This window comes from Anser cygnoides, chromosome 2, assembly GCF_040182565.1.
Source record: "Anser cygnoides isolate HZ-2024a breed goose chromosome 2, Taihu_goose_T2T_genome, whole genome shotgun sequence".
NCBI lineage: Eukaryota > Metazoa > Chordata > Aves > Anseriformes > Anatidae > Anser > Anser cygnoides.
This window is the reverse complement of record NC_089874.1, coordinates 67,242,228-67,752,585: the sequence shown is the minus strand read 5'-3', so window position 1 is coordinate 67,752,585 and position 510,358 is coordinate 67,242,228. Positions and strand designations below refer to the sequence as shown.

Genomic DNA, 510,358 nt, shown 5'->3' with positions numbered 1-510,358 from the left:
GATGCAGATCAGCCCCTGTCTCACAGGGCATCCTCTCTATGTAATTCAATTGCCCTGTACTTCCCTTTCTTACATGTCATAGTGGACTAGCTCCTTCATTTCAGGTTTTGATACCCATGGAAGATTTCTACCTCTGTTGGTAATGGTTGGTAAGTGAACTCACAGCTGCTCAGGATATTTCCAATGGTTATAAGAACTGAGAAGACCATCTGCAAGGTTGTTTGCTACCTACTGGGTTGCTGGGTCATCATCACGGTCTTCCCCTGCTAGATCAGCTGCATCTCAAGGAGGTGAGCTTCATACTGCTGTTGCCTAGGCAGGTGATCCTGCAGCTGTCTGTCATAAAGGTGATGGTGCTTCTGGCTTTTCTTCTGTTCCTTTCTGTACAGCACATTCCTCTCATAATTGCTTTCTCTTTCTTCTCCTGGTTGTTGGGGTGCCTCTACTCTTTTGAACAGATCTGCCAAAACTTCTATAACACACAGGATGAGCTGTAACCAACCCAAAAGAAAAATGTCACCTATTTCTTTAATGGCTTCATTGCCACCTTCTTTCTCTTCTGCTTTGGACTGCAAATGTTGACCAAAAGGGATTTTTAATTTAGGTTTCTGTATCCTATCACCCTCTAAAATACATTTCTCTATAAAGTTAAAATATGCCAGTGAAAATCTCTGCTTCTGTGTTCAAATCCTCATTGTTTATGACCAACAGCACTGAACTTCATTTTTTGTTCTTTCTCAGACAGTGAATAGCAGAGCGCATGTGCCATTCTGCATGGAGGATTGGGATTAGTACAAACAAAGCAGAAAAAACATTATTTCATTTTGAAAAATTAGGAATCAGAATGTCTATTCAAAACGTTAATTGCTTTTTTTTTTTTTTTAAGCAGCGGCAGTGTCTCAGCACTGTGCCCACAATGCACTTACAATGTCCCTCTGCCTCTCAACAGTTGATCCACTCAAAGCCAAACACCTCCTGCTCTACAGATTTTTCTTTCAACTGTAACAGGGAGCAGCAAGGTGAGCACGGCACCAGGGCCAGGGGGTCAGGGCCTGGCCGATGGACAAGAGACACAGTCTCGCAGCCCCAAGCAGCGAGAGTAGGGCCATAACTAGGGGCAGCCCAGAGTCCAGATCTCCAGGCAAGCCCACAGTGGCCAGGCAGGTCCAAGCTCAAGCCAAGTCATTAGCCCATGGGTCAGGGTCTGGATCACTGTGGTCAGTGGCCAGGCAGGAGCACAGCTATGACCAGTGCAGATGGGGCTATGCACCAGAGCCTCAGCTGAAGATCACTGATCAAGGTAGGCACCTACATATGTACCTGGTGTGCCAGGCTCATCTATCAAAACCATCACATATAGCCTAAATGGTTGCTGTCTCCTTCAAAAGGCTCTTTTCAGTTCCCTGGGGTTTCTCACAGTAAACCCAAATAGTAGGAAACTGAAAAGAAAGAAGATTTTAGCAACAAAATAGTAACCTGGCTAAGGAAGAGTAGAGGGAAGTAAAGGACATCTGTTGATAGTTTGGAAAACCAAGCTTTTATCAGAAGTCTTTAGAAAAGCCTAAATGAGGGTGGGTTTTTTGTGGTTTTTTAGTTGTTGTTGTTGTTTGTTTGTGGTTTTTTTTTTTTCTTCTTCTTCCCAGGAGGTGCTTAAGAGGAGACTTGCTCACTCTGCAAATAAATTAGATGAATGTTTCTAAGCGGAAAGGGCCCTTTCATCTGGCAAAGAGCAAAGAAGCAAAATGAAGAAGTTGGAAGCTTGTTGGACATGTGTGTTGCTACAAAGATAGAAGGCAAATGAAGGTATGTAGCTGATATGAGAACAGTTTAATATGGGATGTTCCGCGTTCCTCTTAGTCTTATGTCAGTATTTGGATATCTTCATGGCTCAGTCAGAACTTCTGAGCTTGGTGCAGAATTTGTTGAGGGAGATGCTTTGGTCTGTACTAAACAAAAGACAGAGGAGACAGTCATAGTTGTCCCCATGGCTATAAAATTGATGACCTTATGGGAATCAAGCTTACTTTAAAGATCATGGTCTCTGCCAGTCCTGGGGAGAAGGATGGGTACCACCTGAGGTGGATATGTTGGACACCAACCTGCTAATGCTCTTGTGGTACTCCATTTGTCACCAATATTCCTAGCTGAGTATTTTCAACACATTTTCAAGGAGCTAGTTTCTATCCCAAGCCTGAAGCCTGCAATGATTTATGTCCTTGACACACTACAAGGGATGCCACCAAGAGATTGGGGGGACGATCACCAAGTCAACTACAGGCCATACGATCAGGTGTATGTCAAGCCAAAGGGACAACTCACTGCTGTTAAGACCAAAACTCAGCAATGTGCATGAGTCTTTGAAGCTTCAGGGTCTAGAAGGATCAGAAAATTTACAGGAAAGAAAATACTATTGAGCCCTGTTTTGCAGTCACAGGCACTGTGGTCTCTTAACAAGAGTTAAAAACCTAGATTATTCCTTGATACTGGAGGCGTAAGGGAAGATCCGTTGCAAATATATTATAACTGCTGGAGGGATTCCTCTTTGCTCGTGGTGGGTTGCATCTCCCAGGCTTTGCACGAGCCCTGGCCAAGCTCAACCAGGCAGCAACACAAGGCTGGGGCATGGGAACAGGCCTGCAAGGACAGGACCACCAGTGGGAGGCAGAGGCCTGAAATGCCGGCCTTGTTGTGCCTGGGTCATCAGAGCCAGGAGTGGGGCCTGGGGGTAGGAGGGAAGGTGGGACTGTGTGGGACAAGATCTCAGGGGCTGGCTGGCCTGGGTATTCCAGAGGGAAGGAAATGAAGTCCTTGCATATTCAGGGAAGTGGGACTTTATGACCCCTCTCTCTGTAAACAAGGTCACACTGGAGCTACATGTATGTTTATGTGTATGGGTTTCTGTTTCAGCTGTCTCCCTCTAAGGAGAAAGAAGGCCAGACAGGCCCTCAGGTTACTAAGTGCTTTGGCAGCCCAGCCTCTGCAAGAAATATAAAGCTGCGGGTCCAAAAATTAAGTCTTCGTCAGGACCATGAGACCATCCCTAAATAGGATTTACCCCCCTCCCCATCTTCTTACACTTGCCAGTCTTAAATTTGCTTAAGCTATAACAGTCTCTTTGCTCCTGATATTTTCTCATGTCTTCCCTAAGTAAGCCTATGTTTATGACATTAAATACATTCACTGTATATTAGTATCAAGCAATTGCTTTTAAAAGATCATCTTCCCTTGTTATTACCCTTTTATTTCCTCTGCTATTTTTCTTGGTGAGTTATGTGGGTAAGAAATTACTGCTATTTTGTCTGGAGGTTTCCCTGAGGAACCTTGTCAAAATGAACAGTCCTTTTACTAAGCTTTCCCATACAGAAAGAGCAAAAATAAAACAAAATAATTAAATAGCTTCTGAAAGAATTCAGTGTCTAAAACCTTGGGGAAAAATAACGGCTCCATCTATGCTGTTTTGAAAGCCTTTTTAGTAGCTCAGCATTTGTGTTCTGCATAGGGTCTTCCAGTGTCATCATCACCACCATCAGATCTGAGTACTTTCCAGGTGTGCAATTAAGTGACGGGACTAACAAGTGTTGTGTGTTTGTTCTCGCATCCTCTTCCCAATGGGTAAGACTGGTGTGGCTGGGAGCCTTGTTTTGGAAGTATATTGCTTTTGTTTGAGGCATATTTTTTTTTTTGTATTTAGTATACTTGTTATCATCTGTTTCCATCAAAGAAGTTTAGTAGCACTTGGGGAACAAGCGTGACTCCTAGCTGCCCATTCTCCCGAGTGCTTTGTTCTTCAATATGAGATTGGGGAACAAAAAACTAAATGAACATTTGGAAAGTTTTTCTCAGGTTAGAAATAAGAGGCTGAATTTCACACCAGTGATGCACATAATCTGTGCCTGCAGACCAGTGTGATGAATAATGTCTTGTCTCTCTCTGGCATGCAAAAATATCCTGCATCCATACAAAGTTATCGTTACCACAGCCCAAAGCACAGCTGTAGCGCATGCTCTCTCTCTCTCTCTCTCTCTCTCTCTCTCGCTCTTTTTCCTTTTTTTACAAAGTGCATGAGGGTTCCTCTGCTTTGGAATTTGCCCTTCTCATTGGATCAAACAATCTGCAGCTGTTTAGTTTTCTGGCTCATCTGTTCCCCCATACTTCTCCAAGAGCAAGAATTAATGTGCCCAGTCCTACAAGACATCGATCTTGCTGGCACTGGTTCAGCAAACCACTTACACAAGTGTTTAAATTTTAACCAGGCATAGGAACTGAGCCACGGAGGTTAACAGGGCTGTAGCGGGGACCGTGGTGGGATCAACTTCCCTGACCTGCAGCCTGACCCAATGACATTCCACTGATTCCTATGCTGCCACAACTTGGGGGTGACCTCAGTGTGTTTGTTTATCCTGGAGTCAAACGGTATGTTGGGACTTTGCCTTAGCCTGCCTGGCCCAAAAGTTCACATCTCCACAGAGAAATCACTGGGAAAAGTAGATGGATTGGATCAACTCCATGATATCGTCCAATGGCAGCTGGCTATGAATCCTTTGAGGGACCTATGTCACGGATACCCTCCTGTGACAGCAGCACCCTCTTCCTTGCTGACCCACTGAGGGCTTTCTGCCTCCTGAAGGGGTTGTGTGATGCAGAGAGGAGAGGCTGGCACCGTGGTTTGAGTATTCAGGTTTCTGAACACCTGGACATGCACAATTCCCTCCAGTCCCATATTGTAGTGGTGAAAGGAGAGGCCACCACCCTGCCAATGCCTGCAATGGACAAGGGCTCTCACAGGTTCTTTGTTCTGTATAGAAGCAACAACAAAATTCGTCTTAGGCATGATCACTAACAAGCCTTCTGAGGCAGCCAAAATTGACCCATCCATTTTTGAGAGAGAGGGTGGGGGGAAACAATCTCCAGTGTTCCCAATTACTCTGTTCAATAGAAAAAATACTTCCGTGTAATGACCTCAGTAGGGAGTGAGCAGCTCCTTTTGTGTATTAAATTAAAATCTCTGGGGGAACATTAGGCCCTGTAATTTGTATTTCTCAGATGCAATTTAAGTCTTTCATAAAAAAAAAAAAAAAAAAAAAAAAACATAATAACTGAACTCTGTGATACCCAGAAGATTCATTTTCATGTGAAGGATGAAAATAGCCAGCAACATGTTAACAAATTCCACAAGGAGAACAATGTAATGATAAAAATAATCTGATGTGGGCATGAATTCGAAAATGCAAACACAGTGCTTTATGGATCACCAAAAAGGAAAAGGTTGTCATAAACATTTTCTCTATATTAAGATAGAGGTGGGGAAAAACTCCCTAGCCTGTTCATTAAGGATGAAGTACATGAGTAGTTTCCAAAGAACAGAGGCCCAAAATGATGCATCTCCATATCTTGTTTAGAAAAAAAATCCCATGTACTAGGAAGACTACTTGCATAAGTTGTCATCACTTATGCTGTATTATATTGACTGAGGAAAAGAGAGGTCTGCCCAAGCAACAACTTTCACGTACTGGCAGCTGTGGAGAAGGATGTAGATTCCTGCACTGACAACTGGTGCTGGATCAGATCTCATGCTTTGATGAGCATGTGTCATTCCCAAAGTTACGAAGCTTTTCCAAGAATTGCCTGTGAGTGTAGGAGAGCAGCAAACTCCAAGGTGTTTCCTCTACCTCTCCCTGGGAGAGCACTGGGTTGTAAGACAGCATCAGCAGAAATGGACCTTGGACAGAGCGTGTTTCTGGTGGGAAGAGCAGCATTCCTCCCACTCCAGCTGGAAACCTTATCTAACCTCTTTGTTTATTAACACACAGTCATGCATGCTTCTGCAATGGTTCATCTCCTAGGAAGAAGTAGAGCCTTTGGTAGGATGCTCAGTGGGTGACTGTGGGCAGCCACGATCTGAGTACAAGCCACAAGCTGCTTGCCCAGTTCAAGAAGCTGCTGGAAGTAAAGAGGGAGAGAGAGGAAGATGAGAAAATGCAGGAAAATACATCAAATTATTTACAAGCACCAATCAAAATAATAGATACAGTCTTTGTACTGTATTGTAATTCAAGTGACCATAAGCACCTGGCAGTCTCAGAGAAGGATAGAGGGCCAGTATATTTGTGACTTTGCCTATACTAATTTCTATGATGATTTTAAACACAAACACTGCTTTATCATGATTCATCATCTGCACTTGAAACATTTGCTACTGGGACTCTCAGTTTTTGTACTTCCTATGTACTTACTGCGATTAAATTAAATGAAAAGATGCCTATCGATCCCATGAAAAACATATTTTGTTGCATACAAATGATGTTTTTGTCTATTTTTTATTTAATCACCTATAAATAAGCAAACTAGGACCAAGTCGATGGTACACTTGCAGTCCATGTAGTACTCATTTTCAGCACGCAGTCAAAAAAGACTGAGCTAAGTTTCCTAAGCCCTGTTAGTAAGAAACACTGCTGAGGGACTGAGGCAGAGTGCAGTCATAGTGGTCTATGAAAAGCAGAACAGAAGATCAGGCCTCTGTTACGTATTTTTTCCTGATGGAGAATCAGGAGGACAGAGATTACAAGGAGATAATGCTGGTGAATGATGCAGCTGTACTAGAAAAATTTCATGGAGAAAAACATGGGCTACAGCCTGCAGATACAGATTATTCTGTTGAGATAAGTTAAAGCAGAAAACAACAACAAATACTGGGAAGACCTAGCTAAAAAACATGGCTCAAGTTATGTGGTTAATCCTTTAAAGAGAGAGCATGAATCACCATCATCTGTTCCTAAAGTCCTCGTGTCACAAAGTGAGTGAAATTATTTTTCTCACCAACATCTGCCAAACCACTTTTTTTTTTTTTTTCCCAGAAAGCAGTCTGGAAAACCCCAGAGGAGATGTTACAGACGTACCCATAGGCAGGAGAGAAGCCAGCTCCCATTTGCTCAGGACAGACCAGCTGAAGCCAGCAGAGGAAGAAGGGGCAGATTGTTGTCATGCTGGTAATTAATTTTTATTTTCATTGCAAGGGATATTTGCCATTTCCTTCTGTTTTCTTCTTTCTGTTTTCTAACCGTGGATACCTTAATGCTGAGTTTCTACAAGGCATGAATGCAGGGCTGGTAAGCAGACTGTTCCTGCTGCAATTCTCTCTGCAAGCTTGAAAGAGCCAGGGGGAGAGCACCAAGCCCCAAAACCAAGGAGGAGATGAATCAGCAGAGAAAAAGGCCAGTGTGTTATATAGGAATTTCTTTGTGAGCAAGAATATTAAAAGAATGAAAATCAATTCACAATGAATTCAGGAGGCTCTCTGTACATATTTTAACTGCTTGGTATTATCCCATTGAAGAGGCACTCCAGCCTCACTAATGTACGTTGTTACACAAGCAAAGCACTCCAGCATTGATTTTTCTTTTACAAAGGATTATGAATCAACGTGATTTAAGCAACTGAGAATAATGACCAGCCTGTAAGTTGAGCCAAGCACAGGAACTTTCTGGAGTGAAGCAGTTTGTATCAGCTCTTTTAATTACATTTGAAGACATATACTGTCCATTAATATTTGACCTCTAATTATGTTTTTAAGAGGTGGCTCTATTGAAAACCAGTTATATCATGAAGATGTGTGCAGAAGCTTAAACCAAAGCAATTTTTTTTCTTCTTATGCAGCCTTTTTAGGACCAATGGTCTAAATTAAAAAGCAAGAAACCCTTGCCCTGGCTTGCATTTGGAGGTACTGAAAGGATGTGATTGCCAAGTGGTGGCTGTGAGGTGTGGCAACCACAGCAGGCTCCACTCTGCCTGCATCCTGGAGTATCCCAGAGCATCCTGAAGCTGGCAGCCCCCTAAAGGCACTGCTTTCTTGTCAGCGGGACTGAGCAAAAGCTGTTTCAAGGCATCCAGCACCTGCGTGTTGTGCAATACTTCTTAGGCAAGAGGCAGGGAGGAAACCTCCTTCTGCAGATCCCCAAGAGCATAAATACAATCCATAGCTATGGTGTAAGCATTTAGGGCTGGAAACATGAAAGAAATTGCTTGGCCTTGCACTTCCCACTGCGGCAATCAGTAGTTATTTGCTGTCTGTGATGGGTGCCAAATGCAGTGACCTTCTGGAGAGCAGAGCCAGGCAGGGCCCTCCTGGGGGTCGCGGCGGCTGCAGTTCTCTCTCCAGGGCTCCCCTACCTGCCCCAAGCTGAGAAAAAACAGAATTTCTTCTCTGTTTGTCACCCCTTCCCTTGAAGCTCCCTGGTCTCCAAGCTGTCCAGATGTGCTGATATCATCCAGCAAGCCTTGCATAACTTCCCCCTTGAAAAAAAAAAAAAAAAAAAAGTCCTGCAGTAGCAGTTCCTATGGAATTTTATTATTTTAAAAAGAACCTCTGAAGCACTCAAAACCAAACTAACAGTTGTTCAGAGACCAATTGTTTCCCCTGAATTCATTGAGTTTCTGTGTGAGCATGGACGTTCGGGATATAAATATGAACACTTCTAAAACCGATGCTCAGAAAATATCCATGCCAGAAACAATATTCTGATGAAGCTGAAAACTGAATTTAGCTTTTAGGTCCCTGTTATCCCTCTGGACAGGAGAGAAAAGATCACTGGTTTATTGCTCTGCTACTAATGGCACTAAATAGCTTTAGATGTAACATAAGGAAATCTTGTGTGTTAGATTTAGGGCCACATTATGGGCCCTAAAGCCAGAGCTTGCATTAAGGAACCACAGTGCCATATTCTCTCCTGTGCTTCCTGCCTGGCCTCTGTAGAGTTCACTGTGTTACTGCTGGCTTACACCAATGCAGAAAAAAGGGAAAACACTGCCACTATGAGAGGGACAACTGCAGGGCTTTGGCAGGAGTCTATACAGTGCAGAAGGACCTTCCATGACAGAAACTAAGGATCATAATGAAATTATCATGCAGCAGATTTGAAATGAGCTAAATGATATTTCTTTAACACCAAATACACGTTAACCATAGAAACTTGCCATGAGATGCTGTGAACGCTAAAGGCTCATCTGTATTCAAAGAACTAGATAATTTCTAAGAATAGGAATGTGTGGAGGGCCACTCCATGACACCCTTCCTGAAACAAGGAATATGGGTGAGAACAGGATGCACAAGGGATTTGAATGGATGCACACAGGGTTGCAGTGTAGACCTGGAACCTGGGAGAGGGTGAGCAAGGTGAGCCAACCTTCTTGGGCAGGAATGGGCCCCAAATTCCATGTCTCTTCTGGCTCTTGGATTTCCCAACTGCTGGTTGACACAAACCCTTTGGGATGCCCCTGGGCTACCTCCATGGCAGCTCAGCTCTTACTGTTTTGTTTTGTTTTGTTTTTGTTTGTTTGTTATTTAACTTCAGTGGATAACCTTCAAAGATTTGCCAGACTTTCTCTTTTGGTTTGGTTTGGTTTTAATACAAACTGCTCAGGATGGCAGGATTTACCTTGCTTAATTTAACTGTATTACAAGAGACTATATTACAATTTTTCATACACAGACATCCTCAAGAATTATTCATTCAGGCTATTTCACCTCCTGCCTGGAAGCAGAAGAAAGCATCTTACCTTAGGACCTCCTGGTGCATATTTTTCCATCTTTTATTTGGTCTTATTTTCCTATTAGACAAATCACTGGACAGCATGACAAGTGTGGAGAGGCTGTTTCCCTCACACTGTACATCTGGATGCAAATCCTTTCCTTATATATCACATGTGATATTTCATTAAGCCTGAACCTTGGTCTTACAGCAGATCTGCAGTATAATTGCCATGGATCTGTACCTTCTTTCTTCACAGGTTTGCAACGGAGTGTGAGAACTGGCTATTGCCTCTGCTCACGTAGAAAGCGACTGTGTGAGAGCTTAATCTGTTCAGAAACTGTGACCCTGGCAGCAATTTATTTCTAGAAAGAAACTGCACAAACTTTCTGGGCTGTGCAGGGAAATATCTGTGCCTTTTCAAGTCTGGCAGGGATGTCCTTGTAGAGGGGTGTGGGATGAGCTATGGAGATAACACCGCTCCTCACTCATTTTTTCATACAGCAATTGTGAGAGAGGGACAGAAAGGACTTCTGCAATTTAATTATGCTTAAGCCATCTTGCCTGAGACAAAAACTTAAGTATATCCTTAACTTTAAAGGCGGTGTTAATGCCCAAGAACCTCAGGTAACCATAAGCCTTGTAATAATTTAAGCAAGATGTTGCACAATTTTCAGAGTAGTCCTTGCTTTTCCTCCAGACATGGGTTTGAAGATGAACTGCAGGAGGAAGTGTATCGATCTGTCTGTGTAAAGACCTAAGCCCAAAAGGATAAGTATGGACTAATTGTTCCTCGCCTGCAGCAGTGTAAAATGGTTTTAAAGAGCCCCCTTTTTTCAGGCACTGATGAGAGAGGAAGCCCGGCAGACAGCAGGATCTGGCTGGAGACAGGCTGTGTTACCCGTCTTTGGGAGGGTACACTGGCTAAAGCCGACTGACCCTCCCTATGGACATGCAATTACGTGGGTTGCTTCCTTCAGGGCCTCAAAATGGCGAGAGCTGAAACAGGGCCTGTTACAAGCATGCTTGCACAGCATTTAGTGGCCATTCTGTGGTGGGTTCTTTAGGAGGTTCTGCTTCTCCCTCACACCCTGTGTCCTTCAGGTATTTTATCTTAGTTGTGTGACCATCTCCACAGCCATCTCCTCCCCAGGGCCCTCTCCAGTTCTGTCCTTTTCCTTCTCGTCCCATCCACACCCCCGCTATATCTGATTTCAGTTAATAGCTGTGTTTTTTGTTTGTTTGTTTGTTTTATTTTCTTCTCCTTTTAGAATTGTATAATGCTTTGGGTCTGCAGGCTGTGGTGAGGGATGAAGTAGTTAAAACAAGGGCAAAGAAGCCAGAGATGCTCCTCATTATTTATGATAAAAGAGCAAGTTTGGGTTTAGTCCTGAAAATCTTCCAAATCTCAAGCCTAGAACCTGCATCAAGCAGAAACTTGCTTCTTGTCTGCTCTGACTGAAGCTATGTGTAGTGCTAGGTACAGCCCAGTGGGAGGAAGGAGCCAGGCCAGCCAACGAGTTACTCATCCCACCACAAAAGCTGCTGGAGAAAAAACAACAAAAGGCAATTTGATGAGACTGGGAGTCAGGGGGAGGAGAAGGAATAGGTTATTTCAGAAGGATTAAAAGGTCAAAGGCCTCAACATGGAGAAGTCAGCCCCAAACCACCTCAAGCTGTTAGCATGGGATCAGCTGAAAAACAAATCCAAGGGCTAATTCTTTAGCCTGCTGAGGAGAGCAGTGTGTGTCAGGGAAGATGTTCACCCACTGGGCATGTCCTCCTTTAGGGATGAACTGGTGTGATGACCCCATGCTGATGTCCCTCCGGCTGCGACACAGCCTCCTCCTTAGTCCCAGGTCTGGCCCCCCCCCCCCCCCCCCCCCCCCCCCCCCCCCGCATGTAAATACACAGAAACAGGTAGGGGCAAGGAGGAAGCCCAAGGGCAAATTCTTCCTTCCCCTGACCAAATACAGGGAACTGTCATTTCTCTCAGGAGGAGGGGATAGCGGCGAAGAAAATAGCACATCATCCACAACAGCATCTGTCTTCCCAGGCAGGAGCCAGGGAGCTATGTTATTCCATCATGAGGGGGATGTATATGAACATACCGTGAGTGGTAGGTGGGGAATCTCAGCTGTGTCAGGGCTGATTTTGACTTTGCATGATTATGAGTATCTAATAGTTTGCTTCAAAATACAGGATATGTTCTGCTTCCTAGTCGCATGGTGGAAAAGGAAGAGAAATGATGAAGGGTTCTGCTGTGACCATCCCAGGGCTGTGATTCTCCCTGGCTGTTATCCCTCACCTCAAAGATGTAAAGAGAAATAGCCTAAGCAGCTTTCTCCACACCCAGCAAACTCAGTGTACCCTTCCATTTCCAATCCCTTACATTGCCCTTCCTCATAGTCAAGGATAGGGAACAGTTCTACACCATCTGCAGGCTTCCTGTGCTCAACAGCTGTTTCCAGAAGTTGCTCCTGTGCCCCCCCAGATAACCAAAATAAGCTGCAGAGCAGGAAAGAAAAAGGCACCCACTCCCACCCACGAGGCTGCCCGTTTCATTTTTCTCTTCTCCAGCCTGAAGTGTATAATCTTAGTTACCTCTCCTTACAGACTCCAGCTCTCTAGTTGACAGGGCTTTTCAGCAACCCCAAATCAAAGTAGCTGATGTCCGTCTTTGTGATTAGGGGCCTGACCCACAGCTGGCTTTAAAGGAAGGGGTCTCAGTGAGCTCTGGATGAAGTCCTGAACTGCAGACTCTAGTGTCTGATGCTGTGTGGCATCTCTCTGATCCTTGCTGTACTTCCTTTGCCTAAAGCACGTATTATGTTCTGGCAGACCCCTGGTGAAGAGGGTGAAGAACTGCTCTGCTAGCCTGGGACAGGTAGGGTGGTGATGGGGCTGCAGGCACCACCTTGCTGGTCAAAAACCAGCCTCCTGAGGCTGCTTCTCCCTGGACCGTGGTACTAAACCTGAGAGCAAGGCACCACCTAGAGGCATGCCGTCTGTAGTAAGGCTGGAAGAGAGAAGTGCAGGCAGGCTCCAGCTCTCTTCTGTGAGAAAAACAGTGTAGTGTGGTGTCCATCAGAAACTAAAAGCATCAGAGTTCTCGTTTTCTTGCTCCTTATTTTGTTAAAACAAGTTGATTGGTTCAAACAGTAAGCGCAAACCTGGAAGCACTCTGAGAGACTGAGCTGTGGTCAGATAGACTGGGAGGGAAAACTCAGCCAACAGCAAAAACAGTCCTGTGGGAGTCTTTAATTGGGATATAACCCAGACAAGATGCTCTTGATTTACTAGTAACTTGGTTTAGGCATTTTTTGAGGAAGTCCCCGCCTCAATGTTTATGAATTAAACAAAAGCAGTTTTTGCAATTGCTGGTTTTCATCACCCAGTATATCACAGCCTTTTAATCTTAAGTAGCTGGAGCAGTCTCTCCAGGCCAGAAAGGACTAGGATCAGAGCACTCCTGAGGCCAGCAGGTATTTCTCTCTTCTCTTCATGCAAGTCATTTCCTTTGGCACTTGGACACTGAGCTGAGGTATCTATTCCCTGCTCTGAACCACCTGGGTTCCTGTCCTTGTGTTCAGATCCGCTTCCCAGAACCTGGGGAGCAAGTTCCTTCAGAAAATAAATCCATCTCCCTTAGCTTTCTACCTCCTTCTCATTTTCTTCTTTACAGGTTATCCTTCTCCTTTTTGCAACATCTCCTTCCACTATAAACCTATTACTGGCCTCTCCTATAAGTGGCAATTTAAAAAATATAGCTAAGCTTTCGAAAGCAGAGTTGCATTTGTTTTGTGCCACAGAGTATGCATCATGAAGTTTATTGAGTCTCTGAAAACTGTTACTAGTATAAAGTAGATCTCCATAACTGTAATTATCACAACTGGAGACTAGCCCTGGATCTATTTGCACTGAGATTTGGCATTTTCCTACATTAAGTCTCCTTGTTCAGTCACGTACTTGGAAGAAGCTTGTTTTGAAAACCACTTCAGCATGTGCTTAAAGATGTTCAAGTCAGTGGAATTGGCCATGCACTGCTGAGCACACGTTAGGAGTTCAAATGAGCCCAGCAGTGGGGACCTTGCAATTTTGGGAGCTGCATAGATTTTCTGCAGAAACTGTCTCTCCTGTATGGACCGCAAAACACATTTTTCTCGTGTACCATTTTAGGCTTGATCCCCTGAGATTTTCAGTTTACCTGTCTCTTTCCTGGTTCATGTTGCTCTGGGACTAAGCCAAATGCCGGTGTTACACTGCAAAAAGGATGAAGCACCCTGCAGTTTATTCATTGTTTGTATGCATTTCCCATGCAGTGGGCCTACACGTCTGCTTCAGGACTCTTACAGGACAGCAGTTTAGGCTGCATGCAACTAATCAGTGCCTATTTTTTTTTTTTATTTTATTATTTTTAGCTGCAGCCTGCTTTGTGTGCTGTGGGTCACCGTAAATCCTGCTCGGGAGCCCAGCCGGCTCCGCTGGCACCACTGCCCTCTTTAGGAGAGGCTCTGCTCTACTCCCTTTGCTGCAGCTGCAGGTTTTGGAAATGGGCAGTGCTACCGTGTTTGCTCATTTCTGAGAATTTCCCGTTTGACAAGTGCAAGGTCCTGGATGCCAGCTGATTTATTCCAACTGCATTTCTACCGGTTTCATTTCCATACGGTACTCGTGTGTACAGTGGCACAGGCAGAGCAAACTTTCTTGTGGCTGAAGCTTGCTTCCAGTAAAAACCTCTCTACTGCTGGTGTTGGAAATCCCACCTTCTCCTTTCAAGGGATATCTTACGCAACCCTGTACAAGCTGCAGGGAAAACTTTTATGATGTTACTTTCATGAAAGATATGAGTGATGTTTATGGAGAGAGAAGCGACAGAAGGAAAAACTATGAATAGTGACTACACCAGAAGAGTCCTTCGGTGCCCTGCCTTGTCCTTTTCTTGTAATGAGGGCAAAAGAAGAAAACGAAACACATCTGCTAATTAACACAGTGTAATTTCCCTAGAAAAAGGAAGTAGAGGTTTCTGCTTTGCCTAATCCTGAACAAGTTTCCTGTGAAGATAAGTGGGTTTTTGACTGGGGTCACTTTGTCTTGCTGCTTTTGACTTCTATTTTGCCAGTGAAACAAGCAAGCTGGAAACAAATACACAATGCTTTAAGCTGTGTCATTTAGCCTAGTTCAAAGAGTAAGTATCAGAAAAGGAAGCAAGGAATTTTATTTCTTTTTTGTTGTTGTTATGCAAAACAGTACATCTTCAAATTTAGTGCCAGCTCATCTTCTGAGAAAAGTTACAGCTCTGCTCACTGGTGGCTGGAGAATTTTTAAAAATTTGATGCCAAGAGAAAATCTTCTTGAAAAATGAGGTCTTTGAATCATGCCTCTGCTGTTCCTTATGCCTGGCTTGAACATTCTCTAGATTCTCTAGATTTCATTGTTCTAGGGAATAATGTGATTTTTTTAAGGCATTTTACAAGCTAGAAACACAACTATATGGTCAAGTCACAACAGATATGTACTGAAAATAAAATTCTAACTTTTGCTCCAGTTAGATTTGGGCCTTCCTTATTACTTTTTCCTCCTAAACTAAAATTAAACTGCTTCCGCTTCATTTCAGCTGGTTTGAAAAACAAACAAACAAAAACCAGCTTTTTCAGAAAGAGTATTTTCACGGGGGGGGGGGGTAGAAAAGAAATATATTTGCAAAAATTTGAGCAAAGCTGCTCTGCTGTGCCAGCTGCTGGCTAGAACTCTGTGATTTATACATGTCTCATTTTCACAAGACTCATCCTAAACCTGTGTAGGATACAGTTGTTCCTGTCTGTGTCTATTGAAATCAAAAACAGTATTAGTTTTACAGCATAATTCTGCTAGGAAAGGTGGAATATGTTTGTCTTTAAGAAGATGTCAGTAAAAACTGTAAAGGGGTGATAAATGTTGGGAAGATGACACAAGGGAGCAATTTTTAAGGCAATAGCTGAACACCTATAGGAAACAGGAATTTGCATGCTGCCTTTTGCGAAGGCAAATAAATCTGCTTGGAGCATATTCTGCAACAGCGGAAAGGTCTGGCTGCAGTCATGAAGCCTGCAGAGGCATTCCCAGTGCTATCAATTCAGGTTCTGCTGGTGAAAAGCTCCTAATAGAGATGTGCCTCAAGGATGCTGACCAAAAGCAGCCAGAAAAGCTGGCCTCATCCTTGTATACCGTATGTCATATGGGGCAAATGTTGTTACAGGAAATGAGAGTTGTATATTGCTGCTTCCCTGCCAGTGATTTCTTACCTTTCACATTTCCCAGGGACTTTGTTGTGTGCTGGTGACCATGCCAATGTTTCTGGCTGCATGCAAACATGAGAACTGGCTCGTTCTTGCAACCTGGAATATATAAGCAAAGAAAAGCAAAGCTATACCTTTGGCTAAGGCTGGATCTAAACTCACAGTGTTTCCTAATATGTGCTTGTTTGCCTCACAAAGCAGGCAGAATAATTGGCAAGGCTGCTCACCTAACCCCGGGCTTAAAACAGAGGTGTCAAAGCAGCCACAGAGGAGCTACATGCTGTAGCAAAAGGGCTGCACTGCAAAGAAAGTTCAACATCATTCTTGGAACAATGCATTTGCTAATTACCTTAATTTCAGCAAAGCTTTTATGCACAAAGGAAAGGGTAGAGCCAGCTAGATCTCAAAAATCTACTAAATTGAGCCTTTGGAGACAATCCCATGTGAAGGTGGAGAAAAGCTACATAATAGGTGGGGAAAAAACAGCAAACACATGTGAAAAGAAACATAAAAAGCCAATTAAATTAATGAATTCAAAGAATTACCTTCAAGTGAGCTGCATGAAACAAAGATCTCATAAATGCTTTCTGAGCAAAGCAACCCCAAATCCAAGAGATCGACTAATCAAAACAGTGAAAAACTGTGTTTTGACAAGCAAACCTCTGCATACTGGAGGGGGCAGAATACAGGTTTGTGGAACTCGGTTCATTTCTCCATCCCTCCAGGCTCTCAAGGGAGCCTGGATAGGTCACTGATTTGGACTTATCCCCAGCTACCTCTAAATGTTAAGCAGAGTGTGATGCCTATATTTAGGGCTGTCAGCATCTGAGGCCCCTTTGCACAATCAAAGGAAAGCCAGTGGTTTTCTAGAGGGCAACTCAGACACCAGGTGAGCTAAGATGCCCATCTAATTCAGAAACTGGAGCAGAGTACCTACTGTTAGATAGGATGAGTACTGGTCTCCTTGCTTCAACTCCAAACTCAGAGAGTGGGGATGACATCATCAATTCTTTGCTGAGAAGATGGGAAACTTGCATTTGTTAAAGATGGTGAAACTCTGAAATGCTCTGAGGATTATCCATCAGATAGTTGTGCACTGCTGTTAGTTATTTGCTTAGAAAGATTTTCCAATTTGATGCTTTGGTTTCGACTTCCTCATAAGACAGACTTGCCAAGAGAGAAGTAAACAAACTTGATAAAGCACATTTCCAACTAACCGTTATTTGCAAATAAGTATTCTGTCATATGTCATTGCATTCATAGAAGAAGTTGTATATGGAACAAAATCTGGTTTTGCACAAGTGACAATTTCCGTTCTGTATTTTCCTTTTCTCCACTAAAGTCCTTCTGTTATATTCTTTGAACAAACCTCTTGTATTTACTGATGATAATCCTTATTACAGTTAAACTCTTGCTTGTGTGCTCCATTCTTAAGAGGCTGATTATTGAAACATATAACCTTCTAGCATCTTTTCACAATTCTAGAAGACAAGATTCATGCTGCTTGTATTTTGACTTGGAATGGACCTGCAGACCATGCAGAAATGCTTTCTTAAGAAACAAACAAACAACAAACAGATACAGAATCCAAGCATAGCTATGAGAATATATAACCATCCTACTGGATCAGGCTATCCAGCTCACCATTTTGTGTCTGACATGGCCAGTGGGGATGTGTCTGCAAGAGCAAAACATGTTAAACGTCAGAGCGGGGGGGGGGGGGAGGAAGTCAAGCACCACAGTAGATCCAGTTTATAATGAAAAAGGGCGTGGGCCTCAAGTCCTTCGGGGGACTCTGCATGTAATCACACCTGAGGCCTGGCTGAGAGGGCTTTGGTTGCCGGCCCTGTCTTACGCCCACAGAGCTTAACCTTTTGCCTTGTTCCTGCCATTCTACTCGCTACTCCTGCCTGAGAGCAAATGGGGAATAAAGGATTGAAACAAAAGGAGCTCCTACAGCTTGCTGAAACACAGGACAGCCAAACACCTTCAATACCCCTGTGACTTGCTTCAGTGAGAAGTGGACACTTTCTTTCACAACATCCAGAGGCAGGTTGTGAAAGTAGGGGGGAAGCTCCTGTTAACTCTCGCCTAAAAGTTCCACAGATCCTTTATTCCAAGATTATTTAAAACTTTTTCCCACCTGATGTTTCCCCTCTTCTAAAAATTGGCTTGGCTTCCAGCAAAACATTTCCCTGACGCTTCCAGGTCTTTGTTGTGGAAAGTACAGGCAGGAGGAAGGTTTCACAACAGTCTCTCTGAAACCTGAATCCTTGCAGACCATGTTTTTTGCATTTCTGGTAACAACAGTTTAAGCCCTGGGAGAAACTGTGCCCTTTGCTCAGTAAAGTTGATTTTCTCCTCTGTTTGAGCTCTATGCTGATTGGATTTCTGATACAACCAAGTTTTAGCTGCTTGCTTTCCTTTCCTCACCAATCCTTCACCCACCTTTACCACAGAGACAGTACCAGTGGTAACCAAAAGGAGTAGAGAACAGAGAAAAACCTGCCACAGAAACATTTTCCTCTTCCTTAGAAGCCAGGGCTCTAACAGCACATAGTTGAAATGGTTTCTAGTCACCGACACCTAGAGCCAGGACATGTACGGTCAGGAAGAGCTTTATTTTCTTATCTGTGGACAGGCCTTTTGTACCAAGCGTCATATAGCTGCCACCCTCCTCACCAGTTTAAATAGGATTTAGTATGCAGAATGAGTTTTGGAAGGAAAATGACCATTGGTGGGATCAGGGAGGGGAGAGGATTCTGGTACATGTTTCAAACAGGTGGGACTATGGTTTCTGGGTTAGTGGCTAACTCTCTACCTCTCCTCAGCGCTTTACAGGGTCCACAAGCGTAATGTGAGGTGGGCATCTATGTCCTTTGAGAAACCTCACTAGTTGCAGATGGGGAGAAATGAGGAAAGTTAGTTCACCAGAAATTATGCTTCTGCCCAAGAACCCCAATAGCAGAAGTATCTGTGAAGGGAATTAGATACTTTGTAGGCTGGGTAGTCACAAAGGAGAATAAGGTCATTTCCAAGAAACCCAAATTAGTTAGCTCTTAGTTGCATGTTATGTAAGGAAAGGGAAGAGTCCCCTTCCCCCTCCTCTTGTGTAAGAAGGGGCGGAAGAGGACTGGATGGCCCGTAAGGGGAGAGAAAGGTGCAAGAGAAGCAGTCAGCGAAGGGACAAGTTATGCAACTTTCACTTAATTGAGAATTGTCTTTCAAATCTGCAGAAAACAGCACATTGCTCCCCTTGTTCCCTGGACAGAAAGGCACAGTTTTACAATCTCCTTTTATTGTTTTCCTGATAAGCAGGCATTTCACTTGCCTGATACTATACAAAATGTCCTTTAGTAAATTCAGTCAGTGCCATGGCCTTTTCCAGCTGGAACGTTAAACCAGATCCTGGCTGGCCAGCTAAGTTTTTACCCCATAACAGAATGTTGTAGCTGTGGCTGGCCAAGGTACCTGAGCTAGAAAGGGAAAAAGTCAGCTTCAACTCCTGCTTCTACCCTTGCCCAAAAGGGGAGCAGTGCAATTATAGTGCAAGCTTCGAGACCTTTTCTTATTTTGTAAGAACCCTCTATGACCTATACAGACTCCTACTGTAAACAGCTATAAAGTTAGCAAATCTTCCTTCTTTGGCAAAACTCCCAAAGAGTACTTCTGCCTGGTACCTCTCTGTGTCCAAGGAATGGTCAGAGGTTACCTCTTCCAGGGGAAACCCAACTCCTGGCATGGTAATCTCTGCTGCCTGAAATGACCCATCTGGGCCACTGGCAATTGAACACAAATTTGTTTTTGCATTACTCTGACAAGCAACAGGATTGTTTGATTCCAGTTCAGCTCAAGACCTGAAAGCAGAGCTATCAGAAATCACTGAATTAGGGGACATGGATCTCTGACAACAATAATACTTGTGAATCTTAAAAAAAAAAAAAAATGAAAAAAAGAACAGCACCTTCTGAGGTCCCTATGATTACCATGTTTATTCTTTGTTACTCAATGAAAACGTGCCATTTTTGCCACCTAACAAAATACTAACAAGACATTATCACAAAGATGAAAATACCTTACATTGGTATGAGTCATTTTGGCTTTATGTGAACATCTTACAGAAAGGAACCTCAGAAAAAATTTAAGTGCTGGCATGTTCTTAAGTGATAGGCCTTCTGTATTTTATACAGAAATGATAGCTATCTTTCAACCCACACAAATGCATTTCTTTTTCTTTTTTTAAGCATCAAGCAACCAAAAAACCTCCATCTGATTACTATCCAAACTTTTGGATACCAATAAAGTTTATTATTTCAGTGGGCTATGATTAGTTTTTATTTGTATCTAGGTGACCTCTGCTGGTAGATTCTTATCATTACTGTAATCGTATCATTCTTATCATAACTGTAATAATACTGTAATAATAATTATTATTAGGAAAAAAATCTTCACTAGAAGAGTTGCGAAGTATTGGAACAGGCTGCCCAGGGAAGTGGTTGTAGAGTCACCATCCCTGGAGGTCTTCAAAAAACGTGTAGATGTAGAGCTTAGTGACAGTTTAATGGCAGTGCTAGGTTAAAGGTTGGACTAGATGACCTTAGAGCTCTTTTCCAACCTGAATGATTCTATGATTCTAATTCACAGGTAAGGGTATAAATGCATTGATATTCTGGTAAGTACTGCCCTACATTCACAAGAAAACATACAATCCCTGCTCTGAAAAATAGACTCCCATGCTGGAAAGGTGTAAAAAAAACCACAACAACCCCAACCACAAAACAAACAGAAACAAAAATAAAACAAAACAAAACAGAAGGCAGTTTTTAGAGAACCATTTACAAATATCTAAGAACATCTCAGGATAGGGTCACTGGCGTTTATTCAACATAATTGCCTAAATGCCAGCTATTGCTCAGAAAGCCCCTGAATTTCATCCTGCTAAAAGCAAGAAGGTTATACCAAGGAAAGGGTTAGTCTCCATTTGCATTCTTTCCTTGTACGCTTTCTCATCCCAACTGCTAACAGCTATTGTATACCAGCTAAATGGACCTTTATTCTGACTCAGCATGGCTGCTGACAGTCTGTCCCGTATGCTACAGCAGCACAGGATAATATGATACTTAATAAAAATGGCCATTCACCTGAGGTATCACAATGCAACTCGCAGCTAACAGCCTTGGTCTTTGTGATACCCAAGGTCATTTCTATTATTACAGCACAGTGCAAGGAAATGCCACAAATACCGAGAGGGCCTTATCTGTTTATCATAGGTGAAATTGGCACGCTTTGCAGTAGCACGGCTCCACGTTGGAGCACAGGCTTTGAGTTCATACGAGTTTATAATGAGGGGCTGGCTCTGGCAGCCCAGACAGAGCTCAGCGTGTGGTGCACGTGTGTGTATTTACGATGACATTGCTGCGCCCGTTCCTCGAACACTCAGCTGCCACACTGACAACAATGGTGCCTCAAGACAAGGCATCGGATGCAGATGCGCTGGAAAAAACTTGTCTTGGCCATGTCCTGCACATGGCGGGAGCCAGGGGTGCAGGCCTGGCATGGGGCTCACCTCTTCCTCGCCCCACATCCTTCGTGTAACGTGCCCGGTCCCCTACACGGGCTTGGCTTTGCCTGTCACGATAGAAACGATAAGTTAGACAACAGTCTGCGTCACGGCTGCCGCCAACCCGACCCCGCACACCCCAATGGGGCCTGAGGGGGCCGGGGCCGGGCCAAGCCCCGGGATCCGCCGCGACACCTCCGCCATGCCGCGGCCGCCCATTACGGCCCAGTACAGCCCAGTATGGCCCAATACAGCCCACTACTGCCCGGCCCAGCCCAGCCCAGCCCAGCCCGGCGCCCCCCGCCCCGCTCTGCCGCCCCCCCGACCTCACGCTCTGAAGTTTGCAGGCGATTTCCTCCCCGGGCCGGGCCTTATCTCGGGCCGCACGTTGCCGCGCGGTGACTAATAGCGGCACAACATTGTCTCGGGATAAAATAGAGCCGGGGCTGTTTACCCGCTCCATGGGGGTTCGCTATAAAAGGGCGCCGGGGACCGCCGCGCCAGCCAGACGCGCCGGGCAGCCCCAAGCCGCCGCCTGCCCCCGCCGCCAGCGGGAGCCAGCGCCCTCTGTCCTGCGGCGGCTACAGCCTTCTCCCTCCGTCTCCTTCCCTCTTCTTTAACTTTTTTTTTTTTTAAAAAAAAAAAAAGGGTTTAGCTTGAGTTTTGCTCCCGCTATGGATTACTCGCACGTCGTCCTCCCGCTGCTCTTCGTGCTATGCCCGGGGCTGCTGCTAGCAGGTAGGTGCCGCCTCGGGGCGCACCGGGTGGGAGAGGGTCATGGGGCTGGGCACTAAACCGGGCTGAACCGAACCGCGCTGAGCCTCTGCCTCTGCTTCCTTAGCCCCCGGAGCTGAGGTGGGTTCCGCTCGACCGCCCCCCGCCGCCCTGCACCGCCGCGCCCGGCGCTGCTCCTGCTCGTCGCTGCTGGACGAGGAGTGCGTCTACTTCTGCCACCTGGACATCATCTGGATCAACACCCCCGAGTGAGTGGGCCGCCGGGGCTCTGCTGCCTGGGGGGCGGGGGGGGGGGAGAAAAGATAAAGGGGGTGGGGGTGTTCATGGGGGACTGAGGAACCTCAAGATCCCCCGCGGAAAGAAGGGAGCGAAAGGAGCATTTCTTTGCATGGGGTCTCCTACTGCTTCCCCCCTACACCCCGTTTTTCTGCTGCGTTTAGTAGCAAGACTGTTCACTTGGAGAAAGTATTTGAGCACCTAGAGTGAGGAGAGAGCACCTCATAGCCCTAATGCATCTGTACTCTCAAAATCTAGGTGTTTCCTTTGGGTGCTGCCCTGCAAGGGCTGCAGGTTGCTTTTCACAGTGAATCAGAAACAGACAAAACGCCAAAAGTATGTTTTACAACTCTGATTTTACATGGCCATTTTTCTGAGATGTTACGAGGCTGAAAGGTTTACTTTGACACAGGGTGTCTTCTCACCAGCTCTCGCTGCACTCTGCTGCAGACTAATGCATCTCGCATGTTAATAGCAATAGGTGCAGAGTCCGTTTCTGCAGACTCCTTCCCAAAAGGTAGCAAGCTAGAGCCTCACCTAACACTGCAAACACTGACTTTGGCGATCTGTTCTACTACTGGAATTCCTCTGAGGATATGTGCCTCACTTTTATTGCTTCTCTCAGTATTGGCAGTTACCAAAGTTCAAAGAGATGAGGCTCTATTGGTTTCTATTGCACAGAGAGGCATAGCAGCTTTATGAAATCACAATTAAAAGGTCATTAGCCTTGCCAGTAGCCATGTTAATAACTATGTTGCAGGTTCATCAGAAGCATTTGCATGGAAATTATGACCAGCAAGGCATTCCCAATCCCACAACCTTTACTCACACAATCAATCCCATCGATAAGATTGCCCAAAATACCCTGCTGTTCTGAAACCACAAAATTATTTGAATGACTTTCATGTTGTCTCTTTGATCGTAGGAAGACCGTTCCTTATGGTCTTGGAGGCCCTTCTCGATCCAGAAGATCTCTCAAGGACATGGTGCCTGAGATGCTCACTGAAGCCAGCAGCAGATGCCAATGTGCCAACCAGAAAGACAAGAAATGTCTGAACTTCTGCCAGACAGGAAAAGATCTCTGGTGCGTTTATTGTTGCTACTCTTTAAAAGGCAGCACATGTGAAAGGGCTGGATTGTGGTAGACTTACTCATTTTGGCACTTGCTGAGTGAATAATCTTCCCAAAGCCTTGCCTCCTACCTGGGTGCTCATGCTGCTATGATACATACTATGGTTTGGCCCAGATAGATCACTTATTACATGCCTTGAGAAGTGGTTGATGAGGTGCCTCACCTTGTGGACTGCAGACTTGTTTTTTTTAACAGCTGCACCTTTTCACTTTTAACAGGGCTCAGTCCACAGTGGAGAAAACCTTGCGTCATCGCAACAAAGGTGGCAATTGCATTGGACCCAAATGCATGAACCAACAGTTTGTTGACAGCAGGAAGATTAAGAGGTGAGTTTCTTCTCATCCAGCTGTAGTTCCCTAGAATAGCAATAGAGAGCACTATTCACCTCCCTTTGGGTCAACGCAGGCTTGGCTGCTGATTTCAACTTGAGAGCTTTGAGGGAATCAGTGAGGATATTTTCAGGGCTTTTGTTCATGCTGTGGAACCTTAGCTTGTGAAGACAAGGGTACTGAGCTCTGCCTAGCCTCATCCATTTGCTTGTGGGGAGCAGATTTGGTTGTAGGTTTAAAGATACCCCAGTTTTCAGAAGAGTATAAAATTGTATTCTGGTAGAAATAGCAGAACCTGATACATTAGTGTGTACAGGCATTATCGCAATTACTTAAAAATAATACATCCCAACTATTCTAAAACTAAGTTGAGTCTGAATACCTTTTATTAGATTCTTTGCCTCATCTCACTGGGGGAAAATCCAGATTTGAATATATAGTTTCTTCTGACTGGTGTGGCTGCTTATCCCTTATGTTGTCTGATTAAAACTATGTATGATGAGTACAGGATGCTAGCAATAGAAATGACTGTAGAGAGGCTGAGAAAAGGGAAAATAAATATTAAATGAATATTTGAGCCCAATTTGACTTCTGAAACTGAGAGTAAATTCTAGGACTGCACTTTGAAATTCATACAGAAAAAGTTGAGTGGCAATAGGCAGCAGTATCCCTTTCCAAGCAGTTCAAAGAGGACTTGCAAAGAGGACCTTGGACTTGCTGCACCCATGAACCCCACAGATGCCAGAAATCAGCTTTGGCATTGAGCATCAGTACAGCTACAACACCTCTGGCGTTCAGTCTTCATCTATATGCCCATGTGAATGTGCAGCATACAGAAGTTCACCCATGCAAACGTAGGCTCTCAAGTGCTGTTTTCAAAAGCAAAACAGGGTCTGTGGGAGCAGGTAGCCTGATGATTTTGAGTGAGACTTTGGCCCTGGAGTTGTTAAATCATTTCTGAAGATGGGACTTACTTCTTACTTCTGGTATGGGTCCCATTCATTGAGTCCAGATCTATTGTACCTAGAAGAAAAGAAACAGTCAAAAAGAGTAACGCTGAAGACCTCTTGGTTGGATATATGCTATTTAAGGAAGTCAAGGGCATGTAAAGTTGAGTGAATATTTCAACGTATTTTAATGTTTGGATTGAAATTCTGAATGACATATTTTGAGTGGCTTAGGTTAGCATAATTCTGGCAGTTGTATAGCAGTCACTGGTTTCTGAGGATCCTGTGGCAGAAATTGAGGCTGAGGTTTAGTTAATCAAACCACTGAATGTCTGCACACTGGAGATGCATCTTCATTATTCATGTAATAATAAGGGTATATTTCTTATTTTTTGCAGGCTGGAGGCCATTGGTAACAGTATCAAAGCTTCCTTCAGTATTGCAAAGCTGAAGGCTGAGCTCCAGAAAGGGTGGAAGCTGAAACATAACAGGGCAAACAAAAGGCAAAGCATCTGGGAAAGCCTGAAAACATCCTAGTGGGAAGATCACCCCAATCTTTCTCCATCACATTTGCTGCCAAGGCATCATCAAAACTCTCCTTTGACTTTTAACATTCCACTACGGCAAAGGGCCTCTCTGTCCAAGTGTTTGTGCAGCAGAGCAAAACACTGAGGAAATCCCATATATGGAGGTATAAAAGCAAAAGATTTCATCCTTCTGGAATTCAGGCGGATGGGTAGAGGGGGAGAGAGGAAATCCACATGTAACATGTTAAAAGCTGTCTCTATGAAGAAATAGTTGAATATTACTTCTGGAATGTTACTCGTCAATTGAGCAGCTTTCAGGGTCTACATCAAATGCATTTTGCAAGGAAGACCTTGCAGATGTGCTTAAAAAGGACAGAAAGCAAGATCCAAATGGACAACTTCAAAGCAAAAACTCTATTTCTTGACTAAAATGCAAAAATGAAAGCCACAGTGCTCCTTTAACCAGGACTTACTGCATATATACAAGTCTACCTCGCATGCTGTTTGTTGCACACCTGCTAGAGTATTTTTACACCTTCTTATTGCCTTTAGTAATCAGTAGCAACCCTTTGCCTTTTTTTCAGAAGTCTAGTTTACTTGTACAACTAGAGTTATCTGAATGTGGGTTAGACGCCGTGCTTGTTTGCATAGTTAGAGTTCTTTGGTTTTGGATACCAAAGGACTGTTCAACAGAAAATAAGCATTAGAGGACACTACTAGGTTTCCCATAACAATGATATCTGGATAACAAGTTCTAATACTAGAGGTTGTTGCGTCTTACACGCCACCAAAACAGCACTGGAGCAGAGCTGTAACAGATACTGTTGTTGGGTTCATTCAGTGCCTTGTTTAGTATAAATGCGTAGAGACAAAGGGTTGTCTTAAATTATGTCAAAAGGCTAATATTGGGTGAATGTTTATATCAGTGAATTTGTTCACATTGATGAATTTGCTGACAGGTTTTATTGAATTTTACGTGCTTAATTTTTAGGTGTTATGTATTTATATTCACACAAGTTCTTCATTATATTTACCATGGTGAATACACATTGAAGTAGGCCATATTGGTCTATGCATGTTTTATGTATTTCTGTGTGAAATTGGGAAATGCTTTATGCCTATCGAGGTAAATATCTTCAGAAATAAATATTTTTAATTACTGTCTTGGCTTGTTTTTCGTGTGCCCTGCTTTTTCCCTAGGCCCATGGTGATGGAGGCAGACTGCCACACATACAAGGCTGACCTAAATGAGGGGTATGCCCGTGATTGCTTTTCTGACAAATTATCAAGATTCCAGCACTGACAGTTTAGACCAGGGCTGTGCCAGATGTGAGACGACAGACGTTACTTGTTCTAGCTTAATGCTTCCACACTGAAATTTCTTGACAAAATTTGAAATTGGCCAAATGAGATTAGACTAGAGGAACACTCTGTCATATGGCTAATGTTGTTTTTCATCCAATATTACAAATTCCAGTGTTGGATATATTGTATAATTAAAATATGGCCAATAAGGGTTGGATATTGATGAACTAGAGGAGAAAGATGAGCACACTGGATACTTTGTGGGCTATATTGGGCTCAGCAGGTTTATGCTAGTTATTACCATGCTATCCCAGAAGTCTCGGCCATTAAAGATGGAGACCTTAGTGAGACCTGGCCCCAACCCAGGAAAGAGCCAAAGCAGTAGTAAAACATTGCATATCTCCACATGTTTTGGGTTATATGGGAAAACAAAACAAAAGAGTTAGTTCATACTTGCTGGATAAAAATGAGGGTTTTGTGCATGTGTGTGGAGGGGTGTTTTGTTTTTAAACATTTACAAGCAGATGAAAGGTGTGAGACACAAAAGCTGGTTATAGCAGCAGTTAAAAACTGCTGAAATAGTTCTGTATTTCTTGTTGATGTTCACTTGCTTGTAGAGTGCTTCATACCACAACACCAGAAGGCTAAATGCAGCCGTTATACTGTTTCCTCCATGCCATTCTGCTGCATTTTGGGCAGCAATTGAGTCGAGAGGTGGCAGTGTTGGCAGCCCAGCTCTGTATTAACTGTGCCTTACCCTGGTTTGCATTAGTAAGCTGGACCAAAAACCAGAATTTAATAGTCTGTTTGTCTCAAAGAATAAGCAAAAGGGAGCATGAAGTATTTTATCTGAAGGCTTGCTCACATACAAGTAACAGGATCTGTCCCAAAGGTTTGATCCTTCTCAACCTGAGCTGCATGGCAGAAAGAGCCTCAATAACAGGGCCTCAACCCGCAGTTAAAAGAAAGAAAAAAAGAGGCATGGTATGTGCTGGGATTTATGGCACGGAATATGGAGCAGTGTAAAAGTACATTATGATTCATAATAAACTGCACAAAAAAATGTTCTACCTGAAGCCAATGGAAACATTGTGCTGACTGCGAAGGCAAGGCTGCAAAATCGGGGCTCTCATTATTTTAACTAGAACTATTCTCAATTTTTCTCTCACAAAGTAAACCTTTCATGGACACTGTCTATTTTCAAGTAAGTGATAGATTTCTCTAATTCAGGATGAAATCTGAGAAGGACAAATGACAACATACAGAGAAGAGGGCTTTCCACAGTGGCCATACCATAACAGTCCCAAAATACACCTGAAATTATAGCTCAGATTAAGAGCAAGGAATGGCCCAGTTCCCAAACTGTTACCAAGTTGTATCTCCCTCTTCTCATTTTTCCTGGGTTCAGCATGATCGTTTCTGAAACTGCAAAAAGCTTCACGGCAAAAGACTATTTCTCTCCTTCCAAATTTAAGCTTGCTGTACTTATTTTCATTCAATGCTATGTGTAATCTTACTTGCTCAGCCAGTTTATTTTCATTTTCTCTGGATAAAGGTTGTTTTGACTGCATACCAAAACAAGGTATACAATAAAACAAAGCTTCGACATGTGAGTCAGGCTTGAAGTCAGGAAAATAATACAATGCCACTGAAATTCTTTCCATCTTATCTACATAATTCTGACCTAATTTTTCCAGAAATGGCAACTCTAATCTGTACCATGTTATCATGAACTGCCTCAAAATAATTCACACAGGATGCCCTAATGTTGCCTATAGAAGTTAGCAAATACCAGCTTCTTTGTTCATTTCCTTACATTAGGATAAATTTAGCCACTACAACACATTTCTATATTTACAAACAGAATGAGCTGGACAAACCACTGTCTGAATGCTATCTGATGTTTACTTGCTTCACACTTAACTGTTTGCCTCTATGTATAAAAACTATATCAATTTCAACTTCATCTGCATTGTGGTGTTATTATTAGGTTCCTTGGGTAGAAATCCAGCTTTCATTCTCGACTGGTAACTTTATTTAATTTAGTGTTTTTCCTTTGTGACCTAGGAAACAAAAGGACAGAGTTTTTGATTAATTAGATGAGAATGCTTGGAAGCTGCGATGAGTGTAAGTATGTGAAAAGACAGAATGCCTCAGATAAAGTACAAAGATACTGGCTGGATCATTTTTCCTGAAGTAAACATCATGCAAACGAGATTTTGGAAGCCTAGCCAGAATTGGTATTCATGTTTTATTTTAGTTTACATCTCTGATCAAATCTGAACTAGGTGAAAAATGATAGGGGAGCCTATTTTTCTATTTCTCAATATGGTTAAACTATCAGCTGTTGTGTCTTCATAGCATGCCTGGGACAAGCTCCTATACTCTGATCAGGTCAAGGAGACCTGATTCTATCTGAAGTCCACCAGGTCAGTCAGTCAGCCAACAGTTCTCTCAGTTTGGAGGCATCATTTATTCCAGTGAAAATGAGGGCAGAACTTGACCCAGAAGGGCTTTCTTCTTTCTGATATCACCACGATGGGGCCAAATGGACACTGATTTGTTGATGCTAGTACAGCACTCCAGTGACTCTTGTTGTAGCTGTTGTTCTGCCCTACTTTTTATTTTTTTTTTTCCACAAGCATTTGCTAGCAACAAATTTGATAAATATCACTTTGGGGCAGTTTGTCTTTGGCTCAAGAAAGCCGTGTGTAGGAACAGAAGAGCTCCATGGAGGTTGTGGTTTCATCAACTTCTCCAGCTATTCTGGGGGCTGCAGAACTGATCTGAGTTCACCAACTGTAATTCAAGCTCACACTGTTGTTGTGTTTTTCCCCCCATGGAAATAAAAATAACAAAAACAAACAAACAAAAAACACCAACAAACACAACCAACGTACAACTAACTTTTTTTCTAGCTGAAGGAAAAATGTAATGTTATATGCCCGTCATTAGAAACAAATCCAGCCTCTACTCTGGCAAGAAGAAAGCAGCACTGCATTTTGGCCATGTATACTGGATTTACATTTTCCGCTGCTTTCTCCATCTGTTTTCACAGACATGATTCAATCAAGTATAAGGTAAAGTGTCCATCATGAAAAATAAGGCAATGACTGCAGGACGTGCTTGTGAAGGCAGCCACATGCATTAAATATTCTGATAACTAGAGCTGCTCCTCTGGTCATCTTTCTCATATTCATATCAGTCCTGTTGGTTGTTTAAAGATACCTGTTTTTCTTCTGTTTCTTATTCTCATCTTCTCTTATTTCTAACAGAGACATAAAGCAGTGATAAAAAATATACAGCAAACTAAACTGGACAGAAAAATTGGGCAAATGGTTCCTGTTGTATTCTTAGCAGAAATGCACAGGCCTTCACATTGTGTATTTGCATGCAGAAGGGGTTTTTAAGTAGCTGAGACCTATGACAAGTGATTTAATCCACAACCAGGCTCAGACAAAGAGTTAAACTTTGTGACCACCAGCTTCAGCAACCCTAGTCATGTAAATGTGCACAGAGGTGTCAGGTGCTTTGCAGGACCAAACTCCCTCCTTGAGGAAGTAGGGACTTCTCCTTTACTTTCTCATGTCCTGAACTTGCTCACCCACTTTGGTGAGCCTCCCTTGAACAGTATAAGCAACTACAAAACAGGAACCATGATATCATGTGCAGGAGAGGCACCTTGAGGGTGCCCTCTGGGTACCTGATGTTTGATGAGACTGTATGTCTCATCTCACTGCTAGAGAGACATCTCTTTCCTCTTACATGGGCTACCCAGCACATCCGTCAGGCTGCTGACTTCATTATGTGGCAAGGCAAGCAGGGATCAAAGAGTCCATGCTGCTGAAAAGTGATTATCCCTTGGCTGGAGGGAGGGATGTGGGCTGCATGGGGCAAACTGTGCACAATGCACAATACCAGTGCATGCAAACTTTTCAGTGGATGGGACAGCAGGTAGCTGCAAATCACATCAGCAGCCTTGCTTGGTCCCCTGGAAATGTAAACCACCCCTTCCAGGTAGCCATGAATTCACCCTGTATAATGCCAGTTGCGCTTCTTTGCCATGGCAGCTTCTCGTTAGATATGTATGGTCTCAAAATGGTCCCACTGGCTTTGTCAGTATCTTATGGCAGATATTTCTGAGAAAACATCTCAGCTGGGATGGTTTTCCTCTGGCTGCAGTTTCCCTACAGATGAACTGAGCTTGGAGGAACTCCACTGACTTCACCAGCCCAGTGGTTTTCTGGGTTAAAAGTCATGAAGATACAGCATATGACCATAAAATACACAGATGCTTCTTCAGACGCTCCTTTGTCCATGTTTCTCCCATGTTTTCACAAGAAGAATCTTTTCATCCTTTTTCCAAAAAATTATACTCCTGTGTCTTTCTAAAATCTTATGGCATTTGTTGAGGACTTGGCCTGCTGTTTTTCCTCCCAAGTGTCTGCTAACCGTTATGTCATTCTCAGTACACATCCAGCAGGACACTTTGCAGCTATGTTCTTTACAGCAGTTTCCAAACAATGTGCACTAGAGCTAGTAATGTAACTGTACTTGACCCCAAGTCTGCTTCGTCATAAGCACAAGAATATCTTTTACCTGGCTGAAACATGAGGTGCCTGCAAATGCACCTGAGGTGCCTGCAAATGCCCTGAATTGGCAATGGATTATGAATTGGCAATGGATTATGGATTGCAGGTTCCAGTGTTGACCCTTTAGGCAAGTCACAAAGTTGGCTAGATATCACCATACAGTAAAATATCACCATACAGTAAAAATTTGTTCTTTGAACAAATTTTTCTGCTGAGTAATTATTTTGCTCCACAAATATTTCTAAAAATGTCTATACATGCACAGGGGTCAACTTTCTAAGCAAACTGCAACCCTTCCTTCTCCACCCCTTTATTTTTCTTCTCTCAAGCATTTCTGTGTTATTCCTGTGACCAAACACAGCTTTTGTGAGCTTTTTGTGAACTGTTTCTGGATGAAGCTCTGATCATGGTTGTTTGTCCAGCCTGTGATCCATGAACATCTGAAGAGCCATGCAATGTGATTAAGGGATGCAAATTCATACATGCTTTACAGCAACCTGCATATGTGAAATTCCTGGAACAGTTTGTACTTCCACTGGGAATTTTTTAGTGGTCCATATTAAATAAAAAGTAAACCTCTGTGTCATACATGGAAAGCAGGTTTGAAAAAAGGTTGCAAAACCAAGCTGTCAGCATAGGCAAGCGTACAATTGAATCCAGACACATAGCAAATAAGAAAGATATCATTCTGATAAAAAAAAAATGTGATTGTATAGCTGTATTATCAGGTATTGCAAAGTGTGTTTGTGACAGGATGGGTAAATATATCGGGGAAAACTTGAAGTGCTTACTGGTACTATGTATCTTGTACTTGTAATCATGGATGTGAGCACATAGTGAAAGTCTTTCTGATGTTGTACAACACAATTTGGATCTGCTTCCTGTTGTCAGAAAAGTCCAGGCTCAGGGGCTCTCTGCCTTGATCTTCGTCTTTTCTTGTCCCCTTTTAATCTAGTAGACTCTGGTCAGTACAAGCAAATTCTCTGGGTGCCCTCACAAAGGATGCTTTAGCTGTTGTTCACAACACCCTGCCCAGCCACTGTTGAGCAGAGTGGTTGCTTTTACATAGACTTCTGGTCTGTTCAAATAAACTCTTATTTTTTATTTATTTATTTGTTTGTTTATTTATTTATTTATTATGAGGTCTACAAGGAGAGAATATGTTTGCCCCCAGTTTCTCTCTCTGGACAGCACAGTTGCAGGGCTCTGAATGGTTTATAGGCTAATTAAAAACAGCCCACAGGTTTGTGTTTTTCTGTGTGTTTTGTTTTGTTTTGTTTTTGTCTTTTAGCTGCATTCCAGTTTGTTTAGCTGCTCTGTGGGGATTTGACAGGGGCTTTGTTAAGGAGATAGACAAGCTATGGCCTGGGTGACTTTAGCATGCTAAGAAATGCCTCATTTTCACCTGAAAGCCTCACAAAATTAGATCAGGTATCAGAAAGACTGGCAAAACATCTGAGGACATGAAATATGCTGCAGATAACTGACCGGTACATCCTCTCCGGGTTTAGCTACAGTAGCTTTGGAGGGGAGCTGATGCAGAACTGCCCTTCTCTCTCCACCTGACGAGCTCAAACAGCTGATAAATTACCAGAACTAATTGTTGCCCTGACAGGTCTTTGATGCCTGAAAGAGTCAATTTGTAAATGATGAGCTCCTTTTAAATACCACAGCTGATGGAGCTGTTGAGAAAGTTACAAAATCAATAATCCCTGTGTTCTGGGGATCCTTTAGTTTTCTACCATTTATTCAGGAGACAGCTCAAAGTGTCTGCAAGTGCTCATTTCTATTTCTTCCCAGTGCCCTGCACAGAAGAAGTCAGGCATTTCCACAGGAGTGAGGAGTGAGTACAAGGAGAGAGTGAGCATCTGAAAAGCTGTTAAGTCCAGGTGGATAGGGCAATCTCTAGACCATACCACTTGTGATAGTCTCTCCAGAAAGAGGATGTTCTTACAACTAAGAGCAGAAAGGCAAGGTGGGTTTTGTGGTTTCACAAATATGAAGGAACAAGCCAATATTTAGCCATATGGAGTCCCTGTAAGCAAGAGCTCTCTTTTTTTTTTTTTTTTTTTTAAATTTATTTGCAGAAAAATTATACCTTATTATAGAAAGATACTGAAGTTCAGAGGAGAGCTGTGCACTCAGCTCTCACAAAGCTCAATAATCAGAGCTTACTGGGCTTCTAGCAAGGGGCAGCACCTACACAGAAATGGTCCTCCCCTTCAGCAGGCCTTTCCCGAGCAAGGCCTGCAGGTCCTAGAGGGTGATGGCCGTCTCCAGTGGTGTCAATGCGGAGAGAGGCTGACTTCCAACAGCCCTGCTCGCAAAGAGTGTTAGCACCATGCTGCAGGGTCACCTGGGACCCCATTTTCCTTGGGCCATTGGAAGCAAAGAACAATTTAGAAAAATAATAGTAGTTGGATTTGAAGGAAAGTCCTTGGCCTATGCTTGCTGATGTTTGCTCATTCTCCTTTTGTGATAACAAAGCAAGAACACTCCAGCAGGGCCTGGCTGACTGCTGGGAACAAGGTTTGCAGGCCTGGACCCATCGTCATTACCACTGACAAATTTTTGAAAACACAGACTCATTGCCATGAGTCTATCTTGTAACTGGGAATTTTATTTGCATGCAATCCTGTCTTTCAATACAATCACTTTTCCTGTGTCTGATTATTCTGATGAGAGAGCCCTCATTAGAAATAGGGGACAAAACAACCCAAGTGCAGGCATGAACAATAGGAGGTGCTGACTGATGCTTCACTTTTCATTCTGCCCTGAAATCTTGTACACAAATGTGAGGTTTTTGTAATGTGGCTCAATGTGGTTACTCCAAAGTCATCTGGGGCCTGGCCACCAAGGCTTGGCCTCACCACAGACAAAGAGATGCTTTCTGAGGGAGATTCCCCTCTGATGTCCCACAGACAGAGGAACACTTGGGCTGAATCAGGGCACCCCTTACAGAAAGAAGTAACTGAGATGAGCTGAATCCTTTGCCTTATGCATTTCCAATCACACTGATAGGGGCCAAGGGTCACTTTCCCTGTGCAAGCCAAACTTTATTGAATGTATTATGAATTAAGAAAGAGCTGCCTATACAAAGTTTCTGCAAAGACAGGGGACTTATATAAAAGTGACAGAAATGGCATAAGCACATGCTTATATAGTGAGATCCAGCACTCACCTCTAGCTTAGTTCTTCAGCGACTTACAACTTTGGAAGTTCTCTGAATCATCAGCCTGGGTAATGTGCAGATGATCCATAGGGAAATCTTTCTTCAGGCCATAAGATGGCCTTAGGAGTGGAAAATAAATGTGAAAAAGTTATTTAATTAATATTGATTGGAGTTAGATGTATTGGGAAGTCTTGCATTAGAGGGAGAAATTAAGCTTTTTGTAATGAAAAAGCACTTGGGGACTCCTCTTCATCACCAGCTTATGTAGCAAACAGACAGAAAGCTTGTGTAAGTTGACAGCACCAGTGGGGAAGAGGTAGTTTCCTAACCAAAACTAAACAAAATATGGTTTCTGAAGCTAGGTCTGCAGGACAGCTTTAATCGCTGTTCTCTCTAGAAAACTAGATCTTAAAGATGCAACAAGACAGAGGCAGGAACAATGCTAGAGTGAAACAGGACTTGTTGCAAGTTATTTTCTGACCCTAAGGGTCCCAAGAAACTCTTAACAAGGAACTACATTTGAAAATGGAATTAGGGCAACAGGAATGCACCAAATGAGCAGAGCAGGGTGAACAGCTGAAAGTCCTTTACATGGTATTTATTTAGTGGCAATTCAATACCAAGCAATTTATTCTCAAGCTGCTATTCACCCTGAAGAACAAATATGTTTCTCAGCTGGTTAAAACAGCTGACACAATTTCAAGTCAGTTTGTATCCACTTAATAACCAATAAAGGAGGAGCAAAGGAGAACTACAATCAGACTAATTTAAAGAGAAATGGTTAAGTGCAAAGTGTCTGAGGGATCTTCTCCAAGGAAATGGAATTACTCTTAAGACATGTATTTATGATAAGAGAGGTAGGTATAGGCCAGGAGGACAGGCTAGAAAATAGGATAGCAGGGTAAATATGGGGAAGTTTTCTACTGACAATGTGGTGGGACAGCAGGAAAAAACTTTGTGCCTAGATTGAGCCTATCTAATTTACATAGCTGGCAGATGTACCTGAGTTGAGAAGAATGACTTTCTGGCGGCATGTGGCATTTCCACTGACCTGGTAAAGTTGCCTAGGAGAATATATCCCTTTATCGCAATGAAGTAACGTTTGAGGAATGCAATTGTATTAAGCAGGTGGAAATGTATTTGGGCCCATTTTATTCAATATCTAACTTTCTTATGTGAATTCTGAATTTCCCACAGAGGGAAAAAAAAAAAAGGCAGGGCAGCTATTTTTTTCAGTTGTTTTCCCATAGAAAAATTATAATCTTCCAATATGTTCTAAGCAAGAACTAAGAGTTATATGCACTGTATAACTACTATGCAATAAACTGAAGGTAGAGTGAAGCAAATAGTATAAACAAAACTCTTGGCAAGAGAAACTCATCCTCTTAAGCTGTGTTTCTAGGACAGGCTTAATTACAGTGAATTACTTCTAGAACATTACATCCTGAAGAGGCAACAAGACAGAGGAAAGAAAAAAATGAGAAGCCAGTCTAATGAGAATTTGATTCCAATGTAATTCTGAATAAGGCTAGCTCCTGCAGCCTGGCCCATAACCTTCACATAGCTGGGCTGACTCAAGGGGATGAAATGGCTGGCTTTGATTACTGTAATGAGGGAGAGAGGAAAAAAAAAAATATCTTTCTCTTTCCTAGCTTTGTCAGATTTTTGCAGAGCCTGCCACATCCGGGAGATGTTATTTTCAACTGTACGTTTCTAGGACAATCTTTAGTTGGGAAATCTTCCACCCTGTAGAAAAGGGGAAGGGTAAAATAACAAAAGGAATCAGTTCAAAACTAAGATAACTGCAAAATGGTACTTTCAGTGTGGTTAGAAAAGATGAAGAAACAGCTTTAAAGCTGTTGCTCTCAATAGCATTGGAGTACATGCCAGGATCTCAGTGAAGATCAGTTCTCACAGTACTCACTCCCAGTTTGAAGAAACCTTATGAATTCACGCTACACATGGCAGCAATCAGAAAATCAGATCATTTAGGCAGCACCAACATTCCTTGAGAGAACTACTTTAAGCCGAACTTGTCAATGTGAGTTTGGTTGGTGAGAAAGTTGAAGTCAGGATGGGTCAGCTGAAGTTTCCAGAGTGGTGTCAAACATGAGGACTGAGCAGGTCCAGGCCCACCATGCTCTGCCCTGAAATATCTAGGTGATGTCACTGGAAAGTTATGCTAGTGTTGAGCCAGGTGAGTACTCAGTGAAATCTGATGAAGTGACTATGTGCTGATGATAGAGAACAAAGTTGTGAGATGGGGCCACCTTGATTTGAATTGATTTCTCATTAATGTTTGATAACAGAGGGTACTGATAACAGCTGCAAAAAATATTGCAATGGCAAAGAAATGTTCTCATCGTGTCTCTAATATTCTCAGATATTAAAACCTGTGATGCATGTCTACTATTATTTTAGATAAGCTGAAATGTGTTTCTCTTCACTGGTTGCGACAGTCAAGATACAGATAACATACATTGATATTGACCTTTCACTGCAGGTGAAAACAAGGGAAAGGACCATACTCTTTTCTTGCGCTCTTATAAACAAGTGCACGTAAACAGAAGTGATAACATTTTTTGACTTGTCTCCTAATCCAGAGACCTGCATACAACTGCAAAGACAGAGCTTGCTTAGCTTATCTCCTGTTTGTTTACTGAATGGTTTACCTGGTAGAGGTGGTACTCTCAAGTTCACAGGGACCCATGTTTGAGTTTTTCCGGATTGTGGTGATACAAAGAGCTCTGATGAGGCACAGCGAAATGTGGTGCACATTTTTGATGACTATTATTGAAAAGACTGGGGAAATGCCTGTAAAACTGAATGAAAAATAATTGTAAGGGTGATACTTTCCTGAAGTGAGTTTTCTGGTTAGGCATCGTCCTCTACCAACTCCCAGATTTGCAATGGCACCACCTATCTTTGCTAAAGGAAACAGAGGGCTAAAATCATGGTCAGTCTTCATGTCTGACCTATGCAATTTCCAAAATGTTTATGTAAAAGAGCAAAAGGGAAATGTGGACAAGGAGGGCATGGGACTTGCATACTAAGATACCAGAAGTGTTATAAGAAGTCCAGGGTACCAGATATGCTGGCTGTAAATTATGGGACTAAAGAACTACATTTCACAGAAAATATATCATTCTGGAAATTTTTCAGAAAATTGATTTCTTTTGAGATTCTCAGTGATTCCTACTTCCAACCCCCTGTATTTATTTATACAATAAAAGAATAGCTGAGAGCCAGAGGTGCAAATTTTGCCCTGTCTTACACAAGCCCTGCATTTGTTGTACTCTTCAAGTCACATTGACCTAAGTGGAACTTTGGCCAGTGCCAGGAAGTGTTAGAGATGACTTCACAAATGTGCTCAAAGAATTCATTGACCCAAGGTGAAAACAAAGTCTTGGGGAGATCTAGATAGACCCAACCCCACTGTTTGTATCTCGTGGTGAAGTGCACAATTGCAAAGAATTTATGTCACTTTTTTCTAGCTTCTGATAGCAACCCTTCAATTTGTCTGAGTGACAACATCATTTTTTCAGTGCTGATAATTTTCTGCTTCCCACTTTACTCATTTATCTTTCAAGAGCTGAATTTGCTGATATATTCATAATAGTTTGTCATTCAGTTCCAGATACGAAGTGATGACAGGAACAGTTAGTTAAATTGAAAGGCAGACTTGAGTCTGCAACAGCGGACATTAAATGCTTGCAGTGACACCTTGGAAATTATAAGCCAAAAAAAATAATTGTTAAATATATCTATTTTAAAATCTGATTCAGACCAATTTGTGTGGGAAATTTGGTTTCAAACTTTCATTCTATTCCTCCAGGGTTTCACTGGCTTGCATCAAAGAAGATGTATTTCCTTATGTAAATTTGCGTTCAAACGCAGATGAAAACTGATGTGAAAAGCTGAGTGAACTGAAATGCTGCTGTGTTGCATCTCCAGCACAAGATGCTATTATGGGAAACAGAACTGGTGAGAAAAGAATGCTATCATAAAAGAAAGATTTCAGTACCACAGCCCTTAATTCTGAAAAAAGTAATGCTGACATAAGACTTAAAAATATTTTCCATTGTGAATCAGGTGCCCTGGCCAAGTCTGGAAAGATCTGAATTCTTTTTATATTTTAAAATGAAAAAATGTATTGTTATCAGGACTGAACATAAAAATAGATGCATTTTATTTAATGTGTCAGCACCCACTTCTTTTATAACTATGCAGTATTCTGTGGTTTTTTTCTGACTTGTTAACTAAGTTTCCAGTGCAAATGAGTTACAACTCAAGAACTTGATATTCAAGGTTGCTAAAATTTTGCAATTTCATAGTATATGAATGCACCATCTGTTCTTCCTAATAAGTAGCTATTTTAAAATTATATTTCGTATGGTTTTTACCACTCTTTGACGAAGAGCCTAGGAAACAGTTTAGTAAACTCTGACACACTAGACAGAAATAACTTCAAAAGTATTTTGATTGTTTCCTTCCAAATAAAGGAGTATTCAGTCACATTTTGTTATTCATTCATAAGATGTGTTATTTAGCAGATACTTACATATTTCCAAACTATTGAACTTATTTCCAATAGTTTGTTTAACAGAACTGGTTCATGATTTTCAAGTTAAATCCTTTTTATTAGGTACTGAATTCTTTCAGAACTAAAAATGATGTCTCAAAGTTTAGTTGTCAATGCATTTTTTTTTTCTGAAGTGGATGAAACAGGCCTTTTTCTTTCAGGAACTTCCCCTCTGTCATTTCTTTTCTCTGCGTTCTTTTGCTTCTACTTTCCTCCATTTTCAGTAATGAAATTATTAAATATGGGGAGAGGGAAGCAAAAGAGAAATAATGGTTTAACACAGAAAAGGGAGAACAGTTTTCATCCTGGCTTGCTGTTAAAAATAGACCAGTCTGTTACAATGATCCTCTCTCTGTTGTTGCAATTACTAATGTAGCAACAAAAAGCTTTTTAAGAATAAATGGGAAAAAGCCACTTAATTGTTACTGTGCTTCAAGGGCTCTACTCCTATTTTAGGTGGTCTTGATAATTTTGCTTAAGTAGACTGTGAAGTTCGATTTGGAATAGCTATGCAAAATTAAGCTTTCCACCCAACAGAAAAAATCTCAGGTTTGTGAGAACTGAGAAATATTAAGGGTTCAGTCTTGCTTCCCGCATTTCTCAGCTGGCTGCATCTCTTGTAACCTCTGGGAGGATATCGTCTCTGCTCTGCTGAAGTCTTTGTACTGTGCCCTGCACATCTGATTTGGACTGAGACAGTGAACACATGAAAGCTGTATCCCACTCTGCAAATGCTCTTGCCCGCAGGCCCTCGGGAATGCCCACATCTGACAAAAGCTGCAGGCAGTCCGCCACACCAGCAGTGGGATCTGCTGAGATTGCCATTCAGGGACATCAGAGGACTGAGATCTGTGTGGAGAAATAAATCAAAAGAGCTCAGAGAACTGGAGAACTGAAGCAGGGATGCAGTGTACCCATCTGCTGATTGAGTTGCATTACTACTGGGACCTGGAAATGAAACACTTAGGAAAATTGGGGCATGGAGCATTTATCACTCTTTCTCCAGCTTGTCTGGAATATGTCATTTCCTACTTAGCCTCCCATTTCACAGCTGTGACTTTTTCATCATGCTCTTTTCAAAAGGAAAAAGACTTAACCACCCTCCAGCCCCAAGTGGCCCCCTCTAGCTGGTCTCTCTCTCTCTTCCAGCTGCCCATCTCTTGGTTTTAATGAACTGAAGCCATAACAAAGTCTGAACAACACAAGGGTAATTCAGTACTGAATTTCTTTCAGCAGTACTAATTCTTTTGGCCTTTACAGAGGCATTGAACCAGAAACACACCTCAAATGGGCAGAGGGTAAAAAATGCAAACAAACAAGCTGGGGAAACAAACTGTAAGGTTAAGAAAAGATAACCTAAGCATGTTCTTGGGAAAGTAGAGTGTTTTCTTCCAGCTCAATGCACTCATGGCCAGACAGGTCAGGACTGCTGGTACCGGGTAGCTCACCTATAAAAACAAATATTCCCCTACTATTGAGTGCTACGCTGTTAGCACACAATGCCTTTTCATTTTTTAAGGCTCTTTCCACAACAAGTAAAAATCAGCCTGGTTAATTAACATGTGCATGTCTTTTGTCCTGATTTGTGTTTTGTGTGCCAACATACCCATAAGAAAGCAGGACCTCCAAGAGTGTGTAAGAGCATGTAAGAGAGGGAGAGAGGAGATGAGCGTGTAAAAATGTGTAACAGACAACTCAGTGTGTGTATGTGTGAGACAAAGAGCAAGAAGTTTTTTCTCATCATCAATGTTATGTTAGAAGATTTCTTATTTTTTAAAGAACAGCCAGAATGACACATAATGAAGAAATGAGGGTAACAAGGCATTTCTTTTGTATAACTGATTTCACTGATCTTTTTAAGTCATACTGCTTGTGCATGAGTTAGTCTGAAAATGAAGAGAAATAATAGATAAGACCACAACTCAGAAGCTTCTGGAAAGTGATACACAGGGTGGTCAATTTCCCTACCTTCTGGAAGTTAGACAAGGCAAGCCTGACATGTGTGTGCATCTTATCTGCAGAAAAGATGCCACCAAACACAGAACAAGCTGAGACTTTGCTGCAATGCACTGCCCCGTGAGTGTGCGGCAGCTCTTGGCTCCCAGCAAAGCCAAACACAAGGGGGAAGCTAAAAACTGCCATCTCTTACAGATACTAGTCATAAACTGCAGTGACTTTCAGCTGATTGCTGGCCCAGCACTGTGTTGTTCAAACCAGACCATCTTTTGGCAGTCCTGTTGCAAGCTGATGGTTTCTAGGATAGGGTCTGGACTCAGATTTCTAAAGGTGAATGTATGTCACAAATGTATGTATGTCATAAATTTAGGTTGATTTCACTGCTGTCCAAAAGAGCAAGCAATGCAATGAACAGCTTTAACATAGACCCACAACACACACAGCTTATGGCTATGGGGTGGTATCTGTGACTTTCCTGATCCAATAGGAAGCTGGGCTGAGAAACCACATTGGATGCTGAGCCTTTATTTGCTGCTGTTACTGCAGGGTATTATCTTTAATCTGCTCACAAGTTTTTGGAGAGAAAGTGTCTCGTTGCCAAGAGAAGCCTCTGTAATCTGCAGAAAATAAAGTGTGAGATGTTCTTGCCTGGGATCATCAACCCAGTCTACTTAATCTGACGAAGAACTATTGGGTTAACAGTTTAATTCATTCTCAGTTCAGCCTGGATCTGACATGGCACCCTGTAAGGAAATTATTTCTAATACCACTGTTTTGTTTCCATTGCACTCCTTACTGCCAAAAGAGGACTTTTCTGGATGTACAGACACAAATTATTGTACGTACATCAGCAGTTTTTTTGGAAAACACCACAACTCTTCACTGGCGATAAAAATCTATGAACTCTCCCACAGGTTTTTTAGGTGAGTCACAAAACCTAGGGAGCTTGAGAGCCAGTCTACATGCAAAATTGGAGGAATAAAATCTTTTTATAACAGTGCAAGTCTACAGCTGAAAAAGGACTCTAGGTTTAGATGCAAGAGGGCTCATTTACACTACATACAGCATGTCTAAAAGGCACACACTGACCAAGAGAAAACAAGCAACACTGTACAATAGGATAGAAGCTGTTATTGCAAAATGAAATGTAGGATTTTGGTGCACTTGACATTGGTATAAAAAAGTCAAACAGAATGTGGATAATCACTGATGCAAAACAGCCTCTATGGACATACTAAGCAAACTAAACTGTCAGTTAAAATAGCTTTTTTTCTTGCAGTGAATGTTTTTTTTTGTTGATAAAGGTGCATATGCTGGAACTGTGACCCCTGCAACATTCCAGTTTTACATGTTGTGTGCTGACTTAGGCCTGCCCAAGCAGGATGAAAAATACAGTTTCTCATATCCAGCCTCAGTTTTCTGCACGGTTGGTTCAGGCAGATGACACCACAAAACTGGTAAGGGTCATAGCAGGGGGAAACTCAGGCACATTTCTCTTCACTGTTTCTCCAGGGTGCATTTGATGTGTATGTCCCAAGCGAGTACAGACTGAAACACAAGGCCTGGTTGAAAGCCCAGCTCTTTCCTCACCTCTTGCTGTCTGAAGCAAGGCTGATGAAATTACTCAGCCGTGCCAATCAGTTGAGCCAGGAGCCTGCTTACCATAAGGACAGCCAAACACAGATATGAGATCTGTCTGGAAGACAACTCCTTACAGCTTCCTCCAGTCAGAAGGCTCAAACCTTAAAATCTTCTTGCTAGGGGAAGTGAGGAGGAGTACTTTTTGATTTTATTTCCCCTCCTATACAACAGTGACCTGATTCTCCATAACAAAATAATTATACTTTGTTGAAATGCTGCCCTGCAGTGAAAGGCAACACCATCAGGAAGATGTGCAGAGCACATACCTAAACACAAGGTCATGCAGAAATACATTTTGTATTTATACATAGTTACATGTGTATATATATGCATTTGTATGCAAAAACTGTTTGTATTGGACCTGGCATTGGTTCACTGAAGGAAAAAGTTCTGTGTCTCAGAACGTTTCTTGCAGTTCTTCTTTAGATTACACCTGGATCAGGACTCAGAGTTTCCCAGCTGTAGCACAAACCTACTAGTGACCAGAGGGCTTTTAAAATATTTAAGGCAGTGTAGCTGAAGTACAGAAATACATCTAGGATCCATATTATTTGCTTTGTTTTTGAAAAGAAAATTAAGGCTTGTTCATCAGAAATGTATTTTGCTCTTTCTGTCAGTCAGCCCAAAAGCAACAATAAGGTTATTTAAAATTTTCCTTGTTTGGGCGTCATCTGTTTGCCAAGGATTCAACCATGTCTCCCTGGCTTGTACATAGTAACAGAGGGGATTCACATGGAAGCACTTAAACTAACTTCATATTTGTTTAGCTTCTGCAACCAGACAATATCACAAGCCCTAAGTATTTATTAGGAACACTGATATGAATATGGTCATTATCCCTCTTGAAGGCACTATTCTTAGTTATTCTTAGTTATTCAGTTACTTTTGCTCTGTAGAAAACTCAGCATAATTTGAACATCAGCTAAGCACATACCTAGCCCACACCGTAAGATGTCACTTGTGCCCTGCAACACAGACACAGTAAGAATGCATATACCTTCTGTTCCAGGCTGGGTTTGTCCTAGCAGAAAATAAGGGCATGAGAAAAAAGGTAGAGGAGAAAAAGAAAGGAGCTGGAACAAGGTGCTGAATAGGAGAACAGAGTTTTGCATAGTTTACACCCTTCCAGGGCCTCCTGACTGCTTTTTTAACTTGCTACTTTTTTTCTCTGAATTGTTGCTATTTCAGCATGAAAGCTCAGCCTGGGCCCTATTAACGTCATTGAGAAATCTTGGCTCTGCTTAAACTTCAAATTCTTCACCAGAGGAATTCCATTCATCTGCAGAAATGACAAAATGTCATCCCCAATCAAGGATACATGTTTCAACAAATGTTAGCAGGAGCATTATCCAATGTAAGAAAGAGAGCCTTGCACACCTTTCTTGTTACTTCATTCTGTTGTGCTGTTTCTAAGAAAACTGTTAACTTTCAATATTGAGCTCAGGTAGTTTGTTGCATGCAGCTGAAAAAATTGCTGCATGTGGTCTTCTAAAAGAAAGCAGCAAATACGTTGCTGGTTTTCCTGCTTTGCCAGAAATTGAGACTTTTCACCACCTAACAGTCAATTCCAATAAATATCATGACAATTTCCTTTCTGCATATATCTAAGACATCAGGGACCTATTCAAAGCTTTCCAGTACTGTTTCATCCCCAGACTACCCTCAGTCTTCTTCTGAATCATACCAGCTATCAAACCCCTCTGTTAATCTCTTTCCAGGTAGTTTGACACTTCCTCCAGTAATTCCCTTCTTCCCCATAGTACCTCAAGACTTACAACAAAGAAATTTCTTCTATTTCCCTTGGGGATGCCTCCCTTCCAGGAAGTTCCCCCAGAAATGCTTTCTTAGCTGGTACAAAACAAACAAACAAACTAAACTAAACACAACCTAGTGGTACAAAAAGAGGGAAGCAGAGGTGTTATTCTTCTGTTTCTGACTTGCAGTGCAAGATGTAGTTGTGGTCAAGTGACTCAGGCATAATTTTGTAAAATCTTCTTTTAGCTAACTTCTGCCTTACAATAATAAAAAAATGAAATAAATTTATTTGTAAAGCACACAACAGCCTTCCAGACAATTTAGTGACCTGGGAAATATTTGTGACTGTCATGTATGACCTCAGCAAAATGCCTTGGGGAAAGCTACCCAAAGCTATTATGCCAGGGCTTGTATAGGTAAAGAGCCATCTCTTTTCTCTGTGTGAGGTCTGAAATGTGTTGACTCAAATGCAGTGATGCAACAGCCTTGAGGAGGAGCAGAAAGCATCCTGCCTGCCTGTGCCTCCCCATTCTCAAAGGGATCACATTCCACTTGGAGATCTGAATCCAGAAAGGCACATAGATACCCTCAGAGTAATGGGGGGGGGGGGGGGGGGGGGGAGGGGGAGCTGGTGGAGGTTGGGGGAGGGCATAGTATAGTAGGTAGGACAGCCTGAAGTTTTATCTTAGCCTTTTGGCATACACCCATCATAATAACTGTTTTGTTTGTTTTTTGTTTGTTTGTTTTTGTTTGTTTGTTTTCCATCTGTGCTGGTTCCAAACTAACACAGATTAGATATATATATAGCTGATTATCTGTCATTGCAATTCATGGCTTATTCTGAATGGGACTTGGTAGCTTATCTGCTGCAGTAAGATCTGCTTAACAGAGTGCTGTAAAGCAATTTTTTCCAGTTCATCTTTTTAGGAGAAACTTGGTATATATTGATAAAACATGATTACATGAGTTGGCATTTAGCTTAGACCCTAACACAGCCAGAGGGCTTCCCTGTAAACCACTGCAGTTTTGTTGGCTCTATGCACAGATCATTCTCAAGGCAAGTAATGAAATATCGGTAATAACAAGAAGCTGGTAACTCAGTCTGAGTTATATTTTATCTGAAAGATTACTGTAAAAGAAGAACATAAACTGTCTCGTATAGTTAGTCCAATCACTCATGTGGTCAGCAGCAAATGTTCATGTAAAGAGATTAAAACAGGCCAGCATACAGATATCTGCCTTGCAAGATACTTCTACCCTCAATGAATTCAGTTTATGGCTAAAGAGCAGGATGTATCTTCCAAGGATTTGGCTTTAGTGAACTACTTTATACTTTTGGCTGTCACAAATTCACAAATTCTGGCATGGCAAGGAGTGCTAGAACTTGGTTATGCTTCTGTGGGAAAAACAAACAAACAAACAAACCAAAACAAACAAACAAACAACAACAACAACAAAAAAACTTTCTGTTTGTCATAAAACTTCTGTTGGGTAAATTGATGTAATATCTGATAGTGTGTCAGGTACAAGCACACCAAGAAGCCTCATTATGGTAATTTAAACATAATTGACCATTTTCCCATATTCTACACACACATCTCCAGTTTAGTTGTCAATTTTTTTTGCAATTTACTGAGTGCATGGTGGGTGCTATAAGTCAATTCATTAGTGTGTACACATGCAGCCGTGTGTGCTACAGTGACTCACAGGTGGAATAACAATCAAACCCAATCATATGGCAAATGGGGTGTAAAACAGAGATGAACAACAGCTGTTCATTTGTACAAAGCCTTTACCTACATGAACCCCCCTATGCCAAGCTGCTATGTCACTGTGCTTGGAGCCTGGTTGCAATGGATGACTCTTGTTTCCTGGGAATGGGAGGCAACAGGGTAGAGTTTACACCTGGGAGATTCTGGAAAAGAGATTGAAGGCGAGCTTGCTGAGGTGAGTGCTCTGCTCTGAAAAAGTATAATTTCTTGTCCTTAGATAACGCTACCCTCAAATGCTCTGGTAGATAACTTATCAAGTATGATAGATATGCCCAGCTAATCATAGCTAGTACAAAGTTTTGTACCAATCATAGTTGGTACAAAGTACAAATATTATATGCTGCTGAGCCATCTCCATTAATTATTATTCACTAACAACTTAGGAGAGGTAGGGTAGGGAGTTGAATGAGAGCCTAGTACAGTGGAAAATACACACTGATGAGCCCTATCCTGACAGACTTAAGTCTGAACATCTAGATGTACATCTTTTTGTTTGTGCAATGCTCTTCTCCCCATTGAGAGGGAAGGAGTGCCAACCTTCCTTAGGTGCTGTTTCTAGGGCCTGTGAAGATGAGACACACACTCAGTAGACCTTTCACTGGTATTATCAGGATATTTCACAGCGGAGCTCATGAAAGAGTTTTGTGTTGGAACAAAGTGAGCACTGCTCTGAGACTGTGTGCTCTCAGGCTAAGTTCTTCCTTGCTGCAGACAAGGAGTGGTGCTGACAAGGTTGTTTTCTGGGCTGCTGAAATGCAGAGTTCTGCCAGTTTGCATAAGAGAAGACCAGCCAGGTCCCTGTCATCACAAACAAGCCAAGCAGTAAATGTTTAATCTCAACAGGGCCCTACAGCATCCACATGCAACGGACAGTTAGAGGCTTCAAAATACTTTCCTAATGTCCTCTGACAAATTAAGACCTATGGTAAAGACTGTGAGCCAGAACAAATAATGTGGCATGTAAAGGGAGAAGAAGAGACCCACAGGATGCCCATGTCCAGGAACAATGATGCAGTAGGAAAATCGTTACTTAAAAGTAACAACAGCCCAAGGAAGCAGCTTGTATCTCACACGTGAGAGACGAAGGCAATCTTCCTTTCCCCAAAGGATCAAGTCAAGAGGATCTTGGCCCTGGATCAAGTGTTTGGCTTAACCCAGACTTCATGAACAAGACATGCTACAAGATTTAACGCTACTTACGTCTACAATACATGCTGCCATGTCAGTATCACACTGAGGACCTCAACACATCTTTTCCCAGTACTTATTTTCAGCATTTCTCTAGTATCCTGCTGAAAGCACTTTTGATTTGAGTACTGGAGATGTAGCAAACCTGGCAGGGCTCAGACTGCCTGGACAATAGGTGAGCAAACAAACCAGCCCTCACAAAGCCACTTCTGTTGGCATTGCATAATCCTAGGAAGCTAATCCAGAGCTAAGCTGACCAATGTGCTGGATCTCTGTCTTCACAGCAGTGCTGTAGGTCTTTGCAGGGCAGTATTTAGTGTCCAACATGGTTTAGCTATATGGCAGCTATACATTCCCAGTCTGTCCCCCTCCCTTTGAACAGGAAAGCTGCCCATGGATTTAGCATTTGGTGGTCATGGCTAATCTTTTCTGCAGTGGATGATCAATACACAGTGCCTAGGAGGCTGTGAAGGGGAAAACTCAAAAGTGCCCCATGAAGGTGTCCCCACCTCACTAGTAGCCCTAGATGATCTACCCTTTTGTTTCCCTTTCAGAAGGGTGATTCTGGAAATGAAGCTTTGCCATGTGCTTATCCCAGGAGGACCTTGCAGCAAGATGCTGACATCCACAATGACCTCCTTTCCACGGTCTTTCCACGTTTTGAGCTTTATCTTCATTGTAATCTGTAAGTGTTCCCTATTTTATTTTCCTTTTTCTGACTTCAGGGATACCTACCATCACACTCCGTGTCTTTACACACAGGAAAAACTAGCTCTGAGAGGAATGAGATTTGTAACTATGCCTCTTCTATTTTCAATAGCTTTTTTTTTTTTTTTTTGACCAAAATCAACAAGGACAAAAAATCTGCTGACATCTGGAGAAGTTTGACTGCAGAGTTGGATCTTCATCTCCTACTGGATTGTTTCACTGAGCCCAATGTTTCCATGAGGCTGAAGTTAGGGCAGCTCTACTAGCTCACACCCTCTGTATATCAGATTTACACAATAATAGCTTACAAGCTGGCAAGTGATGATCTTCATTGCAACTGAATTAAATCTGGAGTTTATTAGCATTCTAAATAATTTTATAGGCAATTTCACCTATTTGCCTTTTAAGACGGGTTTTCTTTGCTGTCCATGTACATATCTATTTGAGAACACCTTTATTTCTTAAATGCAGAATCAAAGGCTAGATTTTAAGTTTAAGTGAGCCTTAATGTGGCTGCAAACTCTTCTGACTAAATTTCTCTCTTCAGACAGTGTTTAAATGAACAAGAAAATTAAATCCTTTCAGTCTGGCATCTTCTGCAGTTAAATGCCTCTTCGAAAATTGTACTCTTCCTAATCACAAGACATTTCTATTGCACATGTCAGGAAATAGCCCAGTGGAAGACATCTCATTTTACTTTGTACAGATTTAGCCCTATGCTTACATCTGGATGTTTTGATGACAGAGACAGAATATACAGGCAAAATGTACTACTGTGTCATCTATATGTTGCTGCTTATGACAGTGAAGGATTGTGGATTCAGTATACTTATATAAATATTAAAGAAAAAGTTCAGAGGCTGTTCTAACTTACCATGAAGTCATGCATAGTTACAGCTGCTTCAGAGCATGGGGCTCACTGTGTTGAACCACAGCTACTCTTGCTCTGTCCTGAACTGAGAGGAGGACAGAATATACCATGCTCAGGCGGAGTGAAAGCAAAGCAGAGGGAGATATGGCAGAATCAAAATTCCCCATTGTTTTGCCTTGTTCTGTCCCAGCATGTCCTCATTAACAGCTGATGTTATTTTGTACAGGGCAAGTACAATAAAATGAACCAAGGCTTTCCAAAGTAAGGGAGAATCTGAGTACCATGAAAGGATGTTTCACTGAATCAGCTGCAGACTTCTTCATGCTAAATGCTAAAGCTGCTAAATACCTCTGCATGCCAGGGCTGAAAAAAAAATGTTATTTCATTCAAAGGTCTATCCAGCAATTGGTACTTGCAGCAAACAGTACTTGTCCAACAACATTTCTTGGGACATGGTTTGGCATCCCTTCACATGCTTCATATCTCAGCTGCAGAGAAGCTGAGGATCCACAGACTGCACATCAGGAGGCATTTCTCCAATAAGCTGATTCCAGCTTGTAAGGCAGCTCTCTCCTGAGGAGAGAGATGGCATTTTAAAAGAGTGGGGCTTCAGATAACTCATTAGGAGTCTGCATTGTTAATTCTCATTATTATATTTCTGGGAGCCTGATTTGGGATTAGAACATCATTAAGGTAGGTGCTATATAACAATATATATTCAGGAATACCTATTTACAGCTAGATGCATGAGACAGAATAAAAGGAAGGGAAGAACAGGTCCATGGCCCCCAGACTTGAACCCCAACCTACCTCTCCTACACCTAAGCTCACAGCACTGCCTCTCCAATGTCAGCTAAAACAACATTCCCGTGAGGCACCCCACATCTACAGGGGCAATTTTGTGTTGGAAATAGCTAAGTGTGGCGATGGTTTTCCCAGGACTCATGTGCCATCTGTTGTATAGCCCTGCTCCCGCTGTGTCTCAGCCAGCCAGTTCTGATGAGTAAGTTAACCTGGGGAATGGTATGTACTGTATGCCTAACCACAGTCCTCTTCTGCATCAACACCTTTGACTGATACAATATCCATGAAGAGGAGAGATGCAGTCATAGTTGATACATGTCTTTGTAAAGATACTCAACAAGGATAGTTGGAGGAAAGTCACTATCCTTAAAGGATATCCTTAGGATATCCTTTGTAAAGACACTCAACAAGGAAGCTGGAGGAAATTCACAAGTATTACTCTCTGGTTTTGAGTATGAAGAGAGAAAACAAGTAACCCCTTCTGTGCTGCATTCATGGTCCATCTAGCTTATCGTGGAGTCCCTGCCCATTAACTTCAGCCTTGGCTACAGCACTCCCAGATGACAGTGATGGGCCTGCAAGAGGCTCAAGGACAGAAAGTAAGGGATGGACAACAAACATCAACATTCCACATCTGGCATCAAACCCATGCCTAATTCAACTCCTACTGAGGCCTCTCTGCCTGCTCTTTGGAAGATATCTGTCCGTGACTACTCCACTACAGACTGTTTGAAGGTAAATAGTCAGTAATGTGCAGCTCACTATGTTGACATCTCTCCAGAAGTCTCAAAAAGCAAGGCAGTTTTAACCACATGATATTTCTGGGGAGTATGTACCTTTATTGACATTGAACACAGAGAGAAACCACGGCACAGTGAAAACAGTCACACAATATGTATTTTAAAGGAAGACTGTTTGCCATGATGCTGACTGAAACACACCTTAATTTGCCTGCGATTGACCCAGACCTGTGTAAAATTCTCATAATGATATATTTTTCAAATTATTCTGGAACCAAAAGGTCAGAAGGAGAAGCTGACCACTCAAAAAGCCTGAATGAAAGCTGGAAACCTTTGAAGACAAAAACTGTCTTTCAAAGTCTCTTCACTTTGAAGTGAAAAGGACCTCCTGATCAAGAAATCTTTCTCTGGCCATTTCTAAAAATCTGGCTCCTATTACTTTATAGAAGGGACATTCGCACCTTAGCTGTAAAAGAAGAGTGACATCCTCAGACCACTGGATCCTCCAGGATGTCTCTTCAAGGTGCATGGACTGAGAATAAGTAACGCTTCACTCCATATACATATGGACCCAAGGCTACATTAAATCACAAGTATGACCTTTTTTTATCTTGGCTGCCTGCTTTTTCACATTTTACAGTGACTTTTATTAAAAAAAAAAGTCACAAAACCTGACACATGATCAGTTGTAAATAACTGAGAATTGTTCTGCATAATTACTTTAGAAATATTACTCCTAATAAAAAAAAAAGGGCCCCAGAGAGTCTACAAAATTGATGATATGCTTTCACAGATTCTCTGTAACATATTTAGTATTACACATTCTCTCAAATGCCTTTTTAGTGTACTTTATCCTGACCTGTCAGTTTTGATAATTTACTGGTTCATCCCAAGATCTTTCTTCCACATTTAAATACATATGTGAATTTCCTGGATAAAGACAAATCACTATTAGATCATCATCTATCTCCACATCATGAAAGTAAATTCCGTGACAATGCTAAGCCAGCATTACACGTCCACAAGCCATTAATTCAAAAAGCTTTGAAAAGGTCATTTTTTTAAGCTAATAGTGTAAAACTCACATACTAAAACACTCAGACAGAAAGTTTAGGAAGTGTCTTTTGCAACTTAATTTAAATCCCCTGTAGACTGAAATGTCTGGATAAAGCTCACAAAAGATTAAAGACACTAGAGGACCTGACTTTCTAACCCATTGCATTTTCTATCCTAGTGCAAATCCACACAAATCTTTACCTCTTTGAAGTCACTAGCAAATCTCTTGGTCTTTTCAATGGGACTTACAACTTCAGTTCTGGTAATTACATCAGCCTGCCACTATGGAACCTCACTCCTGGGAAATGTTAATAATATAAAGCTGGCCACTGTCAGATCCTCTTTGTGCTAAAGCTATTGAATTTAAGTAGGTTTTTCTCTGCTTTGTTGAAGACACAAAGATGTTACTGGCTTCACAGATGCACAAATTGTCTCAGAAAGGGACAGTTTGATCTTTTTAACAACAGTTTGAACCCTGATGATACGTTTCAGAGAGCTGGTCATGGCTAGGCAGCCAGGTCTCCCCAGCTTTCAGAGGTGGTTGCTTCAATGGATCTTCCTTCTCCGAGGCAAGGCTATCTTCCACCTGTACTCTCTCTCAGCACATGCCTGTCGTAATCCTCTTCTGAAAATTGCTCTTACCGGCTCCATAGCTTTCCTCTCTCTTCCCCAGGACCTGTGCTGGTGCATGGCAGCTCATTGAACATGTCAGCCTGTGCCCTTCCTTTGCCCTTCACAGACTGCCTCCTCCTGCCACAGTCATGGGAATGCTTCTCCTCTTGCTGTTGACTCTGATGGATCAGAAATACATGAAATAAAAATATGGCTGGATAAGAAAGTAGGTCACCTTTTATCAGAAGCCTTGGCATGCTGATAAATCTTTCTTCTGTGAACCTCCTCAAGTTAATATGTTGCAGGGGCAGGTTGTACTGGCTTAGGAGCTAATGTCTGTCCAGGGTTACTTTCCATCTTACTGCTCTGTGTCCACATCTTGAAAGACATCTTCTCATGGCAGCTTGAAGGGCAAAGAAAAGGAAGTAGAAGATGCAAACTGAGCTGCAAGGAACACACACTGTTGAGTCTGCTTGTTTTGCTGGTTAAGCTTCCAGTCAAAACACTCCATTAATGTGCAAAGCATTGTGCTTTATTTATTTTTTGTTTGTTTATTTGTCTGTTATACTTTTCCATCAATTCAGATATAGACAAAAATGTGCAAAAAAAATATCAAATAACATGAAACAAAATGGTTGACTAAAGATCTGGGTTTTATGGTGGATCACAAGAAAGATCAATTGCAAATACTGAACTCCACAGCATCTATATCACCAAATGCTTGTCTGAGGTGGAGTTCACTCTAATCCCATTGCTGAAAATTGCCCAAAGGCTCTCTTTTTCAGTAGCAATGTGTTTTCCTAATCAAAACTGCAAGATTTTATGGCCTGGCAGGTTGCTAAAGCAAAAAGCTTCTTGTGCGCTGCAGGCTGCTGTTCCTATTGCTGTTGTCATTTCTTTTCTCTATGGGATGGGGCGGGGGGGTGGAACTGTTGACAGAACAGATGATAAGTAAAAACCTAGATGATGATCTGGGTGTTGACAGATAAGATCAATGCATTTGTTGTCTCAGCCCAGGCGCTGTTTATCCATTACAATGGTGGGCTAATTTCACTGGCAGTCTATGTTAATGCCCTTCCATAAACGAAGACTTAGAAGTTATTACAACTCCACCTGAAAGCCAGTACTGCTCCTCCCTTCCCTTCTTTCTCCCACCAGACCTCCCTCTCCCCACCAGGTGAATGTCAGCTGAAATACCAGAGGCAGCGACTGCATGCTCAAATGTTTGTTTTGACCTAGGTGGATTTGCTCAGAGTATTAATATAGTACAAGTTGAATTAGATCCTCTGTTTGTGAGATTTAATGCATATCACTCCCTAGGCATCAGGAAAAGCATACAGTGATAAACCAGTATAATTTGAGTCTGGAATTAACTCTCAGTTACATATTAGATCCTGTGTTACTCCAACACCTTTGATGACATTACAGTGGATGTAGACTTGTGCTGTTGAAGGTAAAATCTGGCCTGTTTTCTTCTCTCTAATCACAAATGCAGTCTTTTGGGAGCAGCAAATCATTTGCATGTCCGCATGACAAAGAATTATTGCAAAAAAGAGATAATTAAAAGCATAACTTCATAGATCTTGAGTAACTTATTTAGTTTTGTACCCAGGTGATGAATGAGGGCTTTGCAAAGAGGGAACCAGTGTTTTCTTACTTGTGACCAGAAAGGATTTGCTGAATTCTGTCAGATCTCTTTTCCCTCTTACCGCTATCTTCTTTGACAAATGCTTGTAATTTCTTTACTTTTCCAAAGATATCCCCCTGAAATCGTCAGAGATAAAGCCTGTTCCTCAGGTGCCTCCCTCACACCTCTGTATCCATCAAATGGCTCTGAGATTTATGCCCTTGACAATAATCCCAGAAAGACACTCACTTCTTAGTCTCAGCATCAGAAATACATCTGAAGCAACTTCCAGTCCCATCAGTGGTGACATTGATTAAGAAACTGCTGCTGGAAAGTGATGAATATTTAGAGGTATTTTTTGTAACCATTGCAAATCATAATTAGGGCTGAATGGAAAATATAAGTAGCTTGCTGAGAAGATGAATTTGCATTTGTTTAATGAATTCCATGCTTCTTTCTAATGTTTTTGTGTTGCACAAACACCTAAGTGATAAGGATTTTCTTACCCACACAAGTCTAGGCTTGGTAAATCATACTCAGCATTGCTCCTGGTGTCCAAAGTGGCTGAGGGGGAGTCAGGAAATGCGTTTTTCCCCCTGGTGCTCAATCCTGCTAGAGGGAACTGAGTTTCCAGAGCACAGACTTGCTCAGGGCACACTGTGGTGCCAAACGCCAGAAAAAATACAGCAGTGAGTTATGTGTACTATAGCAGCCCTTTGGGCTCCCCTAAACTGTGTTTCTGGGTGATCACCCTAACAGGGAAGATGCAGCTCTCCTCCATTAGCTCCAGTATCACTTCTTGAGAACATCTCTCTAAGCAGAGCGCCCTAATGTTACAGTCATATGGGAATTATGTCCTTTAACTTGTGCTGTCCTGTTTTAGAGCCGATGAGGCATAGTTGCTGCTTGTAAAATATTTTAAGCTCCTAGGATAAGAGATAATGAATGTTTGTTACTGCACGATTATCATTAATACTTTCTTTTTTATTTGGAGAATGATTTTGCTGTAACTTCTAGTAAACCATTTCTCTTCCGTTTTTGAAAAAAAAAATTATGATCGAGTCTGTCTATGCTAAACATTGTAACAGCTGTTTTTTTGTTTGTTTGTTTGTATTTTTGGTTAATAAACATTGTTAACCGGAAATTTAAACTTTTATTTGTTGGAATGAGTCAGAACTTTAAAGCAGAAACTAGCTTTGAAGTGGGGCCCAAAGTAAGGAAAAAAAAAAACACACAACAAAACCTTTAATGTTTTATCTGCAGGTTTGCTGACCAAACCCATCTGCTTTATTTGACGAATGATAAAGACTGGCAGGTGCTCTAATAAGCTGGCTTTGGCTGCACTTGCAGATCATCCTTCTGAAACTTGCAGCAGTGCTGTCCTCCAAATAGCTGAAAGACATGATTGACCCCAATGTCAAATGTCTCAGTGGATGTGTGCATGACCATTCTTGCAAGCATGTGTAACCTCCCATCCCCTACAGCTTCCTGACCCCTGCTCTTCTTTGCCCTACATGTGCACACACCTTGCCACCACATTTTGTGTCCAGACTTTCCTGCAACAACATTGATTCCTACTGGGAAGCAGAGTCCAGTTCCACCTGTGGCACTGGTTCCTACTTATGGCTGACCCCATCAGATACAGAAAACTTCATGAGTCTAACGGATATCATCCAGAAAAGCAACTCACAAAAAGCAGAGGCTTTTGGCAAAGCCAAAAGAGGACAGGAAATCATCTGTAATAGTACACGTCTGAGAGAAAACTTACAAAATAGCCCATGTCACTCTCAGGCTTGTAGAAACGGGGAAAAAGGAACTGGCCAACGCCCTTGTCCATGTGTGCTGTTACGATTTACGTGACAGAGCTTTTTCACTGAAAAGACAAGATTTATGGGAAGAGGTAAAATAAAATTGTGGATCCCCAAGAACAACTGAGATTGGAAGAGACCTCCAAAGGTCCTCTGCTCTGCTCAAAGTAGGCCCAATTTCAACTTTAGTGTAGTTACTATCAATACCTTCCTGTGAGACAGATATAAAGATGCACGATCTGGTGTTCTGCAGGCACCAGCTGGGAATATCTTTTCTCTCTTGTAGTCTAAGGGGACAGCATAATCAGATTAAAATTAGAGCAATTTTTCCCAACTTGCATGTAGCTTTTCAGTGTCTGTTTTTGACTCAAAGAAGGACGTCTGTACCCAGATAATTGTTTGTTTTTCCAACTGTGTCAGCCAGTCTGATAAAAAATATTACATCCTCCTGTAAACCTTTCTTGTATTCTTAGACTCTCCCAGAAAGAACATTATCTTCAGTGACAGTTTTGACTCAGCAGTGACCAGAGAATTTTTGTCCCTGAGACTCTGTGCATTTTATCTTGGAGAAGCTACTGAAGTTATTGGAATAAGCAGACTAATCCAAGATTCAGTAATGTTATCTAAAGTTTAAAATGGTGCATAAATTAAAAGAGAATTTGAAGTAAAATGGCCTGTGCAAAAGATTTTTTGGTTGGATGTAGCTGAAATTTATTTGTGCCATTTATCCACAGCTTTTTCTGTTGGGGTAGTAAAATTTCACACTGTTTGTTGCTGAAGTTGACAACATGTTTGGTTTGCCATTCCAAGTGAAAGGGGAAAATATTAGGAGAGCAGACTAAAAGAAACAGGGTTGGACAGAGATGTAAATGGTAAGATGTGCTGTGCCCAAATTCACTTATCTTAATTATGGTAAATTATTAAAGGACATTACCTCATTCTAATCCCTACACTAACATCCTTCTCTTGAAAGTAACAGCTAAGCTGCTGACAAAAGAGCAATGCAATTATCTTTAAATTAGGCTTTACAACCAAAAATAAAAATAGGAAAACTTTGTCAGTTTTTCATTTTTACTGGTAATATTATGGGAAGCCCAGAGCAGACTTTTCTTTATGTAGTTCTGCCATTCCTGACATGGCTAGGCACACACACCAGATTTTTCACAGGAGTGTAATCTTGCTGTATTGAATCAAGTCAGAAACTTAAAAAAAACTTCATCTGTATCACCCTGACCCTCACTACGTTTTCAAATTCTTAGGGAAAGAAAAAAAAAAAAAAGGTGAGCTGTTCAGACTGCCCTGTAAGGAATGCAGATTCCATCAGTATTCATTTGCATCTGTCAGTGGAAATGACCCCTAAAAAATGTTCTCTAATTGCTGGAGCTTCACTTGTTGCACTGACTATATTTCTTCCTGGTGGCGTATTATTGTTGGTTATGATTTACAACAGGAGATCCCTTCAATGTGAGCACAGTCTAACCTTGAAGGAGTTCACAGTTTGACCACAGACAAATGAAGGACAGAAGATAGGACTTGTTACCACCAATTACAGATGGTTACCTGAGGCACAGAGGGACATTAATATCTTGAGGAGCAGCTTGTGGCTGATTGGAAAAATGGCACCATTAAATGGGCTTCTGTCATGGAAGGAGAATATGCTAGCCCAGAAATCCCAAACTCTCAAGCTCTGACCTGCTCTTCAAGCTTGGAGTAGACACAGGAGCATCCTTGCTCCTGGAGAGAATTTGATGTGTAGGCCAAAGTTACCCCTCAGCCACAGACCTTCCCTCAGGACAATAACTCTTGAAATATCCCATCACAAAAGCATGAACACCATCAAGAAAAGGGTTTTAGGGGCTACAGCAGGCCTATAGAGCAGGCAACCTGCAAGTTTGTGAGAGGATTGTTATATAGGGCATTACTGATCACGCCACTGTGTACCCCCCTGCTTCACAGCAATAGCTCCTTGTAGCCTCTCTTCCTTCATCTCCTTTTGCCCTACCTCCTCCCATATTTTGCTGACAGGGAGGTCTGGACTGAAGAAGTAGGAAATAAAGTGTTGTTTGCCAGAGTAATGCTGGAGAACTTAGTGACTTACCCCTTGGACATTAGAGCTCACAATTTTAAATGCTAAGGGACAAGTAAAAATAAGCAAGGGGATGGAATTTCTTCCCTTGTTTTTTCCTCCCAAATATTAAATTTAAGTATGCCAAACAAGTGGAAAACTGTAATGCAAGCACACACAGGGTCCTGAAGGACAAAGGAAAACAAAACACGTTGCTGTTCCTGGAAAACTTATGTCTGAGGTCTGGCCAGATCACCCTAACAACTTCCACCAAGGCTTTTGAACAGTCACACTCGATGTCTAGAAAATTCATCAGCTGAAAAGAGAAGACAAGTCCTATGCAGGAAAAATAATAACCCTCAGGCAAACAAGGCAAGTAATGCAGAAATGACTGGCTGAAATCCCACTGCAATGCAAGCCTGATTATAATGTTATGGCTTTAAAATCCATGAGTTTGATCATAGACTGCATTTGCTCCAACAGTGTTCGTGTTCTTACCTTCAGGTTTTGACTTAAAAATCTACCACAGACTGTTGCTCTTTCCTGGTGAAAAAGCTACAGCAGCAATGGCTTGCTGTGAGCAGGAGGTGTAGGCACAATGCACAGCCACTGTCCATTTGCAGCATTTATTTGAGCTAATCCAGCATGGGCTGCAGGGTGTATCTTGCTGACAGTCCTGACATAGGAATAAAAAGAAAGTGCTGTCAGTGGTGAGCTGAGCATTGCATGTTCCTCAGCCAGGCATAGAGTACCATAAAAAGGGTTACTACTGGAGTCATGTAAGGTTAGTATGTCACATGTATGTGGAAACAGCTATATGCTCATGTCCAAAGTATTCCTGTAACAGTATTTCCTACAGGCTTACTGATACAGAGACATACTCACACCTCTAACCTAGGGCATATGGGATGTCCCACTGAATTCAGGGGGATGGTTTATAAGCCTCATGTGTTGATAAGGTCAGAGACAAACCAGCCTAGAAGATCCTACCACAGGCTTTAACTGAGTTTCATTACATAGTTGGGCACTTTTATCCTGACAGGCAAAATGGTCTTGAAGGAAGGAAACAATGACTAAGCACAGACTTCCACAGGAAGAGATGCCCAGACCTCTATGTACGAGCTGCAGTTCTATTTTTTTCTTTCCTTAAAGTACCTTTAAGTCAGAACAACAAAGTTGTTCCATATATGGATTCAAACTTTAAACTCTCTCCTGGTGGTGGCTGCATTTCCATAACTGACCTGCTAAACAAAGGAATTTTAATATGTTCCTCAATAGGTTCTGAGTTGTGTTTTCAAACTGCAGAACTGTGTTACCAGCCTTTTGTGAGCTGGACTCATCTTTCATCTCACAATGGGAGTGCAATAAACTTTGTATCTGTTGAGTTGGTGAGATACTGTTCTACGTTATATAAAACTTGTGTTTTACGAGAATAAAGTTGGATAATACAGCTGCAGCTCACAAGAAGAAGGTGATGTATTATGTAAACTTTGATCCAAACAAATAGACAAAGCAAATAAACCTATTTCTCTTTTATTTAGAAGGCAAACTGCAGAACGAAGGTAGCAGTGACAATAGGATAAAGGTAGCAGAGATCAGGTGCCTGCTAAATCATACCTTGTCAACCAAAAAGGCCTGTGAGAGACTACATTTGAGTTACAAGAATTGGATGTACATTTGCACTCATATATAGAGGAGTAATATGAAAGGTGGTGAGGTCCATGTACTTTGATGTCTAATGGAACCCTGATTAAAAAAAAAAAAAAAAGAGAGAGAGAGAGAGAGAGAGAGATGCAAATCTGAAATGTTATACTCCAAAGTAACCTCTTACTATTGGATTTGAGACTCCTGTTGTGTAATTCTGGCTGTAATTACATAGGAACAGTATTTGTGGTAGCGTCAGGACATCTATTACCTGCATCAAGTCTTGAACAAACATGTAGGTGTTCTCTAACTTACTCTATCCACATAATACCAGTTATTTGATTTTATTGGGTGCTATGGGCACCCAACAATTTTGAAAAACTGTGTTTTGAATGCCCTCTAGTGGCTATTGCCACTGCACCTTGCATTGCTCCAAAAATCTTAGTGGTCCCTGAGGCCTTTGGAGTTGGACTGGACAGCTGTAGTGGGCTGGCAAGGGTCAGCGACAAGTCAGCCATGTAACTAAAAGGACTGAGAGGTTCTCAGGCTTGACTTTGCTTAAAGAAGCTGTAGCTTGCTTATAACAATGTTTAGTAATTCGTTTAATATTTGCAGTCATTAACAGCTTTCTTTGAATGTAATTTGTCACAGGGGAGCATAAACTCTCCCACTGTCTCCCGGAGGAGGAGAGAGGAAAATACTATCTACTGTGTTTGAATACATCCAGTCACGGTATTTACCCCTACACCCCCTTATGTTATTTGCCTTGCAGCAATTCTCTTTGGATTTTGTACAGCTCCAATTTAAAGCTTATGCCAGCAAATTAGCATTTTTGGTGCAAGAAACATTCTCAGCAAAAATTGCTTCTCTGGGCTATACTTGTGTGCAAAGTCAGACCCAGCCTGGCATTGTGCTACAAGCTGGGTGTCTTTACTGAGAAACCAAACTCTCTGGGGGAAATGCAGTCAAAAACAATACACTGGCAGGGTCCTTGAAGCTCTTCGGAGGTGGCCTTATCAACTCCTTCCAGCAGCAGATGGAAAATTAGTCTATATATTTTAATCATTAACAACAGTGATAAAAGTTTACAAGATATCTTTAAGTTAATGTAAGACTTTTCTTCCTTAATAAAGTTTATAAACTATACTTCTGTTTTTCCACATGCTTTTTGATCTAAAGTCTATCTTAATTCAGTAATCAACAACAAGCAAAAGGGTGTGTTAACATATTCCACTTGCTAGCATTGCTACAGGCTAGAAAACACTCGAACTTTGAGAAAAGAAGCAAAACCAAAACAGTATAGTAAGATCAAAGCAAAATCTCTGATGATTTTTCTTTCACAGAGAGTTTCCTTCATTTCCTCCTCATATTTTCAGAGATGGTTCTGCTCTTGAGGTCACCCTCAGCAATTGTAGGAGAAGGATGACATGGAAACATTGATATGAGTATTAAAGTGATCCCAACAATGGATCAGATCTGAGGACAAAATTTCTGCTTCAATCAACTTTAACTGTTCCACTGCACTTGTTTTACATGTGGAAACTTCAGATGTGAAGCCAGAGCAGCAGAAGTAGCTCTGCAAGTAAGGCATCTACGATACGCATTGAAGAGGAGGACTTTGTTATGGTTTTGGCTTTTTCTTCTTTCAGCTACCACATGGCAATTGAAATAAGCCAGAGATGGAAGGACAGACACCTTCCCAGCTGTGACTGTCACTTAGCAAAGTGGTGACTCATCCTGCAAAGGAGTGATTTCCATCCAAACCAGTTGTTTATATGCATCTGCACTGTGTGTAACCTTTCTGAAACTAAAAGTCCACAGGCAGAAGTAGTTATCAAGCCAGGGGATCCTAAGTGAGTGAGTATCATGCATTAGTCACAAACAGTCCATTCTGATTTTGTTGGAAAATAGGAAACAGTAAAGTAAATGTTATAAATATAGACAGAATTTTTAAAGTAGAAGCAATTGATGCTACTTTTATCTGGGATGTTGTATTGGAGATAGGAAATCAGAGGAGTTCTTGTAGCTCTGCTATCAGGCTGGCACAAAGGCAAGTCATTGTACTTTTGTGCATCAGACAGGGAGCACTGTTCTAAAAATGTTTATAATGAAATTGTCTCCTTTTGGAAAAGACATGGAAATCCTCTGAGGGGAAGGGTAGTATCTAAATATTAAAGCTTATTATGATTATAGAGTAATCTGAAGGAAGGACTTGGGCTGCTGTCCTAGAAAACACAAAACATGCCATTGGTCCCAGGTTTCTGATTTAAATGCTTTTTGTTTAAATGTCAAACACTTAAAGTACATATGAGTTGTTTTGAATAAGCCCCAAATTCAAAGAAGAAACACACTGCAGAATCCAGCACTTTGTTCAAACTATTCTAGAAGAGAGTCAGTTAAAATTCATTAGGTAGGCTGCTAATTACCAAGTGCCCATTTAACTCCAGCTGCAAAACAATGACTACTGAGTAGCAAATGTAGCCCACGTGTGGGTCTTCAGCAGCACCCAGCACAGGTGACTCACATCATGCTACACTACATTAAAGTCTTTATATAAGTGTGGATGCTGCTGGGTGTTTCTAGTAGTGTTTTGTTTTGTTTTGTTTTTAATTTATTTATTTATTAAAAAAAGAAAAAAGCTCTGCCTGGAAATGTAGGGTTGGCCAGCTGCAATGGTGGGATGTGTTGGAAGCAACTGATGCCTCTCAGAGTTGTGTTGTTGTTTTTTGTTTGCTTGGTTTGTTTTTAAAATAAATTCTTCACTGTAAGGGTAGTGAGGTACTGGAAGAAGTTGCCCAGGGAAGAGTTGTGGATGCCCCATTCCTGGAGGTGTTCAAGATCAGGTTGGATGGGGCCTTGGCCAACCTGATCTATTGCAGGGGTTGTGTGTGTGTGTGCCTAAAAAACTAGGTGATCTCTAAGGTCCCTTCTAACTCAAGCCGTTCTATTTTTCCTGAGAGGCTGTGTGTTATGCCTTTCAGGTGTGTGCAAGCCTCCCTCCCTATGGTCCCTGAAGGGTCAGAAAGGTTGCTGGCGCATCTCTGACTAAGGTGTGTTAGTTGGCATAGGCTGGGGTGGAGACTGGAGATAGTGGAGTTACTATTTTCGTGCTGTGAATGGGAAACTGAGGTGATATGCCCTAGCATGGGATTTGCACAGGGTTCTGGTGCTCCAGTAATGGAAGAGACTGCTGGGATCCCTGTACTAACATGTTGCGTGGTCCTCATGATTTCACTTGCAGGTCCACAGGCCTGTGTCTGCAAGCTGAAGCTGGTGGTCAATTCTGTTTTATAAAGATCTGATATGGTTATTTGGGTCCTGCAAAGCTGAAAATGCAGGTTTTTTCTAAACAAAGCTTTGAGCCTTGTGTGCTTTGGGGACCACAAGAGACCTATGAGATACAGAGAAAGTGTAACTTAAATCTATATCCTTTCCTACTTTTGTTAGGTGTTTCCTGTGTTATTTAGATTAATGAAAATGGTATTTTCATCTTCGTTTTGTTTTCTATTCCTATCACTTGTATCTTTGATTCATGTATATTGCAAGGCAATGTTGTTTCAGTCAATTATAAATTTAAAAAAAAAAAAATCCCACGTATATTCTACCACACAATTCATCCCAAAGGTCTTTTCTAGAATCTCATTGTCTTCCTGCATATTGTGGTGAGATTTTGATTTCCTTATTAAAACTTAGTTTGTTGGTAACTACCGTCTATCTTTAACTTTTAAAATTTCTTGCTCAGTTATGCTTTATTTCAGTGTTCATTTTAACTGCAGACTGAGGTTACCTGACAGTCATTGCTTGACTTGTCTTGGCACCTACACAAAGGCCCCGCCTATGGCTGAGGCATGAGGGAAAAGACAGTACAGCCTGATTCCACTGCGATTGACTCGTGAAAATGGTACTGCCATTGTTTTGCAGGATTTGACAAAACATGAGCTACATGAAGGGGAAAGAGACATGAGATATAAAATCAGGATTTTTTTCTGCTTTTTTTATGTCTGGTAACAGTATGGGGAGAAGAAAATGGGACATAAGGAAATGGGGGAAGTATTATGCTGCATTGCAGAGTCTGTTTCCTCCTATGTCTCAAATGCTTATATTCTCATTTTCAGGTACCTACAGTAATTTCAAAATAAAGAATTGTGGTAAAATACACTCACAATCAAAATACTACGTCAGTCAAGTCCATTCTGTGACAGATGCATCCTAGAGGCTATTTGTGGGCTCTTTTCCTTTTGTTCTAGCAAGTATTTCATTCTATGACCAGTTCTTCCCTTGTCTGGGTTCAGTATCTGTTGGTATTAGCTGTTGACTGCCACCAAACTGAGTTAACTTCAGATTAACCTATCCTACAAGGCCTTACTCTACTTTTTGGAGACTCAGTAAAGATGTCTCCTCACTTTTGGAACCTCTAGTATTTCTGTTCTCTCATACAGAGTTCTTTTAAAGAAAAAGTAGTAGGTGTACTGAAAGCATTAGATGCTGCAAAGTATTTTATAATTCTTAAGGCAGCTTGAGGCACTCTTTTCTTAGTCTCTCAGCCCTTAAAATATCTCTTGTTTATGTTTTAAGCTTTACCTCCCTGTGACGGCAAGGCATCCATTTTTTTTTTTTAGTCTTGAAGTGCAGTTAGCGCTCTAAAAATAATGCTAATTTTCAATTTTTCTAATGAAAAATAAGTCTATAAACATTGTGTGACCTGGTAGGATCGTGACAGTCGGTGAGACTGGTCATTTGTTACTTAGCCAAAATATCTCCAAGTGCATATGGATCTTTCAAATCTACACAGCCCTTGTCTATGAGTATTTTTCATGTTTTTTGCACTGTGTGATGGGTGAAAGAGAAAGTTTAGGAAAAGTTATTGCTTCATGCAATATCTTAATATACATCTACCACCCACTGTGCGTATCTAATGCACTATCTACCACCTAGTAGAGACTGATATTGCACCATAACAAAATTCAGCAGCAGTTTAGAAGAAAATAACTTCACCTTGTGAATAGGCCTAAATCTCCATGTCTCCGTGTTTGGCAAATCCACTGAAGTCCTACTTCCCCTGCCAGCTCTGAGATGTTCAGTGTTAAATTTATACTTACGATTACTGGACTGATTCATTCAGATCATCTTTCCAGGGGTGATGCAAGGCATAATTTTTTTTCCTCAAGTCAATTCCATTTCCTAGGCCTTAACTGAGTTCCACACGATAGTGTCTGTATGACTGAAAAGATGCTGCATGCAACTGGCAAAAATGAAATTAGTCTATGCAAACCAATCCATGCTATTAGACTTACTGTTTATGCTTACAGCTGCCCTTATAATCCATAGGTGTCAGTTGTTCTAAAATTAAGTATAACACTTTGCTCCAGGTAGCAACTTGATGTAAAAGGCTTGGCAGATGATTAGTTAATAATATTGCTTAATCTGTTTCGGTAATTTAAATATTGTCAGCAGCTGAAAGTGCCTATTGCAAAATAGCTGCTCTAAGGATGCTTAATCTCTTTGTAAAGTGCTTTTGAAATCTACTGATGAAAGTTAGGTGGTATTACCATTATTGTTGTTGTCATAAATCTGGGTGTATACTACAAAATATTTTCTATGAGTACTCATTTGAATTTGGATTTTAAATAGCCTGCTCTAGCCAACTTGTATTTCTTTCAAGCTTGTCTTCATGAATTTTGCTGGCAGGAAAGTGTACAGGGTATATGCATTAAGCTTGAATTCTGCTGGAATGCCTCTCCTATTCAGAAAGGCTGAGTGTTGGTGGTGTTCAGTCTAGAGAAGTCTCCAGGAGGCGTTATAGAATCCTTTCAATGTATAGAGAGGGCTTATAAGATACTTTATACCAGAGCCTGAGGTGACAGGATAAGTGGCAATAACTTTAAACTGAAAGAGGGTAGATTTAGATTGCATCTAAGTGTAAGGCCACTCCTGCTGTGCAGGGGAGACTGCCCAAGCTGGATGTTTGGGAGACCTGGAGTGCACATGTGCCAGGCACGCTCCCTGCAGACCTGTACCTTGGCCTGGTTTAATCTCTCTTCTGGGAAGCAATGCACTCCCTCCAAGATGAATGTGCATGCTGAGCTCATGCTAGCAGTGGGCGTGCAGACCTGTTGGTCTCTTCAGTATTCAGAGTTCGCAGCAGGTGTAGTGGCTTGCTGTTACTGCTACTGACTGGGTTTCAGGATTGACTGTGGCTCACGTTCAGGAGAATGGTGGTCTCTGAAAGTCTCTTTTGTTCAGAAAATTAACAGAATTATCCTTTTGTTCTGGTGCTGACTTCTGCCTGCCAGACCTTAAGTGCTTCTGATGCTTTCTGGGGGGCTTTCTCCCTTCTATTGCCAGTTCTGTTAAATATCACAACTCTGTTCCAAGGTGCTGGTCAATGCAGGGACATAGATAAGAAAAAAATGAGGAAAGCAGCTGACCTTGAATTTGGGTTTGGTTGTTTGTGTAGCTATAACAGTCCTGTCTTGCAAATTTCATCACCTGATTTGTTTTTCCTTGTGCCTAATCCTCCTGCTCCAAGCCTGATTCTTTCCCCTTTCATGGTAGACCCCTGTATTTCAGTATACCAGCACCCATACCATCAAAGGTTGGAGAATGAAATCAGAGGAAGCAGCAGTCATTCCTGGTATACTTTTTTTTTAAGTCACTGTTCCTAGAAGCTGAGGGTGCGGTCAGACAGTGGAGTGAGGCCAGCGTTGTGCCTTGCTGTCAGCGCGGGAGCTGTCTGCCCCCATCCCTCCCAGCCCCAGCAATGTTGCGCCAGCTTTGGTGCGTCTGTTTGCACAGACTTGTTCAGCCTTCTAGTCTGTATATGGGTTGTTTTCCCCCCTTCCTGGGTTAGCTTCCTACTGGGTTGCTGGCTTGAATTGGTTTATCAATGTAAGCTGTGTGCCAGTGGGAGAGAGGGATCAGGGAGGGGAGATGGGTTGGGGCGGACCTGCTCTCCTGCAGCATCTGTGAGCCTCTATCAACCCTGCCGAGCATCGCACCACACCCTCAGACAGAAAAGCAAGGGACACTTCAGCTATTCCCAAGATAGATGCCTAGATAGTAACAATAGACAATAAGAGCTGTGTACTGCTTGCAAGCATTTTTTCGCAGATAGCTGCAATTCGGATATCATTCTGAAGAGCAATGCTAGTTCTAGCTGTTACTGACACAGACGTATCTAAGTGCTTTTTCTTTTTTTTTGTATTTCACCTCGATCGATAGAGTTTATCTGTATTAACTGCATCTTATCATAAGCACAGTGGCCATTTTGTAACTGCTGGTAATTACACTTCAGAAATATGATACTAGGATTGGCACATCTGTTAAAATTACTGCTTCTCCCAACATTGCATTTCAAAAATGTGTATTTTTCTGTTTTTGAAATCAGATTAATCTGTTCTTGAGTCTTGACATTAAACTCAGATGCACATGGTCTCAGATGTATTTTGAAGAAATAAGCCTTTCTATTAAAAGCTCAGGTTATCCTTTTGCCATCTTCCTTTCTAAGTTGGATCAAATCTACAGTTTCAAAGGTATGGGTCTAAGTTAGCTTAAACTGAACTTCTATAAGTGATCACAGCAATAATTGGGAATATGGTTGTATCACAGTCTAAGTCTGCCTAGGTTTTGAGATGTTAAATCCACAGATGTGACTAGTTCCTATTAAAATGTGTGAGCTGCAGCAACTCAGTCAATAAAAATGGGAGCCTCTCTAGTATCTGCACTGGCATTTTGAAGGCTAGACATGCTTTCTTGCTCAGCCTTTATTCAGGAAGCATTTAAATAAGTAATCCTATTCAGCAGAGCATTTAATTTGAGTGCCAAGTGAAAAAGGTCCACTAGAGTTGAGTATGAAAGATTTCAAAGTGCAGATCAAAATGTTCTCCAGCTCTCAGCCACATTAAGGCCACTTGTAGGGTAAAACCTAAGGCCAGATTTGTTTATCTAGTTCAATCTTAATAACTAAAGCTGAGGTCTTAAGACCGAAGCATTTATAGAATTTTCTTCCCATTTTCACAGATGGTCTAGTTTTCACAGGTGCTGAGTACTTCTGTTCCTGGTAGAACTGAGTGGCACAGACATCCTGCAGCAGAACAAAAAAAGGCTTTATAGCATATTCCTGGCAGTCAGCTACCATTGTGTATGGGCAGTTAGCCACCTCTTTTACAGTGTTTCCAGAGGGCTATGGGACAATATGATGAAGCTTGTTAATGAAGGGCTAAAGTCATGCTCTGGTCTTTTTGAAAGCATGCCTGAATTGTCCATAATCTTCTGTTTATCAGCTATTGCTGAAGTTCATTTATTTATAACCATGACAAATAACCCTTATGTACATTCCTCCAGTGATTTATTGTGCAATTGTTTTGCATTCCTCAAATGTAAAATAAACCATTGGAGTAAGACATGATGCAAGATATTTGTTTGTAAGAAACAAATGGACAATTCCTTGAAATGAACAATGTAAAACATAAACCAGCTGCTCATACACTACTGATAAGATTCTAGCTGAAAAGTTATGGTACTGATGAGTTTACCCTGAGATGTAAGTTTTATTGCGGGAGAGATGATGACAATGCCGCTTGGTCACATTGTCACTTAGCTTTCCAATAATTCATAGTCCTGCCTTAAAAATTGGGCTGTTGCTGGGCAGCCTTGTTCTAGGGCCTGCCTCTCTCTTTGACTTTTAGCTGTAGAAAGTGGTTTGTGCAACCTGATCTGGTTTCCATTATGGAAAAAGGGGGCTGGCTCAGGCATTCTGTGTGGTGTCAATGGTCGTGTTTGTCTGATCTCTACTTCTCCATCCCCCAGTCTTATAACAGCTCACACACCAAGAAGGTGAGCTACAATTGAGATACCATAGGAAAGACACGGAAGTCATGCATGTCCTGAAACCTTTGGAGGAGACGAGAAGACTGGGACTGCATAAAGAGTCCCTGTTATGCAGGGAGGTGGTGTTTCTCTATTGGCTTCACTGACATCATCTGTCCCAATTAAACTCATGAGGCAAGAAAACACCCTAAAGTTTCTTGTTTATTTTTTATATGAATAAGCACATTGCATTCCCCCATAAATTAATAGATGCCCAGTGTGCTACTCAAAGGGATTAATCTAAGACAAAGTTGGGACTTTCACAAATATTAGTTTTGAAGATCCTTGAGGTAACATGACTCCCTTAGCTAAATGTATGTCAATTAATATGTTGTAGGAACTTTTACAAAATATTATATGGCTTGTACTGTTATATGCTCTACTGGATAATCCAAGTCCTGACCATCAGAATAAGCACATGAGTGAGCATGTGATGCTGGTTGCATTACTGTTGATTTTTACCACTGTTTTATTCAGCTCCAGCTGGATCCTGCTATCACCCTGCAGCAGAAAACAGGCATGCTAGGAAACCTGCTGAGGTTGTTGGGATCTTCCAATGATCCAGGGTGGGCCTTGAATTAAGCTTTACTTGCTTGGTTACATGTGCTCTATGGGGAGCTCACCCTGCATTCTTTTCCCTTGAGTGGGCTATTTTCGGAGGTATTTCTTCTACTTGTTTGCAGGACCTTAATCCTTGTAACCTATGCCTCTGACAGATCAGGCTGGCTGAGATTGACCAGTAGATTCAAGAGCTACTAGAGAAGGACATACCTACATCTCTGCAGGTAAATACAGATACACACCTATGTGAAAATACATGTGAACAAGCACATTATGATCACACCTGTTTTTTGTAGAAGCCAGTTGAAAGGATCTGTTTTCCTGAATGCTGAGAGCCCACCCTTGCTATTGAGAGTAGGCTCATTCTTTCAAGATCCAGAAACTTTCAAGATCCAGAAAGTCTGTAGTGAAAGTGTCTCTTAGATAAGCTTAATATTGATTAACATTAATGTAATCAATCTTCATCTCAGCCAGTGCTGAAACAATGTACAGCTCTAACATTACTGGAAATTTGTGAAATAAGCATGCTGTTTCTCAGTTGTTTTGTTCTTTTTAATATCAATTGTTTAGAAAAGAAAACTTTTCTGAAAAAGGAAATAAAGAGCATTTCTCCATCCCTACCATTGCTGCAATAACAGGAAAGAAAATTCACATATACAGAGCTCAGCAGATAAGAGCTGAATTGTAGGATTTTTGTTGTTGTTTGTTTTTTAAATAGCTGGTGGGCAAGTGATCCAAAAGAAAACCAAATTGCTTGCCTTTCTAATTCACAGTGAACTGAGCCCTGAGTCTCCTGGGATCTACACAGGCACTGGGATGGAGAGCCCCATGGACAGGAGCTTTAGGAGACCCCTCTCCTGAACCAGCAAAATGACTTCAAGCCGAGCAGCTCACAGCCATGGGTAGGCAGCTGTAGGACCATCAGCATAAGGTGACCCAGCCACTCAGGGAATGCAAGGGTGGCTGTCTATGCCTCTTTCAGGAGCTTCTGTAGCAGGGTCTATGGCTTTTCAAATAAAATGTCACACTATCAGATGAAGGAAGTAATCCAGGTAGTCTGTATGCTCTTTGCCTTGACAGTAAGGTCAGCTGGTGGTAGTCTTTGCGCATGTGGCAAAATTCAGCAGCATTTCAAACTCTGGAACTGGAGCTGCAGGAGCTGCCTTGCAAAGCCTGTGGGATGGAGGTTAGTGCAGTGGGAAGCTGAGGGCACTGCTACAGCATTTGAGGGTTTGGGTCAAACACAGTGGCTAAATAGTTCCCCGAATGTTATAAGCAGTGAAATAATCAGTAGGCTTGGCTATTTAAATGTCTTTTTGGGGTGGTGGTAGTGCTCAGAGTGGGTTTTCACTATCTGTAGACTCACATTTCTCAGATGGTTTCAGGCTACTTGCAGAGTTGGGTGCTCTTTTGATGTGTGCTGTGTTCACATTTTCCAGATTGTTTATAAATTTTGGATGAGAAAAATGAGGGTTTAAGGTGCTGCAGCCATGTTTCTATGGCACACCAAGGATGATGCTCCACAGCTCACCTTGTCAGGAGGTCTACAGTACTTCGCTGTTCCCCTTCAGTTTTCTGCATTGTGTTGCTTCTCTAACACTTTCCATGTAGTTTCTTAGGTTAGTATGTAATGTTTTGTTCCACATTCATGTTTGCAGATCTTGTAATAATATCAGTGGATTTAATTTAATCCCTCCTTTTCACCTAGTTTGAGAGCTAATCCCACTTTCTGGCAGCCTGTTATTGCATGCTAAAGCTGGCGCTGCAATGCATATGTTTTCTTAGTTGGCGCTTGCTCTATGGCTGGTGTGATTTGGTATATGTGTATGATACTGTGTCAGTAAAAGAACTGGAAGAATCCATCTCCAGTAGTAAAAACTGAAGTGTTTTAAACAACAGAAATACATGCTGACTACTATGTCTTTTCTCAGGTTTGGGCTCAAGACACAAGCGCTCATTTCTGGGTTTGTAATGGCGGGGGGAGGATGTGGACTACGCTTCTGTAAATAAGGGCCTGTGGGAACTCAGGATTCCTGCTCTGAAGAATTTACTATTTAAGAAATAATGTGCTTCCATAGTGCATATGTCTCACCCAAAAGTCCAATCACGCAACTCTTGTTAAGGACAGAAATTAAGCTTGTTAAGGTAGCCTTATTAAACCATTTACACATTGTTGCCTTTAGGCTGGGCTGCATTGCAGACATGTTTGCAGGCTTAAATGCTTTGAATCAGTTTGCCTGTCTTGACATAGCAGAAAAAGCATACTGTTGGTTTGATTTTTTTTTTCTAATGGGGTGGTGGTCAAATACTTTCAATAGCATCAAGTCAGGCCGGGATTCCCATATGAGTTTTTCTATTGCTTAAAATGCTAAAGTAGAAAATTTGTCCATATTAGTGACGGACATTATTATTATATTAGTGATGGCTTGCTGTCACTGGCCCTGATGCTTGCTTCTCTCCACTTGCCCACTGTGCTCCCAATTCCCTCCACAACATCCTCTATCTGTTGTACTTCCTACTTGGGAATGTACCTCTTACCTATCTTCGTTTACATAAATTATTTCAGAGAGGAAAAGTGTTTTATAAAAATAAACAAGAGCTACTTAAATATGAATATAAAGCAACAAACAGTTTTATCACTAATGACAATGATGCAGTAAATTTTTGTCTGCTTGTGAAATCATGGATGATGTTATGCTTAATACCTGTGATGTCTGAATTTCCATTCATTGGGGTGTAGCTTACAGAGCTGCTTGCTGCTGTGACACGTGGCTGAGAAATTTTTGTCACATCTTATCAGGGAAATACCTACAGCCCAGCCATTTTAGTGTTGTTGCTTTAACTTAACTGGGAAATGTCATCTTTAAATAACCTGGAGGAAGTAAGTGAGCTGGCAGTGTTGTTTGTGGAAGGCAACTTCTGCAAATGTTTGGCATCTCCAGCACTTGTGTTGATTGTTTGCAAATGGGTGGCAAGATGTAAGAGTGAATATCAACTGCTAATGGTAGCACACAGGTTCATGCGGTTGAGTTTCTAGATGTTCACTGCAAGTTCCTCAGAAAGCCCAAATCCTCACCGTGGTCCTTGGCACACAGCTTCAGAGCAATGCCTCTTTACTAGTGTATCTTCTAGAATAATTGATTTATACTCATAATCAGGGACAATGGATGCTCCCTGCTGTCTAGGGGCTAACTGTAAGCTTCAAATGACACCTTCACAGGGACGAGTGCAATTAAATTTTCCACTGTAGGTCTGGGTGGCTAAAATTCATTGGAACTTAGTCAGCACTTCTGTGGTGATGCACAAAATGGGCAAGACCCATTCTCACTTACCACAGTAGTGAGAAGCCTTAGCCAAAAATTCCAGGTGTCAGCAAGGCTGGAGAATGCTGGCTGCAAGTAACAAGCAGCTCCATGAAAACAATTCTTGATTAATAAATCATTGGAAGCTTTTGTAATGCCCAGTTTAATAGAATTTAAAGATGAGAGAGGATTAACTGAATAACAGGAAGCATCCTGTAAGAATTTTCCCCAAAGCACTGAAGGTGAGTGAGAGAAGGGAGAGACAGCATACACAAGTTTGCAGTTGTGTTATGCATGCCTCTGAGGGGTGGTGCACGCTCCCTGCCAGGGCAAACCCCACTTGCTGCATCCCACACAAGCTCTGCTGGGAGAAACCCAGGCTCGCCAGGGAGCAGGTGGGCAAACCCTTCCTTTGTGTTCATCTCATGAGTCAATGAGGCGCGTTTCATCTCGCACCGTTCTCCTTTTCCCCAGCCCTGCAGTGAATCTCTCTCTGTGTCTCTGAAAGTAAGGCGCCTTTTGCTAGACAGCCCCAGCAAGGGGCAGGATTTTTGGAGCAATGCTCAGAAACAACATAACCCAGCATCAAATGTATTTTATGAAACAAAACATTACCTGACCTCCTTGAAAGCAGTTTAGTGACAGCATGGCTACCCATAGGAAAGATAATAATAAAAAAACTGTCTTTCTGCATGAGTATTTTTATTTGAACTATAAAACATTGATGAGAAACAACAGCTGTAGACATAAAAGGTAGTTAACCAGAGAAAAGAAGAGTACTGCTTAAATAGGGGAGCTTGACAGAGAATAAGTTATCAAAGGCATGATGATGCTTGGAAAGTGCCATGAGAATGACAATGATTTTCTACCACAGAAGTGGAAGTATGGTTCTCTTGAGCCACAGAATGTAATAATTTGGAATAAATCATTCCCTCCCTTCTCACGCAAGCAGTTCTTACTGCCAAAATACAACTGTACTGTGGACAGGGGAAAAAAATATTCCATGAAACTCTGAATAGCATTTTTTCTCTAGATATCAACTTAAAATTGCCATATCAAAGAAGAGTCCTGCTAACATCTCTTTAATTAATGTCCATAAATCTTGTGACTCTACTGATAGTGCCAAAACAAACTAAAAATGTGCATTTTTCTCATTCCCAAGGTGAGATTGTTGTTACATGAGCGAGGCAGCAGCTATGTGAAAGGTCCCAGAGGAGCAGGAATGAGCAGAATTGCCCTGCTGACTGTAGGCTGTAACTGGCATGGCAGAGGGAAAAGGAAGGGGAAAGTGTTTAAATTCTCTTCCTAGCCTCTAAAATGCTGCAAAACAATGCCAGTTCTCTATGTAGTATGATGCAAATGTGGAAGAAGCTCAGCTTACAAAAGCAGTAGCAAAGTCCTTTTCTTTGTCTGACTCCTGTTAGTGTATCAAATTGATCACTTTTTTTTCTTAACGTATAGTCTTGAAATGCTCCTTAAGAGAGTGTTAGCCTCCAGAGTTAACAGGAAAACTAGAGTATACAGAGTCATCTGAGGGGGAGGACTGGGCGGGTTGTGATGGAGCAGGTAGATGAACCCATACCTACCTCATCTCCAGCTACTGTCTTAGCCCTGAATCTTGTCCTCCTGCTTCCTCCACTTCTTCCTTTGGGCCAGCTTTCCTTTCTCTGTAGATGTAGGAACTGAGACCTAGCAACATTTCTGGTTTCAGCAGGCTCTGGGGAGAAAGCAGTGATAATACAGCTTGGGGTCTGTGCCCAGTTTCTGCATCTGTACCCCCCCTACACAGCCCGGCTCACATCCCTTAGCAGAGGATGGAACCGGACCGTTCACTGTGGGAATGTCAGTGAAGGAAAGGGGGTAATTTATCAAACTCCTTTCCCCCCCCCAGCAATAACTTCTATACTTACACAAATTTTAATATCCACAGTTTAATTTTCCATCGGTAGAAAAAAAATGTTATGTTCATTGATATGTGAGAAAGGAGTAAAATGATAAATAATTGAAAAATCTGAGGTATCATAGTGGAAAAGCAAAATATCCCTCCACCAGCATGATTCAGTTCTGCAAAACGCAGCATGTTTCACACTCCCAGCCCTTTCTACATCTCTACCATGACATACCATACTTCACTAGCAGTCATCTGGCGTCCTGGGGAATGAAGGACAGCAAAGGGGAAGGAAATCTGAGACATCTAAGTTAAAATACTGGCATGGACTTAAAAGCATAGTACTTCATTAGGGAGATCCCATTTTTCCAAGCAGGAGGAGAAGGAGGTGAAATATTCTGTTTTTTAACCAAAGCTCCTTTGCCCGGTTTCAGGTGTAGAGATTTTCAGTGAAAAAGAACAATTTGCTATGGAAGATGGATGACTTTTGTGGGGAAAAAAAAGAAACACACAACACTGTATTTTTTGACCAAAACTTTAGTTTTTCTCCATCAGACAATGTTTGTTATCAGTTGAAATGGAACTTCCTGTGAGCAATGCTCCAACTCAAAGGCGAGTTGATATCAATGTGAGGTTTTGTTTATTCAGAGATGTCAGGATCAGGCTTTAAGTCTGTAGAAGCAAGAGACCCTGTTACTCTTTTACTTGTAGATGTACAACTGATGGGTGTTCAGCCTCCAGGATTTAAGATTATCAAGATAAGGTTTCAGATAAACATCCAAATGTTTAGATCTTTATCTAACCCAAAGCTCTGAACCTTGAAGGGATTACCCATCTCCAGGGATAATGCTGTAGTGATTCCAACACCTGTACTTAGTCAAAGTGAGTTCATAGTCTCCTGGCCACAAGAAATGATTCAAGCCCACCCTATCATTTGTTCTGGATAGCTTGAACAATACATGTCAGTTCTGAACACAATTAGCTGGGCATTCTTTTTTTAAATGACTCTGTCTGGGGATAACTCCAGTCATCAATAGGGCCACTTATTACTGCAAAAAAAATAACTTGTGACATTATGCTTCTGTGGCCTACAGAGCAGATATGCCCTGGATGTTTTTGTGGTGAATCAGAAGCAATAAATATCCCACAGTTTTACAGATAATTGAATGAACTGCTTTTCTGTCAGCATTTTGCTTTGGAAGCAGACTTTGCTGCCCTCTTTTGCAGTTATCATGAAAGCATGTTCACAATGGCACACAGAAAAGCTCTGCGGTGGGTTAGGGCATCGATCATAAAAAATACCATCCCCAGATACAGAGCATGATAAATCTGTTGAGTGGCCATTTCCATCTGTTATTGCAAATATATTTGACATACTGAGGAAACTCTTTTTTGGTCCTGTTCCAGCATATGCACAGTGCCAAGCCCATGGCAGGTTAGGTTGTACACTCTTCTCTTTCCAACTCAGCAGCAACTTCTCCAGGTGCCCTGAGGAGTAACTGGACTTTGGGCTTCTATCAAGCTTCTCCCAAACAAAGCAGTAACTCTTATTGGGGTTACTACAAGTCTTCCAACAAATCTGATATGATTCTGGGTTAAGTTTCATTCTGAGATGCTATGCTCATGCCTCATAAGCAACCAGGAATTGGAAAGAAATTAACAATTTATTATACATATGTATGTACATGAAAGTATGTAGATACACATTATTTTACCATGGATCCGAAAGAGCTTTACTTGTGTTAACTAACCATGCTACAAAAATCTCCTTTCCTTATTAAAAAAAAAAAATTAATTAATTAAATTAAAAAAAATCCAATAGGTATTATTTTGACAACAAAATTATAGACGGTACACAATCTTCCCTGGAGCCTTTAGGCAAATTCTTTAGCCTTCTTTGGGCTGAGTCAGCTTTTAGTCTGAAAGGAAGGCAGAGTTGTTTTTTTTAATTGAAAGATTGCCCAGTAGACTCAACTGAGTTTTTCAACCTGAGCAAGAAAAAAAAAAAAAAAAAACTTACTATTCCTTATTTGAGAAGTTCATCTGCTGTAAGTAAGTAGATCTCTGGAAGCAACAACTGGCTTTGATCACTCTCCTGACGTACAACAGTATTTAAGGAAAAGTTGATCTTTTAATAACTGGTTCTTTAGCTCACCTTTGTAATTAGAAGGAAAGCTTGCCTCAACAGTACTCAGGTGGAATGCATTGGAAACATATGATTAAATGGCAAGCCTAAGTTAGCTTTTCACCTCCAGAAACCAAAACAAGTATTGGGTGCAAAAGACATTTGAAAGACCAAGTTAATTAACAATGGCCTATATAGTAAACAAAGACAAAGGATGAAATCACAGTGAATTAAAGTCACTTGGGCTCTTGCTGTTGCATTCAATGGGGCTAGACTTTTGACCTTCCATTTGAGAACTGAGTCTCCTCTACAGATTTAGTTTTACGTTTATGGTGAGGTAATTTGCAGAGAAGTTTATCAATAAGGAAAAGAAATGGGGTGTGTTGTCTTATGCCAGCCCTGCCTGATCAGTCTGAACTAGAAGCTCCTCCCTGCCCTGTTGTGCATCCCACTGCTTGGTAACTTCAGACAAATGTTTTTAACAGTGTTCTGGTGATTACATTCTTCTTTATGTGTTGTAAATCCCTGGAAGTGGAGGAGGATGTTTTCCTGGAGAGAATAAACTTGTTTTTCCCTTTTAAATAAAGCTGTTCTGTAGTAACTATGTTGATCTGGCTACTGTCAAGCAGACCTCAGCAAATGTATGTGTTAGTAATATATGGACTTGGGAAAACTAAGATATGTTGTACCATAAAGTCTACATGTTGTGGTTTAACCTGGCCAGCAGCTAAGCATCACGCAGCCATTCGTTCACCCTCCCCCCTCCCTCTCTGGGATGGGGGGAGAGAATCAGAAAGAAATGAAAGCCTGTGGGTTGAGATAAAGACAGTTTATTAGGACAGAAAAGAAAGGAAAATGATAATGATACTACTACCGCTACTACTAATGTGTACAAACAAGTGATGCACAATGCAACTGCTTACCACCTGCTGACCAATGTGTCGTCTATACCCAAGCAGCTGGTCCCTACACCCTGGCCAGCCCGCCCATATTAATTTTTCAGCACGACATCAGATGGTATGGAATACCCCTCTGGCCAGTTCAGGTCAGCTATCCTGGGTCTGTCCCCTCCCAGCTCCTGCTGCATCCCCAGCCTGCCCGCTGGCAGGACAGAGTGAGAAGCTGAAAAGTCCTTGGCTTACTGTAAGCACTGCTCTGCAGCAATTAAAACATCAGTGTGCTATCAATATTATTCTCATCCTACATCCCAAACACAGCACCATACCGGCTACTAGGAGGAAATTTAACTCTATCCTAGCCAAAATCAGGACACTACATCTAACTTAAGTGAAGGTGATGGTCCAGGGAGTATTTTCATGCACACTACTGGTATTGTCATGTATGGGATACCTGCTGTTTGTATCTCTAATTCATTGCTTATTTCCCCACTATCCCCCAAAAAGGTTTATCTCTTGTAGGGATGTAGCAATAGAAATAGAAGTTACTGTGTGAACAGGTAAGGCTGCCTTCATTATATGGTGTACTAGGAAGCCAAAATAAAGCTAAGGGTTTCCAGGAGTTCCTCCAGCTTCTTTAGCCAGTGCTTTCTGTACTTCTGTGATATTCTCACCACCCTTGAATTTTATACCAGGTTAAGTAAAATCTGTACCATTTAAAAAGTGCAAATTCTCAATCCTAATTTTTAGAAATTACATTGCTTCATGCTTGCTTGTGTTTCTAACACTAGCTCAGAGGATCATCAGAAAAAAGGCCATTTCCTAAATAGGGTTTTAGAATATATACACTACAAAATATGATACACTTTTTTTTTTTTTGAATCTGACACATATTTGAGTTTGAAATAGTTTCTTTCCCGACTAAAAGGAATAAAACATGCAGTCTCAGTTCTTACCTGTAGAAAATGATGGCTGGACCATGATAGTGATCTCCAATGGCAAACCATTGGTAGGAAATCAAAATAGTAGATTTTTTCCACCTCTTTTCAAAACCAGTTCACAGTAGAAAGTATTATTAACAGCAAATCTCCTGAACAATTAATTTAGGCATTTGTCAGATCACTTGAAGCCTCCAAAGAGATTAAAAGAAAGTTTTAAAAGTTTCTTTAACTCTGAAAGATATTCAGGACTAGAGGCAGAAGCTACTTTATTTGAGGGGAGAAATGAAGTAGGTAGGAGACAGACCAGATGTCTGGGGTTTAAACTGTAATGTAGATTAAGTTCAACTTGTCAAAATATTTCTCCTGTTTGTTTTCTTGATTTCAAACTTTGATGTTGATCTGGTAATTTCTTTTGAGTACAAGTATCGTGACAAAAAGCCACTTAATTCTTTCTATTTCCATTTGCAGAAAAGCCAAGTGGAGCACAAAATGTTCCAGGAGTGCCCAACTCCTAGAAAAAGGCAGCCAGTCTTTGCTAAGAGCAGCAGGCATGAGACTATGGCCTGGAAACTGAGGAAGAAAGAAATTGAAAGAGATATGGCCCACAGAAGGGACAGAAACAACTTCCCTCCTACCACCCCCACTGAGTCTTAAGAAGGGATTCTTCATTTTATTGTGTTCATACAGCATCACTGTGACTCTCATGAAATCACAAATTTAGATCAGCCAGCTGCCTAAGTGAAAGAAATGGAGTTACGGGGCTGCTTTGCAAGGTAACTTAGTGTGTATGTACTTGAAAATACCATGAAACAACACAGAGAATACACATGTTGTAGACCCTGTACAACCAAGCATCAGAGCGCATAGTGAATAATTTTGGATGATAAAGTATCCTATTGTTCTTACATGGGTATTTATTATCTGTTGAAACCTCTGTAGCTATTAATTGTATAGGAAAACACAGCAAACTTGCTGATTGGCAGGGACCAATTACCCCAACCTTCCCTTTGGTTGGTATTGCTGCAAGATATTCTTCAAATGATATTTAATTGCTTTTTGCAATTGATGCCTTCAGTCCTTGGCAGTTTTCACTAAAACACTTCAATATCTAGAACATCATATTTTATTGATGAGTAAAAAGAGTCTCATAGAGCCCAGATCATGGCAAAAGCCATGGTCTTGATTCTTCATTGTCCAAAGTTGAACAGCCAAAACAAATCCAAATGCCATGTTTTTCCGAATGGGTGTTTGCAGAGCTCACCTTGTTGAAACCTTTCCTGAATCATTTGAATGTAATATAGCAGCTTACACCTGACCAATCACATATTTTTAGGGTACATATCAGACACCAATAAGCAAATAAAATTTTGAAAATGGGGGAGCACCTGTGAGTCTCTTTTACCTGACTGTTGAAGCCAGCAGCCCAGCCATCTCTGCTCCAGTATAACAATACTCCCTCTTACAGCTTCTCAGATTATGAATGGAATCTAAAATGTGTCTGCCTGACAGGGGAAAGTAAGAGAGGAAGACGAGGAAATGGACAGGAAAGGGAGGAAAAGAAGAATAACAATGCAGTGCTTTGAAAAGGTAGGCTTGACTCCAGCTTAATTTCAAAAAACCGCCGAGCTGCATGGTAGCTCAGCAGCTGGAAGGTTTTCGTAATGATATTGTGCATTGTGCTGTAGTGGCTTTTACCACTGCGACTGAGCCACTCTGCAGAAGACTCTGGGGAATTACCTTGGTATTTAATTTGTTGTTATGAAAACAGTGAGTTTGACTGCAGTAAGAATAGTTTCTTCCCAAACAGTTACCAGAATCCTATTGTTGTCCTCCTTCTTGTTGACCTTTTTGCTGTTTTTGTGATTATAATAATGATTTTCCCGGCCTTGCTATCTTGAATTTGTTTGATTTATATTATGCCAGGAATTCAGAAGGGGAAAAAGCGGCCCATCTCAGGCAGAAGTTCTGCTGGTTGAAGGATTTAAAAAATATTTTTTTTTCAATGGAATTGTGATGGGAAGAGCAAAATTTTCCTTTCTTTAAGCATTTTAATTGCATATGGCCATTACAAACAAACATGGGACCCATTTTCAGACCCTGCTTCTACCAAACAAGCTGTTTTTTTTTTTTTGTATTAAATTAAAAGCAAATATTAACTCTTTTAGAGTATATACATAAAAAAAAAAACTCATAATGTTATTTGCATCTATAAATTTTCTGAGTTCAGTTACTTCCTTACTTAGTTTTGTTCTTTTCTGAGGGTGCATACTGGGCTTTCTGCTCTAACTACCCCTCACATAAAATTCCTAAATGAAGAGAAAAGCCCTGAAAGAGCAGTTCACAATTCTTCTTTGGATAGCTATAATTATGCTTTCCTCAGAATCCTGTTTGCAGTATCTCCGTGTACAACCTCTTGTTGACCTCCCATGAAGGTAAGGATAAGCTAAGTCCAGTTTAGGTCATGCTTTACCAGTGTGTGTCAAGGGGGACAACAGCATGACAAAATTACTTCCAGTTCAATTCTCCTGCCTCTTCAGAAGCACAGGGTTTAATTTCTCAAAGTGCCTAAGATGGTGGCAATATTAGGAATGTGTTGTGTTGCCTGCCACAGAAACTGCTTTCTTGTAAAATTATCTGGCTGTGAAATACATTGGAAGAGCAGCTGGATGAACTCCCCTTTGCCCTCTGCTAATGGCCCAAGACACTAGCACTAGGGAGTGTGTAACTGTGCCTCTGTCTCTGTTCAGTCCATGTTCCCCTTTGTATTTTAACAGATTGTGTATGATATCCAATATAAAGCAGCAAACTAAAAGCTAGTGATAGCAAGTGTCTGTTAACTTAGACACAGATATGTGTAAATTTATGATGCTGTTTTGAAATTCAGTTGTAGTAACTAAATAATATAAAATGCTTTTTACATTTCCTGCCCTAAATACTCTTTATTGTAGATATCATTGACTATATTTGAGGTAACATTTGCATACAAAACTATGTACCACTATGATAAGATAACAGTCATTATGTTATTTACTGTGCTTATACAGCATGCTGATTCAATGCTGCACATTACTTTTCATTTACTACTTGTGGCTGTGTTTAAAAAACACAACACAACAAAACAGAAAACTTTTTTTTTTTTTGTGGAATTTGTGTATGAAACTTATCTGTGCTCTGCAAAGCTTGCATTTTAATTGACATTTCTTATCTGCCAGGACAAACTTTTCTACAATCAGGGCAATGTGTCATAAGCTACTTATGAAGGTCCTATTGGGAGACAATTATTATAATTATTATATATATCAACATTAGAGTAATGTTAAAAGAATTCTATCCACTTAAGGAACACAAAATAGACTTTTCCATCCTACACCCAGCTCTCACCAAGATAGCTTGCAATCTACAGACACAAAGCTAGCAAGGAACAACCAACAAAGTATGCAGGAGGTGGGAGAGCAAAGTGGTTTTTGTGGACTTTCTTAAAAAGAAAAAACACAAGCAGATTGAATACATTTTATTAGGGCCTAGATGAACAAACTATAGAACTATGCTGTGTACTGTATATATTTTGTTCTTAAATGACAGTAATACAAATGAAAGAAGGCAAACATGAGTTACTGGTTTGCCACCAACTTTTCCAGCAATGGTGTAATTTTGACAACTTTCTTTTATTTCCAGAGCTTTTTTTTTTTTTTTTTTTAAGATTATTTCTTTCATTTTCAATGGAGTAGTCATATGTTAAGAGAGTTCAAGAGTTTTTAAGCCTTGTCCCCACAGAATATATGAAGACAGATACTATTTGTCCTATTGGACTTTTTTGGACTTTTTTTTTTTTTTAAGCAAAGATACCACCAGATCACATTAGACTTGTTTTGTTTTCCAGTTTTGCACATAGTTATTTGCATGGATATGTGCAGTAGTAGATTTTAACACAAGGGAGAGAAATAGTTCAAGAAGAGCAAAGTGCTGCTGTTAAATGAAAGAAACTTGGTATAAATAGCCTGCTGAACTTCGCTCTCCCTCACTTGTTATTTCGCTCCATTTTTCCTCATCAGCACCAGCGAATATTTGTACTCATGGAGCAGAAGGAAAAGACTCAATAAATCTCTACCTGGGGAGTATCAAAACCTAGACAGAGTTGAAATATTGCTGAAACAGAGAGAGAGAGACAGACTTAACATAAAATCAGGAGAATGAGTCTGGTGCTGGAATACAGTTAGCATACCGGTCTTCCTCCCTGTCCCTTAGCCTCCCCTGGGCTGCATTAAGCCCACATAGAACATGGATGTTCACATACTTCAGACTCTTGGAATTTAAGTTAGTGTACTGGAAAGTGGGAACTAGTTTATGGAGCAATGACTCATCCCAAGGCACATAAGAAAATACTTTTACCAGCATTCTGGCCTAGCTCAAAGTCCATTTCTCAAGGGCAGTCTTGCAATCAACGGCTTTGGGAAAACATTTGGATCCCTGCTGCCAGATCCAGACAGGTGGACACTGACCTAACCAGACCTCTTCTGGCAAATAAATCCATCCTGCAAAACCACTGAGGCCTCAGACCTTGACATGGTAAATGGTGAAACTAAACCAAGCAGCACCCTTGCTAATGGACTTTTGGATGCTGTCCTCAAGCAGTAAGAAAGGGCCCAAAATATTGTGGGAGCAGATGGCTGCTCTGCATCTGTTGACAAGTAAAAATGTTTTCAGGACTCTGGTAAGATTTCTGGGAAAGGATTTTCTTCTTCACAGAAAGCTCTTAATGCTTTGCAGAGCGACCATCAGGCAGGTGACTGTTTGGATTTTAGTGTTTGTCAACATTATTTCTCTGTCTGCCCACTGGCACATGAAGAAAGCCACAGCTACTCAGATACAGATGATATGCTTAAATCCCAGGTACCAGAAGAAGAATCAATTAGGAGATGCAATGCTCTGCTGTTCAGCTGGGTTTTCTGCACAGTGGTGCTCAAGTTAAATGAGAGAGGAGAAAGCCATTTGTTTGAGACTGTGCACAGGTAAGGAAGGGAGGCCAGCTCCTAGACTGTAGCCCAGCCTCCAGTTGATGTTTTCCTCCTCATGTGCCAGCTCTTAATTCAGTTACACATTTCAAGGCAAGAGTTATCTTTCAGTTCTGTGTTTGTACAGCACCTAACACAGAGAAGCCCTTCTCCTTAACTGCAGCTTAGAGACATTATCACAACACATGTAGTAAATAATAATCAGGTCAAAGATAGCACTGAATTAAACCAGAGCAAAATGTCTACCGGGGGCCAAATGGTACACAGTGCCAGCTCAGACAACTGGCTCTCAAAACTGAAAGAGAACATTCCTCTGCAGTAAAATAAACACTTTACTTTTTTTCTCAAGCTAGATAAAGTGTTGTGTGTTTCTGATAAATCCATATGGTTTGCTTGCTTGCAGAGGAAAGCATGAAGAACAACAATTCTCCAGATTTCTTCCTCAGAAGTTGCATTATCAATAAATGCCTGTGATATCAGTTGGGTTCTTTAACCCACACATCCGGCCAGTATCTTAATTGCAATAACTTCACGTCCCAAGAAGCCAATGCAGTGATATACAATGGACCTAATTCCAACCCCTAACCTCCCAGAGCCTGGAAAGTCTTTCGGCATTCCTGCAAACTTACATAAGACAGAAGGAGCAGATAACATTGTATGCTTGCAGTTAAAAATGTAGAATGCTTGTGTTCCCCTGCAGAAAGGAGTGAAAGAATAGGCTTTTAGGAAGCGCTTCTGAATTAGAAAATGGTTTTACAACTGAAGAATTTGGAGTGCAAAACCAACGACCTTTGGGATTGCTCAGATTGATTTTTTAACTCTCCAGAATGACTTAATTACACTATTTTTTAATCTAAAACAACCCAAAACCTACTGAATAAACAGACAAAATACTATATGTGTTCTTTATACATATTGAACTAGGCCTCACCAGTAACATCATATGAAGTGGATGGAGGAGAGGACATATTCTTAAGTGCAGAAGGAAATTTTCTTTATTTAAAATACTTTCTTTATCTAATTTACTTTTAGAATTATGAACTACAGATCAGTACTGGGAAGTCAGACCAGTCTGACTTCCATCCATGGGAAGGCGATAGATGGCTCCACATATCTCTTCGGAAAGAATCAGCTTCTGAGAAGGGAATGGCTGTCTTTGGTCTCTAAGGGTGTGCCAATAGCTCTCAAGTGAAAGGAATCGAATCAGAACGATGCATCTGAATTTTCAAAAGCCTTTTAAAAGGTTCCACACCAAAGGCCGTTGAAGAAACCAAATGGCCAGAGGATTACAGTCAGCAGCAAAGATTCCCATGGGGATTGTTGCTATTTCTTTATTCATAATGAAGAGGAGAGAAGAAATTGAATGGTAAAATCTCCAAGTCTACAGATAACACTAGGTAGTTTTGCATAGGCAAATGATGTGCCAAGTTCAGAAGGACCACACGAGTGAAAAAAGTTGGCATATGAGGTCCAAATAGGCAAACGAAAGGTAATGTATTTTTGAAAAAATAATCCAGACTGTGCCTTCATGATGCTGAGCTCAGGCAGCTACAGCTCAGGAAAGAGACCTCAGTATCATCAGTGATAGTTCTCTGAGGTTATGTGCTTAGTATGTAGTGGATGTCAAAAGAGTCAGCAAGACACTGGCCATCACAAGGAAATGAATGGATAAAGAGACAGTACCATTTTCCTGCTACAGAAAACTGTTGCAGTAATAATACAGAATCACAGAATCGTCTATATTGGAAGAGATCTCCAAGATCACCTAGTCCAACCTCTGACCTAATACTAACAAGTCCTCCACTAAACCATATCACTAAGCTCAACATCTAAACGTCTCTTAAAGACCTCCAGGGATGGTGACTCAACCACTTCCCTGGGCAGCTCATTCCAATGCCTCACAACCCTTTCGGTAAAGAAGTTCTTCCTAATATCCAACCTAAACCTCCCCTGGCACAACTTTAGCCCATTCCCCCTCATCCTGTCACCAGGCATGTGGGAGAATAGACCAACCCCCACCTCTCTACAGCCTCCTTTAAGGTACCTATAGAGAGCGATAAGGTTGCCCCTGAGCCTCCTCTTCTCCAGGCTGAACAACCCCAGCTCCCTCAGCTGCTCCTCATAAGACTTGTTCTCCAGACCCCTCACCAGCTTCATTGCCCTTCTCTGGACTCACTGGAGCACCTCCATATCATTCTTGTAGTGAGGGGCCCAAAACTGAACACAGTACTCGAGGTGCGGCCTCACCAGAGCCGAGTACAGGGGGACAATCACTTCCCTAGTCCTGCTGGCCACACTGCTTCTTATACAAGCCAGGATGCTGTTGGCCTTCTTGGCCACCTGAGCACACTGCTGGCTCATATTCAGCCGACTATCAACCAATACTCCCAGGTCCTTCTCTGCCAGGCAGCTTTCTAACCACTCATCTCCCAGCCTGTAGCTCTCCTTGGGGTTGTTGGGGTGCACTCGATCCCCTCTGTGCACTGAGGGTGCACTCGATCCCCTCATCCAGATCATCAATGAAGATATTAAAGAGAACTGGCCCCAGTACTGAGCCGTGGGGGATGCCACTAGTGACCGGTCTCCAACTGGAGTTGACTCCATTCGCCACAACTCTTTGGGCCCGGCTACCCAGCCAGTTTCCAACCCAATGAAGCGTACGCCAGTCCAAGCCATGAGCACCCAGTTTCTTGAGGAGAATGTTGTGGGAAACAGTGTAAAAAGCCTTACTGAAATCAAGGTAGACCACATCCACAGCCTTTCCCTCATCCACTAAGCGTGTCACTTTGTCATAGGAGGAGATCAGGTTCGTCAAGCAGGACCTGCCTTTCATAAACCCATGCCGACTAGGCCTGATCGCCTGGTTGTCCTGCAAGTGCTGCGTGATGACACTCAAGATAATCTGCTCCATGAGCTTCCCTGGCACTGAGGTCAAACTAACAGGCCCATAGTTCCCTGGGTCTACCCTCCGACCCTTCTTGTAGATGTGCGTCACGTTTGCTAGCCGCCAGTCGACTGGGAGTATGGGATTAATTTTGATCATTATATGCTTATTGTTAGTAAATGGAAGTATTACCAGTTCTACAAGGCTGTGATTCATTTTGTGAAATCTCATTTCAACACAAGGTGGTTGCAGTGCAGTCAGATCACATCCTGTAGTCAGTATTTTTTACTCTGTTTCCAAACAAAAGTGATTTACTTCTTTGTTGTTTAGATGACATAGTTTTTACAGTAATGAAATATTGTTACAGAAGAAGGAAGCAAGTTCTTGAATTTAAACATGCCAGAACTTTCCTACAATTTTGGTTTGATCTAGAGTTAGTGTCAAGAGCTAGTTAGCTCTAGTTAGAATGAGTTGAGATGTATTAAAAATCTCTCTCTTTATGTGATTTATTACCGTTATGAGTTGGACCCTGTTACCATTGAGTACTATGCAAGCTGTTAAAAAAATATAAATACTTGCCCAAAATAGTTCAAACTCTTGTTTAAAGACATATGAGTAAGGTATCTAGGCCACATCTATGGACATCAGACAAAACATAAGATGCCTGGTCCATTCCAAGTGTTTGCACAGAGTACAGGAAAGCAAACTTGGGGGTTGCACTAAGTTTTAATTTGCACATTTCTGAAAATTTAAGCAATACTTCAGTTGTTAAGAAAGAATCTGCTTCTTCCTGGCACCTATTCTGATGTATCAGGTGTGTGTGGTCTCTTTCCATTCTGAAATTGCCCTTTTGTTCTGACTTTAGCTTTAGAAGAAAAAAAAAAAAAGGCAACTGGACAGCTTTAGTCAGTTAAATAGTCCACATTACTTCCACAGCTACTCTCTTCACTGACCCTTAACAGTTTAGTAGCCATGAGAATTAAGAGGCTCAGTCTTAATCTTCTGTCTTCAAAGGAGTGGGAGCTGCTGCAGAATGTGTCCTTTTGGTTGTGTCTTTACCTGAATTTTAGAAAGCCACCTTTGTCAGCTGGCCATTTCCATGCTTATATCTGGATGCTGACAAAGGTAAAATTAACGTAATTTATACCGACTTGTCTAATGGCTTTCATTGTTCCTTGATGCTTTGTTCTCTTTCTGGAATGAGCTCGTGCTAAATAGCAAACTGTTACCTAAGGAACAAAATCTTCAGAATTGTTGGATGAGCAGCCCAGAGGATATAATGTTTACCAAATATTCTCTGGCTCATGAGTAAAGCTTTCATATCGTTACTCTAAACTCAAGAAAGGTGGCACACAAATGATGTGATGAATTGATGATAAAACTGTCTCCACATGTGGTTTCAGAGACTGCCTTTCTGTAATCTGCACAGATGTCAAGTCCGGGCCCAAGGAAGCTTGTTACTTACGAAAAAGTCATTTTCAGCAAGATGGGGGTCTGGGTTGGTGTTCTCAGCAGATTTTTTTCTGGTGATAGTAGTGTTCTCCCATAGTTTCACACAGTTACTGTTTGCCATTTCTTACTCTCCTTGATCTCTTTGGGGCACTGTGCTCTGGGCAGTAAGTATAGAGAGCAACTGTGGACATGGTCGTGAACCTTGGCTGTTTTAAAGGACATGTTAAAAATTGGCATTTAAGGCATTGGAATTAGATCCTTTCCTACTGCTCCAAGATGCACGTGGGTTCCCATGCAGCAGGCAGAGACTTGTGTGCCTGCTGTGTGTAAGAGCTTAGTACCACAGAGAAAATATATTTCTGTGGGGATAGATGCATCTAAAGAAAGCAAAAATTGAAAGAAGGAGAGCCAGAAGGGAGAAAGGATCCCATTGTACAATGAGTTTCCTAGCAGTATCTAACTCATGATCGGTAGAATTGTAGACCAAGGTGCTAACTATTGGCAACTGCACTGCAACCACATATAGACACTGCAGCGCTCCTGCTTGCACCAGCAATGCATGTGGACCTGCTGGCTTCCCAGGCACAAACACCGATGGCTGATGTTGGGGAAGGCTCGATTAAGATGCAAGGGCCTGTGTAGGATTTCTGTACGTTCAAAAGCCTTGCCTTCATTGTGCAACATTCCTTCATATCCTGTCCTCTCTTGGTGACCTTTCTTCCTTGTCTTCCATGTGACTGACGGCCCTGTAAAGCACAAAGCAACAGGATAGTGTCAGATGGTGGGAGGAAACATTGTCATCGGTTTGGGATATCATTATTGAAACAGCTTCAAGTTATCAACAGCTTCAAGGGGGAAAAATGCTGATACTTGTTTTTGCCTTGCATACTATTCCCCATTCATTAGTTGGTTTCTTGACTTTCTGACCCACTTTCCTGCAATAATATTTCTATGGAAAATCTAATATTTCTTATCCCAATGCCTGTATCCCTAGGCTGAATATTTTCAGTTCTGCTTGCTGGCAAACCCTTCTAAGACAATTCTGACTGTAACTCTAGAAAAGACCTTTCTTTCCTACCATTCTGGAAATCATGTCCTAATTGCCCCTTCTTACTGGCTTTTTTTCAATGTAGCTGCTGGAGGAATTACTTGAATTTTATTTTTATTTTGCAGAGGTCTTATGGACCATCAGGATGAGTGAGAGTACAAGAACTCTCTCCTCCAGGTCCATCACACTAATTACCTGTGTTGTACATTACCAAAAGAAGTTTGATTGTAGTGATTAGAGTCCTGAAGCCTGCCATTTCTCATAATCACAGAGTTTTGCAAACATTTGTTAATTACTTTCTCAGCATCCTGGTCTCTTTTATTTCACTATTCTAACTTGGTGCCACAAGAACTGCTGCTTTTAGTAATATAATTACTAGCCTTACTTTAGCATTGTATAAACTGATATGCAAAGAGATAGCATTTAGTTGGGCAGCAACCTAATGTAATGTATGTGGTAGGGAGAGAAAACAGTCTGCATCTGACTCCTTCAATTCTATTTTGACAACTAGGGTAATTTTGCTTTTTGATTCTGTAAGTTCATCTAGGGTCTTCCCCAGCACTTCCCTACGGCAACAGGGCAGAAATTAATGAAAGCTGTGGAGAAGCAGTGGTTGGTCAAATAGAAACTTCCTTTCTTTTTCATTGTTTCCCCTCTTCCCAAGAGCTAAGGCAGAATGTTAACTAATGACAAATTTCTCATGAAAAAGGTTAGGAGTTGAGCTGCAATGGGAATTAAGCAAGCTTTAAAAGTTGCCAAGATTATAGGGAGTAAGTAGTTGTGAACAGTCCTGATGCTAAGGAAAAACTAGCTTTAGGGGCATAGAGCAGTGGAGAGAGCAGCTAACCCAGGACCTTCACTGTGTAACAAATGGTGTGGTAAATGTGTTGTAATTGCCATAGTTAGAGTCATAGTCTGCTAGAGAGTTACACAGGTGAGCTATTTATAATTAATAAGCTTGGTCTACTTTGAAGATCAGAGAATCCACTCAATGTAACCTCTGATAGATGATACAGGCCATGGATAGTTCTGCCTTGAGGCCAGTAACCAGTGGTGTCGTTTCGCATTTGCTGTTGCCAGTATGAGGCCACTATGTTCCTGATTGCTCTCTCCTTCCAGTAAATCCCCACCCTTGTTCTCATGCTCTATCCCTTGTACCAGCTGTAGCAGTCATGAGGCTAACTTAAAACTACTGAAAGAAGTGTTGTTTTCAGCTAGATCTGTAATTGCAAAGTATTTGAAACTATACAAACAGTGGGTGGGATGACACAGCCAGAGGCTGTGAAGGCTGCCCTTGGCTTGAGTGTGTGAAAGCACCAGGCTATAATCAGGATTGTCTAAAGCATTCCTTACTCTTCCTATCTGGTCCTGAAGCAGAAATGTAGACATTAGGAAACTCTCATCATTGACTTTTATTTTGTATCTTGGATGAATTAGAATATTCAGGAATGCAGAACAACCTTCAGCTATGTCACAACATCCTGTACTTTGTCAGAAATGAGATTTATTTTTTTTTTATTTGTTATTACTTCTATTGGTCATATTGGAGGCTGAAAACCTTGAAGAAATCTACAGGACACCCACAAGGTTCCAGTGGCATGACACGAGGACAGGAGTGAGGGCTTCAAAGAAAAAATGGCAGAACACCTTAACCTCCTGCAATATTCAGTAAAAGTCATGGGTCTAGCTAGAACTTATTATGGAAAAGCTTTATCATGGGGCCTCAGAAGTGACAGCAACCTCAGTGTTTGAATAACAGAAGCATGCAATAAGTTAAAAATAATACTCAAATTCCAATCGCTAATGGGTGCTGCTCAAGTGGTGAGGGTAAGGAAGGGAGTTATTTGCTAAGGTGTGATTTGTATATAGGAAGATTATAAAAAGGAAATAATGTGGAAGTAACACTTTAAAGACAAACAAACGAACAAATAAAAACGCACAGAAGTCCTGTCTTTTACTGAATGAAAACTTTCTGGATGTTGACTTTTTTTTAGTATGATTCTGGCTTGTGCCTATTTTCTGCTACTACTCCCAGCTGTTTTTTGGACTCTCACTCCATCTCTGATGTGGTGACACAGACTGTGGACCACACCAGATGTTATTAATACTGAGGAGCCTACAGTTCTCCCATCAGCTTTGCACAAAAAACAGTTCTGTGCCTATTTCTGTTTTGTTTTATACAACCCTGTGGTGGAATGAGATAGAAAGATACAAAAAATGAAAGGAATGAGAGGCATGAATTTGCCATGCTGCTTTTTGTTTTATATATGATGTCAGGGTTTGGGAATTACTTTTTTTTTTTTTTCTTTTTTTCCCGGAATGTGTGTTAATGCAGCCTCAGTCTGCTTTTGAAGAAGGTTGTCAAAGGAAACCATCCATTAGAGTATCTTTTGGCCCTTTCTTTTTGTTCTGTGTGGGATTTTCTTTTTGTTTAATTTTGTAATGATAGGCGCATACTAAGTGAAAAATGAACCTTTAAAGGAAGCAAGCCTAAATGTGCCTTAAGGTCTATTCTCTCAGACCAGACAGGAGCAGAAGAGAGAGCTTGAAAATCTCCTTCTTGATAAGAGAAGGGGTCTGCGTTTCTAACCTAACAAGTCATTTTCCCCATACTTGGCGTTCAGTAAGTTCCTAAGAGAGTTACAGTTATGTGCCAGAGAGCTACCAAAAGGGAAGAAGCAAGATTTTGAAGTACTGCCAAATACTGTACATTGTTTCGCACCAGCATGCTCTCTGCACACCCTTTAGGTGGTGGTTATTGGTATGCAAATATTCAGGTAACAATCATTTTAAATTTACATCACACTCTATGTGAACAATATTGATCCTGCCCTCCCCCCTCACCCCCCATACCTTAGGGCAGTAGGGTTTCTGCTGGTGATTTGCTACTCAGAACAGACGCTGCAGGTTTAGAGGAACTTTTCAGGAGATGAAAGAAAACTGAAGTCTGCTTCTGTAATCTGAGGAGGAAAGAGGCTGGGAAGGTGGCAACCATTTCCTTAAAGTCAGAAAGTAAAAAGATTGAATGTACTGACACTGGGTCAAAAGCGGCTATTCCTGAGTGGCAAGAGAGGGAGGAAATGCTCCAGGCTTGAATGAGGGAGGGCAAAATCTGTCTTCCAAGTTTCCTGCAAAAGGGGATTTCCACACACGCACAAAAAAATCGAAACAGAAACATGTTCAGGAAAACTTTAAATCTCATTTTGGGGGGTGATTTAAGCTTCAAGACCTCAGGAGAAGCCAGGGCTCCTGGGGCCTTTGGTTTCCTACCTGTGATCATCCCAGGGATGTCCTGCCCTGGAGAAGGGATGCCAGCAGCTCTCCATTCCCCAGTGTCAGGTCAGATAACCCAGCAGAAAACCACTTTGGGACCCAGTCTTACATGTGCTTTATCAGAAGATTGTCAAACAAACATTTCCTAAAGACACTGTCATTCTAAATTGCCCTTTTCCAATTTATTGGAAATTAGGAATGCCTACAGGAATAGGTAATTCCTATTGTAATAGGTAATACCTACTTCACTGTTAATTCCTGACATACCCTAGCAGCTGTCCAAGGATTCTGGAAGAAACTGAAAGGTAGCAAGCTGAGAAAATGAACTATTTTTTCCCTGTGCTAAATAATTCAACTATGCAACCCATTAAGGCAGTCTGTCTCTGAGGCCAGGAATGTAGCAAGATTCAGAAATGACTGGGAATGTATGTTGATGGTGAGCATATTTGCAATTTTGTTAAGTAATGCTGTAAAAGTAGGTTTGGAAATGGCTGTAAGAACTATTAAGTTAGGGCATAAGCTTGTGCCCAGCTATAGTTTATGATGAGACCTTTATTGATCTCATATTTTAATGTGCTGAAGTGTAACCCTATTACGTATAGACATATATTGCAGAGGGAGTTTCTTGTGGTTCTCCTGTACATACAACCAATGAGTCTTGATGCTGATCATTACCAGAGTGACTGAACTCACTTATTGGTATCTCATCCAGTTTTGATGGGAGAGGCTTAAATGCAAGATTTTGTATTAAATATTAAACCTTATTTTTGATGTATTAAAGATGTAAAATCTGAGGGACTTTTTGCTTGATGTTCAGAGTTGCTATAACTCCCATTGGAGACAGAGGAAAAGAAGCTATTTCTCTTCAAAGGGGGTTGGGGCCCTGTTGTTGTGACAAAGGAGGGTTGGAAATGGGGAATGGACAGCAAAGACTTGTGGGGTGTCAAATCTGCACGCAGCCATTGGGGGTAAAATAGGTCCCAGAATAGGAGGGGAGATTGAAAGAGGAACTGAATTTTTGGCAGCTGTCACTACAGATTCCTGAACAGCAAAGACAGGGACCAGATTTATACTGAGACATTGCTGCCTCACAGATTTTGCCAGGAGGGTAATGTCAGCATTTCTATCATAGAAAATCACTTTTGAACATGATTCACCTCACTTAGTTTTAGCCGTTTAAGACGAAGTCTAGTCATCTAGAGTCCCTGTATCCTCAGCAGAGAGAAGCCTGTCTGTAGGATGATTCATCCTTCTTGCCTTGGATATCTGTAACAAAATGGGTTGAATCATCCTCCAAAGAGCTCATCTCTTTCCTCTGACTTTAAAGGGATCCTAGATGCACCAGTTTATGCTAGACACCTAATGTTTTGGGTGCATATGTAATAGTCCTTACCATCTGGGAGATTTCTCCCACAGTCATGCTTCAGCAGCCGCTCATTGCCCTTCTAGGGCAATGTACAGTAAGTTGTGCAAATAGGGGCCATGAGGAGACTTTTGCCTCCCTCTGAAGAGGAATGAGGGTGTGGATAGTGCCCAGCCACTCTGGGGCACTGCCCTTACGTGGCCCAGAGTACAATATCCACAGGGAAGTGTTAAGAGACCATGAAGGGGGGGGTGGGAGGGAAGAAAAATCCTGGTGTTGACTTTAACGTGCATTGCACAGTGCTATTTCTGGGGATAAATTATGTGTGCATGTGTTGACGTGCTGTCTTTGTACACCTGTCTGGGATGCTAGCAGAAGTGGATGGCTGATGTTACAGCATGGATGGTGAAGGTGGCCTGGGTGTCTCCCGAAGGTGACTTGCACTTGGATGGGCTGTGCCAGCTCCCCTCTCACTAGGTGAGACCTCTCCCAGCTGCTGGAGAGGAACATCCTGCAAGTGCTGCCCCTTAGGATGCACGTGGTGGAGAGACTGAGGTATTGGTAGTGGCAGAAGCCCAATAACATCCCAAAATAACTAGTTTTGTGTTTACCACCATCTGTTTTGCTAGCCCACTTTCTTGGACTTCAACTGTAACACAGCGACTAAGTGCTGCAGCTCATTTTTGTGTTGTGTGGGGCTGGCGTGCATGTATCCCACCCACGTCGAGGAGAGCACATATTCCCCAGGGAGTGGTTTGGAGCAAGTGGCTCCTGCTAAATCTTCCTGCATAACACCACCTCCTTGCTGGCAATGTCTACATCCAGACCAGGTGCTTTCTCAAAACACATCTTTAAAAATCAGTGCTGGGAAGCCCTTGTAGAGGGACCACTGTAATAACCCATCCTTTGGCACCTGCAACATGTGAGCCATGTTGTACTTCTGGCACAGCCACCGGGCATGGACAGCCTTCTCAGATGACCATGCCACTAGCAGAGGCTGTGACTACTCATCACAGTTACTGCAACAAAAACACCAACTGGTTTGGTCAGGGGGATCTTATCTCCGGCAGTAACAAAAGAGACATAGGTAGCCAGAAGGGATCCGTGGGTGCGAAGGTTAAGTGATGTTGCTAATCAGTAGCATTAAGAGCAGGTTGCCTGCCCTGTTCCTTACAGACCTGCTTGGTAACTGATGCCAGTAGCAGGTTTAATATTTTCAGATGTTAGCTGCTGCTGACTGCAGCAGCTGATGTTGTAACCTCTGAAAAATCCGGACAGTTGTTCAGCTGTTGTTATCTGGAGGATAATAGTTGCCTGTAGGCACCCATGTTTGAAAGTATCTGACTTTTGACAAAAGTCCCTCAGCTGCTGCTACTACAAAAAAAAAAATTTTTTTTTTTTTATTTTTTAACTCAACATTCCCCAAAACCAAATGCAGTGGAAGCAAGCAAACTGTGATCGCCTTTAGCTCTGGTTCTGTACCTCTTCCCCCAACAAACTCAGTATGAATAAAGCCAATAGCCAGGGTAAATTTTCTGAACTACCAAACCTTTGTGATCCACAGCAAGCTGTGTCTCAAGTATGATTTTTGTAGGTTTCTTGTTAATGTCCGCTGTATTTAAAAATGTGTAATGCAGAGGCTTGCCGTAGACAGTCTGAAAAATTACATTTAAAGAAAAAAATATTGGAAGAGGATGGGCTACAGAGAGCTGATGATAATTGATTTAATATAGTTGTTTTAAACCTGTAAATGCAGGGTAAGGAGTGACAGTTCACAGCATTATCTTCTTGCATGCTAAACCTCTGTTTGGTTGGTTAACTTGGAAGGGGAGAATTATTGGCTATGCCCAAGATCAGTCTGTTTCACCCATCAAATTTAATAAGTATTACTGAACATAGAAATAAATAGAGAACACTGCTCTTGGAGCATTGGCTTGAGTTACAAAGTTTAGGAAAGCATGTGGGAGGGATTTCCAGAGCACAGCTTAGGTTTCAGTGTGTGCTTCTCATACCTGGGACTGTCCGAGCCTCCCTGGCAGAAGGAGAACTTGGCTGCATGTTTTTCCCCAGCTAGAGGCTGGATTACATGCTCAAAGCCATCTTCATGGGGAAAAAGAGACAAGATGGACAGGTCAAAAAGTGTGAGGATATAGCATTCAGAATTTCACATTTTTAGAAGGAAAGTGATACATTTCTGCCAGCTCCAATTAGGAATTAGATTTTGCATTCCTGGTTTCAGTTCCTGGTTTCACCTTGGATATGGAGGAGGTGGGAGCAGGGGCTTGGAAGAGTGTCTCATCTCCCCTGAGGAGGGTGTCTGTCCTGAGGTCGGCATGGCTACATCACCAGGGTTCTGTGGCATGGATGCACACTCCCAAATCATGCTCTTCCCCACCCCCACCCCCACCCCCCCAGGGACTGCACCCTTCCTTCCTTCATTTCCCAGGCTCTTTGGGATTCAGTGTTTTGTCTTAGTCTGCTGGCTTTACCCAGCATCTTTGCCTTGGACTCCCTTGATCCTGTTTTCTTTTCCCAAGCTCAACTGCAGTGAGAGTTCTGAGAGAGAGAGTCAGGCAACAAAACATTGCCCCTGGACCTGCATATTTATTTAAAGCTTGCTTTTTCAGGTATGCAACCTGCTGACACCCTTCAAAGCGAGTGACTGCATTTCTCCAGCACTGGCAGCCTGTAATGAACATCTTGCCTCAGGGAATGCCTGTGGCTCTGAGTAACAGGCGTCAGTGTGGCAATTAATCTGCCAGCGGCTTGGGTGGCTGCACTGGAATTCAGGGCAAATACATTAACACCCGCTGTCAGTGGGGAAAGGGGGTCTTGTGGGACATGGTGGTCCTTTATTTCTGCTTGTGGTGTTTGCAAGGGGCACAGGATGAGACCTTAGTTCCAAGGAGATGGGGCCTGGCTTGGTCAAGGGAGATCCAAGTAGCAAGCAGCCAACAGAAGGGCTTCCTTTCTCATAATATATTCAAAATCCATGGGATCATCATTGATGGCTAGAGCTTAGCATAGGCATGAAAAGGTAGCCTCAGGCCAAATGAAATCACAGCTCAGATGTTGTTACGCAGCCAGCACTGCTAGACTTTGCCAATTAAGTCAGGCCATTCTCTTATTTGTTTGTGTGTTTGCGTGCTTGCTTGTTTGTTTGTTTCCAAAATGTTGTTGTATTCTGGAGCTGTAATTTGATTTGTCCTGGGTTTTCATGTGCTGTTGAGACAAGCTGAGTGGAAATTCCAGTTAGAAATTTTCATTTGTTCCCTATGCAGGTTACGGGAACAGAGCAGTGGGCCCATTGGCCTACATGGCATTAATCATCTGGGAACAATGAAAATAGAGCATTTGAATGTGTCTTGTGTTTTCCGGCAGGCTCTGTCTGAAGGACTTTTCATTTGTGTGGTGAGAAGAACAGTAAGAGGAATCCTTGAGAGGAGAGTATGTGTGTCCATCAGCTGTCCATCAGCACTAGATGAGGGCCGCATCCAAATACCAGGAATGAAAGCAAGGGAGGAATAGGGTTCCCATTCGGAGGTTCAGAACCCAAAATTTTGAGTAGATACAGCTTTTGACAAAGAGCTGTGGATGTAGACAACCATGCCTCTCCCCTAAAAGTTTCCTGAAGGCAAAGCAGATGGCTGGTATCTGCAAACAAACAGGTTGACCTCTCTGTGGCTCTTGCTGAAGAGTGACTGTTGACACTGCATTTGGCACTTTTTTGGTTATTCTGGAATATTCTGATGTTTTTTGTCACCTGTATTCCTTATTCACTGTCCTCACTGCTGCTCACTTGTCACACTTACCCAGTTGCCCCTCTCATAGGCTCTGGGGTGTGGAGCTGTTGTTTATTTAAATAAAGAGCTACCATACTAAATGTATCCCCATACTCCAACCAGGAGTTTCAAAGCAGTACGTGCCAACGTCTGACTGCAGGTATGTATATTTTAGTTCATTGTTTGGTCTAAGGACTCCCAGACTTGCTGGTAATATGGATGTCTGAGAAAGCCTCAGCATTTTGATTATAGGGCTGGGCAGGCAACAAGAATTCCATTTTGCAAAATATTTCAAGGTGTTGACACTTATGTCAAAGTGGAATGAAACCAAGACTCTCCCAAATGTTTTTTCCAAAAAAAAAAAAAAAAAGTGGGGAGGTAGGGAGCGGGTTGGAATTTACATGACATGGTAGCCAACAGCTCACACATGCCAATATTCACTTGAGAAGTGGACTGTAATCTGGAAGAGGAAGAGCAGTCTTACCACCAGGCTACTCACTGCACAGGGGTGTGCCTCCCTAGGCTAGGGATCCTTCTCTGCAACCAAGCAAAAAATGTTTCCTGTATTCCTCATTGAAAAATAAGTAAAAACAATAGGTCTCCAAGGACAGTTTCAGTTTTAAGCTGCTGCCCTTTCCAAGGAAACACCCCCTCCTTTTTTTTTTTTTTTAATCTCCCCTGCCATCTCCAATTATAGCTTTCCTTTTGTGTGTTCTCCACTCTGGAAAGGGTCATGGTAGATCCAATGCTATTAGAATTGCTTATCTTTTTCCTATAGAAACAAAAATAATCAGAATTTCAGAGTATACTAAGAATATTATTTTGTTCAGATTCCCCGTAAGACATATTTTACCTTAGAATGTTAAATTTCTGCTAATCCTGCAGTGGATTAGTAATGAACTGCAATCCAATATCCTTGCCTTTCTGGAAAACTTGGGGGGGGGGGGCGGAGGCGCAAACAAAAAAAAACAACACCCTAATGACAGGTGGATAAACTCTAAGGCAAAAAAGAGCAAGTTTGCTCTCCCTTTGGGAGAAAGCCCCAGGTGTTGCCAGGAACTCTCTTCAATGCCCTTACCAAGCTTTTTGGTTTTGAAAGCCAAGAAAAGAATGGGCATTTTCTACCCCTTCGCAGCAAGGAGAGGGAATGTTTATCAGGGTGATAACCTTATAGACTTTTAACCAAGATTTTGGTGAGGCTTTCTTGGAGAAGAAGTTTGGAAATGGTCTGGAAGACAACATCCAACGAGCTCATGTATTGCAGTCTGGGTGTTCTGGCACTGTATTTACTCTAGAATAAAATAGTTAATGTTACTGATAAGGAAATAACTAATACTTGGCAGAGATTTAATTGTTATTGGAATTTTCAGCAGTGAAACAATTAAAGAATCATGCCTTACAAACTGAAGCTGCCTGTCTGAATGGTATGTGAGAATTCATGTTTAGAAGAGACCTGATGGGGAAAAAAAAATTGTGTGCCAGTAGAAAAGCTGGAAAACATGAGTGCCTTTAAAATAAAAAAATGAATGGCTTGACAGAAATGGGTATTTTAAGAAAACAATAATTTATATGATCTGCAGTTTTAATGATAAATGATAGGATTTTCACTTTATCAGAATTAAAACTTTGCAGCATCACAAAGAGAAATCCCATTTGTGGAACAGCAGATGTGAGAGTTCAGAGTGAAAGGGTAACTGGCTGGAAAAAAATCTTTTATTTCAACATATCCATAGGAAGCTAAAAAAACCTAAGTGTTTCTTAAATTCAGTTTGAATTTTTACAGAAAGTGATCTCAAAAGTGTTGCTGTTAAAAGCATTCTCAAGAAAACTGGTAATTTTTGGTTGTATCAAGAAACAAAAACAAAGAATCACCCAATCATTGATATCAACTCCTGCACAGGAGACAGTTTGTGGTTGGAAAAGGAAGCCTCTTTACCACGAATATTTCCCTCCCCTTTCACCATTTCCCAGTGAAAGAAGGAGATCTCAGAACAGGGACCAGCCCAGAGGATGGGCTGGTGGCATCCACCATCAACAGGGGACATGCAGGGCTGTCTTCCCCAGTGGAGACCTTGAAAGGCAGAAGCCACTGATAGATCTAGGTCTGGGAGAAGCTTAGCAGCAAAAAGTGTGGCTGACCTGAACAATTCCTGGGCCTCAAGCTGCAATCTCCACTCTGTATGTTGTTTCTTTTTTATTTTTATTTATTTCCTTCTGGGATGTTTAAAAAATCATCCAGACTCACCTCAACCTTATGTTCTGTTGTAGCTCCAGGTTCAAGACCTTTCACTGTCAGCTCTTCAAGTTAAGAGTTTGGAGCACGGCCTGTTGCTGGCAACATGAGCACCCAGTGCTTAGTTTTCTGGGCACAGGAGCTTCCCTCAGAACTCTCTCTCCTCTACTCCCCACATCTGAAGGCATAGATAACCACTTCTCATCCCATTTCACAAGCAGCTTCTTAAAAGCTAAAATTCATCTCTAAGCAGCAGCATTTCTCAGATAACAGGGCAACCTGATTCACTGTTTCCTTTTGTTCCTCCCTGCTTGTGGTATCCATCTGTGGTATTTCATCTTGCACTCAGTTCGGAAAGATTTATGCAGACCTCCTTTGTTTGTTGGATGTTTGCAGGCATAGCATGGAGTGGGAAGACCTGAGTCATGACTGATACTCCTAAGGAAAGATACTCCTAAGGAAAAAAACACTACGCACGCACAAAAAGCAGCAGATGAGGCTTTGTCAGTACTTGAGCTATCCTCAGCATCCCTGTGCAGTCATCAGCCACATGCTAATAGATTTCAGTCTTGTGGGGCAAGGGAGGAGATCTACCTTTGGAGAAGTCCATTAGAGCTCGGTATGTCTCAGCTCCTAGAAGGTGTCCTTTTCCTCCCTTGTGAACTCTTTTGCTGGATGATGGAGATCACCATATGTTAGCTGATACAGGGTCAAGGTGCAGTTAACTCAGAGATGTACCAGAAACTAAATGTAACGGTCCTGCTGATGTAAGACAAGGTAAACCAGCCATTCAAGTCTTAGAGGAATATATCAGCTCGTGGTATGTGTGTATTATACACTGTTTTGAATGAATTATGAAGATGTGCGTATATATACTTTATTGATGTGATTTTTCTCTTTCACTGACCTTGTGTTTTTCTTGTATTTACAATGCATGAGGAAATCATTCCATTCTGTAAAGCAACTTTCTAATACAGGCTTTTATTTCCTTAGTATTATCACAGGAAGGCAGGATGGTCTGAAAGAAATGCAGCAGCTTGGAAAAAAAAGAATAATGCTTTTATTTTTCACAGGTGTCAGTGTTCATAGGGGAATAGTTACTAGCAAGAATCTTTGGAATAAATTAACACCTACCAGAAATACCTTGGGCCTCAGACCAACAAAGCAATTAAGCATGTGCTCAACTTGGAACTCTGCCTATTTTTCAAGTCACTTATGTGGATAATGTTAAGCAGAGGCTTAATTACTCTGCAAGATCATAAAAAAGCAGGGTTGGAGGGGACCTCAAGGGATGACCTAGAGCAACCCTGGCTGCTGTTTCTCTAAACTTCTCCATTGGTAAGATTTGTACAGCCTCTTCTGGAGGATTGTTCCAACCACTGAGCTATCCCTCAAATGAGAAAGATATATTACTTCCCCTCCACCCCCCCCACCCCCCAAACAGCTAGGTTAAATCTTTGTGTAAAATGAACCAAATTCTCTCTTGACACAGAGAACAAGAACATTTTTGATATTCTGGTAACGTCTCTTTTTCATGCTAGAAGACTAATAGCATCTATCCTCTTTTGTTCTCCCCCTGCTCCTGTTTCTCTACTGAACAATTTCCCCAGCCTTTGCTTGTTTAACATTTCTTACATCACATGCCAATCCCCATTTCTCTCTTCTGAAATCCCACTTGTGCACTGATCTCACTTCAAGAGGGAACCAAACTGATGCCCCACCAGCATCACACAGAGCAAGCTGATTGCCTTGTGTCTCACATCCAGCTTTCCTATTGATACACCTTGAAAAAAGGCTCAGCTTTTCTTCTCTATGCACATTGAGCTTTCGGTCCTCTGTAACCCCAAGATCACTTCTTGGTGTGCTGCCACTTCTCTGCTCGTTCAATCTATTTTACTTGTGTGGTCAAAAATGCGCTATTTCATTGGGTTTATTTCTGCTGATTTGAAACCCCCACTTTGTATCATTCACTAGTATAAGTGCTCTCCTCACTGTCAGTCCATGTCTCTAATAAATAAGGTAAGTGGAGCAGACTAGGATAAATGCATGAAGGACTTCCTTAAATGTCATGCTTCTCAGACAGTAAATGACTGATTACTAAACTCTCACTGCATTTTTTTTTTCTCTCTCAGTGGTACACTGAAGTGAATGCAACTTCACCAAGGCCATGTTTTCTGATTTTTTTCTTCTCAGAATTTAGTGTAGGAAAATGACATCCTGCCTCTTTCTTAGTTACTGGGCTACTTACTCTTCAAAACAATTTGTCTGACATGTCTTGTTTTAAAAAATAAATAAAAATCCACACTGGCTGATATTTGTCAACATATTGTTCTCTTGGGGATTATAACTTGGTTATTTAATTATTTGTTCTATTATCTTTCCATTTATCAAAGTTAGGCAGATTAGTTTTGAATTCCCTGGCTCCTCCTTTTTCCTCTCTGTAAATTTAGGTCCTCTCTCTGCCATTTTCCAGCCCTCTGGGACATCTCCTTTAATCCCTGAATTCTTGCAGATAATGGCTAATAGCTCAGACTGCTTTGATTAGTTCCTTACATCTGGGAAGCCATTTACACCCCTTACTAGTTGCTATTCATTTTTGTACTTATATGCTTGTGTTATTCCTGTGTGTTCATTCATCAATGTAAGTCTGCACTTCCATTTTTAGGGATTTCTTTGATACAGCAGATTTTCACAAGCTGCCAGTGCTGTCCTATTGATTTTCAACATTACTTCCTTTTTTCCTCTGCAACTCAGACTGCTCTGAGGCTGTCCAAATACAGTTGTGTATAGTCACTTTTCTGTACTTTTCTCCTCTGCAATTTATTCCTATGAGACCTGGCTTACCACTTCCATGATGCTGCTGAAGTTTGCTTTCCAGAAAGAGGAATTTGTTTCATATATTTTACTCTTTTCATGTACGTGACTGTTTTGTTACCACTGTCATCCTCCTTGCTTTCCATTTTAAAATTTAAAGTTCATGCCTATTCAGTAGCACCACAACTAAAGTATGCACTCCTTCCCCAGACAAACACCATTCTTTCTTGGAAACCATTTTTTTTTTTTTGGGCATAGTATTCTAAGAACATGATGAAATATGTCCTACTCTTTTTAGTTAGTTATCTAAAATTTCACCATCACCAATTCTTTATTTGTGAAATTTGCAGAATTTCAGCCTAATTCACACTCTGCAGGTGCTGCCTTGTATGCTGAGGTCAGGCCCAGTGCTTTTGGTTTCATTACAAGGTGCAGGAGTCAGTGAGTCACTCCTGCTATGGAGTGATATCACCTATGACATCTTATTGACCCAGCTACCTTTCTGTGTTAAACAGGGTATTGCTGATGCTTCAGCTCACAAATCCACTGAAGGCTGCAAAACATTCAGGTATCTGGTAACAGCCAAGTGCCTGGTGGTCACCCCACTATATATGCATTGTTCTTTAAATATGTAATTGCATGCACTTACCTAGACTTCTCTGTAAAAATTTAATATTGAAAAGGTTTGGGCAGGTGCTGCCTTTGCATTGTCTGAAAACCTCATACCCCTAGGGAAACTTCATTTAAAAACAAACAAACAAACAAACAGAACAATTAGGGAGTCCATAGTAATTTCATCCATAGTATAAACTGGTCATACTGATGAGGATCCACCTTCAATTGCACTGTTGATCTGAAGTAGCATCTCTGTATAAAGTTTCTTATTTTTCTGTCTGCAATGAAGGATGGAGGGGCACCTGGAGCAGAGATGGACAGAGGCAGAGGTGTGATGCTCCCCTGGTTTCTGCACCTCCCTCTGACCTGCTCTCGCATCATGCAGATGCTGCAGTGAGTTCGTCTTGCACACAGGGTTTGTGCCTGGTGCCTCCAGGCTCTCACAAATGTGTAGACCCCCAGACATGGGTAAAGGCTTTCCCAAAGGACTGCTGAAGGATGGGGGGGTGGGGAGGGGTGCTCACTGTGGTCCTACCATCTTTCCTGTCTTAAATGTGTCTGACTACTCCTTTACTAAGTGGCTATTCTCAAGGTACTTCTTGTAATGCTTATTGCTTCAGCTTCTGAAGCAGCAGCTGGCACCCCTTGCCTTACCCTGCCCAGTCAAGGCTGCTGGCCCTGTGCAAATCCTTGGAGTCCTAGACGGCTTTATCAGAAGTCTCCCTGCTCCTGTTTAACGAGTGCCATGGTTACGAGCACCACTAGACTGATGATATTCACATGCAGGAAACAATGCAGGGAAAACAGGATTTGCACGGCTCCGGCTGCACTGCCCCAAGAATTGCAGGAAACGATTGTACTTTATGAAACCGCCTGTGCTCCACTAGATTGTCTATAGCTTTTAAGGTCAAGCCATAGCACACTGCGTTTGAAATGCCCTTTGTAATAATGAAGACTGTTTATGAACCAGAGTACAGGCTGTATTGTTTACCCTAGGCTTTGGTTAAAAGGTGCTATATTTCAGTCTGTTTTGCAGGATGGCACAGGGAATCTATCATGGGCCTTTCTGGCACCGGTCAGGGCTCAGTTCAAAGGGGGAATGTCCATCATGTCAAGCCAAGTATCCCCCCGCATGCAGAAAGTCACGCAGCCAGCGCTGCCACTGCACAGAGTGAACAAAAGAGCTGGGAGAGGAGGAAATGGCGTGGCCCCATCAGGGTGCCAGGGAGAGGTTCTGCAGCAGCCGAGCTGCCCCCCTGGGGATGTGCACAACCCCAGGAGGAACGATCCCTGCCACAGCCCCTGCCAGCCGTCCAAGGGATTCCTGGGAAGCAGCCATAAATTCCAGGTCCTTCCCCAACTAATTCCCCACTTGTTTGCATCACGCGAGCACTGGCTGGTGTCAACACAGGTCCATGCAACAGGGTGCGAGCAATGGGTTTCTAACCCAGTCACGCTCTGCAGAAGTGCTTAGGCTTCCTGGTGAGGATTTAACAACTTGTTGATTAACAAGCATAGTGCTCAAAGCTCCAGCAACAAATTCTGTGTGGCTGCAGCTTGCCCCAAGAGGGGGGGGAGTTGTCCTGCAGATCTCCTGCTTTATATTGTATTGAAGGCACCAAACCAAAAACATCACTTCTAAGCCCCCTTGGGGCCACAAGCATTGCTTTTTGAAAGCGGGCTGCTTCTGCAGCTTGCCAGTTCTGCAGAAAAGCTGGTTTTAAAATGAACTGGTGCATCTTCTTGCATCTCAGCAGCAAAGGTGACACTTGCAATCTTGGTGTGAGGAGAGTGACAGGCTCAGAGCCTTTCGATGTGGCCAGCAGTGACCACATGGATGGGTCAGGGATATCATGGACTGCCTGAAAGGTATCCTAAGCTAGGTAGTCTGCTCTTGGTCCTGTTCAGTTTGCTGTCTCCGCACCACAGAGGAAAATCTCCTGGCCTCAGAACAAGGTAGGTACTTTGTCTAGGTAGGCAAAATCTCCTCCTTGACCAGGACCAAACCAAGGCCAAAATTGTTTTCTAACAAATAGCATATAAGAAGAGGAGTTAAGGGAAGATATAATTAATGTTTGCTGCAGATGCTGAAGGGTGAAACACTTGCATTTGATAGATCTCTGCTCAAAGGAGCAATGGGATGAGAGACTTATTTTTCTGTTTTATCCACCTGTTGAATCTTGACATGAATTAGAAACTTAGGGAGCCCAGAGCAGAAAGTCAGCTTGGATTGCATACTTAAGCAGAAGTATGATTACTGAGCTGTAGCTGGGCCTCCCTGTGGTCCTTCCAACAACCCTTCTGGCTCCTGCTATGAGGAAGACAGGCAGGGGAAGGCACCTGTCCCAGGCACCACCAGCTCAGAACCACCAGCTCAGATACTAGTTTGGCAAAATCTTTTGGTGTAGGGAATATTCCACAGCAGAGAGAGCAGTTGGCCTCAGCTGCACCCTTTGCACATCTCCTCCCACCCATCCTCTCCATGTCTTTCAGTACCAGCCTCGGTGTCCAAAAAAAAAAAAAACAACAACAACAAAAAAACCAACCTCTGTCTAAATTCTAGTATCTCATGGCACCAAAACTGTTGAGGAGCCTCACCAGCAGGCCATATAGATTGAGAAGAAGGGGCAATAGAACTGAATACCAGCAGATATGATAACACCCAGGTGGTGGCATGTGGGAACTCCAAGGGACCTAGGGACAGACAGCATGAGGTCTGAGAGAGGAGAGGTGTCTCAGGTTAACAAAAAGTAGAAAACAGAAGTTTCTCAAAGCATTATTCACTGTCAAAAAATCTTGGCACAGTTATATCTCATATGAACAAGCACAAGGATCTGAGCTTATTTTAATTACTAAGTGGCTAATTGTGGTTAAAACATTAGACTCTGTTCAGACACACTGTGCCATACCCTCTAGGGTATCTAAAAGCAGAAAAGTGAAGAGGTGGTCAAAGCAAACCTTAAAAACAACATTGACTTGACTAAGTCCACTCATACATCTAAGATTAGTCATGAATGAGCTTCAGCGGACGAAGGACAAATGCTCAGCTCTGGGAAGAGCCCTGTTTCTATTAACACACTGGTCTTCTCTTGGTGTGTTTTGAGAAGCTGTGACACCACCGTATTGTTCCTTACAGCAGGTCTCGTATGGTTATTCACAGTTTATCCAATACAATTACTTGCTCCGTTTCTTCTGGGTTTTCTTCCTGGAAAACAGGAAGCGTGTACCCAGGAAGATGATGACTGCATTCCTAGAGCAACTACCTGAAACTTCTGAGGTTGAGAAATATTTCCTTGCGTGCTACATATGTGAGTAATGAGGAGAATGACCTCATGAAAGCAGCAAAGCAACTTTATTTCAGATTTGGTTCTCAGACCTTCTCTTTCTTCATTTGGTCACTTTTGTGTGTCTGGTAGGCCAGACAGGCACATAGGATACGGACATATGAAAATACTACACACTCCCACCATAAGGGCAGAGTTTTTTTGTTTGTTTGTTTGTTTGTTTGTTTTCCTGGGAAAAGACTGCAGTGCTGGACTAGGAGAACTGATGCAAAGCATAGATACACAGCCCAATAAACTAGGAATTTGCAGCTTAAGGGGGAAATATATCAGAAGACATTTGAAGACTTAGAATGAGTAAATGAGAAAACAATGAAAAAGAATAAAGAGCTAGAAAACACTTGTTGGAGGAGCACTTGGAAAAAAATTGAACTTCCTAATTTAGGGCTAAATTAAACCCCTTTGCAGGGAGAAATATTTTTATCTGTTAGGAGATAGAGGTGATAAAGCTGCCAGGGAATAACAAGGCTGTAGGACAATGCCTGTACACAACACGAAGAAGTACAGAGCAGGCATCAGGGCCTTTCTGGAGCACCCACAGAAAAGGAGCAGAAAGCATATGGAAGCTGTAGATGCTATTCTCAAGATGAAGAGAAAACTTTTTAAAGTGCGTGACAAACTTCTGTCCCAGCATTCTGCAGCTAGGGTTTAAAAAATGAGAGTCTTACACAGGTGTTTGCAGCCTTTGTGACAAAGGTAGGTGTAGCCAGTATTTTTATAATAACTCTCAAGTCTCAAATTTAGGGGCATAGTCACAAACTAGGAGCACGCAAGCATCACCATGATTACCTGTCTGGTTGTCTACCTGCAGGCTGCTCTGACCTTTTGCTCTGTTTCTCCCCTTGTCCTGTACATAAGGTGAGAAAATTGCTGGGCATCCCTTTCACCATCCTTCCCTGTGACCATCCCGGCTGCTCAGTGTGGGGACATCTGAAGCTGATGAGTAGGTCCCACAGGATGACCTGTAGTTCCCACCCACCACCAGGACACAGCTCTCTGGATAACATAAAAATAAACTTTTTTAAAAAAAAAAAAAAGACAAAAATTACACAGGAAACTCTTGACCAATTTGGCTCCCTGCTTGTAACAACAGCTTTTATAAGAGCTCTGCTTTACTTGTGATCAGGAGTAATTCCAAGGTCAGCAGATCATAACCCTTTATCAAATGATAAATATTTGTCTTTATAACCTCAGCACAGCCCATGCAACTGGGGCAGGAAATTAACTTCCACCAAAATATTTTTTGTTTTTTTGTTTATAACAAGTGTCCAACATTGGCACCAGACTCAGTACTGAGATACCTAACTGCATGGCTTGGTTTTCCAATGTAATGCACTTTGCTGGAAGAAGAACTGGTTGCCTCTGAACATCAGCCTATCCTTGTAAATCACTTACCTAATTCAAGAGCTTCATTCTATATTACAGTATTTTTTAAATCTTCCTTGTTATTATTATTATTATCTTACAGTATTCTAAGTAATTTGAACAGTTCTAAAGTACAAAATTCAAAGAAAATCAGTGTGTTTATAACTTCAGTCTGTTGCCAAGTATTTATTTTCTATTGCTTTTAATTTTTATTATTGTTTCTTGTTGCTATTTTTTTGCTTTCAATCAACACTTTAAAGCATCTAGGACATTATGCAAACACATTCTTACCAACCTCAGAAGTTCACAAATCTTCAGTGGCTTAAAAACTGTATTGCCTTTATTTTATATGTTATAGAGAATCTGAGATTCTCATTACTCCTGTTCTGCCTTTTCAGCCTCTTGGAGGCATTTAGGTGGCACTTACAAGCTTTTCCCTACATCTGCATGGACATTCTTTCTCGAAGGGGATGCTGAATAGCTCACAGTCCCAAGAGCCCAGAAACTGGGGTTTTAATTGAGCCATGAACTATTGCCCAACTCACGGTAAAGTTGGAAACATTGCAGACAATTCAGAAGAGATCAGACCAAGGTATAATCAAAAGAACAGGCTGTAGAGCTGAGACAGATATTTGCATTTAGACTGTTCTGCAACATGTTTGGCTCCTCAGCACAATGCTTAAAATAAATAAATAGAGGACCGGTATGTTTAGAACCCAGCCGGAGTGAAAGTGCTTTTCTCCTTTATGTAAAAAGTCTGCACAGCAGGAAAAAAAAAGTCCTGGGGGTAGGGGACAACACAACCCCACAACCCAGCAAATGGCTGCTAAACCAGACATTTATCTAGCACTCTTGCAACATGAAAGAAGCCCATGAAGAGTTTTTTGTATGCATTTTTAGTTAAAGCGTGTGGACAGTTTCAAATGAACTTGAAAGACTGAAATCCTCTGCCACAACTATATATCCATCTGGCTTAAGAAGAAAATCCCTAAAGTATGTTTGTTGACAGACTAGTAACAATTGTAGAGTTAATACTGTTATTTACCCCTCATTTTCTTTTCTTCTGCCTTTTCCCCTTGATGCTCTCAGAAGCTTTGTCCATATGTATTTCATTTGCTCATTGATTCAGATCAACTCTGTTTTAATCCAGAACAACAAGAATAAATGAGGCCTGGATTTTTTTATTATTATTTTTATCTATTTTTTATTATTATGATTACACTTTTTTGCAGGTACTGTTTGTTTGGAGATTAGGGAGGCCTGGGGAAAAAGGGGCATTTAAAGCATGTCTCCTAGGATGCCTTATTAAAGGATGGCAGTTTCTTATCACTTTTCATCACACAGCTGTGGCCTCTTAATTCCTGTTGTTTCTCAATATGCATTCTTTAAGCATTTCCATGTTGACAGGGATATAATTTGTGGCATGTCCTCCCCTCCATTCCCTTACTGTTTTCCTCTTATCTGATTTGTTGTTGCATTATTTTTTGTTTTGGGATTTTTCTCTAAACTTGTAGGGAGCTATTTTTAACTTTCACAAAGTTTTAAAACAGAAGAGAAAAATAAAAATGAAGTCTGGGTGGAGGAATAAGCTGCAGATTCTGGGAATGTTAGCAGGCAAGAACACCATGGACTCTGGCTGGTTTTCAAGGAGCATGGCCTGGTCTTAAACTGCTGCTTTTAAGAGTGAGATGTGGTGCATGTGGTAGAGTAGTCCTGAACATCTCTGAGAACTGGAGGTGATGAGGTTGCATTAATTAACTATGAAATGTATGAAGTAGAAGCTCAGAGAGCAGGCCGCAGGAGCAGCAAGCAGCTCCAGGGCAGCAGGGTTCAGAGCTCCTTGGAGGGCAAAGCCTAATTAGGTGACAAACTGGCTGGCAAACCATGGAAAAGAACAGGAGAATCATCAGAAGGGCCAACGTGCTCCTATTTGACACAAACTGCAATGTTTTCTCAGTGTGTGGCTGAACCAGAGTCTCATACTGGAGCAGAGCCCTCATTTAACTGGAAAGGATGTACCTGAAGAAGTAGAAGTCATAGCTAACACACATTGTTCCGCCTGGTCTAGAGAATCCATAAGGTGCTCCTTGCTCTCTTTCACCTGCACTCAAGTTTGCCATTTTGATTTGCATGGGAGGCCGAGAGGTGAGCACTGGAGGGTATTGCTTCATGTTCAAGACCCAACGTCCAGTGTCAAGAGTTTAGCCTAGCTGCAACTTTGTGTTAGTGTAAGACAGCCACAGAAAGAACAGCAATACTACAAAACATTTTAGAACAAGGTAGGAGGACAGGACTGGGAGATTTGCTCCCTCTGGTACTCCAGTAGGCAATGGGGAATAGGCATGCTCAGGAGAAAACATCGCACCTCCTTATGTGGGCCTACTTTGAACCAGTTCCAGAGCTCCAGGCAGTTTGAACTTGGAGCTGGGGGTCACACACAACCCTTCAAGCTCCTCACTAACACCAGAGGGACCCTTTGGAAGACACGGCAACATCCTGGAATGGTTACTGGACATTTAGTTTCCCTTTTTCAGTAACCATGGATTTAGGCACCTTGTGTTACCTCTTTTTTAAGAACAGTAAGAAAAGAAGAGAAGGGGGATCACTAGGAATATAACAGCTCAATGACGAATTAGTTACTGTTACCAAATTTGTAACTACAAAAAAAAAAAATCCTCTCCCCCCAAAATTACCTGATGTTCCTGTCAGCCAGCTCATAAACTGAATATAAATTAAATAACAATCTGTAACACGGCCAGTAGAATTGCTAAAGAAAGCACCCAAAGAACATTTCAGACATAATAAGGAAGAGTTTTCAATGGCCAAGACATTACAGCACCATCTGAAATTCCCTAATTTGTCTGTCCTTAGAAGGTCAACATGGAGATTTATCGAGCAATGCAAAAAAAGATCTGCACAATAGAAACAAATAAGCATGTAGAGAAAGGGAGCGACTCGGTCCTTTTGCATTGTGTACCCACAGTGTACCCATTTTCCTTGGCTTTGCTGTTGATTTCCTTCCTTCTAGGCATTGCTACTCAAGTTTTCTTGTCACTGCTGTTGCAAAAGTGGAGCAGTTGTCTCCTTTACAGTCTGGGCTTTCTTCTTGCATTGCAGAATTCTGTTCGCTAGTCTTCATTTCTCTTTGGAGAATCGAAGGCAATGGACGGAAGCAGGGGAAATCGTATCCTGTACATTGAGAATTCTGAGAGGAATGTGGCGACTCAAATGTGTTTAGTGGCATTAAGATTAAAATACAGGTCTCTGTTTCATTTTAGATATGGGGTGGGTTTTTTGTTTGCTTGGTTGGTTTTGTTTCATTTTGTTTTTGTAAGAATTTTCCACCTGAGGGAAAAACTGCTATACTTCAGTCAAGTGATGACTTGCTTCTTCTGAAGTCCTTGCTTCAGGTTTCTTTTGAGTGTAAAAGAGAGAATAAACTATCAAACTTTTTTTTTTTTTTTTGGCTTTTTTCCTTGCTGTAATTCTAGACAGATTTCTAAACTTGAGATTTCAGACAATCATACAAAGTTACCTGGGAAGAGGGTTTCAGAAGGTCATCTACTGCATCCTTCTGGAATGAGGTATTTTTCCATGTTATCCCACATAGTGGATTTCTGTACCAGTTTTCAACACTCCTTGGCGTTTTTTTAATTGAGGCTAAACACACTGCACCTTGGCTGCACCTCAGAGGTCTTATTTGTCAGGCTTTTGCCATTCCTCTTGCCCCACTCTGGGCTCAGCCCAACTCACCTATCTCCTCCATGGAGTGCAGCCCCCAGAACCCGAGGGAGTGTCCAAGCTGAGGCCTCAGCAGCACTTGGTGGAAGACAGACAGTGTGCTCCCCTGCCTCCCAAACAACACTCTAGGTAGGCAAATAAGTGTTTTGAGGAGATTAACATGAGTATGGTGAGAAGTTGAGGGCTCCCCTGAGAGACTAGTGCTGCTGCTACCCCCCCTTGGTGTTGAGGCCTTGTCTCCTGCTTTGGAGACAAGTCCCCCAGGCTTATTAAACATGCAGAGACTCAGGCACCAGGATGCTCTTCTAGAGTCATAGCCAACCACTGCTACTCATAAAATGCCAACTAACCTTATAAGCATCTACCTTTTTTTTCTCTTTTCTTTTTTTTTTTTTTTTTTTCTTAATGCTTGGGTTTCCATTGGGAAAGTTTGGTTTTTACTCACATCCACCTGGCTCTGACAATACAGGTCTCCTGTTTGATCTCCTGTGCAGATCTCACACCTCAGCCTTGCCAAGACTTGCAGAATGAGCACTGCCCTGTGTAACTCTACATGTTGAAAAATGGTTTAAATGCACTCCCTTGGTTGTCCTCTTTTTCTGCACTTTTCGTATTTCTCCTCTTATTTTCCAATCCTTTTATTGTCGAGATATGAAGTATAGATCAATTCCTCTCTCCCAAAAGTACCTTTCAGACCAAACGGAGACACAGCAGTGTAAACGGTACTCCAGTATCACAGAACGGTGTGATACTCCAGTGCCCCAGACACTGGATCAGGTTCTGCCCCTGCACAAAGTTGTTTTCTCCGTGTGCCAGTCATTGCTTTAATCACCACACTGTTTGGTCCTTCACAGTCACCAGCCCCTTCAGTCAAATCATGCAAAGATCAGCTTTTCCATGAATGTTTTAGCTGAAATCCAGAAGAAAGGCTGTTGCTGCCAAGCCTGGTTAAAAAGCAATATTTATGTCCTTGAGGGAGCAAAGCTGAGACCGCGTAGTTTTGAATGATTAAACAATATTTTTATCTTGCTGGCTTCAGGAAAGCCTGTTTTTAGGCACTGAGTTTTGAGCACCACAATGTTTTAGGTCAGAGCTGTTTTTTTAGGGCTCAGTATCAACAAGAGTGCTAGGAGGCTGGACCAGCAGTGAGTCCTGAACTGACTAGGTCAGGCTGGCTTAGGGACAACAGAACTCATTGGGATGGGAAGGTGGGATGGGCTTTCCTGCCACTGATGGAAAGAGTGAAACTGGCTTTTTTTCTAGATACTAAGATTATTCTAGATATTACAATAGTAAATTGAGCTTGAGAAACACTCACCCGCATTATCCTTCCAGGCTCAAGCTGATCTGCATTGCTTCCATGCAAAGTGCCTTGAAAAACAGCAGTATACAATCTATACTTACCTCACTTTTTCTGATGTATCAAACTGCATACTTAATTATAATTAGACAATTTTGCCCTTTTTTTTTTTTTTTGAGTGACAATTTTCAACACTTCGATTTGTTTGGTCAGTGTTAAGTGTTTGCAGATGAAATTAGGACAGATTCTACTTAAGCAGAAAGTTTGAAACCTCATCGTTGACCTAAACTTTTTTCTTTACACCAGAGCAACTTTCCTTACTGTTATTGTTTAACGTTTTTGTTTTCTTATATGCTAATTCCTAGCTGTGAACAGGGGAAGCACTCTTCCTTTTGATGGCCACAGCAGTCTGGTACTAAACTGAGGTGTTGGTGCCCTCTAGTGAGCAACTTCTAATTTCAAGAAGAAAGTTTGTATTTCAGAAGTTAATTGCTGCTGCGACAATCCCCTGCAGCTAGAGCTCTTGTTTTAGATTATAAAGTCTGAAAAACTAAGAAACAGAGGTCCGCACCTCTGCAACCCTAGGGGCCACTGTTAATGCAGCAGAACTAACAATTCAGTGTATAATTTAGGAAACATTTAGGAGCATTTCCTGCACTTGAATTACCTATGAACAAATTGTTGTTTTCTCAAGATTGCATGATGTGTATTTGTGGGGTCACTTTGTGCTGTACATCCATCCACTTGTTGCCACCTAGATGCTCTTTCCCTGAGTCCCTTTCCTGTGTTTAACTTGGACATCATGCCTTCCTCTTCCAGCAGCATTGCCCCTTCCCAGTCAGTTCTGTCTTTTTGTCCACTGAGGCTTTTAAGTACATTAAGGTTTGGACAAACTGTTTAATATGTGACCATATAGTGGGGCTTTGATCCTTGATACTACCAAGATGCAGCAAGCAGCAAGGAGGAGCACTGTGATATTTGGTGTTCACAACTGGATCTGCTGTATAACAGTAACTGGTCAAACAAGTCATGGTGTAATGTTGTTCTGTTTACTGGTTAGAAGGATGTCCCCTATATGATCAGTACATTGCAATTGTAGGCTTCTCTGAGAAATCTAGTTGATAGTAATTGGATGTCTGCTTCATTTTCCTGAAGGGCTGGACCAATTTCTGCAATATCTTCCTGGAGAAATTAAGGCACTTACTTTTACATTCCTTCAAATTAATAGCATGCACAGTGTGCATTTATCCTGGGAAAATATTGATTGATTCTTCTTTAGCTGAGGTAACTGAAGCCAGTGTCTGGCAGGACTCTGAAGAATTTGTTGCTCATGCTGCATCATGCAGGGTAAAGCCTAAGGTATACTCAAGGGCTTTGGTGCTCTGCAAAACACAGACAGGAAAATAGTGATGGCAGTGGGTTATAGAAGCAGTTTGCTGCAGTCGTGGCTGCACGAAGCTGTTGTGGAGACCACACATGGCACAGTGAGCTGCCCTGGAGAGCTGCTGGTCCATGTGAATGGGACACCCAGGCAGCACAGGACTGGGGCCGTGTGCACAGGGGACAGAAGCTGCCTAACCTCAAACAGGTAGAGATGCTACCAGATAAGGCTAGCATTAGACATTTTCTGTATTGTCCAGATAAGGCATGTTTCCAGGTCTCACTGAGGCTGGTGAAGGCAGAGGCACAGCTCCCAGACTCTCGGAAAAGTGAGCTGTGAGATTAAGTGATGGGGAAATGAGAAGAGCCACACTGTCTGTGGCACAACAGCCTCCTAGCGACAGTCTGTGTTACAAGTAGAAAGCAGCATAATGGGGCAGAGATCTGTTCCTTGTGTTTCTTGTACATTTTTAACCAGCACTTCCTAATGCCTCAATGCTTTAGTCTCAGCTTAATGTCAATATCTAACTTATTCCCTGGTGCCCTGAAGAGGTTCCTGGGCTGACAAGAGTAACAGGCGTAATGCAGCTCTTCCTTCTGAAAAAGTGCATGACTTGTCAAGAAAACAGGACTAATACACAATTCCAGCTATTCCAGGCAACTGCAGTCTCTCTGTACTGTATGTACTACAATATTAGGTGGATATTTTTCTATAGTATTCTAGACTGAGCTGGCTGATGGTCACATTTCCTTACTCACAGGTGCTGTTTCAGTTTGACAGAGATTTCACACTGCAACAAACCTAAATCAACTGGAAAGTGCTTATGTAGTGACTGCTCAAGTAACACCCATGAAAAACAGTTGACAAAGTAAATGTACATAATGCACTTAACTAGCATGTTTTCTAGGATGCGTTCAGGTTAACTGTGTGGGTAGGTTAAAAACCGCCTTCTCTGGGTATGGCTCTCCCTAACAAATCCAGTCACGATCCTCGCTGTCAAGCACAGGAGAAGGCAAGCAGAATCTGTAAATAGAGGAGGAAAAACTTGGCAGAGCTTTGGAAAATTTCAAAGCAAACCATGACAAAATCTCCAAGAATTACAAAATTGCCTTCCTTATAGGAGTTGCAACATTTTTTGAAGGGCAGTACCTGGACACTAGCTACCTACCTAGGTTCTTTCATAATGAAAAGGTAGGATTTGGGTTTCATGTTAATTTGAGGAGAATTGAAATGTATTTAGAGGACTCAGTTACATTCAGTTATAGGTATTCCTGTTTATGAGGAGAAACCACTTTAGTTATTTGAGAAAAGCAAATCTATAAATAGCAGTACAAATCTGCTGCAGATGGGCAGAAACTCCATCCCTTAATTGGAACATTTCATGCTTTGGGGCACTTGAAATCTGAGTCTGACTTTTGCATCATTAAATGTTTAGAGTCCTCCTACACAAGATTGTAAAACATGCACTTTTCAGCAGATGTTACTTAAGTCAGATTCCTTCTCTCTCTATTTCTCTACCTCTCTGTCGTTATTCCCTCTTCTTCTGCTGTTAAATCCTAAAGATTTTCACAGAAACCTCTTTTTATAGATGCTTTTTATTAGAGCACTATCATTGCTAAACACTTCTATGAAATTTTCAATTAGATTGTACCCACCTACAGACCCTGTGGTATCCTGTTAAATTTCCAAACTTTACTTTATACAAGTTTCTCACTGAGCACATTTTAAATGTCAAATTATAACTTTAAGCCTGTGATGGTATATATAGTAATTTCATCCCCTTCCTTCCAGCTTTTTGAGGAAACTTTTTCTTCCCTTTTGCACATGAAACCTCCACAAGCTGTCTGATGTTTCCTGTCATAGTTCACAGAAAAATCTCTCTTTTGAGAGATGTAAACCATTAAAAAAAAAAAGCAATAAAAGGAGATATTTGAAGGTTATTATTATGTAAGGGGAGCAGAACTATTATGTAAGAGAAGGAGTGCTATGGAGAGGAAAGAGCACAAGATAATCTGCAAACTTAACTCCTTGAAGGCCTGAGGAAAAGATTACATCCTTAAGAGCCTGTGTATTCTTCTAATAGTATCAGCCAGGTTGATTAACAATATTGTCTCTGCTGGAAACCTTCCTTCACTTGCTGTATCCAGCCCATGGTGAGATACGGTGATGCTGTCACTGCAGTGGTAAATCATGTTAGAACTAGAAAGTGTTACAGCTGTGTGGTGGTGAGATCAACCTGAGCAGACAAGATTATACAGCCCTATACTTTTTAAACAGTAAATTGGACTGACACCTACCTCTATTCCTACGCACCCATACTGTCCTGTGAAGTGTATGCGAGAACAGCAACTTACAGAGAAACTTCTAAAAGTTGAAAGCACCATCTAAGGCTCTTTCATTTGGAGCCCTTCAGCTGCTCCATCCTGCAGATGGATGAAAATGAAAATCAGCAGAGGCAGGACCCTTGGAGAAGCAGGCTGCTTTTCTGATACAGGCTTCCTGTCTTCACAGAAGTCAGTAAAATTGCATTGCAATTACCTACTGTATTCATTACTTAGCTCTGACCCTGCTTTGCTTGTTTGGCATTTATCACGTATACACTTTACATGAAGACTATATGCTGGATTTACAGAACATGCAGACTGAAAGGAGACTCCCAGCTTTTTGTTCCTAAAAGAGGCTGGATAGAAAATCCTCCAGAAAATGAACTGCTGGGGGTTTAATAGGCTGGCTCTTCTGCTGAACAAATCATACCTGAGTGCATTAACAGAAACACTAATGTAAGGTTCAATGCTGTTAATGTGACCACAGAAGCATTCTTATTACTGTATGCAAAACACTTAGTTTATACTGCCCTCTTCTGTAGTACACTGAAAATGAAAACAGAATTAAGGCCAGGAATTGCTCTAAGAAAACAAAATCCAATTTACTAATAAAGATAGCTCTGTTAAATTCTCCCTCCAGGACAGCTTTTCCTTCTGGTTGTTATTTGTGAAAACATTGTCCCTAGCCAGAATATAACGTATCTTATTCACTTTTTCATTTTAAGTTGGCTTTTGCTAATAGCTGTTCTGCAGAGTAGGTGTCACTTCTCAAAATACCACTGTTACGTAAAGCCTGATTGATACAAGGTAAGGTGGGCAGAAAAAAAAGTTATCAAAATCTGACTGTTTGAAAGAGAAGAATGTATTTTTGTTTAAAGCAGTGGGAGGGCATAATTACCTGCACTGAGGATAGGAGAGATTTCAGCTCACTTTGCCAACATGAAGGTCTGTAGAGAACAGACCTCCCTCTTCTTGTGCTCTCCCTCTTTTCATGTGCTCTCCCATGCCACGCTGCCCTGGAATACCCAACAGGGGTTTCCAAAACCCCACTGCAGCCTTAATGTAACAACCAAACAACACTATGCTCTTCATCCAAAGACTGTCAGCAGTCAGGGTGTTTACACCATACACATAAAAGTCTATGAGCACTGAAAAATGTGCAGTGAGAAGCTGGCTGGATGCATGCTGCACTGTCCGGGCTGCCCTGGGGCACCTTACCTTGCCATGGGGAAGCGAATGGGGTGAGGAGGTCCTGAATGTTCCCTGGCTCTGAAGCTGATAGACGATAGGGTGAAGATTTGAAAAAAAAAAAAAAAAAAAAAAGAAAGAAAAAAAAAAGAAAACAATGAAGCCTTGGCACACAGAATTTATTTCATGTTCAAGGCATGCTGCTTGTTAGTGGATCAGAGAGAAGCTGGAAAGTGATGCTTTAAATAAAGTTTGATGCAAATTTCCAGCTTCCCTCCTGCAGGGGATTTGGTTTGGATCTACATCTATGTTTGAAAGGTAGCTCTCAAAGTCCTCCCTTTAAACCCCTAAGACAGCTGTTTGCAGCGTTTCATTTCTCTGAAACCCTGGGAATCCTATTTTCTGTGTTATCTCTGCCAAGCTGTCAAGTCTTCTGCAGTTGCGCAGAGGTTTTGTAAAGATTTGGTTTGGCCACAGAAGGCTCTGTTCTAGTCCTATGATGAGGTTTTGCCATGCAAGTTTATTAAATTCAGTCTATCAAGAAGCTCTTTTGCTCATTCAGTAAATTGTAATGGAGAGCAGGAAGGATTTGTATGTACACAGCATATTGCAGCCTTGATAAATATTGGAGCTGGTGTTCAGATAAAGAAATCCAATAAAAGGCACTCTTTGCTGAACAAGTTATTTTAAGACACATTTTCACTTCTTAATGATCCTTCAATTACCAACTTCCTGACCAATAATGAGAACAGCTGGAGCAAAACAATTTACAGGGACACTACTTGACATTTTTGTAATTTTGCTTTACATCCAGTATTCTCACACTGAACTACCAGAACAGTGATACTGCAGCACAGCTGATATCACTGTTCATCTGTACATGAACATAATTCTTTTGAAATAACCTGTCAAAGCATTTAATTTAAGTAATGGTGCCTTCCAACATTTTAGTCTCCAGTGCTCCAATGGCTTTACTATTAATAATATTTGTTCCAGTATTTTATCCTGAGAGAAATATACATATATATATATATATATACACACACACATCAGTGGACCAGAAAACTCTTTTGCCTTGAATATTAGCACATCTTTGGCTTCCCTCTTTTCTCCTGCAGTGGAAGATCTTTCAGAAGTGTTATGGAAAACTGACAAATTCCCTGAATACTTTACAGCACATACTACTTGGGCCTGCTTAGCTCTATTTTTTAAGACTTTTTTTTTTTTTTAATCTGTATTAATTCATTGCTTTTTACAGGGTTCTCCTTGCTAATTGCTCATACTCTGTAGTATTTTTCTAGTTAAATTCAGGTTTCTCTACTGTTATTCTGATCACATTTCCTAGAGAATGTAAATTCTCTTTTGTATTACTTGGAAGCCTTCAACAAAAATAAAACTTCATTAAAACCTAGAATTGAGTTTAAGCAGAAAAATTCAGATCCAGGTGCAAATTCTGTCAAAGTTCAAGTGTAGTCCAACAGAGGTGCAAAGGCTTATTCCACTAACGTTGATGATATATATGGATTTCACCTGCACTTAGATGATAGGGAAGAACAGCTGTACTCCCTTCCTTATGATGTGTGGCCACCTTTTAGTATCCATCTTCCCCACCCTGCAGACAGGAGCCCTTTAGTGGGGATGCTGCTCTAGTGTGGAAGAAGGAGAGGATCTCTCCTATGGCAGGGAGCCAACCTGCAAATTAGGGACCTCCCCCTCCAGCTTGCTCTCTCCTCCCCTTGCAGAGCTGAGCCCTGCTAAGCTGAGCGAAGCCCATGCCTCATGCAGCACTCTGGCACACCAGCAAAGCAAAGGTTTTTCCCTGCTGTTGACCAAAGTACAGCATTTTCCTTTGCCACAAGCTGAGGCTCCCCAAGAGCTCCAGCCCTGTTTGCAGTGAAAGGCTTTCACTGAATATAAAGCCTCAATAGAAGCAGCTGCTATGTGAGAACATATTGAAAACAGCGATTGGCATCACGCTTTCTTTCTTCTGTCTTCCCTAGTGCTGAAACCCCAAGCATTGCAGGAACATGTCTGTTACCCTCTTCTCTGTCCCTTATTTCCCCACTCCAGTGATCAATTCTTTTAGGAATAACGTGAAGTAGCCATACCCAGGGCAGAAGGCTTGTACCTCCCAGCCCTTGCACTACCACAAGTGTACACCCACGTTTTGTGGGTGTCCTGTGTGGGGCCCAGTCCTTGGCCAAGTCCCTGTATCCATATGGGGGACATGCGCGAGTGTGTGTGTGTGTGTGTGTAAGGAAGCCTCTAGCAGGCTTCCCAGTCTGAGATGTTCTCTGGTTTTATCCTGCCATTATGAAAACAGAATTAGAGTCCTCTTTACAACCAGCCTCTTCTGCTGGCACTTGCTGATCGATTTGTCTAAAACTTGGTTGTGGTTATACCTAGTTACAGTGTTAGTGAGAGAAAGTACAGCTGTAATGTTGAGAGTCATACCGTATCTCTCCCCTCTACCAAAGTTGAGATGCTGGGAACTGAGAATTTGTTTGTGGTCAACATCACTCAGAGAATCACTTTTCTTTTCTTTTCTTCTCTTTCTTTTCTTTTGCTTTTTTTTTTGGGGGGGGGGGGGGGGGGGGTTGGGGTGGGTTGCAAGGGAAATGATTGCTAATAGAGCTCGTGCTACAACAGCATCTTTCCCTGCTATGATTTCTAAGTGTGTAGGTAGCATAGCAAGCCTATGGAAACCTTTTGTACTTTTGCAAATTAGAAGAGAACAGCCACTGCCTGTTCACAAAGATGAGAGCCAGAAAGTTACGAGGAAAGTACTGTTAACCACTGACTTCTGAAACCTTGATGAAAGAAATTCAATAATGAAAGCCACAGTAATCAAAGAGACAATAACACAAAGAGGAAGAAAGCGGGATTTTTCTAAGCTAGGCAACTGCACTGGTTAGGGGTAGACCTCTCAATGTATCTTTACATGTCTGCATGTATTTGCTGAGGTGAAAAGGACTTTGAAACATGTCCTGGTATTGTACATTGCTCTTTATTATAATTATCAGTGCTACAGCAGTGCCTAGCAACTCTAATGAAGTACCAGGGACTCTTTGCATAAGTCATAATGTTAAGGAGAAATTGAAAGAAAAAAAAAAAAAGAAAAAAAAAAAAACGTGATTTACCATCTTAAGCATTTCAGACAGAAAAGAGTATGAAACAAGCACCCAGACTGGGACCGCGTCAGCAGGTTTTAAAATATGGGTCTCATAAGAAAGATAATGTGCAAAAAACAAAGATGATCTTTTATGTTTTTAACTGATAAAGGGAGTCATGGGGAGGTCCTAAGCAAAGAAGGGAAAGAAATGAAACATTAGACCAGCAACAAGGGAAAGTGAGGCTATTTTAAAAAGGCTTGAAGATACCTTCATTCACTGGGGAAGAAAAGTCCAGTATCAAGCTCTCAAAATAGTATTTCCACCTCCATTCCCCATGTTTACATATTTCTATCAGTCTGGTCATGGTGTTTCCATACCATCCTCCCCTATTCAATCTCTCATCGTCACTGTGCTATTGATCTCCCGCCCAGCTGTGAGTGGTTTCTAAGAGCAGCATACAAATCATCTAGGGGACTTTGCCCTCTCTCCTTAGCAGTTTGCCTTCAGGTGTGAGTGGTGTTTCCAAATCTTGTGTTTTTTTTCCCCCCCAAAATAAGTGCTGTCACTGGTTGACTGTCACTCCCTTCTCTGACTTGATTTTTCCCATCTAATCAAAGAGAAGCTTCTGCTGTGAGCTGAAGCCATGCCCTGTGGCTCTTCTGTTCCCCAGCCAGGGCCAGTATTTCTGGAGATCAATACTCTTTATTTTCAGTGGCCGTATTTTAAGCCTTGTTGTTTTTCTGTATAGTTCCTTCCCTGTTCAGTGCTTTGCTGAAACCTTTCTCATAAGACTAATGCCTTGATTAATCAATAAGTAATAAGACTGAGGTAATTCTAGAGCCAAGAGGGGAAATCCCAAGGGAAATACTTTTTGTGCTTCCTTTGTCTGTAAGACCCACATGAAGTTCAGAGGGCTAATTAAAGGGCTTTACAGAAAGCAAGTACCAGAGTACTGAATTTTTGCTCTTCGTCTTGACCAAAAGCAACAGATGTCAGCTCACAGCCCAACATGAAAATCCACTCCCTGCAGGGAGCACCATGAGGTAGAGTAGGTCAGTCCTAGTGACCAAATAGCTGTGTAACTGAAGTGCAAGGTCTGCAGAAATAAAGTGCAGGAAAAAGTGAAGGTTCATTTTAATGGTTCCTTCAGACATGAATTGGAAGAGTGGCAGGAGACCTGGATGAGACCTGCAGACCCTACTCCTTGCACCAGAGGAGACTGAACAGTTATTCAACACCTATATGTGGGACTTAGGATTTTCATAGAATTGTAGAATCATTCAGGTTGGAAAAGACCTCTAAGATCATCTAGCCCAACCCTTAACTTAGTACTAAAGTCCACCACTAAACCATGCTACTAAGTTCTAAATCTACATGTTTCTTGAAGACCTCCAGGGATGGTGACTCAACCACTTCCCTGGGCAGTCTATTCCAATGCCACAACCCATTCAGTAAAGAAATTTCTCCTACTATCCAACATAAACCTCCCCTGGTACAACTTGAGGCCATTTCCCCTCGTCTTATCACTTGATGGTTGGGAGAAGAGCCCAGACTGATTTTGTAGCCCATGTATTTTATCCTAGAAAAATCATCTGCCTCCCAGGCTGCAGAACTCCTGCCTGTTTCCCTTGTGCTGTTGGCAATCTCATTGAATCTTAATGTACAAGCCCCACAAAATATGGATTTTGCAGTCTTGAACTACTGTCAACCTAGTTGGTCTAGACTGCAGCTCTTAGGAAGGTCTGTCACGGCCACAGCTGGCCGTAGGTGGTGCTTTCAGTTTAGGTTCACTGGCTTGTCTGCTTCTAGCCCTTGGCAGGGAAGAACACACAACCATGAAAAACTTTGCAATCATGAAGTTGTCAGACATTTCCTAGCTGTTAAAAAGTTCAACCCTTTGCTGAACTCAAGAGATTTGTGAAAGTTTTGCCAAGAGCATTGTGAAAGTGTTTCTCCTTATCCACCTCCACACACGAGCATGCATCTTGATGGAAGAGGTCAGACAGAGCTAAAAACATAGCCTTTCTCTAGCACTATAGAAAGACACCTTGAGCTGTTTTGCCATGCTCCACAATGGAAAAGTACCCATACACAGCTGACATCCAAATACTTACTGCCTCTGTATGCAGCGATTCCTAATAGTTGAATTCTGTACTAAACCTTCACTTTTTAAAAGTTCATTATGTGGGAGAGGATAAAGCAGGGACAGCACAACCTTATTCAACAGCATAAATGGGTTTCTCTGGCAACCATCATCAAACTTCATTACATAGTAACTAAGTGTAGAAGCAGCTATATTTAGGTTCTGGGTCTGCTATTGCCCTAACTTTTCCACTGCAGAAAATTAACATGTATCCGCACACCCATCCTCTGCCAGTAGGGCAGAAATGTGTCTTTGAAATCTGAAAAGGTCTGTCTGACCATTTTCATGCTCCTTCTCTTTGTAAGGTGGTGGTGGTTGTTGTAGTTGTTGCGTTTGGGGATGTTTTTGGTTGGTTCGCTGGTTGGTTGGTTAGTTGTTTTTTTCTTTTTGTGTGCCTTTCCAATTCTTCACAAGTTTCTCAGCCTACTCCAGACTTTCCAGTTAGTTTTGTTCATCTGTGTCTAAAGGGGGCAACAGATGCCCTTTGTGGTGCTCTCTTGAATCCTAAGTCCCAGGTGAGTCGCAACTGCATGCTGAGACAAGAGGTGGCTGGACAACATTCCCCTATGCACCCTGCACTGAATTTGAGGATGCAGGTGAACAAGCAGAGCTGCAGTGCACTGCACTGGTCTTTCCAAGGTGGTCAGTCTGGGGACCTGAACCATGGGGCTCCTTGCAGGGCACATCAAACCTTGGAGGACCTGGAACTGTTCATCCTACTCATAGGGTGCAGAGCCCAAGCACTCAGTGGCAGGCTTCTGATTCCATTTAAATCGTCCTAAATGTCTTTGAAGTTCAGAGCTTGGCTTCTTCTGTGCCTGGCATTCTAGCAACACTCCAGCTAAAGAGAGAAGTCAGATGTTTGTTTACGGAACATCCCCAGCACCACCACAGATGCATAATACATGGAGATAGGGTAACAGCCCCACTTATGATCTGAGCAGATGGGACTGTATGAACAAAAAGAGATATGTAACCACCATTTTCAAATTGCCCATGGAATCTGAGAGTGCAACGAGTTAGAAAGTGATAAATATCACCTTCTGATGACCAACTTCCAATAAAATGTCTCAGTTTCAGCACCCAAAATAGTGGCATCTAAAATCACGAGTCCCTTTTCTGAAAGTGTTGGTTCTATATATAAGACAGAGACATCAGCTAGAGTAACATCCAAGGGAGTTAAAAATAATTCTGAAATATTCTGGAAGAAATGAGCTATGAGGAACTTTCATGATGTCTTTGTAATTTTTAATTTCTATAGAATTTGTTACTATCATTTGATTTCTGTCGTCATCCTTTCTCTTAGCTTATTGAGAAGAGGAAGTTAAAACAGCTATGTCAAGAACAATAACAGTTAAATAAATTACTACAAATCAGATCAAAGAAAAAAGATCTTACATTCCCAAGAACTAAGAAATAATGTATATACACTGCAGGGCATTATCTACTAACACTAAAGACAACAACAATACTGTTTATGCATATTTGGCAGATAAATCACAAACAATAATGATAGCTTGACATCCAGAGATTAGCTCACGGTCTCATTATCTGCTGAATGAGCTTAATGTTTTTAAAATTACTAGATCAAACTTCAGTCTGACAGAGGTATTATGTAAGTTTTCTTCCAAAAAACAGTCTATACCAGGTGCCCTCCATCTCACAATATTCTTGATTTTTCCACTGGTTATTTGGCAGACCTCTGGGCAAACCAGCAGCAATTTCACAATCCACAAAACAAGTTTTTGGCATAATATTCCATCACAAGTTATATGTTTACTTACAGCTCAAAATGATTAAAAGGTTTTTTTTAGAACCCAAATGGTTATTTTAAGTACCAACTTATTCACACCTTCCTCTGGAAATGGAATTTATAATGAAGTTGTTGAGAGATGGACCGAATGAGGGGACAATAAGTTGGGTCAAAAAACATCTGAACTGTCAGGAAACAAGGGTGGTGATCATGGGTACACAGTCCAACGGCGGCCACATACCTGTAGATTCCCTTAGAGATCCATACCGAGGCCAGTACTGTTTAGAGTCTTTACTAAGGCAGTGGATGAGGGGAATGAGTGTGCTCTCCACAAGTTTTCAGGTGATATAAATGCAAGAAAGCAGTTAATATGCTGGAGAACAGGGTGGAGAAATGGGCTAAGATGAACCTCATGAAGTTCAAAAAAGAGAAATACTAAACCCTACCCTGGTGAGCAATAACCCCAGGCACAGGACAGGCTGAGGTCTGACTGGCTGGAAAGCAGCTTTGCATATAAGGTCTGGGAAATTTTGACTCAATGTAAAAAAAACATTTTTACCCTGTGAGTAGTCACACACTGGGGGAGGTAATGAGAAAGGTGCTGGGATTTCTATTTCTAGAAAAGCCGAGCTGGACACAGCCCTGAGCAGCCTGCTGTCCTTGGCCTGTCTCTGAGCAGGGGGCTGGACAGGTGACCTTCAGGGACCCCCACAGCCTCTGCGACTGTGCAATTCTTCTAATTTCCCTTTAACAGCCACTCTGCTGGGAAAATTCTGCTCGTCCTTTCTGCTGAGCACCAGCCAGCTTTCCTAGCATGAATTATAAATTTTACTTACTGATATCTGTATTAAAAAAAACAACAACAACAACAAAAAAAAAACAGTGAAAACACTGCACTAACTATGCATTCATGAGAAAGGCAAAATTATTTCCTTGAGCTTCAGAGGTTTCCAGTGCATAGGACAAAAGAAAGGCATCGACCTCACCTCTCTCTAATTCCAAAAATGAAGGGCAAGAGCTACCTATCCTATTGCAAAATGTCACCAAAGACAGGTTAAAATGCTAGGATGCTTTCAGAAGACAATAGCACCTTCCAAGCCATGTTCCTTCCCTCCTGATAAACCTGGTGTGAAAGGCTTATGATACAGCTGTGCATCCAACTCCACTGGAACCACAAAAGGCTAAACTCTCAAAGGTGCCACGAGATTTGCTTAATGGAAGCAAGATATTATTTTCTACTCTTAGTCCCCCCCCCAAAAAAAACACAAATCCTGATCTTAAAGGTTCTGTAGCCTGAAAAACAAAGTCAGAAGTAAAAAAGCAGAATTTTGTTTCCTTTAAGGCAGTATTAACATAGTTGGAACTTTTTACAATGATTAAAGAAAAAAATCATGCAAAAAACTGATTTTAAACTTTCAGCCTATAGAAACTCAAACTGAAAAAAAATCAGCCAGCTCTGTGTTTTCCACTTTAGGACTAGGCTACATTACAAGTATTTAGGCATCTGATGCTAGTGGGCTAGGGGTTGCTGTTACTACTGCTTACAGCAGTGGGGGTTTTTAGCTCATACAAGACCAACAATATAACAAGCAGATGAAATGTGTGGACTGTTGCTTACACAGCATCAACATCTTTATAAAAGATATGCATCTTTTTTAGGCTTTACATGAATTCTGTCACAGACTTCCAAGAATAAATAAACCCTCCCCTGCCTCGCTAACATATCAGCCCAAGCATCAGGCTGTAGCCTTACCTCACTTACAAATGCTGATTCCAAAATGCTTATCAACTTACCAAAACAAATATTACAAAGAGATTAAATAGAATGATATGTTTGCATTCGTTTTTTCAAAAACATATGAACCTAACATTTGCCTTCATTTGGAGAGGAAAAGATAGATCAAAAACACCTCTCCTGATTACTCTCCAAAAGCAGCCAGGTGAGGGTTAGCTAGCAAATTCTTACCCAAATCAAAGCAGCCACCACATCTTTAAAAATAATGTGAATAAATTGAAGTCCAAAGAAAATACTAATACATGCTAATTCCATACCATCCCATCATCCTGTGAGAAACTTATATAAGGTGTTTTTAAAATTCTGTGTAATATTGTAGCTTTTCTTTTTTTTTCTTTGTCTGAGATAGATGGTGCAGAGAAATTAACTACCTTTCAAATTATGATTGTCTTTTAATCAAAGTGTGGAATTTAAATAGGTTTTTGATTAAAATACATTCAAGAAATGTACAAAAGGAGGAAATGTCACACTTAGGTGTTCTAGCAGAGAAATTGCTGGAAACATTTTGCTGTTGTATGTTGCAGACAGCTGGAGCACGATTATTCAGCAGCCAGTGCCACAGACATTATCACGATGGGCTTAAGGTGCTAAGTGCTTTGACACTGAGCTCACAGCATGGTTTCTTTGAGAAGAAAGAGTTAAAAAGAAAGGTTCTCCTGGTGGAGAAATGGTGTTTTGGTAGCATATAGGTAGCTGTCATCCAGAAATGTGAGGAGAAAGCGGAGAAGAGATGCAAGGCTCCTTTATGCACCTGGCTGAACCCACCTGCCCAGAACACAGTGTGTTCCTGAGGAGTGCTTCAGAAAGGTTTTGTGCCCTCTTGTAAAGACAGGTGTAGAAAAGTGCCTGAAGGGTTTTTTCAAAGCCTGAATAGCTTCTCTTATACAGTAAACCCCTGCTTTTGATAACTCCCAAGTCCTTGAAACTGAAGCACAAATGGTGAAACACAAAGAGCAGGCAGTCGCGGCACCTGCCTCAAGAGGCTGCGCTCGAGGCTGCTTTGCCCCTCATTTCAGGCAGACAGGAGGCAAGTCAGGGCTGCTGCTCCAGCACTCCTGGGGAAGTAGGTCTGGAAAACTCTCCTGTGGAGAAGTACCCAGTTGCTGTCCCATTCCAGAGGGGCTGTGCACTACCAGCACCAAGGTGCCTGGTGTGAGAGGCTGCGGAGAATCGCTGGATAACTGGGAGAGGCTTGTCCTCTGTTCTTTGCATGTCATGGCCTTTAAGGAAATGCTAGGCAGGGTGAGGACTGCTCAGTGCTCTGGACCTGAGGGTGGTTTGCAAATGTTTATTAAGTGACTTGATTGTTAAGTGGCTCTTTTAAGGAAAAAGGTTCTGCCTGCACACACAGCTGCACCCTGTCCCACAGGCTCTCTCCAGCCTACTGGCTGACACTGGAGATTCCACTAGGGCCAGGGTGGGTGCCAGAGGATGGGGACTTGGGGAAGGGCTGTTGCAGAGATATCAGGGGCCAAAGAGAGCACAGGCCATATTGGTGACAAGGGCACAAAGGCTTGGGGCACCAGGCTGGGCTCTCCATGGCACACTGTCACGGTAGGGATGGCTTTCGTTGCAGCTGCCTCTAGAGGGCTCATTGCGTTGTTGGAGAGGCACCAGCCTTTGTTCTCACTTCATGCAGCATCGCTGCCTGAAAAAAGCTTTGTGCCTTGCTTTGCTTTTTAACCTGCTATCCATTCCCTCTAAAATCGCCGATGGCTTGGCTTCCAAATTGAAGGTGTGAGTTGCAAGAGGTCTGTATGCCCTCACCCTGGCATCACTGGGGTGCAGCGCATGCACCCCATTGGGGAGGCAACAGGGAGTATCCCCTTCACATCTTGCAACCCTCTGAGAGTTTATGGCCTAAAAAACTTCACGACTCTGCACCTAAACCCTGCTTGTACCAGCACTTGTACCATCTGCTTGTACCAGCACTTCTGCTACAGAGCTGGCGTGATGTGGTTATTTGTCCTGCTGCCCAGGATGGGCTGCCAGAAGCATTGAAATTCAAGACCAGTGCCACTAATGGGTTTTGCATTTGAACAAAATTTCTGATCAGAAAAAAAAAAGGGGAAAGACAGACAAAAAGTGTTCCTATTAAACCCATGCTTCAATCTGGTAGATGGACACGTCTCCAAACACCCTCAAAGCCTTGGAAGTTGTTCATGACTGACTTCATTCTCCAGGGCCAGTTGCTAGGTATGTAAGCATACTTTTAAAGCTCTTTTTTTTTTTTTTTTTTTGGGGGGGGGGGGCAGCAGTTACACTTACAGTAGAATCTGTGAATAAGAAGCTTTAACAGTTAGCACTGTTTAGTCATTCTTGTGACTTTCCCTGTGAACTGCACCACAGTTGACAATATTAGATTTCATCTACAATTACGTTGCCCATTCGTTAAGCTTTATCCTAATGCAGGACAACCAGTGAGGACCGCTTTGCAAAGGAAGCAACATAAAAGATTAAGCTATTTGTTCTGGCTACTGATTCTTCCTTGATTTTATAAGCTTCAGAAACCTCTTGATTTCATCTGGATTTGGTTTAGACTAGTCAGGGTGAGATCATCTCACTTATTGTACAGCTCCTCCTTACATGGAGAGTTCGGCCTTTACTCTTTGCAGCTTTTGCCATCTCCTGCTGAAGTCAAACGAAAGGCTCTTGTTGGCAAGATTGGAAGGGGGACAGACTGTTATCCCCCAAAAAGCACACGTGACTTAGCAGTGGTCCAAGACTCCACTGCAAGTCAATATTGCTGGTTGAGTTCATTGCTCTCCCCACGGAAATGAAATAGCTTCTGGCAGGGAACAGCCCCTGCCATAAGGAACAAAGCTGAGACTTTCTGGCTGCTGGAGTTCAAACCTCTGGCATAAATCAGTGAACACTGTACACAAAGGCAGTATAATAAGTCCTTACTGAGGCAAGAGTGTGAGTCAAAGCAAGAGGCAAAACACAAACACCAAGCACCAAAAGGGAACAAACATCTGACTCTGTAGCGTTGTGTGCCAAATGCCCCAGCACACGACAGGACACTGTCATGTTGTTGATGGTATTTTGTCATAATTATGTGCAATTTGCTTACAGACCTTGTTCGGCACAGATAAAATAATGATCAGCCTCTGTTTGGCTTCTCACTGAGGAACGACTATTTCAGTCCTGAAAACAGCCTTTGTAATCTGCATTCCTTAGCGCCTCCATGGTGAGAGCACGAGTGTTTGTACAGGCGTGGGGAGCCAGCCCATGCATTTCACCGGCTGCCAGCCTGATTTCATGCAGTCTTGGAGGGAACAGATTCTGGGGACTGCTCACAATTGCTCCTGTGCCCTTGATTGATAAACTTTGTATTATGGCTCCATGCAATTGGAAGGCCAATTTGCATGTATATTGCTAACGATTATTCACTCATTATTTTTATTAGGGAACCATACAGAGACCTCATCTGACAAGCAATCCAGTAGGTGCTGTATAAACATAAAGCTTTATGACAGTCTTGCCACAAAGGCTTTCTGGTGCCTAAGAGACAAACAAGAGCTTGATCACTCTGATTATATACAGTTGCTGCAGAGCTAAAAGGAGCAGGATCCTTTCTGCAAACTGCTCTTTATTTGTATAGAGTTCAGAGGCAGCCACATCTCTTGAGGGAGCAGAGGGAAACACAGTAAAGTCCTCATAAGCTGGGCCACATTCCGCCTTCAGGATCATTTGCGATCAGGTTTGCTGGAGTTAGGCACTGTAGAGTCCAACCCAGTGCATGAAAATATGTGAATGGTCCACATGGAGTTCTGCAGACATTCCTGTGCCTCTTCACAGCCACTTCCACTTTGAATCACTGTGAAGTACATGTTATAACCACATCCCATGGATTTCCATGGTCTATACAGGCCTTGGTCTTCTCACCTAGCTCAGGGTGATTTTTTTATCAAGGTTTTAAGCAGAACTGGCCCATCCTTGAGAACTGACTTATTGCATAACATGCTATTTCATGGTAAAAAGAATTATACAGTCATGAAGTTCATTCCTATAAGCGTATTAAAATAGTCAGAAGTTTCCTTTCTGTTTTTGATTATGCAATTAATTGAACATTCACCCCTCTTTCCCTGATAAATGAGATAAGTAATATACATCCTAAAAGAATTCCCAGTGGCATTGAAACTTGCACTCCATACTGTTCCTAGTTAGTGGTATGCTGTGAGATTACAGCCATCAACTTCATAACTTGATAACCCTCCAAAGTTTTGTGGCTCTTTTTCATAATGAAAGACATATATAGCAACTAATTTTGTCTCATATTCTTTATTATACAAAGAAAACAAGAATCTGTGTAAGGACCAAAGTTTCCTATGAAAAAATGTGTAGTGTCTTACCCCTTATGTTTTAGCTTCACAAAATACAAGGTCTAAAAGCTTATAATCAAATAAAAAATGTCTCTCCTTTTTATTAACCTATCAAATCAACTGTCAGAAGAGTGGCTTTCACTGAAGATGGTCAGTTTGCATGCCTTCAGTGTAGTGCAGACTGTTTTATTAAAATATTACAGCAGTGACTGTGTTCCCTCAGCCTCCATAATTCATTGAATCAGATTTTAAGACAATATTAAAGTCATCACTAAAACAGTGTCCTCGCTATTAAAGTAGCTAAAAAATTTGTTGAAAATCCATCTCTGCTAGTGCCCGGTTAATACGTTTAATTTTATAGCCTGACTAGATAAACCTGTGAATATAAATTCTGAAACTAATTCAATTTCCAAGTAGAATGCAAGCCATGTTATCAGTACAGTTCATAAAATGAATAGATTCCAGTAATATACTGAAACCTCGTCCCCCCACATGGTGGCTGAAATGTTAGAGCAATAACAGCAAGCATTTCAGAGGTTCCCTGCTGACTATGCTCATTCAGGGTGGTGGAGCTTAGCTTTATTTATTGAGCCTAATTTCCATTCATTGATGGAGAGGTCATGCTTGTAAGCAGAGAGACCTTCACTTGCAAAAGAGACTTGGGTAATTTCATCTCAGCAATTTGAGACTAAATTGGGACAAACATATCTGTGGCACAAATGTACTGATTTCCATAGAGAAATATCTCAGGTTTAAATGTATTCTATCAAGGTGATCTTAGCCAGAAGTAGTTACATGCAATATTCTTCTATATACATACATACTGACAGACAAACACACAGGCATGCACACATGTGCATGTAGAAGGTGTGTCTATATGTACATACTGTATATATAAATGCTATGTATATATGTCCACTTATTTCCTAGGTACACCTCTATAAGATGCTCAGCTGCTACTTCTGCAGGATAAAAATGCTAGTAGTGCTATACAGTATGCAAATCAATATTCACTGGAAATTCCAGACATGTCATCTCAGTAATGGATATTCTACATGCAGAATGCAAGGCGTTATACTGCTTACATCTGAGCAAGCAAAGCTTTAATTTTTGATGTTGCATAGATGCTTTTTATTGTTGTCTTCCACTTCTTGAAGTATATCAGCACTTCACAAGTGTTACCAGAAGACCTGCCCAACATGCAATTGAACATCTGGATCACACTCTCATTCCATTAGGCTGAGTATTCCGCATGGCAGAATTATATGAGTTTATCCTGAAAACAGCTGTTCAGTTTGATGCCAAAGGTTGAGTGAAAGTTTTCTAAATATTTCAAACTTTTGCTTTAAATTTGTATAACATGCTACTATCTCCTACAAGCTGATGGGTGGACTACCTTCAGAGGCCACTGCATTTCTGTTTGCCAAAACAAAATGTGTGCACCAAGGGTGCAATAAATTTAACTGCAGTGAATGGCCTTTTGGGGTCATTTTGAAGGAAGAAAAAAACAAAAAAAAGTTAATTTCACTTCAGAGAATGAATATTTTATGCAAGATTTGTGCTCAGGGCAATGTTTTGTTACTGGTATTGTGTAAACCCCACAGAAGTGAATCAAAGTCAAAGACCCAAGAATGGGACAGAGGATGCAGATGACAAACAGATGCCTGAAATTTCTTAAGAAAAAAAAAAAAACAAAAACAGTAACTGGACTGCTCTGTGTGCCTATGCACACAAGTACACTTATGTTAATACCATCATACATGGACCAATATAATCAAATGTATTTAACAGTTCTGGGCAGTACAGTTTGGTCTTAGCACTGGACTGGCTTTGAGAAGCTCTTTGCATGTGACATTTCTTTTCTGAAAATGCAGCTTGCCAAAAACATCCTCCCTCTTCTCTGAGATTCCCCATCCATGAAAAAGTAACCATGTGTCCAGTGCATACATAGGTTGTATCTAGCTCTGCATCAAAAATATGAAGCTCCTTGAAAAGAGTATGAGCAGGATACAAATCACTCCCATCTAAGTGTCAGAGCTCAGACCTTTCTGTTTATGTATAAAAAAAGCTATCACAGGCCATCTGCAAAGTATATTTTTATTCTCTGTAAGGTTTCTTAATAGTATTCAGGACTGATGTGCTAAAAGTTTTCTTCTCCACTAATAGCTGTTAAAACCAGAACCTAGCCATATCAGAGATGAGCCCTGTGCATAACGGAAAGCTACATTCACCTGCTATGCGTGTCCTGGCCCACTGATGGCCAGTGGAGCGGCTCACCCTCAGGAAGAGGAAAACAGCATTGCAATGAAATTCACCAGGCTGAGATGAGCACCAAATTTTGCAGACTTCTGTTTTAGTGTTTGCTCTCCTGCTTTTTCAGTGCCTCAACTAACAGTAATAATTCTGTGTGTAGAACATCAGTGGCAAAGTAAAAAAAAGGCTTACACACTGCGAACCTTTTTATAGCACTTTAATACTTCCATTAGAAATTATTTGACTCAATAACATGATTAACTCAGTCTTTGTAAATAATTTCACCAACAATTCTTGGGTAATGAAAAATGTCTGTTTTTTTCTGCATGCTCTCACCTGACCCTTGACACATATCAATAGGTAATAAGCTATTTTATTCCTGTTTTCACTTCAGCAAATGTCCCTTACAGCATCACTTTAGCTCATTCATTAGAACAAATTTGTGTAGATATCTGAAAGTAATTTTCTTTCACTGTGGCTATAAAAGCTTCATTACATAAGGCGGGATTCCTATCAACATTTCAACAAGGAATCCCTTTTCGCTTCCAAATATTCCACCAGTCTAACAACTTTTATATTGCTCCTCAGGGCTGGCTCTAAGTCAACAGCTTCATTTCCCAAGTCAAATAGCTGTATGCTTGCTTATTCTACAGTATGTGGGCAGTTTGGCCCAGAAAACACTGTAATTAAGAGTTTAGACAAGACCTTGGCACTAAATTGTCCCTGAATACTGAAACAATGCATGCAGAAGCAGGGAAATAAAGCACTTTACAAAAAATAAGATTGCAAGCAATAAACACTCACAGTATTCGTGTCCATTTAAATGGACAGATGGAGCTGTTTGGGCCTATCAGGTCAATAATCCACAAACTAAGAAGGATTTATGTGACAGGCCATAACGGATTAAATCCACTTTGAAAAGGAGCTAAGGATAATGTTCAGTGTATGCAGGGGACTGATGTGGTATATAATAATGAACTGTTTTTGAATTAGCATAGTTATTTAAAAATTGAACATACAGGTGAAATAACAGGGTTTTAAAATGCCTGCATTTCGCTGATTGTCAAACTACACGAGCTTTAATGCTGAGTGTCACAATAATGAGTCAGAGCCAGGTTGGCAGAGCAGCATTTCCCCTGGGAGTGGTGCAGGACCAAGCCTCTGCTCTGCTCCTGACTCCAGGAAACAACACATGCAACCCTGTGATTTAGTGGGACAATGCTTGCTCCAGGTGCATCATATGCTGGTTTTTTTTTTTTCCAGCTGAGTTGACCACTAGGCAATTCCTAACCTTTCAAAGGCTATCACTTGTCCTGAAGGACAGTGAACCCAGCCTGGATGGGGCCACCAGTTGCCCCAGTCAGAGTCTCACTGATTCCCCACAGCAAGGGGAAATGATCTCCACCTGATAAGAGTGGGTTACCCTTTATCTGGTACAGGAGTAGTTGAGGTAGCCTTCTGAAAATTTTGCTTTTTCTGTTTGCATTTATTAAGCAATTTACCAGCTTGATTTGGACTAGGCTAATGTGTGACCGAGGTTTTCTATGTCCTATTCTGGCCAAGCAGGAGCAGAATTTCTTGGGTGTGTTATGAAGCTGATGTAATGATGTGGGTAAGTGTTTATTTTATTGTTGTATGCTTCAATAAGTCTATAAGTAGTAGCAAATATGAGTTCAAGCTCTCTTCTACCTTCCTGGATAGTAGTCTATGTCTGCATTGTCTTCTCATCTAAAAAGTCTTTCCTATTTCCACAGATTCTAGGCTCTGGCTTTCTTAGTTTCTTACCCCTTCCCTCACACTTCCTTCTTTTTCCAAGTTTTTTTTTTTCTTTCTTTTAATTATCTAAAATATTGGAAAGCTTCTATGCTGCAGTCCTAGCAACAGTAGTTTCTTTTCTTTTTCTGTGTTTGCAAGAGCTTGGAAATATTTCATAATGACTGTGTCTGTCAAAAACATTACAAAGCATTAGACCAGTTTTTCATTATCTATAGAAAACGTGGCCCCACAGCAAGTTAGAAGAGCTGAATTCAGTGGTGTTTAGCATCTAGGATGAGGAGATGAGGATGTGGAATACAACAGGTACCTCTTACAGAGAGGTAGCTCCCTGTGCACGGGGGGGTGGGCAAACTCTAGCGTTCTTCTGGTCACACCAACTCATCTCACTTTTTCACCCGAAGAGCAAAGCTCACGGTACTTCCCTTCCTCCTTCTGGTCAGGCAAGTACATTGAGAGATGTTTGAGGTATTCAGATACTCTGGATACAAGTGTCTCATTGAAACTGGTAAACAAATACAGAATAAACAGAGAAGCCCTCAGGAATGCTGTGAGCTGCTTACCGGCATGTCCTTGGATGCATACTCCTGTTCAAGTCAAGAGCTGTTCTGCTTGCAACTCAGGAAAGTACGTGGTTAAATGCACTGATCTACAGTCTTTTGTTGCTTTCAAGAAGTTCAAAAGACCTACACCCACCAGCAGCAGAAACTTGTGGGAGCTGAACAAAGGAAGGGTGCTAGGAGTCTGTTAACTTAACTGCTTGTGGTTGGTTCTGCATGCTTCTTCCCCTGATGTGTGAAATGCATGTGTATGTATAAAATATAAGCAGCTTGAAATGTGTTTTATATTGAAATGTGTTATTTTTTTAAATATATGTATATACAAATGGAGCCTAGTCTGTTCCAAAACATGTTTGAACTATACAAAAATGAAGAACTGGACTTCAGTTTAAGCTTGATTGCCTAATCAATTTGTATAGAGGCTGGTTGGCAGAGCAGGGATAATGGTAACTTAATTGGTCAGACATTTTCTGGAAAAAAAAAAAAAAGAAAAAAAAGTCCTTTTTCTTTTTCTTTTTTTTTTTTTACTCAGTCCTTGCTTCTGTGCCTTTAGATCCATCCTTTCACACAGATATTATTTATCAGAGGAGAAGAACCCTTCAGATGCCCAAGAAAACTCACATAATCTCTAAACACAGAATTGTTGACCTTGTTTTATTTGCTCTCTTTCTTAAGGTCAAAAAGTCAGGAACAGCATCTTTGAAATGTGTCATCTTCTCATAATTTCTAAAACACCATCTTTGTCTTTCTACTGGGCAATGAAGTAAAATTATTTGTAAGATCTGAAGAGGGGAAAGGGGAGCTGTTGAGGCCTTGTTAAGCTTAACAGTTTGACATACCTGGAATTCATAGTTATTCAGTGCAGAACCTGAACAGGTACTTACCTTAGCCTTAGAGTTGAGGACATGTTTAAATATTCTTTTAAATTGGGTCCAGGATCACAGCTGAATGTGAAGAAGGGTTTCTTGATTTGCTGACAGCCATAGAAAAATAAAGAAGTAATTTTGATTTCAGATGATGAATATTTAAACAAAAATTCACAGAATGAAGAACTAAAAAGAATCACTTGTGGTAAAGAACTGTCTTGATTGGTCTGAAACAGAGTGTGTTTTTCAATTTGAGCTTTTTGAATAATTTTAAAATACTTTTTGAAAGTCATTTCAAATGAAAACGTTGTTTTGTGCTTGAAGCAAAATATATCACTATCAAAAATGTCAGAGTACAATGTTTTGACTTTTTCAGGTTTGTTTGTCATGCACCCCTACCGCAGCTATTTCTAAGAACAGATGCTTTGGTAAAATTGACCCAAATTCAAAAAATATTTCTCTATCACTGCATAGAAGCTTTTTCACTTGATGTTTCAGACCAGCTATGATCTGGATGACATAGAAAATGTTAATAATAACTTATTTCTATAACCTTCTGCCCTGTATAATCCTTCAAATGTCAGAATACGCACTGGCTACAGCACTTATCCCCAGCAAATGGATAACCCACAAGTGAGCAGAACAGCAAGATACACTATGTGTTGGTGTCAGCAGTGAGATATCAGTGTGCGATGACACAGTGAGAAAATGCTTAAGTGGAGCTATTTGTCATGTAACTAGTGCAGTGATGAACACAGAACTCTGGATCAAGCTGAAGGCTGAATTTCTGGTATGTACAAGGAGCACATATTCACTGGCTATGGGAGGTTGAACATCACCATTGTGTCTGCAAAGGTACCTCATGATGAGGTCAGCTAGAAGAAGCAATAATAGAAAAAGCAAGACATGCCAGAGGAAATAGTGACCCCATTGAACTTGTTGGGAATTTTTCTGTCTACACTCCACTGCCTTTATCTTCACCACGGGACTCAGAGTACATTTTCATAGAATCATAGAACATCCCGAATTGGAAGGGACCCATAAGGGTAATCGAGTCCAATTCCTGGCTCCACACAGGTCTACCCAAAAATTCAGACCATATGACTAAGAGCACAGTCCAAATGCTTCTTAAACTCCAAAAGACTTGGTGCTGTGACTACCTCCCTGGGGAGCCTGTTCCAGTGTGCAACCACCCTCTTGGTGAAGAACCTCTTCCTGATATCCAGCCTGAATGTCCCCTGCCATAGCTTGGCACCATTCCCTGTGGTCTTATCACTGGTCACTAAAGAGAATAGATCGGCACCTGCCCCTCCACTCCCCCTCGTGAGGAAGCTGTAGACCGCGATGAGGTCTCCCCTCAGCCTCCTTTTTTCCAGAGTGAACAGGCCAAGTGACCTCAGCTGCTCCTCATAGTCTTCCTCTCTAGGCCCTTCACCATCCCCATAGCCCTTCTCTGGACGTTCTCCAATAGTTTCATGTCCTTTTTGTACTCTGGTGCCCAGAACTGCGCACAGTACTTGAGGTGAGGCTGCACTAGAGTAGAACAGGACAACCACTTCCCTTGACTGACTAGCAGTGCCGTGCTTGATGCATCCCAGGATATGGTTGGCCCTCCTGGCTGCCAGGGCACACTGCTGACTCGTATTCAACTTGCTGTCAACCAAAACCCCCAGATCCCTCTCTGTGGGACTGCTCTCCAGCGTCTCGTCACCCAGTCTGTACGTATAGCCAGGGTTGCCCCATCCCAGGTGCAGGACCCGGCACTTGCTTTTGTTAATCTTCATGTGGTTGGTGATCGCCCAGCTCTCCAATCCGTCCAGATCTCTCTGCAAGGCCTTTCCACCCTCATCCGAGCCCACAGCTCCTCCAAGTTTAGTGTCATCAGCAAATTTGCTCAAAACACCTTCTAGTCCTACATCCAAATCACTTATAAAAACACAGAAGAGAAGTGGCCCTAAAATGGAGCCTTGGGGGACCCCACTAGTGACCATCCACCAGCCTGATGTGGCCCCACTTACCACAACCCTTTGAGCCCTACCTGTCAGCCAATTGTTTGCCCATCGTGTTTTGGGCTTGTGAGACTGAGTAAGTGTTTTGGTTGCGTACCAAAAAAAACCTTACGTAAGTATTTGTTTCATTTTTCTTTTTGTCTGTGTACACTCCCGTGCATGTGCTGTTTTACCCAGTAGCATAGCTACGAGGAGTGAGAAGCTTCACCATGTTCTAACAGGTCCCGGTCCAGATTACCATTAAAATGTTATGATATGCCATAGTAGAAAATCAGTTTCCCAGTAGGAAGTATTGGATGCAATGTGAGAAACCAGGAGTTTCTCTTTCCTGTTCCCCTGCAGGTTTCCCCTGGTAATCTACAGGCAAGTCTTCTACACTATCAGATCAATTGTAGGGGAATCAATTCACATTGTTTAGTTGTTGTATGAATGTATTCAAGGTTTCCATGTGTGAGGGGCAAATTATTTTAATGATAACACTGTAAGCTTCTATTTATATCAGTAAGAGCAAGCTTCATCTGGAGCCTCTGAGCTGAACCCCTTTGTGCAGGGGTTTGTGTCCCTACTTGCTGCATAATAGCATGATTTCTATACCCTCAAACCTCCAAGCACAGTGATTCCTCATGAATCCTTCAAGCTCAACCTATGGGTGCAGGCAATATATCCTGAACATGGAAAGGTCTTAAAACAATATGAGCAATAGAGAGAAAAGCAAGCACGGAAGAATGACTTCGGGTGTCTTATATTAGCAGAAGATATCTTTATTTTTTACAATGTTATGGTGACAGGGTGATGCAAGTTTCCTTTAGCTTTCACCAGCTGAACTTTATGGCAATTTATTTGGCTTCTTAACATCTGGCCTGTGAACAGTTTGTATAGTCATTGGAGTTGTTTTGATCTTAGTCTCCAACGCTGGCCAAAGAAATTTCAGCAGCTTGACTGGAGCCCAGAAATAGGATCTTCACAGTTGACAATTCTGGTTTTATCACTAACTGACCTGAGGGTGTTTATCAGCAGGTATATTACTTTTAACAAATATTTCAGGTTTTGTCTGTGTCTTTGAATTAAATCAAACCAACATAATCATAAAATCAACATCACAAAAACCAGGTCAGCATATACTGCTTGTAAATTGTCACAAAGCATCTGTCACATGCTTAATCTGCTTTTTAAAGCAGGGTGTATGCCTTTGCTTAAGCCCATGTCTTAAGCTACTTCTTTAGCCCCCTGTGGTTTGACAGGGCATGATCGGAGGGCAAGATTACTTGTGCTTGTTGTACAATGTCCAGTGTAGAAGTAGCTGTCTCATTATCAAGCAGTAGCTCTGAACAGGTTGTTTAAAGCTTTTAGCATTCTGACATAGGTCCTGAAAAGTAACAGCCCATACTAGCAGCCCTCCACATAGAAAAAACTTTTAATATTTAGCAGAGCAATGCATTTCTTTTAAGAAACATCATGAAATCAGCCTCAGTCAGGACTATCCTGGTTGGTCCTTAATCACAATCATCTGACCAGCACCATTAACAAGCAGCTAAGAGAACATTGTTTTGACTGACTCTTTGGTTGCATGGTTCCATGAGTGTGAACAGAGGATTGATTTTTATAAAGGCATCTTTAGATGATTATTCTACTGTCTCTTGAACAGTGTCTACCAATAGAGGATCCACTCTTTCTGGTAAATAATATCACTTTCACTCTGTACCACTTTCATTGTCCGGGCCTGATTCCCTTGGGGACATACTGTACTGATCCACAATGACACAGGATTAATTAAAACAATATCAGAATTGGGAATTTCTGTGTTAAATCTTATGCTTTTTGTAGAATAATATTTTACTTTCTCAGTGGAAAAAGTAGGTAACCAGCTTCCATAAGGGTTGTGACAATGGGCCCATCAGTCACCTCAAAATTTTAACTCTGCAAAAGTAAATGTAATTCTTCAAATCTTCTAGGGACTTCTTTTACTGCAGTTGCATATATTTGCATAGTGATTCACAGATAAGTGCATGCCAATAGCCACTTCTGTGAACAGATGTTGACTTCTAGAAGTATCAGAGTTCCATGAACAAGTATGTATTTTTGCATGTACAGAGAAATGCATAATCTAGTAGTATGCTGGAAATTTAAGTTTTGCCTTCCAGCATGCGTATAGAGTCACAGCATGCTCATCAGCCTTTGTAGAAGTACTCCTGCCTTTCAGTAATAACAAGAAAGAATTTAGAGTAAGAAGAGGACAACCAGAAAAGAAATTGTGCTGCAGTAATGTTGCTAATAGAGACACTGTATGCAATACATGATGGTATCTTATTAAAAAACAAAAAAAAAGCAACATTCAATTTTAAATGGTGTTTGTCAAACAGCGTAGTGATTGAATATGTTCTTAGTCATTATTATAACAATTATGTAGCAAATATTGAAATAACAGACATTATCTAAAAATTCAAACATTTGGAATGGGCTGTTCTAGTAACAGGTTTGTAGGAATCCACTACATATTTCCTTTGCGTGTTGGTATTATCAAGATGAGTCTTATGAAATAGGGACATTTAATAGGGATGTTGTAGGACAGCATCATATAGTGGAAAAGAGAATGAGTTTTGAATCAAGTTTCATCACCCTTTTTGCAGAAAAAAGCACTTGTTAGCTCAAGGGATAATCTGCCCTTCTGATGACAGAAGGTTTTTATAAATGGTAATAAGTTTCCAGGCACTAATATATTTTTTGGACCAAAATGAAATTAGGCATAATGTAGCCCAAACTCAATGTTAGGGTAATGAAATGCATATACTTCTCTCTGGTTGCGTTCTTCCCCTGGTGTTCTCGCAAATCAACAGTGCTACCCCAGTAATAGGTGTTACTAGACCAGTTTCTATAGATGCATACAAAATTTGAGATGTACTTAGCCGATGGATTGGTTTTTTTGTTTGTGTGTTTTTTTTGTTGTTGTTGTTTTGTTTTTTAGGTTTCTTGTATGATCAACTGGGAATCTATTCACTTTTATTATGATGTTCTCTTGATGTTCTTTCAGATTATACACAGCTGGCATTCTGAACTTTGTTGCATCAGAACATTAACTACTGGAAATTTTGTTTCTCCTTTTTAATAGTCTTTATCGTGCTTTTGATTTGTGCCTGAGAAACCACATTTTCCATTATTAGAAACAGTCCAGTAACACTTGTTTTCAACATGGCAAATAATCTGAAGAAGACCCTTACCCATACAGACTGCTTGCTTTATACAGACAGGAAGCAGATGGCTCAATGAGACCATGCTAAAAAGGGATCAAAAGGGCAGAAAGAAGAGGGGAAAAAATAAGGATATTCAATTCTTTATGATTCGTTCTTTAAAAGTCAGGTCTGTAAATCCTGTCTCAAAGGCTAATTTAACTTCTCCAACTGTGTACTGAGAGTTACAAGCAAAGGCAAACCTTTCCTAATGGCTGTTACACATACTCTTCTTTTAATCCCAAAACGGGCTTTCACATGACTTTCTGAAAGCCAGTCTGAACTTTTGTCCCAGTCTGACCACCTTGGTATTCTGGGGGTAAGAAGGAAGACAGCATATGCAGTCACACAAAGTCCTCAGGTTTAATATGCCAGTATGTTTTTTGGTGTTACTAAAAATTTGTAAGGCCCATTATGAACATGCTGCAGATGAACAACTCTTCCTATATATCATAATTAAAGACAAAATGCAGACTGAATTGCTACTTCACTATAATTCTCCTATGTGCCTGCCTGCAGAGGGGGATCAGCTCACGTGAACTGCCCACATTCACGTAGGTGATTATGTATCTGCAAAAGCTTGTACCTGAAAGGGTGTGTGAATTCCCTTGCAGTTGACTAGCTTGGGAGATCTCGTTTCCTATTTACAGCCACAAGAATAGGGCTAATGGTCTTCTCACTGGCCCTTTATTATTGGAATTTTGTTATGATAGACGTAAATTTTGTATTCTCTAAATCTTACTAGAGGACACGCTTCACATTAACTTAATCAACATAAGTGTTTCACAGTGTCCCTTTCCATTTTAGGAAGTTTCAGTAAGAATAATTTCTGTTGCTTGTTATTTTTGCAGGTTGAAACTTTTTGTCTTGGTGACTTTGACTTCTTTCAGGGACGGAAGCTTCCCTTGATACTGCTGTTGAAATCTAACTACTGAAGTTAAATTCCAGCCCATGTTCCTTTTCCTAATTCCTTAGTGATTCAATCTCCTTCCTATACCTTGAAATCATAAAATTAGAATTGGCCATAGGCAGATTTTTCAAAATTCTTCTTTCAACATGGTAGCTCCTATTAGTAGTTTTATCTTGTGCAACACTTGAATAAACCTTATGTATTCCGGTTTTTCTTTAGTTCTCTCCTATGGATTGCCCCCTTAACAAGATGCTGACAGGCTTTGATACCACTTGGCACAGTCACAAAACAAATAAATAAATAAATCTGAACTTTCAAATTACATAGCCACTACCTCGTTATTTCCTAGGAATGTCATACTGTGAATTGTCTTGTTTGTGAGATGCTCAGGGGTAGATGTGGCAGAGGCTTAATTTGGAATCAAAAAAAATAAAATAGCAACCATCTTTCAGCTACAATAAGCATTCAGCTACCTTCATTTCCTCCATTTCATGTACATATACAAAGTACCAGTTCAAAGTTTGTCTAGTCACCTTTCCAGTTTTATAGCAGAGACTTGGGCAGTAGAATTGTATCTAAAGATAGAGGACTATTTTTCTGACACATCCACAAATTAGAACAAGTGAGTTGCATTAGGAGACAGCAAAATAAGTGTCTGAGTCTCCTTCATGTAAGAAATAGCTAGAAGGAAAACAAGAAATTTTATAAAGAAAAACCTGTCTGGAGGATAGCTTGGACTTTTTTTTTTTTTTCTGTAAACATAGTCTTGACTTTTCCAAGGATTTCTGGGAAGCACAAGGACAATAGCTTACCTTGAGATTTCTCATCTCTGTTTTTCTTTTCTGGTTACCTCCTTTAGCAATTGCCTGTATAGGCTGTGTTCTGCTGAGTAGAGGACTAAACAGTAAAGTATAGAGCAAATATCATCTTAAGACTTGCTAAAATATGAAGCGGATGCTTTGGAGTAAAGTATGTTGGAGCTGGCTGGTGAAGAGAAGTGCTATTTAATAGATTCTCCTAAAAATAAGTGCGTGTGTGTGTGTGGAGCTATTCAATATTTTTAACTTACAAAAATGAAAGGTTTTTGAAGATCTGGTCTTTGGAACTTTTTCACTGATGAACCTCCTTTCCTTTATAACAAAAATAATTTTTTGGCAGGGTTCTCTACACTCAGTTCACAAGTCTAAATAAGTCTGTTTCCTAAAGTTTTATTTTTATATCCTGTTTTTCAGCAGCTAATGAACAGTGCAAAGTATCAGTAGCTGAAAGCATGGGATTTGAACAGTACTGGACTCACAGGGCATCGATTACGGAACCAGAAGGTAGTTGGTAGGGCTCTGAGAAGCAGATGAAACTTGCTTCTAAGCATCATAGAATCACTTCCACTTGTTAGTCTAAAAATCAAATAAGGTATCGTTAATATGTCTTCATCCAAGTCTAAAAAATATTCTTGAACCATTGCCATGTGATGTGCTTAATGACAGTGAGAAATTAACAAGCTAGCTAAAACTCTAATCTTTTATGCTTTATTTATTCATTTATTTACCAGACCATCTAAAAGCCCCTAGTATGATAATGGCATTGTGTGCACATAGGAAAAAAAGTGGTCCTAACATGGAGAGTTGATAACTAAAGATATGAGGCAAAAGATGAAAATGAGAAAGTGGGAAGCACTGACAGCATCATTTATAGGTGTGTGTCTTTGTGTTGGTTGGTTGGGTGGGTTTCTGAGATTGCTGATAAAGTAGCCATTTTTTCTTTTATTTTGTTTTTTTGTTGTTTTTTGTTTGTTTTTAATAAGAAAGCAAAAGAAAGCTTTATAAGAATGGAAGGAAAAACAGGACAGTAAGGTAAGTGAAGATTTTTGAGGGGTAGATTGGTGAAAGCAGACAACTTATTACTTGATAATCTTACTGTGCAATAATGAAAGAAGAAATATGTTTTAAGGAAAGAAACTAGCCAAGCAGCTGTTATCCTAAGTACGGTTTTATGTTTGTCCTTGTTCTGCAGACCAGTGGAAGCAGACAGAATCGAAATGTAGCCTTATATTGAAGTGAGTGCTGTGATGAATAAGGGTTATGCTAAAATTCGTACAAGTCTCTCATCTAATTACCACTCCATCCTATGCATTTCTCCTGCTTGAACCTGGAGCTATTAATGAATCTCTTTTAACTAAAGGAATAGCATTTTGCCAATTACAGAGCAAATAGTACTTTTGACTAGGTAAATACTTCCTAGTTCTTAATGTGATATTTAAAACTATAATTCCCATTTTGCACTCTATAATTTAGGTATTAATCTTTGACTCATCCTTGACATTCTACTTACACCTACAAGTACAAGCACAGTGTGTTTTGGAATTTAACAAAATTAGATATACTGCACTTTGCCAAAGAATGACTGGAGAAAAGGCATACTTTTTCCAAAGCTAGATGAGTGAAAAACACACTTCTGCAGCTTTAGTGAGTCCATGTGTGGCAGAGCAGTACATGTGGGTCAGGGGAGCTATTTCCATGTTTCATCATTGGATCATCATTTGTCACACAAGATGAACAAACTGGGCAGAAAGGAGAAATACTTTCTATTGCTTAAGGTTGTTTTACATGCTTTTTTACATGTAAAATAAAGACGCATGCATCTCTATTTTGGTATGTATGCATTCCCAATAGACACTTTGTGCTACGGAGTTTCCAGATGGAAAGAATTCCACTTTCTCTATCGATTTCATAGGTAGATGGGTGTCTCCATCTCATCTGTTTGCTAGGGGGGACACCTCTCCAGATATTTACTTGAACCTGTATTTCAGTATATCTTCCAGTATGTCCCAGCCTTAGTGATTTCTAAGACAGATCAGAGTGAAGAACAGTCCAGCTTCTACTTTTCAAAGTTAGATTGTGTATGTGCTAGTTGGAACCCATGAGGGCCAAATGCTGTGTAACAGAAAAATGGCATCTGGTTAGGGAGTCAGAGGCTGACGATTGCAGCCACCTAATGAGGCCTCTCTCAATGCCACTGCTCATCTTTATAGCATCTTTTTAGAGACAATATCTGGCACCCAAGTTACAGCTGCCAACCCTTGCTCTGATGCAGGGGATGATGTGTGGCAGCAATCAAGATGTGAAAGACATTGTCCTGCCTGTAATTATCATGCCACTTCATGTGCTGGAGCCAGAATGGTCATGTCCTGGAGGACACAGAGCAAGCACAGTGCTGTTTATGCTGCTTGTCTATGTTATGTATTTTTTCCCCTTCTTATCGTCAAAAGTTAGTGTCCTGAATCTCATGTGGTTGGGTCTTAGTGAATGGGGGAGCAACAGAAGCTGAAAATTTACAGAAAGGAAGAAATGTTTAAAAAATGAATCCCAAAAGAGCAGCAGCAATGAAGAAGTATTGGGAAAGGGGGAACATGGCACCTGGTCACCTAGGGAAGAAATATGGCATGGTTATACCTTACTGAAATCTCAGAAGTGCTTGTGTGTTATGCCTGTGAGCTAAAACAATGGCAAAATGCAGCATGCCTGCTCTGGTATCCAACTAATGATAACAAACCACCTGCTCTCTCTGTTGTTCCCTTTTTTTCTCTCATTGAGCAAGTAGGCCCAGGAGCTTTTGCTATTGATTTCAATGAGAAAATATTTAGGTGCTAAATTCTTTCAGGCAGGGATTATTTTTGTATTGCCTGACACACTGGGACTTTTGAGTTATGACTGTGGGCATTAGGGTCTCAGGCAAATTATGGAGAATAACAGTAGTGAAATAGTATAAAATGTAAATTATTTTCTGAAGATTGTTTAAAGGAGACATACACAGTGCTTAGCTAAATGTCTCAGCAAAATCCAGATCTGCGGCAAACTGAGGAGCATCTGGGCTGGAGCTGTCCCTTCTAATCACAGCAGAAGGAAGTCATTCAGTTAATTATGTCACGGAGATATGATCTCCTGTACCCCTCAGGTCAGGACTGGGCTCTCTCTGTCACAGCCAGCTCTAGGTTTAGGCAAAGCAATGTTTCATAGTGCAGCAGACAGCCAGGGCAGGACGGGAGCCCTATAACAGGAGTGGCTACAGAGCTCTGCTTTGATCCTTTGCTTTGCCAAGTAGCTACTGCTGGGGAGTTTCAGTCCTCCCAGAAGAAGCAGTTGCTGTTTCAACTCCTCCAATTCCCCAGCAGCAGCGAAGAGGCAAGCCCAGCTTTTGCAGCAGAAGAGGCACAGCACCCAGGGGGATGCTTGAGCCAGTCTATTTTACACTTGCCAAGTTTTAGCTTTTATCCTGCTCAGTGTTTATTAACCAACCCAAATCAAATACCTATCACTGCAGTTCCACTTGGATACTTGTTTCTGGGGGGGTGGGGGTGGGGGTGTATCTTTCCTCTGTGATTGCCTATTGTCTCAGAGCCCTTCTATCTTACAATCCCTTTGGAATCAGACTTGGAATTGCCCCAGCCCAGCTTCATCTACTGAATATGACGTAGAGGGAACAAATCAAACTGGTGGGGATAGAAACCCTCAGAGGCAGAAGGTGGTCTGAGAACAGATGACAGGAATTTATTTATTACAGAAATATGCATGAGTTGTAAGAGTAAAGAAGTCCTGGATGTGAAAACAAGAGTTCTTATTAGAATAGTAATGATAAGCAGGCTTTGGGACCTTTTAAACGAATAATGGCAGTATCTGTCTCTGTCACAGTTCTCCAGATGATTGGATAGTTCAATGGACTATTAAATAAACTAAACAAAATCCTCCGAGTTGACAAAACTTAGGAAAACATCTTTACAGAAGACAAACAGGGATTGAAGTGGAGAGTGCTTGAGGGGCTAGGCAGATTTGCTTTGAAGACCTCATACACGTTCTTCGTTAAGAAGAAAATGGTCAGCTGTGCTCTTTCAAAGGTTCTCACATTTCACAGTCTCATGGTGGCTTTCTAGTCACCTAGAGAAGACTGTAATTCTCCCTTCAGCAAAGTAATTGAATAAGTTATTTCTACGTGTTTCTAGTCACATCATGTTGCTCAGTTATTCACGACATGCACCAGAGGAAAAGGGGAAAAAAATTCAATTTGTAGCAAAGAAATTGGGCAATTTTAAGAAGGGAAATAAGAACCCTAAGGGTATTGTAACACTAGAAAGGCCTACCAGGAAGGTTGTGCTGTCTTTCAAGGGAGGTTTTAAAGTGTAGGTTAGAGAAACATCAGCGAAGAATGAGCTAGGTGAGGTTAATTTCGCCTCATTGCACAGGGAAGAGATAATATCTCGAGGTCCCCTTCTGTCCTGTGTTTCTGTGAATCTGTGCTTTTGTTATTCTTGGTCATTGTCCTTTTGTTGATATATTCCACTATGCTGTTTGTCGTTTAGACTGCAACTCCACATTAAGTGCTGCCTTCAAAGACTTTCCTTCCACAGTAATCCCTTTTCTGGAGAGCACACTACATCTTTCTTTTAATAAACACATACTATTTGTGTGTTCCAGTCCTTACCTCCTCAGGCTTTTACAATTGTTTCCGGCAAATTGCATTTTCTCATAGGCTCCAGGCATTGAGAGGAAAATTACAGCCTGGTAGTGAATGTTCACCTAACTAAAAAATGTTAATGTCTCCCAGTACGTGCTATTCACATGGGGTCAAACAGTGGGCTCACAGAATTCAGGCGTAAAACACATTGATTTTGGCAGTGCTTGCATTTGGCTAAAAGAGCCTGACAAATACAATAGAGAGCTGCTATACTGTCCCTGTATTCTCTTTGGTTAAGAAACAATTTAATTTAGTAATATAGCTTATCCCATTTTTGAGCTAAACCTAAACCAAGAACAGCCTATTCTCCCTTATTTCTACACCCAGATGCCTCATTGTCATTTATAAGATCCATTGAAGCCTCTCTGTGAATCATGAATGTTGAAGAACAAATGACCAGCCACTTTGGGTCTGAAGGAGGAAAAGGAAAATTCTCATGGAGAGATCGTTTCCACAGGCTCCTCAGAAAAGCAGTGAGGAAAGGGAGGCAGGAGGCTCTCTTGGATTGCTCTGATGTAACCTCTGGAGTAGCTGAATTTTGCTGGCTGCTGACAAAAATACAGACAAAAAAATTTTTGCTGACAAAAAAATACAGAGCCCTGGGAGAATAGCTTCCCAACTGAAGTACCTCCCTGGCTGTGTGAACCTGGATGAGCAGGACAAGGGGTGGTGTCCAAGTCCACTTGTCCCCTTTGTACAGCCCTGCCAAGGAAGGGAAGCAAGCCATGGTACGCACATATGCTGTACAGGTTCCTTGCTCAGCCACATGAGGAGGAGGAAAAAAAAAATAAAGAAAAAGAAAAAGGAAAAAAAATGTTGTTGGATGATTTTGTGGAATAGTGTTTGAGGAACTTGAGTATAAAATATATTTCTTCCATGGTTTCCTGGTAGAAGCCCTCTCTATCCTAATTCTAAAACAGCTTGACTACCAGGTCTTTGATGGAGTAAGTGAATTTCAGTTTAGGACCTGAGACTGTTTTTTGTCTGTATGCATGAAACAACCTGAGCTTCTTGTAGTATTGTACAAGCCAAAAATACAAGCCAAACAAGAAATACATTAAATACACATCATAGGGTTACTGCCAACTACTTTATAGCATGCTGCAGTATTCACTCCACACAGTAGTTGTCTCCTTCCTCTAGCCTCTGTCCTACCCATTTTCAGCATGTTTCTATTTTTATCTCCCCACCACTTGTGGTTCCAGAGAGGCAGTCTTTCATATGGGGCCAAACCTTGCAAAAGCCTGGTCAGTCACTCTTAACTTTATTTTGAAACGTGGTTCCTTTGATAAAAAAGCACTTGGTTATGCCTTCATCTCATTGAATCACACTTGGAGGTATATATATATATATACTATATACTATAGGTACTTGCCAATGGTCTATGCCTGTGTGCACTGGAGGACTAGCACAAGGAAGCTGCAAGAAAGGTTATTTACAGGATGTACCTAGCACTGGCTGGCTTCAGCCACCATTGAAATGGTGTTGCGTCCACTTAGCTCTGCAGCAAAAGCTCACGTTCCTCTGTACACCCCAAAAGAAACACTGGAAAAAAACATTCTCCAAAGTCAGTTTTTACTTCTCTCTTTCTGGCCCATGCTGGGCATCACTAAGAGGCAAAAATTTCTGCACAATTGTTCATTTCTCTAAGCCTACTATAAAGCTAGTCAAAGGATTTTGCAGGTGACAGCTGTCCTTGCTGAGGGGACAGGCAGAGGAAGGATTTCCAGAGACTGCTTAGTAGCTTTGAAAGTTTTTTATATGACAGGGACCTCTGATTGCAGCTTGCAAGTCTATTAAATACTGTAACTGCTCCCGGTATGATCATCAGTGTTTGATTTCCACCCCCTCTCTTCTTTTCCAAAGGCATTGTTAGTTTTAATACTGGGCTTTTGAAAAATACAAATATGACCGCTCAGTCAATATATTTTTGGTCTTTGTTTCCTCAACTGCATTTTCAAAACCAGCATTTTTAATTGGTCACTTGAGCCTTTTTTTTTCAGTGACGTTGAACCTCTTATGCATGTCACTTCAGAAGCATTTTCCAAACATTGTAGGCGTCATGGAGCAATTTTAGCATAAAAAGAAGAGTAAAACTAGAGATGGCGGGGGAGCAAATTACATTTTGTATATATAGTATTAAATGCTTCCATTAGTTGCCATAGGGATGGGCAGAAGTTGGTCTAAAATGACAGCTTTTCTGATGCTTGATGTGTTTAAAAAGAAAACACTGGGGGGAGGGCTTTTCATTGTTATTATTACCCTGGGAGTCTTTTATACAGGAGGGGAATGTATTAAAGTCATATTTCTCTTAAAAACACAGTGGGGCTGTGTTAACAGACCAGGCATCACCTTCACTTCTCTGCGGAGTCACTGACCTCTACAAAATATGTATCTTTGTAGCTTCAGGACTGAACTTCCACAGCTGCTCCAAGCTTCACATTTCTTCCTGTTGTGCAACGTGGGAGCTATCAGGCAACCCCTCCTCCTGTGCATTATCTGTAAATCTGTGCAGCAGTAACACAAGGAAAACTTCGTCCTGCAATTGCTGCTGTGCACACCCTGATTGCAACAGAACTGACAAGACCTGGTTTTCATGCCAGGCTTTTCTGTTTGTTTGCTCTCTTCCACGTTTGCTTGGTCTGAATACTGGAAATCAACAGAACATGAGCCCTCAATTTATAGATATGCTATGAACTCCCACACAATCATGTCAAAAAGCTAAGAGGTGCGAGTCGTATCACAACGTGTCATCTAAGCCTGCAACTATCTGATGTTAAAACTCTCTCTCATGTCAAGTATGACCAAGAGCAGGGCACCAGCTGTGCTGTTTGCTGGCATTCAGGTCCCTGGAAATTGTGTGTGGATTGTATGTGTGCCATACAAGGGATGGTTTTTGTTTTTGCTAACAAAAAAAGGTAAATGTTTCAGAAATGGTTACTATATAACACGCAAATGAGATCTAACTAGGAGGCTTAATGTTATCACAGAATCACAGAATCTCTTAAACACCTCCAGGGATGGTGACTCAACCACTTCCCTGGGCAGCCTATTCCAATACCTAACAACCCTTTCAGTAAAGAAGTTCTTCCTAATATCCAACCTAAACCTCCCCTGGCACAACTTCAGCCCATTCCCCCTCGTCCTGTCACCAGGCATGTGGGAGAATAGACCAACCCCCACCTCTCTACAGCCTCCTTTAAGGTACCTATAGAGAGCAATAAGGTCGCCCCTGAGCCTCCTCTTCTCCAGGCTAAACAACCCCAGCTCCCTCAGCTGCTCCTCGTAAGACTTGTTCTCCAGACCCCTCACCAGCCTCGTCACCCTTCTCTGGACTCGCTGGAGCACCTCCATGTCCTTCTTGTAGTGAGGGGCCCAAAACTGAACACAGTACTCGAGGTGCGGCCTCACCAGAGCCGAGTACAGGGGGACAATCACTTCCCTAGTCCTGCTGGCCACACTGCTTCTTATACAAGCCAGGATGCTGTTGGCCTTCTTGGCCACCTGAGCACACTGCTGGCTCATATTCAGCCGACTATCAACCAATACTCCCAGGTCCTTCTCTGCCAGCCAGCTTTCTAACCACTCATCTCCCAGCCTGTAGCGCTGCTTGGGGTTGTTACGCCCCAGGTGCAGGACCCGGCACTTGGCCTTGTTGAACTTCATACAGTTGACCTCAGCCCATCAGTCCAGCCTATCCAGATCCTCCTGCAGAGCCTTCCTACCCTCGAGCAGATCGACACACGCACCTAACTTGGTGTTGTCTGCAAACTTACTGAGGGTGCACTCAATCCCCTCATCCAGATCATCGATAAAGATATTGAAGAGGACTGGCCCCAGTACTGAGCCCTGGGGGATGCCACTAGTGACCGGCCTCCAACTGGATTTGACTCCATCCACCGCAACTCTTTGGGCCCAGCTATCCAGCCAGTTTTTAACCCAACGAAGCGTATGCCAGTCCAAGCCACGAGCAGCCAGTTTTTTGAGGAGAATGTTGTGGGAAACGGTGTCAAAAGCCTTACTGAAGTCAAGGTAGACCACATCCACAGCCTTTCCCTCATCCACTAAGCGTGTCACTTTGTCATAGAAGGAGATCAGGTTTGTCAGGTTTGTCAGGTTTGTTATAACTGTCAGTGTTTCTTAAAGAATCCCATAAGAGCAGGATCTAGCCCATAAGGAATGAAACTGAAGCAGTACACTTTCCATTGACTTTTAGTAATTTTTCAGTCAAGCACCTGTCAAATTATTTAAAAAAAAATAAAAACTCTAGCCTCTGGGCTGTGCCACATGTGCCTTTTTCATTCTCCTAAAGACAATGTTTTATTAAAATTACTTATCAGCTGGGGGGACACTGAGCAAACATTTTGAGAAGGCCACCCATAGACTATGAAATGTCACTCATCAAGGCAATTATTTGCTGCCCTCCTGTACATGCTGTTCTGACAGTTCATGCGGGTGCACCTCATGTGATTGTACTGTCTCCAATAATTAGTGAAAGTTGGGCAACAGAATCAACATATTATTTTTTCTCAAAGGGTTTGACTGAAAATAAGTGCAACCCATAAGACACTAGATTTGTCCTCAGCTAATGTTGTTTTTTAGAAACCAGCTCTGGTCCAACATTGTGCTGAAAGACCTGATCTTCTGTCAAGTTAAAGGAACTGGAGGAGAGGATCTGCATTAGATATTCCATGTTGGAGTGCAAATTTAGTGTTAGTCCTACAGATTCCCACTGAAAGTGCAAATTGTTTTTCCTCAAAGGCAAACAGAAATTCTTTGAAATCATGAGCAACATGAAGAGCTTGAGTGCTCTCCCAAGTCTGCAGTGTGTGGTGAAAAAGGAGGAGGATGTGGGCAGAAAACAGGCATGTCTGAGGAGACAGGAGAACTACTGCAGTCCCCATCATGCTAATGGAGCACATAGCTACAGTACATATTCCTCTTTTAGACCATACTTTTGCCACAAGGCAGAAGTAACTTGACAGCTCTACAGTCTTGCTGTCATTAAGAAAGAATTAGGTTCTTCTGGCTTGCTACTTTGCTCGTCATTTTTGACATTGTGTAGCTCTGCGCTATGCAGGATCAAATCCTTTGACTAAAGTCAGGAAAGCACAGCAATATGTAGTTGCATATACTTACATATTTGAAATGCACAAAAATATCCAACTTGCACATGGAAAACTGCATCCAAGCTAAGTAAAAGGCAGATGCAAACTTTGGAATGACTCCAGTACTGAGGTACAGTGATATGTGTCCAGGAATGCTTGAGGTATCGGGATGACTTTGTCAATTACATTCACACATTTCATTACAAGTCCTGTAAATGTTCCTACTGCAAAATATGTGGCTTCTCAGTAGCTGAAGGGCAGTGCAGGGTAGGAAACAAAAGACAGGTGGATGTTTTTTTCTGAAGCTCTTGTTGTCGATCTATTCTCCTAGCGAAGTGCAACATTAAAAATGCAGTCTGAAAATCTTTGAAAACTGTATCGGAAGTTGATGCAGTTTTTGGAGGATAGCACAATGTAGAAACAGGAAAGGAGATTGATTTTATGTAAATTATTCAGAGACTGGCATTCATATGCATTATTTATCTATGTATGCTTAGTGCCCCATGAATATTAAATCTCATCATGTTATTTGACATATACAAACTATACTTTGTAACTTCATTTATACTCCATTGTTATGTCTTTTCCTTACATAAATTCAGTTGGCAAGAATTCATTTGATTTTGTTCTAACCAGATTGCAGTTCCTAGGTTTTTATCAAATTTAATCATGTTACACTGCTTATGTCCAGCTGCTCAGTTATTTCAGAGTTGCTTATCCCACTTACAACCAGCAGCCAACTGAAACTAGATTTAGGAATGATCCACTAGCAGTGCAATTTCTCAGAGGCCATCAGAAGGCTGTAAAGACTGTAAATACACACTTGTTTTCAGTCTCCCTGTGTTGGGTTTTACCCCTCTTTTGATGAAGGTTAAGACTGTATTCGTTGGTACATGCACTGGTGTTTTAATCAACGGCAAATTAAAATCATTCCTTATCCTGTTTTCAGCAATCACACCATCCTTGGTGTCGGGGCTAGTGCAAGCTCAGGGGACTGCTCAGTCCTAAGAAGGTGTAGAGGATGGATGATTTTGCTGGGTTCCTCTCACGGTTTTTGGCTGCTCCTTTGAATCTTTTTAAAGTTCCCTTGCAAAAACTCCTAGAAAAGTAAGGAAGCCAAAAGGGATACCTCCCCCTCCATGACTGCTGTGTACTGGCAGGGCTATGGAGAAAAGCTTCACCAAAAAATCTGTTTTACTAGTTTCATTCTGTTCCCTGCTCTAGACAGCTCTGCATTTCTCTGCTTACCCCCCATGTCACCTGTGGGAATGAATTGGGGAATGTATTTTTTTGTCTTTTTTTTTCCTGTGTGGTTTGTTATAGGGAAAAAAATAATAATCTGATCATGTAATTGAGGAAGATGACGAAGTCTATTTAATGTGGAAGAATTTCTGCCTGTATAAGGACTGAAGAACTCATCTTTAACATACTTGTGCTCCCAAAATCTCTCTTCCCTAATATGTTTATCATATAATTATGACTTCAAGTTCTCCTCCCTCAAATGAAGGCATATCAAAGTGCCATATATCATCTTAGAATAGACTTCTTCTATGCAGGGTGTCTAACCTTTGTTCTCCATGACAGCATTTTAAGATTTCCTCAGATAATAACTTTTTGAACTTCTTGTTCGTGTCACTGGATGCTGAAGCTTTCTCTTTTCAAGATCATCTTTTCTGCTTTGGAAAGTGTGCAATGCTTGCTTCAGAGCTAAATAATGAGAATGCGACCCTGATGCTACAAAAGCCAAATACAAACTTTCCACTGATTTCAAGAGCCAGAACTACCTTTATACTCTCTTCAGTGTTTCTGGATATTGATCATTTTTATGGCAGAAATATCAGAAACAAATACATCCACACTGGGAGTTCTTCTTATTCTTGATAACTCTTCTATAACTCGGAAGTGGTTTCAGCTTGGGGACACCAAAATGGATTTGTACAAAATCTGTTGAAACTTCTGAAAACATCAGTGTTAGTCTCTGTCACTGTGAAGCGCATGTAACACTCATTTAAATATTTTTGTTTTATCACATGCTGTGTGTGACACATTTGTCTTGCATTACAAATAAGAAATAGAGAACATACTTGTGTCCTAATTTTGCTACCAATCCTCTCTTTTTAATATATCTAAGCACAAAACTGATAATTATGATTAAAAAAAAAAAAAAACAAGCCACTACTTTTCATAGCTTAGGGGCTTAAACTTTTATATTCTTCCTTTATTCTGAATGTATCCCTCAGGAAACAAGTCTCTGTAATAATCACCTTGCCTACACTTCTTCAGTCACACATTACATTCTCTCTCCCACTTTCTTTCAGGTTAGTATTAATGTTTGTCAGCAGCAGACTTTTTTTTTTTTTTTTCCCTGAGGCTCTGAGTCATTACAGTAACAGCTATGTTCTCAATAGAGAATTCAGGGTAGGAAAAAAAAAACAGCCCTCTTGCCTACATGTATCTGACTGTTCGAAAACCAGAAGGCTACTCACTTCTTTTAAATGCCAAGTGTTCAATTACTTTCCTCTTGAGGGATGGTTGGTTTTTTTTGGTTTGGTTCTCTTTTTTTTTTTTTTTAATTTGGGAAAAAGTCAAATGTGATGCAGTAGGTTACTTAAGCTCCTGATGAGGAATGCCAGCTTCAGAGTTTTCCAAAGCATGACGATTTTTCTCCAAATATTTTTCTGAGGTCGGTTGGATGGTTTTATAGTCTACCTCACAAAGAGTTCAATCTCAGTCTAGTCCTCTGGGGGTATCTGTGTATATTAAAAAACCATTGCATTGATTATGGGGACAAAGGGATCTGTGCTGATAAGAGGTCTGGCCAATAGCAGAGGTTTTGCAAGTTTGGCTTCAGGAGTTGGTAGAGCACAGGGAAGCTTTCAAATAGCTGGAAAGCAGTTTCTGGTTCTGGCTGCTGTTCCACTTCCCTGTCCTGCCCTGTGGGGTGTTCTGATGTTCTTGGAAACAAAGACAGAGAACACATTTCAATGCACCCTACATTATTTCAAATGTTCAGTGCCAAACTTTCAGAATGAGCTTCAAGGATATGTGAACCCTGATCTGGGGACTATATTCAACACAGAACAGATCTGTTTCACCTGAACATGTTTCTAGACATGTAGGCTTTTCAGCTCAACTGGAGGTAATGGATTTCCCTGTTTGAGGGACTGAGGGTCAAATGTGGGCCTATGCTACCATCCTAAAGGCTTTGTAACCAGGCAGGCAAGGATTTCCCTCATGGCAATGAATGCCACAGAAGCATACAAATGAAAGGCACTGTTATCTTTCTTGTTGCTAAGTATTACATAGTCAGAGAGAGCTCTTGGCAGCTGTCAGAACTACTGCACAATAATTTAAAGTGAGCTGTAAATCCCTGAAATGGATGAATGTATCAAGATGGTTGATTATGCAATGGTCAGTAGAGAGGTTGCTGGTAATTTCAACAACTGTGCATATCAGTCAAGTTGGAAGATGACAATGCAGATTGAAAGGGTGATGACAAAGAGGACCAGAAGAACACAGCAAAGGCTAATTGATAGGTATTATAAAACATTCTCCAGCATGCAAAGTTATATTGTTCTCAGCCTCCTTTGGACTAAGAGATTCAGTAGCTCTAAAAAAAAAAAAAAAAAAAAAAAAAAAGTATTGTTAGCAAGTAGCAGATATCCTTGCAGAACATGAAGGATAGTTTTCTTCTGTCTTCCATTCTCCATTGCCAGTCTTTCTTTTTTTTCTGGTTTTCTGCTGAAGAAAGTCAGTAGGGCTAAAGAGGCAACTAGTTTGGATCAGTCCCTGGTTCAAAAGATAATGGATCCAATAATTATCAGAGGACAGTTTGGAAGGACCTATTGTTCAGTAGTCATCAGGGCAAACATAAACTCTCTCAAATACAAGCAGTAAGGCACAAGCAGCCCTCCACAATGCATGTGGAAGGCTTGAGTTGTTATTGCTGTTTGGTTTTGCTTTAATTTGAGTTTAGGAATGAAAATGCTTGTCACAACTCTGAAAACAGGAACACTTTGCATAAGCTAGATCCACCACTAAGGTAGCACTGTGAGATGCCTACTCAATCCAACCACATTTAGTAGGGTGCCAGTGTAGGCACAGCCATGCCTGATTCTATCTGAAGCCCATATAGCTCACCCATACCTTCAGTACTGTATGGATGCTTCGAAGAAGCATTTAAGAAACCTTAGAGTGGAAATCCCTGCAATGATCTGCTCAGAGTGAATCTTACTTTCTAACCTGTACCAAATAACCCATAGTCTGAGGGTTTATTTACCTTTTTGGGCTCCTTCTTAAAAGTCAAAAAATCCATGGTATATGATTTAAACAGCTGTCTGATGCTGAAACAAAAATCTGACCTTTCAGAACCTCCAGTTTTGAGCATCATTTAGGTTTGGTGGCAGTGCATTTTAGAGGCGTTTACAGCTGATCTCTTGAGCAGAATATCTGCAAACAAGGGAAGACTAAGTCTGATTGTTTCCTGACTCTTCTCTTGGACAGAACTTCTGCGACAAAAATTATCAAAGGATCACTTTTATCCCTGCCTTTGTCACTTTCTGATCAGGCTTTGGGGAACTATTCTAAGAACTGCTGGAAGAAGCAGGCTCCTAGCCCTCTCACGAGGGATGTCCTGTGCAACTTAATAGCATTGCGTTTGTCACCTCCTAGTGCTTGGCTTCATCTAGGTTCCAAACAATGTGCGACTCCAGAAACATTAATCTAGACGAACTGGAAGCCATCAAGAAATAACTGTGCTGTATTTCAGTTTATTAACTGTCCAAACCCACTTCAAAACTTGGAAAAGGTATATTATTATTAAAAAAGATCTTAGAATCATATTCTGCTTTCATGGTCTGTGAATGTGCATGTTTAAGCTATCATGGCATGACACTGTGCTATTTGATTTATGTTTTTACTGATGCTTTGACTGAGGAGTTTGTTGCAATGCACTGCTAAATGGAGGAAAAATCAGAAACTGCATCAGACAACCACTCTGTATTTCATTCTAGAAAATAGCTGGCAATTATAATTACTCACCATGTTTCTGGCTCAGAATAAAAGTGGCATTGCACAAAAACCACACTGAACATTCATCGTGATTAGAAAATGCTCCACACCTTGGAGTGCAGTGGAGACATAAGAATAATTTTAAATGCAAATTAAATTGTGGGGGTAGCAAAGAGAACAGATAAAAGACAGTAAAACAAAGCCTTTCACTTTCTTCAAATTAGCAGGCTAATGTAGTATAAAAAAAAAAGCAGTTCTACTCAGATCTGTGCTAAGAGCTTTCATTTCATGATAATATAAAACAGCAGATCCGTCACCTTTCTCTATTCAGTACTCTTGATTTTGAGGTTGAAGTGAAAATTAGAAGCTGTTCATTCCGTCTCACAGACTAGGTTGCATTTGCTTAGTCTTATTCCATAACAGTAGGATGGAAAGAGGTCAGTAACAGTGGTAAGTACTTATCTCCTGTATGTGCTTTTATTTATTTATTTTAAAAATCTTTCATAGTGCTTTTGCTTTCGATCAGTGTGTATTTCCTGCAAAAAGCTACATCGTGTATTTTGTATAAAGCTGTATGTTATGCAGGAACGCAATGATTCCTAGAGAATGCTTGTATCAGATGTTATAGCACCTTCAAGAATGAATGAATTACTTAAAGTAGGAATTCTGGAATAGGAGAGATTTCTGGATAATCTATTCTAATATTCTAATAATCTATTCTAATCTATAATTTCATAGCATCAGTGGAATGTTTTTGTATTGTTTTTTCTGTATGCCTTGTCCAACAAGCAGTACCAGATAAGAAATGAATATTTTCAAGGCAGTATTTGCATTATATTCATAGCAAAACATTTAACAGTCTCATTACCCTTGTGGTAAATGATGAAGAAAGTAGGTGTTTTGCTTACTAGAAGCAAATTATTAGACAAAACACAATGTTATGGCTAATCATTATGAAACACTTTAAACTATCTCAGAATACAAGCTGCAATGAGGAAGATCAGAGAGAAAAAACAAATTCTTAAGGAAACTTGATGCAGGTTTTTTTTTTTTTTTCCTGAGGAAAGTTTTTATCAAATCAAAACCAGGGGCTTAATTTTTCAGTATGAAGGGTGAAGGGGAGTGGAGGAGATGATCATAGTGTCACCTCCTGTTGCTAAGTAACAGCATCTCCTGGCCATTTTCATCTGATAAAGGAAGTCCAGTTGACGTTATGCATTATTCATCAGAGTTCCAATCAAACAATCAAAATTGTTTGCTTACACTGGGGACATTTAGTAAGATCAAAGAAACCTTCCTTGAAACTACTGGAGCTTACACGACTGCCAGCCAGCTCTTGATATTTTGCAGTAAGTATCATTTCTGGTCTGGGAGTGCTACAGCTAAGTGAATTGCTGAGGAATTTTAAAAGTTTGCTCATTGGGGTAGGCTTCGGAATTTTAGAAAGGACTGCATGTTGATCGATGAAAACCAAATTAAAGAAAAAAGAAAAAGCTTTGGAACCTTGGTTTCCTGATTTTTGCCAGCATAATTAAAGGAACTGCTTGAAGCAAGGGTCTCGGTCTCCCTGCCCAAACCTTTCTGTTAGGTTTATACAGAAAAGACTAGAGGTATTTTTGTCTGTCTGTCTTAAAGTAAATGTTGTGCAGGGCTGTTTGTATGCTTATGATTATATGCTGTAACTAACTGAGGTGTGGAGGAGAGATCTGGGTTGTGACTTTTCTTCAGATCTTGGGTTTTTATGTGAGTTGGTGAGAAAAGACGAAAGTGCAGGAGATAGCAAGAACCCAACTGGAGAAAGGTCAGGTTGATGTGCATAATCCTGGGAACTCTGTCTGGCAGAGACACACTTGATTCAGTGTGCATCTTTGTCAAATGTAACCTAGGATTTAAACAGATCCAAGGCTCTGAAGAATGCCAAAAACACAAACCTTAACTAAGATAGGAGTATCCTACCATTTCTTAATGGTTGTTCTTATCACCTCTTTTAAACTGATGGTGGGATGTTCTGCTGCTACTTCTGGTCAGTAAGTAGGAAGGAGTAAGGAAAGGTTGATTTCTGCCTGTTTAGGCAGAATGAAATGTCCAACAAATTACAACCTTTTGTCTTCCTTCTTAGTGCTGTGTTTTGTTGTGAGCAGCACTAATGCTGTCTTTACTGTAGTCTATTACAATGGAGTCTGCTCGGAGGTCCTGGCATTGCTGCTGTCCATGGCACCCCCAAGCTCTTCTGCTCTCATTTTTAAGAGCAAATGTAACAGGCAGAGTAATCTAAGTATGTACTGTAAGAAATGGAGACTGTGGCAAGAATAAAGGTGATTGTTCTGGGAAGGTACCAGGAACCTTGCTAACACTGTAGCAGTACTTTTCTCTTACGTCTTTAGACAAAGATTTAAACCAAATATCCCAAAATAGAAAAGGATACTTGTGAAGTTCTATGAATAGTGATTTGAAAATGTTTTGACCCTAATATGCCAAACTACAACCTTTAATGACTGCCTACACTATTTTTTCCACAAAGAAACTCACCAGCTTTTCTGTCTGACATCTCTATTTTTTTCCCAGGAATCTGACTGATCATCCAGACCAGAGTATTGTGCACACAAATAAAGTTCCATCAAAATGGACTACTTTTTGGATGTCGAGTCTGCTCACAGACTGTTTTACAGTCAAGGAGCCCAAGGTAAGAAATTTTGGCACTGTCTCAGACTGACTATTTTAATGGTACAGCTAAGATATATAGGGTCAGTCAACGGCCAGCCCTTGTGACTGAGCTACTGAAATGTACACAGGCAATAGGGAAAGGCCTTCGGAATGCATGGGGTGTAAAAGGGATTACAAGAAGAGTAATGTTAAGGCTGATTTGCCCTTTCAGAGGATAAGGAAAAGCTATGTGAAAGATTCTGGGTGCATGGCAGGAGCAAAATGGAAAACCAAGGTCCAGACTCTGGGGTTGCAGAACCAGAGTGGACAAGTCAGAGGGAACAGCCAGCTGCATGCTGTGTCACCCTGTGGTGTCATTCCCCTCTCTCCTTGCTTCTTGGTGATGTCAGGATCACTCAGTACAGTCTGGTATTATTCTCTGCTGCAGAAATAAATTATTTAGGAAAGATCTGAGATGTTTTAATGTGCTGCACGGAAGCAGCATGCTCTCAGTGGTCTGCATCCTTCCCCATGAAATGCTGGTCCCCCACTGAATAGAAACAGTGCAAGAGAGCGAAGGAGTAATCAAACTTCTTTGCTTTAAGGTAGCTGAGAATTCTTCACAACATAGGTGATATTTTTGGTAAAGTCAGTTCACATTTTTCTCACTAGTTCTATTTTTGGATAAAACAGTTTCAAAGAGGAGGGTTTTTTATTCCTTAAACTTTAAGCATCATACTAAACTGAATAAAAATTGAAGGACCAAGCAGCTCTATCAACCTTTTACTTTTTACATACTGCCTGCATACTATTCTCTGAAAACACAGTCCAGGTTTTTTCCACTGTTAATTTCCTCAATTGCTAATCCCATTCCAAGACAAGCCACCAGAATTTGGTCTTCCCTCTGTAGGTCATCCTCCCAGAGCAAGACCTAATCTACATGGGGAATGCTACCATCCCAGGAGATGTAGGGGTCAGTGCCACTTGACCTTTGGCTCAACTGAGGTGCTTCTACATTGCCCAGCTGCTGCCCCAGCTATTGTCGTACATTTTCATCTGTATATTTCAAAGAAAACTGTTTGCAAAAAAACCCAAAAAAAACTATTGTCAAAACACAGTCCTCTGCCCCTCTGCATTGAACAACAACAGAGGCAAATGCTAAGCACCTCAAAGTCAGGTTAAAATTGGCTGAGAGCAATGACTGATTTTGTTTGCTTTTTTTCAATCTCTAAAATGCGGTGGATGCCTGAGCATTGATATAAAAGTGATATTAAAATAGGTTCTTTGATATCCCTATGGGAACAGCGCCTTTTCTATTCCATAGATACAAAATTTCAGAAATGTACAAGTTACTGCTATGTAATGTACAACTTACAAGCTGTATCAGTTTATCAACAGCATCCTTCCTAAGCATGGAATAGTACAGAGGACTATGAAAGAAATATGTATTTGTGTAGTGAAAGACAATTACAGTAACATGCACAAGGTGGCTAATACATGAGATAATGGCATGATTTCTCCAAATGTGGGCAAAAAGAACATCTCTTTTTCCTTATCCGCCTTCTGAAAAACAGTTAAACTGCATTAGCTTAAAATTTCTGAGACAAACAAAAATACAATCAAACCCATACTGAATGTGAGGCACCCATCTAACATAAATAGCTTAGCTCAAGTAGCTACTTTGGAACTGAAAAAAAAAAAAAAAAGTGTGCAAGAAAGCACTGCCACCAGATCTACCTAATGGGATCACAATTAACTATTTGATGATAATAAAATAACATGATGTTATTAATAAATCACACTATCACAGAGCTTGTGTTTATGCATTAAAACTGTATTATACCAGAATCGAGTGAAAGAAGACTATGGTATTTTGCCATTTAATTAAAAAATACATCAAAATGCATTACATGTATTATTACTTTAGTTATTATTACAGTTACTGCATTACAATTTTCTCTATTCACAGGCTGTAGAATAGGGGTTTATGACCCACTTAGAGATTGGAATATTTCTGCCTTTTAATCCTTTAATCCTCCAGATCAAGAACAAAAACTCCTTTCCAATGTTTTCACATTAATGACATGACAATGTTACAAACAGCAGCTGGAAAGAACTCATTCTCAACTGTACCCATTCCTTGTGGGTGGAGGAGAAGGGAAGGAGCAGGACTGCAAGATGTTTGGAAGGAACTCAAATAGCTATGATGGCTTTGCTAGCAAAGGATATCAAATCCCAGATGACCTCAGGTCCTCTGTAGTTGCATGCAGGATACCCTGACCTCAGCACAGGGACTGAAACAAGGTCTTGGCACCCAGCAGCTAGCTGGTACTCTATCCCATACTGCCTGCACTAATGCCCACATCTTGTTCCTACCCCTGCAGAAAGCTGCAGAGCTGCCCTTGCTGCTGTAGGGTAGGAGAGAGGTGCTACCTTATCAGCTGCCTTCTTTCCCATGCTCTCCTTCTGCAGCAGCAGCTTTCACCTCACTCCTGTGGGCTTAACTCAGAACAGAGGATATTTGGCCGTTCAGTGCTGCATGTGCTGTTCAAACAGCTGCTCCCCGTTTCCTCCAAGGAAAGTGAAGCAGGAGGGATGGAAAGTCCAAAAGCTGTATCTGGCAGCAAAGATTATCTAGATTTAGAAAACTTAGTGAATGAAGCCAGCTGGCTGTAGTCTTCAGATACCAGCCAGAAATATCTTAAGCCCTATCCTGACTGTCTCTTCTGTGGCCGTATGTTGGGATCTAGGAGATGGGGGTGTCCTTGCCAACTGCGTAATGCCTGGTGACGCATCTGCAAGTCAGAAGCAGGAAAGGGACTGTGTCCCTAGATCCAGCCCCTTGCCCTAGGAAAGTCCAAATCTGAAATGTAAATATGGACCTGGATTTACATTTTTGAAAAAGTCTTCTGCCTTTGAAGTGTGGGGAATTAAAATACTAGTTGCTCCTGAATGTCAGTGTATTCTAAATACAAATCTACCGTGGCTTGCAGACATAAGGCCTGAAAGCATACAATGGGGCCTGGAGTAGGATGCAGCTCACTCTTAGGTGTCCTCAGTGAAGATGTTTCCATCCAAGACATCTGACTAGCTGAATAACATGTATCAGTGGAGAGTCTCAGTCATTTTGAGAGCAGAGTTCACCTAATCATAGAAATCTTCCTTGGGATAATATAAATCATGTCTTACTCTCTACACAAATTAAAAAAGCCTAGGGAGTGAACTCAGATGGAAGACGGCTGTGCTAATGGCATTTGTTTGCATAGAGGGAATCCCATGTTGACAAGTAAGAAGGCACCTAACTCAGGAAATGGAGTAACTTCATAAAACAGGTCAGGCTGTAATCAAAAGCTGTAAATTTGCAGACCGTAACAGTGGTAGCCTCATTTGGAGAGACAGCTGGTTTGAAGTTCAACTTTAAGGAACTCCTGCTTTGGGGCTTGCAAAGGAACCCCTCATATTTGTCAGAGCTGAGCAAGCTGGCGTTGAGGAGCAGCATTAGCAGGCCGCTCCGCAAGGGAAAGCGAGCCAAGAGGCAGCAAGACAGGAGGAGGCATGGTCTCTCCTATGAGAGGTAAAGCACTGAAGCACACAAGCAGAGATGGTCACCCAGGTTCAGCCAAGAGTCCAGATCACCAGACAGGTCCATGGCAATGAGGCAAGCAGAAGGCCAAGCAGGACATCAAGTCAGCAGCCAGGATACGGATCAGTGAGGAACGTAGCCAGCCACGGGCTCAGGAAGCAGGCAAAGGGTAAATGCAGCTCCCAAAGGGAGAAAGCAGTACGTGAGGCTTTTTGGCTTTTTCTTCTACAGCTCCAAGGCTGGTCGGAGTGTCTCAAACTGCTCTCTCCAACAGCTGTGTTGTATCAGAGAGCTGGCCTTGAGCACAGAAAATGAAACAACGTACAGGGACGGCACGTACTGCCCTGGCTGCTGGTTCCTATTGGCTCACACCTAGGCTTGTTCAGGATCAAGGAACAAGGAACCTCTCTCTGCCATTATACAAAAGGGGATAAAGTATCTTAAGTGAATTCTAAGAGAGAAGAATGACTTCTGTTTGGTGCGTCATAAATGAAGGCTTCAGGTACCCTCAAAAAAGGAGAGATACCTATTGCGGACTTTACATAACACTTTTCTGCGGCCTTGAGTTTGATGGAAGGGGTCACAGGGCTCACCCCCTCTAACAGCCACAAATCAGAACCCGACTGGATGGGCTGTACATCATGGTCAGGATGCTGTTCTGGGCTGTGCAAGTCCATCCCTGCTCTACAGTCTAGCTTTGATCCTGATGGGAACCCAGGTTCCCCTCTGCTCTCAGGTGACTTTTGACTTGAGCATAAAATCTTTTCTAATTTCCTCAAGACCCATATCCACTTTTCCAGTCTCATCTCCTTTTGCACCAGCAGGGGGCATGAAGCTTAAAATTAACTGCATTAATTGAGATATTCCAAGATGTTCCTACATACGTTAAAGTTGTTTGCCAGTCCATTTGGCAAGATACACTGTGAATATTTAAATAACTGAACAAAACTCTGTTGAAGGCTTATCTTAAACTATCTTTGTACCTATAAGTAATTCAAAGATCCACTTGCATGAGATATGCTCTTACTGGTTGCAACATTCCTGCAATCTATTTGATGAATGTAAGGAGTGATTAAAAGAATGCAAAGTAGAAAAAAATATGGAAATAAGCAAGAACATAGTACACAAGGCAAATGGATAATGCATGCACAGAATTGTATAGACACATACGGAAATATTGCTCAAGAGATTTCAGGAAATCCTGCTCTATCAGTTTTCCAGGTTTAATAAAATACTCCCAGTTACAGATTTAACTCCACATTCCCCTCTCCCACTCTGTTGCCACAATTTATTTATTTCACTGTGCTTCACTTTTGCTCATTTAATTCAGGCAGTGCTGACTCATTCTAGATGTTTGACTTTAATCATTGCTGACTACCCAGTGCTACTTCCCTTCTGCTTTTGCATACTAAATTATGTCCATTATTTCACAAAAGTATTGCTGCAGTATTCCCAAATCCTAGTCCAGAATGATTCCACTGTAGATGTTCCTTGTGTAAAGTAATATTTGGATACTCCACCCACTCAAATTTTACAAATAATTCATCCCATAGATTAACATCTCTTCAGAATTATGTTATTTTGCGTGTCTTATTCATGTGATGTTATTAGTTCTTAGACTAATAACATTAAAAATAGCAAATTAATAACAGCAAATGAGCTGTTGTAATCAATTTCTCTCCCTTTAAATCCAAGTAATTGATCAACATCAACCCTGCCCTTATCCTTTTTAAATATTTTCCCCCCTTTGCACATCTTCTGTCATTATTTAGAATTTATGAACAGGCAACGGAGTGCCACGATAAGAGTCTCTGGCTTGCAGAGTCAGGTAGACTAGCTTCAGCGATTGTATAAAAATACCTCATGATGAGTTGCAGCAACTGTGCTTCAGCTACTTCTTGGTCATTTATTTCAATATCCAGTCAGCCAAATTAAAATCGGAATAAATTAGAATCTTCTAATTCTAAGTGGCATATCTAAATAAAACTAGTATTTTTGCGATCCTATTCTTTATACCCCTAAACACAGAAACTGTGGAAATCCTATACGTGGCTTGCACTTGAAAAAAAATATTCTGAACACTAAGTTTAATTTTTTCAACTAAACTAAAAAATAATTTCAAATAGCAAAACCCCTACTTGTCCCTATTTCATAATCACCTAGCTGCTTGCTTGCCCTTTCCTTTCTCTCTCTTTTTCTTTCCTTTCTTTCCTTCTTTCTTTTAATATACATACATATATTCTGTTTTCTTTAGCCTATGCCTTTGGATTCAAAGAAGGAACAAGCACATTTCCTCTGAAATGTACAACAAATGCTAAATAGGCATATTGTGCATAAACTTACCAAATATCAAAAACCAGCATAACAAGCATGTGCATCAAAGTGGATGTCTTTTTGCCCTATGTTCTATTGCTTGCAACCACGTGTCTGAGTACTTTCTTTCAGATTACTGGTTTCCATCAAACTGGTGTCAAAGATCTCAACAGCTTCCCTTTAGAGAGAGACAACAATCCATATGCATGTACTTCTCTGTTTATCCAGGAGACAAAAGCCTATAAATCATTCGTCATAAATACCAAATTATGTCCTCGCCAGTGCTTGCACACGTTCCACTGTTTCCCTCTCCTGCCAGTCAAACCCTATTTCACATCTCTAATCCTTCAAATGTTGTTCTTTATCACTTAAATTTAAAACAAGACAAAAGTGAAGTGGCATTAAATCAGCCCACAAGGTTTTCTTTTTCTGGTAAGCATCCATTTGGACCCACTGTCTGATTGTCTTTAACAAATATTCACAAACTAACAATATTTTAGCACAGTCATGTTCTAGATGCATCAAAACCTACAGGAACCAACACTTTTAAAGGTCATATGTAGCCAAAACCACATTTCTGCGTGCATTATCTACATGTGATGTTATAGTGAGCCCTTTCCACTGAAGCATGAAGGAGGAAAACTGAAAGAGCAGAGGATGCCAGCAGAATGCAGTAAATCAAATAAGACGCTCATACCCTTCTCTAATAAAAATAAGTAGCAAGAAAAAATCCTACTCAGTCAGCAACAGCAGCACTGCAATTAAAATGATTTCAAAGGTATTCTACCAACTTGTTTAAAATTTGCTCTGAGAAATGAGTTTTTGCTCTTTAAGATTTCCGTTGTGAAGCCAATATTCTTTTACAGCTATTTGTGTGCTATCTGAAGTTACTTGTGATTATACACAACAGAAAGACAGCCTTTCCAACACATCTAGGTCTAGGCATCTCCAGCAGAAACATTTTAGCGTTTTGCTTGTAGTAAGATTAAAAACATCAGGTCTCAAGAGGTGGTGGTTTTTTGTTTGTTTGTTTGTTTGTTTTGCCATTCAGAGGTAAGAAACTGTTATGTAAACTAGAGTTTCTAGATGAAGAAATTATTAAGCCCAAAATGACTAGGGTACTTGTATTACCAATAAGATGTTTTAAAAACATTTCAATAAAAGTTGATTGATAAAAGTGGACAAGAAAATCTAGATTAATATTTCATATTTTCTTTAAATAATTTTAAGAGGATGACTTTCCACCTCAGAAAGTTTTCTGATTAAAAATGTCCAAATTTTTTCTAAAAACATTAGTCTTAAAAAAAAAAAAAACTTTTCAAAACATAAAGCTAGTTCTTGGCAATCAAAATTAGTACTAATATTGGTATTAAAATATGTGAAAAAGTATTTTAATGGAAAAAAATGGAAACTACCAATAATTCTTTGCAAACTGTCCCCCATGTTTTCGGTAATTTCAAACAGTATTCAGAAATTGGACCACCTTCAGATGTAACTAAACATATTGAAATTACATGTTTAAAAGGTCTCTAAACACACACTTATAATCCTTCATGTATTTTCCATTCCCCTCTCCCAAATTCATACTTGTGTCATACTTCACTAACATACAGTGTTTTGAGACAACAAATATGATATTATATATAATCAATTGTAATGTCATTACATACATTACAGCATTTCTATTTTTTAATTTCTTTTTCCTCCATTAGCTACCTTTTTTTCTCTTTCTAACAAATACCATGGTATACATGTACATGCTGATTGTAGCATAACCCTATCACATCAGGAACAATGCAAATGGAACAAAACAATTTAACCAAAATGACTAAGTTGTGTTCTGTGCAATGCTAGAATGGCTGTTTGAAATGAGTTTTCAGACACTGCTTTCAAATTCATTTGCAGCATAAGAGGGCCCCTTAGTATGTATCGTAATGTCGTTCCTGTACTCCAGCACCTTCAAGGGGATATTTCCTAGTTTTTCTGAAAAGCCATCTCCTAAAAATGTGTAGCAGACACTGAGCTCATTTGTGGAGAGTACCTCAAGCTAGAAACACTGGTTGGTTGTCAGTGATGGACACAGGGTCATATGGACACAGGGTCATAAGGAAAAGTGTGTACAGGTATATTCATGCCATTCATGTATATTCAGTGTCACCATATGGGTATTTGAATGTGATGAATTATACCTTCCTGTTCCACAGCTGTGAAATAATTGATCTTAGTTTTTTATTGCCAAAAAAACACCAACACATATTAGCTCCCTCTGAAAATTTTCCAATGTGTATTTAAAATTTCCAGCCATTCTTGAAAGCAGTTGATAATATACATAAAGGGGAGATAATCATGGTTGTCAAATTAATATGTAAATAATACTCCAGGAAATATTTTCCAACAACCACCTACCTCTAGTCAAAATGTATACAGGCCAGATCCCAATGTTTTGACCCAAAAGTTAAAAAATTATTTATAAATGACTACAGAAAAGCTCACTCATCTTATGTGTACAATAAATGTGTATGTAATGTGGTGTTTGCAATTTTTTTCTTTTTTTTTTTTTTTTTTCTGAATAGTCTCCTGTGCTGTGATCTAGCCACCCCTGAAGTGCATGGGTGGCCTTTCACTGACTTTAACTACAGCTAGATCATACCAGTTTTAAAGGACAAATCTTTTACATGGTTCTTTTATGAGATGCTTTTTGCAACGTTGACTTCATATACAGAAAAATCTTCCTTTGGTATACATTTGATGAAGCAGTACACAAAATTCTCTCTGGCAGAAATTTTCCATTCTCTTTCATCTTCATTATTGTACGTCCCTGCTACAATGGAGTAATAGTTTACAGTCTAACAGCAGTGTTTACTTTAGCTTAATCTAAATAGCTGACCTCATTAAATTAATTTCAACTCTTGCCCTATGCTTTTACTTCAAATTCAGATGCTGTGTTAGGAGAGAGCAAAAACTTGAAAGAAATCTATTTAAAACCACAAAACAAATAAGTTAGACAAGAAATAACTGCTACCCCCAGCAGCGCAGATTTTCTTGTTTGGTAAACTATGTAACTCTGCAAATTGAAAAATACAGTGTGACAGCTTTTGTTAAATCATATTAATTATATGCTATCTTATCTAACACCTAACTCAGGGTTTAGGCATCTGAAGGCTTCTGATTGACAGATATTATTTGGAACTCTCAAAAACTTTTTAAAGCAAGAATTGCAGTTACAACGCTGCAAAATTTTCTCTTAGTCACCATCAGTCGTGCTCTCCATTCCCAGCAGGAAAATAGAGTTCATTATTAGCTATTTGAAGTGTGGTGGCTTACAAAAGCCCTGAGATAAGGACTTGTGCCAGCTGATGCCCAAACAGTGAGAAATATCCAGGGTTTAGACTCTTCTTAGGGTTGAACACAAAGGCATGCCAGGTCTGATTTTTGGGCACATATGTGTGTGCGTGTGGCAGACCAGAACTGAAAACAACTCTCTGAAAGTCCATGTCATAATAAAAGGATAGCATGTGAGGGTTGGAAATTCTCAAGCCCTAGATTTTTCTGCACCTTCTTATCTAAGGAAGTATAGGCTCTTACAGAGCCTCACAGTAATGTTAATAGACCCACATCAAGGGTAAGGATGGGCTTTCAGCAGAAATTCTCTTTCCAACTCTGTATGGGGTAGAGGGGAGAGCAACATACTGGCAGGGTACTTGTGCATGGTACTCAAGCTTTCGGTGATCAGCCAGATCCCGTCCAGCATTTGTGATAACCTTTTTCTAGTCAGAAAGAGAGTTGAGGTGGATATATTTATAGAGGCTTTTCTGTTTGTGATTTCTAATTTATAGACTCAGTTTCCAAAGCAATCAACAGACACTCATAATTACATTTCACATAAAAAACACCTACATTGAAGGGACTTTATCGAGGCTGTAAGGTCAAGTGCTGAATACTTATGCAATGCCAGAATGAAGGTTCCCTCCACAACATTAATTCAGCCTCAATCCATATGTATTATGGTACAATTTCTAATTGCATGATGACACTGTTATTTTTTACTCTCCTACCACTTGCTTCATCAGTGGGCAGTACTCACTAAATGAGACAATATTAAATATTTTGCTTTCTCCTCCTTGAAGACATGGCCCCAAGCCATTTAGAGCCTGTTGAGAAGATAAAAATATTAATTTGCTCATGGGCTTTTCATTGGTGCTTCACTAAAATATATGAATACTTTACAAATATTAATGAATTTATTAGAAAATACCTACTGAAAGAAAATAATTATTCTCCCCATTTCATAATTAAGACACTAAGACATGGAGTGATCAAGAGCAAAAATTAGCTGTTAATTTTGAGTGCCCAAATTAAGACACCGAGATACTGAGTTTTTGGATAGCTGTTGTACACATCATTTCATGTGTTCCAAGCATAGCTCCCACTAATTTCTGCAAACTAAATGAACACTTAACTACTTCCATTACTCAGACATCACTGTATCAAACACAGTATTCAGAAAAGGAGGGACTGCAGCTATTGACGAGTTGTGAAAAGAGTGATGTAAGATGCAAAACTATCAAACCGTGAAGAGGAAATCCGTGTCAGAAACAGGGGTATTACCTATGTCTTGGGGGGACACAGTGCATCAGTCTTTTCTGCTCTTTGTATTACTTGGTGCAGAACATAAATTCTGCAGCACGTGAGGCAGGGACCTCACAGGAAACAGCCTCATCTACTAAATATTACAGATTCTCATTTCCATTGAACAATTTTCTTTCTCTCTTTTTTTTTTATTATTTTTTATTATTTTTTGTTCCTTACCCTTTTTCCCCTTTTCAATTTCTCTTTTCTCCTTCTATCCTCTTCTTCATTCATTCTTTCTTATCAGCTCGTCGGGCAACTCTTCTCACTGTGCCCACACTGATGTCGGCTTCTTCTGAGGAGGACATAGACCGGAGACCCATTAGAAGACTTCGGTCTAAGAGTGACACTCCATACTTAGAAGAAGCTAGGATATGCTTCAACCTTGACACATGTAAGACCATCCCTTCCCCAAACAGCCTATGCTGGTTTTGCTGGATTTTTTTTTTTTTTTGAGATGCACATGGACTGGATGGTACCTCCTTGCTTGCCAGTAGTATGGTGGTTCACCAGAGGTCCAGGGATGTCACAGCTGTTTTGCTGTGAGCACCTGCATTTCTATTAACATAGGACATTTCCCCCTGCATTAGCTGGGATATGCTAGTAACATCAAAGCAAAGAGGAGGGCTTTGCAAACAAGATCTTATGTCTTATCCACTCTGGTCATCCAGAAACATGAAAGTTCTTGTAAAGTTGTATGAAGGGATTAGTCCTAACAGCAAACTTCAGGTAAACCTAACAGTACAACCATGGAAAAATATCCGGCACACCCCCAAACATCTATCGGTTCAATTGGCAGAAAGGTGGCTGAAAACTGCTGATCTTGCAGGAATGAGCAAGAAAGCTGTCCCCAAAATTCATAATTGTGAATGCCACTATGGCTGCTTGCAGAGTTGCTGAGCCCCTGGCATTCACTGCTCCATTTGATATTGCAGCTGACCAAAACAAAAGATTTCTGAGATACTGACAACTCACTGACCTTAAGTGACTGTGTTCCTGTTTAAGAAAAAAAAAAAATTAAACAGGATGAACTGCTACACTCATTGGAACACATTTTTAAGTGTTTAACACTTTATGTAGCATTTTTTAAAAGTAGCATTTTAAATTATTTCACCTACATTAACATCTAGAGCTTCCATCTGACACTGGTGCCCTAATGGGGCAGGCAGCCTACATCCACATGAAGAGAATTAACATGTTTATCAGAAGCTATTAAATAGAGAAGACGAAGTTGTGTTTAAAAACACACCTGCCCGCACAACTTAAGCACAGAGTGCCCAGCTGAAAGTGAAGGACATTCAAAAAGTGCTGCACAGGGCTCCTCAGCCAGGTTGGTTCTTCAAAATACCAGGACAGATAGGCTATTTCTGCAAACTTCTTGGCCCTTCTGCCTTGCTTCGGGCACTTCGCCTAGGTTAGAAACCCCCGTGATGCCCGCTTAGGGGAGAAAGAGGTGAGGGATGACCCCACAAGCCGCGGCCTCGATATGGTGCCACTTTTGGGGCTCACAGGGCCACAGAGGCTTGGGGGGCACCTGGGGCGGTGGGGGGCAGCTGGGCCAGGCGGGGGTGCTCGGGGGGGGGTTCGGGCAGGGCCGGGGTGTGTCGGGCGGCGGGCGGGGGGGGGGGGGTTGCATGGCTGGCTTCCCCCCGTGGAGGAGCTGTCCTCCCGGGGGCTGGGGGGTCAGCGGCTGGGGCCTCCGCTCCCGTCCGCAGATCCTTGACGGGTTTTCCCTCTCTCTCTCCTCCTCCCTCCCTCCCTCTGCTCCTTTCTCCCTCTCTCCTTCCCCGTCCTCTCCCCCCCCCCACCCCCCCCGCCGCCCCCTCCCCTCCCGGCCCCGCTCCGCTCCCCGCCGCCACCCGCTCGCCCTCGCTAGCTCGCCGGGCCACGCTGCTCACCGTACCCACATTAATGGCGGCATCTTCCGAGGAGGACATCGACCGCAGACCCATCCGCCGCGTCCGCTCCAAGAGCGACACCCCTTACCTCGCCGAGGCCCGCATCTCCTTCAACCTCGAGGCAGGTGAGAGACGGCCAGGGGCTTGGGGACAGGGGGCAGGAGGCACCACCGAGCTCCCCCAGGGTTGCTTCTTCGCACCTGCGTGTGCCCCGAGCCTCAGCCCGCTGCCCTCTGCTGCCCACCTGGGCATCCCCGCAGGGCTTGGGGTCCTGCCCTGCTTGCCCACCCCAGCCTGGCAGCCTCACCTCCACTTCATCCCCTTCACATGGTGAGGTTGGCCCTGGAGGGTGCAGCTGCCTTGGCTGCCCTGGCTCCCCAGGTCTGCCATTGTCTCAGCTGGCTGCAATCCGGTCTGCCTTGTCAGCTGCCTAAATTTCCACATCCACGCTCCCAGGCCTCGGGACTAGCCTCCCTGCCTGGCCTTCCTGTCCCCCTTCTCCACTGGTGCACCTTCCTCTCAGCTGCCTCTTCCTCATGGCGCCTTTGGGATTTCGGCTGTCACCTCCTGTTCATGCCACACGTGGTGACTGTCCTGTGCCTTTCCTGCTAGGCCTGTTGTTTTCCCTCCTTGCCTGACCTTCTCTTCCCTTACGGGCTCTGTCAACAGCAAACTACACCAGAGCTTATTTGCTCTCGAAAACAAAGGAAAAGAAAGTACTTTCTGTTAGGTTTCTGCACCACACCAGACTTCCTCTGTATGGAGGGGCGGGAGTGAGGATCAATAGCCAGGAAGCTATACTGCAGCCTCTCTCCTGTCCCACCAGCAAACAGACCTAACTGTGTAATACCCTGTTGTGCCACCCCCTTCTTCAGCTGAGCCTGCCAGCAGAGAGGGGAAAAGGGCTGCCTCAGAGTTGCTGCTTGCCATGCTGCAGCCTCCCCCACCCCTCCTCCCCCCTTTCAGCCGGCTGAAAGTTGGAGATGATGGAGATGTGTTTTCTCCATTTGGTGATGGAACGGATTCCCCTCCCCCTCCTGTCATCCTTGCTGTAGTTATACCCTTGGTAATGGGTAATACACGGTTTGGTTTTACCAACAACAGAGCAGTTGGCTACGTCGTACAGTGGGTCACTATTTCTTTCTGACCATGGCTTCTTAAAAAAACACCAAGCTGTAGGTAAGTTGGGTGGCATTTTAGGGCACAGGCTGGAGTGTAGGGTCAGGTGCCAGGTTTCAGACCTGAAGAACTGGGAGTGCGAACAGAAAGCAGCACTGCAAGTAAGGCGTAAATCACGTGAGGCTGTGTATGGTTGTTTGATTGCTGAAATAACCCTGAGTTGGCATGTGCTGTCACAGGTAATGTTATGTCATGTAGTTAAAAATAGATAAACCAGTTAAGAGCAAGACACCTTCAGGTCACCTGGTGCTTCACATCTCTATGCTGAGCTGGGCATACTGTTTTTACTACAAGTCCCCGAGGACACGCAAGTCCCTAGGTACCTCTTTCCTGCAATCCACTGGAAAATTTGATAATTACACTTGGCTTCTTCCTGTGCCTCCCCTTTCCCCTGCTAGCTCGAATTTGTCTTTACTTTCAAACCTGGTATTCCTTTAAAAGAAATAATTGAAGAAAGTAGTATTGGCATATCGAGATATATAAGTGAAAAGTGTTTTAAGCAGTGCAAGCGTGTGTTTTCATTAATCCATCTGGCAGTGAGTAGTTTTGAGCTTCAAAAAAAAAATAAATTGCTTAGCAACCAGTACATAGGGAGTGAGCCAAAGCAAGCGAAACATGCCAGCGGTGCCCGCTCCATTCCACAGCTTTTGCTTTCGCTGCTCAGAAAGCCTGAGTTGGTGAATTCTGCCAGGCAGCCGCAGGGTGATTTTTTTTTGCCCCATTTTTGGGGTGTGAACCCCCAATTTTGTCGATTTCCCTGTGGGCGCTGTCCACCACCCGTGGTGCTGAATTGGCACCATCCCGAGCCTGCCGCCATCCCCAAGCATTGGGTTGGCCCCACAGGGCTTCTGCCTCTTCCTCCGCCTGTGCTGGGGAAGGTGGTGGAGACGAAGCAATGCTTTTTCCTCAACCCGCTTGAAAGTAAAGTGACACTCAGGGCACAGGAAATAACCTCTTCCTTTATGTAGTTATTGCTTGCTTTGCTTTTCATGCATCCTGTGTCTATAGCTGGTGCTCGACCATTGCTTACAGAGCTGTGTTTTGTTGTTTTTTTTTCCTACAGCTGCTACAAGTTGGGTTGCATTGCTCCCTCATTGTCTCTTTTCAGGATATGGTCAGGGATGGGACGCAGCACACAGCTGCTTTGCTGTATTGGAACTTATGTTTCATTAATAAAATTGGATACTAAGCAGATGCAGTGAATACTGTCCTTCTACAATCTTAATTACAACCACTGGTTAAGAACTATCAGTTTTTACCTACTTAAGCTGTAAGTTATAATTATACCATTACTGTTAATATCTGTATTGTTGAGCAACTGAGAAATTGTGTACACAGAGTCAATTATGCAGTTTGGGGATAGCACAGATTTGGTCCAGACTGGAAAAAAAAAAAAAAAAAGGTGATTAACAGTGCATATTCTACCAGCCCTTCTCTTTAGAACATACTTACAATTTTGCTTTGGTTGTCCAAAATATTCTGGTTTGTGTCTGTTTCTAAATATTTATCAATTAACTCACAATTATTGCTTACCAGGAGTTAACAAATGCTCTTCAATTACTTGTCCTCAGTATATATTTTTTGCTGTTCTTCCCAAACTGATTAAAAGACAAAGCTGTTTTCCAAACTCAGGGTTATTCTCCCTACTGCTATACATAAACAAATCCTATTAATCTGAGTTATGTGTTTATATCAAGAGGATAATGTTTCTCAAAGGATTTAAATTACCTCTTCTGCCAAAATTAATGTGGCTGCATAACATCATAAAACTATAGACAGATACAAGTTCTTTTTGCATATTTGATAATGAATCAGTCCACATGCAGAAATTAATTTTTTAATTTTCTGAAAGACTTCCTCTGGTGCCACACTAGGGGAATGTAGAATGCTCTCTTACTTTTGGGTGGCCATCTTTTTTTTTCTTTATTTTCTTTTTTTCTTTATTATGGTTAGCAGTCTGGCATGGCTCCATTTCTTAACATCCAAGTCTTTAGCTTTTAGTATGCATCTTCTTAAAACCAGTTTTCTTATTTTCTTTCTAACTTTCTTATTCAGGCACCTAGAAGCTAATCCCAAATTGCTTCTGAAAACTTGGGCCTCCATCTGTGACAACTGTTTATTAGCATAATCTCTCTCCTGGGACTGTGCCATCTAGGAAGCTAATGTGTTTTTACAGGTTTTGACCTATTTATGTTCCTCTTGTTGCAAAATACTATACTCCTATAATGGCAGTGCATGGTAGGTAGCTTTGAAGCTTGATAAATTAGCAGAAGGCATGACTGGTAAGGAAACACAACTCTCACTAAATGATCTAATATGTGTGAGTTTTTCTTCTGCCATCCCCTTTATAGTGTCTGTGGGCTGCAGGGGGGTCTAACACGTTGAGTTGACCTGACCAGGTTTGCTTCTATACACAGATAGATACTCTTACTCCTTCCTAGCTGAAAAAGAGCAAGGTTTGTACTGTACTCCTTTGGGAGTTGATTTTTGCAAACAGACTTATTTTTAAATGGAGCAAGAAGTCATCTGTATCTCAGCTGCCATGGGACCTTCCTGAGATGGTTCAGGGAGGTCACCAAATGCCAGTCTTTGTTTGAGCAAGGTTGGTTGTCCACATAGAATTTAACCTGGGAGTAAAAACCTGGGGAGAAGGAAAGTCAGTGCCTTGGAGAAGGTGTAAGGGCGGAATGACTACAGTAGCTGTGCAAGGGGTCAGCAAACAGGGGACATTCCTTCAGAAGGAATATATTTAGTCTCTGTGCTGTGAAATGAGGGGAGGGGAGCTTTCGAATTTTAACACCCCCCCACCCCAGCCTTAAAAGCATGGGAAAGGGATGCAACTGAACAGAAACCTGTGACCAGAGAGGTGCAGCAGCTGGGCTCTGAAAGTGGGGAGGGAGGTGTCTACAGGAATGGGCCTGAGTACGGTCTTGCAGATGGTGCCAACTGTGGAGCCCTGCTGGCTCAGTCAGCTCTGAGACACGGCACAGGTTTGAAGTATACTGAAGTTTCTCAGAGATCTCACTGAAGTGGCTGGATCCTCCAGTGATCTAAGTCATCTACGGGCTTCAGCTAGGGATCTGTGCCAGACTGTAGAAGTAAACATCTCTGCTTTCCTTCAATGATGAAAGATCTGTTTTATATCTTTGTATGGAGCCACATGTTCTCCTGGAATGCGTTCTGGGAAAGCAAAGATGAGGGGGAAAGGACTGAGGAGCTCAGCAAAATTTTGCCATGTGGAGGGAAGAAACATCTTTGCATCTAGAAAGGCAAGTCAATTCAATGCCATTTACTGTTTTTAAGCAATGATGATTTACTCACGTTGGGGAGGGGAAAAAAACAAGCCCACAGCAGCTTGCTTTAGTGCTGCTGCAAGCAGAATTAATTCACAGGGTGTAAAGAAGGAGGAGGATCCTGGCAGAAACTGCTGAATGGCTAAGACAAATGTTAGTGAGCTGGGAAATGTTCATAGTTGGTTGTTTCTGTGATGCAGGGCTGGTGGGGGAGGGAAGCCAGGACAGGAAGAATGTGGAAGAGTGGCTGTGGATTTAATACGCAGGAATTTGCACAGTCTGAACTGGGCACAAAGTTGAAATCAAAAGCTTCTTCTATTTTCACTGTGCTGGCACCTTTCCCAGTCTTTTAGGGCCATAGCGCTTCTTACAGCCTTCATGGTAGGCTGCCATGTTATTATTTGTATTGCTGTATTCATTCCATTATATAGCTTTAGAGGTGCGCTGAATACTTTTCAGAGGGTAAAACGATGTACGATTTTCTTTTCTAATGAAATGATAATGTCGTGTGTCTTAGCCTCGTACATGTTGATTTATCTAGAAGAATAAAGTACATTTCTCTGCAGTGATCAAAGAGCACGTTGTGTACTTGGTTTTGTCACTGTGTGAAGCAAGAAAGGGTATTTATACAGCCCACTGAGGTGGGTAAAGTCTTAAAAATGGGAAATCAAAATGAAATGACTGGATTTTCTGCAGGAAATCTCCATCCCATCCATTTGTATTTTTTTCTAAAAACCCATCATTCGATTAAAAAAATCTGTTTCTGAATTTGCCTGTGGTCATCCTTACATAGGATTTAGTACACTAACCCAATTAATCGTCCCTGTAGTCGTATTAAATGTTAGGGAGTTGTGCTTTTTTTTGTTCCTGTTTATCCAATGTATGTTTGTGTATAACTACAAGAAAGCTTTCTGCATGGTTTCATGATTAGAATATCTAATCCTTGAAGTGATACAAAAACCAATTAGACTACTTTGGATTCATAGAACTAACAGATTAGAGATGATGTTGAAGTGGTAATCTGAAAGGCATATTTGTATTTTTAAAAATACTTCCAAATTATAGTGGGTTTATGATTTCAGGTAGAAAAGGCTGGGCCCAGGAGAACAGGGGAGAAACATGCAATAGTAGGCTTTCTAATGGGTGTGGGATGATTTATTTCTTTCTGGAGGAGGATTAGTAAAAATGCATGCTTGGAAAGATTCCACCTTTTTCTCTGCTCTAATCACTCCCTCAGGTTATTGTCATGGAGATCCTCTTGTACATATGAAGCCAAATCATTGGTTTTGTCAAAGCATTTCTGAATACCTGTATAAAAGGATCTGAACATCTGGCCTCTTTTCTCATTAGGCTTTGCATTACCAAAACTTGCATCTGCCCTTTAGATCAATGGAATTCTGACCATTAGCTTTAAAGCTGCTTATGTTGCAGTATAGCTAAAAACCAAATTTCTACCCACCCCTTGTTTTATGTCTGCCTTCCAAACCCAGGAAAAAAGGGCACACACCAGTGAAAACAAGCCTCTAAACTGTGCTCCATGCGTTGTATGACAAGAGTATGCCAATTGAGATAAAAGGCCCTTTCTGGGGCTAAGTGCAGTTGCTGAAAATGCCTTAAGATCAACATCCTATGTGACAGGTAAATGTTCTGTTTTAAGGTCATAACAGCAACTGATACTCCTTTCTCTTGTACTTGACTTTGGAGACCTTTGGCTTAAGAAATATGGCCCTAAATTCTTAAAGGAGTGCCAGATGGGAATAAGTTTAAAGGTACTCGAAGTCATGTAAAGGGGAGAGGTGCCCGTGCTTTACCAGCCATCATCACACCAAGAAGTGTTAATGCTGTAGTTAAGAAACACAATTGGGGACAATTTGAAGGGAGAGGCAGAGTTAGTCAAAGTGAAGGAGCTGGCAAGAAGAAAAATCTACAACATCCATTTCTCAGAGTGCTGGATAAGGTGGTGAAATCAGCTAAAAAATACCGTCTACATTTTATCAATTCTTGCAGCACTTGCACATGTGCATCAGCTTTCTGTGTCAAGGAGGCAGCTCACACCAGTGCAGTCAACAACACTGACATTGCCATGGAACAACTCTGACAGGAGGTAGAAGGAAGGTGTATGTTTGCTTGTGGATCAGGATGTGCAGACCTGGTGCCTTTTACTGCTGTCTGCATTATGTACTGTTTTATGACTGCTGGAGTGCTTTGTTGGTAACCTTCATGAAAATTGATGTAACAATTTGCTGAAGTAAGAAGTTCTCTATTTGCCTTTTGCTTGATGAGCTTGTTGGGTTAACGTAGCCAAATGTATTCCTGCAAGGTGGGAGACTGCAAAATCCTTTAATATTTCTTGTTTCATCAGGAGCCATGGTTTTCTTCTTGAAACTAGGACTTTAAGGAAAACACCTCTTCTAAAACTTCAGATAAAATTGTCAGAACTAGCAACCCTATTCAGAATTATTAGCTGTAAAATCTAGTAAAAATGAAAAGGCCTAATTCCCAGTAACAGGTATAATTAGCTCTAATGCTTAATTACTCTGAGTCAACTAATTGGTTTCATCGGGACTACTGACAGTAATACAGCTAGGTATGTAAGTAATAATGCCTTCAGAATCAGTGTTAAAGTTTGTAACTTTTTTGCAGTATGACAGAAGTTGTTGATACAGAAAGAATGTCCTGGGCTGTCAGTTTTCAGATAATAAAAAATTCCAGAGTTTATGAAATTTTCTGTTACTAATAGTTGTTTCTTGTGCTTAGACTTCAGAGCATGGAATCAGTGTGGAATGTTATACTTGCCCGTTCTCGTGTTTTCTTGGTGGTAAACATTCAGAACAGTGTTTCTCTTAAGGTGCAAAGTGCATTAGTTACATTTTATTTACATGGTAATACAATTTGTTAATGTGGTCAACTATTTTTTTTCTTCACTCAGAATACTTTTAGGGTAAAATTATTTGCAAGTCACCATTTGTAACCCTGCAGTTCTATTGATTTCATTTGGAGTGCATTGATTGTCTTGTTGTATATTAATATGCTGGGGCTATAGTTTGACTTTCCATACATGACTGCCTTCCCTAGGTTTCTTTATGAAACCAATGTTATTGAATATTTGAAAGAAGGTAATTATTACCTGTAGTACAGACGTTATATTTTGGGCATTGTAATAACTTTCATTTCTTGATATTACAACTTAAACTATAAGAAACAAAATGAAGGTCATAGCCAAAGAAGATTTTTAATGAGTAGCAAATTCAGCAAGAAAATAAGGAAGCAATGTTGAAAAATGAATTGACTGTGTTTCTTCTGCACTCCAGACTGTTGTTTCATTCTAGTTATGAAGTACATAAGATATGGGAACTATGTGACAAGTGTTTTCATGTTGACATACTGTATGGACACATGTCATTTCAACTATGGTGGGTAATGATTGCAGCGCATTTCAGTTAACCAGAAAATCTATGCATAATTTATAGTGCAATATGATTTTTGCAATTAGTTCTTACAGTACTTGGACAGTCAGATATGTGGTTAATAGTTTATATATCAAGTATTTAATTTGCTTATTATTAAAATGGAAGAGAAATTTCATCAAGTCTAAATCTAATTCTTTGCTACAGTGTTGGAAATAGTTAAACCCTGATGCAAGCTTGATGGCCCACACTGGGGTGGATCTGGTTGAGTGTGGCACTTGTCTGCTTATACATCCTTTTTCTGTTCTGTGGGAAAAAAGGTGAGGGATGGTAAGTAGTCTCTTGATGGTTACATGTGAGAACTGACTGGGTTGTATGTCCCAGGGAAAATGCTCTGATGTTCCCTTGGTCAGTAAAAAACCCTCACTGAGTTAGTCAAGTGCTATAATAATGTTAAGCCACCAGAGACAGCCTTAAGTTAAATGAATATATCTCAAGCTAGTCCCATTTTGCTACAACTTTGAAGTAAACAATAGGAATTGCTCTCAGAACAGAAAATATGCCCCAAGTTAGGATGAAATGAGAAATTATTAGTTACATTGCAGTTTTTCTAGAGAAAGAGATTACTTCCATCTGACATGGGTAACGGTCCTCTGTTTTCCACGATCAGATCATAGTAGTACAGTTTTCATATGCACATATCCCGCCCCCACCCCCAGCTTGATTCACAGTTCTCTTTTTGCATTATAAAAGCGCTGGAAACCAATGCAGAGATCTCAGTGTTGCTGATGCAGGAAGCATCTGTCATGTTTGGAGGAGCATGGCTCTCCCCCATGCTCAGCCCCAGCTACAGAAGCATGTGGATGTAATGGTCATGCTCCACACTCCATTGACCCCTTGTGAAGAGGTCTGCAGTTGAATCTCTTGTGCAGTGCCCTCAATTTCTGCGTCTTGTCGGGTCTGGTTGTTGTCATCCTCTCTCTTTCCCTGCCATCTTTTTAATTTTCTTGCGTTTATCAGGGCTATGTTTGCTGGCAGCAGCAATATGTGAGCCTACAGTTTTTTGAGGGCTGTCTGTACTGGGTTGTGAGTTGACAAATATGCATTCTTCCATTGGGAGCTTAGGGCTTTGAATGATCACCCTGTATTCATAGAATCTCTGATAAAGAGCCGTATAATCTGCAAGGTGCTTCCCTGAACCCAAGCAAGCCAATAATTCCTCAGAGTGATAGCTCCTACGCTCTGCTGTGTGAGTGCTCTTTGGTTCGTTGTGGGTAAAGATAGTTTATTGAAAATACTGAAGTGTGAAGAGCTACAAATAAACTAAATCAAGCTGCTAATAAGTAGTCATAGTTTATATTTAAAGAAATTTGGTATGTTCAGCCATCCATGAACAATTTAATTTTGGTTTATCACCATGCTTGTTCATCAGCGTATATTCCTCATGACTTACACTAGTCACGAGGACATGTTTTAGATTTCACTAATGTGATGAACATTTCTGAAAAAAAAGTATGTTTCAGAATTATCACAATTATTCATTAGGTTGAAATAGTCAAAAATAAGTGGAAAGGAATCAATCACTTTAATTTTCTCTGTGTGGAAGCACAACAGAATCTTTGAGCATTTTAAAAATAATAAAAAATTAAATGGGGTTAACCGATAACCTGCAAAATAGGAGTGTATAATTGAAAGGCAAAAAGAAATCAATAAGGCCTGATTTGTAACTCAGTCTCATCTCAAGGCTCAAAAGAACAAGCCACTCTGTGGAATTAATTCAATAAGATTGCTACAAACAATAATTTTTGGAACAAATTAATTTATAAATAGTGTTTATTTTTAAAAGGAAACAAGATAGGGATCACTGAGTGACCTTGGGGTCCAACCTTGAAAGCTTTTCCCAATGGAAGCAACATGTGCAACAGCTCTGTCAGTGTTAAGGAGACCCAAGGGGAAAGCAACAGAACTGTTTGGTCGGGAAACATCATTACACAGCTGGAATACAGCTTTTTGTTAACATGTAGTATGAAATGCTAGCAAACTGGGGGAAGGAGTCCCTGAGGTTAAGGTAGCCTAGAGCACAGGGTGCCACTGAGAAATGGCAGGGCTTGCTAAACTTAGCTGCTGCCAGTTAATGGTGCCCTAGGCAGCAGAAACGTATTTTTAGCGGCATTCCCTGCAGTGGCCCCAGACATCCATAGGGATCGGTGTCAGCAGCCTCAGGAGCATGCAGGATCTGTCTGCTACCAGCAGGAGTTGCAAGCTTGCAGCGGGTAGTGTGGGGAAAGCGTGCACTTGTTCTTGCAATTGCACAAGTCAGTCGCAGGCAGGTCAGGAGCAGTTAGCTGCTCCTTCCTCTTAGTTGTTTCAGGTTGTGTTTCTCTGTGTGGCTTTTCTTGGCAATGCTTACTGGTGTCCGTAGCCAACTGCAATTTGAAATAGTGCCTAGTGTTCGGAGGGAGCATAATGCAGGACCTGCTGACTTACCTTTTCAGAGATGCGTCCTGCTTTTCAACTCCTTTCTTCCCTCTGCCCACTAGAATAAAAAGTCTTATCAGCTTTATCAGCATAGTGAATAAGGAGACACTTATCATAGAATCATAGAATATCCCGAGTTGGAAGGATCCCATAAGGATCATAAAGTCCAACTCCTGGCACTGCACAGGTCTACCCAAAAGTTTAGACCATGTGGCGAAGTGCACAGTCCAGTCACTTCTTAAATTCAGACAGGCTTGGTGCAGTGACTCCTTCCCTGGGGAGCCTGTTCCAGTGTGTGACCACCCTCTCGGTGAAGAACCTCTTCCTGATGTCCAGCCTAAACTTCCCCTGCCTCAGCTTAACACCGCTCCCGCGGGTCCTATCAGTGGTGATAACGGAGAATAGGTCACCTGCCCCTCCACTTCCCCTCATGAGGAAGTTGTACACTGCGATGAGGTCTCCCCTCAGCCTCCTCTTCTCCAGACTGAACAGGTCCAGTGACCTCAGCCGCTCCTCATATGTCTTTCCCTCTAGGCCCTTCACCATCTTCATCGCCCTTCTCTGGATACTCTCCAACAGTTTAATGTCCTTTTTGTACTCTGGTGCCCAGAGCTGCACACAGTACTTGAGGTGAGGCTGCACTAGAGTAGAACAGGACAACCACTTCCCTTGACTGACTAGCAGTGCCGTGCTTGATGCATCCCAGGATATGGTTGGCCCTCCTGGCTGCCAGGGCACACTGCTGGCTCATATTCAACTTGCTGTCAACCAAAACCCCCAGATCCCTCTCTGTGGGACTGCTCTCCAGCGTCTCATCACCCAGTCTCTACATATAGCCAGGGTTGCCCCGTCCCAGGTGCAGGACCCGGCACTTGCTTTTGTTAATCTTCATGTGGTTGGTGATCGCCCAGCTCTCCAGTCTGTCCAGATCTCTCTGCAAGGCCTTTCCACCCTCATCCGAGCCCACAGCTCCTCCAAGTTTAGTGTCATCAGCAAATTTGCTCAAAACACCTTCTAGTCCTACATCCAAATCATTTATAAAAACATTGAAGAGGACTGGCCCTAAAATGGAGCCTTGAAGGACCCCACTAGTGACCATCCACCAGGCAGATGTGTCCCCATTTACCACAACCCTTTGAGCCCTGCCCATCAGCCAATTGCTCACCCATCATTTGATGTTTTTGTTAAGTTGTATGCTGTTGTTTTGTTAAGTTGTATGCACTCATCTTTCATTAAGGCTCATAACAAAGAAAACGATTAGTGTCGGAAGCGGATGGAGGCACATGCTGAGAAAGTGGACATGGTGACAGTATTAGCCATAGTAAAATCCAGAGTTGTTTTAGCCAGATATATCATTCAAAACATCCAACATCCCATGTAACTTTTTGCCACTATGTTGCAATACATTCAGTCTTGTTTGTTCACTTGTGTGAAACTAATGGATTAGGTTTATGTGTGCAATAGTGGTTCAGTGTACCATAGCCATTAGTGTGTATGCAACTTCCCCTGTTAAATGGTATGTGGTGGATGGTTTGCATTTGGGAACTGAGTGTTTTACCCCCATTAGAATTTTACATTCTAAGGCAGAGGTTTAAAGTGGATTAAGCAAATGTAGGTTGGATCTCAAGAAAAGTGTTCTCAGTAGCTTACATCAACTTTGATATCTTTGTTTAGCTAACATAGGTCTTGTAGAAGGAGATCCAGGACTGTATATGAAGTGTCCCTGGTCTATTTTTTTTATCTCTGAAGAAAAGTGTTACTGTTGCTATTACTCCTGCTTACAGTGTGGCCTCTTAACCAACATGTGATTCAATGTACACAAAAACATATCTGTTGTCCTTACCCTGTCTTCAAGTGTGTCCTGAAGACTCAGGAGAAGTCATCTCCAGCCTGCTTGTATGTCCTTTCCAAGAGGCAGAAACTCAAAAGACCTAGAAATCAGAAAGAAAAGGTGAGTGTGGTGGAAAGAGAACCGGTATTGTATCTTTCTCTAATCCCAGTGAGGTGAATAAGTGAGCTTAGTAATTTTACTTACCCACATTTTCCCTCTCCAAATTTTGGGAGTGATCAGGACATTTTCGTGGAAGGCATTGCATGCATGGAGTGAGGGAAGAACGGACAAAGTGGATTCAATCATTAAGATGTATTTCTTTCCTTGAAAAGAAGAGTGGACTGAAGAAAGATGCTTCTTTGTGCTAGGACGGAATGGTGTATGTTTCTTTGTTTCCTGATTAGTGGGTTTTAGAGGATTGTATTTTTGTTATTTAACGTCTCTTAATATTTCCCATAGAAAGTTACCAAAAGAGTTTCTATTAAATCTATATGTACAGAATATTTTGAGACAAAGATATTTTTTCTTGCTAGATCTTTTGTACCTTGTGGTACAACTGTGCAAGTATTTATGTATATCCATAAAAGTTATTATTCTCATCTGTAAACTAAAACCTGAGTACTAACCACTTGCTGCTGTCAAAGTCCTCAGATTTTTCTGTTTTCATTAGGAATCCCCTACCTTAAGTCCTTGTGGTAAAGTGAGTGCTCTCTCTAAAGTACTTGTCCTCACTCCTGAAGACTTCATTGGAAGTCATTTGAGGTTGGAGAACTAGCAGTTTTTTTCTAAAAGAACTTCTCTGTTTTGTTCTTCATATTAACTAAGGAAATGACTATAAAAGCCAGTAAAAGTCATTTTTAAATCCTGACTGAACAATACCCTGAAACTATGTTGGCCTCGGAACAAAGTTTTAAGCATACATCTTATTTAGAGAAACTTCTGTAATTGCGATATCTTGTCACTGTACTTGCATGATTTGCCCTGTGAGGGTGATAGTGATATGTTTGTTATAATGTGCACCTCACCTTAGAAACTTTTTCTGGAAGCCTCAAAATTAAGTAAAAGTGATACCATTGTAATTTAATTTTTTTTTTTTTTACTTTTCTTTCTTCTCCCTTTCCCCTCAGGAAGAGGATACTAAATATGAGCAAATAAGCTTACTTTTAATGCAGTTTTAAAGTGTGCGCAAATAAGCATAGCTTTAATGCAGCTATAATGCAGATACAGTAGTTCAGAGTGGCTTGAAAACAAAACAAACAAAAAAACCAGATCAGACTGATTTCCCACTTGTTTAAACTGTTTGTTTCCAAAGGCCCTTTTATAAAATACAATTTTCAGTTCCCCAGTGTGTATGAAACAGTTACCTGAAGATCTGCTTACTTTTTACACTGTATCAGAATGAATCTCCCAAAACAACCTTTAAAGGGTTGCAGTGTAATTACGGTTTAGTGGTACAACAGTAACTAGATGGCTATATTTAATTAGCCTCTCTATGGGGTAGAATTGCTGTATCATATTTGAAGTGCCCTTTGAGGAAGATAATGAAATATGTCTTACGGGAGCTTCAGTGTGATGATCATTGTGGTTAGTACTTAAATTTGCTGTAAAATGAGCTTCTATTACACAGATAACCCAGCTTCTGATAGATCACCATTAGGGCATCCTTCTTCAGGTAAGTACATACATGCTCTATTGCAGTTCCATATTTAGACATGGAAAAGAGAAATGCTGTATCACAATGAAGCTGAATTCCCTAGCCATCTGCTGCTTTGTCTTACCAGAACTGTGAAAGGACCAAATTCAGGGAAGTACTGATATATCTAGGATCATCATTAACAGATATCAGAAGGATATTCCTGAATCTGTCTTTAAGTTGCAAATGAGAATCTGCTTTGTGGAGCTCATTATCTTCTCAGCACCTTCTCTATTTGTGTTTGTTTCAGACGTTGGAGAGAAAGGGGGAGATGTCACTACATCAGCTCAAATAAAGGTTCCTGCTGCTCTCATTTGTAACTGTTCTTTAGAATCTTGTGGTTTCCCTGCTTGTATGCTCATTTTCAGCTCGGCCAAAGGCAGCGTTCATGCTTGTTAAGGTGAAAGGGAGGATGCCCACATCTGTGATGAAGTGTATAAAATCAAATGGAAAGGGAGAAAATTGTGACATGGGAAAGAAATGCTGATGAAGTTGTTACTCGGTTTGACATACTACTAGAGACAGGAGTTGCAAGCATTTGAATTATGTTTCTTGTTCTTAAATGTTATTTTTCATGTTTGTGATGTTCTTAAATGTTATTTTTCATGTTTGGGTGGTTATCAAAATACAACCATTCACGAAAGAAATATCCTTGCAGCTGTTAAACTCTGCATTGTCTGCAATCCAAGAAAGATCCCTGGGTGCTCAGTGTTTGCTAGACCAGCCTTTTGGAAACGAGAGCCACAAATGTGTGTCTGTTGTGCACCCTAATACGTGGCAGGGATGTCTGGTACACATGCACAGATGTAGGAAGGCTGGAGTGTTCCCCAGATCCCTAATCGCAGCATACCATTGATGTTTGTCTGGCCTCTTCCACCTTACTTGGGCGGCTGGCTCATACAGCCTCTGAACATCTGCATAGTTAGGCAGGCTTATGGTTGCCAGATGTGCTGGGTTGCTTGTTGTTTCTGCCCAAACACAGCTTCTCTGCAGGGAGAGGATCCAAGGCTGCAAAATGTTTGCCAGGGATCTCCAGATATGAAGCAACCCCATCAGAGCTGTGGAATAAGTCTGCCTCACAAGACTTGTAAGTCTGTGTATTCTTCAGGATGTTCAAAGAGCATCTCCACAGAGCTTGCGTAGCCAATGTGACGCATCCTATAAACGTATGTATTTCTGTCTAGAAAAAACTAAATCCAAGGGATTCCACCTGCCTCAGCCTTACTACTGCCCTCAGGATGCTCTGTGGAAAGTAATTTGTTGCTGGCTTCAGGGTGCCTGCGGTAGAAGGAGACTTTCTGGGCCAATGAGGACACTGATGTGCTATATACATTGTTGTATTGGTACACTCGTGCAAAAGCAAGGGGAAAAAAATGTTTCCCATGTTTCTCATCCTATAGGTGCTAGCAGATAAGTATTAATTACATATATTGAAAATTTAGTTGACACTGCTTAGTTAGCTGGAACCTCTGTTGTTAATACAGAGGAACAGATGGACTGAACTGGACCAGCCGTTTATCAGGTCTGAGCTCTTGTTCACTGTAGTTTCTAAAGGATGGGCAATTCAGGGATATGGGACTGTGACAGTTCTTTAATCATTGCAGAAGAAATTGGCTGTGCTCATCAGAAGGTCAGAGAAATAATATACTTAGACAAACAAAGTTTACAGAAGGCATAGAAACACTTTTATTTTGGCCATTTGGAATACAGGGTGATTCTTCCAGTGTTGATTCACATCTTCAAAACACTGAATCTCCTGCATTTGAGGAAGGGAAAAAAGAAATGGATGTAACAGCAGGTGGGTCCATTTCACTGGGCAAATTAAGATGCTGAAAGTTTTAAACAGGATTCGGATTCTCCTAGATCAGACGTACCAGGCAGTGGCAGAAGTGATAGATTCTGATTTCAAGGGCTCTGTGTTTTTCAGAACATTGTGGCCCACATGACATCCAAAAAATCAGTGACCTCCCAGCAAGAAGCATATTAGAAATAAATCTTTCCACTGGCTGACCTGCATGTAGTTTTAATAATTGTCTTTTATTAATGTCTTGGGGTTTTCAACTGTTGGGTTGTTTGGCAGCGTTTGAAAGAAAAACAGTAGGAAGTGTGACAGCCATGACTCGTTCATATCTATTTCTTGTCTGTTTGCTACCATTGATCTCAACTGGGATGTCTACTGGGACATTGCCTCTTGCTGGCAGAAGGACTTGGAGGAATGGTAAGGAATGACACCCAAATGGCTGTGTCCCTGAAGGATTTGATGACAAACCCAGGCTACGAAGCATGGAGTATGTTCTGTCTTAAGCCTCTTCACTGTTCAGACCAGATTTTCAAAGCTTTTAAGCTCCAAATATTAATGCTCTTCCAAAACTGTGATAAAATAGTGGAGGTCAGGATTCCTGCAGGTTTGCTTTAAAGTCCTAATGATTGTCAGATGATGCATTATCTGGCAGTTAACAGAATAGCAGGGGGGCTAGTATTTATTAGCATCTAAAATGCCAAGAAGCGGATAAGCCAAATGTTGTCACAAATACTCTGCACTCTGGAAAGAGATGAAGGTGAAACTGGAGTGTCAAGCTTTGCCTTCCTAGTCAGGAACTCCTTTTCACAAACTGAAAGACTAAAGTTAGTGGTGTGATGCAAAAGGTAAGGTGGTCTTGGCATGTAAAGTATGACAGATTCTTCAACTTCAGTAATTATCAGTAATAAATAATTACAAGCTGGTTTTTAAAACTTTAAAGGTAGAAAATAAGGGGGAAAAAATGTATAATGTGCTGCTACTGTTGTGTTCATAGAACAGCTTATTTTCTAAACACCCAATACAGTAACTAAAAAAAAAAGATTGATATAATCTGATTTGTAATTGACAGTTACCTTGGTTTATTGCAACATGAACATCCAATTGAAAAAAAAAAGTAATAAAAAAAGCTTGTGTGGAGAAAAGGAGGGGAGAAAGACTCCTGCAACCCAGAGGTGAGACCATGTAGGACTTCTTGCTGCTTGCTTCACTGCTGCATTCCCTTTTAAAATAATAATAATAATTTTTATATTGCTTCTGCACCGGCTGGTCTGTTAGTTACATGAATCATCTCAAAACTGGTAATTCTCAAAATCACAGTCTTTATGATGAGTCTAAAGGTGACAGATTTTGAGTAGTAGCTACTGTCTTGTGCAGCTGTATTCGTTGCAGTGGGACTGCTCGCATGAGTAGGTGTTACAGAGCTGATACACTGCTGCTGGGGGGTTCAGGAAGGTGGGAGGGAAAAGCAGTTAGCCGCATGCCTCCCAGGGAAGATTCCTCTCTGCTTCATGGGATGGGAAGACCTGTTTTCTCTGTGCAGTCAGTCTGGACCCCGCTGAGCAGTTATCTTCCTGCTGGGATGTGTGTCCCACCAGGTTAGGTGCCTAGCCCAAGGTGTGTTAAGGTCACTTGTGTGTATCCGTGCCAGCCATGCTCTGCACATGTGTCAGGGAAGAAATTTGCCCTTCAGGGCTTCCCTGCTGTGATGCCATTCTGTGCTGCTGCGACTGCGGAGCTAGGCCTTGAAAACAAGAATATTTGTCTGTTTGAAAAGCATCAGTACTTCCCTTCTGGTTTAGATCTGTGTCAATGAAAAGGAACTCCTCTGAGCTAAGCTACTATAGACCCATTGAGAAGGAGATGTAAATAATGTAAGCCTTCTTGTTAAAATTCAGTTCTTCCACCCTCTGCCTAGCTGGTCTGTAGGTAAGATTTGTTAGTGGGTGAGGTGTAATTTAGGTTTGTTTGGGCTTTTACTGAGTGATTCAGACTCAGGGATAGCATTGCATCAGTTGTACTCACCACTGAAAGAGGATCAAGGTCACACATTTTGCAGCCTGATGAAAATGCTGTCCAATGCATATCAGAAAACAGAGACCCTACAGACTATGGCATCAGCAAGATCCTGCTCAGCCCTTCTTCTAAGTCCAGCTTTTAAGTAGTCTCAGGGTAGTTGTTTTTCCTCTCAGCAAGCAGAATGACTAAAAATCTTGTAAGTAATCTTTATGAACATCATTTAAATTTTCTGGATTGCATTTGAACACCTGATTCCTGGCCAGGTCTTTCTTCATACTCATTACTTCTCAGTACATACATAGTTCTGTGTTGCTCTGTTACCTTTCAACTCCCTTGCCTGGAGGCTAACACATGACAGGTGAAGCCATGAAGACCCCAGAACATGACCATTCAGATGCTGTTCTGCTGGAACATGTCAGTGTAATAACAGGGCAGGAACAACATCTTGATTCTTCTTACTGCTGAAATCAGTGGCCTTGTAGGAGAGCCCCAGCGTGCTTATATAGTTTCAGGTTTTGATGATTTGGTCAAGGATAATCTGAAATGAAGAATGAAAACTGGAGTTTCAAATCAGTAGTAGTTCACCATTTGCCTGGCCAGTAGGGTTGCCAATTAAGAGTGCCATTTTAATCTGTATTTCAGCAGCCTTGTGAATGAAATATGAGTGTTTGCCCTAAGGAGCAACTTAAAGACACTCAAAGGCTTAGAGGTATGCCAAGTGCATTTGTAAGAAAGGGGGTAGTGGCTTGTGGGTTTCCTTTTGTTTTTGGTGGTTCAGCTAAAAGCAAAAACACTGCTGCTTCCTGTATGTCTGTCTTGGCTACATAAAGCATCAAACACTATGGCCTTGTACGTTATTAATTTCATGCTTTTCTTTTGGCAGTGCTTCTTATGGTACCTAATTTTGGATTATATTGGACTTCATTGAGATGGGAAAGTAGTATTCAAATAGACAAAAGAAAACTAGAAAGAATAACTAAAAACTGGGATTTTAACCTTCTGTTTTGATATACAAGTATATACTATGTGAAAAAACATGCACTTGTTCATACATCCAACCCTCAAACTGTGACCTTAATTGTGGAATACCTTTTCTAGCCTTAATTGTAGTTCTTAAGAGAGACAGAGTCATTGAGACAATTCCAGCTACGTTGCTCAAGCTGGACAGGTTTTCTTCTGAAGTGCTAGTGCTAAACTGGTCTCACTTGCATCTCGCTGCAGTTCAGCATGGTTTATCCTTGCATCACAGCTAGGGCTTGAGCTATTTGTAAGGAGTATGGAGAGTTTTCCTCCCTTTTTGTTTTTGTGTCTCTTGTTTTTGTGTGTGCATGTTTACATAGTGTGGCATAAGGACATGACCTTACAGGGAATTCTTTTTCTTTCTGAGGGCTTGGATTCTGGAAATTATACTAAAGCCAAACAAACTGCTTCATAATTTTGTTTGTGTAGAATTAATCAGACCTTAATCAAAAATGGTCTACAATGGAAGAGAGCTTCATTTTTGAAATATATTATAGAGATCTGAAAGGGAAACCTAACTCCCCTTTAGGAAACCTATTTTTATAAAAGGAATACCTTCTTTTTTAAGTTACCAAATTCAAACAATATCACCATCTGTTGTAGGTGTAGCAAATCCAGTATTAGGGAGTGAATGCTTGTGTGGCCATTCAATCAAATAAGAAATTAGTCATATATTTAGTGTAATTGAACGTTTGTGATAATGTGTATTGCTGATAATTTGTACTGACAGTATGCTCTGAAAATATCAACACATGACTATTATGACAAAACTTTCCATGTGGCAAAACATAAATTTGCCTGTAGTCATTTAAAAATTGAAGTGATGTCCTTGTGTGGCTTTCTGAAGCATTCTGCTATTTTATGAGCCAGTCATCTAAAGAAAAAACAGATACATTTCTTGTGAAATGAGTATTGAGTGCCTTAGCTAAATTTATATTTCTTTATTTTTATTTTTCCTTACATGTTAGATCTCTAAGGATATGTTTGGATCGCTACCTTTTTTTTTCTTCTTAATGTAAAAGAGTACAGGCTACTGTGGCTTCTATGCATCCCTCATTTTCATCCTTTCTGGTGATCTTTAGAGTTTGCTTTTCAAGGTAATTCAGTCCGTAGTCTGCAGTAGACTACAGGTTGATGAAAGGAGATGAGATGATAAAGAAAATGTTCAAGTCCTGTGTCCTTCCTGCTAAATCTTACTCTGCTTTCCAAGTCACCAGCTGTGTTGCATGTAGCTCTAGTTAATTATTCTGAATTCGATCTGAGATGCTGCTTCCTGTGAGTTTACTGTTGTCCTTTAAGATTTAAGATGCATTTTGATTTCAGAGTTGTTTCAAGTGAGCCATCCATATCATACTTGCTCTCACTGGCTCTGTTCTCATTGAAGTTTGATAAGTGTTTCTGTGCTTTTTTGACTGAGTAATTTAGGTGTTCGTTCCCTGTTGTCCTTTTTCTTCTCCAGTTACTGGGTAGTGATGAAGGTAGTTTGCAAGTTTTATACCTTTTCAGCAAAAAAATTCATCATATTTCCTAGGGATTTGCTTGTTTGGTTACCAAAACAAAAAAACAAGCCACCAAACAACAACAACAAAAAAAGAGTCCAACTAACAGACAAAAACCCCCATGATCACCACCACCACCAAAAACAACAACAACAAAAGAACCTCACCACCCTTTCAATTCAAATTCTTTTCCTGTGGAAGCTCAAATAAACACTCAGTTTCTGATAAGTCCTATCTTCTGTGCAGATGTTATGTTTTACCTATTTTAATTGCTACAGATCAGTTATGCTTTATTTATACTTGTCTCTTCATATTAGATTCCTTTTTGTCTATGATAACACATTTAAACTGTTTCCTTTCTTTCTATAAGAATACATTTTAAAAGTAATTTTAAAAGTATATGGTATACAATTCTGAAAGTCTTAGCTTAACCAGATAGGGTTTTTAACAAAAGTTTGCTTTTCTGAGCAACCCAAGGTGGTTGGTTTGCTCTTTCAAAAACTTTGAAGCAGTTGAATTTGTATTATTAATCCTTTTCTTTAGGGACTTCCTTCTTAATGCTGTTACAAATAACATGGCAGGGTCAAACAGCTGTAATTTCAGTATATTTCCAAGCATAAGCAAGAGAAGCAACATTTGAACAGGATTTAATAGGATAGGTGGGCATGCTATTAGCAGAAGATTTGCACTGGTATTTAGGTCTAGTACTATATGCATTTATGTGTTATCTGTCAGGAAAGGTGTTGGGGGAAGGAAAAGAGGAAATGTATTGATGGTATTGACGTACCCCTGATATTTCTAAGAAGCTTTACTCAGTGTATTAGTTTCTCCTACAACTGTTAACACTAAAAGCATAAATCTAGATTAAAAATCAAACTTCTTTTAATGGATAAATGTGAATAAAGTAGTGTTCCTGATGCTAAAAGGAAGATTCATCAATGGAAGCTGAAAAATAACACTGAGCCTGCCTCTGTGATTGGTGGAGAGGTGGTCATTTCCAAAAAGGTTTGTTGGTTTTCTTCCTGTAGAATCCCACTTTGTGCAGAGAAACTACTTAATCTTCTGCTGAGGTGGCAGGAATTTTGTGCTTTCAAAATGTATTTGATCAAAGAATTTTACTTGGGACAGTTAAAATGTTAAATGTTTCCAGTCAGCTTGTGTTTTGCAGACCTTCAGCAGATCTGGAGTCATCAAAACAACTTGCTTTGCAGTTCAATGCTAACAGTTCCTGGGCTTGATCTCTCTTTTCTCTCTGCAGACTGTCTGACTTTCAGATATTTTGATTAAGGACTGTGTTTTTCTACTAGTAAGCAATGTCAACAGTGCTTTATTTGAGCTAGTCATCCAATCTCTGCTTTAGTAAAGACAATTGAACAGTTAAAATTGTAAATCCCATCTTACAGTAACCCAAAGTACTGCTGAAAATTTTTAAAGTAAACTTTCCTAACACATTTTTAATAATTATTAGTGACCTAAATATTACTCAACTTTTTTTTTCCCCCAAGCTTCAGGAAGCTGAAGGAAAAGTGTACTGCTATTTGGTCTTCCCAGGTGAATCGACACAGAACTTAAGCAGTGATAAAATTTCGGTACTTAAAAGATGTTGTGGGGCCTTTGTCTCGCTGTCTGGAGACTGAAGGGAAAACCAAAGCTCAGGCTTGTGTGTGCAGCGAGGCCTACTGCAACGCTGTGTATCACCGCCTCCTCTCAGTTGAGGGCAAGACAGGAGAGGATAAGACATCCCTTCCATTTGCTGTAGGTAGAGGTCCCTTAATTCAGGTTGCCCAGATACTGCCAGTGAGGGGAGTAATGGCCTCAGGGTACACACATGAAGTAGTATTCTGCTGGTTTAGAGCCATTGGAGTAGGCCTGTGAAGTGCTTAGTGCTCTGCTAATGATATGGGAACTGCCAGTTTAACAACTGCAGCAGTAAACCATTCCTTTCTCTTTCTTTCTCATCCACATGCTTTTTCTTTCTCTGGGCACATCTCTTCCTTCTCACACATACACAGATACGTTGGCTTGCCAGCATCTGTGATGTGATGAAAACAGACTTGGAGGGAGATTAGGTCACAAACCCAGGTTTTGAACTTAGTCTTGCAGGTATCCGATTTCATGTTCTACATTGCTTGTATGTGAAAATGTTAGCCTTCATTGCCCATGTTTCAATTCACTAAATTTGTCCTTTAACACCATAGCTGAAAGAGTCATAGAGGATTATGGGAAACTTTTGGAATTCTCACTGGGTAACAAGGTCGTTAATCTAAAAATGGGAAACATTAGCCTCCCTAGTCCCCAAATACCAACTTCAAAATCTAAATTTGAGCACCGAGAAAGGAAAGGCTTATGTGTTCTTATGACAATCTTAAGGGAAAAATCCCTGGAAAGGACAAAAGGGCAATTGAAATAAATGATTATTCATTTTTTGCTCAAGAGAAAGACCAAAGGACCAAAAGCAGACAGGTGCTCTCTATACTGAAAATCTCCTCTTGCAAGCCTGTTTTGAAGTATATCACAAAAAAAATGCCTAATAGCATTCTAACAGTTTGCAGTGACAGCTAATGACCAAAACCAAACGACTCTTCAGTGTTTCATTTAAATATTTGCGTGTGTGTTTGTGGAATTAGAGAAATCCTGAGTCAAACAGTGAGACTGTAAGAGCTGAAAATTATCTTCTACTGGGGGCTGTCCAACTGTGAGTGACACCATCTATTTGTCAGGAGCTGGAAGACTGCTGAGAAAGTGACATAGGTTACCAATATCTTTGACAGATAAGCACCACTTCTGACTACTGTGCAGTGTGCCTGTATGACATATTCTCCAGTTGTTGCTACGCAGGGGATAATGATTTACTTTGTTCAGTAAAGAAGCTATGCATACAGAATAGTTGAGTTGGGAAGGGTCCTCTGGAGATGTCTAGCACTGCTCAAAGCAGGATCAACTACAGTAGGTTGGTTGATCAGGACTGAGTCCAGTTGGGTTTTGAATATCTTTATGGATGGAGACTCCAGAACCTCTCCGGGTGACCTGGTCCAGTGGTTGACTGACCTCACTACCATGCCATCATTTATTCATGTGTTTAAATGGAATTTCTTTTATGTCAGTTTGTGCCCACTGCCTCTTGTCTTGTCACTGGCTACTACTAAGAAGAGCCTGGCTCCACCTTCTCTACAACCTGCCATCAGATATATATGTTAAGAACCCCCTAGAGCTTTCTCTTCTACAGGCTGAATAGTCCCAGCTATGTCAGCCTCTCTTCACATGAAAGATACTCTAAGCCCTTAATCATCTTTGGCACCCTTTGCTGGTCTACCTCCAGCATATCCATGTCTTTCTTGGGGGACCCAGAGCTTGGGGACCCTAGAACTGGACACAGGATCTCAGATATGGTCTCATACCATCACCATCTGTGTGCTGAAACTCAAGGTCTTTGGTTTAATTGCTATGTTAATGCGTAAGAAGCAGATTACTGGCATGTTACTACTTGTTTAAGCATGCCATATTCCCTGATAACTATCTTTTTTCTGGTGCAAGCATGAGATCACAGTCTTATCATGTCTCCCTTCCTGTAAATGTGACTCCTGCCATCTTACAAAACCACATAAACAGACAATCCATATCCACTCATGTCCAGTTTCCCTTGTAGCCTGTTGGTATGGTGATAGAACAAGGTGTCTGTTCCCCAGAGTCTTGTACCAGGAGCCAAAATTATCCTCAGAGGGAAACCAACACTAGGCCATAAATCTCTATGCCTGAATAAAGCAAGGAATAAGATGGAGTCATGACTGAGCATATGTGGGGTTGTCAAGTACATGAAGTAGATGTCAGGATACTAACTATACCCATGTCTTCTAAATGCATCTAGCAGCCCTTCCTCCTCGTTCATTTACTTTTGGTTCTGTGTGGCCACCTTGAAGCTGGTATCTGGCTCCTCAGGCCAGCCCATCTGGTTTGATATAAGCCCCCCTTCCTGCTTTCACACTGGGCATGAATAAGAACATCAAAGCCTTGCACTTAAGCCTTCCTCATATGGAGGAGCATAGGTTCCTTTAGGTAGAGGCAGAAGGATGCCTGGCTCTACTTCCCAGCTACTTTGATGCATCTTTCATCCTCTGCTGATTAAAGGACAATTTTCTCGTCCTGGTCTTAGTCAGGAGAAAAGGCACAGAAGACAAACCTTAGGTGTGTGCTGAAAGTTGGGAAGGGGATAGGTACCTTAAAGGAGGCTGTAGCGAGGTGGGGATTGGTCTATTCTCCCACGTGCCCGGTGATAGGACGAGGGGGAATGGGCTAAAGTTGTGCTGGGGGAGGTTTAGGTTGGATATTAGGAAAAACTTCTTTACCGAAAGGGTTGTTAGGCATTGGAATGGGCTGCCCAGGGAAGTGGTTGAGTCACCATCCCTGGAGGTCTCTGAAAGATGTTTAGATAGAGCTTAGTGATATGGTTTAGTGGAGGACTTGTTAGTGTTAGGTCATAGTTAGGACTAGGTGATCTTGGAGGTCTCTTCCAACCTAGATGATTCTGTGGATACCCTCTCCCTGACATGTAAGCAAAGGAGTTTGGATGTCAGTTCCACATATTTACTACTTTCCCTGTTTTGTCTTGAAAATAGCAAGGAATGAGGCAGTACTACTTGTCATAAGCAAAGAACTTAGAAGACTTCTCTGCAATATTATAAGGTGCCCTTGTAGGGCTGAGGTGGTTGTCGGTCTCTGAAAACAGATCTCAAACATCAGCTTTAGAAACCTGCTGCATGTTTGATTCCTTGTGATAACCATGAGAACTTTTTCTGAGCATTTATGCAGTGCTTTGATATCATCAGGTAGTAAGGCTTTTTTCTGTATGCATGTAAAGGGACTGTGTTTTTTATAATGTTAATAGAAATGACTTTGTTAATTACATTTGTCTCATAGTGAAGATTTCTGAGCACTAAGAAGTGCTAACAAGAGAGACATAATGATGCAGAAGCCAGAAAATCATAGGGCTGCTGGTGGCTGTCACTCAGATGATTTTGTGTGACTTAAAATTAAAGAGAATGTATATCAAGTGGCATGAGTGACTCACTGGAATGGGGATGACTCAAGTTGTTGCTCTGAATTTGGTGAGAAATGCTAGATGATGGGTTCCCACAGTGGCAGTGCTGCAAGTCTCTAGGTGACAAGGAAAGAGCTTAAATATTAGCAGTATAATGAAGTGAAATTTAAAATTACATTAGGTTACATTGGGAACAATAAGCAAGACTCTTGCAAGTTGTCCAATTTCACAGCCTTGGAACAGCATATAGGAATATTTTACTAAATTGTCTCACATAATGCTGCCAGGATAAGCGTAAGGAGAGTGATTTTAAATACAGTACTTCTTGTACACAATTATATAATTGATTTAACTGTCTTTAAACACAGGAACAGGTATCAGCCTTGCTGTGATGAAAACTTTAATGAATATACTGGAGAATCAGCCTGGAAGCCAGGGTATGTCTGCTCAGAGCTACTCAGTGGAGCATCATTGCTCCTGCACCCAAAGGACATTTTGTTTTGGGAACAGAAGGTCTGAGTGTTATCACTGATGCTGTCAAGCTTTCTAGTAGCCATGGTTCAGAGCAAAAGTAGAGCTGGAAAGTCCACAGACCTATTGAGTTCTTGCAGCATTTTGTTTCTTGTGGACAGGAAATAAGAAGTTCTTATGGGGAATCAGTTGTTTAAGTGAAGCAGAGGTGAGGGCATGAACAGGAGAGAGAACAGCCCTTCTGACTGAGCATTTTCAATAAAATATCAGAAGACAATTCGAATTGGTGCACGAATGCAAGACTGCAGAAAGCTGTAAACTAGTGACCCAAGCAGAATGAAAAGAATGTGAAATCCCTGCCTGCTCCAGCATTTGTTGATGCTGCCAATCAAAAATAATCCACATAAAATTACCTTTCTTGTGTTCTATTGAAGTATCTGAACTGGATCTGTTTAGCAGTAGGCTTTATGGCATGCAGGGTCTGGGTCTCTCAACAGGTCTTTATTCATGGTTTGTGTGAAATGCGGTAACGTAGTGAATGCACTCACTTGCCTTCAGGGAATATGGATGTTGCTGTGTGATAGTCCTGAGGTAATGGAGCTTCATAAAGGTCTTCAAATAGTAGCCATAGTATTATAACATACTTAACTTCAAGTGCAAATTTCAGCTGCAGAAGAGGATACGGAGGAGGATATCTATTCCAGATTGAAAATTACTGGTGTTCAGAGCAAGTTTTAAAAGAAAACAAATGTATGGCTTTTCTAAAGTTATTGACTATCAAGTGATTACTCCCACTAACCTAAGAGATGTTCAAGACCCTAGTCTTAATACAGCTATATAAACTGCACTTGCAAGCTTATTTTTGCAACCCTTGTATATACAAGTGCCCATTACTCACAAAGCAAGTGAATGTTTGTATTCTTACTTATGCAATTGCCTATTTGTTTAACCAAGTCCATTGTTTTATTTGGTTGCTTGATTTCACACCAAACCTCCTGTTACCATGCAATCCCAGTTCCCTTTGATATATCAAAAAATCAGTCTTATGCATGGATCAGGTAAAAATTCACCTTCTTGAAAGAGTGGTATACTAGCCTTCTGGTAGTATCAGAGTCCTGGTATCCCTAGTGTCAATGTTAGCTTCTCTTTAAAAAACCCAAAAGAATGAAGCCCTGATGTAGAACTTTCTGGTCTCCACAAGTTCTTAGCACCAATTCTGAGGTTTGCTCACTCCAGATTTTCATGAAAAAGTTTACTGAAGACTTTCTCATGTCAAGAATTTCTCTCTCTATGCTAATTTAGCTTCTGTAACAATATGTATATTCTTCTGGAGAACAGAGATTCAGATTGAGCTGTGCCAGAGTAGGTTTTGACACATCTAATCAAGCATCCTTCTTTTGCCTGCCTAGCATGGGCTGGTTGTTTTTTTTAATCCTTCTGTTATGCACCTTTCCAACTGCATTGCTATACATGTGGAAAGAGAGGCTAACTAGGTGTCTTTTGGCCTAACGTGTCACTATGTCATTTTGTTGAGTTAGTTGATATAGCCAGAGCAATTCTCTGTCAACAAATGTAAGACAAATACTGTTCCTACTAATGTTGTGGCTACTCCACTGAATGGTGTGCAAACCCTAAATAGACATTTCCCAACTACCTTTCAAGACACTAAATATTTAACATTCTCACATAACAGATAGCCCGAATAAGAGCTTCTATGAAGAAATTGGCAAAGCACTTCAGAAACTTTTCAGTCTTGACTACTCCTACTCATTTGCTATTCTTAGCGCACTCTATTGCCGTCAAGAATCTAGCTCAAAGCTTTAAGATTCTTCTCACTTCATCAGTATCGTAAGATTCCTTTTTTGCATCTTATATTTTTAGACATGCAGTTTCTGGCAATTAATGCAAAACCTCCTTTACTGGAGAAAAGTGTGATTGTTAAGTACTGTAAGAGCAGATTGTTTCACAGATGTTTGAGGGTAGAGAATGAACTTTTTCCTATTTCATTCTTACTCTGCACAGGGGGCAGATGTTGCTGGTACTGCTGATTCTGCTTCAGTTCTCTCAGTAGGATTATCCACACTCCCAAAATTCTGTTCTGTACTCGCTTAAATGTTTTACTGGCCTGGAGCTTTGTTTGAAGCAATGACTAGGAAGTCTGTTTCAAATTAATGAAATATGCATCAGTGAGCAAGTGAATAAACACAGCAGATTGCAGAATTAAGAAACACCGTGTAAGAAATGAACTTTATTCGTTTAATAAATGCTGTTTGGTTTTTTTATAACTCATGGTTATACTCATGTGAAATACCATCAGAGTGATCCTGTGTAACACAGGAAAATGAGCTGTATATATGAGCATAAGATGGAAAAACAAATGAGTTGGACAGGGCAACCCCAACAAACTTGGTCCTGCCTGAGTGAAACCAGTACCACTGGGTGCCAAGTTCGCTTTCCTTAGCATCCAGAGTAGGTGTGAAGAGAGTACAGTGACATTTATTATTGGTTAGTATATGGTTGTTACTAAACAAGATATAAAGAACTTGTGATTTGAATAGTAGCCACACAATACCACAGACCCTGAGGAAAGAATCACTTAATGTGCTTGTATTTCATTTGTTGCGGCACCAGAATGATTTTAAACTCCTGAGGATGACATGTGAATGAGAAAAATCAGAGGGGAATTTATGGATGAGCCCCAAAATGATGGTATTTAAATGCATCTTGTGTGGCAGGGAGCAGACTATTTTCAGAAGACATAGTCTCCATTTCTCTCTCTTTTACTTCCTCTTTATTTTTTTTCCTCTGTCTCTCTCTCCTGCCAGCAAATAGTGATACAATTATTACATATTAAAGGATCAGTTTATAAGTATTTGCTGACTTCTATGCTACTGGGATAGTGCAGAGAAGCAGCTAATCTTTGACTGCAGTGGCTCAGTTAAAGCTTTCATGCACAGAAATCACAGTTTTGCAGTGCCAATTCCTAGTTAGTGCATGTTTTAGAGGTATTTATGCTGATTCCTTCTCTGCAGGAGCATAGCAGAGCTTGCTAAAATGCCTTCCAGTTGGAGGGTGCATCCCTGACTACACACAGAACAAGTCAGGGCAGTGCTGAGACTGCTCTCACTTCACCTGAGTGAGGAACCATCTTCATGGAACTGAAAGTCAAGAAGACAGTGACAGTTACTTACTTTGATTAAAAAGTAATTAGGCAAAAACACCAGCAGATTGTGGTGATAACTGAGAAGCCATAGAACAAATTGGTGCTGTGAATTTTGACTTTCTGCAACGCTGCACACAGAACACATTGGGTACAAGAATAACATCTGTCATTCTTCTGTTCCCCTAACTGTGTGTTTCTTTCTAGATTACTGTTTTACCTTTAAGTAGAAGTAAATACAGTTAAAAATAGGAATGAGGAAACATGGGTGTCATCCACCTGATGCTACAGAGTAAATACCATCTGGGGAAGTGAGCTAACTGGTAGTGCAATACCCCACTTGATGATAAAAAGCTTTAGTTGTGTAGGGAGCAGAAGCCTTTGGACTCAATAACCACAATCTGTGACTGTCCATAGGAAATAAGGGAAATGCAGTGGTGGGAAGTGAGCAGATTGATCCGTTTGGATTTGTTCGACATACTAGTCTAAACTGGAGGCATTATAAAAGGTTTGGGGTGGGGCTCCATTCTTTTTTAAATTGGTCAAACCAAGGAGTGCTATCAAGAGCCATATCCCATATTCTGTATGTAGGCCAGCCTGTCTGAAAAGCATCTTTGCATCTGTCGTTAACTGATGTGATGGGAAGCCGTGCAGAAAAGCATAAGCTGATTAAAGAATGCTAGAATTAGGCTGAGCAGAGAAAAACCAGACCTAACTTGCTGGAGTCCTTTGAAGATCTTACTACAAAGGTATAGTGGGTGTTATTGTGTTTAGCAGCTACAGACAAATCACTAAAATCAAAGCAGTCAGTGCTTCAATATAGAAACCAAGTGATCACATCTGTGCTGCACAAATATTTAGCATATCACTCACCAAACTCTTCAGACCTCAAGCCTCTATGACTACGTCCAGGCATAATACCTGTGGGTCAATTGTTGTTATTGCTATTAACATTGTACTTTTAATACTTCTTACAGGGAATATGACAGTGATAGCTTTCTTAAAAACATACTTGACAGTCTTCCCCCTCTGTGTGTGACTCAACAGATGTGGTTGTGAGAATCGGGAATGCTTTTGTTGTCTGTTCATGCAGTCACCTCTGCTAGAAAATGTGTGTATAATTGTTACTTCAAATGAATATTCCAGTCATTCTGCCCAGAAGATTTAAAAATACTTAAAATTGCTTCATCTGTTCCTATCCAACATTAATGATTCTATGATCCTGCTGGACTGCTTTCATGCCTGGAGGAAATCAGGAAGTAGTATACAGTGTGTGCTTTATTTAAAGCAAAACAAAACCAGAATGGTTATTCAGATACAGTCCTAGAAAATGAGACTCTTGTGCAGCAGACCAGGAAAGTGGCAGTGTAATTCCTTGCTGGGGTGCCCCAGTTCCGACATGAAGGAAGTGCCTGTAGGGTTGTTTCATTCCTTAGCTTGTGCAGTGTGTGGCATCTCCTGTGTGATCAATATGGACTTCACGATGCAGCCATCTCTTGTGCTTGTAGGTAGGCTTTGGCCATCAGCTCCTTTTGCGCAGGTTACTGATGAATGGTTGTGAAGTAATGCCTTTTTGTCACCACTACCAAAGTGGCCTTTGTGTGAATTAGACTCCCAGAAGTCAAAGACTCCATACAGAATTTCCAGGCCACTGAACAAGCTGTTAGTCTCTTCACACAACCTTGAAATTGAGAACCCAACAAAACAATCCAGCTAGATTATTGTTTTTAAGACAGCAAACAACCTCCTGTCTCTTTGTTCTTGGCTGGTCAGGTTTTGAGTTTCACCTCACTGCACTGAGAGAACAGGAGGAGCTCGGATACATTGGCCATGTGTGTCTTGGGTTGCATTTTGCCTGTGTATGTGCACACATGTGCATGTCTTACATACATATTTGTGTAAAATAGCACCTTTCTTAGAAATGATATATCTCTGAGATGTCAAACATGTGCAGGCACCTTAATGATCTAACAGCCAGAGACATGCTGAATAGAAATATTTGCCCTGCTTCACATGATGACAAGTAAAATAAGAGTGCGGAATAATTCAACTCCCACTACAAAGCTTAGTGCTGCTCAAGCAGTGTTATTTTGGGGTTGCTTATATCTGTGCCATCATTGGTGTTGCAAATGCAACAGGAACTACTGACCTACCTGTGCTCCTGTCCTGCCTGGGCCTCAAGAGCTTTTTCATGCAAAATTGCTCTCTAATTAAGTTGCACAGTGGTAGAGCAGCACAAGCTGTACTGAAAAGGGGATGCCACTTTCCAGTAGCTACTAGAAGCTCAGCGTGGTGTTAAGAAAATGGAATAAATGCCTTTTCAGGGCCCAGTGGTCTCTGTATTTGACCTTGCACTGCCAGCTATTGGCTAACAGTATCCTTTGTATTTATAAACTGGACCCTGATAGCAACTCCAGTGTACAGCAGTTATGCCTCTGCCATATTACAACGTGAGTTTTGATTCAAAAGGTAGACTGAGATATACAGTTATATTTCATAACTTGGTGCTGCTCTGTCAGAATATTATTAACTGAGGCACCTTGAGGAGCTGGAAAGAAAATCAAGAAATAAGAAGTCTGTCGATATGTATTCTGTTGCATTCAGTGTTACTAGCAGGTGCTACATGAGTAATTTCCATAAGGAAAATGTGATCTTTTGCTGCTGTTTTGGCATTCTAAAATGCAGACTATTTTGTGTGAATTGAAATAACATTTTTGTAAGAAATTGTAAATGGAGACTGTATTAAATCTTGCATAAAATGAACGAAAAATGATACTAAGGAGGCAGATCATCCAACTACAGAAACTGTTCACCTCATTTAAGTGCAAAGAGATGGGAAAGTGAAAGCCATTAATCTGGTAGCATTAGAAGACTACGTGAATTATCTGAGCTGGTGACAAACTGAAATGTAATTAGGTATGTTTCATTGCTTGAAGTTACTTTAAACATCAAAGATAGAGAAAACGGGGAGAACAGATTGGTTACTGAAGTAGGGGTAGGGAGTAGCTTTATCAGAGCCAGTGTCTATGTGACCATTGCCAGTCCTTGGTATTTGGTGACCTGTGCTACATACATACAGTGTCATTCACAGCTGTTTTCTGTGCACCTGGGAGCCATTGTCTCTAATGCAAACTAAAAGCTTTGGGGGCCTTTCTCTTACCTAAAAAATAGTGAGATGCTCACAGGTGTGGAAATAGATAAAGGATTCATGCAAGTACTTATGGTCAGTAATGGATAGCTTGGCATTTTGCTGTGGGGAGAGCTGTAGTGTTAGTGAAGTTTGATGTACAGCTGTCCCTGGAGAACTAGCTCCTCTTTGCTTATACAACTCAGTGTCACCAAAAAATGGCCATCACCCTCTGTCTCCCAGGAAAACTCTTCTTCATTTTCACAGCTGCATTTCACATTTATTTCTTCCTGGAACACTGCTTGTTTGTAATGCTCCCCTTGAACCATTCTGTTGAACCACTATTGCTTTTCAGTCTCTACACAGGTGACTGGTTTTGGGAAGGTAATCCTTTTGCTGTGACCTTAGGTTCTCCTCTTGTGTGTTTGTTTGTAAGCTACTTGCTGAAGCAAAATAAGTCATTATGAATGCTCCACCTGCTGTAATCATTTTTGTTCCTTATATTAACAGTTTGAGGAAATCAATCTTCCTTAGGTAATAAACCAAAAACTATGACACTAGCCTGGTATCTGAAAATTAAGTGGAATTGCAACTCCTCACACTGCTCCAACCAAGGACAGCATCCCACTGTGCAGCATCAGGAGCAGAGTATACTCCTCTGACCGTTGTTTCACACCCTCTGCCACTTCTTCAAGGATGGGATTAAATTGTTTTTGGCAAGTTTCATGGGGCCAGCACACAGAGTGATACTGTAGATAGTCAGCATGGACATGGAACTGGGACACTGCAATTTTGTCTTCATGTTCCTCCTAGTCTATTTACCCATCCCTGTGCGCATAAAAGGAGGGCAATCAATGTTCAAATTTTTCCCATTCTTCTCTCACCCTGTTGCTAGAGTCAGAAAGTGAGAAGGGATGGATGGGAATGCCAGCTCTTTCATAGGATTGCCCTGTTCTGTACAGGAAAAGTTCTGCACTAACACAGTTCCAGCTTTAATATAAAGACTGATCTCTTTCTTTAAAAGCCACAAGGCATGGTTGCTGTCCTTCATAGCTTTCTTGTAGGGAACCAGTGTGATTGATGAGGTTTTTATTCTTGCCCAGTAAAATCCTTAGGGCTTGCTCGGTCTCAAGGTTTCTCTTTTTTTCCCTTTAAACCTGAAAGGGAAAGGGAGAAATGGAGAGGGAATGTACCTGGGTGGAGGCTGTTCGCAAGTGGTGTCCCTCAGGAGTCGGTCTTTTGACTGGTGCTCTTCAACATCTCTATCAATGACATAGACGATGGAATTGAGTGCACCCTCTGCAAGTTTGCAGATGACACCAAACTGAGCTGTGCAGTCAATACAATAGAGGGAAGGGATGCCATCTAGGGGGACTTGGACAGGCTGGAGAAGTGGGCCTGTGAGAACCTAATGAGGTTCAACAAGGCCAAGTGCAAGGTGTTGCACTTGGGCTGGGGCAATCCCAGGTATTTATATAGACTGGGAGAAGAACAACTTGAAAGCAGCCCTGCATGAAGCTGGACATGAGCCGGCAGTATGTGCTTGCAGCCCAGAAGGCCAACTATGTCCTGGGCTGCATTAAAAAAGGGGTGGCCAGCAGGGAGAGGGAGGTGATTGTCCCCCTCTACTCTGCTCTTCTGAGACCCCACCTGGAATACTGTGTGCAGGCCTGGGGCCCCCAGCACAAGAAGGATGTGGAGCTCTTGGAGTGGGTCCAGAAGAGGTCCACTGAAATGATCAGAGGGCTGGAGCACCTCTCCTATGCAGAAAGGTTGAGGGAACTGGGCTTGTTTAGCTTAGAGAAGAGAAGGCTCCGGGGAGACCTCATTGCAGCCTTCCAGTACTTGAAGGGAGCATATAAACAAGAGGAGGCATGCCTGTTTACATGTGTTGATTGATAGTGATAGAACAAGGGGGAATGGTTTTAAACTAAGATGGGGAGATTTAGGTTAGATATTAGGAGGAAGTTTTTCACTCAGAGGGTGGCGAGGCACTGGAACAGGTTGCCCAGAGATGTTGTGGATGCCCCATCCCTAGAGACAAGGCCAGGCTTGATGCGACTCTGGGTAGCCTGCTCTAGTGGTTGGCAACCCTGCCCAGAGCAGGGGGGTTGAAACTAGATGATCTTTAAGGTCCTTTTCAACCCAGGCCATTCTATGATTCTATACCTGCAGCAGGTGCTCAGAGGTCGAATCAAGATACCATCTGTCATCATTGCATTTATACTGCCAAATAAAATAATGATTGAAAATGAAGATTAAAATTGGAAATCTTCTTTCACATCTAATGAAAATCAGTAATCTTGGCATAACATATGGCACTGCATTCAACTCTTAGTGCCGTAGGAGTAGTTTGCAGCTGACAGCGCATATGTCTGTACAGTATGTTTCAGAATCCCCAAATTTAGATATTTCATTGAATCAGTAATTTTTAAGCTTGAAATGTAAGCAAATTCCTTTTCCCCTTTCTTATACTCTTCCCTTCCCCATGCCCCCAAAAAAGCAAACCTTTAAAAGTTAAGCATTTCCTAATGCTTTGAAATTATCTCCTGTGCTCATTCAGAGTGATCCTTTCTCTTAGTCTACTCAGTATTCCTTTGCAATAAGAAAATGGTACATGCAGTTCTGTTCAGGTGAACAAAGGACTCTCAAAGAAAGTCAGGTGGCATCTCAGCACTCATGTAATTACCTGCCAGGAAAGCCTACTGAGTTGCTAATTTCCAGTTCTAGAAAAATTTCAATGCAACTGCCAATATGGGCTTGAGAAAAAAGGGTGTGAACTACCTGTACAGTGTAATACTGTGCTTCTTCCCTGACTGACATAGCAAAACTATCAGATGCCTGCTTTCCCTTAGTAGAGGATTAAGAAAGGATTCCAATTTCCCAAATCATTTCTCTACCTTCACTATGCCTAAACTCTAATTCATCCACTTGTGCTGAGAATTTGATTTTCCAGGAAGAATACAGAGTACAATCAGCAGTGAGAACCCTGATCAGAGACTTGCTTTGCTTGGATCCCTTCAGGGCAAAATGTCAGGGCAAAAAAAATGCATCTTTTTTCACATAGCATTAGATCCTGTTTGTGTTCTATTACCAATATCACTTGTATCGAAATTTTGATGCATTTTATATTGTGGCATTTTGATTCCAAAGCCATGCATACGTTAATTAAAATTAATAAAACTTAAAAAAAAAAAAAAAAAAAAGGCGGTTTAATGGACACAGAAGTAACATCTGCTTAGTCCTAATCAGAAGCTGGGGACAGCATGCCTTTGCAAATTCATGAATGTTAGCCTGCTTTCCTGAAGGTGAAAATCTGGTGAGTCATAGTGAAAATATAACTGTTCAGCATGAAGTGAAGCTTAGGGATGAGCTTTCTTGACTGCTAAGTTGAATTACATATGGGGAAATATTGGAAGAATAAATATTTGACTGCAAAAATCTGAAGATTAAGAGAGTATCAAGATACCTCAGTGCAAAGTTGAATATATTGCAAAGGCACAGCTCTTTCCAAGTTACTCATTTTGATATTTTAAAATCTTCACATATGCAATAGGACTGCAGGAGATTGGATTTATTTGCTTTATTTATTTGTCTGTATTCATCCATCCTTTGTAGAGCTGTGGCCCTGTGAACCATGGTGTCAAAGGTACTCCAACAAAGCCATAGTTATGCATTTGCTCTGCTTGCTCCTATTTGTTTCTCAGGCTGTGTGTGTTTGTGTACCAGTGTGTTAGGTGGTCCCCTTTTAAGCTCTTTTATCCTTCCTGAGAGCTCTTAGAAACTCAGCTTCCCTTTATCTCTGTTCCCTCACTTAACTGCAAGCTGTTTTCACTGTTCCCAAATGTACCTACCAGGTTGGCAAAGCTTTTGGCAAAGCTCCTTTTACCTTGCTTTTACAAATGGATCCCATCTCTTAGTTCTTTTCCCTGAAAGAGGAGTCCTTGGCCAGAAAAGCCAAAGCAGTACTTGCAGCACCAGCTGCAGAGCTGGTTGTTAACTCACAACATGCATCCACTTGTGTCCAGCTCTTCCCCTTCACCTGCAGGCTCAATATCATTGCCTTGGCTCCCATGTCCTTTACCTTTTCTTTCAGAGATCTATAGTCATTCTGGAAGTCCTAACTATCCATCTTGTTCTAATTATTCATGCTAATCGCACAAGTAATTAGAGATGCAAAATGATTTCAGAAACTGCAATTTGATATTTTAGTTTCAGTGTTTATTCTGGAACTCATCTAAAACAAACCAACCAACAACAGGGCTATACTGATAGTTCTACTTATTTCAAGTAAATAAGTGAACAGTGTTATTGTATAAAATGCTGAGGATCGATTATTGGCTAGAATAACCCAGATTTTCTGGAAATGTAAGATTTGCTTCCCAGCAGAGTTGGCTCTATACTTTAAAAAAAAAAAAAAAAAAAAGTTAAAAAAATGTAGAACTGTCTCTATAAATCAAAAATGATTTCAGGAAACAAGGTTAAATCTAGAACTGAACAAGTACAAAATCATCTTGAAAACAGAAATCAGAACACTGATGGTATTCATGAACCCTTTCATCCATTTTTGATGGGCAGTAACAGAAGTGATGTTTTGTCTGCAAGAATGTTTGCACAGCTCTGTCTCACTGGTGATTCTTCAGTAGTAGTCTAATAGTCTTTTAAATGCAATAACAATTTATAATATAAGTAAGATTTTCCTGATTTTATGAAAAGTTTCAGCAAGGGAGTATGGAAAAAAAAAAACAACCAACCAACAAATCACATAGTTAAGCAGCTCTCAGACAATTGCTATGCTGAAAGTTGCTTGCTCTGGATGTTTGAGAAATTTAAGGAAATTAGGAAAAATCAAAGTGATTTTTGAGAGTGTAAAGTGTAAAGAGTGTAAACTGAAAAAGAAGTTAGATACTTCTTGGCAATATCTCTTTGGTTTATTTCATGGTGGGTTTATTTTTGTCTTCTATTCCACTACTTGTGTTCCACTACTGAGTGTTAACATTTTTGCTACCTGAGATGAAAATTTCTTGCTTTTCATAATGTCGTGTTCTGAGAGCTGGTTGCTATAATCTGTTTTCCTTTCAGTGCTTGCCTGCTCATCTTGGATTCTCATACCATATCCACCATATTATGGTCTTAGTACAGTCCAGCAATATATGCCATATCATGAAGAAACATTTTATATTAATATTTATACCACCTCTAGCAAAGGTGATTAAGAACTAAATAAAGCTTGGTAGATTTTTAATAAGTAGGTTTCATGTTTTCCATGTTATTTTCTATCTGGCTTTAGGAGTATGTGTATGTGCTGCCCTCTAGCAGCATATTTCCTAGCATTGCTATTGTTTCTGTTTGCTGTGATATGGACATTTCTCACTACCCCCCCCCCCCCCTTATTTTTTCTTCATAAGGACATTGTGTAAGATGGGTTTATACTTGGGAGCCCTGTTGCAAAGAGGAATTATCACTCGGAGTCTCCCTACCTGGCCCCACAATCACTTTATAAATACCGGTGGTCTCCACATCTTCATTAGTGTTCTTAGATGGGTGTTACATAAAGAGGAGTAGTTAAGAGGGAATTTCTATGCACCCCTTGTCCATCGTTTGGGCAGTTTTCTCTGGATGCTATGACATATTTGTGCCGCCTTTGCAGAAGACCTCAAGAACTGCCCCAAGGGTCCCCTTGTAGTGCTTTCTTTAAAAAACAAACAAACCACATTCGGATGCCAATATATCTCTCTTGGGACCAGTCCTTTACTACCTTGAGGTCTGCTACACGTGTGGAAGGAACCATCTACAAGATGAGAATTATTGATAGGTAAATGATCGTTTGTGCCAAAATATTGGAGGAGTACCACCCTGAATCTCCTAGGAGACTGAAGGATTCTCTGCATGTCTGGCATAATATGGGAGAATTGAAAACATTATGTGCATGACATTAAAAATGCCAAATACATGATTGTCTGTGTCTAGATTTAAAGGTGATGTAACGCACAGCTTTCATTAGGGGAAAGCTGGAGTCTCAAATACTGTCAGTTTTTTTCTTCAGAAAGTTGTAATGTCATGCCAAATTTTAATTTATTTCTCACTGGCATATGAAAAAAATACTGTTTAATTACATATAAATTTGATAGGGTACATCTCTGAAAATGAAACTTGACTTGTGAAAACTTGTAACTTATGCCATTCTGAATTGGTATTTGAATTTCAAAAGTGCTTTGAAGTGAAAGTAAAAAAAATCAACCCGAAGCTGTTAGCACAGCCTTTCCTTCTCCCGAATGAACTTTCTTTTCAAATTTTCATAAAGATATGATAACTTTTAAAAACTAAAAATTTCCCTTCTTCGTTTTTTATACAGTGAAACCATCTCTTATTTTCTTTGTTCTGTGTAACACCAAGAAGATGGTACAGGTGTTCGAAGCAACGAGATGAAAAGGCTAGAGTTGTTCAAGCAAAGAGAGAGGCCAAAGGACTGATCATTCAGGTTTTTAAGAGGACAGAGAAAAGTTTTTTTCTCTCAAACTGCACCTGCATAGCTGGGTCTCTGAATGCCCTCTGTCCTAGTTGTATTTGTCTTGAAGGTGCACCAGGTGGGCCTGTTGCTTAATTTGGGCTCATCCCCCTATGTTATTTAGGGAAGAGGAAAAAAAGAGAACTTCAAGCTCTGCAGTTCCTGCCCTGGCATCTCTCAGCCTTTACAGAGACTTAATGGCATACTGAGCCTTCAGGTACTGTAAAAACTACTGTAAAGCTTAACTGCAGTCTTTTGACAGACTCTTTCTATTGCTGGCAGTTGTCCTCATTTATTCCTATTACTGTGTCAGTTATTGAGTCTTTTTTCTTGTCTTGAAGGGTTTGTGGTTTTTTTCCTTCCCTCTAAGCTGACTTTCTGTATGAAAAGGGTGGGTAAAATGGCTGTTTACCAGGCTATGCTTTCAAGAGCTGATGGGGCGGGGGCTACCCAGGAGAGGCTGTGTATTCCTGGTGTCATTACCCTCCATGCATTTTGCAAGAATGTAGGGACCAAATGAGGTAAGCACTGGCTCCTCATAAAACAAACAAGAGAAAATGGGAGTGCTGAATATTATGAAGTTAGTTGGTTTGAGTAATTCTTTTTTGTTGAGAGAGGGAGGCTTCAAGATATATTTGGAGTGGCCTCTTAGGCAAATTGCTGTGTCACAGAACTTAGTGCAGTCTTTCAAAGTGTCATTCAACATACTAAGAAGTTCTTTAAGAATTATATTACTAGCATATCAGCAATAATCCTAAATTTCTTGCTATTGCTTTGGAGCATAGGGCAGGAGAAGGGACAACTGGCTCAACTTCTGAAATAGTTCACAAATGTCATGTTCAATGAAAACCTTTTAGCAGAGATTTTAATTCAGATTGAAACAGCACCTAGTTCAGGTCTGCCAAAAGTTAAAACATTCTCCCCAGTAACAACATTGGGGCCTTCAGTATAAAAAAGCAAAGAGTTTCAGAGGTTTCAACAATGCCTTGGCAAAGCTTCTAGAAGTACATGAGTAAAAATACATACTAATGTAATTAATTCAGTACTGCATATGTGTTAGGGCTCTATGTTGATAACTTTTCAGTGGAACTTTTCAAACAATCTGCCTTGAACAAGAGTCCTAATAACTGAATCTTGATCTGTGGACTCGTATAGCTGAGGCACCAAGAAAACGGTTCACCCAGAGCCATAAACTTGTCTGAAGTCAACCTAAGCAAGCCAGAAGGAAATGCTGAAAAAAGGCTAGGGCCTTATAATTAAATGGTCTTCTCTGATGTCCTGATTTACAGTATTTCTCCTCTGCTGCCTCTGTAAAAGGAATAATCCCGCTGGGCTTAATATGAATACCAAGGCACTTGTCCAGTGAGATGAAGACTTGTTTTCAGATCCCTTTCCCATAGTTGAGTGCTTTAAGCTCCAGGCTGCTGACTGAGTAACTCTTCTGGGAGTGTTCCTCACTCACTGTGGTTGCTGAAGCTTTCCACTTGGTGTAGCTGACTGTTCAGTAGAGATTGAAGCTGGCTCTTCTGTGTTCAAAGAGAGAAAGACTGGCCTAAGGAGAGCTGCAGAGCTTCTTCCCCAACCTATCTGCAATTAAGAAATTATTAAGAAACGTAACATACACTGGAACGGTTTCGATGGAGAAAGAGAGAGATGTTTCTCTCAGAATCAATGTAGATGAAGTCAGTAGTAATCAGGAAACATGGTTCAGGTCTCTACTTTAAATTGGGAAGAAGATGACTTTGCAGATGGATTTCGTCCTCTACAGTCAAGGGCTCTGACCAGTGGGCCATTGCCTAAAATGACTTCCATCTCTGTCTGCTGTGAAAATTCACTTGCCTAGTGATCTTTTGTGTGGCATGGCTAGTGTTCTTCCACAGTAGTCTACTGTCCCCTCAGGAAAATTTGGATGTATTGGATAACTTTCTATGTTTTATTAACTGAAAAGGAAGGGGAAAGAAATATTTCAGAGGAAGTATTCCAGATGTTTATTAATATTACAATTTTGAAGCATTGTGTTGAAATCAATGATTTCATTTTAAGTAAATGCCTTAAAAGTTAATCTGAAAAATAATGTGAATAGCTTTTATTAATGTTAATTTGATTACAGTGAATTTAGATGCTACTGTAGATCTTGTTCAAGATTTCAGCAGTTTGTATCCAAGTTTGAATTTTTATGGGTGAGCATCCTTAAACCCCAGTTTAAATGTTAAATAATTCTTCCACTAATACTAGAAAAGCTGTAAGCATCCTTATAAAATCCATTCTTGAACAATTTGAGGAACTGTCAGTTTTTTGATATTAGTGATGTTACCTTTGCTGTTGATGGAGATGCATGGTTGTCAGTTGCATAATAGCGTTTTTGTGAGTAGTTGCTGTTGTTGTGCATAGGCCTGATTAAAATAAAGCACTGAGATCGGTGATCTCAGTTGAAATTACTTCATGCAAAATTCATAAAATATTTTTTTCTTGAAATGCTGTACTTATTTTAAGACTTACATATGTCTACATACCTTTTCCAAGATTATATTGCAAATTTGCCACAATCCCTTTGCATAGGGCAATGGGAGGTGATTTTACACTAGTTTGTTTTGTTGCTAATGCCTGAGGTGATGCACAACAAGGAGAAAATTATCTTATCCTCAAGGTCAAGCATCAGAAGCACCCTTAGACGTACCACAGTGCAAGAGGAGACGTAGCTCCTCTACCTGCAAAAATGCACCTTCTGGCAGGAAGAGCCAGTTGGTGGTGTTTCTTTTGCTTGTGGGCACCATGCCAGGCATGGTTAGGTCTGAAGAAAACTGTGGAGATACACTGTGTGTATGTGTGGGATGGAGCCACATGAAGGCCAACGGAGGAGTTGTCACACTGAGCATGGAGCAACCTCATGCTTGAAAAAGTGTCCCCCCCTGCCTTCTCTGGGATGTTACAGAAGGTAGAGGAAACAGTTCTCTGAGCTCGTCCCTACACTTCTGCCCAGTTACGGTGTGCTTGCCTCATTTTCCAGTCAAAATAAGAAAATGCGGACATCATTTACCTCTGACTCTACATTGCAGCAATACTGGTTGGCTAAGAAGGACTAGTTCATGTATTAGTTGTTGTGCATCTTTACTAGGGATCTTCTACACATTTTTTCTAGGTCAGCCTAGTGGTATCACCTGCTTAAGGTCATCAGGCAAGCAGATTCAGAAAGTACAATTTGGTATCCAAAGGCTACTTTTTTTTGCTTACCAATGCAATAGGCATTTTTATATCCTTTTTTACTCCTAATAGGGAAAAAGTATAAATGTTTTTCTGATGTTTGGGTTCCAATGCTTGAGGTTCAATTTCAGCCTTCCAAAGTGAGCCATAATGAATATTGTATCTGTCTGTCCATCCATCTATCCGTCCATCCATCTATATATATGTAAATAAAATAAAATAAATATATATATATATATAGGCTTGTCTCCCTACTTAACCCTTCTTTGGGAACATGTATTTTATGTTCGACTTGGTTTGTGTTCTTTCGATGTTTTTTGCCCATCCATATGACCAAAAGTGCTAAACTTAATTTGCAGTGGTGCAAAACTCTACTTTGTAAGGCATCTACCTAAGTGGGGAGGCTTGTGCTTTAATCCTACCCCATCCTGCAACTCTTCTTCAACTCGTGAGTAACCTTAAATGCACAAAATATGAGCATGCAGATTTACAAGTCTGTTCTTGAACACTCAGTTACAGATGCTTTAGATTAATACAACACCATTTCAAAGTCCCCTTTGCAGTATTCTTACAGTCAGTGTTGCCTAGGGACAGAGGCTTGGGAGTTGTTCTGTAGTTCAAAAAGCACTGCCATTAACTGCAAAACAGCTTTGAACAAATAAGCTTAAAATACTGTACCGGCTTCTTCCACGTTGTCCTCCCTTCTACTACTTGATATTTTATAAATGAAACTTCAGCAGAAAAGTTGTATACCAAGGAGATTACTGGTGATTACTATATCCATGTTACTGTGTGCTGAGACCTAAATGCTTTGGCTAAGTTTCAGGCAGCAACCAGGCAGAGCATCAGCAGTTCTTTCACAGAAATAAGACCTGGTAGCGCGTACAAGCAAAGTTTGAGTGAAGTAAAGGGGCCTCCACATCTGCATGCCAATGTACTGCTGTACAGTCTGACCAGAAGCAAGTAAACCATTGATCAGATTCTCTGATAACCTGCACCTGCTTTGCCCCTTACTTGTTTCTGGTAATAAAAGGAATGGAATCAGATGCATTTCTCAGAGTGTTACTAATTCAAACGTGCGCATATATTTTACTAAATAGGGAGAAAGTATGGCAAAATTGAGCAGAAGGCGGGGGGGGGGGGGGGGGGGAAGTGCTGGGTCTGTTTGGGATGGAGTTAACTTTCCCTGCAGTAACCCACACAGTGCTGTGCTCTGCACTCGTAGCTGGAACAGCACTGGTATCATTCCAGTGTTGTGTCTTTTGCTGCATAGTACTGGCACAGCATCAGGACTCCCTCCAAGCCCCCAAGAGCGAGCAGGCTAGGGGTGGGCAAGTGATGGGGAGGGGACATCGCCAGGGCAGCTGACCTAAACCAACCAAAGGGGTATTCTATAACACGATGTCACACTCAGCAATAAAAGGGGGCTCTCGTGGGGGAGGGGGCTGTTCTCCCAAATAACCACTGTGCGTTTTGAGGCCCTGCTTCCCAGGACGTGGCTGAACATCACTCATTGATGGGAAGTAGAGAATAACTTTTTTTTTCCTTTCTCTCTGTACTTCTGCGTGGCCTTGTTGTTTTGTTGTTGTTGTTGTTGGTTGGTTGGTTTTTTTCCCCCATTCCCTTTAATTAAATCATTCTGATCTCAAACCTCGAGCTCTTTGTGTCATATTTTCTCCCCCTTCCTCTTTGAGGAGGGGGAAGTGAGAGAGCGGCTGTGGTGGAACTCGGCTGCCCACCTGAGTAAAACCACCGGGGGGGGGGGGGGGGGGGGTGTGTGCAGCGGAAGCTGCCTGATGGTTAGATACCGTTGTAGCAGATGCCATAGAAATTAGTTGCAAATACTGAATTTAATCTAATATAATCTAATACAGTCCTGTTTAATCTAATTACTTAAGTATTGCTACAGTTCATTTTGTAAATAGAACTATGGGAAGACTTTAAAAATGTATCTTATGCTGGTTTAAATATATAAAGCAATTTCCTTTAAACTGGAGGGGAAAAAAATAAATTGCAGTGCTATGCATTCAGTCCACATAATAAATCATATGATGTTAAATGCTCTAGATCGGTGACATTGAGCACTGGAGACTTTCCAGGAACCAGCCACAGCTAGATGGTGGAAATGGGCAACGTACCTTGCTTTTGTTTCTTATCCAGTTTTAGGGTAGTCCCTTGGAAAAAAGAAAATAACAGGATGTCCCTGGCCTGTGTTGAATCTCCAGTATTCATCTAAACGCAAAGAAAATAGATAATTTTCAGTTAAACCCCACAAAAGACAAAGACAAATAGTATCTGGAAATTGTATTGCTCAAATTCTGCAAATTTTAATTCTAGAAAAAGGCCTATCTTAAAGTGGTCTGTTAAGCAAAGGAATGAGCTCAGTGACTGTGGCATGCATTCCATGGTCTTTGAAGCGTATGGCTCTTGCTGTTGTATTTCACCTTCTAATTGGTGCCATCTGTCCAGCATTAATTTTGCACCTCGTGTGAATCAATTGATGTTTCCTATTCCTTTCTCCTGTGCTTGAATATTGTCCGTGTGAAGATAACAGTTCCTTCTTGGAGACTCCTTGGAGCAAGCTCTCACCTAGGTTCATACACTCCTTTTTGCTGATTACCTTGCTCTTGCAAGCACAGGAGAGGTCTCAGGGCACACTGCCAGCCTAAGCTGGGAGGTGTACAGAGCCAAGCCACACTTGATCTTGTTTCCATGACCCTCCTGAGCTGGCGATGCTTTGGGTATGAGGGGCTGCACTCCAGCCACCAGCACTGTTTTGGCTGTGCTCTCCCTTGGCAACGCATCAAGGGGTTTGCAAGGCTGTGATCTAAGTCCTCTCTATGCTGGGCTGGGGTGTGGTGATGCTTCTGGAAATGTTGGCATGGCACAGCAAGCCACAGTATTTTAACCACTGTGCCATTTGGGCCTGTTACAGAGGGATTTAAACATTAGCTGAAATGTCAGCAAGTGTCTGAAACGTTGTCTGTCAATACTCACAGAGTTGCCCCTGCTAGCAATAATGTTGGGGAAGAAGTGCTTAACATAAATGTATCTGTGAACTTGTTCGATTTCAACAAAGTTCAGAACAAGCTATACTTCATAAAAAGTATGTTCATCTGCTGGGGAATCTAGTGCAGAAATGACTCATAGTAGAACAGAAATGATACTTTTATAACATGAAGTATATTTCACTTTTGGATCACAGCAGAAGTTTTTTTTTCTTCAAAGTACAGTCTTTTTGCTAGAGTGCTCTTTAGGTTACACAGAAAAGTTGCAATATTTACCCCCATTTAAAACTCCCTGCATGAATATATCTTAGCTTAAAATGGACTATATCCTGTCATGTAGCAAGTGTAGGCTAGTCTGAAGAATACACATCTGAACTCAGCTGGGTGTCCTGGCACGATTTTGAACTATTTTAATATACTGTATAAAACTAACAGTTCTTCCAGTGTAGTATCTATCCAGGTGTAAAATCACACCTATAATTAGGCCATAATTAGCAGGTATATCTCTTGGTGTAAACCACAAATGCAGTGTTGAAACAGATTTCCACCTGGGCCACACTTCCCTCGAGTTTGCTTGCATTGTCCAGTAGCCTTGTAAGGGGGACAGCCTTTCCATGCTTGAGGTCACTCAGAAGGCAGCAATGGACTCTGTCCTGCCACAGAGGCAGGACAAGAGACAAAAGCCATAAATGAAACAGGGAAGGGTTTGACTTGCTTCCCCCCCCCCCCCCCCCCCCCCCCCCCCCCCAAAAAAAAAAATTAATGATAATAATAATTCTAACTGTGGCTGCAGTCAATGCCTGGACCAGGCTGCACAGAAAGGCTGAAAGGCTGTGCAGGCTCCATCATTGGAGGCTCCCAAGACCCAGCCGGATGAAGCTGTGAACACTCTGGTCCGTGATTCTGGGTGCTAGGCTCCTCTCAGATGAAACTAAAGTGGAAGGCACACCCTGGGCACATGCTCCACCCATGAAGGACCGGTTGTGAAGTGTCTTCAGATGAGCATGGATGTGGTTTAAGAGAGACAAAAGTATTTCTAGGTACAGAGGGCAGAACAGGAGAGAGTGCTGACCTGTTTGTGAAAGATGGACGTTATAATTATTGAAGTGTAACACAACGAAAGACTTTGTATGTCTCATGCTGTGTGATACTTCTTGAGGACTAGCGCACACTGGGTTGCTAAATTGAGCAATTGTTTTTAAAACACAGCTTAATAAAACTCTTAAAAGTATTCTTTTATTACCTTCCTTCCCACAGCCAATTAATTGTGTTGGTCACCTGTCTCAGAATTCAGAAAAATAATTGCAATATGAGACCTGTTTTCTTGGAGGGAAGCACTTAGATACACAGATGATTTCCTCATCGAGCAGTTCTTCAGGACTGAAGCATGTTTACTGATGAATTTACTAATCTTTCCCCTCCGGGCCCAGATAGTCATGTTACCGCTATTTAGTTGCAGAAGCATGTGCTGCATCTGTCACGCTCCTGCTCTGGATTTAGTCTGAATGGTTACAGAAAGCACTAGTCGATGTATTTCTCTGGTTACAGACTTCTGTGGTGTTTATCGTAGTGTTTCTGCCTTGGTATCGTTCATAGTCACGTTGTGAGGACTTGGAGTACAGAGCATCTCTGTAAAGTGCAGTCTTACATCTGTATGACATTTAGCACAAGTCACAGGAGCTTCCAGTGTCTTTGGTATCCCATCATGTACAATCAAGATTGTTCTAAGAATCACAAATATCTGAGTTTCCAATGCTGTGCGTTTGTTTCACTTAAAAGTACAAATAGTGTTCTTTGGGGGTGTAAAGGAGAGTGGGGTGGTTTGCTTTTAGTTGTATCCACACTCCAACATTCTTTGGAGCTGATAAATACTGAAGGCTAAGTAAATGAATTACCCCTATTAGTGGGAGATGAGAATTAGTGCTAGGAAAATTGTATTTTTTCAACAAAACTGCATTGCATATATTTTTGGAGGGACACGGTAAAAGCCTTGCTTTCTCAAAATGGCTGTCCTGTAGACAATATTTCCAGTCCACATGACAGTTAACAAATCTAGCTTTTCAGGTTCCCAAATTAGATTTAACATGTACACATTGTTACTTCTGTGAAAGGCTTTCAGATTGCTCTGATTACAAAATACTTCTTGTAATCAGATCAAGATGAACAGGAAATCCCAGCTAAGTGCAGTATCTCATGAGTAATTGCTGTACAAATACTTTAAACAAATTGTGAGCAATTTCTTACACAGTGGCTTTAGCTAATGTTATTAGGGTGCTTAACTGACTTTGTCAGGTTTAGCTACAATACTGAAATCAGAATGGAAGAAAACATCTGAAGTTGAGGCACAGTTACTTCATTTACATGGAAGCAAGAGTGACAATTTGTCTTTCGTACGTCTGTAAGCCTTAATTTTAAAAAATGAAAAAAGAAGAGGGGTGAGAAAAGGCTGGAATCTCAAAGCTAAGGACTCTTCTAAACTACCTGATTGCATGTGTAGAAAAGGATTCTGGGGAGGCAGGTGCAAGAGAAGGGGAGCATCTGTATATGTGGGAGATATTTTTCAACTTGTGTGGGGAAATCCCAGTGGTGAAAACAGTCTTGAATTATGGAGGTGAGCATTCAAGCCAGCTTTGTATTAGTAACAAATTCTTGACCCCAAGTTTCTATCTCAGCAGGAAAGAAATTACATTATATGATGAGGAGAGTCTTTCTTTTTTTCTTCTTCTTTTCCTCAGATAAAGATTTTAAAAGTTCTGAATTTGTTTCCATGTGGCATGAGGATATTTCAAAAGGCAAGCATTTCCCCTTCCAAGCATTTGGGAAACACGAGCTTCTTTCCTACCGGCTTTCATTAAAATGGTGCAATGATTCCTGTTGGCTTTTACCAGATTTTAAGTAGAGTTCACCATGAGAATGGTTGGATGGGGATCTTAACTTTTTTTTTTTTTAAGAATTCCTATAGTATATCTTCAATGACATTGTCAGCACTTGGAAATAGTGTTGCACACTGTGAAATGGATGTCATCACACTTCCTCTTGTGGTTTTGATTTAGTTGTTGAATTTACATGTAACTCAACACTTGAATGTCTAATCATATAGGCTGATTTATCGCAGGTTTTTTTGTTATATATATAAAAAAAAAAACCAACAAACTAAACTGCTTTGATCTGGTATAATATAGGAGGATTTGTCCAAAGATAAATACAGAAGACACAATCCTGTATACATATGCTACAGCTATACAAAGTTGATATACTTTTTGTGAAATTAAAGTGAAATCACTAGTATCTTTCTGGATGATATGTGGTCTTTTAATGTCAGTGTTAACATTGTTCAAAGACTGTCTTTGTAGTTAAAACTAGAATTTAACCGTGCTGTTTAAGAAGCAAAGAAATTATATACGGTTTAGTATAAAATAAACTGATTTGACTTAATGAAAAGCTTGCATAATTCTGTATTTTTTTAATCATTGTAATGTGAATATTTCACTTTAACAGGCACTGCAACCTATTCTACAAGGTAGTGCAGTAGATATTTACATAAAACAAGAAGATAGAAACAGGGGACTTCTCTTATTTGCTGTCCTGAAAACTCTTCAGCTCTCCCCACACCCTCCTCCCATGAAGGCTATTGTTGAGAAACTCCTTGGAATATGCATGAATATTGCTGAGGAGCTACAGCAGAGACAGATTTAATAATTAATGCACTGGAATTATTTATTCCCCTAATATATTGTAAAGCTTTCTCATTTCAGTAATGCAAAGTCCTCATGGTGCTAGAGGCTGGAGCACTGAGAACAAAAAGATGAAAACAGCTACTGAGACTCATTTATCATTTGAATATGTGGTTTAATTATTTTTAAAAGTTAAAGCATATATTTTCACTGTATTCGATACTTATATATTGTTTATTGGTGGAAGCTTGTTAGATTTTAGTTAGGCCCTACCAAATATTGATCAAAGAGAGATTTTTCTTTTATCACAAGACAGTTCCTTTCATTAAAAAGTATATTAGAAAATATTGTTCCTGGTTTGGCATCACTATTGTCTAGCTCATGCTCACACGCAAGACTTGTTCCAATAGAACTATTGTTTCAGATATCTATTAGAGATTTATTTTTCACAGTTTAGCCAATTACTCCAGTGCTCATGTTCTGCTTCCGGTTTTCTCCTTCTGCTATGCAATACTTTTGTTTGGCTTCATTTTGTGTTATTTATATGGCACTGTTTCATAAATATATCAAGCTCATTTTTAGTTCTGTATTCTCTCTTCTGCTTGTTACTCCTCCAGTCAGAAGTTATCCACAAATTTTAGATGCCTGCTCTGATACTATTAGTAACTGCTGAAGTTGTTGAATTCCCCCCTAGTCCAGAAAAGACTTATTTACAGCGATCCTACTTAAAAACACTTTTTTGGTTTGTACAGAATGATTAATAGCTTCTTCTTCAGATGTGTTCTCAACCAGTTGATCAATCTGAGAGTCATTTAAAGGAATAACATTAATAGGCTTAATAAAAAACAATGCTCTGTATCACCTCTTCTGCTCTTTCTCTCTTTTTTTTTTTCTCCTGCTTTTCTATCTAACCTGTGAAGCCAAGAAGCAAAATAAGTTGATTAGATTTAACCATGTTCTTGACATGTCTATGTCATGATTTTGGGTAGGATGGGGAGAAGAAAAGGTGGAAGACAGCTGTTTGTTTAATAATTTGCACAGTATCATTCCAGTCAATCAAGTAGACTTGTCTGTAAGTCTTTTTTCCCACTCTTTAAAGGTTAGACACCGTTTTTCCCCTCAGTGATAACACTTGCTGGTTAACATTTTTTACATCTTCCTAAGGAATAGGGAGTAAATATAATTGTCCTGTTGACTTGAGTCAAACTAACTTAACTAAATACTTCTTGACCTGTTCTTTCCGTATTTTGGCCTGTATGCCTCCTCTATTGTTAAATCAAATTTAAATACTTAACTTTTTCCTAGGATGAGGAGGTTTTGAATATTTTTCTTTGTAGACTCTCCTCCTCCCCTTGAGACATGGACTTAAGTAACTGAGATAATGGTCTTCCTCTTGTTCCTGGTGTATTTAGAGAATGCTCAGTAGTTGTAACTTATTTTGCCTCTCTACCTGTCCAATTTTCTCTGCTTATTTTTTCATCCATATGACTTCTGAACTGTGTGCTTTTGATTCCATGTTTCATGACATTCTGGTTTTTAGATCTTTAAAGTTTCTCATTACTTCTTATTAGGGAAGTTTTCACTGATTTTATTATGCTCCCTTCCAGTAGCTGCAGTTCTTATGTAAATATTTATCCCTGAGGCTGTCTTTACATTAAGTTTCCGTTGGCTACATCTTTTTGTTTGTTTTTATGAAACTTAGTCATCCTTACTTTTATTTATTTTTTACTGATAAATCATAGAGTATCTGCTCAGGCTTTCTTTTAGGATATTTTCAGTGTCTATCTTTCCAGACATTTTCCTACTGGACAATGCATTAAAGGCATGATGTGGTGGTCAGCTGACTACGTGAGCCATCAGTATGCCCATGCTACAAAGAAGGTTAATGGTATCTTGGGCTGCATTAGGAGGAGGGATGCCAGCAGGTTGAGGGAGATGATCCTTCCCCTCTGTTCATCCCTGTTGAGGATGCTTCTGGAGTATTGTGTCCAGTTCTGGGCTCCCTAGTACAAAGGAGACATGGGCATACTGGAGAGAGTCCAGCAAAGGGCCACAGGAATGACAAAGGGACTGCAGCACCTCTCCTATGTGGAAGGGCTGAGAGAGCTGGGACTGTTCAGCCTGGAGAAGAGAAGGCTCAGGGGGAATCGTATCAATGTCTACAAATACCTGAAGGGAGAGTACAAACAAGATGGAGCCAGGCTTTTTTCAGTGGTGCCCAGTGACAGGACGAGGCAGTGGACACAACCGTAAACACACAAGGTTATGTCTGAACATCAGGAAACACTTTTTTTTTTTTTTTTTTACTGGATGTGAGACTGATCACTGGTGCAGGTTTCTGGGGGTGGTTGTGAAGTCTCCCTTCTTGGAGATCTTCAAAAGCTGCCTGGATATGGTCCTGGGTAAGTGGCTGTATGTGACCCTGCTTGAACAGGGACCAGAGGACCCTTCCAACCTCAGCCATTTTGTGGTTTTGTGATGGCATGACGTGTCAAGATTGTGGCACATTCTTATCTTCTCGGGGTTTTGATTATTACTTATTGCAAACACTTCAGAAGTACCATGGTTTTCTGAATGCAGAGATAATGAGATAATATGACAGGGAGCACTGACATTGTCATCTAGTTATGTCTGAAATTTTTTTTCTGTCTCTAGAGAATTTTGATGTGGAATTTTGGTGTATTTTGTTGTGCTGTTTTTTTAATTGTCATAAAAATATCTTCATGGTTTAAGTCTCACCCGACCTAGTCAGACATCTTTCAGGAACAGGCTTGAGAGGACACTTTGGTCAAGTTCAACTGTTGTCATAGACATCACATAAATGTCACTAGCAGTCATCTTCCCTCCATACTGCTTCAGTTGTGAGAAGAAGCAGGCAACTGTTTCAGTGACAGCCATTAGCACGAAATACAAAGACTGTGTCTACATCTTATCCTAACTTCAGTTACTTATAGATTGGAATTAGTCATCAAATGTGACAGGATCATTACCAAAAGTTTTTGGTGTAGCAGCATTCCAGGATCTATTTTCTCTCCTCTGCTGCTTGTTATATGTGGCATTCGAATATGTAATAATGCTTCTTGCTGATACCACTTCTAAGTGTAATGTGCCGTCAAGTAAGTATTCATCTTCTATATTGGGAATCCTGAGAATTCATTTGGTTTATCTTTTCTTTTGTCCATCCAACTGATAGTCAATCAAAGCAACTTCATTCTAAGTCCTAGAAAGTTCAAGTTCTGACAACTAAGAGCTAACGTTGCTAAGGGAACTGCTTATTCTGTTTTTTGATGAAGAGAATTTAGGGTAGAATGTCCCCCATACTCCAAAAAAATGTTGAAATATGTCTGTGGTGTTCCTTTAAATATATAGGTATATATAAATAAAAGTTCTTCAAAGGAAATAACACATCTTTGCAAGGAGGGAAAGCATGTATATGTCAAGTATTTCAATGATCTTGGAATAGACCTGGGAGATTACATTTGGTTTAGAGGAAAACGCTGAGGAAACACTATCTTGTTACTTATTGTTTATTGCTCAACAGTAGGGTAATAAAATATGGGGAAAAAATGTTTAGAGAAAGATAGCATCAGCTTGCATGGATTTTACTCAAATTAATAGTTTGAACAATGCATGTTTTTCTTGTGCTCAATATTAACTGTTTGTGTGTGCTGCTGTTGTATTATTTGCCCAAGAAGTTCAAATGTCAGTAGCTGTTTTGAGGACCCACAGTCCCCACCTCACCACATTCCCAGGACAGGCTATTTCCACTTTTGTCCTGAAGAAAAAAACAGTTCCTTGTCTTCTCTCTCCTTTTGATGCATTTGCTACTGAGATGGCTTATTGCAGTCTGACGCAGAGCTGGGCTGATGCCACTAGCTCTGTGAAGAGGGACAGACAACTCATCTGCTGCAGCTCCAGAGAAGATCCAGGTTTCTGCAGCAGAGGGTGAGGAAGAATTCCTTCCCTAGCATAGAAAGAGAAGCATTTTCAGCTCAGAAGGGAGGAGGCTTTCAGCCATTTGGTTTAGGTTTCTTACTCAGACATCTTCTGGGGTAAGGGCAATGGGTTGGGTGGAAGCAAGGTGCTTGGCAGATCTGGTTCCAGAGCTGCCCAATGGATTGCACTGATCTACAGACTTTTTGGATTATTTTAAAAGTAGGTTTGTGTATATGGAGTTCATGCTTTGTATGCATTTGTGAGTTGTTTTGTTTCCTTTCCCACTGTAGAGTATTTATCAAGTCAGTTTTACAGGCAGTCCTAAGCATGTAGAACATATTAACCCAGCAAGAGACTTCAGGCATTGTATTGCAATAAAGCTTTAGGGCATCTTTCTTGCTCAGAAATAGCTTATTTTGGTTTATAATCTGTATCTAAAGATTTTCTTGCTTTCAGAGCTTAACTATCAAGGTCTATTCCTGTAGTTGTTGTTTCACTGATGAACAGCCCACACAGCTCTCCACAGTAAGTGTTCTAGGCCAACAGTGTACCACATTAGCCTAAGCTCCATGGTACTACTTGAAGATTTACTGACAAGTAAGCAAGCCTAAAATTTCATATTTCTCAGCCATCTATCCTGAAGAATTTAGTTTCCCATTCCTTAATAACTTTCAGACAAATGACGAGATCTTTTCAATTCTTAAAATCTATTTGTTAAGCTTTCTACCTCAATTGAAAACATCAGAATGTCCACGCTGGAGCAGAGTTTGTCTTGAAATGGCTTTAGTGTTTATGAATTGGTGTTTCAAGAAGCCAATGATTGATTGAATCAAATAGATGACCTGTATAATCCCACTTGATCTCTCCCATTTCCTCTTCCTGAAGGATTTATGTGCATCAGGCTGGTCATTATTTTATACTCTCACCTTATGTAGTGGCCAAATGACACTGTCTTTAGATTGACACTGATGTGAAATCTGATCTTGAATTGAATGAAACTTCTCTTGAAGACAGTAGGGGATATCCCTACTATAAGAAAAGGATTGACTTTTTATCTAAATAAAAATATCACACACAGTTTCAGTGGTGAGGTAACAAGGTCTAGAGAAGCAATGTGATTTGCCAAGATCACACAGTGGGTTAATGTCAGAGCAAAAAGTAAAACCAAGTCTGATTTGCATCCTGGTGTTATTCGAACCCTATTGTCTTGAGTGACTTCTTGAAGGCCATTGAGGAAGTATTTTACAGAGCAAGAAATAGCTCCTATTTATGGATATTCCTGAGATCACTTCTTTAGGAGTGTTTTTTATCCTTTCTTACTCTTATCGTCTCTTTTGTTTTCTGTATTTCTAATAAATCTTAATCTTTTCCTTAAATCATATGCTTGACTGCTGTCCTGGACAGCTAAGGTTTCTGACAACAGATTTAAACAACCAAAAATTAAAATAGAAAATTGGTAGAAATTGCTGTACTTTTGTTCCTTATTAAAACAATGGTAAGGTTGCAAGTTACTCTTCTAGATCTGTTAGCAAGTTAGTTTATGTAATGGAAGAGTGTTTCTTCAGGTTTAGTAATGGAAATTTTCTTAAACTTTAAGCTTGACACAGACAGTGGTATATGTATTCATCAACTCAAAGGAACATATAGGTGTGGAGGTTTCACAGTGGAGTTGTAGCACAAAGCAAAAAAAAAATCTTTTTTTCTCTTATAACAGGAAATTAATTTTCTTCATTTTTATTGTTGAAAATTAATATAGATCCAGTTCCGTCGGATTTAATTACAGAAAAGCCTTGTTGACTTCAAGGAGAGGAACACGTTAAAGCAGCAAAACTAATGCTCTGTTTTTACTTGACTCCTTGACAGTATTCAAATTCTTATCTGTGCTCAATATGAGCAGAATTCGCTTTGTTCTTTAGTTCATCAGGTTTATGGTGTGAGTAAAAATAATTTTTCATGTGTCAAGTTCTATTGTAACTATTAGTATCCCAGATCATTCATGTTATCCCAGTTAATTACATGCTGAAAAAGTTATTTCTGTGTAAAATACCTGTTTACACCTTTCTCGGCTCTGTAACAGTGGAAGTATTCTTCTCTCTCTGTTATACATGTTTATTCTGATGAAAACAAATCTAAGACAACCATTAAGGTTTTCTTGGCAGATAAGTATTTCATATAAAGATAAGAAAAATATGCTTCCGTGCTACCTGAGTACTTAGTATTCTTGAGGTTTTATTATCAGTGTCTCCTGTAATTTTCTAATATTTTTTTTAGTAAAGTGGAAGAACTGAAATGGTCCAAGAAAAGCTGTCCTCATAAGCAGCCAGCCAGAGCTTGTAACATATCCGTCTTAAGCTGGAAGGCTCAAGAGCTTGCTTCCGCATAAAGTTGTCCTGCAATTTTTAGTTGTACAAGGGTTAGCAATGTTTGCATGGTATAGTAGATAAAGCATTGGTTTGTATTGTTTGTAGCTGCTGGATTGCTCTCAGATAACTTATATTTTCTTATTTTCTCTCTCCCTATGGATAACCTAGATTTTTACACGTTTAGGTGTTGAAGAGAACTTAAAAAGACCAGTTGTTTGTCCAGTGGCAGCAAGTTATTTAATCTGATAAACGATTAATACAATCACAAAAAGAGCTGTTGCTCTTCACAAAGCTTCAAGAAAGGAAATTAAACTGCTGCAGGGAAGACATACAATTAAAACTATTTGCCAGCTGTTCCTTTTTTTCTAATTTAAAAATAGCTGCATTTAAAATATAACAAAGCAATTGTGAGTCTGAGCACATACAGTCCAACTGATTATTGGCAATCAGATTTTAGTATCTCGTGTAATGGTGGGAACTCCTTAACAGTTTCCTTAATGGGCCAATATCTTGTTCTAATTTATTTCTACAGTTGTCATATACTTTCAAAATGTTATTATGATTCTCTGTGTAAATGGTTTTCCCAGGTCTGAGATACCTAAAATGCTGAGACAGTGGGTGTATTCCCAAAGAGAAGAATGAGGAAATAAGGAGTTTCTATCTTTTAATTTGCTATTTAGACAAAAACTTTCCTGCTTTCCTGGAGAATTTAATGAGCAGATGATTTTTTGCAGTGCAAATTGTGAAACAGATAATGCAAGTGCTAAATTTAGTTTGTTTTTGAGGTTCCATTTTCAGAAATGCAAAATGATTTGATCAGAAATGCAGAGGAGGGAGAAAGTACAACAATTTCAGAGAGTGTAGGAAAACTAACTCAAAATGTATCTATGCATTTACCATATAAGCATCTGCATACATCTGTGCATATAGTAGTCAAATAAGTATATACACTTTTTTGTTAGCTCAGAAGCAATTTTAAAAATTCCAGCAATTAGCAGTATATAGAAAAGCTCCCTGGAGGCTTCTCAGCATGATATTGCCGTAAGAGCTATTCAGTGCTAGCAAAAGATGCGTAGTGCACAGACTCAGAAAATACATTTGTACTTTGGCCAAGCAGTTAATCAGAAATAATTATGTGAACAAGCTCAGTTAATGCATAAGCTTGTTACCCACACCATATTTTTATCTTCTGCTGGTCCTTCAACACGTATTGCAACATATTTTGGGAGTGCTGAAAATCCTTTTGGGGAAGGAAGAACATAATGATTGTATGGTAAGTGTCTCAGCTGCAGAGTATGGGCTCACCCATAAAGGAAAAAGCTGTAGAGATGTTCTAGATCAGTGAAAATGTGGTTTAACGTTGCAATACGAGGGCAGTCAAGGCAAGCTCCCACTACACCCCTAAACCATCCTATAATCCTGAAAAACGCAGGGCTGTGCTGTTGTTGGGATGTAGTTGGAGTCAATGCTGCTAATGACAGTGAAATAGGCATGTCATGGTGGTTCTCTGTGCTTGTAATGAGGGATGAAAGGAAGCCTACCTCATATATGGATTCAAAGAAACTCTCACTGCAGTCTTCAGGAGTTTATAAATCATCATCTGATGATGATTCTACTGATTACGGTGGACTCAGTAGTCGTTTCTTAACAAGATGCTATATACCTGTAGTCTGTGTACTTGTCAACTACTTGTCATATGCCACATACAAGTGTTGATCTTTCCTTCTTGACAGGAGCCACATTAAGTAGCACAGAGAACAATGGAAACATAATAAATCTTGTTGTACACATCACTAATATGTTTGGCTTTTTCCTCTGGTTTCCTTTTTAGTAGTTCAATCATGTCATTTAGGCTCGTTTCAGTGTCTTGCCCACTTGTTGAGGAATGACGATAGTATGACACCTTGCAACTGTAACATCTATCTGTAGTCTCAAATGCTTTACCGTCGCTAATTCTCTTGCTTTTCCAATCTGACCATCTTATTCTGTATCAATTATGGCAGGGGAAAAACAAGTGCATAGAGATCTGGTATCTTCCTCTAGAGCTGGCAGAGCAGAAACATGTAATGCTTTGGCATTCCACACTATGCATCTTTTCTGTCATTTTCCTTTCACTACAGAAATGACATCTTTCCCCTCCTGCTCACTTCAGAACTAAGTCTTGTCTCTTATGAAAGTCTTTTAGCTAAATTACTCTACTTTCATGTTCTTAAAGCTTTCATGTGAACCTTTTTCAGTTATCTTCTGTTTCCAAATCTTATTCTGTTACACTTCTGCAGTTGTGCTGAACTCTAGCTATTGAACTCATAGGACTGGATGAGCACAAAATTTGGGCAGCTATTATAGCTTCTTATGGGACCCCAAAGCTGACACTGAGCATCAGTCAGGGGAAGCAGAAAGAGTGTAGGATAGGGCAGCCCCCAAGATCCCTGTAAAGACCGCCATTCTTAATTTTTCCCAGTATATTACTACATATTTTAATTGACACTAAAGTCAAAGCTTGAAAGCTTCTGTTTGTTTCTATGCTTGCTAGAAGAAATCTGGACCATGAGAAGCATCATTAGGGTGAAACTAACCTGGATGAATTGGCAGTAAAGTGGTAGATGAAGTACAACCTGAAGTGATCTTACTCTTGCCTGCTAGGTTTAAACCTAACTCTGTCCACTCAGGAAAAACAGTGGACACACCAAAGAACTAGTGACAAGTACCTTTTGCTTGGTCAAACAAAATGGTTTGCTGTGGGTTAGTAAGTTCCTTCCACCTTATTGCCACCAAATGGTTCCAGGAGAGGTTTCTCTTGCTTTGGTAAGGTCACATCTCATGAATAGGCTTTGCAGAAAGGCCAACAAGCACACCAAGAATTGGGTCTGGCTTTGACTCCATCATCCATCTGAAACACTGATGCTAGAGAGGATTTCTCCTCCATGGGGAGAGCTTCCTCCTGCTCACCCCTCCTGCCTTTTGCCAGTGTTGTCAAGCTGTTTATTTGTGTGTCCTGTCTGAAGGGCAAAATTCACTTAATGAGGTAGGAACAGGTTGAATGATTGCATTTTTAGCACAGTTTTCTTTTGCAAACTAATACTGTCTTTGAAACTAAATTTAATGACCCTAATTGATGAAGAAAAATAGTAGCTGTCATATTAACCAGAAGCACTCGTCTTTTACCACTTCTGTGAGCAAATTCCAAGGCCCGTGGCAGTGTCTCTTGTTGCTCCTGAATAAGGAACACTTCTGTCTTTAGTAATGTTAGCGATGTCTGGCCCTCTCTGACTTGACCTGAACCTCTGATCTTGAGACATCCTTTTGTAATCTCAGTAATTATCACCTAGAAAATATTTTAGCAGTCTTTTTTTACCATTCAAACCAAAATGGTTAACAAACATTGCTACACTATCACCTTTAATTTTCTGAGCATAGCCTATGCTTTTGTATCCCTGTTACAGTTACAACTTTGAAGTTAGTGTTTGTCACCCCTATAACCCGTAAACTTGCATCCTACACTAACTTCTTAAATAAAATGATAGAATACCAATATAATGGAGACTCTACACACCATCCTGATGGATCCCAACTTATACCCTGGTCATATTAGTCAGTCCTATTGCTAACTGTACTGACTGACAGCCTACTCTTCACATTAATATTAAATTTCTTACCCTTATCAAAGAGATGGAACTCTCACCTCCTCTACATTGCTGCATTCTCATTTAATTGAGTTTCCCCTCTCTAGGTGATAAAAGATTAATTTTTCTTCTTTTATTTCTTTCTATTTCTATCTCGTCAGGTCAAACTTTTTCTAGTCAAGTTACACTAAGTTTCATAGTGACAAAACCAAAAAATTAGAACCTGGCGTTGGCCTAATCTGAAGATTGTTGTGTGGATTTAATCTATGAGTACCTTTGTACAAGCAAGACACATGTAATTGCATTTTTTTCCTAAATGGAGCAAATACTGGAACAAATGGAAGGTATTGTATAACATTAGTGCTAATGCCCTAGTTTGGGGGTTAATCTAAATGAATTAAATGATTGTGCTGAACTATCCTGAAAAGAGGAGAGCAACTAATATGGAAGAAATTGTCAAGGCAGGGGAAAAAGTGTTGCTTCTGTCACTGTGTGGATTAGTTAAAATTTGTCTGCTAGGTTCTCAGTGCAGAAGATTTTCCTTAGATGCATATTGGTTTTGGAAAGACTGAATAGTCAAGTTTCTAGCTGTTTTCAAAAGTGGATGTTATTTTGTGTAGTAGAACTTTTGTGACAGATGTTTCCTAATAACACTTAATAACATGTTTTAAAGTATCCGCAATGAAACTGATACCTCTCCAAGTGTTATATAATTCAAAGTTGTGTAATAAAAGCAGTATATTTTGCCATAGAATCCACTAATCTATATTCTTCAAGGATATCTTTTTCTTCATTCACAAGCATGTCTAGTATGAACATGTTTTTATACCTCTTGAGCGTTTAAATACTGTGTTCTATTTCCCTGAGCGCTACCTATTCTTTTAAGGGACTACTTGGCACTATGCGTTCTTTATGGATGATAAAATAATACAATATTGAATTGTTAGCACTGCGTATCCAAGGCTTCTGAGCTTTCTCGGAAGAACCGGATTTCCCAGTGCAGCTAGGGGGTGTTACAGCCACCTGGGGGCATAAGCAAGGTTTTGAAAACTTGGATTGTTGCTTGGGTTAGATTACATATCAGTGGGAGTGGAAGTCTGTCCTTCCTGGATGGGCTGTTTTAATGCATCTAATCCTCCATGCGGAAACTGCAAATGCAAATCCAGCTCTAGACTTAAAGATGTTAAATTGAGAATTAGTATCAGGGAAGAAAGGCTGTAAGGGTTTTTTTTTTTTTTCACTCATGTAAAATAAATCCTCCATGCATTGGCTGATCCATCTTGATACCCTTAGCAGAAAGGCTGTTAAAAGCTGTTTAATTTTATCACTGGGGCTGTGGACTTAAAGTCCAGAAGACAACCAGCAGCTGCTTGTTGTCTGAGTGAAAGCATTTTCAAGAAACATATCCCACGGCAGCCTGTCTGAGCTCAGTAAGGATATGTCAATTTACAGGTGAAAACACATTTAGCCTGAAATGTGTGTGATGGTGTGGGGTTTGGGGATATGTATATATTTCTTACACTTCAGGAATGTGTAGGGAAGAAGCACGTCTTCCCTGTTAAGTGATGTCATCAGGGCATTAATAAACCATCACCAGCAGTAACAATACTTAGCACCTATGCAATGCTTTTTGGCATTAAAGTGCTTTACACACATCAATTAATGTTATTCATCTCCCTTGATTCAGCAACTGATAATTTTCTTCTCCTTAAGAAAAAAGAACAATTGCCTCATGTGATTGACAGTTTATTCAGAGCTAGAATTATCTGTACAAAGAGGGAGCTGTAGGTTGTAGTTGCTTAACTAAACCTCTCCAATCGCAGTGGACTGAGTGGGTTGGCAATGCCAGGGTGGCTGTGACAACGACCATGAGACGTGATGGTGGTGCAGCAAAGGCACAGCTAAATAAACTTCTGACCCTGTAGAGAGATTTAGTGCTTTCCCACAAATTGTCACTGTTTTTTTATTTGTTTTTGTTTATAATTAGCCAACAGAGTTTTATTTTTAAGTAGGTAATATGGGCCACAATTCTTTACATTCTGAGTTCATCTCTGGATATGATCTCATTTTGGACATGATGCTCCTGGGGATAATTGTAAGGTGTCAGGTTTTCAGTGCTGTCTGGAGGCTAACTGCACGTATGCCACTGTTTATGCAACAAAAGAGGGAGCACTGTGTTAGAGTGAAGTGTCTGCTATTCTTTGCAAAAGTCCTGAAAAAATCAGTAGAGTGAGGACACTTTCACAGTTTTTAAGCAATATGCACAGCCAAGTACAGAATGGTAGTACTAGTAAATGTAGGAAGTTCAGAATTGAGTCTTTTGTGTTATATTATACAAGTACATGACTGTTTTTATTTATAAGAAATATATATATTTGTGTGTGCATCTGTGTGTAGAAGCGTGTGTATATTTATATATTAAAAACCACTGAATTTATATTCAGCTGCATCAGTTGACCATCTCTTACTGTTAAGCACAGTGAGTTTGTAGAGTAACTTCTGTTAATTCCACTACAGTAATTTGTCTATTCCTCTTTTTATTTTTTCCCCTATGGGTCTTATTCGTAGAGGTACGTGCAGGAAAAAATATTAGCATTTTGGCTAAAATATTTCTTGGCAGTATTCTTCCCCCCACCCAGTTTTTCAAGAGGCAGTATTTTTCTACCATGTCATGAAATTTCAGGTCACTTCATTGATTATGTCTCTTAAAGAATTTGAATTTTTCTTGATCAGCATGAGGAAGAGAAGATTGTAAGGCAGAACATTTACTTGTACATGTTCAAAGCTCCTAACAAAAATAGAAGTTAACATGATTTGACACAATTCTTTGCTCTAGCAAAAGTTTTCCTGCCTGAAGGTTTGGCTTGGCACAAAGATGGAGCTGGAGTCTTGACTTCTATGGGGCTAATAATTTCCAGAGGAGAGAAGGAAGTGCTTGCAGTATTAGAAAATCTGTAGCAGCTATGTAATCAAAATTGATTTTGCTCTCAATATTTAATACATAATGGGAAAGAAGTCTGCCTCGGAGAAACTGTGGTTCCCATGTGGGTAAACTGAAACGATGAAGACTAATCAGTTTATTCCAATAAGAGAATCAAGATACATTGCAAAGCCAGATGGAACATGTTTCCTGACCTAGTGAAAGTTAATTAATATTTCACACTTTCCCCTTCACTTAAATTTATCCCTCCTATCTCCTGTCACTTTAATGAATGGAACTATCTGAAATGTGTAACTCACCCAATGCATTTTGCAATGAGAAAGTTGAGGGTCTCAGGAATATTTGGTGACTTTCCAAAATCACAATAATAACTCTGTTTGGTCTCACAAATACCAATACTGTTATTTTCCCAGTTTTCTTCTTTCTCAGCTTCCTTAAACCTGATCAGAAGTGCCATGAATAGCAAGCAGATTTGAGTGGTGGTCACTCTTTCAACTGAGTGCTGAACCCATGAGTTTATTCTATTTTTCTATTTTTTAAAAAATTTGCACTTCAGCCTACTTGTCAAAAGGCTTTTTATCAAAAGACTAACATATCCTACATTCCACCACATCCATCTCTTCTGTTTTTGTACCACTCTATAAATGTGTGCTGTTTTTTCTCTGTCAATAGCAGTATGTTTCATTCAGTTTATCTTTGCATTTCATCACAGAGCAGCTCAGAATAAAGCTAATACATAGTGTGGCAATAAAATAGCCATGATGCCCTTTAGTTTAAAATCTTTTATTGGCAGTTAGCCTCTTAAAATGAAGGGAGGAACTTTCTCCTTTCTGTTGTTGGATGTTCCATTTTCCCACAAAATTTACCTGGATTTGAAGTTTTTCCTCTCCATGACCACTGAAGTCTGAGACAAGTCCTGTTTGACCCTTGCTGGGGTGCCCTATCGCCCTCAGGACATCTGCTGCCACGGTGTTCACTTGTTCTGGCTTGTTTCCAGTCTCCTTCAGCACCCCTCCTTTTCCTGGGAGTGCTCAGCCTGCACCTGGTATCTGTCCCCTTCTAATTTCTGGAGTGGTAAAGCAAAATACAATTACTTTTAATTTTATCGATCTCTGTTTTTTGTCCGTATGTAGTCCTTATGGAGTTTTAAAGGCACTGCAGTCTTGAATTGTAAAATCTTGTTCTCCTAGGGAAGGGAATACTTGCTTTACAGGTCTTAATGCTGTCCTGTTAAATTCACCCAATTATGAAGTAATCATACCTCTGAGCAGGAATAATTTTCCCTCAATCTAGGAATTGTGCTGTCACTTTCAGCAGTTGTTTTTTATCATTATATCTGGCTGCATTTCCTCTGTAAGCTACATAGGAGTCTGAGCTCACAACCAACGACCAAAACTGGCAGTAATAACTTAATACTTCTTAGGACAGGCTTTTAATTTGTCAGGCTTTGACAAAAAAACGTAACCTTGAGATCATTCTAGGCAGACTAGCAGAGAGGTCTGTTATGTTTGTTTTCATTATTATGTTGAACTCTTTGCTTAGTTGGTTTTGACCTTGTAACCATAATGTGGGGATTCATGTCAGTGCTTGAATTTCACCTGTGTCTTATTCATGTTTTTGTTGACTTCTCATCATTTGAAGGTTGTTTGTAACACGGTGATATAGTGCTTGCTGGTTGGAGCATTATGCCTTCTTTACACTGCCTGTTTGCAAAACTGAATACTGACTTTGTTCTAGCATGGCTGCTTGTCAAATTAGCTTCTGGTGCTGTCTGTTCCTCTTCCTCTCCATGAATCTTGTATTGAAGACATTCTACAGCCAAGACCTCCCATGACTGTGTAGATGCCAAGAATGTTGGTGAGCCACTTGACAAATGCAATTTGCACCTGCATTATGAAGGCTCTGTGGTTCTGGTTGCACAGTATCAGAAGTACTACCAGAAGAAGAACGGAAATGGCATAGAGGTGGTGAGGATGATGAGAGGTATAGAAAGAACTGTGTAGGAACAACTGATTAGACTAGAAGACTTCAGCCTGCAAAAGATACAGCTGAGAGTAGGTATGATACAGGTATATAAAATCAGAAAGGGGGTGGAAAAGGGGAATAGAGATCAGCACTCCTTTCAGTGTGGGAGCTAAGGGTTGTCAAGTGAAGTTTGAGCGCTGGAGATTTAAAGCAAACAGAAGCAGGCAGTTCTTCAGAGTTTGCTGTTAAGCTGTGAAGTTCCTCATCACAGGATGCTGATGCTAAAAATGCATGTTTTCAAGGGAATACTGGAGAAGTCCATGGAAGAGAGACCTATCAAAGGCTATAAAATACAAAAACATTTCCTTTTAGGTGAGGTAATCCCAGAGCTCCACATATTCATGCATGGAAGAATAGGCAGGGAAAGGATAGTTTCTTGCCTGCTGTGTTCTTAAACTGTCCTGCAGGCCTCTCTTTTTGGCTCCTGTCAAAGCCAGGATACTGGGTGAGATTGCCCTTTGTTCTGACATAGCACTGTTTTTGTTTTTATGCATCACTGCAATGACCCTCAGGAATATAAACCACAGAAAGTTTAGCTTCTTCATACAGAATCATGGCAAATACACAGTCAACTTAGCTACAGTTATACTACTACAAGTAAAAGCTCATTTTAGGATTTCAAGGAAAAATCTGCTGGGTCAAATGTCCTGCTACATAGAAGCTATGAAGCTGAAATTCTTCAGACTGATAAGGTCCGAGGGGTGAGCCCAAATCCTTCAACGCTCTTCCCATTTCTGTACTTTGTGAAAGGTAGGCAGTACCATCCCATTTTTCTTAAGTAGATGAATATTACAGTATTTGAGTAGATTGTTTGGTAAGGACCTACAAGATTGGAGACTTGACATGTTGGGTCAGTAAGAGCAGAAGAATTCTCCACAGTGACTGGGCATGCAGATCTAGCACACTAAAAAGCTAAGTTTAAAAACAAATCCTAGGGCTTATGATTCAAGTGTCAACTGAATCTACACAGGCATCTTATTTTCCTTGTATCTTTCTACTTAGATACTTGGTCTCTGTCCATACTTAGCTTTCAAGGTTAAGTTTTATCTAGCTGTTAACTTTTCTTAACCCCATTTTACTTGTACACTCATGCATACGTCGTAGAATAGTTCTAGTATAGTAGCAGTTCTGCAATGTTTGTGAGACTACTTGGAGATCTGATGGAAATGCTAGAGGTCTTCTACTTAAGTTCAGACTATGATTTCTCAGTTTTGTATGTTGCAGTATCTCTGAATATTAGCCACTGTCCTGCAAACTAAGAGGTGAAAATAAACCAAATATGGGGGGAAAAAAAGGCAAGAAAATATTTCCCCGTAAGACAAATCTGAACCACTGACTATTAAAAATACATTGACGTAGAGGGTATCCATTAAAAATCAATTTCTGGTGATGGAATTAATGTTAGCATACTGCTATTTGACATTGTTCCTCATGACAAGTTAGAGTAACCATTAGATTTGCCTCAAATTATTTTATTGCTAGCTATTCTACTATTCATTAATAATGTGGAACTTCCTGCTATGAAGAAATACTTCAATTTTAGAAAATGTCAAAGGAGTGAAATTTGAAGCAATTCTTTTACAAGAGTTGGTTTTCTACATGGCAGTTGACAAATGGGATAATTCTTTTTACACATGGAAGTTAAAACCATTCATGAATATCTCAGGAGATTATTCTCATTTAAGGCATTTAATTTCTCTAGTCAAATTCAGAGCACTCTTTAAAAATCATAACTTGTTCCATAATCTAGCTGAGGTTTCAAATAGCATATGCATTTATGCATTTCATATGCATATGCTCTTCTGTGCTTTAGTATTTAAAAACTGCAGACACAGAATAGGATTGCAAAGGTCATTTATATATAATCTTGTCATAATATACCTTGCAACATGGTGTCAGTCTGGAATTCTGCCTCCACAGCTTCAGCTGGCACAATTATGAGGAGTCATTTGTCTGCCACTGTCAGAGGTGCTAAACTGAATCGCAGCATGATCGTGTTTGCTTCCAGTTAAGTCTAGAAAATAAGAAATGAGCTTTGCATCAAAAAAAAAAATCATTCAAATGACAGAAGCTATTTGTGGCTATACTAGAATTAAAACCAAGACTTCTTGAATCTTTTATCTTTTTTTCCATTCTTTCCTCTCTGAGTCTGTAGAACTACTCAGGTCTGTGAAGCTAAAGCTACCTGGTTTTGCAGAATCTCAGTTGCTATTGGTGATGCTGCCCTCTGTCTCCTAAAGGGGATTGTAGAGTAGTCTGCAGTTTCTGGAGTTAACTACACGCAATCAATGTGTTTATAAACAGATGATGACTACATTTTATTAAGAGGAAAAATTCTTGGACCTACATAATCTTTATCAATTGAAAGGGTTAAAATTGCTTCTTTTGATGCTAATAACAAAGCTAATACCTATTTTTAAGTAGAGCCTTCACCAGAATTTTTTTCTTATGGAGCTGGTCAGAGGATGGCAGCTGGCAGAGGATGGAGCTGGTCAGAGGATGGCAGTTACAGTGGCTACTGTAAGACTGAAGAGTTGGATTGTATTTTTCTCTGCAGTGAGAAATCCATTTAAAGCATTTATTGACTGGATTGAAAATGTTAGTCACTTTTCCTTCTTCCAGGAAAAACTAGATGGAGAAGTGTCCAGATTTAATGTTGCTGTATCTTCGCTATGTGGTTTAATGGCAGAATCGTTTTACCTACAGTTTCTGATGGTCTCTAGTCTGTAATTCTAAAATAGCTGCATATGAAGAACAGGAAATAATTATTACATGTCAAAAGCAATGGAAAGAGCAGCAATTTTGCTACTTGATCTTAGCATGACATTAAGGTGGACATTTTTTTTCTTTTACTGTGTATTTCAGAAAATAACTCATTGACTTCAATCACTATAATCCACAGTGCTCATGGTCTGAATATAGTTTTGTTTGTTTGTTTGTTTCCTTTAACTAAACATTCTTAACATGAGTGCGTAATTACTCAGGAAAGTGAAGCCATTCAGCTATAGAACAGATACAGCTACACAGCTGTAGTTCTGTACTAAAATCCTGTGGATCTGTAACAGCACTAAAATGAGAAATACATCAGAATCTATTGCAGTGAATTCTAGTCATTTGGAAGATTTCTTAAGAATGCTATCGATAAACCTAAATAGTCTTACTAAAGCTGGGAGTGCAAATGTTTGTCATGCAAACAGTTTTTTTGTTCTTTTTACTTGATGGATGTGTGTGAAATTGAACTCTCACAGTGAATCTTGAATCCCATTATTTCTACAGTACTATCCAAAATAGACAAGTCTCTTATCACTGGAATCTAGCCTAAGAGTGAGAAAGTGGTGCTATAAATTGCAGTTTAGGTATTTTGAAACAGTTACTGGTATCATTCTGAAAATAACTGACCTCTCTCTTCTGCCCTCTTATGCCAAAATTTACTGATCATCTTTTCTGCCTTTTATTATTAAATTCAAAGATAGCAGAGCAAAAGATAAAAAATGTATTTGTTTTGCTGAGCAAAAAAATGTGTCCAAAGCCAAATAATTTTAGTTCAAAAATATGGAAATCCATGTTTTGTCTCCTTATAGTTGATCTAATTCCAAATGGCAAGCTTGCAAAATGCCTGTAACTTATTTTCTGAGTTCATGTTCAAAATCAAACCAAGATGTAGCAGATGAAATCAAGTAACGTGTTGATATAGCAAATGTATGCAATACCTACTCAACTAGGCGGTGCTTGTTCATTCTGTTGGAAATCTCTCTAAGAGTATCAGTACAGATGGCTGTACAACAGGAATATGTTATTTGAGACACAGTCAAAATTTTGTATTTATTCTATACCTCTATTCCATATTGATGATAATAGCAAGATCATTAAAAAAAATAAAAGTCTAGATTTCACTGAAGTAAACTTCTACCCACTCATATAGTAGAAGAGAGCTAACACATCATCTGTGCAGATACTAAAAAGTGCGATGAAGACAATAATTTAACCAATTTAGTGCATTATCCTTAAAAATTAAAAGGATCAGGCAAGGTGTTTCATGTGTTGCATGAAACTGTTTTCAGAGTTCGATTATGACATGGGAAGGCGCTTATTCTGCATAGAGCTGAAAACTAATGGGGTCTCAGCTAAACAGTGGAGAAAATGTCTCCTCCCTTGAACATCCTGTAAGGCTAATGGTTGCTTAGCATTGTTGAAGACAGCTCTGTCTGAAACAGTACTGAGTATAAATATAACTAACTACAGTATTTTCTGATTTTCAAACCAGGGCAGATGTCTACTTTAGGCATTACTTGCCATAAGCATAAGCGAGTGACATGCTTGATAGGTAAGTCAAACCAAGAGCAAGCAATAAGCTGGATTACAAGTTTTTAAATAATAATAATTTAAAAATATATCCACTTAGTTCCTTCGTTTCTTGTGTGTCACTGTAAAAATACCGTGGCTATGATATCATTTTGAGATGTGAACCAGAAAGACGGGTGGATTTTTGATACTGAAAAGAAAAATATTTCCTTTGCTTTTTTATTTTTATTTTTTTTAAATAATGGCATTTGAAAATAGTTCTGTTGTATTTTTAAATCCATGCCAGTCTTGAAGTATGATCATCTCAAACGGAACAGTGCTGCTGTTCATCTGGTTCAAAGTACTAGAACATGTTCTATCTATTCTTTATATATTCTTTATATATTCTTAAGGAGAACATATTCTATCCATTCTTTATATATTCTTAAGGAGCTTTCTTCACCCACACAATTTTTGTATGCTTCTCATGGGGAAACTTGCTGGAAGATTCAAAGGGATCTCAAAGGGATTGTTCCTGTCCTGGCAGGTAACAGTCATAGCAGGTATTCACAGCTTCTTGCTTGATAAAAGGAGGAAAATCCTTGACACATGACTGGGGAGAGCAAATGAGAGCCAAGTTCTATAGCATTTATTGCAGTTGCAGCAATAAAAGTGTCTTGTATCTCTTCCTATTGTTCGTTCATGCCTATTTGTGAAATATAAAACACTGAGTGTCAGGAATACTTCATAAAATGTGAATTACAAAGTAACTCAGGAAGACCAAAGCATCTATATACCTTAGAAATAGCCCCTAGCATGAAATCTGTCTTTATTAATAAATCAGTGGTTTTCCTGAACACAAATTGTAAAGAACAGAAAGGGAGGAATCCTAGCCAAAAATTTTTAATACAAGTTGCCTGAAGTTAAGTATTTAAGAGCCATAACTAGTGGGTTGCTTTCTGGAAGTTTTGAGCTGTGACGCTTTCCTCAGATTGATACCGGTGTACAGCTTTAGCTTTTTGTGCCATCCAAAAATTGATTTCCTCAAAACTTGATTCAAAGAAACAGAAGAATGTAGATGCTACTGCAGATGCTACTTACCTAATAGGAAACATAATTTAAGAGTCTGCCGGGCAATGTTTGAAATGACTAGAGGAGTTTCTTGTGTCAGTTTTAATTGCTCTGAGAGGACCTCCAGAAACAATGAATGCACGTATGTTTCACCTGAAACATAAGAATATTTAAATGCCTTTACAAATAGAATCACAGAATCACAGAATCGTCTGGGTTGCAAGAGACCTCCAAGATCACCTAGTCCAGCCTCTGACCTAACACTAACAAGTCCTCCACTAAACCATATCACTAAGCTCTACAACTAAACGGCTTTTAAAGACCTCCAGGGATGGTGGTGACTCAACCACTTCCCTGGGCAGCCCATTCCAATGCCTAACAACCCTTTTGGTAAAGAAGTTCTTCCTAATATCCAACCTAAACCTCCCCTGGTGCAACTTCATAGTAGACTCAAATAGACTCATGATTAACCAATGAGATGGCAAATAAACAGAACTTATCTAGTCTCTTCCATAGATTCTACTTACAAAGGTACCCAATTCCTTCATTTCTTTTCATTCCCCTGTACAGCTTCATGGAGAATTTCCTGTATTAATCAAAGCTTGGTAAAATAAAATGCTTCAAGAGAGATGGTTCAGTTCTTTAGTAAATTATGTTGTTTTCACTTAAACAATTTTAACCTCAGTTAAGGATGAGAGATGCAAGGTATCTGAGGATAATTTAATATTTGGTCAGTAAGGACTATGTTTAACTATTTCTGGCTAATGCTGCGCTCAGTAACTGTTCCTGTCAACTTTCAGTACCTCAAGCAGAGGTCCAACACCAAGTCCGAAGTACAGTGCAAAGCCCAAAAGGGTTGCATCAATTGGTAGTGTTGTCTCCTGAAGTGAATACAGAGGCAAAGCCTAAAACTGAAAGGAATTCAGATTCTGCACTTGTCTGCATAATTATATTATTTTACATTTGTATTTGCTAAATCTCATGAGCGTGATGTGTGGCCTTGCTTCTGCCTTCTGTATTGCTTGCATGTCTCCTGTCAATGTCCATGTGGTCCAGGCTGGGATATTGGATATGTTTGTATGGTTTGAAGATTAGAGCATAGACTTCTGCTTTCTTTGAAAATATGTAATATATACTCATTTTCTATGATTTGTTTACAGTTGTATTGCTGACCTGTATGGTCTCAAACAAGGGCCCGCATATGTTTGCTACTGTGTAGGTGCAGAAAAACTACATGGGTGTAGTTGTCTTCTGCAAAAATTCTGTTTCCATTTAGAAACCCTTCTGGAGAGTTTAGCTTCAGGTTGTTCCTCACCACTTGAGCTGAACAGGTTCACAGTACTGCAGAACCGGAGAGCTCTTTTTAGACAGTCTGTGGCCACCCAGACTGAGTGCCCACTCAAAAATGCGGCAGTTCAGGTCTCTGGATGCACGGAGTGCGTGGGCCTGTTGCTGCCCTCTGAGGGCGGCAGAGACACTGTGTGTGTGAGGTGTGAACAGGTGGATGACCTGCTCAGCCTGGTGGTGGAGCTCGAGGAGGTGGAGAGGTTGAGGGCCATCAGGGACTGCGAGCAGGAGATAGACCTGTGGGGCAACTCCCTGCAAGGCTTGAAGGAAACGAACCGGGGTGAGACACCCCAAACAGCAGAGGGAGGGGATGTAGGAGATGAAGAGGAATGGAAACAGGTCCCTGCTTGACGTTGCAGGCAACCCCCCTCCCTACCAGCCCTGCCTCCCCAGGTACCCATACACAACAGGTTTGAGGCCCTGGAGCTTGAGGGACCGGTGGCTGAGAATGAGGTGAACAGTCTACCCAGGAGGCTGCCTAGGGCAAGGAAGTCAACTCCACGCCTCAGGATTGCCTCCACTAAGAAAGAAAGAAGGGTGATCGCCGTAGGTGACTCCCTTCTCAGGGGAACGGAGGGCTATATTTGTTGACCTAACCCTACCCGTAGGGAAGTCTGCTGCCTCCCTGGGGCCAGGGTCAAGGACATTACCAGAAAGCTTCCTAACCTGGTTCGCCCCTCTGACTACTATCCTCTTTTGATAGTCCGGGCTGGCAGTGACAATACTGAAGAGAGAAGCCTGAAGGCTATCAAACGGGACTTTAGGGGACTGGGACGATTAGTAGATGGAGCAGGAGTACAGGTTGTGCTTTCCTCCACCCCTACAGTGGCAGGGAGGGGTACAGAGAGGACTCAGAAAGCCCACCTGATAAACAGGTGGCTCAGAAGCTGGTGCCAACACAGAAATTTTGGGTTTTTTGACCACAGTGCGCTTTACTCAGCACCTGGCCTGCTAACTGCAGATGGGTCCCACCTGTCTCAAAGGGGAAAATGGACACTAGCGCAAGAGCTGGCAGGGCTCATTGAGAGGGCTTTAAACTAGGTAGGAAGGGGGATGGGGATCGGGAGGGAATAAGGCTCATTAGAGGTGTGCTAGGGAGAACAATGTCAGGGCCGGGGGAGCAGGCAATGGACAAGCTAAAGTGCATCTACACTAATGCATGCACCATGGGCAACAAACAGGAGGAGCTGGAAGCCATCGTGCAGCAGGCTAGCTATGACTTGGTTGCCATCACTGAAACGTGGTGGGACTACTCCCATGACTGGAGTGCTGCAATGACTGGCTATAGGCTCTTCAGAAGGGACAGGCAGCACAGAAGGGGTGGTGGTGTGGCTCTCTATATTAGAGAGTGTTTTGATGTCGTGGAACTTGAGACTGAGACTGGGAATGATAAGGTTGAGTCCCTATGGGTTAGGATCGGCAGGAAGGCCAACAAGGCAGGCATCCTGGTTGGGGTCTGTTACAGACTGCCAAACGAGGATGAGGAGACGGATGAGGAGTTCTACAGGCAGCTGGCAAAAGTTGTGAAATCATCGGCTCTTGTCCTCATGGGGGACTTCAGCTTCCCAGACATATCCTGGACATGCAATACAGCTCAGAGGAAGCAGTCAAGAAGGTTTCTGGAGAGCGTGGAAGATAGTTTCCTGATGCAGCTGGTTAGTGAGCCTACCAGGGGAGGTGCCCCGCTGGACCTTCTGTTCACAAACAGAGAAGGACTGGTGGGAGATGTGGTGGTAGGGAGCTATCTTGGACAGAGTGACCACGAAATGGTAGAGTTCTCTATTCTTGGCAAAGTCAGGAGGGGGACCAGTAAAACTGCTGTCTTGGACTTCCAGAGGGCTGACTTTGAGCTGTTCAGGACACTGGTTGGCAGAGTCCCTTGGGAGGCAGTTCTGAAGGGCAGAGGAGTCCAGGAAGGCTGGGTACTCCTCAAGAAGGAAATCTTAATGGCTCAGGAGTGGTCTGTCCCCATGTGCCCAAAGACGAGCCAGCGTGGAAGAAGACCGGCCTGGCTGAACAGAGAGTTGTGGCTAGACCTTAGGAAAAAAAAGAGGGTTTATGATCTTTGGAGAAGAGTGTGTGCCGCTCAGAAGGATTATAAGGATGTTGTAAGAATGTGTAGGGACAAAATTAGAAAGGCCAAAGCTCATCTGGAGCTCAGTCTGGCTACTGCTGTTAAAGATAACAGAAAATGTTTTTATAAATACATCAACACAAAAAGGAGGACTGAGGAGAATCTCCATCCTTTACTGGATGTGGGGGGAAACTTAGTGACGAGAGATGAGGAAAAGGCTGAGGTGCTTAATGCCTTCTTTGCCTCAGTCTTTACCAGCAAGACTAGTTGTCTTGAGCAGGTCCTGAGCGGGTGGAAGGGGATGGGGAGCAGAATGTGGCCTTCACAATCCACGAGGAAATGGCTGGCGACCTGATACAACACTTAGATGTACGCAAGTCAATGGGGCCAGATGGGATCCACCCAAGGGTACTGAGAGAACTGGCGGAAGAGCTGGCCAAGCCACTTTCCGTCATTTATCAGCAGTCCTGGCTATCCGGGGAGGTCCCAGTCGACTGGCAGCTAGCAAATGTGACGCCCATCTACAAGAAGGACTGGAAGGTTGTCCCAGGAAACTATAGGCCTGTTAGTTTGACGTCAGTGCCAGGGAAGCTCATGGAGCAGATTATCTTGAGTGTCATCACGCGGCACTTGCAGGACAACCAGGCGATCAGGCCCAGTCAGCATGGGTTTATGAAGGGCAGGTCCTGCTTGACGAACCTGATCTCCTTCTATGACAAAGTGACATGCTTAGTGGATGAGGGAAAGGCTGTGGATGTGGTCTACCTTGATTTCAGTAAGGCTTTTGACACTATTTCCCACAGCATTCTCCTCAAGAAACTGGCTGCTCGTGTTTTGGACTGGCGTACGCTTCGTTGGGTTAGAAACTGGCTGGATGGCCGGGCCCAAAGAGTCATGGTGAATGGAGTCAAATCCAGTTGGAGGCCGGTCACTAGTGGAGTCCCCCAGGGCTCAGTACTGGGGCCAGTTCTCTTTAATATCTTCATCGATTATCTGGACGAGGGGATCGAGTGCACCCTCAGTAAGTTTGCAGACGACACCAAGTTAGGTGCGTGTGTCGATCTGCTCGAGGGTAGGAAGGCTCTGCAGGAGGATCTGGATAGGCTGGACCGATGGGCTGAGGTCAACTGTATGAAGTTCAACAAGGCCAAGTGCCGGGTCCTGCACCTGGGGCGCAACAACCCCAAGCAGTGCTACAGGCTGGGAGATGAGTGGTTGGAAAGCTGCCTGGCAGAGAAGGACCTGAGAGTATTGGTTGATAGTCGGCTGAATATGAGCCAGCAGTGTGCTCAGGTGGCCAAGAAGGCCAACAGCATCCTGGCTGGGATCAGAAACAGTGTGGCCAGCAGGACTAGGGAAGTGATTGTCCCCCTGTACTCGGCTCTGGTGAGGCCGCACCTCGAGTACTGTGTTCAGTTTTGGGCCCCTCGCTACAGGAAGGACATCGAGGTGCTCGAGAGAGTCTAGAGAAGGGTGACAAGGCTGGTGAGGGGTCTGGAGAACAGGTCTTACGAGGAGCAGCTGAGGGAGCTGGGATTGTTCAGCCTGGAAAAGTGAAGGCTCAGGGGTGACCTTATTGCTCTCTGCAGGTACCTTAAAGGAGGCTGTAGCGAGGTGGGGATTGGTCTATTCTCCCACATGCCTGGTGACAGGATGAGGGGGAATGGGCTAGAGTTGTGCCAGGGGAGGTTTAGGTTGGATATTAGGAAGAACTTCTTTACTGAAAGAGTTGTTAGGCATTGGAATGGGCTGCCCAGGGAAGTGGTTGAGTCACCATCCCTGGAGATCTTTGAAAGCCGTTTAGATGTAGAGCTTAGTGATATGGTTTAGTGGAGGACTTGTTAGTGTTAGGTGATAGTTAGGACTAAGTGATCTTGGAGGTCTCTTCCAACCTAGATGATTCTGTGACTCTGTAACTGCAAGAAGGTGCTCACACAGAGGAGATGCGGTAGTTCAACTAATTTTTGTTTTTCATAGGTTAATAAAACTTTTCTTGAGAATTTGGTCTCCCATTTAAAAACAAAAAGTAAAATAAACACAATCCACCCACACGCACACCCCAAAAAAAATGTTATGGAAAATGCTGCTTTGACATTCTAAATCGCTTTGGGATTTTGACATTTAGGGCGGCAGCAGCAGCACTGAATACTACCTTAGGGAGAGGAGATAAATTCATCTGGAATATATCCAAATGTAAGGTGAAACATTTATTTTATGTTGTTCCACTTGAAGAATGATCTTCCTTATCTCCCTATTCTTCTGTTAGTAGGAAATCATCTCATGCAAATGTTTTCTTCTGCTACCATTATGGCATAAGCAACTTGAAGTTAATTTCAGGTGTCTCTGGCATTTATTGCCTTCATTACAGAAATGAAAACTTTTCTTGAAACCAGTTGTTCTGGTGAGATGCACTTGAACACTCAGACTCTGAAAAGCCATTATGATTTATACTACCCTTGAAGCATTTAGTCTTGGTTTCTCTTCTTCTTTAGGAATCCTTCACATTTAAAACATAGTTACTCTTGGAGATGCTTAAGACAGAGGCCAACCTCATCCAGTATCCTGACTGAGAATGGCTGTATCACATGCTTTTTGAAGCTTTGGAGGAGTTATCCTTCCCTGCAGACCCACAGAGCAGAAGAATAGCTTCCTAACAAATGCTGTGCTTCGTGTGGTGTCAGGGTATGCTGTGCATCCTGCGCTAACACAGCATGTGTGCATAAAACATATAATCCCCTTCTAGGCTTGAATGGAATGCTCATGCGAAGGGTTATCCAGGCTCTTTTTCTACCACCCCCACCCCTCAAGATGTCAGCTGCAGTTGCTGAAAGCTTAGTTGCAGGTTTTACTTGTGCATGTTTTACCAGGACCATGTCTATTCGATGTACCTTAAAACACGCAGGTTCCCATTATCAGCCTGACTGTATGATGGACAAAACTTTCTCCCTTGGTGAGGAGAAATTCCAGAAGTGTCTATTTTGAGGAACACCTTTAAGCAAATAACTAAATCATGGCCTGTAGAGGGATAAGTCTCTGAAGAGGGATATGCATATATCCATTCTCTGGAACTGTTCTTTTTACTAAGAATAAATCTTATTTATTTTTCAGACTGAAGGTGACGCACGGAAAAGACTCCACAACCATAGGGTTGTAAAGTAGGTATACTTTATTGCGGTGCACCGGGCACACTGGGAATACCTTCCCTCAAAAAGCGTGCACCTGCCCGGTCATCTCTCACAATTTTATACATATTACATGAGCTCTAATACATATTCATTATTTTCCCTGAAAAGGCGGACCTCTTCCAAGTACTCATTTCCATACTCCCTGCCCTTAGCTCCTCCGGTTGCACCTGCGCAATGTAGCCTGGTGGTAACGGGCGGGGCTCCTTCAGGATGAAGGCAACGAGGAAGAGGAGGTTAAACTTTTTACCTTTCTCGACTTTGACTTTCTGTTGGACAGTATTTAGGAGTTTTTTGCTTATCTTTGCCTTGTTTCCTGCCAACAAGTTTTTCATCCTTCCCTAACGAGTTGTTCATTCTTCCTTCATCCACTGGCCTTGAGCGATATCTTCTTTTTACATCTGCTTCTCATAGGGTTCTCATCTACATCCCCGATAATTAGGATATTTTTACCATATATGTTCGGATAAGTTTTAGCATCTTCCCCATCTCAAAGGGAGTATCATAATGTTACTTGAAGTGTTGATCTCAGTGTGACATTTGGTAAGGGACTGTCTCTAACTCAGTGCAGTAAATGTTCATTGTGTTTGATTACTGTTAAATTTCCTGCATTATTGCAAACATACAAGCCTTGGATGCCAGTGTTATTTTCTTCATGTTGTTTCATATTCTAGGTCATGTTCACTGACTTGCCCCTATATAAATTACTAGTTAATCATCTATACTAAAGAATGTCCCAAGTCCCAATGTGAGGCTGCTGTGCTGGATTCATTAGTCTTTTTTTTGAGTCTCAACATAAAATAATCTTGCACTATTCCTATTTATAAGGATGTGAAAATTGTTTTTTAGTTTCTGCACAGGCTTTTAAAATATTTACTCATTTATAGTTTTGTTTGGCAAATTAGGAATTCCTTCCCATGTAACAGCAAGAAATGAACGTTGTTGGTTCTTACCTGTATGTTATAAAGAGATTACTACCTATATGTTATAAAGAAGTAGCATTTATAATATTTGGATGTGAAATAATTTCAGCATCAGATACACCAAAGCAGGTATTTTCTTACCCTACGTAAAACAAGTACAAGTCTGAATTCCATCTCTTTCTGCTTTTAGGTAGTACATTAGCAGAGCTGTAAATAGCTATGCAACAAAGCAATACAAATGCTTGAATAGGTAAGATGTAGTGTATGCCTGTGAAGACAAGCTTTCTATTCAGCCTTGTCAGCATACCTATTCTACTTGATTATGGGTTGTCCTTGAAAGTATGGGGAGAAGCTGAGTGGTAGTTTACCTTTTAAAGATTTGGGGGGAGTAGGTGTCAGTCCCTAGTAATTTCATTTTTAAGACGGTAAAAATGCTGCTATAATGCGATGCTTTTAAAAAAAAAAAAAAAAGATAAAGAATCCTGTTATGTGGAAATGGCATTGGGGTGAATGCTGTGCTCATCCAGACTTTTTTCATGTTTTCATGACTTCCCACCAGTGCAGTAACATGTTTGAATGAAGTCCTAAACAATCCAGCAAGTTCCTCATAAAAAGCCATCAGTCTTTAAAATATCAGCTGAACCCAGTGTAATGTTCCTTTGCACTAGCCTATGCACCTGCATAATATAAAAGAAAAAGCTTCTTTTCTTTCTCCCCAAAAGCATACATTCATGCAGTCCTTCCCATTCTTGAGATAGGGCCACTCTTTTGCGGTGTTTTTCTGATTTTTTTTCTGATTTTTGTGGGGTTTTTTGCAGTGTTTTTCTGGTTGCAGGTATGCAGATGGAGAAAACAGGGTTGCAGCAACGGGGTGCAGGACAGGTGCAAGAGCTTTCTCATTTCTGCTTCTGTTGTGAATGAGAATAGCGTATTTCTGTGACAGCCCATCAGCAGTCGGGATACTTGGTTGTCTTTCTACTGTGGGTAGTTAGCAAAGGAATTTAATAGGAAACAGTTTTTCCCACTCTGAAAACACCTCTCTGTTACTCAGTGACTCAAAGGCCACGTGTCTTAATACAAACAAGCAAAAAAACACACAACCTTTCCTTTTTTAGTAGAGAATCTTTTTCTCTATGTTGTTGTATCCCTGCATAACCTCTTCCAAACCCAGAAGTCCACAAGCTAAGTAATTTACCATCTCAGTGATGACCCCTGAGGGGCCTTCTGCCCGCTGGGAGGCAACAGACTGGCTCTGCCCCTCAGGCTGCTGCCTGCTGTGGGTTGAGGGCCTGTGTGACAGCGGCTGAAATGCCCCAGATTTGTTGGGATTAACTATAAGGCCCAACCCTCATGCATCCCAAAGTACATGAGAAAATCTAGGAAGGATTTCTCATTGCTGAGAGAAGCTTGAAAAGGCTCCCCTTCTCCACAAACTAACAGCCAGCAGCATGAATTCCAAATTAGATTGTTTTAGCACAGATTTTTTCGTTGAAGTCCTGAACCCTTTTTTTTCCCCCCTCTCCTCCCTTCAACATATTGTGTTGTAACCCTAGGAGTTACTCCTGTTTAATATTTCTGTAGCAAGGGATAGAATGACATCCCCAGAATCAAATATCTCCTCTAAATAACCTAGCAGAGACGTTGCTTCTGTTGGGATTTGCATTCATTTTGCAGTGGCTCCTGGGATAATGGGAAGGCCCAGCAGAGCTCTAGATATGTGAGGAAAAGGTCAGTTTGGACAGGATTCATGTCTCCTAACAAGGGGTATGTTCAAGGGAGGTATCTAAATCTGAGCTAATCCTCTTAGGCCCCATTTAAAAACAAAAGAATTTAAGAGGCACTTTAAAGCTTGAAAGGAGCAATTCATTTTCTGTATTGTAATGGTTACTTGTAGGGGGAGATCGGCTGCTGTCCTCTTGTTCTCCATTGACTTTAAAGGGAACTTGCAATGACTACCTCAGATGGAAATGTCTGTGCTGCATTGTGTTCATGTGGTGAAACAAATACATGCAAAAAATATTTCTATCTTTGTAACTCTACCTTACAACTGTTACTGAATTGTTTGGGATTTGTCTTACTGTGAGGGAAAGTGTAATGTGGTCTTCTGGCTGAAATTTAGTTTAAGAATGCTCTACTCCTGCTGCATGTACAAAACGGGGTCCTAACCTGTGACCTGAGTTATCTACTCATCTAGTGGCCTAACAGTGGCAAGTAACCTTCCAAAAATCAGACTGTGGCAAACACACTGAACTAGTTAAGTATCTTCCATGTTTATTTTCTTTTTTTGAAGCAAACAAAACTACAAGTATATTTTATATAACACTTAGAATAAAAGACTGCAGGATTAGATGGCTTTCTCTTTTTTCAGTTAAAATTAACTACTTCCAAGGAAATCTCTCTTAGCTGTTAGGATTAGGATTTTTCTTAGCTGTTTACTCTGAATCAAACTGTTGCCTTGTAAATAAAATGCAATAAAACAAAAAGATGTAAGTGTGGTGGTCATGCAGAGCTTGATCAAAGTTAGTCTGACGCCCATGCAGCTGTGTATGTCTCTGTGATGAAAACAGACTGCCTGCACTCAGCTGGATTGCGTAGGGTCCTTTTCCACTCCAGACCTTCAAAATCTGAAGACTGAGAACAAATAGAAAGCATTGTCTTTCTCCTGTACTTCAGAACGGTTCTTCAGTGAGAGGAAGTACGAAAGGAGTTACTATACACTGTTTTTCTTCTGTTCTGCAGTGGATACTGTCCATGTTGCAGGCTTTATTTGACTAAAAAGTGTGCATGTTTGTTTGACATGATATTCTAAAACAATTGGCTGTTTCAAGGTGGGAAATAATACTATTTCATTGTGTTCTTCAAAATGTGTTTCCAGAACAAAGCATTCTCTTGCTTTGACAATTCACTAAGACCCACACTTCAATTGTCCAGTACGTGAAACTGTGAAAGAGCATTGCAATTCTTCCAAGTTAAAGCTTTCCTGAGTAAAAAGGTAAACAGTTTTAGGATCTCTAATACACGCTGCTACAGGGATGGAAGAAGCTCCAAGTTCTGACTGGCTAAGCACATTAAGTGGCAGCATGTTTTCTTCCAACAGTTTGAAGACTGGCGTAGTTCACAACCTGGAGCAACAAGAAGATAAAAGTCATTTTTAGTGATGCTGAAACCTGAAGGTATTCCTTTTATTTTGAGTACTTCACTAAAATTTGAGTAAATATGCAGAGGCAGCAGATGCTAAAGCAAAGACCTGTAGCTATTGTGTATATACGAAGATATGATTCTGTGGGTATAAACAGAGTGATAAATAAATGCATGCCCAACGGCGTGTTAGAGACAAAGATACATGTCATAGGTCAGCTTCGTTAATTAAAAATTGGCATAACCGTTGTTTCTGTTTGATTTCACCCACTTGTAGATTATACTGGGTAAGGATTTGTTTTAGGGTGTTATATACACATGTTGATGTTGAGCTTAGTGTCTTCTTAGCAAAGCGAGCAGATGATGATACTTGTAAGCAGATGAACATTATTCCAATATATAATCATCTTTAAGCTATGTGGGTTGGCATAGAGGTGCTGCAGTCATCTGGTAATCAGCGGATTCAATTGTGCGTAGGTAGGTCCTTACAGCTGTGTACGTACTGTGTATGTCTGCAGTGGTTTCAGGAGAGCCTCTTCAGTGTAGCTACCTTGGTATGTAACCTGTGGATTTATTCACGTAGCTATAGTGTGGCACTAAAATCAGACACTGTAAATGATAGTTACGCATCCCATACACCTCCTCCTCATGCTCTATTTTCCACTTCATCAATACACTCCAGTAATGATATCAAGTAATCATTTCTTCAGCGTCTCTTCCTGTTCAGCATGTCTAGGTTTGATATCCTGCATACAAAAATCTGGTGAGAGAACTTACTGTTTTCATCTAAAGGAAGTGTTTCATCTGCATTATTACGTGACAAGGAACCTGCAAAACTATTCCTTTTCTATATAATGAAACTTTAATTAAGCACTGTTGTTTAAGTGAAGTATTGTCTTAGAGGACAATTTTAAACTACCTCTGTTTATTCCAGCAAAAGTCTCTTTGACCTTTACAAGTAGAGATGTCTCTTAGGATGTGACCTGGTGTGGTGAGGGGAGCCCTTTGAGAAGTCACACTCCCCAGTGTGCATCTGTCATGATCAAATAATGTTGAATGTGCCAGACCTATCCAGATATTTTGGGTGAATTCCTAATCATATATAAATCAAGGGCTAAACAATTTATAACTTCTGTAGGATCACATTATCCTTGGATGTTCATGACAGAACACTCTTTTAGGTATGTGACAAGTGGTATTTAAACACCCGATCTTAAGATTTCCTTGAGCTCTCTGACCCAAGCAACTCCTTTCCCTCAGCCAAAAAAAAAAAAAAAAGCCTCTCACAGAAGTTAATGGAATATTTAAAGAAAAAATAACTAGAGCAACTTACTAGTTGCTCCAGTCAGATTTATTTATTTATTTTTTTCTGAAATAAGTTTGAGACTCTTAGTTCATTTTCTGGATGCTGATCTTATCTCTAATTTTAAATGGTAGATGATTAGCTTGTGTGGTTCTTGACAACACTGAGAAAACCTGGTATCTGAATGAATGATAAAGAATAAGTGCAGTAATACAGTGTACTCATTATTCAGCTGTAACTCAAGTACAAGTAACTAGATTTGTTTTCCTACCTTGCTCAGGTAGGGAAGAATGTGAAACTCTTGCTTATACCTTGGAAGCCACTGATGAGTTGGTGATCTTGTCAGAAGACTGTACAGAGTTTTCTGAGGTTCATCTGTGTCACAGCAGGCAAAATTTCAGACTTCTCCTGAAATGTTGGATAGAGAAGAAATAGGAAGTTCTACTTGGGGGAGGGGGAATGGCTGTGTGCTGATGGCCAGTCTTATGATATATTGCAACTCCTAATGCATCGTGACAAACGCATTTTTTGCCCTGACAATAAAAAGGCTTTTCTTTTTCATTGTGATAACTATTCTTAATTGACAATAATTAATCAGTGATGACAACATATTCCACTTTTTTTTTCAGAAGTTCACACGAAAGAATATGTCATCGACTAAAAGGCCTACTAAGATGCAATTTTAAAGCAGTATTAAAATTAGCACTAGTCTTTGTGTACTTGAGTTGGTATCAAGCACAGAATAAAGGGAAGGGTCAATCAAATATTTTCCAATTAAGAAATAGCCTTTGATCTGCTCAGCAATAAATCTTACACCAGCTTAAAGCAAAGTCCTTCAGCAGAATTGGTTCTTTTATAGGATTCTCTCTGAATGAAGTTCATCTGTACTAGTTAGGGAAGGTAATTTGGGATTTTTCATGACATTTCTATTTAAACATACACCTGATAATTTCTGTCATGTAACAAGGGTGCTGCTACTGTCTAATGTGAATTTGGTTGCATTGTGATCTGCTGAAGATAAAAGGTCACATGCATCACTTGATCAGCACAGCTGTGTTTGGATCAGTCTGCAAAAGCTGGAGGTCTAACTGAAGCATTTATCTGCCAAGTGATTCTTCTTTCTCCAAAACACCTACAAATAAATTCGTTTTAAACATTTTTCAGTTGCAAATAAACATGGCATGTTCTTCCATATTCTATTTAAACTAAAAATAAAAGTGAGTGACTAGAATAGCCCTGAACTATAAATACAAATAATAATGACCAAAGTGAAGACATGAGTAGGCATTACTCACTAGCTGATCATCTCTGAAGAGTTGTAGAGATGCCTTGGCATAGAGTCCTCCTGATGCCAGGAATAAAAGGCTTATTCTGTAGGAACTTTTGTGACAATAGTAAGCACAGCTTATGCCAGACTGACAGCTTTATATATAAAAATTAAATGTACAATTACTGATTTACTATAAGATAGCTTATTTCTTTTCCCCTTGCCCTAGCATCCTCCTTCCATAGGCTTTGTATACTGTATCAGAAATCATTACTTGTCAGCACAATGGAGAGTCATCAGGGACAGATATAAAATCAGGAAACTTGTTTTGTGCTAGTTTAGGATTTTTGACGTTCTTATGATGACATTACAACAGGAAATCTGGAGAAGGAGATGCTGAAGATCTGTTTATTGTCACTAGTGGTGCTTACTATTGAATTGTTGAGAGGTAGATTTTTCATCTAAGTTTTTACTATTACAAGAGACAGTTAATTTCAGTGGTTTAGCTCAAAGAGACTTGCTCAGGGCATCATATTGACCGGATTTTGAAAGGCTGACTGGCACCCTTCTGAGAATAAGAGCCAGCATAAATGACAGGAGTCTGCAATGTAGCCAGCTGAAATAAACTTTCAGAGCCCAGTCCATAAACAATCCTTTTGTTGCTCAAGCAAAGTAGTCACCAAAAGAAACAAAGGTACAAACATCCATCTGTGAAGGAGCCCTAAAGGAAAGTGTGGGATGGGGTCCCAACAGTAGAAAGGACTTCCACTTTTGTGTAAAATGTGTACATCCTCTTATAGGCTATGCCTTATCAGGGCGTTGAGAAGCTCTGTTAAAAATGAAGTACCTACAGGCCAGCTCTGCTACTAGTGATGGAAGAGTGCTGGGTAGTTGGTTGTTGGAAGGAAAGGAGAATAGTAGTTCGAGGAAATGAGCTCTGTCCCAGTGCAAGTTGGTTTGCTGGCACTGAAGCAGGCTGGGCTGTACTGATATCCTGTCCATATATGAGGGCAAGTGTACCAAAATACATTAGGCACTTTTCACTGCGGCTTTCTACAAAACGCATTTCTTGGCCTGTTTCAAACACAGGCATATTTCCATGATAACACATCAGAGTCTCATTCCAGGTTAAGATGTAGACTTCTGCAGGGCAGCTGAGAAAAAAGATAATATACTTGGAGATCTTTTTACTCCCGAGCTGCTTTTGACCAAATGTTTCACTTGGATCTCCAAAACACAGAAGAAAGCAACCGTTCAGCTCTTTTTTAATGTTCTGTCTGAATACTTTGTCACTTGGTGTTAGAGAAAATAGCTCATTGTGTTTACATGTCCCTTTCTCCTTTCCACACCATGTTACTTAACACCTGGCTAACACCATGTTGAACCTTCTTTCTCATGTCTCTCTGACTGGAAAAAATCTCACAGTGGAAGAGTGACTTTTTTTCTTTTTTTTTTTTCTTGAGTTAGAAAGCTTTGTGACTGTTTATGCTTGCTCAGCTGTGCTCTGACTTTGTGCAGATGTTGCTGCCTGAAAGTGCATAGGTTGCTGCTTTCTTCTTTGCGCCCAGTGGATAGAACAGGTTCTGCACCCAGTCTAAAACAGTTTTTCTCATGCTGGAGGAGCTGTGTGCACATAGAATGCTAGTTTGAAAAATGGGATTTAACAGCATGCATGGGAAAAGGTGACGCCTTTGGCTATGTTTTTGTGATCATGTGCATTTGCTGTTCCAAATAATGGTAATGGGAGCAGCAGGAGAAAAATGATAATGACTGGAAGTATAAGGCTAGACCCTTGTGTGCTCCCCAGAGTAATACTCTCTACAAATGCTCTTTTAGTGTCATTCTCGCTTTTATACTCTGCTCTGAGAGACACCCCTATAGCCCTTTGTCACAAGAAAGCAGAAGTGGTTTGTCATTGACTGTGCATCTAGCAAGTGTGCCAACATATTTTCTTCAACAGATGTTCTCTGTGGGGGATTTGTTGCTCTCTGCTGTAGGGACTTTGGTAGCTATTAGGTGGGTCACAGTCTTAAGTGGGATTTAGGTTCTCAGATCTTACTGAACAACACTGGAAGCTGAGCACCCAGCTGTCTCTTGTCCTTGTAAATATTTCCTCTTGCTAAATGATCTCCTCATACTTTTCAGAAGGCTGTCATTTTTGCTGGATTTTGCTGCTTGTGTAGCAGTTGAGGAGGGGATGGGGACAGAATGGATCCAAAGAGAAGCACTGAATGTGGTCCCACAATAGAAAAAAAGGGTGAAGCCAGAATTTTTACAGACTTGCCGTCTGTCTTTTGCTGTCGATGGCGGGCACAAAGTGAAGTGGAAACTTTCCCTGCAGCTCTGCTTCTCCTCATGCTCTCTTTGGCTGTATCTAACACCAGTAAGTTAACTAGCACCAGGATGTTTTTCTGAGCTATCTGTCACTTAAGTCCATGATGGGATTGTCTTGCACATTTTTGACCTCGGCCAATGAGAGCTATCCCAGACAACCTTTAGGCCTTGCTCAGGAGTCAGTGCAGGACAGTGATCATTCCTACTAGGCAGTTTGCTAGTGGGCACATCTGTATAAGGATAAGGTAGCTGAACAGTGCAGATGCAGGCTGTCCCATGCCAGCTGGTCTCGTATTGTAGGATAGACCCAAGCATGTCTTGTTGGTGTTGCCTGTGGAGGTTAGGCTGCTACCTTGCCCTCGGGAGACCATTCAGTGTCTCTGTACCAGAGCCAAAGGCTTGCTAGCAACACCAACCTTGCAGGGAAAGGTCTGGCTGGGTTAGATGAGCCTCTTCCACTTGGGTTGACATTGTCCAGTAGCACAAGCATGACAGCTTCTCATGGTGGTGCCCCAAGGGCTGTCAAAAGCTGAGGCCAACAAATCATCCAAGATTTTTCCCTCCCCTGTAGGAAGTACTAATGCTACTAAGATTGCTACCTGGCAGCACAGCTTTGGCCACTAGATCTTGAAGTTATTGTGAAGGACAGAGAGAAGGAAACACAGAGAGTGACAAGTAAACTCAGTTTGCTCAGGCCACTGATGAAATAAGCAAAGTTCATACTACTTATTTATCTTTTGCAAATTCCAATAAGAGTTGCTGGAGAAAATGTGCTGACGAGTAATGTTTTTTTCCCCGCTATAATTAACTACTGCCTGAGAACATTATATTATTTTTGAAGGTACTCTGAAGTTCATGAATTGATGTTTCTTGCAAATAGCTTTGAAATAGAAGGAGCATATTTATGGGCAGGGTGGATGGATTTAAAATCATGATTAAAATAGATTAAATAATCAGCTAGCAGAAATCTGTTACGTAAATTGTTCATATTCATTTTCTGTTTCATTTTCACTCGCTTGTTATTTTCCCAAAGAAACTTCCATTCTTAAAGGGCACATAACCATCTAAAATATGTTTATTAACAACTAAATGAAACCTTTGAACTAAAAGTTAGGGTTACTTAGCTAAACTGGCAAATGCACATTATGTAATTGCCTGCATAATTTGATTCCAGATGAATGTATATTCAGCTTTCTTATTTTTTTAGCCTGATTTTAATTGGTAAGATTTTATTGGGTGGGGTTTTCTGGTTTTTTTTTGGTTTTTTGTTTTTTTTTTTACTTTTATCTCATGTCAGGCAGTCTATGGATGGTAACTAATGAAAGTGCAATTGAGATTCATGTCAGCATTTTTAATTGTTTCTATTTGATAAAATTAATAGCATGCATACTGCCACAGATGGAAGGTCCGTTTTAGGCTAGTCTATCTTTAATACCAGCTAATAGCTCATGCCTAGTAAAGAATGTAATAACGAGGTAAGCATATCGTAATACTTCCCCAGTGTACTATATTGGTCTCCGGAGGTTTGTAGCTGATGGGCTATATCAGCCAAATAAGCTTTTCTATGTTTAATAGCCCCTGATGGATTTTATTTTTTTTCCATTTATATCTCTGAGTGCTTTATGAACTCAGTAGGATTTTTAGTGTCTCTTCCTATAGCAAGTAGTTCCACTGCTGAACTGTGTTGCATGGAAAAACATACTATTTTTGCTGGTTTTGTCCTGCCACATGCTGGTCTTACTGACCTTGTTTTATTTTTGTTAGAAGACACAGTGAACAGTTATTTTCTATTCACTTTCTGCAAGCTAATGAGGATTTTATGAATACCTGTCATCTCTCCCTCAGCAGTCTCTAGATCCTGATGAGTTATCTGTTTAATTGTTCTCTACTTGTGATATACTCACTGTCTTTGATTATTCTTCTGCATTTCTCTGGACCTTTTCTGATTGTCTTAACGTTATACGTGGGGAACAATTTTGATAAGTGTTCAAGTCACAGGTATACCATACATTTATACAGGAAAAAAATATCTCTAGTTCTCTACTCTTTTCTAAAAATATTTTTGTTTGTTTTAAATATTAGAGTGCTAGGAATTACTAAAGTTCTATGCAGGCAGGGGGAAAAATAAGCTTGCCAAAACATCTTTTGTGTTCAAAACTATCTTATTATTCAAGAAACATCTGACTGTAGTCAAAAGAATTGAACTGCCAGTTTATGGTCAAGTACCACTTTCATTTCTAGAACTAAAAGATCTAGAAAAGAAACTTCTACTGTGCTGTTTTTTATGATATTTTCCCCAAATCCTGACTGATTTTTTTCAAAGTAGAATGAGTTATCTTGACACCAGTAAAGATGCTTATGTTCTTATTACTGGGATTGTGTCAAGATGAACTTTTTTCACCTTATCTTTTTATGAAAAAAATGATGCCAAGTTCCTAATCTTTTACAGGTCTGTGTGTACGCGTTTTTCATTAAAAGATTAATAAGAGAATTTCTTCTAGCTCAGCCCTGATGGCCCTGTATGGTAGTCTTAACATATCTTTAATTCTCATCTTTTTAACTTACTGTTCATACTGTTAAAGTTTGATATGTGTCAATATTCATAAAATGTTGTGTCATTATTTTTAATTTTTAACACTTAGTCATTATTACCTGTACACAGCTTAAATATATTATAATAAGACACATGAAATCTTTCTTGCTTAAATATTTTATCTTATTAAAAAGAAACAGGAAATAGTGGCATACTCTGATGTTCCCCTTGGCACTGAAGTTTGATTCATTTGTGATGCCATAAAATGTTTTGCAAAGCTTCATGATAGGTTCATCTGTCTTGCCTTCTTAAGCTTTTTGGCAGTGACATTTAATGGTTTTTTTAGGAGTAATGCCATTAGTTTTGATAGGACTCTTGGTTGATGAAGTAAAGTAATGATAACCGTGGCAAAGCCATGAGATTTAATTTTATCGTATCTTAACATTTCAGTGATGGTGGTGTGCCATTGACGGTCAACAGATAAGCCTTAGGCTGCTTGGTTGTAGGTGTAATAGTGCATTTCTGTGGAACTGCATTGTTTACATCATTGTTCTATATTTTTTGTCGTGCACCATTCCATCGCACACAACAAACAGCCCAACTCCCTGTTTTCTGAAGAGTGCATCTGTTCCTCTAAACATAACAGTGCAAATAAAATTTTCTATAATCAGACAGTAGAAAGCATAAAATCAACACTGAATTCTATGCTTAACAATAAGCAAGATAAGATTTTAATGGAAAGTATTTTTATTAGATAAACAGAAATATTTGGAAGAAACAGGAAAGCTGATTAAGGCCCACAAGCCCTCCCTCACCCTTAGTGATATAAGAACACAATGATCCAAAAATATCATCCCGAAAGACACATTGCAAACTGATTTAAACTCTGGCATAGAATACTAGTTAAAATATGTGGTCTTTGTTTTTTGTTTGTTTTCTTGAAAGTCTTAGTAATGTATTTCCTTTCCAAGGAGTTTTGACTTCAGCAAAAACTTTGTAACATCAGACCAGGATTTTTTTTTCTCTGAGGCAAACCTGTACTGTATTTTATTTAACTAACACTTTCTATTTTAATGTTTACTGTTATTCCTATTTAAGCTGTGCATGTTAGCCTCAGCTGGGGATTCAAGCTTTGATTGTAACTGTGGTGTGAACTGGAATCTCCATTTCATCAACTCTGGGTCACCCTGTGTAATGAGGGCATTTAGCTGGAGGGTGAGTAGTTGAGAGAAACAATGGAAAGAGACTTCAGTAACCTATTGAATCAGACTGAAAATAAATATCAAATGTTTTGTGATTGTTTTCTTAAGAGCTGCGGTTGTAATAGCATGCAGTGTTTTATATCCTGATGAAAGGGGTTTTAGGACAAAGGCTGCTGCTACACAATATAACAGATGAAATATCTGATTTTCTTGCAGTCCTTTCTCATTGCTGGTCTTTGTAATTAGATCCCTGGGCATTGTGTAGAAAATCTGCCCATTTTCAAAACAAGCTGATGCATCCTCTTAAGCATATTAGAGAAGCTTTGGAATGAGAGAGAGGTTTTAATAATAATGAGCTAGATATTATTAATGGTACGACTGTTTGTAGTTGTCAGGAAACACTGTCAAGCAAAAGCTGTGAAGAAAGCTGTAACTACTCTGAAATCTGCAGACACCTGCTTTGAAGTGCCTTGCAGGAGCATCTCAGATTTATCACACATGCTAAGTAATGAACTGCATTTCAGGAAGATGCTACTGTTGTAAAAAGGGTCTGCTCACAAAGGACAGTGACATGAATCCTATTGGTCTGAATAAACTTGGCTTACAGTACTGCCCAGAACTGCCTGAACTATAAATATTTCATTTCTCTAATTTTGTCTTTCCTCCTTAGGTTTATCCCACTTTTATTCTGCTCTGGCATGGGACCATAAGCAGCGGGATGGTAGAGAGGATGACTCTGTCTTTAGGACCTGAGCTGGTTTGGTTTCCTTCATGGGTACCTGTGCTTTTCCTTCCCATTCATGCAGAGCGCTGTTTCACAAGCAGAGTGACCCATTCTGGCTACCTTGGGGTCCTGCCACACATTCAGATGTTGCTCTTGCCCAAGAAGTTAACCCATGCGTTACACAGTATGGGAATCAGGCAGTGACATACTTGAAATTTCTCTACAGTTCAGATTTATCCCTCAGGGTTCAGAGAGAATGAATTCAGCCCTTTGCTTGCATGTAGAGGCATCAGTTGTTGCAGAATGGCTGTGGCTGTCTCTGCTCCTAGTCATTTCAGTGGTATTTTCTTCCCTTGGCATCAGTCAAAGAATCATTGGCAAATACTAAAGAGACAGACCAATCCTTTTGCCCACAGAAAAAATGTCAATAAATAGCAAGCTGCACATTGAAAGTGAAAGGAGAAATGAGAGGGAAGGAACACAATAACTGTCTAAATGGTCACTGTTATTAAAAAGCTGGGTGCTAAGGATTTATAATTTTGGTTAGCACCTTTAGGGCTAAACCATGATGGTAATAAGTGAGGCTGTCAAGGGCTGATTAGAGAGATGTAGAAGTGTTAAAGGTTTAAGTGCCAAATGTAAATTAGTTATGGTGCTGGAACAGGTCTCAGTATGGATGCGGGTCTTTGCAGATGGAGCTTCTTCTCAATCAACTCTTTGGGAAAAATCTGTACTGGAGATTTGGACTCACTATGGCAGCTTGTGCACACCATGCTGCCAGGCAGAAATCACAGCCCTGACTTAGGTGTCTTTTTTCCATCTGCTGCATGCAAGGAGCTTTTGGCTCCTGAAAATTAGATGCACCAGAGTTCTTGTTTCACTGAACTCTTCACACAAAATACTTAAAGGTTAGTTTCCAGGAGGAGCTGGAACTCATGTTCCCATTCCCTAAGTGAGTGCTGTAGTTGCTGGGAGATATGCTTATTCATCCACTGGTTATGTAGCGAGGCCAGTGAAGTGGAACAGTTTCAACACGAGTTCAGTAATCCTATTAAAGAATGTAGCATATTCTTTTTCCAGGATGGATTACATGTTATTTCCTGCCTATGTTCCTATCTGCTAGAGGTTCCTTTGAGCTATTTCTTTATCTTCATAACCATTTTCCAAAAAAACAAAACAACAACAAAAAAAACCACAACAATACTATAAACAATTAAATTGATAGGTTCTTTCACTCCTTTTTCCAGACCATAATGAAAGTGATAACATGGTCCAGGTGACTTAATACAGATTGTATCAGTTGGCTAGGAAAACTGTTAGTCTGCTCATCTCAATGCAAATATATTCAATTCAGTATATTAAAAAAATCTATTTCCTGTTGCAGAAGGTACCCTACCAAAGCCTAAAGTTTGCTTTCTTTCGTCCAGCTGAGCAGTATTCATATACAGCAGGTAGTAAGTAATGCCAGCTTGCAGGGACTCAGTGCAAATGGACTTTGATTAAAGTATATTTTCACATATTCCCTTCACAAAGGTATGAGAAGAAAAGAAGCCACCAGAGGCCTGAACTTAAAGATACAGGTTACCAGATAACAGCCTGTTGCCTGTAGGAGAGAGTATTAGTTATTAGGATTAGAGGATTAGAAATAATTGAGGCTATGTTACACACTTGTATCAGCTTCATTTGAGACTGAAGCCATTCTGGTCCCTTCATAGTCTTGAAAAAACAGTACCACAAGGATGTAACAAACTTGAAGAATAAATCCAAAAGATATGTATAGCTTCTCACATCCTGTAGGGAAGAAACATACACAAACAAACAAAAACACCAAAGCTTAACATTTGTAGTTTTCTTCCCATCCCATCCCCTTAAGGAGGAAAATGAGGCAGTTGTAAAACTCAAAGTATGAATATAGCAGAACCAGACAAGTCAAGCAAATTGCAAGGGTAAATAATACACCCAAGAAACCTTATCACAAGCAATCAAAAGTGGTGTAGCTTCAGGCTCTCCCCTGATTCAAATGTTACTAAGCACAGTAGTTGTTGCTGTTTGACAGTCTGCCAGAAGGCCACTCTTAATTTATGGCCCCATTCAAAAGACTTCCTTACAGTTTTGCATTTTAATTGTTGCTCTTGTTGGCAGTTCTGCCAGAGAAGCCAAAGACTTAAGTGAATGTGGTAGGAGAGTATTCTCTCTTTGTGGGAATATCTACTTGTCCTTTGATATAAGACAGCTTTAAAATTCAGGTTAAGATGTAAGCACAAGATGGACAGACATTTGCTTGTGAAGTATATTGTGCATATAGCAGACACTGTACTTTTGTACAGCTGCTGCCATGACTCTGTGAGCTGTTGTGAGTTATGCCAGATCATAGAATCATTAACTGTCCCCCTACCACCAATATCACCCACTAAACCACGTCCCTAAGTACCACATCCAACCTTTCCTCAAAGACCCCCAGGGACGGTTGCTCCACCACCTCCCTGGGCAACCCGCTCCAATGCATTACCACTCTTTCTGAGAAGAAAGTTCTCCTAATTTCCAAGCTGAATCTCCCCTGGCGCAACTTGAGGCCGTTCCCTCTTGTCCTATCACTAGCTACCTGTGAGAAGAGGCTGACCCCCAGCTCCCCACACCTTCCTTTCAGGTAGTTGTAGAGAGCAATAAGGGCTCCCCTGAGCCTCCTTTTCTCCAGACTGAACAACCCCAGTTCCCTCAGCCGCTCCTCATAGGAGTTGTGTTCCAGTCCCTTCACCAGTCTCTTAGCCCTTCTTCTCTGGACACACTCCAGGGCCTCCATGTCCTTCTTGTAGTGAGGGGCCCGAAGCTGAACACAGTACTCAAGGAGCAGCCTCGCCAGAGCAGAGTACAGGGGGACAATCACCTCCCTGGTCCTGCTGGCTACACTGTTCCTGATACAGGCCAGCATGCTGTTGTCCTTCTTGGCCACCTGGACACGCTGCTGGCTCATGTTCAGGCGAGCATTGACCAACACCCCCAGATCCTTTTCCTCTGCACAGCTTTCCAGCCACTCTGCCCCAAGCCTGTAGTGCTGCATAGGGTAGTTGTGACCAAAGTGCAAGACCCAGTACTTATCCATGTTGAACATCATCCCATTGGCCTCTGCATTAGTTGCATTTTACTTGCCATCTCTGTGGTCTGCATGCTCTCTGTGCTGCATTTTACTGTCAAGTTGCTTTCCTGTTGGCCATACAATGGGAAGTCTAGTTCTCAAGCAATGTTTGGCAATGTTCTCCAAGTACTTAATTTCTTCCATTTTTTTTCAAGTTTCCAAGCTAAACACAAATGCGTGTATATGTCATGAGAAAAACTATTTTTGTGTTATTTCACACCCAAGTAAAACTAGAAAGAACGAGCAATCTTTCTCACACGCACACACCCACGTCCACGCTTTTCCCTCACGTCCCTGTGCACACACTCCTTCGTTCTTGCATAATACTCTTGCACTAAGAAGTGTGGGTGGACTGAAATGAACTGTGTGATGCTCATCTGGACTAAAGAGCTAAATCTTTCAAGATCTCCCATCCCCCCTGCTTTGATCACTTTTCTGTCTGTACCACAGTTGAGAATCATGTATACATCTGTCCTTTCCAAACTGCCCATTTCTGAATGGTTGCATCAAATGACCAAGCCTTATCTGCTTTTAAAGAAACGCAATAATCTTTCTACTGGTCCATTTTCTTTGTATAATGAAGCCTTTCAAATTCCTCTTAAAATTGCTGAAGTATAGAGATTTTCTATCTTTGGTTAATGTGTTTGCTCTCAGGCAATGCAGGCTTAGCACTTCTATTAAAGTTTGAGAAAATATGGGGCACAACCTCAGGGCTTAAGAATTTGATGGTACTGTTGTTTCTTCAGTGCTGTTATGAGGAATGAGGGCAACTGGCAGAATCAGCTTTTTTTTTTTTTTTTGAAGAGTTTTAAGAACTTCTCCCTTGGTGATGGTACATCCATATGCTAAATAGTTTCCTTCATCCTCAGTAGTCTCTTACTCTCCATCTAGTCCAGTGCTGGGTTGAGTCCTGAGTTGATGGCTTTCTAAGGAGGTACACAAGTGTGTAATCACATTTATTCTTCTCACAATCAATCTTTGAGCAATGAATGAAACACCCCCTCTTTGCAGCCTCCTAGAAGAGATGTTGCTGTGTCCTTCTATTGCGTACAGGCATCTGCTGTACCGTCACAGCAGGGACTTGCTGCTTACCCTCAGCATATTTGCCTGGCAGCCTCAGGTACCTCTGTGAATGTATCTATCCAGTTGCTAGAGAATGAAATCAACTCTGTATTTGACTGTCAAATCTGGTGCCAACGAAGAAACATGAATGAGCAGTCTGCATGTAGATAAGCATATGAAGGTACTATTTTCACAGAAAGCATCATTTTCAGTAACTGACTTCTGTGGCCTCCTAGTTCTAAAAGACACTGTGGAAGTGTTTTTTCCTCCTACTTATTCCTATTTTTCAGTAGGAAATCTGAGATGTTACAGGTATTGTACAAATTACAGCTCACTTCATCTTCCTTGTTACACCCATTCGTCATTCGTGGGGACTTCAATTACTCTGATCTGTCACTTACTACCAAATACGGTGTAAAATTTAAGGATACCTGATTAAATAAAAATAGTAAATGCAGTGGGTCTGCTCTGAGTCTTGGCAAGCAAAGTAGATGTTTTCTAATAATGGTATGTCATCCCTTCTGTAGAGTGTCATCCAAATGTATTGAAGGTTGAGGAAATTTGCCCTGTATTAACAAAGACAAATATCTTTACCAAAATCATTAACCATTTTTGAGTGTACATGACATACAGAAAAAGCTAATGGCTTCCCAACTCTGGAAATCAAAAGCCTCTGTAGGAAAGAGCAGTACAGACTTCAGTGGCTGTTTTCTGAGGCATTCAAATGAAGAATGTTCTGAAGTTAAAACAAGTTTTATTCTTCATGTTTGTTCAGAGTTCTAACATTCCTATTAAAACTGCTACCAAAATATGATAAAATTGCCTGTTGTGGTGGTGGTTTGGATTTTTTTGACCCTTGGGAAGAGAAGAGGGGGGGTAGGAGAAACTCTGACACTTGTACAACAGGCACTTGAGTGATTTAGGTAAGTGTATACTTATATTTATAAACAAGGATGATCTGGAATCCATAACTGAAATACTAGTGGAGAGTAAATAGGGAGTTCTGTATTACGGGCAAAGGAGAGAGATAAAATAGCATAGTTAAAATTGATGTTAAAGCCCCTAACTACATTGTTCATGTTCCTGTAGTTCAGAGCATGATCATCTTGTAAGATGAAAGCATCTTACAAACTGCTGTTTAAAATAACATCTGTTCAACTATTGTCTAAGTTTTATGTCTAACAGGATTTTCAAGGTTTTTGTGTCTCTGAAAAATTTGGTCACAAAACTGAACAATGTTATGATTGGATCTTGTTTGTCATGTTAGGAAGCTTGCATTTCAGGATGATTGTTCGTGGGACTTGGAACTGGTTGAAAATGGGTTGTATTTCAAAGGTGTGAAAGGCTGCTATTTTTACCACCCATCCTTGGGATTCAGAGTTTGGTTTTCCTCCCTGCCATGCCAGCAGGGTCATCCTGCTTCAGGGTGTTGCTGGGACATTCTGAATGTTGTCATAAGCCTTTTGGGCTTATGCGCCAAGCTGTTTGATTTTTGTTTTCTTCGCAAACATTACTGATTTTTAGGAACACCAGTTTACAGAAGTTGATGCACGGCGTCTGACTTAAAGCCAAACGTAGAGCCTATTGCAGAAGTCTTGGTTTTCCTGCTGTCTCTCCATAATGTAATTATCATGGCTCAGAAGACAGGGTAACCACTGTGTGTTTTTTTCTGGTTAATTGAATCAAATGTTTTTTCCCATTTGCTTTGTGTTTGTGTTTTTTTTTTGTTTTTTGTTTTTTGTTTTTTTTAAAGACTGTTAATTCGTTAAGCTCTGTACAATGAGTTTAGTAGAGGTAGATCCAGCTCTGACCAAATTGAGATAATTATATAGAAATACTGCAATGTCACCACCACCCAAGAACAAAATAAAACAAAAAAACAACACTTCTTTAAAAAGATATCTTAAAGGATTAAGTTGGCTTGCGCCAGGTGTTGCCATTGGCTTGTGCCACACATTCTTATGGGCCAGGACAGCCTGTCATGCACTAACCTCAACAAATACTCTTCACACATGACCAGTTTTATGCCACAAGTTTTAAATTACTAGAACTTGACCATCTCCACTCAAGTTGCTCATTTATTCTTTATTTTTGTATAATTTCATGTACAGAGAGATTGCATCCTCTTGAATGAGAAGAGGAAAATACAAAAATTCTTCCATTTAAAAAATTAATCACAGAGAACATTTTTTTTTTCCCAGAGATGCACAAAAGGCATTTAATTATAAATGTCTATGTCTACATCATGAAGAACATGACCCAACAGTCCTTCCATTGCATCAAAGTGTGAAATGCTTCTTGGGCCTCTCTGAGTCGACCTGACCTTTTCCCATACATGTGTTAGCATAGGCCAAAAAAAGTCATTTTGTGTGGTGTCTACATCTTTTGGAAAGGTTTCATAAACCAGCTGCAAAGCAATAGGAATTTGGAAGATGGGGTTTGCTGGTTATCTTTTTTTTTTTTGGGGGGGGGGGGGGGGTCAGGGCATTAGTTGTTTTTTTGTACACACAGGGATAATTAAGGGAGGATCTATACTCACCCACTACTAACTTCTAGTGAGGATGCTACAGAATTCCTTTTTTATTTTTTCATGCCTCATCTCTAAGTGATCTTGTCAGAGAATATGGCTTCTTCTGTCACTTTTACAGCATGCATGTGTGCATGACTCAAGCATTTCCCAGCTTTTGTTCATACCCTTAACTTCTCTCCTCTTGAAGGCCCTTCCCATATGTCTTGCCTTTACGCTTACACTGGTCATCTCCAGAACCACTCCCATGGGGCTTTTCATTTACACAGAACTGAAAATCTGTCCTGTGTTGTCATATCTTTACTTCTGCACCTTCACCTTCTAAAATGCTGTCTTGACCATCCACTACTTGCTCTTACAAAGAAACAAAGCTTTTCTCCTAGCTCAGATTTCCAACAAGTGATTTGTCCCACTTAGGAACTGCTTTTAGTGTACCTTGAAGTCATTGACATCCCTCAGGACAATTTTTTTTTTCCATGTGTTATTAGCCATGCTTATAGCATGTGTCCAAGAGCCATGAAAAGGGGGCCTTCTGTGTGGTCAGCACTTGCAAAACAGAATAACCTGAAGAGCATCCAGTGTAAATAGGGAAGATGGGTACAGCAAGGAGGAATGGCCTGGCATAGTGAACAATGTGATAGCATTAATAGGGATGTCTGATATATTTCGTGTTAAGTAGGGTTACTTAGGTTTAGCAGTCCTTAGTTAGAGAGGTGAGGGAATGTGGGCAACGTGAGGAGCTCCTTCTCAAGAACATAGAGAGCGACAAGGAGACAGGAGGGCAGGGAGCCAGGACCAGTCAGAGACACCCAGGCAGAGCAAGGGAAAGCACCCTCAATTTCTACCCTCCCTGCCTGGCTGTTTTTGCAACGGTTCTTTCTATAGCTGGAATCTGCAGCCAGACTGTGTGTCTCATTTCCTACCAAATGCCTTCACGCTTTCTGCTCTGCTCTCCATTATGCATAGGAGAGCTTTTCATAAAGCTCTGCAAAACTATTAGCATTCTCCTCCCTCAGATTTCTTTTCAACTTACTTTTTCCTTGTGGCCCCCAAAATTCTTGCTGATTGTCAGGCATTTGCAGTTGTGTCTGTGTGCACTGTGGGAACAGGGTTTCTTGTAGATATGAAACTTCATAATAATATTGTGGGCAAGTTATCCATAATTGTTTTCTGTATCTGTGTTGCTTCTCAATTTTTAATTTGTATTGATAACACTTGCATGCGCAAGCAGTGTTATAATATGCGCTTAGCACAGTGTCTCTAGGCACTGACATATTGTTTTGCCTCTTAGGAGCTAAAAAATAGTACAAGGTTTGTCCCCAGTAAAATAACTAGGGAAGATCTCCAGTGCGTGCCTTGATAGGTGGGTCTAATCCCTGTGTGGTGTAGTTTGAGCTGTTTATTCTCTCTGGAGTAAAATAATCCTTCATTTTCCTCTTCACAGCTTTTTCTTTCCTCCTTATTTTCCCTCTAATTTCTCCCATTTTATGCTTTGATCCTCTTTTCCCTCATTACAACCTTCCAGGGCTGGGGGAGAGGTTTTCTTAGAGTAGCTGGGAAGCTATTCAGAAATACATGTTTGGTTTATCTTCATTTTAACCCTTCCATTCGCACCATCCCCCTGCCTACAGGTTCACAAGTGTCCATCACCACCTCAAGGCCTATTTTGGTGTCCCACCAGCTCACTCATGCAACAGTGTCAGAGAAACCATTTACACAAGGCTCACTGCTGCTGCCTGTACTTGTTAAAGCTCTAATGGTGCTCATCCATGCTGTCCATCACATCCAGAGAAGGGTAACAGATTAATCCTTCCATCCCTCACTAGCAAGGCCTTTTAGGGCGTGTGTTGGATTTTAAAGGTTTTATATGAGAATCTCCCTATGTTTTTTTTTCCTATCTGTGAAAATATCTTCCAAATCCCTCAATTGCGAATGAATGTATTTGCCTATGCCATCATTCTGTGCTATTTTCATTTTAGCTAGATGTCTTCTTTATTGTTGGTCTGTGTGTCTTTTCATGATGAAAGAACCCACAATATATAAAATCTTGCTAATAAATCACACTTTTCACATGTGGAATTATTAATTCAATAAATCCGTCATCTTAGTCTGTGTGACATCTTACAGAGATTAAATAAATGAGACCTCTGCTTTTGACAAGAGGCAAGGAAACTCAGTGATTACTCTCAAATTTCCCCAGTGCTGGTTCTCCACTAATTTCAATCCTGTTGAATGATGACATCATCCATAACTGCCAAGCTCTGCAGCCTTCACAGCGTTTGTTGCGCCCCTCTACTGTCTTGGTTATTCTGCAGTTACAGTGCAACGATCAGGCCTTTTTTTTTTTTTTTTTCCAGTGATAATACTGTAGCCTGCAATGTTGGAGAATGAGTGAACCTTCTCATAACTGTTGTGATGCCTTTTTCAGAAACACCTACGGTGTGAATGACTAGATATTGTTATTAACAATTTTTTTTTAATCTTGACATGCAAACTGTCACCAGCAAGCATGATTAGACCAAATAAATTAAGGAGGGGGCAAACACAAGTGTTTTGGGAAAAAATGCAAGCCAGGAACACTTGTTTCAGCATCATACATACAGTTACACAACATCAGAATTTAACAAAATGTATGGACGGTAGATATTGCAACTTTTGTACGTGACTGTATATTCTTTATTGCATGAAAGCAAAAACCCATACATAGCCAGGTTTTCCCTCTCACGCAATTTTATACCACCACAGTTCTGCTGCTTTTGCAGGATGTGACCTAATTCATGGGAGAAAAGAACAAATAGTAACTCCATCTATCAGAATGTGTCTTAAACAAGTGAAATGAACCAAGAAGTCCAGGTGATCAAGCTAGTCTATTATTGGTGCTTAAATCTGCATTAACTTGTTAATATTTAATATTGGCTTTGAGAACAGCTTTAATTTTATTTATTTTGAATGCAGTGCACAGCAATTCCCAGCATTGTTTTTTCAACTGCAAAATAATAAAGAAAAAAAAAGGCAGGTAAAAGATTCTGTCAAAACTGATCAATTCAGGGTCGAATCTTCCCTATAGAAATTATATTTCCAGCTTCAGATATCCTCACAAAATATCAGCCCTTCCTAACATAAGGTCTTATACCCAGACTGAAATTGCAGCTTCAGGCATAGGCAGTCTATCAACAAATAGGCTCAGGGCACTAAGTTTAAATATAATGAGCTGTGACATATGTATCTAATAAGCACAGTAATGTATCGTTATATATTGGAATAAATGAAGAGATAGTTGAATCTAAATAATCAAGGCATGTTTTATATGCATTTCATTAGTACTCATGCAGTCACTGAGAGTTCACATTGTCACACCGTTCATTCTATTCCTGATTTTTTTTTTTTCCTGGGAGGATTGCAATAAAAAGGAACATTAATTTGCACAACAAAGGACTTTATTTGCGTATTTTAATTTGATCAAAATGTGCTGTATACTTGTACTTTGTTTTAAGTACTTTTCCATAATGTGTTCTTCTCTCTTACAATGATCTGTTCTGTGGAACTAACATTGTTTTTCTAAGAAATCAAAGTGAGAAAACAGATATGAAACATTCTGGAAATTTGAAGGCATTCACAGCTAAATGCCCATTAAATTAGATCCCATGTTAATTTAGGATACTTTTTAAATTGAGAAAGTTCTGTACTTCTGTATTTTTTGTCAAGCCTGGGCCGCTGTATCTACATTATGTGACATCCTGCCATGATACTTTAATAACTAAATACACAGAAGTCTTGTTGCTAACATAATTTTGTAAATTGGATTTATACCAGACTTGCGTGAGTAATGGCTATTGCTGATGTATTTTTTTTTCCTAGTCTTTCAGTTTAGTAATGGCTCAATTCCATATCCTTTTCATCCATAGCAAAGTCTCCACTGCCTGTTGTATGAATGTGGACTGGCCTCATCCTTCACAGAGAAGCATAGGGATAAGCTGCAATGCGAACAGACTTCTGATTACTTTCATAAAACTTGTAGATCAAGTTTTTGCCATAAAACTTGTAGATCCCCGCTTTTTCTGCCTTCCCACCTGGCTCTTAAATGCAGTGCGTCAAACATCTTTAGAAGGGCTCAGATGAAAGATTGTACATTACAGTTCTAACAGCAATAATGATGAGATCAGCATTCTAATTCCTGCATAATGAATGGGAAAATGAATTATAGAAGACCCACCTCAAAGTTTAAGTCCAAGTTTTGAACAGAATCTTTGTAAGGTCACTTTTTTATTGTGCTTTTGGTTTTTAAAAGGAAAAAGAAAAAAAAAAAGGAAGCAGCCTGTGGTCTTTCCTTATGTGCACTGGAGGTGATTCAGACTAAGCTCAGACTTTCAGGTGGTTTCTCAACAGGGAGCACTTCAGAGTTTGGCACTTTCTTACCTGAGACACCTTCAAACTCAGTATTCTGTCAAGGCGTAATTATGTTTTCAAGAGACTAAAATGCATTAATTAGGCATTGGATTGGGTGAAGGGGAAAGACTTCCTTTTTTTCCCTTCACTGTCAGTGATGGCTGATGCAGGCATGTCAAATAAGGTGGTTATTGTGAAGCACGATTGATGTGTCTTCGTCTGTAGTATTACCCAAAACTATATGCAAAAACACATATTTTGCTTTAAATAGCAAAGGAGAGCCTATGTTGTAGTAGTAAACACGACTTTAACAGGATGATGCAGCTGCATGAGCATTTAAAGTCATTCTACTGAAAAAGGGAGCAGTCATTAGTGTTTTCAGTGGTTTCACATAGCAGCCAACAGACTCCTTTAGCAAGAAGTTCACCTTTTGTCAGTGCTGTGGTGTACTTCTATTCCAAGGAAGGCCATAAGACAAATGAGCTTGCAAGCACTCTGAGCATCACTCTGCACATGGCCAGCAGTAGTGTGGTGCTTGCCAAAGGGCTTCAGAAGAGTTGATACCCCTGGCTTTGGATGGAGGTAAGGCAGCAGAGAGTGCTGAGGATACAGGGGCAGGCTGATCAGACTTCAGAACTGATCCCTAGCCCAACCTCATCTATGCTGGAAATAAGCAGGGGAGCTGTGATCATCTCTTATCAGAAAAACAAGAGCACCCTTTGCTCTCCGAGGTGTAGTAGTGTGGATGTCTTACAGCCACATGAGAGTTTGGTATCTGGTTCCCAATTTTGGGAACCCTTTTTGTTTTCTACAACTATTCAGGGCTTGCCTGCTTGATCAGTGGTACTGTAAAACAACACCCCCCACCCTGCACCCAGAAACTTAAATTGTTTCAGAGCATTTTAGATACACTCTGTTTCTTGTGCCGGTAATCATCTCAGCCCATTTTTATTGGGGGAAAAATGCATTTTAAGTGTTTAATATGAGAAAGAATTGTCCTCCTTTATGACTTTCCAGCTATTTGCTCTTTATGTTGATTTCCAGATATAGTAGGAATGAAATTATGTGAGGAAATGATTTACCAACTTTCTGCTGGCATCAATATCACCAGCTTAGAAAAATACTTAGAATTACAAGTTGGCTGTCCCAATAGGAAAAACTGTGTGCCCAAAAGGAGCTTTATCCGATTGCTGTGCCACTCGGTTTCACTGCAGTGAGGAAAACAATTCTCTGCCCAGTTTCCAAAGCATATTGCAGTTTTTGCAGCGTCTGAGTTTTAATAAATGTAACCAAGTTATCTTGTACAAAGAATTTTAAAGTATGAGCATCAGGCATCATACAGATCCTTTCTGTGCTTTGTGTCCAGCCTTCTCTATTTACACATGGAGAACCAGAATAATCTTGGACTTGCAAAGTGACTGTAAATATGTACCAGGAAGACACTTCATGTATTGTGAGGGGAAGGATCTACTTTTTTTCCTACATCTCTGTACTGGAAAGGACTTTCCTTTTCCACATGAAATTTGCTAGCCTGCAGGAAACATCCCCATGGTTTCAGACCATTCTCCGTTAGAGTCCACACTTCCACTCACGCATCCTAGTTCTTGCACATCTAGCTGATGGTTAACAGGAAGATCAATATATTAACACACAAATGGTATATCTAGAAGGATGCCAGTCGTCACTGCATATGTAGCCTATGATTCAGCCTGACCTCTATGCTGAATATAAAGGGGATACTATAGTGAAAAATAGAGAATTTTCAGATTCAGGATATCACATTAGTACTTGTATTCACCAAGTATACAAGAATAGGTTGATGCCTAGAAGAATAGGTCGATGCCTAGAAAAAGCTTTGAAATCATCACTTCTTAATTCTTCCTCATCATTGCTAGTGCCAAACAGTGTAGTAGGATCCCGTCACACATGGCATGTGCCAGTTTCTTGGTTTTTCCATGCTGGGCATGGCTGGATATTATCAGAGAGAGACATATATCCTGTGTGTCTGGATTTCCTTCTCGTGGAAATGCAAGGAACCAAGGTATGTCTTATCCCACCATGGAGTCAGGATATGTGCAGATGCACGATGTGACACTAGGGAAGCACTTGCAGGTTGTGTGGTTTTAGACACAGATGGTATATTGTTGGGAAATCACCCCTGTGCATTAGACGACCTTAGCCTTAGTCTTTCTGTACCTCAGTTTCCTTGCCTATTCAACATGTGCATGACCACCACTCTCCTACGCATAAGGGAACCTCGCTAAGAAAAAAATCTTTCAACATTTATAAAAGAGCTACTCACAGCATTGTGGGCTGCTCCTGCTCTGCAGCTCCAATATTAAACATCCATCTTACACAAAAAAGGATACAAAAAAAGGGGAAACCTATTCCCTCTGCAGATCCTTTCTGTTTGTTAAAGGTGCATCGGTATTCACAGCTCTTCAGGGTTGAGCACAGTAACAATATTCATTGTGTTCAACTCAAATTCTGTGCAGGGTAACTAGCTGACGATTTACTTCTGAACTAGTTTGACATTTCTAATACACAGATTTAAAACAGTCAGGAATGAGGAGATCTTTACTTTTCTTGTGTAAAAACCAATTAATTATTTCAAGAATAATCATTGCCCTGAGCTGGGGATGGGGAGAAAAATAACAGGTCACAGCTCGTTGTGCTGTATCAGTCCAGAATCCAAGGCAAGAATCGAAGGCTGCTCCTGACACACCACTGTGGTCCTTTATTTCACCCCAAATGAAATTCAACTGTGAGATGTCAGTACAATACTTACTTTGTACTGATTGCATCCCGGGCTTCTGAGCAGAGAGCAAGGAGCTAAGAAATCCCCATGCTGATAATAACCCTCAGTTGTCAATTAGATGGTATTAGCAATGATCGTATGCTGGTACTATTTCATGCTGGAATTCAGATTTCAGTTTAATTTTTAAACTTCACCTCCATCCTGTGGTCAAATTAGACATTGCATGTGAGAGGGATTGTTCATTGTCTTGGACAGCTCTTAAGCCCCAATTTTTCAGGCCTTCTCACCATCAGTTTCTATTATGGTGCAACTATATCTACTGTCAATGTGTGTTGTTGCTTTTTCTTCTTTTATGAGGGGTGTATTGATTGCTTTCTTAGCCAGATGCTTGACCCAGTGTGATATAATATCTTGCAGCGAAGCTGTACTTTTTTTGCAGATAAAGCTGGGCAGACCATCAGGCAGCAGAGGGACACTTCATGGTACAGCTGAGATTACTTAATGATTCTTTCCCACTAAATCAGCATTCCCACTCCTCCTTTTTGCCTGCTCTCAGCCATGAGGTCCTGCCCTCTTCCTTTGTGCTGACTTGGCTATTCACAAACTATTCATTTTTGTTGTTGTAGCACTAATTTTTCCAGATTAATGAGCCACACAAGGGAAGCAGCATGAGTGAGCTGCCTCCAGGGGGAAGGAGGAAGAGGAGAGATGGATGCCTTTTGGCAGCAGAAAGCCATTGTATTAGTTCAGCTGCTCCATTATCATTCTTTAACTGCCAGGAATCATCTTCTGAATATAACCAAACTCTGAGATACACTCAGCCATTAGAAAATGAGATTTTTATTGCATTTACAGCCTAACCAAATTTGAGTAGGTTTAAAGCAATGACCTATTGAACACTAAGCTCGTTTGGTGCCTGATCATACCACCAGTTGGTGGAATCTCCCTTGCAAAAATCTTGTTACCTTGAACTTAGGTCTGTCTGCATGCACACTTGACAGTCTATATGGCTGCTTTCTGCAGTGCCCTATTGAGCATGTCTCATACTGGGCAGAGCTAATGAGCTGGGAGAGGCAGATACCTTTTTAGCATCTTCTGTTTTGGTAAGTCTCTCCTTAGGTCACTACTGTCTACTTGGTTTTCCTTCAGCACAGTTTTGCACTTCATTGAAAGCCAGCAAGACTCTTCAAATGTTTCTCAAGGCAGAAACAGGCTTTCTCTCACCTGGGAACATCTAGCCCTGTCCTTAGGTATTTCGTGACAGATGTATGAATAAGGAAATTGCTTTTCAAGAATGCAGAAGAAAAAAAAAGTTAAAAATGAAATCTACCTTGTGAAGTGAGAGCCTTTGTTTTAAAGAATTACCTACATAGCAGCCATGAAAAGCTACAGAGAGGTATATATTATTTTCCATTAGCAGATGAGTTAGGGTTAATGGTAATCTAATTTCTGCTACTGTTCTGCTTGGATAAAATAAAAGTATGTCTATCCCCATAATAAGTAATTTTGGACTGAACACTTAAGCCTAAAAACAATTTTTTTCTTATCTGAAAGCTTGATAGTGTAGCAAAAGAAAGGATCAGTTAGTTTCTGGATGCTTTAATGATCCAGAAAATAAGATTTAATTAAGACAATTTCTCATCCATGGGTTCTGATCATGTACCATTAAAGCCAATGGGACTTAAAAATGTGCAAGTTAAAACTTAAATGTGAAAGGATGCTATGTGAAAAGATATTAATGTTGTCAGGACTCAGTAAATTGCTCATACCACGTCTTATTAGCTCTTATGAATCAAGTCACAATTGTTAAACCTTTCTCCTATGAGTGTTTTCTTTCCCAGAAGACTGTAAGTCATAGCCCAAGAAGTGTTTATATCAGTGAAAATAAATTCTCTTAAACAAACAATCAGTGTGAAGACATCTATGATGGGTTGTATTGAACTTGGATTTATCTCCTCACAAGTGTTCTGTGATTTTATCATCTGTTTGTGCCTTCTCAGTATCCATTCAGCTCCTTCACTTGTCATGATTTTAAGTCCCCTTCAGTATTCTCATTTTATCACGTATTGAGGTAATGTCTCCATTAGAAGAGGCAGCTGCATTTCTGAGGAAGACAACATGGTATATGGTTAGTTCTTTGGATCTTCATTAGTGCAAACTTGTCCCTCCTCTGTCAGTTCAGTAAATGGACAGAATAACAGGAGTGTCTCAAATGGATTTCTGAAAGCAATTAAGTCGGTGCAGATGCCACAAGTAGTCACTTTATGAACACCTTTTTGCACATCCTTTTGTCACAATATTTTTAACAATATTTAAGGAAGAAGTGTTTAACTTTATATGCTCAGCTTCTGAAATTTCTAGGGCTCCTTCACCATAACATGCAAAAAATGGCTCTGGAAGTGAGCTCCAGTGCCCACAATATGGTTTAATTATAATGAAATAACAGTTTTGTTATTAATTACGTAATAGTATCTACCGTTTACTGCAATTAAATTTGCAGTGCCTGACTACTAGGAACTGTTTTGTCATAGTAAGGGTGGTTTCCTTTATTTGCTTATGCTGAGTTGCAGGATCTGTAATTATATGCATGGATCATCAATTTTAGACTTGTTTGTATAATTAAAAGTAATTGAACATGAAAGCAATCTATGAATATCAGATTATAAAGTACTCTGTCTATTGTGGAGTTGGAATAATTAGTAGATTGGAGGGATGATTATCAGTTAAGAAAGCTTCATAATTTTGTAGTAATTTAAATATAAATAATAATAAAAAAAAACACTCCATGAATTCAACAGTAGCTTCCCTTGGGATAGTCAGATATGTAGTCAATAAGGGATAGTCAGATTTCCAAGGTTATTCAGCTGTGTGTACATCCAGAACGATTTTAGTTTAGTCTAGTATGTTAGCGTAGTAATCTCTCCCAGTAATATATTCTCTGTACTGTATTCTCTGTACTGTATTCATCCTTGTGAATACAAGCCTTATTAATAGCATTATTAAAGTTATTAACAATACATTTTATTGCTTAAAAACTGAGAGGCTTATTAAACAAAAAAGTCTTGATATTCAGTGTACATAGAAAAGAGCTTCTCAGTGGAAGCAAACACTTCATTTGGAGAAACTGCTGAAAAGCTTGGTGCAGAGGAAATCAGATATTCTTCCATGCATCAGATATGTCAATTTAGGTGTATGAAAGTATGTAAATGTTACTGCAGGCCAGCTGTTGCTAAACCTGGCTGCAGAAAGACCTGGTTTCATCCTGTCCCCTGTGGTGAAGGCAGGGCCAGAGGGGCAGTGTCCTTTACAGAGCCATGAAGCACAGGAAACAGCTCTGCTGGGGTCTCCCTGCACAAATTGTTTGAGTGTTCGGATAGTTTTATAGCTTTTCTCTCAAGGGTGTTTCCGTTAGAAGCATACAGACTTTGTGTTAGAGTGTCAATCCGCCCAGTAGTGGGCAGGAAAGAGGCCTCCTGGGATGCTCTGGGCCCAAGAGGGAGAATAAACTCAGCATTTGGGAACTAAACAGATCATCTTTTCTTTTTTTTTTTTTTTTTAAATCTTGTTTTTAAATGATCTTTTTGTGTCTGCCAGCTCTGGTTGTGCAGGATGCAGAGTGCCTCCCACCAATGGAGCATGCTGGATGGTCTCCCCCTTGCTCAGGGAAGGGAAGTGGGGTTTTCTTTCACTGCCAGAGTAGGCTTCTTGGAGGTTGGAAAGATAAACAGATTTCCTTGAATTAATACCATCTTATACCAATGTTGGGAGCTGAACTGAAAATTCAAAGGAGCGAAGTAGGCTAATCTTAGCCAAAGAAAACAGCAAAACATTGGCAAACACAGTTCCTCCATCTCCACAAGAATCAAAGGGGGGCTTGCTTGCAGTGTGAGCCATGGTTGTTTTTAGTGTTGATGGTGACATTTCAAACCTTGAGGGGTTATTACCCAGTTCTGTGTGGTTTGGGGAACGCTTCTGTGTGCTGGTGCTTTATATCATTTATGTTGCACTGACATCTGGTGGCAAGTGGCAATGCAAGTTCCTCATTGCAATTTGTTTCTGTGTGTTTTCCATTAAATGCAGCATGCTGGAAAATTAAACAATCATGGAAGGTTTGAAGCTCATTAATACTGCCACAAAATAAATATTGACCAATAATTAAAATCTGATAACAATTTCAAAAAAAAAAAAAAGCAGTTAAGTGGGTAGTTGGAATTGGGGAGAGGCAGGGAAGAAAGATGCAAATTCAAAGCGTTATATTCCTTTCAGCTATGACATCTTTCCAAAGTCATTTTCAAGAAGTTGATATTATATGTGAAAATAAAATTATTAAATATTCACTAAAATAACTTTGGGAAATTCTGCAAGGTAGAATTCTCTTCTCTCCATCTTCTAGTTAGGATTCAAAAATGTTCAGGTGTTCATCTTCTTTCTTTGCTATCCTGGTTTTCCCTTTCCTCTTTTCCGCTACATTACTTCCACTGTGAGTCTCAGGCTTGCAGTTATCAGAGCACTCAAAATATTGCAATAGCAGTGCCAAAACGAAGAGCTTAAAGTCATGGGACATTCCCAAAAGCACACTAAAAGTTCCCGGGGTATTTTTAAATTAAATGTGTAGTGTTTTCTGTTTTCACTCTGTAGTTTGAGATGCGAGGGCCCACATTTTCAGGGTTATCTGCACAGTCTTAAGGGTTGAGTTTTTCTCCACTTTCTTTTTTCTCCAGAAAATCTGGTTCTGATGTGATTGCCTGCTTCCATGAGCTGGGACTTCCAGAAAACTGTCAGCCCATAGGAGAGTCACAAAAGCACTGAAAGTTGACTACACTGACAATCTGGAACCGTACAAGTCTCTATACAGTCAGCTCTCTTCATACATATAACTTGCTGTGTAAGCAGAAATTTGGATTCCTATAAGAGATGGTTACATCTCCTATAGCTCCTGCCTAAAATGTTTGTGACGGTAGTTTCTCCCTTGTCTTGAGCATATGCTTTAAGATCTTTGGAGACATTTATTCATGAGATAGTGTTTCTTATTAGTAGTCTTCCATAAGCGATATCTTAAGCACTCTGTGAACTTAGTGGATTTTTCTAAGCAAAAGCTGTTTCTTGAAATGCATAGCTTGTAATTTTTTAATATCTGCTAGGGGGCAACATCTGTTCAATAACATCATCCTCTGTGTGAATATTGCTGAGAATTTAACAGCAGTTCAGTGAGAAAGAAGCGTGTGATAATGATACAGAATTTCTGTACTTGTTGAAGGTAAATAATAAGTATCACTGAGATTCATAGAAAGCCAAAGAACAGCAATGGCTTGAGATTCTAAGTGTATTTAGATGAGAAGTTGCTAGCTAGTTTATAGCTTTGCGCAGACATTTGTAGATATATGTACAAACAAGATTATCTGCGCATATTGGTCATGAAGCATGTGAATGGACTGCACAAGTGAGTCCAATCATACACAAATGCACAAATGTAGTTTCAGTGCCACAGACATGGCAATAAGCACTGCTGTACTGCTGCTAGTGTGAAGTCTGATGACTAAAAATCTAAGTCTCTTGCAGAAATGAGGTCTCTATGCTGGGTCTCTAAGTCATTCAAATGTATAAAATAATCATAAGTACCACTTCTAATGAATGACAACAGGACACTAGAAAACACTTGTTTTGTACAGATGAAAAATCACTTATTGTTTATTGACCAAGGTATATAGGAAGAGATGGTTTGTACCCAGGTTTATGCATCTGATCAGAGATTCAAGATCAGAGAAATAAAAAAGGCTGCAAGTCTCTTCACAAATCATACATTTTTATGTGGTAGGAAGAAACAGATATATGTTAATGACAGAAATAGTATCACATTACTTATTAGCATCTTTAGTGGAAAATGCACAGATGCACCAAGCCTATTTTTATGGATTGTTTATGAGGAAAAGGGTGATCAGGCACTGGAACACTCTCCCCAGGGAAGTGGTGACAGCAGCAAGCCTGACAGAGTTCAGGAAGCATTTGGACAGCTCTGTCAAGCATAGTTTGATTTTTGTGTGACCCTGTGTGGAGCCAGGAGTTGGACTCAAAGATCCTTGTGGGCCCCTTTCAACTTGGGATATTCTGTCGTTCTATGATACTAAGTTCTGGTGATTGCAGTACAGTTACAGTATGTTGCATGCATTTCTACTCATGTTGTATTCCAGCACAGTTCACCTAGAAGAAACTCATAGATGCAATCTAACTACTTGAAATTTCTCATTGCTTTTGTAATATTTGATCACTTATGAAATTCAAGAATGCAGATTCATGTATTTGTTCTAGGACATGCTTACATGCAGGCAGATGGTTAGTATACCCACTGGGAACATATTTTACAAGCACTAAACTGCTTTTGCAAGAAGGAAAGAAATTCACTGTAAGAATAATTCAAGAGATAAATGGTAGAAATGGTAGAAATAATTCACTTTCTGTTATTAAAAAGCATTTATCATCACCGTATCCTTTTAAAACTAATATGCAAGTGTGGGTGCATTTAGCAGAGCATGAATTTTATAAAAGGCAAAGTAGGTACAGCAAGTGAGTTCTTTTACTTACCCAAGTCCAATTGAATTCTTTACAGGATATGGGCCCTGGGGAATGTGATGAGTGGTTTAATTAGTTTTAAACCATCATACTTAATCAAGCACTGTGCATTCATTCACTTCTAGGAAGGCCTTTTTGGGTCTTTTTATTGTTACTGGATTATGAGAATTTGGAGCTCTTGATTCAGTGTGGAGCAAATCTCTTCTGACATCACCACACATAAAACTAAATGATTATTCTCCAAGTCAAATTTTGGACTTAAACTCAATTTACAAGAAGGAAGAGCCATTAGACATCTCTGAGCTAAAATTTTAATTGGAGTATGGTTCATCTGCAAAGCACCCAGAGTTCATGCCAGTTATCCCAGTGATAAGAAGCCAGAAAAGGTGTGCATAATAGATAGTGGACAAAATAAAAGGGAATATACCCATATCAGTTAATTTCATTTTGCTGAACGAATATTTGAATTAGAGCTGCTGTGGGCCAATTGTTCTTTCTCAGGTCTTTCCTGACACAGGTTCTTTCCTGGACAACTGAAATGTTTGGTTTATGCTTTTATAACTTCTTTCAGCAATTATCAAAGCAAAATAATGATGTCTTAACCTCTTCCAGACTACAGTTGTACTAAATAAGCTTGATCAATTTAAAGGGAAGGGAAGAAAAAAAAAAAAAGGAAAAAAAAAAAAAAGAGGCTCTTTCTGTGTTTTGATTAGCTGCAAAGGAAAATAAATGGATTACAGGTTTGTTGACCTACCATGTGGAAGCAACACACTTGCCACCCAAGTCAGTGTGGGCCATATTCTTTTCTGCATTGAACAGGTTTGAGGTGTGCTGATGCTGTAAGGTTGTTGGGGTACAATCTGATTGTTACTTGGACACAGCGAATGTGCTTGAGGGCTACTGCCCTCCCCACAAGAGGCTCAGAGGACAAGGAGCACATTCTGTGTCCAAGATTAGACTGCAGCTGTGTGAACAAGTAGCCTAGACCTCCTGCAGACCTGGTGGCTTCCTTTGCTAGGTATGTACCTGTTCTTCAGCTGTCCTGTGTAGCATCTCTTAGAGCAGCTTTGGAGTCATGGATATAATCTCTTGTGGAAGTGATCTGGACATGTCACACCTCTTGGTGAATATTGCACTATTCACAGACTTGGGAAAACTTATTGGACATCTGAGGTCATTTTTGACATTCACTCTGAAACATCATGGGCAAAATGCATACATTTGAGTAAGCATTGAGTTAATCTTAAAAATCACAATCTGGCCTTTTCCACAAAAGGGTTGTGTAGTGGATTTCAAGAAAAGTCTTTCCTGAATATAGACTGCCGTGAAATTCTGAAGTATGTGCTTATGATTTTTAAAAGGGTTTTTATCATATTTGTAACTGAATTCACAATAACAAATTAGTTTCGCAGAGTCTGCACTGTCTGTGAGACAAAACAAGAAACAGCTGTTTTCTTTACCTGTTGGATAGCATCATCATGCCTAAAGTACTTCAGAATAGTATTTGGTTACCAGTCTTCAGTCCTTATTAATAGCAGTAACAGTATTATGATAAAAGGTAGTAATTGGCAAACCATAGCCTCTTTAAGTAGCCCTGGTGTAAGTACAATCTTTGCCTTGAAGAGTTTACTGAGGGAAAGTCAAAGTGACTTGCACAAAGTCACCCAACTCATTTGTAATAGAGCTAAAAATGTATTTCTCAGTGCCCTCAGAGCTAGGTGGAGATTTTCTAGCCAGTGACAGATTTAAGGTTTGCTGTCTCACAGTCCTTCGGATTTAGTCTCAGGATTCACAACATTGCAGTAAAATTTATAGCAATTGCTTCTAGCCATGGAAAGGAATTAAGGTATCAGATCTAAAAACTGTAAGATAGTCTTACATATGGGAAAGCTGTATTGGGTCACTTTTAGATGCTTGTGAAATTGTGTTAGACAATTCTACACCTAGACAGAGGGCATACATAAAATAGAATGATCTCCCCCCCACCCCCCCCCCCCAAAAAAAAAATTAAGCCACTTTGGGTTTTCTGTATACATGGAATAACCAGTTCATGATAGTATGCCCATGGGCCAAATGGCTTTTGTTAAAAGAAATACAAAGTGAAAGCATCCCAGGTTCGTGACGTCGTAACCGAACAGCAAGAACCTCTCCAGCAAAATGGTTTATTTTTTCTTCATGGTAATGCTGCCTTGTTGGAATTATAGCATCCTTTGGAAATAATTCAAAACTGGCAAGAAAGCAAGTGAATACTTGCTGAAAATCTGTCTGCTTTCCTTTGCCTGGTTTCTCAACTTTATAAGGAGCTGGGAGTGCTGGCCACCCTGCTGCCAGTTGGGCAGCTCCTCTGCTGGTACCTCTTGCTGAGGGAACAGGTTGTCCTCTCATCTTAGGGGAATGAAGAGCACAGAGAAGAGTGGACTTCCTGGACCTGGGATGTCACATGCCTCTGCATGTGTGTAGAAAAGGAGATACAGGTGTGAGCAAGCAAAATTTTGGTGTGTGATCCTTTTTTTCCTGAGTAACCCACATTTACTAATGTGGAGCACTGTTAATGCTTCTTATTTTGTGGAGAATTGGGGCCTGTGAGAATGAAATACTGTGTTTGTTCTCCCATGGCACAACAAAAACGCGCATAAGAAACCTCCACAAATTGAAATTACCTTTTTTGTCTCCCACAGGGTTCTGCTCAGAAATATATTTACATGCTAGAAAGAGGCAGAGATGATATTCCAATAATCTTCACTCAGCTGCAGTTTGGTAATTGTTGGCTGGGGGGAGACTTTCAGTATTAAAGATGCTCAGTGTTAGAAAGGTCTGGGATTTGCTGTCAAAGACAGAATGGTGTAAACACCATTGGTGTAAACACCAAGAACACAAAGTCTTCAGGCTAAGGCCCAGATGTTTCATGCTAGCCTTGAAAGGTGGCTTTCCTGAAATACAGGCGCTGCTGTGCATGGCTATAAAGCATTAAGTCCTAATGATTCTGTCTGAAGTCCTGACCAAAATATCAGAAAGGTTTGCTGAGAGCAAGGCTACGGCTTGCAATGCTGCGGAGATTTCAAGATAAAATAAGTCAGGTTTCCGCTGCTGTGAGCTCTCCATCTCCTCCTCTGGAGGTACCTTAACCTCCATTATTTCTTAACTGGACAATCTACCGTGTGTGTCTTTGAGACACAGCACAGAACCTGAACTGTTTTTGATGTAGTTTTCTTTTGTAGACCTTTATTTTTATTCCTTTCTGAATGAAAAGGCAGAGGTTTGTTGGTTTTGGTTTCTTTTTTTTTTTTTTCTGTGTATGTTTTTCCTCTCACAGGTATGATAATTTGCTATTTCACAGTTTCAGCATTCACACATCTTTGGAATTTCTGTCACTTCTGCTGTTAAGAAAAGAATCTGTTTCATTAGTAACAAAGTGATCTTGTGGCAATAACATGAGTACAGGAATTCAGAAGCCTGAAGGTTTTCCTGCAAGGGAAGGGAGGTGACTCTGGGGTGGCATGGCTGCAGAGTACAGAGCTGTGGGCTCTCTAAAGTGAATATATAGAAAATGATGGGTGCTGGGAGTAGGATACATAAACTAATTCATGTTTTGCCAAAAGCACAAGTAAGCCACTCCTCTTTTTTGACTTTCAAGTGTCCCCGAAGGACTTCTCTAAAGGATTTGCAAGCCCATTTTCATGTTGTGGCTGGATGTTTGAATGTGTGTCAAGGTTGCCAGCCAAAAACCTTCTCTAAGACAAGACCTCAAAGGCTATATCTCCAGTCCTTATCTTTGTGGTCAGAGATGTTACTGGTGCTCTAGGAGATGTTGCTCCTTTGCTAGCTGAACTTGCATAGCCATTTTTTAAAGGAAGACCAGCAAATACAGAGGTGCACAGATTGTACATTGACAGCGTGAAACAATTCATAGTACTACTCCTGCTTGCCCTGAAGTAAGGAGACTGCTTGAGAAATTGTTGATCACACACAAGCAACTGGTGGGAAATCTTTTTTTTTTTTTTTAAAAAAAAGAAGATTTTTAAATTTTAGAAGATTTTAAATTTTAAAATTTAGAAGATTTAAAAAAAAAAAAGGATTTTAGTGAAGTTTTTAAAAACGGTAGCTCTGCAGAGCTCAAATTATTGTTTTGTTTGCTTTGTCTCAACATTAATAATTGTGCCTTTCTTTGGTCACAAATTGGTGTTCAACGTGAGAGGGTTGGTGCACAAAGGGCTTTAACCTGTTTGTAGCAGCTACTGGCGTGACACACAGTTCTGGGTTGTTTGAAAGCCCTGTTCAGAGTAGAATAAAACCCTATGTAGATCTCTGCAGAGAGGTTCCTACAGCATCTCCCTTTGTGGAGGTGTGACCTTTTCTCTTTGATGCTTCTGAGAGTGGTTCATATGTGTTGTCATTGATTTGTGGCATATCAGACACCAACTCTTCAGCTGAATTCAGCTAGGTGGCTTTTTTTCTGTGAGTTCAGTTTAGGTTCAGATTTATTTATTTATTTATTTATTTTGTATGAACTTAAACCAAAAACCTTTGTGATACATGAGAGCACTTTCTTCTTTTAGGAGTTGGGATGCTATTTATTCAAATTTGAGATCAGAGAAGCAAAAAGACCGCTGATTTCCAGGATGTGGAAGGCAAGATGCTCTCAGTGCATTGCAAGGTAGCTTTATGGACAAACTGAAGTCTGAGTACTAGTCATGTTAGCCAGCTTTGACATTTTACTAAGTGCCATACTAATCATGAGGTGATCCTTGATGTGATAAACACGGGCCTACTGATGTGAGAGCAATAAATGCTTTCGGCCACAGTATTTTCAAAGGAAACAAAGCAGTAGACTGTATTGTGCGCTCTCTATAAGTGTACATAACAGATGAGGAAAGCTGGACGGCTTTCAACAACTGCACCATGGTGCATGCAACCTAAGGGTGAGGTTGTATGTCTCAAAGGGCTGTGGACCACAGGAGAACATGTTAGAGTAAGACAAAAGGAGAACCTCATTCTCCGTTATTTCAGTGGGGTTCCCAAAAACAAGACTGCTCTGTGTCCTTGAGATGGTCCACAAATACAAGGGAGGAAGGCATTTCTTTCTAAAGTTGATTCCTCCAGTGCGTATTGCATAATCTGCAGTGCATTAATCTTAAGTGAGCTCTTGGTATTGTGCCAGGGTTTTGTAGTTACTGAGGAAAAATTTGTATGGTTTCTTTTCAACATTATTTTTGAACCGTGCAAATGTTTTTTTTCATCTGCACAAGTACCGCAGTTTGTGCTCTCTCAAATGTTAAATAAGAGAACAAAAGCATTTCTCTGAAAAGTTAGAAAGCAGAGGTGTATTAAAGACGCCATAGTTGGAATGAAGTTTGAATCTGTGTTCTAAAAGATCAAAAAGTTAATTTTATCCTCAGTACTGATAATTGCTGATTCAATCTGTTCTGCCTGTTCCCTCAAGTTTTACTCTTCCAACATTTTCTCCATCCTTTTCACAACCTATAGCACATAGATGAAGAGTGTCTTTTGTAGAATTATTAGTTTTGATGTCCTTACAGTAATTTAAGGAAGACTTACTAGTTTCCCACTTTTTCTTCTTTACTCCTATGATAAATTATTGTAAGTGGCAGTGTGATGTTTCATTTCATAGGTGAGTCTTTCATGGTGGCCCTTTGATGGGTGTTACAATGAAAAGTCACTATTTCTGCAGGATGTTATATTGGATATAGTGGAGATAACTTATGAGTATTTTATTGTGTTTTCCTAGGCAGTCCCTACGTGACCATGAAAGGAATAGTTTAAATACTTGAGAGTTTAAAAGAGGCATAAGCTAAAAATAACAAGAAGTACTAGGAGGCAGATTTTGCTTGAAGTAATTGAAGCCAGCTGAGCAAGACAGAAGAGAAGCCTGCAGGTTTATTTCACAACTCCACCTACATACCCCACTCCTTATGGGTTCACTGCTGGGATTGGACCCAAGGTCTGGAGTTAAGAGTATGAGTCAAATCCAATATCTCCTGCAACTGACTTCAGATCCAGCCCTTTGGATTTATTTATGACAGCAAACTTGGCCAGCACAGTGCTCAATTACACTTTTGTTGGGTACATGTATTCCAGAGGCAGGACACTCCCACAGACTGGATTTCCAAAATCTCCCCACAGGTAGTGCTCAAACGTGTATTTTTCTCCAGTTAATGGTTGCTGGCTTCTGGTACCAGAAAGAAAAAGAAGCTTTTGTTCGTGACTTTGCTCAAAGGAAGAAAATAAATTTGTTTGCACAAATATTTCTGGCCAACAATCTGGATGTGCTGGGTACTTTCTTTGTCTTAGAAGCTCAGAAGGGTTGGAGTGAGGTGCTTTCTGAATATGTTTTCTGACACTTAATCTTCTTAAACAGGAGGTCAGAGAAGATTATTCCTCTGGTCTCTTTCAGTCCCTAGGAAAATAAAGTATAATCATTTCTAAGGTATTTTGCTACTGCATCCACCTGATCTCAGCTCACTGAAAAACAGACCTTCTCAAGAGCTCACGGCTATTTTTCAGGTCACTTAAGCCATAATTCACAGACACTTAATTCTCCCTAGGGCCATGAATATTAAGGGTTTGTCTGATTGCCACACTGTGCACAGAACTTAAAACCTAGGTTTGGAGACTTATGTGAGGTTCTTGGGCCCTGAAGAGCAAGCTCTTTCTCTAGCAGACAAAGCTTTCCTTTTCCCAGCCCTTCTTCCTGATCTTGCCTGTTACGGAATTTGCCCTGTTGCACTTCTCTGGAGCTGTCTTAGGCAAGACTTGAGCCTACATGACATTCCGTCACTATCTGTACTCTATATTGGCCATTTCATTTCCCATTCTCATGTGCTCCCAGAACTTTGCCATTTGAAGTATCCTATTATCATGCGTGTTACATTGCCACCATCCAAAAGTGTGAGCAGCTCTCTTCAGCTGCTTTGTTTTACCTTTGATCCCATTTTAAACCTCCCTTGTTCAGTGTGTAGCAAGTTCTATAAATACACATCTGGAAAAGATGTGAGAGATCTGTCTCTTCCATTTTCTTTTTTTGTGAAAGCCACCAGTGTTAGCATTGAAGACGCTTCAAATGACCCTTGCATCCAATATCCATATCAAAGCCAGGTAATAGTCTTGTCTTGGTAATTCTGCTTTGCTAGTTATCCCCACTGTCTTCCTCTGTCTCACACTTATTATCCCAAGAGCACCCGAATACAGTGGACCTACACGCAAGCTAAGGTGAGAGAATTTAACCCAGGTATTATTATTATTTATTTATTTATTTATTGCATAGGCAGTTCTAGGCCATAAATGAGAAAAGAAGAAAATTAGTCTTGTTTATATTAAGATTCACTGTTAGGGTAATGTGGGTTTTCTTGAAATTCCTGTCATTACAAAGAGCTTTAGGTAAACAGCCCAGAGCTTTTAAAGAAGTCTTTTCATCAAATACACCACAGAAGTCAGCTTACCTGCAGGGGGTTAACTTCACTTCCCAGTTGTTGGCCACTATCTGGAGCCAAGGTATGGAGGCGTCAACAGAATAATGATTTCTCCCTATGGCTTGAACTGCTTTTCTACTGTTGCTTTTAGATTTGACCTTGAAGCCAAGTCTAATCATGTTTGCTGCTTCTTCCTATTCTTTCTGAATGCCAGTTGCTTGGCTTTTGTGAACCTGCAGCCTACCTTTCTATAGCAGTTAACAGAGCTTAACTATGTTTGGTCCCATTTGTCATCCCACTTCCAAAGGCTACTAAGGACCAGCAATTTTCATTGTCTTGCTTTTGTTATGGCTCTGGCTATAGCATCTGGGTGATTAGACAGGGGAAACTCATACACTATCACGCCAAGCCACTCAGTCTGTACTTCTGCCCTAGTCTAGCTGTCTGTATATTACAAAGGACATCACAAACATTTATGGTTGAACAATGTACTTATTCTTCATGTAGACTCAAAGATACATCTCTTCTCCCAAAATCTTCCATATATATACAGGAGATACTTCTCTTCTTCAATACAGAGAGATATATTGTCATCCTCATTGGGAAGGATTTGGTAAAAACTTACATTTTAATGAAGTATAATGCCACAAAGAAAGTATTCAGAAAATAAGAATGCCTGTGTAATGTGTGTGCTCTACAGAATTTACACTTCTGATGTGGCACAGCATCCAAATTCCTTTTGTACAGTATTGTATCTCTGAGTGGATAGCCAAAACTGTATATGATGCAAGACAGTGGAAAGCCTCCTTCTTATTAAATTACACTACACAGCATGAAGATCTTTGCTAAATTAGCTGCACTAAGATATTGTCTAATAGCCAGGTGGGAAGGGGACTGCACTGTGGCAGGCTCTGCACAGAGAACCCACGAGAGGGGAGCATGATGAAAACCTGCTCAAGTCACTGGAACTGGAACAGGCTCTTAGTACACAGTTTGTTAAAGAGATGGGTGACTCATTAAGAATGATACAAGACATGGGTCTGGAAACATGTTAGCTGTTAAAATGCATTTGATTTTTTAGCCTTGGCTTTCCCTGTGGCTTTCGCCAAACAATTTGACTGTCCTACCTCAGACTGCCTATCTGGAAAAGAAGAGTAGTAAATTCTGACTGAATTTCAAAGGAATGCTGTAAGGATTAATCAGTTTCTTTTTCCTCTGAAAGTTTGGGAAAAGGAAAGCAGCTGTATAAGTATTTATATTGTTTCCAAGGCATTTTTGTTTGTGACTTATCTCTGACATATGGCTTTTTAATGCTAAGAATATTTATGCTGTGGACCTTTTTTTAAACATCCATTTAAGTTGCTTGTGTGAAACATTTATACTAACTATATTGGTAAATTACTTAAGGTCCTACAGACTAAAGACTGAATTCAGAAGCTCCCTCACTATGTTATAGTTCCCTGAAATACCTCATTACTTAGTGATGCTTAATCAAATTTAATCTTCAGTAAATCTCTCTGTGTCATTAAAATTCTACTAGGCATTACTTTCACGTTATTTCTCAGGGGCTTGAAGTAGACAAAGTTTTGGATTATTTATAAAAGGAAAATTGTTATACTGAGGAAATGAAAAATAATTTGATGGGCTTGCTTCTCTGAGATACAGCATTAAGAATGTCTTCTAGCAAAATTAAAGTATTGCTGTCTGTTTCACAAAAGTTCTGCTTGATGCTGGATGTTTTTTTGCCAATTTCCACCTTGATCTGTCTTAGTCTTTTACATTTCTGTTGAAATGGGTTTTATTTTTTCGTATTTATCATGTGGAAACCGAATACAACTGGTTTGGACATGCAGTTGAGTGAACCCAGTGAAGCTGCACTAATGCTGATGACTGCCCAAAATGTTCAGCCTTTGTGTGCAGCACAACACATGACTTCATGATGAGGTTTTTCTTAGAAGCCCATCTCCTGGGATCATGCCATCATACAATAATCTCAGACTTTTGATTTTGATTTTTAAGCACAGAAAATCTAAAAATAGACCAGCTACACAGAGTGAATCAAAACACAGTCAAACAGAATGTTCTTCTATATCTATTACTGTTTTTCAAATATTAATATTTAAGATCTGGCAGGCTTTTTTTTTTTTTAATTGCGCATGATGAAATTGGCAAGAGGAAACATCAGATGCTTTTGTAAATGCTGATGCCATTCATGAGAGTATGCTTTGCATTTCTAAGCAGTGGTTATAAACAACAAACCTGAGTTGCGATGTAGACGAGGCTAGAGAATCAAAGATTGGGTTGAGAGGTGGAGACCTCAACAGAGAGGACCTCCTTGCTGCCCTTGGTACTGGAGCAGTCAAGTACTGGCCTCTGGAGATGAAACTGGGTGATGCTTCATGTCAGAACACCAAAAATTTTCATGAGATGAACATCAGGCATTGCTTTCCTAACAGTTGGGAAGGTACTCAGTGGCACTGGCCCATCTGTCTCGCTTCTTGTTCAGCTGGTGATTTATAATGGGCAACTGCAGAACATGCTGCTGCTGCCTTTAAATAAGGAAGGTCATAGATTTTGATTCAAGTCCCCACTGTATGAACTCTGCTCTGTTTTTAAGCTCCTCTTCTCTCTTTATTGTAAAGGCATCTTTACAATAAAAAGAGGCAAAGCCCCCCATCACTGAGTCCTCGTGAATCTGGAGACTCCCACTTCCACACCCAAATTGCCTTCAACAGCATTTCCTTTTTTATTTCCATCTGTTTTTTTAGAGGCATATTTTTCCATTTTTGTGGTGAATGTTAATTTCATGTTGGTTTTCCTGTGCATACTTTGTGGGAGTAAACAGCATGGGTAAGGAGAGGGCAGCTTGCTGGAGAGATGAGTGTTGGGGTGGTGTCGTACCCAAAGTGTGAAGTTTTCCAGAGAGGAAAAAAGTACGGGAATCCTGAGAGACAGCCATGCTCTGGGTTCAGGTGATCTCTGTCTGGGAGATCAACAAGCACTTGTATCACCCTAACCAAAAACATCACCAGAGTAGAATGAATAAAAAGACGACGTGAATGGCGAGGTCAGGAATGCACATTTCCCTACTGGAGCTTCTTTTTCCTGCATTCATTTTCCAGAGCGCTGACTCTTGTAGCCATGATGGTTGGTCACCCTTAGTTGCTTCCTTGGAGGAGAATGATGGTACGTAGCAATTGGTGGGCACGTTGGAAAGGCTGCGTGGCCAGTGAAGGATTTGTGCATACAAGTGCATCTGGCAGGATTGGATCAGTAGGAATGTTTCAGAGGGACAGGAATCATGGACCAGAGGAGAGGCATGGCTCTGAGGAGTTGTTCCTCCACAAGTGGAGTCATGATCTGTGGCTGGCATGTGGATGCCTTCTGGCAGCATAAATAATATCCCTGATAATAAGGAGAGGTACAGGTAGGAACTGTGTTGTTCAGGGGCTTGGATGCAGAGACAAGACTTCTGGAAGCAGTGCATGTTTGGTGTTGGGAGTGGGGAAGGGGACAGCCTGGGAGGAGAGAATGAACAATTAAGTGAAATAATCCATAAAATCAGTGAGTTGGTAAAATGAGACTGGCTCGTTAAACAACTTAAACAGAAAGAAAACAATAAGCAAAACTATGGTCAAGGTAGAAATATTACAAGCAATTTGGTGAAAGAAGTTGAAAATGAGCTGGAAGAAGTCTATCAACTGGAGCAAATGGAGCATTGTGTGGTCCTGGTGGCAAGGGAAACCTGAGGAATATCCATAACAACATGTGGAAGGGGAACATGACGGCATCCACCAGAGCTGCAGATCTTTCAGGGGCTCACATCCTAACATCTTTCCTGGCCATGCCAATGGCAGGTGCAACCCATAGCTGCAGAAGTCTGTCATTACAGTCAGAAGCACCAAAGCAATGAATCCAGATGCTCCTTAAATTTGGGCACGAGTGGGGAGAAAATGACTTGGACTATGTTTTAAGTCAGGTGGAAATTCCATGTTTGATCCCACAGTGACAAAGGCCAGGAGGGTCTCTGTGCTGCGTTTGCATTTATAAACCACTCCATGCTAATTTTGTTATATTCTGCACAGTAAAAACTTTACAGAGTATTATGGTGGAGGTGGTCTAACGCAAGATCACAGATCCAAATGTGTGTATCAAATCACTTCAGACTTTATGAAACCCTGAAATGTCTTCATGGTTGTGAACCAATTTGAACATTGGAGAAGGCTTGTATAGGACTTAAATTTAAATTTAAGTTTAATCTGTTTTTATACTATTGAAACCTCCACCGTCCCCCAAATCTGATAAATTTGCATGCATACATATCCTCTTCCACTTGGTGGCCATTCCCTTACTGAGGATATGTTGCAGGCTGTTTGCTGGCTTATTTTCAGCTTCATGTACGAACAGGTTCCTTTCTAACATAGGTGAGGTTTACTATATAGCTGAGTTTTCTGTGACAGCAAGCCCTGTGTGAGTGCAGGCTGGTGGAGTTGCAAAGTGCTAATCACATAAAGACACCATTCCCTTGTCATCACGTGGGTTTATTTATATTCTCCCCCCTCTGATTTCCAGACCAGAACCCTGAAGAGCCTTAGCCCGGTGTGAATTATATAATTTTGTTGCTGCAGGCCATGTGACTGGCTGCCTGAGTAATTCCCTGCAGGAGGAGACAAACTGCATATTAAAAAGCTCAACAAACAGTGTTTAAAACACAAATGTGCGGTGGTAGTATACAGTACCCGTGCCACTTTGTCTGAAATCTACTACTACTGCCGCAGCTCTGTGAAGGCTTGATTTATGGTACCAAGCTCTGTGATTTGAGGGGAAGAGCATGGGCGGGGAGGGAAGGCTAACTGGAGCATTGGCTTGTTCCCTTTCCCCTACAACAACATTCTGTCTCCAAAAGTGGTTTCATCTAAAGTTTGTCAGAGCAAATGGCTACTTGGAGACCTCAGCGTGGAGCAGGGAGTCACTGCCTTGTGGAGGTAAGCAGCAGTCATGGCGTCCCACATCGGCTGGGAGCCTAACTCTGTTATGCAGTGGTGTGGGACAGAGGGAGAAGCAGAGAGAATCTGGCATAAAGCATGCAGGGATCCACTCAAGACCCTCTTTATTTATAGGTAATATATGGGAAGCAGGGGGAAGGGCCGGATTAAATGTTCCCATTTTACAAAAAGCCTTGTGCTGTTTTCAGGACAGTTAATTGCATTGATTGTTCTGACCTCTGTATCTTCCTTTCATATGGGAGCAGGACGTTGAATTGTAACTTGTTTTTCGACTGGCTGAGGCTGGAGGAGAAGGGGCTGTCTGGCACTGCAAGGCTGGATGGCTGTGCGTAGAGTGTGTGCATTTCCAGAGCACAAGACTTAAGGAGGCTGTTGCTCAGCTTCAGAAGGCACAGCTGTTGCAGAGCGAGGGAAGGAGTGTGGACGCAGCCTTGTGATCTCTATCAGGTAGGCAAATGCACAAACCATGTGCTTGTTCCTGACTAGTTTTATTTCTCGCAGTGGTAGTATTATTAGCAGATAGCATTTGGGTTCACAAAGTCCTCATTTCTGCTTGTGGCAGTTGGATGTGGGTGATGATAGCAGCTGGGTGTGTTTGCCCAGAAGCCGGTATGTATGAATGTGGAGATCAATAGCTGTGCTAAAAATCACTGAGCCATCTGGGATTTACAGATAGAGGATTGACTTGCAAATCCACTGCAACTGAGATCTGCAGTAACTGCTGAATAGCAGCACACATGATGGAGATGCCATAGAAAGTTATCCAGAAGACCTGAAAAAACCCAGTGGTACTTTTCTCAGCCCTCTTTTGCAGAGAAGCTTGGGAAAGGGTGAGAAAATGCTGAGGCAGGGGGAAATGATGTTCTGCTGCTGATTTTTTTTTTTAGTCATGTTGTTGACATACGATTTTGAACCTAGTGCAGGAAGATGGACAATACAGCTGTATTTTATGTGTGCCTGGTGGCTACCAAAACCAGTGTCTTTACATCTGCATGCAAATTGGAGAAGCATGTAGCCAAGGGGATGTGGGGGAGAGCACAGGCAGGGAGAGGAGAAAAGCCTTGTTTGGAAAGATGGCAGAGAATGCACTGGGAAATAGAGTTTGGATTTCAAGTCCATTTTATGCTTATTCTGTGCTCTGTGATTATGCAGACCTACAGCGTCTATGAAACTGTAAAAAGGAGCTAGGGACAAATTAAGATCTGAGAGTAGAGAGAAAGTGCAGAAACAGTCTTTTACTGCAGGTAAAGAAGGCAGTGCTTTCACAACAGACTGGTCATCTCTGTCGTAGCTTTAATCACAGATTTTAAGTATGGAATTAGTCTTCCATTCTCTCTCAGTGGTAAACAGTGATATTTGCCTGTTACACTTCACATGAAGAAACTGAGACATGGGAAAATTGTAAGATGTCACGTGGGTTTCTGGGTCAAGCTGTTCTAAAACATAGCTGGGAATGGAGAGGCTGGTTGCTGACGTAGGATGCCATGTTTATAAACCTATGTAATGGATAGGTAAATATATGCATGTTCATGGTATGGAGCAAAGTAGGTATTCTGCTCTATGTACTTCTCTGTTGTGGATAAATACAGATGTTGAAACTCAGATATTCATAACAGTGCGGGGCATCCAATTACTAAAATAGTGGCATTTGGAGTCTGGAAAGACTAAACAACTTAGTCAACGTCAAAGAAGTAATTTGGAAAAGAACTGGAAATGCAAAACAAATTGGCCAGTGTTTTACCCACTAACTCATTCCAGCAAAGCAAAATAACAGCTTTCCTGTTTTAATTTTTTCTTTATTTTCCTTGCTTGTCATGACCTGACCTTATGTTAGCTTGGATAGTTACATTTTTCTTCTGTACTATTCTAGCTTGTATTTTAAGTGGTGGTATCTAGTATTTATTTTATGAAGTTGCTGTGTGGATATCTTCTACTTTAGAGGGAGGAAAATTTTGGTGGTGGGTGATGTCGTCACTGAACAACATATAAGCTAGTTTGTAAATAAACTTGGGAACACAAAATAAAATGTGGAACATGATTGTTAGTCCTCCATAGTAAAAGTGTTGTTCACAGTGCTGTGTATTTGGAGGTTTGTCAGGGTTTACACTACTTGCTAGATCTTTTCCCTGAATTTTTTTCTTCATGGAGTTATTCACTGTAAAAAGGCTTCAGCTAAAACTTTGGTAAGTAGGAGGCATCTTTTATATCTGTAGCTGTCACTGCATTGCACAACAGATGTAGTGGTGATGTGACCCAACCCTGCTGCCCTTACTAATGTATGTGTTAGCAGAGCTACACTCGCTGCACTACTGTTCCTGAGAAGCAGAGCTGGGCCTTGTAAAGCTCTTTTATCTCATTCTGAGTCTGCAACCCTGTTTTTTCTGGTCCCAAAATATAGACTGTGGTCAGTTGAAACTGAGAAGCAGTTTGTCGTTTCTTCTGTTTTCATCTTCTTGGGATGCAGCTAGTGGAGAATGTTGCTTTTCCTGTGACCTACACCACTGAATGGCATCACTCTGTAGGGGAGTCTCCTCAGGAAGATACTTACAGATATATTTATCACTTGTTTAATGCCATTGCTTAGTGAAGTTACATGGGCCATCTGTGTAATCAAATGTGTTCACAGCTATCAAGGAAGCTCTTCAAATAGGCCTACAGGTAGCTAACAGCATATCACTATAGTATCTTTTGAAGAAGAAAAAAAGAATAATTTGACTTTCTCCTTACAGAACCTTTGTCATACTCCTCACCCCAGGAGCTGAGATCAGGAGTTGAATGATCTGATATTGCTTTCAGCATAGTCATTCTTATTTCCATGTATTACCTCCACTGAAGGCAGTAAGAGTTAGGAGCTGATAGCTAGGAAAGCATTGACCCATCAATTTTCTTAAATGGTAGTCAGTCTAACTGAAGATGAGAATCCCTCTGAAGGAACTGTCACACTTTGTTGGATAAATGATCTGCAAATGAGAACTGTTCCAAGGAAACTGTGCTAGGTGACGAAAGAAGGGAGCAGTCTAACGCAATCTTGTATATGTTGATTAGAAGAACAATTCTGACCCAACAGAAGAGTTAGGGTATGATGAAGTAGATTGAGAAACAAAATAGAATTTACTAATTTTTGCCTAGAACTTCAAGCAATAGACCATAATAAGTATGTGAGTAAAGTCAAAATTCTTCAAGCTTTTTAATCCTACCACTGTGAGATAGTAGAACAGAAGGTGTCTTCAGAGTTTTTGACAGCCTATCAAGCTGGTAGAGGGACAAATATGCTTGTTAGAAAGTCTGTGGTTTAGTAGTAACCTGAAAGGAAAAGAAAAAAAAAATCCATGCAGGATTATATTTTTATAATAGAGGAGCCACCAAATCTACCTGCAGTTGAAGAACGGAGCTAACTGTAGCTGTGAGTCTGACCAGCACTTCAGTATTTCTGCCTCTGAATTATTCTTGTTTCACCTAGTCTTGGTCTTGAGCTGTGCCAAAACATCTATAAGAAATAGCAACATGTACCTGGTTTTCTAATTCTCTTAACCAATTGTCAGAGATCACCATAGATCCACAATGCTGTTGACAATTTAAGAGAATGGTAAAAACTTTTTTGAGTACACCTGTAGTGAAAAAGAACTCTTCTTGCAGAAAGGGAGAACATTTTTTGACTTGTTTAATGGTTGTTTCCCCTGTCCCAGGACAGATGCAAAGAAACAGAGAGATGAGGGGAAGCCGACAGTATGGAAGAAGTAATATTTTTACTTGAAAATAATTCTTGTCTCACTTTGAGTTATTTCAGGACAGTGAAATAGGAATAAAAGACCCATGTGATTGCCCAGACTTTATTCTGTATCAAAACAAATTGGAACATTACTCTCAAATTTTTCATGCTGTTTTTCTGAATCTAGTTTTTCAGGGATGTTCAGCTTGAGTTAAACTACTTTTCCCAGAATTATCTTCCAACATAGCAAAATTGATTTTTGAGTAAACCAACACTACTTAGCATTACAGAATATCTGAGATTTGAAGGGACTTCAGGATGTCAGGTTGCTCAATTTAATGGTTTAATGTTAAAATTGTGCTCCATCTTTTAGCAGCTTAGTGTGAAAGTAAGCAAGATTTAACTTTGGAGAATTTAGATTGTTAGTTTTTAAAGCTGTAGAAGAGATTTGGGAGATTCCCTGTAAAGAGGGACTGTATGCAAGCGCTTTTTTTCCTGTTGTTTTTTGTTTGTTTGTTTGTTTGTTTTTAACTTCTGCAGTGGGAAGCTGAGTTTTGCTGAGCACTGCAAAGAAAAGCTTTCCTAGAAAAATGTTATATTTTCAGAAAATACACCACCTTTTCAGATGTAATGGCAGAGAGGACTACAAGCCTCGTTTTCCGTGATGTGCGTTTGCCCTATGGCACTTATCTGACTGTTCAAGTGTGAATTTATCCTAAAACGTTTTGAAGCATGGAGATTCATCTTTTTCATTTCAATAGTTTATATACACTGATAAATGTAGTGGGAAGACAGTTTAAAAAAGCAAAACAAAAACATCTTCAATGTCCTGCTGGAAAATGGTCATCTGGAGGATCCCTCAGAGTCTTCATGTGTTTGACATCAAGTCAGAGCCTTTCCAAGAATGACATGGATCTGCTTTTGGAGTCAGTGGAGTTACACAGAGATGAATCTCTCTCCTTGCACCTTACCCATCTTCTGCTCAATGTGGTGCAATGAACTAAAACTTGAGACTTGTAGAGCACCATTCCCACTAATAGAAATGTCTGCAAATTAGTCAGGCTGTGGTACATAACATTAAATCTTGCTTATTATAAATGACTGTTATGTCATGCTAATGAGATTTCTTTCAGTTTTACTGCCTGCATAGTGCTGATCCAGACAGCCAAGAGTTTTAGTATTATTTTATGCTCAACTATGCCTTACTGACTTTTCTTTTTTGTGGGAAAGGACAAGGGGGAGAGTAGATGACTTCTCTGTTGAATTTTAACTGTAGTAAAAGTATCTGAAACAAGGGAATAGGAAAGAAAGGTGTGTGTTTAAGCATATAAGGCTTTTGAGCATCTTTTTTTTTATTTAAACAAACAAACAAACAAAAAAACCAGATCCAAATGACATAACTAGCTGAATGTACTTTCTCCAATTCACAAAGACCAAGCTGATCTACTCACTGGAGACCTGACCCAGATCACATTTGCATCTCCTGGGGAAAACTTCAGGTCTTGAAATGAGCACAGTAGGATGCTGGAGGGATCATTAGCATTGAGAAGCCAGTTGATTCTGCTGCTGCTCCCAAGCTGTGGCCACCTGTAGTTTGAAGTTACCTGTTTTGCTCAAGTTTTTCATGGACTTAATCTTAACTGCTCACTTCACAGGGAGAAAATGATGTGGGGAGGTTTCATCTGTACAGACATGTTTGTGCCTGGGAGGTGAGTTGAGCATAGTTCAGCATGAAAGAAGCTGTCCCTTTCACAAACCATCTAGATGCAGTAGCTCCAAGGCCCAAGTATGTATCATAAGCAGCAGGAGTGACTAACCTCAGATTGAGAAACCTCCTTTAACCCTGCGGTGGTAGTTTTCTTCCATCTGCCAAGACAGGAAGCCATCTGCAGAGATAAATAAATGGTGGCATCCTTATCAGTTGTTTACAGATGCCTTAAATAGCAGAAGCAGTTATATGCCATGGTGTTTGAAAGTGGTTTGCTGTTTTTTTTCTCCCTAAAATGAATAAATAAATAAAAATCAAGGAAATTAACCCCTTCTTTCACCAATGTGGATTGGGCCCTAAAAGGTCTACCTCAGTGAACTGGCAGGCTGTATACTAACCCCTTCCCTAGTTAGGAAAGGGGTGTGTACTTCTCTCACATGAGTTGCACAGAGCCTTGGTTTGCAGGAGAAGTGATTACTTGGCAGTCAGCCCTGTGTGTGTTCATCTTTCTATTTCTGATGCATGACTTCTCAGAAGAACAGTACTGGTGGGTTTTTTAAGCTGTTTGATTGATCTGTTGTTTTCAGGTCTTTGTGGCTTCTGTGTCATATTGGAGTGTCTTTGACCTGTTTTATATCTGAGCTTTCTTGCTTACAAATTGCTTTTCCCTGAGGAAGTTGTTGGTATAATTGCTGCACTTGAAACCATGCTTCTGTCATTTACGTGACTGTCCCCAAGAAAGTCCACAGCTTCATTTCAGGGTTAGTATTTGATGAGGAGATTAAAATTGGTGGGTTTTAGGCTTCCGTTTCCCAAATAATCGGTGTTTTGTTTGTCAGTGTGGTCAGCTGAACACATTGGGAGCTGCCTTTTAGAAAATCCTCACCGCCTTGCTTTTGAAAATCTTTTGTGTGGTTCAAGTTGGGTTAGTCATAGTTGTTAGTCATATTTGTAAATGCAGGCCTTCAGATTTGCCGTTGTTATTTGTTTTCTTTTTTAAATCATCTTTCTCTGAGACCTCAAGGAATGGCAAATTAATCATAATCTGGTGACATTCCATTAAGGAAACATAATTCTTCTGAAGTCTCTGAGCAGTTTTTATAGAGAAGCTTTCATTACATCAAAACCTCAGATTGCAAGTGATAAGACAGCAAAAAGCAGTATCCATTGAAGAGTGCAACCAAATATTAAGTTTGCATTGGGAACTAGTTTGCAAAGGGAGTTTTTTCTCCTTGAAACAGAAGTGCGTTGTCTAGAACTAGGTATATGTAACATCAGTGGACAAAAGGTGTGGCTCAGTTTCTCAGGCCAGCTTTCTGAATTGTGTGAACATCCACACTTGTCTAAGAATGTAGGTCCAGATTCCTCCCAGCACCTGTAGGGTGTCATTGGCAAAGCGCTGGAGAAGGTAATTATTTATACCTAATGCTGGCAAATGAACCACCAGTTGAGGGTGGAGTGGTGTTGAGTTCTGCATTGAGTTTGGGCACTGAAGAGTGGCAGGGATGTGGTGAGCATGGCTGGCACTTGCAGTGTTTGAAGGCAGGGGACAGTTTGTGTTCAGCTTGCTTTCATCCCATTCCCCCAAGCAAGTAGCAGTATAGCTGACAGACATCTCCAGAGGAGGGTAATAACGTGTCATTACTCAGCCTTGTTTAGGGCTACAGAGGAAGAAATGCTATCTTTATAACTTTCCTAATACATTCCTGATCTTTTTTGTATGCTTGTCATTTTTGAGACAGAGAATGTATGTTCTTTTAGCAACGAATGCATTTACCATTTGGGGGTGCCAAAATAGGGCATATTCCCTTCATCTGAATGGAGTACCTGTTCCTTCAGTGAAGGCCCTTTCTCCAGATAGCCTGAAAAAGGAGAGCCCAAAATACATGTATGCTGTTTCATTTTTATCGGAGAAATGGTGGTTTTCTGTCAGCTGTAGGTTAACCTTCCAGGAGCATCCCAGCAGTGCAGGTCTCTGTCTGTTGTAATGAAATACCTGGCTGCCAGAGAAAGAAGGGACTGGGCACCAACTGAAACTCAACAGGAATATTTTCATTGGCTGTACTTAGCAGGATCAACAAGTCTACAATCACTACTTGAAGCTGAAATTACTTTCTGGTAACACATAATTGAATGCAGACCTGAGCACTCTTGAGAGCATAATGAACCACAAAAGCTCGAGGTACTAGATGTTGTCAGCTGTTATGGCAGGCATCAATTTATCAATTGTCTTGATACAAATGAGTATCTCACACCATGCTAAAAATATGTTTCTGCAGCAAATCAAAGCTGCTGCATCAAAGTAGGATTCACATAGAGATGCACAAGTTTTAGCTATGCTTAGCAATCTTCCCCACATTTTTCTCTGTCCTCTTCTTATTTCACAGAGACAGTCATTAATCTTTGCTAGTAAGTAGCTTTAAAAAACAAGACAAAAAAAGCTAAGGAAATTATCAGCACTCCAGTGTTCAAAGTGAAAAGTGGTTACTGCTAGCAGTCATATCTTCTTTAAGCCACTTCCAAACATATTGGAGTAGGAGAGCAGTGGATGGCAGTTGCATCATTAGATTTGGTTGATGTACCTTCAAGCACACTTTCTGGGGCTACTTGGCTGATTAGATGAGTTTCTGCATGGGGGCAGAGGTATATTTTGAGCATGCTGGGGCTTCAGGTCTCTTTTTGTGAGCAAAGCCTATATGCACAAAGGGTGAAGAGGTGCTCTGTGGTGCAGAGCCTCCTGAAGGAGCTCAGCAGCAACTGGCACGGTAGGTAGGTGTGCTGCTGGGGAGTCATGGGGGGCATGGGCATACACTGCTTACTCCGCTATTGTTTCTGCTTGTCTTTAAATAAAAGTACTACTTTACATTTTCTGATGTCCTCCACCACCTAATATATTCCCTTTGAAACGTAATGGAAAGTTGCTGCTGTAATTAACTCATTGAATGTTTATAACAATTGCTAATTGTACCTGGCTGGAAAGCTGGGAGGATCTCACTGTCTCTAATGTGACTGGATAATTATATATTTTTTTCTCTTCATATTTTTCTGTAAAACATGTTCTCTTTGCAGGAGCTTTTATTGCTGGGCAGCTGATGTTCAGTTCCCATGAATGGCGGGTGCAGGCTAGCAATCAGCCCTAGGGCAGCAAATGGGATGAAGATATTCCAGACCTCTGCTCCCTTAGGGATACTCTAGGCAAACAATGTATTCGTTTTTCTGTGTAATGCATGGATGCTACTACAAAACTGAGAAAAACAAAGGTCTGTGCAATAGCAAAAGAAGCCTTCATACCACCAGAAACCTCATCTTTGGGCAGCTTCTTCTAAGAGCCAGAATAGGGCTTGGTTGTTCATTTTTAGAAAAGGAAAGAAATAAAGAAAACAAGTATCCTAGAAAGCCACCTCTGAGATGCTGCTTCTGCATCTTGGTATAAAAGCTTGTACACAGCCTGCCACAATCCATGCACGTTCACTATTTCTTTTCAGTAGGCAGCTGTTGCTAGCTGTTGCCACAGATCGTGGGGAAGTTGGCAAATACTGTCTCTTTCTTCTGCTTCTCACAGCCAGCTAACAGTATGTCTGCATGGCACAATGCATTAGCACAATAGTTCTTCCAGATAATGTTTTGCTCCATGTATCCGGGTGCAGCCATGCATTGCCCTCTGTAGAGGTCTCTTTTAAAGAAAATGCAGGTCATTGGCCTGAAGTGGCAACTCAGAGCCACTTCTTTCAGAGATATTGGGAGACTTCTCAGTGAATGTGTCTTCCACAAGAACTGACTGGAGTCACCATCACAAGCTGCTCTCATGCATTGTCTGTTTTGTAGCTTTATCTTAGATATTCCATGAATTTGTGCAAACCATTTCTCTGTCTCAGTTATTTACCTGCAAAGCAAGTATCTGTTTGTAATGGGACACAGACTATTCCTGACTTTTTATTACAGTGACTAGCCCTCGTACCTCTTAGGCCTCCAGTGTAATTACTGTAGTGTAATTATAAATAGTAATATTTTCTTTGGGGATTCTGTGTTTGTTTATGCAGTTTAGCTAAACTTTTGACAGTTGTCTGTCTTGAGAGATTTTGGCATTTCAGTGATGCTCTACTAATCACCCTTCTAATGGGCTCATGCTACTTAAGGACGGAACTCTGCCATCCTTGCTAGAATTCAGTAGTATCTCTTCATGACTATGCATCCATAAAATAATATTTATGTCTAAAATATTACATAGGAGGCCATCATTATACAATATAAGATTCAAGAAAATCAAACAATCTCTTTGAATTGAACTTCCCATAGCATAGCCGGAGAGGTTGTAAGTTGTTTTTCTTTGAAAATTACATTTGTAGATTTGTAGTCAGATTTGTAGTCTTGGGATCACTTGCTTCATACTGAACAAAGCAAGACACGTTGTACAGCAATGTTTGTATGTATTTGCATCCAGCCTAGTATGGCAGGGGAGTTTGATTCCACATTAATCCGGGCATTAACTTTATAGTAGTTACTTTGCACATTTATTGGGAAAAGGAGAGCTGCTGTAGAGCTGACACAATTTTAGGAAAATGATTTTACTATAAGACAAAGCCAAAGTGATTTTTGTGAATGAAAGAGGATAGTTATCAGACTTCAGTATGGGGCATCTGCTTTAGGAAAGACCTCCAAGTATTGTGGGTAAAGGAATATATTTTCGAGGTGTGCCTGATTTGTTTGTTTGCTTTTGGGGGTAAATGATCTAGCAGCACAGCCTTATATTCTTAAATCTTGAGGCGTGGTGGCTGTCTGGGTGTACAGAGCATAGGAGAAATGCTCTTTGGTTGCATTTGTTTCCATAAGAGGGAGGAGGGGAGGTTGCTTGTACAGTATTTTATAGCCAGGATTTGGTAGTATTGGTTCTTCACCAAGAAAGTTTATTCTCCAAAGATGCCCAGTTTGACTTAGTCAAAAGCAGACAAAATATATTGAATGCTTATTTAAATAATTTTTCAGCAGCTTAATGGGGTAGGAGAACTCCTCCCTTTTCCATTTCATTTCTGGTATAAATGACTACCTTTAAGAAGCCTAAGAAGCAAAGAAGATTAATTTCTTTGCCTAGATCTGAAGCTAGCCTTACATATTATAAATGTTTGTTTCAATCCAGCTCAGAGGACGGAAAAAAAAATCAGAGGAAGGCATGAATGAATTCTAAAACTTTCTGACCATATACCAGCATTTAAATTCTGTATTTGCATCAAAAATCAGTGCTACTCACCAGAACTTAAGATTTTAATGCTCTGCCCTGAAAAACTACTTTCAATAGAATGAGAGAGAACAACAAAGATTTAATTTTTAATGGGGGATGTTGTACAGGAGATGGTTTTGCAAAATGGCATTGATTAGGACTGTAATTAAATGGAATCTTAAAGAAATGAAAAGAAGTTCAGCATATACTTAGTTTTTAAAGAAAGATGGATTTACAATGCTCCAGATGTTTTGCTTAGAATAAGCTTCATTGACCTAGAATATTAATGTGTGCCAGCATACTTACTGTGGTAGGGTTTGCTTCAGGATCTTTGGTTTGAATTTCAATGTGTTTTGTTTCTGAGCACAGCAATCTGCACAGAATGCTTCTAAAGATTAAAATTATAAAGGTATATCAAGCAGACAGACACAAAGCTTGCATTGTGACTTTTTCCCATTCTTCTAAGTCATCACAACTGCGTAGATTCATTATTTCCTGAAAACCTATTTTTGTAAGGCTTGTATTATCAAAAACCTTTATTTGGACTACCATGTTTGAAGGATGTTTTCACATTCTATAAAAGACCTTTGTCTAATCAGACCCTGTGGTTCCAGGCACCTATTGTAGCCAAAGGTATCAGAAGGCAATGCATGAAACAAATGAAAAATTACAAAAAACAAAACAAACCAAAAAAACAGCAACAGCAATCACTCTGTAATCATAATTTAAATGCTGACTAAACAGAGTTTTTTGTGTGATCACTGCAAGTATTTTGTTTTATTGCCTATCTTCCCAACCAGTAGACAATTGGAAGTTGATCAGTTACAGAACATCAACCAACACTGATTTAGGCCGTTGGGGCTAAGAGGTATTACAGTGTCTCTCATCTCAAATAGTCCCATGCTTCTTATCAATTGAGGTGAATGAGCCATGCTTGCAGCATCTCCCAACTCTACTGACACATGGGAGAATCATGCTAAACTTTACAAGTATCTATTATGCACAGGCAAAATGTATTTTCTGAGTTGCTTCTGTGAAACAGTTGAGCTTCGTGTTCTAAAGCTGAACAACCATATTCAATTTCAAAGAATGTGAAGAAAAACACAGGTTGTGGATATTGTCTTTCACTCCTCAGGATCTTCAGGACCTTCTATTTTCCCTATTATTTTCCCAAAATCTAGTATTCTCTTTTTAATTGTTTATCCCTGGATGATACTTCATCTTCTAAAACCTAGCATCACCACCTCTGCAACTGGACGTCTGCATGCCTTTGGAGATCCTGGGGCTATGCATTAGAAATCTTGGTGTTTGTTCAAGGGTCCCAGTGTTATCATTACTGTGCAGCAGAAATGCTCAGAGCCAAATGTGACAGCAGACCAAATGTAAAGATAATAGATTTATTTCATCCATAGGCTTTTAACAGCAGAACAAAACATCAGAAAGATAAGGTAGCAGAACACAGCAGTATTTTTGAGTTATAGAAGTTCCTTGACTGTGGTTTGACATCCTAGCTAGCTTCTAACTTTTTTCCCAAATCGAGACAGAATTGTTTTCCTGTGCTCTGTTGTCCAAAATGCCTGCTTCTCTCTGTTCTCCTCAGAGGATGGGGAGAAAAGGTGGGAATAAATGAAGGAAAAGAGATCACCTCCTGTGCCAAAGCTATACTCTTTTGTTTCTACTTCATCCTCCTTACAAAAATGTGCTTCTTTCTAGCCACCGGGACATTTCCTTCCACCTCCTCCATGAGATGCTTTGATTAATGTTACTTACTCATACCTGAATTAGCACATTCCTGCCTTGGAGACAAAGTTTCTCATTTACAAGTCCTCAAAACCTGCTCCTGAAGTCCATGCTTCAAACTTCTTATAATTGTAACTACTTTCTCTTCGGGTGAATTGTCAAAACACAAAATCTAATAGTACGGACTGTGCAATCTACAATACACAACTGAAGACTGACTAGCATCCCACCTGCTCCCCTCCACACTGTTGGTTTTGTGGTAAACATTTTGAGACCCAAGGAAATTCAGTGTGGAAAGTCCCATTACTCAACATGATTATACTGCTGCAAGTGCCTCATCGGGTCTCATTGCACAGGCTCAAAGTAGAGCATGAAGCAGAGAAACATTGCTTCGATTAAGCACTGCAGTGCATGTTTTTTTAAGTCAGTGAGAGGTCAGTGGCAATATCAATTGATTTCATCAGGATAACCACATTGATTTGTCAGGTCACTGCCATTCCTCTAGGGTCTCTCTGTGTTAGTTCCTTATCTCTTGACTTTGTTTTATCTTCTTTCATCTACTAAGCTCAACTGGTTTTTCTAGCTTCCATTTATCCTCCAATTCTCCTACCTGTGTTTGGCCCCTTAACCAAGTCTCCATTCTGCACTACCACTAACCTCTTCTTTTCTCATGGACTTTCATTTACTGTTCCCAAAACATGAAAAATACAGGACTCATAATTCTGAGTTGCTGAAAATTTCTGGTAAGGAGCTGAACTACAAGTTGTGACTTGCAAATCCCAGGGCTTCCATGATATTAACCCAGCAGAAGAGGCAGTTGTCAGGTGTGTGAAGATAATGTTTATAGCTCTTGTTAGTGAGCCAGAAGCTGCTGCCTTTCCTTGATAACACCTTCTCTTTCTCACTGGGGGTGGTGGTGGTGGTGAAAACTGTTGAACACAGGGGCTAGTAAAGGGCACCTTGTGTTCTTTGCTTCTTTATGTAGACTGCAGTTGTGCCTCTGACATGCACTGTGCAATTTCTAAATGGCCAGACAGGAAGAACTGCCTTGTAATTGAATTTGGATTCAAGTAAAGCTCTGACACGATTTCTGTAACACACTGGACAAGCTATGCGTCTTTTTCTTTGTCATACTTAAATGCAGGTGATACTTCTGCAGTTGTATCTAGTTGAATCACAGCCTTTTCAAGGTTGGGCTGTTTGAACAGTACCTTGTATAAAGCAGTTCATCATGCAAGTTGAGGTCCTTATTACGGATAATTACTTATGAATAAGCCTTTGTCCCAAAGAGCTTACAAGAGACCAAACTCATTCCACACAGCCTGATGAAATAAATCATGTGGCATTCACGTTCAGTTGGTGCTGACGACCTGAATTCAACGTGTGTGATATAAAGATGAAAATCTTTCCATATCATTATAAAACCCCTTCAACCATTCATTATCACCATTTGCTAACCTTGTTATCCCCTAGCTAAGCAGCAAGCCAACTATTCATAATAGCTTTATAATAAGCTGCTTCATTCTCTACAGCCCATGTTCTTGTTGCACCTTCAGCACCTTCTTTGCTTTTAAGTCCTAGTTTGGTCAGAAGAACAAGAGAAAGAGCAAAACAAATACTTGTTCTCCCTTACTGGTCTTTGTGCCTCCAGTGGGAGGCCAGATCAGGCTCACAAAATTCCTTCTCTCTCACATGCAATGACAGCTAGCACCTTACCTTGTAAGATGGAATCCTTTCAATTTGCACCTCTGTGTTTCTGCACAGGCATAAAGATAGCGGTCCATCAGGCAACCAGTGCAGCACACACTTTGTCATGTCATACTTGGTGTATTTCCCAGGATATTTCTCCTCTGGCAACTACAGTGTGGAGGGCACACTCTTTCAGATGGAGGCAGTTTGAAGTGGTGGAGGAGTCTCTATCAGGAAAGGTTATAAGACATAGATGCAAAATGTTCATAGTCCAGGATCACTCAAAGCAGCTAGAAAAATGTGGAAATATGGCCAGAACAAAAGTAGAACTTTGATGTGAAAAGCTAATTTGCAGTTTACAGTGCATGAGATCTCATCTCAGTGCATGAGAGAGTTGCTGGAGGTCCCGTGAGGAAGAAAGCCAAAGGGTATCTCTGAAGAAAACTTTGAAAAGCTGTGTGTATCCTCATGAGCACAACTCACCTATAGCAAAGGGCTATAGGATGGTCACATCCCATTCTAATATCTCAGCTGAGTGTCTGAAAGTTGTTATCCAGGCTAGCGAGAGCCTAGTTGCTTTGCAGCTGCAGAATGCAAGAATACATAGCACAACAAGTTTCTTCGTAAGCTACAGCTTGGTAATCAATAGACACTCTTGTTAGCTAGACTGCTTGTGGTTGTTAGCACAAAGGTGTACAAGTCAGAGGAAGATATTATTGACTGAGACTGAGTGTTTTAGAATCGTGGAATAATTTAGATAGGATGGGAGCTATGGAGCTTAAAGCAGGTCTAAGTAGATCAGACCTGCTTGGGGACTTGTCCACCCCAGTCTTGAAAAGCTCCAGAGATGGAGATTTCACAACCTTCCTGGGCAACTTCGTTTTACTGTTGGAGATGAGTAACTAGCCTTAATCTTCTGTGGGGAGACAAAATTATCTTTTTATTCAGAAGTGGCTGCTTCTGCACAAGCCTCACAAGAGAGTGCAAACTGTGCATTCTCTCCTGGATTTTCTCTCAGCATGGTCTAAAAATACTGCTCATGAATAACAAAAGTACTTAGTTGTTCATAGTGATGTAAGGAGCATAGATGTATTTGGCCTCTTAGTATAAATTTTATTGATAAATTTTCAGTCATAATCCATAAACTGATTGAAAGCTTCCATCTGATAGTGGCCTCCTCGTGATGCACCTAGAGTCAGCAGAGTCTTGATGCTGGAATGCTTTAAGCTTAGAGGATTATTGCATTTAGAGGAAACATGAAGGAAAAGGACAAAAAGTCTGTTGAAATGTTTATTCAGAGTACATTGTATACTGCAGTCCTGAGGTCTGCTGGGGTGGCTTGGAACTTCTGTAATACAAAGCAACAAAAAAGATCTGCAGTAGGTATTACACTATTTTTCTGCATTTCTTCCACTGTGCAGACTTTCTACTTTGTCCTTCCATTGTACATTCTACTCCTGTTCAAACTAGTAGTAAAAACAAAATCCTACTTTTTGTGCTACCTCCACCTTTGTCTCCTGGAGGCTTAAGCTTCAGCAGATAGGCATTATGATGTATGATAGATATTATGATATGGAGCAGTTGGATCAGTAAAACCTCAGAAAATAAAAATATAAAAACTCACGCCAAAAAAAAACCACATTAGGACTAAGTTCTTATGAATAATTTGCATACATGATGGCTAAGATTTCAAAGAGTAGCATAGGTATTTAGTAATGCACTATGACAGTACTTCATTGGGAAAGTTGATTTAGATTTGAGCCAACATAGCATGCAAACTGCATGCTCTTCCTAGGAATTCGATGTCTTTTTTTTTTTTCTGTTAGTATTTCCTTCTGTTATAAAAGATCCTGAAAAATTAGTAAAATCCAAACTGAATCTTTAGGCTTTATAATTATCCAACAAGCAGATGTTAAAAAGCTCTGCAAATTGCACTTAAAAATATGTTCTAGAATTTCAGCAAGAACTGATTATGCAGTTCTTTCTTTGCATCCTTTAGCACACTCCAGCTTCTTTTGTTGACTGCTATTGAAGGTTTTAAAGAGGCAAACAATATTTAATATGGCCTTTTTTCAGAAAGATCTGTTGAATGCACATATATTGGCTGTTGTTACTGTCGAGACTAGCCTGGTTACATTAAACTCTGGGGACAGCGAGGGAATGATGGCATGCAAAGCCAAACCTTTCCCTCTATGTGTTACGCTTCCTACCAATCTACAGTGAAAGTAGAAGCATCAACTAAGAGATAGGGGTCTGACAGTGAAAAATGACTGGGCCCTGCAATAAAGATAGTAGGGGGCTAAAATGAGGAGAGTATGAATCCTTTTCTGCTGCTGTTTAGAGAAAGTGAAAGGTTCCTCATGCTCATTTCTGTGCTGTTCAGAGGAGTCTGTGTTTATGCTGAAGAAGGAAAAGATTGACAAAGATGCTCATTATATTGTCAGAGGCTTCTTGCTTTATTTCAGTACCGTGAGCTGCTAGCTCACTGGGAGATATGTATAGAAACTGCATGCTATTCCTAGGGATTTGTGTTGTCTTTTTTTTTTTTTTTTTTTCCTAATTTGAGAAACACGTGAGAGCTTATTGAAGTGAGATTTGACAGTGTGTGCTGCTGTCAGGTCCAGTGGAGGCAGATGCTTATGAAAGCTTCCACCTACCGCTTTGCTAGCATGCCTTAGTCTTCCTTTGCAGCCACTTAGGTATTCCAGGTTTCTGCACTGCTCATGTGTAATTACAAAGTGCTTTTTGGTGGTGGGGAAGCCTCTGAAGGTTGAGAGGGTCTGCCAGTTCGAAGGTACCCTGAAAGCTAGAGTGTCTATTCACAGCTTCTCTAATCTTCTCCCTTTTCCTCCTCCTTCCCTTTATCTGCTTTCTCTTCATGCTGAATGCTACCTCCGCTCACCTCGTGTTCCCTCCTGAATCTCTGCCTGCCTGCCTACTCATCTGAATTTCCCGTCACTTGTACCTCCGTTACGCCTTGCAAACAGTTAGCTTGCTGCTTCAGCTCAGTTTCTTGTTCTTCGTCTGAGCTTGCTCAGGGTTTGACTCTACTGGACTTGCTTTCTGTCTTTCCCTACACTTACGTCTTCCAAAGGTTTTACATTTTACGATCTTCTGAGACCGCCTCAAACACAACTGCCCTGCAAACCAGAGGATCCATCATGAGCAGCTGAACTGAGATGAAAGCTCTTTAGTTCTGCGTGGCTGACCTGGTGACCTGCAAGAGACGTGGCAGGTTCCAGGCTATCAGCCTAGAAAGTTTGGCAAGAGTATAGAACTATGTTAGAACAAGTGAGATTTTGGGGGCAAAATCTGCAAAATTTACTCTTCGTTTAACCTCTTTTTTGTGTATGTGAAAGTATTCCCTAAATGAGTGTATTCCATGAACAGTCATTTCCCCTGACCTTCAAATAAACTGTTCTGAACTACGAGCAACAGACTTAATATGAGTCATTTATAAAAGCAAAAAATCCAGTCATCCCTTTTATACTCTGATCTTAACTTTGTCCATTGTAGGCTGGTGATCTCAGTGGCCAGTAGAGAGTTTCTGAGATAATAACTGTCCATTTAATTGCTTTGAAATAAGTCTTTCGGTCTGTCTAGCAATTTCAAGCCATGCTCTTACTTTTTCTGGATATGATACTTCACCAAAGATATCTGCAATCTGATCATTCTCCATAATTTGGACCTGAGAAGTGACAATAAAAATACAGGTTATCAGCAGGGAATGTTAGTCTGTGTATGTGATTTGGGAAGCCATGCTTCTCAATACCATCAAGAATTAATTTGATTAGTCATGTGGACAGAAGTGTGGGGGCAATTTGTGCTGAGAGCAATGCTTGTAAAAGCTGATTGACTTCATTACAATTGCCTGTGATATACAGTTCAGTCTGACCTATTTTCTTAAATGTTCCTTAAAGCCAGATGACTCAAACCTTTCTGAAAACAGGGCAGACAGAGCACTGCTCAGTCCTTGAATGCCGGTGACAAGGAATTGAACGTGTTAGACTTCTGTGATTTTGTGGTATTCATGTCTATCCAACATACTGTAAAAGGGATGGAGTTTCAGGATATGCGAAGTGTCAGATCCAGAAAGACTGAGGTTTTCTCAGGTGCCTCAAGTTGATCACCAAAGATTTTAGGTACTAGCAATTGCAGGTAAATTTTTTTTTTTCTCAGCAGAGTTTCTTATACTTCCATCTTGAGCTGTGTACAATTCTGGAGAAAATAGTAAGAAAACCATAGTGGCATCCTAAAAGCTGGTGACTTTGACCTGCTTTATATGCTGTCTTTGCATTCAAGAGTTTCCAGAAAAGGCTGTTCCAACTCGTCAGTTTGTCACACATCCAAAGCTTGATTGGATCCACAGTTTCAAGTTTCTTCACTGCTTGTTGAAAATTCAGGGCTTCTGCTGTATTTTCCATGTTACTTTAAGCAAAACATTTGATTTTGTTAAAAATAGTATTCATGTTCTGAAACAATTGTAATGCAAGTCTCAGGAATCCTCATATTGTCCTGTTTGCTTTGTTTTTTTCAGCCGTAGTTTTACTTACAGCCAACAAAACAAATGTGCCTTATTTCTGTATCCATAGGAAGAGGCATAAAACTAACTCATGATGTGGGAGCAGTTCTGCCTGTTTGGTGCCCAGAGCTGGCCATTTCCTGCCTTTGTTTACTCCAAAGGCTTTGAATACTCCTCTGGACCCTCTCCTTCCCATTTTCATTGCTAGAAGCATTTCTGACAATGTCACATCCAGTTTTTCCCCCAGGGGCTTGCTAGATGCACATACACGTGCTCTGCCTTCTCCCCTCGCTGAGCTTTTTTTAGTGTGCTGTGGGGGAGCATAACCTTGTGAGGAATGATAGTTGCAGCCAGGTACCTGACTGCAGGTTTATTTCTGGGGTGGTTGTGTTTTCTTGTTGTTTTTTTAAATACTTTTTCTGCACCTATATATGACAGCTCTGGTTTTGATGGGAGGAAAGCAAAAGGTGCAGAACTATTTATTTATGAGCAGAAGGAAAAAGGTATTTTGGGGATGGGAGGAGTGAAAATCCACAGTGGGTATTGGACTTTGTATTCTTCCAGTGTCAAGCAGGGAATAACTAGCTAGGAATCTGCTGCATGTTTTATGTCTCCGAGTCACCAGTGCTATTGCATTTTGGTTTATGCTTTGATGTACAACTATGTGAACTGCCGAACTGGCCAGGCACGACTTGATTAGGATGTCTCCTTGGTTTCAGTCTTATAATTGACACCTACTGAGTCTTATAATTAACACCTACTGAGGTGTTTGGAACTGCTTTTTTATTGACTTTGAGATTGTAGGTAGATGTAAACTGAGGTTGCAGGAGTGCTTTTGAGTCCAAATTCTTGCCTCTGCTCTGTCCTGTGTCTATTATCAAGGTAAAAGCAATGTATCTTTCCATTCTTCTGGAGATCCAGTTGTGCAGGACCTGCAAAGTGCTCCAAACAGATCGCTAAAACCCCAGGGCATGCCATGTCTAACTCAGACACAAAAATGCAGGCTGGATTTCCTATGGTGGGAGCTAATGACCTTGATAGGACTGTAGTGACTATTGGCTCTGGTGCTGGTACTTGCAGTGACTTTGCTAGAGAAAGAACTTCCCCTGTAATTTCAGCATGAAGATTGTCTGTTCCTTTGAGTATCATCTCATGTGAATGATTGCTTGCCCAGCAGTTTTACGGATCCAGATTTCACATTGGTTCATTGCTGGTGTTTACCCTTAACTTCATCAGGCCTTTGTGAATTAATTATGCATATATGTCTGGGGTTTTTGTGTGTTCGCTGTTCAACATTCAAATGGCAGCTCAGCAACTTCCCGTCTGTTGTGCTGGGGATGATGGCATCTTCCTTTCTATCCTTAGAATTCCTTTACCATCACCAGTGCTTCACACTTGCAGCAAGCAGGTGTTCATAAGCTCATGTGTTTTATGTGTATAACCTTTTCTGTTCATTTTTATCATACCATATGGCATCACACTGAAATAAAGCAGGGCTTCTCCTCAGTACGGAGAGAGCTCCATCATGGCAAAGTGTGCACAGGAAACGGAGAGCTCTGCATGTAGAGGAAGAATGAGCCATGTGATGCTTCAGCAGCACTGCTGAACGTGGGAAGGCCAAGGACGGGCACTTTCTTTCCTTTCTTCTCCCTTCAGTGTGTTTTTGTTTGTGCAACACTCATCACCTGGCTCCCTGGGGCTTGTGACTGTGAGGAATAGCATGGGATTGTTGCTTAAGAATGTGTTTATAGCTGCAGAACTAAAAAGGTCATCTTCTATTTTGGCCTGCAGGAGTCTCAGGCTGACTCTCCCTCTTCCCTGCCCTCCCAGTTTTGCTGATGTGCCCTGCAGTAAGCAGAAATGCACAGAAACACTGTCAGCCTAGCACCCTGGAGCCCCCCTCATGGGCCAGATCCTACTGAACTAACTGCCTGGCAAACAGCCACTGTCAGTGGATCAAATTGTACATGTTTTCCTCTTCACTCCAGGCTGATCAGTTTGTTTCAGTGTGTGTAACAGAACGTCGCATTGTTTGCATTAATCACCAGAGCAGCTGTTAATTAGTTAATTTATCTTCTCTTCTCTTTTTTTTTTTTTTTTATTATTTTCACTGGGATTCATAGTACAGTGGGCAGAGGAAACAGGAAGGAAAGGGAAATATTTAGAAAAAAATGCCAAGTACAGGGGCATCCCTGCAAAAACAACACTGCCTAAATACATGTGGTGGTTTTACTGTATGGGCTGCTGCAGGGAAAGTTAACTCCATCCCAGCCAGACCCAGTACAACAGACTGTAAAACAAGTGAATCATGGTATATTGGTTAGAAAGGCTAAACTGCTGAGAAAAAGTGATCCTGCCTTTTTAGACTTGCATCTAGTCTAGTGTTTTTAACCTGCAGCCACCAGGACAGTGCCAATCTGTTAGCCACAGCTTTTTCAGGAATCCAATATAATGCTCCAAGGCAACCTTTGGACGGCGTTGGTGGCAGCGCAAGGGAAACATGGCTGAGAGGCTTCCTTGTGGTTTCTGATGTCCATTTTATTTATGCTGGGAACAGGAGGGAGCCTGTCCTGCTTGCAGAGAAACCTCTGCATGGTTTAGCTGAGAAACTTAAGGCAGACTTGAGGGGTGCCCTGACTGCCAGTGGGGTGTTTGTGTAGTGCCAAAGCTTCGAGAAAGAAGTAACCAAAAATCTTATTTTCTGAGGTGTGGAAGATGTGGCTTTTGGCTGTTTGGTTCCAGCATCTCTTCTTGCTTTCACAGAAATTGTTTGTGGGCATGATGACCCAAAAAAGACTCTCAGCCAGGAGACACGGAGAGACGTGTTGCAGAAGAAAAGATAGAAAGGCAGGGTGGAGCCTCAAAGATTTTTGCTGCAGATAAGAGTCCATATCTCCATAGTCATCAATTTAAAGGGTGTGCTGCTTTCATCTCTTCTCCATGGTAGTGGCACTTTCCTTAATGGCAAAGGCTGGGGTGGGAGGAAATGAGGGTACAAATGTTTTCCCAAGGTTATACGAGAAGTGAATATGGACTGGGAATAGAACTCGAGTTTGTTGATTTACTGTCATATAACCAACTGTCTGACATCCTCTTCATTGATTTTGGTGTCCACTGTGCAATAAAATTATGCCAGCTTTTGCAGCCACATATTGAAGCAGTGGAAGAGTTGTTATGCTTTTTTTTTTTTTTTTTGACTTATCTTTAAAAACAAGACAAAGCAAGTCATTTTCTGCAGAAATACTGTAGTGTGTTCATTTTACATTATTTGTCCTAGAACTGATTAGCAGCAGCAGCTTTCACCATAATTACACAGATCATAATTAAACATATTTTTGTTTTATGAACTGTGGCAAATTCAGATTCTCTATAAGGCAGCTCTCAGGAATGAAGGCAATTTGCATGTTATAGCAAAATGCATGTTGCAAGAGACATACTAGCAGATGGCTTCAGGACTTGTTTGCATTCAAAATACATAGCACCTGCAAGCAAAAATGCGCTGGCCTTTCTCCATGATAATTTCAGGTTTGTATACACATGGAATCTGTGTTACCCACCGGAGAAGTTGTTTTATTCCCTAACGTCCCCTAACAGCTGGGCACCTGCAGTCTCCTGGGATCTGACTGCAAAAGCTCAGTCCATTCCCGTAATGCTCAGTGGTTCTTTCGCTGTATTGTGGACCTGTGAGGCTGGACCAAGTTGCTCAAGAACTTCAGACCTGACCTGTAGGAATAGTTACAGTCTTGCTCCAAACTCTGCCTGAGAAGGAGGTTGCTCCTGTTCCTTTCTATAACCTGTTTGGGGTTGGGAGATAGTAATGGTGTCACTAAAAATTGCAGGGTTTTGCATACGGAAACTGTTTACAGATCTCAGGTGAATTTGTTTCCTTCTTATTTTGCTATAAAAAGCAGATCTTTGTATTTGAACAGTCTTTATAAGTGTTCCGTCTCCATCATATGCAAATACCTTCAGAGTACCTTGCAAAATGATTTTTTTTTTTCTGAAAAACAGAAACTTCTGCATGACTGCTCTTTAGCCAAGGAGCTGAGATGTCAAGTCATTTGAAGTAAGGTTATAGAGAGAGAGACTGCAGAAGACTGATGCCTGACCCAGTTTTTCATGCCTTGAGTCCTACCCAGTTCCTTAACTACAAGACCAATTTGCCTTACAAAACCAGCTCTGCTGGTCTTCAGCTCTGCTGAATATATCACACTAGTTTCCTTTCCTAAAACAGGAGAGGCACACCACCACAGTACTGAAGACAGCATTTCCCAAATTCAGGGCAGTTGACATAGAAATTTGCATTTCTTTCCTGACCCATTTCTCTAATGCAGCAGTGCTGGGTGCCTGTAATAGGCAGCACTGAACTCTGAGGAAGTTCAGGAGGTGAATTCTGACCATGTCTTCTGCTTGCCTAATTATTTTCTGAATCACAGCTCAGCTGAAGGTGTTCTCAAAGGCAATGATTAAGTTAGAGGGAAATCCATTGTGAGTGTCTGAACTGCTGTGTGACTGGTAGGGGATCAAATTGTCCTCAGCTTTCTCTTTCCAAGCATGTAATGCAGCAAAAACTGTCTCAGCATTGGACATTCAGAGGGACAGTTTCTCAGAGCATGAACTCACAACTACACGAGATGCGCTTTTTAGGAATTCATCTGCTTGTTCCTGAGCAGTTCTGCATTCTCTGTTCTCCTAACACTTATTTGAAACTGGTGAGAATTTTAGATGAGTGACAAATGCAAAATCAAGTCCTTCAGGGCAATACGTAACCTGAGGTGACTGACTCCATTCAACATGAGCCTAAACACAGTGCAACGTGCAGGATGCTTTGCATGGCTTAGGGATTGGCATGATTATGCTGAGAACATGCCTCAGCCCATGTTTCAGGAAGATCTAACAGCACCCATTCTGATTTGTCAACACTCCTGAGAAAAGCGAAGCCTTGCAATTTTTTGCTGTATGTGACATCTCGAAGTTTTGGCTCCCAGTAGTACCAGGTGAGAAGTCGGACCTGCCTCAGAATGACACAGAACAAGTAGGTCAGCGGTTTCATTGCATGCATCTTCTGTGCGTGTGTATGTGTGCATCTGAGAAAATGGAAAATCATGGCACTGAATCCTTAAGTTTCTGTTCCATCTTTCTTTAGGCAGATGTCTCACTGCCTGTTTCACAGGCATTTGAAGAGAATCAGGGCCATTTTTGCCTCTCATTAGAGTAAAATGTGGCAACAATATGTGAAAAGGGCAAAGAACTGTGGAATGAGTTGATTTCTTCCAACAGGCAAGAAGGGCTTTGGCTAAAAATAAGGAGAATGGTGGTATTCTTTACCATGTTTCGCCTACCCCAATTGCACTCTCTGTGCTTAGTGCCTGCCAAACTGATAGCTTGCTGAAGATTTAAAGCAACAACACTCATGTTACTAAATAGCTACCAGAATAGCTGAGATTATCATCTCTACTTCAGGCTTTCCTTCCCAAAGCCTGCAAGAAACTAGGCATCCTCTCCCCTGTTTGCTCCCACTCCCCTGCCCCTGTGTTACAGGCACTTTCCCGAACTGCTGTTTCAGCAGGCTGGGCAGCTTGGGCTGTGTACTCTGCTGCAAAAATAGATGGCACATTTTGGGGCAGCTGGGCAGCAGGGGATCGGCAGGGCATCTGATCAGAAATTATAATTCCCTTCGGGATGCAGGAGCCTTGGAAGCACCCAGCTGTGGCTGCAGGCACCCAGGGGCGCTACGACTGATCCTTGGGGCAGCTGTGTTTTGAGCAGGAGGCAAAGAAGGGGTGTTCATCCCCCCAAAGAACTACCTGAATGAATCCAAACCCTCGGCGCTTCTTGGTGAGCCAATGGTCAGCCTCGGGGAGGGAGAGCGGTCCTGCTGCAGAGGGGCTCGAGCTGTCCCTGTGAGCCACACACAGGACAGGACCAGGCAGAGGCACCTCCTCTGCTTTTAAAAAGAGAGCAAGGAGAAAAAGCAGGAATGAAAAGCAGTAAGGATTTGGGGGAGAGGAACTGGCTGTGCAGGCTGCGTGCAGCACCCAGGCCCACCACAGAAGGGGGGGGGGGGGGATCAGCCCTGTGCCAGCCAGGGGGCTGACTCTCTTTCCATATAAAATACTAATTACTGTGGAATAGGCTGCCATGCCACCTGAGCTGCAGTACGCCCTGTGAGGGGAACTCTGTGCACCCTCCCAGCAGGTTGCAGCCCAGCTGGGGGCTCTCAGGGCTTTCGGGGGGGGTGGGGGGTGGGCGCTGCCAGAGCAGGAGGGAGGGAATGGGAGAAGAAGAAGGGGAGGAGGGAAGTGAAGGGAGGCTGCTTGGTGCATGGAGGGCGCAGGAAGATGCTGAGCATCCTCCAGCCGAGCCCGGGTGGATTGGTGGAGGAGCAGGGTCGCGGGGGGCAGCCAGGCTGGGGAGCGCTGCTGCCTGCTCCCGCCCACCTCCCCCTCTGCCCAGCCCTCCCCTCGATCCTTGCGGTGCGTGTGGCAGATGAACGCCAAGGCGAGAGTGAGCGGATGGCGGATTGCACGCACGCCAGGCAGACTGAGATGCTTGCTTTTTCTTCTCCCGGCGGCAGGCAGGGCTCTGTTTCAGACATGAGTGGAGAGAAACCTAAAAAGAAAGCTTTCTGTCTAGTGAGGATGAAGCCACTGAAGGAGCCCGCCACTAACAATGTCTCTTTTGTGATACAATGTCACATAGGCAAGGAGATCAAACACATTTGCAGCAACTGCAGTCGCGGGGAGGAAGCCCGTGACGGTGAGTGCTGAGATGCTGTGGGTGTAGCAGCGAGGCAGGAGCGTGTGTGCTGGCATGGGCTGCGCGTGTGTGCATGTGTGCGCTCCACTCGGAGGCTGGGATGCTCAGCGTGCCCCTGCACAGATCCCAGGGAAATAGGAAAGGGAGCGCAGGAGGAATGCGCTGGGCATTGATTCAGCATGTCAATCAGAGAGGTGCCGAGGGACAGGTCCCCTAACTTGCCACAGAAGCTTTGTGCTAACAGTTAAGGAACCAACTCTTCCCCTCCCCACCCCGTCCCAAGTTGCTATAGAAATTGCTGTGTGTATTGATTGTGTTTTGTTACCATTCCCATGAATTTTAGATCGGGGTTTCTGCCTTGATACATCAACTTTTTCCTCGTCGTGCTGCAGTAGAGTTTGCTTGACTCAACTCAGTATTTGGAAGGACTGGTTTATGTGGAATCCAGCTAGTGTGATTTTCACCATGCTGTCAAACACATGGGGAAAACTGTATTTTTATTGGAGTTAATACAGTGTTCTTCATCAGACAACTGTTCTCATCCCTTCCCCCTCTCCTTTTTGGACTGAGCAAAACCTCCTGAGGGTATTCTAAGTGACGGTATAATCAATCACAGGTGTTGCTACAGGTAAGTATATGCTTTTTATGTTTTTGTGACTGCAAATGTTAGAAGGCAACAATGACAAATTATTTTGATTATGCTAAAGTCAGCAATTAGGTGGAACTAAGAACTAAAGGAAGCATAAGAGCATTCAGGAAAAAAAAAAAAAAGCTTCACAGATGTTCCCCCAGATTCTTGTTCAATGTTGTATTACTTTGTCTTGCTGTGTTCTTTTACATGTTACTTAGGATTAAAGGCACTTGACTTAAGAGCTGCCTATTAACTGATGTAGTAGGTGGATCTCATTTTCTGAAGGTCAGCAAAAGGCTTTTTGTGAGAAATGTGAATATGAAATTGTTATTTTCTGAGCTGAGGGTTCTTAGTAGTTGTTGTCACTTGATTTTTCAGCTTTTGTCTCTGACGCTGATTACTATTAGTATTAGTGTTATTACTGTTATTATTATTTTAATCAACCAAAAATTGGTTAATTGGCTTGGTTAGCTCTATGCAAAAGACCAAAATACAGTTTGGGATCTGATGGTCCTTTGTCAGCCACAGGTTTGCAGCTTAACGAAGTGACTATGGTTTTGCTAATGTCTTTCCAGAATTAGCATCCTGACAGTGTGATTATAGTTTTATTTGATTAGACCACAGCTAAAGCTGAACAGAATTGCTTTCAGTGTAAAGGGTGAAGACAGCCTGGGAAGCCTGGAAACCCACAGTGGGTTAAGCACTCTTCTGCTCTTACTGCTTATGGTACTACAGCAGAAGGAAGAATCTAATGAATGCTATACAAAATGTTGAGTGGGTTTTTTTTCCTCTTATGTGCTGCTGGTGACAGCAAGCCCTACAGATATTAAATGAAGGGCTATGCACAGCAGCAGCAGGTATTTCACACTATTAACATGGATTATTTATACTTAAAAGCAAATGAAACCATTTTGTTAAAAATACGCTTTCCTAGATTAATTGAATTGACCTGAAACTTGACTGCATCAACATCTTTTGCTGGTTTTTTTTTTTTTTTTTTTTTTCCAGTCTTGTACTTAGCACAGTAAGAAAAGATTATTGCTCTCCTCCCTGGATATATGTGTATGCATGGATGTTTATGAATGTGCAACTCTTAATAGACTAATAGGTGTATATTTAAGCATTCAGCTTCCTTTCTTATGCTTGATTGTTTAGTTTCAACCTGTTAGATGCTCTGAGAGGAAGGTATGCACCACGGCAGGGGATAATCTGGTAACCCTCAAAAAGCAAAAAATAGGGGAGAGAGGCTTCCAGACAGCAGACTTCCAGAGCATCTCATCCATCCATTTTCACATCCTTGTTCTATGGGGTAGGATTTCATTCACCCCCATGCAAACAACTTTCATGGTCATCATCTAAAAGGGATGTAATATTGGTGCAATCTTAATCCTTTCCTTCCCACCATCATGTGCAGCTATGAGTTTCTTTCAGGAAGTAGAGAGACTGTAGTCTCAGCTCTGTTGGCTGAGCACACTCGCTGTCTTGACTCTGATATATTTGTCAGGATGGAAAAAATGCCAGTATTTTCCTGGTTGATACCAGTTCTAGACTGTAGGGGTTTGGAGGGAAAGGATTATATAATGAACTGAAATTATGATGTGATCACAATATCAGAATGAAAAATAACAGGTATCAGATAAAAACCTATAACTAGCCCAGGTATGGAAACACCTGTAGGGATCTCCAGGTGTCTGTCCAAACCAATAGATAGTTTGTTTAGATAGGTTTCAGGTCTGAAACTACACTAGTAGTCCAAAAGTACTGCAATGGCCTGAGCAACTATTTTATTTGTTGGTACTACATACAAAGACCAGAATTCAGTCCTTATAGTATAGCCAAGCCAGTTGGGGTACCATTGATTTAATGCAGAAATACTATCCAAATCCAGTTATCAGTTCCGGATTCTAGTCACGCCCTGACTCTGCTTTATCATTGTACTATTGCAGTGGCAAAATCAGAGGAAAATTCATGCAGAAAGGAGAAATTATTCTAAGACCACTAACAAATCTAGCAAAAGGCATGACTAGAGCAGAAGAAATAGCAGTGAAACCTAAGGAAATGCTGGAGGCAGGAGTTGAGTACTATGATATCTTTAAAGAGAAGTCGTTTAATTTGGAGAGAAGTTGCTGAAGGAATTTGGATGTGTGGATGGACTCCCTGAAGTAAGGATAAAGGGAGTAGATGTGGATGCAGCATTCTGATGAGGTGAAAATTGAGAAGGAGGAAGAAGCTCAGAGATGAGCAGGAGGTTACAGGAATGCAGATGGAAGTGGGAGATATTTTTAGCCATCAGACTGAAACTCGTGGATGCATTTAATGCTAAATCAGATGGAAAATAGAAAACAGAGAGGTGTTTATAAACCACCAATACTGAGAATTTGAATGAGCAGAAATGGTTGGGAATGGAGGAGTGAAGCTGTATGTGAGGGGGAAAGTGAGGTGCTTGGCTTCATTCTGTGAAGTGTGAGTGACCCTAGGATATCCAGGGCAGGATGTAAAGAGGCAGTCAGACATGGTAGACTGAACAGAAAGGGAGAGGTCAAGTGTAGAAAGGTAAGAATCATCCCAAGGAACAGAAGAGCAATCTGGACTGAGCCCTGAATGCTGTCGGAGGAGTGGTTGCAGGGAAACATTGGAAGAAAGAGGATGAAGAGTTACAAAAGTTCCAAGACAAGACAGGCGAGAAGTGGGGAGATGACACAAGTGGAGGTATTTTGAAAGTGTATGGTGGTTCTACTCAGCTGGGCAGCCGAGCTGCACCGCAACTGCTCTCTCACTTCCCCTCCTCAAGGAGGGAGGGAGAGAAAATACAATAAAAGGGCTTAAGGGTTGAGATAGAACAGGGAGATCACTCAACAGTTATTATGACAGGCAAAACAGACTGAGCGTAGGAAGATTAAAGAAATTTATTACCTATTACTAACAAGCTAGAGAAGTGAGAAACAAAGGAAAGAAACTAAAAACACCTTCCCCTCCCATCTACCCTCTGCCACCTCCTCCCCCCAAACGGCACAGGGGAACAGGGAATGGAGGCTGTGGTCAGTCCCTGACACTTAGTCTCCACCACTCCCTCACGGTCACTCTCTGCCCCTGCTCCACGTGGGGTCCCTCCCATGGGATGCCGTCCTTCCCAAACTGATCCTGCGTGGGCTTCCCACAGGCAGCAGCTCTTCAGGAACTGCTCCCACATGGCTCCGTACCACAGGGTCCATCCATCAGGAGCAAACTGCTCCAGCACAAGTCCCCCATGGGTGGCAGCTCCCCCCAGGCCCCCTGCTCCTGCATGGGCTCCTCTCCACAGGCTGCAGCTCCGGCCCGGGGCCTGCTCCTGTGGGGGCTCTCCATGGGCCGCAGCCTCCTCCAGGCCTCATCCACCAGGGGCTCCTCCACAGGCTGTAGCATGGAGATCTATCTGCTCCATGTGGGACCCATGGACTGCAGGGGGACAGCCTGCTCCACCAGGGGCCACTCCACAGGTTGCAGGGGAACATTTACTGCGTGATTGCAGCACCTCCTGCCCTGCTTCTGCACTGACCTTGGGGGCTGCAGGGCTGGTTCTTACTCCTCACTTTCCCAGCTGCTGTTGTGCAGCAGTTTTTTTTCCCCCTTTCTTAAATCTGCCCTCACAGAGGTGCAAACAACTTATTGGCTCAGCTCTCTGCAGTGGCAGATCCTTTTAGAACCAGCTGAAACTGGCCCTTACCTAACGTGGGGCAGCTGATGGACTCTTCTCACAGAGGCCACCCCTGCAGCCTCCCACTACCAAAACCATGCCACGTAAACCCAATACAAAGTGCCAGAAGGATGAAGGGGAATGAAAATACTTTCTGAACTTAAATGTTGGAAAGTGACTGATAAATGTGTAAAGAGGGAGCTTGAACTAGAAGAGATCCAGGTGCACTGGGACTGTGCGATGCTAAACATCTTGTGGTATGTACACAGCACTTCTAAATGTATTCTGATTTCAGGGGTCTCTGGGAGGGTTGTGGTAGTGCTGGGTCATAGTAGGAGATAAGGTTGATGAGCGAAGGTGCAGTGGTTACAGAGACAAATATAGGAAGAAGAGATTGGCTGGGCTTTATTTAAAGTGTTCACACGCTGAATCCTAATCTCAGTCTCTTGCAGAAGCCTGAGCCTGGATCTGAACCACAGTTTAGATACATCTTCACTTTACTGTGGCAAGAAAAAACTGTAGAGGTTCAAAGGTACCCAGAAATTACCTGAGCAAGTGACGTAGGTTACCATTGATATTTATGCAAACAATCTGACAGGAAAACTTAAGTGGCAAACAGTTAATCTCTGTATTGAAAGAGAGGGACTGCACAGAGAAAAGTGTTTTTTATTACTGTGAAAGACTGGGATTTTCAGTTGAGGGTTTCTGAGCTCTATTCCCACCTCTGCAGAGGATCTCTGGGAGGCTTCAGACATGCCTGTCCAGGTGTTGTTTTGTACCTCAGTTCCATATCTGTAAAACTGAGATAATTGCATTTCCTTTCACATGCCTGCTGGTCTGTAAATAGACTATGAGATCTTCTGGGGAAAAAAGAAATAGGTGTCTCACTTGCTGTTTCTATGCTTAGTGCCAAGTACTGTGGGGCTCCAGGATTTTGGGGCCCCTACATGCAAGTGCAGTGGAAATATAAATAATATTAAGTATACCCCAAAAAGTCTCCTTCAGAGCTCCTACCCAGTCTGCTTATCATATGTTTCCATAATTCAGGTTTTTGCTATTTAAGTGGATACGATTATGTTATACATGTATGAAAATCAGTGTGGACTGAGATACCATTGCTGTAGGAATTCCAACACTTGTTTTTGTGGTGTCATCCCTTTTCTAGAGCTTCTAGATACATACAAGTTCAAAATTGAAAGTGTACGTGTGTTATTCTCACCTGGACCTCAAGACTTTCTGCTTTTTTTTTTCAACCAGAAAATTTTAGAACATTTATTTTATCATTACTTCAGAGATTGTCTCCAAGGTGATTATTTTCCTTCCCACAAAAGTAATTATTAAATGAAATGGTTATCTTCTAGACAAGCTATAAGCCCTGCAAGAGTTGTGTATAAAAATAAGTTTTCCTCCACTAATTCTCACATTATTTCAAACAGTAGCTGCTCTTCCATTGCAATCTCTAGGGTGAGTGCTGTACATGGCTATGAGGCATTGCAATCATTTACAATTGTACCTGTTTAAAATCCTAAAATATTTTGAAGAAGAAAAAAAATAGACCTCACAGAATGTAAAAGTAGAAGATAAAACCAGCATACCTGGTCCTGCTGTGAAATGTGGAGACCTGAAAAACATGCTTGAGGTTTCAAAAGCCAATATAATTATGCAGTGTGTATCTTTAGTCTCTGAGGTATAGTTATCTTAAAGAAAGGGTGGGGGGAGGCATGGGCTTACATTGCAGGGTGGAATATGTCTCCTTGACAGCACAGATCATAAAATTGGGTTATTCTTGTCAGTTGAGCTCTGTAGTGTCTGATTTGAGGTGGGTATGGTGCAGTGTCAGAGGAAGTGGTTGCAGTCGAGCAGAAGTATGCCTCGCCCCAGTAGTGCACCTTGCCCCCACCAGCATCATTTTCTGCTCTAAAAGATGAGTGCCCTCAGCATTTTGTGGGGGGAGATAAATGTTCCTTTGTAGGAAAAACGGCGTGGTCTTTACTCCTGATCAGGAGGTCCTATACTTTAGAAAGCTTGCAGTGAGCACAAGCTTTGTACCCCTCTTATGGCCATACCTACAGAAATAACACCAAGCCTGAGGGCAAGTCCATGAGCTGCTGGTGTGTGTCTGTAGTGACTAATCCGTATCCTGTTAAACTGCCTATGCCAAAAACTTCTGGTCCCAGAGTAAACCCATTGTGTACAATTCCAGGCAAGTCCTTGCTGTGGCTGGCAAAGGGGAGTTTGCTGGCAGCGTTGCCACAGGCTGTCACCCAGCAGAGCTCTGGGATTGTTTCACAGAGCTTGGGAAGATGTCTTGGCCCAAACTGCAATATAATTTACAGTATTGACTGAAACGGTAGGGAGAGTATATGTAGCATTGCAGGTAGTTCACTTGGGTAAATGAGATAGTATGGGGGAAAAAGGTGTATGCAACATGACATCAATCATACACAAGCGCGTGTCTAAGTCCTTTGTTTACCAGTGATAATTCCCAGGTCCCTATGGGAGAAATATTAACAGCCTCTTCTGGGAATTCTGTCTGTCATTGATTTGAGAAGCTTTAGGAACAACAACAAAAAAAGTTGGAATTGCTCACAATGGCTCGGGGCCCACTCATTTTTATTACACGGTGTTGACATGTAGACAGTGATAGGAGGACACAGCAATTCTTGTCTTTAGAGAGCAGGCGGCTGGCTTGTTTCAGGCCCATCTCTTCTCTCTGATTTCTCTCCTTTTCTATGCTGTAACTCAGTTGCCATCTTTTAATAGCATCTTATCACCCTGCTTTCTATTCTGAGAACCCAATTTAAAGTATTAGGATATATACAACATACACCTCATAAATACAAACATCAGGACAATGCTGAACATGCAACAAAAAAATCAGTTGTTCATGGACAGTCCAGAAAAGCAAATAAAATGCCAGCAAGCATGATGAAAGCAATACAGCATTTCCTATATTTAACAGTAATGCTCTTCTGTAAGTATTTGTTGTCATTTTGAGTAGCAGGCCTAGTTTTGATCCTTCTGTATCAAGTTAGCTATGTCAGAAATACAATACAAAACTGTGTGATAAACTGTGAAAGGCCACAAGTTTTCCACGTGTAAAGGGAGGCAGTGTGGAAAAGGGGCAAGATGCAGGTGATGGCACAGGTGATGGACAAGCAGATTCTCTGCTCACTTTGCTATTACCAGAGTGTTTCAGACCATATGATACCGACCTTCCTGAACAAACTTGGCATTCTGCTTCTTCTTGCATCACCCCGATGTTCTAGTTTATGCTCTGATACTTGCCTGGGTGTGCAGTTAGTTTACTGTTCTGTGCTCTGTCTTTTCTGAGTGCTTCCCTATTTGCATAGCAATGTTTTTATTTATTTTTTAAGGTGTAGTTGGCCTGTTTCTTTCTTAAAACTTTGCATTCTGTAGAAGAAAATGAGCTTCATTTTAAATCAATGATAGGAATTCGCTCATTAATAACATCACTTCCAGTGAGAGCTCAGCAACAGAACTGTTGCTTACGTGGGGAAGAGATCAGAAGAGGTAATCCAAGTCAGTATTCTGCCACATGAGAGTATTTCCTTTCTTCTCTTTTAGTTTCACTTTTTCTTTTTTAGTTTGCAATCAGTGCTACTTTACCTCAGTTTGTGCTAATATAATACCTTCTGTCTCTGTTTAGAAACAGTTAATATCACATCATGAATAGCATTAGAGTTCCCTTAAAGGCTCCCTGATTGATGAACAAAACCTATCCTTTTGAGTATACGGTTGTGTATATATAACATTATCATTCATTGCTCAGAAAAGAGGTGGGCTCTCCACAGTAATTTTTGTATTACAAGTATTTATTTCTAGATTTGTTTCAGTGGCTTGTAGTAAATGTACAGTTACTCCTTTGTATCTCCTAAGATTGCCTTTTTTGTAATCAGACAGCATAACATCTAGCTTCCTTTTGGTGTCACTGCCAATTGGCCAAAGTAATTTCAGGAGCATGGCATACGTGTGTGTGGTGCCACCTTGCTAACAGTCTGCTGGGGTATTGGAGAGTAATTGGATGTGGTTGTGAGCTCAATCAACGTAACAGCCATGTCTCTCACGCATCATCCCAAGTGGGATCACCCAGAATCCAGGCACTGGAACAATTGAAAGGCAGTATCAGAGTGTATGGTGGGTGAGTACAGCCATGGGTGGATGTTGCAGTCACTTTCTTAGAAACTGGAGGGTGCTGTGACCATTTCCATTATCTAGATGGATGAAGCAAAGCTGCAAAGAGTTGAGGTTGGGACGTACTTGGAGGCCCCACCTTTCCTTTGTGACTTTGATTTGCACGCTTCAGGAAAGATAATGATGTTCTTGACATCTCTTTGAGTTGAAAAATTGTCCTCTTACTGTTGTTTTGGCTCTTGTGAAGTGACATGAATCTCCACTGCTCTGTTGGTTCTAATCTCCTTGTCTCAGGAAAGATTCGGCAGGGAGAGACAAGGTAATGTCTGATCTTGTCACTGTTTTGTCTCCCTGACTTTCCTGGCATTGGGTCCAGCTTAATCGAGAAGAGCAAAGCCTCTGCCTTTGGCTGAAACTTTTAAATTTAAAAGAAGATGAATTATTTCTGTTGCTCTGAAAAACAATGAACACAGTATAATTTAAATCAAAGATAAAATCAGTAATTTTGAAGTCACCTGCAGTAGCTTCTTTGGAACCACTAGATGTATCATTCTGGATCATTTTTGTTCAGGCCACCCTTTCTAAAAATAACCCCGTAGTCATAGTGCCCATCAGCCATCCTGAAGATGTGCTGTTGAGAGACAGCCCATGGACAAGCACTGTCCCTCCTGGAGAAAAACCTCCTGATCCCAAGTGTGAAAACCTACTAATAAGAGAAGACCAGGCCTGACTGACAGTCTCTGGAGATTTTCTTTGTATAGATAGCAGAAATTTTTAAGATTTTAAAATATGACTCAGGAGTAAAATCCAAATATTTCTCAAGATTATTTTTTTTCCAAAAAAAAGTAACATGGTGTCAAATATGTCCAAAGAAGCAAGGAGGGTAGGTATCCCCATGTATGTGTTTTGTAGCGTGCTCGTCAGGAGTAAGAGACACATAGGCTCCAAGACCTTGGTTTGTATAACTGAGATTTGCTGTCTTACCCATTTCTTTGAGCATAACTAGGAGAGGTGTTCGATCAAAGCTGTTTACTGGCTCTCTGTAGCCCAAAGGTTGCAATTTAAGATGTACCTCCTTTTCTGCAGGTAGGGCCCATGTTACCTGTTGCTTTAAACATTCTGTAAGGAATGTAATATGTATGCCAGATATTCCTTAGCCTTTCTCCCAGCCACGACCAGGATGACAGGTTTAATGCTACTGTTCAGCAGACACCCTCCCCTATCACTACTAAGAGAAGGATCTTGCCCTCTGTCATCTTTTGTCTGACAGTTTTCAGGCCATTAGTCTAATGGCTTTTTGCAGTATGAGAGTAGGGAATAAAATTAAAATGGATAAATGGATCCAATTATTTAATTTATCTTGAGAAATTTTGGTAGTAGAGGATGCTTTTTATTTCACCTTGCCTCCTAAGGGAAGTTGATTATGTGTTTGAAAACTGGATAGTAATGGTATTTTAAACCCTTTTCTTTTAAAGGTCTGGAAGCATTGCAATGTAGTGATGGTAACACTGAGAAAATCAGGTCATTTCAAGAAAGGCATGTCCAAGTTTTGTTAGAAATAGTTGATAATAACATTCTTTATTTTCAGCAGTGGGCTGAGGGATGTACAGTTGCAGCACAAATGCCACTGTCCTGAATGCTAATTATCTTTCTAACACAGATTCTAGAATCAGAGGGAAGTGATGGTAAGTTGTCTTGAATGCATTGGAGATGTTGGAATAAATAATTAGACTAGTCATTAACTATATCCTGACAAATGAGTCAGGCCTGGAAATGCCACTGTGGTCTACTGCATCCATAGTCCATGTATTAGAAAGCATCTCAGAAGTATTAGTGATCCATACATTCACATCCACATGGACTATATCTGTGGTCCCTACTGTCAGCAGTCCATGTCATAAGGACTATGGCGCTGGCTTTATGTCCCTTTACACATCCATTGTGCAGCTGCTTTCACATTTCCAATATTCAGATGCTATCTGATGCAACATGGGTGCAACATCAACATTTGTTTTGTTTTGTTTTTGTTGTTATTTTTTAAGCACTAAGACTTTTTCAACCTTGTTATTGGTAAAGCAAATAAATAAATGAAAATTAGCAGAAATGCTCTTTCTTCTGCATCACCTGAAATTGAACTGATACAAAGAGCATGTATCATGCTACTACTGAGCTTTACAGCATTGCACCTTTCTCATTTTACTTTCCAGTCTGCTTAAAATGTAAACCCTGGCAGAGATTGAGATGCACAGCCAGAACAGTCAGCAGTGCTAGTGCACAGATGTAGATGGATGGCCAGTAGAAACAATTCGAACCAGAGGCTCATTGAAAGACCTGTTCCTTCTCCTCCTCCTGTGCATCAGCAAGGCAGGATGCTTTCCTTACACTAGCACAGAAGTTTTATTTAAGTAGCTTTGAAATTTGGTTTTGGCCAGAAGGAAAAAACAGGTGCAGAGACTTCTGTGGAACTAAATCTGAATTGTACCCAACTGAGAAATAGAAGAGCAAAATGACTAAAGCTTTCATTAATATTTACAGCCCCAAGGTAATTGTCTGCTGGTTTATAGCCATAAGGGTAAGGGGTTGTCTTCCAGCAGTCTGCTGTGGCGCTTAAGATTGGATTTACTGCCTGCTCCAGCATCTGAATTGAGAAGAACAATTTCTGACTGTCTAGTCTGTGTGGCTGCCAATCTTCAACTCCTCTAGCAGTGGTTGGAGAGAATTAGGCACGATACCTAAATGGGAAAGCAGGGAAGGACTCAACGAAGTTTGGTTTATGCAGCTTCCCTACCTCAAATTCCCTCCCCAAGTGGCAAGCAAGTATAAACATGGTTAGATTCAGGAGGTATTTCTTTTTTTCTTTCTTGTGTGTCTCAATAAAATACAGACAGCATGGTGTCTGCATTGTTTGATTCTAGGAAAGTACTCAAGTTACTAGTGTGAGACTGGCTTTCAGTGCACTTCTATCATCACACAAACACCATTTTCCTTGTGCTGTGTGTGGAAACCCATCAACCTAATAGAAAACGCAGAGATCTTGTAGTTCCGATGGACTGATCCTTCTCTCTCCTGTTCATCTCAAGTTGCCAGAGCAGCCAGTTCAGTCAACTGCAAGACAACTATCAGTTCAATAATATATTTCCTGCCATTGCTTAGGAGCTCATAAGACACTTTTTAGCAATACTTTTCTTTGGATTTGTTTTCTATTGTTAGTGTTTTCTGCCTCAGTCTCCTTTGGACATTGGGCACTCTGCAATAAATATATATTAAAAAAAAAAAAACAAACTTTTACAGATCTATATGAAGATGAGTGGTAATTTTAGAAATCAGCCTCTTCAAACTAATACAGCTATTGCCTGTGTTTGGTAGACAAAGAATATGTTGTTCTTTATTTGCTTGACTGTTAATGTATTTCAGATTTTTGTAATATTATTGCATTTGTTGTATACCAGTCTCCATTTGTATATGTTTATCTGTAGGTACCCATAAGCATATCTGTTTTATTAGTTTGTTTCCTCCCTTGTACAAAATGCTTGGAAAAATTGTCATTCTGAGCAAAAATTGTCATTCTGAGCAAAAAGCTTGAGATACTCATCTAGATGCCATGGCTCAGGCCAGTCACTTACTTGTGAAAAATGCTCTTTAAGCAAATAGGTTTTCGAAAATTTTCGGGGAACTATAGGCCTGTTAGTTTGACCTCAGTGCCAGGGAAGCTCATGGAGCAGATTATCTTGAGTGTCATCATGCGGCACTTGCAGGGCAACCAGGCGATCAGGCCCAGTCAGCATGGGTTTATGAAAGGTAGGTCCTGCTTGACGAACCTGATCTCCTTCTATGACCAAGTGACGCGCTTGGTAGATGAGGGAAAGGCTGTGGATGTGGTCTACCTTGATTTCAGTAAGGCTTTTGACACCGTTTCCCACAACATTCTCCTCAAAAAACTGGCTGCTCATGGCTTGGACTGGCGTACGCTTTGTTGGGTTAAAAACTGGCTGGATGGCCGAGCCCAAAGAGTCATGGTGAATGGAGTCAAATCCAGTTGGAGGCCGGTCACTAGTGGAGTCCCCCAGGGCTCAGTGCTGGGGCCGGTCCTCTTTAATATCTTTATCGATGACCTGGATGAGGGGATGGAGTGCTCCCTCAGTAAGTTTGCAGACGACACCAAGTTAGGTGCGTGTGTCGATCTGCTCGAGGGTAGGAAGGCTCTGCAGGAGGATCTGGATAGGCTGGACCGATGGGCTGAGGTCAACTGCATGAAGTTCAACAAGGCCAAGTGCCGGGTCCTGCACCTGGGGCGTAACAACCCCAAGCAGCGCTACAGGCTGGGAGATGAGTGGCTGGAAAGCTGCCTGGCGGAGAAGGACCTGGGAGTACTGGTTGATAGTCGGCTGAATATGAGCCAGCAGTGTGCTCAGGTGGCCAAGAAGGCCAACAGCATCCTGGCCTGCATAAGAAGCAGTGTGGCCAGCAGGTCTAAGGAGGTGATTGTCCCCCTGTACTCGGCTCTGGTGAGGCCGCACCTTGAGTACTGTGTTCAGTTTTGGGCCCCTCGCTACGAGAAGGACATGGAGGTGCTCGAGAGAGTCCAGAGAAGGGCAACGAAGCTGGTGAGGGGTCTGGAGAACAAGTCTTATGAGGAGCGGCTGAGGGAGCTGGGGTTGTTTAGCCTGGAGAAGAGGAGGCTCAGGGGAGACCTCATCGCTCTCTAGAGGTACCTTAAAGGAGGCTGTAGAGGTTGGTCTATTCTCCCACGTGCCTAGTGACAGGACGAGGGGGAATGGGCTAAAGTTGTGCCAGGGGAGGTTTAGGTTGGATATTAGGAAGAACTTCTTTACTGAAAGGGTTGTTAGGCATTGGAATGGGCTGCCCAGGGAGGTGTTTGAGTCGCCATCCCTGGAGGTCTTTAAAAGACGTTTAGATGTAGCCCTTAGTGATATGGTTTAGTGGAGGACTTGTTAGTGTTACGGCAGAGGTTGGACTAGATGATCTTGGAGATCTCTTCCAACCTAGACGATTCTGTGATTCTGTGATTCTGTGAAAATCAGGTATGTGTGGCAAAGACTCTAGTTTAGGTGGAATAGTGTATGTGCACATTTGGTGAGCTTTCTCCATGACTTGACATTTGACTTGATAGAAAGGAATCTGTGATACTTGTTGAAAGTTATACAGATCCTTTGTCCAAAATAGATTTGTATTTAAAATTGAGAACACTGTTCTCCATACAGTTATATGGACAGAGGCAATTTAAATTGCCAGAAATGCTGTGAAAAGGTTATTTTTTTTTTGTTAAATATTTGCTTGGTGTCAGAATCTTGATAACTTTGAGAGGAACCTGCAACATTTAGGGAAGTCAGATTTCATAGTTTTGTTGCTTTGTACAGTGCCAGCAGTGAAGAGGTGAAAAAAAGATAACGCTATTTTATTGTAAGGAATGTCAGGTTTTGGTTGGGTTTTATCCTATTTCTGTATTAAAATGAATTCTCATGCCTGTCACAGTTTCATTCGCAACATTGCAAAATGAACTTAGCTTCCAGTTTCATGGTCAAGTGGCTCTTCATAGGCACACCTTAACATGCTGCTGGGGTGCTCTGCTTGCTTTCGTGGCTTGCAACAAGCTGCTGGTTTCTCTCTCAAACACCACAGAGAAGGGACAGTCCTATCAATACAAAGGAAAGCACTCGTTACAACCATACTGTAATGCCTTCTCCACCAATTTGTTTTTTTCTGTAGGTGAAATATAGCATGCTGGAAAGGTCCCTTTTACAACTTCGGCCAATATAGTCCTCTGATATCAGTAAGGAGGCAGGTTTTAGTGTGCAACCAGCATGTCGTAACCCTACCTGAGAGGGTCAATAAATAATTTAGTTCATCTTTTTTCACTACTCCAGCTCATCTCATTAATGTGCTCATCTTGAGCAGAGGGCCATATTTTTGCTTCGTTTGCAAAACGTTCATAGATCTGAGCACTTTTGTCCCCAATTCCCAGGATGGTCATTCAGTCACTAGACAGATTTGGTAAGGTAATCCTGCTCCTTGTGGCCTTTGCATTTCATTCTAGTGAGGTTTCATTCTAGTGAGGTCATGATTTCATGTGTTTCTCTCTGCTAACACTATTTCAGTGCATAAAACTGATGGAACTATTTCAGTATGTTTTTCAGTGATGATGTTTTCTTGGCTCTCCATAGTACTTTTCCCCTTAGCTTTGATTTAAACTCTTTCTCATTTTTCTGAGCTATTTCTGGTTGCTGGACTTGGAATTATTCATGAACGTGAAGTTACGTGCATAGATCCTTTCCTCGACTGTCGTGTTTCTTAGGTGGATATAGCAATTTGATTACCTGATCAGCTCCGTCATTTTTAAAGACAGGGTAAATATATACTTGTGTATGGACCACTGCAGGCAGAATAAATTAAGCCCAGAGGCTTTCCTCTGAGTCTGCAGGGCAAAAGCAATATCCTGCAGAGCTCTAAGACATTTAATGTTAAAAAAGGAGGGCAAAAAAAGTGAAATCATAGCTATGAGATCCACACAGAAATACTCTGTGTATTTTAGCCAGCAACCCAGCATGCTTTATTCATGACTTTAAAGGAGCTGTGGGCATTTTTTCTCCTCTGGAGTATTCAGCTCTGAAACTCAAGCCTCTACCATGAGGGCCTAAACAGAAATTTCACCTCAGCCAGGGGTCTGAACTAACCATCACTTGAATTGATAAAAGAATTCCCACTGTAATGACAATCAGAGAAGACCATATGTAGCTACTTTTAGGTACTCAGAGGAGAAGTATTAGTTCTTACTTTTAATTCTTGAACATGGATACAGGCTGTCTCTTTAGAGAGTCCAGTCACTACTTTTTTTCTAGGCTGTTACTGATTTTTCTTTTTTTTAAACTCAGATTTATGCTCATTATAAATGTGCCATTTGGTATAATTACTCTTCTCCTCTTGGCTGACTTCCAATCAACTTCTTTAAAGAACAAAAATAGATGTTCCATTTTCCCAAGAGAAGTAGTATAGAGTTTACAAGGGATTTTTTTTAATTTCTAGCTCTTTAAACTAGGTACCTAATTCCTTCTCTCCTGACCAATTAAAGTAATTAAAAGCTTCATTTTTTATCTTTATGGTAATAGTGGTAAGATGGTACTATTATCTTTAGAAGGTTTAATGTTTCTAAAGCTGTTTCCTGGATACGATTACTTTTAATAAGATGGCATGTCCCTCTCAGGTTTCTGAATAGTTTAAAGATATGCCTTCTAAGGAGCACATTTTTAGTAAGATAAAGTAAAAATACTGGATATTCCTACTTACAAAAACTTCAGAAGATAAAGATCATAAATTGATCAGTTTATCAAAAAGTCCCCTAAGAAATTAGAAGCATTTAAAATATGTTTTGTTGTTGTTTTGTTTGATTGTTTGTTTTTGTTGTTGTTGTTGTTGTAGTTGTTGTTTTTTATGGGCTTTTTTAAAATAGACAGCCTTTAGCATTAGCAGTCTGTAGAAAGGCTGAACACTTACTCAGGGAGAACTTCCCACTGGCTTCCATTGAGGGGCCTGTAGAACAAGGTGCTGTTCTGTCTCAGTCCAAATGGCAGCTAGCAAAATGTGAGCCACAAGTCTGTACACTTCCATCGACCACATCCTTTTCTTGGATTACCTTTATACTTTGCAGCTGAGTAGAATTTGCAGTTCAGTACTGTATAAGAGAGAAACCCCACTACGAAAATGTGATCGTTACCAGCTTCTCCAAGAAGACACTTTAACGAGTTGCAAGGCCTTCATTGAAACAAAAGTAAAGAAAAAATGTTGTGAACTAGTTCTTCATTGTGATAAATTTAGGAGTTGAAGGTATATGGGCTTCAGCACATTTTGTTGTTGTTGAGTGGATTGAAGACTCACCTGGAGGAAGGCAGCTTCTCTGGCTTCCATAGTCATGGCTTTCAAAAAGAACTTAAGATATGATTAATGATACTTTTCTCTAGACTTGAGGAGTTAGGGGATGACTCAAAGATGGTTAGGACTGCCTCTGTTACTTAACAACCTGAGCATCTGTACAGATACAGCCAGGAGCCCTGAGCTGTGTTGTATAGTCCTATCCGCATGTGTTGGATCAGTTATTGGTGTTGCCATTGGGAGATGACCACTTGTAAGGTAATGTTCACCAACACCACTGCAGCAGTTTTGCCTTATAACTTTTTTTTTTTTCAGTGTTAGAGCGTTGAATTTTTTGGAGTTGAGAGATTCCATCTCCTTCTTGTAGACTCTGCAAAGTACTTTCTAAGAAGCTTTAAAAAGTTGTATTTTTTTAAATGCTATGTGCTAGAGGACACAGCTAAGTAGGCTGATAATTCCATCTTCTCAGCAGTTTCTTTTCAGTCTCAGAAGTTGCATGGATTGAGTGCCCATTCATCCAGCTCCTGACATGTTTGCGCTTAGAGGCTGCTCCATTCCAAGTTGCACGTGATGGTCTGGGACTTTCCAAGAACCTGTTTCCATAATAGTTACTTTAAAAAAAAAAAAAGGGCCAGATCTGTTCAGTAGTGAAGTTTTTAATATGGAGGTGTGATCACAATTTTCTCCCTCTTTGGAGCAGCTGAGTCTCCACCTATGTGTGGTGTCCAAAACAGGTTTGTGGATTCTGTTTCTGTGTCCAGGCACCCAAGAGTTAGAAGCTGCAGCACTGTTTATTGAACATAGCCCCAAATCTACATGTAATAAACACTTAAGGGAAGGAGAAAGCCGTGAGTAATGAGAGCAATAAGGCAAAGACAAAACAGCTGATATAAGTGAAATCCAACAATCCTTATTTTCTATAATTACAGGGTTTATAGGAAGCAATTATGTAGTTATTAACGACAACCTGATAAAACGCTGTTGTTGCAAGTAGAAGTCTTGTGCACAGTGTTAAAATACAGAAAATGCTTGGTGTTCTGAGAGATTTTGTATGATTAAAGATCTGTTTATAGTGATGCATGCAGTACAGTATAGTTTGCAGAGGCTAAAAAAAAAAGGCTTTCAGATTGCAATCAGCATGAATAATTAAGATTTTTATATCGAAGTGTGAGGAAGGCAAAAGCAGGGCCCTAAAGGGATTGGACTTCTGAAGCTATTCATTGCGCTTCAGTTCCACCAAGAGAAATATATGCACTGAGACAGACGGATCAAAGCAGAGAGCAGAGCCGTACCATGGTCTAATACCTGTGCTGAAATGGGCAAACCTAAGTGGTAAGAGATGATTCAGTTTACCCATCCAATGTAGAGTGATACACACCTGGGGAGCAGTAGTAATTGGCAGGGCTTTAGAAATGGGGAGTGCTACTTAGCATGCAAGGAAAAGCTACTGACAGTCTCTTCATGGCTCATAAACCCACTGTGCCAACCAAGTCAGTGGCATTGCAAATGCATATTTCCAGTGGGAGCTGTTGTCAACTGAAGAGCTAATCATCCCCGTCTGGGAAGACTGAATGTAGACGGCTGCATGCCATGCCTAGTCTTTCATTGGAAAAACAGACCTTTGAAAAGTTAGGGAAAGTTTAAATGGGTGATTCACATAGTAACGGGAGGGCTGCTGAAAATTAATTCCAGGTGCAAAGGGAAATTAAAGGGAAGTAACAGTACAGATGATAATAGAAGAGCAGAAAATGAACCATTTTCCTGAAAGAAAAACAATTTTTTTTTAAATTGAAAGTGTTCCCATTCAGGTAAAGAGAAGACATAAGTGCTTTGCAATTAGAGTAGTCGTTCAGGTTTCCTGTCGTTTCAAAAAGACACATGGCCTTTCCACATAGTCCATTGAACAGAGCTTTTACAGTAAGGTCTGTACAATCTAAAGAGGGAGATTTTCGGGATGCAGAGTTCAAAGTAAATGTCATAACAGGAATTGGTTGGGAATTAATCTGCAGAATAAGGTCTAGTTGGAAGTTGATTGGGAATAAGGAATATTATATTGTTTTGTTTTTTTTTTTTTGTTTTGTTGTTTGTTTGTTTTATATACTCGTATTGTCTGTAAATAAAATGGCATGTTCAGCCCATTGCAACTTTAGGGCCAAGATCATTTCCTGCCTGTTACTACAAATTTGCAAAAATATAACAGAAAGCACAATTTAGACATTGGTGTTTCCTAAGAAGGCTTAAAAGATAACTTTGTGAAGTAAACAGCTTGTTAAGCTGTTAATCATGTGACTGAATATGAAGAAAGAGTCTTCAAAAATGGTCTGAGAGAAAACAAAGTGTGACTACCAGTGAGGAAGGTAGTATTAAAGGTCATGGATGAAATGGGTGGGCTTCAGCCTTCAGCTGTGAAATCGCTGTGTACCTGAATGTAGAAATGGTGATTTTTTTTTTGTTTGTTTGTTTGTGAAATGAAGCCCGAGCCATGTTATATATTGGTGGCATTAATAGAGGCTGTGATTCCCAAACACATGTGGGAATGACAAAACTGGTTGTTGCTCTCCAAGAAAATCTACTGCAATATGTTTTCTTTAAGGGGGCCTTTGATCTGCCTTCTACACTTCTCAAAGCCAAAAAGTAGGTGATGCCCATATTGTTTCTTACAGGACCTTCTGGAAATCAAAGTTCCACTAAAAGGTGTGGGAAACTCCTAAGAGCATACAGAACATGTCCAAGCTCCTCAGGCCTCTTTTTCCTGGGCTGTTACATCGGTTCTTTTGAAGAATTGCTTTTCATATTACTCTTCCTTGATTTGTTGATTTTGACCATGTCTGACATTTGTGCACTATATCACAACCCACAAAACTTGAAGTGACTTTAACAAACAAAAACAAACAAAAAAATCAAACCCAGCATTAACTGCAAAATAAAAGAAAAAAAAAAGGGGGGGAAAGGGAAGAAGTTAGCTTTCAGACCTCTTTGTGTTTTGTTTTGTTGTTTTTTTTTTTAAGTCTTTTTAGTATATTTTAATCATGTTTGAAAAAAATATTTTAAATCACTTGGGTGCAAAATAGTTTTGGTTTGTGGTGCTTTTTCAAATTAAAATCACAAGTCTTGCTTAAGCCCTCCAATCTGTATATACTTCAAATGTCTTGAGGTTTATAGTAAAATCTAGAGAGCTGTTTCACAACCAAAGAGCCTGTAAAAAAGCTCTTACATTTAGCTTCCCTGTTGCCATTCCGGGTTGACAGCTGGGACAGAAGAAAGTGAGAGGGGAGCGCATTGCCCTTTTGCCGTCAGTGCAGGTCCCAGTGTCCTTCCATTTCTCTGCAAGATCTCTCAGATCATGCAGAAGCAGCTCCTAAAAGCACAGAGAATCAGCATCAACGTTAACCCATAAATGTCACATTTATGGCACCAGCCTAAAGATGAGACCTCAGCAGTGTGACTGCAGGCACCAATGGACACACCAGTTCCCATTCCCAGGTCAGCAAGCTGATCAGGCTGGGACTGCTTTTCTTACTGATGGCAAAAAAAAGTTCAGGCCTAGGTTGGTTTATGTTCATGCAAGTACCACCTTTTTTGGGAACAGCAAGGGTGTGAAACCAGCCTACAGAGCCTGCTGTCAGCAGCGGGTGTCGCAGCCCACAGCTAGTCAATAGTCATTAGGAGCCAAAAAGGCAGAAAAAACTGGCCAACATAAGGGAAAGATGCAGCAGAAAGCAAGAGTGCACAAATCTGGCTTTTACTTTTCTCATCGTGGTCTGTTTTTATTCTCACTGTATTAAAAATGTCATGGCTTTATGCTAATGTGGTTCATTCCTAGCCAGTGATTATTATGCTTTGAATTAGCAGAGCTCTTGAGGGTATTTTTCATGGGGGGGGGGGGGGGGGGGGGGGAAGTAATCCTTCTGAAAAATCAGAGTGAAAGGGGAAAAAAAAACACTGTTATTTGTATTAGCTCAGAGCCATGTGTCTTTGGAGAGGATGAAGGAGAAGGGCCATATCATCTCTTCATGGCTGATGGAGAGCCCAGCAGAGCTCCTGGAACAGCTCCATGTGAGACAAGATACCAAAATGCAAGGAAGAGCAGTCAGAATATGGAAATGGTTTTAACACTGTGTTTGGCTTTTAATGAACTCCCCTTTGGGTAAATTCCTTTTGACTCTAGTGTTAGTGTTGCCTGATGGTGAATCCATGCTAGTTTACCCACAATGGGAGAAGCTTCCTGGGGGCAGTGAGAGCACAACTGGCGTGTAACGTAGAGGGTGTGCTTTATGAAAGAAGATTTTTAAGGGATGTCAGTTGACCTGGGAATTTCCTCAGCAGTAGCAATTAGGATCAGCTCTCAAAGAATTGTGCAACTCTGAGGTTTAGTAACTGTAGGGAACCTTGGTAGCAGAAATGGTGTCTCAGTGAGGGGCACGGGAAAAAGGGCGAGCAGCAAAAGGAATTTCATAATATTTCAACTGTGGTTTTATGTAGCAGAAAGCCTAATTCAGCAGCAGTAGTGTGTCATTCCCAGTTTGTTCAACGGACCACTGCTACACCCTCTATCCCCCGAGTAAGGCAGCAAAGACAGTACCAGCCCACTGCTTCTAGCAGCATCTCAAACAAGTCACAGCAGTGGCCCACAGCATGGTCTTGTGTGCTCTAACTAGAGGCATCTTAAAAACAGAGGAGGTAGGAAAAGGCATGGTCTCTTTGGATCTGCATATAGAGTAAGGTGATTTATATATATTCCGTGCAGGTCTTCAAAGCCCTGCTGCATGTTCCAGTGAAATCAGTAAGCACAAGGAAATATCTGATTTCTTCTTTTTATCCTCATGGCACGTTCAGCGTAACAAGGCAATTTCAGCTTTGATGCAGCATGTCCCAGCCCTTTATAGGACAGCACCTTGTAATGGATTCTCCATATAAGCGGGTGTTTCTCTGGGCAGTCAGACAATGTGAAGAGCTGGAATAAAATGAAATGCTGTGACCAGGCTACCTTTTTTTCCCCTCTGCTTTTAATTGAAAGAAAATGTTCTCAGAAACGTTTCTTTCTCTCCATTGCCCCAGAGGTTGGTTGGTTTTTTTAACCAGTTCCAGTGAAACAGTTTGAGACTCTGTATCTCATTGGCTAACAGCTTTTCACCAGAAACTTACAGGCAGCTGTATCTGGCAGTGATATTTTACAGGAAAAAGGAATGTGTTGCCAACGTTAAAAACACAAGAAGAACAAAATAAGCAACTTCTTGCAAAAAAATGAGAGGCTTAAATAATATTTTAGTTTAGAGCTCTGGTAATAGGATTTCCTATGTGCTAGAGATATATCTGTAGTTGTTCCCATGAAAACCAACCTAAATTTGGCAAAATTAAAGCCTCTGAAAAATTTCCATTGAGATGCTCAAGGATTTGCCAGCTAAAATCTCTGGTGGTTCAGTCTGTGTGGAGTAGGGGTGTTCATCCCTTCACAGCTCTGCTCTTGTTGAGATTCCCAAACCATGTGCTCATGGCTGAGGTTAATCCTTAAACACTACAGGTGTAATAAAAACACTAGGTTGCTGTCTTCAGAATGGGAGCAGTGAAGATTTGTGTCCCATCTTTATGAATCCAGATTGCCTTTGTGCAAACCACTCAGATCAGTTTTTCTGGCAGTGTTGCATTACAACACAAGCCTGGGAAATGACAGAATAAAATGGAACAGTTCAGTTGGAAGGGACCTTCAAAAACCATCTAGTCCAAGTCCCTGACCACTTCAGGGCTAACCAAAAGTTAAAGCATGTCAATGAGGGCATTGTTCAAAGGCCTCTTGAACACTGACGGTCATGGAGCATCAACCACCAATCCAGGAACATGTTCCAGTGTTTGACCACCCTTACAATAAAGAGTCTTTTTCTAACAAACAGCCCCTTTGTGCTCTTCCTGCATATCCTGTCATCAGTACCCAGGGAGCAGAGACCAGCAGCTCCCTACAAATTCCTCTCCTCAGGGAGTTGCTGAGAGCCATGAGGTGGCCTCTCAGTCTCCTTTTCTCTAGACTGGACAACCCAAGTGTCCTCAGCCTCTCCATCCCAGGTGCAACACCTAGCATTTTCGTTTATTGAACTTCATGCTGATGATGATTTCCCAGTGCTCTAATCTATCTAGATCCCTCTGCAAGGCCTCTTATCCCTCCAGTCAGCCAACAGCACCCCCAGTTTAGTGTCATCAGTGGACTTGTTGAGGTTGCATTCCACTCCCACACCCAGATCAATAAAAATGTTAAAGAGGACTAGCTGTAGAATTGAGCCTTGGGAGACACTGGAGGTGACCATCCACCAGCCAGATGTAGCCTCATTCACAATGACCCTCTGAGCTCTACCTTTTAGCCATCATCACCCAGCACAGCATGAACCTGTTTGTCTTACAGTTGGACAATATGTCCAGAAGGATGCCATGAGGGGCAGTATTAAAGGCCTTGCTAAAATCCAGAAAGATTACGTCCACCGCTACCTTTTCATCCACCAAGCAGGTGACCTCATCCTAGAAGGAGCTCAAATTATGAAGGCCAGACTTTCCCTTGATGAGCCCATGTTGACTGTGCCTGATAATAGCTTTATCCTTTAACTGACTTTCAATAACCCTCAGGACAATCTTCTCCATAACTTTTCCAGGGACTGAGGTTAAGGACTAACAGGTCTGTAGTTTCCCAGGTCTTTTCTCATGCCTTTGTGTAGATGGGAAAATATATATATATATATATATATATATATAATTTTTAAGAAGTCTCCTTCAAGATGACTGAATTACGCAGATGCTCTTCTTAGGGTCAGAGGCTGCATGTTTCAGCCCAGGGCTGGAAGAGCTTCTTGCAGCCCTGGCAGCTGTGGCATGGAGGGACCCTTTGACCCTCTCTCCATGCTGCTGGTACCTTTCTACTGTTGGTGTTTTCCTTTGTGGTCCCAGCTTACCTCTGTCTGTGCCTCTCTCTGATCACAGGGATGTTAATTCCAAAACACATTAGCATACATTTTCTCTGGAAACCTGAGGGGGAGACCATGCAATGTAATTGTGGCAAGTGGAAAAGGCTGCCCAGGGGGCTGTGAAGTCTCCTTCTCAAGAGACATTCAAAACCCATCTGGACGCATTCCTGTGTGACATGATCTAGGTGTTCCTGTTCCGGCAGGGGGACAGGACTAGATGATCTCTCAAGGTCCCTTCCAATCCCTCACATTCTGTGATTCTGTGACTACCTACCCCCAGACTTCTCTTGTTGTCAGGAGGAGGAAGAGTAACTTAAATTCTTCTAATTTGTTTGTTGGTTTGCTTGTTTATTTAAGTATTGAGACTACCATGATGTAGTACAACGTAATGATTGCAGAAATTTATTAATTTTTGTTATTAACAACAGAAGTTCAGTGAAAACCTGTAACGCTCTCTCTAGGGAATTCAGCCGTAACTGTGGACTGTATTAAAATTCTCCAAGTCCCTAGGTTTAAAGACTTTTAAAAGGAGGAAAATGGGTGGGCAGAGAAGTGGGGCTAGGAGGAACTTTCTGAATTTTTAACATGCTTTCTGTCACTAGAAAATACTTGATGCAGCCCCTTTTGGAACTCAGGCAGATTTAGTGAACACAGTGATGTTACCAGAGGGTATTCAGTCCTTGCCACTGATAAATATAAGTTAATGCAAATTTCTCTTTCCATTGCAAGACAAGCTTGCAATATTTCGCTTAAGCAGTATTTCGTAATTTCTTTGGAGCTATGTCTTTCCAAGTCTCTATCATACACTTCCATGGGAATGGCTGGGGATGGACTGCCAGCTGTCTAGAGCAATGCAGAATGATTTGCTGAAGACTGAATCTGAATATTAATACTGATTTTTACAGCACAGCATGGATTCCACTGAAAGGGAAAAAAAAAAAGTTAAAATAATAAAGATTACATCTTTTCCCCTTTTTTACTGTTCTCTGTAACCATGTAAAAATTTAACCATCTGTGTGGTTCTCTGATAATTTGTTAAAACACCTTTTTCACCTTTTTTTTTTTTTTCTTTTTTTTTTCTTTTTCTTGTGGAAACTACAGCTGAGGAAGTGGAAAGACTGGCTGCAATGCGTTCAGATTCTCTAGTACCTGGGACTCACACACCTCCGATCAGAAGAAGAAGCAAATTTGCCACTCTTGGAAGGCTTTTTAAGCCATGGAAATGGAGGAAGAAGAAGAGCGAAAAATTTAAGCACACTTCTGCAGGTAATACTCTCAGTCAGGTTGGTCTGTTTATCTTGGACTCTTTGTTCAACAAGGTTGAAAACTGTTAATGCAGCCCCAATTTATACATGTTTTAAAGTTTGTAGCTTGGCTGGGAGAGATTTCTCAGATTCTAAGCAATTTTTAACTTCGTTACCAGCTACCTCGCATGCAGTACAATTAAAGCAGTAGCTCGCCAAAGCTGTATTTTCAGGTTTTGCTATTATAGCTAGAGGGTAACCCAGAAGAAATCTCATACATTGATTTAGCAAATTGTGGGTAAAAGAAGTGGTAGCGCGAAAAGACAAGCCAAGTGGAGGATATAGCTACACTCAAACTCTGTAAGTGCTAACAAGGGAGCAAGAAAAATAGATGGCAAAAGAGCTGACATTCTGTTGAGTAACTTGCATAACCATAAATTATTTTTTCCCTTGGGCTAGAAAGATGTGTCACTTGTTTCCTGAGAAAAACAAATGAGTCCTCCTGCTGCACCCCTTCTCCCGCCATTGTATTTAATGCTCCTGGTTTAAGACTTTTAAAATACATTTTTATATATATAGAAAACTGCAAATACGTATTTTTATATTGCAAATTGGTCTGAGCAAGAATCCCAAATCCAGGTGCTGATTCATGTGTTGGAATTATGTACCTGGTGTGTTTGGTTTCAAGTTCCGTTACTTTTTTAGAAGGGTTCTTTTCTTTGCTCTTCCATGATGCCTAATAATTAGTATATGTGTTTCTGCAAGTCTCAAGTCTGGATTGTCCATGAGAAAAGATGAATTTTCTTCTGATTTCTTATTGTTCTCACCGGAGCTAGAAACAAAGCAGTGACAGAAGAGTCCTGGGTTACAACACAGTTGCTCTCTGACCTGTTTATGTACAGTAGAAGCTTTCTGGCAGGACTGGAGTGTAGTTTTTGACACCCCTAAGCCTGTACTCATGAAAATGGCCCATAATCACGCAAGAAGTCTCATGTAGTTAAGTGCAAATTCATGTGCGAAGTTAAATGCGGAATAAGAGTATGCAGTTCATTCAGACCTAAAGGTGCTCTTTATGTATGGTGTTTAAACTGCTCCCTGATTCATCAGGCAAAAAATAATGGACTGGAATAGATGGCTATATTACTCTGAGTGGTGATTGTATTTTTGACTTGACATCTGTGAAGTTATTGTCACTAAAATGATATGCAAAACAAGTGGCTTGTCTTTCATTTTCTGTATCAGTCATAACAGTAGTGTGGCATAGCAGGATTTCCATGAAAACCACATTGCTCATAGGAGCATTGGATATGTGGATGCTTTTGTCACAAACAGTTTGAAGCTCGTTTTGCAACGTTCTGGGCTGGTTGGTTACAGCTAGTAGCATAATCACAGCAGTACAGGACATACCATGGGCTGCAAAAGCCTCCCTAGTATTTGTTTGTATGGTTTATCTAGTTCCAGGAGCTGGGGTTGAGCTATATACTGCTGTGGTTAGACCAATTAGTTTGAATCTGCCTTGAACATGCCTGCCTGGTCTGCTCTGGGCACTGCAATAGCTGTTACGTAGATTTTCCCCAGTTACCAAAACATTTGGGAAGTATACAGTGATTAAAACCAGAGTAAAAACATGTATTTCCTTTTCTCAGAGCAGAAGGAAGCTTTACCAGACAAGCCAGCATATCTCCTCCTGATAAGAGGGATTTCAGTGTCTGAAGAACTAAATTAAAAGCAGGGTATCCAGTTTGTTGATTGAGGTACAGAGTTTGATCTTAGATGAATCCAAAACTTTTTTTTCTTCCCCCTCCTCTCCTCTCCTTTTTTTTTTTTTGCTAAAAAAAAAAAATCAATTTCTAGTAAGCCAACAGTATCCTGCAGCTGCTCTGCAAAATTGCTATTCTTGTCAGCTCCCCTACTAATAACTGCAGCAAAATTTACACAGATGTCAAATTTGCTGAGCACCCCGCAGGAGGCACAGGGAGATATGTGCTTCTGGACCATACCAGAGCTGGGGACCCCACAGTTTCCATCATCTGCAACCCTGGGGAACAGAAATCCAGCAGGATCCTGTGAGATCGCTCTCTGTCAATTCAGCAGCATTGGTTGAACCTAATATGTGTAATACAAAAGATTTTTCACCCACAAAACTAGCATTTTTCAACACATTTTTCCATGAGCTCCAGCCTAATACCTCTGATCTCACTGAGAAAATATAATTATTTTTTACAATAAATTTTACAAAGGACAAGCTTATGAGATGGCATAATTAGAGCCAGCATGAAACTTCCTAATACAGGCTAATTTTCTTCTAGTGCACTGGTAACTATGATGCTTGGGGAAAAAAAAATCTTATTAAGTGTTGTGCAGGAATGCATCCAAGCTTTCCTACTTGTATAGAACATCAGTCATTATTAAAAATAAATACTAATACAAGTATTTTATTAGCCTCTTATTTGCTGCAACAATAGATTCAATTATTTTAAACGTTGAAAGTAGTAAGGGTCAAAACACATGACCTTATCTGTTGAAAGTTCCTTTGAAATTAATGGGATTTTTTTTTACTTATTTTTTTTTTTTTCTGGGAGAGGACTAGAAGCAAGAGAGAGTCAGGCTGATATTTAAAGTTGAAAGTTTGCCTTTTCTTGAGATTTCCAAGTGCTAATGTCTTACATCCATATCTTTATCAGACTAAAAGCCTTGTGCTAAGGAATATTTATTCAGAGCTGAATGCTTTAAAATACAGTCCTGTATTCAGTGAGCAAAAAAACCTTTTGGGTAATAAGAAAAGTTTTCTGACACCTGAAAATTGCATAAGATGAGGTAGAAAACCTGTAGTTTGGCTGATAGAGGACCTTAACATTATGCTTATTATATATGGTTCCCTGCAGCATATCATTGCTCAGATTGTGATGTTTGAACATATTGAGTCATCCATCTTCATTAGTGCATTGTCACTGACAAGCAGAAGATTAAAGGGTGCTTCATACACTTTTACACATCATACACAGCTTTATCTGCTACCACCATGTGTTGGTTTTGATATCCTTGTAGTAACTATGCAGAAAGGTTTATAATCTGATATTGCCTTGGTGCTGACTTAGTTGTGAAGCTGCAAGTCATGGTTTCTGACACAGACATTAATGCTATTTACCTTACAGTTGGCCAGTCTGTGAGCATCACCGTTAGGCTTTTTGCAGAGTGACAAGAGCAGGCAAAGATCACACTCTGTGACAGTCTGTTGTTGGAGATGGCAAACACCAGGTGAGACCAGATCTGGGGCTTGATTTAAGCAACTTCTTTGTAGAAGGAAGGCATGCCATCCAAAGGTACCTGGACAAGGTTGAGAATTAGGCCCTTGTGAACCTAATGAGGTTCAACAAGGCCAAGTGCAAGGTGCTGCATCTGGATCAGGGCAATCCCAGACAGGAGCACAGACAGGAGAAGAACTCAGTGAGAGCAGTCCTGCAGAGAAGGACTTGGGGGTTCTGGTGGACAAGAAGCTCAACATGAGCCAGCAGTGCATGCTTGCAGCCCAGAAGGCCAACTGCATCCTGGGCTGAATCAACAGAGGAGTGGCCAACAGGTCAAGGGAGGTGATTGTTCCCCTCTAAAATTTTATCTTGCACAGAAAGTGTGGAAATCTTTATTACCATGGCGGGTCTGAGGGTCCCACAAATCAATGAGCAAATATGATAAGGTTTTGGGAGCACAGTCAAGCTGACAGTATTATATCACTTGAGGAGGCTGTTTCTTTTAATAGTTGTGGAGCAGTCTTACTTACGACAGAAGCCAGGAAAAAACAGTGAATTTTCTTTGCCTGAGCACTTAGCTGGATGCAGCTGGGATGGCTCCAGCAGGCTGCACAATGTTTTTAAAGCCACATCAGGCTTTCTGAGAATCAGCAAGGCATATAGCAGTAAGGAAAGCTGACTGTCTCCTCAACTAGACCTTTGTCATCATTTTTAATACCTTGATCTTGCTTTTCTTGCCTTGATATGAATTTGAAAACAGTTTTTGAGTGTGCTGGTGTTTTATGGCAGTGCTTTACATCTGCTAGTGAAATGTCATTTCTTGGCTGTTTGAGAGGAGGAAGTGTACATTGTCTTCTGAAATAAAGAAGCTAGAGGGAAGATAGGTTCTGGGATTATTTGAAACGTTATTGAAGATTTTTTATTCTTGTATTCATCGAGAACCAACTGCTTGCAACCTTCCAGAAAATAATAATAATAAAAAAAACTCCAGCTACTTGCAGAAGTCAGGATAAAGAAAAATGCATTGTTTTCCCATTTCAGATGTCTGATGACCTTTATTTTAAAGAACTGGTGCCTTCCTCTTCCCCCATCCATGCTCTCTGAGTTGCAGCGCTCAGACAGAGGGAGGAAGCAGCTTGTAATTTGTACCTGAAGGAAACTGGTTGGGCTGAGAAATGGGAAGCAGGAGATGATGAGAAATTAAGGGGTCTGGAGAAAGCTCAGTAGTAAGTAGAAGAGACGAGGGATTCACAACATTTGTGTTAGGTACACAGACACATTGTGAATAGACAGCAGAGAAAGTCTAGTGTCTGAACAAAGCTTGACAGCAGCTTTTTTGCTAAGTGGAGGGTTGTCTCAAATAATCAGTAATACTAAAGTGAGAAAAGGAAATCTGTTAAACGCAGCTATTGTACTCCCTCTAGGTACTTCAAAACCCCCTTTACTTGTGTCCCAGATCCTTCTCGTAGAACTAATTAAAACTTCTTCCACAGGGCAGTGAGGATCAGTCCTCAAGTGCAGCAGCTCCCATCCCCAAAGCCTGTGGGTGAGCTAGCGAGCTGTGCCCTACTCTGTGGCCAAAGACAGATGTGGTAGTGGCTTCCCAGCCTTGGGCTTGGGGTGGTCTCGTAAAGGGGGAAGTCTGGCTCCCGCTCCATTTAAAGCCTTGTTTGTTTAGTGTAAGATTGTAGAGATTGGTGTTCACCTGTCTCAAGGTGTAGGACTGGGGAGTTTATAGGAATAAAGACTGGGACTAAACAAAGTAGAACAGGATATCAGGAGAGTCAAGAGGAAAATCAGCATGAGCCAGAAATGATCAGTTGGACTGGGAAAAGTTGGGCTGAGAAACTGGGACTTTCAGGGCAAGTGGGTGGGCTGACCTGCTTGCTGCCCAAGGACCTTAAAACTCTGTTAATATTTGTCTGTACAGAGGATGACACTCTTGCTATTGGTTACTCTGCTGAATAGCTGAGGTCTGTGCACTGGATTTAAAGACTGAAGCCCAGTAATGTAGACAGTGCCGCAAAATGGAGCATCTGAATTTTTTCAGCTTGTTTGTTAAGGAGGGCATGCAAACTCTTCCACTTACTTTCAGTCTTGCTCAAACCGCTTAAAGAAAATAAAGCATGCCAAAACTAAATTCACTCATGTAACCTTTAGCTGACCCACTCCCAGATCTATATTAAAACAGCCATTTGTTTTATACTCAAATGCTTTTTTTTTTTCTCTTGCTGAGCCTCAGTGCTTTGGTTTTTCCAACAAGGGTTTTTATAAAAGCGCTATGTAAAAGTTCATATGGCAATGTGTTTATATAAGTTAAGTCTCCCAGTCAGCAGAGGGACTGTTTAAATTTAGTAACACTTAGAGGCATGGGCTTTCAATGTTTCTAATTAACACAAGAAGAAAACAAAATGTGATAAACCTGCACAATTAGAGGAACTGTTATTCATAAACGATCCCCATATCATTTTAATTCCTACAGCTGATGATTTCTACCCACAATAGGTAAATATTTTGAACTTTCCTTTCCAGAATATTCCAAGCAGTAGAAATATGATAATTTGTTGCCAGTGCTGCTCTTAAACACTCCTGCTCCCTTCTGTTTGGAAAATAATTGCTTCTTGTTCTTCCACATGCAAAACACTGAATGTCAAGTGAGGCATGCTATTCAGATGATAGGCTTGCACAAGAAACCATGGGAGAAGTGTGGGGGCCTGAAGACCTGCCTCCCCTGCACCCCTTCACCTTCTGCTCTTACCTCATCTCCCCTTGCCTCCCTGCTCTGCCTGTCCCTTTAAGGAAGATGATCTGGATGTGAAATTTGAGTCAGTTTGTCCAGGTGTCTGTTGGGCTTTTGACATCTGTCCACAAAGGTCCTTCTCCCTATTTTTAGACTGTGAAAGCAGTATTTTTGTTTGCATCATTAGCTAACAAGGACAACTGTGTTGTAAGACACTTTGTGACAGGAAAATATTTGTTTTTTAAGTGCTGAGATATTACATTGCTTGCCCTCAAGGTCTGAATAAACAATGAAAACCTCTTTTAAATTTCTGTTTTTGCATTGTTCCAAAATTGCACGTTTTATGTATTCTTAACTTTTAAAGTGGAAAAAAGAAAAGATATTGTAGGTCTAAAGGCTTTAGAAGGTTCATGGCTCTCTAAAGGCTCATGGCTTCTCTTTGCCTGCACTAGCATTTCTTTACTGTCTTTTGAGAAGCTGCCCAGAAGTTGCACCAGAATTCATTCAAAACTATAGGCAACTTTTAAAAATTCAATCTTTTGCCCTTCTGTAAAGTGAGCAAAAACTAGCTCGTGTATCTGCTTACTGCTGCTGAACCAAAGATCCACAGAGATTTTGAAACCCAATGGTCATTTTCAAACCTGCAATTAGATCAACAGCCCAAAGCATAAGCACTTCGTAGCAAGGGAAAGCCTGAGTGACACTTGCTTCTTTATTGCTGGAATTATAAATTATCCAAGTTTTTAGATTCATCATTTTAAACACATTAAAAGAATGCAAATGCACATTTATGTTCAGAATATGTGGCTATGATTTGCACACAGAAGGCAGTTACAGCAGTTGTCTATTTTTAAACTTGAATTGCGAAATGGAAGCTTCTGTCAAAAATGGGGAATATAATCACTCCCCCAGGAGTGTTTATTCCACTGCAGAGCAGGATTTATGCGTCTTCTCGAGGGCTGCTGCATAACATTTCCAGGTTTTAAGAAGTGGACGTTGCTTAGCTGGACTGAAAATGTCTCTTGGGATGGTTGGAGCCCCACACCAGCTCTGCGTAGAGCTTTAATGGAGCGTTTGAGACAAGGCCCTTAAATGTGTCCCATCTTACAGGAAAGGGATGTTTAATGAGGCCGTTTGGTTTTTATGCTAATTACATTTCCAGCTGCTGTGAAGATTATATGAGGCTGCCTGAACTGTAATACTGCGACATAACTCTACAACAATGCATTCCTTTTAAAATAATATAATACCACCATTAATCTATTAGAGAATTTACTGCAAATTTTGAGGATTGAAGAAGAGATGCTGTTAATAGCATAAGCTTCTTCATGTTATGTGGATTAGACAATGACCTGAACTGGAGATGGTTTCGAAAGTGTTTTACTGACAAATCAGCAATAATAGAGTATCTGGTTTGGGGGAGGGAGAACAAGCATGTATGGAAGAAGCTTATTCTTGTGTAAAAAATTGTTGTATATCTTCACCCGCTATTGCCGTGACTCATGAATCTTCATCATGAGTCTTCATCAAACTGGGTCCTTAATGATTATTTTAGAAAGTTTTCATTTAATAATAAATACATTGAAGCTTCTCTTTGTTTTTAGATTTCATTTGAAGTGTGGAAATTAATTACTGTTTCTCAGGCTGCTGGCTTTTGTTCTTCAGGTTTTTTATGCCCTTTTTAACAATGTGTAGGAGAACGGCAACATTTTACAGTGAAATAGAGCCACAAGGTATTCAGTCTGCGATGTGATCAAAGACTGAAGAACAGTGGTCAATTGTTGCACCAGGTAGTCCTCATCACCCCAAGGAGTCCTTTCTTTCCCTATCTGGTAGGATGCTGGTTGATCTCAGGATGTGGCTTTTAAGGAACTCGTGCCATGAGCCATTTTCATTATTCCATCAAAGAAACAGCCATTGGATATTACCACACAAATTTGTTAATGGTCAGTAGTCTATATGATGCAGGCACACATCTTGAGACTCAGCAGAGCTCATTCATGGCCCTGCAGGGTTAAGGTACTCTGGCTGGAGGAATCTGCTTGGTAACATCTGCGCTTGCTTGGAGGTGAACATGGCCATCTCACTCCCAGAACAGCAGCATGAAAAACCCACCATGCATTTCAGATACTGCTGCTGGGTGATTTCCAAATGGGAAGTTTGTTAGATGTCTTTGCTCAGATATGCTGTTGAGGGAGTTTTATTCCTAGAATACAGCTTTGCTCTTGTTCAGTGTTTCCCACAGGAGAGGAAATGAAGCAGGAATCCCCAAGGCCAGCCAGCATGACAGTACATCAACCAAGTCCTACTGCATCAGTGACCTGATTGACATCTGACCCATATTTTTGTTGGGAAATTAGTTGTTATGATAATGCAAACATGCAGCCCAATGGCTGTAATCTGATAGGATTTTTTAATCAGGGTAGCTGCCCTTTTTTCATTGTCTGTGAAATACATTAAAACAGCACATACAGCTAGATGAATATGGTATTGGCAGTGGGGATGAGAATCCCAGATCCACTGGGATCTGAAATGGGGATGGCAGTCACCCAGACAAAGCCATTAGCCGTGAGCTCTTTCCAGGGCTGCTTGGGCTGTTATGTAGAGGAATCATAAACAGCTGCTAGAAAGAGAATCTGAAGTGCCCCATTTTCAGAGGTTTATCAGGAAAAAACAGATTATGAATTGGGAATCAAAGATAGTTTGACAAAGAACGGTTGTTTCTAAGAAATCTTTATCTACATCTTGTTTGTACTAGGGCTTCTTTATACGTTGTAACTTGGGAAAATGTTTCTGAATTATTTAAACCATAAATATGAAATGGTTTAGTTATATCACTGTAAACTCTTGGGTGGATGTTTACTCAGTTCATGAACTCATTCATTTTATTTTAATTCATTAAGGCCAATTCAGTTCTGAATTAAAATGTCCACACAAGTATTTAATGTGGCATTGCTGATCCTCCTTGAGTTATTTAAATCAGATTGTTTTTCATGAGTGCCCATGTAAGTAGCCACATGAGCTAAAGTGCAGGAAAGAGTAAACCAGATAACTACCTTAGTTACCATGAGAGATCTCATAGAACTGAATAGAAGCTCTATTCAGTCAGTAAGAGCTACACCTGGCTACCAGGACAGACCCAAGAGGCTTGGCAGATAAAGCCAGAGATGATGATTAGAGCCTTTGGTGAAGAGAGAAAACTTGTGCTCTCTTACAAATTCTGCTGCTAATCTGTCCAAGTGCCTATACATTATTAGGCATTGGGACTTGATTGCAATTTCACCAGATCTCCTCTATTTTTTTTTTGTTAATCCACCAGTGTGTTGTACTTCCTTCAGAACTGCTGCTCTCTAAGTCAACTGCTTCAGAGAGAGTCTTGGATTCCAGTAATACAAAAGGTTATTAAAAATCCCATGTGACTGCAAAAGAATGTCTTGGAAACTAACAGCAGAGAAAAAAAAAATCTCAAATTCTTACTGGAAATTCAACTTACTATTTCGAAGATCCCAATGGTTTTTTTTGAATGTTTGTAGTTTGCTTTACTGAAACTAATTACATTTTCAGACATTGCAGTGTCTGTATAAAGACTGGAGACTTTATAAGACTTACTTTGGTTTCCATTGATTTGTATAGGCTGAAGATACAGTACTCTCTGTTGTTAACTGCATCTGAGTTGTCAATTACCTACAAAATGTTCCTTTCATTATAGCAAGTTCAATCTGATTTTCTGACCCCTTTCTACACTTTTACATAAAGTAATGGTAGAATAGATTAGTGACACTGAACATCACTAGCTATTCCTTTTGCTATTGTTAGGGTAGTGGGTATATGTTGCCAGGCTTAAAAATGAGGTATCTCAGTGTCTTATTTTGCAAATGAGTATGTGCATGTAGATTTTTGAACAAACAGACCTTGGTTGCCCTTAAAAGGTTTTAATTTGTAAGTTAACATTCTTGGTCCTTAGTACCTTCAGAGCTCTGTGAGTCTCTCCAAGTTAATCAGGCAACACAAACTATTATGTTTATCGAAACAGGCAGTAAAAATCAGCCTTTTGCTGTGGTGAATCATACTTTTTCAACTTAACCAACAGCATTATTTGCCTATTTTAAAAGAGAAATTACTAGGAGTTTACATTTGCCGTTAGGTACTGCTTGAACCTAAAAACACAAATCCATCACCTTCCTAAGTTTTGGAGAAAGCTCATACCATGTGCTCATCATAAATGCCTCAGCAGCATGGGGCTGACAGCTGAAAGTGCATAGATAAGCAGTACTCTGAGCAAGGTCCAAAGAGCGCCTGGAAATGCTGCTGCCTGAAGGTGACTTGGATTTGTGCTGAAAATAGTTGACAATGGATATGATTTTCCCTTCTGCTGAAGCTGATGAATTTTTCCTGTCTTCACTGGGTGCAGAGTGCCTGGCAGGCATTCACTGAATGCCAAAAGCCTTTGCTCATGCAGACAGCCTACAAAGGCTTCTGCCAGCTGCACAATCTCCCTTCTGAGGGGCTTTGTTCCAAACAGAAGGTTGTAGTGCTCAGTAGGTGCTCAGCTCTTCACAGTAGTAAACTTTGTATCTGCAGGCCGTAATGTTTCCAGTATGTGAACATGTGCTCAAAACACACCCTCACAGCTTTTTATATATTTAAGTTCTGCCTAAAAACACTTGGAAACCCATGAATTTTCTATTGTCATCATGAAGAATCAATACTTCATTTACACTTCTATGCTGGCACTTATTTTCAAAACTAATAGCTCATGTGCTTTATGGAGCTGATAGAAAGCCCAGTAAAACGATCGTTGAATTCCCTCTGGTTTTCATGGGCTTAGAATCAAGACTGTATTAAGTAGTCATATTAGCATTCCTCCCAATTTCATATCTAATGAGAAAATATGCTAGAGGCATATTAAGCATTAGTTAAAAAAATATGTAGTTGTTTGTGAGTTAAATACTCAAATGTCATTTGGACTAAAGTTTAGAAATGCCTGAGCATTAGGTGGTTTTTTTTTTGTTTGTTTTGTTTTGTTTGTTTTGTTTTTGTTTGTTTGTTTTTTGCTTACCAGCTAGTGGCTTCTGGACACATCATCTCTTCTGGAGGATTTTCATTTATAGGTGTCGGGTAAAGAAACAAAGCTATATTTCCATGTACAACAGAACTTACAAAACCTGATTTCATGTGGGTTGCTCCTTCCTGGATCTTTTGCTGTTTAATCATGAGGCTAGGAACAGCAATTGGGATCACTGTCCTCTAGCCAGCCTCCTATTTCTCCAAGTTTTAGAAGCATAACGATTTCATGGTCTTATGTCCCATCACCAAAGTTGGCTGAAGTGACAAACAGGTAGAGAAGTTGTAAACTAGGGCAGAGAAAGACAAGGGAGCCACTACTGCTGCTAGAAATATACAGGAATTGGTGTGAGAAAACAGGCATTGGCTGTCTGGGGCATAAAAGGTTACCTTTGAGTGTTCTGGTTTTAGGTTGGGAGATGAGTTTGAAAGAGTGACAATGAACTTGGCATCCTTTTACAAGTTCAGTCTTGACTCCAAAATATTCAGAACACTTCTCACCAAATGTGCATCTGCAAGGAAGGAAAGGATCAGAATGGGAACTTCTGAAAAATCGTTCACGGTAATAATTTGGGATTTTATGATAGATGTAGGATCCTTGTCTGTCCTCACCCTTCCATTTGCTTTGAAAAGGAGGAGGTAGGAAGGAGAAAAGATATTAACAGTTCCTAAGGAAGCCATGTTGCCTTAAGAGCGAAATGCTCCTGAAGGGTAACAAGAAAGAGCAGGAGAAGAATCCAGGGGTTTCAGAGGTAATCAGTCCCCAAGGTGAAACATGAGTGAGAGCAGTGATTGCTGGTGGTGTAGGGACAATCCTGAGTGTGTTAGCACTGTCCCTTTGAGATCTTCAGCATTCCTTGCACCGTGACAGAGCTCTGCATCTCCCCTTTACCTGACTCCAGTCAGGAGTCAGGACAGAGCTTCCCAAGCCTCTTGGTGTTTGTCAGGGACTGAATGGCAGTCTGCAGGCATCTGTGGGTTTTGGATCCAACCCCAGAGAGAGAGAAGGAAGTTTCTTTGCAGACAAGTGAATGCAGAACCACTGTGGGACTTCTGCTCATTCCCAGTGAGGCACAGTGCAAGACAGGTATTGTACAGGGTGGAACAGAGGCACAACTTACTGCTTCTGATTTTCCAGTTGATCTCAAGATTTGTATAGAGGCTGTGCAATGGTGTCTAGAACTGTTTGTGTGATACCCTTTGCTTACTGATCAGTGAAAATTTCTTTTCTTGGTCTTCTCAGTAGCTTTCGTAAAGGGTGAAGCTTTGGCCATCCTCATCTGGTTTAGTTGGGACAACATTTCTGAAAGTGATGAAAAAGTGGGATGAAAGTGAGAAAATGGTTGTATTTTTATGGTTTTATGTCTTGTTTTCGAGAACCTGTTCCATTTGCTAGGAAGAGCACAAAACCAGACAAGATTCTGAATTATACAAACAGATGACATTTTGCAGTATTTGATACCAGTAAGGCACAAGCCTTAGTAATTGTTCTTTGAATCATGTTTCATTCAGCCCTTGAATTAATAGTATTTAAAATTTCACATGGGTGCCCTAATTATCTTGAAAGGAACAATGTCAAAAGCAAGGGGTATCTAGATTGTACAATAAATAGCTGGTCTTGTTTTTCACAAGGCAGACAAATGAGCACCATAACCCCTGCCACCTGTAAATCCCCTATTGCAGTACAGATATTTTCTCTGATGATGATCTGATACTGAAAGGCTCCATAAATCTTTTCTGGGCTTTATTTACTTATGAACTAGTTAATTCTAATTCTTTGTCACTGTAATCTCATTCAGCTTTTGCTAGAGATGCTTTTTTTTTTTTTTTCCTCTGACTGGGAGTAATTCCTGTATGAATTACTCTATGAGCTCTAGTTATTACTCTATATTACTATGAGCTCTTAGTCCACCACCACAACCAGGAATGAGTGTGCTGTAATGGCCTTAGTCCCTCCTAGAAGGGGAACTCAGTGGTATGAAGATTGGTTTTCTTCTGCCATAACAGGGTAATTCAGTACAGTATGCACTGGCCTCTGCCAGATACATGTTGCATCTGATTCTCTGCAGATGTATAGGGTAGGACCATAGCCCCTGCTATATATGCTTATGATATTTCTGGGTGTATGTGTGCGCCAGTATACAGCATACAGTCCTGTTGGATGTCTTGACAGTTCACAGAACACCACTGCTATTTCCTGTTCAGAGCAAAAGTGAAGATGATCAGAGGAAATTCATGTGTATTGATTTCTAACTTAAAAGAATGCAATCAGTGACAGCTACTCATCTTATGTAGTGACAGATCTAAAATGGCCCTGCGGTCAGGCATCCATTGTTGCTCTCTATAACATGGGAGTCTATTATGTTGGCAAGCACTGATGCAGGAGCTCTAGCACATGTATTCATCCCTTGTAGTAACCAAGTCCATGCACTATTTTTTATTTAGATGTGATGTTTGGGCACCATAAAGTTTATAATCTGGAGCAGATACCTCTAAATATTGATGTTGACTTTTTGCATCAGAATCCACAAAGGCATTGTGCTGTAATGAGAGGCCAGTGACACCGTGGTGTTTCTGGCATTAATGTGCAGACAACACTCCTGTAGGCTAGAATGCACTGCAAGTAGCTAATGAAACCAAACAAAGTCCCACCATTTGTTAGTCTAGCAGATTAGTACATTTTCTGGTTTCACTGCAAGGGTTGTGAGACTGGCTTGGTTCAATTGCCCGTGTGTGAGTGACCGCGTTTAGATCAAGTCACATCTCACCTGTGTCATAGTGTCCGCACAGTCTGAACTCACACAGCTGACACTTGAATTGGTGCCATTGAATTAACAAATGTAAAATGAATTCACATTTTTTATCAAGATATGTTAGTTAGGATTCTTGGATTTGTCAAGAGGGAATTAGGTGAGATGCTCTTGCAGAAGGTCGTGAGCCAGCCCCCCTCTACCACCTCCCACCACTCAGGAACCCATGAGCAGCATCCCATGGGCTATTCCACATGCTGGGACCTAAACCTGGATCTCCAGAGGAGCTGAGCTCCTGCTGCCAGTGGAGCGGTAAAAAATTTACAATTTAGTCCTTGTCTCCTGGTTCATTTACTGACTTGGGCTTTGGGCTCTTCAGGGTTGTTGCGGCATCTTCCTCATGCAGTCCTGATCATCAAAATGACCACTGAGAAAAATAAGTTTTATTTGATCAGGATCTTCAGGATTTGTCTGTGGAATTAAGTGCCCTGAGGGAGAGAGTGGCTTTTGTGTGTGGTATCTGTTGTCTTGGTAACATGGTTTCATCCAGGAAATACAGTATGTATCTGAGCACCCTTAATACCCTGCGCTGCGATATGAGTTATATTGGTCTGTTTGGTTTCCTTGCACTGCTAGAAGGAGGGACCATAAAAGTGAGTGCTGAGAATACTCAGGATGGAACAGCAGCAGAGGAGGAGATCTGTGGTGCTCCCCTTCTGTACCAATTAAAAATATGCCCAATCATAGTTTACCCCACAGATAAATGGCAGAAACAAAAGAGGGGTTTTGAGGATTGTGCTGTTTAATGAAACCCAGAAGTATCTGCAGAAGAGCAGAGCTCTCTCTTGACTAGTGTTAGAGCAAACATAGTACTGGTATGCATATTATGAATAAATTGCTGTGCATACTTGCTGTGGAACTCCCAGTAGCTTAAGATGAACAAAGCAATAGCTATTCCAAACACATGTGCTGAGGTATGTGCTAAGTTGAGTACTTTTTCTGCTGCTCTGACGAAGTCTATTGTGCTGCGGAGAAGCCGGGTAAGAGGGCTAATAGTCAGGAGCCCTAGATTCATGTTAGAGTTGTCTTACACCAGCCGGGGTAAAGAATCTCCCAATTCATCTAATACCTCCTAGTTCTGTGTAACCTTGATGTACGTATGCTCATGTCCTTCTTTTTCCCCTAGAATCTATGCATGTGTTAGAGCTCTGTCCTTTACTATATCACCTTCCCGCAGCAGATGATATAGTGCACTTTTTGTCTGCTAAACTTGTTGGTAAAAATCTCATTGCCTCCGGTGACAACAGGCCTGACCCTGTGTTAAAACAGGGTGAAGCCAGGAGGCTTTCTTTTGCATATCTAGGACAACCCAGTTGGTGACAAGACCATTTTAAAGTAAAGGAGAAAACAAATAAATGCACATACATTTATTAGAGAAGATAACTGTGGAACAAATCATGTTGTTGAATAACAGAGTGTAAATTATTTACAAAATGCTGATTTCTGGGTCATTGTTTGCATGATGTTTTCTCTTTCATTATGCTTGAATAATGAAAATGCTTTGGTCCCCTTAGTCTCCAAATGACCTTTAGTCATTTCCATTTGTAGTTAATCATGGGAGTGTTTCCCAAAGTCTTTTGAAGTGGGACTACCTCTACGTAGGAAGAGAGTCTCAAGAGCCACCTCTCATCCTGTTCCTGACTGTGGCATCCCCATGGTAATTGAACCAACTGCTTATGTGAAAAAGTAATATGAAGAAGCCACTGAGGCAATTTTAGCTGTCTGTTAATGAAATGTAACAGCTAGAAATCAGAAAGCACACAAGCATCATGGGACCAATCAGCCCTCTGTGGAGAAGTAGCAAGTGCTGTGTAAACCAGTCAGTGTGTCTCTGACAAGAGCAACACTACACTGAGTGGGTAGCTAATACTATGGTGGAATGCTTAAATCCAAACACCACTTTAATTAAATTTCACGAAGTATTAGGTCTAGGAAAAACAAATCAAGCAGTAGGCAAGATTTTAAAAACTGGAAACTAACCTGAACCAATGTGAGCACAGTGACCTGCATCTTCTAGCCATCTGCCTAAGATCATTTTCATGCCTTGGATAGCCTTTCCAGCCAGTTGGTCCACTGCATTTGACTAAAACCTGGGCTGTCTTCCATTTTTTCAATACTGTCTGCTCTGAAATTTGTTCAAAGTACACCCCTGGAGGATTTTATTTCATTTTTCTTTACTACATATCATGGGAAAAAATTTAAGTCAGATAGCAGCTTCCTTGACGCTACCCAAGTTGGGTCTGCAGTTCTTCCTGCCAGGGATGCCCCAGACAGATGTCAAGGGTATCATGTTCACCGCAGGAATAAACAGCTGGAGAAGACCTTACCCATGTCAGGGCCAGAGCACACAAAGGAGAGGTGGGATGGTTCATCACTGGCTTTTCAGCACTTTTGCATCAAGTAAAACGCCTACAGGAGCCTTGGATCTGCTCAAAGAATAACTTCCATGGTAAAGAAACTATAAGAGACAACCAGCAGGTCCTCATCTAACAGTGTGTTTGCAAGCACTTGCCTTTGGGTGTCTCAGGCAGACAGCTGGGCCAGGGCATTGACTCATGGCATTTTCTGAGGTTTTCTTCTGTTATGTAGCCAAGCAGACAGGATAGGAGAGGATAAAGAAGGCACAGATTACCTTAAAATCATGCTAGACACACAGCAGCACTAAGCTAAGATTTCATTTCATTTTATTTTGCAGTCTCCTTTAGAGCAGTTTTGTGTGATTTTTTTCCCATTTAAAAAAAAAAAAAAGGAAGTTACTTAAAATAAGCAATGCCATCTGGTTAAAATGAAGCAACAAATAAAAGTTGATTTTTGCTCACTTAAGATCAAATTTGACTTTGCTTTACATCTTTATTCCAAATATCTCAGGTCACATCTTGCTTGCAGTTATGGTTAGGTGTTCCCTGTTAAATCTTCCAGGTTGGGTAAAATTGGTGTTGTAAATAAAAGCCAAAGTTGGCTCCATTCTGCATCATTGTTCCATTTAAACCTTTTAATCTGTTTTTAACTTAATTTAATTTAATTTAATTTAAACCTTTTAATCTGTTCGGTTACATGTCTTTTAATTGTAGAGCTATATCCTAAATGGTAGTGAACCCATGCTCAGTGCTTGGAGATAAGAATCATGGAGCAGACTATATACTACTTGTAAATTAATTAACAAAGGATAGATGCTGAATGAAGATAGCAGAAAGACAAGGCATAAATGCGTATCTTGTGTATATTTGCATGATTATCACATACTTATATATGGTCATATGCATTCATTCTTACCTTCCTCTTTCTAGTTTAAAAAAAAAATAGAGATTTGTAGCCCAGAAATTATATTATTATATTATTATATTATTATATTATTATATTATATTATTATATTATTATAATATTATAATATTATTATATATATAATATAATATATTATATTATTATTATATTGGCAGCACATGCTTAGTGTGGATTGATGTGAACAATTACTCTGAGGTTAAATGTGTTAAGAAACATTTAATCACTCAATTTAGGGAGTGAGCCATTCAAAGAAGCTTGTTCAAGGGCAATATATATATATATAAGATATTGTATAGCTCAGTAAACTGGAACAAGTTGGACAGTCATAAAATGCTATATGTTCTAGTTCTTACTATCCATTCTTTATTTTAATCTCTTAATTTTGCTATATAATTTTAAAACCATTCCAGTTCTTGGTCATTTGTAGAACAGCTTTAGCTCTAGTTGTGTAAACATATGCCTATTTTATATCGCTTTTATACTGAATTATGGATTAGATGTCACTGAGTAGAAGTAAAAGCAATGGAGCACATAATGGGAGTAGGTTTCTGTTTTCAGCTTCTAGCTTTGGAATGAGACATATAATTCAGAGTCTTCTTTCTTCTTTGATTTTTGATGCCCCAGAAGTAGGCAATGAGAAGCCTCTAACAAGTAAAATATTGTGCTAGATCTGCAGCAGTCCTAGTGATGTAGAAATAGTTATAACAATAACAAGACATGAAGTGGTTGTGTAGTATCCAGGCCCATAATAAGTTCCTAGTTCTTTCAAACTCCTGTTATTTTAGTATGTGCTTCAGCAGGGATACTGTGTTTCCCCAGCTGTATGCTAACATGCACAGGCATATGCTCTTTCCTTTTAAGACTGTCAAAGCCCATAAAGAGTTTTAGATGGACAGTTCCTATTGGAATTGAATGTAACTGAAATGTGTGGTGGCCAAGAAGCTGAGGTTAACTCTGTACATCTGGATACTGAAGTGCCATATTGCTTCATGCTGCAGTGTTCAGAGGTGCGTAGGATGCTCCCAGGCATTTTTGAGCATTACTGAATGACGTGCCAAAGAAATGCAGGGTGCTCCATGGATGAGCTAGACAGTGAGTAACTTCAGACCTTCACAGGAACATTGAGGCATGGGAACCACACAAACCAGATCTGACAGAAGAGCTTATCAGGCTTGCACACGGCTTTAAGCTTAAGGAAGCTTTGTGACCTGGGGCAGCATGGTGGGAATGGAGGAAATCCATGGAAGACACTAGATGTAAAACAACAGGCAGAAACCATGTTCAGTGCTGCATACACCAGTCATTTACAGATACAGAAATGAAACTCTTGTGGTGGCTTCCTGGGAAATGCAAATCCTGATAAACCTAGTTTAGTGCACCTCAGATGTCTTGATGTGTACATGTTTACAGGTCCCACGTGAGCTAGTTACTGCGTGGCATTTGCAGCAGTGAGCCAATTTGAAGTGATTCTGTTTGTAGTGAAGTTGTGACTGTCTGAAACTGTTTCTGATGATTCCAAAGGGAAAAAACTACCAATGTGCCTTTTCTTCAGTGAGCCCAAAGGTAGACAAGATTTCAAAAGCTGCCATCCTTTTGGCTATTTTAGTGTTCGGACTGCCTTCCTATTTGAGAATGGCAGGTCTTTAAAACTATACCTCTGGGTGTGTTTTTGTGGCATTGGTTTGAGGAGGTATATAAGTATAATTAATTAGATTACTTCAGTGTTAATGAAGGGCTTTTCAAATTCTTGAAGGACATACCCTATGACAGTTCTGGTCAACGTTATATGTGTACCAGATATTCATGAACCTCAGTCAAATTTATTATGATGAGAATAGGTAATTTTGATGCTCCATCTGAAAGTTCTTGATTTTTCTGAACTGAGTGTTTTGCTAGCAAAACAATTCCAGAGTGTCAAACATTTTAACACAGATTTTATATTTCTCGTGTCCTTCCCTACTCTGTTCCACTTTATTACAAGAGAGTGAAAGGGAAATACCTTCTTTGTTTACTTTTCTCTGTCCCACTTAAGAATAATGGGACTAGTGTACTGAGAGCAGTGTCTGACCCACAATGGTGGTAATACCATCTGCTAATTAGAGGATTTGGCAAAATAATTGCAATTTTCTACTTAAATTAGAAGGTTCATCTTAGTAGAGTGTGTGATTCTTCTTTAGCTTTGGGGAGATATATAGAAGGAAGGCTGGCATCAGGACAAGCAAATAACCGCTTGTTAAGAGAACAGGCCAGCATCAGGAAGACAAAAGCCACAGCTCTTGGAGAGGAGAGGAGAGGAGAGGAGAGGAGAGGAGAGGAGAGGAGAGGAGAGGAGAGGAAAACATTCTCACCTTGGACACTTTGGTCTCCTCACCTGTCTCTCTATCTATCCATGTATACATGCACTCACAACTCATGCCTGTTAACTGTGTTATTTTAATGTTAGTCAATAATATTCCACAGCATAGCAGCAGTAGGGTTGAGAAAAGGGCAAAACATATTATTGCAACATTTTATGAAGAACAGCAGGAGATCACAAACCACTCAAGTTTCCATGCCACAGAACAATGATTATGTATTTATAAAGATTAATTTTTAATAATGCTGCTGGCTACCGGTATGCCTAGATCACGTTTGGATACAAATATTGCTTGAACTCTGGTGAAGTTCACATCTGAATTCACAGAATCACAGATTCAGAACAATGAAGTATGTAAAATACTTCAGTTTGGTCTGGAATATACAAAAATGATGGGTATTCAGCTATCATGAAGTTTCCATATCTGATTTAATATCACTGCAATTTCTGGTGCTTGTATTACAACTAAGCTCATCATTCACTTCTTTTAATGTCTAGCCAGGATAATGCTAATATTGCAAAGAAAACTGTGATCCTATCATTTTCCTCAAGCGTATAACTCATGACAGTGCAGAAGTGGTTTTGAACAAACCAGAAAAGCAAATATTCATAAACTCATACACTGAGCATTGCCCATCTAAGCATACTTTCAAATAAAAGCATTATAATCTGGAGACTGGAAACCTAGCAGCAGTACCAGGGTCAGGACTTTGTAGTATCTTCACATAAGCTCCTAGAAGCTGGTGTGCACTTGCATTGTAAAAATGCTCCAAATTTTGTGTGGAGAAATCTTACCAAGGACATCCATGAAATGTGGAGTCAAGAGCATGTACATTGCAGAACTTGCCTCTCTCAGAGAGTAAATTAACTGGAAAAAATGGTTTAAATCAGTGGATGCTGCTCCCTCTTGCACTGGGGACTTTTCTTTAAAGTAGTCTTATGTTTCATATGTTTTTTATCTATATAAGTCATTGGTTTGGGATATGCAGCCTGGCTCAAGTCACTGGGTTTCTTAGAAACTCCTGGTGGTACCTCTGATAAGCCACATTCAGTAGTAGCACCTGTCCCACATGCAGCTGCTATGGTTGAAGCCATAATGATGGGTGTTAAAATGTTCTGTACTTGTATACGGGTTAATTTTTGACATGAATTTTTGATATGAAATACATACTGCATATTATTAAGTATTTCTTAAATGCAATGCTTTGGAACAAATCTATTGGGATCGCTCAAAGAGATATGTGGAATAAAGTTGTAGGGACGGGAGAAGCATTTCTGCACTGAGGAAAGACTTTGGATCTGAACTTATTGAAGGGTGGCAGCATTGTTTCGCTGTTACAAATGGCATAGGAACTTACATGACTCTTATGCATGACTGACACAGAAAAGCTAGTCAAGAAACTTGAAAGAGAGTTTTGCACAGCGTATGTTATCAGTTGGCCGCCATTTCCCAGACTGTGCAATGTCTGGGAAGCTTCCACAACCTGGAAAAAAAGTGTGATGATGTTTATGTTGTAAGTTGTACTCCGTAAGGTAGGCTGGACTAATACCAATATGGGGATGAAGAGGCTTCAGAGGTTCTAATGTAAGATCCTCCCTGGTGTGTCCAAAGCTGTCACATCTTGTCTATACAGTTGGTGCCTCCATTGAGCAAACAATATTAGCCTCTGTGTTACAAAGAGGTGATCGCTCTTAGTGTGTTGTTTTAGATTTAATAATAATGTTACTATTAGTCAGAAAGCATGTGGCTGGCCATATCAGAATATGTAGTTTCCTATATATTTTTGGAATAAATTTAGTATCTGCAGTATCTGCAGTCATTTTGCTGGACACAGTAAATCCAGTAATAGTACTCAAAAAATGCATGCTGTTGTTTAGTGTTGTTTCCACAAATTTCTGCCTTTGCTTTGCTAATTCCTCAGCACATCTGGCTAGGATCCCTAGGGACCTGTGAGAAGCTCCCTGACTCTGCCCATCGTTAACATTATATTCTGCTATGTAAAAGAGCTGGAAAACTCAGGTAGTCCAGGTGCTTCCATTCTGATTCCTCTTAGGAGGCTGGAGCATGAACAATTGCTTATTGCAATTACTATCTAAGTCTCCCTTGTTCAACTCACCTCTATCTTTAAGCAATTTACAATGAGCAGAAAATAAAGAGCACCTTGTGTCATAGACCGGTCATCCTTTAGCATGTTTACTACTAGCAAGTTTTCCAAAAGCAGAATGTCATTAAAATGTAGTACACCTGACTTTCAAAAATATTAGTCTGGAAGAGTTTATCTAAATTTAATTTTCAGTTTATTTCAGTCACACTTATCTACCTTTTGGCATTTTCTTTTTGTAATTATTTTCCCATTCAAGTATCACTCATGATTACCCATAAAATGTACATGCAGCTAACTGGCTGCGTGGTGTGTCCACACTCTTAGAAGAGAAGGATTGTTTGAATTAACATAAATGGACAGAGCTTACCAAATCCTATCACCAGAGCCGTAGCCTGGTCAAACAAAAATCTGATCTTCACCTACGACAGTGCAGACAATCCAAAACAAAATAGTCATAACTGCTTATGACCCATATAATTCATAGCTCAGCCTCAGTTTTGTAACAACCTCTTTGGTAATGAATGTGTGACTCAACAGCATTTGGCTTGTGGGACCAGACACAGCTCACTGCACCAGTGCAAAATGTCCTACATGAGTTATGTGCAGCTCTGGGTGAGCTCCTCTGTGATTTACCTGAATGGAGAAGGAAGACATTGCTGGAAGGGGAAAAATTGATTGAGTTCAGGTCATGCCAGTTCAAGGATGTTAGACTGCTTCTGTGGATTTATTAAAAAATTAGTGTGCATATTTTGTTTGCTTTGTTGAATATATAGGAAATTTATGTAAGCTCTAGAAATAACTCTTAATAGAGACGGGAGATTTTCTAAATCACTGGAGATATTTTTATTGCCGTTTTTCAGATGGGTGTTTTCTTCTGTAAGTTTTAGCGTGGCAGTATGTAGTGTACTAAGTATACAGCTTTTTTTACTTAAGAACTGCTCAGCGCAGGATATAACTCTTCAGAAACCATTCACCTTAACCAGATTTAATCCACATAGATGAAATTCAGCAAGGAAATCTCCCTCAGGTGATTATGCTTGTCATTCACATCCGTAGCTCACAAGAGAGCCCAGGAGACGAGAAGTCAAAGCCAGTGCTGGGACCCTGCTAGTGGCAAACCAAAGGTGGTCAGGACACTGCGCACCTCTTCCTGTCATGTCTGCAATTTCTCTTCCTTCTTAAGCTGAACTCAGCTCTTATCATGTCTAAGTCAAAGGTGGTGATCTGAAGTGTATTTATTTGCTCCCAGGTACGGCTGTGTTCAGTAGATGCTACACACCCAAACGCAGCAGTTAAAGCACTCTTTCACCTGCCAATTTTCACTGGGTACCCCAAAGGCTTTTTCTCATAGCTATATAGCTACTTAGATTGATAGCAGAATTCAATTTTGGAAGAAATTGCAGCAAGAGTGGGGGGACTTCTGTGAATTTTTTGCACCATTGTAGTTCAGAGTTGATTAAAGTTGCAGTGACAAAGCAGCTGGCTTGGGAATCAGAAAACCCAGTTATCTTCTGAGTTCTGCTGCCAATCTGCTGAGTGGTGCAGAGCGAGTGCCCCTTCATTTCTGCAGCTCACTGCTTGTGCATCCTGCCTAGCTTAGGCAGCAGCTTTATCAGATTGATAATCAGTGGGGTATTATCCTGGGACTGCATGCTTAATGCTTCCGGTATCATCTACTATATTTGGTTGCAGATGGTTATGCCTCTCTGAAAAGGCAAGTTCCTCATCCCCAGCCTTCACCTTCTCCTTTCAGGACTTATTAAGTAAACCTTGTTCCTCAGCCTTGCTTTCCTGAACATTAACGTAAGCCTTCACCTGGTGGTTTCAACCTGCCCTACAATTGAAAAGAGCCAGGAAACCTGTTCCATGGAAACTGCGAAACCAGGTCAGGCTCTGGATAACTCCAGTCCAAGCCAGCAAATTCTGCTGGGTGCTGACTACAGCCTACATCCCAGGCAGAAACCTGTTATGTGTAGAAAGAGTATAGGCTGAGTTTCTCTCTGTGAACAGAGTTAAAATCCATGTCCTGCTATTGTGTGACAATGGGATTTCTGCCTGTGGGAGTAGCTGGCACCCACCGCCAGCACCATAGGGCTATCTGCTGAAGGCTGAGCAACTGCACTCCAACAGGGCTCCCGATACGAAAGAAATACCAAAGTGACACAGCTCATTTGTAAATCTTGACAGGCACTTGTAAAGGTTATAATCTGAGTGACAAGCTTAGTCACTGAGCAATTCTTTTAAGGCCCAAGGGATGCTCCATGGTGGAGCTGCTGTTGATAAAGAAGCTAGCTAGAGGCAGCTAGCTATAAAAAATACAGGAAGAACATGCCCATTAAACCAGTAGTCATTCCTACTTGGTCACATCTGTAACTAATTTAAATAGAGGCCTTCCTTAACTGAAAAATCATGTCAAAATATAAGTATAAAATCAGTTAACAATAAAATATTTGGCATGATGATACTCAGTGGTTGAATCTCAGGTGGAAAGCGGAGAAGCATGTAGGCTCTGGGAACCTTGTCAGCAAAAATCTCAGCTAGCTTCCACCATCTCGGTTTTACCAGTAAGGCATAGGAAAGGTCAAGCAGATTTCTTGTTACAGTCTAGTTAGGCTAGTTATTCCAAGGGATCTATTCTCTATCTTTAAAGTAGCTTTAAGCAATTATATGCAGACAATTATCTGCCACCCACTTCTATCTTTTCGTAAGCCTGCTGAGTCTTGCAAGCAGAGGGCTTTGTTTGCTGTGGTCCTGTAACAACTAAATAAACTGACAGCACTCTCAGGTAGTCACAAAAGATAAATTAAAAAATGTGATAAAATAAAGCCCACTGTTCAGTATGTTCATCACATAAAAAAGACTTGACTTTCAAATTCAGACTTTCAGGCTCTATTCTTGTCTGGCATCTGGGAAGAATCAGACTCCTGTTTTATTTTGACTTCAAATTCAAGCCAGGCAATTGTCTCCCCCGTCTTGAGGCTGGCAACAAGAGATAGTCATAAAGAAGATGACCAGGTGGAAGAATAAAAGCACAAAAAGGAATTGGAACTTTTATTATTATTATTATTTTAAGTATTGATTGTAAATAAGGAAGTTGTATTTACTGTAACTTGAGGGTTTTCTTTCTTCCTTTCTCTAAAAATAACTTTAATATTATAAGCATTGGTTGTGACAGCAGGGACCAGAACACTTTCAAGCGATTCTTAGAAATACATGTTAAAAAAAATAAAAAAATCTAAATGCCTTACTTCATCTGCTGTGATGGTTCAGGAGCTTTAGCTGCCTGATGGGAGAACCAGGAAGGCACGTGAGTAATTTTCCATAGGCACCTCACCAATTTCCATTGCTTTATGCATCACTTCTTTGGGAAATCCATTGTATGGCAATGATGTGTCCTCTTCCTTAATGTAAAATGCAGGCATATTAGGATTAGACATTTATTTAAAAATAAATAGAAATGTTCATGTTACCTGAGAAAACCTTTTCTTCACTTCATATTTAACCTAGCTAGGCTTAAAATATATATATATTAAAAGCCTGTAAAAGCTTAGAGGTTTCCTGTGGAGCCTGTGTCTAAACGTAGAGCAGAATAGCATGTTCAATAGGGTGTTGTGCCAGAGTTGAGTTAACTGCATATGACCTCACCATTTCAAACTGGGCCATGATTTTCCCTTTGGTTTTTGCTTACTTTCTCCTAATTCCTCCTATACACGCTTCCTCCTACATTTTCTCTCTTTCCTTCTTCATCCTCAGATGTGTCACTGTTCTCTTTCTTTTGCTGATCAAATGCAGTTCACAAAATCAGCTGTTCTGCAGAATAAGCTCTCCCGACTCTCATTTGAGTCCACAAAAAGCCTGCAAATCTCCCCTCTGCTATGCTGCAGAAAGTGTTAAACCAGCAGCAAGCAAGTGCCAGCATGGATTGGGGTGTGCAGCTTGGCCACCCTGCTCTGCCTGTGCCTTCAGGGCAAGTCCAAAATTGGTGAGTCTCACAGCTGAGCCCTGAATACCCAAAAGCATAGGTTAATAGGAATATGATAACCTCCATGTGAGCTGATTTTAGGGAGCAGGGAATGTGACTGATTTAGACATACTCACAGCAGACAACTTTTTCCCTGCTTCTGTAGAAGGGTAAAGTGAATTCAAGATGACAACTTTGTGCTCATACAGCACTTTTTCCCCTTATCTGCCAATAACTCATATATTTAAAATTCAAAGGTCTGTATGCAGCCCCCATAACTACTTTTTCAGGCAGTAATGCGCTCACTGCATTAGACAATAAAAATAGGTGAAGTCCACTCCACTTATTGCTCTCTGCAGCCATCCTGAAACTCTTTTGCTACATCCATATCTGTGACTGTATTTTGCACAGAGTATAATATCTAGCTCAATCTCCTCTAAACTTTTTTTTTTACTTATCCTTAGTTTATAATTAAAAACTGGTGTACCAAAAAAGAATTAATACATCTTCTGCTTCATTCTTACTAGTTCTGTTCTGGCCTTGGTGTTAGACCACACCTTAACAGCAGAGGAACTAGGTCTCCATCAGCAACTTGAGATATCTGTAGAGGACTAAAGTGTTTCATTGACAGCTATAATAATTCTGTTGCTCTTACCAAAATTACTTTTTCTGCAACACCATAACGTGTGATCGTGGTGATGAGAGTTGGCTTTGAATGTAATTCCATGATATCGTAAAAACAAAACTGAAATGTATTTTTTTCTGGAGTGTTGTGGTTTATGTTTTTTAAAATAGTGATTTTGAGCCCTTGTGTTTTGTGGGATGGCTAATCAGAGGCCTTTATAAGACTCTGTGTTTAGTACTTATCTGAAAGTTAAGACCTTTTAAGATGGCTCCAAACACTAGAATCAAGAGGCACAGGATACATGATCAAAATACATCATTCTATTTTAATATACTGAACAGCAATGAAGTGATCCTTGATTTCAGGTGGTAGCATTCAAAGTGTAAGTATACAGTGGCAATGCTACAGTAGCAAATATTAAAATGAGAGATTTCTCTGAGGGAATCTTTACTTGTAGCTTATATACAGAAAGCTATTAGCTAAAAATAAACCTTAAAAATAATTCTTAAATAGACCCATAAGGACATTGTATATATTTTTCTCTCTTTAACATGAAACCTTTTCTGTTGTCTAGAATTGTCTTTAATTAGGATTGCATAACCTAATAATAAAACTGCTTATGATTAGAACCAGCAGACACATTCAGCTTATGCCTTTAATTAGATTAAGCTTTTCATCGACAGAAGTAAGAGATGGAGCATTAGGCCTTTTTAACATTTAATCTGGAGAATGCTTTATAATTGTATTTAATACTGTGAGGCAAAAGTTTACAGTGGGAGAAAAAGCAATCTGCCAATATCTTTCTAAGAAATGCTTGATTAGCTGTTTGTCATGTTTTAAAGACAGATTGTTTCAGGAAAACATATCAAAGTGGGGAAGGGGTCTCACATGCATTCACAGTCTTCTAAATAAACAGATTGCCTCTAAAGTAGCTTTGTCAGTCAGTAGCTGCCTCCCTTTCTTTCCTATTTAATTATGTTCTCCTCAAGACCTGCGGAAAATGATTGAAAAACAGCGAGTGCAGTACTGTCTCCAGTAAGCCGTCGAATCCATGATCAGTCAGTCCAACAGGTGGGATCACTAGTGCTACGTGCTTTATGTTGAAATGTATTCCTATTCAGTATATAGGTCACTAATGAGCAAATTAATTAGTCTTTCCAGGGCTGCAGACAGTAAATTCCCAGTACATGTACTGGAGGGTCAAAATCCCTGCTCGCTGGCCTGCAGTGGGTTCCAGGCCATCAAGGCCCAGTACCAGTGCCAAGAGTTGTTGACTGAGCTTTGCTCTAATCAGCACTGTTCACATACTAAGAGTATGGGATCGAGCTCAGCTCCACTTTCTTACCAGCAGATTCCCCACGTGGACTGTGGAAAAGGTTATTAGGGTTTATTAAAAGCATGCAAGATTGAACCAGTTCTGCTTTCACAGAACCACAGAATCATTTAAGTTGAAAGGGACCTCCAAGATCACCTAGTCCAAACTATGACCTAACACTAACAAGTCCTCCACTAAACCATATCACTAAGCTCTACATCTAAGTGGCTTTAAAATACCTCCAGGGATGGTGACTCAACCGCTTCCCTGGGCAGCCCATTCCAATGCCTAACAACCCTTTCAGTAAAGTTTTTCCTAATATCCAACCTAAACCTCCCCTGGCACAACTTCAGCCCGTTCCCCCTCATCCTATCACTGGGCATGTGGGAGAATAGACCAATCCCCACCTCGCTACAGCCTCCTCTAGGTACCTGCAGAGAGCGATAAGGTTGCCCCTGAGACTCTTCTTCTCCACAGTGAACAACCCCACCTCCCTCAGCTGCACCTCCCTCAGCCGCTCCTCGTAAGACTTGTTCTCCAGACCCCTCACCAGCTTCGTAGCCCTTCTCTGGACACGCTCGAGCACCTCGACGTCCTTCTTGTAGCAAGGGGCCCAAAACTGAACACAGTACTCGAGGTGCGGCCTCACCAGAGCCGAGTACAGGGGGACAATCACTTCCCTAGTCCTGCTGGCCCCACTGTTTCTTATACAAGCCAGGATGCTGTTGGCCACCTGAGCACACTGCTGGCTCATATTCAGCCGACTATCAACCAATACTCCCAGGTCCTTCTCTGCCAGGCAACTTTCCAACCACTCATCTCCCAGCCTGTAGTGCTGCTTGGGGTTGTTGTGCCCCAGGTGCAGGACCTGGCACTTGGCCTTGTTGAACTTCATACAGTTGACCTCAGCCCATCGGTCCAGCCTATCCAGATCCTCCTGCAGAGCCTTTCTACCCTTGAGCAGATCAACACATGCACCAGATCATTGATAAAGATATTGAAGAGAACTGGTCCTAATACTGAGCCCTGGGGGACACCACTAGTGATCGGCCTCCAAACTGAATTTACCTCCATTCACCACAACTCTTTGGGCCCGGCTACCCAGACAATTTTTAACCCAATGAAGAGAACACCAGTCCAAGCCATGAGCAGCCAGTTTCTCGAGGAGAATGCTGTGGGAAACAGTGTCAAAAGCCTTACTGAAGTAAGGCTTTCCTCCCTGCATTAGTACTGCAGCAAAGCCCTAGAGTGAAATCAGGTCTGTGAGCTCCCTCCTGCAGGTGCTTCACATGCTGTTTCTCTCCTCTTCACGAATAAAGGATAAATGTGTAGAGAAAAGGACACAGATGGACAGATGTGCTCTAGCAGTAACTAGCTAACAAGGAAGAGGCAAAAGCAGCATCTTTATATGACAAGAATCTTCAAGCTTATGAAAGGCCCAACCTGCCTGACAGTTTCATGTTCATATCACTATGATATGCATGCTTATTTCCAGGCAGAAAGGTTAAATATTGCTAATTAGAAAGAGACCTGCAAAGTTATTTTTAGATCAAATGTCTCTGATCATAAAGGCTTCTTAGACATTTTAAACTTTTTATTTATATTGAAACCTTCTGTTCCTCATTTAAATTCTACTGAAGAAACCAGGAGCATCACAAATGTTAGTGTGTAGAGGAAAGCTGGCAATTTTCAGTTAGCTGAAACAAGACTTTTTATCAAGTAACAGGGCTGTGTTCCCTTCTTAAATAAGTACATAAGAAAAACATCATGTTTCAGCTTTCCCAACAAACTTACTATTTTACTTGTGTATTTAAAGATGGCATTTGTAATGTTTCAAATGTTTACTTTTACTTACTGAAGTTGGATTAATTTCAAAGGAAACAGTTCTTTCATTTCCAAAGATTTAATCTTGCAATCGCTAAGTTTCTGGGTTATGTATGGAACTAGTTTTTTAGAGATGTGGGTGATGCTGCTTTTTTAATTATTGGCTGGCTTTGTGGATGCAACCTGTGACGTTAACCAGATAATGAGGGTACTAAATCAGTACAATCAGTTCCTTCATCCTCAGGAAATCATGAGAATCAAAACTCAAGTTGAATGTTATCAGTTAGGAGTAGTAGTAAAAATATGGGTTACATTCCCAATTCCTGAGCAACTGAGCGGTTTGCGTATTGTGCAGTTATTGTCTTGCACAGGGCTACAAGATCTATGGGGCAGAAAGGTGCTCCATCCTCCAGCATTAGCTGCCTGAGGGTGGAGAAACCTTATCTACAGATCAAGTACCAAACGCAAATGTGGGGTTTGCCTTAGATTCCAGTAGGAATGTTACCTGAGAGATATGAAGACACTTCTAATATTCGAGGTCTTTGATCTTCTTCAACAGAAGCCACTGTTGAAGTGCAAATGATTTATTAATTACAGCACAGCACCTCATGGGATAGGGAAATTGTGTTGTGCGGTAATTTTTGAGACCAGCAAAACCACCATATGAAAATTCACAAAAACAGAGGAATCTGACCAAAAAAAAGTGAGGACTCAAAGCCAGATTTAGCGAATCAGTTAAGCACTTACTTTATCATCTTGACAAAGCAATTGACTATCCCTGTTCTCCAGTCCCCCCCTCTGTAGTTATTGCATGTTTCCAGGGACTGAAGGTGAAGAAGGGAATCAAAGAATGAGAAAGGAAAATCTTCCTGAAAAAGCACAAATTCAGCAAAGAGAACAAACAATGATTCTTCTTGGCTCTGGTTGTCTATTGTCTTGGTTGTCTATTCTGGTAAAAAAAAAAAAAAAAAAACACTAGCTCACTTGGGATTTGATAATTTTGTTTGGATACAATTAGACTTTGAGCCAGAATCATCCCCTTGTCAATTTCCAGAGCTACAGGATTTTGCAGTAGTTTAAAGAAGTGTTTTATTGTGTTCATAAAAACCAGCTTGAGGAAGTATTTTTCAGCTAAACAATGAAAGAATCATATTAATTATAAAAAAAAAAGTAGAACTGTTATGATACTGCAGAAAACATCACCTCTTCTCCTTAAGAAGCATGGTTGAAAGGCTGCCAGTGTTGATGGTATAAGGAAGGCTGGCCCTACACCATACCTTTGTAGTTAAGTTAATGGGATGTGAATAACACATTTGTATTCTTTTTGTACCTCTTACTAATTACCACTTAATAATGTGAAATAAGCAGACCCCTGTTTCTCTTTTGTAAAAAAAAACTTTATAGTTACCAATAATCCCCAGTCAATGACACCCACTGATGGCAGAGTGCTCTTTATTTGTTGCTTTGAATTATGCTACAGCAATGCAGTTCTGTGTGAATATGAGGGCATGTTTAGTGGACTATAGCAGTGCAAGAAGTGGAATATTGCAATTAGCAAATTGGCCAAAAGAAAAACTCTTATATTTATATATCTATCTATTCATAGTTTAGAAAGCTACATTCTGTCATATTTACTTACACACACTCGGGGAAAGGCTAGAAAAAGTTTATTGCATTATCAAGCTATTTGCACTGCAAACACAGTAAACCAATTAATTCCATCAAGGACAAATTCATAAATAAGCAATATTTCAACAAACAGGCTTAGCTCGTCTGGGATGGATCTGCCAGCAGGGAGGGACAACTTCATCCTTGCAAGCTGCATGGCAGGGTTGCAGGGCAGCTGCTGTGGGGATGTAGGGAGGCTGCTGCTCTTGGGGACCTGGAACAATGCTTGCTTGGTCCATGCCTCTTGTGACCTAGATGGTAGAATGCAGAAATTCCTGGCAGAATATAAGTATATTAGTTTATTGGCCAAGTATATTTGCTTGTTTGGCAATTCAACACCCATCTGTGGGGTTCCTGCATCATGGACTGTGCCAACTGAGGTATGACACAGATCCATAGGGAAGAGCTTGCATGGAGGAATTAGGAGCATGGTCATCTAGGTAGACGCAGCTATATTATATGAGGTCTGTGCATCTCCAGAGGGATACCTGGGTTTTATTCTTACTGTATAGTGAAGGTTAGGTTCTTTGTATTTGTTTGTCCCTTGTGGTTTACATCCTTTCTGGGAAAACCAGCAGAGCTGTGGAAAGCATTACTAATTGGCCGCAGGATCCACTGTATTCTCTAAACTTAAACCATTACTTTAGTACATCTATAAGGAAAGTCATCCTGCTAAAGATCATACATTTCAGAGGAAGGAAGGTATCACCAACTATTTGCAGTCACTGAAAGTACCTTAGAAATTTTTGCAAGACCAAGGACAATAAATTTAGTCTTCAGATCACGTTCCACCCTAGGGCAATTCTTTTAGGTTTCCCCTCCTCCTTTTTTTTTTTTTTTTTTCAGTCCCTTAAGATCTGCTTTGCTGTGTTACTAGCTCATCACAATTATCACTTCTCATCCCTGTACTGGCTTCAGTTCAGAGGTGGCTGAGTAATCTGTTTATGTAGGCTCAGGATGTATTACCCTCTTTCTGATGAAAGATGTAATACCAAAAGCAATTTTAATGTGACAATTGATTTTATTTATTTTTTTTGTTTGATTTGGTTATCAGAGCCTGTACCTAATGCTTATTTTACTGTGACTGCTCTACTTGCTGCACGTCAGGCCAGAATAAAAAGATAAAGCAGAACACAATCAAAGTCGCTTGAAAAAAAAAAATGCCTCTTCTTTGTAAAGAATGTGGAAAATCAAAAGCATCATACATTTTCCTTTGAGCTCGGGTGTTTGATCTTTGTTAAAAGTGACCTACAATGTGAGGAGGACTTTGGTTTCCATTTTCTTCCATTTACATGGGAGATGGAGATGATCGTGCATTTATATTCGCATTTTCTCCTGTATTAAAAATGCAGATCTTATCTGCCCTGGAAGATGCTTATCCTGAGCATTTCAAATTGTCCTCTCAAGAACGGAGTGACAAAAAATGTATTTCCAAGTCTGTTTAAAAGTTTTTCTTAGTAGCATCAATTAGACATATAAGATTAACTCTTTGGGTGAAGAAAACAGTTTTACCAAGTCCAATAGCACTACACAGCAAATATTATTTAAATCCCTCAATTCATTAACAAAGCCAGAGATAACCAAGCCTGATATTTCTGAGGTGAAATAACAACCGTGTGGAAATAATGATCACCTCTATCTCTTCTCAGACCTTTTCAGGCTAAGAAAAAAAAATCAAATAAGGCAAACAACAGTAACAGTTTAGAAAGAGAGAGATTCTGCCTCTATTTTTTTTTCAAATTGTCAACTTACACTATCATTTAAAGTAATTTAAGCAAAAATATATGCACCCTGCTGCCTCAATTTATATCCACAATAAGCACATGAACTCTAGTGAAACTCTATCTTAGATTTGAAAGGATATAATGAGAACAGGATTTGGTTCTGTGATTGTAGTAATTAGTTACCTAAATAGTGCTTTTATTTTTACTCTTGAAAAAAAAGTCAGAGCTGACTATAATATGTTGAGATGGAGGAAAGCCAGCTGGCATGTCCATAGACTATATAAATACAGTGCCATTAAATAATTTTGTGCAAATACAAAATCATAATTATTTAATTATCTCCTGTTCTTTTACAAGGCAGTAAGCCTGTTGTGAATATGCCTCATTCAACTCCATACATAATACTGGCTGAATATTTTCCTAAGTGATACTGAACAGTCACACCTGCCTGACTCCACCTTGATATCAAAAAACAAGATAAAAGGCAATTTGATCTCCAAAATATTCAAGATAATGCTAAGCAGAATTTAAGTCCTGCGGGGTTTTGTTCCTTAAGCATTACACAAGAGATGCTTGCAAGAAGAACCCAGCCAGTAGCTGCTCAGGTTTTCATATATTCATTTCCTCTGACGTGTTTAGTTAGCCCTTGGCTTTCTCTCATATACGGCCTTCAAAAGCCTATATGTCATCTGAATCCCAAGGAAAGAAAAATCTATTTTACATTTTCTACCTTTTCCTGTGTCTTTAGTTGTGTGTTTTGGGGGGATTTTTTTAAGTTTTCATTCTGCTTCATGGCTAATCATGTATTTCTGGGATTTTTTTCAGTTTGCATAGTTTTATAAATTGTCAGATACCACAAAGCAGTTTGGAAATGGTGCCCATATTCATGGGCATATCTGGACTGTTTGGCCAAGCTAGAATATTTAAAGCTTGTAAGTACTACAGCATTGACATCTCATTTATTCTCAATTAGTACCAATTAAATAAACAAAGAAACAGGAAAAAAATTGACAACTACGTGCTACTTTCCAGCAAAAAAATTCCACCCCAAAAGCAAGAGAGAATCCCTAAAGGTCTGATGTTCTTGAGCATTTCTTAAAGTACTTCTTAAAGACAGCAATTTTATCTGAAGGGTTTGGGAGAACAACACCAACAAAAAGTTAGCTTACTTAGTCTAGGGAGCTGCACTTGCAAATCTCTGGGCTTTCAAAGCTTCAATAGTTGTCAATGGGAGAGGCATCTGAAGAAGTATTCCAGGATAGAGACCCAAGTTCATAGTAAGCTCCTGCTAATCCACATCACTTACAATACAAAGAGGTGTGCTCTTTCTAGTAAAATAAAGTTTTCCTGAACCTTTCCCTAAACTTAAAGTCCAACAAACCTTTGCATTTAATTTAGAGAAGGTGAAATAATGTGTCTCCAGTTGTTTTTTATTTAGAAAGTCTCTATGCTTCCTTGCCTGCTTTCCTTGTCCAGTCATGTAAGGGTGCCTAATTTGTTAAGAGGGACTGAAGTCTTCTCCTTTTTAAGTTGTAACCTCAGTGAGTAATCAATTGTGTTAGATATATCTGTAATTAGGAAAGGAATCATTTAAACTTCTGAGTTTAAAATTTGCAAAATACATGGACACGTCCATTGACCCAGAAATATCTAGACTAGTATCTCAAGCAATTGTTCTTCAAACTTGCGGTGACCACCATTCTGAGACATAACATCAAAATGCAGCTGCACTGTACAGCTGCATAATGCAAATATGTTTTCATACAGTGGCAACTCTGAGGCTCGCTGGGGTAAATAATATTGCGAAATAGTTCAAAAGAAAAACTAAAAAAAAAAAAAAAAAACATATTTTAATACACAAAATGAAATCCAGTAGAAAATTACAATGCAAAGGAGAAGTCAGTGTGGGGAGAACTCACTACCGAAGTTCCTGCAGTTCTTAGGGAAGGTTCTCTCTTCTGACAAAGAAATAGCTCACACATAAGAATAACTGTCATTATCCTAGTTAACTGCTTACAGGATTCAGGATTGCACCAAGTCTCACCCATTCTAGGAGATTTCAGTGCATAAGATGTTACTTCTCAATTGCTGCAGTAAGAAATTCAGGAAACTGCTACTTGAGTCCATGAAAATTACACATTTGTGTCATCTCACAGATTAGATCAATGAGACATAGTAGTTGTATCCATTTTCAGAAGCCAGTTGATAACTGCAGATAAAAGATCCTTAAAGGAGTTGTTTCCTATCCCCAGCCATGCTAAGCATTTGTTGCTCACACCATGTGTTTATCAGTGTTGGTCTTGAAAATTTTCACTGATGATTTTGTAACTTCCCTATCAAACTGCCTGTTCTGCTGCATGATTTCCTTTATTGCTAAAGTAGTAGCTTGAGTCTCATACTTATTAAGTGGTCTTAAATTGAGTGCATTTGATTGAGTGATCAGAAGAAGACAGCATGGGTTTATGAAAGGCAGATCCTTCCTGACTAACTTGATCTCCTCTTATGACAAGATGACCTGCTAAGTAAGTGATGGGAAGCCTATAGATGTTGTCTGTTGATCTGTTTTTTAGTAAAGCATTTGACACTCTTTCCCACAGCCTTCTCCTGGAGCGACTGGCTGCTCATGACTTGGACAGGTGTACAGTTGACTGGGTGAATAACTGGCTAGATGACTGGGCCCAAAGAGTCAGTGAACGGAGTTAAATCCAGATGGTGGCCAGTCACCAGTGGTGTTCCCCGGGGCTCAGTACTGGGACCAGATTTGTTTAACATTTTTATCAGTGGTCTGGATGAGGGGATCGAGTGCACCCTCAGTAAGTTTGCAGATGATACCAAGTTAGGCGCAAGTGTTGATCTACTTGAGGGTAGGAAAGTTCTGCAGAGGGATCTGGATAAGCTAGATTAATGGGCTGCATCAAATTGTTTGACATTCAACAAGGGTAAGAGCCAGGTACTGCACTTGTGTCATAACAACCCCATGCAGTGATGTAGGGTTGGGGAAAAGCAGCTGGAAAGCTGCCTGACAAAAAAGGAGCTAGGGGTGTTGGTCAACAGCTGGGTGAAGGCAGCATCATGCCCAGGTGGCCAAGAAGGGCAATGGCATCCTGGCTTGTATCAGAAATACAGCGGCCAGCAGGACTGGGGAGGTGATTGTGCACAGTACACAGCACTGGTGAGACCACACCTCAAGTATTGCATTCAGTTTTGTTCTACTACTCACTCAAGAGTAGTAGACTACACTACAAGAAGAATATTGAGTTGCTCAAGCATGTGCAAAGGAGAGCAGCGAAACTCATGAAGGGTCTAGAAAGCGTGACTTTTTGAGGACTGGCTGAGGGAACTGGGGCTGATTAGTCTGAAGAGAAGGCTGAGGGGAGACCTCATCACTCTCTACAACTGCCTGAAAGGAGGTTGTAGCAAAGGAAGGTGTTGGGCTTTTCACAGGTGACAAGTAATAGGATGAGAAGAAATCATCTCAAGCTGTGCCAGAGGAGGATTAAAAAAAAAAAAAGTTAGATGTCATAATACATACAAACAATTCTTGAGTTATATTAGGTTTCTCACTGAAGTTGTAAATATTACAAGGGACAGAGACTCTACCACTTTGGGAAGCCAGTTCCCACATTTGATTACATTCATTGTGAAGACTTTTTTTCGTTGTATCAGATCAGAATTTCCCTTGCTGCATCTTGCCCGTGGCATCTTGTCTTTCACCATGTAGCTCCAGGAAGAGGCCAGCTGTCTCTGCTATGGCCACACATTACAGACTGACAGACAGCCTTCAGGTCCTTCTTCAGCCATCTCTTTTCAAGGCTAAGCAGACCTAGCTCCCTTGGGCCAGCTTTGCACATCATGTTTGACCATCACGGTAGGTCACTGCTCGATTTGCGCCAGCCCGTGTCTTTCTGGTACCAGAGATCCCAAGGCTCGACACAGGACTGTACTAGAATTTTCTCTACTGCTATGTAACAGTAGGAGAGCTATAATTTTTAATGGAATAGGAGGTATAAAAAGTTCTCAGTTAAGTCTGAATTTTTTCTTCATTTCTCCGAGCTGTATTAATGTGTAACATTGTAGTATGCACCTGTACATCATGGTTTTATTCAGCATGCAGAAGTAAAAGGTAGATGCTGTACATCCTATCCAGCCTTTATAGGAGGATGGGAGATGAGCAGTGTCTAGGCTGACCAGCACAAAAGAGAAAATTTATAAACCAGATGCATTTTCAGGTTTTTATTTAATTGCTTGCTAAGTAGAACCATTTAACACATACAAACAAGATCAGTTTAAAAGCAAGAGGATTCACATCAAATTAGCCTAATTATCAGGCTACTAGCACTGCTATCAGCAGCAGTGTCTTAAAAAGATGCAATATGCGGGTAAGACAACATGTGAGTATTTTTTCTTTTTTTTTTTTTACAATGTTAAGTAGCTGATGTGAGCTCCTTTCCAAAAATCGTGGTGGGTCAGAATGGGGTATACTATTTCAACTATACTTGTACAAACCAAAGATCCCTCCATTCGAGTATCTTTCAACTCAGAAGATTTGTTGGCACTAAAAACACTCAGTGTTTGGACAATATCAGTATAAATCCACTAATATTCTGAGGAACGGGAATCTTGGGAATGTAATTCTGATATTCACTTGGCTACGCTCAGAGAGGGGAAGAAATCTTCTTTTGCAAACAGATACTTCTCACTTTCCCTTAATGCTTCTCACTTTCCTTACTTGTTTCAGAATTCAGCAACTTAGATTTAAACAGCAATGTGTAAGAGAGTATTTAGCTCACTACTTAGCTCAGACAAGCTTCAAATAGTTCGTTTCTTCATAAAAGCATAATTGGAGAATCTTTTTTTTTTTTTTTAATGTAGGTCAATTGCTTCATGCTACTGAGGCAGAAAAGGCAAAGATTCAATAATGTTGCTGTAAGAAGACAGCATCATTACACATGATCATTTGGGCAATTTTCATTACACAGTTGAGGTGCACATTGTAGTGCCAGCCAGCCAGCCCTACAGCAAAATAGAATGAAATGCAAAGGATTTCTGTTGTAAAATAGTACATCAGGAATTCTATTTTTGTCTGCTTTGTCCTTCCTCTCTGAGAGAGGTTTATTAGTCTCTACTGAAAGGTGCAGTGTGATACTTGCCTTTTAAAGAACTATGTCAAGGGGATAATTCTAGCCACTTTTCATGCAGACACTTGAACACCTGTTTCCCCTTCATTTATCTGCCGAGGAATATTGGTTCAGGATAACACCCACTGATTTTATGTACTACTGCTATTTTGTTTTACCTCATAGTAATAAAGGTGAAACTATAAGTGATTTTTTAAGGACCTTAAGCAAAATTACATGTAACAAAATCAAAAGATACATGGGCTGTATGATAACTCTTCCTTTAGCATTAAGCTGAATTTAAGATGCCGTTTCATGTAACTGTCATGTTTCTTCATAGTGCATTCATCTGAAATGTGCACCACCCCATATTCTGTGATCCTGCACTTTACTATGCCAAATTCAAAAGTCTGATAGTTAACTAGTTTTGAGTAACCTTGCAATATTTGCAGATTATCAATGTCATCTTTTCCTGCTGCTTATTACTCATTTGCAATTCTAATAATCTGTGATATTTCAACTATCTCCACAGCAACTAATTATGATGACAGAAATAGACTGACATCTATTGCTATTATGCAACAGAAATAAGTGAACTTTTACAAAAATAAATCATCCCAAGCTTCCTGATATAAAAAAAAAAAGAAGAAAAATGGGATGAAGTAGGAATAGAAGAATATCTAGGTAGATTTAATCATGTTGTATTATTTCTCCACTTATATCTGAGTTTTGAAGCTACTTCTTAAGTATTTTAATTAATGTATTTATAACCACATAATGGCATTTCAGTAGTCTTCGAAAAGCTGTTTCAAGGTAGTATCAGCTTTCATCAAACTTGAAATTGTACATGGAACAGTAATTTACAGCCTCTCTGTAGCTCTTCTATGAAGCATTAGTCAAACCCTGCAGAACAGTTTGACTTTAGTCTCTTTGTTAACAAAACTCATCTACACTCAGGTTGTTACTCTACCCCAGGCAGAATTTCAGATTTCAGGTTTGCATTCCATTGGCACTTCACATACTGCAGTGTCAGAAAGCAATCAATAATAATTAAGATTTGTCCAACATGAAATGCAGCACACAGGTCTGTTTCCTACATCTGAAATAAAAGAAAAGTCAAAAAATAAATCCTGGCCCAGCATTCTCGGGAATTAATGAATTAAAATCATGAAGCCTGCAAGGCCCACGATGGAAAAGTGTCCTAAACCTGGCACAGTAGCTAGCATACTATTTTTGCAACTAACACTACACAGGCAATGAAAGCTGAATCAGTTTTTGTAATTCTGGATGCCAGTATGTTGAAGTCTGTGTTACTTAACAGGTCTGATTTAATCATGCAAGAAAAATCCCCTGACAGGCATGGTAAGGAGATAAAATTCAAGTTGCTTTCAAAGGCAAATTAGATGCCTTTTCACTTTCCAAACTGTTAGATAATTGAATACACTGTATAATTTTGTGTGTTGGGATCAAGGGTGTCTTCTCCTGATTCATTCAACGTATCCTTTAAAGAAAAATATATTTGAGGACAAATGCAGTAGATTAAACCAGTCTGTATAGCACAGTATCTTTTTTTTCCAGTCAACAGTTATATTCAGTAAAAAAAAATACACAAGAAGCAGGGAAAGTATATTGTTATCTGTCCTATCACATACCAAATCAGATTCCAGAACTTAGACATTCGTAAGCCAAAAGTTGCATTCAGACCACCAGATCTAAGGGCCTCCTGGATTTAACCTGCATTGTTTTGTGTCATTTGAACCAAATTACAATTTTGGCCTTAATGGGTATAACTTTGCAGGTAATTCCACAAGGGAAAAAAGACATTGTGCATAAATGCACCTTTCCCTGCCCCCACCCCCACCCTGCTTTTTTTTTTTCATAGGAACCCCGATCATTTTGCTGGGTACTCATTATTTCTTACATTATTTCTTACATTCTATGAGTGAGTGAATAAGTATTTGTGATGTTATAGACCTCTGTTATATTCCCCATCAGCTGCCTATTTCCAATGGCAAATAAATTGGCAGTTTGCTCTAGCATGGGCCATGCTCCCAAGGACAGGTGCAGACTGACTTACATCTCTGTGTTGCTGCAGCTCCAGATCTGAAGCAATGTTTCGTGACCACGCTGCATAAGAGCAGGAGCTCATGCTGCTGCCAAAGGTCACACCAAAGCAAAAGGCCTTCTGTGATGATTTTCTGCTTATCAGTGGATCCAGAAGAGTGCGTGACCTCCAGGGATGCTTTGGAGGGCCAAGGGAGTCATGTCTGGTGTAGTTCCCACCAGGGAGTTGTTGAGGTTTAACCTGGGTGGCACCTTAGCACCACCCAGCTGCTTGTTCACTCTCCCCAGGTGGGATGGGGAGAGAATCAGAAAGGTAAGAGTGAGAGAACTCATGGGTTGTGATAACGACAGTTTAAAGCAAAAAGCTGTGTGCACAAGCAAAGCAAACTAAGGAATTTATTCACTACTTCCCCTCAGCAGGCCTGTGTTCAGCCACTTCCAGGAAAGCAGGGCTCATCACACGTAATGCTTTATTGGGGAGACAAACGCTATCACTCTGAACATCTTTCCCTCTTCCTTCTTTACCCCAGCTTTTAGTGCTGAGCATGACTCTACATGGTATGGAATATCCCTTTGGCCAGTCTGGGTCAGCTATCTTGCTTCTGTCCCCTTCCTTCTTCCTTCTTCTTCCCCTTACTTGTGTACCCTCAGCCTCCCCGCTGGCAGGACAGTGTGAGAAGCAAAAAATCCTTGACTCTATATAAACGCTGCTATGCAACTACTAAAAACATCACTGTGTTATCACCACTGTTTTTACTGAAAATCCAAAACACAGCATTATATGAGCCTCTACAAAGAAAATTATCTCAGTCAAAACCATGACAAAACCGTGTAAAATATTTGTACTGATGCCAGTTTGTGCCTCAGTTTCTCCTTCAAGGGAAGTATCTGGTTCAGGTAGAGCACAGCCAAACCAACTGTTACCATGTACTTTTGTGAATGTCAGGGTACCGGGGAGTTGGTGTAATAGAAGAGATGATAAAAAATACAGTTTCACCATTACTCTTTACTCCTGTACAAGATACCCTATTCCTTTAATGAATCTTCTCCCTTTCTTTCCACAACTTTTTTAGTTCTGCTATATCTTTTTGGAGATGAATAACCAGACTTGCATTAGCTGTAGACTAGTACACTAGCACAGAGAGACTGTATTTATTTCTTAATAATTCCTAGCTTTTGATTCCTGTTTGTTTTTTTATTTGTTCATTTTTACTGCCCCAAGCATTAAGAAAAAGGTGATCTCTTAGAGAATTCTCTACAGTTTCCATTTCTGAGTGGGCATGACAAATTTAGGTGTTATTGTGTGGATACAGTTAGGGCAGCCTTTTCCCAAATGCCTTTGCTTTTATCGATGTTGTATTTTGTAGCTCTTTCCAGTCAGTTGTAGCTCCTTCCAGTCTGATTTCATTTGACCACAGTCAGCAAAAATTTTTTCTTCTCCCTGTTGCTGCCCTTTCTACAATGTATCTTTGTGAAGAAGAGCAGGTCCTACCACATCCCTCTAGTTTGTGCACGGGACATTCCTCCTCACTTTCTAAATGTTTTTAAACCACTGGAGGATGCTTACTCTTACCTCATGCAATTTTTAGTGTTTCAATGGCCGTAACAAAAGGTTTATGGAACTCTAGAAGCACTCTAGAACAGAGCATCTTCATTCATTAACTTCTATGAACTTCCCACCTCAAACCCATGATGATTTTTCTCCCATCTCTATTCTATTCTAGGTCTCCTATTTCTAGGTTTATCCTGTATAGTGTTTCCTAGACTGGTGGTATGAAAACCAGGCTCACTGGCCTGTAATTCCTAGGTGACTTTTGGCCTCTTAAAAATAACAGCCTTCTATTTGCCACCTCCCACTTTTCCATCTTATCTAGGTTATATGCCATGCTTACTAGTTTATATTTGATTTCCTGAGGAACACTGCTGTTCTTGGCAGTTTATTATTCTTCATTTTATTGATCTCTTTTAAAAGTTCTCCAAGTAACACTTCACTTGGAGAGACTTTCACAGCTCCTTGTAAAGAAGTGTTTCACTCTGCAAGTCTGCTGAAGTTCTTCAGGGTTAGCACTGATGCAAAAAGTATTTGGCATCTTTATTGCAGCCTTATCCTTCTGGCGTGTTGCCTTTAACCTTAGGTCTTATATGAATCTAGCAATTTTGTGTTTGATTTTCTACATTTTTAACAGATAAACTTTATTAAGCTATGGGTGGTCAGGACAGACTGCAATGATGAGATATCAAACTGCAATTCTATTTTTATTTTATGTAATGTTATCTACCTTTATCATGTTATTACACTGTAAGAAATGTCTAGGCTATTACCATATCTCTTTCACTTCATTGTCCTTCCTGCCTATCTTTCTCCAAGTTTGCTTCTTATATAGATACTTCACTTCAAAAACATTATTTTCTAAATTTTTGGTATCTTCAATACTGGCTCCCCATCCCAAACAAGAATCATAACTATGTTTTTACGCACAGAAAATATCACTAAAATGATATAAAATACTAAGTGTAAAAAAGCCATATTTTCTCAGATAACTTCAGCGATGTATTTGCTAGAGGAAAATAAAACCTTTCTATCATTGATGGATTTAAAATATATTAACTCCTATTGAAATAATGTAACAATTCATATTACTAGGCAGGATGGTGCATGCAAATTCTCATGAAACTATTCTAGAGCCATGTCGCTGTATTTGAGATCCCAATCTACTCCTTTTTTTGTTCTGTTATTTCCAGAGGACTGTCTTGCATTGTGGAAAGTTTCCGTCCATCTGGGAAAGTTATCTTTTCAGCCCAAACAGCAAACAATCAGACCAAGACTAAATCCAGAAAGTATACTGAAACTGCAAATGCATGCCATTACTGTAACTTGAACTACTTTCTGTTTCCAAAACAGAAAGTACACTTCACTATTACAAGTGATAAGAGACTGGTGTCAAAAATACTTTTGTTTTATTTCAGCATCAAGACTGTTATGTACTGATGGACTAGTGCCGTTGCACGAGCTGGAAATATCATCCAATGATAATTGCTGGATGATGTGACAGAAGCAATTCAGAAATTTTATATTTTGGAGGAAATGTCTGTTGCTCTGTGATTCAGTCATCCCTATAATCAAGTCTTAAATGAATGATTTCGTTTGGCTTCTAACAGAGCTCTGTGTCGAAGGAATGAAGCTAATTCTTTCTCATAACAAACATATTTTTAATTTATGATTGCTTAGTTTTAGATTTTATCGGTGTAAAAAAGTAGTAATGGTCTCCAAGAAGTATTTGATATCCTAACAGCTTCTCTCTCAAAAAAGTGCTAAGCCAACTTTGGATTTAAGTAGGTATTTCTTAGTTGCAAGCTATGTTTCATAACATTTATTTTAAATAGATGTACATGTGGACACAGATATACAACTATCCATCTGTTTCATGTTTCTGTTTGAGAGGCTGCATTGTACTAATCATTCCAACATAAATAGAAGAATTTTTTCCTAAACTGCAATTTACCGCAACAGTGTTGTATGTGTAAATAAACACTTTGGGGTATTGTTTTATCTCAGTGTGCAGATTATTTTTAAATTACCCCAAATCCCTGTCAGGTGAAATAGAAGCATCCAGCAGGTCAAGCTGTCTCCACTGTAGCGAAAGATTTCACTAGGGAGTAGTGCACTGTTTTAATACTCTGTCTGGCTGTGGGTATCAGGCAATTTGTGTTTGTAAAGTTACAGGTGGAAGGTAAACCCAAACAGTAAAACAAGCTGCACAGCAGTTTGCTTTTACTATAGGAAGAGTTGTGCTGCTTGCCTTACTGAGTGCAGCTATTTTTTCTGTCAGCAGTGTGATGCTCCCAGCTGGCAAAAAAAGGGACCAGTAATTCGGTTGTTATCTCCTATGGGTCAGTCCAGGCAAATCATCCTCCCTTCCTACCATTCTTCTGACATTGTTTTGGTTTTATCTTGATATTTTCCCCCATTTTTTCTGTACCAAGAAAACTGACTCCCTCACCCTCTAAACTGTAGAATCCAGTTTCCTGACATCTGCTAGACTTGTTTCTGTAAACTGTGCTCTGTATTATGCCATCTGGATGTGTTGTCTGATGAGGAGCAAATCCAAAAGCAGCAGCTTGCCTGGTTATTTATATCCCATGTGTAAACTATTCTGGAGAGAATTCTGTTCATCTGCAGAGTGTTGCATGAGTCGTCATATTATTCAAGCGATGTCCACCATGTGAATGCTTTGGTTTTTGCTTTGAGGAAGGTGTCTTGAACTTTCATATACCTGAACACTGCACATAGGTATTTCTGCCATTGCAGATGATACTGCAGATCCTTACTGCAGTATTGTCTGTCTAGGTATCATCTTGTCAGGGTAAAGGAAGCACGCTGCAGAAATCTCACCCAGCTGTTCACTGATTAGCCTTGAGCATAGTTCTTGTTTCTTGTATGTACAGAAATCTGAGACTGGAAGATGCCTAAAGCAAGTTGAGTCACTTACAAAAAGCAGCTGTTCTTTGGGCTATGTAGCCACTGCTGGTGTTCCTACAAATTTTGTCTGTTATAGTAATTTCACATGGCATCACTGTTCTTACCTGGTTGCAAAAGTTTGCTGAGTAAAACCCACGTTCTTAGTGTTTAGTTGACCATACAAATTCTGCACGTTGTAGGGCAAAAGCCTGCAGGAGAAACCATCATTTCACAGAATCACAGAACCACAGAATCGTCTAGGTTGGAAGAGACCTCCAAGATCACCTTGTCCAAACTATGACCTAACACTAACAAGTCCTTCACTAAACCATATCACTAAGCTCAACATCTAAACGTCTCTTGAAGACCTCTAGGGATGGTGACTCAGCCACTTCCCTGGGCAGCCCATTCCAATGCCTAACAACCCTTTCAGTAAATAAGTTTTTCCTAATATCCAACCTAAACCTCCCCTGGCACAACTTCAGCCCGTTCCCCCTCATCCTATCACTGGGCACGTGGGAAAATAGACCAATCCCCACCTCGCTACAGCCTCCTCTAGGTACCTGCAGAGAGCGATAAGGTTGCCCCTGAGACTCTTCTCCACGGTAAACAACCCCACCTCCCTCAGCCGCACCTCCCTCAGCCGCTCCTCGTAAGACTTGTTCTCCAGACCCCTCACCAGCTTCGTAGCCTTTCTCTGGACTCTCTCGAGCACCTCGACGTCCTTCTTGTAGCAAGGGGCCCAAAACTGAACACAGTACTCGAGGTGCGGCCTCACCAGAGCCGAGTACAGGGGGACAATCACTTCCCTAGTCCTGCTGGCCCCACTGTTTCTTATACAAGCCAGGATGCTGTTGGCCACCTGAGCACACTGCTGGCTCATATTCAGCCGACTATCAACCAATACTCCCAGGTCCTTCTCTGCCAGGCAGCTTTCCAACCACTCATCTCCCAGCCTGTAGTGCTGCTTGGGGTTGTTACGCCCCAGGTGCAGGACCCGGCACTTGGCCTTGTTGAACTTCATGCAGTTGACCTCAGCCCATCGGTCCAGCCTATCCAGATCCTCCTGCAGAGCCTTTCTACCCTCGAGCAGATCGACACACGCACCTAACTTGGTGTCATCTGCAAACTTACTGAGGGTGCACTCGATCCCCTCATCCAGGTCATCGAGAAAGATATTAAAGAAGAAATAAAGATATTATTTCATTCACTTGTTATCCATCTGAAAAGGCAGAGGGATCTTCTGTCACTGTGTCAGTTGCCTTCTGCTGGCACTTAGGACATAGCTTCATTGCAGTAAGAACTGTGTGGTAATAACCATATTCAATTTATCTTTAGATAATTAGGATGAAGTATGGACTTCAACATGGGCTCTTCAAACCTGCCAGGTTTCTTTCCTGGATGAAAACCTTTAAAGAAGTCAGTACCACCCCTTCTTTACTGTTTTTGTTGCCTAAACTATATATAGTCAGACTTCCCAGAGTATGGCTTTCTGTGCTGCAATCACACTGTAATTGTGGGGCAAGTGTACTCTAAGATATGCTGTTACCTTGTTGCAAGTTTCTTTAATTAGACAACAGAGGATCATTTTTCATTAAGTTGTGTAGAGAGCAAGGTAATTTTGCTGGTTCAACTTTCCAGTTCTTGACCTAGTATATACCTAAGAATTTATGGTATAGAATTTATGGTATATTTAGGTATAATTATATACCTAAGAATTTATGAAAATGCTGTACTACAGTTCATAAGGAAGAACAGGAGGAATGTCTTTTCTTCATTTTTTTTCAATATTCTGGTCAGATTTCTAAATTTCTTCCTAGCCTGCTGTACAGTACTTCTCAAATGTGACAAGAAAAACAATTATATAGAAAGAGAATGGAAATCCATGTCTTTCCAAAACACTATTGATATCACATTTCATCGACTCAGTGGAGTTCTGCTTTACTCTTTCTTAACTGGGCAGTTGAGGATGGTACTATTTTTCTTTAGGGTCTCTAGAGACTTGTTTTCTTTACACTTCCATTCTCTGATTTTTTTTTTTACCAACCATACACCTTTTGTTATATTTGTCAAGATTTCTTGTTTTATCTCCTGTCTTCATGCATTCATCTTCTGCCAGGCTTGCTCTGTTTGGCCTGTGAAATCCATTATGCTGGGTTTCTTTGGATCTAGCTAAAAATTTAGTACTTTTCCTAGGAAGGCAGCTTCTTTTATTGATTTTTTTCAGTCCTTCTGTATGAAAAATTTACAGTCCATCTGCTCTTGGATTGGATTTCTGATTTCTTTGGTTCGGTTCCTCCTGTTAATTACGTTAGAGGGAGTTGTTCAAATTGTATTTCTCTGTCTTTCCTTGGTTTTGCTGAATTCTTGGTTGTACATTGTATTTCTGAGTTCTATTACTATGTCATGATCTTTGCTTAACATGGTTTGCAGTATTTTGATTAGCTCCTGCAATTCTGTGTTTACAGATTTGACTTTGCAACCATTTTATCCAGAGTCTGTCCTTTCACAGTTTACTTTATGTGTGGTAATGATCAGTATAAATACAAACTTTTCTTCAGGCTGATTTTACCTTTTCCTTAGTTTTTCTTTGCTTCACCAGATTCCATCAGTAAAAAAGAGATAATTCAATTTTTACCTGTAGCCACCAGTTACAGTGACTGTTACACATCTTAAACCCTTCCGGTTAGTAACTAGGGATTTGAGGTCTGATCCTGCATTCTCAAAGGAATGTGTAAGTTCAAAGGCTAGCCTGTTGCAAATGAAAGTTTACCGTGCCCCTAGTCCAGTGCTTCCTACAAGAAACGGACCAGTGCCTTGAGCTATTCTCAATGTGAGTGGAAGCAAGATGCCCTAATATCACCTTCTCTGTGTTTTAAGTATTCATAATCTAAGATAAATCCATTTGTTTTTCCAATACTAGAAATAAAATAAAATGACTTGATTTTGGTTTGGCTTTTGTCCTCTTTTTCCTGTTATTTTACTTGTCTTAATTCTAGATCAACAAATTTTATGTCTAGAAAAATCATTTCATAGCCTAGTGCAGTAGATAGCCTAGCATAGCCTAGGCTGTAGAATAGCTGCTGTTAATTCTTTGCTAATAATCCAGTAAGTGATGAGCCAAGCTGTTTCTAGTTGTCTGTACCTCCCTTTCCCACCTCTGTAATAACAATTATGATACTGTTTTGCTTCTAGAGTGATCTGAGTTACTCATACAGTGGGATATCAATGCTGGGTATTGTTCCTGCTTTATTAGTCTTGTAGCGCCTGCCACATAAGTTTTCCAAATGATTTGCATACTGAAGGGTATTGATTTTGTCAACTATTATAGTGGCACCTGATTTGGAGAGGTATTTATAGTGTTGTTGTTTGTTGTTGTTGTTGTTTAAATCAAGCTTAACTTTTAATACCTTCAGATCTTTTCCCTACTGCTGCTCTCTTATTCTGTAATCTCATATAATGGGAATGTTAGGCTACAGTCAGAACAGGAAATGTCATAGGCGGACAACACAGACAAAATGATGCTCCTAATCCTTTCTAGGTAGTTATCTCTCTGAGTCATATTTTGTAGATAATCCTGTTACCGAAAAACCCAGGCTGAGACTACAGAAATCCAAAATGTTTCTAAGGAAATTTAAATTTCAGGTATTCAGAAACCTGTCAAAATACTTTGCCTTTCTTCAGGCTCCAAGAGATGTATTAATGTTTGCCAAGAAAAAATTGTATTTAGGACTAAGCAAATGAAATCAGTATTTCAACCAACCTATATTTTGACATTGGTCAAACCCAGAGCTCACAGCAGTGGTTCTGGGTGTCATGTCACAGATATTGAAACAATCCCAAAATTAATGGAGCTCTGTGTAAGCTGACACACCTATTTTCCTCAAGTCTGAGACTTTCATCTATACCTGTATTTCCTTTTTTAAAACTCCCTTCTTCAGTCAGTTTTGATTTCAGGAGTAGATTCAGCCCTAATTTTATGCATCTTCATCTCAGCTACTCACTCTGTTGTGGTTTAACCCGGCCGGCAGTTAAACACCACACAGCCGTTCGCTCACCCTCCCCCCTCCATCTCTGGGGTGGGGGAGAGAAACGGGAAAGTGAAGCCTGTGAGTTGAGATAAAGACAGTTTATTAAGACAGGGAAATAATAATAACAATAATAATAATAATAATAATGATAATAGTATTAATAATAATAATGTGTACGGAACAAGTGATGCACAATGCAATTGCTCACCACCCGCTGACTGATGCCCAGCCTATCCCCGAGCAGCCGGCCCCCCCACCCTGGCTAGCCACCCCTATATATTGTTTATCATGACGTCAGATGGTATGGAATACCCCTTTGGCCAGTTTGGGTCAGCTGTCCTGGCTCTGTCCCCTCCCAGCTCCTGCTACACCCCTAGCCTGCTCGCTGGCAGGACAGAGCGAGAAGCTGAAAAGTCCTTGCCTTGGTGTAATCACTGCTCTGCAACAATTAAAACATCATTATGTTATCAGCGCTGTTCTCATCCTAATCCAAAACATAGCACCCTACTAGCTGCTAGGAGGAAAATTAACTCTGTCCTAACTGAAACCAGGACACACTCTTAGCTTCCTTTGTGGTCAGCAAAGACTAACAGGCACTTCCAAGGTGTAGTTCAGCCTGTTTTAGATGCTTACATTAGGCTGAGGTCAATCATGCCCAAGAATTGCTCTTGCTATATAAAGGAATGAACTCAGAGGCAGAAGCCCAAACTGTATAAATTTATATCAAGTGAATCCTGCTCCATTTGATTATCCAGAGAGTCTAAATTGTCAGAAGAGTTTCAAGATGATGTAACGTTATGAATCCATCACATCTGGAAAGCTCTCCTGCCTTGTAAATCTAAAGGAAATCAATGGTTGTTTATCTTAACACTGCAAAATTATTGGTTTACTTGTTTCTAGTTATTCAGAACTGAAATATTAGCAAATCAAATTTCTACCTATTGAACTCAAATATAATTGACACACCAGAAAGCTCCTGCTCTACCCTTCATTCTTATAATGATCTTTGCTTCCTAAAATGATCTTGAAAATTATAGTGGCCTTTGAAAGGAAGAATTCATTCAAAACAACCCCCAACACCCTTTAAGAGGAGGGCCAAGGGCAACCTCAGAAAAAAGCAAGGTTAGGATTCAACTGGCTAGCACGGATGTGTTTAGTTTTGATTGTCAAATGAACAGAAAGGCAGGACCCACCCCTTGCTTTCAACAGCAGCATGATGAGTTATGCAAAGGGGAGCAGTTTATTTTCATCTAGATGCATGTTGGAAGAGTTCATCTTGGTCTTGGAGGGAAGGATGGGAGGGACAGAAAGGTCAAACATCCTGACTACGTAAATGCCTGTTTGTCTGTTTAATGGAGCAGCAGAAGCACTTGGCACAAAGGCAGCAGTGTGCTCACCTTCTCAGCTGGTGGAATGGCCCACAATCACTGTCATCACAGAGCACAACGGCTTATTAGAGGAATAAAGACAAAACTGTACTCAATTTCCAGAACAGAGGGGCTGGAAATCCTCATGACCCTGTCAAGGCTTTACTGACCTTAATGGGTCTGCCACAGAGAAGCACTCTGCTTGAACAGTGGAGAGGTGCTGCTTCTGGGGGAAGAGTTCAAAAACACTAGCTTAGAAACATTAATAAAACTATTTCCCACTGATGTTTCTTCATCAAAGCTTAAATAACAGCATACTGCAGAGAGCTGTAACAAAGTCTGTGCATTTATATCATGAAATACAGACATTCTCACTTACAGAATCTAGTAACTGAGTCTTTATTGGAGAGTGGCTGACTTTGTTAAGACAACTGGTTTCTGGTATAAATAGTCCCCGTAAAGAGGGCTTAGTGATTATTTCTAATCTCCTGGAAGATTGTACAAGTGAACAAAATGAGGTTAATCACCAAGGTAAATTGCCAATGAAGTAATCCATCTTTTGTTAAATATTAATTACATTTTGTTTTTGTCCATCACAGAATTTATGGGTTTCTCATGAATCAAGGATTAATTCAGAGGGTTTTTATTTATGCTCTGCTGTGAATGGATCCCTTCTCAGAAGAGAGTGAATGAATTTATTCTGTATCAGCTTTCTGCTTGAAAAAAAAATCCTTCGTAAAAGAACTGGCAATCTTTGTCAGAGAAATCCAGGCAGAGTGAAACATTTCATTGTTCAAGCTGTTAGTTCCTAATGAGTTCTGCATCTAGACACTTGTGATTTTTTTCACTTGATCCAGCAGTAGCATAGCAGTTTACGCATTTAAATGTGCAAGACTTGTTTGGGAGAGAGATTTGTATTAAAGGAAAGCAGCATGTTCCATAGTTTTAGTATAACATCTGTTATTATCATTCAATGCTGCTCTTAGCCCAGCATGCCCTTCCTCTAAATATCTTATTAATTAAACTGGCTTAGTAGGAAAATAATTAATACTTTAAGTCCTGTACCTACTTTGAAAGGATTTGGATACTGAAAAAATTGTTTTCATCTGAGTTTCAAACTGGAGTGGTTTGATTTGTTTTATGGGGTTGTTTTTCTTTCCTTTTTTTTTTCTTTTTTTTTTTTTTGGCCATTCTGGAACAGAAACAGATTACAACTAAAAAGGAATACCTGAAAAAAACTATATATTTGCAGTCTTCCAAAAATACAGATGGACTATTAGATAGACTGCACAAAACTCTGTTTTTGAGAAGTCTTGCCCTATATTTGAATATGTTGCTTAGTAATTGTTTGGGTGAAGGTATTCCTCTGCTTCTGCAGAATATCCAGCTAGCCCCGGTTAGTACTCTGCCCCCCAGAAGTATTAACGTGTTTCTTACCACTACTTTCATAACGTGGCGTGTCTGCCTAACCATGAACTCAGTAGTAACGCTGCTGCTACCGTTTATAGCTGGCTGTTGACCAGGCAGGAGGGTGGGATGGGGAACCTGGGTGGTTGCCAGTGTCTGTGTAAAATCGACAGACACAGTCATATCCTCAGTGGTTGACTTGTGTGACTTGATCTGCACACCGCATGGGGTCAGCACATTTTGTTGGCCATTCTCCCTTGGCTTATTTGTGTATGGTATATGAAAGGCCAACATGTCACCTGGAAATCCATCTACTTGTGCACAGCATATGGTTATATGCCTGCAACCATGTGCTTGGATTAATATGTAAAATGTGGATATGTAACGTAGCTATTTCTGGTAAAGTTCAGAAACAGCAGAATTTGCCTGTGCCTTTGTTTAGGGAAGAGTGCTGCTGCCTATGAGTAGAAACTGCTATTTTGCTGCTGGTTCACCCAACCGGATTTCCCACTGATCAGCAGAGGCTATGTGCTGTGCTCTGTTTACAGTCATGGAAAATTACCGTTTCTCAGAATTATTGGAAAAGGTGTTCAGTAAGGCCAAATTACTCTTTTAAGTTGGGATTTTAATGATATGTTCCATGGAAGAAAGCTTATGAGTTAGCAGTAGTTTGTTTTGGCTTTTTTGGAGAGAGCAAGGGAAGCTGTTCTTAAAGAGGAAGGGGAAGAAGCTTTAAATGCCATACCAGCACAAGACCACTTGTGGGGAAAAGGCAGATGAGGGACCAGTCTACAAAATGACTGTGCAGTCTGATGATTGGGGTGTTTATTTTTCAAAAGCATATTAGAAATCTAAGTTTCTTTGAAAGGCTATGAGGTGCCTAAAGCACTTCTTAAAATGGGGCTAAGGCACTTCGGAAAATGCCGTGCCTCTTAAGCCCCAAAGGCTGTTACATTAAGAGCCTCAGAAATAAAACTGTACCGTGTTGCTGGGGGTATGAGGTCTTGTAGTGCCATTAATTCTGAGCTGAAGCTCAGAGTGTATGTTCAGGGGAGAGCAGGGGTTTTATTAGCTACTGATTGTATCTACTGGCTTTCTTAGATCTGAAGAATACATGTTCAAAGCTGATTTTAGAAATGGAGAAAAAAAAATTATCCTATGGAAAATAATGCTTTTAAAATCAGAGCTGCCTTGTACATGCTAAGCTATCTGTATCTAACAGCAAATAAATTGCAATGAGCACAGTGTGTCAGTGTAAGCACAGTTATTCATGAAGTATATTGTGACCCTCCGGGAAGAGTGAACAGCCAGCAGTGCCAGAAAAGATTGCATCCTCATGTTTTCAGGGACAGAGTGTTTCAGGGCCCCTTTTTCTTTAAATCTGCCTTGGTTAGACTGGAGATGCAAAGTCCCAGTTAATTTGTGCCTGTGTGCATCTGTACTGTGTCTGATAGGGGAGCATATGGCAGAAGCAATTCGCCCTTGACAGTGCCTGTTTTTTGGCAAGCACAGGCTTGTTTCTTGCAGAGCGCACGCAGTCCTGCGCATCGCTTCTTGTGCCCCTTGCTTGTTGTCTTTCAGCAATTTGCCTGAATGCATGCCCTTTGTGGTATTTTGGTTAATTGGACATTAATTTCTACTGAACTGAACAAACATGAAATTTCTGTCATTTTGCCACCCTGGCAACCAGTCTCCAGGCAACAAATATAGGACTCAGGTTGTTCAGAGCTGATGTTAAATTACACTGGCTGACATGGATTACCCCTCATTGGTACCTCTTTTGGGCAAAACACCCCTTCAGGGAAGATGAGACTCCACTAAACAGCTTTTTTTTTGTACTGTCCCAAAAGCCTAACTCTGCTCTTACTGGAGTTAGTGGCAAACCAGCCTTGTCTTTGGGGAAGTGGAAGTGCTTGTCCTCTTCCATGGCCTGGGGACAATCCACAGCTATGTATTTCATTGGCCATGATCTTCCACATTGCCTTCTTTCTTGCTTTTCTCTCACCAGCTTCTACATTATTTTTTTTCTCTTTCTTTGCTGTCTCTAATTCTCCATTTCTTGCTTGGGTCATGTATCCAAATTAAGCAACAGGAATGCAGACATGCCCTCAAATAGGTCACTATATAGTTATTCCTATCAAAATCAGCCATGCAACAACAGCAAACAAATTCTTGGATTGCCAGTACCTTTTAAGACAATTTGTCACTGATGTTAAGAGGAGAAAATCATTTTTAAACACTTTAAAAGGAATAAAGCCTTTTAAAATTATCATTTTCCTTCTTTTCTATTAATATTCACCCATCTCCTTTGCTTACAGCTTTGGAAAGAAAGATATCAATGAGGCAAAGCAGAGAGGAGCTTATAAAACGAGGAGTGCTAAAGGAAATTTTTGATAAAGGTAAGTGCTCTTCTTTTTGCAACATTAAATTGACATCCCGTATAGTTTTATGGCCATATCTTACATTGTTGTAACATTAGGAACTGGGAATACCATACAGAATAGCAGGACTGTACAGAGTAAGGTCTCTAAAACATCTCTTGATTTCACACCCTCTCGATTGGATAGATGTGGTAGTTACCTAGCAAATAAAATTGAAAGCTAATCAAAAATGTAAAGCAGTAGAAATATAAGTCTCAGCAGTGTGCAATAGTAACTTGCTGCAGAACAGCAAGGCATCCAAACCACAGGGAGATGAAATGGGTCTGTGCATGCATTTATTATCATTGTCTGGTTGAGTCACCGTGGGATTAACTGTTGTGGAAAAAAAGAAATGTTTTAAAGGCTTGGGATACTGTGATGAGCACATTCCCTTGATGAGAACATTCCCTTGAAACAGCTCAAATGTCAAAATAATAATGATTCCCTTTTCAGGATAATTAATTTGTTGTGTCAGTAATGTACTTTTTATGCAAAACACCATTATTTTACACTGGTAATGCAACACACATTTGGCATCTATTGCGTATGTGTCGATCTTTAACTGCGATTTTTATTTGTTTTGCTGCTTCTCTTGTCAATAACTAAGGCAGTGAATTCAGCAAATTATGTAAAGGTATGGAAAAATTGCCTTTTAATTTCAATAGAACTTAGGCATGTGCTTTGATATCTCATTAATTCAAAGTCTAAAATTCTTCAGTAGTACCAGTACAAAACCTGGATAAGTCTGTAGAAGCTAAACATTTTCAGAGATTTTATAGGTACAGTCTATCTCATTAGGTTTGCTCTGCTTAAATCTGCTATATGCTATTTTAGTCTAGCTTATTGGGAAAGAAGAGATTATTTTAAAATTTACTAACCCAAACAAAAGCAATATGCAGCTTGTGATTACATTCTACAATTTTTATCCATTGCATATTTTAGATGCTTCTTATCCTTTGGATCTAATACTGCCTGTGCTCTTAACTGTGGTGTCTTGGGAGTCATTCTATATGCAACTGCAGAGTAGAAACAACAACTGGCAAAAGGTTTTCCCTTCTCAGTGTCTCAGGTTTTCCACATTTTGGACTGTGACTTGGACCATATACTCAGCCATGAAGCAGACATCCCTGTGGCCAGCGAGGCACAGCTGGGTCTGTCACTCCATGTGGGTCACAGCCCAGGGGAAGCTAGGAAGTAGCTCCCAATACAGCACCCTGGGGAGCTTGTATGTCAGCCTCTGTTTATCCCTACACAAACCTAAAGCATCCCCATGAAAAATCTCTCCTCTGCAGCATGACCCTGCCTTCTACCTTGAAACTCAGGGAAATTCTCCCTGCTTTGCTCCAAGAGGCTGCAGCTTTCTCCCTTCAAGTAATGCTGTAGTCTGTAATCTTCAATATTGCCTGGTAAAGTAGATGTTAAGCTGTCTGAAGGTCCTCATCAAACAAACAGAACAAAAAAAAACCACTCCTCCTTGTAGTCATTTTTCACCTTTTCATAGCAGAAAGAGCTTGTAATAAACTTGGGCTTCTTCTTCCTGTTTCCAGTACAAGGAGTATAGACATTGAACTTTTTTTATTTTTCAGATGCAAATAAATGGGAAGCTATCACCCAACATGGCTAGATTTGTAATCCAGTATCTCCACATTATTTCCTGCTAGTCGTAAACACAGGAAGCAAAGAAAAATTGGAGCCCTTCCTTGAAAGAAGCAGGGCAGAGATAAAAGTGGTTACACACAAGTATAGTAGCATTGATCTTGTGTGATGTAAGGATATGAGTATGACAGAATTTGTAGAGGAAAAGTAATCCAAGAGTATTCATATCACAAGGCTTTATTTGATGGTAGCATCTTCTGTGCCAAGAGGCATCTTGTACAGACAATAGTTGGAGTCATGATGTTAAATCTCTTAGTCTCCCATTCCTAAGACTCAGGCCCATGAGTGGGTAATTTTGCCTTTTTCTTTCTTAAAATAATCTGAGCATATAACAGGAAAAATAATATGGATAGGCTGAGCTAAGAACAGAAATTCTGGAGCTGCAGTGCACTTAGTATTGTTTTATCACCTATGTTGAAGAAGAACAGAATTAGCCAGTTTGCCTGTTATTTAAAATGACACTCTGACCTGTTTGCTTCAGGATTTGCTGGCTTTTCAGATGACTTTGTGTTGTCCAGCAGGTGACAGTTAGCAGAGTGCAGTAAGTCACAGTGTTCACACATGGGAGAATCACTGCAGTCCAGCTGCTATATTTGGGAAACAAGAAATGCTTTTATCACTTCAGTGACCCCCATACTTAAACTGTTCAAGTGAAACCACTCCAGACTGAACTGCAAAGAGCTCACTTCTTGGCAAGGGCCAGAATCATGAATGAATAAGTTTCTGCTATTTCAAGGGTTGTGTGACTTGCATCTTCTGAAAATGTGGGCAAAGATTGCTTTTTTTTTTTCAAATACTGTGTACTTCTAGAAAAACAGTATGTTGAAGAAATATCTGGTCAGATGCCTGCTGTTCTAATAGTTTGCAGGCAGGCAGAGCCAAGAGCTTGAACACATAGATGAAGAGCTTTGATTCTCATATGAAGCTATAACCATCACTAAAGCATCTGTCTTTAGAGATGCCCAGTGTGCTATGGGCAAAGAATTGAAAGCTACATGTAATATTTTGATACATCTTCATTCATGTGAACATAGACAAGGTTTCGTGTAGTAAGAAATTTCTGAACAGGAGCATAGTAATTGCTTGCTTCAGAGATGATGATGCAGTGGTTCCTCAAAGGAAGCATGTGCAGTCTTCATCTTTTGTACTTTTCTATTTTTGTACTATCTAATCAAAATGAGGGTTTAAAAACCAAAATTTCAGGTTACCTAAACCCTGACAGGGCTTGAAAATGTTTTTTGAGTGATAAACCTCAAACAAGAGCACTCGATTTTCCATCACTTAGCCCAAGGGGGCCACAGCAGAGAAGGGCATGGACATGCCTTGCCCTTCCTAGCCTTCTCCATTGAGAATATTTGCCTGGACATTCTTACTTGAGAGAAGGCCAGTACCGAAGAGAACCCAAAATGGAAAATAACACAAGATTTAGAATTCTCCTTATCATTTTGGCTCAGCCATTTGTCTATGGAAGGAGCACATGAGCTTTACATTCACCAAACAGATAGGAAGTTCCATATTGCAAGGCATTCAGAGTCAAAAGACACAGTGAGAACGTAGGCAGAGCTCCAAAGAAAAGAAACAACAAAAGGATCAGTCTGTACCAGCTATCATGATGCACTTTGGGCTGCAAGTAATTTTCAAAAAATACCCAGAAATGGAAATGGCAGATGAGTTCATGAGTACAAACTGTGCTTAAGGTCCACATCTTTTGAATGTATCATCTATGTATTTCTGGGCCCTCACCCTGTGCTGTTATTTCACACGCAAGGCTAAACCAAAATATCTGGGTTAGAGCCCTGTGCATCAGAGAAATTCCTCTGAGGTTCTGCTTGTTCCATCACTTTGAGTGTACAGAGCATCCTGGTTAACACAGCAGCAGCCTTCTTGTGCTCCTTTTGCTGCAGAGTTCACATTACTGACTTTGGTCCAGTCCAGATCATGCTGACTAGCACACTGCCTGCAGTATCAAAGCTCATGCATTTAGGGAAAGTTGTTCTCCACTTAGTAACAGCAGGCTCTCAGAAAATGCAGCAAAGGAATTAGCAAGTTTGAGAACAAAAGATTACATATGTTATCACTGTGCAAAATTAAACTCATAGCTAGTTCCTGAAGACTAATTAATTCATCCATATATATGTCATAACTGCGTTACTAAGATTATTTCCATTTGTATGTCAGCTAACCGAAATAGCTTTTAGTACTTTAAAAATAGCAATTAATTTGCCTTTTATGTCTGGTTGTCAAGCATGCCTCTGATCCAGGATTAACTCACACTAAGAGATTCTTCACTCTACAGATGATGATTTTCATCACCTTCTTTGATCTGTTTACTGTGTTTTAACAGTTCCTGATGTAGTTCTTCTTTAAGCAAGATCAGATTTAGTGTATATATTTCAGTCATGATTCTGTGTCATGTCTGATGATTTCAGTCAAATCTGAGGATGAATTTTAGAGCCTAAATGAAGATTAGAGATTTTCAGAGGGAAGATTAATATAGGTTATGTTGTCAGTAAGGACAGCTGTCACGCTTGCTATTATGACAAAAAGTAAAAGTCAAAATTTTCTCTCACTTTGCTTTTTTGCAATAGTAAACCTTCAACAGATGATTTGAATGCTATCTTCTTAAGCCATGCTGAATATACCTTGATAAATGCAAAGTGCATTTAAGATAGTAAGATTTCAAGGTGCTCAGCATGTTACAATTGGCATCTCCATTGAAAATGTGTAGATATCCCTAAAAAAAAAATAAATTGCTGGTTCTATCATACATACTCATTGTCTGGTCACAGTAATGGTCAAATTTAGTCCTGTACCAAATTAGTGAATATTGCTGGACACAGTCACTGTCTTTCATTCAAGAAGCAGTTATTCTGCATGAGCAGTAATTATGATCTTTCATGAAACCATGTCTCTGACACAACAGCAGCCTCTATCCCAAACACATATAAAGGAATGTGTTTACAAAAGGGAGGCAGAGCAAGTATGGGATAGATGTCATTTCCACCCAAACAGTTAAGTCAAAAAACATTCAGCTTAAATACTGGCTGAACTGTTGGTTGATCCTTGCTGTCTAGGGAAATAAAATGGTTTGTATTGAATGACTGCAGCAGTTAGAAAGAGGCTATGCTGTGAACAATTGGCTGAAACCTTCAGTTTTGGTTAATGTTGCCACCTTTTGCCAGCTCAGTTAATTGCTCTGAAAGCTGCAGGTCAGGTTTCAGTCTACTGTGATGTGGCAATGTATCGTAATAGCTCTCTAGTTCTTAATAAATAAATAAATAAATAAATGAAATTAAGGAAGTCAAGACCTTGGTATTTCTAACAATACCAAACTAAGGAAGAGACCATCTTCACATGTTGTACAGAAGCTTTACAAGACAGAAAAAAAAAATTAATTATCATCTATTGTACTTTCAGACATGCCAATTGCTGTGTCCTGACACCTAATTGCAACTTTGTTTTTCTGTCTTTTCTGTATTGTTTTCCAAAGTGTTTTGCACATCTTAGCCCTGTGAGGGGAAAGTGTGTGCTCACTTGAGTGCTATACATTTATGCATGGTACATTGAGCAGTAATGTGGCTAATCACAGTTGCCCAAAAATCAAGAACCAGATCCTGAAATCCTGAGTTTGACTTAAAAAATAATTTGAAAGCATTGGAAAACTAGGCTCTCTTTATTTGCCTGCTGTTTTTTTGTTTGTTTGTTTGTTTGTTTTTTGTTTGTTTGCCCTACAGGTCACATTCTGGATTTATTTTCAGGCTTCCACTCATAACCATAAGAGCTGAACACTTTATAAAGTTGTAATTGAGATACCTGTGCAGTCATTGCCTCCAGGTACCAGAGTGCTGTGCATAACAAGTTCTGAGATAAAAATCATGCAGGTTGAACCGTGAAGAACGATCTGATCCCTCCCTTCTGTTCTATATCATTTCTAATGTGAAGTGGTGTTTGATAGAAAAGAAACGAACAATTGCTGTTACAGAAATTTTTGCCCATATAGAGAAGTTATTATTAATAACTTTAAAAACAGACCTTCTAAATGGAATCCGCTATATCCCAATATCAAGACCTTTCACCAGGCAACTATAAAAATTGTTCTCTCCCTTACTTATAGTCTTGATCATGCTGGGAGACTATAATAGTTTTATTGGTATATAAAATAGTGACATACTTCTGTGATTCCGCTTGTGTCCCTTATAGTATTAAAAATGCTGTAAGGGAAGGGGATAATGCTCATTATTATTATTATTAAAATATTATAAATTATGTATTGTATTCTTATTTTTTTAAAAGCTTGATAGCTTCAGTTCCAGTCCATTCTCTTTTCTGACTTTACAGTTTTAACAGAGACAGGGAAAATAAATTCTGTGGCCCTATCAGATGGAGGATGACCATGCAGCTTAGACCATGGATCACAGTGACAAGCCTAGGGATAAGCAAAGGATCAACACAGTTATTCGGAAGATCTTTCCCAAGTCTTAATAACCCTGTAAGACAGACAAATGAAATGCTGTCAGACTTCGATGAAACTGTTGTGGACAGAACATCGTTCAGACATCTCCAAAAATTGCTCAGCATAAGTTGTATTTTTGAGATAAAAACCTTATTGTTTTGATCATTATCCTGTGTCTCCTATGTACGTACGATGACTTAGTTCAGGTTCTTCATTCTCAAGCAAGCTATTGGAGAAAGCAGATTTCGTTTCAAATTCTTTCTGTATCTCATTTGTGTCTTCTGTTGTCATTGTGCTTTCCTCCGAATATGAACAGATGGGGAACTTTCCATACCAAATGACGAAGGAGCTTTGGAGAATGGGCAGCCTCTGGGCTCTGGACCAGTGCTGAGCTCCAGCCAAGTATCGCTTCCAGCCCTAGCAGAACTGGAGTCAGGTTCTGCACCTGGGGAACCCTGCTCATACGAGGTGCTCCCAACCACAGAGATCATGGATGGGACAGGTAACATCTTGTTTTCAGTATGACATAGCTACTTTAAGCAGTTTGAAACGGGTTTTGACCTCTTACCTTGGTGGGTAGCCCTGAGAAACCATTGTTGAAGACCAAGTTCTTCTGGTGGAGAAGGAGCATACAGATTATCACTGGTGCTCCATGAGAAATTTTGACTGTCTCAGCATAACAGTACTTCTGCTATGTACTCTACTTCTACACAAGTAACCTCTTGCATGTCAGGCAAAGTCCTTGCACTTTTGTGAACATTTAAGAGTAGATTTCTAACTGTCATGCTACTTCTCAGCTGTGCCAATGCGCTCTAGAGGGCTGATAACATTTTTAAACCCTGGGGTATGTCATTTCCTTTACCTGCTGCATGGTGTTGGGTGACATTCACATCACACATCTTCCAGTAGTTAACACAGCCAGCTGCACCATCCTAGGTGAGGCTCTCTACGCTTCTTCCCCAGCCCATAAAGAGAGACAGCAATACTGTACATCTAGGTTAACTCCTCTTCCTGCGTCACTTAATGTTGAAGTTGTGGATGAAGGTCAAGTGAGGAAAAGTGACTAGTAAAAGCATTCTTCCGTGATCATGCACAGTTGTGCGGCCTGTTTGGAATGGAATAGCCCCCAAGAGGTGCTTTTACAGTTATAGGATAAATTTGAAGACTGCCTGCTAACATATCTGGTCCTGAGCAAGCTGTGGTGGCAGACCATCTGAGATGTGACATTTTAAGCTCTTGATATGTGCTCAAGATGTGGGAATATGTCCCAGCTCGGCATAAGGGAGCTGACTTCTGTCAGAGGTAATGGGAAATTCAGTTGTTGTCTAGATGTGTGTTACTCTTTCTCTCTTTTTCTCTTTCTCTATTTCTTTCTGTGTTAATATGATGTTTGAGTGAAATCTATTAGTCAGTCCTAATCCGCATTCCTGCACTGCTTTTCTTGTCTTACGATGTCTGTATCCACTGCTGCTTTGCTCATAACGTTGTTGCGTCTATGATGTGGTTGTGTCCTCCAGTGTCTGAAGAGAGCCCCACATCCAATGAATCCGGCGTCCTCCTGTCCCAAGATCCTACAGCCATGCCAGTCCTGCTACTTCCCCCCAAAAAATCTGCTGCTTTCCCTGGAGACCATGAGGACACCCCAGTGAAACAGTTGTCCCTCCTCAAACAGCCCCCTGCCCTGCCTCCTAAACCTATTGCCAGGATTGGCAGCCACTTAACTGGTAAGTAGGTGTTCCTAGACCCTCAGCACCACCGCGCCCCTTATAGGAAAAACTTGCCCTTATAGCAAAGTCCTCAATGTCCTTCCATAAACCTGTTTGCACATGTTGTTGTGTGTACTAGCAATGTGTGTGTGTTGTACCTAGGGCAGGGATCGCAAAGCATTTTCAGACTATACCATCATCGAGGTTGCTTCAGGACTCTTCCCTTCTCCTCCCTGTTTACCTAGTGCTACCATGACATTTCCTGACAAACCCTCCTCACTCTTGTTTATCAAGATGTACCATCACCACAAAAATGGCAGGATGTATTTTGATGGGAAAGGAAATAACAGTAAAATACAAGGATATCTTTAAATACTTTTGATGAGAAAAGGCGCAGGGCAGGGGGTAGAGTAGGTAGAAGGGAGAGGGAGAATTTTTCTTTTGTCTTGTTGCTTCTACCCTCAACTGACATCTGGGAAGGTCACCCCAGACACATTCCCTGTATCTTTCCATATGTTTCTCTTTTGTCAAGCCCCTTGATCCTTACACAGGCCGTTCTATCACCTGCCTTCTTACCATTTTGCTTCCCTGCTCACGCAACCTGCCCACCTGCTCCCCTTTCCACCCCAGCTCTAACTGTTCGCCTCCTACTGATGAGTCCTGCTGATGACGGGCAGCTCCAGTTCCCACTGACTAGGATTTTGGTATTGTACAGATTATGCTGCTGTTTCTCTCTCTCTGCATGCCAGCTAGAAACAAGTCAGATTCCTTTTTTGTGTCCCAGATGTTTTACAAGTGTCCAGGCTCTCTGGGATTCAAAGCTTTAGACACCTGTGGAAGGAGGATTGGTGGATCTTACCTGACCAGTCTCCTCTCTCCAGTCTGTCATTTAGGCCACTGAAGTGGAGGATTATTGCACTTATACAGACCAAAAAGGGCTCCCTAAGTCCTTACCTACATCCTTTGAACAGTCTGCTCATAATTGCAGCTGCTTCCCAGGAGGCAGCACCTTGAAATCCCACGCTCAAGACGAGGTATGGTGCATCTCTGTACTGAGGCAGCTCCTGGTCTCTCACTGGGTTGCTCTTCTGGTGTTAATGCTGCTCCAACCTTTTCAGGACTAATGTGAGAAATGCTCAGTCCACGTTAATACATTCTAGGTACTTTTTTTTTTCCTGTCAGTTAATGCTTGTTTAATTTAGGTTAAGAAATATATCAGGAAAGAGCTCATTAGGGAAGAACGTGTTCTGGTTTTCTTTCATATCCCTATGTAGTCTCTTCATGTTTCTGTTTGGGTTGCTACACGTTTTCTTCTACATAGTTTTGTTCATTATATGTGGAATCTCTTTACTTTCTTGCCTACCAAAATCTGCACGTAAGGACTATTTTTTTTGCCTTATACTACAAAACAAATCGGCAGTTCTGCAACCTGGAAAGCCATGCAGCAGAATTGCTGGCTTCAGGTGAGGACAACACCAGCTTCCTATATCTCCCATAACACTCTGTTCCAATTACAAGAAGATGCTCAGAAATGAGGCCAACATGAAGAAATTAAAAAGAAAATTAAAAACAATAATGAAAAAAGGAATAGTGTAGGAAAAACCTCTGGCACTAAGTATCCATCATACATAAGGCCTCCCTCTGCATGGTGTAGCAGAAGAATTACAGGATGGGTGCTTCTGATAGTTGTTGGTTTTTTTTCAGCTGGTAATTTTGTGTGAAGTAGTACCATTCTCAAGCTACCAGCATAAATTAATTGCTTGATGGTAACAACTTTTCCAATGAAAGTGAAACAAAGCTGTGTCTTCTCTTAGTTCATGATAACTTTTAGTGGTCTCTCATCCAGTTCTAAGTGATCTCTTGTATGCACATATACACAGACTCTTATACATGAATATGCAGAGCCCTCAGGGGAAAGGAACAGAGACTCAGATTTGGTCATAGGACCCTAGTTTAATTGACAGCTAGCCCTGCTAGAACTGAAAGCCTGATTTATACGTATTTTATAAATAAGAGCACTGAGTTTATTCTTAAGGGTCCATTTACTTGGGTGGTCTGAGATATACATGTTGTTCAATGCCTTGTGTTCTTCACTGGTAATTGTATTAGCCATGTATAGTCTTTGAAAATGAGCAATCAATCCTGATGAAGCACCCTCATCAGTGAGAAGCAGAATTAATGCTATTCTTTCACTAATTATTCCAGACATCCTCAGCTTGTGTGTGAGAAAACAGGTAAAATCTGAATTCTGGCATTCAAGGTGAAAACTTTTCTCATTGCATACCCATTTTTCTATTAAATATTTTGAGAGAGAGTTGAAGGACAAATTAAGACATACCAAGCATGACTAGTGAGAAGTTACAGTGGTTAATGGTCTGGTAGCTCTGTTCAAGAAGACTGCAAGAGGAAATGTGATGTTGTGACGGTACGTATCTGAGTTGGAAGATGCAGAACTGCCTCTTAACTTCAGTCTTAAGATAGTTACATATATGTATGTGTATATGTAAAGAAAAATATGCTTTATACAAATATAAATGGGAATATAGTATTATAAAATCAAATCACTATAGGCATAGTCAGCATAAAATTTAAAAAAAAAAAAAAGGAGAAATATATTAAACACACAACGTGAGGGAAGAAAAGCTTCCTGTGAGTCCAACCACATTCTTGCTGAGAACTTGTCCCAAAGTTCTTCAGGTCTGAAGGTATGAAAAAGGTATGAAGATATGAAGTTCTTCAGGTAAAGGTATGAAGATTGACTTAAAGGATTTGCCAAAGATTGTAATACAGGGTTTAGGAAAAGAAGAGGGAACAATCCTCACCTCTAAAAGCATTTGTGAACCATCTCAGATATCTCTGTGCCTGTGCCAAGACAAAGATTGGCCTTTCGCTTGATAAGAAATGCACATAAAAGTGCAGGCCTAAAATAAACAAGCAAGAGCACATTTAATTTTGTGGAGGATGAAAATGAAATATCAGTTTTAAAAGTGATAGGAAGAGAGAATTGCCTGTAGCAAATATAAATCAGACAGCCTTGGTATGCCTCTTCTCTAGCTCAGGTACTGTGGGGATGGGACAGCAGAGGAATGGGGACAGAGCCAAGAGCAGACGGCAGAGCAGACACTGGGAGTGATGCCGCCACCACTGCAGAAGCGTGCTTGGTACTTTGCTTCATGCCATCACCCAAGGCTCTTGGTGATGCTGCATCCACAGGGAATGTCCCTATCACAGTACTGGGTGTGGAAATACCAACACAGCCTCTCTCTCTACTTTTTCCTCCATTGGAGTGAAGCAGTATGCCTCTCTTAATCAGTGATTCCTTCATATCACAAGACAGGCAACCCTAGCAGAAAAATATGATTCTTAAATGTTTTGATACCACTGTTCCACTGCTCTGCATTTCCTGTTGGCCAGTTACCTCCTGGTGAGCCTTCCAAATATGATCATTATTATATATGATCATAACCTTCATGGGTAGAATTTCTTTCATCATTTTAATTCCCCAATATCGACATGCAGTACCCAGGCATTTAGAACAACACTTGCAACCCCCCTTAGTTGGTTAAAAATTGAGGAGGAAGTGAAATCATCGCCTGGAACAAAATGTAACTGGACTGTCAGGATTAAGTCCCCACATTACCATGAAATTTTTAATGGCCAAAAGCGACAAGAATACTGGTCATATATGATTTGATAGACAGCATACCCCAGTGGTATGAAGCTCGTTTTGGTCCTGATTCATGAAGTGGTTACTTTTAATCAGCAGAGATGATGTTTTCTGAAATTAGTTTCTGTTGAAAGAACTGAATTACCAGTTACCCATAAAGTCCCCTAAAACTTCAGAGAACAAATTATGTGCCACCAAGCAGAAGTCTCACCTGAGTGTGTCTGAGTCTAAAATTAGTCTAATTTTATGCGAGGGTGTAGTGTGACCACTAGGGATACACTACTAGGATGTATCTGGCCACTCAGCTGTTGTATTTAAGCTTTGAAAAACCTTTTCCATTCTCTTGCTTTCTTCAGTCAACATTTTAAGGAGAGGCATGGCACACTTTTATTTCTGTGCCTTCTATTTTTGTCTCTGTAGAATAAGAACTAATTCATAATTAGAGGCAAACATTTAACAGGATAGGAAACCCTGGAAATCCCCAAAGCTTCTGATAACGTGGACATGCCAAGGATGAGGTTTGAGAGTATGGTTGCTTGGTGCCCTGATGCATTGCAACAACACAGCTGATGGTTAGTTACAGTGTTATGAAAGTATTTTCTGCTACAAAATTTTCAGCAAATATTCTGTGCAGTATTTTATAATCTGACAGTCACATATCTTAGAAGGCTTCTCTGTAGATGAGCCCATGAAATTGTCCGAAAGCTTCCTGTTCTGTGACATTATCTCCTGCTGTCTGCTCTGGCAGGCTATATTTGTGAAGACAGGTTACATTCATGAGGGGGCAATGGAGAATTCTCTTTTCACTGTGGGCTTGAAGGAGAGACAGCAGAGCAAAAGCGGGTTTCCTTCCCCAGCACATCCAGGTTCTCACAGGAAACTGGGCCCTGATGGAGTTGCTCTCTCCACACTTCATCTGCCTGCTCTTACCTGGAGGGTAGTACCTAGCACATATAAAGAGCAGGAAATCTTTTCATCTTTGAAACCCTTTCTAAGGCTCTGCAGGGAATTCATACAAACCTATACAGAGCTATAATTTTCAACCTTAAGGATGAGCATGCTCAGTTTATTTATGTTCTCTGAATGCAACAAACTACAACAGTTGGTCAGGGCTTTGACCAAATGGGTCTTGAAAATGTCAAAAGACTGCACGACCTGTCTGGGCAAACCTATTGCACTGTTTGGTTCTTCTCATTTGGGCATAACACTTTATAATTCAGTCTTGAATCTCTCATTTCAATTTTTACCCATTGACTCTCATCCTCCCACCATGTACCACTGTGAAGAGTTGATAACCTCCTTCTAGGTACTGGCGTGTTGCTGTTATATCCCTCCCCAAGCTATCTTTTGTCCAGAATGAATAAACCCCAGTCCCTCAGCCAATCATAGGAACACAAAATGGTTTGGGTTGGAAGGGACCTTAAAGATCATCAAGTTCCACCCCCTCTGCCATGGGTAGGGACAGTCCCCACTAGATCAGGTTACCCAAAGCCCCATCCAGCCTGACTTTGAACGCTTCCAGGGTTGAAGCATCCACAGCTTCTCTGGGCAACCTGTGTCTGTGCCTCACCACCCTCAGTAAATAATTTCTTCCCAATATCTAATCTAAATCTACTTTCTTTTAGAATAAAGCCATTTCCCCTTGTCCTATCACTGTATTCCCTGACAGAGTCCCTCCCCAGCTTTCCTGTAGGCCCCCTTTAGGTACGGGAAGACTGCTATGAGATTTCCCCAGAGCCTTCTCTTCTGCAGGCTGACCAACCCCAACTCTCTCACTGTTTACATTGTGACAGCCTTCTGCTGAATTCTTCTTAGTTTTTTTGTCTTACCTGTACTGGGAGGCCCAAAACTTGATACAGTAATCTAGATATAGTCTAAGGAGTGCTGAATAGAAGGGGGATAATCCCTTGATCTCCTGGCAGTGCTTCATGCAATCTAGGAGTCTATTGGCCTTTCTTGGCCTGCTGGCTACTGCTTGGCATCACAAGGAGTAAAGAAACAGCATTCCTCACACTGGCAGGTTTGCAAACATAGCCAGCTCTGCCACAAGCCCAGGATTCCTAGGTGTGCCCTCTTCCTCCAAGAGTAATTCCCAGGTGTGCTGGGGCAGAATCTGATTCTAATGGGCTTATCTAGCATCCCTGGTGGAGCAATATTTGCCACCATACACCCATAACATTCTAGTATCCTATATGTAATGTGTATCTGCAATGTGTTCTGACCAATTCTCCAGCTATGTTTAGTGCCTGGGAAGACACTGAACCTGGTGTACCTGGTGTATAGCCCCAGTATAACACAAACACTCCAGGAGTGCCGCCCAGGGCAGATCGTTTGCACAGGGACTAAAAGCACATTTATCTCCCTAAAACCCAAAAGGAAATGCAGCAACTGTATGTATTAGCAAAATGATCTATAAGGAAGAGGTAAGGGCTGACCTGCTTGTCATAGGTCTGATATGCAGCAAATATTGTGGCTTATACAAATATATTTTAAGTAATTTAATGTCATCAGCAGTTGGAAATCTAACATCTCTTTCATCAATTCTGGCACAGTTATTACTTAACTATGCACAGTTCTCAGTGGTCACAACCCTGCTGGGAACCAACATCTTGCAAAGATTGTTCATTATTCTCTTGAGCATGAAGAGCCTAAGCCAGAAGAGATTAATCAGACTTGCACACCTGGCTTCACACAGTTTGCTTCTCTTCTGTCACGTTAGTGCTTTGTGTAATGATTTAGGACTCTAGCAATGTTCCACTGAGAAGACGCTTACAACAGATTCCTTGGTCATATTTCCCCTGTCCAGTTTCTTATTCATCTACAAAGGTCCACGTCTGATAGATATTCCACGCTGGAGACAATAAGCATTTCCACCTCTGGTTCATACATCACAAATATATTGAAATTAAAAAAAAAAAAAAAAAAGGAAAAGGAAAAGAAAGAACTGTAAGATGCAGTCTCTCTTAGGCACAGGGGACAAGTTGTCCTCTCCTTTACTTAAGATGATAGTAGTATAATTTCCAACAGCATGCCTGGAACCCATGGATTTGGGCAAAGTCCCATTTCTTCAGAACGCTTGTTGATCTGACCACTCAATTTAACTTGCAGTACAATGCCTGTTATCTCCATTACTGTTGATGGCGAGGATATACTGATATGTTTCTGAGTGAATGGATCAAACTTTCCTCCTATTGCAGTCATTCTCCTTTTTAGCTATTTTTTTTAACAGACATGTAGAATTCTCCTGAAGATAAAGAACAGACCAGTAGATTTAATGCTTCTGGTTCATTTTCAAAACTGTATTTAGACATTAGGGCCATATTCAGACAGTTTCCAGAACTTGTGTGAAACACAGTCAGTCTGAATTAAGCCTTACATTAAAAATAATGGACAAGATTTTTGACAGGAGTAAAACATGTTAATATGGAAGATTTCTTTAAATGTAAGTGGAAATTAAGGGTCTATACCTTGAGTAGAAAACAGAGTATGCTTTTATCCAGAATACAAAGAGCAAGTATACACAGCTAACTTGTATGTAAGAAAAACACGGTAACTTGGAGACATGCCTGTGCTTTAATAGAAAATCTTGGAAGTCTTTTTTTTTTTCTCCTGTACAGAAGGCAGTCTGTTTTAGAGGATAGGGCAGTGAGTGCCCTATAGATTGGCAATCCTCTGAGTTAGATTTCAGCCTTGGCGAAGCCATTGGAAGAATTTTTGCCTTCAAGAGAGCCAACATACTAGCCAGATATGATATTGCATGGAAAATGGAAAAACTTGGGTTCTCCTCTTTGTAACTCTCACATTCTACAATGAGGGAAGACCACTTTCTCTCCATGCCTCTCTCATCTTTGCACACCCTTTGCCTCTCCCATCTCTTGAAGAAAGGGAAGATTCACTGTCTATGTGGTTTTTCTATTGTAGCACAACACCAGTATCAAATGTATACTGTGGATGGAACAAAGCTCTGACTGAAAAAGCTAGCACAAAAAAAAGTCTGATACTTATCCTGAGCTTGGCCCCATGCACAGTCTTTTTCCACCTTACTGTCCGTAATCATTTTCAAGAAGTGCTAGTGCTTTTAATTCGTAGTATCATGCACCTCATGCACTCTGGCTAGTAGATATGGATCCTAGTACAAGCAATACCCAGAATAGGCCAGAAGGGAAGAAGAGATAAAGGGGGCAAGGAGAAGGATAGTTAATGTTAAAACTAACCTTCTGGAAAAGGACTTTACAAGTCGGATATTGCTCAGAAGAGTGATGACATTTGAAACTAGAGAACATCTTACTGCCAAGCTTTCTCAGGTCATAAGAAGATTCTGACCCTTCAATTCCTTTACCATGTTACAGCAAGTGTGAACTGAAGCAAAAAGAGGCCAAAGAGTGTGCAGATCATTGCAGAGCCAAAAGTCTGGGGTGGGATTACAGGCTAGAAAGGGATTGGCCTTCCTCCTAAACACATTCACAGTGGCAGCTCACAGTATATATATATATATCTTCTCATTCTCTTTGCTCTTGGCATGCACTGTGACCATTGCCTACACCCATCTTGGGATCTCTAAGCCCTCCCATTACCTCTTCTTCCTTCTGAAAACATTTCACAGTGCATCTCCAAAAGTCTGCATCCTGCAGTTGAGTCCTGGCAGAGAAGTTTTTGTACAGACCTCTCATTGATTTCCCATGGAAGTCAGGGGAGTCTTTGCCTGGTAGGTCAACTGTGTGATTCAAGGAACATGCCTAGAGATAAAAAGGTTAAGATTCAGTTCACGAGTCCCTAGAAAAGTGCCTGCCAAGTCTTCTGTAAAAGAATACATTAATCTTAACTCTCTTCTACCCTTTTTACCATTTTCTCCTCATGTACCCTTCATTTTTCCAGACCACTCTTCTTTAGTATTCAAACTCTATTTAATTTCTTTCTTGCCCTGTAATGTAATTTTTAACACAAGATGTTTTGCGCATTATAAAGCTGTAAGGAATGTGACTTGTAGTAATTGCACTGCAGCAGATGAGAATGGTCAGGAATGCCTGAGCTTTTGCTTCGGCAGTGATGGTGGTGAGTCATCCTATAACTTCAGACACCAAATTGGTCCCCCTGTTTACATGCCTGTTGAGCAGGAGAGGTGCTTACCTCAAAGGGCTGTTTTGGAGGATTAGGGCATTAAAGCATTGAAGTGTGCCACAAGCCTTGTTAAGCATTACTTAATGTGTTAAGGGATGTGCACAGCCTTGGGATGTTTTTTTGAGACTCAGAAGTGCTGCAAAACAACAGTTCTTTTTCTGAACACTGTGCTGAGTGCAAGCTATGCAGCATCATCTGTCACATCAGGGAAGGGGTGCACACTTCTGTGTTGACTTTCAACCTCAGTACCTGCTCACCCAGTCAGGTACTCTGACCTCCATCTCACTGCCATGAAAATTAACACCAGGGCCTCTCTTTCTTCTGTTCTAGATCCTGGCGCTCCTGTGAAACTGCCTTGTATGCCAGTTAAACTGTCACCTCCTCTACCTCCAAAGAAAGTCATGATTTGCATGCCTTTAGGGGGGCCAGACCTCTCTCTCTCATCCTATTCCACACAGAAGAGCTCCCAGCAGCCTTTGAGTCATCACAGTGTCCTGCCATCCCAGTTAGCAGCTCACCAGCACCAGCTCCAGTACAGCAGCCACAGCCAGCACCTGCCTTCTGGGTCCAGCACATTGCCCATTCACCCTTCAGGGTGCCGGATGATAGAGGAACTGAACAAAACACTAGCCATGACCATGCAAAGGCTAGAAAGGTAATGGATCAACTTTTAAAATTGCATATTTATGTGCACTGTTTCCTCCTAGCCTCAGTGTCAGTATCACCACCTATGTTTACAGTACTTGAATCAGGCCTCTTCTCTGGGGATCTAACACCTTCAGGGCAGTCATTGCTGGAGAAACAGTCAGAGAAAGAGGTTTTCCAGGTTTGTTTGACAAGTCTGTGGCAGAAGGGTGAAAAAGACCAAATTTCCTGAACCCTGTTGTTCTGTTCATAGAACTAGATAATACTGCAAGTGGAAAAGAGGTTAATATGACATGTCTGGTTTGCAATATGTACTGCATTGTATAACTGCAGAGCTCCCGTTACATGGAGGATTGCTAAAAAAAGAAAAGGAAGTGTAAGATTCAGACAAAAAGCAATAAAAACAAGTGTGCCACTCAATCAGGGCATCTGATTAGTATTATGAATTAAGTCAAAGAAACCTATGAGGGCTTCCTACAAGTCATTTATAGGGGTTTTAGTATACTATTTAATTTATTTCAATTAATTTAAATTAAATTATATGTCTGATCTTAAAATAAGTATTTAACCCATTCCACAGCAGCTCCTTTGTTACCCATTTGCATCTGGAGGAAGGTTGTACATTTAATCAGAAGTGCTTTACCCACCTTGGGGCTGTTTTTTATTACTGTCACTTGTGAGCATCTCTGGATGCTGCTTCAAAGAGTCTGAATAAGTGAAGCATGTTGTATAAATGCAAGCTGTCCTCATAGATTGTGAGATCAGCAAGCTTTGGAAAGTTTATTTCAACCTCTAGACAAAAATTGAGCAAGTCCCAGAATAGAGAAGGTAGTCCAAAAATGATATTCAGCTTAGTACCAAGGGCAGTTTTTGTTCTAAGAGCATCAGATCATCCTTATGTGAGACAGGAAGCTAAAATGTTTGGTGTAGCAGACAAAATGCCTAATGACTTGACCCAGTACCTCTTTGCAATAATGTTACCTTCATTGTATTGCACAGTTAAAAAGAGGTCTATTAGGGATGGCAGATTCTCTTTGCTGCCACTAAAAATAGTCAGTGGAACAGAGGCTGTCCCCCACTGCCAGTTTATTTCAGTACCAGGATAGCAAGATCTCTGTGGCTATATGAAAGGAGCTAAGGTTTCTGCAGCCTGGGGGAATTCTCTGCTGGGGGAAAACTGTTAGGACTACCAGGGAAGTTTTTATTCCAATCAGTGAAGGGCTGTAGCAGTAGGATTGAAAAGAGCATTCACAATCCCCACTGTGTTTCCTGTGCCCAGTGACTACCCATTTACCTCTCCTATTGTCAGCAGGGCTGGTCATATACATCTGCATCACCCCAAAGCTTGGTGCACTGAGCGCAAAGGATAGCTGGTGCCTCCGAAAGGCTCTTTTGTCATGTCATACCCAGCACAGGTCAGATGTTAACCTTACAGTCTGGCTCACACTGCGTGCAAAAGGCACTTTGTTGTCCTGAGCCCAGTGAGATCTCTCAGAGTATGACGTCACTATGTCATCTGTTGCCCCGTGGTAATGAGTGCTCCAATTTCTAGGTGTCCATCAAGTTTACCTCTACAAGCATGTTTAACTGATTTAAAGGTGATGTTGTTTCAACTATTAATTTGAAGCTGAAGCTGTGCTGCTTGTTGAAAACTGAATAAGCAACGATTAATTTCCTGATATGATACAATTACATCACATTGCAGAATAGAGTGAGAAAAGGTTGTGACACTGATATTTCACATTTAAAATGAAAATGAATCCTAGTTCATGATATGGCAGACAGTTGATTTTTTGTAGTCTTTTTTTAGTTGATTTCAATCATGAAATAAAATATTGAGTACTTCAGTTATTCTTCTTGTCAAAGCAAATCAATAAAGTTTGTATTCACAAGAGATAACAGGTAATGACTGTTTCCTCTTCTACAGCAACTATTATTTTCGTAGTATTTACAGGTAAAAGGGTTTGTGGAGCTGACACTTGCTTTTAAATTCTTAATCAGAAGATTAAGCTTGTACAAGAGTCTTGTACACTATCAAGCCTTGATTCAGCTATCAAGGCATCAGTTTGTTTAATGTATATACTAAAGAGCTCTTAAGTGGACATATCTCACTCTGGGCTGGAACTGAACCTGTGACAGAGTGGTGAAAAATCATGGTATCCAAAAGACAGTTTATAAGACCATTTCCTCTGGGACATACAGTTCAGCTTCAGACAGTAGATTTATGAAATAAAATCCATTAAACATTCCTGCCAGTGTCTTGTAAATCTTATAAAATGTATTTGAGTTGGAAAACATTTATCTTCCATAAAACTTGTCAAGAGAATTACTTCTTGTTTAAACTTTAGTATTGCCTAAGGATAGAAACATTTAATATTTATAGCACTGCCTTCTTTCTGTCTGTCTCTCACATGTCTGTGTAGTATAAATGTATATACAGTTGTTTGAAGTTATTTCTGATTTTTGTTTTAACTAATAAGTACAGAACAGTGTCCTGTGGGTCTGAAAACATGCTGATAAAAATGTACCTCTGTATTCCAAAATCAAAGAGACTGGGATGACAGATGAGAAGCACGTGTTTTTTTCCCACTAGATTTTACAGGAGGCATTTTACTTTTTTCTGTTTAGATTTTGTCTGTCACATGAGTCACTTATACACTTAAATTCTGATTTTTCATTAAAATCTTTTCTTACTAGAAACATTGCAAGCTGTAGTGGTGTAACTTTTTTTGCCATTCTCATCACATAAAGATGATACAACAGTAAGTGCAAGTGCTTGTACTAGTCAGCTATGAATTATTCAAATCTATGTGTTAAGATACACTTACCTTCTTAAGGCAAGTACTTGCTTAGCTGTGGCTTTGTTCTCTAATTTTGTTACAAAACATGATGATTTAAAATAGACTGTTTGAAATAACAGTGTGTTTTTTGTTGAATAATGCTAAAAAGAAATTGTGGCGTAGACCCCCTGACCATGTGGGGGTTGTTTTTGCTAATGACCCAGAGGAATTTATACAGAATGGAAATACCTAGTGACCTCGGTTCGTACTGCAATACTGCATGTATTTCACAAGTGCTTTGCTTAGACATCTGACTTAGTCAAAATGATGTGGAGAAGGCTGATTTCAATCAAGAAAAACACAAAACATCAGGAAAAATGAGGGGTCTAAAATAGAAAGTAGTATTAGCAAGAAAGCGGATGATTCAGAAAAATTACAGTGGGATAAGAAACCTTCTATTTCTAGAGAAGTAGGTCAAATAAAGATCTAGTGTGGTAATTTGTAAATCTTGTTGCTGTCTGATACCTGCTTGGTATCCTAAATTGTTGAACCACTTTGATATCTGCTGCCCGATGTGCACACTCAAATAGATGAATCTGTAACCTACATACATTCTTCACATAACAGTGAAGCACCAAATGTTCCTGGGTGATGAACTATTTTTTGCTCTTTCCATTTGCATTTCCAGAAGGGTCTTAGTGAACTTGTACTTACTCTCTGTGTATATGGTGTTTTAAAATTAGATGAATAATCCAGCAGTTATGTTCACCATTGAAACTTTTTTTTTTTTAACAGTGTTAAAAGAATTTCACTGTATTTTAGTTTCTCTTGGGAATTTAATTCTAGGCTTTTGAATTTTCTACCTTTCTTCTTAAAGGAGTTTTAAAAATAGGTTATGTAGAAAAAATATTTTTAAAATTAAGTTAATCAAATTAAAATTTTTGAAGTATATCTCTGCTTTATAAGTTAAAGTTTTTAAGGACTGTAGTGCATTTATGTGCTATTGGGAGAATTCAACTGATGCATTCTAAAACTACTGCTGAGATAAAAAAAGTTTTAAGTCAAGTTCACTGAAGTCTAGCACAAATTCACAAGCCAGTTTTTCATGAGCCTTCCATACTTTGTGTTACAAAACATAGACTATCACTAAGAAAATAGAGTTCCTGTGTTCAAGGCATCCAGTAAAGCTATGCATCTCATTATTGGTTAATCTCCAGTAATAAATGTTGCAGTTAACAAAATGCTTTCTTGGAAGCTGAATGTGATGATTACAACATGGTATGGTTTGCTCACAGAATATGAAACCTTTTATTCTCTTGAAACCTTTTATTCTCTTTAATCCCTAAGCTCATTGTGGCCAAGCATTATATACCCAGAAGTACATTTTAAAAAGTGTTTTTCTGGGATGTTATCTGGCAGCCATTGGCATCTGGCAGTGTACGTTAAATTTAGGATTGGAAGAAAGAGAAATGTTTCAAGTCATCTCAGTAGAGAATCATTTAAAGAGAAAAATGCAGTATTTTTTCAAGATGTGGAATGTCTCTGGTATTCTGAGTAGGCTAAAATATTTAAGGGAAGTGAGGCTACTCAGCTCTTGGTAACATCACACCCAAATTTGCCCTAAGTGCAGCTTGGCCAGTACATCTGGTTTCGTATCTGTATTCCAGTGGAAAGTAAAACGAGAGTTTTACACAAAGAGAGCGTCCAACAGGCAAATGTTCCCCACCTTTTGTATAGCTGTTGTCTCAGCTGGGACTTAGGAGGGAGGGCAGTTTCTGCTGACTGAATAAGCTTCAGCAGCCATCATTTTTGCCTACCAGACTCTCATTTTAATTTCATTTTGGAAAAGCAACATGAGCTATCAGAATCACAGAACATCCTGAGTTGGAAGGGACCCACAAAGATCACTGAGTCCAACTTCTAGCTTCACACAGTACTACCTAAAAATCAAACCATATGTCTGAGAGCATTGTCCAAAGGCTTTTTGAACTCCGACAGGCTTGGTGCCATGACCACCTCCCTGGGGAGCCTGTTTCCAGTGTCCAATCACTGTCTCAGTGAATAAACTTTTCCTAACATCCATCCTGAACCTCCACTGATGCAGCTTCAAGCTATTCCCTCCTCATGTTCCCATTTTACTACTTCTATTGATATGTTCCTTGGTTAAGGACTTTGAAATCAGCACATAGGCAGAGCTAAATGGAAGCAGTACTAATGGCAGGTCTGAACATAGTAAGCTGCAGGACATGATCAGATCACACTTTATGTGACAAAAGAAATGTGACTTTAGATACCATTTCAGATTGATCTACAGCACCTAGCTGGAGTGAGCAGCAGGAACAGGAGAAGGGATGTTGTCACTGCAGCCCCCACATGTAACTGTGTCATTAGCAAACAGACCTCCCAGGATTTAGGTCCCTCCCTTGTTATTCTCACTACCTCCCAAAATCTGTTTTCTCTGAGCTCCATTTCACATGCTTGGTCCCCTCTGCTTCAGATAGTCACGCCCTTGTCTTCCCTTCAAGCCAATCAACAACTTGCAACTGTGCAAGTCTTAGCTTTCTTCTGCCTGCCTACAATCCTCCTCTAAAATCCATACCTTTCTTTCCTCCCACTCTCCTACTCCACCTTTTGCATTCAGGTGAGGTATTTTCTCCTTACTGCCTGCATTCCAGTGGAGAGGTCGTACAGACACCAGATTGCTTGTTGCCCTGAGTAACTGGTGCAATTCCCTCTAAGCCTTGAGACTGTATGGTCTGCAGCCTTTTGGTTCTTAGTCCTGAGTTGCTAGTATTTCTGCCTGTATGCTGTCCTACATCTCCCTAACAAGTGTTGTCCCTTAAATCTAATGTGCATTCAGTTTTAAACCCAGTAGATGTCTTGCTGGTTACAAAGATCTTTCTATCCTCATTTCTTCTAAAAAAGGCAGGAAAGACCATTACTGAAAATAGTGACAGAAGCAACACAGACTTGCACTGTACAGTTTCCTTTAGTTTATTTATTTGTTTTTCTTTCCCAACAGCTCTGGTTTACATACAGGTGATAGTGTTACAAAAACAGGACCTGGAGGCCTTCCAGACATGAGACAAGTGCCAACTGTTGTGATTGAATGCGATGACAATAAAGAAAATGTGCCTCATGAAACCAACTATGAAGATTCTTCCTGCCTCTACACAAGACAGGAAGAAGAGGAAGAGGAAGATGAGGATAACTCATTATTTACAAGTTAGACCCATTCCATTTTTTCTTTCTCATTTATTTATGTTTTCCTCTGAATTCTCAGTAACACAAAGGAAAAACAAGTGAATTTTCTTTCTTGACCATGGCTTTTGGATCTCTCAAGGCTTGACTACGGGGGGGGACGCTTGGCAAATTAATCCAAAATAATGAGAAACATGAATTTAAAGTGAATTCGCTAATCCACATGAATCCGTGTGTGGATAGCTCTCATACAGAATTAAATGACCTTTTTGTCTTATCTTAATTCTCTTCCAAATTGACTTTCAGATTCACTTTCCCAAGTACCTGTGGTGTAGAGAAACCCTGCCTTTGACTTTAAGTCAAGATCAGCTCAATAGGGTTACTTAAGGAGGATGAAATAATTACCACAGAGAATCAGACTTTTGATGCATAGAAAATATTAAATCATGTCAAAATCAGAATTTGGCACATACTTAGAAAGGGGTCATGATCAGAGAATTAAAAAAAAAAAAAGCCTAAATGTAGTCTTTTATTTTCTCTCTCCCCTTTTTTGCTTTTTAAAGCTAGATTTTCAGAAGCACTCAGCTCTAGCTTGTATTGCCACTGAGAGCAGGGAGATTTTACCTGTGATTTCAGTGGGATTGAAATTAAACCAGCACTCAGCAACTCTGAAACTACAACCTAAAATGAAGTGATCAGACTTCTGTACATAGCTTATTACTCAAACCTTCCTTAAATGTTATCCCAGTTTATATTGACCAAGATTTACTAGAGTAAAGAATAGAGGAAATAGCCTTGCCATTTCCATGCAGGAAAAAGTGAATAAAAAGTGGGGGAGGTTCATATTTTTCTGTTGAGTAGCTTACCTACTAGAAAGATGCCATGTGTTTAAAAAGCCTGTATTGTGCAATTTAGATTATGATGTTAGAGAGAATTGTGCAGATGAACTCAAATGAGATCAATATACAGATGTGCTAATCAGTACAGGAATGCAGCATAGTTCTGCTTTCCACTTTGCTGCATTTTATTTTCCAAACACCCTGAGAGTATAGATGGGAATAAGTTGGTTTGGATGGGAGTAAGTTGGTTTGTGTTTTGGTCCCAGGGTATTTTTTCTGTTCTGATTTCATTCTATATTTTTTAACCCATAATCATAGAATCATAGAATCATTAAGGTTGGAAAAGACCTCCATGATCATCTAGTCCAACCATCCCCCTACCACCAATATTACCCAGAACACCATGTCCCTAAGTACCATATCCAACCCTTCCTTCTGAACTCCTGACTTGATCTTACGGAACTAAAGATATGGATTTGATTTGCTAAACGGTATTCTTACATGAGTGTAACTCCTTTTACTTTTCAGGAGTCATTTCTCATTTGCGTCATTGTTACTCAAACTAGGAATCAGATTTGTATACCCCATGCTATCTCAAGAAGTACTATGGGCAGTTTGAACCCAGTTCTGTACTGGCTTACACTTTGTTGATGTGCTTGTATCAGCACAAAATGTATGTAAAATTGCTGTATTGTGTGTGATTTTATTCCAGCTTGATATGGTCCACAGTAGTGGCAAAATGGGCTCAAATATGAAGAGAAGAGGTTAATTGATAGATGTATCACAACTACAGTCTGGAGAGTCCTGCAGCCCCTTCCTGACGTTTTTGGGAAAACCCATCCCCTCCCCTGGTGTTTGATCATAGGACTCTTTCATTAAGACAGGATACCTTACTTCATGCGTGACAATGGCTTGTCATCCCATAGGTTGAGCCGAACTTTCAGGCCATTGAATTTCTTTTCTTCTGAAAACTGGGAGCAGTACAATCACACCTTTTCAAAAATACACACAAAGAAGTTTCTAAAACAGGCATATTTCATCATCTCAAAATCTTCCCTTACCCCACAAGTGAAATTAGTGTTCTGCTCTTGAACTAAGAAGCAAAGCAGAACTGCGTTATCTTGCATTCTCCTGCCAAAGCCTATCACAGGCTTGTGGTCTGCTTGTGCCTCTTGACCCTGTTCAGTCTGCTTTGGATGCAAGCCAAGGAAAGCAAGATTGAGCCATGAAAGGCCACTGGTTTTCACACTGTCTTTGCCACTGTCACTTCCTGAGAAGCAGTGCCAACTAACATACATAAAGGTCTATGCTGCTTATAATAGATTTTTGATTCTTTTTAATGCTAACTTGGATATCTTGGAGTTACACAGCAAGAGAAAAATAACTCTCTTTCCATGCCATAGCCCTGCTGCCCTCACAGATTCTGAGGTTGTATTATTAATTCTATTAAGAATTTAGAAACACCATACTAGAGAAAGCTACAGATGCTACTAGTAATTACCAAAAAAAAACCAAAACAAAACAAAAAAAACCTTTATTCACTCTGCTCCCTCTGTGGAACAATATTTTGATTCCTTTTTCCTGTACACCTACAAAATTCATCCTTTCTGTACTATGATGGAAATAATCTGAACACCAGAAGTTAATTGATGCTCCTTTTCCCACAGTCCATACCAGTGAGAACCTAGTATTCTCCCTCGCCTGGCACTTCTTTGCCTGCTGCATGCTGTAATGAAATGATGACACCTCCTTTGGCAGAGCCTCTCCTCTTTCCCACAGGCTCTCTGGCAATGAAAGTCTGCAGGAAGGACTCTTTAGCAATCAAACTCAGCAACAGGCCTTCCAAGCGAGAGCTGGAGGAAAAGAACATCCTCCCCATGCAGACGGATGAGGAAAGACTCGAACTTAGGCAGCAGATTGGGACAAAGTTAACAAGGTAGGAGATAAATGTTTTTCTAGCTCTTGCTTTTCAAAATATGTGGTGGGACACAGCTTTTATCCTTAGTCTGCAAACATTTGAGATCTGTTTGGTCACAATGTTCAAGAGGAAAAGCCAAGGAGGAAAAAAAGGCTCTAGGCATTATATCTACTTTCCTGTAACTTCCCATACAGGGTCCCATTTCATTTTCCTGGCATATCTTACAGGATCTTTGGTTAAGTAAGTACTAGCACAAACTGTGGGTTTAGATGTTTTCAGTGCACTGTTGGGATAAGTTCAGCTTTGATAATATTTAGGACTGTAGCTGTAGGTGCCATTTGATAGGCTATTGGTTTGAACAGAGAACAGAGGCATAACTTTCTCTCTTGACTGAGTCTCTGCTGAGTAGCAGAGTCTTTTTCTGATCCAGAATACTTATGTCCTTCAGTACATGTTTTTGTTGGGTCAGGCTTGAACAGGTTCACTTTCATAGTCTCTTTCATCTTCATAACAGCATTTATTCACCAGCTGTTCTGTTTTTCTGTATTGCATGGCGCATAGAGGGGTGGCCATTAATGGAAGATTTCTGTCAAGAAATAGTAAAGCAAGGTCAGGTAGGAATGTCTAAGGACCTCCTGTGCTCCAGCCATAATTTCTGCTGTCAGTTTAATGCTGTTGTTATATTGTCAGCTCAGTGGTGTGAAGAGGTAGTGATTACTATTAGTTGCTCTCTGGTGTGACTCTGAGAAAATCACGAGGAGACCAGTCAGTTTTTTTGTTGGCTTTTTTTTTGGGAGAGGCTCCTTTTCTTGCAGGGAAGTGAGGACACTGCTGCCATGTTGTGGAGACAGGAAGAATAAAAGCTTCTGCTCCTCAGTCATGATTTTACCTACTTTTTTATGACCTGTCCCATCTATCTCCTCTTTGGAATAAACTATCCACATTTTTCCAGTCCATCTTTGAAAGTTTTTCTTTGTGCTGAGTCATGCTTAGCCTTCTCCAAAACCTGTCTAATTCTTCAGTACTCTTTTAAAGGGCCTCAGCAGTGATGACCAAAGTATACAAGTGGTGCTGCACTGTTGCAGAGTGCCACAACTGTTCAGTCCAGTTTTTGTTCAGCCTAATAACTCATTAATCTACAGCTGCACATAGAGCTCAGGGTCCCAAAGAGCAGTACATGATAGCAAGGTCTCAGTCCTAGCCTTATATGATTAATTTTGAACCCTTTGAGGTATGTGAGGGGTTGAAATTTTTGTCTGTTAGTGTATCTTGATCTGCACTGCTTGACCTTGCAATGTCATTAAACAACATTTCCACTGTGCTGCCTATTTGCCTAAATTAGTAGGGTTTTTTAGAAGTTTTACATCTCTGATTAAGGTATAGTGTCATTTGCGAACTTCAGCTCTGCAAAGCTCACTGTACCCCAGGTGATTTTTATTGAGTATTTTATCTCTCACCACTCCAAAACATGCTTTTTCCCCACTAAAGAATGTTTCTTCAGCATGTGTCTTTTTAACAAGGGAAGCTAATTTTGGCAATACTCAGAATCCCTCTTATATAAGCCCCATATTGTCACAACATCATTGTTTCTTCAAATGCATTTGTTCGTGTTTTCTCTGCTCATTCACAGTCTGAGGTACAATGCTTGATCTTTTCTTGTCCTATAGGTAGGACTTAGGGGTAATCACAAATGTTTCAAATAATTAAAACTGTGTATGTTCAAACTTAAAAAATGGCTGAGCCACTGTTGTTTCATTCACATATGTTACAAGTGTAATGTCACTGAAATTGGTAGAATTTCACAAGCCTTATCTAGAATAATAGTTTCCAGTCTGACCTTTTAATTACAAGTATTTACAGTTTAGTATTTCACCATTTTGAATAACCAATAAGTACAAGAAGAAAACCATTTTCATCAGCTCTAATATGCAAAAAGCCACAGGTATTTCAGCACCAAAAGGAGGGTGCATGTCTTACCAGTGCTTTGTATCTAAATGTGATGTATCCATGTATACAGGCTGCCAAATATTAGATTGGAATAGAGGGAATATTTTAATTTGGACAATATTTCTTTACTGTCCAGACTTCGTTACTGAATCCATCTTTTGCCGGTGTTACACAATGATGCAAACGACAAGCAAAATTAAAGTAGTGAAGCATTTATATTCTTTAGAGAAGATGTGAGATGCAGACTATAATTGCAGTTGGCAATTTTGGATTTCAGAGAGATTTGTACTGTTCTACCAACGGCCTTCTATGGATTAAAATAGCCAGCCAATGAAATCACATAATCTACTTATAGAAGTTAAAAAAAAAAAAAAAGGCAGAATAAAAACTTCAGCAAATAGTTATTGTTGTCTGCAATTGATCAAATAATTTTCAGCAAGCGGCTGATTGGGATACTTCCGTATTTATGCATAATCCTCACAATATTTCGTTTGGAAGAGCTCATTAGCTGCAACATTTGGCAGATCAGAATTTAGTACTATAAAGAGAATGTCATTTTTAAAGAAACTTATAGTCAGGCATATTGAGAGATTGACCATTGACATACTATGTGAGACCAAAATCATCCCAGGTGTATTTCCTCCAGCGCTATTAGCATTACACCAGGAATCAATTTGGCTCAAAACTGTTTGTTCATATCCTATTTAAAAGTAGTGTGGAACCTCTGAACCTCCAGGTTATCACAGAAAATTGTTATGACTTTATAATTGCATTTGCCAACTGGTAGAAAGACTCCAGAGCTGACTTAACCACACAGCTGTTTCTCATGCTGGGAGAATAGTGTTCTGACTTACACCAGAGCAGTGGTAGGGATGAGGCTGCAGAGACTGTATCTTATGGCAGAATCTGGCCCACCACACACCTGAGTGTTAGCTCAGCCATGAGACAGACTAGGACCTTTGTGGCCTACCAGAGTAACACTTCACACAAATGTTGTGCTTTACTGGTGTGTAACCTGTATCAAGGCTCAGCGAATGCAGACCCAAGTGAAAATGGATGTTATTGCTCAAGACCACAAAATATGCCCTGCTTATGGTGGTGCCCAGACTGTTGCATGGCAGTCTTTACACAGCAGTTGCAGCAACTGATTAGAAGACTATTTCCTCCAAACAAGCCAGAATGGACTACTTCAAAGTGTGATACCTGCTCTGAAGCCAGAAGCAAAAATAGTGAATTACTATGCAGAACTTAAGCTTATAACCACATGTGACTTGGGGATAGTAAGTGGATGCTAGAGGCCATGTTCTTAGCTGCTAAAAACCATTATAACTCCATTAACTTCCATTCTGAAATGCAGACTTGTCTGCACTAAATAAATCTTTAAGTGGGTATGGTTTTCTTCTCTGCCTAGTGAGCTCCCAAACTCCTTGGTTTTGTCCCTTTGGTGCTTGCATAACTTCACAGCTGCATAAGTGCATGTAAGTGGCCATAAGCTAGAAAGAGAAAACAGAACCCCGAATGTTAAGAAGCAGAGGGCAAAGACCAATTTCTGCCTTCCACTGGTCATTCTAGCTGTCTAACCTGAATTAGACTGGTTCCCCAATCATTCAGCTTAGAGCAGGAAAGAGGGACTGGATTTTGCTTTCGGTGGCTATCAGGGAGAGTACTGGCATGCACTGGCATGGTACTGCAGTACCCTGGAACTGAGATGGATGCTTTAGTGCCAGTCCCTGCACTTCTGTTTCCCCAAGGAATCATAATGGTGATCATAAGAGACCACACAGTCAATGTATTATTTAGTAAACACAAAAGCCCTTTAGAGAAAATCTATCTATATATTTCTTTATAGCTATGCACTACATGAGACTTTTCTGAGGACTTTGCACTACCTTGAAGTGGTAAGACCTCATTTCTTTGCACCTCTTTCACAACGCCTCTCCCATACCTTGAGACAACATGTGTCTTTAGACTGTGGCTGATCTGCTATAAAAGAGACTTTCTAAAGCACTCTTTTTTTCTTTTTTTTTTTTTTGAGTCTCTTAAACCCCAACAGTAGCAAAGGGGCTCATTAGCAGTTAGATACAGAAGTACTGAAGCTGAGATTTGTCCACTGTGACTCTGTCCACTGCTTTTCAAGAATGCATGGCATTGTCCTTATCTGCTTTCACTGAATTGCTTCCTTCTGGCTTTTCAAACCTCCTGGAATAGGATCATCTAATTGTACAAAAAATCTGATAATCCAGAATTATACGCATCACTTTGCCTAACAGTTAGAATCAACGTTAAGGGAACTGGTTGCTTCTTGATAGTCACAGTATCTTAGCAGTGTAATGTCTGTATCATCAGCACACTCCTGCCCACCTCAGGGCAGAGGACAGGCTGGCTGCAAGTCACAAGGCAGGGGAGATACATAAAGGCTGTCCATAGGCGAGCAGTGTGTGTGTCAGGGGACTGCTGCCCATCATCAGCAGATGCCACAGGCAATCCAGTAAGATTTCACAGTCTGTGTTGTGCTGCTGCCAAGAGTTGTCAGTTGTAGGAGTCATATTTAACCATGCCCAGTGTGGAAGTAAAGAGATATGAGGTAGGGAAGCAGCCATCTGCACATTAACTAACAAAAATAATTAAATTGGAAACAAATAAACAAGCAAGAGTCTTGCAAGAGTCTTGAAATTTGCAGACATTACCTTTTGCTTCTCTTATGACTTTGAGTGAGGGACATCTGAGTCCTGTAAGTGTGCGTATATGTTCCACTGTCTTTAAAGCAGTGGGTCAGTAGCAAGCTCCTCTGCCAGATATACAGTAGTGCTCTGTATTGTTTGCTGTATAGCCCTAGATTTATGCACTCTGTAATACATGATGGGGTGCTGTCCCTACAACAGTGAGCGGAAAATCTTGATCTGAAGCAATGTAAATATCATATTGTAAGTATTGCAAGACAAAGGATAGGAAGAAGGAAAATGAATCAGAGACACTATGTATGCACATGGCTGTAAATATGTACACATGAGATATGGACATACACACCTGCCAGATGTCTTACTAGCCCCATTGATGCTTTGGAAATAGTTCAGAGATGTCTGTGATTTAGAAATGTCGCATGGCAAGTCATACATCTTAGTTATGGAATGGCAGATTTGACAGATGATGGTCATCTACTATCTCAATCAGAAAGGTAATCTACTCTCCACATTCCCCAATCAATACTATATCTTCCTCAGCTGTGCTGAAAAATAGAGATCCTGACATGAAGTGAACTTGGTGAGTTGCCACAAATATAAACAATTGCCATTGAGTTTAGAATGTCATGTGCCTGCTGTAAGGTTTTTGCATATGTCCATATCAGGTGCCAGTTAGCTGTGTGTCCCTCTGTGTGTGGCTAAGTATGCAAGAGAAAGAGCATACGAGTATGTTTGTAAACAGTAGAAGAGACGTACACCAGAAAGAAGAGTAGAAAATTGGACAATATGGGAGAAGGATAGCATTTTCAGAGTCACCATGAAGTTGGCAGAGTTATTACCAGTGCTAAGGAAGAGTCAGTCTGCAAGGTTTTCACAGTTGTTGCTTAGGTAGATGGATCACTTTCGAGGCCTTTCTCCAAAACTTGCTTCCACCTTAAACATAATGCCTGTGGAAGACAGTCCAGTAGTTTTGGCCAGTTGTACTTTTCAGGTGGACAAGCCCAAATCAAGAGCAGCATGATGAGAGGAGATGTTATTATCATTGTACTGAGGAACGTTCTCTTTCAGGAGGGTTGTTAGAACATTGTCCAAAACATTAAATTTGACTAATGTTCCAGTTCACTAAATCAAGTGTTTACTTTCACCTGTGAAACAGTCTTCGATCTGTTGATTGCACCCATCACTTGACAGCTTGCTGTCACTGTCCCTGTCCCAGCCATTTGTCAGGTGCTATCAGGAAGAGCAGGACTTCCCTCTCTGCCCTCTCTTCCTGAGTCTGTGCTAGCATGGGTGACCATCCAGCCCCCTGGCTGCTCAGAGTTTGCCTCCAGGTTCCCATTTTTCACATCAACAGGTCTTTTATTTCAGGCCAATAAAAAAGAAAGAACACATCTGAACTTTATGAGAGCAAGCAGACCACATCTTGCCATGTGGAGGAAGCACTGAGCATGGCAGAGGCCCACTGCCATGGCCAGGTACAGGCTGCTTGGTAGTGCCACAGTCATGGCTCCACGGGATGCCGGTCTGTGAGGTACATGCCCTGCAAATGTACAGCGGTTCCTTCAGAAGCTTGAGGGGACTGAATAATCCAGAGATCATTTTTTGCTCACTAAAATATTCTGCTGTGAAGAGAGTCAGCTTTTTGAAACAATTATTTAAACTGTGTTGCAGTGCCATTGAGGGGAGGCTTTGTTCAGCCAGAGGATGGCAACAAGATGGCCCCTGTCAAGCATGGCTGAATCTTCTAATGCCTATTCATCCAGCGCCATGGAGAGCATTTTGTTCCCTCCTCATCTCAGAGTCATTTAGGGATAGAAAGAGTGGACAGACAGTAGGATTAGGCTTTACTCACAGTCCTTATTTTGTTGGGTAACATGAAATAATTTCTCCCTAATTATCTCTGACGTCTGCAATGCTCATGTTTATTGTTAGCTTTCACTAATGAGAGAAAAACAAGTGCCTAAAGCAAGAGCTCATCCATAACCCATAACAGCAGCAGGCATGTGTGTGGTGCTTGCCTCTTTACACGTTGGGTGCTGGGGATAAATCACACAGAAAATGGGATTGTGGTAAACAAGCTCATCTAAATCCTGGATTAGAGGGGAGGATCCAACAGTGCTAGATGCATGAATGGGGACGACCGAAAAAAGCCACAGAGGGCTGAGCCTGGGTTTTAGCTGTGATGGTAGCTAGGGAAAATGGCAGTTTTGTTCCCTTCATTTGTAAGGAAGCTGTAGTTCTGTGAGAAACCCCAAGGGAGTTGGGCAATCTAAATTGCCCTTGGCATCAAGAGGAAGGCAGCAAAAGCAGGCGACAAATTGAAACCAAGTTATCATTACGCATCTGGGCTCAACTGCCAGGAATAAATACTCTGAGCAGAACTGATCTCGGTCCCGTGCAGGGGTATAGATGAGATGGACTCTCAAGGCCCTTGTCAGCCCTGTTTTCTGTGATTGATATGCTGGCAAGCTCTGTTGCTCTGAAAGGAAAGGTGATCTTGTAGTTAAAATGCTCAGGGAAGGCTGCATCTTCCACAGGCTTTTTGACCTAAGGTAAGAGACTGAAAGATATACACATGCACATGTTTATAAATATATTTAACGTATGCTGGAGTCTCCAAATGTACATATATACCTATGAAATTTTTTTGGAAAAAAATCTACCAGTTCACAAACTCATTGACAGCAAACTGTATGCTTTCAAAAAAAAACCCAGATATCAGGATCTCTTTAGACATCTAATGCTGTGTTTCAGGAGAACAAGGATTCTCATTTCTGAACATGGTTTGGTCTTGTCTTTTTATGTCAGGAATTTTCATAGCTATCATCATTGTATATCACAGAAAAGCACAACTCTAACATTACAAATGATTCTATTACTATTGTTTTGATTTATGAGTTCAAACCACTAACAATATGAATTTGATTCATCTAAGTAATTTATGGTTAAGATTTGCTATGGCAAAAGATCAGTGGAGCAATCCTGGAAGGAGGAACTAATGGTGCCACCACAGAACACATTGCCCCTACATGCTCCCTTGCTCTTGGGATGAACAGTGTCCTTGACCCATGATCTGAATTAGCCCTGTCAGTGTGACCTCTCCTCTGTTGCAGCTCCAACTCAGAATGGGATGAATCCATGCCACCACCAGTTTTGCTCAGCCAGAGTCGGCAAATGTTTTGCTATGCAGAAAAATCAAAGCTTTGCACAGTGGATACAGTTTGGCTGGCTGCAGTCTGACCTTGGGCAGATGGGTCTCTCCATGTTAGAAGGTGGGGCTCCAAATGTGCAGATACAATTTATTGTTTCTACAGAGGAAGAGACACTCTATGCTGAGGAGAGGAATGTTCTTAATGGTAGACAAGAGGCAGCAGGAAGCAGCATTTGAGGGCAAAGTCTTCCCAGAGGCACCCAGGTGGCTACTGATGAAATGGAAAGTGTTTGCTCTGTGTCAAAAGTTCTAATTTCAATCAGAGGTGTTGCCAGTCCAGGAAGACATTTGTTATTCCTGGGATCTCTCACTACTCCCATTGCTTGCTTTCATGGAAGCAGTGCAAATCATTCTGCTTTTTCATTGCAGCAGCTGTTTCTCCCATCTTTTCTTTGCAGAAACCAAACCAGAATACATTATAGAGTTAGAATTTCCCCTTCATGCTTCCTGCCCTCTTCAGCCCCCTGATTCTTTATACAGTCTGTATTTGAGGTTTAACTTATTCTGTCAACACAGCCTGGACAAATATATTTAGTCTAACTTAGTTTCCTTTGCAGTTTCAATGGGGTGAGGTATCCTTCATTTCCTGTCCTGAATTGATTGTGGTGTTGCTTTTAGTTGTCAAATCACTGTCAGCTTTTCCCTCAGAGGAAGCCATGTTTCTCTGCTGAGCAAAATAATTCAAGCCAATATATAGTGTATGTATAATATAATGAGCACTTGTGGCAGTAACAAGGAAATAACTTGGGTCACTAATAGAAATGTTTTTTTATTTCTATAGTAAACAAGAGGCTATGTGAAGTCTACAGGGTGCTCTCTTTTGACTAAAAGTATGACAAATATTAACAAAAACAGGTGAAACAAGTAAGGAAGTAGTTTCAAGATGTTATATTCTGGCTTTAAAAGAAGAAAACAAAGATTTTTTTTCTTTTGCTGTTTAATGCTGACAAATCTAGGGCAGCTCCATTAAGAACCAGCTCATAAATTTCCACCTTGAAAAATCTAACCATAAATCTTCACGTTTGGTGCCTGCTGGTTGTGGGGAGTTAATTACAAGAAAAAACAGTTGTTCAGATTGGATGACCTTGTAATTTCCGTAAAGGAAACAAATCAGATGCCAGTACAAGTAGATAAAAGAAGCAGACTGGCAGGAATAAATTTCACTTTATAGACTAGTGATTGTAAAATGGAGAAATTGCTTTTTGGTCAAAATACTTAACCTCTCTCAGAACTTACAGTTTGTGTTTTCCCCTCTATTATGGCCTATTTGGCAACACATGCAGGAGATTAACATAGGTAATCACAATAAAGGAGTCAGACATAGAAAGTCATTTTTTTATCCTGACTCCCATCTTTTATAAGCTTTTGAATATATATGTGCTCATATATCTGTGCCATGACTACTACTGTGAGCACAAGCAGGACAACTGAAGAAGTAACTATCTAACTTGTGTGCATGGTCATCTGCCTACATGCAGAAACACAGGAATTTTATACGCAGGTTATTGTATGTGAATAAAAAAAGTTGAGTCCTGTAGTAAATAGGGTTTCATATATGTTTGTTTTGTATGGGATTAGATGTCTCTTGGACAAGTGTACCAGTACAAAGAAAGCAAATATATTTATCATTACACCTGATAGAAGGTTTGAACTTTACATGCTTTTCCTAACACATAAAATTAACACAAGGATCAGTTGAAGATGAAAACACTTTTTTGCATACATGCAGAAAAGTTACAATTGGTATTCTAGAGGAAAGTGTAGATGAGAATTACTCTCATGTTACAGTGCACTGGGATTCATAACCACTGTGCAGACCATATGTGGAGATTAAACTCCTTTAGCCTCAGTCTTGACCATGTAAAATTACTATTTATGTTAATAACATTAACGAAGAGGAAGTATTCTCATGTGCAGTAGACCACATCAATGTATTTCTAAGTATGTAGCCTGTAATACTCATTGCTTGTCTTTCTGATGAATAAATAATTTGCAAACCATCTAACTACAGGGAAAGCATAGGGTAAATTCAGCCACATGTTTTTTTACTGACATCCCTGAATTCAGGAGTCAACAGCACTGATGGTTAATAAGTAACTAATAAAATAAGCATTCAATATACTGTATTTGCTAAATGAGCAAGCATTTGTAATGTCAGGCTGGATGATTTATCCTGTAGAACATCTGATTTTTCAGCACTCTGGAAAGTCCTCACAATTTCCTTTGCTGCACTAATCACAGAATCACAGAATATTAGGGATTGGAAGGGACCTTGAAAGATCATCTAGTCCAATCCCCCTGCCAGAGCAGGAACACCTAAATCATGTCACACAGGAACACATCCAGGCGGGTTTTGAAAGTCTCCAGAGAAGGAGACTCCACAACCCCCCTGGGCAGCCTGTTCCAGTGTTCTGTCACCCTCACCGTAAAAAAGTTTTGTCTCATACTTAAGCGGAACCTCCTATGTTCCAGCTTACACCCATTGCCCCTTGTACTATCATTGGGTGTCACCGAGAAAAGCCTGGCTCTGTCCTCCTGACATTCACCCTTTACATATTTATAAATGTTAATAAGGTTACCCCTCAGTCTCCTCTTCTCCAAGCTAAAGAGGTCCAGCTCCCTCAGCCTTTCCTCATACGGGAGATGGTCCACTCCCTTAATCATCCTTGATCCTAATCAAGACAGAGACTGTCTTTCTGCCTTCCTGCAATCAACTGCCTTTGATTTAAAAGCAAGACTTGCAAGCAGCAGACCCTGACCTCAAATAGCAGGGGCTATGAAGACAGCAGCACTTGTGCAGGGCCAGGGGCTACTGCTGCTAGTGAGGCTGCAGAAGCGGCACATTTGGAGATCTTGGTCATCTGGTGGGGTGGCAAATGGCAGCTCAGTTTTATCCAGGCCCTGTTGGGGAGCATCCCAACTATTGCAAAATGGAAGTAAATGCTGTCCTCAAGAGGTCCTTGCAGAAGCTGCAGGGAAGGGTTCCTGGCCATTTGCCATGAAGGTCCTTTTGTCACTCCATCAGTTTGCTTGGAGTCAGGTTTACAGCTAGGCTCAACATACCACAGCTGCACATCAGTTTCGAAGTGGGGAGCAATTTCCCTGATGGGAATTTGGTGCCTTCTTGAATATTCCCATCAGGGCATCCTCTGGCTGCAACCAAAACCGCCTTTTCCCCTTTTAGAGGAAGCAATGGCTGATGTCCCAGGGCCAAAATGGCCACAGAGACTCCCTCCCTCCCTTCCCAGTTCCTGTTCCTTCCCACTCTCCATTAACCCTTTACTCTATTACGTAGCCTTATTTTCTGAGATAGAGACATGGGTAATGACAAGTACCATAGAGTTATGTGACACTCCACCACCCACTTCATCTTCCCCAGCAGACTAACAAATAGTCTAATACACTACTGCAATTAGAACAACTGCTAACATTTTACACTGCATTGTTTAATTCCAGCGAGTTAAGGTTTCCATCATGTTTTCTAATGTGAAAGGCTCTGCAGCAGTTCAAAGGTCCAGTTTTTGCCTCCACCATGTGTGGTGTATTTTTGGGAGGTATTTTTATTCCCTTTTCTCTTAATGATTCTTCTCTTCCAAGTCTTTATTCTTTCCTACTTCTCCTTGTATTTCAGTAGTGCTAGTAAATCCACCCCCACCCCCTGGTTCAAAGGTAATGTACAGTACTAGGCCTTGAAGGATTCTAGAGCACATATAAAGAGAGTGATGGGGAAATGCAAGGCACCAGTGGAGAAATGATAGTCATAACAGCTCACTTGTCTCAGATTCCTCCCAGATTGTTGTGAACTTGAAATTTGGTTGTGCCTGAGATTTGGTCCACCCACCTGCCCTTCATTGTACCTTGCCTTTTTCTGAGCTCTGTTCCCTTGTCACTAAACATGTCACATTTTAACAATTAGGGCCAAAGTTAAAACTTTCAAGAGAAAACAATATTGCTTTGCTATTCAGTGTAAAAGTGTATCTGAAAGGATCAATTTGACCCAGCAGTACTAAGGATTTAGTACCATCTTGTTTTCTTTAACAATTCTTTTTAATGGTAATCATACAATTATAGGATCTGGAGATCCTAATGGAAATCATACGACTTCAGGATCCTGGGAGGAGGGCAAAAAGCCAGATCACAACACTGGACTTCAGGAGAGCAGACTTTGGTCTCTTCAAAGGTCTGCTTGGTAGACCCCCATGGGAGAAGGCCCTGGAGAGAAGAGGAGCCCAAGAAAGCTGGTTAATATTCAAGGATGACCTCCTTGAAGCTCAAGAATGCTCTGCTCCTAAAAGCAGGTAGTCAGGCAAAAAGGCCAGGAAGCCTGTATTGATAAAAAAGGAGCTCCTGGCCAAACTCAAACACAAAAAGGAAGCATACGGAAGGTAGAAGCAGGGAGAGGTAACCTGAGAGGAATATAGAGGCACTGTCCAAGCATGCAGTTATGAAGACAGGAAAGTTAAAGCACAAATGGAAATATATGTTGTCAAGGCTGTCAAAGGCAACAAGGAGGGCTCCTATTCACACTTACATAGGTGACAAAGAGAAGACTAGGGAAAATGTGGGCACTCTGCTGAATGAAGCAGGGGACCTGGTGACACAGGACAAGGAAAAGGCTGAGGTACTGAATGCCTTCTCTGCACGTCTTTACTAGCAAGGCTGACCTTCAGGAGTTCCAGGTCCCAGAGACAGATAGAAAATCTAGAGCAAGGAAGATGTATGCTTGGTGGAAGAGGATCAATTCAGGGAATACTTAAGCAAACTGGACATGTGTAAGTCTTTGAGCCCTGATGGGGTGCTCTCACCTCTCACAAGTGCTGAGGGAACTGGCTGATGGCATTCCAAGGCTACTCTCAAAAATCTTTGAACAATCATGGTGACTGAGAGAAGTGTCCGAAGACTGGAGGAAAGTGAACATCACTCCAATCTCTAGGGCAAGGATGAGGACTCAGGGACCTGAAGGCCAGTCAACCAGACCTCCATCTCTGGGAAGGTGGTAGAGTAGCTAATCCTGGAAGCCATATCCAGGCAAATGAAGGACAAGAAAGTCATCAGGAGTAATCAGCATGGATTCACCAAGGGGAAGTTATGCTTGACAAATATGATAAACTCATATGATGAACTGACTGACCTAGTAGACAAGGGGAGAGCAGTGGGAATTGGCTATCTGGACTTCAGTAAGGCTTTTGACATTGTCTCCCATAAGATCCTTAGAGAAACTGTTGAAATATGGGCTGGATGAGCAGACAGTAAAATGCATTGAAGACGGTCTGAATGGCAAAGCTCAAAGGGTGGTGATCAGTGCCATGAAGTCTAGTTGAAGGCCAGTTACTAGCAGAATATCCCAGGGCTCAGTACTGGGTCCAATGCTGTTAAACATCTTCATTATTGATCTGGATGATGGAGCAGAGTGTTTGCCAATAACACAAAACTGGGAGCAGTGGCAGCTATTGCATAGGGTCATGCCACTGTTTAGAGGGACCTGGACTAGCTGGAGAAATGGTCTGACAGGAAGCGCATGAAGTTCAACAAGGAGAAGTACCGAGTCCTGTATCTGGGGAGGAACAGCCCCTGCACCAGTACATGCTGGGGGACACCCAGCTCTAAAGCAGTTTGGCAGAAAAGGACCTGGGGGTCCTGGTGAACAAACTGAACATAAGCCAGCAATGTGCCCTTGTGGCCAGAAAGCCAATAGTATACTGGGCTGCATTAGGAGGAGAGTTACCAGCAGGTCGATGAGATGATCTTTGCCCTCTGCTCAGCACTGGCAAGATCACAGCTGTAGTACTGTGCCCAGTTCTGGGCTCCCAGTAAAAGAGAGACGTGGAGCTACTGGAGAGAGTGAAGCATAGGACCACAAAGATGTTTAAGAGATTGGGGCATCTCACATATGTGGAGAGGCTGAGAGAAGTGGGCCTGTTTAGCCTAGAGAAGAGGGGGCCTAAAGGGGAATCTTTTCAATGCATGTAAATGCCTGAAGGGAGAGTGCAAAGAGGAAGGAGCCATGCCTCTTCTCAGTGGTGCCCAGTGATAGGACAAGAGGCAACAGTCACAAATTGAAACACAGGAGGTACTGTCTGAACATCAGGAAACACTTTCTTACTGTGAGACTGAGCACTGCCACAGGTTTCCAAAGGTGGTTGTGGAGACTTCTCTTTGGAGGTATTCAAAAATCATCTGGGCACAGCCCCAAGCAACCTGTTCTGAGCGGCCCTGCTTGATCAGGCCCTTCCAACCTCAACCATTCAGTGACTGGTATAACAAGGCATCAGAAATAGTTTACCAAGGAGTTTGAGTGTTAGCACCATCTTTGACTTTGAAGTACACAAGGTTGTTGGCTGATTTCTGTAGGCCTTTGGCAGTGCAGAGCAGCCAAGTTCTGCCTCAGACCCTCCAAATCCTGACTCCCTGCCATTCACTCTAAGGTTACTGTGAATTTATCTCATAAAGCTATTCCAATACAATTCCTGACATTTTTTTTCTGCTTTGCGTTACTTCATAATGGCAGTGCCGAAACAGACAATTTAGCTGGGTCACAAATTCTGATAAATGTCTTACTATGACATCTAGGCCATAAAAGTTTCTAGCTTACTTCAGTTCCAAGAGTGTATTGGGTTAGCCCTCAAGACCATAATTTTCATGCTCTGCTCTGTGGAAAAAATTACTAGGACTCAGTTTCTAAACAAGAACATCTCACAGACACATTGTATTTACATGGAAATCAACTCCAGACACCCAACTTCTCTTAACAAACATTTCTCTCAGCCCTGCATTTCCCTATGCCCTCTGTAGCAATCTGCCATTACAAAAAAAAAAAAAAAAGACAGACCCAGAGTCCCAGTTTCACTTCCAAGGGCTTTTTTCAAATTCTCTGTATCTTTCTATAGCTCTTTTCTCCTTTTATGTCTATCCAAAGCAGAACTTTAAGACGAAAAGGTAATTGGCCTTCCAAACTTTCTCTGGATAAATGCAGAGACAACAAGAGAATTTATTTTCTGTCTCCGTTTGGGAAACTAGAAGTTTGCTGCTTTCAGAAATGTCCCAGACAGCCTGCAGTAGTACTGTCTGGTATCTATAAAACAGCAATGATCTCCAATAGTGTAGAGTAAAGCAATGTTGTAATGTATCTAGTAAGAAATAGGATGAAAGAATGTATTTGATGCACATTTTGCTAAGAACACATTTTGCTCAAACCAGTTCGAAAAGCTGACAGTATAGTATTTGCGAGACATTTTTCCCCACTTTCTTAGCAGCTGGTGTTCATTATCTGGGCTCGGCAGAGCACCACTGCTGTCAAGCAGGAGCAAGATTGTTATTAGCACTAGATAATCTCCAGTCATGTGAGTGGGTTTAACACCCAATTAACTATAAGGTACAAATGTGAATTCAGTGTGCCTGTAAAGCAAAAAGCAAGTCCACATGGCTGTGGTCAGTGGGGGCTGGAATGGGGGATGAGAAAGTGTATCTTGCTGCTCAATGCTGATGCATGAGAGATTGCACATTTTAAACTAATGATGAAGTTGAGCGAAACTAGGAAGCAGACACTGTGTCTGTTTGCCCAGATCATCCTAGGCAGTGCGTTTTGATACTAATCTGCAGCTTCTCATAGAAGTAGGTGGGTGCAGTTTCCAGTTTTACCCACACTTTGTGTATCACTGATACATGTTCAGAAGGGATTTTGCCAGGGCGACTGTGCCCATTCTGTTTGCTACCTCTCTCAAAGTTCCCTCTTCTTGCCTTCACCACAGTTGGATATGCAGGAAACAACACAAAGTCACAAAAACAGGGCACATAAGTCTAGGACAGAGTTATATCAGTCCTGGCATCTCTAGGCATCTGAGTGGGCCCTGCAGGGAAATCCAGGCATGGCCTATGACATGTCAGCAGCCACGAACAAGCATACTTCACCTGTCTTGCATACAAAGCATTTTAAATAATAACTCTTCAGCCCCTCTGCTTGAACACTAGCTAAATAAACTATTCAGACTAGTAAGGAGCTCAAAAAACAATCACTGATTTAAGACAGGATCAGGTCTCTGTCATATTTTGTATTTCATTTCTTTCTCTCTTTGTTCAGCATCAGCTCTAGGAAAAAAACAAGAAGGCTACTCCTCTCCTCCCAGCAGCTAGACTGATAGTGAAGCAGGTTTTTACTTTGTCAGGAAGAGCTGCATAATATGCAGTCAAGAATACTTGTACCTGATATTAGTTGGAAAACTAACACTGGAGAAACTTCAGTAGGCGTTAAACTGAGCCCTCAAAGCTTCAGGGAGAAATTGTAAAAAGCTGATATCATACTATACATAAAAAGAAAAAAAGACTGCAGCCTATTCGGCATATCACATATGCCCCTCTGGAAGTATTTTGGTTCATGGGTTTGATTCTGTTTATTTTGAAGTAAAGAGTGTCTGCCTGGAAATGGGATCTTTGCTACTTTGGAGATAATTGATTCCTGCTGCTAATTCCTTACACGGTGTAATAAGCCTCTTTGTAACTTTCCATTTGTTTCACTGTGGAAGTACTTATGAAGCAACAAAAAAAGGATTTTCACTTTGTGGTCCAAATTTAGCCTCTGGGTAATTATCATCTCAGTAACTGCAAGAGAAGAAAATGCAGATGGCACAAGGCTTCTGAGGAAAAAAAAATACCTTGTTGTCACATTTTTAGACCACCAAATTTAAACCTAAAGACGATGATATAACTTTGAGCAAATTGTGTCTGATATCTTGTCAAAATAACAACCATGCAGTTTCCTAAGGCATTTTTCTATATATTGAAGACAGGTGAACAATTTCTCTTTGTTGTTGTTGTCAAACTAGCCATTCTTGGTATTTTCTGTCTCTGGTGCAGCATGATGCACACAGATGCTACAATTTAAATATAAACATATAAATATATATATATATATGCACATACGGATTTTACTAATGCAGAAGTAGGTTCTAGTAGTTCAGGCGTTAAATACACACCATCTACAATGGGACAGGTTGTGTCCTTGAACAAAGTGGGAATTTGGATAATGGGCAAATCTCTGGGTAGGGTGGTGAGAAATGAAGGTCTCTAGAAAGGTAAGAACTGAATTCACAAGCAGTGATGCAGATACAGAAAAACGTGTGCAAAGATTCAGTCTGATCAGCAGGTAGCCCAGATGTAGATATGACCATTAAATGGACAGGATTGACCCAGACGTCTGCACTGCAGCTGGCAATGCTACTACTGGGGAGAGACAACCTTGTAACTTGCTTCAGTAAATATGTGCTTGTAATTACTGTCACAATTACTGCAAGAAGAGTTTTGTCTAACAAAGTTGGCTGAAAAGTCGGCTGGATAAGGAACTTTTTGCATTTGGAACAAAATAATTAACAAGTGGGGGACAGAAAACTGAATAAAATCAACCTGGTGAAGAGTTATTTTTTTATTATAAAATGAGAATACCATTTCAGGTCAGTACCAAACATTTTTAATTTTTTTTTCTTTTTTTTTCTTTTTTTTTTTAAGTAGTGTCTAGTAAATTGTTTTCTCTGCTGAAACTATTCACCAAGTTCGACCTCACATATAGTTTTCTGACCTCCTGGAACTTAATTTTTTGGCAATTTGCTTGTTTGTCACAAATGTTTCACCCAGCCCTAATTCTTAATCTCCGGGTGAACATTTTGCAGTAATTCATGGCTCTTTATAAACTAACCTGACTTTTATACAGTTCTGGGAGTCTGAAATGCCTCTGGCACAAAATGGTTAATCACTCTTAAAGCTCTCAAAATTGTTCACTTCCAGGAATTTTCCACTTCAGTTGCAAGGCAAAGTGTGGGCACCATGCTATTTCCTATGCACCCTTTCTCCCAGAAACTGCATTGTTGTGGTTTTGAATTGCTAACACTGCCGACTTCAGTTATAAAAGCATTTCTTTGGAATTCCTTTATTGTGAATGTTCCAAGTCACTGAGTGATTTAGCTTTTGATTCGTTTCTCAGAAAGTAGATAAGTTTTTGACATCACCATACTCAAAGTACCTGTTTGGAGATTAATTGGATTTGTGGAGTATTGTTCATTTGCCTTTCTTCATGCTGGTGCTGGTAAAATGACCTGCACCAACACAATCAGGGAACGTATATGAGCCCTCAGTCTCCATTTTTTGAGTTGTCTGTTGTTGCTGCAATAACAGAGGAGACTTTTTCAAGTTACCCTTAAAAGTGTTGAGCCTGCTGTCAGCAAAGTGGTGAAACTCCACTCCAAAGTTTCCTTCCTTAGAACCAACATCTTTTTGTATTTGTCATCACAACATTCACAAATTAGTTGGACTGCCAAGCAAAATTTTCCAACTTTGGTTGCTTATGTGTTTTAGCTTGGCGTTTTTAGGATTACAGTTGTGCTGGTAACTATGTAAATAAAAAGAGTGCTGTTGCTTTTTTAATTAGGCAAACTGAATGCTGACAGTGCTAGAAGTGTAGGATAACTAATAATGAACAGGGTACAAACATACAGTCACTGTGCTCTATATGTCTACACCATATAGACACAATGGTCCACAAAGGCCCATCAGGAGGTCTTACCTTCATACTAGCTGAATCAGCTATATAGAGAAGATGGTCCTTCTGTTATGTACTTCAGCCATCAACCCTTCCTTGGAGCCTGCAACTGCTTCTCAGCATAGGCAAAATTTAAGTCTCAGGCAGCTGTAGATATCTCAAAGGAGGACCTTGAGAGAAGAGGGACCCTGGGAAAAATCAGTGGGTCTTAGAGGGTTGCAGGAGGGAGTAGGGCTGTACTCCCATTCTCAGCTTCCCTCCATGGTTCCTTTCCTGGCTCCACAGATCTTCTTGCCTGAACAGTTGTTTTTTACCTCAAACCCCAAGGCCGCCACGCATGTATCAAGCCATGTTCACTCGTGTGAGCTTCCCTGAGCACCAGGAGCTGGGGCAGGGTAACACATAAAGATGGAAGGGGCTTTGTTATTCAGACTTTTGATTGTACATTGCTCTGCTTTTAAGAGTGTAACTTTTATGATAATAAGCAACTATGTGTTGGGGACTAGAGGGAGACCTCCCAATTTCTTTAAAAACACCAAGGGTGGTCACAACTTCAGTCATGTCAGGCTTGGTTGGGTGATAGAGAGATAAAGGGGTCTGGGCCTTGTCTCAGGCGTGTTGTTTGGCTGAATGGTCCATAGGATTGTCCAGGAAGCTCTTCAGCAGCAGAAGACTGAGGACACCTTTACGAATATGTTGGTGGTGATCTGTTCTTCTTTCAGATCCTCCAAATACAAGGCTACTCCTTAAAACTGAGTAAGTGCAGAAGACGGCAGTAGAAGCCTCCAAACACTAGTCTTTGGACAAAAGGAATATTGAATTTAAGCAGAAAAAAATAACTTACTATGAGGAGTAAGGCAAATAATATTTCTAAGGTTTAGCCTTCAAATCTTTCCTTCAAAAAATATATCCTTAAAACCTTCTTGTAAGTATGTTTGTTCACAGACACAAAACCACAGAACTATGTAAAGAAAAGATTCTAAAACAAGCACACCACAAATATGCTTGTAGGTGGCAAGCATATGTGTTCAGTTCAGGCTGATTTTCATGGTGCCATTTTATTCCTTATGTCATTAATGGATTGACCTTGAATTGTGAATTATGGTTTGTAAAATCAGCTTTTGGTTGAATAGTATTACTTTCGGAAAAGCAAGTTAAATGGCCTGAATGAAGTGCATCTACACTAATACACGCAGCATGGGTAACAAACAAGAGGAACTGGAAGCCATCGTGCAGCAGGCAGGCTATGACTTGGTTGCCATCACAGAAACGTGGTGGGACCACTCTCATGACTGGAGTGCTGCAATGTCTGGCTATAGGCTCTTCAGAAGGGACAGGCAGCACAGAAGGGGTGGTGGTGTGGCTCTCTATATTAGAGAGTATTTTGATGTTGTTGAACTTGAGGCTGGGACTGATAAGGTTGAGTCTCTGTGGGTTAGGATCAGCGGGAAGGCCAACAAGGCAAGCATCCTGGTGGGGGTCTGTTATAGACCACTGAACCAGGATGAGGAGACGGATGAGGAGTTCTACAGGCAGCTAGCAGAAGTTGCAAAATCGTCAGCACTTGTTCTCGTGGGGGACTTCAACTTCCCAGACATATCCTGGAAGCACAACACAGCCCAGAAAAAGCAGTCTAGGAGGTTTCTGGAGAGCGTGGGAGATAGCTTCCTGACGCAGCTGGTTAGAGAGCCTACCAGGGGAGGTGCCCCGCTAGACCTTCTGTTCACAAACAGTGACGGACTGGTGGGAGATGTGGTGGTCGGGAGCTGTCTTGGGCAGAGTGACCACGAAATGGTAGAATTCTCTATTCTTGGCGAAGCCAGGAAGGGGACCAGTAAAACTGCTGTCTTGGACTTCCGGAGGGCTGACTTTGAGCTGTTCAGGACACTGGTTGGGAGAGTCCCTTGGGAGGCAGTTCTGAAGGGCAGAGGAGTCCAGGAAGGCTGGGCACTCCTCAAGAAGGAAATCTTAAAGGCTCAGGAGTGGTCTGTCCCCATGTGCCCAAAGACGAGCTGGCGCGGAAGAAGACCGGCCTGGCTGAACAGAGAGTTGTGGTTCGAGCTTAGGAGAAAAAAGAGGGCTTATAATCTTTAGAAAAGAGGGCGGGCCACTCATGAGGACTTATAAGGCTGTTGTGAGGCTGTGCAGGGACAAAATTAGAAGAGTCAAAGCTCAATCTGGCTACTGCTGTTAAAGATAACAAAAAATGTTTTTACAAATACATCAACACCAAAAGAAGGACTAAGGAGAATCTCCATCCTTTACTGGATGCGGGGGGAAACTTAGTTACAAGGGAAGAGGAAAAAGCTGAGGTGCTTAATGCCTTCTTTGCCTCAGTCTTTAGCGGCAAGACCAGTTGTTCTCTGGATACCCAGTACCCTGAGCTGGTGGAAGGGGATGGGGAGCAGGATGTGGCCCTCACTGTCCAAGAGGAAATGGTTGGTGATCTGCTACAGCACTTGGATGTACACAAGTCGATGGGGCCGGATGGGATCCACCCAAGGGTACTGAGAGAACTGGCAGAGGAGCTGGCCAAGCCACTTTCCATCATTTATCAGCAGTCCTGGCTATCAGGGGAGGTCCCAGTCGACTGGTGGCTAGCAAATGTGACACCCATCTACAAGAAGGGTCGGAGGGTAGACCCAGGGAACTATGGGCCTGTTAGTTTGACGTCAGTGCCAGGGAAGCTCATGGAGCAGACTATCTTGAGTGTCATCACGCGGCACGTGCAGGACAACCAGGCGATCAGGCCCAGTCAGCATGGGTTTATGAAGGGCAGGTCCTGCTTGACGAACCTGATCTCCTTCTGTGACAAAGTGACGCGCTTGGTGGATGAGGGGAAGGCTGTGGATGTGGTCTACCTTGATTTCAGTAAGGCTTTTGACACCGTTTCCCACAACATTCTCCTCAAAAAACTGGCTGCTCGTGGCTTGGACTGGCATACATTTCATTGGGTTAAAAACTGGCAGGATAGCCGGGCCCAAAGAATTGTGGTGAATGGAGTCAAATCCAGTTGGAGGCCGGTCACTAGTGGAGTCCCCCAGGACTTAGTACTGGGGCCAGTCCTCTTCAATATCTTTATCGATGATCTGGATGAGGGGATTGAGTGCACCCTCAGTAAGTTTGCAGACAACACCAAGTTAGGTGCGTGTGTCAATCTGCTCAAGGGTAGGAAGGCTCTGCAGGAGGATCTGGATAGGCTGGACCGATGGGCTGAGGCCAACTGTATGAAGTTCAACAAGGCCAAGTGCCGGGTCCTGCACCTGGGGCGTAACAACCCCAAGCAGTGCTACAGGCTGGGAGATGAGTGGTTGGAAAGCTGCCTGGCAGAGAAGAACCTGGAAGTACTGGTTGATAGTCAGCTGAATATGAGCCAGCAGTGTGCTCAGGTGGCCAACAGCATCCTGGCTTGTATAAGAAGCAGTGTGGCCAGCAGGACTAGGGAAGTGATTGTCCCCCTGTACTCGGCTCTGGTGAGGCCGCACCTCGAGTACTGTGTTCAGTTTTGGGCTCCTTGCTACAAGAAGGACGTCGAGGTGTTCGAGCGTGTCCAGAGAAGGGTGACGAAGCTGGTGAGGGGTCTGGAGAACAAGTCTTACGAGGAGCAGCTGAGGGAGCTGGGGTTGTTCAGCCTAGAGAAGAGGAGGCTCAGGGGCGACCTTATTGCTCTCTATAGGTACCTTAAAGGAGGCTGTAGCAAGGTAGGGGTTGTCTATTCTCCCACGTGCCTAGTGACAGGACGAGGGGGAATGGGCTAAAGTTGTGCCGGGGGAGGTTTAGGTTGGATGTTAGGAAGAACTTCTTTACTGAAAGGGTTGTTAGGCATTGGAATAGGCTGCCCAGGGAAGTGGCTGAGTCACCATCCCTGGAGGTCTTTAAGAGACGTTTAGATGTTGAGCTTAGTGATATGGTTTAGTGGAGGACTTGTTAGTATTAGGTAAGAGGTTGGACTGGGTGATCTTGGAGGTCTCTTCCAACCTAGACGATTCTGTGATTCTGTGATTCTGTCTTTTCACAATGCTGTACTGAAGGACAATCACTAACATTTTAGAGCATTTTTTCTTTATTATGATGAGTCCTAAAATCCATCCATTTTTTCTGGCACACTTTAGATTTTCAGCCAGCATTTAGTATGTTTATCCCTCTGGATTTCTAGTATTCAAAAATATCCCATTTTTATTGTTCCAAAATACATTCTTGAATTAGATACATAATAAGCTCCCTCCTTTAAAAAAGATTGTTCTTTATTTCCTATCACAGTTGTTGGATGTTTTGCTTTTGAGATTAGGGATAAGAGATTTGAGAATTAATGCTACAGAGTTCATATGGTGCAACTATTTTAATTCTGCCATGCTCGTTTTTTTTTAAATTAAACTTTTATGATAGTATTTTATGTGAACAGCTAGTATTTGCCTAAAAGGTTTGATGGTAATGAAACAATGGTAATGAAACAGGAGAAGCTCCATTTTAGAGTTTGAGGTGTGAGATGAGCTTGTGTGATCTTGCATTGTTCAATGTATCAATTAGCATTTTGCAGTTAGTGTTACTGAAAGGGGGGCTGAAAGCTGAATTTATGTGGCTGGTACTAAAAATAGGAGGCTTTATCTTTAGGAAAAAGTAAGAAATTAAGCAATTCCCTGGGAAAATGCAGATGTTTGCATTGTGATACTGCTTTCCCATTTGTAAAGGGAGCTTCTCTGGAATCTCCTCCTGTGATCTTATGTCAAATTGGGTGTGTCATTATTCAGACAAGTATAAAAGGGTGTTTCTTCTCAGAGTTGTAGGACTGTATAGTCATTCCTTTATTTTATTTTTTAACAAAATGCAAAGTTCATGGACCATGATGGTTCTGCTTTATCTAAGTATTTTAAGGAAATGTGTTTTGCATATCGTAGGCAAGATTTTAACTTTATGCAGGTGTAATGAATTATCAGAATCTACATTTTGAATATGATTCTCTTTACCCAGGAAATCTAATCTGATCTAATCTGGGCAGCCTGTTCTTTCTTGGGGAGCTTGTAACTTCTCAAGAGTAAATCAAAATCAAAATACATCAACCCTTCGGTCAGCTGAAACAGAAAAGAATGCATTGCTTTTGCTGTGAGTCAAGAATAGATTCACATAGGCTAAAGAATGAAAAAACAAATTGGTCACATTTCAAGTTTTAAGCAAAGGGACACCTTTGCTATTAATATTTGGATATTTTTCACTATCCAGATGCTTGACCAAGCAGAAAATTTGCTGATTATTTTTTCTAAAAATCTTCACAGCAATCTAGACTAGGTAGAGCTTTAAAGTTGTACTGAAGCTGTTTATCAACACAAAATAACATCTGGGATAAGCATAATTTTGGGGAACACTGAGGGACTGCTTAGAGCCTAAATTAAAATACGAACAATTTCAGTGGAAAATCTGATTTTCTTGCAGAGCCCATTTGGATACATGACTGCAGACATGTTATAGGAGCTGCCATTCAGTTGGTTCATATGCCAGACTGCTTGGTATTTCTTGTGGTGCACTAGAAGAAGTGCTGAGCTGAAGTGCTACTTTTCTCCTTCAGGACACAAGACTGTTGTAGCTATCCTGGACGAGGTGATGCTGCTCAGGGAGCAAACTGGAATGCCAGGGCAGCAAGACCAGTAAGGCACCATCAGGAAGTACTTAGATCTTCAACTGATACATACCAGTTGCTTTTTTTTTTTTTTTTCCAAACGCAAGCACTTCCTGAGTCTGTATATTGGCTCTGAGTATATTGGCTAAATAGTTCTCATCTAAACTCTCTCTCAGTAGTGCTTCATCCATTTCACCAGGGGTGAGCAGGGGTCTCTGCCCACTGTGGTCTTCTCTATTCATTACCCCAGGCTTCTTTTTAGCTGCACAAGTACCACAATCTCCCAGGGGCTGAATGCTCAAAATCAACAAGGAAGTGGAGAGTAGTCATTACATGGCAACTGAATTGTGTCAAAGACTCCTCATGGTTTTATTGCCTTTATTTCTCAGGAAAAGAAGTTATAAGAAGTATTAGCATGACAGATACCAGGAGACTTGTCACACAGGGAAGAGAGCTTAAAGGAAGAGATAATGTATCCTACAAATTAGCCATCATCTTAATGGACTCTAGTACAGGAATTTTAATGGCGTAAAAGTCTTATATTTTCCTCTTTGGGTAGGGATTTTCTATTTAATATGCTTTCAGTTTATTTACTCATTGATAAAGCTGTATTAATCCCATTTTATAAATCCTGTTAGGAGGAAGATAGTTCTCTGTAGACTCTTAAGTCTGGCCGGCAGTATCTGGGCTGATAATACAGGGAAGGTGAACCACTGAGCTTACAGATATTTTTTGCTCATTGTACAGTGGCATAAGGAAAAGAAGTATTTTTTTCCTGCCCTCTGCTAACAGTTAACAGGCACAAGCAAGTGCAAGCTTTTCTTCTTCATTTTTGTCCTCCATTTTTCTGTACTTGGCATGGGAGTACAAAGAGCCCCTGGTAATCTGTACTTCATCTATATTGCTTTGCTATCAGCATTATTATTAGTAAAGGCAAGCTAAATTAAGCAACAGTAAGACACTTTACTGCCATCAAATTTTCCTCACGTCGAATTATATAACTGATGTAAATCAGTGCATTTCTGCTGGCTTCAGTCGTGCCCATTTATGCCAACTGAAGAGCTGTGTGACAAGTAGTTCTTTGTAGCAGCTGCCTTCTCAAGGGCTCAGCTCTGTTTTGCTCCGCTCTTAGAGCAATTTCTAGGGTGGTATGAACCCAGGTGCACCTGAGTAAAAAGATTTGCATCTAGAGAATTAATTCAAGAGGTGCTCCAGAGGTTATGCCCCACTGTTACTTTGTGTCAGAGTGACTTATGTCATAGAAACAGTCTGTGAGCATGGCTGGGCTCCAAAATATTTTGGTGTTGCCATACTGCTGCATGCCCTGTTGTGACCACCCGTAACCTATTTGCCTATCAGTACTGCTCTTGGGTCACACACGCCAGATGTCACCATTCAAGCGCTGCAGAACTTCTGTGTTCTGCCTCTTGAATCTACAAACTCTCGGAGTTAACAAGCCTGGCAAGTAAACATGGCATCATTTTCCAGCAAGCCCTGTTCTGTTTCCAGTCATTATACCACTATACTTACAGACGACCCCATAATAAGCTCTTAAATGTTCTTGCCCTCTGAGCAGAAGCAAAGAGTAATTCCTGATATCCAGAAACCACCGTCCTGGTGCTGGCTGGCATTAACCATCTCTTTCTCAGAACTCATCCACAACACCACAAGAGACTACAGAGATAAAACCCATGACTCCTAGAAGGGTGACATCCTAGGCAGCCAGGAGCACCTTGCTTCAGATGTGTTACGAGACAAAAGGGCAGGAAGAATCTGACTGTCATCTCCAGGGCTAGTTGGCCAATGTTCTGAGAGCCTTCTGGGTATGACCACACTGCAGAGCAAGCTAAGCATCACTGTGTGGGCTCTTAGTTCAAGTGTTTTCTGTTGCCTGGATAGTTTTACAGCCACTTTTTCCTTTTATTGCACACACTGGATACTGTCACATTGAACAGGAACTTCCCGTTCTGAGTTCTGAGTTTGCTGTGCAGGCTCCAAACAGTAGTATCCATCAGTGAAAATGCTGCTTTTTGTTCCTTTGACTCTCTGAAGTGATTGCATCCCCACCAGCCAATGCTTTAAATCAGTGGCTGTTGACTTTGCATGTGATTGTCCCTCCTGCCCCCAAACTCCTACTCATCCACTATGATGTGCTCAGCCCAGACAAGTTTAAAAAAAAAAAAAAAAGAAGAAAAAAAGAAAAATACCATTCAAAGACCTTAGTAAAAGATGAGTGTTGTATAGTTCTAGCACAAGTAGTGTGGTATGTTTTGATCCTGCAGGGAATTAATTCAGAAAATCAAATTTCTGTCAAGTTTATTTTTATAAATCTGAGCAATCTGTTTTATTTTTCAATGACAATCTCACTCGGATATTATTTTTTCAGTGAAGTCCTAGAAAGGACTTTATATCAGCATAAATCTTAGGAAGGCTTGGGTTTTTTTTGTAGGAAAACCTTTGTCAGTGTATTTACAAAATCACTATTGACAATATTGCAAAAACATGTGAAGTATAAAACAGACAACATTTTGCAAAGCACAAATTACGTGAAGCAGACTTCTCTATTCTCTTGAATACCCGATGCTTATTGCAAAACTACATGCATGGCACAGTTAAGCATGTTCGCATATACTAAAGTGTGTTTACATAGGGTCTTTAAATACAGAAAGAGCTGTTGAAAGGCTGTAGCTCCTAAGATCTGCCTTTTCCTTGGTTATATTCCTAGACTCCTACAGCTCCACGAAACAACCAGAGTTGCTGTTCTGATCAGTAGCAGCACCATGCATCCCACTTGATTCTTACAGTTTTCATAAACGCATCTTTTCTTTGCTGTTGCATCAGGCTCTGCCAACGCATTTTTCCTCACCTCCTTTTTCTCCTGTTTATTCTGATTGTGTTGCTAATTGGACACTTGTTACCTGACCTTTCCCCTCTTGACAGCCTCATGCAACCTTGTGATGTTAAATGAAAGAAGGCACAACAGCAATCCAGCAATCAAACCACTGAAATCAACCTCTGCAAGCTAGGTGGGCTTCATTAATATTTTTATTATAGGCAGCCTAGGAGGGAAGGACAGAGAGTGGAGGTATCACACCTAGTGTTTGCCAAGATCACAACAGTGCACTGGAGATGGTATATTGAAATTTGGTGTGAAAAAAAATGTATCTTTGCAGCCACAGTAACAAAGGAAGAGCTGTTTATATTTCTTGATTTGCAGTTTCAGTACCTAGTTGAAATATTTTCAGAGATGGTAATGTTAACAGCTGCCCAACATCTGGCAAACCCAAAGGTTGAGAGGCAAAAAATAAGAACTAAAAGGAAGCAGTTCTGAGGAGTTAGTGGAGTAGATTGTAAAGCCCAAAGATTTGGGGGTGGAAGTCACTGTGAAAGCAGGAGAAGAAATGAAATGAAAAGAGCAGGAGATGAAGAAAAGAAATAATTGTGAGAGGTTATAAAGGAAGGGCTGGGGAAGGGGTTGGGTTTGCCTGATTTGCTTATCAGGGAGGGACTAAATAAAGGAGCGAGATCAAGCCTAATCAATCCAATAGGAGATGGAAATGGGAATGGAGCGCCAATTCATGGAAATGAAAAGCAGACACTGGTACTGGAGTCCAGGCACCTCCGGAGCTTCTGTTCATTACCTTCTTCACCCTTCAGCTGTGCTTGGTCTGTAAAGACTGGTCATGATTTTGTTAAACTACAGAGTTACCTTATCTCTTCCTACTGCTTAAGTCTTGCTATTAAAAATTCTTGCATATCTAAGAGTCCAGAAATGATCTACAACCCATGAATGTGGATAATTTCAGATATCCAGACTGTATCTACCAAAAATATCATGGCTTTTTCTGCCATGTCATTATATCCCTTGAAGATGATGGTTATCATTTAGGCAGGAGCACACTGCAGCCTGAAAAAAGTGGATCATAAAATAAATCATAAAATAAACTGATTCTCAATGGGAAATACAGGTATTTCTGGTGAGCTTTCATTAGAGGCCCTACTGAGTGTCTTGGGGAAGAACCCCACAGTCCATAGGTCTCTGAGCAGAACAGGAATGGGGAATACATATAATACGGAGAGCATACTTGGAGGAAACCCCTATCCTCATGTGTGGAAGCAATGACACAGTGAAGTAAAAGCTTTGTTTAAATGCTTCTACTTCATAGCAGGTACTGGGAAGTAAATACGTGGAGGACTTACTCTTTTATGTAAATCATTCATGTGGATAGATAAAATCTCTGCCTTTTGTCTGAAATGCTCCAGTGTGAACTATTCTCATCAGAACTGTAAGCTGAGTCTTTTAATCATCGTTTTCTTGGGAAAGGGGAGGACTTTTTTGGAGGCCTTCTTTTCAGGCTGATGTCTCCTTTTGCGTGTTGCATTTTATTTGTTTCTGTAGAAGCACAGCTGCATGCTGGATGTCTGGAGTCTGTCCTTAACATTCCTCTGACACATCCTCTTGAGAAGCGTCACAGTGTGGTAGATTAAAAACTTTACATAATTCAGTTCCTGCAGACATACATAGTAGGGCTAAACTTGGCAACCTACTCACCTTGATTCTCATGTGCTGATAGAAATAAGGTAGCTTTAATTTCTTCTTAGAACTGAGGTGAAGCATCCCATTAGCAACAGCTACTGTATCTTAAGGACAGTAATCGCAAGCACTGAAATAGCCCTTCTGTCTTCAATGTACTTCGCAGGAATTCTTTACTTCTGAATTAAGGCTGAGTTTCTGTCACTATCAGCACTTTTCCAATGAGGTAAATGTTCGATCTGCCATGGCAAAGAAACAGAGCCAGTCACTCCAAATTCTCTGCTGGAATAGAACCATATTCTGCTGTTTTGTCTCAGTGGTGCAAAGTGGCGGCAAAGGCAGTATGGTTAGTATCACCTCTGCTGGTGGAAATCTTCAGGATGTGTAAAATTAGGTGCCCAAACTTCTGCCTTCATGCAGGAGGTAAGGCTACTACACATCTCATGTGCTTCGGCCTTGTGCACCATGCATGGCGTGAGGGTAGTCAGAAGGTTGCTCTGAGCAAAGCAGGGGTACTGAACTGGTGCACACATGAGCTACTGGCTCTGGAGAGGGCTGGGGATGTGCGCACAGCTCTGAGCAGTGACTGAGCTTCTGAGGAGCCTTTGTCAGACACCCCTTGTCCAGCCCAGTGTCAGCGGGCTTCTGGGCCTTGATGGTAGGAAGCACTGGTCAGAGAAGAGGAAGCCATGCAGCCAGTGCTCATATCACAGTTCCTATCAGTACCTGGTACCTCACAGGGCACCTGATGAGCCAACTGGCCGAGCAGTTGGTAAATAGAGAGCAAGACCCCAGACTGGGAACTTCTCTGAACAGCCGTGTCTGAATGAAGAGAAGGCTCTGTCCCATCACTGGCACCATTGACAAAACTCCTATTGACTCGGAGCAGAGTAGGAGCGGACCCAACAGTGTTGACTTCTGATGTCATCACAGTGGTTTTCTTTGTTTTCCTAATGCCCCTTTGTGCTTCTCTCCCTTGTTTTGTATTCTGAATATTCATTGTTTCTGCGCTCAGGTCCTCCATCTGTAATTAGACTGTGTTTGTGGTGACTCTGTTGTACAGGTTGACTCGCAAGTCACACTGATCCTTCATTTTAAACTTTAATACAAGTCATGAAAGGAGGAGGGAAGTGAGGGTGTGGAGGAGGAGGGCTGCTATTGTTCGGCCCTCAGTGCTGCCAAACTGTCCCTTGTTTTTTCTGTGGACTGCCTGCATATTCAAACGCTGTTTGAACAAGCTGGGCACATTCAGGAGGCTTGTGAGAGGGCAGACAGAGGGTTAGCTGGGTCTTAGCTGTAAATACTCATGCGAGTCAGGAAGCAGGCATGGGAGGAAGGAAATTAATTGAAGACATCTGTGTAGCTTAGCTCCCAGCAGCTCTGCCTGGGATAGGGGTGGGAGTGCCGTGCCTAAGATGACATAATGTAGCTTGTCTTTCATGGGTTGAAAACAGAGTAAACTGTAAGAGCGAAACATGGTCTGTGTCACACATGGTCCAAACCTATTGAGTACATAATGGAGCAGTGTCAGTGCTTTCTGCTCTGCCTTTCACACCCCAAAATAACTCTTAAAGACAGTGAGCTGAGGAGGATGTGATATGGTCCAAAAACTGATCTTGGGCTTTTTTCGCAGACGACTGAGCCAAAGGCCGACTGCTGAAGAATTGGAGCAGAGGAACATTCTGAAACGTAAGTCCTGATACTACTGACATTTAATCTGAATACAGCTAGATTGTATTAGTTTAGATATATATTGTGTGTGCGTTTTATAAAACATCAGCTATTCTGTATGTGCATCATGAATAACAATAAAGTGCATCATAAATGCAAGAAGTGTGCAAGTCTATAGCAACATTTATACCTGTAGAAACAATTCATTAAAATCATAGTCAGTAAATTCATATGAACGAACAGCCCATGGGAATGAAAACAAACACTGGATCTTTTTTGCAAGTCCTGTTCCAAGCAGAGGGTCATTCTGAAAAAACTTTTTATGCTGCTGTCACACAAATATGAACATCGTGTTATAAGTTAGTAAAGCCATTAGAGCATGGCTTGATTAATTTTCCTAAAAACATTCACAGCTATCTAGACTTAGGCAGAATTTTTACTGAATTCAAAAAAGAAACTGATGTTACTTGGAATAATGCCCCTGAAATGTTCCCCTGAAACTCTTCCTTTAAATCAGCCAAAAACTTACTGGTAGACCTTCAAAATATTAAATGATGTTTTAAAGAGATAGACTAACATTCAGAGAGCTTGAGCTGAGTTAAGTTACTAGATACATTGCCACCAGGTTCAAGAGAAGCAGGACTGACTCTTGCACAGATCTTGTAATCTCATGAAAGAATAGGAAAAAAATGGCAATTTCTTATTCTCATTGAAGTGTTTGAATGTAAAAAAAAAAAAAAAGCTACAAACTGTCTATCAAGGTGTTGTTTCTTTGGAAATAGAGAACAGAAGAAACAAGTTCTTTTAAAGTTAGTATATCCATCATTCCAGGGAAATTTAAAAAAAAAAAATGAATACAGAAAAAAGTATTCCTAACTGGTACCTTAAAATACCATAGTGTCTCCTTAAGTAGGTCCATAATGTGCCTTCTGTTGTTGCTCAAACAACTGCTACCTGGAGAAATCGGTCTTCAAGAGGGCAGAAAAGGGGGAGTTGGTAGCATATCCAGTTGTGATTGCTTTAAGGTGGGTTGCAGAACAGCTGGAAGAGGGGGGAACGTGCAACGTGACTCGACACCAAGTTCAGGCAAGGGGGGACAGAGGTCAGTTCTCTGGGCAGCTCGTGTTGTCATCCTGGCTCTGGCCACCAGCATGAACCAACATATGTCATGCAGCACCTGGCACTGGTACGTGACCAGTAATCACCGCCCTGGCGCTGGTGAGAGTGGCTGCCAGGAGCCTGGGGGAAGTGTGGAGTGGGTCTCAGGCAGCTGCTCTGTCTGCAGTGTTTGAACCAGCATCAGCAGAGAAGTAGCATCACCAAAGCTGGGTGCATTACAGAGATTCACAAAGGTCACACTGCAAAGTGTTGCAGTCACATAGGTGATCCAAGTTGTCTTGTAGTTCAGGGGAATTATCCTCTGAGTCACATCGGTTTCCTTCTGAATTGAATAAGGGCTCCTAAATGACATGGATGTGTTTGAAAACATTACCCTGAATCCAGAACTATATTTTATTTCCTAAATGGAATTTTTGTAACATGGTTCCTACCTAAGCACGGATTTGCCCCAAAACTTCTGTCTTGGTAGACAAACAACTTCATAATTACAGCAAAAAGTAATGTGGTATTTCCAAGACATCCCAACTTTTGGTGAAGCACAGCAGGACAAGGAACAAACAATTAAAATAGTTACATGATCTTAAAAATACACAAAAATGCTCCACTTCTAAACAAGCAAATATAAATAGTGTCTGTTCTATACAGAATTGTTTCATGTCTTTCACGTAGATTTCTAAGAAAGAAAATTAGGATAAATATCAAGGAGCTTAGGGAAAAAGAGACATGGAATGCAATAATGAAGAGTATAAATTATCTGCATAATCAGGTCAAGCTGTTTGCAAAAGCCCAGTTCACAACACACACCAAAAAAAAAAAAAAACGGCATGCTTCCAAGTAGGATTTCCTCTGCAGTTAAAGCTGAAATTTCCTTGATGTAGTTGTCTTGTTTAGTACCATGATGTTCCTGTGGCATGTGTACCCACATTATTGCCAGTTCTGATGGGAAGAAACAAGGCAAAATGCAGTTATGCATCGAGTCTTTATATGTGAAGTGATCACTTCCTAGCTCCATGCTGCTGCAATACTCATGAGATGGTTGTCTTTATTGCATTACAAGGGCAAAGAGTCCACTGTACAAGTACCACTACTCACTGGTAGAAGCAATGAGATTGCAGCAGCCACAGCAAAGAAACCAAAAGCAGGGGAAATGGTACCTGAAGGGTCCTTCACTGAAATGTACCCAGTGCACTGTCTCTTATTTACATCAAAAGCACACAGTGCAGAGAGGTCTAGACCTGCAGGGTTAGCATGAAGACTGAACAACTCTTTTTGCAGTTAACACCTACAGGCCATATTACTGTACGAAGGAGAATATCTGGATTCTCCAGTACCACTTCTGTGATGGATACAAGTACTTCACTTGTCAACGTGGTACATTCAGGCTTGCATAAATTCCTTACAAAAATGATGGTTAGATGGTCTCTGATGGTCTCGGGCTGTACTGGGGAACATTTCACACTGGCACAGAAATTAGGCCTGAAAATTCTGCCCCCACACACCCCTAGAGGAACAAAGCATCTCCTGAACACAAAATAAAGCAACGGTTTTGTAGTTTCACAAGATCAGCACAACTTAATTAATATTAAACAAATAGGACTTTCTGTTTACAGAGAATGTATTTCTAATTCCCAGCTTTTACCTGACTGAGATATTCAGCCTGCCTAGCTGTCTCTGAAGGTGGGTGGCTGGGCTGAGAAGTGAGGAGAAAAGAAAGGCATTGTATGCCGAGTACAAAAATGAACTGCCTTGACTAAATTTTATACATAACTCCTCAGATGCTTTCAGTTCTGCCCAGATGCCATGTGGACTCCATTTAGCATGCTCTCTGCCTAATCTTACAAGGATTTATTAATGGCCCTGTTCCTGCACGTGGGTATTTGTAATATGAGCTCCTCCAATTTTGAAACACGAATGGAAGAACAAAATTGCTGGAAGAGAAATTGCTAGAAGATAGTCCAGCCCACTAGGGACAGGAACCATTGAAAGAGCAAACATATTTAACAGTGTAGGTATTCTAGTTAAAATTTAAAAACCCATTTGTAAGTCCCTGCTGTCTTTGATCTTTTTACTCCAGTATCAGTTTCCTTCCTTCAGAAAATGCTAGCAGTATGTTTGAAAAAATGACATTTAAAGATAACAGCCATATTGTAAGCCATCATACCATTGACAAGCTCTTTGTCCACTTCAGAGAAGAATTCCCAGTCCTGCTGAAGTCAGTGGGCAGTCATGATGGACCTTGTAAGGAATGTCAACTCTCTTGTCCTGAGCAGCAAGAAACCTGGCTGCTAGCTCTCCTTCTCGCCTGCTCTGTGACTTTGCCTACATAGTCTCTGAACCTGGATTTAATTTAGTCCAAAGTTGAGCTGTTTAGCTCAAGCCCTGTACCCCAAAGTGGCCTTGGTGGTCTGTATCTTCCCTGCAGAGAATTAGTCCTGCCTGAGTGAAAACCAAATCACATGGGGCACAGGCTACCTGTAGATGAGTTGTCTTTTTTCTTCTCTGCTATGCATGGGTTTGATTTGAGTAACGAGCGATTCTGACATCAATGAAACACTGAAAAAAGAAACCTATCTGACTGAGGACCTGAGTACCTAGAAACCTGTGATTTTATTGACTTTCAGTAAAGTTCAGCACAAAGACGTGTATGACAGCCTGTCCCTAAATTGAAGAAGAGGTAGTGTTGTCAGATGTTATGGCCCTCTTCATTGGTAATGGTTGAGGCTTGCCCTGGTAAAAATTTGTAGCACATGATCTTTTGGCCTAATGTTGAAAGTAGATTCCCCTAGGATGTGTTTTTACACTCCTATAGAGTGCTGTGAAGGCTCACAAAGGAAGGTAGGACACTCTCTCCTCATTCTGCTCAGGACATGGGAAGTTGCAGATTTTGTCTGGCATCCCTACTCTGAGCTTTCTTTCTATTCTCATTATGTAGAGGAAAAAAAAAAATGCATGTGTTCCTTTTCCAGCTGTTGACCTCTCTGAGTCCAGCCATATCATAGCTAAGCCCCATGAGGCCACCAGACCTGTGGGCTAGATAATGGTTTCTGAAGGGCTGACTCATTGCCTGGCCCTTTGACAAAGTGACACATGAAGAGGTGCCAGCATAGGGAAAGGAAGCTTGTGTAGATCTTTTATGATGTGTGTGAAGAAGCATGGTAGCTAAGGGTCAAGGAGGTTCACTGGTCCCTGAGGGGCATGCTTTGTATCAGAGAAGTCCTGAAACATTAATATGCAGATAGAGAGGCTTATTTGTTGCATACTGTGGATGTCTGATAAGTCTGCAGCCTGAGATTCTTGTAAATTTTTTACAGCCCGGAATGAGCAAGAGGAGCAGGAGGAAAAACGAGAGATAAAGAGAAGATTAACACGTAAGGTGAGGAGCAGCTTTGATCCTGTTAAGTCATTACCATAACTTTCTCCTTACTGCACAATTATTTGCCTTTTTTCTTTTCCACAGCACCATTTTCAAAAGTGGAGTGTGAAACCAGTCTTAAAAGTAATCTTCAAAAGAAATCACCTCTGTTACAGGGTCTAAGTCCACAGACAGCGAAGGGAAATGTTTTACAGTCTGTTAACAGTAACATTTTGAAACCTGTGAAAAGAAGATCTAGTATTTAAAACAGAAGGGTGCATGGTGAAGGGTGCACAACCTAGCATTGGCTTAACCTTGCTCTCTGTAAATGTAATGGCTTTGGAAGCCATTACGAGGAGAGAGCAAAGTTAAAACAATGTAGATTGCATTTGAGAATTCCACTTTAAAAAGCATTTAACTGGGAAATAGACTTTTTCTAGAAGGGGAGATTGACACTTTCGGCATTTCAACTAAATAGAGACAAACACTTGGAAAATGGTGTATAGTGCAGAAAACAATCTTGTATCGGCAGGGAAGGATGAAGTAAACAACATTGTTTGGTTTTGGTTTTCCTCCCATTTGAAAGTCATTTGCTCTTAAAACTGAAGAACAGTAATTTCAGATATACATGTTCAGTTTCTCAGCTGGTACAAATGTCTACAGATGCCCCAATATACATAGCCAACAATCTATCCTATTACTGCAGATAAACTTTCTGTCACTACTCACATTTTCCACCCACAGAGCTGGAGAAAGTCCCATAAAAACTCACAAGCTTGCAGAGCCGCACCAATCCCTTCCTGTATGCTCTTAGGTGGCTTAGTCTTTTTGGCCTACATGATTGCAAGCTTTTACACTGTGAAGAATGACAAGGGACAGGACTGTGAATATATATGCAGAGGTTACATTCAGAGAGCTGGACTGTTTTCTTTCGTGATTAAAAATCTCAGACTTTATTCTCAGCTCATGTAAATCAGCAGAGTTCTGTGTCACCAACTGAGTGATACTGCTTTTGTCTGCAGGAACCAAGAATGTGGCCCAGAGAGCTACAATAATATTTTTATAACACTTACTTAAACTCCTGACAACAATTTTTAAAACACTTAAACTCTTGACAACAATGGCAAGGATGCACTGTCTGAAATAAAAGAACCTAACTGCATTGCAGAGGTTTCGTGGGACTTAAGTTCTGTGCAAAGGCTAGAAATGCTGTTTTACCAGTTTCTCAATTTCCCTGTACATTGAAGGGTAAACATGTACAGGAATCCAGTTCAAAGCTTTGTGCCATGAAATGAACAGCTGTAATAGATGAAAAGCAAAGCAACTCATACCTAATCTGCTCACTTAGAAGTGGAAGCTTGCCAAGGCGTCCTGCGTTATCACCATATAGTTCCCATCCTCTGCTCTTTTGTAGGAAAGGTACAAAGCAAATGAATTGTCTGTTGCAGGTGGAGGCCACACCTACATGCTAAATAAAAATGCCCAGGCAGCTATAGCATTGCAGCAGTGTATGCTCCCTGATACCTCACCAGACTTCTGAGTTTTCTTTCCTCTGTCTTGTTTGTGCTTTTAAGTAGGAACAAGTCAGTCCAAGTCCCTGGCAGTCTGCTCTTCAGTGATCATAGTGACATTCCAGCTCACACTCCTTTTAGCCTTTTTTTGGCTTTGTACCAGAAAAAGATATTTTCTGTACCCTCCAGCATGTTTGTGAACGTGCAACATGACTTAGCATTGTTCGATTTTGCTTACTTGTTAAACTGTTGTAAATTGTTCTAGTGACACATTGTAGTTTTAATGGAAGAAACACAGGCCTGATCTAAAACCAAATTTTGTTCTCACCTGCCAAATGTAATGTCATAGAAGATCAGCAATCTCTTGAGGAAAGAAGCGAATAAAGTGTGTAAGTGGATAGATAACAACTAGAAATGCCAAGTACCTAGCGAATCCTGCAAAATTGTTGTTATTCCCCCAGTTCTGTCTTTCATGAATATGTCCCAAATGTGTTGTTGTGTCTACAACAGAGTGGCAGGCTCCTTCTGTTGATTTGTACTGAAGTCATATTACCAAAGGATTTTAAACCTCAGATCAGGCAGAAATTTAATTGAGCACTTCAGTTGTTTTGCCCAGCAGACCTCTCTGCTTGCGCTGAGTTTTTATGCACACACACGCCCACAGGGTGAATTCAACATAAGGAAAGTATGCCACATTGCCTTCTTGTAACCATTTATGGTTGGTAACAAGAAGGGGAAGGGGTTCTGCAGAAGCCACCGAAAAGACTTTTGACCTTGCACTATAGATATTGCCACTGTCCCCAGTTTTCAATAGCATCATTCCAAGGGTACAGCCCACTTCCTCATCCATTAAAAAGCCATTCTTAAAATTCCTTCAGCAATCACATTTTGTTACAGTATGATGATGATAAGTTGTAACTCGACATACTGTAATAACTAAGATTACCTTGCTAGATCTAGATGTCATATTAAAGTCAGCAATAAATACCAAGTTTAATTCATCATCTGGACAGGAAAATTCTAAAAAAAACCTTAAAGAAGTCAGGTGACCTTTAGCAAGCTGTCCCTTACGCACTGTTCATCCTCGTAGACTCATCTTACTCTGAATATACTGGGGAAAGAGAATAGCTGCCATTCAAACAGCAAAAACGAGGCAAATGTTTCTTGGTACAGTTTCTCAGTAACTTGTTGCCCTCCTACCAGAGGAGGGAGAGATGAAACGAATATGCCTGCCATCTGAGTGCCTATGGATGGTTTCTGCACATCCTCGCACCCCGTGCTCCCTCCCTTGGAGCCCCACTGGCAGCTTTGGGCACATGGTCTTGTATCATTTGAAGGGACGTATGAGAATAGGAGATTTCTCTGAGCACTGGTCTCGGCCACCCCACAAGCCCATTACAGAAGCGTGAATGTTCAGAGGTCCTCTGGGAGCAGTGTTGTATCCAATTCCCTTTCAAAAGGATAGCTGGGTCCCCAGAAAATACAACTAAGAATTTATCCTCTCTTAAGTACGGTGATTTTGGCCCAGCACCATGGCATGATCAAGCATGAGCTTCAACTCCCCCTGAGGACTTCCATTACATACACAGAGTAGTCACCTGGGTTAAGAGAACATGTTACAAACCACATGCAAACAGGAGTAAAACTCATTCTACTTTCTCTTCTCTCAAACAGTATCATGTTCCCTGTTCCCCAGAGCTGTTTACTGCTTCCTATTACCCACTGTCAATAGCTGAGCTTTCACTGAGGTCTAGCTCCAAAACTAAAAATCTCATAGCAGTAGTAACAAGGAAAGTGATGAGGTGTGGCTGTTTCTTAAAACCCATGAAATAGCCCAAAATCTTTGCTCCCGTTAAATTCCTGTGCCAGTACAACTTAAACTCTCTCTATTCACTGGAGAGCAAGCTGGAGCCTCCCTGGGAAATGTCTTGCTGTTCAGTCTTTTCTTTAATTGACCTCCACTAGCTTGCATCAGCACAGAGTGTTTGAATTAATGAACTCTTGAGAGATTTGTGACTAGTCAGAGGGAGGTGAGAGAAAGGGGCCAGAAAACAGTAAAGGTTAGCTGTTAATTTGGATAAACAACATTTAGTCAAAGAGGGAAAAGAGCTTCAGGGCATTTTCATATATCCTGCTCTTATGTCTCATCACAAAAGGTGGGGAGCAAAGTGGAGAGAGGGTTGTGTGCACTGATAGTTAGGTTCTGTAATTTTTCACTTTGATTTCTTCCATAAAGAATAACCATAATATTTCAGTGAGGTAACAAAGCAGGCAACAATGAAGTGATAAGGCAACAAGCTTTATTGTGGCTGAAGTAGAGCAAACTTACCGTTTCACATTCAAGTACATCTCAAGACCAGAATGGCAAAACATCTCCCTCCACTTTACCTGGTGACAGTGCTTTAGTTTGCTTTGTTTCCCATGCTGAGAACAAAGGGTTTTGTGTTAAAATTTCCCTTGCAAATTAGCTTACTATCAAAGACTGTAATGTGCCCATTTTTATCTCCAGTGATCCAAAATATAGAGGAAAGCTTCACCTCCCATGAAAGCAATTTACATCAATTCACACTAAAATAATGCACTGACTCACAATAGCATTGTCTTTCTCCTTCGACTCACAAATCTTCACAAATAGATAAACAGAAATCTCCTTCGACTAACAAATCTTCACAAATAGATAAACAGAAATGTATATGCGCAGGTGGCACACCCAGAAAAAGCGAATCACCCCTCCAGCATTAACAGAAGTGGGAAAAAACTCTTTGTCATACTTAAAAAAACTTACCAGTCCTTCTGCCATATTTTTATAGTGAAACCCTTATCATGGCTACCAGTGCTTTAAGAAAACTTCTGCCTTAAAATACCTCCCAAGTTACCCTTGAAAATTTTCCAAATTCCACAGTGTCTCTAACACCTGGGAGAATTTATAGGGAGCCAAGGGGTCAACTCAGTGAGAAAATCCCTTTCTGCCTGCTTGGAGCACCACCTCCTTGTGTAGGCAGTTGCATCATGTCCTTGGGTATGTCCTTTTCCTGTAACTTACCTTATTCTCTCTGTCAGAAGAGCTCATTTTCAGGTGTAGTCCATGAAGGATTGTGCGGCATTAAGTAATTTTGACCCAAGAGACCATAACTCACGGGTCATAAAAATAAGCTTCAAGGTGAGATCTCAGGTGAGCTGTACCCTTATTATGAACTGACATTGAATGGATGCTTGCACTTAAGAGGGTCTGTTCTGCAAAGCTGTCTGCTCAGCTATTACTGCTGTTAAGATTTAAGGGTGTTCCATGTAGTCCAGACATACTGACAGACCACAGTGCTTAGCAGCTCAGGAGAAGTCGGTGCAATGGCATGAAAAGGAGGCAGGGCAGTTTCTAGAAGTACAAATAATGTAGCTTTTATTATTAGCTTAAAAAAAAAAAAACTCAGTGTCTGTCCTTTTCTTTCCATTTATTATGCTCATATCTGCACTTTGGCATATAGTATTGAGTATTGTGTTTGTGTGTGTTTATGTATGTAAATATATGTAGATTTATGGCTATATATTAGCTATGTGGTGTAAGCTGTGGATTTAAGGACTATTTTTTTTACAGCAAGAGCACTGGCATAGGAGTCAGTGCATCATATTTCTGCTCGTAGCTGTGCCATGGGCCTCCCAGGTCATCTTGAGCTGGTTGCTCTGTCTCTGTGACGTAATGACCACACAAACACCAGGGTAAGTTTAGGGATCAATAACTTCAACAACTTTTTTGAGGACAGGCTCCCTTCTTATACCATTAGCTCTACAAGCGGTACTTTCCCACTATTCACTGGTTAACAACTTTGCCCTGCAACAGCAAACATTTAGCAACTTCCATGTCTTAAGGGTTGGAGAACAAGCAGTTTGAGACACCAAGGCCTCTCCTGAATCACCCTTCTTTGTTCCTTCTAACTTGTTTACAGTACTCATGGTTTCATCGTCAGGAGTCCGATGTTATCACCAACCACCAACCACGGGGCTTGTCGAACCCCATGGCAATACTCCCACATCTCCTCCTTCTTTATTAACAAAGAAAGCATGATTAACACAAATTAAGACACAGAGAAAAACTATCTTTAACAAACTTTGTAACCACATCCCTGGGAGAGGCAGGCACTGAGTGCTGCCCAGCCGAGGGACTCTGGCAGCCCCTCCAGCTCCTGGAGATCCTGTTTGTGGGTCCTGCATGTGCCAGTGGGACCTCCCCATATGTTGTTTTTTTGTTTGAGCTGGAATCCAAACCATGGAGGAGAGTGCTGTGATCATGTTAAGGCAGATGATGAGATGGCCAGACGGACCCAAACCTGCTGACACCCATCTAGGACCGGCTCCTGCTGAAACACAAGCATACCCTCAGCCCCAAGTTAGTAGAGAGTAGGGCCCTTCCCATTGATTGGTGCTTTAATTTTTTACCATGACTTGTGCCCTTTCTTTAACTGAGTTTAAGGTATTATGATTAAAATGTTTGTGAATTGGAGGACCTTCCTCTGTCCATCGATTTAAAAAATTAAGAACATAGCATGCTTTAGCTATCCTTTCCTGGGTGGTCATACCCATACTCCCCCTTTTTTGTTTTTGAAGCATAGCTTTTACGGTACCATGGGCCCGTTCAATAATTGCATGACTTGTGGGAGAGTGGGGTATACCCATCAGGTGTTGAATGCCCCACTGTTGAAAAAAAGTGGGTTGCGTGGGCCACATATCCTGGCCCATTATCTGTTTTAATCGTTTTTGGGATTCCTAATGTCACAAAAGCTGACAGAAGATGTTTACACACATCCTTTGCCTTTTCTCCTGCATGGACAGATGCAAAAATACAGGCAGAAAAGGTATCAATTGAAACATAAACATAGCGAAGTTTTCTGAATTCTGGCAAACGTGTAACAGTCCTTTAAATCTATTACTATTAATGTTCATGACTGGGGGAGCATAATTGGAGATGGCAATCCTGGTTGAAGTGCTCCCATATCTCCCATGACTTCATTACTTTTTCTCAGATCATATATCAGTCTCCACTTTCCATTCCTTTTCTTGATTACAAACAACAGCGAGTTCCAGGGGCTAGTCATGGGGACATGTCTCGCTTTAAGTTGTTAAGCAACTCGGCTTTCAGGCTCTATGTATCCTATTCCTCCCGGATCAAAGGAAAACAGATCCAGCTCCTTTTCAGGGCCTATAGGGCCTGGATCAAAAGGAACGTCCAGGTAACCAGGCAGCGTAACAGCAAAGGCCTGCGTTGGCAGTAGGAGCAGGTATGCCAATGGCATAGCAGGCGGATCGGCGGACGAGCCCGCAGCACCCTCACTATCTGGCAAACCACATGTTTCTGATTGTGGTCCCACATGACTTGTTAAAGCCTCAGAGATTGCTTACCAGGTGCCGAGCAATCCCGCCACAACCTTGTCGTTTTTAGTAGCAGAGTCCGAAAGCTTGACCCCAGTTTGGTCCCATGTTTCAGGATCGTAAACTGTCTGATTCGTAATAGAGGGAATAAGCAGGAAGGTTCCCAGGACATTCTTTGTTTCTAAGAACATATGACTCCCCATGACGTGCAGCTGCTTACCTTCAGCCAGTGAGAGGCAGTTGTGTGTGCAGGTCCGCTTCTCTCAGCTTCAGCTTCCTTTCAGCATGGGATCTGCTTCTTTCAGCTTGCTGAGTTTGGCCAAACCTATCTTCATGAGGCGATCAGTGTCCCTGTTCCTGTCCTGGTCCCTGTTCGGTTAGCCTGTCCCTATTCATTCATTTTTTGTTTTTGTCCCTGTTTTGTTAGCTTGTCCCTGTTCCTGTTCTTCAGGTTCCTGTTCTTCATGTCCCTGTTCGGGCGCCATTTGTGGCATAATGACCACACAAACATCAGGGTATCTTTAGGGATCAATAACTTCAACAACTTTTTTGAGGACAGGCTCCCTTCTTATACCATTAGCTCTACAAGCGGTACTTTCCAACTAGCTATTCATTGGTTAACAACTTTGCCCTGCAACAGCAAACATTTAGCCACTTCCATGTCTTAAGGGTTGGAGAACAAGCAGTTTGAGACACCAAGGCCTCTCCTGAATCACCCTTCTTTGTTCCTTCTAACTTGTTTACAGTACTCATGGCTTCATCGTCAGGAGTCCGATGTTATCACCAACCACGGGGCTTGTCGACACCCCGGCAATACTCCCACATCTCTGAGCTTCACTTGCCCCAGTAGCTCAGTGGAAACAGAGATGGAAACCGCCACTGTAATAGGGTGTACAAGTACTTGAAATTACACTGGTTGCATGTTTCTGAAGCAAAGTTGGGGCAGCTAAAAATAATATCTAGTAGTCATATGACTTCAGAGGAAGAGAATAATCAGCTTTTAGTCTGCATTGCATTCAGGTATCACCTAAGACTGGAAAATGCACAATAACACTGAAATTTCATAGTGTGCGTATGCACTTGACATTTTTTCATGTATAACTAATTATGTGCACCATTCTTCACACCCAGTGAAGGGATACAGTGAACTTCAGTGCTGTGAAACGTGTGGGTGATGTACCTAACTTGGTTTTGTGCATTTGTGAACACAAGAACTTACCTCCGGTTCGTCTCATTTTATCATATGGTGCTCGACATTTACCATTATTTCTGTGATTTTAACCCAGACCCAGAGCACCACAGAAGCCGTATCAGCTGTTAAAGACCCTGGTGCTGCATTTAAGTAAATACCAGTAGTAAATTTACATTGGCAGCAAAAGTACCACTGCCTCAGTGGCCCTTGGTGCTCTTGCATGCTTGATGCCACCTAGACATTGGCTTGGCATGGCATGTTGTAGTGTATCAGCAGTCATCTGGCTTCACCTGTGGAAAAACTTGCTCATCATTAAGATGAGCACAAACACAAGAGTCAGCTAGTGTCAAGAGTTGACAGAAGCTGTGAAATAGAGCCAGTCATTTTTTGAAAGGCCTCTTCCAGATTGAAAAGCTTATAGGAGTTCTTGTTTCCCTTGTAGACATTTAGAAACACCGTTAAATTGACAGGATTTCATATTTTCTTGATGTCATCATACCCCATGTAATAAGACATTTTATTAAAAATCCCATTCTGATTTCAAATAGAGCCTAGGCTTTGTCCTGGAATGATAAAAGCTGAAAAGTGTACAGATAATATTGGTGATTCATCCTTAATTCAAGCTGTTGTGAGGAAAAAAAAAAAAAAAGAAGCAGATGATGGAAGTAAAGATGGAGTCTCACCCTTAGAAATTTTTGGCTGTAATCGTAATTTTATTTTAGTATAAAGATTTTCTCTATTCGCGTAGCCTGAGCATAGATTTAAAAGAAAAATTGGAAGAAAAATTCTGCTGTGCTATCTGAATAATAATGCATCAGTGCCAACAAATTTGCCAGCTCCTAGTACTAGGGCTGATAGAAAAACCTAGCAATTTGAAATCACATTTGATAGGAGTTGTAGGACAGAGAGAAGCCTCACTCACAGCATAATTGTGGTTATACACCAGGCTTGGTACAAGTTTGTATTTCTTGCTTTTGTTAAAAGCCCATCTGTTAATTGTACTGTGTATTTGGCTTGCAGGTAACTTAGGTTTAGGTATCAGGGTTGCAGGATGAAGAAGCAATTCTGCTTTCTATGAAGAGTGAAAAATTACATTTTTAAATCTATACATGTTTCAATCTATTTTATTGCACCCACTGGTTTTTCTGACTTATTTATTTATTTATTTATTTAAATTATACCTGCTGTATATGCATTTTGCTTGTAAAACAAAGGTGACCAGAACATGGAGTCTAAGTTCAGAAAGGCATGCTTCTTACTGACCTCAGCATAAATGTGCTATTTGACTGACTAGAGTATGGCTGGCCTGAACACAGGTATATAAAATGGGGCTTTTCTTGGGATGCTTTTGGAGGAAATAAGAGGAAGTTTGTAAATCCTGGGTGACAAACACATGCAGAGCAGCTCCTCCCATGAGTCTTCATGCCTCCCACAGAAGATGGTGTGTATGAGAAAACTGTCTACTTTTAAGATCTTTGCAATATTCAGAAGTTTCTAATTTGTTCTTTTTCAAAACAGCAAGGAGGTTTTTTTTTTTCCCTTATTAAATGTTGTAATTTACCTTAAAATGACTTTGGAGACAATACATGAATCACCAAGCTGCAACTTGATCGATGCCTGTTGTCCTAGGCAAGGGCATTTACGTGGCAGAGTGTAGAGTAGCGCTCCTGGATACACTTTTTTTCCCATGATTTCTCTCTATTCTGTGTGTGCAAAATAGTTCAGCTGTAGCCAGGAGGGGTAGAGCATGGCTCGTGTTCTCCTGAGCAGCTCATAGATGGGGCATTAGCGCAGCTTTGCAGACTCTCTATGTACGTTTGAACCCACTTTGTGAGTGAGAGCTCAGAACTATCTGTGTAAGGAAAGCAGCCCCACTGTCACCTCCAGGAAAAACCCTTTCTTAAAAAAGAGAAGAGAGAGGCAACCATCCATTGCAAGGCCAATCACACAGGAACTTAAATGCAGAGGCAGGTTGGGGTGATGGAACAAACTTGCATCAGCACCTGGATGATGGAGGGAAGTAGTCTTCTTTCTTGTGATCTCACAATTTTTTCATCCTCTACTTAGCATCCTGTCTGGTTTGAGTCTTAATTCAGAATATTCATCTGAGAGATGAAATGCAAGGACCTGAGATACTTAATTTGGGATGTAGGTGGAATTGCATTCAGGAGCCTAATTACCTTTGCAGAAAAGAGTCTCAAGTGTTTTATTTACTTCTTAACTTTTCACTAGTCACAAGAGTGAAGTATTGCAAAGTAAACTTTTTCTAATGGTAGTAATAGCATGATATACGGTCTAGCTAATTGTTAGCAGGATGTGATTGTTTTTCCTGGTAATACGATTACAGATGTTTCACTAATGGAGGATTAGCAGCTTATGTACATCCATGTGCACACATCTGTAGTACCTTTCTTCAGAAACAGTTGTGTAATTCCACTTGACACTAACCAGCAAGCTGTGCATCCAAGGAGAATTGATCCCCAAAAAACAGTATCTGTCCTTGGCCATGTAACTGGCTGGACACTATGTGGACTACCATCACACTACTGTTTCTAATTTGAGAAAATATTTTTGACTGTGGCTGCCCATTCTGCTGTGGAATTTGAAAGAACTGGCTTTGGAACAGTGAAGAGGCTTTCCTGACATGATACAATGCACCCTTGTAACTTTTTCTTTGGCTTGTAGTATGCAATATAAACTGTTAAAGTCAAATATGCTGTGACATAAAATCGAGCTGCAGCACAAAGTGAAAAGTTCAGCGAGCAATAGTCATCATCCTGCCCACCTTTTCAGGACGTAAGGACAAGTCTGTGGAGTATCAGAATGGTAAGGAAAGTTGTCACTTTTTGCATATAATTCAGGGCAGGAAATGCTCTGTTCCTGTGGCTAACTCTTCTCAGGCAGCACTAAAGCACACACAGCAGCTCAAGGCAGGGGAGCGTACAGGTTGTCTGAAGTTTTGTGGTCTTCATCTCTTTCTGAGACATCCGTGCACTATGTTTCTTACATTATATCTAATTTCTGCCAGGGGTGATCAACCTCAACCAGGGATCAGGGTCTCCAGCCACAGCTGCTACCCAAACAACAGTGTGCTGCTCCAGAAGCAAGGTGGGATGGAAAACAAAGTGCTGTAGGAAGCAACAGATTATCTACCTCCCAGGTAGCAAGTCTGTGAAAGGTTATATAAAAACAACAGTACCAGGAATGTCTGAACCCTCTTGGTATGACAATGATGGTTGTAGTAAAACAGATCACCAAATAGTACTTTGCAGGGAAGAAGGGAAGTCCTGATGTCTTTTTGCACTCCTTCCTCAAACCTGCAGCTGAGTCAAAGGCCTACGGTAGAAGAGCTACGTGAGAGGAAGATCCTCATCCGCTTCAGCGACTATGTGGAAGTGGCAGACGCACAGGACTACGATAGGAGGGCAGACAAACCCTGGACACGACTCACAGCCGCTGACAAAGTAAGTGAAGCAACTTGGGGAAAGCCATGTCATGAATAGCTAGAGCATGTTGTGGCAAACAGCACCCCTCGGGTCCCACAGCCATCAAGGGAGAGACTTCCATGTGAGCTCCCTTCCCACCACACTAGTGGTTTCTTCTCAATTCACAAGGTTTGTTGTTTGAGTTATAAATCTGTGGCAAGATGGCTCCTATACGTGTGGAAACCTAGCAGTGTTACACCAACTGAAGAGAGGAGAGAATATCAGAGCCTTTGAGGAAAAGTGTTGATGGCAGCCCTGTGGTATTTATGTGTCTTGCCACATAATCCTGCCAGCTGAGAGCACCTGCAAGTGTTTTCCACATGACAGGCCTAAGAGTGCAGTGTGACAACAGCCCTTGACAGAACTGAGCAGGCCTAGGTGCAAAAGTGCCAGCAGGTCAAACTGGCAAAAGCACTTCCACCCCACTGAAGCCAGGTAACTTCTCCCTAGTGGGTTAAGACAGAGGTGTTTGCTCAGGATACCTGCCCTGTCCCACAGATTATTTTAACCACTAAATAGAAATCTCATGAGCCCTGCAGATGAAGAAGGTATTCATGGTACTGAGTGCACTGTCCTCTGAGCATCGGTGGCACCTTCACAAAGTGGTGCCTCTAGTGTTGGCACAGGTGGAGAGGAGTTAAATTGCTGGAAAATGCTAGCACCCTGAGGATTTTAATGGTGCCTCAGGAAGAAGATTTAAATGCTTTATGACAGCTGTAAGAAAAGAGGACTATGAGCGTGGTTGGTGACTGATGTGCTTTACAGGCATGGTATGATGCCCATGTAATTTTAAAGACATGCTGGTACCTGAATTTAAGCCCTGTGTATGTCTTTGCTGTGGGACTTGTGCAGTGATGGAAGATGATGATGTCCAGTGTTTAGAGAAAGGAGCAGGAATCCTGGCAATGCCACTCATCTGTTGTGTCCTTGGTTTTGTTCAGAGGAAAGGACAGCCAGTTTTATTTGTTTAATTTAACCAATTGACCATTGTAACCACTGTTTTTCTCCTTGATAGAGGCCCTTTTCAGTTTAGTTTTCAGGTAAGTTAATGTAGCATAAACTAATCTGGAAAAAAAAATACTTCCTCTGGACTGTCCACAGCCTGTGACATAGTGGGTTAAATTAGCTATTCCCAATTCACCACACCACACTGGACAAGATTTCAGTCAACTGACTTAGCCAACCTATCAGTTATTTTCTCCCATTTGGTAGATGAGGCAGGGAAAAAATCTCCAACCAGTTCTGCCATCTTTGAGAGATCTCTGTCTGGGATGAAAAGCATGGAGAAACTTCACCAGGGAAGGCAGAAGATGTGGTGCCCTGCGAGGTCTTTTCTCATCCTGCATCTGTGAAAAGAACAAGTATTGAGTATCACTATTAAATGTAGCCTTGTAAAGAATTCAGTATGAAGGAAAAGTATTTTGAAGTCACTTTTTTATAATACATGTGCAAGGTCAATACACACATCAAAGGGCTCAAGTTCTCCAAATCAACCTTTTCTCAGCAAAGCAGAAGAAGAATATATGTTTGTCATATAAAAGTCCCCTCTAGCATAAAGAAGCAGATACATATTCTTTTTTCACATTTTGGTCATCTGATAGGGTATTCTGATTTATGCCATTCAGAGCACCTGCTTTCCCCACCGTGTCCTCTGTTGCAAAAAAATAGCCAAATTGCAACCAACTCTAAAATACCTGACAAAGTTGCAACATCCTATAAAAGATTATTTTCTTCCAAAACTTTGGTTCAGTGACTACCTTCATTGATCAGCACAAGCTAGATTTATTGCAAAAATAGATTTTAGTAATGGGACTTTCTGTTTCTCAGTAAATCTTTCTCTGTGTGCTGGATGTGGGGAACTGTGTTCAGTCTGGCTTCATCTTTACCAAGTCTGACTGCTGGAGGAATGAAAAGGGCACTTCTAAATCTTACCAGCAGTTGAGAGATGCAGGGGGTAATAGATTTCAGACCTTGTGGGAGTCAGCAGCCTGTATGACCTCCTTCACAGTTGCTTAAGCAGCAAATTGGTCTGCTGAAGGCAAGCCCTGAAGCTGCTGCATAACCATCTCTTTGCCCTGATAGATGGAGGCAGAGCCTGACAGATGGAAAAAAAAAAAAAAAAAAAAAAAAAAACTCTGTAGAAAGAGCACAAGGGACCTTTTCTGTAGATCACATGCACAGGATCTCTCACTTAGGGCTTGTCCAAGCAAAGGTAGTTGGTGAATGGATCAGTGGTTGCTGCAGAAGCCCTGTTCTGGGCTCATGCTCTTTATACCGGTTTAGATTTCCTTAATCAAGAAAAATTCCTGGCAGACACAAATACTGCTTTCAACCGCTGATTCCACTGTTCTCAGCAGTGGTGCACGCCTTGAAGTCATGGGAGCATTCAGCCACAGCAGCACCTTGCACGTCCTCTCTATACACTCACAGCAAGGCTCACTTATGAGCTACAGATATCACAGGGCTGTGAGAAGCCTGTAATTTGGGACTTGGGACCTGAGCCAGTTCTGCTGAATTCCCTCTCCACCAAGAAGCTGAATCCCTCCAAGTCACCCCTTGTTCTTCAATATTTCCCCTCCTGTCACTCATCCCTAGTTTTCTTTTCCCCAGTGGACAAACCACATAGGCTATAGGTAAGCAGTTCTCCTGCTGATGCTGAATACAATTTCTGCTGGATTAGAGCATCGGATCGGTTCAGCATATGGCAGAGCTGGGGCAGAACAGAGGAGGGCAGAGGGGCACATCCAAGGCAAAGAAAGGGGACCAGGAAAGCAGTGCCAATCCCCTTCCTTCTCAAGTAAGCTCAGCCCCTTTAGGTGGCTTCACCAGAGGAAATTCAGGACCACATAAACGGGGGAAGACATCTCAAATATGAGTCTGGTGAGACCCAGCAACACCAAGTTTACTCACAGTCCAACTCTGAAACAGAACACAGTGTCTGAGAAACTCTGGTGCACATTTTTTTTTCCTCATGCTTATGCTAATTTGGATTTTGTACTTGAAAGTGTTTACATAATAAGTCCAAATTGCGACTTATGCATTGTCTACAATACTGGGACAATCTGCATTGTCTACAATACATTTCCAAATTGATCCATCCCACTCAAGCATTTATCTCTTCCCTTAATGCAATTTAGAACATTTATCTTTCTTTTTCACATTTTAAAGTTTTTTTATGTTGTCTTCTCTCTGATAATGTTATCTGCTTCACTATATTAAAAATATAATGCTTTGAGAACAAAGCGAACCCATTTTGATCTCTCTCATTTATATATTTATGAGCTTATTTGTCTGTTACAGGCAGCCATTCGAAAAGAGCTTAATGAATTTAAAAGCACTGAAATGGAAGTTCATGAATTAAGTAGGCATCTAACAAGGTAAGCTGAGATTTTTTTTAAGACTAGCAATGAATACTGTCATTTTCCAAAAAAAATTAAAAAAAATCAGTAGCTATTTCTTAAGTACCCTCTGAGTGCTAGACACCATTTAGAATTACAGGCTGTCAAAGAAACTCGCACAGATGAACTCACGTATTTACTCAGTATTTACTCCCTGTATTTACAGGGCTGTATACAGGCATGTGCATCTGTGTAATAAAGTGTAACTTCCTTTTATTTTAAATCATCATGCTCTAGTGCCTGTCAGTTCTTCTGATACCAAGAGTAAATAGTGTTGATGTGTGAAGAGCAGAAGGACAGGGAACTCTTGTGGAGCAAGCACACAGAAATGGATGAATGAGTGACTGCAAATCAAATGCTGTTGAGTGTACAGTTGTTACATGCTACTTACTTCCATGCACAGATCTTTTAGTCCTGTCCTCCACATCTCACCATAGGCAACATAGTGGGAAAACAATGAGATTTGCATTGTAAGAAAGGCACTTTTTTTTTTTTTTAAACACTTTTAGACATTTTGGGTTGGAACAGTACAGAGTGAATGAATTATCCATGACCCCAAACTAACAACAGTCCTCTCCAACAAGCTAGGGCCAAACCACACTGGCAGGTCAGGACACTTCACCTAACAGTCTGAGTAACTCTGGCCTTGAGGCCAGGATGAGCTGAACTCCTGGAAGTTCATCTGAAGTCAGTCCTTTGCAGATCAACATTAACTCACAGCTATACATTAAAGACAAGTGGTAAGTTTCAAGACCTAGTGAGATATTCAGGACAAGTGAGAGTGAAATTGCGTGCAAAACTGGAGCTGCCCTTGTATTAATACGTTCATCAGATATCATCAGATAGGTGCTCATTAAAAAAAAAAAAAGCAGTTAAAACTTTTAAGAAAAATACAGAAAAGCTTAAGGCAAAATTCATTTTGTATTAGGGGATTTTTCTGTATATAAATTATTAATTATATTAAAATTCACCACATCTATTATGCATATCCCCTTGTGGAAACGATATACCTTCAACTTCCTATCATGGGTGAGTATGACTGCATTGGGATGTGTAATAATGAAGGACTGCTAGAGACAAGCAAGCTGACTTTGAGAGCCATGAGGTCTGGAAGACGCTTTGTGGTGTGCAGTAGGCCTGGAGCTGTTGAACCCAGTGACTGAGGTGTTGAGGGACATTTGGCATACTCTCTCAATCCTCCATGAGAAAAGTATCAGTGACTAACTTACAAAGGATGAGGATGTTTAATAGGAGGTTGTTGCTTCAAGAAGTTGAGCTCCAATGACTTACATGAGGCATTTTAGCATCCCACAAAATTAGAGACTGGTTTAGTTTTCCAGGAGATTGCTCTACCTGCTTGGCTTTTGCAGGTTTCTGGGCAGTATTTGGCTTCTCTTCCACTGCTGGGGTGAGCAGTCACCCTTTGAAGTACACTCAGTTTGTGTGTGAAATCTACCAAGGAGCTTTGACCCCATTCAAATCTGGGTCAGGAATACTCAGAGCTACAGCTAATACAATAGAAATTGAACTAAGGGTTTGTCTGAAGTTCAACAGCATTTACTGGTTAGAGAAGTGGCCTCAGGGAATATGCACTTGAAGGAAGCACATTTAAAGAAAAGAGAGTAATTCCCTTAAACAAACCTAGATGTATCACCGTTATAAATTCATTAGCAAGGCAATGAGCTGTTCATATCATTAAGCAATAGCACGAGGTGGGTAAAGAACGTAAGTTTTGCTTTTCTATTGGGAGTGATTATTTAGAAAAACTTTTTCAAAAAATTGAAAAATCAAACCTTAACAACACATTTGCACAGGTGACAAACACGAGCCTCCTCACTATGCACTTGCAGAAAGGGTGGCCATTTGAGCCCAGCTTGTCTCTTTATCCGCAGACATTAAGGAAAAATTCTTGACCGGTATATAACTCATCTTCCTGGCTGAAGAGCTTAAAGTCTGGCTAAATCAAGCAATTGTTTTAGAATCAGGCATGGTGTGGTTTGAAGGAGGACTAGCTCATCTGAAATGACTCACACTAGGACCAGATGTATCTAAAACTTTTCAGTTTTCAGTCGATTTTGATGCAAACTGCTAATGCCTGTGAACTCTGAGTCTGGTGAGGACCAAGGAAATTTCAGTGCGTGTTCTGGGTCCACAGTGCTGGCATAGCTGATGTCAGTATTGCAGGAATCCATCTGCCTACGTTTATCACTAACTTGTAGAAATTAGTGTTTTGTTTTGCTTTGTTTCTGGTTTTGTTTTTTATGTACAACCTGTGTGTGAGGATATTATCTTACTAATTCTCTTCTTTTTTCCCCTTGCATTCTAGGTTTCACAGACCGTAGCAGTTCAATTCTACCTGACTACTATGCCATCTTCAAAATATAACTAAAAGGAACCATAAGTGCTGGTATTATTCACTTCCCTGTTACGTACAATGTAAATCTTCTGAACTGCCTTTTTTTTTAAAGAAAAAAAGAAAAGAGTAGAAAATAAATATTAAAAAAAAAAATTGTATATACATGTGATGGGTACTGCAGCATCATCAGACCTGCTGGTTCAAGCTTCGATAACAGGAAATACCCCTGGTGGGAATCATGACAAGACTTGGCATCTATGTATGACTTTCCTGGCATGTGGATTTGCCATACATGTTCAAGCCCAGCTGGTGGGGCATCCACTATTTCATCTTCAGACACCCCCTCATCCTGACAAGCTTCTGTCAACTCAAGAGTCCTGAGATAGTGTTCAGGGAATCACTGGCCTGGGTGAAGTCTCCAGCAGACCTGCACCTATGGCACTAAAGTACTTCTGATACCAAACACTCCTTTTAGTCTGCAAGCACCTTACGAGAACAGTGAAGGAGCAGAACTACTCTACAGTCCACCCCATCTGCAAATGCCATCTGACTACAAAGGCATTTGCTTTCCCTGGAGAAGTTATGGCAGTGGTTGGCTCCCAAGAAGAAAAAGGCATCATCTGTGAAGAACAGGACTCCCTGCTGAAGGCTGGTTCTAGCAACTGCTTATTTTTCATCTCTTTCAAGAATAAATTTCTAAACCCAGGTATGAACCCAGCAGCAGTAAACTACAAGAACACTGAGGACAAACAAGCAAAACCCATCTCTTCATAGTCACTTGCATGGCATTTGCTCAGCTTGTAGTTTGTTTTTAACACTCAAGCCTCATGACTGTTTAAGAGCCAATACACCTCCATCAGTGAGAAAGACTGGGACACCCACCTGCTCTGCAGAGGGGACACACAACAGGAAGACCCAGGGCTTTGATAGCAAGCTTCCCTGCACCAGGTGTTCAAATAATTGGTCCTAAACATGTACTGAGAAAAGCATGACAGTGTGGTGCCTGGCCTAACAAAAGGAGTCTGTTGCATTGCTATGGAGTTGTCACTGGCATCTACAGATGAGGCGTAAGGACAGAAATCCAGGGGTGTTCTGTTTTGGTTTTAATTTATTTTTATTATAGTGGTTTAACACACAAACTGACCAAGCAGGGCTCAGAGAGCTGGACACTCTGGGTCTGGTTTACCTACCAACTTCAGCATGTGCTTAGCACTAAGCAAGCATGCAAACAGTCTCACTGAATTTAAGAATAGATCTCAGAGGGTTGATTGAAGACACATTTAAGTGCTTTTCTTAACCTAGGCCAGCACCTTCCACATTCAAGTCCTTAACTAGTAATAATGACAGCAAGCTTGGGTAAACACTGTCAAGGATTCCTTTCAAGATCTTAAAAGACACTATCATGCCATGTTTTGAATCAGTAATCCAAAGGATTGTAGCAACATTACTGTAAGAAGTTCCAGATTATTACTTCATGACACCTTTTTGCTTCTGAACCAGCTATTATGCTTTGAAAGTTTGAACAGAGAAGCCAAAGTGTTCGTTTTGTTTTAAACTGCAGCATTACTATTTCTGTTACTTTATTATTTTTTATTTCTGTCTTCCATGTATCTATCAACTCTTCTGCATTCCCTTTCTGCCTCCCCTGCTGTCATGCTAACATTGCCGTTTATTAATTGCGGGCTGAGAGACGTCTCACCCATCAGCATTTTCTGGCCAATGCTGCATAACGCCAATGACTTCTGCCTCATCTCAGGCCTCAGTCTCATTCCTCTGGTCGCAGGAGTAAAGCAAAAGAAGCTGCATGTAGCCCATGGAGTCACTCTAGCATCCAGCCTGCCCAAACAACACTGGCAGGAGGCTAACAGACTCCATTTACGCTTTGCAGTGGTACTCACAGGATTACCGCACAGATTTGTGCTCCATTGGAGACAAGTGGAAGTTTTTTTTAAAAAAAAAAAAAAAGAAAAAGAAAAAGAAAGTTGGTTTCTGGTGCCTCATTTTTGAGGCATCTGCCTCTGATGTGATACTCTTCCCAGACCATGCAATGATTCCAAAATAGACACAGTGATCCCTGTTATCACCAGCTCACAGTGGCTTTAGGTTCATCTACAGTGAAAGCCTGTACTGTGTATTGTTATCAGCTCAGTGCAGCAAAGCCAGAGCACTCAGTCAGAAATATACTGCTTTGCAGTTATGTTCCTGAAAAGCTGGGGTTCGTGATTTTTAAATTTATTTCCATGCATATATAACAAGACCACATTACAAGCTTTAAGAAGGGAAAACAGAACTGTAGACTTTTGGTCACACACATCACATAAAGGGTTCTGCAACGCAGCTGTTCTGAAGACTAACAAGCACTCGTGTTCCCAGTATAGAGCCCATACCTGCCCTGGCATTATTAGCTTAGAGGCTCAGCGTGAAAAGGAAGACCGGTTAAGGCACAGTGGAGACAGAAATCACAGGGTGTGGTATGGAGGAAGAAGTGAGTTGTTTTTTTTTTTAATTTTATGATTAAAATCAAGAGGAAAAATGTAGAAGCAGCAGCCTGCTGTTGTCTGTGCTAGAGTCTACAGGGGAGCAGGTAGGCTGTGGGCAACAGGTACTGCCACTGTCCCTCAGGGCACGAACCCCAGAAGTGCCCACATCTGCCAGTCTGGTACCTAAATAAACCCTAGGACAGTGGTTGAGGAGCATAATAGCCAAGTCCTGGGTAAATGCCACCCACCCACCACCTTGCCTTCAGCTGATGAGTCCATGGTGGCAGGTCCCTGCTGACCTCTTGGCAAGCTGTCCATCTCTGGCCACCTCAGGATTTCTGCTGTCCCCATAGCAGCAATGTATGGCAATGCTTTTTTTTTTTATGATGTTAACTCCTAACTGTCTGATCAGACACCAGGACACAGTGGAAGAACTGACATATTTCTCCCAAATTGCAGGTATAGCTTATTACTGGAAAGGGAGAAGAGGGAGAAAGAAGCCATACAAAGTGTTTGACACTAGTAAGCATCACAGAACTGGCACTTCACCTGGTTTTAGCTTTGGATTTGGGGATTTAGCAAAGTTACCCTTTGGCAAGTCATTCTTCAACAACCTTTCAGTGCCTGAACATTGCAGTGTGTCCTCAGTTTGCACACCCAGCTCTGTCATTTGTAGAAAGTTGTGAGCAGACTGGGGAACAGCTAGATTTTTTTGTTCGTTTGTTTTTAAATCTGTTTTCTTGAGTACTTGGTTTTCGCATCTGTGAAAGCCACACACAGCAAACAGCTGTAATTCTGTTGGGAGACAAAAAAAAAAAGTAATGATTCCCCATCCTCCATCGAGCTGGATTACATGAAGGAAATAATGATAACATTCCTGCTGAAGACTTATATAATACCAGTCATCTTCATTCATATTAGGAAGAGATTAACAGTAGTAGTAAAGAAGTGTCATTTAGAGAATGAAAAAAGTCAATGCAGAACAAAAATTGCTATTCCAATCATTGGTCTCCAGGGCTGACAATGCATGTAATATACTAGAGTTAAGGAAGAAAAACATCTTATCTACTGAATACCAATAGGCTATCTATCCATCCTTAAAATAACCAAGTAATGTGACACCTGTCCTACAGACTATGGAAAGATGTGTTGAAAGTGAGGAGAAAAAGAAAGAGTCAGAATAGCAACTGCAAGAACTTCTAGATAAAAGTTTTGTTTGTTTTTTAAAAAGTTATGATGAGCTAACGCAATACTGGCATTGCCCTCCCGAATACACCCTTGCCAGGAGTCGACTACAGGGACACGGTGATGTATTTATGACTAACAGGGAAGGTCAGCATTGTGGCCTTTCCACGCTCTACACCCCACTCTTAGGTAACTGCAAACTAGAACAGTTTTAGGCTCCAGGTTCCCTGTGACTGGACTCAGGCCAGCTTTTGTGTCTAGCGCACACTAGACATTACCATAAGAGATAGAAGTGGGGAAAATAATATAGTAGACCTTTATTTTTAACTACATTATATTAATTGAAACTAGGTAAGCCCATTACACAAATATATTTCAGCCTAAGGCTTGTGTGTAACCAGAGCACTTTGTCATCACTGCAACTAGACACCAAACCCACCACCCATTCTTTCTACAGTGCCATCTGTACAGTGGAAACACTATAAACCTACAGACTGGGAGCACTTCCAACCTGCCTAGTGAATGTTTGCACTCACACAGACACACACAAAAAAGGCCAAGATGGTAACCCACGGTTACATGTGAACAGGGGCTCCCCAAAATGCCTGCAAATAAAATCACTTTGTATAGCCGTGGGAGATGACTAGGCTAATAAAAATCAGGAAAGAAAATGGGGGACAAATAGTTTTTCCCAGGTGTTCAGTCCACTTGAGCTTGGAACAACTTCTGTAAACAAACAGGAGGTGATGGGCACATTACCTGCTTTCCCATGTGTCCCAGGTACTCCTGCACCAGTTGCATTTGCCAGTTGATATCCAAGTGTATGTATATAGTTTGTCTTTGTATAGGAGTGAGTGTGGTGGCTGTCAAACATGTGCTCTTCCAGTATTGTAATTTAACAGATTATGGCTGTATGAAAACAATGTAAATAACTAGAAAAAAATTAAACTGGATCTCTATGTCCTAATTTTTGTACATACTGAAACTGCATGGTATTTAAATTATTGTTTGTCTCTGATGTATGCAGTTTCTTTAAAAAATTCATTTAAAAAAAAAAGTGTTCCTGTGTCTGTGCATTTTATCACTCTCTGTCCCAGTGACCAATACATTAGCAAATGGCTGCAGCTAAAGATACCAGCCCTTCTGCTGCCAGCTAGGCTCAGCATTACAGCAACACAACACATACATGCTTCTTGGCAGGGAGCAAGGCAGAAGAGCCAGATGTACTGGAGCTCATCTGTGGGACATTGCGTTGGCTGAGCCTCTGGCACTGCCTGTAAGCTGGTTCAGTGAAGGCAGGCAAATGGTAGTCAGTGACTGGTACCTCAGCTGCTAAAGTTGTACCCAACACCAGGCTCATGAAGACAGAGAACAAAATCGGCAGTGTACACTAAATAGACACACACACAAAAATCATAATGTGATTAGAGGAGAATGCCTCTGAGTAGTACAATCAAGTACTGTTGCTGTTTAGCAAAGCAGCCATACCTGCCCATCCAGCTACTTTTCTATGTCCTTTTCCTCCCTTCCCCCAGCCCCAAAACCCCTGAGTAGTTTCAGTTGTTGCAAAGCATTTCAGGTTGTGACAAGCTACAGCCTCCAACCAGTGACAATGGGAAGAGAAACTTTCTTTACATGGCTAAGCGTGTACCTTCAAACAGTTTCACTAGCCCTCTGCATGAAGTACAGAAGCTAACAGATATCCTTAGGCTATTTAGTTTTCATAATTGATGGTGCAAAATTTCTGACCCCAGAGATAACAGTTGTCGCCCAGCATCTTCACCATCACTGTCAGGCAAGAGCAGCTTCCCTGCTCTAATGCACATGGAGGCTTCCACTCACACAAAAATGAGAGGTCTGTATGCTTTAAGTGATCAAATTCTGCTGATTTGCATTGGTGGTGTGGATACATACCAAGATCAAAAGGCTAGTATTGGATTTGTTTGTTTCTACTTAGGTAAGTTTTCACTGACCTCCTTCCAACTGTTGTTTGTGTGTGTCTGTGTTTCCATTCTAGCAGCCAACAAGTCTGTAGCTATCCAGTGAGGTTTGGATAAATAAGTAAAAAAAAGAAACAAAACTTGTTTTTGACTAAAGATCCCCTTCCCCCCAACTAGCTACAGTTTCCAAAGCAGAATTATATTGTGTTTTGGTTACATATGGTAATTTCCATGCTTTAAAAAGAAAAATATTGGTGGGACTACATTGCACAGGGAATGTGAGAACATAAAGCAATCTCTTGCACAGAGATCCCTACACAAGGGCCATAATTTTACATTTTAACTGAAGCATTTCATAAAACTGGTCTAAGGAAGGAGACAAGTGTGTCTTCAGTAAAGCCCATGCAATTACTAGCAATCGAATTGCAATCTAATGCCATCTGTAGGCAAGAAATGAAGAGGAGGGGTGGAAAAAAAAATTATCCATTAAACAGGCAGCCTGCAATGACCAGCTCTGCAAAGCGTTCATGTTACCTCTATCAGCTAGTTCAAACTGCTTCAGAAATGTGACTAAGCCCACAGAAACAGCCAAAAGCCAGGTGCAGCCAGAAGTCACTCTGCTGCAACATTCATTATTAATGGAACATAAAATACAATAACCTCTATTTTAGCATCTATTTGATGAGTGTTTACGTTTTACATACATGGATACATAAACCCTGAGAGGTAGGAGGTAGAAGTACCTTTAACAACCTAATGAAACCTATGATGAAACCTATAATCTAAAAGCTAGATACATACACAAGAACTAATCTTCAGTCCAAAATACTGACCACTAGGCATCTACATTTTTTGGGGAGTGGGGAGCATGCTGGGCCCACTGAGAAAATCCTACAAAGGCAAATGAAACTCCATGCTGCTAGACTCTAGCCCAGCAGAACACCAATAGAAAATCCAGCCAAAGAAAACAAACAGTCTGGTTCTACTGCACTTAATGTAAGTGGGATACTGCAGTCTGCTCCATGAGGAAAGCCAGCCTGCGACCCCTGATTTGGAAGGTGAGAGTCAGCACCCAGGAAAAAGGACCCTGAACAGCCTCAGACTGTGAGGTGCAGGAGCGGAAGCCCCAGGTGAGGAGCTCTTCCATAATGCTGGACCCCTGCGGGGGAACAAACCTCAGTCGCCAGGCTGCAGACAGCACCCCCTGCAGCAGCTGTTCAGGACACTGGCCAATTCTGTTTCCACAGAAACCTGTTCCGCATCACTGCTACTTTATCAACCCCTCAGTTGCCATCTCAGTCACATTTTTCTCCACACTCTCCTGCTTTTCCTTCCATGTTTTCGTGCCCCTCACTAGAGTTCAAACCACTCATTTTTCAAACATCATCCTCTGACATCTGCCATTACTTGGCTTATCTGGAATTTCCATCACACGTTTGGACTTGAACTGAAAAAGAACTAGTGCATGCAACATGGAAGAGCACATATGTGGCATTCCTCTAAACCTCTCTGGAGAGAAAATACTGCGTGAAGGGAGAACTGGACCAAATTAAGCTTATTTTTCTTGTTTGCAATTTCCACAGATATTTAGCAGGGGTAGACTAGAGGGGGGAGCTGTCACTCTCAAAGTGAACGCTTCAGTGTTCTTTCTATTGTCTATGGGGAAAGAAAAAAAAAACAACTTAGCAGTTGGTTCTATATCAACAAACAAGTTTGCAGCAAGCAGTTACATACCCCGTCAGTCAAGTAGAAATAATGTCAATAAAATTTAAAAAAAACCAAGGTTCTCAGGAAAGAAAAAGAAATGAACATCAGATGACTCGTTACCACAGTCCTGCAATGACATGGAGCTAGCAGAAGACAAATCAAAGTTAACCTTTTCCTCAAATTACTTAGCTAGGCATTTCAGTAGGATGCTCAACTATGTGAAACTTTAAAGGAATCTGTAAGGACGAATAGTCTGTAGCAGATAAATGAACAGATTTGGACTGCCCACTAAAAATGCGTAGCTAGACACTTTAACTGTTGCAATGTTTTTTTGCAAGAGGTCAAAGAACAACTGTTAGCCATGCATCATAGAATGACAGAATGGTTTGGGTAGGAAGGGACCTTAATGATCACACAGTTCCAACCCTCCTGCCATGGGCAGGGACACCTCCCACCAGACCAGGCTGCCCAAAGCCCCATCCAGTTTGGCCTTGAACACCTCCAGGGATGGGGTGTTCATCCTCATCCACAGCTTCCCCAGGCAACCTGTTCCAGTGCCTCACTGCCCTTTGAGTAAAGAATTTCCTCTTAATGTCTTATCTAAATGTACCCTCTTTTAGTTTAAAGCCATTCCCCCTTGTCCTATCACTGCACTCCCTGACAGAGTCCCTCCCCAGCTTTCCTGTAGCCCCCTTTAGGTACTGGAAGGCCACTATAACGTTTCCCCACAGCATTCTCTTCTCCAGGCTGAACAACCCCAACTCCTTCAGCCTGCCCTCATAGGAGAGGTGCTCCAGCCCTCTGATCACGTTTGTGGCCCTCCTCTGGACCTGCTCCAACAAGTCCATGCCTTTCTTGTGCTGGGGGCCCCAGAGCTGAGTGCAGGGCTCCAGCTGGAGTCTCATGAGAGCAGAGCAGAGGGGGGCAATCATATCCCTCGCCCTGCTGGCCACGCTGCTTTTGATGCAGCCCAGGACACGGGTGGCTTTCTGGGCTGCAAGTGCACTTTGCCAGATCATGTCAAGTTTTTCATCAACCAGGACCCCTGGGTCCTTCTCCTCAAGGCTGCTCTCAATCCATTCTCTGCCCAGCCTGTATTTGTGCTTGGGATTGCCATGACCCAGGTCAAGACCTTGCACTTCGCCTTGCTTGTATGCCAAGCTCCAGGCTGATTACAATCACTGGAGGCACAGACCAAAGCTTCCCAAATGGTGGACTCTGCTGTAAGTTGGGACTACAAAGACATCTTACTTTGACCTCAACCCTGCTCATCACACGATAGGGGCAGTGACAGCTCACATTTTGCTGTTCTATTCTCTCGGGAAGTAGGCCTCAGAGTTAAAGCATTATGTTCAACCTAGCAGACATCACCAAAAATTAACTGAGCATAACTTAGCCAGATTCATACTTTCAGTCTTTTGGGAATTCACTAAGGGTTGTGATTTTTGTTTTCTGCATGAATTGTATCCCTCATAAATCCATAGTAAAAGCTGCACGTTAGATATACACAAAAGCCTCTTCCCAGACCACTGAAAGAAGCATGGCATTAAGCTGTTATCTATTCTCTAGAGAACTCCCCTTCTTCAGCATAGCCCAGAATAAATAATGCATTAACTTAAAGAAACACTTCTGCTATTTCTTTGTACTTAAAAAGCTGCACATGAACTTCAGCTGATATTGAAATGAAGCAGCACTTGAGGATCCATCCAACATTCACTGAAATCTTTAACTAAAATACTGTTGTTCCTGTGGTAACGTGAACATTTTTACAGTGCTGGTGATGAAGCACTGGCACAGGCTGCCCATAAAGGTTATGGCATCCCCACCCTGTCAATCACAGAATCATAGAATAACCTGAGTTGGAAGGGACCCATAAGGATAATCGAGTCCAACTCCTGGCACCACACAGGTGACATACGACTAAGTGCACAGTCCAAACACTTCTTAAACTCTGACAGGCTTGGTGCTGTGACTACATCCCTGGGCAGCCTGTTCCAGTGCACAACAACCTTCTCAGTGAAGAACCTCTTCCTGATATCCAGCCTGAACCTTCCCTGCCTCAGCTTAACACCATTCCCACGGGCCCTATCACTGGTGACTGAAGAGAACAGATCAGCGCCTGCCCCTCCACTCCCCCTCACGAGGAAGCTGTAGACCACGATGAGGACCCCCTCAGCCTCCTCTTCTCCAGGCTGAACAGGCCAAGTGACCTCAGCCGCTCCTCAAACATCTTCCCCTCCAGGCCCTTCACCATCTTTGTAGCCCTTCTCTGGGCACTCTCCAACAGTTTAATGTCCTTTCTGTACTGTGGTGCCCAGAACTGCACAGTACTCGAGGTGAGGCTGCACTAGCACAGCGTAGAGCAGGACAAATCACTTCCCTCGACCGACTAGTGATGCTGTACTTGATGCACCCCAGGATATGGTTGGCCCTCCTGGCTGCAAGGGCACACTGCTGGCTCATATTCACCTTGCTGTCAACCACAACCCCCAGATCCCTCTCTGTGGGGCTGCTCTCCAGCGCCTCGTCACCAAGTCTGTATGTCGCCCAGGGTTGCCCCGTCCCAGGTGCAGGACCCGGCACTTGCTTTTGTTAAACTTCATGTGGTTGGTGATCGCCCTACTCTCCAATCTGTCCAGGTCTCTCTGCAAGGCCTTTCCACCCTCATCCGAGTCCACAACTCCTCCAAGTTTGGTGTCGTCGGCAGATTTGCTCAAAACACCTTCTAGTCCTACATCCAAATTGTTTATAAAAACACTGAAGAGAACTGGCCCTAAAATGGAGCCTTGGGGGACCCCACTGGTGACCATTTGCCAGCCTGATGTGGCCCCATTTACCACATCCCTTTGAGCCCTGCCCGTCAGCCAATTGCTCACCCATCATTTGATGTTTTTGTCTAGCTGTATGCTGGACATTTTGTCCAGCAGGATCTTATGGGAAACTGTGTCAAAAGCTTTACTAAAATCCAAAAAGATCACATCAGCTGGTTTCCTCTGATCAACTAGATGGGTGATCTTATCATAAAAGGAAATCAAATTTGTTAAACAGGACCTACCCCTTGTGAACCCATGTTGGCTGGGACCAATGACTGCATTGTCCTCCAGGTGTGCTTCAATAACTTCAAGGATTATCTTCTCCATAATTTTACCAGGCACTGATGTGAGACTGACAGGCCTGTAATTGCCATGGTCTTCTTTCTTGCCCTTCTTGAAAACTGGCACAACATTTGCCAGCTTCCAGTCTACTGGGACCTCTCCAAATTCCCAAGACAGTTGAAAAATAATTGAGAGAGGTCCCGCGATGACATCTGCCAGCTCTCTAAGCACCATGGGATGAATCCCATCCAGACCCATGAACTTGTATGGATCCACGTGGAGCAGCAAATCCCGCACATGTTCAGGGTCGGTTGGGAGTTTGTCATTCCCACCGTCATAGTCCTCCAGCTCAGGGCACCCTGCGTCCCGAAGCCCATCATCAGCATTGAAGACAGAGGCGAAGAAGGCATTAAACGTCTCTGCTTTGCCTATGTCCTTATCTGTGAGGTGACCTTCCCCATTGGGTAGTGGACCTATGTTTTCTTTGGTCCTCCTTTTTCTGTTCACATATCTAAAAAAACCCTTTTTATTGTCTCCCACAGACCTGGCCAGCTTCAACTCTAATTGGGCTTTGGCCACATGAATTTTTTCCCTACAAACGTGAACAGTGCCCCTGTACTCCTTCCACGTTGCCTGACCCTGCTTCCAGCAGCCATACATTTTCTTTTTCTGCCTAAGCTCCGGAAGATCCCTGGTCAGCCTGGCCAGCCTTCTGTCTCACCTGCTTGACTTCAGATATTTTGGAATTGCCTGATCTTGTGCTTTTAGAAGGCAGTGCTTAAAGACGGACCATTGATGGACACCAATGCCTTCAGAAGCAGTTTCCCAGGGGACCTTGCTGACTAGTTCCCTGAGCAGCCTGAAGTCTGCTTTCCCCACATCCAGGGCTGAAGTTTTGGTGGCAGTTTTCCTTCTGTCACCAAAAATTTTAAACTCAACCACTTCATGGTCACTATGACCGATACGGCCGCCAATTGCCACATCCCCCACAAGACCCTCTCTGTTCTCTAGCAACAGATCTAGGAGGGCACCTTTCCTAGTTGGCTCCCTTAGCACCTGCACCAAGAAGTTATCATCTAGGTGCTTTAGGAACCTCCTGGACTTGCTCATGTCGGCCACATGGTAATCCCAGTTGATGTCTGACAAGTCCCCCATAAGGACAAGGGGAGTTGATCTCGAGGCACCTCTTAGTTCCACAAAGAATAATTCATCGGCATTGTCATCCTGGCCAGGTGGTCTGTAATAGACTCCCACAACATCCCCCTTATTTGTTCTTCCCTTAATCCTTACCCAGAGGCTCTCATCTTTGCCATCACCAACTTGAAGTTCCACACAGTCCAGCCCGTTTCACATACACTACCACGCCCCCACCTCACCTACCCTGCCTGTCCCTCCGGAAAAGCCTGTAAGCATCTGTTGCAACACACCAGCCACAGGACTCATCCCACCAGGTTTCGCTTATGCCAATGATGTCGTAGCTGTGGGACTGGGCCATGACCTCTAGCTCATCCATTTTATTACTCATACTGAGTGCGTTTGTGTAGAAGCACTTCAAATGCGCCTCCCTGCACCACAGCACCTTGTGGAGCAGAGCGAAGGACCTCACTAGCACACAGTCCCTCTGATTCTAGCACACCATTCCTTAGCTTATCACCAGCGGGCCTGGTTTTATCCCTTTCCCACTTCAATTCTAGTTTAAAGCCCTATCTATCAGCCCTGCTAACTCCTGAGCAGAAATCCTTTTCCCCCTCTGAGAAGCGCATCCCACCTGGTGCCAGCAGGCCCAGTGTCGCATACACCTTCCCATAATCAACAAACCCAAAGTTCTGCCAGTTGCACCAGTCCCAAAGCCACGTATTATGACGAGTCTGCTTATCAACGTTGATCCCCCCTATCGGAAGGACAGAGGCAAACACAACCTGTGCCCCTGAACCTTTAACTAGTTGCCCCAAAGCCCTTAAGTTCCTTTTGATCACTCTCGGACTTCTCCTTGCTACTTCATCATTACCAGCCTGAAAAACCAGTAGCAGGTAGTAGTCGGTGGGCCATACAAGGTGAGTGACTTCCCTAGCAATGTCTCTCACCTGAGCCCCAGGGAGGCAACAGACTTCCCTGTGGGTTGGGTCCGGATGGCAATACTCAAAAGCTGCCTGGATGTGGGTCCTCAGCAACTGGTTCTAGGTGGCCCTGCTTGAGCAGGTCTAGATTACCTCCAGCGGTCCCTTCCAACTTCAGCCACGATCTTTGTCTCTCCTGCCAGAGCAGCTCCATGGTCTACCTATTGATAGAGAAAGCTTTTATAAATTAAAAATGAATCAAAAGAAAGTTTGGAGCCTTCAGATAGTGATTGGTAGAACACTCGCTGACAAGTCTGAAAGCAGTAACGCTAACTGGCGCTTCTAATCTTGATTCAGGACATCACTCTTCTCAGAATATTGTTTGCATTTAATTTTTCCAAACCATAGCAGAATTTATACACCTTTCTAGAGCATCTTACTTAAAGAAAAAAAGACAAAAAACAAGGTATAGCCATAAGCCACACAGAGTTGGCTGACAGAAAGGAAGTACTTTGAGATACTTCAGAACAGCATGTCTCACCTGGTTGTTGTGATGTCTGCTTCAAACTTGTGATGCCTCTTCCAGAACATTTACCTGCACATTTAGAGTATTCACAGAGTACACGCACATTTCCAGCAAAGGAATGATTTTTCTTCATCAAGAAGTTTCAGCAAACTAGCAGACACTCAGTATATTCACATTAAAAGCACCTCCGAGTAGTAACTAGCTATATCAAGTATAAGCTGGCATACTTTTTTTTTTTTTTACAAGCCAGTTTATTTGCCTTGTTTCAGGAGTTAGATTTACATTCCCAAAAGCCTTGGAACACACTGTGCAATCGGAATACTGTAGCTGGCTGGCCAAGAAACACTCTGGACATGATCACATCACCACTAGGTATCCTCACTCCATCTAAATTTATTGAAAAATATTTACACATTGATCATTATGCCATAAACTGCTTTAATAGCATCTTTACACAGAAGAAGAAATTAAGAGCATTACACCATGACAGGGGAATCACAGTAAAAGGAAACTTTTCAAGTGTCTTTTCTTCTTCCCCAAACTTCTATAAACAAAGAAAGTTCTCAGACTGAGTGTGCTGGAGTCCCACAGTGTGTGCGCCACAGATCCACTGCTTTGCTGACAATAGCGTCAGTGTTGTCTTGAGGAATCTGCAAAAGATTGGGTTAAGATGCCTTGTCAGTGTACTTTATTAGGACTGTTGTTTCAAATAAAGATTTTAAACCTCAAGTTCAAGTTTTATCTCTTTACACAAAGCTAAACTATAATCTCATCTCCCCATCCTACCATCCCTCAGCCCTACATGCACCATGTTACTCCCACATTTTAAACATAAAACTTTTATTTACAAAACAAGAGAAGGTGTCCACTCAGGCATCCCTCACTTTACACCTCTCATGTGACATCAGGCATTACTCATACTGGCCATCCATGACCACAAACATATCTAATCCATCTAACCCAGGTTACATTAGGATCCTATAACCCTGCTGTCATGCTCACTACCATCCACAGAAGGAAAGTTCAGGGTCAGGTTCAAGATCCTATCCTTATACATCAACAAAGAATGTGTGTTGAGTCTACAGGCTGACACTCAGTAAAGGAATAAAAAGGGTGCCAGACTCCAGCCCTAGAAGGAGGATCTGGAAAAATGAATCTAACTTCACCTGCACTTACTTCCACAGAAAAACTCTTCAGTATAAGAATATTGTCAACTCTGCACAAACATAGATAATATATTACGCAAAGCCAAACATCATTTCATTCTATGAAAGCTTTACCTTCTGATAGAAACAACTACTCCTCTCATTCCTCCCTGCACCTTGGTACTACAACACTACTCTCAGGGAATAATGTAATAGCTCCTTATAGTATGTTTATGATATACAAAACACTCTGAGGCCGAAAGGTCAAAACACTTCTATAAGCCATAGATGGTAATTGTGAAGCACAGAAGAGTACTTACATTTTCCAAAAACTGGGTGATCTTTTCTGCTGTAGTCAGTGCTATTATTTTCATTTTAAAGGTTAATAATATCTCCAAAGCAACAAAAACAAGAATTTTGCAGGACCCACTAATAATTTTGTCCCAAACTCTAGAAAAAGAGATGAAAAAGCAATCACCACACATTACTGTAGTCCTTACCTATTTATCTGCTAGAACAGATTTTTTTACAATCACCTTTTTCTAGATAATTTTTCTGAATAAGAACAAATGCATTAATTATTCACATCAGGGTAAATACAAGACATTTTATCAATTCCTCAATCTGTACAGAGTAGGGTGATGGCAAACAAATGTATTGATAGGGTGTGTTCTTGGTTAGAAATGCAACTGTTTGCAAGGCTCAAGTAAATCTTGTTTTAATAGCCTTAACTGTGACAATTATTCTACATAGCATAGTAAGGGTGAGAATTTTTCCTAGTGAATAAAAAGAAACACAGTTTACTAGCACACTTAATAAATGCGCTCTTCAAATAGTTAAGTAGATGAAAATTCAAAAGGATGAAATACTGAACTACTACATCTCAAGCAGCTAAATATTCCAGGTCCTTCCTGTAGGAGATATAAATATTATACATCAGCAAGATACATCCATAACGCTCAAATTAGACACAAAGAACAACTATGAAGTGTTTCAATCCATTCCACTGTGCACAGATTCTCTCAGAATTAACAAAGCACTCCTACCACTTCTTTGAAGCTGTGCCCAGACCTCACAGTTTTAAAGAAACCTGAAGAACAGGCCTCCAAAGGCTGCAAGTTCTTTAGCAACAGAACTGTGAATATTAAAAGAGATCCACATTACTAGAACAGCTTGTAACAATTTGAACCCATCCTTCAACCAGCAGCTCTATCTCTGGCGCAACTCAACAGACACGGGATGAAAGATTATCCAAAACCAGTGTGAAACCATCTGTCAGATGGCAGCTTCTATGGTTTTGCATTATTTTTAGTTCTTGACTTTTAAGAGCTATGTCAGAAAGTCTGAGGATTACTGTGCTTACTCCATCCAGACACTTGTTAAAAGAGTTTCTCCTTTCCAATAGATGTTTCTCCTTTGACATGAGGGACATGATCATATACTATCCTCCATAATCTCTGAATCCAGTAACTATAATTGGTTAGCATCTTCTGCAGCCCACCTACAAACTTGGATCTACAGGTGTGTTTCTTCAGAAGACAAACATTTTTACATCACCTTTTGTCTCAGAAGAGCTTGCACTTCAGCCTGGAGTGCCAAGAGAACACAATGAAGGCATAAACATTGACAGCTGTGTTAAAGAGTTGGTATCACACCTTTAAGCAAAGGCTTTTTTTTAACTCCTAAAGTGGAATGACTGCTGCTGTTACACAGCATTCATCTTTTAAACTGTGACTCAAGTCAAATCTTTGTCAGCTTGATAACCTTCCAACCACACAGCTGGTTTGACACTGCTTTTACCTCTCCATTCCTCAAAAAAAAAAAAAAGACCAGAATTTAATTTATAATAAAGAAGCTTGGAAAAGAATACATAAAATCCCCATGACTATTCTTTAAAATTAAGGAAACAAACAAAAAGCCCACATGGATAAATAGGGGAAAAAAGGCATAGCTAATTTCTCTCCCCTTTGCAATTTACTTTTATTTCCCTGTCTTCATAGGATTAAAAATGACTACAAAACCCACAAAGACAGGAACTATTAAAATTTTGCTTCCTTTGTGGTTCAAGAATCTCAGGACAAGTGGTCACTGTAGATATTACACTGATGTTGATGTCAAGTCTAGAAGCTTTAAGCAAGGCTATGAGAAAACTGAGAACTCATTCCTCTTCCACACTGTACAAGTGATTCCCATTTACTTCTAATACATTTTCTTTCTCAAACCTTTCTGTTCAGAACCCAAGCATAGCTCCCCAGGTGCTTCATGGGCATCAGAACTGTAACTACAAATGGCAATACAGACTCAAAGACAGGAAAGAATTTTTCAAGTTTCTATTAAACCCCATGTTAGTTTCAGTATAAACCTACTAATTCTAACATACACTACTAAACCTTCTTCCATATTTTGCTTCCAAGTCCCCGACTCTAGTCCCCATAATTACATTACAGTAGGTTACATTTCATGCTCAAAAACTCAAAAGTTTTCCTATTATTTAGTCTGATTCCAGAACAAGTATTTTAACACTGGCAAACCAGATGCACTATCTAAATCACCAGCTTCTAACAAATTTGGGAAGAGGGTACATTGCTAAGTGGATGAGATATTAGCACTAACTAGCTGTGTCTGCTGATTTTTCCCCCTTAACATTTCCAGCTATTGGTACTGTCAGCGTAATTCCACCAGTAACAGCAATAATGAAATGACTGTGACACTGATAAACAGACCAGCAATCAGTACCTTGTCTATACCATAGAACCAGAAACTGCAACAAACCGTGTCAGAAAAATGTTTACTTAGACTAGAAAAAAGTCAAGGCAGTCTCAAGGAAACAATTATTTTGATTATTCTAGCCTAAAATAGCAACCTTTATGCATTGTATCTTTACTGATAGTAACATCTATACTCTACTTGCACTACTTAAATAACAGCAAAAACTTGTGTATGTAAACATCAAGTGTACTGTCAGGGATTATAACTTTCAGCAGGTTTTTTTGATTCTCTCAGAGATGGGAAAACTGTAACGTATGTCATGCAACCGTGCTTGTAGCCCTACTCAGGACCACCGAAAAAGAAAGCGCACACTAAAGTCATAAAAAACTGTAATGATACCATCCTCTGTGATACATAATTGTAACCGATTAGCTACAAGAGCACTCTTGTGGGTGTTTCTTGAACAGTGAAATAGTAGTAAAAACCACAAGGAAAAATATAAAGACATTGGAAGCTATGAAAGTAAAGAGAATGGCAAGAACTACGCAAACAAAGCCACTTAATTTTCACTGAGTTTTTTTTCCTGTAGCCAGGACATGATTTGTATGTGCATGGAAAAACAACATTCTCAAGGGCATTTCTCAGGTTCCTCAATCACTACAGTGGGGTACTAGAGCAAAAAGCATCCTAGTGTTGCTGCGCTCTCTTTTTCTGAGAAAGTTATTGTGAACCTCACAGTTTTCCCCCTCCCCCCAAAGGCTACACCGAGGCTGCAGGGTAAGCTCATTCAACCTTATTCCCTGGTTCTGGTCCTCCAGTCATCTGGTCCACAGACGTTTAATGAGAACCACTACTCGCTCCTCTGCACATCTAGGTATCCTTCCAATGGGAACAGATGTGGAAGGACATGATGAGGCACATACAAGTCTCATCCTGACATCATATTGTGATCTTGCACCAGCCATGAAGACAGCTGTGAAGCAGCTCAATTACTTAGACACAGGCAAACAAGTGACTTAAGTTTCTCTGTAGAGCAGAGAAACTGTAGCAGCCCACATCCCTTCCACAGTAAATCGAAGGTATCTTTCATGTTTCTGTTGTTTCTACTAAATGACTCATATTTTTACAACTGATGTAATTTAAGCAGGACACAGAGATCACAGTTGTAAAACTGCATAAGCTGTACATTAATACCTGCGTTAGTGCCAGTTTGAAAGGCAGTAGGATTTCAGGAGAACTACAGAATACTTTGCCACAAACAAATTACCAGAGGCCACTAACCTAAGCCCATCCAAACCCACCAGCTATTACCATGCCAAGTCTTCAGTGAGGACTGAAAATGTCAGCTATGGATATGATACATGACTGGCAACACTAAGCAATAAAAAATGCCTGGCTTATACACAAGCATATCTGCAAAGCTCCACTATTTCTGTTATATCAGAGCAAACTGGCAGCTGAGGTGTAATTTGGTCTGTAGAGCTGAAGCTGCAAAATAGATACCTTGCTTTAACAGCAAGGCTCTCCAGCTGAGGCCCCACACAGCGCCATTTGAAAACTCTCCACACATGGGGCTTGCTGAACAGATGACCAGATACCCTTATGTAGATGCGAGCAAATAGAGCAATGGGGAGTATAAACAAAGGTGCAACTCAGTTTTCTCCCCACTTCAGAGAGAAGTAATCCTTTCTGTCCCTCTGGAGTCCATGCTACAGGCAGGTTCATGTTCTAGGAAGCTGCCTGTCTATAATTCCAGGTGCAATAACAGAACCCTGAGGATACAGAGCCTTCGGAGTGCCCAGTCTGCTCTACTTTTTACCCATGTGGCACCTTAAAGACATTTGGAAAGACGCTTATTACATTTTAAGAGCATTTAGCACAAGCAGAGCAAAGACAATGCATAAGCTCGAAAGAAATGTTTCTACATGAAAGCTTTCTACATTGGTTTGCCAAACCCACTTAAGTGAAATTGATGCACAACTTTTACCTATGACAAAAGTAGGAGAAGTGTGCTATGAAACAGTACGTATTCTGAAATGGCAACACTTGTCAGGAATACAGCTGATATTATGTACAATTCATCTCACCATTATTGGATAAAATTTCTGCATAGCACATCCAAATCTTGTACACCTTTGAAAAAAAGATGAAATTTATATTTAGCTGCCTGGCAGAGAAGGCTACGATTTAGACAAAGCAAGCAACCTCTCTAAGAAATGTAGTACTAAATCATAAGTTAAATTAAATCATAAAATACTGAGCTCATGTCATCTCTCACTTGAGGAAAAAGTAAGTGAAACTCACAGGAGAACTGGAGACCTGTTTTCAGTTCTCAGCAGTTCCAATGCTGCCATTTAGATACATTTCAGATAAGCATTCGGGCTTCTAGATTCTAATCCAAACTGAATCTCCAAGCATTAATTAAGCTCATCTGTCACATGCTGCCCACAAAGTATTTTATTTCCTTAGCAAATGAGGCTATTTTCATTACAATTGAGTAATTCAAAAACCTGAACTGCCAAGGAAAAGTGCACTTTCATCTTGTTCTCACAAGAATTGTTGGTAAATGGAATTGCTGCACCATCAGAAGTTCCAACCCTCCGAAGTTTTTTACTGCAGAGTAATATAAAAAAGACAGTAACTGGATATTTACCATAAAAAAAAAAATTATTTAAATATTTTCAGGTCAAATTATTTTACTTTGCTAAATTAAAATAGAATATGAGAATGCTAACCAGTACACTAACTAGATAAAACATTTTATGTAAATGAACTGATTCAAAATTACAGAAGCTGAAACAGAAAATTCTGACAATATAAAATAGGAAAATCAAAGTTCATCTAGATTTTTTTCTTTTACACTGTCTAGATGAGATAGCTCCACAAAACATGCAGTTTTCAACAGAAGTGTCAAAACAATGGAATCCTCCAATAGCAAAGCTGCTCTATTGCAAATTTCTTAGCCAGAACACCTAGCCTCAACGTTAAATCATTTAAGTTGTAAATTAAAACATCTACTAGAAGACATGGAAAGAGGTTCCTAATGCTTGCGGAGGTCATTTTGTACCCCAGCAGCCTACAGAAATGAAGTTCTGAGCCGACTGGCAAGTCCCAGGTGAAACAGTCACATCTACTGACAAACTGTATTAAGTTTCATACAGAGAAAACTGGATGAAACCAGGTCAATTGTTACCTGCTAAAATGAGCCTATAAATACAAACGTGCAACACAGATACAGACAAATCACACATATTCAATTGTCTTTAAAGATGTAACAAACAATTTATACATGCTTACATAATTTCTGTGGCCCCAACAGTAGTAAACATTTTTAACCCTCACATCACACACAACCTCTATACAGCACAGACTACTTTGGAGCCTTACTGGTGTTGGTAAGAAGAACTACACATGTAACGATGACCACGCAGCACAAAGGGTAACACCAAAAAGTCTGCCACCAACTCTTTCAGTTCTGGTTCCAAAAACTGCTGTCAGACACCTTCCTTGCCAACAGTAGAGCATACACAACCTCAAAGACCATTGCACCACAAGACTGAAAAGCATAAATATTAATCTTATAGCTTGTTCCCTAAAACCCTCATATTTTCTTAATGGGTGTGGGGGGGAATATTTTAAAGAACAGCTGTTCCGCACTTGCCTTTATGAAATGTAAAAACCCAGATAAGCAAGGAAGACTGCACTCACTATTCAGATTGCAAACAACTCTACCACAATAAAGCAAAGTATTTTTTCTACAGAGCATTCAACAAAACTCTCAATTTCAGTGTTTGTTGTGGTTTAACCCGGCCAGCAGCTAAGCACCACACAGCTATTCACTCACCCTCCCCCCTCCATCTCTGGGATGGGGGAGAGAAACAGGAAAACGAAGCCTGTGGGCTGAGATAGAGACAGTTTATTAAGACAGGAAAAAAATAATAAAGATAATAGTACTACTACTACTGCTACTGTGTACGAAACAAGTGATGCACAATGCAATTGCTCACCACCTGCTGACTGATGCCCAGCCTATCCCCAAGCAGCCGGCCCCCCCACCCCGGCCAGCCACCCGTATATATTGTTTAGCATAACATTAGATGGTATGGAATACCCCTTTGGCCAGTTTGGGTCAGCTGTCCTGGCTCTGTCCCCTCCCAGCTCCTGCTGCACCCCTAGCCTGCCCGCTGGCAGGACAGAGCGAGAAGCTGAAAAGTCCTTGGCTTAGTGTAATCACTGCTCTTCAACAATTAAAACATCAGCATGTTATCAACATTCTTCTCATCCTAAATCTAAAACTTAGCACCCTACCAGCTACTAGGAGGAAAATTAACTCTATCCTAGCTGAAACCAGGACAGTGTTTTTACAGCAGCCACTGAAGCCCTGGAGGTGCTAGAGTAAGATTTCCCCTGAACCTTGTTTCTTCTCAAAGTTTTAAAAGGTGGCAGAAAATGAGACCATTGTTTTCTCTGTACCACTTCTTGTTCAGCTATTAGCAGCATCTATGTTAATGCAGAAACATTATGCTTCTTTTCATTTAACTTGAATTTTCCACTTTTCCAAGAGTTTTCAGATGGCAGAATTAGAGAAATCACAGAAGCTTCAGTTCAAAGGAGAAGTACCATGCACAAGAATTTCCCCCTTTTAAAAGCTGGACAGCCTATTTCTACCCATGGAATCCTGATATAATGCACTATTTCATGAACTCTGTAATGATCAACCCACCATAGTATTTATTTATTTTTTAATTAAAACCAACACTCCCAAAATCTTTTTCATCTGGTGGTAATACAGTATTATAATCACTCCCTAAGGAGTGATTTTGGTTAAAAAGCCTGAAAACTAACTACTTTCAGCTGCCTATCACGAAGAGTGGATTTGGAGTTTTAAATCCTAGGAGGCAAAAAGTGTGAAACAGAATAAGCCACTATATTTAACTCCATCCTTTTTACATGTCAATACCAGAAGTGATCACACTCAGATTACCTCACATCAGTAACGAGTGGGATCAAATCAAATTTTGTCATTTCCAAGTCAACAATAAAGCTAACTTCATACCTTCATTACAGATAAAGATAAGGAAAGCTCATTGCCTGCTTAGGGTAACAAGGAGCTAAAATTACTATGCAATTACAAACAGAAAGGGGAAAAAAAAGAGCTTGCCTCTGTAAACTGGACTCAGGTAAACAGCCTGCAAAACACTTTTTGAACCAAAGATCATAAGGGAGTTTGCTCATTGCAGCACATGCTTTTAGATGCATCAGGAGTCTGTTATCTTCAATGTTCAAATACTGCTCCAGAATTTTTGGCTGAAAAACGAATTGGAAAATTTTAGGATAAGTAAAATCAGAGTACCCTCCCCTCCATTATTACAGCCCACTGTAAAGCAAGATGTGTCTTTGAAGACCTGCAAGCATAAAAACACACGTTAAAATAATGAACTTACATTATTTTAACTAAACCCTGGTGTTCCAAAATAAAAGTATCACCGATTTTTGCAATTTAGTACTTTAGTAAATAAATAGCCCCAGGTTCCTTAAATTGCTGACCACTAGCAAGATTTCCAAAATATGCACTACTCACTAACGCAAGGAGCTGTTTGAGAGCTTAATGCAATGCAGAGACTAAACCTGCAATAATTACTGCTATCTTCACAAGTAAAATTGAGTTTTATTCATCTCAAAGGTAATAATCTTAGCACGCATCATAAAAACCTATACACAATGCAGTGAAAACAAGAAAAACAATTCTCAGAGCAAATCCCTGTGCAATATAATAAAAGCTGGACATTGATTTCCTGTTTAAGAAAACAATTTAGAAAAGGCAACAGAAGAGCATACAAATAGGCTTAAAAATGTGAATAATGTTCATTTTGCTTAAAGTCTAATGTAACACAATACAAATTTTCATAAATTCCAGTGTCTTTATACTTTTTCTCATAATTAGATAAGCTGCTAATAACTTCAGCTTTCAAATTAAAAAAAAAAAGCACTTCCTTTGCCCATATTCTAACATCCACAGTCTTGGTGCAATGTGTACATTAAAATAAAAATTTAGGGAGACATCCCTATGTAACTGAGGCACATACCTTCTTTAAAAAGACTCCTCTGTCCTTTGAAAGAAAATACAGAAATTGGTATAGTTGGTATCACCTCTGGCAGAAGCAGAAAAGACTTAAAATGTATTTTTGTGTTCCAAGAATAACAAAGGACATACATAATTTTCTGCAACAGGTTTTCATTGATTGCCAGAGCAGATATCCACTGATATAAAAATATGAGTATTAACTAAAATGTTTATCTTTTACGACTATTTGAAGAATTACAAAAACTTTTATATAACAAAGGAATTTTTATAAGTATGCATTTGCTTTAAAATCACTTTATAAAGCAGTAATACAGAAATTCAAAATTAATGTTCTCTGAGAGCATTTGAATGATCAGTGACAAAGTCCTGTTACACTTTTAATTGTAACTTAATTTGTAACATGCTGTCTTTCTGAAGACACAAAATACCCTGCTCCATTTATAAAGCAAAACAATTGTGCATTGCCTCACTGTCATCCAGTGAACAGCATATGAATGCCAGGGATGCAGCCAAAAAAGCAAAAGACCTAAGTCAAGATGTCCTGAAGTTTGTTATATCTTTAATTGTTTAACACAAAGAAAATTCTTAACTGAATGAAATATAATTCACCTAAATACAATGTAAGCTGACTTAAAAAAAAATAGTCAAAACCTACAATGCAACATTAAAAAATTGGTTTTGTTTGCTATTTTAGACAAAGTTTCCTACAGCAGAGTACAATCACAATGCAAAAAGCACTGCTCCTGCCAGAACATAATCCATGGATGCAGCCTCTGACATTGTGGTTACCTCCATACACTGCAACTTCCAAAACGCCCAGCATGCATGCTTTCTATGACTTCCTTCTCCCTTACTTACTGCTCTCCTCACACAAAAAAAAAATCATTCCCTTACCAGTTGTTGCAATGCATCTTTGTGCTTGCTGTTCAGCTGATTAACAAAGCTACTGACAAGCCAATAGCATTCTATAGGATCCTCCACCATTTCCTCCATTGCTTTAGCAATAGCAAGAAACACTTCATCTTCCGGCTCCTGGAAAACAAAGCCAAAAAAAAAAAAATTAACTACAAAGAAGTATTAGAATGCTTGATTTAAGTTATTCTTACATTCCTTTTCCCTACTCTTTGCAAAACCAAAGTGGAACCAAAGTATACAAAGATAGATACTACCTGTTCTGACATTCATAAATAAAGCACTGGGCAACAGCTGCATTATAGTGACCAGATACCTATTAAAGCAGAACAAATAAGACTTGTCTTGCTTTTAAAACCAAGCAGACGACAGGAATTTGGAAAAAATCTGATCCAAAGTTCTCAAATATTCTTAAATGAGATTACCTCCTAATGGCATAGCAACATACCTACTTCTATGCCCCACATTAATTTTTTTTTACTACATAGCAGCAGATATTTTCATCTTTTTCCTTGCCAAACATGCCCCTCAAACACCTTTGCCATGGGTGTTAGCTACACAATAGCTAGAAAGAAATATCTTTTCCAGGTGATTATTCCCCACAATACAAGACTAGAGCATGTGGTGGGCATACTATCTTCCTTTCTCCAGAGGGTACACTTTCCTACCAAAAGGTACCAGCATGCCTAAAACACAATTACTGGTATGACTGCACACAGGATAGAGGTGAGTTAAGTCTAAATCAGCCAGGCCTTATGTCAACAACTAGCTCAGGAAGCCTCTCAACTGGGAAGATGCATCAGGAGAGGCACTATATTTGCCCTGTGTTGCTTAAAGTTTTCCTTAAGCAGGCAGTACTGACTACATTAGGACTTGGGGTAACAAGTTAGATGCGAATCCACGGTCTGTCCTCATGTAACCATCAGCAGCAGTAAGCTGTAGTATCATAAGCTTTGGTGCAGATTAGAATTCATGCAAAAGACATCAATAGTCTAAATACTGCTTGGATATGCTTCTGTTACATAGATGGCTGCAATGCACACATCCCCTTAATTAAGCTGCTTTCAGATGCAGAACATGTGCAAATCATGGAAGCCCACTAAATGATCCAAATATCTCTTCAAAATACCACCTTCATACTCCCTCTGCCTCCACTGAAAAACATCTGCATTACTATCAAGCTGTAATAAGCTGTAACCTTTTATAAGTTTAAGGGGTCAGTGTCTTCACTGAAAAGAGGCTGACATAAAATGGAACAAATGTTTTCTGCAGCAAAACGAGCATAACTTTCAGGACGAATAACAGTGGCTCTGCTAACCCTCATCTCTATTAATCTCATCACAGTACTGAAACTATCTAGTACTCTGGAACGCACTGACAGAACACTTGCTCAGAAACAATACTGCTCTAGAAAGGATGAACTTTTAGAACATTCTGTCAAGGAAATTTGTCTACAGGAAACTTGCAGGGCAGGATGACTGCATTCCTAGGCAATGGCAAGTGCACAAAACACTCTCGCTCCTCCAACTAGAGGATGCTGCATACAATCCCCTAACTCAAAACACTGCTGGATTTTCTATGTTCACTCTATCTGCCCAAAATACACCCTGCAGAACAGCAAAATAGCCTATCAGAAAGGAAAGCAAGCCTGTGAGCTAATAAAGCCACAATTGGACAAAGGAGTATGTAAATCTTCCATTCCTGGTCAAATAAAAATACCGTGTAAGCTCCTATGTCAAGTTTTGTTTAGTTTGTTTAGATGAAAAATAAAGTAAGCTGGACTACTGTGAACATGGATAAATTAACATTAGACATAGGATAAAATCCATCTCAGCAAGTCCCATGGCTCCTTTCATCACCTCCTCTTTTATAGAGGCTTATACGTAAGGTCTACACACAGTTTTTATCATCATATGATATACTCATCAAAATATACTTTTTTACCCACATAAGTGCACTGTAAACCACAGAGTACGTTATCTGACTAAGCCTTGATCAGTTCAGACTAGCCGAAAAAGGAGAACAGTACTTTAAAATCTAGATCTTAAAACAAATTATTTAGAAATATGATGTAGCTTGCAACATATTGCTGCTAGTAATGGCTCTGAATTATCCTCATTGTAGGAAAGTGAACAATCTACAAGATCCAGTACCAAGTCATTTTGACTTCATTGCTATGAAGAAACTGTGAAAGTGAAAACTAGAATAAAAAAGGCTAAAAGCCTAGCAGTGGAAGTATATAAAAGACTTTTTAAGACATACAACTTTATGTAAGTATTTAGGGGAACAAAAAAAGAAAAGCACTTCAACTAAAATACCTTATTTTATAACAGCACTTCTCTGTTTTTCTTTCCCCTTACATGAATTTATCTACATGTACTTTTGCTACATGCAGCTCAGTTTCTTACTGGCTTATATCATAAGTTAGCTATATGCTTAAAAAAATATATAGAATAAAGTATAAAAATATAGCATAAAGTTAGCCAGTATGCTTAAAAGACTATCAAAATGACAGCTCACCAAAGGAAATGCCAAGTTTCGAGGCAATTTTCCTGATTCCAGTTGATGTATGCGGAGGAAAACATCTTCCTGTGGGGTAGAATCATTGATAAAACGAATTACACGAAGAGCATGGTGTACATCCCAGTACTGCTCCTTCCGGTAGTTCATCACCGAGGCATGAGATTTATGGTGAGGAGGAATAATTCCTAAAAAGCAGAAGAAAAAAAAAAAAGCAACTGTAAAGATAAAAAACAGAGCACTCTAAACTCCCTTTCCAAGATATCTGCCTACAAAAACGTAGGACCTGGCAGTGCGATTTTTCTATAAACTTGTTCAAAGAATACAGGGAGAAAACCCTCTAAGAAGAGAAGCTAAGAGAGCACTTTAGCATTAGATTTACAAAAACAAACTATATATTTTAACCAAGCATAGACAAAATCTAAACTTGTACTATTGTTTCTCTCATCAATCATCAATGTTGAGAATTGTTTCCAAAGCTCTTCTACAAATTTTTCAACAAATGAATGCTAATTCTTTTGTATATTACATTAATGTGCTGGTAAGAAATGTCAATACTGGGACAGATGGAAAATAACTTTATTGGTGTGCTCTCCCTCTTCACCAAGCTAGCTTTATTTTTCAATTGTATATCTGACTTGTTAGTTGTTTATACCTATCTGTAAGCTTTAATACAGTACTAATTGCATATTTGTGTGTAGCTTCATTTTATTTTGAAAACAAAATGGATACAGAATGATTTTTATATATGCTAGCTGTTTGTGTTCTGAAATTATACACTTCATCTGAGACGACCAGAAAATATATACATGCAATTAACTAATGCAAACATACTGTACATCCCAATCTCATTATTCAGTTTACTGGTAGATCTCCGCTGGAAACTTCTTAGTGCACTGTACCATAGAGATTAATCCTCTCTAAAAGAACATTCAGAAGCAAAATCAATCCCACAGTTGTATATTAAAGATTAAGAGTTAACACCCAAATTTCAATGCAAGTTTAACTTTCTCAGTACAGTACATTTTTCTAGTTCCCTAGGAGGAAAAAAATTAAACGTATCCAAGTAGAGAGGCAGAAAAAAAAGAGTTGTTTTTGATATCCAGAAGAGATGCTCAACATTTCACTCTATCATTCCCCTAACTCAAGGCTCAACCTTGCTATGCGCTGATGTTCAGAACAAAACTGTCACTGGCTTCAATAGAAACAAGATCTTAGAAACACCAAAGCAAAAAAATGCCTCTTTCATACCACCAGTGGAGCAGAACTCTTTCTGGTGTAGAAACCCACGAGAACAAAATATTCTTCAAAACTCAGTCCTTAAACAGGCTACCTGCTGCTTTCACCTCTCATTTAAAATAAAAATATTGCTGTCAAGTGTTAAACCATGAAATGGCTGAGTTTTAGTATCAAGCACAACAGACAGTAACAACTTATTTCCCAACTACAAATCCACCTGCACTACAGAAGCTGGGACAGAGCAGGATATTTCTCATGTGACGCAAAAACAGAGTCAACAACTACGTATGTACACACTGCCAACTGCTTTGCTTAAATAGAGAAGACTACCTTGAGCTGACAGAAAAGAATCTTAACACAGGGATGTCTAAAAACCATTTTAGCCTCAACACCATCACGAGTCATACTTGAACAGGAAGTTAAGAGACATCTCTGACATACCATGTAACCTGGGACAGCACCAAGGCTTGGCAGGTGTCTGAAATGATTCTGCTGAGAGGACAGAATCCATTCTGCTGAAGTATTAACATTACTTAGAGATTTAATACCTCCCACCAGAAATGGACTGGGCTGTTGTTCCAGTCATTTAGGGAAAGAGCTTCTGTATTGCCATTTAGAAAGCCAGCTCTTCAAATCAGTGTTAACACTGTGATGCAGCATAATAAAATTCCTTGTACTCTGGTCACCTAGAGAGTACACAAAATTACAGCTTGTGTACTTGAAATAAATTATTTTGAAAGCTTTTAAAATACAGAATCCTAAAAAGAAAATAAAAAAGGCTTTGAAAACCTTCCTCTTGTTTTCTGTGTACTCAGATATTGAGGTAATTTTCCATACAATTAACTCAGATGGAGCTAGCCTAAAAATCATTGCAGTTTATATAATCACATGGATTCACAAGTCATCCTATCTAAAACAGTCAAAGATATACCACTGGCTCTGCAGTGAGTTGCAAATTTGCCAAGAGACTGTATTTTGCTATTATGATTTTGGCTGAAGGATCTTGTACTAAGTTACCTGTTCAAACCACCTATATTTCCTGTTACAAATTCTTTAAAGGATGCTTACTACTTCACTAAGGCCCAGGGTTACAAGATTTCTTTTCATCCTAAACTTAGTGCTCTAACTGCGGAGATTTTTATCAGGTAGGACTACTGCTAGTTCTGTGATCAATATAAAGAACTTCAACTTCTATACTTTACATCTTGCACCTTCCACACACTGCTCATTTACCACCTCTCCCAAAAAAAGACTTACAAATCCAAATAATCATTATTATGAAGGCACAATTTTTAAGTTGTAGAAAATTGAAGGGGAAAAGAAAAAAAAAGAAATATTTTAAAAGACTGTTAAAAATTCAAATAAAACTTCCTAACACATTATTTCAAACTCCATGTGTAGTGCACATGGAGACCAAAAAGAGAAAGAGAATACATTTATCTGAACTTTCAAGATTATGGCAGAAGCTAAAATAAACAAGCATCCTGAAATGGATAAAAAAACATTTTTTGTTTATTTGTTTGTTTTCCAACTATTCAATCTGAAGCAAGAGTCATCAATCTTTTTGACTATGAATCACATGCCAAAATCCTCAGATAGGAGATGTTTATGGGAACCGTAACACATATTCCAGAGAGCCAACAGCCAATGGAGAAGCAGGATGGCTGCAGAGGGCAGAAGATAGCAGCTTGCAAGCCAACCTGCAGACAAATACTGCAGGTGTCTCCCTGATGAAGCAGCATCCCAGGTGTGACCACAGCTGTAGTAATACAACACTCAGCATGGGAGTCCCCCCTAAGCTTTTCAACAGTGGCATGCTCAGCCACCAACAGTGCAATAGGTCACATTTCTCCTTCAGAGATTCAGTCACACAACCTACCTTCACAACTGGTCCAGCAGTGTTTCTTTACACTTGGTAACTCTACGGGAACCTCTCCAGATACCTGGTACAGGTCAGAACTCCCAGGCCCTACACAACCCCCCCTGTCCCCAAGCAGCATCACCTCGTATCCAATAAATCTGACACACTTGACCACCTACTGCAAAGTCATTAATACTTTTCAATTGGTCATCTGACAAATACCCTTCAAAGAAAATTGAATTTTTCTTTTATTATTTATTTTTCATTATTGTTTCTGGGGATGCCATACTTTCTCTCTGGCCTCATAACTTCTTCACTGGCAAATACCATTCAAATCCAGAATCAAAACCAGAAGTAATCTTCAAACCAAGAACACAAAGCTTCTCTTAAACATACATTTCCATAGCTTGCCTACCTTTTCAAGTTTAATCACCACTTTACTTCAACTCAGTTGTGTTTTATTTTATGAACAGAACTGAAAACCTTATCAAGTATCAGTGACTTAAAAGCCACCTTTTAAATCCATTCCAATAGACTTACTTGGATAACGTTAAGACTAAAATACGCTCTTCTCTGTACACTTCTGCAAAAGTTCTCAGGAAGTATGCACCTGATATTAAGCTTTATAACTGCTATTGTGCATCCTCAGTAGATGTAAAAATAGACTAAATATGTCAGTACACAAGAGTACAGAATAATCCATGTCATTACTGCTGAGAGAGAAAGAGAGCACATTCTACATGCTCATTTCTACAGAGAGTCACAGACGTTATGTTTCATACCTAAAAGAACCTTCCACACCAGTATACGATACATGGATGGGAGAGGGAACCTTTGACTAAACGTGCAAAGCTTCTCAATATCTGTAGAGAAATAAAAAAATTGAAGAAAAACGTTAAATTTTAATATATCAATAGTCCCCAGTCTATGAATTACCTAAGTATGACAAGCAGATAGAAATCTCCACTTTCATGATTTGTTACCAACAAACGCTTTCACCACCTCAGTTGGGAATAGAATAAGCTATATAAACCGTAACAGTATTTATTCTGGAAAATAACATACGTTGGCTTGACTCACAATAAAACTATAGCTGCCCCAGCTTTCACTAGGAAGAAACTACCATTTTTATAGGCATTTTGTTGCGATGTTGCTATGTCAAAGCAATTAAGTACTCTGTTAAAAGGACAACTTTTCTCTTTCTATTCCATTATAGGCATTCCTCAAAGACCAACAGCAGTAACAAAATCATCATTTTGAGGTTAGATGGAACTAACAACATGATACGTATTTACGTATACAGCATGATATGTATTTTCAGATAAAATTGTTTTCACTTAAGCGTAGAGAATGAGAAAAAAACATGCAAGCACAGAACCTTAATAGCTTTTACAATTCATATCCTCAACTCCTTGAAACTCAAAGGACTGCTAGTACAAACAGAGAGATTAAAGGTAAAGGATGAAAAACTAGTGAGTATTAAGCGCAGCTGCTACAAACCATCTATTATTCCCTCCCCTACCTGATGCTAAATCACCAAACGAATAGAGGAAAGAGTGAAATTGACTTGCCCAACCGGTCATCTTTTAACAAAATTTCCAGTGACTTCTTCTCTTCAACTCCACGAAATCCCACTTTTTCATAATACACTGAGCGAAAGTTTCTCTGAGAGTCGTCAGCCATGATTGATTTCTTTTGGAGAAACAGTAATTCCCCTTTTAAGTTACAAGTATAAATTCCTATTACGTTAAAGTCAAATACTGCTGCACACTGAAAAATTGACTGCCTATATCTCTATAGTATTAATAAACTCTACAGAATATGAAAATCTTCCAAGATTTTCTTCATCATATGCTAACATTGATGATCATAAAAATAGATAACTGGACCTAAACAAGATCTAAATACATTCAATTTTGAAACGAAAGACAGTGATTTTTTACACTATTATTCCTGCAGTAAATTACGTTACAGTTTCAAAAAACGCTGGAGAGTCTTTTTTTTAGGTGATTTCATATATTTCAAAACCAATATAAAAATACAGTTAAGAGCCTGACAAAATTTTGGCTACAGAAATTCTAACCACATATAACCGTTATCCAAATAAGTAAAATTCATTAGGTTTCATACTCACCAGACAAGGTAACCAGAGGCAAGAGCAAGCCAGAGTTGGCTTCAGTAACACAGAAGTGACAGCAAAGGATAAGGCTAGATCTGTAGTTTTGTTCTTAAGTTGCAGACTTGAATTAAATGTTCACGTTGTTATCAGACACCGCAACACCCACAGTCTTGAGCTTGTCATTCTGGTACTAAAGGGACATAACTGTCTCATCCTTGTACTGGAAACAATGGTAAATTATTGTAGCGAGAACCATGCGTTTCATAACAAACATTCATATTTCAATGCAGCTCAAGCCTTTAAATATTGATTCTCTCCTCTCCTTTGCAGGCTTACAAATACGATAAAACTATGCTTTGTAACTCAAAGAGTTACAACCAACCTCAACTTTTAAGCCCAGTGACAACAGCAAAATTTGGAGAAAAATTATTTGTTTTGAGGGACAGCAATGGGTGAATTACATACCGAAAACCTTTCCTAGTTAAATTATTCTTTTCCTTGCTAAACTGAAGCACACATAATAGGAGCACAGTATTTGCAGATATAAGGTCACATTTTTTCAAGCAGCAAATGTATTTAAACTTGTATATGCACTAGACCTATTTGTTTTTCAAACTAAGTCCATTTTGAGTGCTTTGTAGGATCACAGCCAAGACCAACCAGAAAAATATAAAGCAGCAAAGGCCTGAATTAGTGCTGAGATCAGACAAATACCATCTCCAAGCCAGAGAAAAAAATATTTATATTACTTGCAAGACATTCCAGTTAGGCACTGTCCCTATGAAAATGACTGTGATATTCATGCACTGTGCATTTAAGGGCCCAGCAGTCATTACTCATAGTGCAGCAACACCTAAAAGCTGAGTTAAGGTGGTACAGACGCTCAATTACCCTTAAAATATTTGTTTGAATTTAATATACACTACTAAGAAAACATTCAGCCTCTACGATTTGTGGCGAGCTGACAGTACACTCACAAAACAGGAACAACACACAGAATAAGAGCACCATCTATAAGAAAGAACCGATACAACATTAATTATGGTAATTAAAAATACCCCCCTCCTTCCCTCCCACCAGCAAACCCCTCCGGGGGCCGGAGCCAGATCCGCACCTCCAGCATCCGGACGCGGCCCCACACGGCAGCCGGATGGCGAAAGGCGCATGCGCGGGCACCGCCCACGCGGCGGCGGTGAGCAGTGCCGCGCGTGACCGGCGGTCGCACTCTGCCCAGTTGTGGGGAGGACGGGGGGAACGCTCAAAGAGGCAAAGAAGGATTAAAAACTCTAAATCCAACAAAGAAACACAAAATAAACAGAAAAGCAAACCGTCATCCCTCATACACGTCTCCAAGTTTGACAGAAGCCGGCTGTGGCCAGTTAGGAGATACTTAGAGAAGTGACCCACCAACTGCACTCCCCCAGATCAGTAATGCCTGCTGATAAAGAGCTAACACTGAGGCCAAGAATAGCAAGCCTAATACTGCCCACGCTGTATTATTTACTGTTTTATGCTTAGCAGTGTGGTCCGTCTACTGTGACAGGGAGGGACAGTTTACTTAAAATAACCTGTAAAAAGCTGTTGGGCTTTCCAACAAGATTTCCTCTGTACCTGACACTAAAACTTCCACCCCTCATGTCAGATGAAGGGACTCACTGGGGGAAGGCCAGCACCCAAAAATCACCCTGTGCTGCCGAAATCATGGGACACCGTGTTTTAATTTCTTCATGTTTTCGTTGTTCAGAGTTTTGAGATCTGGTCAGCATTCTGGCCAGAGTTCTGAGCTCACGGTCCCTTTCTGGAAGCAGGAACATTAACCATCAAACACTTCAGCCAGCAACAGCCAGCAACAAACACAACAGCCAGCAACACTTCAAAATGCTAGATCCCCTCCAGATAGCTTTTTAGGTTCCTATAAGTGGCCTGTTTTCAAGCAGACAGAACTTCCCTTTCTATAATCCTGAGCAACGCTTTTTGGATGCCTAGAGAAAAGCACGCTGCTGCACAATGGGCACGTTTTTGTTGAAGCCAGCCCGTCGAGGATTGATGCTGTGGCCTCACAAACGTGTTTGTTGAAGTAATTCTGCACAGCAGCAGGTGGCAGCCTGGTGCCATTTTTTTTTTGCAGTTTTCGGTCAGTGGCATCGAACGCATCTTTTGTCGATAGGTGGCAGTTGCCTCTGTGTGAGACCTCCTTGGTGCTGCTGGGAGCTAATCAGCATCACAAGATGCAGGAAAAATGCTACAGAAGTTCAATCAAATCTCTGTCATTTTTAAGTACTTATTCTTGGCCTTGTCAGTATGTGTCACATAGCTTTAGTGGTGCTCTAAAAAGGGCTGAAGCTAGCACAATTCGTCTTAACACTGTTTCATTGCACAGCAGATACAAAAATATTTTAAGCAGCTGAGCTACCAGGCACTGTGCTCTGGATTTGTATTAGGTTAATGCAATAATGATGGCTTTGATTAATCAAATAAATAGTAAAAATAAGTCTGAAAAATTTAGCTGCATAAAAATATAGCATAAAATCAATACCACCACCCCAAAAAAAAAATAATATGCTCCCCCTAGAAAAGTTTCTAAACTCTACATATTGCAGATTTCTCAGCCATGTTTCTGAAATACACCATTTTCCTTACTGGTGTCTGTAAACAGTTTCTAACATGTATTTAATAGTTTATAGTGGAATCCCAACCAAAGTCAGTTGTAAATCTGACTACTGGTCACTATATTTAGATCACTAGGAAATTAATTAGAGACTTTTCAAAACATAATCAAAATTAAAAGCATAGGCTTAGCATGAACTGCTAATGATGACAAAGACTATTGTTTGGTGACATACAAAGTGAAAAAAAAGCCTGCAAACCTATTTTTTTTTAAGAAAGACAGCCCTATAAACATTTGGACATGCTTACTATTTTCTTTATTTTATTTCTGTTTTCTATATTTTATTTATATTTATCTACATTTTATTTATATTTATCCATCTTTATTTAACAGCCTTATTTCTTTATAACTACCCTTGTACATCTACCTGCACTGAAAATGGCTAAATGACTCTATGTGCTGTAAATCAGTGTTGCAAAGCACACAGGTGTTTGCATTACTTTAATCAACATATTAAACTGCCTACATTTTCATAAACCAAATAATGATCTGATTGTCCTTTGTCTAGGGAGATGAAGTGTTTTCATTCTTACCAATGGAATCTATTTGTTGCCATTGTAAATGAAAGTGGAATTTCATCATGAATAGCTGCAGGAGTCAATCAGCTGAGTGAAAGACTGTTTATAATAACATTGATTGGTTAAATTATCTTTAATCAATAATACCTTCCAAGGCATCTCTCGGAACAATAATAACCTAAATGTTAGGGTTTTTTTAAGCGCAATAACATCCAAAAAGATATAACACATAAAAGATAAAAGGGGAACAGGTTTGGAATTGACTTGGAATTATCTCAGATAGCAAAGCCAAAATAATTACCATCCTGCTAGCATACTGCATGTCTCACCTTTATCTGTTAATTT

The 510,358-nt window shown here is 40.7% G+C and overlaps 3 protein-coding genes and 3 long non-coding RNA genes across 24 annotated transcripts; 3 read left to right on the top strand and 3 right to left on the bottom strand.

Annotated features, from left to right (window-relative positions):
- The first annotated feature begins 21,871 nt into the window (after positions 1-21,871).
- On the top strand, positions 21,872-26,472 carry EDN1 (endothelin 1). Its single transcript, XM_066992312.1, has 5 exons — positions 21,872-22,100; positions 22,204-22,345; positions 23,299-23,457; positions 23,724-23,831; positions 25,180-26,472. Exons 1-5 carry the CDS (start codon positions 22,037-22,039, stop codon positions 25,316-25,318), a joined length of 612 nt encoding a protein of 203 aa, XP_066848413.1. The 5' UTR covers positions 21,872-22,036; the 3' UTR covers positions 25,319-26,472.
- A 42,254-nt stretch (positions 26,473-68,726) lies between these two features.
- On the top strand, positions 68,727-477,767 carry PHACTR1 (phosphatase and actin regulator 1). Of its 13 annotated transcripts, none has more exons than XM_066992303.1 (19): positions 68,727-68,859; positions 69,409-69,537; positions 78,256-78,560; positions 79,297-79,374; positions 159,816-159,933; positions 170,666-170,812; positions 172,295-172,441; positions 343,581-343,745; positions 397,209-397,289; positions 403,736-403,921; positions 404,937-405,143; positions 414,241-414,565; positions 420,358-420,560; positions 423,155-423,311; positions 453,436-453,491; positions 457,904-457,965; positions 469,332-469,472; positions 472,794-472,870; positions 475,218-477,767. In XM_066992303.1, the coding sequence occupies exons 5-19, from the start codon at positions 159,873-159,875 to the stop codon at positions 475,231-475,233; spliced, it is 2,031 nt and encodes a 676-aa protein (XP_066848404.1). In that variant the 5' UTR covers positions 68,727-68,859; positions 69,409-69,537; positions 78,256-78,560; positions 79,297-79,374; positions 159,816-159,872; the 3' UTR covers positions 475,234-477,767. The 13 variants fall into 13 exon arrangements, with proteins under 13 accessions (XP_066848404.1, XP_066848403.1, XP_047931478.1 ...); XM_066992302.1 differs by having other exon boundaries at positions 79,253-79,374; XM_048075521.2 differs by lacking the exons at positions 68,727-68,859; positions 69,409-69,537; positions 78,256-78,560; positions 79,297-79,374 and adding an exon at positions 99,331-99,611.
- LOC136790109 (uncharacterized) lies at positions 169,691-172,452 on the bottom strand. Its single transcript, XR_010829377.1, has 3 exons — positions 172,322-172,452; positions 170,599-170,713; positions 169,691-169,940 (listed from the first exon to the last, which is right to left on the bottom strand). It is a non-coding gene; the product is annotated as an uncharacterized lncRNA (long non-coding RNA).
- Positions 208,175-248,446, top strand: LOC125184190 (uncharacterized). The gene is made up of 3 exons (XR_010829378.1): positions 208,175-211,051; positions 239,870-239,929; positions 247,487-248,446. It is a non-coding gene; the product is annotated as an uncharacterized lncRNA (long non-coding RNA).
- On the bottom strand, positions 411,289-415,988 carry LOC106044355 (uncharacterized). The gene is made up of 3 exons (XR_001212228.3): positions 415,850-415,988; positions 413,367-413,528; positions 411,289-412,036 (listed from the first exon to the last, which is right to left on the bottom strand). It is a non-coding gene; the product is annotated as an uncharacterized lncRNA (long non-coding RNA).
- Positions 477,768-488,606: 10,839 nt separating the features above from the next.
- TBC1D7 (TBC1 domain family member 7) lies at positions 488,607-508,094 on the bottom strand. Of its 7 annotated transcripts, XR_010829375.1 has the most exons (10): positions 507,942-508,094; positions 506,843-507,047; positions 506,280-506,400; positions 505,491-505,571; positions 501,609-501,796; positions 499,071-499,208; positions 497,253-497,398; positions 494,179-494,224; positions 489,703-489,832; positions 488,607-488,887 (listed from the first exon to the last, which is right to left on the bottom strand). XR_010829375.1 is itself a non-coding variant. In XM_066992304.1 (9 exons), exons 3-9 carry the CDS (start codon positions 506,389-506,391, stop codon positions 488,801-488,803), a joined length of 882 nt encoding a protein of 293 aa, XP_066848405.1. In that variant the 5' UTR covers positions 506,392-506,423; positions 506,843-507,047; positions 507,942-508,094; the 3' UTR covers positions 488,607-488,800. The 7 variants fall into 7 exon arrangements, 6 of the variants coding, with proteins under 6 accessions (XP_066848405.1, XP_066848406.1, XP_013049798.1 ...); XM_066992304.1 differs by lacking the exon at positions 494,179-494,224 and having other exon boundaries at positions 506,280-506,423; XM_066992305.1 differs by lacking the exon at positions 494,179-494,224 and having other exon boundaries at positions 506,231-506,400.
- Positions 508,095-510,358: the final 2,264 nt, after the last annotated feature.

Coding starts and splice junctions, on each gene's coding strand:
- EDN1 (XM_066992312.1), top strand. CDS start 22,037: ATGGATTACTCGCACGTCGTCCTCCCGCTGCTCTTCGTGCTATGCCCG. Junction 23,458..23,723: donor CAGACAGGAAAAGATCTCTG/GTGCGTTTATTG, acceptor CACTTTTAACAG/GGCTCAGTCCACAGTGGAGA. Junction 23,832..25,179: donor GACAGCAGGAAGATTAAGAG/GTGAGTTTCTTC, acceptor TATTTTTTGCAG/GCTGGAGGCCATTGGTAACA.
- PHACTR1 (XM_066992303.1), top strand. CDS start 159,873: ATGGACTACTTTTTGGATGTCGAGTCTGCTCACAGACTGTTTTACAGT. Junction 397,290..403,735: donor AAAGGAAATTTTTGATAAAG/GTAAGTGCTCTT, acceptor GAATATGAACAG/ATGGGGAACTTTCCATACCA. Junction 414,566..420,357: donor ACCATGCAAAGGCTAGAAAG/GTAATGGATCAA, acceptor CTTTCCCAACAG/CTCTGGTTTACATACAGGTG.
- TBC1D7 (XM_066992304.1), bottom strand. CDS start 506,391: ATGGCTGACGACTCTCAGAGAAACTTTCGCTCAGTGTATTATGAAAAA. Junction 501,797..505,490: donor GGTGTGGAAGGTTCTTTTAG/GTATGAAACATA, acceptor TCTGCTTTTTAG/GAATTATTCCTCCTCACCAT. Junction 497,399..499,070: donor AAGATGCATTGCAACAACTG/GTAAGGGAATGA, acceptor TTCGTTTTTCAG/CCAAAAATTCTGGAGCAGTA.